This window comes from Sturnus vulgaris, chromosome 7 (genome assembly GCF_052056855.1).
Source record: "Sturnus vulgaris isolate bStuVul1 chromosome 7, bStuVul1.hap1, whole genome shotgun sequence".
Taxonomy (NCBI): Eukaryota; Metazoa; Chordata; class Aves; order Passeriformes; family Sturnidae; genus Sturnus; species Sturnus vulgaris.
The window spans coordinates 31,437,259-31,876,705 of NC_142249.1; the positions used below are offsets into that span (position 1 = coordinate 31,437,259).

Here is a 439,447-nt window from a genome sequence, read left to right on the forward strand (position 1 = left end):
AAAGCTGGTGAATCAATCAGCAAACCCCAACCCAGCATAGAGGACCACCTTCACTTAGACTGGGGTTTTATTTTTTATGACAGTTATTTATGATGTTTTATAATGTACAAATAGATGTAGGTTTTTATCTAGAAGTTGTAATGGAACCTTAATGGCAGAGAGGTTGCAATTCTCTTGTGTTGCTGGATTTGGAAATTGACAGAGCTTTGCTATGCTATGAAATGTTGGCCCAGGCAAATTTTCTTGAGCATTTCATACCAAAATGTTCTGTTTTTAAATAAGTTACTTAGAGTCAGATTTTATGACCAAGAAAAAAGGATATCTTATTTTCTTTTTAAATAGATGGAGTATTAGTTAAGAAAATTGTGCATAATACAACCAAGAAGAATGAGAGAATGAAACTGCAATGGGATGTGGTGGAGCTCAGACTGCCCTCTGAGGTGAAGCCTTTGGAGACCCCTTGGTGTGCAGGCTGCAGGGTTGATGCTTTGCAGTTAATTCTCTTCCCTCCCCACTTAGGGAAGAAGAAGATGTTGAACATGAGCAGCAAACCGCCTTTGCTTAGCACCAAGAATTGCTTGTATTAGCATCCAGTGTACCGTTCTGTAAAGATGAAGAGCAGTCCTTTACCATTTTAAATCAGTGATTAAAAAATAGAGCTGTTATGTTTTAAGTATGAAACCAGGTTTTATTTTACTTATAGTGTCTAGAAGAACTCTTATACCTCTCTTTTCACCTCCACTGATAGGCAGGGAACTACAAGCTACTATGAATGCCTCAGGTTGTTGTGCACATACAGAATTTTTTGTTGCATCATTTCTTCCATTTATATGCTGGCAGAGAATTCTGTTTTCTCTGAGGAACTGTCCCTTCCTGCTATTCCCAGAGATCATTTTTAAGGAATGAAGAGTTCCTTTGTCATAACATCTGGAGCCATTATTCCATTCCAGTTATGCTGGCATTAAATAATTGCTGATTAGCAGGTATAATGAACAAATGCAACTGCCAGTGTAACAGAAAACAGTTGGGGTTTTGTTTGCTTGTTTTTATAGCACTGATAAAAATCCCATTTCACAATGAAAAGTTAATGAGCATGACTGTTCTTCATTATGTGGTATTGCTAGGTGCTAAAAACATGGCTTCTTAGCATGTTTGAGATTGACTGTAATATTAGAACTTGCTGACATTTTGGTGTGAGATTAGAACCAAGATACAGCAGGCCAGGTTGGAGGTGAAAATTTATTGAAAATTCCCAGGATTTCCTTTTTGCTTAGACAAACTCAGCGCTCAGGCAGGGGTTTCCCTGCTGATTTTACCAGGTACTTGAGTTACCAGACTTAGGAAGATGAATTTAGGAAAGCTGATTACTCTCCTGAACAGCAGGCTTTACTTTAGTGTGAAGTGCAGATGGCCATTCATGGTTGCTCGATTGTTCTGTATTTATAAAGGAAGACCTCTTGGAGGTTGGAATGGGTTCATCCAACACCCACAATAGAATGTTTATCTTTCAGTAATGTGCCACTGTATTTGCTTTCAGCAAGCAATGACCAAAGGCTTGCCTGACTTACACAAGGTAGGCATATAATGCCATTTCCAGTAGATGGCAATAGTTACTGCATCTGAAATTCTCTGTTAAGATCTCTGGGGCCAGCTGCTTACAGAGGAGCTCGCTGCAGCTGCTGTCCCCTGGAGTTTTTTATTGGAATGCCAGTGCCGTGCTGCCCCAGCCGCCCCTCCGAGCCAGCGTGTCAGTACCGGGCTCTCCTGCTGCAGTCCCAGCTGGCACTCACGCCCCTTTCCCAGGGGAGCCATGGGACAGTGCTGGCCCCAGCCTTGCAGCCACCTCACCTGCACTGCAGGCAAGTGCCAGGGCAGGCAGGGGCTGAGGTGCTCAGGGACAGAAAATATATGACTGCTTTTTACAGGAAACTATCTGGCTCTCAAATGGCAGGAAAATGTTGCTGCTCCTGCCCCCCATCCTGCCTGAAATTCAATTTTCTCAGTCCTCCCCCCACCTCCCTAGAGCCTAGTTGCTCCTTCAGTTACAAGGACAGAGTGGGTCAAGAACATGGAAACTTGAGGTTTTTCATCTTAAAACAGCTGAGCTGCCTTTTTCCCAGCAACATCCCAAGCTTGCTCTCTCTGACAATTCCCGAACTTTAGTCTGGAAATGATGGTGCCCTGAGGAGCAGTTGGGAAACTTAACAGAATGAAAATATTTGCCTCTGGGCATACTTTTTGGCCAGGTGCTGGTGTCTGTGGATGTTGTCTAACACATAAACAGTAAGGCCAGAGATATTTGCAGTGCAGGACACACATATAAGAAATTCAGTGTCCCCCAAATGTATAATTTTATTAAGTGCAGGCAGATAACTTGATGTAGCCAGATCTGTGTTGGGGAGAAGTGGCTGAATACCCTAAAATTCATCAAAATGCTTTCTAAGTGGGAAAAAGATGCATTTGGGGAAATCTATTCAGCCAGACTGTGTACAGTAATTGAAATGAGAGGGCACAGCACTGGAGACTCCTGCCTTCCCTCCCCTGGGGAATACTGTTCTCCAGATAGTTAAAAAAAGTTGCTTACATCAGGCAATGTCCTAAACTGTTTGTATGATTATTTAGGAGAGCATAGAAAATATTAAATAGTTCTCTGACAATTTTCATAAAGATTTTATGGCTTTTTTGTTCTTGCAGCTGTGCTCTCAGTACACTCATAAAATCCCTCCTAACCTATAACAGATTGTAGGGCATTTGGTTTTTAGCTGCCTGTGTAATGTCTTCTCAACTAAGAGAAGCTGGAAGCTGCAGGGTTTTGTTTCTCAGCTCTACCTGAAGCTCCTGTTAATTGGTACAGTCATGTGTAGTGTTTACTTTTACCTGTAAAGATTGAAAATGTTGCATTGGCAGCAGTGCTGCCTCCTTTCAGTGTCCTTGAGAGGTCAACTACCAAGGTGCCTGGGGAATTCTTTGGCAAAGGTGATATACTTTGGAAAATACAACTTTTTTTTTTTTTTTTTTAATAGGACACACACACAAATTTAAGCTCTTAATTTATGCCAGTATATTTGCCAGCTGCCCTGAGACTGATTGCAAGGGCAGTTGGGAGCACAAACCCAGGGGATGTTTGCTGGGCAGCCAAACCTTTGGGGCTCCATAACAGGGCAGTGCAAAGGACCAGGGCATCCATCAGTGCCAGACAAGACCTGGATGTTTCTATTTGCAGATCCAGCATCTCCTACACAACTTAAGTCTCATCCCTCGAGCCAAATGCAGCTAAAATAAAACAGACACACTTTACCAGTGAAACAGTGTTTAATATAGTTAAATTACTTAAATAGATTTCAATTTCCATGGGAAATCATAACTGTATCCATTTTTGCAAGATCCAGAGTAAAGAGTGTGTGAATACCCCTTGAAATGATCATGACACACTGTCAACAATCACAGCTAGAGATACTGGGGACTTGAAATTTCATTGACAACACAACTTCATAAGATGAATCAAAAGTTAAGAAGACTGCAGACTTTTGGAAAGCAGAAAGCAAACCTAAAACCAAGTGTATGGCATGAAGGTCATGAAAGTCAGTGAGGGACAAAGGGGATGGGAGGTGGAGGAGGGGAGAAAGGCATAACAGCGTGATGCAACTTAAGTATTTTGCAAACCAGGAAAGATGTAAAGGAGCAAAAGTATAGTACAAGGGCAGACTTGGCAGTTTTACAGAAGTCAATATACTATACTTTTCAGAGATGTTTCCTAGTGGAAGGGAGAAGGAAAGGGGCGATGCCATTTAAGCTCATGTTTAAATGGCTTAATGCTCGGGTCATGCTTAGCAATAGAGCAAATTAATTAAGACAGATCCATGGATTTTCACTTATTGTCATTGTCGAGTAGGAAAAAGAAATTGCCACCACCATAGTGCAATCATTACGCTGTGAGTACTACAATAATTCTGCCCTGAGAAGAGTGGAAAACAAGTTTATTAAATGTCAAAAGACTGGAGTAATTTTTAGTGCTAGCCAAATTCAATATCAAAACTTTCCCCTCATAGAATATAAAAAATATAGCTTTTTTAAAATTATTTTCTTTTTTTAATAAAATATCAAGGGATTTTTCTTTCATAGTTAGAAAAGGTACATAAATGATAACAGTGAACTGTTCAGAAACCCCCCCACTAGTGATAAAGATGCCCAACACAGTATCAATGGCACTATTTTAAGGTTGACCACCTCATATACACACTTGCCATCATCATCTTTTCTGAAGATCACCTAATTCCTGAAAATTGAGAATCTGTGAATCAGTTTAAATAAGTGCTTACTACAGGAAAGTCAACTCAATGCTGCAGCACATAGTTCCTTATAATGTCACATGGCAGTTACAATGTCAGACAACTCTCAGATCAGCAGGATTCTATTAAGACCATCTATGAAAAATGATTTCTTAAAAATAAAAGTTCAAATGCGCTTTTTTTTCTTTTTCTCATAAGAGCTCCTGTTAAAGAGTAAGAAGGTTTGGTTAGAGCTCTTTTTGACATGTTTGAAACCGTCTCAGGAGCTAAAACTCAAAGGTCCTGTTTCCATTGGGAAGCCGCCGTGAAAAGCTGCACGGAACCATTCTGTGACTACTGCGGGTTTTTCCTCTTCTTTGGGGTTGTAGATTTTTCTGGGTTTTCATTTTAAAATGCATCTGATTCAGCCTGGAAACTCACCTGTTTGTTGTTGGTTGATTGTATAGTGATAATCTGAAAACTGCCAAGTCTGTGTTCAGAGTATTACACAGAAAAAAATTACACAAAAGTCTACAGGTTATATACACCTCCCCCCACACCTCGGTGTGGATAGCCTGCCTTCTAATTTATATATAATTTACAAAATATAGAATTTGGTATATCTGTTAGATCTCCATGTTCTCAATATTACAAAATAAAAAATACAAAAAAACCCACAACAAATTTCAGGGGAGTTCCCCCCACAAAGCGTCTCTTGTTTACATCTAGTCTTTCCCATGTAAACTGATAGATACCAAAGAAGAGCACAGACGACTTTTTAATAAATATGGTTGTAGAGCCATCTTCCTTTATCCTGATTTTCCCCTTCATCAGGTGTGCCAGCCCCACTCAGAAGAGCAGTCATTTAGCCATGGAGAAGAAGGGAAAAGAGGGGGCCAAGGCTTTAATGTCTTTTCACACTAAAACATTACCAATGCCCTTCTAAAAGGCCTTTTTGTGTGCTGCAACAGTGGGTGTCAGTTTTGAAAGCCCATTCAAAACAGCTAATAAAAGCACAGTGGTACACTTCAAATAGCTGGCAGTATGGGATGGAAACATCATGGGAGTGCAAATCCATTCCAAAATAATGCTTTGTAGTGAATCATACATTCCTTCAACCAAGTAAATGTTGTGTTGCATCAATAAATACTTAAATAGCTTCTTATGCCATCCTGTGGTAGCAGCCATTTTAAAAATGCCAAATTCATGTCTTAGCTGTGAACTCTGTAATGCACATCTTTGGTCAGCTTAGCACTCAGCCAGGAACAACTCCAAGGTGGTTTCTTTCTCTTGCCTTTCTTAATGGGTGGCCAAAGAATTTGCTGATACCAGCTCTAAAGTCATGGGGTTGAAATTTCAACTGCACCGCATGTTCAGCTTCACTGCCAAAAAATGATTCTTCTCCGATTCACAATCCTGGGTAATGCAAAATCCGTCTTTGTGTGGCGCTGCAGTCGGTGCTAACTAATTGGAGGCCCTTCATTTAGAAAGTAGGTGGTCATTTCTCCTTTGCCTTTGACCTTTATGACCCCTCGATACTCCAGCTGGTAGTTGTTGGCTGCTAAAACCTGGTACATGTCCGTGGTTACCTGCAGAATAAACAAGAGTAAACAGATATTTGCCTTGTCTTCCACACAGTTTTTCCATCTGCTTTTGGAGTAATCCATGGACAGCATAAAGTAGGATCAACTGTTTTGTTTCTAAGTCAATCAACATTTGCACATCAATCACTAACTGAAAGGTTGGCACAAGTTGCTGAACAAACACAACCATTAGAATCTGAGAAAGTACAGATGTCACACACAGTTCACAATTGGGGAAAGTGCATTTTTCGAAGGGGTCACTGGATAAAGCATAACAAATTAGTCACATTTTTTAATACACACCAGTCAGTTCAGTCTACTCAGATGCATTCATTGTGTCACTGGAGTGGCAGTAGAGAAAAAGGTCAAACTCGCTAAAATATCCTCAAAAATTACCCAGAAGTTACCCAGTGGATGTACAGCTTAGGAGTCAGGGGTTGTTTTTATGAAGGAGAAGGTAGTGGGCAACAGGGGAGAACTAATCAAATGGAATACTCTAGCCAGCATCCAGATTGTCTCTGCAGATGCTAGTCAAAAATAATCACTTGTGCTGCACAACAACAGAAGTTTAAAGACCAGATTTCCTGAGGTATTTATTTATTACGATGTATTTTCTCACCCATTTTCAGGTGGCTTTACAGACCATCTTGTAGGGGGGCTTAAAGACTGATGCATAAATATCGATCCAGTTAACTGACAGGCAAGGAAACAGCATGGCTGCCCCTCTTCAGCTTTACATCAGCTGCTCTATTTTTATAACCCTTCAGTATTTTCCCAAGGAATGACATTCTGTTACTGCGGACATTGGCTCAGCAAAAGCAGGACAGTGGAATTGAATCACTCACTGGAAAGATCATATTTGAAGGCCAAGGAGATGTGTGATTATCAGACAGGTCCCATTAACCCCTTGAACAATCCTCTTTCTCTGTTGTGTATCCCCATCCTGCTGATGTCTGGACCCTTGCTGGCCTCACGCCACAAATGGCACAGTGAGCAGCAAAGTGAATTACAGAAATACCTTAGCTGAATCAGGCCCTTGGAAAATGGAACAACCACCACACACAGCTGAGCAGCACGTGTGAGCAGGGATCAGACAGGAGTGTGCTCAGTGCCAGTGAGGCACACAGGGAAGGAAGCTCAGCTCAGCACTTCCACTCAGAACTAAAGTGCAAGTTCTTAAACAAAGGTTGCAATGTTGGTAACGATTAAAAGACAAAACTTGCTGGTACCACCAGCATTCCCTAAGTGACCTTTCAGTTCTATGTAGGTAAATGCATGGAATAAAGGAATAAAATGAACTCAAAATTTCAATTCTAATTAAGTTTCAAAATGTCTAAGTGATACAGGGCTGGCAGTGTAATTTTTCCAGGGATTGCCTTACCTGAATCCTGTCAGGCACTCCTGTGCTGTCCATTCTGCTGGCTACATTCACTGTGTTGCCCCAGATGTCATACTGGGGTTTGCGGGCTCCTATCACTCCAGCTACGACAGGACCAATATTGAGGCCTGGAAGAAGAGGAGAAATATGTTCAGATCCATTTGCCTGAGGGAGGTTATTTTTCAGACAGTAAAAACCCATCCTGAGGCTCACTGGTTCTAGCTGTGCTTTACCCTGACATGTAAAGCTATGGCCAAACTGTGGGGAGAGAAATGTTAAAACAGAACTTGGCTTCTTCGATCCATTATGCCCAACTGACTGGCAGGTCGGGCTGGATCTGCTCACTCTAGAGCTACTTTCCAGTGCCAGATAATGGGATAAAGTTTGTTTGCCACCTGGCTAACAAGCAAACTGCTCACTTGAAGTCAGCACATACCTGCAGCAATGCTGAGGGCATGTAAGATAGCAGCCCAGAACCTTCCAGAACAAACACCACACTTGACATCCTCAAATTTCTTCTCCCCTTTCTGTCGCTTTTTATTTCCTGACTTGAAAGACAATTTAATGGCCAAGAATGCCAGAGATGGAAGCACAGGGGCAAAATGAGCCCAAGGTCAACCACCATGTAAGACCATGCTGTGGTAGGAGCTACACTGCTCCTAATTCCCTAGGGAGCTTCAGTGATGGTGCTATACCCTAAAAAGCTACTGCCATGTTTCATAGAGGCTGAAGTGATCACCAGGCACCAGACAATCAACACCACTGTACAGCTAATGTAACATCTGTGGTTTTTACTGTCCATAAAATCCCCAGCTCAGAATGACCACTACCTACAAGGAATCCTGTGAGCACAAGGACATTACCTATCTTCATCTGGAAGTTGTTGAATGAATGCTCGTTAATGTATTTCATTTGGTCCATTAACCTCATGGCAAAATCTGCCAGAGCTTTGATGTGAGTCTTGCCTTCCTTGTCATAAGTGGAGTCGTTGAGGCCTGAGGCAGCCATGTAGGTGCTGCCAATGGTCTTGATCTTCTCCAGCTGCCGGAATTGGTCTTCGCTTATGATCTGTGTCACAAGAGCAAAAGAAGCAAATAAACCTTGACAAACACACAGATGCTGGTAATGTCCATGCCACATGTCCTGCCTTGCTGCAAGCATTACAAACTAGTGGACAGAGCCAGGAAGACAGAAGAAGAAAGGGGATTAGAAATTCAGAGGAGTGACAAGGGAATAGAAGAGATTTCAGTGTGGAAAAAAAAACAAAACTGAAGACTCCTAGAGTAAGAAGAAATGAACCATGGATTCAATAAACCACCCTCCTTCAGGAGCTCAGCAAAGTCCAACTAAACTCATGGTTTCAGTTCACTTTGTCCACCCAGATTTTCTGTGACTTACTTCATCAAAATCAGCAATGATCTCATTAAGCAGCCTCAGACACTCCACCCCTTCATTGTTGGCTTCCAGCTCCACATAGAACTCGGAGAAGTTGCTTATGGAGGCGAACATGACAGCCACACACTCGCAGGACTGGTAGTACAGTTCATCATTGCGCCGCTCCTGAGCCAAGAAATGGGCTGCCACATCCTTGGGCAGGATGTTGTGGAGGAGGCGTCTGTTGTAAGCCTGCAGCTCCTCCATTTCCTCCTTCTCTTCAGTGGCCTAGTTTAGGGGGAGACACAGTGATGTACTTACTCTTTTGGTAGCTGCACTGGGGAGGTGAAAAAGCTGAAAATTTACTTGCAGTGAGGGTGGAAATAGAACGGGGGAAACTGCAAAGGAGAGCAGAACCAGAGATATGCAGAAACTTGTGTTTTGCAGTGGAAAATTTTCCATCTCTTCGTGCACACAGGTATAGAAATGCAAGCAGAGAATAATGCCAGAAAATCCAGCATTGTATTTCTGAGCCCTGAACTGGGTAACCACTCACCTCATCCCTTCTACTGTTTTACCATTTATAAATGAGGATTACAATGCTTCCCAAGGAGCTTTAATTAATTGTTGCTTCCTCAGTGCCTTGTACTCAAACCACAAAGGCCTATAATTAGAAAGATGTCCTGCCACTCAGAAGGTAGAAAATCTAAATAAAACCTGCAGTCCTGTGGCCCCCCAGCCATGAGTGCTGGCCAGAGCCCAGACCTGTCCTGCTTGCTTGGGAATCACATACAGGGCCCCAACATCACTCATGGGCACAAGTAGTGAAAACATTAACAGTGAACCCAGGGACAGGAGCATAGTGTGGCATTATCTGCAGTTTGTTGGTTACCCAGTACTGCTGCCTGGGGGCTAATGAAGGCTGGACATTGAGCCAGTTCCCACTGCTTAACAGGAAACTGAATGAAAATGCAAATGTGAATCTTTCACACCCTTGAACACAGCAAACTAAAGCTCACTGAGCTCTGGGAAACAACTCAGCAGTGAATATGAGCTTCCTATATTTATAAATTGTGTTACATTACATGTTCTTGCAGCAGTAACGGCTCAGTTGCCCAAATTCATTAATCTCAACCTTCAGATTTATAACCCTTTACCATGGGGACCATCCAAGGTGGATTTACAAGGCAAAAAGAGGTTGAAGAAATAAACTCGGATGAAATGCACAGAGTATGCAAAGTACCAAAGAAGAGCAAAGCATTATTAGCATGCCCAGTTATAAGCCAGATTCAGATTAAATTCAAAGGCACTTTATCACACTCCTCAACTTGACAGCGAAGAGCTCAGTCATTTGATATTAATGCCACAGACCACGTGTGATCCTCCCACAGCCAACACCCACTAACCTGAAGTTTCCAGAGGAAATCAAGCCTTGCAGTGGATTCCACTTGCTGGGCATGCAAGTACAGTGCCAGGACAAAGACAGTAATGATGACAGGGGTCACAATCTTCAGTGCCACTCGTGTTGTCACTGGGGGGCTGCAGCCAAGGAAAGAGCAGAACTTCCCTGTCACTGGAAGAACACAGCCTTGCCACACACCACACTTCTCACTTTCAGGCTAAGCAGCCTCTCAGGAAAAGGCTTTTTTCCCTTTCCCCTCAAAGCCTGTGTTGGTAAAGGGACAAACAATACCTGCAAAAAGCTGGAGACTGGCTCACAGGTGCCAGTTTCTAAAGGAGGACTTGGAAGTTGGAAAAGTAATCCAACTTCTCTGAAAGGGCTGTCATTGATATAAAGGCTACTCTTCAGAGAATAGTCACACATGCTAAGGGTGACAACACTGATGTGCTGACAGCCCCTCAGACTGTGTTCATCCTGTCTTCTGCACTGGCTTCCCCAGGCTCCTGAGTCTGGAACTGCTCTAACTCATGGCTCCTCTAATTAGTCACTTCTTAATGGGCTTTGTCTGTAAGTGCTCTGTAAGCTGAAAAGAGCACTAAGGCACATTCACACCTCCTCTGACAAGCAGGCAAATAAAAACTGTTAAATATGAATTACGGAGGTATACAGTATGAAAATATTTTGATAAAGCCTTTAAGTTGTATTACAAATAAGCTCTGAGCTGACATTAAGTCCCACAGGAAAGAGGATGCTCTGAGAGTAGCTATACATACAAAAGGGCAGCACTCAGTGCACTCAGGGCATCTGCACTGTGTTGTACCAGCTCACAGCAATGCACAAACACCAGACACTGCTGGTGAGTCAGTGTGCTGATATTGCACCTTGTGAACAGAAAATACTCACCAACAAAAACCTATAAAATATTTAATGCCGAAGTGACTCACCATGAGGATGTATCATTTCCAGACACGCTGAAAAAAAAGCACAAACACGAGGTCAGTGGAGTGTTTGGCTCCCTGCAGCTCTTGCCCTTCTGCACATCATTGCACAGCACCTCTGCAGTGTGGCACCTCTAACACTGTGTGGGGCTACAGCTCTTTTGAAGCAGAAAACTACTAAAAGACGGGAGGGGGAGGAGAAAACCAGGCTTCTGAGCCACACTCAAAACTCCAGAGCAATCGTGTGACATGGTTAATGTGGGTAAAATAGCTAAGAAGCATTAAGAGTGAGAGAATAATTTGGGATTTTAATGTCAGTGTGGGATGCTTGGCAAATGCATGTGCATCCATCACTACTTCATTAGGTCAGACTACAAAATTTGACCTAAGGAAGAAAGCTTTGGGCTGTTTTATCTTGTGAGGGATAGCTCCTTTCTTCTCCTTTTATTACGGCATGAAGATGTGTTTAATTCCTTTAATCCTGCTCCCTTCTTCTGCACATTCCTCACTGGCAGCGTGTGTCCAGCTCTGGCTACCACACATGAGGGCACTGAAGAAAACCCTTTAGCACATTCCTATTACTATTGACAATTTGCAAAGTAGCCACGTGTATCAGAGCTGGGGGAGATGGAGGGTGTGCTTTTTGACACTGAAAGTACAGAACGAAGCTTTCTGGTAGGTAGCAGCTGTTTGAGCTCCTGATTGATTGACTGATTGCTTAATGCTGCTGGCTTTGTTCTTCAGTGTGGGTGGAGTATTAGGTGGCTGAGAACCATGCACAAGCATCTTTCAAAACACTATTTAAATGGAAGGAAAGAGATCAGTGTTTAAATTACTATCGTGTCATTGATGCAATTAGAACTTTGCAGGCTACAAATGTGAAATTAGCCCGAGAATGTGACAGCTCTCTAGAGAGCTTCAGGCCACAGTTTTATGGGATTGGAGGGAACCTTGCTACACAATCAGACATCTAAATAATCAAAATTAAAGTAAGTAAGGGAACCTAACTGGGCATAACATCAAAAAATAAAAGCATAACAACTCTCTAACCCTGTTTGTTCCAAGACATTTTCTGCAGTTCTGAGCATGGAATTTCTTCTGACATGGATTTTGCAATCTACTGTTGTCTTGCACACAATCTATGGCATGGCTCTTGGCTAGCTCCAGCACTGAACATGTGTGCCTGGACACAAACACGGTTTGGAAAGCCCGGGGACTCCCACACTAAAGGCTGGATCTAGTTGGAGACACTTCCCACATGCAGCATGATTCCCCTGCTTCCCTAAATCACCACCTGGCCAAGGATGAGTGGCTGCCCCACCAATCACTCTCTTATGATGGGAGCATGGTAGATGTGACCCTTAGTACCGAGGCTGCAGCTCACTGTGGGTGTTTCTCTTGCTCTAAAACCTTCATCAGAGACTGTGAAGTGCAGCAAACCCAGTATTTACAGTAACTCTCTGGAAAAGTGAAGATGCCCAGTGCAAGCAGTATGGGTGTTACATTGGTAGGTTGTTCCCCCATGGAACAGACATTCCCAGTAGCAGATGGTTCTTTAATTACTGGAGGGGAACACAGAGAGAAGCTTGCTAACTACACTCCTGCTCAAGTGAAGTGCACATTTTTAGTAGGAAAGGCAGTTCATTTTAGAGACAGCTCCCATAGGACCAAAGCATCTCACTTTTCCCAGCCACAGTGGCAAGGACAGACAGCTGGAACAGAAATGATGGGTTTGATGAACAAATCACAGGGCAAAGCTCTTTGGGCTTCCCTGTGCAGGAACTCAGTTTAGAAGATCACATTGGCCCATCTTTAGGGCAATGCATTAGCTTTATCTTCTGCACAGGAAAAAGGTAACACAATAGCCCTGTGCATCCAGTTACAGTCCATGTGTCACAGGCTGCTGGGGCTGCAGTCAAGTCTAGCAACTCCCCACGTGCTGTAATCAGCCTTTCAGCTGCATGCATGCTGGGCTGGTTTGTACACACAAGTGTGAAGTGACATCTGCATCACTTCTAATTAGTCAGAGTACCATAGTGGCTGCAGAGCAGACACTAATTATGTAGCTACAATGGGCACCCAATTAAAGCAGTATGAGGTCATGGTGGCTTTTCTGGTTTTTTAGTATTAGCTGGACAATAAGGTCCATCTCTGAACTCTGTGCTACATGCTGAGCTCCCATTTCCCACAACACACAAATGGCCTTCCAGGCACTGGGGCAATAAACAGCCATCCATGGAGCTCTTTGGACAAAATAAATTGTCCTGGATTCCACTGGAATAGAGTTAAATTTCTTCCTAGCTGGTGCAGTGCTGTGCTTTGGATTAAGTATGAGAATGATGTTGATAACACACTGATGTATTAGCTGTTGCTAAGTAGTGTTTATAATAAGGACTTTTCAGCTCCTCAACAACCCCAGCGAGCAGGCTGGATGGACACAAGAATTTGGGAGGGGACACATCCAGGACAGCTGACCCCAACTGGCCCCAAAGGAATATTCCATACCATATGGCATCATGCTCAGTATGGGAACTGGGGGGAAATCTGACCTGGGGCTGCTGCTCACGAACTGGCTGGGCATTGGTTGCTACTGCTACTACTATTCTTTTCTTTATTTCTGTCCCATTAAACTGTCTTTATCTCAACCCAGGAGTTTTCTCACCTGTCCCCTTCCAACTCTCTCCCCCATCCCAGCACAGAGCAGGGAGTGAGTGGCTGTGTGGGGCTGAGCTGCAGCTGGGGCTGAACCACCACACAAATCCCATTTAGTGAGAGATAATACAGCATCACAGAAAGCTATTTCTGGGAAAACATTCTAACCTTCTCCACTTTATTACTGACATTCTGATTGTGAAGTGATGTAAATTATACTTCCAAGTGCTGTAATTTCGCTTAGTGCTTGAATTGCAAGAATGAAATTATATTTGAGATATAAAATGCTTTTATTTCACTAATTGTGTTAGAAAACACTAAATAGCTTCTGCTGATAGAACACCTAATATCTGAAAAAAAGGAAGAAAACCTCATTCTCCCTATACCTCCCCACAGAAAGCTCCATGGGGTTTCCTACCTAATTTCACTCACTTGAGTTAACAAAATAATTTAAGTGATTACTGCCAATGGCAGAAAAATCTACACTTCCATTAACTGGCAATGTCAGTAAAAGCTGTATTTCCATTAATTATTACTGGGCACACAGAAATGCTGAAATCATGGAATAGTCATGTGAAGGAGAGAAGTAACCTGATACATCAGGCTTGGAGGGTTGATGGTTAATGATGGCTTGGAGGGCTGATGGTTAATGGCTACCCTGAAATCTGAGCAACTACAGAAGGTATTTCATAACACACTGGGAAGGGCCATGGGAATCTTCTCAAACACCCTGCTGTCCAAGGCAGGAACAACCACAGCTATCAGCCTTGACAGATAGTTCACCTAAACTGACATCATTTGATTCACTCACATTTAGTACAATTGTTGCCTACAAAGGGAAATCATCAAAACAAGGAGTTAACACAACAATGCAATTCCCAGCAAGAAACAAAACTTGTGGAGGAGGACAGGCTTGTGGATGTGCCAAACTTCCCTCCCTGGTGTGGGGACCTCCAGGAGATGGGGAACCACCACAGCAGTGGAAGGAGGCTGGCACCAGGATTAATGTGTGACCTGATGACAAGCCAGCTTTTGTAAGTAAAAGGGCAACTGTCCACTCCCACTGAGCCCAGACCCTTCTGCTGGGAATTGTGCTGAGCCCAGCTGTGACACTGGCTTTTCAAACAAGGACATACATCCAGCAGCAGCTGGCAGGAGATCACTGGCCAAACATCCAACACCACCATTCCACCCCCCAAGCTGGGTTTGATATATCGTGGAGGCTCACATCACATCCCTGAGCCAGCTCAAGTTTGTTAGAGGATTTTTTTTCTTTTCTTATTTGAGAAATGACATTTCTATATTGGGAGTGTAATACCAGAATTAAGAATGACTAACTACAGCTCCCCATTTCTGGAAAAAAGGATACAGAGATCCACTCTGATTCCAGTTATATTCTGTTATTAATAGATAGTTCATTAGTCAAGTCCCACATTAAAAAGATCTTAAAGGGAACTGTATTCTCCTACTCTTCAGAGGCTGACAGCAGCACTGGCAGAGCTTTAGCTTCCAGCCATGCCTTCTCTGCTATCCTGCACTTCCTCTGCTTGCACCACAGCCTTGGCACTCCCATCCACTAATGCCACACTGAAATCACTGTGTGAAAGAAACCAGGAGAAGATTTCAGAAGTGAAAGGCACTTACTAGGTGTTGGCTGTGACCAGGAGATCTGCATTGTCAAAAAGGTTGACCCCTGGCACTTCCACAATGAGAACATATATAAATTCAATGATTAGCATAAGGATCAATTTTCCAATACAGCTGATCTGAAGGAACACTGAGCAGGCCAGGAGACTCAATAAGACACTGTAGGTAAAGTACTGTATAAAAACAAAAATGGGAAAAAAACCAGAAGAGAGATAAATGTCAGCTGGATAAATCAAAACTGAAAGGAAACTAAACACAGGGATAGAAAGGGATTGGTAGTTATGTAATTGAGCTGACCAAACATATAAACCTGGGGCTGCCTGTGGAATTCTCCCACATTACAGAATTTAAAACTGAATGGATGAAGAGGAAACTGTGGCATTTTTCTGCAGGCATTATTTGCTTCACTCTCAAGAGGCACAGACCTCACAGCTGGACACTCAAGGTTGTGACATAGCTTTTCCCTGGACACAGTTACTAAATTAGCAAAAAGAATCACCCAGTTATGCTGGATTAGGTCATGATTTAAGACCAAATTCTAGACTCAAATTTGCACATCTGTGTAACACGTAGGACCAAGGGTACTGGCAATTCACACTCCTGGACAGATGCCCACCTGAGGCCAATGAGAAAACCCTGTCCCCTCTGACATGACACACTGACTCCATCAGCAAGCTACAGGCTGGACAAATGTCCCCATGCCCACCCCATGACAACCCCTTTAATTTGCCCAGCCAGCAGCTGCAGAGGTGCACACGTGTGGCTGTGGAGCACCTCTGGCACACTGGGTGGTGCAGCAGGAGCTGAGTGTTCAGCATGCCAGGGAAAGATAGCAGGGATGCAAAATGAAGAGAGGCATGTTATCCAGCTCACCACCTTCCTGCTATCAAATCTGTGAAGATTAAGCTTCCACTCTGTCTAGACTTGCCTATTTCTGGCAAAAACCCCATATCATGTGCCTGAGGCAATCCATCCTTTCAGCTACAAGCAAGCCCTAGTTGAAGTAGAAATATGCTTATGTTCTGAGCTCATTTATTAATAGTCTGATATATTAAACTAGAGAAAAGAACTTGTACACCTTGTACTTGACTCCTCAGTCTGGACTGATGGTAGGATTCCATTGTCTCCTATTGAACACTGGGAGCAACAGGCAACAGCTGTAGCAGATCCAACATGTGCCTTGCAGAGTGCAGGTGAGGGACTCCTCACTTCTTAGCCCACTGAACAGAAGGACCTGGCTCAAGGCCGCCAGAGCAACCTCACTATGCAAAATGGCTATTCCACATTGCTTAAAATTCCTCTCTGTCCTGAGCCAGCACTTCATACAAATTCACAGTGGGCACAGACTGTTTCTAGATCTCCACTGTGCTAGATTCTGCTCCTGGGTCTTTCTGCAGACGCACTAAAGCCTCTGCAAGGTTGAGAGTCACAGTAATGGTGGTCTCAGAAACCTCACTGAATCACATACGGACCATACTCCCATTAAGTTAAAAGGAAATATGTTCAGTGGGATACCAGGACTTTCAGTAGCACCTTGGACATCTGGATGGTAACAGATCCACCATAAATCTGTCAGGTCCCCATAAACCCAGGTGACCTTGATATAAATTCTGCCTCCATCCTAGACAGAGTTGTTTATCCTTTTCAATTTCCAGTAAACAACACATGTAACAGCCGCGACCTAAAAACTCAGAGAACAGTCTTGAATAGCTATGCAAAAAGATTATTTTTTTCCTTTGTAAAGTATTCTGTCAGTGTGAAAAACATATTTGGGCTGGTTTGGATTGTGGGTTTGGTTGGGTTTTTTTTCCCATTAGAAGCATTTAAATTTTTTCTAAATGAGATGTCCTGAAGACACAGGAATTGCATTGCAAATTGAAGCAGACCACTATCTGGGCTGCTGACCTGTCTGAGGCCAGAGCTACCATACCTTGGGAAGGAATATATAAGCCAAGTTTTTAATCAGGATATAAAACAATGGAGGAAAGTGTCAAATCTATGACTAGACATTGATTTTCAGAGAATTGATTTTTAGGTTAAATTGAGCACCCACAAATTCCTTTGAAACTTGCAGTCCTGCATGCCATTAAGGACCTCATGGAGAGGAGCATTTCCCCTGCTATAGGCAGGATCCAACTATTTTAAAAGCCTACTAATTATTCAGCCCTGAAGGAACTTAAACATTAATGTGGTTTCATGATAATAACTTCAGACACTTAAGTCTGCATGTAGTAGCCTGTGTCAGTCCTGTAACGTCAGTCAAGATGTTAAGCTTTCCTTAGAATCCCTGAGATTTATCACACAGGTTTTATAGCCTTTTTCCAGACTGACCTCTGAAACTCATTTTTTTTCAAGCAATACCTCTGGAAAGTTGCAGTTGGGCAAAGGACTGTCACAGAATCCCTGCAAGGTGCCCAGGCTGTAGTTGGAAGTCAGGTTGCTGATAAGGCAAATGTCCACCCGGTCAGGAGTGATGTTGTATTCAGCAGCCATGCAGCTGGTAAGATCCACAGTGCTGCACATGAACTGGAAAACAAAGATGGTATTAAGCTCTACAGCACAGACAAAGAGAAGAAAACAAAATAGTTTTTATATCAGTTTAAAAGCCCCTTGGAAATGCTCTAGCAATGTGCAAAATATGCAACATGAAATAATCAGCTTATGTTTTACTGCATGTGCAGTAGCTATGTTTTTTCTCCCCCAAAATATAAATTAACAACATCCAGATCCCAGAAAACAGCCCATGTCTCTCTGAGCCTGAACTCAGCCGTGTTGTTTGGAATCACAGCCAGACCACCTCAGTCCCCAAAGTGCAGCTCAAAGCAGAGTCATCACCGTGCCCATGTTCTCTGCACTTGGAGCAGGAGGCAGCACCGTGCAGGGCTGGCACAAAGCCCAAGGAACACTTATGTCCCACTCAGTATGGTGGGAGTTAAATAACACATCAGCCTCGTGCCAGCCCTTCCTGCAGGGATATGCATCAGGTTGGCTCCTGTACTTGGAGCAGAAGCATTTAAAGAATCACAAAAGGACCTGGGCACAAATCAGTGCCAGGCATATAATGGGCTCAAGGGATGGAGCTGTTGGGCTCCCATTTCTTTTCTGTGCCCAAAAGCCAAAGGGTACCAACCTCAAATGCTGTCAGTCCTAGGCAGGATCACATTAAATTCAGTGGTTTTAAGGGTCACAATGCTGCAGAGGACCAATAAGAAAACAATGCAGAACTGAATGGATCAAAAGGAAGTAATGGACATACCATGTTGACAAAGGCAGACAGAAATACCAGGATAATGGCAAAGACCCCAACTAAGGTACTATTGGTCCTGGACTGTACAATCTTCTTAGAAAGAGTCTGGAGAGGAACTGGGAAAAGCTGAATGAGAGAAGAAAAAAAAAAAAAAACAAATAGAAACATAAAATTCTTGTTTATTTTACAGATTACAACCTGCATTTGAGCTGCCTGCATCCTCCAGCGTGGATCTATGTGGATTCTGCACAGGGGCTGGAGGATGGTGATGGAGATGGCAGCTCTGGGACAAGGGCAAGCACAGACGTGACTGCCTCGTGGCAGCAGGCCCAGCTGGCTCTCCAAATCTACTTAGCCCTTCCTAATGGGAGTGATGGCTCCCGAGCCCAGATAGCATGGCTTGCAGGGCTGTGCTCATCCTGTCGTGAGAAGCAAACCACAAGCCATCTGTAACTGAAATAGCCAGGAGCTTGAGCCTGCAAATTACTGGAGCAAAAATTTAAAAACGCAGAAATGAAAATAAACATCATGTCCCTTTGATCAGCAAGGCATATCGTAGGACTGACTCCCCGGTGCCATTTCAGACACAGACTGTTAAACTGCCCAGGCAATTCCTGTGATCTGCCAGACCCTCGGCAAAAGGCGCTGCAGAGATCAGCTGGCCCGTCTGGTCTGTGGCACTTTGCTCATGGTGACAAAAAACCCTCGAGTGAGGGCAACCAGGGAGCTGCTGAGCCTGGCTGCCCCAGTGACTCACTGCTGGCAGGGCCAGGAGCTCCCTGCTGATGGCTACTGACTGCAGCCCTGCAGGTGCTGCTGGCATTGCGGGGGCAGCGGTCTGTGTGTCAGAGCAGAGGCTGCTCCAGTGCCCTTCCCAGCCTGGGTCACCCCTGGTGGGACCTGAGGCCTCCCTGCATTGCTCTGGCTGCAAGAGTGTCCAGGAGAAGCCAAGTCATCCCTGTCCCTTCACGTGCCCCCGCTGTGCCAGTGGAAGCTCAGGGCTGGAGCAGGAATTTGGGAAACCCTGGTGCCCTGACATGCTCCCATGGGAGTTTGTCCTCCCACAGTGCCCTGCCCCTCCACATCAACGTGCCAGCACAGAAGGGCTCTGCCCAGGACTACCTAAGCCTTTCCCAGAGCCCAGCTCTCCCTTCCCTTACTCACTGCACAAATAACCAAGCCACTAGAGTATATTTTTAGAGACACAAAGAAACAGCAGCACAGCTCCATGGCACTGCAATTTAACTATGACTAATGTTTCTATTAAAAGTCTTGCTTTTCCCTTTTATCCTTCACTCTTACATCTTCAGATATGCAACATTTTGTCAGTGCTGTGCTTCCCACACAGCAGCCCTACAGTGTAATTACTGAGAGTTGGAGCGGCTGATTAGCTGGGGACTTTTTACAGAGGCAGGGAGAGGCTGTGGCAAGAGTTTTGAAAGAGCTGATTTCACCTGCTACCAGCACATGCTCCAGATGAAAGGAGAGGACAAGGCTCTGTGGGGGACTGGAGAAAAGGGAAAAGTGGGGTTGTAACTTATTTTCACTGAACGAGGATTGATTGAAATACACTGAAATTGCTTATGCAATCCTTCAGGCTCAGTGGCAGCCACTATAAAACAAAGGAAAACACTTTTCTCTCAGAAATAAACCCTGATGACATAGAAATCCTTAGCTTTGTTGATAAGCCAAGAACCAAAACATCTCTTTCCCTACCATGTCCAGCTACTTCCACATAGATGTCAGCTAGCAGATCCTTACTAGAATAGGGATATGGAAAATCCAGTGGGGCTTTCCTCTGCTCTAGCCCCTATAGGATATGGAAGGAGAAGGAGGATCTGCACTGCATTTAGACAGTTTTCTCACTAGACTAGAGCAGGGCAGGTTTTCCTGCCACTTCTTTGTTTAGGCCTCAAGGCCAAGCTCCACAAAGGTATTCAGGGATCTAACCTCTATCTGTAATCTCTGGGAAATCAGGCACCTAAATAAAACTTTGGAGTTTTTTGTTGTGGATCTTGGCTGAAGGCCCTGCTGCCAGCAATCCCAAAAAAGCCTGACTTTGAACCAAGCCTGAGATATCAAGCAAAGCGATCAGTGGAAGACACTTAAATTCTAATGAAAACATGTTTTCTTTGTATTAATCTTGGTTCTCATTACTTTGCAAACTGGGAAAAATTTTAGGTCAGTAAACAAGTACAGCTGGGAAAAGTCCTGAAGAAGAAAGAAATGCCAAAACCCATAGGAGGTCAGGGCTGCAGTTGAGAGTGCATCTGAGGAACCTCTGCCTCATGAACACTCATGGGGACCCTGTCACATAAATCACACTCTCCCCATTCCACAGAGGCAGGTGGAGACCAGGAACACCTGCAGCTTGAAGGACTTCTATGATAGACATGGGGAGCCTATCTCAGGTCTGACAATTCAGCTCCATTCTTGCAATGTTTCCTCCATAAAAACACCCACAAGTCAGGGGTATAGCACAAAAGTAGAAAAAAGAAAAGAAGATGACTTTCCCTCCCATTTTCGAAAAAAACAAAAATAAGACCTGTCCTTGTAAAAGAAGCAGAATATTACTGTACATTACAGTACAGTGAAAATCCAAGCAGCCCTGTTGGTTGGTCCATTGGATTGTACTGTCCAAAGTGACACTCAAGTCCTGCCTGAGTGAAGAACAGGAGATCTGATGAAATGGCAACTCCCAGCCCACATGTGCAGTACTGAGAAGGGGCTGAGGGAAAGGATGTGATCCATCTGGGCAGCTGAGATCCATGTTTGGGCAGCCACAAAAGTGTGGGGTCACTCACTAGCACTCTTGAAATCCCTATGTAAAAAATCCCTATGTATTCCCATCTCAATGGGAAAAAAAGAAAATTTGATTGTCCAGTTGATTCCAGTTCACTCTGAATTGAAAAGCATAAGTGCAGGTGAAGAAGGGCACTGCTGTGCAGGTGAAAATACAAGTTTAAAAAGTGTTCCACAAAGTGGCATGTTACACTGAAAATAATCCATAACCTCCAGTCATTTGCATGACAAAATGACTCCAAAATAAAGCCCATTATTTGGAACAACAGATGATCTAGGACAGAATATAAATATTTCTTATTTTAGTCTTCTTAACATCTAGTGTGGGTATGGAAAACTGCTTAGATAATTGCTGTTATGTTGTAAGATGAGGTCTTTAAGGTCTGATTTTTCAATTTGTAATAAAAGCCTTTGAGTCATTTTGAAGTACATTAAGATGCTGGAGTAAAAGACAACATCTCCAGGCAACTTGATGTTGCAAGTCCATTTATGTAACTTACTTCACAGTGATTATTAGTCTATTAACAAAGTACAGTTTTCAGAGGGTTTTATTTTTCCTGACTGAGACAAAAAACCCAAATGCTGAGACAAAAAACCCAAATGCTTTAGGAGCATCTAGACCAGCTTTTGGAGGCAAAGAAAGTGATGGGCAAGCTACATCTATGTAGAGCTACAGAAAAGCTTGTTTTCTCATAAAGGATAGCTTGAAATTTCTCTCCTATGTGCTCCCAGAACCATGCAAGAAGTTGAATCCCACACAGCAGTGTAGATATCAGAAGTTAAAGGATTTTAAGAAAAAAACACAAACTTGGTAAGTTAGTAGCAAAACAGATGTCTGTCAGCAGAGTATTTGAGAAGGGACCCTGGTTCCCATGACCTCAGACTCTACTGGGAAGGGACACCACCTCACAGTGGCCAAGTCTTCATGGAGCATCAAAGCAAAAAACTGCAACTCTCTTGTTTATTACAGCTGAAGAAACTTGGAAAGCCAAGCTGGCTGTGCTGGCAGTTCCAGGATCAACTTCTAGTCCGTGGAGAATTTTATAGTAGAAGATAATAATGACAGCAAAAGAAAATAGAACATGATCAAGCTGTTCAGAAAGAGCCTGCTGGCCATTGTCAAAGCCAGAGATGGAGAGGCCAAAACAGGGAGGGAAAATCTCACATGAAAGCTGGAAAGAGGAAGAAAAAAGAGACACTTATCATGTAACAGCACAGCAAACAGGCAAAAGTTATGCTTATGCTGATGTCCTGGGGTGGACACCTGCTTTCCAACTTTGTGAGGAATGAACCACTGGTATTTAAAACACATGCTCTCCTATCCCACATCTGAGTGTGAAACAAAGCAAACAATGCTGACATTGCTGTCTTCAGGGATTTCATCTGAAGGATCTGTAAAATTGCCTTCCTTCTGCAGGTGTGTAGAAGTGTTTCCTGGAGCAATGTGGAGTACAAAAATAAAGTAACACCCCTTATCCAAGGGCTGGGTAAACCCATTTGTTAAAAATCAAAGACTTGAAACACCAAGATCCTGGATGACAGAAGTGGGCTGCAGCTATTGGGAGCTGACAAGCTAGAAGTGCTTGCTCCCTAAACAAGCCATCTCATAATCAGGTGCTGTCAGCAGAGGCTAATTTGGAGCACTAAGAAGGGGTAATCAAAAAGGAACCAGAGCTAGAAGGCCCAATATTTTCAATATTTGCAGTCTCTGCACAGAAGCCACACTGGATGTTATACATGAGCATGTTGTGGCAATGAAAACTCACTGCTGGAAATGTCAGGGGCTTCAGAAAATCCCATTAAATTCTGATGTTATTCTGAATTCCCTCTGATGTCTTGTGCATCCAGAGCCTATGCACTGAGGCAAAGCCAGCCTAGAAACAGTTGCAGGCACCACTGAACAGACCTCTTCTGTAGGAATTTGGAAGATCAAGGCAAAGAAAGCAAGAATGAAATCTGCCTGCCATCCCAGGGACTGAAAATCCCGTGTGCCTTTTAAATTAATCAGTAGTTAAGACCAGTAATAATTTTAACCAAAAAGCCCAAACCAAAACCAGAGGATTGGAATGAAGAATCGAGTGCTGCTGTCAGTATGTGGAAGTGGCCTGTAAATGCCAGAGGGTGACAAACAGCTCTGAGCCTTGGAATCTGGCTGGTTGCAAGTCAGAGCTCCAGGCCAGCCCCAGCTCTCATCCCAGCAGAACCAGTGACTTGGGGTGGCTCTGCTTGGCTGGCAGAGAACTGCAGCAGGAGGAGGCAGCTGAGCTCAGCCCTGAATTCCCAAGTTCTCTGTGGCTGTGACCAAAACCTTGTCACATTGGTGGTTAATTAACTGTTTAGAAATGGATGACTTTTAGTAGCATCCTCAAGTGCAATGGACACACCAAATACAACCAGGCATCCGTGGGTACCATTCTCCAGCTCAAGGCACCAAAGCCTTCCTATCAGCAGGTTATTTCTGACTCTACTTCTCACTGCTGGTAAGCAAGCAAGACCAGTGGGATGCTACACTTAGAAACTAGGCTCCCTTTCATGTTGTCATAAGGCCAAAGGAAACCCTGTGAGTGAGTTGTTAAGTTCAAATAGAAGTTGAAACTTCTTTCAGTGGGAACAGTCTGCAGCTCTTATTATATGAGAAGGCAAAGTTTAATTTCCAAATCTAACTCTAAAAAAATCAAAAAGACATGTAAGGTGCAAGTCTGTCAAGAGCACCCACATTCAACTGTTGAAAATGGCACAGAGAAGATAATTAAAGTGAGACAAATCATCTGCCTGACATTAACCATTATCCCACTGCTTTTTTTCTAGAGGAAACATAATGCTACTGAGCTGTTTTATTCCAGGCACTGAGGAATAAAGCTGAGCTTGGACTAAGGAACTTGAATCTGAGTATGTTCCGTGTTCAGACACTTCTAGACTAGAAGGATCCCTAAAACTGAACACATCAATGTTTTTAACAGGAACACCTTTGAGTGAAATAGATGAGCACAGCATCCTTCCCACAGTGCTCACTGCCAATTTACCCCAGGCTGACAAGAAGAATTAATATGTTTTTGGACTTCACACAATGTATTTCTTTTCTGATCAAAGCCAGCCATAAGAAAGGGCCCAGTGAATGTTGGAAGCTCTGTACACTCATCTGAGAAAGGCTGATAAAATTCTATATGTTTATGGCTTTTACTTCCCTCCAGGACATTTTTCCTCAATGATATTCTGCTTCTGATTATCTGCCTACCCAAACACACATATACAGCAGGGGCCAGTACACAGGCAGCTCTGCAGGAAGTTTACAGGGAGGAAATGAATGGTCAGGGTTTGGTCCCACATTGGAAAATGTGCTCTTCTTACATCAATATGAGAGTGTCTGCAGGGGACTTAATAGACATGCAGATCCACAGAGTGATTACTTCTTGCTGAGCTACAGAGATGCCAACCCTAAGATCTGTTTGCAGTTCATTCTGCCTTATCAAAGGCTTTTTCTGTAACCCTTATCACATAGTGTGGAAAGGATGGCTAACAAAACACACTCTGTTAGCTGAAGAAGCAGATTGCTGATCTGGTTATCTTAGGCAGAGGACTACAAAGAAACCATAGTACTCACCTTTACACAGGAGTAAATGACTGAAACAAACACCACTGTGGTCAGGATCAGGAAACAGGTCAGGTAAAAACCCAGCATAAATGTAGAGCTGAAATCAAGGAGAGGTTTGGTTGGTTTTGTTTTGTTTTTTAAATGCACATCATATAGAATAGCTACAGCTCTGCTCTCCAGAACACATTTGTACAAGCTATAACACACTGCAGAGGCTTTCCAATTAGGATAGCAGTAGGAGACACGAGGTGCCTTGAATACCAACAGATACTCTGGCCTATTTAGAATTATTCAGACAGGCTGCAGAACAGAGAATGCTGCATCTTTTACAGCAATCACCTTCCTGCTGGGGTCACAGAGGTGGGACTGAAAAACATTTCATGCACTAGAGGAGGTGACAGAACAACTTGTTGTGGCAGGTCAGCCCCCAGCTGGCTGTGGGCAGGGCACCCCTGGGAAGGAAGGAGGGCTGAGTGCTGAAGAGCAGCTGGGTGGGAATAATCTCAGTGGGAATGGCTTCCTGTCTTGCACAGGGAATGTCTGTGCAACACCACTCTCCGTGCTCTGTCTTGTACATGGGATGTGAGCAACCTCAGAATAAGGATAGTCAGGGATAGCAGCCTTATCTTGGCCAGCTTGAGAGGTTCCTGCTCCTCCCAACTTTGAAGTACAAAGAGAATTCCAGGGCCAACTTTGTACTGTGAATTTTCATCTGTTTTCCTCACAAAGATATTCAACACCAATTTCCTGGTGATTGGTCTCAGTGTGACAGGATAGGCCCCCTCCCAGGAATCAGCCTTGTTCATAATCTAAAGGAAGTATTCTTGCAATGTGACATCGAGGGCAACAACACCAAAGCCAGCTGGTCTCTGTGTTCTCTCATGACTACTAAGATAATTGTACTTGCAAATTCACTGTTTGAGCCTTTTCTGAAATTCCTTAAAGCTATTCCTCTTTATCATAATAAATTGACACTGACATTCTGTCTCTAGTTTCAAGTTCAGATTCCATGGTGTGTCTTTCACGAAGCTCTGATGGTGACACATATGCACCTGTGGTTTCAGTTGGTGTTTAACTGCTACCTTCAATAAAAGACCAAAGCTATGCAATTGAAATATAAGGAAAAACAAAGCAAAAGGTGAAGGGAAGTGTATCTGACCTGCAGTTAAAATATAGATTTTATTGCTCACAAATCACCTTTCACATAGGCCAGGCGGACTAAGGACACTTCAGAACTTGCAAAAAAAACCAAAACCCAAATAAACAACCACCCTCTTTATTGGGCAGCATGGAAGGAGACTGAACAGCACAACATTTACACCACGCTGCCACAAGGGATTGGCTCTGGCATAATACAAAGGAGGCAGCCATATGGTTGCCACACATCAGAAATTGTCAAGTTGTCATTTAAATGTTAAACTGGGTTTTATGGGGACAGCGTAGTGGCTGCTTAGGGAGTTTGATGAGCAACACAAGGCTGGTAGAGGGCCTCTGCAGGTGTGAAGTTATGATAGCAATATCCAGAAATCCAGAGTGTAAGCCTCTGTTAAATTAGTTACTCTCAGAGAACATTTCTGGATGTAATTAACAATGCATTAATTGCTGGGAATTATCTAGTTCCAATTTTGAGCCTCTTTCAGCTTCACTTGCAGTTTCCCAAAGCAGACCTATCTGTTTACACAGTGCATTTGTCCTGATGTTATTTTGCTGATTCAATCCTTCTGTGAGCACTCCTGCCTGGGAGAGTGAACAACAAACATCAGATTACGTGTTATTTCTGTGACCTTCCAAATATCTGATCTGAGCACTACAAACCAATCTCTACTCCAAAAAAATCTGTGGTGGTAACAGACGTAGAAAACAGTTGTAATGGCATAAAATAGTGCTGGAGCTCTCTTTAGGGACAATTTTTGTCTTCTTGTAAGGAAGATAAATTTGGAGCATTTTCAGAGCTTCTGTGATTTTGTTCGTCAGTTTAAAAATTACTAACTCCAAATTTATTTCCAACACAGCATTGCTCAGTGAATGGTGTATTATTGCTACTAAACCAGAGCATAGGAAATACCCACAAGCTGTAATTTTAAGTGACTTTTAAAGAACTCTTTGAGAAGAAGTTCCATTTCTGCAGATCTCACTGCTGAGAAAGGTTTAGTGGATGTGCTGTGCCTTGCAGACAAAGCTGCAGACCAGTGCACTGGGCCAAGAGCACGGTGCCCCATAGCCCTGAGGAGCTTATGACATTCTTACCTGGGAAAAGAAATGATTGCAACCCTTAAACCTGGAGAGAGCCACAAGCTCAGGCATGTGCAGCTCAACCCCCTCGTTACCTGTCTTCTTGCCCAACTGCTCTGAGTCCAGAAGAATAAATGTATGAGAGATTATGCCTCATTTGCTAAGCAGACCCTGACACCTCATGCTCTGAGCAATGAGGCTATCATACATTTTCAGCTCCCTGTCCCACTGTGTTTAGATAAGAGGACAGCTCAGCCTTGTGCTGTGTGTGCTATGCCTTGGTAGGCAATCCTTCCTACCCAGTGATATTTCCTAACTGAATTTCCTAAGATGGGAGTAAATTATAAGAGAAATCACATAGGGAAAACAGAAATCCTCACATGCCAGTGAGGAGGTTTTAATCTGCACTAGAAATGGGTGAAAACAATAAGCACCATGCATGACTTGAGCATGAATTATTTAAGTATTTTTCTCTTCCCCTTGGTGTTATGAATTTTCAAGTGAAAAACAAAGAAAAGTAGGCTGGAATAGAGGAGGGGAGCAGATGAGAGCAAAGGGATGAAAGGGTACTCACTGTGGCACGATTATGATTTGAACAAAGCAGATGAAGAGGAAGACTAGGGAGGCACAAGCCACATAGGCTCCAAACCTGTCATCCACCTGCTTGGAGTACTGCAAAAAACCACAGTTATGTTAGTGGGAAATGTAGCTGGCTGCCTTCTCTCCACAAAAACTTCTTACTTGGCTTTTTCTAGGTCCTTGGAAAGCAGTGCTGGTAGGAAACAACATTCCCAACTCCCCTTCTCCCCCAGGCAACTGTGAGGGCTTGAACAGTTCCAAAGGCCAGGGAGGAAACTCATAGAGCTGGGTGAAGAGAGGATTCACCAACTGCCCCTTGCACGAGAGGAACAGAAATGGATTAACTGGGACCAAGATTCTAGGTCACTGTCATCAGGCCTAAACTTCTTCCATGAGAAGTTTCCTCCAGGAGGGACAAATGCTGCCAATGAGAAAACCTTGCACGTGGAGCAGGTGACTGGTTCTGATGACAGAGAGAGGCTGCTGTGCTTTCACAGTCACTCCTTCCAATTGTCAATGTACCGGCCACGTGGGGGCTGCAGCCAGAGATGATTTATTCAGCTTGAAGCTTGGTTCTCAGCACAGACCCTCTCAACGTTTGAGCCACAAAACAAAAGGTGCTCTGAGCAGGTGAACCTCTAATTTCCCTCACAGTTTTCAGCTAGAAAATTGAAGATAAGGAATGGGGGGAAATTACATGCTCGAGCTTTTATCCAGTCCCACACGGATTCATTGAACAGCTGCAAATCCTGAAAAGCTCTGCTTTTTTAATAGGTAGTCATTCTTGTCACGGAAAGACTGCTTCTAAACGAAATTATAAAATAATTAGTGCAAACTTATTATGAAGTTTTTTCCACTGAATAGTGAGTTTAACCCAAGGACCACTCAAGCATCCTAAGAATCTGTGCTTGAAGAAAAAAAAAAAAAAAAAGAAAAAAAGGATTACTTTCTTTGTGCAATTAAACCCATAATTTCTTATGGTACCTTTAATAATGTCATCCAGGTACCTCTAAAGTTAGAAACTAGACTTGGAAATTTAACTTTGCAGCCATCTAGAGCTGATGGTAGCTGATAGTCTCTACTATATAGTCAGGGAAATGATCACAGCAATATCTGAAACCTAAGCAGGAAGAAATCAACTGCTTATGAACTTTAGGTCTGTTACTCCCCTTTCTCATGTTTGAGGGATAGAGAACTATTTCGTGCTTAATATGGGCTCCCAAAAATATCCAGAGTACAGACTGAACCCTAATAGTACCTGGGGCTCTTTGAGGGGGACAAAGGGCAGGGAAAAGTCCCTCCAGAGGTGTTTCAGTGCTTAGGTAGGCTGAAGTGGGTTTCTCCAGTGATTTGAAGGAGATAAGAGGTGACTGCAAGCTCTGTTTGGAGTCTCAAAGTCAGTGAAACAACGTGGTTTATTCTGGATTCCCTTTACTGCTTATCACTGCATATTCATGTGTATCTGATAGAAATGGCTTTGCTTTCCTGGTCAGTGCTCCCTCCAGATGACTGTGATTTTTTTAGGACAAGTTATATTAAGGTTTCTGTGAAGAGGCATGGATTTTTTAATATCACAACCCCACCTCTAGCACCCAAACCATAACTAAACCCTAGATACAAAAGACTGAGCTTCTGCAGGAGAATTAAAACTCCTAACAAGCCTGCCTGATGCTCTGCAATGGTTTTTGGACACCATTACCTTTTTCTCCAAGTCAGGCTCCCTGAATGTTAAGAGGAATTTGCGCACGTGCTCGGAGCGCAAGCGGTCGATGCTCCTGGCGTCGATGGCCCGGCCCAGAAACTCATCCACTTCATCCTCTGGGTTCATACTCTCCTGGGTACTCCTGGGGATGTCATGGAAAGGGAGCATAAGAGCACAAGATAATTTCTGCCTCTGCACCGTGTGTTATCGTTGCAGGGTATAATGAGCTGGAGGTTAATGGCATTTTGCTTACGACAGCTTCAATTGGGAAAGGGACTGGGAGCACAGAGGGGATTGATATCAGCTCTAGAGCTCACTGCCAGTCCTCAGTCATTATTACAAGGCTTCTATTTATTTGCCCTTTTTCTATAATACATGTGTTCCCTTGCACTCAGGTCTCATTTCCATCTTTCATTCTCCAGAACACTGGGTAGGCTCCTTCCCCTTCCCCTCTGACTTATTCTTCCCTGCACTGCTGTGCTGTTGTAGCTGTTAGTGCCTGCACTGAAAAAATGATTTATGCACCCAATCATATTTCTTCCTTTCTAATAACAATTTCTGTAAATATTACTATGAAAATTTCCAAACTTGAGCAATTCTCCCTTTTTTGAGAAAAAATTGTTTACAGAACAAACGTGGGGAAAAAATGTGACCTGACTCCCCTTTACACAGTTACTTATGAGTATAAAGCATAAAACAGAACGAAAAATCTGTTTACGAGATATTTACTTAAGGAAAGGTTGCAGAAGAAAAAAATACAAATTAGATTCTGCTTTCTAAATATGTGGAACAAGATTATAATCTTTTGTGTTACTATTTTTCTGAATCTCTGCTATAGCTTCAGAAAAATGAGGCTGATTTTCAAAATCTGTTGAGAAAAAATAACACTGTAAACTTAATTGTCCAGAGGCATTTTGCACTGAGGATCAGGAAACCTGAAGCACCTCCCCAGATTCTAGTTATTTTAAAAATCTAACAGTATTTTAATGACTTGATGCTGTCACTTTAATGGCCTGCCCTCAAACGAGCTATAGGCAGAAATTAAAAGCTAATCCTGAACTGCTGTTTTTCTGCTTTGCTTGCATGATTGCCCAGGTTATCCCCAGGGTTTGCCAATAGTTATCCACTGAAATATGCCCCTCCCTTGCACTGGGGTATATTCCAGCAGATAACTATTTCTGTGTGCAAACCCCATGGTGGTACAGCAACTTAGGGCTTATGTTGTGTGACCCTCAGTTTAGGCACTCTGGAGGAAAAGTCCTGAGGTCTGACAAGCATGATGAAAAGCTACTCTGCTTTATTTCCCTGGTTTCATTTGTACTGCACCAGAGCACACAATGCACTCTGTGTTGCAGCCAGCAGGCTCCCACAGGTAAGGCTGTGCTGGAAAGCAGCTTACAAACCAGAATGTGGCTCTGTTTTAAAAGTTAAAGGTCCCTTTCCAAAAGGAAGGCTCTTTCAAAGCTTTCTGCAAAACTGGATCAGATTTTAAGAAGCTCTCTGTACCTCAATTCTGTGCACGTCTTGGCAAGAGAAAAATAAATCAGGTCTATCTGCTCATTTCCATTCTACCACTCCTTGCCCCAGCCATGAGCTGAATGTGTCCACACCTCAGCTGGGTCATGGCAACACACCAGTGGCATCTATTCAGTGGCCACATAACAATTACAAACCTAGTTTGTCTCAAAGTCTAATCTCTATTTTAGCCAACCTTAGTATTTGAGAGGGGTTGGGGGAAAGAGGTTTATATTTTGGGTTCTAGAAGTTATTTAGTTCCTAGAAATTCATATAATCAGCTTTGAAAATTAAAGTGGTTTTTTTTCCCTGCAAGGTCAGTTTACTTCCTCAGAGGAAGTACATCTGCTTGAGCATTCAAGGGGATGCTGCTTATTTTCATTCAGTCTTTGCAATGTCTTCTGAGCTCATAAAAATGAGCAAGGAAATCATTAGGCTTTGTATTTACAGAATGTCTTCCAAGATGCTGTGAGTTATGTACACACTGGGTCATTCCCATTTCACCATTCCATAGCACGCAGGGAGGTGTGATGCGTTTTCCAAGGCAGAGGAGTCAGCTCAGCACCTCGGCAAAGCACAGCCACGTTCCAAGTTCCAGTCTGAAAACATCACTTGGGAAGATGCAAAGAGAAGAACCTGCCTGCTTGGTCTCTACCTTGGCTGCCTGCAGGTTTGTAATAGGTTGTTTTACTGCTCAGGATGTTTCTAATACTGCAGTAACCTGCAGGGTTGCAGGCTGTGTAGAAATACCTCTGCTGGTTTTAAATTGCTTTGCTGGGACATAGGCAGTGGGCAGCCACCTGACACAGACTGCAGGGAAGCTCAGTCACCTGGCACAGACTGAGCTGTGCAGGTAACTTTCACAGCCCGTTGTACCCAAGCTAAATTACAGTACAGCAAGTCTGGGTACATTTGCATAAATGTAATTTTAAATTGGCATATAAAAGTTCCCTGTGCTAAGGAGTGCCCTGGAGGCAGTGCCTGTAAGTCAGAGCTGAGGTACTGCCACAGACTAATTAAATTCATATGTCAAAATGCCTTTTGATATATTGATAGTGTGGTTGGTGGGGTGGGGTGGGAGGAAATGAGGATTTCAGGCTGCCATGAAACTTTCTAAACCACATCCTAAAAGCAGTGCTGAGATTTCTTCAAATGCAGCCAACAGAAAATTGTGTCAAGGGACAGGAACAGCACAAACAGAGCTTGTAGCAACTTTTTTACTCTGCTTGCAAATGTGAATGCTACCAATTAAACCAGAGATGCTGGCTTCAGAGTGGTCCAAAAATGTGCTGCTGATTTAATTGCTTTCTCCCAATGCAGAGTGTGACCACTGCCAAAACTACATGTATGCCATAATTTTAAATGCTTCATGCTTAGATTCAGTAACTGAACCTGCACTCAGGCACATGAAGTTTGGTCCTGTTTTCAGGGATGTGTGGTTCCCACGTTTTCCTTTGCTGCCAGACCAAAGCATTGACCCTCAGTATTTCTGCAAGTGAAGGAACTGCCTTAGTACTCGACACGGTTTAGGTCCCTAATTTTAACCATTCTCACCATGAAAACACTCTGCTAGAGATTTATTTTTGCCAAATCTTTGTCCCTGAGTTAAACAGATTTCTGGATAAAGAGAATCAGAGGCAAGTAGTAGCTTCTTTTGGTACTGAACAGAAATGCAAAAATCCTGAAATCTGTATAATAAGCTGGCACCATACTGAGTGAGACAGCTCAGCTATTGGCTGTAACAGCCCAGGGGACCTTTCAAACTGTAGGATGGAGAACAGATATTATGGTCCTTGGAGCAACAGAGGAGATGTTGTTCCTCAGCTATTGTTTGACTCTGCTGTGGACCAGCCCTGAGGTAGCTGATTTTTTGTGTTTTCTTGCAGAAACTATGAGGAAAAATACTATTTCATGAGGAATACTGAAAATTTCTGTATTACTATGAATTATTTTGTTGTAATCTGTTAGCTCTTTTCTGCCCAAAGCATATCTAACTCCGAGTTCCCAGCACCCACGGATACAACAGGAAAAAGTAAACAGAAGACAGTGGGACCAGTGAAACATCCCACGGTGCACAGAGCTGAATGTTACAGAAATCCAGTTTGCAGGGAAGGGCAAGGGAAGGAGAGAATGTCTCTTAATATTGCCATGTTCAAAATCATTTTCCTTTTAGGCAGCTGCTCTCAGTGCTCAACCACTATAATGTAAATTTTCCCACAGCTGGATACTGAGAGCCCACAGAAGCATTTACCTGTCCCAGCTCACAGAAATCCACTCAGCCCTGAACCAGAAGCCTGAGAAACATGATAAGGAACAAGAGCAACATATTTTAGGCATCAGTCTCCTCTACTGTTGCCTAACTTGCTCTAAGCAAGCTTATAATTAATGCCATTCAGCAGGAATAATTCAGTGGACTTATTCTAAACACCTTCAATAAGGAAATGCTTTTGTTATGTCCAATTGTAGAAGTTAAAAAGTGAATGTGTCTGGGTTTTTTCCTCCAAAGGCAATTTTTCAAAATATCACTCTCATTAAATTGTTATTTTAACAATTTCTCTAAAGTTCCATAGGAAAAAAATGAAAACGCTGCTAAAATTTGGCTATATTTTAGAGCATGAAACTTTGAATTTACTTTTTCAAACAAGCTATCATTTCTGAGTTTATTTTTATATGTAGAAATAAGTAATATGCAATAATAAGTAATACAAATATATACAAATAAACTCAAAAACTATACAAGTATTTCAGTACATACATAAACCTTTCTTATTAGAGACATTCAACACAACTTTAGAGGAACATTTTGTCTTGGGTTATTTTCAAAGAGTGGAGATTATTTGGGGCAAGGGGAAGTGCAGCAAAAGCATTATAATTATAAAAGCAAGTTAGAACTACCAAACAAATAAATGTTTTGAGGGCAGTGGCTGTTCTGAATGCACATCAGTCAATCCTATGCCCTCAACTGGCTGTCCCTCCAGGACAAACCTCTGGGGAATCCAAACATTATTTTTGGCTTCCGGGCATCAATTTTTGTCCTTTTTTAATATAAGAAAAAATCCCAAACGTGTAAACATAACAGTGTATGACAAAAGTAAATTTGCTTACTTGTCCTTGGGGTCCTCGAAACCCTGCAAGAAAGGAAAAGGGCACAAGGGTGAGCAAACAGGCTGACCTTGAGAACACAAAGCATCCCGGGAACAGCATTTCACAGGGGACTTGTCATTTGCTAGGTGTGGATGGACAGCTTTTCCCACCCACAACAATATTCTCTGCAGCCTTGTCAGCAGGCAGGCAGAGCAGCTTCGGAAAAACACATTTCTTCAGATATAAATTCATGGAAGTGCAGATAAAGGAAATGTTTCAGCTGACTGCTGGCACACTTTATTTCAGGTGTCTTCTTTTTAGCAGTCACCATTACAAAAGATACAATGGAAATTGTACTGATAACTGAGGAAACAAAACTCAGAACAACAGCAGAAATCAACTTCTATATTCAACAAGGCTGCATCTCTTTATGTCAGAGCTCAGCTAAGGGCAATGGATGCATTTTGGTTTTCATCTCTCCCTGCTCTTCCCCTCATCACATGCACACATAGAACTGGCTTTCTTGAATAAGATTTCAGGAATTATTAATAATATTTGAAATAGCCCAAATAGTCACAATTATTTCAGGACCATCTGAATTGATTAAGTGTAAGTATTTATGAGTCATCCATAGTTTTAATGGCTAGAAGGCCTTAGACAAAATTTTACATGGAGGCATAAGTTTATATGTTTAGCATTAACATACCTAACAGACCAAACTGCATCAAAATTGCCATTTTGCATGGGCTGAGACAAAATGTGCCCTCTGACATCCTGGCTTAAATTTAACTGTAGTCAAGAAAAGTTGTATATTTGACAACTAGGGTCAAATACTCAGGCACAGAATTTGTACCCTGTGTTCCCAAAACATAAAACAAATGTAGCAGGGAGATATGAAGAATTGCTTTTGTTTTTCTCCCAGAGACCTCAGGCCAAAACTGCTCCAGGCATGGGAGGATTTTCCAGCTGCTGGACCTGTGGCAGTAACCATTCTGGGGTCAGCACACTGAGATCCATCCTGACTGAAAATCAAACATCTTTGGGCAAAAGCCTTCCCACAGCCGCCTTGTCCAACACCATCAGAACCAAAACACTGAGCAGATCCTAAATGAGAACAGATTTTGCCCTTGCAGTGAGTTAGCAATGTGGCCACATGGCAGCAGGAAAGCCAACACAGTGTCCCTGAACAGCACCAGCTTTGCCAGAGGGAAAAAGTGAGGTCTGTCACTCAGGTCAGCAGCCAGGACTGTGATTCACTGAGAGAGCAATTTCCATTTTTACATACTCTGTTTCAGACTAAAACCACACTTCTAAACAGAAACTGCCACTTCAACTTAACCCATCGGAAATTCAGATCAAGGAAGCCTCTCAGTCCCATGTCACAACCACCACTAGATTCAGTGGGAAGAAGGAAATAGTAATGTTGATTCTAAGTTAGCATGTCCGGTTATCCAAGCCAAAAAAAAAAAAACAAAAAAAAAAACTTTCTGATGTCACATTAAAGAGTGAAGTGATCTTTCAACTTTTTGTTGTGTGGTTTTCTCCTTTGTCTTTTGCCTAATTATTTTACAGCTGTCAGAAATATCTGACTGATTTATTTATTTATCCTCTAAGTAAGCCTACAATGCAGTGCCAAAACTGAAAGCTCACTGATTAATCATGGAGGCAAAATGCTCACTAATTTGTCTGGTGTCAGAGTCAGGCTGAAAAAAAATAGAAAATCAACTGTACATGAATAGCTACCAGCCAAGAAATAAGCAGAGGGAAGCGATGAGAAAACAGCCAGTACTTGCTTATTAGATAGATATCAAGGTCACATTTTCAAGCTTAGCCAGTTGGGAACTGGATGACTGACTGCAGTGGGAGAGTCCCCTAAAATGGTCAGATTTTCATAACCAGCTGCATAACCATCCATCCCACTGAATTCCTCAAACTAAACACAGATCTCACTCTCCTGATTTTGAGATGCACAGGTTTGAGGACACAGGACAACCAGGTCAAGTTACTAAAACACCTCAGCAAGCACATCCTCAAAAAATTCCCCAATATTTCAAGAGTGGAGTAATATTTAACTGGCCCTTTATATGGGTGAACACTTAATCCACATGGAGTTTGATTCAATTTGTGATGCTAATTTGTGCTTGAAATTCTGGAAATTATTCTTGCTGGTAACCCAAAATAAACTGGTGTTTCAAAAGTAAAGCCCAAAAAAATATGTATTTCAGGTAAAGCAGAAAAGGAAAAGACTATCACATTTTCTTTCCTGGATCTTCATTTAACGAGACCATACATTTAAGAGTGACTTGAACTTTAATTAGAGAGAATCAGCTTAAAATTAGATGTTGTAGGAATCTCTTTAAGTTAAGCAAATTAAATGATTCACTTCAAACACTCCCATTTCATACTAAACATTCTTCAAGCAGAATTGCCAAAAATGGAATTGTTATGGAGAAAGGTCTGTGGGATTATTTTAGGAAAAAAATCCTTAAACACTTCTTCTTAAAACATGGTCATTTATTACAGGATATCTTTCTTATTTGCACTGGAAGACTTTGCCAGGATATAGAGGAAATATACCTCAAGGATCTGGCTGTGACCAGGGATTTTCCTCCCTCTCCACTACAGCATCCATGTTTCAATCACTCACCAAGAAGTCTTTCAGGAAGAGGTGATCACACCTCAGGGTCACACTGCCCACCCTGGTTTGGGTTAGGAAGGAAATTTCCCCCTGGATTTTGGTTAATGTTATGGTTAATGTTTGGTTAATGTTTTGGTTAATGTGATTTCACCTTCTCCAGTTTTGTGGGCATGCTCAGTTCATTGAAAAATCTGCACTTCAAATTATTTCCTTCCCCTTGCACAAGGCTTAAGCACTAATAACATATTGGTCTTTTTTTCTTCTCCACAGCTGGCAAATAGTTTAATATCTTCAGGAGTCAGACGTTTTGCTCCAGTTAAAGCCCTTGGCTCAGAATGAGGCAACTCCCATCAATTGCAATGATGTGTGTTATACACAGGATAAACAACCAACCCTGCAGGAATAGGGTCTTCATGGATTTTTCTTCATTCCTACTCATAATCTGGTAGTCAAACTTCCAAAGTCAAGCAGGAGAAATACGAGGGGCTAAAGGCACTGTCCAGCACCCCTAATGTCATCTGCCTGTGTCCCACTGAAGGCTGGACAGCTGGGCTGGGGCTGGGCTCAGCCTGTTTGGGTACTGCTGCACAGAGATATGTCAAAATTGGCATTTCAGCACAAACATACAAAGAAATGTGAACCCCCGAGAAAAAAAAATAAAGGTTCATAAAAATGAGGTGCCTGTCATTTAGAAGAGGGGGTGTAAAGGGATAGGAAGAGAAACAACCAATTCCTGGATTTAAGAATATAAATCCCTTCTTGACTGCTTATAGATTGGTACCCAGCAGGCTGAAACAATGCCAGTGGTTTTCTAGGGTGCCATGAAGAAAAGGCTGGGAATTGTCAGCAGGGATGAAAATGGCAGAAGGGATGATGGCTACAAGAATCAGACAGATAGGAGTTCACAGGAGTTCAAGAATAGCTCTATAATGATGATGATAAAGTAGCCCTTGTTCAGGCCAGAATTCCTTTCCTCTAGAAAGGACCATAAGGCATGAGATAGGTTTTATCATAGAGCAGTACTAATGGACTGCTGCACATAGGACCTCATGCAAATTTTATTCAATCTCATTTTAAATATCCCTGACACTGGTGTTTTTTCTCATTCCCCCAGGAAGCTGTATTACTCTGCCATCAGATTGCAAAAGCAAAGGTAATAGCATTTAATAATTGCTCTGAGACTAACACAGTCCTCTCTTTGGCTTCAGGAACATTAACCCAAACTCAGCTGAATCAACTCCCTTAAAGGCTCTGCTCCTTTGTCTTTTCTACAGGAGATTATTAAAAAAGTCTTATTTTTTTTTGGCAGGTCAGGTGACTCAGAATCTACACTGACATCCTCAGTGGGAGTAGACAGGCAGGAGGAAGAAAAGAGGGAATGCTATATTACAGCATCTATCCCTATGGCCCCTAAGGCTTACTACTTTATGGGGGATATTTTATGAATATCTATTGTGCTAAAAGCTCATATGACTGCCATCTCTCTGCTTGACTTCTAAATTAACTAAGCCCTTTTCTTTGAAGATTAAAACAGATTCCTTAAATAGAATGATAAAGTATTTGTCAAAGACATGACAAGCTGACTGCTATACCATAACACTTCAAATCAAGAGCGATTAGAAATAATAATTCTAACTTCGAGAACATTGGTTGCAGTCATTAACACATTGTAAATATGCAAAGAAAAGTGGAATAGATTTTATATGCTTTTAACTTTTCATTTAACTCCAAAAATAAGACAGTAGAAGGGCTGATAAGCTTCATGACCTTCTTAATGGCAATGTGTGTGGGAAGCATGAATTCCACCCTTAAAAACTTTGTTCTCAACTTCAGCAAAGATCTTAAGAGCAAAAATGACAAAGAAACTAATTTTTCTTGCCCTGTTTCCATCCCCAGAACAAAGTCAAAACAGAACTTATGTGATGTTAAAGCAGAAATCGAAGTAACTTTGGACTTAGGGACAAAATGAGCTCTGTAAGAGTTAAGGCAAACTTGCAGAGGCACTTCCCAGAGACAATGACCATGGAGAACATAAAAGGGAGAGTGACAGGCTGAGAGTGGATGTTGTTAAAAGCAAACCTGTTTTGGCTCTACCACAAAACTAATTATTCACATCTATTTTCAGCACTGTTGTACCTTCTGCTTTGTCCCTGTGGTCAAAAAGACAAGGCTATGAAGATAGATGCTGTCAGGTGTAAATGTAGAAGTAAAACTGAAGGACTTCAAAGCACTCAAGCCAAAAATAACATAATTTCTGTTTCCAGAGACCAGAAAGAATAAAGCCTGATAGGAAGGATATTTAACAAGCATCTAAGTGCAGAACAACAGACTAGCAGAAAAGCAGTTTATGAAACAGATTAAATGATGAGTGTGTCTGCTATAGCTGGAACACAGACTAATGAGGTCTGAAAAGGAAAGCTGAAGTGCTCCTTTTCTGCAGCCCACCCCACTTGATAAATAGACTTTCATTCCGTGGCGCTGGTCACAGATGGTGAAACCCTCTTCTTTCTTCAACTCAAAATGATTCTGTAGACAGTCCTCAGCTGGCAGACCAGACCTGGCCAATGCCATGAATTTATCTGGGCCATCAGATTTAAATCTATAGATCATAAGAGGTTACTTTGGTTGAAATAGGCTTTCTCCACCTTACTTTTAATTAACTTTTGGCTCTGAATTCACACCTCTGAAAGGTGCAGGTTGCTCACACTTTCATTTTCTGTGAACTCTGAATCCAAATTTCTCCAGCCCAAAGGTCACATTTTCAAGTGACATTTCTGATTCTGTGCCTCATTTGTGAACAGTTTTTAGAACTTGCAAAGCAGACATAAAAATAAGCAGTCCTAGAAATGCTCTGAATCAGTTCCTGGCTTCATAATCTCTTCCCTTCCATGTCTACAATCCAAACGATGATAAACACAACAAACTTCTCCAGAACTCCTGTTAGCCTTCTAATGAGCTGCAGACAGACTGGATCCAAGCCTAACCAGCCTTAATTGAAATTGCCCACTGGTGCTGGCCAGAGCTGCTCACCCTCTCTGAAACCCAGACCCAAACCTGCTGACTTGCAGCCTTTTGACATTAAGGCTTGCTGTCTCCTTGAGGAAGCTTTGGAAATCATTCTGCTAAGTGCCACAAATCCACCTGTGCAATGCTTCCATGAACATCGGAGGAAATGTTTCTGTGAATAAAAGGGAATTGTATCTTTATTTCTGCAGGCTAAATTTAGTCCCACTCAAAACCAGTCTGACACATTTTAGTACTGTCTCAATCCAGATGACCTTTCCCATATGAGTAAAATTTATTCTAGAAAAGCATACTGAATGGTGAAAAAATTACCAGTGCAAGGCTTTAAAGCAAATATCATACTCTATCTAGGTTTCTCAATAGCTGCTGCAGATCTGCTGTTGCACTGATTAGTTCTTTAAAAGAGGGATTCTTATCCCTCTTTTAAAGAAGTAATCAAGGATGATTGCAAGTCCTGATGAAATAGAATAAAAGTAAGGCTAGCAGATGAGGATACAAAACAGTGTAAGGCCTCTGGCAATTTGAGCAATGTGTATTGTACTCCCACTCATTTATACCAGATCCCATGGATCATGTGAGTCAGGCAAACCCTTTTTCCAGGTGAGCACCAAAGCAATTACACAGCATAACTGCTGGATGGGATTTCTCCCCTTGCTGTTTGAGAGCTATCAAAACCAAATTGGCTCTATAAAACCCAGACTAGACTAACAATTTCCTCCTAGATCTATAGGAATACATGGAGATTACAGCAGAAAGGATTTTGAGAGTTTCTCCCTGCTTGATTATGAGTTAGATTACTACAATAGCAGTGGAAAAATAGTGGGTCAAATTCTTCTCCATTTGGGGGCCCTGTCCAGCTTTGCTCACGTCAGTGCTGCAATTACCAGCTTTAGCAGATGATTGCTGGAAAAGGGGATAATGATGACCTGCAGTTAAATGAAACCTTTAGAAGGAGGGTGAACCCTCGGTGCCTAATTCATGGACTCAAATCCAATTCTCTTTGATAGAGCTGAGGAAAACTTGTCCTATGGAGTTTTTATTTTTAATTTTAGTTGTTTCTGATATTTAAGACGTAGAATTGGCTCAGAACCAGCTATGGCATCTGTTCCTCTGAGGCACCTGTTCCCCAGTTTTGATTTCCAAGTAACAAGATCTATTGTAAGGGCAACTTGGTGACATAAAGAGAGGAAATGAGTTGTATTTACAATGCAAAATGCAAAGAACCATTTGATTTAGGACAGGGGGAACAGGACAAAGAATTATTCTATTGTTGAATGAACCTGCTTGTAGATGAGTGTTGTTTTATTAGAAAATAAACACCAAGCAATCAAATATCATGTAGAAGGATGTGCAGAGCTCTGAGCAGCACCACAAGGAATCAGGCAACACCCACCTGAAAGAGCTTGCTCTTCATCATGCCAGCCATATCCAGGATCCATTTTTATAACCCTGTCTCACATCTTTAACATCTGCATGCAGTAATATTTCCTACACATATATAATTTCTATTTGATTTTATGTCAGTTTTTCACTTTGTAACTAACATCGACTTACACAATTTCACTGCAAATTAAATGGTTCATTAGCTGTACTCAGACTCATTACAGAAGCATAGTCAGACTGAAACCAGCATTGCAATTTTCAGAGCTTCCTCTTTCTGTTCCTAAACTTCCTAATGTTAAACCTTTCCAGCAGCTGGAAAATGAAAGGAAATCTTCCAGGCATCTACACGGTGCTCAGTAACCCCGTTAGCCACTCAGCTCATATTTGATTGTAACAACCCAGAGGTACCTGTTTCTGAAGCAAACCTTCCCCAAAGCATGTACCAGTGACACAAGCTAAGCTGTCACATACGATGGCTGCATGGCAGCCTTAAGAGCCAACAGCAGGATTCCCACAGATGATTGGAACTCCTGACACAATTAATGCCTTTTTTTTTTTTTTTTTTGGAAGCCAGATGGCATCAGGCTGTGTCAAGTCTGGTTGTAAGACCTCAGAAACGTCCAACATATTCTGGGCAGCACTCCTGATGTGAGAATGCCACCATGGTACTGTCATACAGGAACTGAAGGAGCATTTTGTGATGTAATGTCTGACATGAAAAGTTGTGGATGCCCCTTCCCTGGAATTGCTTAAGGCCAGGTGGGATGGAGCTCTGGGAAAGCTGTCTAAGGAAAGGTGTCCTTGTCTACAACAGGGAGGTTGGAACGGGATGATTTTTAATGTCCCTTTCAACGCAGGCCATTCTATGATTCCCTGATTAATAAAACCTCAGGATGAGTGCTGGGTTCAGCGAGGGCACTCCCTCTTACCAAGAGCTCAGTGGGAGCAAGAACAACCTGAACGGGCTGGAAAGCACCAACCAGGGAACAAACTTGATGAGGGAACCAGAGCTGTGCAGAGACATGGTAATAGTCTTCAACCATAGACAAGACAATTGTAAGGGAGAGAAAATTAAACTGCCTTCTGTCTACTGTGAATAGCTCATGCAGCACCGTGGTTTCAAACTGAAGTGAGGATATGTGAAGTAAAACATCAAGAAAATTCATAAAACTGTTGAAGAGAATGCCCAGCAAGCCTGTGTGATTTCCATCCTTTCAGGTCTTTAAACAAGGGCCAGACAAGTAACTCTCAGCAATGTTGGGGTATAGCTGGCTCCTGTACAAAGCAGGGAGATTGATGGCACAAAGCTCCATGCAGCATAGACTGGGAACTTTCTAAAATCTTTACATGTATCTCATATTCTTCATATATTATTTATTCCTTATATATTCTCCTAATAGAGTCTTTTTGACCTTATTGTTTCAATACTTGCAAAGGATTTTGTGATGCCACTCCAGACTGAAAAGCCCTGAATAAAATAATTAAAATTTGTTCAGGAAAACCAGGGATTTCACAAGCTTCTTATACAGTCTGTTCCTTACATCTAAGTTTTTTCTTAATTTATACCTTCTTTTCAGCAAATTAGGATGATTATTTTTAAACCTGGCCTTTACAGTCATGGAGAATGATTTATTATTATTTTTGTGCTTATAAACATTCCTATATTTGAAGACTTTTGTTTCTAATCAGTCTTCTTCCTTCTAGGTTAAAACAAACAGAATATTTCAACACTATTGAAACTCTGCTAATTTGCAATTTTGTCCACTGGATTATCTCTAACTCATCCACATTCTCCTAAATTATTGTAATCCCAAACTGGATGTGCTTTACTGGATACAAACTTAATAATGTTGAACAGATGCAAGAGAATAATTTGCAATCTAGAACAGCCCTGTAATTTTGGAAAGTATCAACATTTGCCTTTTTATTGCTGTTTACAACAAACCTCTTTCAGTTTACAGTCAAGTACAATCCCCAAATTGGTTTTTCTTTAATAGCAATTTTGTTTTGCTGATGAAAACTGAGACATGAGTATTATTTCCAGAAGTCTAAAATTCATCAATATTTATAAAAGCCCTCTGAAATATATACTGGGAAAAGCAAAGTATTTCTCAGTGGTGTATAAATATTGTTATAGCTATAAATATACCTGTACTCTCAAATGCTTTTAAGTCCACTTATTTTTGACCCTTTTGCCATTACAAACTGGACTAGAGAGACAGTGGGGAAGACAAGGCTGGTTTATGGAGACTTGGGGGAATGAGCAGCACAAAAGTCTCCATTTCCAGAGGGATGCATTTGCTGGTCCTGGACTGATTGCTCTTGTTTAGGAAACAAGCTGTAAAAAGCAAGACAAACAGAAAGCAGCTCTGCTGTTCTGCCAGGCTGTGGCAGGCTCTGTTCCTGCTCTGGACAGGCACTAAGTTGATGCTGTGCAGGTTCCCCTGCCTGCCTGGGGCAGCCCTCGAGCTGCTCTGTGCCCCCAGGACCAGAGAGCAGGGCTCCAGCAGGGCTGCCAGCTCAGAGCAGGGCTCCTGGCCCTCCCAGGGCATTTGTACCTGACCTTCATCTGCACATTTACCAGCCTGTTCAGGGCAGCATCAGCAGAGTGCAACACTGATGGCTCTGGGCTGCTGCCTCCCTGGAGGCTCTGCAGGGCACGAAAGGCCACTGCTGAGCAATGGGAAGGGAAAAAGAAGGATTTGTGGTGGTCTAGGGAGAAGACCAGTGCACAAGGAAAGGGCAGGGGCTGTTGGGCTGGATGGGATGAGCTGACACAGTTGCAGCCCCACCTGACTCAGGGTAGGAGTAGGAAAGTGACTCCCATTTTCCAGAACATTTTAAATTACCACCACATGGACACGTGTAGGATAATTTTTCTTATTCATATGTGCAAGTGTCTGAAAAAAACCTCCTGTGTGCACAAGGGAAAAACTTTTACTAGAAGCATCGTGGAGAATCTGCTGGACCTGGTGCAGGTAAAGGTCCAAGCCACAACATGGAGAGAAGCAGGCAGCAAAGGGCTCCCTGGGCCACCCTGCCATTCCACACCAACCCCACCAGCTGCACTGGTGATGTGCCCAGACATGGCAGCACTTTGAAATGCTGTGACAAAAGAGGAGGAGGAGGAGAAAGAAAAAGAATATAGGGCTACATTTGATGCTAATCCATCTCCTCTCAGATTGCTCCTAACATACCCTAAGAATAGAGGCAGCTACCAGAGCCAGCATTCACTGGAAAGAAAAATGGCCAAAATATTTCTGTTTTCTATTAAATATAACAGTGCTTTCCCAAAAATGCAATTCAGGGAACTTTAATATTCTCTTTCAGGGAATTGTAAGTAGGGCCACAAAAAAACTGTGTCTCTTTTTTTTTTCCTGAAAATAGGGTTGTCTTTAAAATGCAAAATGTTTTATATTTGTCACAAAACCCAGTGCACTTTATAACCATCTGTATTATTTCCTACACACAAATCTATTCATATCTACATATTAATATAATAGAACTGCACATCACTGCAATATTACCTGGCTCCTGCCTGAGGACTATCTTACAATTACCCTTATAAATACCTGTTTTGAAATTACAGAACTAAGGAGGTCCAGATCTTGAAGAGAAAGGCAATGTTGCAATGCCCACCTTTGGCATAATACTTAGACTAATCCAACCTTACGTGTTCACAGCTTCCAAGATATTTAGCAACATGCAAGAGGTCTGGGGAAATGTGGAACAAAGAGCACATTTTCAGGAGGTTTGAGAGCTGGTGCTGCTTACCAAGATCAATGACATGTCATCCCAGAGGAGTACTGATAAAAGCCTCTGTAGTTCTGCTCCCCTTCTGTCTCTCTGTATTTTGTATTTCTAAGCAGGCAGTTTGCAGCCAGCGTGCACTCTGCATGCATTAAGCACACACAGCATACATGTAACACAGTGTTAGAGATTACAGAGTACTGTGCAAAGCTGGGTGGAACAAAGAAATGCATATTTACATTAGAAGTTAACACAAAGAGAGTTAAGACAGGAGATGGAGAAATTGGCCCTGTGTTCTAATCACTAAAATGTCTATCTAGCAAATATTAAAATGAGGAGGCCATGGGGAGCATGTTTGCATTTCACTAATGCATCTCAAACATAACAGATCTGTAAATCTGTAAATAACAGATTTGAAAAAACAGTCCATAAGAATAACAAAAAGTCTAGCTGAAAAGAATACATCTGAATCAGGTTTCAGTTGGTTTTCAAGAAACAGCCTGATGCATGCAACATCAGCTTCTCAAAAGAGAGCTTAATACAAGAGGCAGATTGAGTAGAAGAGACTTTCTGAGCTGCTGAATTTTCAAGAAGGAAAATAGCATTAGAAGGAAGGGCTCAACATAAAGGAAAAAAAAGTAAGTCTCTCCTCCTACAAGTGAGGGGCAGTGAAGTTTTTAGGACTCAGCTTGGTATTTCAATAAATAATTATGTTTTTCCAACTGAACAACTGGCTAGACACGGCAAACTGTAATTAACACCAAGAAGCATAGTACCACTTGGCATGCATACACCTTGTTTCTGAACAGAAGGCTTCAAGAACCCCTTAAAAGCTATTCAAAGAAACTTATAATTATAATTATGTGCTAGTGTGATTAGTCTCTTCTAATAATGTCATGCCTATTGAGCACACCCTATTGAAAAGCCCACATAAAAAATGCACGGTTCCACTGATCTGCATGCTCATGTCAGAAGCTCTCATTTGCAGATCTGAGAAATGAAAGAAACATTACTATTACTATGGAGACTAAGAAATTTGCTTTAGCACTGTAAAATAATATTAAGATTTAATAATATTAGCACCAACTATTAATAAATGTGCCAGCATTTTTATCTTTATTTTTTATATTTTATCTTTAAAGGATACCATATGCAGTTTCTTATAGCTATGCCCAAATTTTTAAACTGTGGGATTGAATCTCATGTTCGTAAATGTTTGTAAATACTTAAAGGCTTTGGTGACCTGGAGCAGAATTTTGACTATAGACAACAAAGTGAGTAACAAATAGACACTTTTGACTGTGCATGAAGGGTCAAAACAGCATAAGGTTATAGAACAATCTGATTATGCATGCAATTATAGAAGTGCTAAATATTTCTATTATTATTAAAAATAGCCACTATAATATAAACTATCTTCTTAATCTTTATTGAAGAAAACAAATATATCATCTACACCTTTATGTAAAACAAGGCGTAAAAGTCCTCTCAGTGCAATTGAATTGGTAATTAGCTCTTGTTCGTTTTAATTTAGAAAGACTGTGAGAGGTACAAGAAAGAAATGAAGATGCCTGCTACCTTAGGCCAATTAATCCATGTACTCCAGAATGTATTCTCCAGGATTAAACAAGGCAGTGACATCCCTGGGGCCCCACGAACACACAGCTTAGAGAGAACAGCACCTGGCTGTGACAATGCAAGCCAGAAATCTCTGCAGGTACTGAGCTAATAGAAATGTATGTCAGATGCCTCTTGAATGCTTGGGTGATGGAGCAGTTTTTGCAGATAATCACTTCTTCTCTCACAGCCTGGATGAGTGTTCAGAATGTGGGACAAGTCAGACAAAAGAGCCTTCTTTGTGCCATTCAATCTCCCTTCCCCTCTCAAACAACCTTGTGCCTCATCTCACAATCACTCACCTCCAGATGTACCGATTATTGTTATTTCTGGAGTCAAAGTAGAATTTTCCACCCCCGTTTGGAAAACGCCCTCGGGGCTGTAAAAACCTTCAGACAAAGCAGGAGGGATATATAACAGTGTATTAAGAAGAAAATAAATTAATGTCCATAAAGCAAGGCATTACCATTCTCTTCATCTCCTTGGAGACCTGGTGGCCTCCCAGGTGGTTGTAAAAGGGCCGGTCAACACCCCAGTGTGGGGGGTTATGGCTGATGGAATTGGCACGCTGGCGGTTCATCTTGGCTATCGTGGCTTTCTCGTCTTTCTGGAACACAAACCAGAGAGAAATGCATAATCAATTTTCATACTTTTACACGCCACTCATTCCCCAAGCATCTCTCACTTCTGATCTCTCGCTCCAAAAGCTGGCTTTGCACCTTGAACTCTATGAAGCAGCCGCTGATCAGAAGCAGTCCCAGTCCACCATCTCCTTCTCTTATTTTAGAACACTTTACTCAAGTGGTGCCCATCATTTTGTTCCTTTACTTGTTCTGAACAACCACCATAACCTGTATAAACACGGGGAGCATTCCAAAATGGAGACATCTGTTCTCTTTATTAGAAAATTGAATCAAACTGAATAATTTCAGATAGAAAATTGCAGCTCCAAGCTGAGATACTACACAGAGGGTCCTCAAAAAGCAAAGGAAGAGTTACATCTAGAAGAGAAACAACACACAGAGTGATTTGCTTGAAGAATAGGAGCCTTGAATCTCCTTGAAGCTATGGAAATACAGAACACCTTTCTACATAGGCACAAGCAAATAATTTTCCACACTTGCAAGAGCATATTCCCAGACATGCTATGGAAAGCATGTAAATCTTGCAAAAAACTGTGTACATGTTAAGGGTAATACAATTGCAGAGTGTGACAAAATGGTCTTCCCAACTCTAGTGCTAGCTTCCAATTTGACATTGACACCAATTCTCCTGAAGTTTGGACAAAGTCTTTGATTTTGTTATCAAGGCTTTGACTCTTGGCTGCAATGGGAGCTTACTGTGAGGTTAGCACAGGATCTATCAGACAGGTTTCATTCAAGCTCAGTGCCAGTTCCAAGTGTACAGAAGTGCACCATGGAACTAGGCTCAACAACAGGCAGATTAGTTCTTTATTTTGAATATAGTCCCTATTCAAAAAGACAGGCAGGTTTCCACATGGAATGTGTTCTGAGGACAGAAGTCCCTCTACCAAGGGCTGCACTGCAGACTGGCTCAGGGAGGTTTGTGTGATTTACCTGTACTGACTCAGAAGGCAGAGGGGTGCCAATTATTATATCCTTGCTTAATACAAACTCTGGAGAGCTTGAAAATTCAGAAGGTAAGGATCATTGCTTATTACTTGAGAGATTAAACTTTTTCCAAGAGAATTGCTGCTTCAATGACATTAGAGAAAAAACCAGACTTAATAGCTAATTTTGGATTTCCAGACAACAGAGTTATTTAAAAAGAAAGCCTCCATTGCTTTCAGCTCTAAAATTTTGGTTCAAGTGTTATTTGACAATACAAGTAGGTCCACTGCTTTTCTTGCCTGGAGTCTGCATTCCATACCTATTTATTTTGATTCCCCACTATTCAGTGTAACTTGTACCTCTCAGGAGTTTGCAAAATACCTGGTGTTATCTCCATGGTAACCACAGAGTTAAATGTCAAGTGCTGTGCTGCCTTAAATTAGGGTTTTTAAAAAGAAATTTAAAAAGACTTGCTGAAATTCAGTGCTGGAGAAAGCTGCCTGATTGACAAGCATGGGAAATCATCTTCTCTCTCCTTGCAAGGCAGCTACAATGACATTTCCCTTGAGACCACAGCTCACCACACGGGCACCAAACACTGCTGAGCACGTGGGGCTGCAGCTTCCTGGCCACGGGGCCACCTGTGACAGGAACCCTGTGCCCCACAGCAGCTGGCCCCGTGACACTGAGCAGCAGTGGTCCTGCAGCTCCAGGGTGCCAGCAAAGACCTTCACCCAGCCAGGATGACAAGTGTAGGCTCACGAGGAATGTCTGTGGGAGCAGACCTAAGGGAGCTGTCAGCTCCCTGGGATGACCATCAGGGGAACCAGAGATGTTCCCATATGGATGCTTCCAGGACAGCAAGTGCCTCCCACATCACCTCTTCCCCACATTGAACCCACCACTGGCTCATCTGCAATGGGTGAAAATTCCAGCACTTGGCACCAGCTGAGTTTCACATGAACAACCATGACAGAGCCACTGGATAACCTCCAGGAGAGACATCTTTTAAATGTTTCTAAAAATACATTAGTGATGAAATCTTGATGTCCAGATTTGAGTTGATTCGAGGTTTTGTTTTTTAAGACTTGTTGCTCTTTATAGTCTTTGCCATCATTTGTAATACTTTCTTGTGGCTTTTCCAGTTATGCAATCTTTTTCATAGTTATGCTTCTTTCTTTTATGACATGATGCCAGAAAACTGGTAGGAAATACAGTTTCATTATCTCCAAGCAAATAGATATTGTTTTTCAATAACAGAAGTGACACTGTCAATCCATTTTATTCCAGCTAAGGGGAGGGTTTTCAACCAAATGGAATAAAAAACCCCAGATGTTGAAACCAGTCTGGGGACCCATAAAAGCAAAGCTATGTGGTTACTTTACAAATGCCATTACATCAACAGATGATAAAAGTGATATACAGCAGTTTTTTTTCCCCATGAGTTAGTAAATTTGGTTAGAATTTGAGAAAAACCTTAATGCCAAAGTCCATGAAGACATACTACCCCTCTCAGCCCATGAGTGATCCTCGTGCCTGCTGCAAATGCTAGTGAGTCTGAAGCATTACTTGATGAATTTGAAGGAAATAAAAGATCTCATACATATTTATTGACACATCTGGACTGAGGTAAGGACAGGACAAATGGGTAAACATGTAATTCTGAGATTGTTTCTAACCATGAGGTCAGGCGCCATAAATTTTCCATGGCTTCATGAACTCTGGCAGTATTTCCCCCCCACCTCTTGTAGGAAGTTTCCACTGGATTGTGGACTATGTTTCAGCAATATTTCCAATCAGATTAAAACACATATATAAAAGCACCCTGCACTTTTGCTTTTCCACATTACATAATGTTCTACTATGTCATCTTGAACAATAGGACTTTGCTGTTAACATCAACGCTTATTAAAGAAAAAATAAAACCTGTTGTTTTAAAAACTTGAGATAGTTTATTTTCTGCAAAATCACTTGTTCAGTGAGTAATGAAAATAACAAGTTCTAAATTCTAAAAATGAAGCATTAGATGGGTCACAGCTCCTCTGTGGAAATTTATGAGGATGCCTCCTCTGTTTCTTCCTGGCTTAGTGACAGCATAAGGATAACTTGCACACAAGGCTGCCTAAGGCATAACAAGACTGGAAAAGAAGAACAAAGAAAGAGAAGTGGTGATACCTTTCAGTCCTACCCATTACAGGTACTACAAACAAGAGAAGAAGGTGCAAAAGTTTCTGACAGCAACGAGTTTTTCAGATTTTAGGTGGCTGAACTCCAGAAGGCTGTTGTGGGAACTTTTCAAATCTGGACTCACAAAGAGACTGTAAATCTGATTCCCAGGGGTTTTATTGTGTTCCCACCACCAGTTCCCACACACTGAGCTATGGCAATGCTACAGCAGAACTGCAGAAAGAGCTAAGGTTTTCTTGTACTTATCAATTGAATCAATACCTGGTACTTCTTCAGTGTGTGTGATAGGATTTCCCAACATATTGATCACTATCAATGCAACAGTGAAATCTGATCATAGAGTAGCCATATCATATTTATCTACATGTTATTCTTTAAATTTTCTTGAAGTCCTTCTGACATGTGCATGATGTTTCGAGTAGTGCTACATGCTCCAAACCACTGCCTTCATAAATCTGCATGAGTGGAACCCTGCTGAGCTCTGATTAAATGTGTTAAATTGAGGAATCATCACATTAGATTGATTGTGTTTTAGGAGAGTCACATGCTCAACATTTAAAGGACCATTTTGTTTCTTCAGCTGGACGGAATTCCAGGGCACTATTTAGAAAAGAATGAGAATTGTTTTTCTAGGAGTTACAGCCAAAGTTTTGTTGAGCTGTTTCAAGGCCACCATCAGCAATCCTTTAACTGGTGTGTACCTGCTATTGTTAAAAGAAACACCCAAGTGTAATCAATTGAAAGACATTAGAAAAAATAAACATTTTTTCCCTTTGCAGACTTTGTGCACTCAGCACAGCGTGTTTGGTCAGCAGTACTGCTCATCTGCTCGCAGGCACATTTTGTTTCTCCTTGTGTTCAAAGCAAAGCATTCCCCTAGATTTCTGACAGTGTTGAGGACAATAAAACTAGCTGTAAAACTAAGTGCTGTTAAACTCTTATTCATCTTAAGGTCTGTTTCCTACTTCTCCAAACACATTTTCCACCCTTCTCAGAGTGAAGCAGAAAGCGAGTGACATGCTCCTGTACAAACACCAGAAACTTGGGCAGCACAAGAACTGGGAATAATTAAACAGAGTACTATAAGAATATCAGGGAAGTGATAAGATAGCAATAACGACTGGGACAAATGTTTTGAATAAGATTCAGAAGGGCAGATATAAAAGTTGTGAAGGTGGAGGACCAGAGTTATGCGATATGAATGCTGCAGTCTGCAGGGTAAGGTAAACAAGCCCCGTGTAACATGGATAAAACAAAACCGCTCTATAGAAGGGTAAAGACATTGCTGAGCAGGCCATTGCGATGCCTAGGGGTTAACTTTGGGAATCACTAAAATGTGGGCAACAGTTTTAGTAACTGTAGCTGATAAATTGCTGTTTGTCTGGAAATACAGGCTTTCAGATAAAGAATGAAGCCAGTAAGGAAGAAAGGCAAAGATTTCCTTGGAGAATTACTGTATTTCTACCATGCCATTGTAGTAAGTCCATTAACAACACATATCCAAATAACTGTGAAAATTAACTAGATAAGGACCGAACTTACCTTGTATAAATCACCCTGTCATCACCTGTAAATCACCCTATACCATGCGAGGATAACAGGAACTTAAAATTCTTCATTACTGTAGAACTGAAGGAGCAGACTGTTTTTTTCCAGGTAATCACTACTGCCACAGTACAGGCAAAAGAGAAGAAGGCTCATAAGCATAGGGTTATAAATGGAAAGCACTGATTCATAGAATCATTTAGGTTGCATTTAGGATCATTAAATACAACTGTAAACACAGCACTGCCAAGTCCCACTAAACCATGTCTAGAAGCAAAACTTGAAGTGTGATGTGCTGAAGTCAGAAAGACAACCTCCATTCCAGATCTGTGGAAAACTGCCAAATTCCATTTCATTTCTGGTAACAGATATTTTTAATAACTATTTAGTCAGTGATCATGACACAGAGCTTGTAGAGCAGCTAATGCTGGGTTTGGATTAACAGCCTTGAATCCAAATTTTTCTAAAGAGAAGAAAATGCAGTAGCTGTCACTGGCTTTGTTTCTTCCATAGAGCATTTGACAGAGTGCTGTGCTGGAGAGTAAGGACTAAGACAGATGGGGAATATGAAGCTGGGAAATAGCAAGAGACAGTGCTGAATGAGGAAGTATTAGTCTGGATGAAAGCTACTAGCAGAGTTACTCAGTTACTGCTCTTCACGGCAGATTTGGTAGAATTTTTTCTTACCTCACCTGGCAGCAAGTGGGCAATGACAGATTTGGCTAACGAGAGCAGCAGAGGTGTATTTGATAGATAGGAAGGAAAGGAGTATTAGCACTCAACATTTGAGGACTAACACAGTAGAAAGAGAAGTTGAGACATTGTACAAAGTCTACAAGTGTACAAAATGCATGATCATTCCCTTAGAGATTACAGACTCTTCATTTCATTATCAGGAATCACATTAGTTCATCACAGAATAAATAGGAGACACTGAGATAATCCAGCTTTGCAAAAGGTAAAGGTTTCATTTGATGAGTAAGAAAATATGAGAGGTTGTGCTTGTCTCTTCTTTGCTGTGTGAAGACATTAGAAGAGTCTGTCTCAGGAGAAAAAAGGAGAGGGAGAGGGGATCCAATTGCTGACAGACAGCAGAAAACGAGGACAGCTAGGTTTTAGAGCAGCCCAGTGCTAGCACTAATGGGAGCAAACAAACCACAGCAAAGATTCAACAGACCTTTATGGCAGAACCTGCTAATTTCATCCTTTTATATGCTTTACAAGCAAGTGCTCACCCATGAGGGCAGCAGAATCACAGGACAGGGAAAACAGAAAGGTGAAAGTAGATCTGGAGGTAAAGATGAGGAGAAAAAAAATCCAAAAAGACTAGATTTTAAAACTTTGCATTTTGTTCTCATTTAATAGAAAGCAACTCTTCTGTGTATCAGACAGAAACCAAGGATTATATTTTGAGGTCTAGCAATATTATTAAAGACTGAAGGAGCAGCATCTAGCCTTTTTCCCTCCTAAAACTGCACTGACTATATTCCAGTTAATAGCATTTTTAAAAAGGAAAAAGAAAAAAAAATTCAAAGAAGAAGCTATTTTCAGTTCCTGGAACAAAAATATTAGATAGATGGTCCTCCCACTTACTCTATGCCCAAGAAATGGCATTAACACGATGAAAAAGTCAAACAAACAAAACAAAAAGACAAAAAAGTTGTGGCTCCCCATGGCAACAGTAAGCAGAAAAGGTACAGAACACATACCCTTACATTTTATCTACTTATCATAAGTCATGGTATTGTTGAGTGTTGCTGGCTGTGGGACTGATGAACCAGGTGTCCAGATACTTCTGCTGTGTGAAGTGAGGAACAGCTCAGGCAGTTACCTGGAGCTGCTCTCAGGTCAATGCTAATGCCAAGTCTTATGTGCCAGGACAGCAGGAACCCAGACACAACTCACAGGAACTCTCCACTAAGTTAGGTGAACATTTTATGGCCATTACTGGAACAGAATGAACTGAAAACCTGTCTAAATACATCACAAGATGTCATTAAAAGCAAGCAGAAATGAAAGGAAAAGTCAAGTACCAGAACTTTGCCCACCATCAGGCAAAAAGTACAAGACTGACTGAACTGACAATGGGCAAAAGCTTTTCTCTCTTCTGATCCTCATGCTAGGTGAAAATGAGTTTTCAAACAGGGAGAGAACTTTAAACACTGGAATAGATTGTCAAGAGAAATAGTGGATGTCCCATCCCTGGAAGTGTCCAAGGTCAGGCTGGATGGGGCTTTGAGCAACCTGGTCTAATGGAAAGTGTCCTTGCCCTGACAGTGGGGTTGAGACAAGATGATCTTTAAGGTCCTTTCCAATCTAAGGCTTCTTATGATTCTATAAAACTGTTCACAGAGAGAGAAAAAATAGCTATGGGAGCACAAAAGTTCCAGCAGTATGGGCAAAACAGAAACTTCTCAAACTCCAAACACCTAATACCCATGACACTGGGTAGCTGCTTTTTTATATTTCAATTTAGCCAAATAATTACATAAGTCATGCAAATGTCCCAATTTTTAGGTACTCTGGGACACAGCACATTACAGCAGTGTAATAGCAGTGCTCAGAGACTTTAGCTAAGGGCTACACTGTGTAACAGAGCTGCAATAAATACATATAAAGCAGTTACAGAATGGCCCATTTTATTTTCCTATGGCAAATCAAGGCATAAAAAAGCAAGTTCCTCAAAAACCTATGTCTGGTGTGGAACCCATATCTCTTATGAGTCTCTGTCCCATCTCCTACTCAAAATACATCCCATGTTCAGCAATGAAGTCAGGTGCCAAGCACTCTGAAGTCTCTGTTTCTGAGGCTTTTTTTGTCAACACTTGCAATCAGCAGAATCCTGATCTTAGGTTTTCATCTCCTCTCGAGAAACTTTTGGTTCTCCACAAGAACATGCAGACAACCTGGTGACTGCGTGATTTAAGAAGTCAGTATAGGTTCTCCACTCTAGAAGATGGGGTCTGACCACAAGGGTATTGTGGCTTATATTCTTAAAACTGCCCAGGAAAGAGGAATACCTGAAACATCAGCTGTCTCACTGACAGGCAGTGATGCTCAGGAACAATAAATTTGCCGTAAGTTCTAATCCTCTTTTGAAGATGACAATTGTTAATGAGATTTATTTTATGAGCAGATAGACACCAAAACATCAGCTTCTCTCTTTAGCAGATGATAAAGGATTTTCTTGGAGATTTTTTTACACAATATCCATTAAGGAGATTTAAGACTTCCATTCTCTCAGGAAATGAGGCAATGGTAGCAAAGTCTTTCTGTACAGGTGTTAGTTATTCAAATCAACCACGCTGTTGCAACATGACACAAACACTAATTCACTTAATCTCATGGCAGTCATATTTACAGATGTGGGAAGGTTTAATTGGTTTTAGATTCAGAAATATATAAAATTATTTTCAATTCAGGCCAGTCTGTATATGTTTGCCCATACTGTGATAAGCAAAGTAGGGGCTTCATTGCAGAAATTACTAAGAGAAATATTATTGGCTATGCTCAACTAGATCTAAAAGATCCTTGTCTAGTTTTTCAGTCTACTGTTTTTAAAAAGAACACAAAATAGTGATAATTTGCTATCAGCAGTGTCACAAAAAAGATTTATCAGCTGAAGTCCACTTGAGTTTGCCTTGATTCAAGTTCAAGTCAGTAGTGCCCTCATAACCTTATTTTGTGCAGCTGACCTATGTTGGTGTGATCTCATCTTACTGTCACAATGATGATTGGTCATTACAGTGGACCAATTCTCATCTTCAGAAAGAGAGTTGTAAAGCAATGATAGGAACTGCCCTAATCTTCATGTTCATTCATCTGGTCAGCAGGCAGACAAAATCACCTCTGGAATCTGACAGAAAAGATCCTTGTGGTTTTAATCCATTCCTTTAAGTACTTCTACAAAATACATATCTATATTAACAAAATTTTTCAACATGATTTTGAAAACAACTGAGGACAATTTACTTGAAAGCATTAGAAAGAGCTTGATGCAGACACCTTTGCAGATGGCTGCTATTCTCTTCTCTGCACATAAAAGTTCACGGAGAGAGAAACAGGAATTTTTGTCACTGAATGTCAACTGTCTCATCTATAAAGGCTTTACTTTGGTGTGGCAGAGAGATTAAGGTATTAAAGGTATTTAAACCTGCATCAGTTTTTTTGTTCTTACCCGCTTCTGGCTGCACCTCACAATCAGGAAGGTCTCAATGCTGTGCTCTTTCAGGTAAGCGTTGCGCTCCCCTCCAAAGCCCAGCTCCACCTCGTAGTCTCCATTGAGATAGTTCAGGGTTGCTTTTGTTATGTGGATGCGCCTTGAGTGAGACAAAAGACAAGCAAGTTTTGTAGACTCTGAAAGATGATCACCTAAAAAGCCAGGTCCTGTCAGGGATGGGTTCCATGTACTGGAACTAGCAAGCAATAAACCCCAATTGATTTAGCCATGCCACGCCTCTAACACATTTAGTGTGGGAGTTTCATGGATAAACACAACAGCTTTGACGAAGCAACTTACCCAGCTTTGCCCCCTGCTTCCATGTGGTTGGCTAATGTGACATCATTGGACCACACATCAAACTGCCACTTCCTGAGGCCCAAGACCCCGCAGTGAACTCTCCCACTGTGGATCCCGACCCTCATGTTGACATTCACACCTGTAACCTCACGGACCAGCCTGAAAAGAGACATGGGGGACAAGGGCCTTTACAATAACTGAATGGTTGCAGTCAGTGGCACAAACTTGCATCCAGAACACAAAAATCCATAATGGTCCATAAATTATTCACAGATACACATGGTGCAGCTCATCCACATCAACAGGACAACAGAACAAAACTGGACGAGCTGTACTGCTCTTGGATGGCCAGGCTGGCCAAGAAGAACCCTAATCAGAACGTGGAGCTCTTGGAGTAAATCCATGTACACTGAACTCAGGATCAAGTTGAGAACTCATAAAAAATTATCTCTGGGGCAGTAAAAGGACTAAAGCACTAGTCTCTGGTTTCCATACCAAAGCTGGACATAACCTGCCAGCACTCAGCCTCATTAAGAGTAATAGCATGTTGCAAAGAGAAAAAGGAAATGATTTCAGAGATCTTAATTTGTCTGTATGGCACCAAGCATCAGCTCTTCCACAGATGAAATATGATATGTGTGTGAAATACCCCACTGAAGCTTGAACAGGCCTTAGAGCAGTAAAACCAGAGAACCACATCTATTGCAGGCACTCCAAAAAGGCAGCTACAAATACTTCAGTTCTGAATGTAATGAGGTTTTGGATGCTCTGCTTACTTGGAAAAAGACTGCTGGAATACTTTGTGGGTTTTCCCCTTTAGGGCAAAAGTTAACTGCAAGAACTGTTCTCATGAGAAATACATTTAGGAGCATGGATAGGGAAAAGTCTTGATGAGGCCTTCAGAACAACTCTGCTTCTCTTTGTTGCTAATCACATCATTCCCAGAACATCCATGCTTCACAGGCAAATTCACCTACATCACATACCACTGTCCCTTTCTTTGAGTAGTAAGTTCCTTGCAGCAAGGAGTACTTAATACCTATCAGATTTCAATCTCTTCAGTTTTCAGGTTCATCCAGTCCTCTCTAGATAACATCATCTGGATAGGTAAATCCTCCCAACTCCCTACCATGACATCAACACATTCCTAATATCTATGCTTTAGTTATTAATGAAATTGCATGAATAAATATAGACCAATTCTGGACTTCAGTTCACTTCTAACAGTGCAATATGTCCCTGAAAACAATCTCCAAGATGACTTCTTGTTGAAACAGCTCCTATCCTCTTTGAGTTCCTTTCTCTTTATGAACCCTATCTTATGTTTCACTACCTACCCACTGAATTGACATTCATTAATTATTTTTATTAACAAGTAGCAGAGATTGTCTAGCAGGTAAAGGAAGCTGATATAGGTAAGGTGTTACAGGCTTATGAATGGAAAGAGCTCCAACCACAACACTCGAAAAAGGAACTGGAACTGGAGTAATAAAAACGTAGCTGCACCCATAAACCTGATAGGAACAACCCAACTGCAGTTCCTCCCTCCACTGGGTGCTAAAACCCCTCCTGCACCCTCTGCCAAGCCATGCTACTGACACAAGAACAGGGAACTTTTCTCAGTAGAGTCATGATGAGCAGATGACTTCCAGGCTTTGCAGCAAACAAATAACTCTGGTTATTCTTTACAGACAAATAAAATATTCTTTGTTACCTTCCTTTTTTCAGTTCATTTATAGCAGCAATACAGTGAATACAATTTTCTTGATGTCGTTCCTATTTGGGGTAACATTCCCTGCTGTTATTAGACACAGATGAAATCAGCTTATGGGCAGGGCCCCGTGCTGGTGAATTCTGCAATCAAATGTTCAGTAGTTATTTGTTACCTGCAATCAAATGCTCAGCAGCTATTGGTTACCTTAATTGTGAAACCTCTTATCTTGATCCTTAGGGGAGGAGGGGGGAAGAGGGAGAGCAGGGGTAGTGAGAATAGTCACCTTCCAGACTTATTCAGAGATAAGATTGTTAAATGCATTCATTATACAGAGAGTGGGAAAGAAGTTTTAAAGGTTGTTGAAGAGCTATTTGTAAACAAACACTGAGTGCACCTCAGCTCTGTGTTTATGCCAGGTAAGGTGGGTTGCAGCTAATCAATGAAGTCTAGACTTCCTGGTGTTATTTAGCCTTGTGGGGAATTACACAGCAACAAGTGAAGACCTCTGCATTCCATCAGGCCAACAGCTGGGCAATGAACACAGTATTCTTGGGGCTGGTGGCTGAGGATTACTGTTCTTGTGTTTGACAAGACCCTTTGTCACCTGCTACTTAATTGCATCTCACATGGAAGAAATAGCATTCTTACAAGGGCTACTGGAAACTGGCCACTTGCAAATCCTCTTATTTTGCACATTGCTACAAACACCAAAAGGAGATTGGTGCAAGGCAATGGAGTTTAAAACCAGGAAAGAAAAGTTAGAAAGTCCTGACATTGTACACTGTATACAAAGCAAGGGAATGCTGTTGCATACTGTGTTTTGAATGGAGTCTCCTGGGTGAAAACACTGCTTTTCACCCTGTGTATTTGTGTTATGAAAATGAGATTGAAAACTCTGGGGGTGTATTGATGTCCTTGCAGAAATTCAGATGGTTAAGGATGTACTGTACCAAGTTCAGCAAGGAGGTACCTCTAGACTTTATCAAGCTGAAGTGGAAACTCCATCAATTTACTGTATGAAATAAGAAGAGAACTGCTGAGAGATCTTCTACTTCTCTGTTGGTACCACTAATGCTTCAGAAGATGCTTTCAGAAAATAAAAAAATAAAAAAAAAGAGAAGGGAAAGAGCAGGAGAGTCTGTGCAGCAGGGATGGTGTGATGGTGTAGATACCAAGGTCAGGTCAGTTACCATCCAAAACTGACTGAACTTTGCACCTAAACTTGCATACACTCAAGATGATCAAATAAATCTTCCTTCTCTGAACTCTGAAAGAATTGGCCCGTGAAAGCACACGTACAATGCAAAGAATACTCAACACTGTCTGTAATCCTCCAACTAATAAAACTAGATACAGGTCTCCTATTTGTTGCTCTCTAAAGACAAGAATGGTCTGGACTAACACAGCTGTTAGTCTGAGGAGCAGGCAAAGCATCACCACACGTTTTAAAATAAAAAAATAAAGATGGGGAAGTAAATAGAAATAAAGGGAAAAGACCATGGATCTGTCCCAGTCTATGCCAGAGCAACTTCATGCTTTATTTCAGTAATTAATTTAACTAAAGTAAGAAAGCCTTGAATCTGACCCTTTTGGTATAGAGACATATAGAGAAGGATTTGTTGAACTAGACAGGACAGATCTTAGTAGAGCAATTTTAAGGTGAGTAAAAAGCTGGTTTGAAGAGACATAAATGAATAGCGACTGAAATTTAATAAAGTTATTATTAATACTCTGAATACACAATTCTGCAATTCACTGGAATCCTCCTTTGGGAATGAGACTTCCAGTAATTACAGTAACCTTTCCCTTTTTCATCACGAGACTGAGCTCTGATATCTACATGACTGTATGAACACAAGTTAAGTTTGCTGCTGTCAAAACTTAACACACCATTTTGTTTTTTTGCTCCAGCTGGTTTCCCTTTTTGCTGGCCAGAATTCTCTGGTTTGGCTACCTTGCTCCTAATATTAAGAAGAACTAACAGGAAAGAGAATCTACTTGCATTTGGTTTGAGCTTCTCTAGGGGGAATGTGGTACTTACGAGATGGCCTCTATCATATCCATTCCCATTTCAACACAGCAGTGTGCATGGTCAGCTCTTGCTTCTGGCAACCCAGACACACAGTAATAGCAATCACCCAGGATCTTGATCCGTAAACAGTGGTTCTCCTAAAAAAAAGATTAGAATAATAAAGGAGAAAGAAGTATTCAGCTTATGTTCATGCTTGCAATAGCTTGCCTTTTAGGGCAGTGAATATCTAAGAAATCCAGTGAACCAGCACAATATGTCATTCTTGCAACAGGAGAATAAAAACAAGAGGAAACAAAATTATAATAGAAAACTTACAGCTGCAAGCTTATCGAATCTGGCAAAGAGCTCGTTCAGTGTCATGACCAGCTCCTGAGCAGTGCACTGGGAGGCCAGACTGGTGAAACCTTCTATGTCTGCAAACAGGATGCTTGGGAAAAGGGAGGAAAAAAAAAAAAAAAAAGAGTTACAAAATTTGTTGCTGTTATTTGTGTAAGTGCAAATTCCACAGTAGAAGTCCAGGTTGGGAAAGCATGTAGGGGCATCCCAGCCCTAGAGCAACAGGAGATGAGCAACTCCAGTGGCACCTTATGATGCTGCCCCTATCCTACCTGCAGCACCCAGGAACTCCTCTCAGCAAGGCTGAGAGCACAAAAGCACAAAAGCACAAAAGCACAAAATTACCAATGTGCTGCCAAATGACAACTGCAGACCTTGCCAACTGAGGCCAACTGTGACAAAGGACATCACATCACACGTCCACCCAGGATGGACTGGGAAAGCCACCCAGGATGAACTGGGAAAGCCACCCAGGATGGACTGGGAAAGCCCTGTGAAAGCAGCCTGGACTGTTTGAAAGCACAATTATTTGAATCACAAGTATTATTAATGACTCTTCCATTTCAGTGAATCAGTATTAGTGCTGTACTGCAAGGACAACAGTGGGTTGTGGTTTGTTTTTTTTTTTTTAACTGCACAAAGATTCTATCTCATTGATAATTACAACATGGAAAATACTGACTTGCAATCAAACCCAGCCATTAGGGCAAATTTAAAACTCTTCAGTAAAACAATCAGCAGACTTCATCTATATAGATCTAAGATTAAATGTAGATATGCACACACATTTATATAAATAGAAAATTCATAACCCCTACTTGTATATTGGAATATTTATACAGTGGTTGATTTGTTCTTTGAAGTTGATTATTGCCATCAAGATGTACTTGGAAAAGAAATCAAAAGTCTAAATAACAACCACTTTGTAATTGTTTCTTCTTTGTAAAATAAAACTCCAACATGTTTTAGGCAAATTGCAGAGGTATGTTTTCAGTTAGAATTCTCTGCAATGCCTTCAGTCAGAAAGCAAAACCAACAAAAATATTTTCACAAGCATTTTTTGCAAAAATCCCGAAACACATTTCAATTTTGGCATGCTTTTCATATTTTCCTTCTACATTTCAACTCCAATAAATCACCAACCAAACATATTGCATTAAATACTTCTTTGTTAGTCATGCTGATGCTAAAATGTACAAGAAAAAAAGCAAGACAGGAATGCAGGGATGTCTGAATCAAAATATATTTTGCCATTTTCAAACATTTGAGAAAACATACAAAAATAAATCAAGATTCCACATATTTACAAATAAAAGTAAACCTCCTGAAGAAACACACTTGAAATCAAATGAAAGCTTAGACAAGTCTGCACTACTCATAAGCGAGTTAAGTTTGTGCTAATATGTAATGTACAAATGGGAAATATCTCCAGTTCTGGTGGCAGTATCAAAATGTGTCTTGTTGCAAGCACGTTCCTCTTCCAAAATGGGGCAAATTGCAAATTACTCATTTTTGAACATCTTAACACTCTGCTTGTGTGCATATTGCAATAGCCTTGTGTTAGAACAGGAGAAATCAAGATCAGCTGCTGCTCTGATGTTCAGATGTCAATTGGTGTATCTGAAAATGCTACACAGGGATGCCCTGAGCCTTCTCCTCATGCCTGATAAATGTGGATAAATGACTGAGGTTGCTCCCTCCATTCCCCATTACTATCATGCTAGATAAATGGATCAGACATTTCTAGAAGTGAAATGGTGGCAATATTTTCAACTCCACAAATGAAGCAATCACAGAGACCTATGAAGCTGTTCTACACAGATTTGTGTCAGCCAGGCAGCTGTGTGACCTGCTCTGCCAGCAAACAGCTACACCACTGAGCTATCAACACACACTCTCTGGGACACATGGGCTGCAGGGAATGGAAAACCTCATCAGGGTATGGAAAGGACTGCATGTGAGATGGCAGAGGACAGAGCAGGTATGTGGGAACTGAAGATGGAGAGGACAGACAAATCTGTGTCAGGCAACTGGAGAAAGAACAGGACATAAGAGTTGGAGAAAACAGCCCTTGAGAACAGGAACTCTGCTGAAGCCTCTGTCCTCTGCTCTCAGCAAGGAACTCTGAAAGCCAACAAACCAAATTTTAATTCCTCTGCCTAATCTCTCCCCTCTACACACTGCTGCTAGCACTGCAGCTCCAGCAGCAGAGATGCCAGCCAGGTGTCTTAGTCCCAGCCCTGCTAATGACACACAGGGGAGGAATGGGACCCAAGAAACTTCTGCTCCTTATGTTATTAGCCCTTGTAACCCTCAAATTCAGCCTGCTCCCTGTAAAGTACCCAACAATCCAGAAGTGATTAGGAAAAGAGATGTCCCTTACAGTAGCCTTGAGGGAACAGCACATGATCCTCAACCTGTGTTTAGTCAGAGCTGTTATTTGAAAATGAAACCTGTTATATCTATGTCTTTATATACACAACACACACAGTGAGATGTCTGAAGCACCTCCAGACCCTCCCAGTGCATCTTACCCAGACTAGCAGCCTTAAACACACAGCTTCCCACTACCCTTAACTCCTCACTCACGCTTCAGTCTTTCATGTCAGACTACCCTTAGCAATGAAAAGATTTTATTAAAGGACCATGGTGTTGGTGATTGTGATGAAGGGCCCAACTCGTGCCAACTATTTGTCAGTCTTCAGAGGTCACATAATTTCCTTGCTGGTGGGAGGACAATGCCAGTAACAGGCCTCCCCTATGCCAAAATGTGTAGTAAATGACAGTGGTCAACAAAAGGTCAAATGAAACAAATATTATAGCTATAAAATATCATAGGATAAGTGAGGCAGTGGTTTAGCAGTACTATCAGCTGAAGCTGATTAGAAGGGATTGACCACACAATCTGCAGCCTGGGCATCAGCAACTATTATCAGCCCTGAGTCCCAGTCCCTTCATCTGAGAGGCTACTGCTTTGTGGAAAAAAACAGTATAGCATGGAATTAAAATGTTGTAATGGTTTCAGAGCTCTTGATATATTTTCCACTCCATCACTGTCTTCAGATTTACCATCTGATTGGGTTTTGTCCAGCAATAACCAGGGTATGACCTCAAAAAATACAGAAAATGGTTTATTTCTGGGAAAGACAGAGAAGAAAAGAGGAGTTATCATTAATTTTATATGTCTTTTAAAATTCTTTCTGTTTTATTTTCGTTGAAAAGTACCACAAATTGTGTTTTAGGGTAGAGGTGAATACTTTCCTAAGCTCCTATTTCAGTTCCTATTTCCAGCAAGGACTGGCTCAAGATTCCATAGCTGTACATGGCAAGCTCAGTTTTGTGCCTGTTGCCCTACGTGGCTCATGATACTGACAGGAAAAAAGGATGAAAAAGAGCCTGATGTCAGATCCTGCTATCCTCCCCTCTGCTTAGGGACCAGCCTGATACCTACCTGGTCTCACTCAAGCCCCAGGTAGGGGAACAGGAAAGTGGATACAGGGACTGGAGGACCCCACAGCTGATGGCTCCTATGGATTCCACCATGTCTGAAGGGCAGCACAGGGCAGGTTGGGCTCACAGCTCCAACTGCTGCTGCCACAGGAATGCCAGCCTCTGCCTGAGCTTGGCTCTTCCCAAAACCATCAGGACACAGTGGACTGCATGGCCTCCATGAGCAGGATGTCTGAGCTCTTTGTGCACAGTGCTTCAGAGAGCTGCAAAGGCAGACTGAGCTGAAATGGAGGGAGGCACAGCTAGGGTGCAGAGAAAATAGGAGAAAATTCCCAACATGCTGAGTTCAGCTTTCCCCCTCTGTGGTCTCTGATGCATTCACACAACAGTTAAGATACACCTGGACAAGCAGCTCTGAAAACAGCAGGAGCCTCAGTGCAATATCCCAGAGACAAGCTCAAGTCCATCCCACTGCACCTGGAGTCCTACACTGCAGGTCCTTTAAAACTATCTCCTGTAAGTCAGGTGATCTTTGCACTACTGATGTACCCTGAGGCAGAAGCATCACAATGGCAAAAGATGGCAAAGGAGAACTTTCTTTGCAAATGTGCAGGAAGGGAAGAGGTTTAGCTGAAAGCAAAGAACATAAGGAGTAAGAAGAGCTAAGGACAAGGTTGGAAGCAGGAAACCACGAGACGTTTAAAAAACACACACATCTACAGAGAATGATTTTGAAGTGCAGACTTAAATGTCTGAAGCTAATACAGTTATCAAAGGAGGGACATGACACAGGTTTCCCTGCAAATGCAGGATTATTCAAAATGCTAAATTAAATCATGAGTGCTTCTATGTAAAAACAAAAAAACCCCACAGTCATGTTCTATTTCAAGCCATGTGCGTGCTATGCACGCCAGCCACAACATAAATCAAGCAAGGCAAGAAACACAAACCCTATCACCATCACAACGGTAATGCCAGTCATGAATATAAACACCATGTGTTGCTGGAAACCAAACACCACAGGCACTGCATGGGAAACAGAACAAAACCCCAGACTTGGTGAGCTTTAATGGCTTATAATAACTGCAAAGTGCTTTTGACTGGATCTGAACTAAAGCCATGGTATTTTACCACAAGGAACACTACCTACAAGAGAAGAAAGAGTTAATGTGTCATGATAAAATAATCATTGCTCACTAGAAACAGGCATTAATGAGCAAAGGTGTAACAAGAATGCCACTGGCTATAGACACAGTCTGCCCTTGCCAGTGAGCTCACTAGGCTAATGGGTGAGGACAGGGTCTCAGGGTGCCACAACACCACCCATGCAATTTGTGTTGTACGCCACTGAGTCATACTGGGAACAAGGAAGAACAAAGAAGGATGAACCAAGATGAAGCTGACAAAGCTCTCACTTGAAAGGCTGGGTCAAACACTTAACACCAAACTAGGCTTTGAGAGAGCCACAGTAATGCCTGCTGAAGTTGGAAGGGGCCTCCAGAGGTCATCTTGTCTAACTTCTGCTCAGGTAGGGCCATATTCAGATGTCTTTTGAGTATCTCCAAGGTGGGAGCATCTCTTCAGCATTTTGGTAGATGAGTCAATTTTTGCGCTTGGACATCTGTTTAAAAGCCAGTTCCCCTCCAGCACTGTAAGCCCAGAATTATTTTCCAGCTCCAGTGGCATAAACATAGTATTAAGTTCATTTAGAGGTTCCTGGAATAGCCAAGACCTCAGGATACATCCAGTCTCTCCTTCCTAACAATAGCTAGGGGATGGGATGGCATGGAGATCCTCTGTGCCTTCTACTCACCCAGTGCACAAAATAGGATTGCAGCTTCCAGAAACACTGAGAACATTTCATCATGCTCTTTCCCTGCTGAATTTGATAGAAGCAACAACAAAAGGACAAACCAAAACAAGCTGAGGACAAGTTCACAGCAGTGCCACAGTGATCATGGTCAGGCGGCAGCGTGTCTGGGAAAAGCAAAAAGGAGCACTAATGTGAGCAAGGGCAGCAAAGCCCACCATGGGAGAGTGAAGTGGCCCACACAGATCATTGTGTCAGTGACAGCCCAGTGACCAGTCCAGTAAGCTGCTTCTAGACTGTCTCAGGTCTCAACAGCATGTCAGCCTTGCTCTCTAGGGATGTCTGTGTGACAGGCTAAAGTCACAGCCTTAGCGATGCAAAAAATGTTCTCCAGAACAGCAGGACACCAGACAGACCAGAGGTTACAATTTTTCCTTTTCCTACAGTCATGGGAAAAAAGCAAACACAACAGCAAAAAGATACACGGTGTATCCTAAACATATATGGTCATTTTGGAGAAGATGCATTTAGTATTGGAAAATCACCTATTGTTTCAAAGGACCCTAACACTGCTGTGACACCTGAGCTGGCACAGCTCCCCCTTGGAAAGGAGGACTCAGTCTTGCACAATGTTCCATCTTGAGACTGGTCATGCTGGCTCTCACCTGCTCAGGAGGGTGAGGAGGCACACATGTACACAAATGTGACAAGCACAGGGAACTGGCAAGAGAGGGAAAAACGCAAAATAGGAGGAAATACACAAAAAACCCTACAAAACCCTGGAAAACTGTGAGCTTTTTCACCTTTTTCTTTCCAACAAAATGCAGAAAGCCTCCCTCCCATCCCTCTTCCAAAATTGCCAAAAATGTAAACCAAACTCACAAGCCATATTTGAGAACTTCACTCTGCAGGAGCATACTAAGTGAATCTGGAGACAGCAAAAACCAAAGAAGCAGGAGACCAGATGGCTCTGGGAGACACTGGTGGCAACGTGCAGACTGCCATCCACAGCCACTGCATGATGACAGCCAGGCTCATTGCAAGGACACAAACTGCAGAGCCCTGCTTTGAGTTGATTTTCCCATGTTTGCTCGCAGGTGAGTGTTCAGGAGGTCAGAACTGTCTGAGGGGCTCATCTGGGAGATGCACATCTGCAGCACAAACACTCCACATTTGTGGCTGCAGCTCTGTCTGCATTAGCAGTGCTGGGAATGGCCCATGGAAAGGGCAGGAGCTGCTGAGAAAAATGGCACCATACTGTCCATCATGGTCAGTGCTCCTCACATCCATGCCTGTGGTCTGTCCCACACCGACAGCCCAGGAAATGAGAAGAAATTTAGATCCTCAAATCACTAACCAGAAGGGGAAAAATACACCAGTCATGCAAAGAAAAAATTTTCCATGCCTTCCCTAGGTTTGCAGTTTACAAGAATGAGTAGCATCCCCAGTTACTGGAACTTAGCTATAGCTAGGCAACATCAGTACTCCTTTTTTTATTTTAAACATGAAAAGCTTGCTATCCTCTCCTTCTAAACATTTTGAGTTACAAGATTTTCTTATTTCAGCAGACTATATTTAACCAGATTGATTTTTTCACTTGAAACAGCAGTAATAAATACTCTTTTGGGAAGAAAAACTACTTGAGGAAGGCAAAATCAAATAAAAATAGATATGCAGTGGCTACCAGCCAAACTATAGGTGTGACACACTATAGATGGCTTTGAGATGAATGAAAGGAATTTTCATCCTCCATCATTGCCAGCTGAATTAGACTGTCTGTCAAACCTAAAAAAGAGATCCAACCATTCTAAATAAGACCTTGTGTTATTAAGAAGGAGGAAATTTAGACCTTTTTTCATTTATCTAAGAAGGGACTGATGGAAATGCTAATTTTTTTCCAATTCTTTTGGAAGACAGGGGAAAAAACATGTAAATGCAAAAGATCCCAAATCCATTCCATCCATTCCATCTCCAAGGAAGCTTAAGCAGGCAAAATTGAAGGATAGAGCCTTTTGCAGGAAGGGGCCATGCACAGTGCTGACCCCAACCATGTGCCTTTGCTGAGGGTCTGAGAAAGCCCAAACTCACTCATCTCTGCCTGACCAGTAAAAAAGATATTGCAGGTCTGTCCAAAGTGGAGCTGAATCCAGCCCACACCAAAAATAAATCGCAGATTCATTTTTGTTCCACAATACAGCCTGGAATATAGAACTGCATGTAAAACAGAAAGGAAAAGCCATATTCTGGTTTTCAAACTTCCTTTTTCCTCTGAGCATTCCTGCAGTCTGTTTTCTGGGATTAGAGTAACCTCTGATATCAAAATCCTGCTGTAAACCAGTAACTAGGACAACAGAGCTAAGAGAATTCTGAAAAAAGGGACCAACACAGTTGTAGTTCTGTTCAGGGCAGGAAGGCACTATTCCTTCTTGCCTTCTCTTTGAGACAATACCTTGCAAAATTGACTGAAGCTATAGAAGCAGCACACTAGGAAAGAGAGACAACTAAACATTTAAGCATTAAAGCAATAAAAAACGTGTTGCACAAAGCATGTGCCAGCAATCGGTTGTCAGATAAGGCAAGACAGTAATATGTTTTGTCACAGTTAACAGTTTCACAAGTATATCCTGGCTCAGGCACATAGCATAGAGATGGAATTGCCTCTAATCAGGTTTGTGATGCTTTCAGGTCTTTGTATTTGATGGAGAAAGAATGAGCTCTTCATGGCTGTGAAAACTGCCTTCAGTCTGTTCTTCTCTGGTATCATGGATATTCAGGCAAACAATGATGCTTTTGTACTCCCTAACCAAAAAGCTGCAGTAATTCTGCATGAAGCCATCATTTCAATCTAACCTTACTTCTTCGCTCTCTCCCCCAGCTTTCCCAGTGTCCTGTCTTTTTGGGATTTATTTACTTTCTCATTTCAGCAAGTCAGGGTTTTCCCTCTGGAAAGTCACTACATAATGAACACATTACATTAGTATATAAATGTCATAATTTAAAACATTAAGGACCCTTTCCCAAAGTGGGTAGGTAGCAAAATACACAGATTTCCAATGGATCAGCTGAGAAGGGACAATTGATGTGATGCTCTGTGTACACGATTTCCATTGGTATCTTATTAGATCAATAACACAAAGTGGCCATTTGGTGGGAAAACAGTGCTGAAGAATGTGAACACGAGTCTTCCTGCCCTTTTTGGAACAGCCAGCATGAGTGGACTCGCTGCCCTCTCACTTCTGTACTTTTAAATGTAGCTGAGCAATTGTGTTTTTAAAATTACACTGATTAAACCATAAAGAGAAATGGGTGCAAAGCATTTAGAGACACTTAACTGTGCACACTTTATAATCCTCACTTTTCTGAGAAACTCCAATGAACATCAGCAGAGAGAAACTGTAAAATGAAGACATAATTCTACTTCAGATATTTTGAAAGTAAAAATGGCTGTCCAAAGAAAATGGTACAGCTCATTAACTGAGGGATTAATGTTATTTGATTAGTAAACAAACCTGATAATAAATTTAATAATAAACCACATTCATGTTTTCAATGACAGGGGAGATTGGCTGCAATGTCAGAATCAAATGAAAAGGAAAAAATCCTGCAGGAAATTGAACTCGCTATCTGGTTGTTGTACACTGCATTAATTTTCCTTACCTGATAAGAACCAGTAATGAATAGATACCCTCAACTCAAAACTAAAGTCTCCCAGCTTTACAAGGGCTATCATTTAACATTAAGGGATTTTTTTTTCCTTTTTAAGATGTCACCTACCATCACATCTGAATTGACCAGTGGCACATGGGTGGCTATCTATCTTTGGTTCCCTTGGGTGATACAGAAAACTCCAGTTTCCATGGAGAAACAAGGTAAATACAATGAAATTCTGTAAATTGGTATCAGCAGGAAAACCACTCCTCCTCAGAAGGCAGTTCAGGTCAGTTACTGCATAAGGATTTCTATGCAAAGATGGCCCTTGAACAGGGAATTCGAAATTCCATGCACCTTTTCAGCCCCTAACATATCTCATATTCCAAAATACTTGGCATATTTCCATGATTTCATAGAGAGTAAGCAGTGACATTAAGCAACTGTTAAAATGTGCTAGAAAAGAAACAACACACTATTTTCTAGAGACAGCAGTATGATATATAGATAAAATACATAAAGATGCTCAAGGTGGCATTGGAAAAACCTGGCAAAGCAGGAATGTGAATCCCTGCCTCCAAGGTCCAGGAAACATCCTCACAAACCCTACTCCTGACATGCTGAAGCAGGAACCATGGTGATGGCAGGTCTGCTCAGTGCATATGGAAGTCTCTCTAAGTTTCCCCTAAATCTCCCCTGATTTTTGCAATCAGTGGTTTCTTCTCATAATGAAGCAGACATATAATTTTAACTTGATTTCAAGAGAATTACTGTAATTGCCACCACCAGAATAATAGATCTGCATATAAAGAAATGGCTTTTCTCTTGCATTTTCTATTGGAAAATTTAATTTCTGTGTTAATGCATTAAGATATTTCTCTAAGCCATTTGCTTGCTACTCTCAATATTCACAAAATATTATCACCAAATGTAGTTCCTGCAAACAGCTATTAATTTACCAGTATACTGATATCAATAAAATCAAGAGGCTGACCTGATCTTTTCTATAGCATAGAAAGCCACCTTGGAGACCACTTAAAATATAAAATATGGTAATATGTCTCATAGCATAAAAATGAGAGGAAAGTTACTGTTTCTTCCTACATCTATGCAAAACCAGTCTAGCTAATTTCTGTTTACTTTTTATACCACCGCAGTAGCAGCAATTTTGGTTTTCACAAAGCTGCATGAAATAGAATTTAAGTACCAGGGAGGACACGTGCCCATGTGAAGTCTAACACAGCTGGCAAAAATTGTGGCTAACAAGTCACAGGACAGACAGGTTGGGACTTTCCCTGTTGGAGATCTGGGGAATCCAGAGCTGAATTCACTTGCAGAGAAGGAAGGAGTTTGAACAAACTGCCTCAAGGGAAATGTCTTTTGGAGTATCCATGTTAACAGCCACACTGGTCCTGTCCCTAGCACTGATATATGGAGGTTTCTAACAGCCTTGCATTAGAATGATTTGCTCTTCCAGACAGGAGTAGCCATGACTGTAGTAAAGCACTTCTCAAACAACACATCCATGTTCTCCCTGGGGGTCAGTGCAGGAACTGATGGGGTACAAGCTCCCAGGTGAGCAGGCCTGGGGCTGGCAGGCAGATCTGGAGCAGTGGAGAGGGCAGCAGAAGGAAACGGAGCATGCAAACAGAACACAAACACAAAGATCTTGGAGCAGGACGGAATTTGCAAGATGCTCACTAAGGCAAATGGCAGCTGTGGTATTTGGTGTTTGTATGGCTGGGTTAAACCCTCCTGTAGTTCACATATCAGGAGATGATTCCCTATTCTTATGTACCAGGCCACTCTCTGGAAGCCTGGAAATGCTTAGCACAGCTACTCTTATTTCGTATACACCACAATAAACAAACTTGCAAAAGTGCTGGATTCTAACAGCCACTGCAAAGAAAGAAAGAAAGAAAGAACGTGGTGGAGGGGAAAAGCGCAGCAGCCCACACAACACCAAATGCTGGTAGGCTCAGTGCTAAATAGCAGATGATTCTTACTGAATAACTGCCCTAGATTTTGCAAACAATACAGGGAACAAAAATAGAAACCCATTTACATATTGCTGTTAATAACTTTATTTATAGTGTCACAGCTAGAGCACAATAACTGCAGCCACGGCTTAACTTGAAAGCCATTCAGTGTGGAAGAGTCAGACAGATACTGTTTTTTCAATCCTTATGCAACTGAAAAAAATCCTGCTAACAACATCCAGTCGCCAGAATCCTTGTAAACAGAATCAGAAAAGAAGTTAACAGCAGTCAAAGCCAAAAGCAAATCATCCCCAGGATCCCCTTGGCTTCTGTGCCCTCTGACTACTTAGGACATGCTGTGGTCAGTCAAAGACCACCAGGGCTGGAAACCCTGGCAAGTAATTTTTCACTTCATTTTGAGCCTCATGATAGCACCTTACAGGAATACTTGACTGTTATTTAATTTATTTCTTTGGTTGTTATTCGTTTGTTTGAATTAAGAAATACAGACAGGGCTCAGACTAAGTCAGCAGCCACAATAAGAAGCAGCATGTGTCCAGCATTTAAGAGAATCCCTCCCCAGTCCGTGCTGCCATCTACATGACTGCAGCCAAATCTTACCTGGAAACCAAGATTCCTACCAGCTAAAATACCACTGGCCTGACACAAAAAATTGGCATATCTTTAAGGCAGAAAAACATACACAGAAATTTATATCCTTGATTCCACAGTACTTTGCAAATACCTGCTATTTATAAGTAAAGAGAGTGACATTGAAAGCAAGAAAACCATCTCCTAGGACCTGTTACACAAGATGTGAGAAAACACGGATTTAATTTTCCCTCTGCCTGAATCCAGCCTGAACTGGACAACTGGCTATTTTAGATTGGGAACAGGGGTGCCCTCAGGACCTCATGCTGCAGCTGCTCATTACATGTAAAATACTCAGAATAATTAGAGGCAGAGACAGCGAGCCCTCCACTCTGCCCTGCTGATTATGGTGCAAGCTGTGACATGGGACAGTGGGATTCAAGCTGCTGCTCTGGGGTTTGATTCTTTTATATAAAAAAATGAAATAGAATTAACAAAAGAGGATGAGGATGCCTTCTTCATTTATGGCCTCAAATGCCCTCTGGCACATGGGAAAACTGAATTCGGACAACCTACCCTAGCATGTGGGTTGAGCCTCTATGCTCCCAATAAGCATGGTGTGCCTCATCAGGCCTTTGCTACCTCTGTGCTGTACTTTCTGCCACATGGAATGTCAAGTGAATCAATTAATTCTCTGGGTTTCCATTTGAGTGAAGAACAGAAGGATGCCCCTTTGGTGACCAGCCCAGGTGACCTGCCCCGCTTGCCCCCCCACAGGTACAGCCAGCACCCAGGAGAAGTGCCCAGCACTGAGTGTGTGCTTCTGCAGGCTCCCTGCCTGTTCCTTAGGCACAATTCCTCAGAGCCTTCAAGACACAATCATCAGGACATTCCTGCACTGGGAACCAAGCATTTCTGAACTCTGATCAGCCCCACTACCAAGTCAAATTAAAGAATTCACTGTCTATCTCAGGTTTTAACTTTTCAGACAAGGTATCATTTTCAGTTACTTCTTCCCCCATTGCATACTTACAAGGAAAAGCAGCTCAGCAGGTAAGCCACACCTGCAATTTCAATGTCCCTGGACTTTGCAAGAAATTTGTAATCACTTCCAATTTCAACAAAATTTTGCTCAGTTTGCAGCTGAAAATTATAAAGAGTACTGGATAGTAAGAACAGACTATCACTTACAATTTACACCCCGTAACACAACTTTGTCTCTACATGACACCTGTCATCCTAAACTGTGACCTGATGTGACTATTCCACAGAAAGGAAGAATCTTTGGGAAGAAAGGCAAGGACGTTTTTTCTCATTTTTAATTGAAACAAAGTAGAACTATTAAATGAAAAGGCCTCTTTTTCTCTTGCCTGGAAAGGAAATTAATCTCACAAAGGGGCTTACAGTAGTTTTGAATGCAATCCAGAACAAAAGGTTCCAAATGAAACAGAATAATTATACTTTTATGGATCAGCTCTTGGCATTTGTTGAAGCCTGATCTGTAACTGCAATTGCTCAAGTTCCCCTGAGCAGAAGCCAAAGTTTTGTTTGTTTTGTTCTACAAATTGATTCTTATTAGCTCATTCTTTGGAAACAGCCAAGGCACAAAGCAGTGGTGCATTGGTGTGCATGTTCCTGGGAATAGAGGCTCTCCACCAGCAATGGCACATAACTGTGTGCCATCCACTATCTACACATGCTTGCATCTGGTTTGCACTGTCCCTTTTGCTCCAGACATGCTAACAATTGGTAAATTTGCTCCTTTCTTTCCAAGGTTTTTTTTCATCTTCCCCGTATTTTTTGCCTACCTCTCCTCTCCACTAATATCCCATCAGATCTGTGACACAGGTTCTCTCAGCTCCTTCGTGGTTCAAGGAGTTACAAAGCACCTCTGAATTGCTGCTTCATTCAGCACTGATGTATGGGTCTGCCAGGCCTTGGAGATAACAGAAATTAAGTAGTTGTGAGAAGAAGGAGGGTTGTCCTAGTAACCCTCTATTAGCAGCATTCCCCACAGTGAGCAGGAATGGAGCCAGTGTATGATCACATTCTGCAGAGAATCATGCTTAAATTAAAAAACCTACCCAAACCACCACCATCAGAAAACCCCAAAACAATGAGCTGACATGGTGGATCAAACTGTCAGTACTGTAACCTGCTGGGAAAATTCCCCACTGCTTCCTACCTGCACCTTCCTCTTCATGTGAGAGGACAAGTCATGCTTCCAGATGTTTTGCACAGCTACTGCTGGGACAAGCAGGCATTTACAGCTGATCTTACAACTCAACAAAGTCCTGGTCACCCAGCCTTCTGCATGCCACTTCCTGGGGAGGTCTCTGCAACAGGAGGCTAGGAGAGAATATTTTGCTGATGGTCACACAGATCCATCACATCAGATTTTTCGTCTTGGGGGTTGCAGATGAGGAAGTTGATTTTGAACGTTGATGATCCTCCTATATATTTAAGGCATCGATTGGGAGGTTGATTCAAAAAACAGCTATGGCTACTGGTCAACAATGTCATTAGATTTCCTCAGTGCCTTTAAAAGCCTCAGATATTTTCCAAAATCACACAGCAACCACAAAGAGCTCTGCTGGTCATGGTATCAAGGAAGATAACACCTCTATTGCTATATTTTGGTTGCTTTTTTTAAATAGTGTGGTCACAGAGAAACTTCCCAATCTCTGAAAGCTACCTTCAAACTTCCAAGCCCCAGAATCTACACAGATTTACAAATCCTTATTCCCACCATTAAAACTGTGTGCATCCTTCTTGGGCTTTGTAACAGAAACAGAAATGGGCACAGAAAATTCTCAGTTTTCTAAAAAGAAAACTTTTATCATTCCACAAGGGCAATACCATGCCAATGGGATGTGTGTGATGAAATTAATTAAACCTTTGGTCTTTTGCCTCCTTTGCTCTTTTGTGCAGTCCTCTGGTGCTCCTCATTTCTGTTAGTTCTGTTTCTGAAGTGACCTGTTCTTAGCTTGGTTTCTTACAAAAGCTCCACTTACAGAATTATGAAGAATGCACAGTCAGTACCAACCTCTCCCCAGCTTTTTCACCACTTAGTATAAAGCAAAGTTAATGAAAAAGAGAACGTTTAGAAACTGCACCATGACTTTCATTTACTGAAGGACACAGACTAAGTTAGCAATGGTACTAACTTGAGTCACAGGATGCCAGACCACTCGAGAGCTCTTCTCCACTAATTGGTTTCAGCTTTTGTCTCTTCTTCATTATTTATCCAGTGTCAAAATTATATATACCCCAGTAGGAACAGATGCACAAATTAGCAGCAATTGTTGAGGGATATAAATATAGTATAAAACAAGAGAAGTTAATCCATCCCCATCCAAAACTGTGCCTCTGTTTTATAGCTTCTTTAAGACAGCTTTAAATACTTTTGCAAAGTTCTCTGCATTACAGAATAAAAAGTTTAACCAATTTTTACTTTTCAGTCATTATCATCTAGGGAGGAAGCAAAAAGGTGGGATGATGATTTTAATAAAAACCTCTTCAAATGTTATATAAACTCAATGTTCTTAAAACCACTTTGCATGTTAACTACATGACAAAGCAGTTCATCAACTGAAATCTCACAAGGTCTTTACAGGAGAAAAGCAACTCTGTAAAAGCAAGTCTTCACAAAAGAAAAGTTTTGTTCAGAGAATACTCAATTTTTTTTGCCAAGGTTACTCCAGAATACAGTGGACTGGGAGCGAATTAATTGAATAAACATAATTAGATGCCTTTTTTTAACTATAAATTTGATACATTTGTTTTTATCAGACTAATCAGAAGTCATACTCGCACTTTAAAAAAATTAATTTATTCTTAGTACTATTGAAGAAAAAAGAGAATCCAAATAACCTTGATGAGTTAAAATTCTGCTCTGTAAACTTCTACAGGCACCTTCATTATTCTCTCCAAATTACTTTTCACAGTATTTCATCATTAAAACATCTGACACTGTTCAATCCACCACCCTGTGAACTTCACAGGCCCTTGTGTAAACTCAGAATAGCAGGGTGTGAATTATACATCACAGGCCCTTCCTAATTGCTGATGGCTTGCTGGTGGCTGCAGATCTGCAGTCACCTGGCATGCTGCACTTTTGGGATGTTATCTTTATTCCAACACACGTGTTTAGGGAGTGCATCCAGCAGGGTGCCCTGCAGCCTCTTATTTATCCTTTTTGTTCTTCAGAGGGTCCAAGGCTCGCTCACACCCCTGAAGACACCGGGGGATCCCAGCAGGGACCAAGATCACAATGGATCGGTTCAAAGAGGAAGATCACAGAGCAAATGAATACTTCAACAAGTTAGCATGTATTTGTTCTTAAAGGTTGCTGTGCACACACACGAAGAGGTAGATTTGCTAAAATGTATAAAACTGCTGTATTTTTTGGCTTAAAAATTTTCGTGACTGAACCATCAAGACATTTATTACTGAGAGGGCGTTATCCTGGGTTTAAACATCCCCTGTAATATTAACACCCAGACTTATTGCACAGCTTTGAGGTCAACTCCAAGTGTATCAAGGCTGCAAAGTAAGTGAATTTCTTTATATGTGAATTTTAGTGTGAATGACAATCTCCAAAAGACAAGTGACCTTTTCCTCTCAAAAACAACAAATTGATTAGGAAGAGACAAGTGATTAGTGGTCGTAATAGCAGAGTATTTCCCCTTCATCCATGGCTGAAACCTACTTCTGCACTTTCTAAAGCTTACTGCTAACTTGAAAGAAAAAAGCAAAATCTGCAACATTAAAAAGCAAAGATTCACACCTGCCAGGCATAGGTGGAACTCCCAGGAGCTGACTCTTGACAGAGTTCCTGCTTAGGTAAAATTCACTGCTGTCATTTGGGGAAAGACGTGGGCAGGCTCATTTCCCTCCTACTCACTTTTCTCATCCTACAGCTTCAACCAGAAGTTACAACAATTAAATGCTCTGAACTCACATGAAACCCACAGTTACCCCCCACCTACGGGCAAAAATAACTTTCTATTGCTCGTGGGCACATGCCTTGAATAAGGAAAAGGAGGGAAAGGTCTTGCCAAGCCTTAATTCTGAGAAACAACCAACCAACCCATGAACACACTTTGGAGGAAATTGAAGCTCACAGACTGGCACAGAGAGCAGCAGCAAAGATGCAAGACATGGATAAAAGTGGCTTTTGGGCTTTCTCCTGCTTGATGCTGCTCTTCCTTGTTTTTAAACAGAAACCATCAATTTTCATTCTGAAAGTAGACAAGGAGGAAGATGGATTATACAGTAAATATTAAAAAAGTTACTGCTCCTGCCCTTTCCTGGCAATGAGGCCTTCCAGGGAAATTAAAGCTACATAAACTTTGGCTGAGATAAGGGATTGTGTAGTATTTGAAAATATCCACGGAGAAACTGTCAGAAATTTATACCTGCCATAATGTAAGTCCTTCACCACCAAGAAACATTAAGAACGGATGTCCTGTGTGTGAGGACAGTGGGAGGAGGGAAGAAAAAGATTGTTTGCTCAGTAGAATTTTTCCTCAAATAGTTCATAGTTCACAATTCCATACAACCTTGCAACCTGGGAATTAAAAAAACTTCATAAGCAACTAATTAGGCATCACAACACCTAAAAGGTGAAGAGGTTAAGTTGACACAGCTGGTCTGAATGCCCTGACACTCAGCCAAAGTGCAACTATTTGGTCATTTTTAAGGGGAGAACCTTTTGGTGGTTAGAATGTCATTATATCAGAAGAGGAGTTACAAATGTTTTTCATTTAAAAAGCTGAAAGCAAATGGTCTTGTATCATTTCTGCAAATGGTTTAGTTCAAATTGTCAAGAAGTTTAAGAAACTCTGAAAACAGGCTAATGTTGTTAAGTACATGATTCATAAGAATTATGTGAAGGGGTGAAGAGAGGAAACTGTCACTTTTACTGCACTTGGATGTCAGCCCTAAAATAAGCTTCTTGAAACAGTTCATCAAAGGAATTTCAATGACAAAGCCAACCTTTATCCCTTCACAGAGGACTTCAAGCCTCCTTTTATAGCACAGAGATTACTATATTTGGCCAAACCTAGATAACATTAAAGCCATTATCACTGCAGTGAGACACTATAAATAGCAATAGTAACGCAGAGCACTTAAAATTCTGTCTGGGAAGCATGATAGATAAACAATATTATCTCTGCATAATTTAGGGCTTGTCTATCAGACATAATCTCATTCATGATAACATGAACAAATTTAGTTACATAATTCACCTTGCTGTTTACTCAAATTACTTGCACAGTCTTGGGAACTCCTTTCCTGATTGCTTTTGACAATAGACTTTATATTTAACACACACACATATGTGGGAAAGGTCAAATCATGCTCTGAGGTTCTGGATTTGTCAAAGTTAATTCTCATTCAATAAATCAGGACAGGAAAAGGTTTCATTCTCTCTTTAAAGGTTCTGTTCATGTGCATTGAAAAAGAGTTTATTAACCTCAAACATTTGCATCTTTGTTTTGTCACCACACTAAAATTTTCAGAAGAACACAATCCTGAAACAAATTTTGCTGCCAAAAATTACAGGAAATTATATTTTCATTGTGGATAAATTAGTCTCTGAACTTTACTTTCCATAACAATAATCAGGAGATTATGAACTCATTTGCAGGAAGTCCAGATAAAAAGATTTGCTCAAAAAAAGATTGTCTGTTACCCATTCAGGTCAAAAAGACCACAGTATTTTGCATTTAAAAAAATCATCTTTCCCTTATGGAGAGATGGCCCACCCTCTAACAGCAGTGTACCACAGTAAGCAATATCATAGCAGAACTGCTCCTTATTAAAGGATCATGGCTATGTTTTACAGACTTACTGCTAGTACTTGAGGAAGATCTCTTCTACACAGGTTTAAATTGACTTATTTTTTCTTAAAAAAAAACCCCAAATGTGTGTAATTTCTTTTTCTAAAAAAAAACCAAACCAAAACAAAAAACCCTGAACCATGTAACCTAGAATCTAAAACTAAGCATATAACAACAGAACTGTAAAGTTAATGACACTTCATTTTTAAACCAGAAAAAAAAGTCTACACGCATTAACTTCACATAATTTTAGATTAACGTTTTCTGCTGGTAGAGTAGTTTGGGTTTTAATTAAAATTAGAGGTGGTCCCAAAAGCCCAGACCCAATCATCCCTGAAAATTAAAATATTTAATCTTATCTGGAAGAGAATTTAGTAAGCCACTTCTCCCACACAAAATGTCAAACCAGGCTAAGTGCACAAGGCTGTGCTCCTGTGCCTCCTGAGTGCAAAGGACCCAAGTTAAACCCATCTGGAAGGAAACCTCCAGAGCCTCATTATTTCCATGTTGATGGTGGGTTTGGAGAGCAACCTCACTCTGAAGATCCAGTAAAAATCAAGATGTCAGGTTCCAGGCATTAAGATGACAATCAAACTTTTAAATCAATAGCTAACAAAAATTCCCATCCATTATACTTTCATTTAAAATCTACTTTTATACACAATCTGGGAGGATGGGGGGGCGGGGGGGAAAGACTTGCTGAATACAGCTGATGGAGAAAGAAAACTCACACCTCTGTTCAAACACACAGACCTTCCCACTCCTCTGAACTGCAGAGGAAATGCTCCTGCTGATAAATCATCAACAGGAAGCCAGATTCAATGGCTGGGCACAGCACCCTTGCACTGACTTCACATACTTCTCAATTGCCTTGACACAATAACCTTTAGCTCATAAAAACTTCGCTTTTATGACATTTTTGAATAGTGACGAACTCAAAACAGAATTGCTTGGAGCGTTCTCATCTCAAAAGCCTCCCCTTGAGCATTTCCCTGTGCAAAGTAAAGAGCATGCTTGCTTTTATTCAGCCAGCTCATTAATCAACATCGCTGAGATGCTACCTCCCCCCTCCATGGTGTTTCTGTGTGCACGTAAATGCTTCAAAATCATCCACAGTCATTCCCACTAGAGGTGGTTTCAGTGCACCCAGGCAAGAGCAAAGGCTCCGTGCTGAACTCCTGGTGTGAAATGAGTCATTTGTTCCAAATCATGTTTCCTTTCTTCAATATTCGCACTTAGTTATTCATTTCCCTAAAGTACATGAAGATGAGATGTTCCTGAGTTATTTTGTATTTGCTCTCAGCACATACACTATTTTATTCCTATTTCTTATCTCACTTTTCCAGCCTTTTCCATGATTTCAGTGGGCTTTGATTCAGGACCTCCCAGGCACAGACAACAAAGCCCATACTTTGAGGAAGATATCATTTAAGTTGTTTCCTCTTAAGATCTTTTGACACTTCGGCTCCCTTTGCACTGGAGATAGTTGGCACCTGCAAGGGCCTGATTCCTAATCACTCATTACCATGAGGAACAAAGTTAAAATTACTTTTAAGCTGCAGAAGTGAAACTATTACATAAATGCTTATATTATTCAATAAATAGGCAAGATGTGAAAATTAAATGTTTGCAAGTGTTCTGTTAGCTACCTGTCAGGAAAAGACTGGTGCACATACCCATTTATGTATTTGTGTTTCACCTTTCATGTTTCTTCACAGCCATAGCTGAAAATCATAGCTCATTTCTCTTTCTATACTCTTAGCCATGTGCCATTTTTTGATCCACCTTTTGAAATCTCCATGTCTCCATACCAGCCATTATCTTCGGTCTATTTTTTTCCAGTCACAATTGTTACATTAGGTTCCCCTTTCCCCTATAAAAATTTTCATTTGCAAACTTAGTTCTTATTGTTTTTTTAGTTGTTGTATCTGTTGTCATATAAATTAAAATTTCAAATCACTATCATCCTAAAGAGATAATCAGCTTTACTAAGATTTGACTACTGAGCAACTTTCAAACCTGCAAAATAATGACATATGGAAATTTATGTGGAAGACTAAAATACCATAGTCTTATGGCATAGCTAATGAATTGCAGTTAGTTTGAATGTCAAGTTGACCTTTGAGTAATGGAAAAGAGTAATTCACAATCAGCATCCATCACAAGAAATTTACACTGCTACTTGAACAAGCTCAGTGTCATTAAGGAAAAAATTAATGTGAAGACACAAAACTTAATTTACTGTAGCACAATGTCTGCTGAGGACACTGTGGACAGCCTCTTCCCCTTCCATTCATCACCATGCACATATCCTTTATTTTTCATCACTGAACCGTTATTGTCTTTGATTTCTGATACTGTTTCTGTCTTCATTGTATTGCTAGTGGATGTTTATCTCTTTACTGAGTCACAACCAAAAAAACTGAAGGGCTGAATTCTATCCAAGACAGCACGCAGACTCTCCTTGATTTCAGTGAGTTTTATGTAAGACTCTACATTCAATACTGAGCAATTTCCCAATTTTCTGCTTGTATATTGCATCTTTCAGCTACCCTCAATCCTAAGGTATTGTCTTCAAATGCATCAGAATTTCATGTGGATATTTCATGTCAACTATTGGAGGGTGTAGCATGCTAGAAACTCACTTTTATTTGTGGAGCATAAAGTATCAGAAAATACCATTCACCAACATACTAAAGTTGGATGACAGAGAAAAGCTTCACAAGAAGTTCACAGGAAAAAACTCTTGCTGTAAGTGGAGATGGAAAAGGGAAGCTCTCTGTCCCCAGTCCCTGTGTCTCAAAATAAGTATTTACAGACTGACAGAGCTGTTGTACAGTGCCAGGACCTGGCTTAGCTGAGACATAAGTGATCTCCAAAGAGATCAGGTACAACAGCAGAGGTGAAATGCATTAAGATTAGGTTAAGCTTTGCAACTGCAGCCTATAAAACTATCATGTCACCTGAAGTACTACTTTATTACCTCTTCCCTGGGAAACTGGACAGTGGGAACCAGGAGAGGTTCAGAAGCTCCTGGGGCTGGGCTACCCCAGCAACACAGGCTGAATTTGATTTTGCATGACTTGCCAGAGACTGGATTTGAAACTCTTCTCCCCATCCAGGTAGAACGAGGAGCAATGCATTGCTGGGTGACTGAGCAGGTGTCAAGGCTGTCACTAATGGACCCCCTGCTTGTAATTCCAAACTGCCAGAAACCACTCCAGAAATTCTAGACCTTGGCCAGGCTCTGCAATTCACCCTGTGGGAAGTGTTCCCAATTTCTAACTTGCATTCCATCATCTCTTATCAGAGGAGTGCATATAATTGTCCAGAAATAAATGACCTCCAATATAACAGCTTCTCAAAACCATCAGCACTTACTCAAGGAAAGAAAAAAGGAAAAAAAAAAAGGAAAATTAAGGGAAGGAGATCAGTTCAAGCCTCTTCTCAAAAGAAGATATTGTTTGAATGAGGCAACCCTCCTACCATCTTATAAACAAACTTTGAAAAGTCAGCTAGTGACACTTTAGAGTCTTTACAATGATTTTGGATTACGTGTCACTGACATCTCCATCCCTGTGTGTTCAGGGTCAAGCATTGGGAGGGTCTCTGCTCCCCCACGGCTGGGAGACAGGCTGCTGTTCTTACCTGACATTGTCATGCTTCTGGATGTAGATCTTATGAAACATCATGTCTTCCTGTTTGGCATTAATGTCAGCTTTCATCTCCATGGCAACATGTCGAGGAAGTACAGAGAGCAGGAGACGCTCCTGTGGAGTCAGACAGATGAACCAATTAAAACACCTGCTGCCCAGTTAACAAACACACTTTGTTCCTTACTGGGGAGAAATGACTCATCAGTTTGGTGAGAGATTAGTACAACCAAGAAAATGGGTTCCATAAAGCCACTAGCTGATCCCCCAACCAGTCATATGCAATTCTGTTCCCAACCCCACAATAAGAGTCAAAGGTTTTAGAAGAAAAAGTATTATTTTCATTCCAGATGCACTGGGCTTACAATTCATGGTTGCCAATTCTTGCAAATGAAGGAGCCATGTAACTCAAAGAGTGTCCGTGCACTGATCTTGGAAGGGCTCTAGTAAATGATATTGTCTGACCTCCCACACAGTCTCTGCACACCACCACGAAGTCTTCCTTCACCTAACACCAGAGGAATGATGCCCCAACACCCTTGGGCACTATTTAAAATTCTTTCCTTGCTTATCTAATTATCGAAGCACATTCCCCCAGCAGGCACAAACCTGCTCTTAGCAGCTAAAATGTCGTAGAAACGCCCCGATAAAACCAGCATGAAAAGTGCTACTGCTACACATTAAACTGCTGTTAGTGCCCAATTGCATTAAGATCTGTAAACCCACCCACTCACCTACAAGAGTATTTTCAATAACCACATATCATCAACAGTTTGTGGCTCTCGTTGCCCCTCACTTGGCACTTTTATTTACTGATCGTGTGATTTTGTAACATTTTGCAAGCTGGTCCTACAGAGTATGCAAAAACTGAAAAAATGATGACTTTCTGGTGATTTTCCTAAAAACTCACATAAAAACAAGTGCTTGTTATTATTCTAAATTTGGTGCGAATTTCACACAGAAATTACAGAATTTAAACCTGCAGGTAATTTGTGCCCCAGGGCACAAATTTATGCATATCAGGAATCACACCTGAGAATTCTGCCCAGAGCTTCACTCTATTCCCAGTCACACCCTGTGAAGTTCAAAAGGTTTTGCTATGGCTCATGAAGGTGGGGAGCATCTCCTTTGTGATCAGCTCTGCAGGTCCAACCTGCAGGCAGTGCTCTGGAATAGATGAAGAATCCCAAAAGCTTCTGCCACTCTCGTCTTTATATTTCTTTCCCTGCAGTGAGCAGGAGGAAGAAAAGGGCCTTCATTCTTGATGCCATTCTTGACAGAAGGTGGTGCAAAGGAAGGTCCCCAACCTTATCTAACAGCTCATTAATTCTCTACAACACAGGGAGCAGCAGGGTTCAAACATAGGCCTGACTCAGAAGGGTCAGCAATCCTGTCCCAAGTACTCACATCACCAAACCACTTGCCCATGCTGCAGTTATAGGCACATTTCTGGCTTCTAATTCCTAGTTTTAACTGAAAGTTCACCATTTATTTCTTCCTCTAAGGAGAAAGAGGAACCCTGGGGGAACCAGAGCAAGATGAATTCACTGAAAATGCGCTCAGCATGCACTGAGACATTTTATACTCTGTAGCACTGACCAGTATTTCTTTTTCTCACTTCAATGTGCACCTTAAAGAGACTGAATCTGCCTTCAGTCTTTGAAGAGATAGTAATAACTCAGAAGATGTGTTGGAAGGATTTCTATCTCTGCTTAAAACTGCAGCAGTCATGAAAAGATACTTGTTTTTTAAAGTACTGTCACTGGTGCTAACAGTTACATATCCATTTTTTTTAAAAAAAAGCAGCTCATGAATCATGCACGTGTCCTTAGGCTTCCGTCAGCTATTGGTGCACTCCTTGAGTGGAAAAGCACAACACATTTGTATGCTTTCCAGAGTAAATGGTGTATACACTGTTGTCATTTGCATATTCTAATAGGCATCCTCAAATGTGTGAAAGCTGCTATTTTATGTGTGATTTTACACATCCTCTAAATAACTTGGAGCTTTACGGGAGGTTCAGGGGCACCCACAGGTTTGGAACATTCCCTGTGGGCGCAGGAGCATGGAGGGTTTCCTTGCTTCCAAAAGGGAGACAGGAGCCTGAGTGTCTGTCAGGAGCACTCCAGGACACTGACACCTACATTTCTGAGTAGCTTTTACTGGAGAGCCCCCACCCCTACTCTTCCTGACACCATAGGCACTTGCCAGATTAAATCACCAATACTTTCAAGACACTTGAGATCTCCAGGAGCTGCACTAATAATCAGGGAATAAGACAGCTCATCAGGTGAAACAAATGCATGTGGCACAACATCCCTTCATGCAGCTACTAATTAGGAAGTTGAGCTGTGTTACAGAGCTGAGCATTATCTTTATTCTGTTTGCTTGGGGTCATCACAATCACTGAAAATAACCTCTGAAGCTAACAGGAGAAGGCTATAACAAGTGCATTTCTAAGGCATAAGCCACATGAGAACGCCTTCAAAACAACAAAATCCTTATGTTTTATTTCAAATGGAGCAGAGAAATTCGGGTCTCCACAAGAGTACAATTTTCATTTTGATACAATAACTAGACAGAGCTGCAGCCCTTGCTGTAAAATCACATATTATGCACCAGTGAGGTGACTAGGACTGCTGTTTTACAAGTATAACAAGGCAGTGTTCTGACCTGGTAAAAAAGCAAGAGCAAATCCATATATAATTCTCACTTCAAAATAACATGCAAGTATAGTTCCACTGAATTATACATTAAACAACTGCATCCCAAGGAGCACTAGTCTCTAAAACAGGCACATAGATGAAGGAGTTCAACACAGATCTACTCTGTTTACACACATACACATGGATTCATGAGTACATGGGCACACACATTCTCACAATGACTCTGCAAAGGAATTTTAACTATTTATGAAGTCCTCTCCCAAGATGACCACAAATCACTACGAATATTTAGTATCTTATCCGTTTCTTCTCTGGTTTACTAACAGTTACTTTTTGCCAAAAGTGATACTACATGAAAAAAGGGAGAGAACAACTTTACAGAGACAAAACACGTGCAATGATAGAATTAAGACAGTGCAGTCCCAACAATCCACCTTTTAAATGCTATTTGCTCCCTACAGAATGTGGAGAATATCTGATTTTTCATCCAAGAATATTTTGTTCTGGGCAAACAACAGTGGTTCCTGTTATGGCTCTGCCCTTATCTCAAGTAATGAAATCACAAGTTGTCTCTTTTCTGCATTGGACATTCTGGATTTTCTATTTACTTTCAAGTTAATTTTGGGTGCTGGTGATGCTTAATAAAGGAAAATACAAGGTCATTTGCCTGAGAAAATCTGCCTGCCTTTAAAAGAGAACAGCACACACGAGCACCATCGATCTCCAGAAAAAGACAAGCAACTATAAATAACAGTGTTGGGCTGTGCAGTTGTGTTTTCCTCCACCCCTGTTTGGAGACTGGCTCTCTCAGATGTGGGCTGAGCTGTCCTTATTTGTGTCTGCTGTCACCTCATGCTTATCTCAATGCATTATGTATAGAGAGGCATCTGAACTGAACCTGGAGATCAATGTCAGTGCAGGCTGTGGCAGCAAATAATCTCATTAGGAGTCTCCAGCTGCCAGGACCTGCAGTTATTGCAGGTGAGACTGAAGAGCACTTGGCAGTGACTGGCTTTGTCACATGTTTTTCTGATGTCCTGGCTTTCTTATGTATGGTATAGTACTTCCTGGAGAGGGGGAGAATTAAAAGGCATCAAGATAGGGCATTTATCAGGACTGTTCTTGGGAGCTGCTTCTGAGACAGAAGTGTCCAAATTCAGCACAGCACAGGCATCTGAGCCATGCTGCTAAGGCAGTCTCTCAACAGGGAAGACAGAGCTGTAATTAATAAATAAAATGGCATATTCTCTTGGCTCAATCCTTTCCTCCACTTCAAGGTGTGGAAGGAGGAGTGGCTGCTCATTTCATCTTTTTGAAACAATATTTGTTGCAAAGGAAAAAGGAGTCTTGAGTGTAAATCTTGTTTTCATACATGAGGTACCAAATAAGCAGGTGTACACGTTATTTCACAGTAAGCAGCTATGTCAGCCAGAGATACCTCATGAAACACTGCCAAAACATAAATCCATAGATGCAGATGGGCTGAGACAGGAAGGAAAATGAAACTGAGCTGCCACAGACATGCAGAGACTTCCCAGCTGATTCATTCCCCTGACCTCTCCCCAAACCCACACAGGCCCCCTGAGATATCTCCCAAGGGACGAGCAGAAGTCCCATTTCATGATTCATTTTAAATTGGATGGATACACTATGAGATCTCTGCAGGGCAGAGATGTGTGTTAGCAAGGGAATAGTTAAGCTGCCCCTAAAGACCTTCTGTGTCTAATTCCGAGGACACAAGAGATTCATTGCAAGAGAACCCACAAATGAATTGGGGGAGCAGACACAGTCAGCACCCTGACAACTAAGCTGTATGTTGGCAGCAAGAGGGCTTTTTACAGAAAAATACAATGAACCTGATGATGAATCTTACTTTTTGAACAAATACAATTCATTTGAAGCCAATAAGATATAGAGAGGTATGTAATCAGGTAGGAACCTTTGGGAAAGGAGGGAAGAAGACTTTCTTTGCAGGCATCAAGGAATGTTATGTTGTGTGGAGCAATTCTTGCCTGCAGTGGCTTGACTGACAATCACACCAGGCTTTGACCTTACAAAGAGGGTCAGTCCAAAGCCTGTGTGTTACATCTGCATCTAACACTTGGCAGCAATGATGGGTGCAAAAAACCTAGGCAGACTCTTTGTGTACTGTGTAATTTTAATCCACAGAGCACATGCCGCTGGGAATGTTGCTTGTCTCTGGAAAAGTTCGTCAGAATATTGGACAAGAACTACACCCTTGAGCTTTCTTTCAAACCTTTAGGAATCCTGTCCTCTAACAACAACCTATTCTTGCTTGGATTACTCACAAAGCAAGAAGCCTGCAAATCCTATCCTACAGGAACAATTTGCATGCTAATTCTGTTCCAGTGTTTTCATTTTTTATTTCCAACTGTTGTTCTTACCTGCTGCTGGTTTTCCCTTTGAGAATGCAGCCTGGCTTGTATGCATTCCCTGGTCTCCTGGAAAGCCTGTCTTTGGGACACCTCTGCTGGGTAGTGGGTACACACGCCTACAATGTTTGTACAGGAGAAGATGAGAACATTGGAGACCAGCTGCAACAAAAACAAAAAAAAAAAGAAGAAAAAAAGAGAGAGAAAAATACTTGGTTACACTTTGGAAAATTGCCACTGGTAACAAAGCACCAGCCAGAATCCTGCCCCTACCATGACTCCTTAATCCAACACATATTTAAACCTCAAGCTCTTAATTCCAGTGTATTTTACTTCTCTAGTCTTTAAAATATGTGGCTTCAAATATATGTTCTTTCCACTGTGTACTACTTCACAAATAAAAGGTACAATTCCACTGGTAATTCTGCAATCTTGCTTTTGGTGGTTTATTTTCTGAGAACTACTGAGACACAAAACAATCTAAAAATGCATCATTGCTCCATCACTGGAAGTCACCTATAACTCACATAGAGAGATCTGGCAGAGAAACACTAATATTTTCATGTTTGTGTACCTACATATCTGGCTCAAAGATATTTCAAAGGTACATTAACCATTATTTTAAAATAGGGCTTAAAATAACGAAGGTAAAGTGTTGGTATTCACAAGGTCTCAGTACAGTTTTTATAACCTAGTTCCAACTCAAAATTTTATGTTTCTAGACAAAAATGTAAGTTTTTTACATTTCTATGCATGAGTACAGAAATGAGTTGCTAGGAAATGTGCTGAAGCATATTTCAGCTGGACAAGCACGAAGGCAGAGCTATGTCACTCTTCTACTCCCGTGTGTGTTATGTTTTGTAAGGAAGCAGTCACATAACTTTTGCTAAAAACTGGTGTTGCAACCTTTTATTTCCCAACTATTTTTTAATAAAAAGGAAAAAATATTCATGCCCATCACTGGTATTTGTTTCAAGCAAAATGCTCAAAGCCTGTTCTGATGGCTTAATGTAAACATTTCCCTTAACAGAGGTCAGTCCCAGTAGGACTTTTTGAGACTTGCACAAGCTGTACTGGATCACCCTTTGAGGACAGACACATTTGAAACACCTCTCATCTCTTCCAGGGGGAAAGACTGTCAGACCCCCAAGATTCTTAATAATACAGATCTTTGCTCTATTCCCTAATGAGCCCAAATATATCCTTTGCCTTTATTAATATTTTACTTGCAGCCTTAAAAAAAGCAGTTTCCAGCCCAGCCCATTCCCTGAAAATATGGAGCCACTCTGAATGGCAGGAGAGCTGCAGGACATCCCTCAAGCCCTGAGCTCACAGCGGGGGCTCAGGACTCCCCAAACCAACTTGGACACTGCAGGAGAGAGGAGCTGCCCCCATCTCAAACACGGACTCACATCCCAAGAGTAACAACTTTTCCATGAAAATCTGACTGGTATTACTCCAACAGTTTGACTACACTCATGTGCTAAGGACAGTAACAATTCTTTTATTGACAATTCTGACTTGAAACAGGACTGAGGCAGAAAAGCCTCATCTTTCAGCTCAAAATAAGCAACACCATCAACTACAGCCAGAGGAGGGACTCCTCTCTGTGGATGGCTGCCAGTAGATGGTAACACTCCAACTTCCCAAGCTCCTGCATCCAAGTGCTGCATTTTGGGCCATGTCCCTGCAGTGAGTTCCCACATTGTGTGCCACACCACAGCACAAGGACCTGCAGGTCATGGACACCCCCAGGTGACTGTCACCAGTCCAGATGTATCTGGAGACAACTGGTTTTCTAGGATGAAATCATTCTCATCCCCTGCAGATGTGTTCCTCCATGCAGAGCCCACAGTTTGCACTGAGGTGGGGCTTTTGAAGATGCAGGCCACACAGGTGCACGTGAAAGAAGTCCCAATCCTAAACTCACACATTCCCTTCACAATTATATTCTCACTCAGCTCTTTCTAAGCCTGGCTGCATCCTGCCAGATCCAAGGCTCTCCACTTCTCTCCTCCAAACTGAGCAGACACCAGTCAACCTCCATCCAGATCCTGCACAGTTAACCTGAGCCACTGCTGCATCCAATGGGCATTTGATGGTATTTTTTGGTGATAATGATGATTTTTAAAGATGAAAAATCCCCCCTAGCATAAAAAAAACCTCCAGCCAGTATTTACTGTATTGAAAAAAACCCCAAATCATAAAAGGGTTGTCAAAACAGGGGTTTCCTAGGATTTACTCTGATTCCCACTTCATGGGCACACTGATTGAGACTCTCAACCAATGAACAGAACTTCTGCAGGGTCAATCTGGTTTACACGGGCTCAAAGGGGTTAAAATTAAACAGCATCTTCTTCATGCCCAGATTACAGCAAGACTCCCAAATCCTTGATATTGGAATTGTGCAGTAATTAGAAAATTTGTCAAGGCATATAAAATGGTATAAGCATGTATTTTGAATGGATAAAACTGAGAACAAAGAAGGTTTTAAGGAAATAAGCAGTTTTCTGCTTTAATCCCAAGACTGTGAGATTTCATTTCACTTACAGTCACTAGCACAAACCTCAAAAAACCTCCCCAAAACAGTGACTCAAGTCTTGCACCAAGAACAGGAGACAACGAGTGGTTTAGATGCCAGGCAACATATCAAGAACTGACACAGTAGAAAGAGAAACACCTCAATCCTGAAAACAAGCTCTTTTTAGGTCTTTCTGAACATATTGGTGGTGCCAACAAAAAGTCATCCCAATGGGGTCCACACACAAAGAAACAAAGTTTCTGTGGTGATGCCTTGAACAGCCAGGCTGTGTGGTTCATATTGGACACTGAGACAGGGAGTACAAAGAACACCATCAGAATTGACATTGTTGATAACATTTTTGCAACACCAAGCAGTTTACCTTTTCAACACTCACTGACATCACTTTACACAAACCCAAAGGATTTCACAGTCTGATTTACAAGACAGACTCAGATGACCATGCTTCATCAAGTAGGAACAAAAACTATATTGCAATGTAATTTTTAAGTAGCAGGGGGACAGGTATCTGTATTTATTATTCCCGTTTAGCAGGAACTCATTTAATTCACAGTATGGCATCTTTGCAACACTCTGAAACATAAGGAGTGAAATTACTGTGTAATATCTGTGTTACTGTGTAACTTTTCTGTGAAAATATTAAAGATCTGCAGAGATTTAAAACTGAAGCGCCTTTTATTTGCAGCCACACTTGTTAGTGAGCAAGGGAATTTTGTTTAATATCTGCTCAGCTTTAATATCTGCTTTCTACACAGCCATTTTGAAACAGAATAAAGGAAAAAAATTCTAGGAGCAATAGTTTTTTTCACAGACCTCTGTCTTAACAAAATAAATTTATATCCTGTTTGCCAAATGGTACTACTTGCTTATCAGCTTCCTTGCCATTTTGCTATGGTAACCAGCTTCAGTCCCAGGAGGAAAGAGATGATGTAGATACTAAACATCTGATTCCCTAAGCTCCATGGCCTGAAAAGTAAAAACATATTATGGCAGCTATTTCAGACAATCTGTGCTTGAAGAGCTCTTCAAGGCAATGGAAAGATAAAATTGTCTGTTTTGCAGTTGACTTCCTTCCCCTGCCTAACTAGAGATTAAAAGTAAGAAGATTCCTACCTTTCTGATTTTGGAAAACAATAGTTTATAAAGACCATTTAGCTTAGATACAACTCCTAGAAAAGCTAATAAACCTGCCTGCAGTATTGGCACATGCATTTCATAAACTAACACGTTTACTCTTCCATGACCTGTGTGAGGCAGAGAAATGCTGTTCTGGTGTTACCAAGGCAGAGCTCTTCAAAGGTGATTCAGTACCTAAGGAAGAGCTATGTACTAGGAGGGGTTTTCAAAAACCACCATGACTCCTTAGTGCCACTGAAATAATAGATCACTCAATCTCAGACAACAAAACAGTTTCCAGTCGCTTTGATTTCGTCGCACAAACAGAGCACTGCAACGCTTTTGTTGAATCTCCCGCAGGAAACTGTTTTCAATAATTTTTTCCCCTGGTGACTGGAGGGGAAAAAAGACAAGAGATGGAAACAGTTTAGTTCCACATGTTCTAGGAGTTATGAAAACCTGGTATTACAAAATCAAAATCAAGAGCTAAATTTGGCCTAACACCAGTGTTACAAAATTGATGTTTTGGGCACCTCAGGCCAGGCTGAGGAAGGAGCAGGATGTCTCAGGGGCCAGGAGAGAGCCTCCAGACCACCACAGCAGAAAAAGTATCAGCTTGCATCAATATTGCCACACTCCCCCCTGCTGTGTTTCTATCCGATAATTCTTCAAACACCAGATGCTATTCAATATGTAATTAAGAGACAACAACATGCTTAAGAGAAATAGCATCGAGACAAATTTAGTTAGTTCCCTACCTCTGCCAGAGCAAACAAGGCTGGCTACTGACATGAGAAGGTGGGCCATATTCCTTGCAATATCATTGCTAATTATAACAGTCACAGCTTCTGGTTTTTGCCAAGTTACTCTGCTTTGGTCCACTTTTGTTGCAAAGGCTCAAGGTTACTTCTGTCCTAAGATCACAGCATTAGGCTATTCCCTTTAGTTTCCAGCACCACTAACCAGTATTCTGTTTTTCTATTTATTTTTCATTTAAATCAAAATATTGTTTTGATATTTTTGTAAGGTCCTGTTTTGAAAACAATTACTTTTGAAGCTTTTACTGTGGGGCAATAAAACTGTCACAAGGAGAAATAAAGCACATATATGGAGATTAAAAAGTCATGCAAAACAACCTGCAACAAACACCAAACTATGTACCCTCTCTTTCCAGAGTGTGACACTGCTTTGCCTCAGCTTTCCAACTCTCATGATACTCAGCCAGTAGCAATTTTTTTGTTAAAGTCATCATCTGTGCAACAGCCAGATTAAAAGCAGATAATACTTGGCTTTCTAGACTACATTTCAAAGTGGTTGTATGTTGAACTGGCAAAGTGGTCCAATTATTAATTGCAGGGGCAGACACTGAGATTATCTTTAGTTTTGAGAGTTACTTTTAAAAAAATATTATGAAATCTTGAATGCTTACTGTAAACAATGAAAGAACAAAAATATGACGATTACAAAGGCTTTAACTATCCAAGAAAATTCTGCTCCATCTATATGTGTAATCATGAATTGGAAGTATGGATAAATTCTAAAGACAAAAAGCACAAACATTACGAGAATGTTGTTGTTATAAGATATGGCTGGTGCTGTTTTTTAAATACATTCCCTGATCAGCAATTAACCCTCTATTGCCTCTTTATACACTGTCTAATAAAAAAATTGGAGCAGCTTCAGAGCCAAAGGCATAATGAAAATTAAAATGAAAGACAACATCAGCTGGCTCCAAGATCAAATTACTCATGTATTTGTCTTGTATATACAACAACATCTTTCATTTCCCAGAGCTACAGCCAGCAGAGTATTAAGACAGTGAAAACTTGTAGATTATGCTAGAAGGATAATTAAACAGTTAAAGTCAGACAGCCTTCTCCCAGTGTTTGGCCAGTAAGGAACAGTGTAAGTACTAATGAAGAAATCAGGACGTTTCAACTGAGTATTGAGAGACAACTGCAACATCCAAAGATTACATCAATTCACGAGCCTGGGAACAAATTCTCTGCAGGTGCTGTGTGGTGCCTTCCCTCTCTGTTCTGCTGCTGCTGTACAGCAGCCACTGCTTGGATCTTGAGCAGAACAGAAAACCTTCCAAAGGCTTCTCTAACACAAGAGCAGTGCTGCTGAAGCCAGTCATGAGTTCAGATGCCTCCCTAAGTCATAGCTGAACTATTGCAAAGTAGCAGAATTCTTTAGGAGAGTATTAGGGAGAAATGTTCTACATATGTAGTAAATCTCTTCAGCTGATGGTGAGAACAAAAAATGTCTCTGCAGAAACACTTCTGAAACTTTTTTATGTTCCTTCTGTTTGGTGAGCCTACAAGGAACAAAAGCTGCCCACTTCACTCTTTCAAGTAGATTCTATATTTGTCATAAAGTTACTTGCTGAGAGTGACACATGGTATTTTGGCTGAAAACACTAAAAGAACCCTTATGCCACTTGTGAATATCTCTGTTCACGAACTGCAGTCAATAAAACCATTAATCTGATGCCATCCATTCTGTGAATTTCAGTAACCATCTCACCTTTCCAGCCCGAATATACACTGATCTCTCAAATGTGATGCTAAACATCAGGAAAGCCAAACAAGTATTTTGCCCCACATTCTCATTCTTGCTTTAGAATGAAAATAATTATAATCTAATTTACCTTTTAAATACACAGTTGCATGTGGAAACATAATACACTATACCCCTAATCCAGAGTAAAAAAATCAAGATCTTTATATTTTTCAATTCTCTTAATTGTTTCAGAGGATATAAAAATCTTTGATGCTGCATTCTTAATTGTAATGCTTTACACCTTATTCTATGTAATTTTAATTCATTTACTGATTGTTGTAACTGCAAATCTTCTGGGCATTCTTGCCCATCAATATTTGCACTGTGATGCAGAATACAGTACTTATGATTTGGGGTTTTTTATCATTAAAATCTTTAAATCCTGCTTTTATTAAAGAACAAAATATTACCAATACAGATTTTTTTTAATGAAGCTTCTCAAGAGGAAAAAATCTTACATAAAATTGATAAATTCTACTTTGCTATCAGTGTTTTATTAATTTTTCTGTTGAGATTTTTCATTTTCTTTCATTACTGACTGATAAGATTAAGAAGCAGAGAATATATTGTCCTAACCAAATCTTCATGTAACATCAGCTAAAAGAAATATTTGTGTGTCTTAGTTTTCCTGGAACTCTATCACAACCCCAGAAAAGCATCCTTTGCACTGTGCTTCTCTAGAATAAAACAGTCAGGAAGGAGATTCCTGGGTCTGTCCTCCATCCCCAACAGATCTCTGTGGCAAACAAGTTTTTCTTTATCTCCACTCTTAACATACTTTAAAAGCTACAAATCAGCACTGGTTTTCATGCAAGGATCCTCAATGGTGATCCAGATGAAGCAAGGCAAAAGCTGCATGGGAAGTTGGCATTCCAGGGAAACACCCTGTGGCCCTTGGATGCAAGAGTGAGACTCTGAAACAACTTAGGGGGAGGCTTTCCCCACTAAAATAGGGGCATTTCCCCTTTCCTTTCCCCTGCTGACAACTCAGCCCCTGCTTTTTAATTAAAATAACCACCGAAGTCTTTGCAACCAGGCTGTCTCCTTGAAATCCAGTGGCTTCTTATCTTAAGGGATGGAACCCCAGCCAGGTGCTTCTACCCAGCACAAGCTGCAAGTTTGGCCTGTTTCAAATCTGCTGTGGCAGCCTCCAGAAGGAACAACATGATAGAAACGGAGAACCTGGATTAAAACACAGCTCATGAGCAATACTGTGCAGTATTTTTAACATTTTAACCCTCCAGCTCACTTAACCTGATCCCAGTAAAAACACATTTGTACCACCAGTGAATTATTCTCCCTGGAAGTGTGTTTATTTCTGATCCACAGAGGAGACAAAGACTTCAGCAACCAAATACAATCTTAGCGAAATAAAAGCCCTTCAAACAGGCCTTGAAACATTAGGTACTTCTCTTTGAGGATGTGAAAGTGGATGAAAGCTTCTAGACTTTCTGTGCATGACTCACAGCTGTCACTGGATAAACATCTTCCCATAAAAAAACATGTCAAGATAATTTTGACAACTGTACAAAATTTGCCCAAATGCATGAGAGCTTAGGCAATTTAGACAATGACTTTAGTTAAGAAAATTAAGCAAAGCTCTGATATTCCAGCAAAATCAATTGTTCTGCAAATAATTGTAATCACGTTTGAGTTATTTTCATGCCAGTCCTACGTGTCCCTGTGCTCCCAAGACAGGAGGGGCTGGTAAGATAGATATAATAGGTGTTAATAGAAAAAATATTGTAATTGAATAAAAGTTGGATTAAGATATCTGGTTATCCAGATTCTGCACAATGTCTCTGAAGCTAAAGGGAGCACTAATCAATGAGGAGAAAAGTCAAGAAATTAGTTTTATTCATCATTTATATCCCATTTCCTTCCCTATCTGATGGAAGGGATGTGAGGGACAGAAGACAAATGCTGAGGTTTTCTATCATGCTCTCTTAAAATTAGTCTGCTACACTGACACACATGAAAGTCCACTAATACACACCAACTAACTCAACAAGCAAATACATAAACTGATCTAAGCCATAGTGGGAGCAAGATTATGTTTACTTTGCTTTTCTGCAATTTTTTCCCCTTTGGAACAGGTTGTGCCTGGAAGCCATACCAAGTACGAGATCTCAGCAGAAGAGACTTCTGAACCCAGGATCCCAGTTCTTCACAGTCACCTCTGTGGCTGCCACTAGGTCCCCTCCCCGTCCTCCTGTCCAGGGGTGCTCTGCCTTGCCCAACACCCTACACAGTGCCAGCAAATGCTGGCACAGAGAAGCCATGCCCAAGACTTGTGGTTGCATTCAATGGCTATGGAGAAAATGTCTGTACTAAATAGGCAAAATTATGAAGACAAACGCCCCTCTGCTTCCCCCTGTCACAGTGAATCCTAGTCCTTAGTGTTCCTGGGAATATTTCAGGGAGCCCTGGGCTCAGATACAGGCAATGCATCACATCCCTTATCTTCCATCGTCATTTAAGCACAGGAGTCACCTCCAGGTCAATGGAAAAACAAAAATATTTATCTAGTTACATGAAAGTCTTATTTATCTGGGAAAAAGGAACATTCTCCACTTGCTCAGCAGGCAGAAATGAGTGCCCTAAATATGGTCTGTAAGATATAAAAATTACTATTTCCCAAGCATTTAGAATGCGTGTTTTTGGGGGGTGGTGAGTTAGACTGGTTTTGTTTGTCTGTGTGGGAAGAAATGTAAAATAAGAGAAGGAATGAAATACAGATGGGTATTTTGGTTTTGATTTTAAAAAGACCACCTTTCTTCTTCTGTTGCTGGATTTCAAATCAAGCCAGAGCAGCTTTCCCACAAGCTCTGTTCCTTCCTATTAACATCCCCATCCCAACATATATTTTCAATAAACAAAACTTACCAAGTACTACCAGCAAAGTTTGAACCCTTGAACTGAAGCAGTGGCTTGCACTAGATGAGGTGAAGGAGCAGCATTCACAGCAGATTGCAAAGACTGTGCACAGCCACCACTAATATCCAAGTCAATGTTTGAGGGACCTGGCTGGATCACATCCTCTCCTTCAAAGGCTGCTGTGTGGTTTTGCCAGCTGTTACAGTAAACTGGGCTTACTTCTGCATCAGAGGGGCTGCACACAAGTCTGAGATTTGTTATCATATCTGGCTGCTCCAGCAGCTGAGCATACTGATCTCTAAACAGATTTGGATTCAACAACACAAAAGCTCAGTAAGCAAATTCCTGACCAAATTTTAACCGAGCCCAATGATCAGCTTGAAGGCACATGCCTTGGCCTTCAGCTTCATCATGCTGAATTTCTGAAGGTCTACAGTAATTTAATAAAGATTTTATAGAGAAGCTCTAAAAGACACTTCAGAACTGTTTATGAAGGCAAGTGTAAGACAACCCAACGACATTGTTTATGTCAGCTCTGTTTATAATACAAATTACAACATAATTTAGCCTGCCTCTATTTCCCTGTACACAACCCCTCTCCTCTGTGCCTTTGGAGCTGCACTACTGTACTCTTCATGAGTCTTTCATTCTGCCTTCTTTACAAGTACATCCTATTATTATCCACCCTGCACTTTCTTCTCAGCTCCCCAGTTCCATCTGTCCCCAAACACACACAATTCCTGGATCAAACCAAATGACTGCTTGTAAATTAGCCAAGATGAACCTCGTTCTGTTCCAATAGCATCAACAGTTTGGTTACTCGCTACCACGTGAGTTTTTCACAGCATACTCTGCAAGTCACAATTTACACTGCTTTGCAGAATCTGAAGGAAAACATTTCAAGGTAAATTTTCAAGACATATGTATTGAAAACATTATCCAAGCCCCATACCACAAGATTCCACCATTAATTTCTGTAAGCATTATGAAATTGCAGGAAGCTGGGTTCTTGAATCAAGATATGCTACAGCCAAAGGATATTTTGGTAGGATCTTAAACCTGCTTTTTCTTACTGCCAAATGTGTACGATACTGAAAATACTGGAATTACAATCCTGTAAAAATTACACTGTTTAACAGAAGTAAACAAATTAACCTCACTTTCCTGGAGATGCACAGTTTGGAAGAGCCTTTGAATTCTGACAGTTGAAATAAGTTGGGCTGTCTGGGAATTGGGAAGGATATAAAGAAACTAAATCCAAATTTCTGCTGCTAGTGGAAAATTTTGAGCCTGTAATTGAGCATGTACTTTTATTCTTCTCAAGATCATTACCAGAGATTATGCAGCTGAATAGGTTTTCTGAGGTGAAACTAAAATAGACTGAATATCATACTAACCTCCCCAAGAGGATACTGTGCACCACAGAATTGAACTTTGAAAAACAATAATTTACAATTATTTAAAGCAACCTAATATGAGGAAGACAGACAGAAAAAAAGTAGAGAGTGCTTATTTTCAGAATTTTTTGTAATATGACAAGAAAACAGGACCTAAGCGACCTCCCGGACTATAGAGCTCATTTCCCAGTTGCCTCTTAAAAATTGTCATAACCAAAAAACTGATACCACAATTCTTTTGAAGTTTGACGTCCTCTGAATAGCAGCACTTGCTTTTCTCATATTATATGCAATATTTCTCTTAATATATTCCAAAGAGACATTTTTCCTGGAGTGGACAATATTTACAATAAACAAATTAGCTTGAAATCTTCTTTCTGTGTCATCATCATCTGCTGCACCATGGCTTAAATATTTAGTCATGGAATTAGATTTTTAATTTCCAAGAATACAGCTCCTGTGCACTTGGCCTTGCCTAGTAAGCCTTTCACAAGTCAGCCCTTGTATCATGTGCAGATTAACTGGTTCATTTCAAAACAAAGCAACACTATGGAAAGTACTTCAAACGTGGAAGATAACTGGACAAACAACTGCCTAAAGAAGAAAAACAGCTGAGAGGTTTTGCTGTCTACTGAAAAACATGTACAGTTGTAGCCTTTATGTCTAGGAAATGAAAGTTATACAAATGCAGAATTTAGCAAGAGATAATAATAAAATAATGACATGAAATGCTTCAGTATGTGATCAGATCCATGACTGTGGCTTGAAATCCTAAACTGGTTCTTTGCCATGCTACTGTAATGTGATAGCATTTGTCAGTTTAAATCCAATAAGGAGCTCCTAAGCCATTTTGATAGGATAAAGATATCGGAAGTAGTTGTCTACTCTTATCAGTTCAACTGCATCAGCTTAGGACAAAACTAGAGAAAATGATTAATTATATCTGTAAGATGTTATTTCATCACACACTTCTTTGTGCTTTCTGGTGAAGCAAATATGAGCTATCCCTTCAAATGTGAAGTAGGTGGTCCTTGACAGCAGGGATAACTGGCATATCCTGCTGCAGAGCTGGTAAAATAACAGTAAACAGAAGAAAAAGAAGAAAAATCACAAATCCAGATATGCAATGCAAAGTAGGAGAACACAGAAACATAACAGACTAAACCAAAAGACTTAACTGGGTCATTTTTGTCAGGGACTTCATTTATCCACTGAGGTCTACAAGTCAGGCTTTAAAAGTAGCCAACTGCTCTTTGAGAACAGCAAGTACAAAGTAAACTGTCTCAGATGTACATTGTCTGCCTATGAACAAAAAGCCTCCAAACTATTCCTTTTTAAGAAACAATTTTGGAAATTTATAGCAGAAATCATCTGATAAACACAAGTTGTCCAGCAATGAGATGCTAAGCTGTTGGCACAATGTCAGGCACCACAAGCAGTAGTGCCCACTGCTAAGTTTGTCTGGGGCTTTTGTTATTACCATAACCTGCTTGACAATTTCTCAGGTGGTTATCATCTACAAGTTTTCTTCTTGCATTCATGTTTAACTGGAAAGTTCACAAAGTCTTTGCAGTTCTGGAAAACACACAGACACACAAAAAAAAAAAAAAAAAAGGAGGGGGGCAGAACCCACACCAAATGGCACAGAAGAAAGAAATGGAGATCAAAACAGAGGACCAAGAGTGATAAGTTATGGACAAAGAAGCACAAACAGCTTTTTGGAATGATTATATATTTCCTTCCTATAGAACCTGAAATCTAAACCTCTAATTTTTTCCCATTTTCTGCCTCAAAAACAGCTTCTGCTGAATAACAAACTACACATACAGTCCCTTCAACCAGCAGGTCTGCAAAGGACCAAATGGACTCTGTTGCCATCCCTTGCACAGAGAATTTAAGTATTAAACATTGTATTTGTCCTGAGACTGCCTTGAACCAGAGAAGTAAACTGAGGCTGCAGCAGCAAATACCTAAATGCTGAATAATGTTCATCACCTCACAGGCAAGTTTTCAGTTGTTTCAAGCAAGGCTCAGTGGGCAATGTGTCATATTTCAGAGCACAAGCATCCAACTTCAGAGATTCCATTTGCCCTTAAAATATCACTTTTACAATGCAAAATTGCTGTATCTGATTATCAGCACTGCACAGAACACAATCTTTAAAATGGCTGTTTAGTTACTTCAGAACAAGCTGTGATGTTTTGAAACTAGCTGGAAAATCAGCATCATATTTTATTGGACTTTCAATATGTATATGAGATAGTTGAATATCCAGGACTTGGACTCCAAAGAGAAGATTTACCTTCCCCAATGTTTCCTGCCACTGTGGATGGGTCAGATGCAATATATCATCCAACTATAATGCTAAAAGTTACCTATCCACAAGAAGAATGAGAATTAGAGATTGAAAACCACAGAAACAGGAAGATAAATTGGCTAACTACCCATGCCTTTCTTTAATTCAAGAAACATGAGCAGCATGATTTCTTGCAGGAGGGGAAAGACAGAGAAAAGAAAGACCTCAAAGTGTTCATTGTCCTAAGTTCACTGCCCTACATACTGTCATAAAAGCCACTGCAGAATTGGAGTCAGTGTGGCTGACACTGACTAAACAGTAAAACAATTTGGTGGATCATGAAGAGCCAGTCTGCAAGCATGGCTTCTCAGCTCTGCTCCTGGCAGCCTGAGTGCCGAACATCAGCTCCTGCACCAAAGGAAGAAAAGATACACCTGGCAGGAACAGCTTCCACTTTAGGGAGAAGAAAGTCAGCCCTTGGTCTGAATGCAGATGGAAAATGTGCTCAAGTACACTGATTCCTAAACTGTCTGGAAGCAGATGAAGATCCCTGACATTGAAAATCATCCTATTAACAGCAGGTGCAATTTCCTCAGGGGAGATGAATGACTCCCTGAAATGGCATCTTAGTCTTTCCTCAGCTCTATAGAATTGCCTCAGCCCAGACACATTTAAATCTCACCCCCCAGGAGTTCCATCAAACCCCCTTTTTACCTCCTCTGTCTGTAACAGCTGCATTAAACAGAGAACACACATTTCTTCATGTTACCATACACCTCATGTAGTCAAGAAGTTTGTGCTAAGACCCACAAAATATTGACACTGTCACTAGTATTTTATTCAGACAGAGAGGATTTATTTAATCCCTGAAGCTATTCCCACTAATTTTTACAACTATCATGGGGAAAGGGGGGGGTATCTTTTAAAGAAATTATCAGATTCCTCAAAATAACTTTTTTTTCATATATTCCCTGTTTCACCAGTCTGCTCTGATCTTTAGGCCTCAATTACACTGTTTTCTGCCCCCTGAATATAATTCTAGTCCTTCTTTATTTGGCAAGATACACAGAAAGTGGACTTACAGTCCAGACCTCTAGGATTAAGATTCAAACAATTTTAGCACTTCCAGGAGACCTTTTACTTACCAGATTGTACCAGATCCCTTCCCATGTCTATTCTGTAAATCAGACCTTCCTGTCTTTTGTTTGGCTATTGCCTCCTTTTCTCATTGTGTGTATTACAGAACCCAGTTTTAATTGCTCTGCAACACCTGATTTAAAACCATTTTGGGCACATTCAAGGTATGCACAATAGAAATATTCCCTAGATCTTATGCTGCAGGATTTACCCATTTAAGCAGCATGAAGTGATAGGAGAGCCACATGCAAATTCAACCGCAAGATTTAAAAAATTGCCTTTTTCTCCTGGTCCCACAGGGAAATAGATTTTTGGCATTTCTGCCCACACACTCAAAGAGCATTCAGGTGTATAGCTGTCATCAGTTCATTAAAATGCTTTGATGAGGTGTTTTTAGGATCTAAAACTCAGGATCTGTATAAAAAGTTAAATTTGTAAAAGTAGTTTAAACAAATGAGCTGCTCCCACAGTAAAGCATTTACTTTGGGCACCCAAAATCAAGTGCAATTAATGTACTTTTTTAAATGCTAAAAAAACCCCTTAGTTCTTGTTCCTCTGCATATTCTGGTTGAGCAATTATATCCTGAGTTTTGATGGAGACAGACACTGAAAGGTATTAACAAACACAGTAAGGGTCACTGTTCAGAAGAGGAGAGGCTGTTGATTTTATTTCCCACTGGAATCTACTGGGAATAAATGAACTAAAAGATTCCAGAAGAACAGCTTGTTCCCCAGGCCTTGCTCAGTTCAAACAGGAAAAACATAAGTTATTAAAATATATACACAGAGCACGAGGACTGAACACAGGCTGCAAGTTCTTTTGCTTTCCAAATCACAAGCCTAGACCATATGCCTTTACTCTTCTTACTGCTTTTTTTATTACCACTAGTGACATGTCAGCACTTCTGCCCATGCTACCTCCCTCACCATACTGTCAGAGGCTGCCCATACCACAGAGATTCCCATTCAAACCAAGTTTTCATAGTGGTTTCACAGCCAGGGAGCTAATGGCTGAATAAAAAAGGGACAGGAGTCCCCTTCAAACAGGCTCAGTTTTCCAAACCAGCCCACAAACCACCATGTACTGCTACCTGTGCTAGGCAGCAAAACTCCAATCCTAGTAACTTTAGAGAAAGATACTTCAAGAAATTCTACACTAGACCAATGTGTCACTCCAATAACTCATACAATATTCCTCCAAGACCCCATTATTTTGGTATTGACTCTTCAGCATCATGGTTAATGATTCTTTTGCTATCCTAAATGCGATATGCAAGGAGACAAGAGAGCATTGATCTCAGCCCATCTTCTTGGCACTTACCTGCTACAATCCCTGTCCTAATACTAGGGCAAACTCTAGATTTACCTTCTGGTTTTAGATACAGAAAGGATAGAGTTAATCTATCCTTTCTATATCTAACACTAACAAGCATTAAACGATTTCCTACTCGATCATTAACCTGTCAAATTCAGCATAATAAAATCATCATCAGTTTAAGGAACTACAAAGGACTTGTCATGGAGAGAATTTTAAGAACACGACAATCATGTATAAATTTAAAAAAGTAGTGATGATCCTTTGTACAGCTGGATCCTGAAGAACAATTTTCCACCTTCACATAGTAAAAGCAAATGCTTCTGCAAGAAGTTTCTTTCTTTAAAAAAACCTTCTTAAAACTTTCTGAGCTTTCTTGCAAAGAGCTCATTTGAATCACACTCGATGTGACACTTTAATGCTTTTCAGGAACTAGGCAGTGGTCTGGTATACTTTAAGTTTATGATTTCTATTTCCTTGTAGTCTATCACAACCTATTAGAACTATCAACAAGAGCTAAGGTGGGAGAACTAACACAGTAATTTTCCATCCACATTATGCCAGCTCTCAAATGCCAGACCTCTACTCCCAGTGTGTCTGCAGAGCCTGCAGAGGCAGTGCCCGTGAGTATATTGCAATCTCAGCTGTGAGCAAGTTACTGCTGGCCAATTTTCTAATACAGCGTTAAAATGCAAGAGATAATTCCAGGATCTCCACAAGCAGTAGGAGGAGGACAGTATTCCAGGCACAGTTTGCACTCCTGAGTTTGGAAACATCTGCACTATCAGATAAAGAGTCTTTTGTGAGCAGTACTAAATTAATGAATTTCCATGAAGTATAAAGAGAGCCACAGAACAGAGATCCTTAAGTGGTAGCACACTGACAGATGAAGCCTATAATTTTGTGGGAGGAATTTCAATGTAACTGCTTTTCCCTCACTCAGTTGTTCCTTCTGGTGACCAGCTCCACTACCTACACCCTTCCTAGAAAGAGGGCTGGGAGGGCAGCCAGGAGTTTCAGGCTCCAGATCTACCTGAGCACCCTGCAGCCACCAGGTTTAGCACAGCATCCACACTGAGTCCCCTTAAAGAAACCAGGAGGTTCAGACCCACAAAAAAAAGATTTGTCCTCAGGACGCCAGAAAAGAGGGCCTTCAAGGTCATTTCAGAAGGCATCCTCTCCTTATTCTGAATAAATGACAAACTAAGCCCTTGGGGTACTCTCAGAAAGAAGGGCTGCTGGTAAGGTCTGGGTGTGTCCACTGAGCACATCCTAACAGAGCCAACAATGTCAGTGGTGAAGTGAGCAGACAATCTCAGGGTGGCCTTGTCTGATAGTGATGGACGAGTCTGTCCTATCTCATTCACTCACTCCTTCGCTCCTAGCCCTGCTTGATTTATTTGTAGCAGCAATACATTCATGTTATCTGACAGCTACTATTAAAGTGTCACAAGCATGTGTATGCAATAACACAGATGCTGCAGGGAATTTGCTGCAGGCCACCACCTCCTAGGCACAGAAAGCAAGGGGAGGCAGGGGAAATACTTTATAAAACAGAGATCTACTCCTTATTCCTCTTATTCAGAAAGAAAATTGACAAGGAAAACTACTACAGATACCAAGCACAGGCAGAAGGCAAGGTAACATTCAAACAAAATGAATGTTCCAAGTTTTCCCACCTGTGTTTTGATAATTACAAAACCCAGTAAAACCAAAACTAAACACAGCCATCCATAGGGAAATATCCCACTCAGGTACCCCACACAAGAAGATGGACAGACTCAAATGGCAGTGCTGCATTAAGTAGAAGGGTGATAACGTGCTGCTGGAATAGTAGGAGACACAAGAAAAATCTTCTCTCTTCACTTTTTTTTCTTTCTTTAGTGGTGTACAAGTATGGTGATAAAATGGCCTGCCTTTGGCTGATGACACTTCCTGCCTCCCTGACCCCTCAAGTACTTACAGATCTATTCTTATACCATGCTCGACAATAAGAGAGATAGTACCCTCGTGTCTCATACATACAGGACAAGCAAATATTTAGTTCAAGGTCACAGCAAAAAACAGCCACAAATCCAGGATTTGCATACAGATTTCTCAAGCAACAGATTATCCAATATGTTAACAAAAGCATTCACTACGTTCTCTGTCTCAGCCTCTGAAACAACAGCTAAACAGGGAGAACTAAAGCAAAATATTCTTGCTGTGTCACCTGAAGTCAGAAATGTTACAGAACTTGCCTTAATCATATACTCTGTGAGTTCTGAGAAGGGAAAGTGACTCCAGGTCCATAACTCATGAAGGGCTGGAAACACTTGACAGCTGCAAAAATCTCAGATACTGAGGAACAAAATCACTCTGATCTAAAGAACAGCAGCTTCATAACAAATACCAAAGAATTATTTCTGTTCTGCGTGAGACAGAACTTTTAATTTGCAAGTATGTGGAGGACATGTAAGAACCTCCCTGGCCCTTTTTCATGGCCTGACTGAAACAATAAAGTAGTTTGCCTTCAATATTCACGGATTTTTGATCAGAATGATCATTACTATATTCGCTGAAATTCAATGCATCAGGTAAAACAGTATAATTCTGTTAATTCTTCAAGGAGCACTGAAACTAGCCTCCAGAAAGTCTGAACTGGACTGTTTGTCCCCTGTCAAGCATATAAAAACGTCCTTATTTTATTATTAGGACAGATGTCTTACGTCACCTTTCCATACTTTAAAAAGTAAACATTACAAAACACTACTTTCTATCACACAATTACATTAAAAAAAAAAAAAATCATATCTTTGTGCTGCTCGAGTAAGTTGACTGAGCCAGCAGATGTGGCCTGATAATCACAAAATGTAGCAACACTCATAACTGAGCAGAGTATAAAGTGAGGTCAAAAAAAGTGCTGCTCAGTATTTATTGGTGCCTGTGCCACCATTTTGATGTGGTTTGCTCACGATTCTACCACACAGAGCCTAGCAAATGCACAGCTGGAAAGGTTCCTACATCTCATGTCAGAGAAACGTCTCCCTTAAACCATGAGTGCAGTGCCCTTTGCTCAGCCACCCCCATCACCATCCTCCAAGCACCTTTCCTTCTATTCAGCAGGATGGCTGATGCCTCAAGGATTGACAGGGAAACAAGCTGTAACCTATTAACTGCATAATCTGCCTTCTCTCCTTTTAGTGCTAATATGGTCCAAAAGAGGGTATGGGTCAGATTTGCAAAAGTATTTAGGCCAGATGTGCAGATAAGCAGCTAGACTATGTAGACATACATTAAATCACATTAAACACCTATCTGCACCGTTTTAAACTGAGCTTCTTCCCCTTTATCAGATTCATAGTAATTTAATTTGAGCTGATTAGAAATTAAGGTCTCCGGGGCCAATACAAAAAGTTTACATCAGATCACTCCAAGCCACACTGCCAGCCACAAACTGCTTGTTGTTGTGTAAGCAGAGATCCAGTGACTGCAAAGAGGTGCCAGGTGAGTAAACTGGGAGGGTGGGACACTCATGTTGTGGGGGACACAAATCCTGAGAGTGAACAGAAGAGGAACAGAAGGGGAGGCTGATGATGGCTGTGTTCGTGTGCTGCAGCCAGCTTCATCTCAAGCTGTGCCTTGGCTTCAAGTGCCCCAAGGGGTAAAAGTGCACTAAAAACAAAGGCCAAATAAAACATGCTTTAATTCGCAGCCATTAAAACCCCAGCTGCAAATATAACTGAAGCATGTTTCTTTTTAAAGAAGCAACACAACACTTTCTCCCTCCAGCCCTGTTGACTTCAAAGGCTTCAAAAGTAACTTGATGCCACGACTAGAGGCAAAGCTGCCATTAAGTGCCAACTCCCGCAGTTGCAGCGATTTTGAGGCCCCGAATTCTGTTTTGATTATTTGCCTTCAAATGAATTCTAAAAAATGAAAAAAAGAAAGAAACAATGAAGGTAAGATGGGAAGCAGTTTCCAGCATGGCTGTCTGCATGCCTGCATGCATGACAAGCGCTGGGGGGGTGAGTAAATGCACAGAACCCATGGCTGCAAGACATAACCTTACAAATACTTCTGATACACTCTAGTAAGGACCATCTCTCCCTAGTACTACATATGACTCACTACAGAGGATTTCTTATGTCCCCTTATTGGAGTTTGTTCTACCAGCCTTGATCAAATTGAGCACTTGCAGAAAACAAGCCTGAAACCCCTTTTAAAGTGACTTCTCTGGCGTGCATATGCCACAGCTCACTGGGTTTAAAAGTCAGCAGAGCTTTAACCCATGGTTTAGCACATCAACTTCAAAAGAAACAGAGTTCCTGCATCCACATCACACACACAGAGACTCCCTGAATTCAGCTTGCATGGCTTGCCCTGCTTCGTGATTTAGCCTCATGAAACCCTCCCCTGAGCTGGAGCCAGGGGCCAGGTGAGCTGTGACTTTGGAAGACTAAAGGCAAAGGGTGACAAGGCACACTGCTGTGTCGACACTGCCAGTCCTTCCTCCTCTGACAACCAACCAGAGCACCAGTCCCTGCCTTACCAGGATTGCTGCACTGCAGCCTAAGCTCTGCTGGCATGTCCATGTCCTCAGTACAGAGAACTAACAGAGAGGAGATGGAGGGAAGAAAAAAATAACAACAAAGCGAGGAAGCCCTGTGGCTACCATGCTCTTTGAAGAAGGATTTGTTCCTTGCTTATGCTGGTGATGTTCTGGTACAGACTGCACATTAACAAGACATTCCCAAGCTTTTAATTTTTTTTTTTTGGTGTTCCCAACAAGCACAAACAAAAAAGTTACACTTCAGAATTTCCTGTCCCTGCACATTTAAAAATGATGCAGCCACACCAAAACTCCTTGGCCACTGCCAGCTCTGTGGAGAGAAGAATCAGTTTAAACAATAGCCCCTCTTTGCTTTCCAATTCTCCATCAAACAGATGAGAAAGCAGGGAGAGGAAAAAAGCTGAGGAACAAATGGCTGAGTTGACATATGTCTTCACAGCTCCCATTTAAAATGACCAAGTAACTATTCCTTAGCCCAAACCAGAAGGAATACAAGTCTTCATATAAAAGTATCTGGCATAAAGGCAGATGCTAATCACAAAAGTCTAAGTTCAAACTAAACATGCTTGAGAATGCATCCCATTTGTGCCAGTACAATATACAGGAATCTTGCAAACTTTCAGTTTAAGTAAGAGGGGTAGTATAGGATTGAGAGCAAATATCCTTGAGGGACAAGGCTGTAATCCAGTCACACTTGTACATGCATCTACATTATCCTCTGGACAAGACCTGATGGAATAAATTAGAGAAGTCAAGTGAGAACAAAAATAATAAAGAATTATATATTTTTTAGCACATAATGACAGCACAGAAGACTTCAGCCCAGCTTCCGCCTCTGCAGCAGACCTACTGTCCAACCCACAGCTACTCAATATCATTATGTGCCAGAGCTTGGTTGTGGATTATTTCTGTTTCATATTCCTTCTCATATTTAACCAGGCCTCTCAGAGAACAGTTTACAGTTTGTTACTATTCAGCTCCACAGTCTCTAGCACAATGCAGCTCCAGTCTTGATCCTATGGAGAACAACTTAATAACCATTTATTGCAAACAGTGTGGCCAGCCAGTGGCAGCATGAAAGGCTACAGCAAGGCACAGAATACACAGCATAATTACTCTTCATGATTTAACTGCACAGTCCCGTCCCTTGGACAAAGCCTTAGTGCCTTCAGCTGGTCAGAGTAATCTCCTAATTTCTACAAAAAATAAATCAATGCACTTGCAACAGCATCAGTAACTGTTGTTTCCTGCTGCCTACCTCGAAAATCTCAACCTGTTGAATCCACTCTGCCACCCAAAGCCCCAACCAACATGCTGAGTCATAGCAGGCAGCCACAAAGGCCATCTTCAAATAGCAGCCTGAAATATCATTGCTTTCTTCCAGGCCATCCTTGTCTCTTTCTGAGATATATTTTCCTATGACAACAAATAAAACCTGTTTTACTTGTGTTCTACTTAAAAGCAATTTGTAAAAAAGAAGCAGTGAAAATAAGAAACAGACAATGCCTTTTTCTTTAAGTCTTTCCAACATAAAATAGGAAAGAATGCCTAAAGGTTTCCAGGCCTGCACAGCTTTCTTGTTTTGTTTGTTTGTTTTAACATAAGTAATTCGGAAAGCATGAGAGCAGGACGTACTGGTACCAACTATGTTATCTCAGCAGTGCTGCAATTTCCCATAGCCTACACTATCTGCAGGACCTCTGTTTCTTTATGGTCATGAATTCAGAAACAATGATAGAGCTGAATAAAATCATGAGCCTTGATGAATAATAAAGCACAGAAATCCTGCATTTGACCAAGGCTTCCTGGCTGGTGCCTTAATGGAAAAAGCTTGGCATGGGTGATGCCTTATAAACTCAAGTACTTACTATTCAGAAGACACACAAAACCTAGACTGCCCTGAACCCAACCTTATCACCAGTCTCAACTTTTCCTCACTACCTTTCATCTGCAAAGGTTATTGAGTGTGTTGAGTACGCCTACAGTGTATTCACAGGCAGAACTAATGAGAACCATGAATGATGCAGGCAGGCAGAAAAACATGAGGGTGCCTTAATTACAGCACTGGCCCTCCTAAATGCAGCTCAGGGCCCCAGTAACACAGCCACACAAGTGCTAGCTGGCCCAGCTGGGCTGACATCTGCCTGCAAAGACCTTGCAGATGTAGTCTATTTCTCTCTGTCGAGGCTGGAGAGCCTTTCCACTGGGCAGGACACCCTGAGCAGCAGGTACAAGGAATGTCAGACCAGCTGAGTCTTGCTTTCTTCAGAAGTCACAGTAATTCTGACAAGCAGATCTGGATTGTGAATGGACAGCACACCTGAGTACCTGGTGGGGAGATGTCCACAAGAATCCACTTGGTTTTAAGGTGTAGTGGAGAAAAGTGCATTTCCCCAGCTTGGGAAAGGATAAATGAGAGGGGATGAACCTACCATATTCTGTCATTGCACAAGTCTAGAAAATAGAAAGTTAGCAGCAGCACAGTGGAGCTTGCAGTGTAATTTCCCTCCAGACTACTCTAAACTTGGAATGGGGGTTTTTCCAAATTTATTGCTTCTCTGATTTCATAACAAATTAGCTCCATGTACCATTACAAAAATTGCTTTACTGTCAGCCCTGCAGGCTTAATTTGGGGTCTGGGAAGCAGAGGGCTCTTCCCTTCTCACACATTGTCAACAGCCACACACGGTTTTGAACACTGAGTTCCACCCACGCTTGTCCTTGTACAACCCCAGTGAGGCCTTCACAAGGTTGGACAGGTGTAAAAGGACAGAACTTGACCTAAAACAGCACTAAAAAGACAAAGCTGGGGGAAAAAAAGCTATTGCTCTGACATTACCTGAATTGACTACGTTTTCTGTTTTGTTTCTTTATTTATTTTTTAAAAGAACATCAACATATCAAATCAGAATGAAGATAACTGAAGGAAAGGGGTAGGAGGAAAGAGAATTGCTGCCAACAGTCAAGGCAATACTACTGTTTTCATAGAGCATGTGTTCCCTTTGAAAGTGGTCTGATAAGCCAGAACAACAGCCACCTTGCTACTCCAGCACTGTGGGAATGCAAAATAGATGGCTGGAAAATGAGCTGGCAGTGTCACAGCAAATCTCTCGTATATTTATGTAGGTGACTCTTGAATCTAATCAATTTTTTCCATCTTTACTACACAGACCTCTCACTGATCATAAATACTATGCATCCACCTAGCACAGAAAGAACTCCTGTTGGGTGCCTGTTCTGTGTGGTGCAATGCTCCTATCAGCAGGCAAACAGGAGCAAAGGCTCTGGATTAAAATAATCCAAGTTAGATTTGGATGTAGTTGCACGCACTAATTGAAAAGATTGCCCCAAAGCTGCAGTAGTCCTAAACACGCTGGGTACACGTGCAAGCAAGCATGCTGTCATGATGCTGACAGATGATGAATTTGTTTGTGTAGTGAATACGTACAAGGAGGAAGCAGCTGGAAATGCATTGTAATGTGTGCTCTATACGAATCTAATCTCTGCTAATATTCTTCGGATTCTAGCTGCTGGCCAGCTGGGTGCAACTGTGACAACTTTGGTATAAATTTCTGTTTGTGACTAAAGGACCGAAGAACTTTAGCTGAAGGGCAGATATTTGAGGAAGGGCCAGCATAGGCTATCCTAAAATAATGTTGTTTGAAGGCATAGAAACAATAATCTTCAGCTCAAATTAACTCGCAGCCACAAATTTTTGGTTTGAACACTATCCTCTGGCTTAACTCAGTCTTCTCCTGCTCTTAGTTGCCTCATTTATACATGAAACAGGGTAAACAATTATATTTTTAAATATTCAACGTTACTTTCTTGCAATTAAGGAGAAGCTATTTCCTTTTAATTTCCCTGTGTGTGAGAGAGACTCTCCATTCCTTTGCTAACCCCTTCTTCTTCCATACATCTAATTTCAGGAAATTAATTCCCAAGCCTGGCTAACCAAACCTGTACACAGTATTCCCAACTCCACAAGGTCTCATTCTGTGTGCAGCAGAACTGCCAATCCCCCTTGGATAGGGAGCACTTCACCAAATGCATCCCAGGGCTGTGCTTGTCTGTCACGGCTGCACTGCTACAGCAGCTTAGTCATTCTCAGACTGACTCATGCACTGTGGTCTTTCTCCTCTTCTGTCATTTCCCACTGATGAGGGCTAAGCACAGAGCTGAAATTAAACCTATGTGATCATTTAACACTTATCAACTCATAAGACCCTACCTCTAGGAAGGAATGTGCAGCTGTAAAGCAGGGTTTAAGGCCAAGGTTTCTCTTTGTCAATAAACATCACAACAGACATCATCCAGAAGACCATCCTAAAAGTTCACTCAGATTAATTTATTTTCTCAGATATCTACCTGCATTTGCTATCCTTCAGACCTATGGCATCCTCTCCAAAATAAAGCATTGCTTAAAACTTGTTATTCAGTGTACCACCATTTGCCTGTTACAATTTCTTTACTAATTTTCCTCCCTATCTCCACTTCAGCATGCTTAAAATTTGCTTGCATTTAAATATATCAATTACACCATCACTTCTCCATATCTGTTCCTTAGCAATGCTCCTTTCACCTCTTCTCTCCCTCTCCCTTGCTGTTCAGCAGTATTGTCCTGAGGCAAAACAGTTATTCACCTTTAATCCATTCCTAGGTGGTCTTTAACTCAAACCCAGCCTTGGCAGCTGCTATTCTTCCCTTGCTCTATTTTTATCTTTGTAAATATGTTCAGGCAGGTAAAAAAAGAGCAGGATTGCTGCAATTAGGTTGGTAGTAAAATGACACAGTGTGATAAAGAAAGCCAGTTTGTAACTCCTCAGAACCTCGTGTTCTGTAACCCAACAAGAACTGAACCAAGAGGCAGAAACACTGACCATGAACAGGTGAGATATTGCTCACAGCTCTGCCACAAACATCAGCTTGTTCCTAGGAAATAATAGGGTATTAATAACAGGCAGAAATACTGGTATCCTTGTATTGTAGGCAGTTACAACTTCACTGGCTGGTGGTTCACCTCATTTTTTCGATTACTGTTCAGATCCATTTTTTCTGCTTCTGCAAGGTCAGCTCTAAGAAATAATAAAAACTGATTCACGCTGACAAACCTCGAAGCAGTGAGAGAGCATGGAATCTTTTGGCAGCATGTCTGGAACTAAATATTTGCTGGACACATTTCTAATCTAGGGACTTGGCCAAAATGAGGGAGAAGGCACGTGAAGCCAGCATTTTCCAGAGCTAGCATAAAACCTCACACACATAATGCCACACATCCCCTGCTGAGAGATCACAGAAACCTGGCTGCCCCAGAGATCATTCATCTGAAAGGAAAAACAAGAGTGGACTGGTAGGCTGGGAGGCACATCAGCCAGCCAGCTGGGCTGTGGTGTGCCAAGGAATAGCTGCTTTGACCCTGCTCCATGCTCCTTTTTCTCCAGCAAATATTGCTTCTTGCTCCACTGAGGCAGAACTCCAGCAAATGTTTACACTATGGCAAGACTAAGGTAAGGTTTAAAAATACCCTACTGAACATGTTACTGTACGTGTGATGAGAACGTGTGATTGCCACCATGGGCTGAAATGAGCTGCTTACTTTTGTTATCGCCTTTCTTTTCCCATAGCAACCCTTTCCAATCAAGTCATCCTAACTGATCTTGGAAATCAATCAAACTTCTATTATGTTTATGTACAATAGACCACCATGACTCACTTTCATCTACAATCCTTAAGCTTCAAACACTGGTTTAAAACAGGCCACAGATTATAATAATCATGTTTACACAAGAAGTGTAATGTGCCAACCTGTCAAAATATTGTCAATATTTATTCCACATAAATCCATCCCCCAAAATTGAAGCAAAAACTAAATGAAAGATTACAAGGGAGGCAGGCTGGAAAAAAGTTAGAAGCAAATATTTGAATCAAATACTAACAATATATGGATGAAGTTTAAAAAAACCCTGAGTATTAAAAAGAGGGAGACTTGTCCCAGATAAATTGGGCAGCTTCGCAACAAGCATAAAGCACATGAAATGAAAACTTTCATGACCTATGGAAGACATCAATACCAAAGAGAAAGGATGGCAGAGTCAGGAGAGAGAAGTGCAGTGCAAACCTGTGTAAGAAGAGGAAAAAAGACTACCTACATAGAAAACAGCAAGAAAAGCAAGCAAGCAAAATGCCTTGCTTTCAAATGATGAAAAGATATAACTAGATGGCCAAGCATCATGACAAGATGAACTATATTTCTATAAAAGTGGAAATTGGACATGCCTTTTTCACTGCCACTCCTCAAGGAAAAATGCATGTGGGAAGGGGCTATGTTATTCTGAAGGGCTGCAAGGAATCTTTAAAAACAGACTAAGCTCATTAAGATACTCCATCTTTCGTGTTTCCTCAAGGAACCATATTTTCTATTACATCTGGGGAAAAACAGAGCTGATTTCACATCATTTAGTACTTTCTCTGAGAGATTCTGCTCTGTCCTATGCAATGCAAACTTGGATGGATTTCAGTGGGAGTTAGCAATTGAAGTTTGCATACAAATGTCAGGAAGGAACTCCATGTTATTTGTACCCAATCTTATTTTTCCATGTGAAGTCATCTGGGGCTGTTTCAAGGCTGGAGCCCTGCAGTCCAGAGGAGTTTCAGGTAATCCATATCTTGAATTAAACACTGCACAAACAAAAGGGCTGACACATGAAAAAGTTCTTTCTGCTTTGCCCAAGTTCAAATCTGTATAATATGGGGTGATACAAAATGAACTTGAAGGGTTCACAAACTAGTTCTTATTTCCATAGATTTTAATGGAAATAATACATACTTTCAGATTTGCTGCACAACTCTCAGCTCTATGGGTTTGCAATAAAATCCTGGAACTGGAAAAATGTGACACTAAGATGAATTCAGTGGTTCAGAACATGAAAACAAATAAGAGTATTAACACTACTTACTAGTCATCCCTTACATTCCTATGGGCTAGAAAACATGTCTGACAAATTCGTGGAGATAAAATTATTTCACAATATCAGTTTTCTTATGGCCATTCTCTGCTGTTACCTTTTCAATTTATCTACAAACTCCCTCTACAAATCAGTCTTTTCATTACAAAGTTATTTTAATTTACTTCTGATTTCTTTCTCAGTTTCTCTCTCTAAAATTCTTAGGATCTTCAATATCTACAATGACATACACATACCTTTATTGCCAAAAGAGTTTGCAGCAGGGAATGCAAAATGTGTGGGTTTTTTACTCTTACTTCAAGAATATATGGTGGAACAGCATCCATTTTTAATTTTTCCCTGTTTAGTTTGCTCCTCAGTATTCAAGTTTGTCCCAGTTGGGCCCTAAAGCTTATACAGAACTGATCACCAATAAAGGCAGTTTGATTTCTTGTCGTATCAGATATAAAACACCTTGAAATATAAGCATATATAATCAATACAAAAATCAATGCAAGTCTGACCAGTGTTTGATCATGGATCAGGAAATTATCCAGTAATTGATCATGCATGGTAAGACACAAAGTAGAAGAGCAGGAAACTCTTCTGAGTAAAATTAGATGATAAACTGAACACAGAAGGAAGGTTCTTCCTAACCTCCATCACTCACCATAATTCATGGTCTGAAGCATAAAAGTTTTTCCTCTATAAAGAAAAAAGGGGGAAGTTACTGGTGGATATGTTCCAAACCTTGGGTAGACATAATTTTGTTCAGATCTCATCAAGGATGCAGCAGTACTAGAATGGGATTAGTGATAGAATATGCCTACTAATTATAACAGTAAATATTATTTGCTGTCCTCTTCTGACATATGTTCTGTTAGATCACCATGAGACAATGAACAGACACGCTCATTCAGCTTCCCACAGTGGAAGCTCCAGAAATAAATAATTTTTTTCCTAAAAATATTTTTCCACCCACAAACAATGGCTGTTAATTTAAAATTCCCCAACATGCACAAATCAGTCTTTTTACTTTTTTGCTTTGTGACAAAAATCTATTCCATATACCATCATGTCCATTCATCTCATTTTGCCCTAGTCTTCCTTCATCTTCATTAACCTCTGCAGTTCCCTGCCATATTGAACCACTCTCTATGCTTCATCACATTTTCCCAATTATATTCATAGTGTCTGTGTCCATGCATCACAACATGAAATACTGGACTTTGTACAAAAGGAAGTATTCCTAAACCTTTATTTGCTGTTTCTTGGCAGGATACTCAAAGTAATGCTACCATTAGAAGCTGCAGCAACTCAGCAAAGAGGATAACAATGTTAGTGAGTAATTTTACCAGCATATTGTGACCTAGGGGACTCCCCACACGTAACATGATTATTGGCTTTAGAAAAATAGAGAACAATGATGTTTGCAATCCAATATTTAAGGAAACTTTGTGCCCTTTGGCATCAGGGCCAGCTGGGTGATGACAACTTCACTCAGCTTCTCAATAGGTGGACGTATCTAAAACATAAAGGAAGTATGGGCCTTTGAATTCCTCTATTTCCTGATAAAGGAATCCTGTGGGTGGAGCTGGGGATGAGTGGGGTGCTAAGATGGATGAGTATTTGGTGAGGAGCTAAAATACAGAGAAATATTTCTTCACTGAAAAATAAGTCCTGCAGAACTTTGCACAATTCTGTTGGACAGTGACCTCAGGTATTAGGCTGACCTGGGAACAAAAAGCCAGGATAAGTTATAGAGCAGTCTTCTCTCCCATGCCAGGGAACACACATTTTCCAATGTGCTATTTCAAGATAATGCGAGAAGCTTAAAAAACTCATCTAATCCTCTTTATTCCCAAGTGTTGGCTTTGGGTGGGCCAGCACTATTTGTGCCCCAACATCTCCTGGTCACTTCTCTGGCTCACACCACTTCACGAGATAGAGCAGGGATGAAAGCAAACACCTCTTTAAAATTCTCATTGCAATCCAAACAACAGCTGCTATTCCTTCTGACGATGGCACACATTTTTCAGCCTGGTTATTTCTCTCATCTCTTTTAATTTCACACATGTTCGTAGATTTGGATTTTTTCTCCAATAAATCTTCAGTTATACTCTGAAGCTTGTCATTTCAGAGCTCGGCACAACAGTAAGGACAGTGGGTCTCTGTCTGTATTTGCTTTGCTGCTTAAGTGGTAACACATTTCATATTGCCCTGGATTGCTGGATTCTAAAAGCCTTTCCTTTTCAAAATGGGAAAGCTTCTGAGGCTGGTTCTTAACCACAGACCACTCTGTGCTCTGCACACCTCTCATAACTGCACAAGAGACCATGACAGCCTTCAGTCCTGCAGCTGTTCCTCGAGAGGTTCAGATCTTAATGAGACTTTTGGTCTCGGATGAAAGATGATCCAAACACCCTTTCCTTTGACTGATTCACCAGCACACAGTACAGATCATCATTTGGCCATAACTCTGAAACAAAGCTGTTCTATGAAGCTTTAACACATGCCCAATTCCGTTTGAGAACACAGAATAAATACTTAATCTATTATATCTATATAATTTGTCCTATTTCGATCCTCTCCATTGGTGGTCTAAAATGCATTGAAGAAGATAAAATCTTTTACAGTTGCTTTCAGTTTAGATCATGAGATCTGCATGATTATCAGTATGAACATCAATTTGCAGAAATTTTCACTAGCAAGCAAATATTAAATTAGAGGTGCCAAAGTAGTTTTATTCTGAGAGATTTCTTATAGGAGAAGGAATAAATTCAGTTGTAAATAAATACCCTAATGGGAAATTTGAAGTCTACCATATTTTTTAAAATTATGCATTTGTTATAACTATATATGCTTTCTTTCTCTTGCATTTTTTAACATTAAGATGAACATTTGCATTATGGTAAACTGTTAGTGAGGTCTAATACAGAAGCACTGTTTACAAATATTATTAAGATAATAAGCAAGAACTTCATTAGTCTGAATTTTCTCATTTATTTCTTTGTTTTATTCCTAATCTAATTTTCTATGCAGTTTTTCTACCTGACACTGAAGTATTGTGGGTTTGACACCTTTCAGAATGGAAATGCTTAGGGAGACACAAAAGAAAATTATTAACTGTGAAAGAACAGAGTGCTTGTAATGCAAGTTCCCTGTGGAGAGATGGAGTTCTAGCACATGGGCCTGGAATGTTAGTTTACCTGAAGACACCTTGTGTCCCCTGGGTTCAAGATTGCCTTAGTTTAACAATGCTGCCAACTCTCCCAAGAGCTTCTCTTTTCACAGCTTTCAAGCAGTCCTTTATCTCCTTTAGATTTGCCATCAAATAAAATTTTATGTGGGTTATATTCAATTTATAGCCATACACAGAAACCTTAAGTTGTTCATCTTTTAGGACATCTGTGAGGCAGTAGAGAAGTTTACATGACAACAGGACAATGCAAAGAGACATGAGTTATTGCTGGCCCAAGGCAATATGTCTGTCATGGCATAGTTCAAAGCTGTGTAAGTCTTACTAACTCTAGTTTAAGGTGAGTTAATTAGGTTGCACTAATGCTAATTTAAGGAGGTCATTAGTCAGTGACATTCAACCTGACTGCAGCCAGCCAGCTCAGGTGTCTTTGCACTGAATTCCTTAGCATTGTAGGCTGCAAGGACAACAGAGACAAAGGTGTAAGTCGTTGAAAAATGGAAATTACATTTCCTCATGTCTTCAGTGGCAGCACGGATAGGCAGTTTTACAGTCTATCTTTAAGTTTCTATCACTCTCTCCAAGTCAATCAACTCAGGCTATGGTGCCTTCTGCATTTTTATATTCCAACTGAACACATCTCAAGAACATGAGGAATACTGAGATGCCATTGTACTAATGATATTGCAATAATGTTCTGATGCTCAACAAAATCAAGATCTAGATTTGTGCTGGAAACAATCCAGAGATCATTGCTAAAATAATCATTTCACCTCATTGAGAATAAAGAAAACCACAAGAGTACAAGACCCTGTGAGATAGTAATTTGTAATTATTAACATGAATCAATTCAAAACTAATAAAACACAACATAAATGGTAAGCAACATAGTTGCTACAATTTCTACTAGCTTTCTTCTATTCCAGCTCGTTATTTGTCCATTGTCCCCACTTTAATTTCAACCTCATCTGATTTGCTTTGAACAACACCTGTTAAGTCTTGTGTTTTTAAAGGATTTTTTCCTGAAAACAAGATAAATCAACCATTTGCAAAGATGTAAGCAGTTTCTTTGACTTATCTCAATGGCAACAAGCAAGTATCATTAGGAATGTCCTTCCCTGGAGATACTCTAAAGCCACCTGGAGACCATCCAGAGTAATGTGCTCCAGAGGACCCTTCTTGAGCAGAGGTTGATTAGTTGACCTCCAGCTGTCTCTTCAAACCTTACCCAGTTTATGATTCTGTGAAATAGAGAAGGTGAATATTTACCAATGTTCCCTATAAGAACTAAAGCAAAACTGCAAGAAACTGCTGTCAGAAAACAGCATTTAACTACAAAAATACTTATTCCCCCTTTATTTACCATACTCTAACATCTTCACCTCTTTTTTGTAAGCAAAACTACATGATGCAGTTGACATATATTTAATCTCATGATATGAAATGAAGTCAAATGTTTAAAAAATAAACATCAGAAGCTCTGGTACTCGTATATAAACTGGAGCCTGGTCTGCAAGACACAGATAGCAATGCTGCCATTCTGCTCCAACAGGAGAACACAGATGATTAAAGCAATACTGTAAGAAGTAGAGCAGTTGCAAGACTGACATTATAATATATGAAAGGCTACTGCAAAAACAAGGAAAATAATCTGTTCTGTTCTTCATGTTCTTCACTGTTAGCCAGGACAAGAACTTAATAGAGAAAAAAAAAAAAGCAGATTATCATCATTAGTTTTCTTCTTTTTTTTTTTTTAAGGAACAAACGCAACTTTCGAAATGTGAAGATAATTAAGCAGTGGAACAGATTGCCTAGGGAAGCTGGGAAATCTCAGACTCCAGAGAAGCTACATAATAATTGAGACAGGTCAAAAATGACACTTAAGCCTTCCATCTTGCTTTTTAAAATTATTATCTTATGAGCATGACTTTTTAAATGGCACAGTTTCTTAATAAATACAGTGTGTCAATTAACATGTCTAAGGATTTTACATCTCAGTTGGCTTATGCTAGGAGAATGAAACATTGAATAAATACTGAAATTATTTTATTTATTAGAAACACTTATTTTCTAATTAAGAGGAAAATGCACTCCTGCTTATGTAACTAAGGGATTCAGCAGTGTTCCCAATGAGGCCAAAACTCTCACCCATTTCAGTGAGATAGTAGTAATTATGAGCATCATAATCATCTACATAAGACTTTTTAACACAAAAATCAAAAGAAAAACCAAACAGAACAATCTTTTGCTTGAGAAGAGAAAAAGCCCCCTCATGCTCTGCCAAAGATATTGGCATGGATGATGAGTTCCTGCTGGATGAGGGAGAGCAACGTACTAGCTTCTTCCTACAATGTGCTTATTTTCTTAATTACATTATATAAAAGGAATTTCATTCCATCTGCTTCATTGGTGACAATTTGCTCGAATTATGGAGTTACTACAAAAGTCAATGACACAAACATAACAAATGTGAAACAATAAAACACACACGAAGTAAGAATGACTCTATTAGTTTAAATGTTCAGGCTGGTTTTCATGTCCAGTTTCACATTATAATGAAAAAACTTGCTCATCTTCCTAATCACATCATTTCTAATACGGGTTTTGCTCACTGCTACTATTTAATCTCTTCAGGCACTGAAGTCATTATAGGACAGAAGTAATTTATCTGCTTAAAGCAATCTCAGTATTGCAATTTGGGTTCTGATGGGACTCCGCTACACTGAGATCTTCATACTTAATCACTGAATATCTAAAATGAGAATTTTATATCAGCAGGTCTTAAGGACAGAGCTATGGAAAAGGAAACCCATCCAACTTCCAAATGATAAATGTTCCTTTTCCATAAAGTTGTAGGAAAGACTTGTTTAAACCAATGGTTCACTCTCATCTAGAAGACTGTGTGCTGAAGTATTCCCTCATTAAAAAAAAAGAGAAAAGAACTTTCCAGTATTTATAACAAATGACAATGATCAAGGGCGTGGGAGGAAAAGGTGTTCTCACAAAATGACATGGGAGACTGGAAATGCATATCTGAAGTAAGAAAGTGACTGACAGAAGTATGTGCTGTCACAAAATACCAGCAGAATGGATATCAGAATCCTTTACTGTCTCTCATAACTCAGGTCCAATGGGTTATTCAAAAGTTTACCAGGTCCTTGGCAAAGCTTGAAAAATACTAATGATGCTAATGAAGCCAAAGTCTGGTCAAGTTTCAAGGAAAAATTGGACCCCTGTCTGGACAGTTAATCATAGACGTGACCAGAAATGAAGTTCAAAAATGGCAAGTGGTGAAGGAGTTACGTGTCTAACTCTTTAGCGTTTATGTTAACCTCAAAGCTATTGGCTTTCAGAAGAGTAACTTCCTTGGGCAAAGTAACTGCTTTCTTCTGAGTTCTGTAAATTGACCTCTGAAACACCCCGGCTGGTTACTGTCAAACACTCTGCAGATGTAATACCATATGCTCCTTCCTACGCTTTGTTTTCAGAAACAGTGCCATGGAGATGCCCTGAAAATGCCCACTAACTGGTATTTTTCCTCAAAGAAGAAAGTCTTTCTCCTAAGTTTCCTAAAAAGAAAACAGAATCATTACCATTTCAGTAAACTTGTGGTTTAAACTCAATGCAACATTACAACAACCAAGTGTTGCTCATATTATTTAACCATTAAACAGAAACTTAAGGAGCTGAAGTTGTAATAACATTTCCATTGTAAGCAGAGTTCACATGTCAAATGACTTAGTCAATTCTACTTTGTGACTGCATACTAAGTGGTGTTATAACATGTTTGGTGGCCAACCTCAAAATTATTAAATTCTCACCACTGATTTCAATGTGGGATACTCAGCTGCCTTCAAAACACACTCTTCCCATGAATTTCCAATTGACTTGTGCTGTGTAATGCAAGCAAACTGCAAAAAGATTCTATGTAAGGAGGAAAATGCTTTCCTCCTCCATTTATATCACACAGCAGATTCCCACACCTTGAGATGAAAATGGTCTTTGAAAGCTAAGCCTGTTGCCTCCATGTAGTAAGCAAACGCTACCCTGCTGGAAATAACAGAGAGCCCTTGATACCTAAGGCTGTGTATGGGTGAATATTATTTTAACTGGCCTCATTAATTTAAAAAGAGGGTTTCCATTTTGTGGAATGCCCAATGACAAACTGCCTTCTGGGTTGAGTTCTTAAAACCTCACTGCAATAGCTTTTCTGATTGTCTTTCAAAAGGAATTTTAATTCTGCCTCAAATTCATCTGTTTATTAAAAAGGGATGCTACTTCCCCACGTTAAAGAGAAAGGGCAAAGCAGTGTTAATTTGTAGTAGTCCTAATGCACAAACTGTTGCCCTCTTGGGTGCAATACTGCCACTGAAAAAGCAATGTGAGATGTTATCGCTGCAGTAATAAAACCAAGAAAACATTTCACAACAGCAGAGTGCTTTAATCCCACAGGCTTTACAGAGATACCAGGACAGGAATTGTGGCTCTCTGAAATGCAGTCACACACACTCAGCTTGGTGCCATTGGATGAACCTGTTGGAAAAGGCTGGAAAAGGCAGCTCAACCACACACAGGACAGCAGAGAGGAGGAACTGAACAGCACCATCTCTGGGGGAAATTCCAGTGGAAATTTAGGTAGATTGAGTACAACCTGGTACTTAAACAGACCTAACATTTCCAATTATACCATTTAATAATAAATATTCAACATGTGCCAGAATTGTTTTCAATCTGTTGTTGGATAAATTGGTCTCATTTTTAAATAACCTCAAAGAGAAAAAAGCCCTATCCACTGTCAAGGTTGGAAAAGAGGTGGTTGGGACAGAAACACCCCACAAAGTCCTGAAGATGTTAACTGGCCTTGGAGAAGTCATTAAATACTAATATGACTGACAAACTTTAAAACAGAAAAATGTCAGGCAGAAAACGATCTAAGCATCAGTATCTCAGAGGACACAAAACACTGTCTTCAGCTGTAAAATTCATTGTTCTAAAGCTTCTGTGTATGAATAACGGCTTTTTTGTTTGGTTTACTTGTATTGCAGTGATGAGCAGGAAGATGGAGGAAGGAGACAGAAAAGCAGAAGGCACTCCTGTCTTACCAGCAGGCCCCTAAAAGAGCTCTCAGTTCATTAGAAAAGCCCTGGAGAGTCCCCTCTCTCAAGCTAATCATCCTGGAGAGCTCATTTCTCTGCAGTCTGTCTGTCCGAGACCAACAGAACGACCCTTTAATCTGTGCAGGCTAAATTGAACCAACGGGGGCTGGCTGAATCATTAAATTAATGAATCATTAAAGTTTGTTTTTTGTGAGAAGCAAGTGTCTGAGTAGAAAAATAACAATAAGAAAGACTAGAGCTCTGAAGTGCAGTGGTTTCACGCTGGCTGCACAATATCCATCATAGCACGACTCAGAAATCCATCTTCACATAATGTTTCAACCCACTCTCAGTAAGGCCCTGGATAAGTCCCATCTCTCAAAGTCACAGAAGTCAAACTGTACTTATTACTAATTCAGGCTGAGCAGTGCAACAGTATTAACTCTAGCATGAAATACCACAAGCAGCAGATGTCCAGCAACAACTGTTCTCCTACAAATAAACAAACTAGAGTGTTGAATTCTTGAGTTGCATCTAAAGAACACCAAACTTCACTCAGAGACCCAGCAGAGAACTAAAACAAAGCAAAGCATACTGATATGAGATGCTGAACTTCCTTATAGGGGCAAAAAATGTCTAAGAAAGTCAAGTGAAATCAAATTTATATCCTAGAAAGGAGGAGGAGGAAGAAAATATCCATAGATTGAAATAGCTTATTTTATTGAACTTTATGTAAATACAGATGAGCTTATGTAAGTCCATTATTGCTCACAAAGAAGTTCTCAGTGTCAATTCAGTAAAAACACTTTAATTACCGCTTTGAGTAGACACTTTCTACGTGTAATTATTTCAAGCACTATTCTCTAAAAGCAGAGCTATCAGCTTCACAAAAGGTGGGGATTAAAAGACTGGAGAATCAAATTATTCCCTTATTTAAGAGCAACTTGCTAAACTCCTATTTTTCCCCAGCTGCCATACATAGCTTTCCCATAAAAGGAAACTACTTTGGCTAACTTGAGTTCAGAAGTAAAAGAGTCTTTTTGACCTTGATCTGAGAAGTACCTGCAGCAAAACTCTTAAAGAATGGAAGAAGAAATTTCATGATGAGACTTAATGTTCTCTGCATTATGGGATATGGTGGGCTAAGGCACAAAGAAGAGTTTTCAACTAAGAGAACTTGGGAGCATGCACTGCTATTACAAAACCATTCTGGGATTAACACCACCCACACAGAGACTTATTGGATCCAAGAGATTTCAAGGTACAGAGTGGCTGATCTTAATGCAGTCAGGACCAATTAACCCTACTGATATTCTGCTCCATGTGCCAGAGATGTCTATTCTGCACCCAGCTTAAACCAGAAACAAGGGAATCAGGAAAACCAATTAATGCTGAGCTATCAGACAAGACAACAAAGCATTCCTTGTTTTACACCTGTAGGTTCAGGGGATGAACAGCAAAGTTCCTTTTGATACAGCACATACTGAGTGCTACAACCACTCCCTGCTCATAGTTTGGTACATTCATTACTCAATACTGAGCCACAGTGCCACAATGAGCTACCATGAGCTATCTAATGCCACTGCTTAACTGTTTTTATGCTACTGCCCCCACAAAAGCAAATATTTCCTTGAATATAATTCCTGTGTGCATTTTCCACAGCTGCTTTGTGAGCAGAAAAAACATTCCTCCACTCAGGGGCACTTTGCTTTGGCAGGGAAATGATGCAGAACACTGTTCCTACTACAAAGCCATCACACTACCATCTTTTCCCTCTTTCCTGCAAAAAACTGCTCACAGCATTGGCTGAACCAGCTCCACACAACACTGCCAGATACCAGCCACAAACACTTCACAGATTTGACTGCAAACGCTTTCTAGAATCTAGGTCCAGAACTAACTCTCTCAGAAACCTCACCACAGTATTTTAAGTGACATTTAGACCTCAGACACGAATCTACACCAGTGTCTCATTTAATATATAGGCCAGCTGTTGAGTTAGATGTCCCTTCACAACACTCACAATACCCGTTAGATTGCCTGGAGCTCCTCTCTTTGAGGACTCTGCTAAAGGCAAACTAGTTTGCAAACAGCATGTATTGTATGTGAAATACGGCCAGGAAGAGAAGGAATGAATCTAAAGGAGAATATCCTCAAACATAAATGCTAAAGAAAAATAATCCTATGCTTTTTATTTGTTTACAACGAAGCTGCTCAATTTAGAAAAGACAGATGTCATCCACATTCACAATCTTAAAAAACATATATAAATAAAGAGCGCACCTGGCAGCTAAAGTTATTGCTTTTCAAATTCCTGTGGTACAATAAATCTGAATAAATTGAATTAGGCACTTTAAAAATACAAACTACTTTATTCCTATAAAATCAGTGCAGGAGATAGAAATGAAAGCTTTTGATTTCCATTTCATCTTGATACAAATAGAAGAGGTACTTTCTATCAAAAAGTGCAACATGAGATGTGAAAGCTTCCTGCAGGAAAGCACTGCTAAAAGAAGAGATAGATCCTCTTAATTAAGGTTGTCTTATATTTGTCTCCCTAAAACAGACATGATCAATAGGTACAGAATAAAATTGATTGCTGCAGCACATTTCATTAGGTGAAGCAAATGTCTCCATAGAGATTAAGCATGTCTTAAATATCTGAAAGTGGTAACACCTGTCTGCTTGAAATTGTGATCTCTCTGGGGCAAGGTTTAAAAAAACCCAAAACAAGCCAGATTACTAGTAGCTGCATATTTCTTACTGCTGTCTCCCCTACTCCAAATCACCAAAACCCGTATTACAGAAATTATCTTTAGGGCCCTTATCTAATTGACCCTTTGTACTAGCACTAAATGTCACATCCGTCCCTAGCAACAGCTGCTCGACTGAGCAGGGTCCTGTCTGTCACGCATATTTCTGCATCAGAGTCACCCTGGAGCTCCAGCAAAAAGCAGCTGGGGGCACACGGAATGGTGCTCCTGCATGGCCAAGACAGGAAGGGAGGAGGGATTCTGCACACTGGAGGGGTGTGGGGGGAGCATCTGCAGAGCAGCATTGAGCAGCCAAGGCACCCTGCCAGAGGAAGACAAATGGTGAAGACAGCTCTCAAGTAAAAGGCTGAGCACAGATTTACTGCAGCTACCACCCCGTGTGTCTTCTCCCAGCTCCCTCTCACCCCAGTTTTTTTCCACATTGTCAAATTGCTGTTTTCAAAGGAATGCAGCCAAATGGTGAATAATGAGCCAGTGCAAGGGCATGAGTCAGGCAGGGATGGATGGATGGATGGATGGATGGATGGATGGATGGATGGATGGATGGATGGATGGATGGATGGAAGGAACACACCCATTCCACTGTATGTGGGGAGTCTTATTTGGTTTGCTTTGCTGCTGGTTCTTATTTCCAAAAGGGGTCCTTGGTTACTCTCCTGTTTTGTCCAACCCCCTCACCTGTGCATGAGGGAATGAGAATGCAGAAGATGGGTCTGGCACCACAGAAGTGTTTTGCAGCAGTATAAATGACTAACAGAGGATGTGAAGTCCTGAAAAACCAATCCCACTATTGTTTTATGTTTTCTTTCACAGAAGGGTAAATAAAAATGCTTCTTGGAAGCCAAACAATAGGAAGGCTCAGAATGAAAAGCAGCTGAACCAGCATTACCCCTTCATCCTGCACCTTTGCTTAAGTGAAAACTATTATAGGACTCAAGCTACTTGGAATGGCATGAAGCACTTTTCTGCCAGCAAAAGCCTTGAGCTGAGGATTACTCTGCACCCAGACTCAGATCTTGCTAGAGCTTCCACACAGCCAAAGATTCATGAAACGTTCCTCCATCCATGTTGAAGGAATTGTTTTCATTGTAACTACAGTCACACCATCTGTCTGAGTTGCCTAAACAGTACCATGTGCACAGTTTGAGCTGCCCTCTCAGTACAGATATTTACATGCTCTTGCACAATACACTTACTGAAAGATGGATGAAAAGGAGGCATAATCCTACTGAGGCAGCTGCAGGGAAATTTAGGGAGAGGCATTTGGATCTGGAATGACTTAGAGTGTTCAGCAAATCATTAAAACATTCCCATCAACAATCCACAAACACATCCACAAAGACTGAAATAGCTTATTATGTACGATGGGAAGATAGAGTCCCGGGAAACAACATTCCCACTTTCCCCACTCCTAATGAAATTTACATTTCTGTTGCCAACTAAAAGTTTATGTCTTGCAAGAGACGACTAAAAGGTGGTGAGCTCTTCACTACATGTGAGAAAATTTCAGTCAACTTCTGACACTGACTTGAAAGAACCATCACTGTAAATAAGTCACTGGTTAATGGAGCCTTTTCTAAAGTAAGTTTTGTGAGCACTTCACTCTTTTCATAGTTTCCCTTCAGATCAGCCTCAAACCAGCAATGAAAAAACGCAATTTGTACTTAAGCAAAACCCAAAAAACTGGCATAGAATGACTAAAGGGGTAACTACAAGCACCATCCACCAGTTTCTGAGGCTGAGGTTTGTGTCTCCATGCACTCAAACCTGAGAAATCCACGACAGTTTTTCTGTGTTGTGACTAATCGTTCCCAGTGAAAGGAGATATTGGCCAGCCCTGTCTAAACAAACCAGATGAGGCATGTTCAGGAAAGGTGTTAGCTAACGTTTTAAACACCACTTAGCTCCTACTTTAGGTAAACAGTTTAGCTAAAGCAGTTGGTAAACACGGGCCATTTTCCTAGTCTGGACAGTGGCAGAAGTTGCTTTGTCCAGATTTTCACTCTGGTGGTTTATATGAACTATTTTGCTTTAAACAATTCTTCAAATGGAATCGGCTATGATGACCACTAGGAATTTTCTTCTCAGGTGTGGCAGGGCTACACCACAGGATCAGTGGGCACATCCACACCTTCCCCCTCCTCACCACCTACCCAGAAACAACAGACTTCTACTGAGGTGAGATGAAATAAGCCCATTCTCTAAGATAAAACAGGGCTTGTAAATTGAGGGAAATACGTTTTGTTGAACTGACATAGCAGAAAAAGCAACTTTGGGACACATAAACTGTTCTCTTAATTTCTTCTATCTCTTCCCTTGGACCATCCCACCTCCAACAAAATTTCTTCCTATAAAGAGGTGAACTGCCCTAATGGTACCTATTACTTATTATTGTCTAGATGACCATCCTGAAGTACTGCCAAGATTGCACCAAGGTTTTAGGGATCTACATTTACATTCAAATAATATGAATCTCAAACACTTGACAAATTTATTTAAGGGAGACTCACTTATAATGGGACTAACTCTTTTTCAAATCTGCAGGAAGTTACAATAGAGGTGTTTTTGATGTAGTTCTGGTTTGCAGGGAAGAACTTTCTCAGGGTTCAGAAGAGAAAGGTGACTGAAACCAATGTTATCCTCTGAATGTACAGACAAAGAATAAAAGGAATGAAATGAGGATGACGGGACTTAAAAAGGCTTCACTAAGTTCAGGAAACTAGCTTCAAAAAGAAAACACTGAAAAGCTCCCAGAGGGAAAGGACAGAAGCAGGACAGAAGCAGGACAGAAGCAGGACAGTAGACAAGAAGGTATTAGCTGCTCAGATTCACAAGTTTTGAAAATCCAACACAGAAACAACTTTTTTGTGGCTAAGTATGAATGTGAGATAACAGCAAACCTCTCTTGCCCCCCAAAAAGAACCTACATCACAAGAGCAATGGATGCACTTAGGGACATGAAAGATGAAAAGGAAATATTCTATAAATATATCAGAAGGAAGGAATCAATGATTGAGAGAGACTAAAATAAACCATGCTTCCATTGCTCCTTGTCTTTACAGAAAGAGCTTAGCTAGGACTAGAAACTTCACACAATTCTAAGAATCAGTCAAAAACACAAACTAGAATAAGGAAGGAAGCAGCTAAAAATGTAAGACTGGGTAAGTGCAGACAATCCTGCAATTCTGGTGAAATCTAATACTGAATTTAATCAGAAAAACACAAACCTGTGGATCATTGCCAATCACCTTCAAGAATCTCCCATTAACATTAAACACTCAACAAAAAAGAAAGTGAAATGTTGCAATTCTCTCTAGAGAATGGAGGCTTTGGGGAATAATTTGAAGCAGAGGGTGGAAGATCTGGATTAGTTTAAGAAGAAGGAATACAAGAGGATTACAGTAACTTAATATATTTTAGCAATATTGAAAGAAGACAGAAATTAATTGTTTATCACATTTAGAGTAAAAGACAAATAGTTGGCTCTATTTGCAGAAGAGAAGGATTATTAAGGTCAGACTCTAGGGAATTTTTCCCTAAATGTGGACAGTTAAGGATGGGAACATGTCCCAGGAACACTTGTTGACTGTGTGTCTAAAAACGCTTATGAACAAAGAAAAAAATAGCTTTCAGGAACATCTTGGGATATTCAGTTGTGCCACAAAAAGAGGTAGTGAGTAATGAAAAATAAAGCTATGTAGTTTCTTGAAGTCCCTTCCAGGGGTAGATTAAATTTCTGATTCCAAAAGGCTTCAGGAACAAACCTGAGCTGATATTGGGAGGGAGGGGAAAAACAAAAGAACAAAACAGCAGAAAGCAAAGCCCACCTGAAAGTAGCTGCTAGTCTCACAACTTGTGATTCTTTTTAGAAAAGCTGAAGTGACTTTACAAAAGGATTCAGAAGAATATGCTTTTTTTGGACAGTGATTCAAACCTGACGCTGTGCTATGGGTGCTCTGATCTGCTCCCAGAAAAGCCTCCTAGTTGGCTCTTTAGGCTGAGAAAACAGACTTCACAGCTAAATCAACCCTCCAAATACTATTCACTGCTCTTGACAACAATGACACATCTTGGAACATTAACTACTTCACTTGAAAAACAAGCAAAAGCCTGCTTGCAATGAGGGATAATGTATGTGACCCATATCAGACATGGACAGACCCTTGCATTTAATCAACTACTGGAGCTGGGAAAACATTTCTTTTGCCTGAGCATTGCTGAAGTGACATCACTGGTGTGAAGAAGAGAATTTGCATGATGACTCCAACCAGAAGTTTCTGTGCCATTGGGGTGATGCTTGGAACAACTAATCAGAAAGGCTCTCTCAACAGAGATGTGCTGCTTATTATTATCTGCTGGACAACAATTTCTTGACAAAGTCTTTGGTGAATGAACTCAAAAATGAATGTTTCTTTCCCTTCCCAAGATAAAAATGTCACTCCAGTGAAAACAAATTTTTCTCTTTCTTTTTTTTAAAATAAAAAATCACAAGTGCTTTTGCAGGGGCAGGTTCCTACAGCAGGACAAGGCACATGTATTCCAGACATCATACCTTATACTATTACTATAGAATTACCTGCCACAAGCAAGGATTCTTCTACCTGAATAAAGAACAATACTGCTTACACCACCAGCTCCTGCCTGCATGCCCTGTAGGAGTCAGTGATCATCTTTCCTCTGCCCAGGACTAGTAAATGTTTCTAATAATAGCTAAAACCCCTTCTAGTATGGGGGGAAGTCGCTGTCTGCCATAACATTTATAGTAGTTATACACATTAAAACGTTGGAGAAACATGATCTAGTGATACAGTGAAACTGGCTCAGTAAGAACTGCTGTGAGATTGGGAGGCCGATACAAAGGTATTTTTAAGCAAGCAGTTAAAAGCAGCCCTCCAATAGTTCACTGCTCATTAAATTAGTAAGGCATACAAACAAAAATATTTTGGGAAATTTAACTTCAGGATTGTTTTTGTGGAAAGAAGAGCACGTTCCAGATGAATGAGGCTTTGCTAAGTTTAATGCTAACCATGTATTGTAAATACTCTATATTGTAAATACAAAGCCACACAGCTGCAACCCAGAATGGTGGATACAGACTGTGTGCAAAGTTTAGCATGTTTAGTTTGTATGCAGATAGAACATCAAGCTATGAGTAAACCTGCTTTATGTTCCTTTTCTTCTGATTATTCTTGTGAAACACAATGAACTGAAAAAACCTGAATTACAGGCTGACTTGAGATCTGTATCTTATTTTGGATCACTTAAGCTACATCCCTAGATTTTTACTGGACTTTTCTACAGTTATTACAAATATAACAGATGCTCAGTGTACTTCCATTACCATCAGCACTTCTGCATATTCCTGTAGATGTCCTGAAACACAAGTGCTTAGCAAAGTTTTGTGGGGAAGCTCAGCTTCTGGGTTGTTTAAAAGGAAAAATGGGAATTATAAGCATGTACCTTATAAAACAGCATAATAAAAATTAAATTTATCCAAGCAGTAAACTGAACACCTGTCAAAGGAGAAGCCTGAACTGAACAAGTTCAGTGACTCCTACCCACCTATACCTTTACATTACCTCTAGTACAATATTATCTTGAAGAAGTGCCCTCACACTACAGTTTGTTGAACTACAAAATTTCCACAATTCCCACACAATAAACAAAACCCAACTGCAGATACTCTGGAGGGAAATTAACATTAAAGAAAGAAGCCCTAACAAAGAAATACAGTTCAGTGAGGAATGGCACCCAACTGATGCTTCTGGTCCCAAGTTTTGCCTGTCTTACCCTCAGCAGGGCATGAACCTGGGTTGCCTCCCTCTCCCCAGGTGCTATTTTAACACAATTTCTGGGAGCCACAGTAACTTTTGAGACCTCTACATTGTCAAACATGGTAGAAAAACAGTGAGCTGGTTTAAATCTATCCTGGTGAGGGAATGAGGTGAATTCATAGACAGTGTGATCACACAGCCTTATTTGCTTGGAAAATCAGGCTGAAAATCCCAATTAGAAACAGAAAAGCCTGTCAAAGGTTGTTTCTAAATCTGCTGGAATGAGAGTGTGGGTTATGAGGAGCTCCAGGAGCTGCCTGCTTCCTTCCCCATCCCACAGGCAGGGGTATGGCTGAAGGTGCCCCTCACCAGGACCATGGGGACTGCATCCCCCTGGCGTGGCCCCAACCAGAGGCATGAGACAGAAAACGAGCAGACACAGTGAGGGAAGTTAAACAGGCTTTTCCTGAGGTACAAAAATCACATTCCTTCAGACCCAAAACCCCCAGTGTCCTCTCCAGTCAGGGCTGGGCTTTTTCTCCCCAATATAAACAACAGACTTTCCCTTTTTAAAAATGAAATTCAGAACAATGTCCATCAGTACCCAGCGATCCAGAAGGCACAGAGAGGTTTCCAGTTTTGCTTTCCCCAGCCCTCCACAGTCCCCTTCTGCAAGGTCACCTCCTCCTCACACGTGTCCATCCTTGGCATTAAAAAGTGACAGGAAAATCCCCAGGACCCAGGTGAGCCCCAGACACTGGCACTGTGCACCTGCACTCCAGACAGGATTAAACACAAGGCACAATGTTGATTTGTTTCTAGTAGTACACAGAGTTACTAGAAAAAACCTCCCAAGTAAAACAGTGTGAAGCTCCAGGGTTCATAAACTGTTCACAGAAATACAGCCACGCTAGCAGGGCTTCATTTGTTGTTTAAGCATATGCAGTCTCAGATCCATGAACTGTCAGCAATTCCACTGGCATACATACAACTGACAAAACCACTCAGCCTCTTTTGCAAAAATTTCCAGTCCTCCCATGATGTTCCAATTAGATCTGCTACTAATAACTGTCAGCTTTGCAAATAATTTCACATAACTCACTTGGGCAGAAATCTTCCTCACAAATCCATGGCTGGGATTGAAATAATCAACCATCACTCGTTCTCACACCATAACACAACCATATTTCACTCCATTAACTTTCCCTTCAATGCCCCACAGTGCTGCCCTAGTGACACTTTTCTGTGTATTTGTTGAATTGCAATATACACAAGAACATGTGAAAGTGGGAGGATCCAGCACAGCAGCTAATCATCTTTGGGTCCAGTATGGCTTTCTTGGCAGCTGAAGGATTGTCCGTAGCCTTTCTTAAGGACCTTCTCCCATACAGAATTCAGGACAGCATGTCCACTCCTTAACTCTGATGCTATCACTCTATCTTCTTCCTAATCTGGGAAAATTATTAAGAGTCGTGAATCTACCACAGACCAGAAAAGCACAGATATTAAAAAGTGCTCAGTGGTTCCATAAGCATGACGAGGTGCAAAGCTGACCTGTTTGTATGGGAACGTTTTTCTCTACTTTTCTAATTTCCTCCAACTCAGAGAAAATACATGGCTGTCAGTGCAGCATGCAAAATTAAATCTTGGCCCAGCAATCAGAGACAAAGTAGTCAATAAAAGCTGAAGAATTTCTTTCATCTCCTGGTTTTTGTTTTAAGAAATGCATATCTAGTTTGAGCTTTAGATTGGGAAGCTTTACACTTCTTACACACTCCTTGCACACTCCTTGCATGAGCAATCGAGTGCAGAGCGATGGAGTGTGTAAGGAGTGTGCAGGGAATGTGTAAGGAGTTTCCAATGAGTGTGCAAGGAGTGTGTAAGAAGTGTGTAAGACGTGTGCAATGAGGGTGCAGGGAATGTGCAAGGAGTGTGCAAGTACTCCTTTCCATTGCCCAATTGCAAAATTAAATCCTGGCCCAGAGACAAAGCAGTCAACAAAAGCTGAAGAATTTCTTTCATCTCCTGGTTTTTGTTTTAAGAAATGCATATCTGCTTTGTGCTTTAGATTGGGAAGGAAACCTCTTCAGAAGTTTGCAGCTCCTGCTCTGATGGCAGAGGGCAAACTTTGCCTATCAGGGCAGCCACAGGACAGGAGGACCCCTCTTTGCCCCCAGATTGTAGCTGTGGCCTGGGATACATTTATATAGTTACCTGCCCTGAACTATCACACAGTGGTGCATTACTCTTCTAATAAGTGGCCACATTCCTTTTCAGATGTGGGTGCAATGACTCATTTTCTATATATAGTATATATAGAAGTACAAAATACTGCTGCTTTTTTTTCTTTTGCAGTTGTTCTCAACATATGCTTTTCCATTTCTCATTACTGTGTTACTGAAACAGTATGTAGAATATTTATGAGACTGAAATACTAGTTAACTGTACCATTCCTCATAAATGTAGATTCTAAAAATTTCTCATTTTTATTGTAAAATGTTCATTATTCAAAAGTAATCTAAAAAGAGCATTCCTAGACAAATCATTTCCTTTACCAGTTTGTCAGGTCTAGTATAGTTGTTCAAGGGTTACAGGATTAAAAAAAAAAATCCAACTATGTTTATATATAGTAATACATTAGAATATAATAGAATCCAGTCAACAAGGTAAATCTCTTTTGTGTACTCTCCACTTTTCTGCAAACCATCTGCAGCTGGGAAGTTTCATTGTTAGAGGTCCATTAATGAGATCAATACAAGCTATATCCACAAAGGATTAGTTGGCTCATATGCTATTGAAAGACTCTTGGGTTCAGCAAACTGTTTTGGTTCTCATGTGCAGTGACGCCTAACCAAGCCCCTCCTTTCCTCCTCCAACAATCCAAAACCTGGAAATGGAAGCATTCCCATTTTTCCTCAGTATTAACTTACACACACAAAAATCAGGCAATAAATAGATTCAGGGATTCTAAATTTATCTTCAGTGGATACTCTGGGAATGATGGGGGGTAAGTAAAAGGGAAGGCTTTCTGTCAGATATTGCACCTACTGTATTTATTAACTGACTTTTTCCCTGCTTTCCTTTGTGACTTAGGTCTAGTTATGCATTCAGCAGTTTTAGTTCTGGCTCCTGAGCAAGCCCAGCTGCAGTTGCTGCCACCTCATATCAATAGCACTTAATGGCTCTCTTGTATCCTCTACTCATACCCTAGAAGTCATAACTTCTATCTCTGGATAATAATAGGTGCAGGTGAAAAAAAAATTTATAGACAATAACAATAATTTTAAAAACACTCCCTCCACTTTCATCCCCTGGGGTAAAGCAGGAGAAGGACAATAAACACAGAGCTGCAGAGAACAAAAGTCTGCTTGTTTCTCTGGGGAAGAAAAAAACATCAAAATGTGCATTTGCTGTAGAAGAAATACTGCCTTTCTGGTTGTGTCTGAACTCACATGACAGATACAAGTTGACATAATGCTGCAGTTATTTATCACACAGATGTTTGAAGATGCCTCTTAATAAAACACAGTAATCACACACAGTACCACAAATCCACCAGACCAGGAAAGCTAATATTTACTCAGTACTAAATACCTAATGACCATGCAAGCCTCTGAGGAACCAAATTTGGTTACTGCTTTGCTACTTGGAAAGCCAGACTTCAGAGAAAATAGATTATTTGGATTTTTTACCAAGCTATTCAGCTTTACATTTTCCATCTAACAGCCAGTCACAGAACACAAGTTTTCCATTTCCAGAAATACTGTGCCTTTCAGCATGTCAAATGCCAGTAAAATGGATTTTCACCTTTGCATTTAGTTTTGCATTGGTTTAGCACTCATACAGAAATACGAGAGAGAAAGGGTTTGAAGAACAAAGCAGACCTTGACCTGAGTCAGGTCTATGCACCAGGAGGTAAGGAAGGAGCTGGAGGAAAGCAGGGTCCCTTGCTGCACCCTTTGTCCTTTGCTTACACCCCTCTTTTCCTGCCCAGGTGGCATTTCCTGCCTTGCCTTTGCAAGGGACAGCACGAAGAAGCCTTCATCCACTTTTCATCTGTTTATTTAACAAATATACACAGTTATACTCTGGCTCTACATATACCACATAACCTTTAATATTATATTTTTAAAAATGTATTGTCAACTGCAATTTTTATCACTCAGAGAGAAAAGTGTTCCTGACACACAGCTTTCCTCTCGGACCAGTTTCTGTGCAGGTAGAAACACTCTAGCACAGTGCAGGGCTGTGTTAGAACTCCAGAGCTAGCTTGGATCCCAGGGAAAGCACAAACAGATCAGTGTGGCTTTTTGCTTGAGCCAATGGCTAATTTTCCCCTCACCACTCGGTATTGCTTTGTACAGCAGTGGAAAAACCTGAATTTTAGGAAATTGCAATTCAACTGAAGCAGGCAACAACTGAGGCAAAAATCTTCACATACATTATGTGCTCAGTTCTACCCATTAGGCAAAGGCAGGCACTATAAACAGCAGGAAGGAAGAAGGCTGCTTTGGGATACTGGGAAATACAGTGTCACTAAATGTAATGGGCAATGCGTGGATAAAACCCATAGAATTTCTGCATACACAGTTATGTGATCTAAGTTACCCTCTCTTACTCAGGAGAGAGATCTTGACACTCTAACATGGAATTCTCTGAAAAGTACAAAACTGAATACTTGGGGATGGTAAAAGGGAAAACTGTGTCAAGGATGATTACAGAGAAACAGAGAACACCATCTCTCTTCATATTAACTGAGTTTTGCCCACATCTTCATTAATGGGTGCTGGTCTGAAATGGATTTGGGATAATTAGAAAAAGACAGGGAGAAGGAAGACATAAATAGCAGAGGTCCAAACCAGCTTTTTTTACAAGAAGAGATTACCCAGATGAGGACTTTGCAGCCTGTGAGAGAGAGATCACTGTGGAGAAGAATATGATTATGGTCTAGTACCAGGAATAGCACAGAGACAGTGAGCAGGAACAACTGTTCTCATGATGCAAGAAATAGGGGGCACCAAATGAAATGGTTGGACAGTTTGCTTAAAACAAGAGGGGCCAATTTTATTTTTTTTTTATTATACACTACATAATTAAGTTGTGGAACTTATTGCCACAGGATGTTTTGAAAGCCAAAAGCATAAATGGATTAAAAGAAAAGCAATTAGAGAAATTCATGGAAGAAAGGTCTACCATGGGCTATTAAATACAATGATGCAGATACAACCTCTGGCTGAAGCAGAACCCAAATGGCTGGCTGCCAGAAGCTGGGAAAGAATACTGCTACTGCTGCTGCTGCTGCTGCTGCTCTACACTGGCAAAGCAGATGCTTTGGGAAAATAAAGTGAAGGGCTGAGCACTGGTCTGAGTCATGGAAGGTCTCTTCTGTGACCCAGTGTAGCTGTTTCAATGCTTTTCTGAAATGGACTAATTTGTCTTTGATAATCTGATGCTTATTAATATCCAAATTTAATTCCTTCCCTATACCACAAATTAACAGAAATATCACAAAGAACAATTATTTAAAGTAATGTGATTACCTATACATCATACTTTTAGATTTTCTTTTATCTGGTCATTCCTGCATGACTTAAAAGCCACTTCACCTAAACCTACTGCTGCATGAAATTTCATGTCCATGACAAAAGCTTTCTATGCCACTACAATAATGCTTTCGTGTTGAAACCAGAAAAACATCTTGCTAAATGCACAACGGTTATTGCTTGGAGGAATAGAAATGTATCAAAGCAATGAAAGGCCCCATCCTCTCTCATATATATCAGTATAAACTAAATCCAGTGCAATGAATTTCCATAGGTCAGCAGTGCCTTAGAAGGACGGGATCACCTCATAAAAGCCATTAAAGACATGCTAGATTGTCTCAACAATACAAATTACAATTGCGTTCTTGCAGGTTTCTCTGGGCAGTGCAAATATGCAGAAAAATCAATTACTGAAATAACAGCTAATCAATAATTCAGGGCTATGCAGAAATGCATATGCACGAGGCAATACAAATCACTGTCAGCTTCTAGAGTTCTTCTGTTTCTGCTTTAATGTTTCCCTAGCATAGTTTTAGAGTGCTGACTTATTCAGGTGCTTAAGGAACAAGATGAAACAATTTTATCAAAGTGAGATTTGTTCCTCCTCTGCATTTCCAAAAAACAGGGAAAATGAGATTCAGGTAGGCGGACAGGTTTGAAGTGAGAGCAATTTGCACAAAACCTTTTACAACTTTGTAAGAGTTTTCAATATTTGAAAAGTGTCCATTCCCCTTTTCTTTTAGACACTCTTCACAAAACAGGCTGGAGAGGGCCTTGTTCTGATGCATTCCACAAAACATTTGTGGGGGAAAAGTATATAAAAAAAAAATGTTAAACAAAGGAAAATGTTGTATCACCCAAAAGGGGTAGCTCTTAAATTCAAGATTCACATTCAAAAGACTTAACATGGTTGGCTTCTAAAGCAAGTCCCTAAAATAAAGCTGTAATAATGAGCTACTGGACATAAAAGGGGTAGATTAACCCCCAACTCCACCTTCTCTGGTTCTTCTGCCTGGACTATAAGGTCTGTGTAGGGATGGTTGGATACTCCCCTCCTTCAAGAGGAGTTCAAGCTGCAGACCTTGGATGCCAAGGGGAGCACTGGGGCAATTAGTTCCCAACCTCCAGAGCTCCCAACCTCACATAACACTGTAGGTTTTCTACAGATAGTAGATAGATGCTCCATACTCACTCTGAAAATAGTGTAGAGCTCATTCTCAAAGGCTGCACTTCCCAGAGTTACATGCAGGAGAGAACTGGAAGCCCCATAGCTGCACTGATATGGTCCTATGGCTAAAATTCCCAATGCCCACAGAGCATCCTGGGCTACCCTGCAGCATCTTTACAGCTAAGAGAAACAAGGTTCTGCCTCGTGCTGAAAAATCTCTCATCCAGATCAATGTGATTCAAACATAATGAGCCTTGAATGCTGGAAGATAAACTTGTAGTAAGGGACCATAGGAAAGGCACAGCTTCAGCTTCCACTCCCTCTCTGGGTAAAACAGCTCAGTTACCATGGGAACACCTCTTCCCACAGTACCATAATCTCCCATCTACCATGATGAGTGCAATCCAGCACCCCAAAACAACCCCTTCTTTGAACAGTTCCCCCTCTCCTCTTGCACAGGCACACAGAATGCAGTCTGCATGCACACCCAGGCACAGAATGACTCCATGCTGCTACTGGCTGGGATGCACAAGTACAACAGAGCCAGAACTATGGACAAAGTGAGGGAAAAGCTCAAGGAAAAGACTTTATATTTTCACTATCTGATGTCAATCTAAGGCCACCTCAACCATAGCTTCTCCAAAGGAAATCAAGGGATTCTAGCTAGGGAAATGCAGCTTGATAGGCTTTTTTATACATGCCAACCTTGTTCTTGAAAAGGAGCCTGAAGCTTTCTCAACTGACCATCACCATAAGAATATGAATAATTTTTTTTAAATCTCTAGACAACTAGGGTAAATTTATGGCATTTGAGAGCAGCAACCTTCCTCTGAGACCATGACATACAGCAAGAATCAGCGAAGTATTTAAATTCATACAGCCTCCTCCTTAAACACACATCAAGCCCTATTTGTAACAAGCATGGTTTACCTGGAAGCTTGGAAATGCCTGTTGGAAGTGGAGAGGAGAGGTAATCCATGGCATGCTGGATCCAGTTCATTTAGGACTGTACAACACACATGTGATTAGGTCAAGTGGTGACATAAGAGATGGCCTATGCTTCCAGTTATTCATCACAGTGAAACTTTTTCTCAACTTTTTCATGCCAAATAGCAATGAAGTGTGTGAACAACTCAAACTTGAAAAGAAGCAAGTTCGGGGAATCCTTACAGTAAATGATGATTCCATATCAGTAATTTTAGTGATACACAGTTGATTAGCTATCTATCTCCAGACCTACAAATACTCAGTTATTAGGCAGGCATCAGTCTGATCCTAGACAATAGGGCAGGAATCCAATGACTGAGGAAAGTTACTTTATCAACAAATAGATGTCAGATTTAACACCAATAGTCTATGACCCCTTTTATCTCTGAGCCTCAGAGCACTTTCACAACATTAATTAGACTTGTGAGATAGCTCTGACACTCATTTTATGAGCACAAAGCAATTATGCCCACTTTGTGGGCACATAGCAGTTAAGTGGCACCCACGAGGTCAAAGGAGAGTTCCGGTATCCAGCCACCAAATCCATTCAGCAACTCACTCCACTAGTAATATATTTAACCCCTATTTATTAGATTTATCAGTTCCCATACTTGGGTGGACAATCTGAGTGAAGTTTTAAGGATCTGACATTTCCCACAAGTAGACACCCAGGAACTGCAAAGTATTCCCCATAGTGTAAATCTACATCAAGGTCCCACTGAATAGCAAGTCTCAGAAGCAGCATTTGGAGCCTTAGAAGTCCTGTTTTTCCCATAACTGAAGCCAGTATTTCATGGAGACCCATAATGCCATACAGATACCACAATGCATTCATTCCCTCCCTAACCTGCAACCATTGACTAGAACTGAGAGAATATCACCAGTCAGCAGCATTGCAAAACTCGGTTTTGCAGAAATGATAAGTCAGTGAATAGTGGCTGAGAGGAGGAGGGGTGTTACCACAGCACGGGGAAGGAGCCTTAGTACCACACTTCCACTGAAGTGTGGCATAGGCACAAAGAGGAGCTCTGCTCAGTCTCTCAGCTACAAGCAGGTGTTTTCCTCTCCTGCAGAGCTGAGAGGGAGCAGTGATCAAGGCACTCAAATGTGTAACATGTTCAGTTCCACCATCAACCTGTGGTGACTTTTTGCACGCTACTTCGCCCTTGTGTTTGTTCCTTCTTTAATAAAAAATTGAGAGAGCAACTATTTTTCCAAATTCAGCCTCTTCTGCTTTTAAGTTTGGGAGATGAGCTCCCTGGACATTCAGCCACTCAATATGTATGGAGCTGCACAGATCAAAGACGTCTCCTTTTCTTGAAAAAGCTATACCAAATAATCAAAGATCATACCCAAAGATGTTCTTTTTACTTGTTTGGGGTTGTTTTTTTTGGTTGTTTGGTTGGATTTTTTTGTTGAGGTTCACAAACTGACTGCTATATTATTATTATTATCTTCAGATATCCAGATGTCTTTTTAAGGTTCATATCAATTTAAAGGTAAAGATATGGCTCCAAAACAAAACAGAAAATGGACTTTACCTTTCCTCTCAGCTGTTTTTCTTCTTAGACAAACCTGAATGAACTTGTGACTGACTTCATCAGCTCCATCTCAAAACCAGCATTTTAATTTCTGCTTTTTGAGCTCAAAAAGCTAAGTAACAATTTGTCTAATTTTACCTGTCTAGTTACAAAGAAAACAAGTCAGTATTTCGGTACAGAATCAGAATCACTAGGTTGGAAGAGACCTTTAAGATCATGGAGTACAACCCACGCCCTAACACCTCAACTAAACTAAACCATGGCACTGAGTGCCACATCCAATCTTCTTTTAGGAACATGTGATGCAAGAGAAATTGTGCAGTTGCACCATGTGCAGATTAAGAGTATCAATGCATCAGAGCTGCCCCAATTTCTCTCAGAAAGCCTTAGATGCTGACATTTTGTAATTGTAAATACATGGCATGCCACAAACCCCCTTCCCCAAATACTGCCTGCAAGCACTGACTAAACAATAGGATCTGGGGCACATTTGCAGGTATGCAGAGTGCAGAAAGTGCTCTTTGATTGACACATTGGAGAGAGGAATGGATACTATTACATATGAACAGAGCACCTGCTTTTTTTCCTTGCAACTGCATCTCAGCTTGCTTAACCAACAGGACTGCTCTTTGCATGGGAATATGATCTGTTTATTTAGCCTGCTTAAATTCTGTAACTGATTGTGAATTATAACTTCTTTTCTCCTCAACAAACATAAAAATTGATGGTGCAAATACCAGCCAGTTTCACCCAAAGAAGAAAGTGTCAGAAAGGGGCAAGAACCTTTTTACAAGCACAGTGACAGCCTCTCTTGGTGAAGAAGCAAACTTAGGACCTCCTGGAAGCCATCAGGCTTATCAACACCCAGGGAAGAACAGCTGGGAGACCGATGATTTGAGGAAAGAAAGGTGAGAGAAAACCTCATTACAGTAAAAAACTTCCAGTTCCCCTGGGGACACTCCACACTGTCCTACCTCTTCTCAGTTTTTTTCTTTTCATCCTGTCACCACCAGTGACTTCTCACTCTATCCTGGTGACACCACTCCACAAGGTTCAAATGCCTCCTCACTAGTCTCAACTGGCACAAGACAGCAAACCTGGGCTGTCATTTCCCCCAAATTAGAGACAGCAGGGAGGCAAAAGGATGTACAGGGTGGTAGGTGCTTCCAGGATCTTCCTGTAGCCTGGTGAGTGGAGAGATTTTAGCAGATGAAAGCCATTCTCTGCTCTGCACCGTCATCTTCTACACAAATCATGAACAAACAAGGGAACAAAAGAGATGTGTTTGTTCCAGTTCTATCAGAAACACAAAGACATTGTTTTAGTGGACAATTTGTTTGCTCAGGAAAGCTCAGCTCAGTTGCAGGAGTAGCAATTGCTGCTGTGAGGTCCTGCAGATGATTAAACAGATAAAGCTAAAAACCCCCCATTCATATATCATAGGCCTTATTTTTATCATCACAGAGAAGTGACCCTGGTTTGCTTGTGCAACTTTCCCATGTAAAATAATAAACATTAAAAGACAAAGCTTCCCTTTAGATTAACTTGGACAGTCATTAACTGTGTTCATAAGATGCTGCACCCACAACAGATATTCATCCTCTTGGAAAAGGGACTTGCACTAATTCTTCCAAAGTTTTGGTCATGTACAAACAGCATCCACTGGCTTGGCTTTGTCTGTCTTGTGGCTTAATCCTTAGATGACATTACACATGGATGTTTTACATTGTTTATATTCCAGACTCTCCCAGCAAAAATGTACAAAATAAAAAAAAAAACAAAAACCCAAGCACATTTTTTCAGAAGTTGTTAGATGTATTCACTTATAAAGAAAAAGCAGTCACATCTGTGCTACATAAGATGTGTTAGAAGGCCAAGATGTAATTATCTCATTGGTGGTTTAAATATAGCTTTCACCAGAGAGTTCATCTTCACCCATGCTGTAAATTGGGTTAATTTTTCAGCATGCCAAATGGCAATTTGTTCTCTTAACATGAATGGCTTTAGTAGCATCAGCTGCAGCTTCACAATATTAAACATGTACCCTTTAGAACTCTGAAAAATGAATTATTCACCCTAACTTCAACAACTGCTTCATTCTCAAATCAAACAGGCAATGTTAACCCTAAATTATTCTGCATTAGAGTAACCGAGAGCTGTCTGAAACCGAGATGAAATCGGTATTTACTCCATGAAAAATCAAGCATCTGTTTAGACATGCAAGTCTGTGACAGTGTTACCTTCAGGAGTGAGAAGTGCTGAGTTGTGAATGTGCAAAATTTTGCAAAGGGACTGCTCAGTTAAAATAGCATTGGCTTAGCCCACATAGGATACAGCAAAGTATGTATTTATTTAAATGAATTGCAAAACTTGTGGTGGAATAGTTGGCAGGTACTTCCACAAACGTAACAGAAAATTACGGAGAGTTTGAAGAGACAAAGTAGTCTGCATTTCTGACAAGGCACCTTTAAAACAAACTTTTATTGATTTCAGTGGATGTTCTATGATACAACAAACAAACAAGCCAACAAAACCCCTCAAAACAAACAAATAAAACCTAGAAGTGTTTATCTTTTTTTTCTCCTGTGGCAAACCAGATTCTAAAACAGTATTTTCTAAAACAGGATGATTTTCTACATGTTTTTCTTGAAGCTTCTCTATTCAGTTTTTCCAATATTTTATCGTGGTCTTTTTTTAGAATATATTTATATTTGAAGACTAGGCTACTTTTATGTACAATAAGCTGAGATCTCTCTACATAAAACAGATAATAATCTTACCTCCAGATGTATGATGTCTTAAAAATACGTTTGGAAATTATTTTCAAGGACAACATTTTCTGATGAAAAAAGCTGATGAAACGACAGGTATTCCAAAGGCACTATTTAGTATCAGGTAAACCTAGAAAGTGTCAGGTTCCCTTCCCCACATTTCCACCTAGAGACTTGTGTACCTCTGTGGGTCTGTATGAGTGTGGAGAGGCACATCAGGTACACCAGCTTCTCAGAAAGCCAAGAAGAGCTGCTAAAGTGGAATTACACCATTGCACAAAGGCATTCCCTTCTGAACCCCACTTGAGACTTTGTCTGTGACACAACCGTAAAAAAATCAACATCCCACAAATTCTGACATTTCATCCTTCCTAAGGAGCGGGGAGGAAATGAAGATTGACTCTGAAGTGTGCACTTTGAATTCATGTATTCCTGACCTCTAAGAGAGAGACAATGGAGTGATGGAACCACCTGTACATTTTATGCCCTGTCCCATCTTTCCTATTTAACATTCTGTGCTGCAGTGTGAGCAGGTTCCACAGGAACTGCAAGGAGCAGAGGTACTATGATCTCTGTTGGAAGGACTGGTGCTGCACCAGCTTCCTCCAAGACAGAAGCAGATACAAACCTGCCAACATACTGCAGCTGCCAGACCTGGTCTGGAAGAATCTGGGTTATCTAAGCTATTCTGTTTTCCTTCATCTAGGAAAAAGGGGAATTAATTCTACAAAAAGACGGTTGATAACATGAGGTCAATTCAGTGAAAAGCAGCAGTGCAAACTTCAAGGATTATTATTGCTGAAGTGAACTATCTCTTTCAGAAGATCACCCTATCACCCCTGCCTCCTTACACACAATGCTCCACTCTTTTCATGTTTCTCCTGCCCATCTTTCCCTCACTACAGGTAAGTATATATTTACACAAAGACTAGCAACAATAGGCCCTCACTGTGATTTAATGAAAGGGAATTTAACTTTAGAGTCTGAGTAATTGCTAGAAATAAAATCTGTTTTAAATATTATGGTTTATTTAACACTCCTCTTATTCAAAATGTAGTGCCCTATTTACAACCCAATTAGAAAGTTTTATAGTGTTTAAAGAAAAGCTATTCCCATTAGAAGCCATCAACAACAAAAATCTTGTGCAGATGTCTATAAGACATCGAACAGAAGCTGGCAGCATCAATCACCTGTCTTCATTGTCAGTATAGTTAATAAATTATTACTATGGCACAACAGTTGAACACAAAAGAACCAGACTTAACCTAGAAAACAACTGAAAGAAAACAACTGCACCAACAGCCATCCTCTCTGGACCCCCGAATATCGACACATTTAACAAAAATCTCAAAGTTCTACTTTTTATATTTTGTTGACATAGTTTGTGATAGAAAAAATTAATGTAAGGTACTGACAGGTCTACAAAATAAATCTGCGTTGTCCATCACAAGCAGGAGCAGTTTTAAAGCCTCCCCTAGGCTATCTCGACTTTGCAACTGACAGTGAACACATTTCCAATACATAATTCCTTCTAGGTCTTTGAAAAATATGTTAACTTAATCTATTGACCTTGGAAGCCCATCAGGAACACAGAACGTGTGTGTGAGTGAAAAGCTCTAATCTCTCTATAATGCATCTTGGGGTTTGATCCTCCCACCCTCAACCACCTGAGCACAGAGCCAGACACAAAACCAGACTGGCTGCCATGCATTTTCCAGCCTATTTCCTAGGGCATAAGAAACATTCTCTGCAGAGTCTGACAGTGGGGTTCTTCCTGTGAAAAATGAGTTACACTGATGAAGGTGTGGCTACTTGGATACCATTCTGCCCTCTTCTCACACTCTACCTATGATGCTAAAAGGACAATCAGATCAAGCATCTGAAACCCAGGCCCATCCTTCTTTAAGTGACAGAGCTCAGCATGCACACAGTCCCTACAGGCAGTAAAGGTGTGCCTAAGAGCTCCCTGATTAAAATCCCCTCAGGCAACACACACATTCCAGTAACTTGAAATGATGGACCACTGCACTGTAGCTACAAATCATCTGCACCACGCTGAACTGTAATTTTACCCTATTTGTTTGCAATGCAATCTGGGTCTCTGTAACAGAACCATTTTGTATCAGCAATTGCGTGTGGGAGGAGGTGTGGACAAGTGGATGACAGGTGCAGTATAATAAAGCCACAAACTGTGCAGGGATGAGGTTGCCCATAAATAAAAAAGGCCGTCAGGTAGCTGTATTTCTCAAGAGCAGTGACAATCAATCAACCTTACACAAATGACCTGGAAACATCACTTGCATTCCATTTTATCTACACTACTCTCAGTATTTTTCTTACTCCCTATTCTGAAAAGAAAGACCTTAAATCCACTGTCCCAAGATCATCAAGCTTTCCAGTGAGGAAACAAATAGTGAGTGCACCATCAAGAGATAGAAGTGGAAATAAGACAAGAGGCAATGGGCAGAAACTGATGCACAGGAAGTTCCACCTGAATACAAAAATTTCTTTACGGTGCAGGTGACTGAGCACTGGAACAGATTGCCCAGAGAGGGTGTGGAGTCTCCCTCACTGGAGATATTCCAGAACTGTCTGGACACAATCTTGTGCCATGTGTTCTGGGATGACCCTGCTTGACCCAGTGTGATCCCTTCCAACCCTACCCATGCTGTGATTCTGTGAAATGTGCCCACAGGGCCTCCAACAAGCAAGATCTGTGAGCACACCTTCACACAAAGATAAAATTGCAGTTTAAGGCGAGTTACCTATCGCAGATTGAGACAGAACTGGATTATTGATTGTTGTGGCTCTCTCATCACTGTGATACAGAACACTTGAGAGACTTCTTAGTGCAAACTAGTATTCACAGAAACACTGGAATATGTCCCACCGAGCATCAGGCTTCCAGTGCCAGGGGCTACTCTCCCAGTCTGTTTCATCTGTGTTCCCAACTTGACTTTTTGGTTATTCCAGTTTTGGTATTTCTAAGGTTATTTTCCCTCAGAAGGTTCATCTACAGAAAGCCTCGATTCTGGAATGAGGCATAGCTTTAACAAGCAACACCCATTTCAGAATATGAAATAAAATGTTGCTCTTGCAAAGTACTTTATTATACAGTAACTGCTTGGGTCAGCTTCCTGCAGAAGAACTTGCTGTGGTTTTACAGGAAAGATCAAGATGAAGGAAAGCATCCCTTACCAGTGCCAGAACAGATTTCTTTACATCCCCGTTCAAATCAGTTCAATTTCAAGTATCACAAAACTCTGACTGTGAAGAGATATCAAATCTTAGAATCTGCTTGTTGCAATGAGAAGCATCAGCAGCCACAGCTAATTGTCACCAGGCCTTTTCTGGGTTCAGAGGAGAAAAACCTGGGAGCAATAGGGCAACAGTGGCAGCAGGCAACTCCATCTTCCCTTGGACAACAGGACATGGAGCCCACATAGATGTTTTCCACACCCTCCATGGCAAAGGTGGCAAACACACAGGTGGGAAAAATCCTGTATATTGCCTTTAAACTGTTTGGATGCCACCAGCAGCACGTGCAGTCCAGCCCCTAACTTACAGCTCTGGAGAGCTGCAGGGGCTGCTGCTGCATCTTCCCTGAGGATGCATCCCCAATCTCAAGGGAGGTGAACTGCATGGGCAGAGCAGTGCTGTCCATGAGCTCCAGCCCTTCCCAGTGCTGTCCATGAGCTCCTGCCCTTCCCAGTGCTGTCCATGAGCTCCAGCCGTTCCCAGTGCTGTCCATGAACTCCAGCCCTTCCCAGTGCTGTCCATGAGCTCCAGCCGTTCCCAGTGCTGTCCATGAGCTCCAGCCGTTCCCAGTGCTGCAGCACTGCGGGCTCAGGTGGTGCCATCGGGTGTTAGCCCAAGGTATTGTCCATCCATGGAGCACACTGCACACATCCTGCCCTGCAAACCAGCATCACAAGGCCTGCCCCAGGAGTCAGTGAATGGAAATAACAAAGATGACCCCTGGCAAAGGTTTTTATGCTTCCCACAGGCCTTTCACCTGTACATTAAGTCATGCTGTCCCCTTCAGAAATCAAACACACAACACCCTGGCTGTTCATCCCACCTGTGTTATGCTCTCATTTATGAAAAGCTATTATTTTATCTTTTTTATTTCCCTCCAAACATTCCCTGGAGCCTGACGAAATCCCAAGTCCTCACCCTTTCAATCATCTCTTCCTCCTCAGCAGAGAGGCTGGGACATCTCTCACGTTTGACCTTGCCCCTACACAAATATGCAGTGCTGCTTTGTTTCCCTTTTATGGTGTCTCTGCTTATTGCTGACGGTGGTAATTTCAGTTTGTATCAAATCACAGCTAGATTGCTATCCCATAATGTTTACAGTCTCCTGTAATGTATATTTTGGAAATGCTAATGAAAACAATTTTTAAAGAGGAGAAAGGAATGGCATTCAAATTGCTCACAGAGCATGATGAAAAAAACCCCCATCTTGTCAAGATCAGCTGTGGGTCTCTTACATTATCCTTTATTATTTAATGGCAGTCACAAGATCCCATGGGGGAAAACACACTTCTGGGCCTTCTGAAAATCACAACTCATTGTTTAGATTTGAAGTTTTATAGGGTGTGGGTTTTGAACCTGTCCCCGATACCAAATCTGATCACTGTTTGCACGTGAAAAGATTGTTTTAATCAAAAGCTGGAATGGTCTTTTGAAAAAGCAACACATGCACTGAATACAGAAGCTTTTCCAAGGGATGCCACTAACACCTGAGAAGAAGCAAAAAATACAGCCATGGCTAAAGAATAGCTGGATCCTGCACTCTGCTGCCTTTGAAAGGAATGCCCTACACAAAGGTACAAAACTGTACCTGTAAATGTAGGTTACATTCTCCTCTGCACTCAAAAGTCCTGTTTTAGTCTAAATTAACATAGATCTACAGTATCATACTCTTAAAGAAAACTAATAGACTGTTCTGTATTCATCTTTCTCATTACAGATCTGTTGCAGCTTATCACATGAATAATATTCCAGCTCTTAAGGGGTGAAAAATCCCCCTGTGCCAGAGAAAAGTATCTTAAATTCTCACATGTACTTAAACACTAAGTTAATGAAAGAGTAATAAGTCATACTACTTACTTTAAAGTTGCTATCACAAGATGAACCCCATAGCTTTGCTGTGCACAGGATTAATTTCTTAATGGTGTTCTCTCTAGCTGTTATCACTGATAAGGCTTTTGCAACAGTTTTGGAAAGAAATTGGTGCAATTTTGCAGCATTATGCATTATTCTGGGCGTGAAATGAGGGCAAGATTTCATCCTACATCCATAAAGAGGAGCAGTTCAAAATTCAGAGGTAAGGGTAGGACAAACTAGAGAGACTTTGTCTCACCTGTTGGCACTCCTGCTTGTGCTCTTTTGGCTGCTCTGACCTTTGGGCCTTTCTGAATTATGGTCATCGTGTGAGGATGTCCCATGGCCCACAGCACTGCTCAGGGGAGCCATTAGGATTGTAGATGTGTCTAATCACATCAGCCCTGCCTATAAAATCACTGCCCTCTGAAGCTTTTATGCTGGAGGGATCCTGCTGCAGCTACACATGGAATTAGAGCATTTACAGTCCCTGCTAGCAGTTTAAGATTGGAGAAGTGTCAAAGGGCAAGGATTTCACCCAAAAGAGCCAGCAAAATGGCACTTAAAAACACCATGCAGAGTGCTCAGGCTCATTCAGTCTGCCACTCAAAGAGCAACATGAAGCTACAGTTAAAAGCTGATAATTATGCATTAGGGAGTACACTCATACCTATCCCTATCTATGCACAGCTGACATGTACACAACCTCAGCCTTTCTGGGCTAGATACTTAATTAAATTTATTGTTAATGTGGTTAAAAATAAGAACAGTCCCAGAAAATCTTGTCTCCTGAGGCAGGCAGATGCTCAGTTCTCATTCTGAGTCAATACAGAATTTGGAGAGCCTGAAATCAGCAGGTTTCAAGTCTAGCGCACCAAAACTAGCTGCCACCAGAACTTACAAGTTGGGCCTTCAGCAGAACACGAAAAAATAAAAAAAGGTTATGGCTAAATACATTAGACAGGCATCTGGAACTGGCACATCTGAATGCATTTCACTGCCATCGAGGTTTTTGTTATACCAGTGGCTGCCACCTGCCTTCTGGAGAGAAAGAGAAGCAAAACCTTCTGTGTCCACAAGAAGCAGCTCTGACAGAGGAGTAGACTGTGAAAAAGGTCTTCAGAGGTGTACCAGCACTGAGCTGGCTCTAGACCTCACAAGCACCTATGGATTAAAGAGTCCCACTACAAATAAGGCACTGGAATGGTCACTGAACATGTACTACTAAATATAATTTCTGCATACAACTCCAAGTAAATCACTCTGCTGATCTCTCTCCTCTATTTCAAGTGTAAAAACGACAGAACACATACACCTTCTCTCTAAATTCAAATTTAGTTTGTTGCTGACAGTGAAGATTCAGAGCCTAGATTTCAGTAAGGGTCTTGAGGCACTCAAGTGACAACAGCATGGTGTTTAGAAATCATCCTTGAAGCACAACAGTGATAGTTTATACGCCAGTGAGCCCTTAACAAGACTTCCATATGCTCAGTAAGTTTACCTGTCCGAAGTTGTTATCATCCCTGAGTTATTTTACATTCATGGACTCTCTATGAATCTTTGCTATCTTGAGCAGCTGGAAAGGCTTGGAATTAACAAGACTGGTATTAAGGGTTTAATTTGGATTAGAAATGGATCTCAGAGTCTACTTCAAATACTGTGGCATCTTTTCCAAATACAATAAATGATTTCTAATCTTAACTTTTTCTTACATGTCCTTTGTTCAAACACTTCTTAAAACTTCAAATACATGTTTTCCCTGACTATCAAACAGTTTCAATTCTCTAGTTAAAAGGATAAACACACACAACATATAATCACTGCTTTTTGCCCACTCTGGCATAGATTTAGCTAATAAGATCACTAGAGCAGCAACTTGTTCAAAATCAAACAAATTTCTCAAAGATATTAAACAGCAATTTCTAAATAATATGAAGACCACAGCTTTCATCTCTAAAGATCATAAACACAGCTAGAGAGAGAAACTGACATTTATGAGGGAGATGGAGGAGGTTTTTCAAATATTCAAAGGTTGATTGATGATGTCTGACCTTAGCAGCATGGATCAGTCAAAAAATGATAGCATTTTTAAGATTCCTTTTAAAACCACAGACCTATGAGAAACCATAAGAAGTCTCAGCTGTGGAACTTTTCCAAGGTGGTTAAGTTTCCATGCTCATTTAAAGTGACAAGCAGCTACAAGATTCCTAATACCTGAATACATTAAGTCAATCTACTTTAAGACATATAAAACTGACCAAGGTGCAAATCTAATGAGGCTCCAATAAATTTTTCTGAACATTTATTTTTTAAAACTTCAGAGTTTTTAGAATTTGTGACTTCTAGGTTGTTTTAGTGTCTAAGAAATTTACTCCCAGAAGATCACTGTAAGTAGTTCTCCCTATACAAATAATGCAACTTGATACAGCAACCAACACATTCCAAAAAAACATTAATTCTTCTAAAGGTTTTATACATTTAAAAGTTCCAACCAACTCTATAGACCACCAAAATAGGATTAGTATTGTTTCTGCAGAGGTAAAAAACTGCTTCAAGATATGAGAGATCAAAATGAAGATTAATGTGTGCTGAAATCCATGGTAGGCTTTCTGAAGACCTGTGAAATCTCAACTGTTCCGTTTATTTTCATGCAGGGTGGATCTTTCAGTAAAATGGGAAATGCAGGATTAAATTCCTGCTTGCTAGTTTGAGGATTTAAAGTAGATATAGCAATTATGCTGTTATTTATTTAGGAAATACTTCTTTGAATGAACACAAAAAGAAGCTTAAAAGGCATTACTCCATTTTGTGAATTTGAATACAGAACATTACATTACAAGATTGATGGTTTTTATACCCTGTATAAAGACATTTCACTGGGTGCTCAGATAACTCTCTCCCCTCCTCATCTTTTTCCTTAGTTTCCCCATTTCTCTGCACTAAGTTTAATTTCTGCTTGTCCCATCTTCAAATGTCCTTTTTTAGTTGTTTGCCCTTTCTTCATAACCTTTTCTTCTTACTTTTTCACTTCCTTATGCCAGCAGTACCAGTACATAAGATCTTTCTGTGAGAAGCACAGCTGACTGAAAAGCTGCTAAAAACCCAGAAGCTCACAGAAGCTGAAAACCACAATATCAATACATTTCTAAACAGATGATGTTTTGGGCAGTGGGTAATGCGAAATTCTGGGAGTAGATTCTAATCCACTATCTTTCCCTTGGAAAGGACAGAATAATAATGATGGAGCTTGAATCCACCCTTAACCTTTGCCCTCCACTTCCATACTTTAAAATCACAATCATCACAGTTACCATTGAGTATTGCTTTAACTGCAGCTGCAAACAGTGCTGTTTCAAGCTCATATCATTCTTTGAGGCAAACCACTCTACTCTGGGCTCTTTAAGTTTGACAAAGTTCATTTTTCCTAAGCATTTTCTGGAACTCATCACTGGGTAAAAATAGTAGAGAGCTGGCCTGAGAAGCATTTTTTCCTGCCTGTTAATGTATTTCCTGCTAGCTCTGTCTTGTGAAGTTAAACATGTCTCAGAAAGGAGTCTGTGCTGAAGAACCTTCCAATAGCTCATCAGTTTGAAGCAGACCTAGTATTCATTTAATCTGACAAAGTATCACCCCTGCCTTGAGCAGTCCAGCAGGCTCTTTATCACATGGTGTATGAAATATCTGTACAGCAAGGCCAAGCTGCTCCTGCTGGGTTTATTATTTTGGTCGCTTCCCAGGCAAAATTAACTGCTTTGTCACCGTGTTCATTTTGACTGCCCCACAGATTAAAGCCATCAGTAATCACTCCCCATCCCTGCAGCGCTTTCCAGGGCAGGGGACTGTTTGTTCCCACACTATCTCGGTGAGGTGGGGCTGTGGCACTGCTGATGCACAGAGCTGGTCAGTTTTAGGCGGGTGTGCTCGTCTGCTGCTGCTGCTGCGCAATCCGAGCTATCCCCCCCTCCTGCCGTCAGCAGGACCTGCCCATCACACAGCCCACACAAACTTGTGATTAGCAACACTTCTGCAAAAATTAGATTATAAAGCATCGTCACACAAGACAGACTGAGTAAGAGACAAGCCTTATAATATGCAAGACTATGTCTAAATAAGACATTTGGCCAGAAGTTATATGTCTAATTTTCGAGGATACTTAATACTACCCACAAGTGAAATGTGAATCAGTGTTTTGCAGAGAAGCCATTAGCCAGGTCAGGATCTTATTGTACACTCCAGGACTGTAAAATAACAACCATGTCTAACTGATGTAAGTTATAGTTTAATATCTATGGCTACATGACTAACAGAAAAGAGGTTAGTGGGCAAGAGGGATCAAAGCAATGCCTGGATGCTTCAATAACACAAGTTTAAACTTACTAAATTTGTTTTCATTTCAAATCACTGTATCATTTGAAGACTCATGGCAGACAGCTTGCTCACCTTGGATGCTGGTCCGGGGAGCTGGCTCTGTTTCCCATGTGCAGTCACCATCCCGTATCACCCTAACACTGCACAGAAATTAAGTTACTGAGATTTGTTTACCAGCTACAGGAAAGTAAAGGCAAAGGGAAGTGAGGAAGCAAGGGATGAATTCTTCAGAGATCAGCCTCACTGTGTGGTGCATTGCTCATCAGGGCAGCCTAAAAACTTTACTTGAAGTCTAGCCTACTGAACCAGCTGGGTACCTTTCGTGTCATGGCAAGATTTGAATCAGCACTTCTGAGTCTACCCCGAAGCTTTCTGTGATCTTAACACTGGGTGACCAGTTCATGTAGCAGTGGCTGAGTCAAGGAGCTGAGGACCCTTATACCACATAACAAACACTGTTTTGTGCATCAAGATCTCATTCAAGTAGTGGATGAAGTAGAACAGCAGGACACTGGCTGTCAGCCCCAGAGCAACTCACAGAAAAGGATGCTTTTAGCACAGATTAATGAAAAAACATAAAAAGGAGGAGTTTGGCTGAACTCCACAGCCATGAGCAGAGTTCTATTAAATGGGAGTCCAGTCAAATACAGCAAACTGTTATTTGCAGTGCATCCTTACAAATTAACAATCCAGGGAGCTATAGAAGCTCCAATAATCCTACTTTTTAATTTTTCCCCCCCATGTTTCCAATCAAGAAGTTTCATAGGCAAAGGTCATCAAGAAAACTTTTTAAAAAGTAGTAAATGTATTTCGCATTTTTGATATTTCCATGGAAACCTTTAATACCTTGTGTAGCACAATATGTTCTTTAAACCCACTAATCTCATGAGAGACTGCATTTTGTCAAGAGAAATGGATAGGCTTGTATTACTGCTGGCAACACACTTAAAATAAACAATGTCTTGCACTTTCCTTCAAGTGTGTTTATCCTACATTTTCCTCTGAAGGAAAATGATCCCACAACATGGAAAAAGGATATTGAATCCCAGCAAGTGGTTTAGGGCTGCCTCGTGCAGCAGAACTGCCCAGTACAATTGCTCTGTGCAGACGGCTGCAGCACGGCCCACACAGCTCTTCTCTGACATTGGTCTGGTGACATATTTCTCCCTGGCAATTTGTCCATAAAAATAACTGGCATTCTTATTAGCATGGCTGGCCAAGACCTGGGTGGGTGTGGAAACTGAAGCTGCAGGGCTCGTTGTTCCACGTCAAGGAGCAGACACCTGGAGATGGGTCTCCTCCTTGCTCCTGCTGCATAAATAGAGTTAAACTTCACTTGCCAGAGGGGTTGGTCCAATGTAAGTCACAAACATTAAGAAGTCATCATTGTTATAAATTACAACCACAGCTGCCAACTGGAAAAAGCTTTGCATAGCTGTAACTGATAATTGTGCAATGCTGTCAAAACCCTACCAGAAACTAGATTATCACACACACCCTAAAAAAGTATCCTGTTCCACCTCATTTTTGTCTTAAATGGTGTGAAGAAATTGCAGTTTCCAAAGAAACACATACTTTTTCCTGTTAATCTCTGCCATGTTTAAACACATACACAAGTTCACAAATACCAAGGATTTTCTGTTTGCTCCTGTAGCACACCCACCACACACAAGGCACATGCTGCTACACACTGCACTTGTACTCCCACCTGCTGTAAATAAGATAATAAGTTTGCAACACAAAAGATCAATAAAGGTTGTAAATAGACATTGCAACTAACTGAATAAATTTAAACAGTCTGTTGTTTGTCACTGGTAGAAAAACATTTAAAACTGACAGGAGAGTTAGCTTTTATAGAAGTTATATTCCTAATGCTAGTACTATTTGGGGAACTGTATAATCAGCATTACTTCTTTTAAATCACACTTTTCATAACCTAGTGAATATTTCTCTCAGTTTGAGTTAGATGGGTGGCATGAAAACAGATAAATTAAGAGGGGATAAAGAGAATGCCAGCACATCAGTATATCACCACAGAGCTATCTTCCAGGCACAAGGTGAACCATCAGGACTCTTTCTATCTTGTTTTAAAATTCACTGCCCTTGAGCTTAATTCTTCTTTATGTAAGAACAAAGCTCTCATTGGCTTCTGGTGGGAGCAGAATGGGGTCAAAAATTAGTGTTTCTGAAAGATTTTTCCATAGACAGAAACTTTTCCTTTCTAATATATCATTACAATGAGATATTCATGGCCTGTGGAATTCACTATCTAAATAGCAGAAAAGGTAAAGATTTTCATGCAAATTGTCCAAAATGGCAGAAGGAGCCAGTGGCAAAATTACCACCACATATTTCTGCAGTGCTGTAGAACCGTGTTCAGTCCTGCTGTGTTCCACCTCCTCAGCATTTCATGCTCTCTGCATTGATAAAAATGTTAACAACAATTTCACACTTTTTCCTGGTAAAAACTAGGAAAGCTCCTTCTAGAAAAAACTAGAAAGGAGTTTTGGCACCAATGCAGAAAAGCAATCTGATAAAAGCTTGGGGAACCCACACTGGTCTACACAGACACACCCCATAAGCTATAAAGCCATCAAGCTTGGGCAGTCAGGACTATTTATATGAATGACAGCTCTGTATTGGATCCTTCGATGCTCTGCCTCACCCACACAGGCTCAGTTAGCTCAGCTTCACTCCCAAAACAGCCACAGATAATACACAAGGAAGTAAACAAGAAAAAAAAAACACTTAACTTCTTTGGTGGTGAAAACAAGAGAGGCTCCTAATAAAAAAAATGGCAGCAAGAAAAGAAGTTTAGAGGGACAGAGTTTTGTTCCATCCAAAGTCTTCAAAGGATAGCTTTGCAAAAAGAGGACAGAGTTTAATCACCAAGTCCAGTACTGCAGTTAAGAACATAAATCTACTGTATTTATACCCAAGAGACTTTGTGTCTTCCCTTGTAACAATGTGCCAGTCCCTTCCTTGGATGCTTGTTCCTGTTCAAGATTCTCGTTTCTTAAGCAATAAATCCAGTGGGCTTGTGTGCTGGCAGACTCTCAGGTTTTGCATGTTTCCAGAAACAGACATGTTTCTGGCTTGTTTTCCTGATGCCAACATTCTTGTGCCTCCAACGGAGCCTTTGTAAACACGATGTCAGGAATAGCTTTTGACACTTCCCCAGGTAGGAAATGACAGATACAAACCCAGTGAAACACTGGCAAACCAAATCCCAAAAACCAAACCGAAAACAAACAAAAAACCAAAAAAAACCTCAAAAAATAGGGACTAAAACCCACTTTCTGCACTGATTAAATTGCCAAGTGAGACAGAGGAGTCCATTATAAGACTTTTTCTGTATTAGTACCTTACTGTCAGATTTCTCTATTTCACGTGAATTTTACATTGAAAGAAATAGCAGGAGAGACAGCTGAATTTCTCCATCTTCTGAATCTTACATATTTAAATGGAATAAGACTTATATATGTATTTCTATCTGTGTCAATCAGATACAAGACACTTATCTCCATCACAGCAACACAAAACCCCCTAAGTACAAACAGTCCCATGGAAATAGTATATTCCTTTGTATTTTCACCTACAAAAGCTTAATCATTGAATGTACTCATCTCTCTGATAACAGGTTCCCTGACTCATTTTGCTAAATTTGTTAAAAATAGTCCAATACAACTTTACACACTGGCATGTGTACACACACAGTGACTAATTGGTCCAAGAAATTTCCCAGGACTTATTCAGTCCTTTCAGATTCATCAACATCTTCAGCTTTCAGCTAAACATAGTAGAGATTAATAGGAAACCAAATACCTCAAGCTTCACTAAAGTACTGTCAAATGGTTTAGGTCTCTGCTTCTCCAGCTAAAAGAGCATCTTCAATGAAAAATTACTCCCTTCTACTATTATCACTTCAGTCCCTTCCATTCTACCAGGTGATTTGGTATCTAAAAGAAGTTAGCAGCTAAGACTGATCGTGCATGGAAGACAGTTAATTTATTGAAAAAATTATGGGAAGTTGTGTGTTTCAGCTTACCTCTCTAGAAAAAGCTTCAACAACTCTAAACCTGATGGAGACAGGAAAACCAATGGAAAATAACATACAAAACACGGAAAGATCACACATACATATAACATACAAAATATACATACATACATAACATACAAAAAGGAAAGATCATTGCAGATTGTTTTTTACAGTTCCCTGCATCACATATTCCTAATTGTAGCACTGTACAGCTGCATGCACGCACAGTCACAAAGGTTCACAACTATAGTTTAGTAACCCCCCAAAATGGATATATTATCCTCAACATTGTCTCAGTATCCAGAATTGTTGTCATTTTAACACTATTGATGGTCTATATGATAGTAACTAAATCTTAAGTCACATTCAAGCAAATCTACTCAACTTCATGACTTCAACATAATTTTTAAGAGGAACACTCAGGTACACTTCTTGTCTGCCACAACAGTTACAGGTTTGATCTTATAACCTTCTTTCCTGAGAAGTAAAACTTCCAGCAGAATATGCTGCTGAACATCACAGGGAAGTCTGCAGTACTTTCCACTCTTCTGTGGAAATAACTCCTCCACTGTTTGCCAGAAATTCCATTTCACAGCCTTTGATCACAACCAATGCAGCCCCATCCAGGCATTCATGCAGGAACTGTATTCCTAAGCTTTTGAAAAGAAACAATAGGAGCTAGCTGTACCTTAGTGGAGTCTTTCTTTATAAGCTATTCTTTTTAAGGCCATGCTGAAGAAAATTTAGAGAAGATTTTAACCAATCTATACATGTTATGACAAAACATATAGAAACAGACATAGTTCCATATTCTTTGATAACAGAGAGTGTTTTTCTTCCTACCCATCATTCTCCCTTTTCTGTATTCAGAATTACAGTGAAACATATGTTTCAGTACCATAACCACCACTGGATTTCTTTAAAGCTTTAACATATGAAAAGGCTGAGATACACCAGCTTCTCTCAAAATAACTACAGTGAATTATTTCTCAAACAGGATCAGTCCTGTCTTATGGTTTACAAGCAAATATCAGGATGCCCTGTCACATGAAACAGATGAAAAAAAAATTGTTCATGGTTTTTCATGCCATAATTTTGACCTTTTAATTTTCCAATTATTTCTTTCAATAACTGAAAAGATTTGTTTTATGATACTCATAATTTAGGAGACCTTGGCAAATGCACACAGTATCTTTCAGCATTGCTGCCAAACAACTTGAGCTAAAGTAATAAATCAAGGCATAACTGTCCTGTGCTGATAAGCAGAATTACCAGCAACACATGTTTTATAGCTTTAGGATATCAGTTATTTGTATAATTGAAGTCCTACCATCATCTAAGAGAAATGCACACAAAATATAATCATGAAGCATCAGTGACACATTGCACAAACATGGCTAATAATTTTAACTTTATTGCTGCCCTTCCAATTGTGATTTGGAAGAACACTGCTGGTTAGCAACTGCAAGCAATGACACACTTCATTCAAAGAAAACTGAGGTGAAAGAGGAGTTTTATTCTTCATCAGGACACAGCCTATTCCTTTCAAATAATTTGTTCTCATTTCAGCTGCCTCAACTTCAGAAAAGCAAATACTTTAATAAATTGGCACAAGAGCATTGTAGTGTCCTTGACACCTCTATAAGCCTCATGCTAAGGTCTAATCCTGCACCAGCTGTATGTACCTCAAGTCATCAGTCCCTTTTTCAGTGTCACTTTTTTCTGTCTGAGGAAACAGTATAATGGATGGGAAAGAAATGCACCAGCAACTTGCACACTATCATGACTCATTTTATTTTGTGTGTAGTCATGGTGAAAGGATTGGCATTGATTTGTACAATATCATGAAATACTGAGGTATGAAACAAGATGCATCATTGTGCATCCTTTGCTGTGCTCTGATGTGAACACAGCCAGCCTGGAAGAAACTGCTTTAGACAAGCTTTACAAAAGGAAAGGTATTGCTTGTCTTCAATGCCTCAGAAGGCTGACTTGGTGCTTTCCTTTGGCTATCCAATTTCTGCCTTGCTAGGTGTCCCTGGTCAAGAGAGTTCTTCACCCAAACGGGGTTGGCTCTGCTCATTAACAAGTGCAACAATTCCTCATCAGCTTTAACCATGTGGATTTTGTAACTTCTCACACCATCTGGAAGACCCAAGTAATGCAGAAGAGAGCGAAGAAGTGCCAGACAGTCTGCCCTGAAAGAGGTGAAGCCATGGACCAGCAGCAGGTAGGAGAGCAGTCTGTCCATCCTGACATCTCCCATCTGCACCTCCCAAGGTGCCAGCTGAGGGCAGGGAATGGCAGACTATGTATGCTGGGGCCTCAGGAGAATCTGAAGGAGCAGATGACAGCAGAGCTGTGCCTACTTCTCCTTTTCCTCTTTACCAGTCCCAAGAGCTCTGAGCAGGCATGCAATGTAGCCCAGGGACAGTGCAGTGACCTGCCAGCAAGGGCCAGCAGCTCGCTCCTGGGAGGGATTTCAGATGAATTCTCCATTCCTGCTGGCTGACGTGTGGGTGCTGTCTGGCCTCCTCACCTCCTTACGTTCCAGCTGTGGCTCCAAGGGAACTGTCACATCTCCCCTGTGGCTTGTGTCACTTGCCTTCTCTCCCTGCAAGGATGGCCAGTGGGGCACTCAGGAGATGGTCAGAGCTAACCAACCCTCACCAAAGCTCTGTTTACATCTGGAAAGGTTTCTGTGTTTTGTTGGAAGATGAATACAGGCATGACCATAAAAGGAGCATTTTACACCTAAAAAATACTACAAGAAGGGGTTCAGATTTGTATTTGCCAGTTATGAAGACATTTATTTCTATCTCTAAATTCAGAGCAGTAAGATTCTTCAGCAAAAGGAATGCTATTTCACTGCCAGAAAGTTAATTTTTCTTCTTCCCTGTGGAACATATTTTTCATTGTGGCAGTTTCTGAATACAGAAATGTGAAACACAGGAAGGCTGGAGATACAGTGAAATTCCGTATGACTGAAAAGGTCTCAGTCTCTCCCTCCTATGTGGTTCCCCATGGTCTGGGGGTACACTCATCTCCACAACTACCCAGGAGATTTCCCCAGTGTTTTGCCACCACAGAAAATGATCTGTTGTAATGAATTTATTTCTAAGCAACTCTTTTAACTAGACACTAAGCTGCTATGGACAGAAGGAAAAAGATGACCCTATTTAGAGAAAGATTTTCTTTGGGGAAAAGTATTGAAACATACAGACAGCAAAACAAAAAGTCTACAAGCACAAGACAGATCTGGAATCTCAAATGTAACCTTGAGTTGCTGCAGGGCTTCATTTGTCCATGTCTCTGTCTCCCCTCACCCGTAAAACCAGTATTAGATCTTCATTTGCAGAACTGTTGAAAATGCACTGCCATTTACCATCTGTTCAACATCCTACTAACCTAGTCCTGACACGAAACACCTTTCTCATAGCTGTCAAAGTAAAAAGCAGCTACAAGAGTTGCCAAAGAATCTGCCTCTTTCTGAACATTAACATCTTTACAAATTATATTAGCACTTTAGGAGACTAATTTCAATTAGCAGGCCTAGCAAGTCACTTGGAATGAAAGGCAGGAGGGAAGAAAGTGATACTTAAAAAATGCATCTCAAATCACATCAGGGCAAAAAAAGCAGTAAAACTACACTTTTGTCTGGCACATTTTGTTGACTCAATGACAATGTCTTTGACTCAGAACTCTGAAATCTGACATTACCTTGTTACAAAAGAAGCATTTTCAGCTGCATGTTATTTTTCTACAGGGATTTGACTCATTTTTCCAAACTTTAATTTAGAATCAATTGTTTGCTGTGTTATTTTCACACATAAAAGGCAGCACTGGCTCTTATTACCCCACAGAGATTTTTAAAAGCCTAGTTGTGGAATAAGTTGCTCCTTTATTTAGGGAGAGGGCAGAGAGGGGGAGGAGAAGCACAAAAACACCTTCAATTGCTTGAATCACTTAGTTAGCCAAGCATCCTAATTCCTTTCTGTTTTAAAGAGCAATTTTTAAGCCACTAGGAGTTGCAGGTTTGTAAAAATTGAAGGCTAATAAAACCATGTGACTTATTTCTGAGTGGGTGGGAGCTCTCTTCTGAATCCGTTTGGAAATGAAGTCACCCACACATTTCCATACTTGATAAAGACCATAGGGCAAATGACCACCTGCCAGCAGAGAGAGGGGAAGAGAGAAAGGGAGAAATAGAAAAAAACCCAAACCCTAACATGAGGTTTTTCAAGCTGTGTATTTGTGACTAGATGCTAGAAACTAACATTAAACGGGTTTTTATTCCTCAGTAAACCTGCAGAGCTATGGAAAAGTATTTTTCCAGAAGTAGGTTTTTTTTCTACTTCTCAAATTTGTCTCACAATTACACACAGACTTAATATAAAACAGTTCCACAAATTCACTAAGATCAGTACCGTGCCTTTTTTAAAGTCTCAAGCAAGGTTTTGATTTCTGAATCAGAACTTTCCATGAAAAGGGTGTGGAGATAATGCTGCTTAGAAATCAAGCATCTTCTCCAAGCTGCAACAGCTCAATCAATCAACTTGTTATCATTATGAGAAACATGCACTGTCTGGAAACCTGCAGCCAGCTGAAGCAACAACATTACACCCATTTGTATGCTGAGTTGATAAGGCATATTCCACAAGTGGGATGTGGAGGAGGCAATGAAACTTATTTTTTGAAGAAAAAAAAGAATGAAAAAACCAAACCAAACTAAACCCAAACAAAACAAAAATACAAACAAAGAAACCAACCACCAAACAAAAAAACCCTCCATCAAAACAAACAGGTAAAAGAACCCAAAACCAAACCAAAAACCACCACAAAAATTCAAACTAACTTTCCTGGAAATTTAGTATTCCCGTCTCTGTGCTGAGGATCTTAACCCTGACAATAGTCCTGTGTTCATCTATGCAATATACTACAATTTTGGGAAGTCTAAGTCCTATATCTGGCCCAGTGGCCCCTGGTTGCCTTGGCATTGTAGAAGGACTGTCCTGGCATGCCTTTTACTAAAAGCCCCCTCCTACTCTAAAGCCCAGTCTGCACCAAAAAAAAAAGACAAAGTCTGAAAGGGTTTCAAGGAAAGATTACTAGAATGATGTGATCTTGAGAACTGATCATAAGGAGCTCATTTGCACAGCTCAATGAAAGCAAGATGGAGACAATTACTCATATACAGAAAAGAGCACTGATGCCACAGAGCTTTGAGTCATGCAGCTAAAGGCAGAACACGATTGGAATGTTTTCCATTCAAGTATCCCAATCATCAGAATTTTAGAAAGAAGATGTTCAAGCTGGAAACAGAAGGCACATTTTTACCAAACAGGTAGTCCCTTATTGTGATGGCTTAGAGAGGACAACTGTAATTAACTATAATTTAGGACCCACTTTAATCTAAACTGAGTATTTCACAGGAAGATTCTCTAATTCATCAGTACACATCCCAGCTTAAAGCCAAAATTAGTTGGGACTCACACAATGTGTCATTTAGGAGTTAAAGCTGTAAGCCATGTGATAGATGATGAATTACTCTTTGCAGGGCTTTCCTAGCTGGGAGTTTGCAGCAATTCAATACCTGTCCTTTTGTACAGATATGCAAACAATTATCAACTGTAGGCACATTCCCTTCACTGTGGAAGGGATGGCTCCTGAGCAAGGCTGGATGTGGCACACACAGGGAATGAGGGGAGCTGGTGGAACTGAAGGCACAGTTCCTCTCACATTAAGTCTTTATGGCTCCTCCACTGCCATCCCCAGGGCAACACAGGGTTCTCTTTCCCTGCACTGGTATCCATACATGCTCAGTTTCATTTTATCAATACAAAACCATATAGGTTTCTAGAATATCCTCACTTTACAGAATAAAAACCATTTCCCCCCCCTGTTTTCTACACATTTACTAAGCACACCCACATCACCTGGTGGAAGGTCAAATGGCCAGCTCTCATGTTTCTGAAGGTGAGGACTACGACCTCTATACTATCAACATCCTGTGGCCAGAACAACGACTAAAATTTACATCAAGATGCAAAGTAGCAAATGCCAATTTTACATGAACAGAAATCTCAGATTTGAAGACTTTAGTTTATAGCCTCTAAAGCACAAACATGTCATAGTGGGGTGCAGATTCCTTTTATTAGCAGTCATTCAGAATACACTACACTGAAGCAATTTTGCTGTTAGTAAATAATGCACTACTCTTAAATTTTCTGCAATAAAAGCTTTATACCACATCATTATTAATTTATCTCATAAATGCTATTATCTTCAGGATGTTCTCCTTAATAATTCCTTCAAAATTGTGAAAGCTGGCTGAAAGCCAGCCATAGTGGCACTGAAGTGAAAAGATTCCTGAAAGCTGAAACACAGGGTGATACTCATCAAAAACTAAAGCAGCATGTCAGTGTGTTTTGGATGTTGGCATTTTAAGAAAACCATGACCTTATGCCTCTGACACTTCAGTGTAATTGTTATATGGAACCAATTCCCCATTAAAACTTCAAGGGATATAGTCATTAAAAAAATGTAGAGAAGAAACATCCAGCTCTTTCGGCCTAAGAACATTGCATTTGATAATTTCTCACGCTTAATACACTACACAACACTTGACTGTGCACCTTGTTCTGAGCTGTATGCTCAGAACAGCTGAGAAGAATGATGCAGAGCCAGAGAAAGAAATGCCTTCATGTGAACTAAGAGCAGGCAGCAGTTAGGAAAAAGAGGATAGGCAGACAATAACGTGTGACAAAGACTGAATTGCATGTAGGTCCTTATGTAAGGCTGTTCTCTCGGCACCACCGAGATGAAACTTCAAGTGAGGACATGTAATTTGACACAATATAGCAGCTCTCACCACTAAGCAAAGAGAGAAATTGCAAGCCAGAAGACAGCTTTTCTTTCTCCTGCTGCTGCTCTGTCAGAAAAACACAGGAATCACAGAACCTCCCCAAGTCACAGCTTCTTGCTGATGGAAGATAGAGAAAAAGTATCTCAAGAATTTTTTTTCTTTTCTGGGACAGAAATGGCTCATTTGTACAGTGATACAAAGCTGAGCAACTTCCACAGCTTGTTGAGCACATGCAAGCACAGTTCCATGTGCCTGGGCAGAAACACCAGTTCTGTCACTCTGATTTCAGGACATGTCTGCTGAGCTACAGTGGAGAGCACACAAGAATATAACTGGGGGACAGAGCGAAAATGAGACTGAGCTTTGTGAGGGAGCTTGCCAGAGAGGCCCAAAGGAAGAAACCCATCTGTTCTCCTGTTATGACTAAGAGAAGAACATGACCACATGACTCTTCCAAAACACTGTGATTCTCCATCAGCAGAGATCAGCACAGCCTTGCAAAGCAGGGGAAGCAGTGGATAAGGCTGTGCAAGGCTGATGGTGTCCAAGCAGGAAGAGGAAAAGCTATTTTGGTTATTCAGAATATGGTCTCACATTCAGTGCTCTGTGGGGATAGCTTTTAAAAATGTGAGATTCAGGGAATTTCATTTACCTTGAGCCCAGTAGCAGAATGGTATCTCACCTCATTTAAAGTAATGCAAGATTGAGAAACTTTGCCTATCTTCAATACAATTTTCCACTGGGGGAAGGAGGGAGGGTAAATCACCATAAGCAAAGTACTTAATCAACTGTTATTGATATTCTGAGTGCTTTCCTTTGACTTCCTTCTCTTGATGGGGAAGGTAAAAATTAATGATGTTTTGTAGCAACAGTGCAACAGGCTGTGAAGAATCTCCATGCTGAGTAATCCTAATACAGACTAGGCTTTTGCAAGACTCAAATTTAAGACAATCCCAATATCCCAATTTCATCTGTCATAATTCAAATTCCTATTTTTGAGGCTTTCATTTTTACAGAAACTGTCTAATTCCATCACAGCCAGGGCATCCTGAGGCAGTTCTATGGATCACATGAAGAGTACATAAGGAAACTGAGGTCAGAATGGAAAAAAGAAACTAAAATGTATTTGATCAATGTGCACTGTGAGCCAAGATGAAGCAGAGATCAAAAAAAAGAACTGGGATTTCATGAGCTGAAAGAAGATGCTGCTTTTTCCTTACTGGTCCAAAAGGGAGGATTCAGGCTGTGATGCACTAGGATGGGCTTAGGTCTGTAAGCTTTTCAGATGTCAGAGTGATGACTGTGAAACAAACACAAGGAAGGAAAGCTAAAGAAATAAACTGGGGTCTTAGTAAATTTGAACAGTGTTTTTAATTAAAGACCCAGCTATACTGTATTTGGTAGACACTAAACACTGGCTTAGAGCTGCTCACACCAGCATCCCAGTGCACTATCAACACTGATAAAATGGAAATCCCTCCAGACATTGCCACTGAAACCAGCTTTTTCATCCTAAAAATCTTAGTTTTACATAGCATTTTAGGCCTGAAGCAGAGTACAGTGAAAACAGATCTCAAAGTAATTGAAATAATTAAAGAAAGACTAAAGGAAAAATTGAGAGAAAATATCTGGTTGAAAACCTCAAGATCACAAGAATTATTTAAAATATCAAGAGGGGGAAGAGCAGAAATGGGACCAAAAAAATCACTTAGAGGCTATGCATCATGGAGATGAGGCTGTAAAGCCCAGGAGCATAAAAACTGTTCAGCAGTATTTCTATATTGCAAAGAATAAAGATGTCACAACAAAAATTAGAGATTTAAACAGTAAGAACAACCAAAAGAAGATTTATTTGTTTGTTTGAATGAGACAGAGACAGCACACACATACCCAGGAGGCCCTTCTGAGATCCCAGCCTTGGGGTTAACAGGCTTCCAGTCCAGTCTCCAACAGGAGGTCCTCACACTACAGAGTACTGCACATAAACACAGTCCTAATGTAAATCAAGCTACAAACACAGGTATTGCTGCCAGTTGATACAGAACATGTAATTCCTTGAGTCCTGGAACCAAGGAGGTGTTTTCCTGAGGATCTGCAACTCCAGCTCAGTGATATCTCACAGCACAAGCTTCCAGCAAAGCTCTTCCCACGGCGGGGACCGTGTTGCAAGGCTGAGCCCTGGGCAGATTTTTCAGTGCTCATAGGAAGAAGCTCATCTGTAGTAACACAGTTATCCTTGAGACTTCCACCAGCCTGAAAAATTTGGCTGTGATTGGCCAATGGATTAAAAAAGGGAGGGGAAAAGAAGAAGGAAGGAAAATATATGCAGAGGGAGCTTCATCTTGTGTGCTCGTTTCCTATGGAAACAAGTCTAAACTCAACAAATTATGAAATGAACACTGTTTAGTTTAGTGCCAGTTCTGTTTTAGAGCATAAGATGACAGAGAAACTTCAAGCAGCCAAAAGTATATGCCCTTCATTGTCTCAAGGCAGAGTGTCAGCAACAATCACACTGATGGATTTTTCATGATGTATCACATTATGGCAGTGCAGTGGGGAAGGAAGAAAAGAGAGTGATATCAGCAGATATGAGTAGAGCAGATATCAGTAGATTTTGAGCACATGGTTAGCACAGAGATACTCCAACACTGAAAGGCTGCTAAAGAGCCAAGTTAATGATATCTAACTGGATGGTCTGGACTCCTTTTATTATCACATCTGCGTACAGTTCATGGAGCTTGCTCCTCACTGACGTGGTTGCCATATATAAACAAGGCATAGTACACATAAAGGGAGGGTAAAAGGAAAATATAAAGTGATCCGTGTATTAAAGCTTGCCAAGTGTTGCCATTTGCCTTTATATACAGATCTCAGAGCTACTAAAGAACAGAAAAAGCTCAAGACGCCTTTGCATTTCCAAGCATCCGTTCTCTTCTCTGTAGAGTGACTCCGCTTTTAATGTCAAGACAAACATTCTAAGTTAGCCAGACACATTCCAATCCAGAAAAAAGGAATTATTTTCCAAGCCCATTCTAAGTCACTTGCTCTTAGTGCCATGTAAAGCTCTGAATCATCAAGTAAATATAACTCACTTTTAGGGAGGCAGCTTTGCAGAATAACTTCTGTTCTTCAGCACCCACAAGGAGCCACCTAAATTACCCACATGCAGAAAGACACTAACTCCACCAGGCAGATAACCAAGCCAAACACCAAAGGCTCAAGCACCTTGTACATTATCTAAAAGAAACACCTGTTTAGTTGAATCAACAGCAGAATACGCAGAGTATTTAAAAGACTCTTGGTGTGATTCTAGTCAAATTCCTTACTGGTTTAGCAACTGCCTTTTCCAGATCAACCACTCACTTGCTCATCTGCTGAGGATAGACACCATTGTCTACTGCTTGTTTCCCTGAGGCCCAACAAGGCAGCTTTGCTGGTGGCTTCTTTACCAGAGAGCAGAATTTGGGATCTGCCACTAGACAGATAAAACAACCTTCAGCTTGCATGGAAGTGCTTTGTCACAAAAGAAATCTCATCCAAGAACAACAGCCTTTCAGTTCTCTAACAGGGTTGTAAAATCCTCTGAAAGAGGAACTTGCAGCATTGGCCCTCGACACACAGTTCCCAGCACATGAAAAGAAAGGCTGCTCTTTGGCACTGCTTGGAGAGAAATCATGACCTTCAGTCAGCCAGCTACTGGGCAATGCCACATCACCCGTCCTTCCTCCAAGCTTCACCCCAGGACCACTGAGTTACAAGCATAACATTTTCCACTGCAAAACACTGATGCCTCCAAATCTGCCATCACATTTCCAGGAGTACTCCAGCCTCTTTATTAAAGACTTCATGGACACAGAACAATCCATCTTCTGGTTGTTGGTCAGAAAAAGCGCCTCTTGTTGTTCCTTTATTTAAACTGCAGATTCCTTATCATCAGACACTATGCTGTACTTACAGAACGATGCATTCGACCTACCCACAATGAAGAGTTACCCAAGACTTTGTCTTAATATCCCCCTTGGAAAGTTAAAGGACACCATTCTGACATACAAATACTATCAATTAATTACACAGGGCCTTATTTTCCAGTAGAAATAGTAACTCACATATTCACACAACTGTCCCTAAGGATCAAGCCTTTTTGGAGACAGCCATATTATCAAATAGGACTAGCCATATTAGGCTAGTCCTAATTTATTCTAGCATTTTATGAAGGAACTCTGTAGCTTTTATAGTCAGTAGGTTTTCATTTAAGTCAGACAAAACAAACATCTGCACAAAAGTAATTTTTTTGCCCAGCAAAACACAGTTTTTAAGAGCAGTCCACTAACTCAACTGGTAACAGAGAGAAGTAAACTAAAGGCAATGTCTTTATTGCAGCCACCAAGACTTGATAACTCAGAATAAAGACAGTCTAGGACAGGAGTAGGACAGTCCACTTAAAATATCTGGAGGTAGAAGACAATCAGTTGTTGATTCTAAAGCACACTTATCATAACAAAAGTAACTTCCTTTTCCCCAGGTGATTTTTGAGACAACAGGTCCCTTGCTGCTGCCCGTTTGGAAATACGAAGCCAGAGTTTCCATGTCATGTAACAGGAAGGTGTCATCTTTCTGTGGTGTCACTTACTCACTAGCTCGCACCACCCACGCCACTGCTAGAGAGGACTCAGCTCTGTGATGGAGCAGGTTTTCCCCCAGGCATGGATGCAAACAAGCCAAGGTGCTAAAACATTCAGAGGGAGAGAACTGACATTCAGGCTGCACACTGCCAGTTTGCTGTGGAATGCTCAGAGTTACCTGCAGACTCATAGCTGGAAGCCCAGACTTCCTGAGATGCCATGTCTACCTTTGCCCCTTCTGATCCTCCCCACCTAATGCTAAGTATTAGGTTATTTCATGATTTCCGAGTCCCTCAGGACTCTGACACCATGAAGAAGTGAAGTCAAGTAAATAATCACTAGCAGGGGTTTCCTTTATCTTTCTTCTCTAATATTAGAGGAGACCAGCACATTTGATAAGCCCTTAGCCCAGCTCAGGCAACTTAAAGTACAGAACCAGATGCTTGAGTTCCTGACACGGTCACTTGGGGAGAACTGTATATTTCAGAAAAGTGGTGCTCCAGTCTCATGCCATAACAGGGGAGTCACCTACATCCCACTGTTAGTTTTGTACATGAACATCTCTAAGTCCCCATTTCTCCCTAGGATACAGGTGTTGGAATGAAAGCTGAGCACTGGATGTCTTCATGTAGCTGGACACAAGACCCTGACTGAGAGACACCTGAGCACCGAAAGTGAGGTTCACTCTGAAGATTTGTCATGTGTGTCAGGCAAGAAGGAGGTCATGCTGTCCCTTCTCAGCTTTAATAAACAGTTTATTCAGCCAGGAAAAATGAAAGATGCCCTACTCAGTTAAAGAACATTTACAATTATGGTACCCACCTTGCTGCACTATCTGGTTGATCTAGATGAAGGCACTCCCTAAATGCAGTCAGAAAGCAAACGCCATGGGAGCAGAAGGAAAACATGACATCACAGCCCCATGGTTAAAACACTTTCATGGACGTGGGAGAGCTCAGTGCGAGATATCATTCCAAGAAACATTAAACATCTGAAGTGCTTGGAACTACATCTAGGTTCACCCAGCTCTCCTCCCTACGGATGTGGTTATTGCAATAGCATAGGCTGTTGAAAAATCAGGACTGAAGCATGCAATTCTGATGAATGATGGCAATAAATTAGCATGTGATGAGTCTTCATCTTTTAAAGGCAGCTCTCTCCACTCATCTCTAGTGCTATGGATCTTTACATTACTTTGAAGAGATGGGAAGATAAAAAACACTGCAAAAGCATTACTGAATACTATTTTCTCCTCTCTCCTCTCCTTCAATTTATATTTATCTCATCATTTTGCCAGTGAAGATCTTCTTATTTGATGATCACTCTAAAATCTTCTGAAACAATTTTAGAAACCTGAGTCAACTGGATGTTAAATTTTGACAAGTTTTTGAGAAAAAGAGTTATGCTTAACATGTGATCCAAAAAGGTAGTCTCAGATATTTCAATTTTTAAAAATATTTGCTCCGTAAAAAACCAACCTAGATTTTCTTCAGACATTTTAAGCCCGTCTGTCTTCCCTCAGAGACAGCTGCTCCCTTGTTAGTAGTAGCAGAAGCAAATAAGTGTAAGCCTCATGACTGACGATAAACACCACATCTTGCCGTAGTTTCCCAGAGAAATGAATCTCTGAGATCAAGCATGTCATTAAAATCACCTTATAACTTTGAGACTGGAAACTGTACATAAGGAGGCAACATCTCAGAGACTAAGGAAGCATAAAATCACCTGGAGCACCTGGTAGAGCTGCATGGCTGTTTAGCATGGAAGCAGCATCTCAGATGTGCCGTCCTGATTGAGATACACAGGGAGGTTTATGAAATGCCTTTTTCACTGAGCGTTAAGTTACCAAATGCCAAACCAGCAAATCCCAGAATACACATGTAAGTAAAACTGATATACTTTACTAATGCATATGCATGAGGGAAGGAGGCTGTGAAGGATATCATGACTTCACCAAATGATAAGCTACACACAGAGTGTGCCTCTCGATGGACTGCTGGGAGTCATCAGGGCACAGGAACTGCAGGCAGACTGATAAGAGCATCAAAGGAGGCTCTTACCATTTGCATTAATGTAATTGGCTGTAGCACAGGGATGTAGACAAAAGATAATGATGCCAGTAGTTTGTTATATTCACTCATTGTTCTTCCTTCTCCTCTTGCAATTAGAGCAAACTATACACATAATGCAGTGCAAAATTATATTGCCCAAATTCAGTGTACCAGCCCCAGCAGACAGTTTCTGTTTAGTTTGTTGTCTTTCAACATGCAGCACAATGCAATATTAGAGGCTTAAGATAGCAATAAACAGCATGGGCTCCTTACCAAGATTCATTACTGATTATGCCATCAGCATTGAGCTGTTTTTTCCAAAATGAAACATTTGTTTTCTAGCAAGAGAAACACAGCTATATCTGTGACAGAGTCCTGTTGAAGCATCCAGTTTGCAAATAGAGACAGAATATGTCAGGTCTGTTTAAATCTGGGACGGGATAAAGTCACTCAGGTTTTGCTGGAAGGATGTATTCTCTTGTTATCTGGGACAGCTCCTGCCTTCTGTCAAGATGCAGGAGTGATGACAAAGTGGCTTGGCAACCATCTTGTCATCAGCAACAACAAGAAAGAAAGACTAGCACAGCTTAGAAACAAGAGAACAAACACACCGTTTCCACCACTGTGACCTTTTCCTCACAAAGGCAAAGAAAGTGCTGTTATCAGGAAGATATTAGAAGGGACCTTGGAAAAAAAGCACTGCTTAGCTGACTGGTGGAGATTGTTCTGTCCTCATTTGAAATGTTCAGGAGAACATTCTGAAAGTACAGCAAAGAATTCCTTAAAAAAAAGCATAATAACTGATGACCCAGAAAGGGCAAGGAAAGGTCTTCAGCTGATGTGTTGCATTGCAAATCCAATTCTATAATTTTAAACAAAGCAAGTGCAAAATACATGGACATTTTGATGTGCAAGAACAGTGTATTGTAGTGGAACACTTTGTAACCTAAGGACCACCACTAGTTCTCCATAGGAGAGCCAGAAATATCCTTCATTTGTTTATACAACAAAAGAGTCATTATAAAGGCAGAGTTTGCTGAAGCAACCATCAAAGCTAAAAACTAATGGAAAAGGTGGGTGCACTTAAGGATAACAACACTAATCATGCTTTCACTGACCTTGAAATGAAACACCACTTGAGCTGGTGTTTCTTCTGGATTTCAAAGGAAAGTGTAAGCCCCTGTGCATACAGGAATGCCTATGTCACTGCACCACAGATGGGCTTCTTTCTGTCCATGTGGGCAGCTCAGAGGTTCCAGTCACTGGATTTCTCACCCTTACAAAATGACAGATCATTAGGACATAAAATACAATCATTAAATTAAGAAAGTGAAAGAAATTATCTGCCCTACTTTAATCTTACGATAAGATCTGTTTAAAAAGGGAAGGTTGGTTTTTTCCCAGCTTGCCTAACATGCATTCTTCAACCATTTCTGTTTTGCACATCAAAATGCCTTGGATAAGATTAAGTCAGAATCAGTACTATTTAGCAATGTGCTATTTACCAATTCTTGTTGCCTTGGTAGGATAAAGAATACAGCTCCTCAATGAGGTTTTCTCAGCTACTCTGTTTCCTGCTTTACATTACTTAATCCTGGATGCAAGATAGGGAGAAATAATGAATTTCCTGGTAATTGAGCTCTCAAACACAAAGCACGTCTGTGCCTTAGAGACAGGAGTCTCACTGACCCCATCCAAAGAAATTCAATGCTGGCAATGAGTTATCACTCCAGAAATACACCTTTCTACCAGGTGAGATTTATATTCCAGCTTGAAAACAAACTCCTGCTAAAGGAAAAAAGTTTCTGCTTCAGAAGGATTTTACATAGAACCGAACCTGTGTGATCACCATTCAAACATGAAGGCTCAACTCTTATTTCTATCGAAGCTGCTTAAGTTCAAAGCTTCTCTATGAGAATTTCCTGATTCCTTATCCAGAGAAAAACAAGACCTAAATGCAAGTGGGAATTAAGCATCTTGAAAGAAGTAGCATTTGTCAACTAATTTATTTTCCAAAGCAAAGAGTTTAAGAGATTAAAACTTTGTCCACATGGGAAAGATCTGAATGCCACAGTGACAATAGTGGGAAATACAGATTCATGTTCTATTAAAAACCTTTTGCTTGACTGGCAGAGTCACATTCCACTCTCTCTGAGTAGTCTGAATCCTCCTGAAATAAAAAAAGGGAGTCTTCATGATACAGGGTGAAGAAAGTGAACATGTAAAAGCTCCAGCTTAACTGGTGTAGCTGGAATTTGGGGATGATTTATCGAGACTCCACTAACACAACATTTAGAAATATTAAGAAGAGGAGCTAGCAGCCACTAATAGCAGCAATATGCAATTGAGTCCAGAAATGATGGACTATTTCCAGCTCTGCCACTGACTGGAAGTATGAAATGGTCTGAGTGCCAAGGCAGCATTATTAAGACAGCATCAGTATGAATTACTCATTTTTGCCACTTTAATATAAAGGGAAGATCTCTTTGTAGATTAATAGAAACACTGCTAGCTCTTCTTCTGCTTGTCCCCAGAAAGTGGGATCTGTTTTTCCCTACTTCATAAAGAGAGCTTACATTTTGCAATATTCATTTTGTCAGTTTGTCTTACCAAACAGGTGCATGAAGACACCACACAGGAGTACAAGAGAATTACGTATTTCAGTCCCCCAAGTATCTGGTTTTGTTCCAATGACACATACCCCAAATTCTTAATTAGAATAGCTAGGGAAGCAATTCAGCAAGATTTTGAGGAAATAGGGATAAAATTTGCTTTCTTCCCTATTTCTATCACTATCTTCTTCATATGTAGAAAGAGGTTTTAAACTCACCTCTGGTTCAGTCACCATCCTATAGTAAGTTCATCCTCACATTTCACCAATGCTCTGCTTTCTCCCTCTATCACCACAAGTCATGGTCCACAGCTTTTTGGACTTTAGTATGAACAATTAGTTTCCTTATTGCCATTGGTTTTCAGTGTAAATTGTTATCTGCTAAAAAGTTGTCTAAGCACACAAGCAGCCATCAGAGCAAAAGAAACCTTCAGCTGCAGCAAAGTAGTCTGAACAACTACAGATAGCAAAGTTGAAAGCTTATTTTGTTCTAGGTAATAGCAATACATTCAACCACCTAAAACTTCATGAAGTAAAGAAAGGCAAGGCATTTTACTGCTGGTTCTTTTTCTCCTTTGCATAGTTAACACAAGTCTTTCCCTGGGTGAGAGGAAGAGAGCTTTTGATTATGGTGTCCAAATAAATTGTAAAATGTCCTTAGGTTGGCCAACAGGGAAGAAAAAGAGACACTGCACACCTATTGTGTCCTGCCCCCATCTAGCAATGCCTATTCGAGATAAAACCTGGCAAACCAAATATTTCAACTCAAACGGGAAAGCTCCATGGGATTTGGGACAAAGACCTTCAGCACAGAATACCTAACAGATGTGTGCTCCAAGATATGACCTCTGCCAGAGTTTGAGCACAGGGAAAGTAGAACTGAAGTTTTCAGCTTTGTTAGCAGCTGCAGGACATCCCTAGACTAAACCACACTAAGCTTTCCCCTTTTATAGAAAGGGGAAATTCTAACAATTTAACAATTCTAACACAACAGTAGAGCATTTTACATTAAGGGCTCAGGGAAATATCTTTAAATTACCTGCAGCAGCTTGCCCTCAAATTTTTATAGTCTGGGCAAAAAAGCCCAAACAAACAGGCAGTACAAACAAGTAATCCACATAAAAATCCCTCCAATATCTTCACAGCGTTTTCTTCAAAGGTAACTTTATCACTAAAACATAGATATTATTAACACAGTGTCTCTAGGGACAGCAAGACTGGGGACCTACTCACAGGTTATGGAGTTGCTGTACCAGGCATCATACGAGACAAACAGTAATGCACTTACATTTAATTTTTAACAAAGGAGCTGAGCTGCCCCTGACCTACTCAATTTTCACCACTAAATTTAAGAGAAATAACCAAAGCATGATTTACATCATTGAGAAACACAACTACTGCTTAAGCATTCAGTGAAGGCAGCACATGGAAGTCCAGTTAAAAAAACCTGAATGAACAGATCAGCATTGTTTTTCCTTCAATATGGCTGAAAAGCAGCAGAGCCTGGTCATAAACACATTTTGGATGCTGGTTTTCTGTAAATCCTCTGGAGCCAGGAAACTGCCTGCTGGGAGCCTGGTCATACTTGCAGAGCTGCTCCAGAGATGTTCCAGGTTCTGGTTCTCAGGTTCCAGCCCTGCAAATCCTGGGAGAGAGCCTCAGCCCATGTCTTCTCCCCATCAAGAGGGGAAATAAATATAGTTTCCCATAGATTTACTGTTTGGTTTGCTGAGATTTACTTTAATTGTTGATTAAAGTTTTTATTTTGCAGTTGGGATATTTAGAACTCTTTTCTTCTCTGAGGATTCAAAATGGCAGAGGTCAATCTTTCAGTGTTACCATCTATCTGAATGGGCACCAATGCATGAGGAGTCTTGTCCTCCACCTGCCTAAATACATGCTATTTTATCTGAAATTGCTACTGTATAGTGGTCCTAATTGGTTCAGAATAATGGGAGTTACTAACACTTTGAAAGTTACAGTGAAGAAGAAGGGAAGAGAAAGGAAAGAGCTTGATTTTCTTTGGAAGCCAAGCCAAAAGTATCATAAAACTATTCAAATTAACATTTTATGCTTTATACCACCTCCTGATCTGTAAGCTGGTCCTCTGAATCCCAAGAGCATCCTTTAAGAATGCTGTAGAAACCCATGTTGTTTTGAATTTTTTTCAGCATCTTGCTTCCAATATGCTAATTAGAGGGGAAGCAATTATAAGAAAATTAATTTACCATCTATATTTGCTGTTCCAAGTTTTCCCCAAATGCTGAAGGAAATTGACAAAGTCAGCATGTTAAAGAGCTATTTCCAGCCTGTCACACAAGGTGTGAAGAAATACATGGCATTTGACTGGTTTCTCCTGTCCCTACTGAATTTATGGCTTTAAGCATCAAAATGTCAGAACGGGTAACTGTCACTGACTGTAAATAGTAATTACTTCCAACAGCCCATGCAATGATGCTTATATCACTTTAACTAAGGCATGCTGTCCAGCCCAGCTGCAGACTAAAAGAAAACTCAACTAAATGAGAAAAAAAAAATAAGGACCAAATCTGTGCTGGAATTTTATTTCTGTGTCTGCTGGGGTGGCTTGTTTAACATGCCCTTTCTCATGATGTGAGATGTCTGCTGGGTCAACAGAAACACTACAGACTAGTGGGGTGATATGGGGAAGGCATGGGTAACTGAAAAGCTCTGTAACCTTCAGGTCACCTTAGTTTTTATCAGAAAGCACGTCTGGCTAACCTGAGCTTCAAATTTCTACTCCACTCCTGGGACAAGATTAACAAGATATTCATCACTGACTACAATCAGTTTGGATTTTATTTGTAGCCTTAGAGATAGAGGCCAGAGGAAGCAGCTCAAGTTCAAGGAGAGGTTTGCTGTCTCACCACCAGTACTGATGGACTTACAGCTCTTCCAGGAATTTGGTCATCTACACATTTGATAGCTATTATCTCTTCTGCTAAGCACTGAGTAGAAGCAGTTCCAGGAAAAAAAAAAGCCCATACCTAAAGAATCTCACTCACTCTTCAATAGTGACTCCTTTACAACTGTGCTGGGATAGACAATAATTTTTGTCTCTTCTGTTTGACCCCGACTGGGAAAATATACTCTAGATACTGTTTGCTTCCAAGATTATTGTATGAGATAGAGTCAGAAGCTGACCCACAAGTTACAAAACTTTACTATTATTATAATTTCTTTTACTGCATTTGCAGAAGGAAATGTGACTGGATGCCATTTGTTCTCATCAAAGCTACTTTGGCTGTTCCTCATCTCTGTGTTATGACCCAGCTGCTTGCATGCTGTGTGCTATTATTTCTCTCAGATTTTTCCAGGAACTGAAGCTTGATGGATCTACAATTCCCCAGTACTTCCCACTCCCCTTTTTTAAAAGGTAGGCATTATGTTTGATACTTTCCATCATTCTGCTACCTCAATGGCCTCTCAAATATAACTAATACAGTAAGAAGGGGGTTTCAGCCACTTCTTTAAGTGTTCCAGCAGGCCTTGTCCTGACAGCAAATGGGGCTTTTAAGAAAATGGCTCCTACCAAGACTGAGAGGAGCACCCCTGCTCCAATGCCCAGAGCACAGGTTGCCAGCCCTAGGGCATGACAAACAATTTTCTGGCAGTTTCATCAATCACTTCTCTCATCACATGAGAGGGTCACCAGAGGTTTGAATGTAACAGAGTTACATAGCTGCTCCTGAAACAAACACTCTGAAAATCTAACAGCCTGAAACAAAAGCCTTGCTAACATCTTGATGTGGTATACACCTAGCTCAAGCACTCTCATGGAAAACTGTGAATCTTCCTTAACATGGATGAAACTACATTACCATGAGAACACTTAAAGCATTTTATTTATGTATAAAATCACAAGTCTTTTAAAATGGTACTGCATGCTGTCACACAACTGAATACAAGCTAAGAGTCATGTTGATATAAACCATCACCACATTTCAAAATAAATACTCAGCTGCTAGAAATCCCAGGTATAAGCCAAGCCTAACATGTCTCACAGCCAAAAGCAACTTTCCCTTTTAATGTGACCATAGACTTCCACAATTTTCTAAATACTTCAATTCAAAATGGAGAGATACATTGTGTCCAATTTCATATCTATAAAAGAAAAAAAAAACCCTCAAACTGATTGCAATGAGGTACTTGCCGAAAATTCACACCTAATCTTGCTGTCAAAAGAATAGCAATTTGCCAACTATAATATTTAGGAACTACTCCTTCACCAGAGAAAGCTTAAAAATATTTGTCTCAAAGAATTCATGAAGTTCTGTACATGCATTGGGGAGTTTGTCCTAGGGGGCAGAATTAGAAGATGAAAAAACTGTTTTGTACATGTGTTTTTGTGGGCTCACAAAACACCTGAGGCAGCCTAGCTGGTTTCCCCAATAACTAGATATAGGCAACAAGCAAAGTTTGAGGAAAAGTGCCTGGTACAAAACCATTTACACAAACAAGAAGCTATTCTGAAAGACTTGCAAAAAGTCATTGAAGAGGAAATGTCAGTATTCCAAAAAAATCTCATGTTGCTTTGGCTCTTCAGCAGCCTTGCCTTAACCTGCAGAAAAGAGCTTGGAAACACAAGCCCACTATTGTAGTTTAATATCCCTTCACAGGGATTCACATTGGGGCAAGGGCCTAAATTACATATTTAAATAAAGAAAATTCTGTACGCTTCTCAGCACGCTATTGCTTGTCTGCACTGTACTGCAACTTCCCTTGCAGAAGGAGCCCATGTTGCCTACATTTGAGCTTCTGATTCCATTCTGGGGTGTAATTATGTAGGTTCCCAAGACTTTCATCCAGTTTCATCTTGAGCCAACAACCAGCTTCCACCTCTGCATCACTCTTTTTCCTCAAAGAATGCAACTGTATTAGAATACCTTGCTTGTAGGACAGATGCTGATATGATATTGAGAGGTTTCCATAAAGAGTACTTCTGTTAAGCCCAAATTTCCTCATTTAATTTCATACTCTGAGTTTAAAATATTCCTATTCCTAACCTTAGTAGTTAAAACAGCACAATCCACGACAATAGTATTTTTCAGTTATAACATAAAGGCAATAAAACACATTAGACACTACCAAAAGCCTGTACATTCAGTTCTATAGACAGTTCTTCACTAGTGATAAATGCTGTTCTGAAAAAACCCTTGTTAAATAGGTAGTTTTAGGTGAAGGCCTCAAAGGTCAGCCTACTTTGGTGGAGATTATTATAGAATGGACAGTTGAGGCAGACTTACATCCATGTGCAACGATTTAGAGCCAAGCCCAGGAGCTCTAAATTGGGAAATGGCACCTGCGGTATTCAGCAGAGTTCCAAATTTCCATCTCCATTTAAGCATACCACTCCTTTGGGAAAACTAATGAACCTCAAAAATAGTGAAGGGTGGAACTCTCAACAGAAGCTATTCTGCTCTGCAGGGTAGCCCAATTTCCTACAAAGGCAATGGAAAGAATCCTAATGGTTTCAAGAGGGAACTTGACCACATTTGCATAATGCATCCGTGTAAGTCTGAAACAGCTCCGTGGATGTTTAGCTCCTCAGCCCATGCAAGATGCACTGGCTCAAGAAAGTGAAAGAGGTTGCACAGCATCTGCACAGGCCTCGTCTGTGTAAAGCTTTCTGCAAGTTTATTAGTTTCTGGTGGGGCCTCACATCTGCCTATAACCTATACAAATATATCCAGATCAGACATAGGAAAGGTTTCTTTGGATGTCTGACACTTTTTATTTACAGAAACTGTACTGATACCAGGGACTCCCATCCATTTATTTTAGGCTGATCAAACAGCCTTTACTTATTTCCTTGTGTATATTTCTATTGCTATATTAAAGGTCACATAACAATGTTGATAAATATAATTCAAAATTTCTTTTTTTTTCAATACAGGAGATATAGAAGGTAAAAGTTAGACAGAACAGTACAATCTCTATCAAGTAGTTTATTATTAACTTTCTCCTGCACGGCTAAGAATGAACAAGCCATCCTGTAAACCAGAAGGAAATGTAGGTACTTCCCTATCTTTCCACTGACAGAGGTGAGGTGCTGTCAGCTAAAATTTAGTTCTCAATTATGGGTTTGGAGGACTGTAGCCTCCTGACCCTTTGATGCAATGTTTGTGTATCACCACCAACCACACCACCTGACAGCAGAAAGATAAATAGCTGTAAGTCACCAACAGTGAAGAAATTAAAGGTAAAAGACTTTCAGACATTCTAGAGAAACCTGCCACTCCACTGCTTATCAGAGGATCTAAGAATACTATTCAATTATTTTACCCTTTAAGGGTAATTTAAATTTAAATTAACAGTGCCTCAGTCAGTCAATATTGTTATTTGATTACAAACACGGAAAATAAATTTGGAAAATAAAGTGGAACAATGGAAAATAAAGGGGAAACCCGAAGGTACTCAGCCAATGTTATGACCATAGGCAGAAGAGCCTTATGCAATTTCCCTCCATGTTCTCTGAGAAGCAAATCGGCTGGAGGGAAGGTACATAAACTTCACCAAACTGACAATGTTTATAAAAAACTGTTTTTAGGAAATGCCTATGCAGCAAGGGCTAGGTTACCAAAATGGATCTCATTTCTCTGGAAAAGCTAACACTACCTCGAATATTCAGTTACATGCACTGGCATGAGATGGAAACATTGTGCAGCATACTCCTTTGGAGCACAGACTTCCCAACTCGTTTCACAATAGGAAGATGAACTGAAGAAGGAAACATTTAACAGACAGCCAAAGATGTAAAAATTTGGGAGCCAAGCTGAATTTAAAACAGCAAATTTGACACAGAGAAATCAGCAACAGGTTCCTGGAACATTTTTTTGTTTACCTCAACATGATTTTTAAAAGCTACTTTATTTTTAAACATTCAAGCATTACCCCATAGCTAAAGGTAAGAGACATGCTCTTTCATGTTTCACACAACTTAAACAAGTAAATGAAAGGTAAACAGCTTTAATTGCAACATTCAAGCACTTCTTCAGAGATTCTCAGCAACTCTCTGAGATTATTTCGCTAGTACAATATCATTAATTTAGGAGTCTAGAGCTAGGATCTAGGCTCAGCTGCTGCAGCAGTCTAGCTGCCTTTTACATGATGCCAATATTTTATGTTTTTCAAAGTCCATGGTTTTCTAAGCTCAACAAGACCATTAGCACTGCTGCCAGCATTCCGTGAGATAGAACACACTCTTCCCAAATACTCTAGGACTCACTACTAGTAGGAAAAGTGGTCTGCAATTTTCCTCATTTTACAGATAGGGACATCCCTCAGCAATGATGCATCCACTGCAAATCCGAGGTTTAGTGACAGCCAGCACAGGAATGAGAGTCCTATCCATGCTCTGTCCTCTGTAAGACACAGCTGTCCTGGGCCTGCAAACCACAATATTGTCTCTATTGTCTGAAATCTCCAGCATCTTCCCTACTCCTCTGGACATTTAGAAGATAGTTTAGAGATAGAGAGATGGAGAGAGAGAGAGAGAGAGAGAAAGAGTTGAGAGAAGTGAATCCAAAAATTTGGTGGCTAGAGATATCAGGATGACATGCTGGGACAGGAAAGACAGAACCAGGGAAAACTGACAATGAAAGCAGAGGTGATGAACACTAACCAAAAAGATCTGATTACAAGGATGTAGTCAGAGCTACTGGAAACAAACCAACAATACATAATGATGGAACATAGCAAACACAATCCCTTCTCCCTGTATGCAGCAATGATTTGACAAAGAGACGGAAGCTGAAAGAACAAAAGGGTGGTAAAAAGAGAAATAAGACAAAAAGTTATCTGAATAACAGAGAAAGTGGTGGCAACTTCATCAAGAGAAAAACACGGGATCTGTCAGTGGAAATGCACAGTTGCTGTTGGTCACAGCTGAAAAGCCTTTGCCAAAGGCTTTGGAGTTTGTTTCTTGGCAGCAATGATGGGGCTTGGTAAAGGTGGCAGCATAAGTAGCTGACCCCCGTTATTTCTGAAACAGCAAAGGACCCCAGAGCAGAGCACTGGTTTTGATGGGGTATCCCAGGGACCAAGTGGCCCTTCAGCACCGCTGTGAGCTGCAGGCTGTGCTTCCCTGAGCACGGGGAGCTTCAGTCAGAACAAGCTGTTCACTTTTTATCTTCTCGTGTCTCCTTGTAAAGAGATAACTCAAGTAGGGGCTGCTCTGTGGAAATCTCCAAGGAGCACCATCCAAAAGGGCTGGGATACATGGCAGGGGGAGGGGTGCTCAGCCATCTAAGCCATGGCCTTTCTTTCCTAATTACACTTTTTTGCCAAGATGTAATTATTTTGCCTGCTTTGTCTTCAACTTGACAGTCTGCTGATCTCAGAGTCACCACCCCACATGCTGACCTGGCAGAGCTCCTCTCCATCCTTTCCTAGAATAGGGGTATGTTTATTTAAAGCCCTTATAGACAAGAAACACTTCACATAATCAGCAAAACTACTCCTATGATTCCCACTTTCATAACTGCCTTATACCTTTGGGTATAAAATTTCACCCAGCCCTTCTTCCCACACCTACACAAAGCATTTAATTCCAACTATGCAGCGAATAGAAGCTGTAAGGAGATATTATCAGCATTATCCCAGACCCTCCAAAGTCAATGAACTATTAAGTTAAGCAGTCACTGCAGCAGGATCTGAGTACTTTACTATTAAATAACTGAAATGAACCAGCCTGGCTTACTTCAGGGCTGTCCTATATCCACATTAATACCAGGTGAGCAGCACACAGTTACAAAAAGTACTTCAGTCTTCTGAGAATTTGTATTTACTTATTTCCTCTATGATGTCTGATAAACCAAAGGAAGTCCATTACCTTCCAGGTTATGCATGGTCACAGGGCCTAACCAGAGTTATTCAACTTAATGTATTTCCATGACAAATCAGTCAAATAATGCTACAGACCAAGAAGGAATTTTTTACTGTGGACAAGGACCCCCTGAGATGGGACCCAGTCAGGGCTCTGAGCTCCCTGGGCTTGCTCCTTGCAATTTTCTCATCCCATCAATGCTATGCTGAAACACTGAGGATCATCTCACTTTTTCACTGAAGTAGCATACACATCTGGTGCCAGGGGAAAAGACAGAGCCCTGTTCTGTCACTTCAGTTTTGTCATAGAAACTGAGAACTCTCCCTCTAGAAGAGCATTTACAAAAGGCCCTTGTTTTTTATCACCCTGCAAAGGGGCACGGAGTTCCCAAGAACTGAAAGACGCCAGGGATGCAGCTGAGGCCATTGATTTTCTCTTTGCATCTTCTCCTTGCAGGAATGGCACTTCCAGAGCAAATTCCCTCCCTAAATCTGGTAGCAGAGTATAGCATCGCAGGGGCCTTTTGCTTACCAGCTTTTCCCCACACATGATTTAAGACTGCTGAATCTTAAAGGTTGCTTCAGGGTGATTCATTTGCCTTAGAAAGATCAAGCCCTAAAATTTCACCCAGAGTTCACTTTAGCCTCCTCTATAAATTGGCAGGCTTTTATAAAAACAGTGGCTAAATCAATGGAAGTGGGCATGATGGGTTTCCTAATTCAGGATCAGGGGAAAAAAATAAACATACAAATAAATAGAACTGTAATCCTAGTCTGTGCTGAACCACAATTTTCCATGGATGTTCTGAGTGTCCCTCTTCTACAGATCCTTTGACCCATCATAACTGTGCAAGCCCTGATCCTGCATTCCTGCAGCCAGAGCCTTGGACAAATGGGTTGGTGTCATGGTAGCTCCTGATTTACCACACTGCCTCTCTCAGAAACAATGTGCACCCCTAGATGGCTCAAAATGGAGCAGAAGTCTCAAATATTCAAAGGGATTTCCTCTCTCTCATCACCCCATATCACCTGAGACTGTCTCTGGTGTTAGAGGCAGAAGTACTTCAAATAATTCTCTTCTTCAGTCTGCTGGCCAACCACCCCCCAGCTGCAAACAGCTTTATTTTACACTCCCAGCTCCAGGTGAGACCACTGACAGACACATCCCCAGGGACTGGCGTGCATGATAGGAAATCTGGAAGGTGCATTTATCTTTGCTACCTTGCCAGCTCTCTAGGCCAAACATTATTAACATAGACAATAAAGCTAAGGGAGAAAAAAAGAGATAGTGTGCCCAGCCTTTCCAGTGAAATAAACGTACCTACCATGCCCCAAACCAGCCTTTGCTGGAGTTTCCATGCCCATACCAGTGCAGCAGGTGTGTGCCTATCTGGGGATGTTTGATTATCCCACACTGAGGATTTTTAAAGCCCGTGGGAGCTAGAGTTAAACCTGGTTGCCACCCGTTCCTACTGTGAACACTCTTTCAGGAACATGCCTACAGAGGAGCAAGTCTGAACGTTTTGGTGGGTTTAAAATAGCTCTCAACCAACATGAGAAAAGCGGGGCTGGTTTGGGGAGTGTTTCTGGCAGGGTTGGCTGAGAAGGCACAAGTTTACATTTGTACTTTTGACTTCTCTGTTGTAGGCATGATAGTGCAAGAACTGTGCTGATTGTTGTGTCCTGGTATGTCCAAACAGCTTTGCTCTTCCAAACCCCTTCACTTCTCCTTAAAAGGGGAAAACTAAACTCTTTTACTCTAAAACCTTCCCACCTGCTGGCAGGCTAATTCTCACCAGAGGGCATGCACTTTCTCGGATACATACTTTCCCAGACATTCTTGATAGGGGTAACTGTCTTCCCAGGATCCAGATGGATTTCTTTCACGTCCTGGTACCATATGCTGTGAATATATGACATGATAGGATATGGGAATATAAAGGCACGAGGTGTGACAGCTCCTACCCTAAGATGTAATTTGTAGATTCATGTGGGACATCACACAATGATTAAGTCACCCTGGGGATTAAAATGGAGCCCATTGCAGCATCGGTTGAAAAAAATCAGAGCAGACTGAGCAGTTGGCACTGCAAGTGCCAGAACGCACAGAGGCTCTTTCCTCCTCCTTCCTTGCATCTTGTGGCCGACCCACTTGCTCCAGCTGAGGCTTTTCTGCAGTTTTGGCACTTACAGAAGTTTTGTCCGAGTTGATGCCCCGGCCTTTGTTCAGGGGAGCACTGACACCACAGCATTTCACCTCCAGCTGCCTGTGTTCCCACCAAAGCCCTGGAGCCCACACCACCGGGGAGCAGGCACAGTTTCCATTTGAGGTGGGGAAGGGAAAGGCACTTTCCAAAGAATCTGAGCAGACCGATGTGAGCGCCACAGTCTGAGTTAACATCAGATTTCAAGTGGAAGAGCTGTTGGCGACTTGCCCAGATTCCCTGGCCTGCTGCCTGCCAAGTCCTCAGAGACTATTTTTATCATTATTTATTTATTAAAATTAACTGTCTTGGGGCTGGACCGCAGACAGACAATCTAAAATGCAGACACTCAGTGGAAAGGTAGCTGGGAGGTAGGTGGAGAGGTTAATAATAATATCTGGTCCTGTCCCATTGAAGGGCAAAAAACCCCAACCTTCTAAGACAGTTTGTGGCTTAACAGGCTTAAATTCTTGCAATTCTTCTAGGCACCAGGTTGCCTAGAAAGACAAGGTGCTGGCTCACCTGACAGGTACATGTGCTGTTTCCATACAGACTGGCAGACTGGGCCACAGCTTATGAATCTGGAGAAAGGTCATGAACTAGCGGGAGCAAGAAAAGTGCAGTGAAGGCTGTTGGTACAACCCACTGTACCAATACTGAACAGATGACCACTTCAAGGAACAACCTGAATCCGTAACTTATTCTTCACTCAAATCATTTTTATCTGCTGGAATCCTCTACAAGGCATTCTCCTTATCTTTTTTTAATTTTTTCAGCTGCCTGAGACCATCAAATTAGACCACATAGGCTGCTTGTAAGTGACCAGCCACGTCAGCTTCTGCTTCTTAGACACCTTGCGTTTTTCTGGTGCCTCACAAACCTAAAGAGAAGTTCTCCCCAACCTGTGCTGAAACCAAGCCAAAGAGGCCATATATCCCATACTAAGCCCAAACCACACTCTGCTATTTGGAGAATGCAAATCCAGCCAAAGCCACAAACAAAATGGATTGTTCTAAAATGCATTTCCAGATGGATCACAATGAATGAAGTACAGAACACCTACAAAGAGATTTTCATCTTCAAAAGGAACCAGTGCATCTGATCTCCCCGAAAACCAGGTCTGGGAATGGGGAAACTATGGAAAGGGAGACTATCTCTTTCTACAGAAATACTTCACACTCAGATGAATGCTTTCCACCCACAGAACATAAAGCATTTTTTCTAAAAGCAAGCACTATTCTGGTTTCACTCAGAATAGCAGAAGCAAGGCATGTAAACCACTTGCTCAGGGTCACACAATACAATAAGGTATTGTCAGCTCTTTGACCTTGCTTTTCCAGTGCTTACCTTGCCCTATTGTGCTGCCTGGACAATGTGTTGATAGACAACAGGCTTTCTAATCCAACAGAGCCCTGTAAATCACAGCCCACACCGTGCCTGGCTTTAACTGATTCAGGAGCTGGCTGTTGCCAGCACAACACTGATGCAGGAAACCTCATCGTATTCACACATTAACAGCATGAGCCTTGCAATCATGACACAGCACACCGCTGCGAGTGCCACGCAGCAATCACACTCGCTTTGGAGGCTGCTGGACAGACACTCTTCTGCAGGACCAGAGGGGAGGTTCACATGGCTCACACAACTATGCATATCCCCGTGGTTTATTTACATTTACCCTGGTTTCAGTGGGCTTTCTTGATGCAAACAGATTCACAGGTGTAATGATGCTTTAGCACACTCTGAAAATGCCAGAACGTGTGCAGATTACCTGACAAATTCAAGGTCTCTCCTTTTTGCACTAATCCAGGCTTGAATTTGGGTGTCTTCTTTAAGCAGATTGAAATCATAGCCCAAATCACTGCAGTGCTATCAGCACAAGATTTTAGTAACACCTTACAGACTACATGCAAGTATCTCCCCAAAGAAAGCTTTGCTTGTATTCCAAGCCTCACAACCTATCAAACATAAAGCACAAAATCTTCTCCCATTTGGAACAACACTTCAGCTAGGAAGGCTGTTTCCATGAGATGTGCACACATATCAAAATGTAAATATAGCAGAGCAGGAAAAGAAAAAGGACTCTTTGACTGCTAATGAATCACCCTTGTTGAAAGCTTCCTTTGGGGCATTCTGCCATCTGAGTCACTTTGCTCTGCATGCTTCTTAGCTTGGCTCTCTCCAGGCTTCATTCACCTGACATACATCTCTCTTTAGGTTGTAGGGATACATACCTCTGCTTTTGTAATTATTTATTAGCTAAGCAATGGGTGAATATATGGGTATAGATATTTTAAGGTGACTGTAAGGACAAGGATGAAGAGGACAAAAGCATTCTTTAAAACAGTATTTTTCTTTCAAGAGTAATCATGGCACAGTCAGAACAGCACTTGTATACCACTCCTCATCTTCAGGAGAACTTTGCTAAACATTAACCAGCTGCTCCTCATATCAGTTGTGGCATGGACTCTATAAACATGCATTAATTTCCTCATCAGTTTAACAAAGATGAAATTGATAAAATTAGTTGCTAGAGAGCAGGGCTTAAATTAAAGACATGTATGAGGACTTGGGCTCTCTCAAGACCTATGATCTGGCCTACCTATTAACAGAGGAAGTGTTAACTGCTTTTCTCCTCTTTTACTCTGATGCAATCCGGGTCAGATCCCATTAGTTAAATGCATTAAGCCATATATAACCACTTCAAAAGCTGTGTTCTGGCCAGTTTCTCTCACACTGAACTCAAACAATTTCACTTACACAAGCACTAACAAGCATGCTATGTGTCCTGTCCTCCTTTGTATCACCTCAAACTACCCTTCTCCCCCTTCCTCAGGTTATTTCAGATCCATCAGTTCCCAGATTTGGGCCTCCACATGCCACAAAAATATTTGTTCTGTCACAGCAAATGCTTCTTTTGGTGGCTGTGCCAGGCTATGCAGGGTCATAGTGTGCATTAAACCAGGCCAAAAGATTTCTGCTGAGGAGAAATCACATCTGGTAAGCACATCCCTGACCAGCACTTCCTCCAACAGACCCCGGCAGAGTTCTCTGTCTTAACGAACTAAGTTGCCACTCCTTCATCCTCAGCAGCTCTCTTTCCCTCCATCCAGCCTGACAGCCTCCACCTATTCCTCTGGAAGAGGCCTCAATAGGTAAAACATGACTTCAATAAAAGCATGGGATGAAAGCTGTGTGAAGCTTACCCTATGCAAAAGCCCAAGACCCCACAGTCAGGATTTGCTTTAACACAAGATCCAATGCCCTCCAAGCAACACTTCTGCACAATAACTGCTGATCTATGCTGCTGGGCAAGGGCAAGCAGAGGGAAAAGTATTCTGCAGAGCACTCTGCTTCGCCTCCTGAAGGTTTTCCAACATGATTAGACACTGTAAAACACCCTGCAAAGAGAAACTGAAGTACACCTGCTCAGCTGTCTGACTCACAGAGCCACTCTAACATGCAGCGTGACTGCGGCTCAAGTGACACTGCAGCTTCCCGTGTTCCTGGCTCTGCCTGCTCCTGGTAATTCTGCATGTGCAAAAGGACACCACCACCACAGTGGGAAGTTTTGATCTGCAAAGTTAACTCTGTCCAATTCCACAGGCTCCGGGCCTGGAAGAAGAGGTGGTGGCAGCAAGACAAAGACAGGGCACGGGGCCTGCCAGCAGTGTGCATTAGATGGATACTGACCCCTGGATGATTGAGCTTGTGAGCAATCTGCTGTGTTTACAGTTATACAGCAGATGGTTCCTTTAAAACAGAAAAGCTCAAAACAGGAGGTAGCCCTACCACCAAGTTGTTTAGTGAAAGTTTCCTACAATTTTTCCATTGTCAGTCCCAGCTGAGAGATGTTTGTTATGGAGAAGTCATACGTGAAAAAAGGACAAGCACGTGCATGCCAGGAAATTTCCATGTTAATCCCAATATAAGATCTGCGACAAGACATTGTGGGTCTCATTTTCAGAGTATTTCTTCCATTCAGCCCCTTGTCCTCTCCTTCCTTTACCCTCTTCTTTGAATCCTCCTTCATACCATATTGAGTAATCATTACACACTCAGCCTGTTGCCATAAACCCACAGCCTCCTTCCAAGACAGCAGCAGGTCTTGGGCACACTCGGCCCATTTTGGTGCCATAGCCAGGATTCTGCACTTCCCTGAATCCTACACAGCCCACTACCAGACTGCTAATTCAGCTCATGAGATTTTGCTCAGCAGGCAACAGGTAACACTTCACAATTCATTTTAATTGCAACTTCTCTGTAGTGGTTTCCTTAATTCAAGCGAGAGAAGAAAATTTAAAAATTGCTCAATCCAGTCCAGATTATAACACTTATCCTTGCTTTCAAAAGAACAGAGACAAGTTTACTCTGAAAATAACAACTCCAAATGACATCTCACAGCTGTTTCTCCTCAGCTCCATGCACCATCCTACAGATCCTCCTGGTTTCTCTCTCAGGCTGTTGCCCTTGCCATCTCCATACAGGCCCACAAGCTTCCTCCATCTCAGCAAGGTGTTTATTGTCTCCTCACACACTCTTTTGCATCCCATTTTCAGTTTGACCCTTCCCAGGATCCCACAGACCTAACTCCACCATCCCATATATCTCACTTCTTCTCAACAGTGGGCTGCCACTGCCTTCTCTTTCCATGGATGGCACGGAAGGGGTGGAGAACAGAAGAAAACAGGCAGGCAGGGCTGCAAGCACAGAACTCAGCAAGGGAGCTGCAGAGAAGCCCTTAGCACCTCTCAGTGCTTGCCCTTTGCCTGCACATCACAGACCAGGCCCTTCCCCTTCAGTACAACACGCAAAGAATTGCCAATAATAACCTCTTCCCTTCTGCTCCCCACATTCAAACTTAGAGCTGCATTCCCAAGAATAACAAAACTAAACAGAAACCAAGCCTCCAAGTCTAGTGTATTTTCTTTAATTCCTAGCAGAAGTCCGCTGTTCAGAGTTTAGTCAAAGGCGCTGTGAGAACTCTTTCTGCTCTGCCACACCAATTTCCACTGCAGATCTCATCAGTAATCAGCATGCTGTGGTATGCAGGAGTGGTCAGGCAGCTCATGCCTGTTCAAGTGCAGCTACATTCAAAAGTTGGACTGAACAGTAGGAAATACAGAAGCCCACAAGCTTATTATTTATTCTGTAGAAATGGCTAGAGGCAAGAGGAGGCAGTCACACTGTTTAGTCAATGAAAAATACTCTTTAGGAAGATTTTAGATGTCTAAATTCACAAGATCCACTTGGGAACTTTAAGATGCCTGAGGCATACCATGCTGAGACACAAGGCAGCACAGGAAAGAATGGCTTTGGAAACTTCATTTCACATTTTAACCAATCCAATAGGATGCAAGGAAGTTCTACTCCTTCCTCAGACCTCTCCTAAGCTCCCTCATTACCAAGGCTGGAATGCCAAGGACCTCAGGAAGCCATAACCATTCCCTCTGTACTGCAAGGTAGATGGGTCAAGCCATCTGTCCCATAAATTCACTGTGGCAAATATGAGGTGCTGCACAACAGAACCCAACTCGCTTTCTTCTGGCACCATGATCTTACCGTGATCAAGGCAGACAGACTCTCTGCATGCTCATCCAGGAGGATCAGAACACCATGTTCATCATACTCCTCAAACACCCCAGCACAGAGAGGGATTCTGCTGGCTTGAGGGGCTGAGCCAGCCCCAAAGTTTGGATGAGACACATGATCACTGCAGAGGGCTATAATGCAGCCTCCCAGACTCAAAACAAGGGAATGCTCACAAACACAGCTGTGGGGGAAAAAAAACAAACCTCACTATACCATACACTGTTCGCTTAGGAAAAGTTATTCTGGTCTGAAAACAAAACAAAACAAAAAAAGAACAAGAAAAGTAACTTTTAGAAAACAAAGCCAAGCTACCCTTTTCTGCACATTCAAGGCAGATGCTAACACATCTGTGCACGCAATAGCCCCAGAACATGAACCAGCTCAGAGCACAGATACAGAAAGGGGTGCTGGCACAGCTTCCCTGGCCATTGCTGACAATGCTGTTTTGTTCTCCCATAAAGCTGTTTTGTTTAGGGCCTTCTTTGAAAATTCCATCATGACACATGTGCAAAGTGCCAGCGTGGATAAATGTGCTCCTCCAGGATTATTTTCACCACGGTTAATATTCTACCCCCCACAGCCTCCTCAACCACAGTCTGTTCCACATGCTCATTACTTCACAGAGAGGAATATGCAGTCCTGTCCCACACAGTTTCTGAAGGTCTGCCCCTGCTCCTCCCAAAAGTCACCAAGCATTTTTCATGGATTTTGAAGCTGCTTTGAAGGCAGCTGGGATGACAGGGCTCATACATCCTTCATGAACTCCATCCACCTCTGTGAATCACAAGAGCCAGTGCTCCTGATGACACAAAATCATGGCTCGGTGCACTTCTGTTCCAGAAAGTGTGTTATTCACCAGCACAACAGCCTAGGACCTTGGCATAAGGAAGTTAGGAAGCACTTGTAAATGCTAGCTAAGTAAAAAACCTCTTGATTTCCTTAGCAAAACAGCACTTGACCCACATTTGCTAGAAAGCAACAGCTTGCATGTTACTCTGTGCAAACTCTACTAGAAAGAAAGAAAAACTGACCCACATTTGAACTGTCTCAGTAATCAGTGGTGCATAAAAAAGTCTCCCACAGTAACACCATTAACCCAGTGTGTTATCTCCAGTAGATGGGTTTGCAGAGACTGATGCTGAACTTTTTCTTGCCTACAGCATCCACTCAAAGCAAAGCTGGTTACTACATATTCCCATCCACAGCAATTATGTCCTGCTTCTGGGAAAACTACCAGATTCAACACCAAAAATATAACTCCTAATCTACTAGCTTTCTATGAAGAGACATTCTAAAAATATAACCTTTCAAGCATTCAAAACCAAACCTAGATGTGTGGTCCACGGTACAAGGTACAATGAGGAAAGCCATACAGGAAGGCCTATACCAAAACTTCATTATTGATTTAACATGCTTCATCTACATTTCTATGCCCTCCTTCTACTGTCAGTGACTTGTAGGTCTCTTCTAGTATTTTAATCCCTCACTTTTCCTATAATCATTGAGTATTCAACTGTAAGTTTTTTTTTGCCAGACTTTTCCTATTCAGTTTTATTTTAAAAATCTTCTGGAACAGTTAAAATTTTGGTTAAGAATCACACCACATCACTTCATGTATATGGGACTTATGCCATCTATACTCCAGCATGCACTCCAGAGCCATCACTGGTCACAAACACACACTGGATATTACAGATATTTGAAGGCCCTCATCACTGTGATATCTAGTTCAAGAGGATGGATAACAGAAGAATTGCTCTGCAGTTTCCCACCAGCAGGCTCCTTTGCCAGGCACTGCCTCTTGCAGCACAGCTCATCAGAAACCAGCCCAATGTTCTGCTGAAAGGAAGTCAGAAACCAGGAGTGACAAAGCACATCAGGGAGAGATGGTGCTGGATGTCTGTGAGGCCCAACTGCAGCACATGGGCAAGTCATGACCCGATTTGCTGGAAATAGGGATCATTTCCTCTGCAGCACTGGGAGCAGAGCAGGCAGGTGGGCCAGGCGAGGCAGCAGAAGAAAGAGGCAGGATGCCAACGTAAGCCTGAAGCAAATTAAATATCAGAAGGCAGCAGGTTTCTTGGAGACTGCTTGGTTGCTCTTTTGGCAGAGGAGAAAAGCAAGCCATTAAAGAGGCAGAATACACCCGTGTCAACTTCATTTGCAGCACTAATTGCCATGCACGTGCGCTAATTGCCCTCACATGAAGTGCAAGGGACTGGGCACTACTTGAATCCCAGGCAGTAGGTGAATCTTCCAAAGTAACACTTGTTGGATCATGCTCTCACCACACATTCCATTTGTACCAAAAGAAAAATGGAAGGAATCAGTGCAGTCTTGTTTTTTCATAAAGTTATCCACTGCAGCTTATTTAGAGACCAAAAAGGAAACTTTAACCAGACCACCAGAGATATTCAAAACATTAACAAAGTTTGGAGCTTCTTATCAAGGTAAGAGCCACTGAAACAAACTGTTCCTTGCTGTCACTCTGGAGGACAGGGCAATGGAGATCTATCCTGCAGCCACCTTCTGTGACTGTCTTTTCTTTTGTCAGTAGTGGCAACACTTTGATTGCTCTCAGTGCTCATCCTAGTTACCTGCACAGGTAAAAGGCATCAGAAAAATAAACACTGGTGGCAGGAACACAGAGCTGCACTGCCTGGGGACTTCTCCTGAGATGGGTCACATCACTGAGGAGGTGAAAGCAAGGAAAAACAGAGGGAGGGAGGATTGCAGCAGGTGGACAGATCATGCTCGGCCACCCTCTATCCTGTTTTGTTAAGAGTTTCCTGGAAAAACAGAATTTTGAGACAGTGGAACAGATTGTCCAGAGAAGCTGTGGATGCCCCATCCGTAGAAGTGTTTGAGGCCAGGATGAATGGGGGTCCAAGTAACCTGGTCTAGTAGATGTCCATGTCCATGCCAGGGGTGTTGGAACTGGGTGATGTTTAAGGTCCCTTCCAACCCAACCATTTCATGATTCTACAAAAAAGAGGTTTATGTCCTTCCAGCAAAATCTGAAAGCAGCATATGTCCCTATCAGGATGTTAACATGTCCTTAATATCCTTCAGCTGCATTTGCTCCTAGCTCATTAACACTCCTTTCTCACTAGATGATACCCACCCCTCTACACTGCTTGCTCAGGTGTGCACATGCATATCCCAGATTATTTTGGTCCAAATATATGGGCTAAACTAACTTTGGGTGAGTTGGGCTGCAAAAAACATTTCAGTTACTAAGTTTGACTGTTTGGCAGTAATGGTATTGCTGCTGAAGCACACACATCTAAAAAAACCTGGAAAACCAGACTCAATGATCCATTACCACATAAGCAAAAAAGAGGAAATGCACCTCTCACTACTAAATTTTTTTTTACAGTATTTCTTCCCAGGTTTTTTTCCTGAAAAAAAAAAAAACCTACAGGGAAGTCAGGCTGGAGAGAGAGACAGGAGACACATCTTCCACCAGCATGTCTCTGATACACTGCAGGGTGCCTAGTACAAGACAGATGCCTCTCAGTAATGTGAGGATTGATCAGTGTAAATCAGTCGCTATTGTTCTACACCAGCTGTCCCTTCATACAGAAAAGCCCTGAGGGGAGTTAAAGGCATTTTGCAAGCAGCCAGAGGGAAAAAGGTATTTTTGGTGATAGGCAGGAGGCATTTAGATTCCAAGTCATTTCTTGTTGTGCTAAATAAAAACCAGACAGGGTAACAATGATTTAGGGTATGGTTCGAAGAGAGGTAAGATTTTAGATCTAATTGGGACAGGGAATAGCAGAGGGAGAAGTAAACATCATGGCCATTAAGATTCAAAAGTTAGTTGACTCAGTCCTGGAAACTGCAGCTCTGCCTAAGACCACTGTTTGTGCAGAAGGCACCCTTCAGGTTTTTTCCCTTCTAGTGAAAGGAAATCAACATTTTCACTCTGCCCAGACCCAAATGCTGTTTCAACGAGCAAGCCAATGTTACAATGCCACCCATTTGAAGGGAGCACAGTGTTTCTCCAATAAGCTTCAGCAGGAGGTTTGGCAGGCAGGGAGCTGTCACAGCATCTCCCCATGAAGTTTGACATGCAGAAGATATGTTCATGTTGCAGCAAGGCACTGCCTCAATAGCGTCTGGAGTATTGCAAATGGCTTAAACAGAAGGAGAGCTGCTGGAAACCAAAGGAGCTGCTCTCAGGAAAGACAGAAGAGCATCACCTGCCCCTTCTGTGGCATTCCAGGTGGCAGCCTGGGATCTTAGACATACAGTATTTTGTCCTGGTCGCAGCTGCTAAGGAATTGGCAATGAAAAGGTTTGGCCTCAGCCCCAAGAGGTCATGGTCTGAGAGCAGACAATTTCTCTGAAAGGATGAGTCCTGAGCAATCACCCCTTGCACAGAAACAGCCATAGAGGGGACATTTGTGACCAGGCTCCTGAAAAGCAGCTATGGAAATGGGACCAAGGGCTGTGTAAACATGACAGATTAGCTCCTCTCTTGACTCTGTCCCTATCACAACCAGCCCCAACCCTTGCCAAGGGGGAAGGCATGTAGCAGAGTTACACTACCTCTTCTAAAAGAAAATGACATACAAGGGCAATGCACTAAGTTGACTGTATTAAGTACTCCTCACTTACATAAGCTACAGTCTCAGCCTGAAGATATTATGGTAAAGATTGGTCTGTTCAGAAAAGTTCATCAAAATAAATTGAAGAAAATTATTTAAACCTGTGAGAACACTTCTTTTAACAAGCATGACTTTATTTAGTTTGCATTCCCTCTGGAAGTGAATTAAATTAACTAGGTCCATTTGCATCTAACATAGACAACTAAGGTGGTTTCAGCAGTGGACTACAGTTTCTGTGTGCTATATTGTGGTTTAACTAATCCACAGTGTTACCTTTCCTAGACATCATTACTTGGACAAACCTTCAGTGTCACGACACAGCCAGATACTCATCACCTGCATTAGGGAAGGAAAACAAAAACAAAATTGCAGTTTCCTAACCTCTCTTGAGATGTAAAAATATTTTCAGGAAATACTTCCTTAAGTATTTGTTCACAGTCATTTCAACCACATTGAAAAAAACATACACTTTTAAGAGGCCTTGGAGCAGGCCTGGAGTTCTAAGGAGTTACCTAAGTGCAGCTACCTAACAGCTGAGAAGGGCCAGGCACCAAAAAGGAGGTCACCTGTGAAAAGATGTCTTCAAGCTTACTGCTTGGACTGCAGCGCTTTCAGGAAGGCTCCACTCAGGAATGAGACCCAGCTGTGCCAGATGTCATTCAAATGCACTGTTTGTAACAACAGAGAACGACAGGCTCTGGGTGGGGTGGGAAATAAAGCCAGGTGAGAAAAGGAAACTAAGCAGCAGTTTCATCTGAGAGCAGCCAGAGAGCTCTAGTCACAGACAGCTCTTCTTTACTGCCTGCTCCTATCCATGGCTGTGCTTGCTGGTTTGCTTAAAAAAAAAACACCAAGAAAACAAACACACTAGAAAGCACACCAGTACTTTTGTGACACCCAAAAGCACATTTTTTCAGACACATCTGTGACTCCTACCTGCCACAAATGATTTAGGCTGACTTGGTCTTATCTTGGTGCAGCAGGATGGCATAGCTGAGCTCTGGAAGTATCCTTCAATCATATAATTTCTGGTTTTGTACCTCTCAAAAGTTATCAGTACATCTGTCGTATCAAGGAGGTGGAACTTGTTCTAGCACACCGACACAATTAAGAAGATAAAAGCCTGAGCTCCAGTCCCTCATTTTCCTGGCTTGTCAAAAGCCTTGCAAATTTCTCAGATATGAGAGTAAACCCATATGCACAGCATCTATTTGGTGGTGTACTGCTAGAAAGTCCAGGAATAGACATGGAGCAAAGAAAAATGCCATATTCAACATCAATTAAGAAGGCAAGAATGTAATTACCCAGTTCAAAATCTAGGCATGATGTCAGAACCCCTTCACATCTAACACATCCATCTGTGTTATATTTAGGTAGATGCCACCAACCTGAGCAGAGAAATATCCCAAATATGTTCTACCACAGGGTTACTGAGAGGTAAAGTATAAAAAATAAGTATTGGTTCAGATCACCTTCAGTTCAGAAACCACTGCAGATTGCATTTTCAACTGACAAATACTATGCAATTCAGCATTTAAACTGTCTGTGGTTTTTTATTCCATACCATCTGAATGGAAGAAATTTTAAAGTGTAGGAGAATTGTTCAGTGGGTACTGTTAAATGAGCTCAGAAGTCATTCTGGCCTTAAGATCCACAGAGTTCACCACTCAACAGCAGTTCCCACTCCAGTAACCTACTTCATGTTCAGTGGTCTGAAAGACTGCATTTAGCTTTCAGCATGAGTGAGACTGACACTGTGATTACACATTCTCCCACTATACTGCAGAGCCTCCTCTTTCCTCAGCAGAGCATTTCTTCCTCTCCCCTATGAGATCACTAGTAACCACCTGCCCGAAAAAAAAAGAAATCCCATTTAAATGGAAACATCTTCATTAATGACATGACATGTCCCTTGGTCCCCCCATTTGTGCAATTCTGTGCATAAATACCCACACGTTAAGCAAGAATACACAGAGAAAGCTGCTTTTGTGTACGTCCCAGCAAGTGGAAAGAGTTCATCACTCAGCAAGCATGTCTGAGGAGCTCTGTCATCTGTGGGCTGACCAGCAAACTACTGTTTTTAGAAATACTGATTTGAGTAGCTCCTTACCACATCACTGGTGTACGAATTCAGTCTGCAGAATGAGAGGGACACAGGGATCAGTGCTCGTAGCATTTAGTCTAGAGCAGGAAATTAAGGAAAGGAGGCAAGGCTTTTTCTGGAAGAGAAGATACAGCCAGGGAACTGTTTGCATCAGCAACATTTTATGACAGATTCTTGCAAGCAATGTCATAGCCTTTTCTTCTGACTATGAAGTGAGACAGAATGTCTTATACAAGCTGCAAACATATTCGAAGAATAAACAGTTTGTGTAAGTTGCCTCTTTGACAGATCAATTTCTAATGTCTGGGGGGAAAAGAAAGAACACAAACCTTTCTTTATTTCTATTCCCTCTGTGTTGCATCAGCACAGTCCTTTGTTTACTGTCTGCAAAGATGCACTCTGATACTAGTGGAATGTGTATATTGAATTTGAAGAGCAGCTTTAATTCCCAAAACTCAACCTCCCAAAAGCAAAGTTTCCCAGGAAAACACAGGATGATAGCCAAGCACGGCAATACCACAAAGACCCAATTCACAGTAAAAAATTTGATGGGTATTACATGGGTGTGTAAAACTTTTCATGAAAAGAAAAGGCAGTTTAATATTTCATCTGGAAACTCATCACTCAAACTGCAGAAGAAGCAGTGTAGGTAAAGGAATTATAAACAAAATCAGGGCAAGATTGAGGATGCTTTGAAATATACTTGTCTTCTGCTATTTCTGCTTCTATGAAGTAGGAAAAGCCACAAATGATGCATGCTACAGACAGTCCTGATAACATCTTAAATACACAAATATGATTTGTGTTCCTGATGTCTGGGGAAGGGAATAAAGATACATGGCAATTACATTAGTGACATATAAATATGGAGAAAAAAGAACATAATGATATTTTATTTGCAGAACAAAGCCTGACAATACAATGAAACATTCTATAGTGAGTGCTGCAACAAAAATCCTACTCAGCATTAGTGAGACCAGCCTGGCACCAGGAGCAATGCTGTTGGTGATACCAACGCTGCCCATTAATTCTTCAGCTGTGTGGGGTCCTACCTTTTGTAAACACATCATCTTTGTGGTGCAAAACCGACAGTGTCTGGCTGAAGCAACTCACAGGCTTGTCTACCCACCAGGCTCCTGGTGGGACTGGGCTTCCCAAACACTCCAGACCTAGACTGGAAGCAGAAGGCAGAGCTTCAAAATGTGTTCAGTCCATTTCTCTGAGTGTCAGAAAAAGACCATCTCATGCTAAATTCTACTGCAGGTCTGCTGAATGATGACATTCCTGTACCTGCCAGTGATGAAACCAGCAAGAGTCAGCACCACCATAAAACACCATGGAGAGTTTCACTAGGAGTGGTCCAGGTGCTAAAAAGCATTTTGAGTCTTGTCTTGGCCTGACAACCATTTTATGTGTGACCTTATTAAGTGCTAGAAACTTCAAACTTTCTTATGATAAGGTGAGAACATTTAGGAGTTCAGGAGACAAATATTAAAATTCTTGTCTGTTTCCCACACCCCCTCATAACTAGATTATCCTTTTTAATATCTTTGGGGTTGTGTTTTTTCATTCACATGAGATTTCCCCTTGGGTTTTTACCTAGCCTAAGGACTCCATAATAATGAATCAAATTAAGTTTCTGGCAGCAATGGACTACATCTCAGGTAAAGACAAAAAAAATATTTTTTAAAAGCATCACCAATGTCAAAACAAAAAGAAGAAAGAGCATCCCATGGATGAAAGATATCACAAGTTCAGATCGCTAGGCTAGACTTCAGAGGGAGGGAAGGAACTAACACCGAGCATATCCCACATCAAAACACGGGACTTGCAGGAGATGAAAAAGTCACACAGCAGTTAGACAGGAACCCCACCCATTTCCCAGAAGCTGTAAATCTTCACATTCCTTGCACACACTTTGCCACTGTCCTAACCCTCTGGGCCATAAAAAACCAACATGTAGCACATCATGAAATCATGTAGCAGCTGGAAGGCTCGAGGGAGATTCTGGTGCACTCCAGCTCCCTCAGCACTGCCTCTTCTGGGTACAGATAACCTGTGCAAGGTGCCATGCAAACCCTACAGTATAAAGCAGATGGGAGGACAAACCTTGCCCAAGGCTGGTATAACTTGGAGCCCGGTCTTCTACCTCCTCAAACAAAAGTGGGTATTTTCTCTGAACTGCACCCAACTGCACAAGGAGAAAGAATGAAAAACAACAAACAAAAACAAAACAAAAAAAAACCCAAAACAAATAAATGAAAAATCAACAAGAAAACCAAAAAAACAAGAAGATGGTAAGAAAAAAAAAAAAGAACAGAAAAAAATTAAAAATAAGTAAAGTGAGACGAGAAAAAAAAAAGATATGAGAAGGAGAAGAAGAAAAGAGAAAGACAGGAGCTTTTCAAAGCATGGGTTCTCAGAAGCCACTGACAGCTACAGGGTGGATCACTTTACCACATGCATAGAATCTGCTGTCAAAATAGTTTTGATTTTTACCTCTCAGTTCTTCAGCTGTTGCTGGGAATTTTTCATTGCATCTTCTACCAGGACAGAAGGAAAATTCTTTTAGTTCAATGAGAAAATGAGAGTAATATCCAGTAGTACCAAAATATGATGACCAAACCATCTATTCCCGAAAGACTGCAACTATTCCAAACTACTGCAAAGGCTAAAAAGTTAGCGATTGTTCCACTTTTCTTAAAAGACAGAGAGGGAGCCATGGTACATGACTGAAAGATTAGCTAATCAGACACAAATTGAATGCATTTGGAGAACAGCCTGGTGCCCAAAGTTCACATTCCAGCTGGGCTGAGTCCCAGTCCTCTTCCACCCCAGACGTTGGCAGCGCTGCCCACACCACAGTGGACTCAGAGTAAAAGGGCATTTAGGAAGCACTGGGCCACTCAGGCTCCAGGAGAGCACAACCAGTTCCACTGAGCCTTTAGCTCCAGGATAATCAGCATTTTATATCCACTGCTGTTCAGGTTTATAAATCATCTGAATGATTAATCACACATAATTAAGATGCCCTGCCTTGGACAAGTCTCTGACAGAGAACAGGAGTCACATTGGAGTCAAACTGAGCCATCGTGCCCAGGACACCAAAGGACAAGTCAATGGCTGCTTTGTAAGATTAGGGCATGGAAATTTATCCTTCTGCCTCCTGTACCATCATGAATCCCAATGTTGCTCTGAAGTATCTTCTCCTCTCCAGAAATAACAAGAAATAGCATACCTTGCCTTTCCAAGAACATCATAAAAATGCCTAGAAGGACAAGTCTTTTTGATATGCACCTCAATCACCCCATTAGGTTTTTGTCTTCAATTCACCAAGATCTAAGCCAGCTCTAAAAGTGCGATTACTACCACAAGGCTGAGAGAAATTACTTAAATAGGTCAGTTTATCAAGATAACAAATCTATTAAGAATCCAGGAACACAGAGAAATTAGACACACAGCACTCTATCACACTAACAGGTTTTGATACTGGTGAACATTACAGTGAAATATTAAAATAATTCAAGGTGGGGGAAAGGAGGATAAAGCAAGGCAGTAGATTAGGAGGTGGCAGGATCACAGCGTAATTTAGGAGGTAAGAAAAACAGATACACCTTTGTAAACCTCAAGCAACACATGCCCAAGAGATAAAGACAATATTCTTACAAAGGACTAAACACAATACCTCAGGGATTTACTTAATTACTTCTATTACAGAATTACCCCAGGGAGGCAACTATCAATGCAACAGTTACCGAATATTTCAGGTTGCCATTTTCCCCCTGAAGAGAAAAACGCAAATCAATCTTCCCTAACTTCTGTGCAACTGCTGCTCAGGCAGATTCTTCAGTAGTAAGCAGTGCCAGTGCTAGAGCTCTTCTTACTGCACAAGAGCCCTACTGATATCAATGTTTATGCAAAACAGGGCATTATGGCTGTTTGAGGCACCAGCACCTGGCCCCATGTGTCTGAGCACCTTAAAAATCCCATCCTATACAAACATTACTCAAATCTATTTTCCGGGTGGACAAAAGTAAAAGAAGCAGCACATAACCATAGGAGAGCTGACACATAGATCCATCTGCATTCCAGGTAGTTAACCTCTCCTTCTTGATGAATAGAGACAGTGCTGCTTGAAGACAAGGAAAGCTCAATGCAAGGACTTGATTAACACAGTGCTGAGAATCTGTCTCTAAATCAGTCATCACTTACATATATTAAGCATGCTGAGGCTGAGATGGAACACACAGTACTACTTCTACTGTGTGACTAACTTCTTGCTGAATGCCATTCAAATTGCCAACAAGAAAGCATCTCTACGAGGTGCTAGGAGATCGCCACAAGATTCAAGCTGATTCCCTGTTACAGAAAGAAACTGTTTTTAGCCCTGCTGAAGTGAGTTTGTTTATGAAAAGGAGAGAGAGTGGTTTTCATACCAACGTCTCCTGAGAAACAGAAAATGAAACGCTACAATTTCAAGAGAGCCACCATGCAGGTGCAGATCAATCATCTGCCATTAACATGCATTGGCAAAGAGAACGGCCGAGACATGCACACTTCTCAGAAGTGAAGGATGACGAGTACTAATGTAATGTTGTTATGATGGAGACACGGAAAAGGGTCGAGCAAGAAGGAGCCCTGAATCAGAGAACCAAACAAAAGACATGTGCTGAGGTAGCTCAGAACTCTGCTATCAGAAATCTTGTGCAGAAGGTTTGCAGTAGTATTTGGGGAGAAAAGTGATCAGTGCATTTCAGTTTCTCTTCCAATGAGGTTTCTGACACGAGACCAAAAAAAAAGGTATTTATTTTTCGTGGTACCTTAACACTCACCCACTCAAACTGAGTTAATAAACTACAAAGACTTAACTGTATCCTTGAACAAGGAACCTCAGAAAGTTACAATAAAACAGGTTTGGATGGGAAAACAGGAGTAAATCTAACATCAATCCACGGGCTTGTTTGATGTTTGTATATGGCATTCTTATCCCCTACTCCTGGTCCCCCACCCACTCCCACACACAATCCCCATCCCTTTTTAAGTCTGAATCAGAGTCCAATAAACTCTCTTGTGAAATTCCCTGTCCCTTAGCCCATAACCTTACAAAAATGCCAGTGCTTACTCAAGACTATCTGCGCTGAGGGCAGCTGGTCTCCTCACATGACTTTAGTTAAGCATCTGCAACCCACAGGCTGCAGCTCTTCCCATGCGCCCGTACAAGTCTGTGGGTCAGCTGGGCACTCGCTCCCATCGGCCAGGGAATAAATCCCACTCTTATCTCTGCTCTGAATGCAAGGCAGATTACTGATAAACAGTACACTTCTTTCTCAGTTAAGTATTAGAAAGCCTCATTCACGTGTAAAGCAATGCTTACATGAATTCTAGAGTTGAGTGTGTTTTCAGAGCCTGAGAGTGCATCAAAGCCAACACATGGAAAAGGCTGGCCTGAAGAGAGATACATGCAGAGAGGAGAGGACACACTTCCATGCAGTGAAACACATTTGTAACCTATCCCAGAATAATACCAGGACATAAACCTGAAGACAAATACAGTCATCCCCTCTCCAATAAATCCGAAAGCAGTCCCTCTACAGCTAACTGATCACAAGAACACATGGAGAACCCCCTTTTAGGCAGTCAGGATTTGTAGTTGGTAGAGCATCACCTATTCATTGTGTTCTGCTTCCAGCAGGTATGCTGCCTTTGGAAACAAATTCTCAAACACAGGATTTCTTTTTTTCCCCTCTCTCAGCATTGGATAACTTTTTAATACAATGCAAGAATTTGCACATTTTTATTCCAATCAAACCTCAATTCAAGAAGCCAAGATCATTGCCTCTAGCTGATCCAGCTCACAGAGGTACCAACTATACTCATCTTTGTTACATGGTCGCTTTCTCTTTTGAAAGACAGACTCCTTCAGGTAGCAAAGAGAAGTCAGAGCCTACTTTCCAAATCCAGTGACCCCAGAAGAATTATCTTAAAAAGCAGCTCAGTTAAGACTGAACAATGACAACTACTTTTACTCCTGTCACCTTATGGATTCAGAAACGGCAGACTGCATTAACCCTTCCATGAAGCCTGACTAGCACAGCCTCGGACCAGAGAGGCTGGGGACATAAAAATCCAGCAATGATAGGAGAAGGTAATTCAAACAATAAACTCATGCATCTTCAGCTAGGAAATCCAACAAGCTGCCTTTCCCCCAAAAGAAACCTACTACCAAGGATTTCACTCTCTTGAGAAAAATTAGTTTTTAACAGGCTCCAGAGCCTTATAAAAGTGCTCATGAGTCAACACAAGAGTCACCCAGCTTTCAATGTCGGTGGGTCATAACAAGAGTGTATGATTTCTCCTGGTTTGGAAACAATTTGGAGAGGATTAAAAGCAAAAAATCTCCCACAAAGTAAAACTTGCTTAAGTACTATAGTTTAAAATGCCCTGAAAAAGAGAGGAAAGGTGATATACATCCTAACCAGCCCTTCTTCCGTGACTGCTGGTACCATCCAGTCACACAGTCACAAATGCATTCACATCTAGTCCTGCTCCACAAAACGCAGGCTGATGTGACTGCCAGTGTGAAGTCACAGAAAACATCTTAACTCCCTCTTCTTGACTTATCTTCACTTGTCTTTGCCAAGGGTAGTTTGAAGGAGGAGATAGAGCTTGTGTGCATTAGGGGGGCAGAGCTGAACCCAGCGGATTTCCACGGCAACGAGATACAGCCCCAGTGAGGAAGGCCTGTTAATAGCTGTGAGGCAATGTGCTCAGCAGAACAGATTTTTCTATCAGACAGCCGGAGATAGCAGCTCGTGGAAGGAATCTGATGCTTGGCCTTGTACAACCCCACTGAATTCAGCCCGTGCTACCCTAGCGTAGACCACAGCAAGACAGAGACTGTGTTAGTAGGAGAAATAAACAGGCAATGTGGAGAGACACTCTGCCTTTGAAGACAAAGTAAGAGTGCTCCTAGGACATTCCTCATTAACTGAACATCTATTGCCAAACCATAGGAAAACCCCAGCATTACTATGAAAGTGAAAGCAACTGTGCAATGCACAGATTTGTGCATACTGTACCATCACCTACTGCCCATGCTCCTACCTTTGACAAGTGCACATTCATACACAAGCCAACCTCTTACAAACAACCTGCTATTTGGAAAGGGAGGGAGCTGTAATTGTTCCAAATTTTCTACTGAGGGAGCCAATCATTTGGTCTTTGTAATTTAGGCTCCTTCCTACTAAAATACAGTTACCAACATTTCCCAACATGGTATTTTATTTATTTGTTAGTATCCTCCAAACTCTGCTCATAACAGACTGCTAAATCCTCTAGCTGTAATCATGATGGGATTTGTCTTGCCATGTAAGGATAGTCTCCAAACACACTGATTTCAGCAGGACAAATCTCAGTTTATAAAGCAAAAAGCATACACATGAGGCTTTGCAAGACCAGAGCCCCAGTGGGGAAGAGCTGAGGCCATTAGCAAACTTTTTCAAGTCAAGCAGAAAAACACCAACTGTCCCACTCACAGTGTATGCTCTGCTGGAAATGCACAAAAACCCATTTATATAAAACGTAAGAAAAATATGTCATGTACAGTTTATAAAAATATATCTAACAAACTAAGAACAAAACCAGAAACTCTACAAGTAGGCTTCCCAGTCTGGGAAGAGAGAAACTTCATGGGCTATTTTTTATAGCAGAACAGTGACAGCATCATCCTGATGAGGTTTTATTTAAGTCCTACAACTTTTCTTGGCACTGCAACAGGCAGAACTCGAAACAACCCAGAACTATGACTCAAAGCAGGCACTGAGCATGAGGCTTTATTTTTTATTACGTGTTAGGGCTGTAAAACTACCAAACACCTGATTTTAATAAACAATCCCCGTTTACACACAAGCATCAGGGCTGAGTCTGTGATAGGTTCATCCTTGTTCAGAGTCCTGCACATCAGAAGGATGGCAACTGCCTCACAGCTTCAACATTTTACGTGTGGTAAGCTTGAAGCACGAGTCCCAAGGCTGCTTGCATTGCTTGAAGAGTGGCGCCTTGTACTGCTGTTGTTTATACAGATATGGTAATTAAAAATTGCACTGTAATGCATTTGATAATAGTCTTATTGTTCCCGTGAACTGAACTGCCTCAGTTAAACATGGTATCACAGCTAAATAACAACCTGCATTTATACTTTTTTTTAGTACTTTTTATCCTGCCTGTACAGGAACTCCGGGCTTTTTCACCATAGAGATTTCCAGCACATCTCAGAGCAAAACACCTTCCTGCTAAACCAAAAGCCTACTCCACATTCCCGTGGAGCATGCTCTCCTGAGATGCCTAAGTTCTGTGCCAACACTGAACCCAGAGTGACACACAAGGATAACCTCTGCCTGATAAAACCAGCCAGATTTTCTACACATTTCTCAGTAAAACAGCAGCATGCTTGGATACCGTTCCATAGGTGTGCTTAGCACAGGGCTATTCCATTAAATACAAATGAAGGGCGCTAGCAGAGCTGGCTGACAGTGCTGGAGCAGCCGTCACGGGAACCCAGTAAGACACACTTCTTGTATCTTTAGAGCCTTAACTTGGATGGAGCAGAAACGAGGGAACACCACAGCTACTAAAAAAAAGCAAGATTACAGGCTAGCCACCACATTGCACACCATCCCACCCAGCAGCAGGTAGCCTAGGAGTTCAGCTGAAAGTCCTGCCAGCCTTCCAGCATCAGGCAGGCCTATGAAATGAGACTACCCTACTTCTCTTGCCCTTCAATGCTGAGCACACATCCAAATCACTCAGGGCTCGCCTACCTGCTTCAGGAGGAACTTATCCTCCGCGTTGATCTTGAGGGAGACAGCCAGGTGGATGGCGGAGAGCACCACCCCGCTGATGACCGCAGCTCTCATCCGCACCGGCAGCAGCGTGTAGATGCTGTAGATAAAGAAGACGGTCCACCAGATGCCCTCTGAGGCGCTCCTGGGCCATACCAGCAGAACCCCTACCACTTGCACTGCCAGGATCACCAGGATGACAGAGTAGCATGCCAACCACATGTGGTCCTGGTGGAAGTTGTTGCGGTTGCACACCATGCACAGCACCACCATCAGCACGATGGCCAGGGAGAGCACCACGACATAGGATACCTCATAGCGGCCGTGTGCGGCATGGAAGATGAGCATGACCACACAGACCAGCACCAGCACGGCCATAAGCATGGTGAGGCTGCTCTGGTTTAGCCGAAAGAAGTAGCGCTGATAGAGACGTTCCAGTTTCTCAGACTGGAACTTCTTGGACCTGAAGATTTGCAGCAGGCTACTGCAACAACTGCCCATGGAGAAGGCCGCCTCGGAGTCCCCCTCGTCCCCGTCCTCTTCCTCCAGCTCCTCAATCTTGGCCTTGATGCGTTTCTCATCCAGCCCCAACTCCACAGAGCGGGGCCGTACCTCCCCCTGCTCCCCCAGCTGCCGGGGGCTGGCATTGTTGGGGGCAGCGGGGGAATCAGTGCCGGGCGGGTGGCGGGACCGGTGACGTCGGCTGTCGTCACCGTGCTCCTGCCAGGCGGATTTGGACCTAAAGCTCATCATCCTGCAGCCGCTCTCCCCGCGGTTCCGGGGCTCGTAGTCTTCCTCGCTCCTCCACCTGCTCGACATGCGGGAGGCCTTCTTGCCCGAGGACCTGTTGGGAGGCGGCGGGTAGGAGTAGCCATTGGCCCGGGCCTCCGCCTCGCCCCAGGCCGAGCGGTGCTGCTCGGTGCCTGCCCAGGGCGCGGGACCGCCGAAGCCCGGGGGGCTGACGCTGTTGGACCGGGACATGCCCTGAAGGACGGGGCCGCGGGCGAGGGGATGACGGCCAGGCAAGCACAGAGGACGAGCCGCCAGGAGAAAACCCCAAAAGCCAGCGGGGAAGGAGGAAAAAAAAAAAAAAATAGGGGGAAGAAAAAAAAAATAAGAAAGAAAAAAGGCAAAACCCGCAAACGCCCCCAAAGTCTCTGGAACGGCCGGGCGTCCCCAGAGCCAGGGTGTCCCCGGCGGGACGCTCAGGGCAGTGCCATCGCCAGCCCCGGCACTTGGACACCGCCGAGCGCGCTCGGCACCGCGCGGACCGGGACGCCCCCGGCTCACGGCCGCTCGTCCTCAGCCGCGCCGCGGCGGCCGGAGGGGCTCGGGGCGCCTCGGGGGAGCCGCATCGCAGCGCGCCCGCACCGCTCCGGCCCGGCCCCCGCCGCTCGGGGCCGGGCGCAGGGCGGGCGCTTCGCCGCGGGCCGGTCGGCGGGGAGCTGGCGGAGGGAGGCTCAGGCTCGCAGGGATACGGCAGCCGCCGGCGGCGAGAGCATCCCCTGCCCGAGGGGCGCGGTGGGGGGGCTGCCCGGGGCGGACCGGGCTGCGGTGGCGCTCCCGGCTCGCCTCGCCTCCCAGCGGCGGAGCCCCGGCTGTAAGGCACGGCCGGCGGCAGCCGCGCCGCTCATGCACCCGGCCGCCGCTCCCGCTACGCCGCGGTGCCTTCGGGCGGCCGCGGCGCCTCTCCCGCAGGCACCGGGGGAGAAAGGAGCAACCGGCAAATCGGAAAAATCAGAAGGGCAAGGGGAAAGAAAAAAATCCCAAAAAGCCCGAGGCGGAGCAGAGGCGGGGGCTCGGCGCTGCCTCCCCCGCGCTGCCGGCGGGGCTGTGCCGGTGCCGGTGCGCGGCTCAGGCGGCAGCGGCGGCCCCGCGCGCGGCTCTCCCAGGGACGGCGGCGCCGCGTCCCGGCCGCGCTTTGTGCTCCCCATTCAGCCGCGCGCCGGCCGCGCCGCCCCCGCCCGCCCCCATTGGCCCGGCCCCGCCGCCGCGCGCCCCCATTGGCCGCCGCCGCCGCCGCCCCGCCAATGCGCGCGCCCGGGGCGGGGCGCCTTAACCCCTTCGGCGCCGCACGGGGACCGGCACCGGGCGCAGCGCCGGGCGAGCGGGGCCAGCGCCGGGCGAGCGGGGCCGGCCCCGTGCGCTGCCCCACGGCTCCCGTGGGGCCAGCCGCCTCCTGCTCGGCACGGCACATCAAGCACCGCCGGCCGAACTGGTGAACAGAGGAAAAACGAGCCCCAGAAAACCCGCCCGCAACATCAGCACCTGTTAACACAGAAATTAAGGGTAAAACACACACAGAGGTAGGTTTGCCTTGTTTTTTCAACCACTTGGGCTACAGCCCTCACCTTCACCCGACAGCGCTGTGACACCGTTTTATGGCATATTCCCTAACCTGGGAGTCAGGCATGACGACACGACAGCAGTTCCCAGCAAGTTTCAATCTCCAGACTCTTCGACAATGTTCTTTCAGGTGAACCACTCTTTCTGCAGATGAGAGTGAGCTAATTAATGATTTACAGTGTTTTGAAGGTAAGCATCATATGTACTAAGAATGGTATTATTGCTTGATGTTCTGCATCATGCTTTATTAAAAACAAACTGTCAAATCAGATAACTGCTTTGCTTAAGTTCCTGAAACTGGTAATTGTCTAGACGTTTGTTCAAACATTGAAAATCCCTGCTCACAAGTAGTCCTTAGCAGTAGTAATGCTGAAGCTGTGGTTATCAAGGGACAGAGATAAGCAACGTTTGTAGAGAGGTAATATTGCTGGACACAGTTGGGGAAAAAAAAGCCAAGCCAGATAACCTTGCAAACAGAAGCCCTTCACATGTCCTTTACACGTGAAAAGTAACTCCACAAACTACGGCAATTTAGGCCTTTGTGCATTTCAGTGGTTTATAAAACCATACGCTGAATTTTCAGCAGCTTCTTCCACAGAGCGACTTTTACTCACCAGGAATTCACAGTTAAAGATTTTCACTAAAACAACACACACAACTATTGCAGTGGGGCTCACTTACGTGGCTCTTTCCTGACAGATGCTACACACTGCAGGTGATCACGACTGGACTCACAGTTTGCTTCCCACGAGGAGAAATTTTTACATATAAATACCACTGCCCTTCAGGTGGAATTTATCATTTCTTGTGGTATTATACAACAGTGTCACTATCCATACACTACTTTTGTTCTACTCGAGTAGAACAACACTAAAGAATTGTGTGGTTGGTTACTCTGGCTGCATAGGGCCTGAACCCAAGGGATAAAGACAGTGAAACAATTCTTCAGTGAGCTGTAAACTGGGACAGGTCTTTTTGTTTTGTACACAAAGTCCCATTCTGAAGTTCTTCTCTCAAAGCCAGCAGTAAAAGATCTCACTTTTTCACAGTAAAACCAAGTAAAAGGAGAAAGCTGATTCACAAAATAAATTGGTGAGCCTAAAATTAATTCTGCTTCACAGAAAATTACTATGAACCAAGAACGTTCAAAATCCGCCTCTTGTTAAATTTAGTTCTGGATATCAACAAAGCATTGCTCAGGTAACAGACTAAGTAATTTTAAGGTTTTTATGTTTCACCACTGAGACTAAATGAGGTCTTACTTAGCTTTTGCATCATGATAGCCTCTGGAAGCCTGAATCCTAGGCAGGACTCCAGTCACAGTAAGCTATAGCCCTTTCTCCAGAAAGTTTATATACAGAGGTACCAAGAAAATGGTAGTTTCAATTCTAGAGTATCATTCATGTTTCTTTTCACTATGTCATTTTGTTTGACATACAGTTTTGCTTTTCTGTAATGTCATAAGAATTGATGCTTAATCAACTTTAGGGTGTTTTAGAAAAAATTCAGACAGAGGGGGAAAAAGTTTTGTCCTTGCTACAAGGGAAAACAAGTCTTCAACCAAAAGTCTGTAACTTTAGAAACACGTAGGTAATATGAGGTGTTGAGTTTAAAGAGAGGTAAAGGAGCATTTGGAAGAGATTCTGCAGAAAATCTGCAACAACAAGGATCTTAAGAAGCTAAAAAGTGTCTTAGAAGCTAAGAGTAGCACCAACTAAATGAGTACTTCACATAATGAGGACATATAGGGCTATGACAAAGAAGACGTAAGATTCCACATGGATAGTAAAAAATCTATAATGCCCACTTGTAGCTGATAATGTCACTGGATCACATAGAACAGTAGAAGAACAAAGGCAAAAAGCAGGATATTTTAATATTAAGGATACAGACCATAATACAGACAGCTTATCTACAGCTTTCCTTCTAGCTTCTTCAAGCCCTGGCTCTCGTGTCAAATTCAGGAACCTCATTACAAATGGCAGTAAGATACAATGTTTGTCTCACCCAAAAAAGTTATGCACGAAAGCAAAACACTGCATGTCCTGGGGCTGTAAAGTAATTTTAAAAACACTAGCACTTATTACATGAACATTCAGGCAATCATTCTTTCTTAATGAGTTACACATAGAGAGAATTTGCCTTTTTCTTTCACAACCTAGCCCAGCCATTTTCTGAAGGATGAGTGTAAAACTGAGGATCTTCTATATCTCAGACCCAACATGGCTATGTACAAATTATGACCTTAATCAATATAAGTGTGCTTTGCATAGACGTCCACATAAAATGAGAATATTTACTTGTTTTGTTCAGAGATCAACAAATACAAATATCACAATACTGTGTAGAAAAACAGAGAAATTTCCTATTCCTTATCCAGAAAGGCTAATGTTGCACCTTCCAGTTTAGTCTAGCCTTCACAAATTCTACCTGCCCCATCATAAAAGCGCCTTTTAAAATTTTTTTTCTTTATTCTTTATTATTATTATTCTTTGTGGGTGGGTGGGATAGTTGGGCAAAATTCCTTTCAGTAATAAAATTCTGGATTAAAATTGAACCATGCTTCTTTTTCAAAAAGTATTTATTTGGTTAAAATAATACCTAAATGAAAGTAAACACACGGAAGATTTAGAGAATGCTTGCACAAAATCACTCAAATGATGTAATTTCCTCAAGAACCTTCAGGAAGCCATGAGGGAGTCAACAGAGAGCTACTGTGGCAGATCTAAACTTAAACATATAAGTTCACATAAATTCTGGTTCACATGTAGTCTCATAATTTGTATAAATAATTTTTAAATTTATTATTATTACAATAGGTGCAGTAGACAAACATTAGCATTCTTTCTTTCCATTATTTACTTTGAATAGGGAATACAAACTAGATAGTGACCACAGAACATCTGTGTCACATTTGACTCTTCATAGTCTTCATGCACTACAAGATTCATGGAAGCATTAAATCCAGAACGTTATAATATCCAAAGCAGCCCTCTGAAACCAAGAGATAATCACACAGTCCAGCTTGGAGCCATGAAATACTCAAATGCTGCTACAAATTCTGTTGCTCCACACCACTCTTCTCCCAATAATCTGATGATTCAAAATGAATAGAACCAAAAGTGAGAAAACAGTGAAAACATAAAACCACAGTGACTTAAAAAATAAACAAAAGGTCCAACCCAAAACAATCTGACTCATCACTGACTTCTGGGGTTTTTTACGGATACACAAGGAGCCTAGCAAGACAAGATGCTTTTTGAATCATATTTATCAGTTTTCTCACAGCAGCACCCGTATTTTACCCCAAATGTAGAAATAAAATATCCTGCACGCCCATGCTGTTTGGTCCAAGCAAAGCTTGAACACAGATCTATCTGCATGTGCACATTTGCAATACAGGAGGATTGCATCATGAAATTCACTATAATGCACATACTTCATGTGATCATTCCAGGGATTTCACATAATCCTGACATTAAGAAAAAAGCAGCCAAGGATTCCAGTTCTTGACACAGAATGTGAAGACAGCAGCTCATTTGTTAACTGTAGCACAGGTTTACCTGCTCACCTTTGGGTAACAGCAAAGCAATGAACAGGACTGAAATGTCTGTACTGAGTGGACTCCTGGAGGCTGCATGAAGCTCAGAGCACAACAGTAGTAGTCTTACATCTTTCTTTCAGCAGTTTATTTCTTCAAAATCTGGTATGTTAGGTCTCATCTGAAGCTATGCATCATCAGGAGCCTGAAGCACAGCAGCCTATGAATGCTTGCATCTCTCTGTTCTCTGAACATACCTGTAAGCCTAGAAAAAGTTTCCACACATTGTCTGACTTGACAATACCTTTTGAAGAATAATTCAGCATTTTCAGACTGACGTTTGCTTCTGCTAAAGGGCTCTAACAGTATCAACTATCTTACTAGGTAACTACTTATTAAGTAACAGTATCCAGTTCTGCTAAGTAAACTAACCAGCAAAGTCTGACTTTTCCATTTCACTTCCATTTTCTTGCTGATGCAAGACAGCTTTTCCCACTGTTCCAGTTTGCTAACAAAGTGCTTTGTTTACTGAATTTAAATTGCACCAAAAAGCTGGCTAAGGAAACTCATTTGATACTCTCAAACCAGCAACTTTCCCTGCAGTAGTTTATACACAGGAACAGAGGAATAAAACAAAGCACCTAAGTCAGTGCATCCTGTCAGTTCCTAATAGTCTTGTAATAAACACCTGGAGGAAAATAAAACAAACTTCATGTCATCAGCACACTAGACTAAACATTGCAGCCTCTCCATTAAGTGCTGCTGTTCTGTCCTAATAAACAAACAAGAAATTCCTCCCAAAACCAACCACCACCACCCTCGCCCCAAAGAACAACAACTACTAGTATATTCCAAAGGGAACAGGAGGCAAGTTTCATGTTTCATCAATGCCCAAATATTCTTTGGGAAACACAGTGCTAGAGCTCTGTAACCTCCAGTACCTCTCCTCTTCCATCTCATCATTTTATTGACGGTCGTTATGTAGAGAAGACCAGCACTTGCTATCTTTTCTTATCCAGTAAATGAAGAGGATGTATTTTACCCAAAGAAACCTCTAAATGGCAAACTGATTTCATAAAAGCCGTCTAGTATCAGGCTGATTGGAGGGTCCTCCACTTCCTATGTACTCTCCAAAACTGATGGTTTTTGTGGGCATGCTACATGCAGAAAAGAACAAAGCACTGATCTTTACATTGCCATCAACTTAAAACTAATGTTAAAGAAGATACCTGAAATGCCTGTATCCCTTTTATGTATTCTTCAGATTATGTCTGTAGAGTGAGACTCATTCACTGTCTTGCCCAGAAGGCTGAATGTAATTACACAGGAGCTACGATTCTGCAAGTTCAAGTGTTCAAATTATAAAATGTCAATACTGAAGTTTTTAATGTACACTTGTTGCAAGTGTTAATTCACAGAAGACTGTGCAGACTGTAACAGGAGTAAAAAACACAGGACAAAATCCAATTCACTGTTCACAATTCAGATGAATAAGCCTCTGCAAAAACTTCCATCAAAGAATTTCCCAATAATAACATCCTCATGTAGTACCAGGTAATGTAAAATTTCTATGTACAAACTGCACAGAATGAATTGAATCTACAGAGAGGCAGCTGTGACTGTTTATGCAAGTATAACTAGACATGGAAATGTTTCTAAATATTGTGAAACAAGATTTCATAGTGGAAGACTAAAATAATATGCATCTACTTAAACCATATTAAAAATTAAGTCATAATACAGATAGTAACTTCTTTTTCCTTAATATTGGCACATTACCAATGTCAGCACATCAAAGAGAAAAACAAACCTCTGACAACATTAATGCCAAGCTAACATGTGAGGCCATAGACAGGGCTTTAGGATCTTTCACATCTGTAAAGGAAAATATTATTCTGGGAATTAGTGATCAACAGTATTAAAAGAGTTACAAATTTTTCATCCACATTTGAAATTGCAACTACTTCAAAGGCAGCCTTCAGAAACCACCTAAGAAGCTTTATTAATGATCTTACTACTTGTAAGTCTTCTGATAAGTGTAGAAGAGCATTTGTTTAGGAGACAGGAAGCAGAATTTAAAAGCCACTTGATATCCAATGGAAGTTCCAGGCAGTTGGGTGGCTTGAATCAATCACTCCCAAGTCTAGAAATGCTCAGTTCACATCACATGAAACTGAATCACACAGATATTCAAACCTTTTTATTTTATATTCAGCAGCCCAGCACAGATCCCTCCTCTAGTCTTATGTTAAGAACTGTCAATGCTTTAAGATGAGCCTTACACATTATTGTGACATTAACTTGCTGATAACCACAGAATCCTTATGCTTTTCAGACTTTTTACTGTTACCCTAAGGAACTAAAATTGATTCCACACACAGTTTTCAAAATGCAGAGAGGAAACACAAATAGCCAGTGATAGTTACTGCAAGGCACAGAGCTCAGCACCTCTCCATGGCACAGCATTTCCGAGATTTTAATTACACAGCAGTGCTAAGTCACGGCCATCATGCAGAGAACATGTGCTGATACTGGGCATGACAACACCATTTCATCCTGTCTTCAGTCAACAAAAAAATCACTGTAGTTGTGCAATCTTATGACAAGCATATGCCTAGAATAATAGCACTCACTCTGCAGCTACCACTCAGTTCCTATTAGATGATTATAACTTGTTATTTATGAGCATTAATGCCATCTAGACACGGTTTTAAAATCTCTCTCAGGAAGTGTTAAAAATGCTAAAAATGTTGCCGTGGTAGCAGACATATTATATTTAGTAAATGAACTCTGAAGTATTCTGTTGCATTAGTTAAGCATTCCACTATATTTATAATACTCAGTTTTGTTTTTGAAGGAAACCATCAGCATCCAGAGTACAGATAACAGCAGGAGAACAAAAAGCTCACACTCAATTGAAGATCCTTCAGGAAGTTGTGAGTGTTGACATAGTCACTTAAGGTATTGTTATAAACACTTCTTTTGAATGTGGAAAGCAGAACATTAATAACAGTATGAAGTTTCTTATTTCTTTTGTCTGAGCTCCAGAGTTACATATGCTAAAAGAACCTGTAAATTAAAAGGTACACATTGTATACAAATGAATAAAAATACAGCCCTAACTCACATTTGTAAAGTATCTGCTTTTGTTCCTTGAACAGTAACAATACAACACATTTTGTTGAGAATTATTTTATTTGGATTATAGCAATTAGTATCACTGATCAGTAGGCCAAATCCAGGCAGAGAGCACAGAATCAATTTCACAAGGCAACAACACGGACTAGTATTTTAGCATACAAACCATTTCACTGCATTATCAAGTTGAAGTGTCTTTCAACCATGCATAAAAAAATCTATGCTTAGTCTTTCAGAGGCCCAGGTAATACCAGATTCCTAAATATACAAAAAATACATTTAACTTATAATAATCTTAGTGAATCAGACTTATAAAATTACAATTTTATTCTTCACAACATAGAAAAAAAATACAAAAATGACTGTATATAGTTTTCACCCAAGTTTCACTGACATATACATCAAAATATATGATTTGATGTATACTCATGAAAATTTTAAGCTGAAAGATAGGTTTTAAAATGACACTGCAGATTGGTCCACACAAATGCCAACCTTCATAATGTAAGAAAAAAACCCTCTGATAAAAACATCACATTGTGAAAAATTACAATTTACCTGCACTGTAACCTTTATTCTTACCGTAATGTACAAATATGAACATTTCTACAATTCCAGTTGTAAACTACGCATTGGTGCAAACCTGGGTCTTTTGGAGGGCAGTGACTGACTGAGAGCTGGCAGGGTAGAACATAAAGTGCACACAACAGAGAGTACCAAAGCAGGGGAGGCCTGCTGGTTTGGATATGCTGATAGAGAACATGCAAGCCAAGTAAACAGTCTGTGGGGAAAATAAACCCCTCTGCATCTGTGACACAGTACCAATCAAAGCTTCTGTTAGAGGGTTCACAGAAACCACTTTACAATTTCAGTGATAAAGGAAACTTCTCTTTTATGAGGAGGAAAAACCCTACATGTGTCAGCAAGATCAGTATTAGGGAATAACCCAAACAGTTTTAGGGCATCACACTACAGTTCTCTCTCAAGATCACCTTCCAGTGATTTCCACAGAAGATAAGCTTGAAAAAGCACTGTAAAATGAAGCACTGAATTTTTTTACATAGTAACTGCATTTTCAGACTTCAGAATATAATTTATAAATCAACTTTGCTGGTAGAAACTCTTACAGTGAAAGTAACATCTTTTTCTTTTGAAAGGAAAAGTAACTCAATTTTCTTTTAAAAGGCCATAGTTTATTTGCATTTGTATCATAAATTGGTATTTTCAATTAAAGTAAATATTCCATAATAAAGCCTATTCAGCAAAGGTGTTGGTTGTAGAAGCTTCCTCCCTACTGGCAGCTTGCTCTGCTTTTCCAGGGTGCCAGTGATATCTGCTGTAGATCTGTACTGCATCTTTCTCATCAACAGAGCCAGGAGTTTGTTTCATGCAGGAGAATTACACAGCCATTTTTTATCTCCAAATTGGACCAACAAATTTGAAACCAAATCTTTTATTTGGGCAAAGAAATCAAATTAAGAGAAGTTCAGGAGCTGAGCATTGACAATATCCAGTAACCTAAGTACATCAGGAAATCACATCTTTTAGAGGACATCCTTCAGAAATATTGACATTAACTTCTTTAATATCAAGTATAAGCAAAAGGAGATGTTTTCTTCAGAGGTGGAAGTTCACACTTTCAAACTCTAAGTTCAGAATAATATAACATTTCTCAGATCACTAAAACAAAGCACATAACCTAATACAGAAATGAATCAAAGCGTTGCATCTTTGAATTCAAAACCATTTTGAGATTGTATATGGCCACAGTAATAGAATCACAGAATTGTTTGGGTTGGAAAAGACCTCTAATGTTGAGTCCAACCATTATCCTAACACTGCAAAATCCCAGTAAACCATGTCCCTAAGCACCACATCTTCAGTTCTTTTAAATACCTTCAGGGATGGTGACTCTATCACTTCCCTGGGCAGCTTGTTCCAATGCTTGACAATCCTTTCCATGAAGAATTTTTTCCTAATATCCCATCTAGACCTTCCTTGGCACAATACAAGGAAGAATCTATGGCTTGTAACTTGTGAGAAATGACCAACATCCAACCTCCTGTGTTTTTTAATCCAGTCAATAATTGGCTCCAAAATGTTGAAAATAGAAACAAAAATTATTATTATCTCTTGTCCTCTCTCTACTTATACTTAAATCCTGTTTATGTTGAACAGGAAAGGCTCTATACAATGGGAGTTTGAAAAATTCAGTCCTTTTGATGGAGCCAAAGAAAACTGCTAAAAATGTCAAGTTTTTTTTTTTTTTTTAATATAGCAAGCATAAACCTAAATAACTGTAAATCCAGCTCTTCCCAACTGCTAGAACAGAGCCTGTGTCCTCAGTACTTCCTGGCTGTGTTTAGGGAGAGCTGGGATGTGTCAAACACAACTGGGCCATGTCCAGGGGAGGTGCTGGCAAGCACAGCACAGGCAGCATTGCAGGTGGCATGGGAGTGGTCACACCTCTTTTATGCACTAAATCATGTAATGAGGGAAGCCAGAAAAGCCCTCATGGTCTGACTGGAAGCAGACAGGACTATCTGGCCATCAATTCCTAACAAGCAAAGCCATAACCTACATTTCCTTTTGTCTCTGCTTGGATATCCACTCATTTCCCTTCTCCTTTTGTTCCTATCACTCCCCATCCTTTTTTACTCCCAATCACAAGTTTCTTCTAGACTTGAGGCAGAGCTCACACAGCACCAGTGCCTTCCGCCTCACCACAAGGCTTTCTCAGCTCTTTCATCTTCCTATTACCTTCCCAAGGGAAGGTTAAGCCTGAGAACCCAGAGAAAACACCTAGGAGAAGATAACTTTTTGTAGTCTTCCACTCTTTCCAAACAACAGATAAGGGTGTCTTGTCCAGTCTGAAAAGGTAGGATGTAACATGTGAGATAATCTGCTCTGCAAGGAGCAAATTGTGACTTTGCAACACTTCACAATTTGAGTGCCTGGAACTGCCTGCTTGGATGTGCCACACTGATGACCTCAGTCACTTGAGAAAAGTCAGGCTACGGAACAAGGTCCCCAAACACAGGAGACCAAGAAGTCCTCAGTACTGAAAGGTGAGTATCACAGACAATTATTATAATTTATAATAAAAAAGGAGAACTCCACCTCTTTCTGGGTGACCTACCTCCTTATATTGTTTAGATTCATTACTGATACCACTAGAAGTATTACAGTTAGTATTAATTTTGTGGGTTTTTTTAAATATGTAAAAAAGTATTCAGGGATGTAGTACTTGGGGTGGTTTTAATGTTTCAGGTAAGAGTTACAGCCTCTGAATTAATGTTAGCATTTGAGTGATCAACTTAAACAAGATCTTTGGAGAACACATTCTGGGGTCAGACACCAAACTGTTTAAATTCCTAAGACCCACATTCCCCTAATTTTCTGTAATTGGTTTCTTGTTCCCATCACCTTTTAGATACACAACCTACCTTTCTAAATTTAAATATTTGCCCAGATTACATTCTCCACTGAAGTCTCTGACATTATCCAGAAGTATTCCAGAGTATACTGTTTGCTTTCACAGCAATACATACAGTTTCTGGCATGCAGTCAAGCACTTAAAAAAAGAGGTATCAGTAATATAATCCCAATTCAGGCATTTAGTGGGTACAACTTCATCACTCATACTGCAACCTTCAGGCATTTAATAATAAATGAAAACCATTTAGCACATCATTTAAGGAAAAGGTTAACTGCCAAGCCATATAAAGTTTAAGTTTTCTGAAGCACTGCAAGCTGAAAATTATTTCAATGTTTGACATCCTGGAATTTCACTGAAATCAGATTTATTGGTTATTCTTGCTAAATTATTGGTCTTTTACCTCTGACTTATCTCGGTATACTCTTTACAAATGTGCTGGGTATTGAAAAACTGCAGCATTTTGATGTTTGAAAAGTTCTGAAAAAGAGTTGGAATTACTCCGACTTCTTATGTTCTTCAGTGTGGGAGAGAACCTTTCGTCTCTGATGCAGCATGTGGAAATACAGCTGAGGGAAGACTGAGGAGAAAACAGACTCAGGTCAATGAAGTGTGAAGAGAGGCCTGCAAGATGCACAGGTCACCAATTCTCTATTAGAGGATGTGCTTATCCACTTTTTGCTTAAGTTATCTATTGCCTTTTACACTCTAAAGATATGAACTCATATTCTTCTTAGGCTTCAGGTACTATTAATTTTTTTGCTAGAGCAATCACATTTTAAATTAAATGCAAAATGCCTTATTTAACTCTAAATGTAGAAGCAGATGACAAAAGTTGCCTTAACTGCATGCACACAATACAAAGAAAACAATGCAGGGCTGAAAAAGTCCTTCAAAAGAAATTTCCAGGTTTGTTTGATTTTTTTCTAATTCTGGTGTCACTTTTTCAGACTTTAAGGCATTTTATACATATCAATGCCTCTTTCATCTCTCTCTATCCAGAGCTTTTGCTCTTTTTATTTCTAAGACTATGGTACACGGTATGTTTGCAGAACAACAAAATAGGGGATGGAAAACATACATATGGAAACAGCAAAAGCTGAAATTTTCATGAGACACTAAACCTTTGTGAACTATGCAAAAATTAAGCAAGGTCATCAGCAGGCTAAATTGGTTACTTCTATGTATGCTAATCCTACAATTGTTTACTTTCCCCAGTACAGCTGTTAATACTATGAAAAGTGACAAACTCATACTTACTTGGAATGTAAGAGATCATGACCAGGATCAGGAATGTATAGTAGTCAAATGAGAAATTGTACTTGTTAGGTAAACTAATGGAATACAAGCCAGACTGCCTGACGAAGGGTAATGCAGCATATATTGTGAGTAATTCACCTGAGACTCCCATTGGATACAACACTATAAACAAAGTGTACCTAGAATGAAACATACACAGAGAGAATTAAAAGTTATGACGAACTCAGACAAAATATTTGTTAAATGATATTACAGATATTCAAATTTTGAATTCTTCACTCATTATTTATTTTTCTTATATATTATTTGATTAGAGCACAGCAAGGTATGAACATTATTGCAAGGTAAGTATTCAAATCAGAAATTGTTTGGTAATATTTAAAGATTTTATCTGAGAATCTATAACTGATCTTTAAAACTATTCTCCACACATACACAGTTTATTATTTTGATTTCTGAACTCTTTGATAGAGGTCACTTTACTACTTTAAACAGGGCCAAATACAGTTGATGTTAAATCAATGAGCTTAAATATTATTCCAAGAACAGGCACTGGTTTCAAGAATTACTGCTAAATGTCAGTTTACTTACTGTCATCCCTGCCTGTTAATATCAGTTTCTGACAAACAATTATTTTGCAAATGGAACTGAGTTCAGACAAACTACTCTTTCAGCTTGCAATGCAATAGATTTTTGTAACCTGAAAATCTGCTGGAAAGAAGCTAGGCAGTCACGTTCACAAACAGGGCAATTACCTGAAGGCAGAATCTAATTTTTTGCACTGCAACTACTTTACAAGATAAATATCCCTGTCAGATCAGTGCTTTGAGGCTGTAACTTTTATTATGCTACCGACCTGGCCCATTTGATGAGGTAAGGGAGATGGTTTAACAAGCTAAACGTGTAAAAAGAGTAACGGATTATCTCGGTGATTGTCCAGGCCACTACAAACAAGAGGACACTGTCTTCAGTTTGTACCTGTGAGAACGGAAAAAAGGCTTTGTATCAACTTGAGCATTACCAGTTACTCACCAGACCCAAGAAAACCTCACAGAAATCAATTCCTGTGGGTTGCTTTACTGCATCAATTTAGAGAACAGACTCCAAGAATGAGCTAAAAAGCAACATTAGTAACAAGAGCAAAAAACCCTTCTTACTGTGGTCTGTATTTTTCTAGTTGCTTAAGAATAGTTCTGCTTTGTGATCAGGTAACTTAAGCTCTCATATGCTGTGCAAGGTAAACTGGTACAAGAAACCCCTGAAATACTAAGCATAATTCTTAACTCTTCCCGTTCCTATAGAGCACCAGCTTCTATTTCAGTCCTATGATGTCTTCTAGTGCAGAAAGAATGGTCTAACACTTGATATCTGATTTACACTTAATATTCTGATAGTAGTTAATGTTACTTCTGAGCAGAAGCACTGTTTTCCTTTCTCTGGTCAGAAACTGGGATCTACTTTTGAGCAGCACCAAAATACCTAGCACCAGATCTCAGACTGGGAGGAGTGTCTCACCTCAGGTAAGCTTGAGGGGTACCTGATTCACTGTTCCTTGCTCCATTTTCTGCTTATTGTAACTAGCATAATTCCTCTAATGTTACACTCAAGGCAATATCATGTTTCACTACTTTACACCTCTTGGAGGTTTTATGTCAGACACACATCAGTGAAGCAGCTGAAATTCCCTCCACATTTTAACCCTGAGATCAGCTCAGCTGATCTGAGCATGGTGCTGACAATGCCAAAGTTGTGGGTTTGATCCCTGGATAGGCCATTTATTTAGGAGCTGGACTCAGTGATCCTTGTGGGTCCCTTTAAGCTCAAAGTATTCCGTAATAAACTGCCTCTATCTGTGATATTTATAAGGTCAATCCTCAAAAACATGTACTTTAAAATGAAGACTTATATTTATTAGATTATGGAACATCATTATGATGTTCAAGTTCCAGAAGGCTCAAGTACATGTGGGGTCACATACCCACCATAAAAATTCTTGAGGGAGCAGATATGATTTTTATGCAGCCTTATGCCTCCCTCTTCAACAGAATTCCCAGCTCTATGAGCACCTTGAGCCCAAATTCAGTGTTGGACCATGGGAATGAAAACAGCACAACCACAGGGGCCTGTATTTTCTCTTTTCCTCCAACTCTTGAGAAAAGGGAAAAGGAAGTCAGGAGATGTGGGTGGTGCACTCTATTCATCTTGGACAAAGTACAAACCAACAGGAAAAAAAGAGAACAAGAACATATATATCTATATGGACAATCAGAAACTTTTTAACAGGAGGAGACTGATCATATACTTTTGGGTAAAAAAAGCGATTTTTTTTCAAGGGAATTACCCAGAAAAAGCTTTGTTACAGACTGCAAAACCCAGAAAAAATTATACAGAAATCTTGAGCTATCCTGGAATGCAGAGCTGCTGGTAATCTGTATTGTGCTGTAAATCCATGTTCTGCTGCGTGTAACATTTCAGGTCACTTTCACTGCATTTTGCAGCAAAAGCACGTTATTCTTTTTCCACATTCTGATAATTTGTTTATATATTAATCTCCCTTACATCATCATAAAAGAGCAAAATCCAAAAATTACTTGAAGATTTTCAGAGAAGAGACCAAGTCTATTTTTACACATTGCTGCAGGATCCTAATCCTATTTGAGGTCTGCTTTATAAGCAAGACTTAGTTCTCAACACGGAAAAGTGAACAGCACTTTCCAGATGCTGCTGTTCCAGAGGAACGTGCTTAACAAGCACTCCAGAGCTGCATCTTCTGGCCAAATCGGGAATAGCAGCTTACTGATGAGCTCACCTAAACCTGTGAGTCACAGGCTTCAACCTGGGCTTTAAATTCCATTTCTCTCCCTAGCTATGGAAATCAGTAAAGTCAAACCCCAAAAGTTCGTAGCTTGAAGTAGCATCCAAGGATACGAGCAAGAACAACAAACTGGGGTGCTACCAGTGAATCATACACATGGAAGTAGAAAATTACAGTAGTTACAGTCCAGTTCTATCACATGACATCTCTGCCTTCAAGGCCTGTCTGCCCCCTCTCCTTTGTATTATTGGTTATTAACAGTTCACACCATTAGGAAACACAGACCCTGTTAGGTCACTTAAAGAATCACTGACAGTGCTTCGTAACTTGTGTCCCTACTTAAGGAAGAAAGAAGACTGGAAACCGGTGGTTATCATTATAAAGTCTGTTTCTTGCACACTCACATAGCTGTCACAGTGTGTCACTATCAGAATATCTCTTTGAGCACTGACCGTTTTTCAGTACTTCAGTTAAAGATGACTGAGATGTACATTGGAAAACCCCTGGGAACTGATTCACAAAACAATTTCTCAGGGGTCTTATTCTTTCAGCCACTGCTAACGCTGCATTTGCATCATTCCTCCTCCAGGCTGAAGATAAGGCAAAGACACAGTAGACCTTTAAAAAACCAGTAAGGCCAATGCTCCCTGAGAATTAAATTCTTCTTCCACTACTTCTTTTCATGCCAGTCTTTCGAGGAAGTTTTAGACGCAAGTCAAAACACATTTTACACTTTATTTACACATTATTTGTTCAACTCTCTTAACAGGGTCAAACAACACACATAATTTTTGGCATGTGTTTCAAGCCAACATATCATCAAGGAAGGTACTGAATATATTTTAGCTTTTCTGTGAACAGCAGAAAATGTTTGCTAAAATATGAAAGAAACCACTGTCTTTTAAGATGCAAAGATGAGAACTGGGAGTTGACAAAATAAAGCCTGAGAGGTTTTTAATGTTCTCCTTAAGATTGGAAAGGGAAATTTCTCTATGTTAAGAGTAACAGTTTGACAAATTTGCAGAAAATTTCAGCCAAACACATAATTAAGCAATCCAATGCAGAAGAGCAAAACCAGCAGCACTATGCAAGTGTAATGATGGAAAATATTGAAACAGCACGTCTCTCTCCAAAGAGCTGGTTCTCTGGTACAGTAATTAAAAAATAAAACATAAAATTAAGGGGGAAAAAAAAAAAAAAAGGAAGCTTCACAGTAGGCACATAGGGCCTGACAGACTATTGTGTTGTATGATATTGCTTTAATTTTACATAGATAAAAAGCAGTCATGAATCAGGTTTTTCAACTGAACTAAGCTATTCAGAATTCTGACCTTTCCAGCACGGACTTTTTACTACAACTTTGTCCTAAATATCTTAAGTTAAGATGTTCTTCCCTCTTTTAAGTAAGTATGCTTTACAACTGACTGAAGATACCAATTCCCTACTGCAGATACTAAAGTCCCAATTACCAGCTCTATTTGCTGTATATGTTGTTTTCAGAGCATCTCTTGCCTGTGTTCTACAAAAATTCCTCTAAATATATATTATACTTATTTGCAACTTATCTGTAACTGAGCCCAATGGGATAAGCAATAAACGCCTGCTGACACCATTTTTAAATTACTTATCAGAACTGCCTGCAAAATTATCTATCTGAATGGAACTCCATGAAGGCCTGCTATGATGTCACCAGATGATCTCATCGCTCACACAAATTCAAAAAGACATCTTTTGAACTGAAAGACACTTTCTGTTCTCCTATGCCTACATCCTCCCAGCCCTTCACGGCAGGCTGCTCTGTCTCCACCCTCCTTTGCAGGGGAAACAGTAAAATTCACTGAACTGGGTCCTTTCTGACATAATGGCCAGCACTGATGACATGCCAGGCCCTCCTCCACAACACCAATAACTGCTCCTACAGTGCAGGTAAGGAGAATCTCAGTGTGCAGTGCTTTAACATTTGCCATGCTTCAACATTTACTGTGAACAACTTCATATTGAGTTTAACAACACATCAGCACTGAAGTCAACAAAAAGCACAAACATGTTAGTGGCAAGAAGCATGCTTCAAATCACACTGCATTTCTAGAAGTGTATCCTGACAGAAGGAGGGATGCAATACACATTTCTTCTTTTAGCTGTATTATATACAAAAACAGTCTGGAAAAGCAAGATACTGAACAAGTCTCACTCAAAAAGTTAAAGAGGAAAACTGTGTTTTATTTTACAAGAACCTCATCATGCAACTGCATCGCTTACAAGTTCCATAAAGCTGTGTGAGAATTTAATCCTGGCCTTCACCATGGAGCTCACTTGTGCAGACAGCCCTTTAGAGAAAGTAGAACACTTGTGACACTTGCAATACGTCTCCTCAGGTGAGCCTGCAGGCTCCCTGGTTGGGGGAAGGGGAGGGGTCAGAATACAGCCTCCTATTTGATTTATTTGCTCTAAGTCACAGATCAGAAACTCATCAAAGGGTGGACATCCTCACCATTCTTATACTCACTTTGGAAGACATTATAAAGGTAACATAATACAGTCTCTTTCAAGATTTTAACCAAAAGACCACACAAGTGTGAGGAAAAAAATCTGCATGGAATGTTGTTGAAAGAATCCTTGTTAAAAGTCAAATGTTTGGCTAAACTCCCTGCTCCCATTTTGCTGGTTTTCTCTGGTGAGAATGTGGGCATAAGCTTCAAAAAAACCTAACCCACAATCGTATTACAGGTTTTTCTTTGATGTCTAACAGACAACACATGAAATAAGTTTGATCCATCCAATCTAACCTTTAATATTTGGGTTACTTCAAAACCAGGAGACAGTTAATAAAAACAGATTATCACTGTTCTTTACGAAGCACCAGATATCCTGGCATCATATAGATAACAAGCAAAACTCCAAGAGTTTTTATTTTAAAGTATTTTATACATACATATAAAATCTAATATCTTGAGATTATGGCTTTTTTTTTTTTTCGTTCAAAATCTAGTAGTTATTTCTGGTTAATTAACAGAGACCAGAGTACATTAACTTGTACCAACAGGGAAGTCCATTAAAAAATAGGTTTTCTATTTATTGAGAAAAATAACATTCCTCCACTTCAAGTAGCATGAAACTAAAACTTCACATGAACAAGCATCACAATACTAGAAAGGATTGTTAATTGCTAGGAACTACAGTGACTCATGTTACTCTACATGTGCATGGATAGTCTGGTAACAGTTTTGGAGGAAGGAAGAGAAAGCAGTTTTCCTCAAGACTCTGTAGTAAGTTCCTTAAGACATTGTCCATGTCAAGCCACAAATAATCTTATGCATAAAGTGACTGTCACTTATTTCAGGCACCCATGCTGACACTGGTATCAAGACTAATTTCTTTCTTTAATGAGAAGAAAACCAGTAAGATTAGTTGGCTAAAGTTACAGCAGAGATGCAGTATTTGGGCTACTACAAGGATTCAGATGGCATGAGTCGGTTACCATAACCTGTAGCAATTAAAACACGCCTAGATTTTAAAACGGCTGTCAGGAATAATCTTCAAAAACCATGGCTTCCAAAAGATTCTAAAGAAATCTGCATAAAGTACAACACTATTTGGTGTGGTGAGAAGTGAGAAAAAAAACACAGCCCCCAAAAATCATCTATGTTTCAACATAAGAAAATTTAATGAAGGACAGAGGAAAGATTATCCTGGAGAGTGACACTGGAGAGCACTGAGGCACTGTTGTGCACAAACAATTGAGGGGGAGTTTCAGATGCCACAGGAAGTGAATTGCATATGCAGGAGGGCAACGAGATTTTGCTTTAAATTGTGGCACTAATGAGATGAACACTAGAAGGCTGTATCAAATTCTGTGTTTTGTATTTCACACTGGAACCTGTCAGTAAGGACTGCAGAATCTTTCCAGGAGCTACATGTCTTACAGGCAGAGAATCAGACCTCGCTCCATTTGACTGTCAACAAAAGATGACATCAGATCTATTTTTATTTCCTTTGATCCACAGAAATTCATATCAACAATTTCCTATGTTGGGATACAAACAAAAGACATTTTAAGGACAATAAGACAGCAATCAACACTTGCTTTTCAGCATGGATCAACAGTTTTTCTATCAATTTGCAGCTTGACTTACCTCTTTTACACTATGTGTTACTGCCCACGTCAGGAAAACCCTTGACATCACTTGGAAAGCAGTCAGAACAACAGAAGAGGGAACAATGCCTGGAAGATATTTTGCAATTAGTAAATATTCCTGACTAACAGGGTGGGAAATAAAACACAGCTAAAACAAAGTCCACTTATTTGAAATTTTTGGACAGAAAGCATTTCATTTTTTTATATTTGAAAATATGAAGTCAGTGTGTTCAGTGTGTTCAGTGTGTTTATACAGTGTAATGCAGGGCAATCCCCTGACAAGGCTTTCTGCATCAAAATGCAAACAAATGTAATTGATCTTGTTGCAATCACAGCACATTCCTCAATACACAGAACAGCCAATAAGATAATTTCATTCAAATAGCTTCTGAGATACAGTCTTTCAAATAAATCCTGTTTGATTAAAATATCCAAGATACTCTTCATTACTGTGATTTAAAAAGTAAAAATAATAAGTATGTTTTGCACTCTATATCCCAAAAACCAGCCATCAAAAATTGCAAGTGCTTTTCAGAAACACTAACCTAGCCCATATTTTGATAGATGCAAAGTTTCTAATTCCTTCCTGGAAATACAACTCAAAAAAACCCCCAAACTAGCCAGCGAACCAAAATAACCAACCCCACAACAAACAAACCCCAGGGAACAGCTGGTGCACTGGCAGGTACAGAAGCAACTCGAAGATTTTCTCAAGGAAGCAGATATCACTGGTTCTTCCAGCAAGTTCTGAGGTACCAACTGGCCTGTCAGTAAAAGGACCCTACACACCCAGGTCTGACAGAGCAGGAATAGTTTTAGACTGCAAGATTACACAAAATTTATAAACTTTGCATCACAAAGTTTTATTTTCTTCCAATAGCTAAATGATAGAGAGCAGGTGTAGCTCCTAACATACAGTAAAAAAAGTGTTTGTAAAGCTAATGCAAACCACAAGCAACCTAAGCCTCAGAAAGATGTAGAGACCAAAGAGAAAAATTAAATAGGAAGAAAGAACAAGAAAGTCAAAAGCAAGTTTCAGTTGAATTATTTTCATTCGTGTGTTTGGTTTCTTTGAGAGGAAAAAGGACAATCCTACAGACATAGCTCTTCAGGTTTATCATGTTGTCTTGGTCTCTGGGCTACATGGTACCTCCTTTCCAGGTAGAGCTCTGCATTTTTTAAATCTCTGCCGTATGTCGAAGTCCTGTTCTCAACCATGCTTCACAGAGACACTCCCCTAACAATCTTTGTATTATGAAGGACTTGCCTCACAGATGCTAACCTAACATTTCAGATTCTACTGAAAAGATGTGGAGAGAAAAGTTATGCTGATCCACACAGCCATCTGTCACACATAAACTCTTCCACTGACAGAGAATTACAGCTCTAGTTAGAGCAATTAGTTCAGCAGGGGCAAAGGAATCTGCAAATTTCCTGTTTCTCCTTGCATAGGAACTTTTGCTAGAGTCAGTAGGACTGCAGCAGACAGCAGCAGTGCATCCAGCTGTGCAAAACTCCCTCACTTATTTAGCTGACAAACACTTCCATTAACAGAAAAAAATATAATCCACAGCCATTTATAAGAAAACCAGCCTTTTGCAAAAGAGCTTTGTTAGGGAAAGCAAAAAGATAGAATAATAATGGCATAAAATGCTGCCACTTTCCCCTAATGGCTCTCTCTAATATTAAATTGTGCTACTAAGGAAAACATGGGCTAAATGGATCTGCACCTCAAATCAACTGAGCCAGAATGATTAGCTTTGCACACTGTCAGGCTGTATAACCATCTTATTTGTTGTTCTGCATCAGCCTGGAAGGTGAAACATACGACTCTCCCCTGCTACTCATTGATTTGATGGACATACACACCCAAGTGTGAGGAAATGAGAATCCAATTATGTTTTTTACATTTTTAAGATTTAGTACTAGTAAACTCTGGTGTCTGCACAACAGTTTAGGTTTAGAAAATAGCAGAGCATTATGGATTTAGGATGGTAAAAACAGCATTTTATCTGCAAGGTTTTGTCTCCAGAGTTCTAAGATTTCACTTTTCCTTCTTGCCACTTATTTAATAAGACCTTAAAACCGGCACATTTTAATATTAATTTTTGACAATTTTTAAAATAAGTATGGTTTATTCTGGTAAAAAACAGCAATTGAGATTTAGTAAAATTAAACAGTGTTGGAACCTTGGCAGCACAGGCAAATAGATGATAAAGAGAAGCCTTTACATGCATTTGAGGTGTATATGATCATCAATTTCTTGGGTCATCTGTGCAGTTTATGAACTGCCTTTATAAGACATTTTCAGATTAACTGGATGATTCATGAGAGTCAGAACTATTTCATCAACGACAGAACCAGACTGCCCTCTGCTGACACATCCCTAGCACCAGTTCTCCCAACAGCTCACTTGGTTATTAAAACACCTCACAAAACTCACTATGAACCCACATTCCAACACCCCCTCCATTATGTGGCTGTCTGGACAATGATGAAAAACATCAAGTTTGTAGTTGCAGCTTTAGGAACCTCAATGCCATCTTACTCTTTAAATAGTGGCTAAGTGAACATTCAGATAGGAGCTGAAGCACTGTTTTATGACCTCTCAAATTAGGGAGTAAAAAACTGGAATGTATTTCAGACAAAAATTAGTATGTGATGCAAGAATTAAATTTGGCAATTCACAGACCGTAACATTTTTATCACTGATTTATTGCTAAAAGTGCAGTATTCTATAGAAAAAATAAACTGAAAATTTGCAAGCTTACCAAGTGCACAGTGCAGAATCTAGAACAAAAAAAAAGAATTCAAATCACTAACACATCGAATTAAGCAATTCAGACACACATTTAGTTCTGTTACAAGAGCTTAAGATTCAGTATCTGCATTTCAATGATTAAGATTAATATTTAGCTCTGCTGCCCAAGCTAAATAACAGACAGTAAAACTCCCTCACCACTTGCTAAAAGGAAAATTCAGCTTTCGTGTGAGCTCTTCAGTAGAATTAAACTAAATGTAAGAAATGCAACACATTCATGCAAATATTAGTAATGCCAGAGAATAGGAATACACCCACCTCAAGCAAAGCTCCAGTTTGGAAGAATTTCAAGGGCTTTTCTATTGAATAGTAAAGGCTGTGGTAGCTGCCTTTAGCCAGATATGCCCGAACTAGACCAACTGCAATAACGAGCCACCTGAAAGAGAGAAAAAAGGGAACATCAAGCAAAGAATAAATAAAAGAAATCTTTAATCCCTCTTTCAATACTTGAGAAAGCAACAAGCAGAGCTGTCATGACATACAGGACGGCAACACTGGAAATTGTTAGATACTTGCATCTTCTACAAATTTATCCAAGTGAAAGATGATGCATTTTTTAAGCCCTCTTCAGTAACAACGTGGTACCAATATCTCTAACGTGCCTGTTTATTTTTCAGTGAGCTCTATTTAATTTAGTTATAGAATGTATTCACGGCAGATTGGCATGACATTTTGTTCAGTTTAAGCAGAAAACCCCTGACAGCTAGTCAGAGACCTCTTACCAACTTACAGCAGCATGACATAAACAAGATTCAGAAAGCATTGATTTTAACATTTCAGTTCAAAGTAAACCCAAAGACTTTATGAGAGGTCATCCAGCTTAGTTGGTAGCATATATTATGTGAGAACTGCAAGAAACTGAGCTTGCTAAAGCCTTGACAGAAGCATGGCCATTCCCCTCCCAGTTTTCCTTTTTAAGCAACAAATATATGAGCCTATGTAAGTAGCGTCCATATAACTGCAACTGTATGTGAACAATGTGACCTGTTAACCCTGCTGATTTTCCCTTCAGGTAATTTAAACAAACCTAAACATTTTTCATCCTGGCTGATGAAGCTTTCACTAACTACCACAGCCGTCCAGAGCTGGTGCTTGCCCACAGCATGAGAAATTCTTCAGTCGAGCCTATGCCAAGCCACAAACCCAAGATGAGTTTTCAACCCTGGTCAAACACTTTCCATTTGAAAGTAGCATAACACTTAACTTTAGTTTCCAACTGCTTTTGGCAAACACGGGGAGAAGGAGTTGGTTGGTCAAGAAGAATCCTTAACAGGTGCTCCCAAACTTTTCACTGGCAGGCTCATCCTGGCTGTCTTCCCTCCACCTCCCTCCAAACCCCTCACGTAAATCACCAAATGTCTCTGCTAACAATTCACCTCAATGTGTAGACAGGTAGCAAGCCCTCTGACTCTGCAATAGTTTTTACCCTTTGGAAAAAAGTGTGTAGCTGTGGTTTTGTAACATGGATGATGAAGAAATTCCCTTTATTAATAGCATAGAGTCTTACAAGTACCACATTAGCTTGGATGTTGCCAAGTATGTGCACGTATTATCTCAAATGTAATAATTGTTTGAAACACACAGTGAAGTTCAGATTTTTCAACAGTAAGTAATTCTGGCATCCAACTTTGTGTTGAATGTTGCAACAAAATCTGTTAGCAGAACTGAAAGAAAGCTAATTAATTTCTGCCTTAACTTCTGGAAGACAAGCACCAAAGAAAAGCAGAGGGAGTAGGGAACATAAATGGGAAAGAGAAACAAGCCCTCCCTTTTTTCAGAGTGACAAGTTATTTCAGTTAAAGCCATCTTGTGAAACCAAAGGACAAACATTTGCCAAGTAATTGCTGTTTACAAAGAATAAATCAGATTCATTTTGTATTGGACATCAGTGTAGAATAAACCAGTAAGCACTGCAGTATTAGTGATTCTCCCATGAAACACCAACTGCTTCTTTAGAACAGGAAATCAGAGCAGGTTGACACTGTGCTCTTCTTATCTGTCAAGTTTCTTTGTTTTTCCTGATCTTCCATGTTTGTTGAGAAACTGCAGAATTGAGCAATTTCTCCAGTTGCACAAGATGCCAGCTCTTGGCTGTGCCTCCAAACCTTTCTCACCTGAACCAGAGGTAAAGCCCGTGGTAAATCCCACGGGTCCCAGAGGAGCTCCAGCCTTTTGCTCATCTCCACCCTCGTGCCAGATCACTGCCTCCAGCAAGACCGTACTTTCCATTCCATTTACTATCCCTCAAAAAGCATTTGATACAGATCAGAGCATTAATCCATACGAAATTAAAAGATGAACCTAGTTTGTGCTGAAGCTTTTAGTATCTCTGTCCTGCTTCTGTGGTTCTTAAATAGCTCCTCACTCTCTAAGACTAGACAAAATGGAACAGGAGAAGGTGAAACCAAGGAAATCAGCTGAAATGGAACTCGGCAAGAAGTTTAGAACGGCAGCAAAAGGCACCACTGTCTCAAGAAAGCTCATTTCTCTGACCTACACACTGAACTCTATCTGATAGCCCAGCTGGAGTTACGTTTCATTAAATTACTGTTACCTTGTTTGTAAACTCCAAAGTGGATGATTACTTTCTTTGATTAATCCAGAATAATAAAAATTAATACTGCACACAGAGTTTTTTTTACTCTCGTTTTGTCAGACTTAGTAGACAAGCTTTGTGCTCAGATCCTCAGGTTAACTCCCTTGACTCTCTCACGGGTCACAAAAAGGCATTTTCTTATGCAAAGTTTACTGAGGTTCTGTAACATTTATGCAAGAGAATACAGCAGAACTGAGCAGTGAGTGCACCTGAAAGGGAGAAGTGTACTTTGACTCTCAACAACCACTCACTGAAGACACGGACAATGAAACTCATAATCCGGAACACTCTTTGCTCTACACTGATTAACACAAACTCTTGCAAATTCAAAAGCTATTACATTACCATCGACCTTATTGAGTGAAATCCTTTTTAAATTCATTGTTTATACCACCATCAGCTACTTATACCCAGAAGTACTAGTCAGTTACAGCACTTGAGTAAAAATAAGAAACATAATCACCTTTTAAAAGCAGCTTATCTAACATTTACATGCAGCTCTAACAGCATGCCCTCTCTCCCCACATAGCACTATTCAGTGATTTTGGTCAAACACAGTTTTCAGGAAAAATAATTTCTATGCTGCATCTATGCCTCCAGAATGGGCTTCCAATGCTCAGGGCATGACTACACAGCTTCACACTGGGAAGGGAAAAGAGTCTGCCTGAACATAAGAGAAGCAAGATGCAGAGCTTTCTTCAGCTTAATGCTTTGAACCATGGGCAATAAAACCTGAGCAAGTAAAGCTGAGAACCAACTGCAGTACTGGTTATTCCCTGTTGCACCATGATGGTCCAATTTCTGAAAAAAATAAAACATCCAAAACATGAACCAAATGGTTCATGCAGCTCCAGTCAAGGATTCACAGGTACACATGCATTTTCTACTGTTTCGCTCTTGTAAAAAAAACATACAATGTTTTTTTTTTACGTAGGAATCCACACACTACGTGCACTACAGCATAAAACTAGAAATAAGATCTATTATTTTTGGAGTAAGTTGTGTTTTCTTTAGCTAAGTCAAGATAAATGCAAAGTAAATACAGTAGCTATGCTGAGATTACTTGATCCATTTTAAATAAAGTAAATAGTTAAGGCTACTGTGGTTTTAAAACATTTACTTTGGTACCTATTTACTACACAACAATGTTGTTGTGTGCTTCAGTTTACAAGCCTTTTGTAAACCAAACCAAACAAACCACTTCAAAAAAATCCCATGTGCTGTTAGAGCATCACTTCATCATCTGGGCACCTTGAACTTTTTGGTTTTTTCTTTTCACAGTTCTCTTTCCAAGGCACTGCAGTCAGAGAAACTAAGTCTGAGCACTCTGACTGACATGGGGTCAGTAAATAATCACTGCCACCAGCTGTGTATCAATACATTAATCTTTTCATCTGAACAACTGAGCTTCTGTCAACCAACTCCAGAAAAACTACCTTTTTTAAAAGGTTCATCATAATAAGAAACAAATTGAGCTTTTTTCCTAAGCTCAACCTTGTATATTGTGGAATCTCAGCAGTGTCCAGGGGAAGCTCAAACTCCTCATCCATTTGAAGAGAAATTACCAGTGAAAGCCCTCGGTGATCTACCCCAAAAGAAAAATGATAGAAAACAGAGATATGACCACGGCCACAGAACTCATACAGTAACTCCCCAAATTGCAAAAATCATCTAATCACAGCCATGTCCAGAGAAAAGCAGCTCATGTTAAAGCACCATAAATCACATCTCGCCGAAGAGTGGAATTTTCTAAAAGGTTTGGTGTAAATCAAGAAAACGGGTAACATTGTGATCAAGATTTATATGACAACAGAAAGCTAAATAGAGGTTTCTGTTATTTATTTCTGAGTTTCCAGCGCTCTTATTTTTTATAATTTCTTCTTCTGAAGAAACAGAAATTTCCCATGCTCAGGAGCTTGAATGCCATGACAAAAAGTTCATGACCACAAACAAAACTTTCCATTTATACCACAGCTTCTCTCTCAGGTTTTTTTATATCTTTTATAAACACACAAGTGAATTGCATATGAGCAGCAAAATAAGCAGAGAAATGCTTTTATTTCTTAGAAGAGTTCAGAGGTGAACTTATTAACATTGTGCAGGGACACCACAACAAAACTGAAAAGCCCTCCTGACTGCCTGCAATATGTTGTATTACTCATGTAATTATTTCTGAAACAACAGATTACTTAAATCAAACTGGTGGCTAATTATCCTTGCCCTCTGAGTGAAATACCCTGCAAATATCCTATGGAGCCATAAACCTGCTCAGTGACATTTCAGAGTAACACAGCTGTTGGGTAACGGGTGTAGCAAGCAGCTCACAAGAACTGAGCCCTCCCCACTCTCCCACCTTTGATCCACACAAGTGTAAATATCTTGTAAGCTGAAATAGCACCAGCTGCCACCAGCAAAGACAAGAATCTTCATGTCCAACTGCCTTACTGAAGTGAACAGTATCTATATCAATTCTACACTAACCTCCCCCCAAAGCATGACACTACTCTGTTTGCTCAACTCCTCACCTACCAAAGTTTATCTACCAGAAATCATTTCAGATCCATTTTAAAGGCTCTTTTCTCCTCCCACCTAAATAGCCTCAATCTTTCAAAAGATATTTTTATTTTTATCTGGATTCCAATGAGGTGCCACAGCCACAATTAATTCTAAAAAAAAAAAAGTAAGTCTCCGTTCTCTTGAGAACCCTCAGTTGTTGCTATTTTTATTTTTTGTACCTAAGAACACACCTGAGCAAGCCCCAGTCTGCACTGTGCCACGCAGGGCAAGGGCAGAGCACCAAGCTGGTCCAGGAGCTCGCGTGTCCCAAAAGAAGCTTCCTCAAATTAAAACCTCAAATTACAGAGCAGCTGAATGGAGAAATCTTGCAGGGCTCAAGATCTTTGCCTTTAACTACTGCTGTGGATAAATTCTCTGTATTTAGGGTCTCTCCAGTGAAAACTGCTGGAATCTACATCAAGACACGGTGATGCAAGGAACCTACAGGCACCTGGATGTGAAAATTGCTGCAGAGCAGATTAAGGTGTCAGCTATAAAACACGGCAGCTCGCAGGGAACACGCACTTGTGCTGCTGCTGTGCAGAACTCCTTCTGGAAGGGGCACGTCAGGGAGGCCAGGCTGCGGCCGGGCAGCGCTGAGGGGTCACAGCGGGCCGGGAGCTGCCGAGGCCCGGCACAGGGCCAGGCTCGGGGCACCCAGCCGGGATTCCGGCCACAGTGCACGGTGGTGAGGCGGGACAGCGGCATGGACGTGCAGCAGCCCCTCCCTCTCCAGCACGAGGAGCAGTGAGCGAGGGGCCGGCTGCGCGTTTCAGCGTTACCCAAAGTGCGAGGCAGCGCCTCGGAGAGCACGGGGGGCACGGGGCACAGCCCCGCGTCCGGACCCGGACCCGGCACCGGCGGCGCGGCCGCGTGGGTTCGGGACGGACGGGATCGCGGGCACGGCGGCGGGAGAGGCCGCTGCTCTCAGCCCGGCCCCGCTCCCTGCACTGCGGGGCAGCCGCCCGACCCTGCCCTGCCCTGCCCTCCCTGCCCCGCCGGACCCACCCGCGGCCGCAGCCCGGCCGAGCGCAGCCCCGCGGCCCCGGCCGGGGAGCCCCGCGAACGGCCCCGCCCGCTCCTTACCCCGCCGTCATCACCACATTGTAGATAACGAGGTAGCCCGTGGCCAGCGCGCCCGGGCCCTTCCTGCGCCGCCCCTGCTGCCCGCCGTAGCCGTTGTCCGCCCGGCTGCCGCCGCCGCCGCCGGCCGCCGCCATCTCGCGGCTCCCGCGCCCCGCCCGCTGCCGGCGCTCGGCGGGCGCGGGGCGGGACTTCCCGCGGGCCGGGCCGGGCCGGGCCCGCTCCGCGCAGCCGCACCGGGACCGGCAGGGCTCGGCCCGGGGGCTACGGCGTGCCCGGGGGTCAGGGAGCGCTACCCGAGGGTCAGGGAGGGATTCCCGGCAGGGGTTCAGCGGCCTGCCCTCGCTTTTTAGGGCTGGGTCAAAACGCCCCTCTGCAGGGAGAAATAGGTGTGCCATGCCCTTAGAGACGTTAATAGCGTTACTTGGTAAGGTTATTTTTGGAATATCTCGTAGGTTTTCATCACTTTTATAATATAGTTCAGAGGAGAGAAGACTGAGAGGCGATCTCCATTAATGCACATAAATATTTCAAAGGCGGGTGTCGAGAGCATGGTGCCAGACTGTTCGGTGGTGCCCAGCCACAGGACAAGGAGGAATGACCATGAAGTAAAGCGAAGTTTCACCCCAACATGAGGAAGAAGTTCTTTACACTGAGCGTGGCAGAGCACTTGAGCAGGCTGCCCAGCGAAGCTGTGGAGTGTCCCTCTCTGGAGACATCCCAAACACACCTGGACAGTGTCTGTGTCACCTGCTCAGTGACCCTGCCTGGGCAGGGGGTTGGACTGGATGATCTCCGGAGCCTCTTCCCACCCTAACAATAATTCTGTGATGCTGTGTGAGTTAGAAGTTGTAACTCATTTCCTGCTGGAGCTCTTTTACAAGAACAAAAGCCTGGAAAGCATTACTTACCCAGCAACAAACATTGAAGCATCCTTGTCAGGGCAGCCAGAGCTGCCTTTCTGAACAGCTACAACAGAATAATTTTTATTTTTTCTCCCCTACAGAAATTGTAAACACAATTGTGTTGTGGAGTTACTTCTCCACTCCCATAAACATCTCTTTGTTTATTTCCCATGCATATTGTGGTGCAGTCCCTTTATGAGCAGTGCAGTATAAGCCTCACTCTCCATCTCAGACAATTTTGCTGCCATGTGAGTATTTTTGTGGCCTAATAAATTCATGTGCATGTCTCCTGCAGACAACAGGTCTTAAAATGCAAAGATGATTTATGAGTATTCCCCCTTCAAACAGCTATGTTTTAGTGCAATATTTCAGTAAACTTACTAAGACATTTTAGAGAAATCATTCCTTATTCATATATGCAAGTAAAAAAAAAAAAATCTGTTTGCAAAGTCTGACAGTCACTGCAGAGGGAGGAGAGGGCTGTGCAGTCCAGTGCTCTCTTCCTTGTCAGCAAAGGGATGCAGGGACCCAGCCGACTGCATGCCATGCATGCAATTAGCAGAGGTCTCCTCATCAACCAGAAATGTACACAGGATGCTTGGGAGGTTGGACAGGACGGTCATTAAGTAAATTAAATTTATGCAAACCCAGAAACACAAGTAGTGAAAAACAGCAGCCAGTCCCAAATTCTCGATTGTCTCTTGAGAAGTCTGAATATCATACAAAAGAAATACAAGGGAATTAAGTGGTCTTCCTTGGGCAGTACCAGTGTCTTGCATAACCTCTGCTATTGGGGTTTCATCCCAATAACACCCCAAGAGTGGATTTCTGCAAACATTATACGACCAAGGCAAGGTTTATAGAAAGAGGTAATGCCTTTTATTAAACCATGGCTGGCAAAATGAGACAGGGATCAAGCATATAAATTACCTTTCATCAGTGGAAATAGAATTCTACTCTTCAAACAAAACAAAAAATTCAAGGTCAAGTGCAGCTTGGAGTCAATTGCTCAGAGCTGCATCAAATGCATGTCACATAATTTTAGAAGTCATTGTTTCCTGCAGACTAGAATGGATGTTAATAGGAAGCTAGAGGGAGATGGTAAACTCCTTAGAGTATCCTTGGGACAAAAGAAAAATAGGCAGTTTATAGCCTGTGGGACACAAAAGGACTTGTGAAGGAGGAGAGAGAAGGGAAGGTCTGTGCATGAACAGCAATTCTGAGTCTGTGGGCTTTGATACCCAGTACATGCACCCCCAGACCTTGCTGTGAGCAGCCCAGCAGAGCCAGACCTTTTCCTGCTTCAGGCGTTTGCCTACCTGGGTGGAACCAGCAGTCACTGAAGAAAGTCAGGTACATTCACAAGACAGTGGGGCACACCTTGCAGAGAGGGCTGTTTGAAGGGCTGAAGATTTGCTCAAGAAGCAAGTTGCAACAAGCAGGGTGTTTTCACAATCTTTGTTTTAAGGGAGCCTATGTGGTCCTGCTTGGTCTGTGGTGATGTGGGCTGCATGTTAACAGAAGTCTGAATAAAGGCAGCATGAGCAGATTTATATCTGTCTTTACAGTTTTTAGAAGCATTGGTGTAAGTCCATATCTACATTGAGACTTTCCTGATTTTTTGTCTCTTTTCCTCCCACAGTCTTTCAGTACTCTACGTTTCCCCACCATACAGGAATTCCCAGTTGTGAAACAAACCCTGAACTGCCCTGGTGCCCCATCCACGTTCCCACTGAGTTCTGTGCTGACGCTGGAGACGTGGCAGAGCACGGGGCCATGAGTGCCAGCCCCAGGCTGTAGCTGGTGGTGCTGGGGCAGAGCAGCCTCTGCACAGCACGAGCAGGGGCAGGAGAAGAGCAGCAGCACCACAGACATCAGGGAGGCTCGGCTGTTGCCACCTGATGGGTTTGTGTGGCCAGCAGCTCTGAGGGCCAGGAGGAGAGGCTTGGCCAAGGTGAACGCGGTGACGCTGCAATAGAGCATACGAGGAGTGTGCTTTGTGGTAGTATTTATTTAGGAACCGTGAGTAACTACAGCCGTAGAGGTCTCATCTTTGCAATTCTGATGGTTTAACAAACAGGGAGAATATTAGCATATTTTTATTAAGGTACAAAATACACCCCGTTGTTGCCTAAAACATAAAAAAAAAAAAAAAGTGAGGAAAGCTCTGTATGCTCTAAATCAGATTCAAAACCTTTCTGTATAAGGAATTGTGGCAATACTGTGTTTAGTATAACAAGAGGTTTTTATCAATCAAAAAGAAAAGACATGCTGGCAATCTGAACTTAGCAACAAAGAGTAAAGCAGTTACAAACCGTCGTGTCATCCACTTTAGTTGAGCTTTGAATGTAAAGAGTAAATCATATGAAACACATACACAACTAGGTAATATCAAACAACCTAAGGTTGATAATGTACACACCTGTATTAAAGTACACTGACTACTTAATGGTGAGGATTTAAGGTAATGTCTTTTTTTAAAAGAGGTAACCTTTGAAATGCAAATGGTTGCACTTTACACACAAAAAGTGGAAAAGAAAATCACTTTTGGAATGATACATAGATATAAGACACACTGGTTTTAGATTATGCATAATCACCTTGCAGCCTCTGATATTACCTCTGAACAACCACAAAAAAAAAAATTAAAAAGTGCCAATACTGTGAAAGGAAAGCAAAGTTACTAAGTCTGAGTGCGTTAACCATTTCTGAAAAAAAAAAGGGGTTTGAATTTTATTTTATTTTGTTTTTCTGCGTTTTTAAAGAATGCAACAGCCTTACTGGTGCAGGTTTAAGACAAAAACAAGACAGTCAAGCTCATAAGGTAGAAATAGGTCCTATATAGATTAAGAGTCTTTGGAAATTGCTAAGAATAGAGGAGTTTGTAATCCAGGCTACTATCTTTTTGGCTACTCGAAAAATCTGTGGGAGTTTCCAGCTTATCATCAGTTGAAATCTGTTTTGCAATTGCCAAACAAATGCAAGTAAAACTTTAACTAACCTGGGATTCCATTCACAGACATGCACAGAGAAATCACTGATTGTGCAATAGCCTGTTTTTTCACAGCAGCATATATATAATACATAAGTCTTTATTAGACTGACCAGCAACACTGAAAATATTCTCAGTCTTTGTGTTTTCAGTCTGTTTCTTAAGTAGGCAGCTGCAACTGCACTGTAGTGACAGGCTCCATAAGGGAAAGATGACCAAGTGGGATCAGCTGGCTAAAAGCAAGATCAGGAAACCACCTGGATGTTTAATGCTAGCCAGTAATGCAAGGGCAGTAACAGCTCTCTAACAGAGGCAGTGAATATGTCTGAAGTTTGAACTGTGAGACTCTGCTTAAAGCAAACGAGAAATGAACCATGCCAACATGCAAATTGCAATGCTGGCTGTGTCAAACCTTCCCTTACAGAAGGTACAGCTCAGGGGATAGCCTGTTCCTCAGGACTGGAGAGATTCACTGCATGTCTGGCCAATGATTCCTTTAAAGTAGATCTCGGGGAGCCAACTTAGCTGCAGTTTTGGCTGCGAAAACTGATGGTAAAGAGCAATGAGCTCAGTAAATAGACTATTTTTCTTTAAGATGTTCAGAATATAACTTGCTTTCCATGCATTTGATTTTAAAATTTATCTGGGCAACTTAGTTGATGGCTTGCTTAAAGTCAATCCAATCCTTCTAGCAACTTAAAAATAGCCTGCTGGTTTGAAGTAATGCCCATACATAAAGCTAACAGGTATCAACTGATCATGCTGAAATAATAACCCCCCAAAGACCTACGTTTCACACAAGGTGCTTTTGATAATTTGGTTTTCTGAGCCTTATAAGGAGAGTCTTTAAATATTTATCTTTTTTTTAGCCTTGTTTCATTCTTCCTCCTCTTCATCTTCTTCTCCTTCTCCCTCTCCCTCTTTTGCCATTGTTTCTACAAGGAGCTCTGCGGTGCACGTGGCTTCCCCAAGGCTGTTAACAGCTTTGCAGGTGTATTTGGCATCATCGTCCCCACATACTTCAGAAATAGTCAAAGAACAGTTCCCTTCCTCATCGTAATCTATCTGGAAGTGACGGGACTCCTTGACAGGCTGATCGTCCTTGAACCACATCACCTCGGGGTCGGGATAGCCTGGAGGAGCGGAGAGAGAACAGTGGCTGCAATTAACGAGCGTTAACTCAGCGCTAATTACCTGATGCTCTAATTCCCGTATGGACGTGCCAATGTGTTGATAGACAAATATTTCATTGACTTCTATGGGAAAATAAATGTAGATGATGTGAGGCTTTTTTAGTTCACATTTACCTGAAACTATTTTTTATGAAGAGCAAAAACTGCACGTGAGCACTGCAGTACTTGCTGGATTCCTCCTTCCAGTCCTTTAGCAGTGCCTGCAGACAGCTTTTGTCAGCCAGGGAACTCCTGACAGTGCATCTGAGGCTCACGTTACACTGCAGCTTCTCCGGAGACAACAGTTCCCAACACCGAGATTTAGAATTTCAAGGGTAAGCTGTTTTGGGCTTACAATTTAATATCTTTCTCAGGTTGCTTTGCCGTGGTTATTCTGAATTTTCCTCCTCTTAATCTGCTCCTTACATTGCACTCTTCTGTGTTTGTTAGGGTAAGTGAGGAAGTCTAAGAAAAGCATTTTGATTGTGCATCTCAAAAGGACTTTCAGAGCCTTTTATGAAGCAAATGGCTCTGCTAAGCCTCGGAGCAGCACTGTACAATGCCTGCTGCAGAACAATCCCTTATACAGTACTCTTGGCTGCTGTAACAAATTGAAGGTTTGTGGTCTCAGCCAAGTTCTGGACTGCAACGGGAGGATAGCTTCCCACTGAGCAGAAATAAAGTGCAGGAATCCCTAATACACGGTGAACATTACAGCAATACACTGCAAAGTTTGGAACATCAGCCGTGGTACATCCATCTCTTTTATTCCATGCAGTACTTGTGCACATACCCCTCACACTGAGCGTCCATCACCAGTAATAATCCATCCTCACATCTCCACTGTAAGGTAGGAAACCCAGGCAGGGAAAGATTGGGAGCACAGAAACAAACAAGCAGAAGGTCGATGAGGCAGGTTCTGATTTCCTAATTTTAAGATTATGAATTAACTTGTACACATGCAGGATGGTACTGACCCTACCCGTTTTGTTTTCACAGCTCTTCTTTCCAAATTTCTAGTTTTCATTCACAACTGAGACACACAAGGTTCAGTCTCATTGCAGGAGAAGTGGCAGTGGTCTTGGCCTTTACACTCTTGGGCTGACCATGCCCACGCTCCTTACATGTCTTCTCATAAACTTATACTTTGCATATTCCAGGTTTCTTTAAAGTGAGTTAAAAAACCCCAAACAACAGAACAGTATTTTCTAGATGTGACTTATGTGACCAGCACAAGAATATTATCTTTACTTCTCATGCACATACAGTTAGGGAGTTGTTTGCCTTTAATAAAATATATGTATGGCTTAAAGTTATCTTACCTTATTTCAGGTGACCTGAAACTAGTCTGTCATTTCAGACAAATGACCTCCTACTAATTCTTGGTCTCTTGCTGGCACTGTCTAAGAGTATACCATTGGAATTTGCTTCTACTTTGCATCTTGCTTTTACTATTCCCTCAAAAATCAAACAACCATTCCCACTTGCTATTCTAAATTAGTGGTTCACATGTGGACTCCTGGAGACTTCTGTTCTATGGCAAGCACAGAACAAGCTCCAAATAATTTCTGTTATTGCAACACATTCATGCTGTGACATGCAGATACTGGTAAAGCAAAATGGCACCAACTCAACAATAATACAGAAGTAAAAATTGAAAAAGTGAAACAATTGCCCAGTGCAGAAAGCTGACGAGGAAGGAAAGAAAGAAACAGACACGCTTATTCAAAGTACCTTCAATTTTGCAGTCAAATCTAGCAGCACTTCCTTCCACAACTTCCATGTCAAGGATTTTTTTAGTAAAATATGGTTTTACGTGGGGCTTTTCTTCAGCCACTTCTTCGAGGAAAGCATCTGGAGGAGAACAAAGAGGTAGTGAACAATTTTACAGGGCATGTTCTCAAAAGATGTATTTTAGTTTTTAATTGCCAGATGGTAATGAAAGCATTTTTTATTTCACTTCATTGTCAGACTAACGGGACAGCGAGGATGTTGCCTGCTTTGCTTTGTGCCGATCTTTTGCAGCTGAACGAGGATTCAGGCCATAAATAGAAAGAAATGTACGTGCAGGGCCACCATGCTATGAATCCTCAGTATTTTTCCCTTGAATTTGTTTCTAGCCAAACCTGGACTTTTGCTAGTCAGAGGGATAAATACTCCACTTGTATCAGGCCCGCAGTCTATGTGGGTTTGTCAAAATTGCTTGATTTTCAGCAGTGTCAAACATTTGCACCTCTGACTGTTACACACCACTAATTCACATTTAATCTGGGGACATACAGGAGTAACAGACATTTCCTTAAATGCCCTTTCTGAGGAGCACGGTTAATGCAGGGTGTGTGCCATGGTTACAGCAAGTGTTAATACTTTATTGCTTCCTTGCTTGCTTACTTGCATGAGAAGGCAATACATCACTGTCATCTTTGTATAAACATGCATTCCCAAACTCAGAGAAAATGCAGCTGACAAATCTGCCTTAATTCTTTGGCTTTAAAAAGAAAAGAGTTTACTGCCTATGCTTATACTGACATTTGGAGTAGCAGAACAATATAAAAAGAGTGGTTTTTTGACAGATTTCTTTAAAAAATAGTAAGATAAAAACAGAGAGAGAGCGCACAGGAATATCCAACTCAATGACTGGTTTCTAGCAATTTGCTTAAAATTTCAGTAGGATTGATTCAGATACAGGTGAAAATATGGGGCAGAAAAAATGCTTACCTTCATTCTCTGCTTTGTCTGCATTTATAGGGCTGGTAGGCGAACTCCCAGAGGCCTTCCTCCCACTCATACCAGAAATCATTGCCATGGACGACAGTCTTCCTATTGCTCGGACAGCATGGCCTGTTTTCTAAGACATAACAGAAAAGGCTTCCGATCAATCCAATCCAATAGGCATGTGATTTTCTGCAACAATCGTGCTTCGGACAAATTATCTGGGATCTCTGCAAACCTCACTGGAATTGGTGGACAAACTGCTTATATATAGCTCAGTTGTTCTAGGAGAGACAGAGCAGGCTGGACTGAATTACCAAATTTAGTTGCAGATATAAACTTCCCCTGATGAACTCATACCTAAATGAATGTCTCTGTTAGCTGCGGATAAAAAGCACAGTGCGAGAGCAAAAGCCCTGTCCTGTGTAACTGGAACTGAACTCTGGTGGGGGACGCCTCCCTCCACAGCCTTCTGGGCTGGGCTGAATTTCATCCAACATGGATAATGAGCTGATATGAAATGAATGAGAAAGCACCATCTGCATGATGGGAACAGACCTCTGACAGGACCCAGGATCAACCACCAGGCTACTAAAATATGCTCAAACTATGGGAGCTGTAGTACAGATACTTGTATTGCATGAGCTTCAAGAAACGAGTGGAACATAAGAGGGAATATAAGGTAGATTTACACAAATTAGTATTTTGTAGGCTATTCAAAAGGATCCAGGATTTCACACAACTCCTGTAGCTATCAGCATGGCACAGATGGATCTGCTGCTCCAGTTACAGCATTAGGAAAAAAGAAGATATGGAGATTGAATATGTTAGAGAAAACCAGTCTGATTGAATGCATGGGAAGCTGGGGAAGTTCCAACAAGATAGAACTCTTTGCTTAGTAGAATGAAACTGCCACAGAGAATTTAGGGAGGCCAGGCAGGTAACTTTTACCTGAACTGTTCAGGTTTGTTAAGACTTACACAATCCCCCAGCTCTCAGTGGCAGGGAGAGGGCAGGGAAGAGACAGGCATACCCCCAGAAGAGTAGAAAAAACTATACTTGAGCTCACACACCTTTTAGTAGCCTGAAATTAGATCATCCTGTGTAAGCCATGTGCAGCTGTGCACCCTCCTACTGCCCAGCTGCAGGAACCAGACCTGCTGTCCTGCATTCCCACCCTGGCCACGCCAGAGCTTTCACCAGCAGCAGGAACCCCCTGGTATGATGTGTTTCCCAGAATCATAAATATTAAAGAGACTTATTAGGACATCCAGCCCAATTCCATGTCCTCTTCATTACCTGCCATTTTCTTCTGGCCATATATTTCTTCATCCTATCTTTGGAAAGTTTTTTGGCTTCCATGTTTTTGGTGTCTTTTTGCAGCCAGGGATGCTGAAGACATTGAGTACAATTTAAGCGACTCCTGTTTTTGTATAAAAAGACCAGTCAGTGTTGCCAGTAACGAGAGAGGAACCTACCTGCTGTAACATTATTTTGTGCTCTCTTTGCTGGGAGCTGATTTTTGTGTTTCCTAAATTTAGCAACAAAGATCACATGGTTTTGCTTTCCCAGCCATTCTAACGTCTTAAACTCACTTTCAATTTTTATAGATCTTTTTGAGAGAAAATTGTGCATTTTAAAGTGTTAATAAAAACATTATAAAATAAAGCAGGAAAAGCTGTATGGAACTTTAGGCATGGAACACATACAGCAGAGCCACAATGGCAATGATTCAGCTGCTTCATGCTGGCAGAACCCTGTCCCAGATCTCCTTTCCTTCACTTACAGAGATTTCACCATCCCACCACTTAACACCCTCCTGAACATCTAACAGAACAGAAATGTCCAAATCTCTCACCACACTTCACTTTGCTCAGGATGCACAGGTAAATAACCCTCTGTTCTCCACCCATACATTGCAAACTCATTGGAAGAAATATGTTTCTTTTCCTTGGTTTGTTCAGACACTTCTGCAAACAGAGCTTCCAACTCTGATTTTTTTTTTCTTGCCTAATTACTACATTTATAGGGAAGCTGCCTACTCAGAGGTACCGCACTTAAAAGCGACACACGTCAAAACTGCAACCCATTCAGAGCTAGACAGAACGTGTCATGCAGGAATGTGTGCCAGGCAAGAGTGGGGGTCGGAGTGGCCACACACAAGCCCCGGTGCCCCTCGCCCGAGGGGAGGGAAGAGCACAAAGAGCCGGCGAGTGAAGCCAAAGCTCCATTCAGCCCCGGCAGCCCGTGAGTGGAACAGAGAGCGCTGCACACGCGGAGCCGGGCGGGCACGCACAGCTCCTTATAAAGTATGGCCAGAGATGCTGCGGCCATGCGGAGATCCGGGGGGAAACACGAATGGCAACTGCGGCTAAATGCAAACACAGAAAGTGCAGCAAGTAAGTCCGGCAGCTTTACTTCATGTCTTTCTTTAGTAGATTGCTGATAAAGTCCTTGGCATCGTCAGAGATTTCATCGAAAGCCTCATCGTCGAAGTCCCACGTCGCTGAGGTGACATTGGCAAGGGTTTCGTTGTCGTTGTCTCCCATGAAAGGAGAAAGTCCGCTGACCCTGGGGATGGGACAGACACAGACACAGAACAAACCACGTCAATTCGCAAATTACCGGAGGAGCAAGTTAAAATCGCGTGTGACATCTCCCATGCTCTGCAGCTCTTCATCAATAAAAGCTTGCTTTAAAAAATAAATTAAATTAAAAGGGACTCAAAATTAACTACAGATAGTCTTATGGGAAGGAAACTAGAATTTTGCCAGCAAAACTGAAAGGCACATTTTTCTGGTTTCCTTCTCTTCTCCCAAGACATTTTTGAGGAGAATTAGAATTAGGTGAAATTGGAGCAAAATAGTTTGTTAAATGACTTGTCTAGTTCTGCATAACTAATACTGGATTTTTCACACCAAATTCAGTGGAATATCCTTTTTTTTTTCCCCTGGCATTTCCTCAGAATCATAGAATTGTTAGGGTTGGAAGGGACTTTTGGAGATTATCTAATTTCAGGGATATTTTGCTGCCTTTACTGTCAAACCAAGGGAGTTTTTGTACATTTTATTCCATTTATTCTGCAGAGAGACCCCAAGAAGAAAGACACATAATGAAATAATGAAATCCACAGGGCTGTGTTGTAAACAAATGTACTCTGAATTATGCAGACAGATAAAACAGTGCTGCATCACTGCAGGCTGTGGAGTTATGCAGATGCATCCAGAAATGATTTGGTCTTTATGTTCTCCATCAGTCATGATGATGCATGAAATGGAAATAATACTCTCCTATAACCTAAGTTGAGCTTCCAAGGCTTTTTATACAATATAACTGATAAATTGCCAGTGAAAGGCAATTACAGAACATCATGGTGTCATTTTTGCAGTCTCTTTCTGCAGTTGAGCATTATCCTTTATTACACTGTGCATCTGGATACTTTTGATGCCTGTATATATCATGCTTTCAGAAAAAAACTTAGAGGTGAAAGGTTGCTTATTCCTTAGAACTACAAGTTATTCACTTTTCCAGGTCCTACTGGCATGCAATTTACAGAATAAACTATTCTTCATGAATTTTTACAGACTTTATTTGGTTTCTCTGTACAATTGTGTTAACCAGTATTACTCCCTTTTTTTAAAATATGGAAAAATAACTAATTTATTATGGTTCTGAAAACACTACATGGAAATTATATTGTATGAATATCATGGTGCCACTGAATATCACAGAACAGACTAGTTAAAAAAAGATTGGGGTCAAATAAAGTGAGCTATAAGATTAATAATATTAGAATGGTCTCCTTCGAAGTTATTTTGCTTCTTTTTTGGCTCTTATTACATTCAAAATCTGATTTGTTCCTAAGCATTTTATTTTATAAGCAAAGCAGAAACACACACTCTTTGAAGTCTCACACAGAGCAGACACTAAATCTTTTACCATTTCTGGAAGTTGTGTGCAGTACAGCAGACTCTAGAATCTTACGTGTATACTTCAGAAACTTCTTAGTAATAATACATGAGCTGAAGATAAAAGGTTTGTTTATTCTTAGGCAGAACAAGGTAAATCAGAACAGAATGTATTTGCTGTCTTACTTTCCATTATATGTGGTGCACTCGAATGCAACAGTGAATCCTGACTTTGTAAATGTGCAAGGTGGCATAAATCCATTTATGAAGATGTAACAGGCACAAATTACCAAAGCCTGAAAGATGAACATGCCAAAAATGCCTCCCTTAAGCAACTTTACCACGATTGTTCCCTGTGTTTGACACTTGCTTGACTGGAGGAGAGGTTTGTGCCCGACAGGACAGCACTGCAGAGCTGGCACAGCTGCGGGCAGGGCTCGGCTCTGCTCTGCCCGCACCCTCTCCAGCCCCCACGGCCAGGTATGTCCAGGAAGCACAGGAATGTCTGTCCTGGAATCACAAAGCATTGCTGCAGGGCCTTAAACCCACCTCCTCTCCAGCATCTGAACATCTGCTCAGTTGTGACAATGTTCTCCATAATGTTTGAGCAAGTGAGAAAATCTCGTGCAGACAGCAGTTCTGATTTTGGCTTCCACATACTGACTGCTGGTTTGTCTCGTTTTTACCTTGTGGTAGGAAAACAGTCTCAGCCAAGCCAGCAGCTTATACAAGGACAGGTCTGGGAAGTATTCCTTTAGCTCACTGTCAAAAGAGGGGATGCACATTTTCTCTTCATCCAGTTAAGCTTCCAGAGGATGCACTTCGGCAGCCAGAGCAACAACAATCCCTTTTCCCTTCAATACTTGATCGAAGTATGTCAGAGGTGACCTCTGCACAGTATTACCACAAATAGTGCTGTGCAGCTCTTGCACTACATTGGACAAGATTCTGGCCTATTTCCAGAGGTTAAAGCTGCAGTAGTGAGAGATCATATGCATACTAAAAAACCTGCTATAGGTACAGGGACATTGCCTCATGTGGAAGCACCACTTCTCCGTGGTGCTGTAAGAGGCGGTGCTTGTTCTGCATGTCCCACACAGCTTTTGAAGAGTGAGGATAAATTAAAGGATGAGAAGATTAGAGAAGGAAAAAAAATTTGGTTGTTGTTTTTGGTTTTGTGTGTGTGTATTTGTGGTTTTTTGTTTTAGAATTGTATGACAGAATTATCTGATAAAATTTTAAATGCTGTAGTAAGATTACTCAATCCCATGCATTTGGTAAATTACCAGGTGAGCCCCCACTCACTTTGTAATTTGTGAACACCAGTGTAACAATGCCCATTCAAACATTTAAATGAATCTATTTTCGTACTCCTGAATGTGCTGTTGCAGATTTATAAAGCTAAAATAATTTTTTCTTTCTACTACAGTTTTACACTGTGAATCAGTTGCCTTGTTGTGGAAATACTTCTAAGGGAGAACCAGATCCTTGTCTATAGTCGGAAAACAAAATCCCGCAACTAGTGTGGATTATAGCCAGAAATTTTTATCTCTAGCACAGATTTCACTGACCGAAGTCTTGCTTGTTCATTTCTTAATAGCCATTTAAAGTAATAATGTTCCAGCAACTCTTTTGACAGATAATGGAAACAATTTCTTTTTGGAATGCTGGAGTGATAAAGATGAGCTACTGCTCCAGAAAATTAACACTGAGCTTACACTGCTAAGTTACTCTTAGACAAGCAGCAGGCTGTTTACTGAAAACATTTTTCAAGCTACTTTACCAGGCATCCTCCTGGCATGTTAAGAACCATTTGTTTAGAAAGTCTTTCACAGTTTCCACTTCTAAATAAAGAAGAAATATATTTTATCCTCTAGGAGTTCCTTAACATTTATCGGTCTGTTCTAACAAAGCTCTGAGTACAGACTTAGAAATCTTAAGACGAAAAGGGTCCAATGTGGATGCAAATTTCATTCCTATGTAACAAACACCATGGCATTTCGACTAGAAATCTTTGCATTAAGACTCCCACTAATCCAGGGAAGATGGCTTTGCTGCTTTTCTCAAAGGGTCAGACTATGAGCATTCCTCTGCAATGCTTGCAGCACTAACTGCCCGGGACTGCTGGCACTCAGCTCCTCCTTACAGGCTTTGCCTTGCGCTGGCAGCACAAAAAGTAACAATCTCAGTATGAACAAGTCTTGGTATCTGCTTCTGATAAACCTGTGCAGGGCATGTCAAATAAGCCTGTGATGATGACACCCTGGAGATCATGTAGAGAATTAATTCTTTTTCAAGTGAACTAAAGCAAATAAATAGTCCAAGGATACTTTGTCAGGGACGCACAGCCATGAGACAGCCCATACTGGTCCTCTCTGCAAGAAGCAGCCCACTGAACCCATGTAAAGGAAGACAGCTCTGCTGAAGCAAGGGTGTTATTGCTGTCCTCCTCCTTGTTTCACATGCCCAGTGGATTAATGAGGAACCACAGTTTGCCAGTGCCACTGAACAAATAAAACATTTTCTTTTGAGTGGTGCAGTCTGACATTAAAGCCTTCCTAACTTAGTTTAAGGAAAGAACAAGGAGTGCTCTCACATCTTTAATATAAAGAGGTATAAACTTTTACCATGACATGGAGCCGAGTGTAAGCCAGCAGTGCCTGGCTTTATCCCTGTTCCAAGCCAGCACACCTCAAGATGAACGATGCTGGAAGATCTTTCAACCAACCCAAACTGCCAAACAAGGGAGGGGGAACAGCAGTGATGAACAACACAATGGATAAAAGCAAAAGGGATTGTTTGAAGAATCAGGGTGTGTGCTGTTAGGAAGGTGCTGAAGGAGAAGAGTATACAGCAAGATCAAATGTGATATTAAAACACAGTGCAAGATAAAGTATATTAAAAAAATATTAATTGACGGAGATCAACTATGCTGAAAAGATAAACAGCCTGGCACTGATAAAGCAAGGAGAACTATTGGAACACAAGCAGGGGTTTGAATCAGCCACAGATAATTCCTCCCTGAAACCACTTGGATCTTATGGTGCCTGAAGAAAAAGAGCAATCCACATTCAATGCATGCCCATGCAGTGCTGGAACCTTAGACTGAAAATTGTTTTGAAATAAAAATTAGAAATTGTTTCAGATTACTAAATATTCAAAGCAATGATTATCCAAATTGATCATCAGAAAAGAACTAGAAATAGAAAAAACATGTAAATTCAGCAATGCCCAGAAGAATAAATGGAACAGAAAGAGCTGGAAAGAATTCAGGACGTTTAACCTTCATTAGATAAAGATTATTGGAAATGCAGAAAGAAACACCGAAACAGACATAAATGGAGATGATATACACAAGCTATAATATTTGTGGCCTGTTATTTCAAAGGCAATAGATCAACTTAAGTATGTGGAACAGTACTGTGATGCAGAACAGGACAGAATACAAGATAAAAGTGGAAGATAAAAAACATGAGGTGGAGAATACAAACGGAAATTTAAGGAAGAACAAAGACAGATGAAGAGACAGGACTGAATAAGTTATCTAGGAAGATTAAAAGGATTTAATATGTAGTTTAGAAATGTAGAGAGGGAACCCATGAACTGTAGGATGGAATTAAATCAGTCGTGCCAGAAGGAACGCAGATGCAGTATCCCAGCAGGGAGTGCAATATCTGTACTTACATCTGCATAGCAGAGGGCTGGGGAGAGGTTTTGCTGCAGGGTTTTGGAGGAGTGCTGTCACCCTGCTTCCTACTTAAGATTACATCCAACCATTTATTCTTCTGCAGGGAAGAGCCTTCACTCACAGAGCTCACTTCAGCAGCTCTCTGCTAAAGCCAGTTTGTTTCCATTGTTGTGCAGCACATCATGGAAACACAGTCACCTCTCAGGCGGGTGTTATGGCAAGTGATGCTGTTGTGTTCCCTGCTGCTTCCCTTGGGACAGATGAGGGGCACAGCAGCTCTGGGCCATCAGTAGCAAAGCTGCCCTTAAGTCCAGTGCTCTCCTCTGCCTGCAGGGCCCCACTGCCAGGGCAGGGGAGAGGGGATGCACATGCCCAGGTATGACCACAGTGATGCTGTGTGGGACAGACAGCAAGGGAGTGTGTCTTGCACTTCAGGTGTGAGATTTGGCAGTTCTGAGCTTACAATCAAAACAGGAAAGCAGAACTGCAACTAAAGAGAGATGCAGTTCTCAATGACTTTTATTTGCATTCTGTAATGATGATGTGATAGTTCATTTTGGATAATGGCTCATAGTTGTGAGTCTGTAAGAATAGCTGGGCTGTAAGAAAGTTAAGACTGATTGGGAACCTCTGTCAGTCTAGGGTGGAGAGGTGAAGTCCAAGAGATGACTCACGCGTCCTCCCTAACTCCTATTACTTTATTCTTACGGCAAGAAAGACAAAAGCTGATTATCACTCCTAGTTATTATTGTGGCAACAGCAATGCATCAAAATAAATATTTTTCGTTGTGTTTGGGTAATGCATGTTTCCATTTATGACAGGTTAAATGAGCTTAACTATACCTTAGCAAACAAATAATATATTTCACAAGGTATATCCGATCAGCTGAATGAGTGTAACACCACCCAACCCCATCAGCTGAATGGTACAGCATCCAGATATCCTGCTTGGCACAGAGGAACTGGGAAGAAGCTGACCGGTCTTCGGCAAGACATGTCGCCTTTTCCGCACCTGTTCCCTTCGCTTTGTGTCGGCGCTGTTCCCCAGCAGAGCCGCCCTGGAGCGGCAGCCCTGGCTGCGCTCCCCGGGAGCACTGGGGGCCAGCACCGACTTGTGCCTCGCTGCTCGGGCTGGGAGCGCACGGAACTCTGCCAACAGCGCACGGCCCCAAGGCCCGGGAGCGGCGCGGGCCGTGCCGCGGGGCGGGCGGGCTGCAGGCGGCGCTGCTGCACCGAGGGATGCTCCCGCTCCGCCGTCCCGCTCCCATCCCGGGAGCCGCGGGCATCTGGGCATTTGTCATCTGCCTGGGTGGGCTGCGTGAATGCAGATCCAAAGGAGCTTTCAAGATCTAGAAAGAAGTGCTTGGGAGTGAATGGAAAATAGAAGCCCTGTAAATAAACTGGCGGAGCGAAGTGACCTTGAAGCGTGGAGCACACTTCACATCTGAAACTGAAGATAACAGAAATATTCCGAGTCTTTGCTGGGAGTAAGAGGGAGTCGATGTGGTAGCTTTTGCATAGGCCAAGTAAGGAAATTGTGTTGCTCAGTTTGGAAATGAGAAGAGCATGAACAAGTGCAGGCTCATGAGAAAAGCAGGAGCACAGAACGACTGAGTAAAACTGAGGCCAAGAACTGTGCATTGCCAGGTGTCAATGAACAGGATAGCCAGGGCAGAGGGGACTCTTTAATAAAAGAAAGGTATTGAGAAGAATCTTTTTAAAGAACCAGTACAAAGCAGATCTGCAGTGGCCTTATTAATGAAGCTGGAACAAGGGAGAAGGAGCCATGCTCCAAAGCTTCTCACGTGTTTATATGGCATCAAATGTGTAAAATCACTGCTGGAAGAAAACCACTTGTTGGTCAAAGCATGGAGATGTTATTTCCATATACATCTCTCTAGATCCACTCTTGTTTATAAGCATGCTGTATCCAATAATATATAAAAATCAAATCTAATACTGAAATACTTAACCAAGAGCTGCAGCCAACCATCTTCTAAAGTGTTTCCATGAGCTTAATCCATGCTGCTTATAAAATGTATGCAGTGGCTTGTGTTTGGTAATAGATTAAAATGCACTGTGAACAGATATGGTAATGCTGCGATACTTCAGTGTGTCCCACGAGACCCCAAAGTTTCACAAAATTTTTCTCTTATGGAATAAAAGAATGGAAATTATTGGTTATTAGTGCATGCTCAAATATTTCTCTTTAAGATCTGAAAAGGAAAAATAGTTTGAATTAAATAATAAAACAGTCACATTGTCTTTTTAAATGAGATGAGGCATTGCTGGTTTATGATGTAAGAAGAATAACACCAAATAGTTGAATTTCCAGAACTGCCAGTTCTGCAGTTTACCAATTGCACCCTTCAGAGAACAGTGAAGTTTTATTAAACATGCTGGAGGTGCTAATTACAACACAAAAGGCTTGAAAACTTCAAAAGTTGATGAAGATTTTGTATGTCCAGTGCTGTCAGGATTTGTGAATTGAAGAATAGAAAAGTACTCACAAAATGTAGCAGATAACTCCTATACTCCACATATCTGTTTCATATCCAATAGGTTCATAGTTTATAACTTCTGGAGCCACAAACTCAGGTGTCCCAAAGAGGACTTTCAGAGAGCCTGCATTTTCTGTGAAGAATGAAAGAGAAAACCATTAACTGCTGCATGGAGATTTTAAAAAAACAGTTATTTTCCAGTAACAGGAAAACCGGATTTGCCCTAATATTTGTGATTTTGTTAAAGATCCATATCAGAAGAAATAAATGATGCCTGAATTGCTGTTTTCGTAGCTGATACATAAGGCACATAAGAAGGTTCCTATTGCAAGGAGCTTCCACAAGACCAAATCTATGAAAAAGGAGAGCCATCAGTACTTAATTCAGATTTGTATGTCCTGAAGTAAAAAAGTGTTTGAGCCTCCATTCCTTTAGCAGTTGCACAAGAGAACTGCAGGACTGCAGTGTCAGAAAGAAGCTACAGTTTTCACAAATTATTGGATATTTATCAAAGCTTGGTGCTCTGCATGTTGTGGTAAAAAGAGTCAGTAGTGCTAAAATTATAACAATAGAAAATAACTATTTCAGTGCAACACATTTTCTTTTAGTGTAAACAGGAAAGAAAATCACTAGTGGGTTGCAAGCCTCTTAAATTTGAAGTGGCACAGGCCAGCAGTGAAACAAGAGAAAGAGTAGATGATGTGCACTAGTCAGATCACTACCTCACAGGTAAAGCTGGACTTGCTCTCAAAACCAGGCTGCCTACAAGCACACCTTTGGTGAAGGGAAAGCACAAATCACCAGCTGGCAGTCACCAGCTGCTCCAAACTTCTGTTCAGCTGGCCTGTAGCACAGCTATTCTAGATTTGCTCTGCTCCAACACTCTGTAGATGCATTTAAAATGATCTACAGTGAAACTACTACTCCAGTATGAACTGAAAGAATGAACTCTTGAGACACATGAACTGGCTTGATATTCTTCTTGTGCTGACCCACCAGTATTGTCCTGCTGGAAAGTGCAGGTAAGAGAAAAACCTGTTCATAGCCAATTACTGCCAGATTGTGCTGCCAGTGTGCAAGTGAGTGATATGTCTACATTCTAGTATAGTGTGAAACACAGAGTCATTAAGTTAGAAATTCTTAGGCAAATCTCAGTGGGCTCATTTTTGTCCATGCTTGTTCTAAATCTGACGGGAAGAAGAAAAGAATAAGCAAGGTCAGGAAGAAACAAAACTAAGGAATAGCTTAGGGAATGGGGTGGGGGGAAAACTCACATCCCAGTAACAGAATTGTATTGTAAAAATATAAAAAAATGTCAGAATATAAATTGGGTCTAACTTGAAACAGGCTTGGATTTACGTTGAGAAACTCATGTCCAGTCTGCACATCTGCCTGAACCATCAGTGTATGCCTTAACCGAGATTCACTGCATTAGATTTGTTTTTGTGCAAGAGCAGCAGCCAGATTAGGCACAGCAGAATATGCTAGAGAGGAACCATTGCTCTCCCAAAGAGATTACCGTCTAAACAAAACAGGTATGGATGGGAAGGCAAACAGATGTAACATATTCCAGTCCTGCTCCTGTTACAGTTACCACGAGTATGGGATTTGCAGCTCTATAATCAAGAGAAAAACTAAAAAATCTTCCAACAACTGCAAATCAAAGTTTAGAGGAGTCTACAAAAAGAAGCAACCTGTCCACAACACTGAATCTGAATAGATTATTTTTATTTATCAGAATTTAATTTACCAAGTTTTGCAACATAACTACTGATCCCAGTGCACACACCACTCCCAAATTTAGCTCCACTGAAAGCTCTAAAGGCATTTCAGGAAATAGAATCAAACACCTGAGCTAGTGCTCTTTTGAGGAACACAAATCCCCAATTTACCAATGAAATCTGAAACATATATGGGGTTAATAACTTGCTTAATGATTAAACACCATGCTTGTGGCAGCTTTTGAGCACAACCACAACAATTCACTTGCAGTTTCCCATTTTAAATGCTGTAACACCTTTTTTTGCTCTCTTCAGGTATGGTTATAGTAAATTAATTGCAGAAACCTCATTTTCACATGTTTTTCCTGCTCCCACCAGTTTTAGAGATAGAAACAGAGAGAACAATGCCTGGGTGCAGTTGCAGGAAATTACCCAGATCCTCCCATGCAAGTTCACCAACATCAAGACCCACCTGCTCTCTGACTATCTCTTAAAAAGCACATTCAAAAAGTATTCTACAGTATCCCTACAGTCACATAATCAGAGTTTTCTTACTCCAAAATGTATGATGCTTTTTCTAACATGGCATCAAAAATAACCTAAAAGAAGGGCAATGTGTTCTCCACAGTGGCAATAAGCAGTGAGAGATCACCTTCCTTTTTGAAGTGCCAACGGGAAGCCTAAGATCCCATTTTCCCATCCGCCTTCATTTTAAGGTCAATGCTTACAATTTTTTTTTCCAGCTGTCTTTACAAGAAATTACTGAAATTTATCACAATGAATCTATTTTCTAAAGGCTTCATCATGATCATCCAAGTCTCAGGCTCAGGTTTCCACATCCAAGTTTGGAGGCTTTTCTGTGCTCTGTGTAAACTACCATGAGCAAGTGTGTATGCAAAAGGCTGGTGTATAAAATGTGCTGCCCACAGGTCAGAGAAATGTGGGATTTTTTTTAAAATATGGCATTTGAGTGCAAGCATACAGTGTGAAAGAACTGACACAGCATTTTCTGTGTATAAAAGAAAAAAGAAAGGAAAAGAGTAAGACCCTTTCTATGCAGTTATATGTCAAGTCTTTACCCAGTTGTTTGCAAGCTTAGTATACAAGTAAGATCTGTGTTTGGATATCCCTTAGTTCAGATAGAAAGCTGACAAGCTAGCTGGAAACTGTTGCTGACACTGTGTATAATCAACTGATTAAAAAATATATCTTTACAGTACTCAAAAACCATTCTCTTTTCTCCTCCAGAAGTTTATCTTAAACAATTTTCTACATGTGTTCCTCAGCACACCAAAAAAGGTCAGGAAAATATCCCGCTGCAGCTTTGGTATTTCCTGACAGTGCAAGAGAACTAATTAGCTGCAGAAGATGACTGCAGAAGGAGCTGATCCTAATATCGTTAAAACTGATCAAAACACTGAATATTTAAAGGCACTAGTTTGCACTAGTTACAAAAAGTTAAATCTCAGAAGCTGAAGTGCAGAATCAGCCACTGCTCCCTTCAGCAGTCTCTTGGCTGAGCAGTTTCTGCTCAGTCAGGGTCAGGTCTGTAGGATGAGAGCTCCAATCCCACATCTATCAATGCCAAAGTGAATTTGACAGCCAATTTCAAAGTCACAAAGCTTGAAGGAACACAAGGAGGAGGAATGTGCCCTCAGTGCACCACATAAGACAACTGGCAAGAAGCAGGCATTAATGAAGTGTTTTCAGCTATTTTTGTAAGTAAATGAAATAGTAAAAGTTGTTTTCTACTCTTGGAAACCATCTCAACTGAAATGTTACGGTTATTTTTTGCAATTAAAACAGTGCTTATGCTTGCTGTGAGTGGAATGGAAAGGACCTTTCTCTTCCTAAGGAATGCCACCCACGAAGGAGTTATCCAGAATGGCAGGCTGATGTACAGCAAATACCTACACTGGAACCTGGCAGGAATTAGAAGCATATTAAGCCAAATGAATGCGCAGTGTTGTAAAATCAGAATCAGCCTTTGTGCCCACAGCTCTTATCCTTCTACATTGAGTAGAGTTATCTGGAGTTTAGAGATTTCCTATCTATGGCCTGACTGGAGCAGCTCACAAGCTGGTGTCAGCCATGCCATGCACTGTGATGCCACAAGATTTAACAGAAAAGTGGGAAATCTGATGGATATGAACAGGCTACTGAAAATAGAATCTTCTGTTTGCTAAACGTGGGCTTAACTGTGGTCTGAAGTTAAAAAGGTAGCTGCAGAAGTTTCTATAAAAAGGCCATTCTGTGTTTACTTTATATCTTGTGTTGATGGAATCCACTCAGTGCAGCAGTTAATGTACAGTTTTCAAGCTGACAGCTGGAACATCATGGGCTGAAATCTTTCCCACACCTCTCACACAGAAACACCAGCACTGGAACTTGGTTAACAGTTCATCTGTTTCCTGAACAAGAACTAAATCAGTTCATGTTCCCAGAACACTCCTGGCTCTGTATTGGTGATGGAACAGAAATGGCAGTTTTCTCCTTTTTTAATAAATAAAATAAACATCCTATATCTGAGTTAACAGTGTCCATGTGACCAAGATTCATTTAATACACTTTTGGAGCAGAAAATCATCTAAAATTCTTCAAAGCAGACTTATTTTCCTTTATTCATTCAACAAACCATTCCTGGTTTGTTTTAGTAAAATTATAATCTTGGGAATGCAGTAGTCTGTCATTTAAGTGTCAAAAGAAGTAGGATGAGCTGCATTTAGGCAGATAACAAAAGGTAGGTGGTCGTAATTCACCTGTACTCTCAAAATTCAGGATTTATTTTTTAACAAGTATTAAAAATTTTTAAATTTTTGCTTTTTTGAAGGTGGAGGGCAAAATATTTCAAGTAAGAATCCACTTGTGGACCCTGTTATATAAAGAGTAGGAATTAATATAAGTTGTTCCTATCAATTAATGTCAGAAGAGCCACAAATCACAGCTCTCCCAGTGTAACAGGTTCATAAACTATTTTTGTTCCTTTTAATTCCTGGAATGATTTTTATTTCATGAAATGAAATAAATATTTCGTGAAAATGCAAGATGAAAAAAGATCAGTGTGGGATATTGGTATTGTTTAATACTGAAAACAAAACTGAAGGGCTGCTCTTTAGAGCTGAGCAGTATGAAGACAAGAACCTTTGAAGGTCTTTGGCTTTCAAGTTGCAGAGCATGTTGGAAGTTTAGACCAAAATGAATGATAGAAAGCAGCTAAAAATCAGCTTAGGAACAGGAAGGGCTTGTCAAATTGAATTTCCCCCTGTTGCATTATTTTTAAGTAGTTCTATTACACAGTTTTTTATAGAATTCCTCTGATGTTTAACATGTATGACAATATCCTGCTGTTTAAGATAAGAAATGATAAAAATGATGGGAAAAGGTAAAATTACTGTAATTATCTGAAAGGCTTTCTAGAGCATCACCTTAATTTCTGCTGTTAAAAAGTTTAAAGAAATGGTAGTGTTCATGAAGTACTTAGAAAGTTAGTGCTTTATGGTACCAAATGTAAGTATTTTTGATATTAGTATTACTGTGTATTTTAGGTGGAATCTACAGGGATACCCTGCTGTAGAAATGGACAGGCAGATTCTGTACACCTCACTGCAAACTCCTCTTGAAGATGAGGTGCCCTACTCTCACTCTTGAATTTCTTTTTTCCCTTTTCTATTTTTTCCTAAAACCAGAAATATTTATAGGAAACATCTATTTACTGTCTTTATAGTAGGTAGCATGAATTACTGTTTGTGCTGCCCTTTCCCCCTGTGATACTGAATTAGTCAGAGAATTCATTACCTAATCTTCTTGCGAGTCCAAAGTCAATGAGTTTGATACTTGTACCAGTCTTGTTGACACACATAATATTTTCTGGCTTCAAATCCAAGTGGACAATACCCTGCTTATGAATGTATTGAACTCCTTCTGAAATCTGCTTCATGTATTTAATGCACTCTCTTTCAGTCAGTTCAAAGTCTTCATCAATGATTCGTTCAAAGAGTTCTCCTCCAGAAACCCTATGAAAGACAGAATAAAGAAAGACTTCTGTAACTTATTCCTTTGGGGAATAATCAGGCTTTCTTTTTACAGCAATACAGAGAGTTCAAGCTTGCAGCAGTCACGATGCTATCTGTGCTTTATAATGGCATTTTCCATAGACACAAGGGTGGGAAGAATCCCCTCTTTTGTGTGGTATAAATCAATAGATGTTTTCTGTTCTGAATCTCTGTCGCAGGTGGGGACTCTGAAACACTGATGCTGTTACTCCAGGCAGGAGGGATTTACATCCTGCCTGTAGGACTGTGTCACCTGCAGCTGACAGGGAAGTGTGTCTGTGTGACTGCCACCCTGCACACACGTGCTTGTAACACTGCTCCCGACTCCGAGCACACAATTCCCACTTCTTCCTTCTCTCCTGTGATCCATCAGTGCAGATAATTTAGAAATAAAACTAAAATACATAGAATGAGTCCCAGGGAAAGAGGACAAAACTGCAAGCAGATGAGCAAAAATTCAGGAAGAAAAGAGATTGAGAGCGACAAAGGCTGAGGGAGGAAAAATTCCCATTATATGGTTAACTGGAATGCAAACTCAAAGGGTAAATTACTGACCCAAGTGAGCTCAGAGGGAGTTTCCTCCTCAGCTATGACAGGAGAAAGATATAACCCACAACGCTTTCTGTGTTGGTATTTTTAGCTGAGCCCTCATCACACTCCTTGTAGGTCAGTTCCATTTTAATGCTAATTTAGGATGTGAAATAATTGGGTCTTTCCAGGGTAGCATCTCCTGGATTGAATTGTTCGTGCAACTGAAGTGGGACATTTTTAATCTAGATTTAATAAAGCATAATTTAAGTTGTGGCTTATTGGGTTTGGTGGGGTTTTTTGTTCTGTTTTTGTTTGCGTTTTGTTTCTTTGGGATTTTTTTATTTATTTTACTTTTAAAAAAAAATTTGAGTAATCTCTCAATTGCTTTATTTGCTTGCATCTGAAGATAGGAAATACTTTTTTCTTATGCTCTAGGTGAATGACCCATAAAGAACGGAGCACATAGTGAAGAGCAGCTTTGCTTTTAGAAATTAAACACACCATGGTCCTTATATGGTTTAATATTTTGCAGCATTCACGGTTATTGCCAAAGGCAATTGCACATTTCAGTTACAGAAGGAAAACATGCAACTGAAAAGCAGCCTTGCCATGTTTGCAGGTTGCCAGATACATGATTATATCCCTCACGTACCAAACTGAATTTGAAACATCTGAAGTTCTGGTTGCATTTCTTGCTTTGGCTATAAAATTTCAGAAAATATGTAATTAGAAATGCTATTGCGGTTTCCTATGAATATGAAAATAGTAAGAAGAGCATATGCTTGACAAACTGAGAGGTTATTTTGGATTAGAGCACATTTGTAACATAAAGTTATAGTATTGCCAGACCTGTTGAATAAACATTCATGGGATCTAGTGTGTTGTTGCTTTGCTAAGACACTAACTATTATGGGTGTTTATGAAAACATCTGCAGGCAAAATGTTTATATCTGGAGTATTCTTCAACTTCATGCTCATACTGAAATGCACCAGTTGTTTCTGACTGTTTAAAGCAGGTAGTGACTATAAAAGTGCCACCCTTTTCAGATCCCTAAAGGGAAAACTTTTCAGAAATTGTACCATTGTCTTTTACCATTTTTTAGCATATTTTAGCATATTTTTGTAAAAGAACCACTGTTAATACATCTGCCTGCTGTTTTTACCATGGGAGCTCTCAACACTGGTAACAATGGTAGATTAAACTGCAATGCATTTATGGGATGAATACTGTTGCATTTATTTCAGGGGCCAAATCCAATTTGATTTTTTCCAGGTTAGGAAACTGAATAAAATCAGTGTGGATGAGGTTCTATATGTACACAGAAGGAGAAGTTGGCTTTGTTCAAACAACTAGTTCAGAATCCAAATCTATTTTATCTGGGTTCTTCTCTTTTCAGTCTTCTCTACATGAGTCATATAGGAAAATATTCTTATCTACAGAATCACAGAATACTCATCTAAGGTTTTCGTCCAGTAGGAACAGTGAGAAGAATTTACCGTGGAGTTGCCCAGGCAAATACTCAACTGCATTTTTAAAAATCTACCTTAGAAAAAAAGAAAAAACCCAAGTAACTTGTACTAATCTAAATCACATCAAATGATGATAGAAGGTAGTACTGAGATTTTGTTCCAATAATCTTAATTTGCAATACAATAATCCCCTTCAGATCTATGTAAAAATAAACCAACTATGAGAAATATATCAAACTTTGAGGCACTTAGCCTCCAGTGCTGAATTAAAGTGACAACATGCTACTATTTTCAGATTTACTTTTTCCACCAAGATTCTTACGGTGGAACCAATATGTTCCTATATTTGAAAAGGAAATGCCTGAGATTTGCTTCTGACTTCCAGTAAATGTTAGATGGAAAGGTTTCCAGGCAAGAGCACATCATTATAGTGTTTAATTTAAAAGTAATAATAAAAAAATCTGATTTTATTTTGAATATGAAATCAAACCATATAAAATAGTGTAATGAGAAATGTTAAAAGCAGAGAGTATGAAGTTTAAAATGTTCCAGGAAAGATATGGGAATAAAATTAAAATGAACAATTTAGAATAAATATCAGGAAGAAAAATCAAAGGGTGCTTCTCATCAATTTGAGTAGAAGGGGAGCTCCTAACTGCCAGTCACTGCTAAAATTTGATTTAAAGAAACTGATAGCAAATGAGCTTGATTTATTTGAAATCCAAGCATTTAAACTCTGATGGAAATTAAACAAACAGCTTGGATTGTAATAACTTTTAAAGGTATTTCCCACAGCTTCTCCGATATGCAAAGAAATATTATATTAATAGCTACATCAGAAACGATCCCTTGGAGGCCCTTTACAGGTGCAGTTTCTGGGCTGGGATTGTGTCAGCTGAGTAATGTGACAGCAGAGAGGCTACCAGGTCACTGACACGAGGTGCCACACGAGCACCTCACTGCCCAGACCTGCTCTGCTGCTGCTGGACACAATGGAAATGTCAGGGAGGGGCTCAAAAACCAGAAAAGGTGGCCACCCAAAACTAAAACCACATCCTAGTGAGGCTGGGTAACAAAACTACTTTAAATTTGATTGCAGTTTTCTACATTTTTAAAGAGTAAAAACCCCTTTGCTGTCGGGGGGAGCGAATGGAGTGTAAAGCCATATGCTATTCCAGACTCTTTATACATCTCCCTGTTTTCCATTAGGTCTGCCAGCTCTCAGTTCCAAGCTAAGTAGGGTTGCCTTCCCTTACCATCGTCAGTTTGCTCAACTGCTCAATTTAAAAATAAAAACACCTTCCTGCACATAAGTTCCAGGGTTGTAAAATCCAATCTCTGAAATATGCCAGTGCAGTAGTAGTTTGCACATAATCTAAGCAAGTGCCAAGCAAGAAAATAGACATATAGTCTCTTTTGCCTCCAACAATTTATATCTTACTTAGAATTTCCAGCCAGCAAGAAAACTGCTTCTCCTTGCATCAGAGAGCACATGAAGTCGATGTGGCAGCAGAACTGTCACTAAAGTAAGTTTTTGGGAAAAACATCAGCACAGATCAGGATTTAATTTTCTTTCCAGGTGGTACTGCCACAAGTATGGGATTCACACTAAGCAGGTGCATTATGGATGATGTAAACATTGGTCATGTTGGCCATTATTGTTTATGAAGACTGTTCAACACATGTTTAGAACTGCCTAAAGTAAAAAAAAAATCTCCTCCTTAAACACATTTTAGGTTCTAAATGAAAGCCCAGATTGCTGCTAACTTTGCTCTCACCTCTCCCAAGCGGGCAAGATGAGCAAAGCTGCAAAAGCCCACCACACGTACTTTAAAAAACAAGCAAACTAGACAATAACAACTGTAGCACATTTTGACTGATTTTTTGGAGATTAACACAGATTCACTTACACAGTTTAAACAAGTTGAATAAATAATTGGAAAAACTTGCAAGATCTGAAAATCATCCAGGCCCTGCAAATCCTGAAGCATTTGACAGCCCTGTGTCTGTAAGCTGCTACTTTTGTACACACAATTATTTTCAACATTATTAATTTTGTCAGTGTGCTCTGCTTTATACTTACATTTCCAAAACCATAACGATGTTGGCTTTTTCTTCAAAGGCATCTACACATTGGACAAGTTTTGGGTGATGTAGGCAGTTCATGATGCTGATTTCATCCCTTATGTTTTCTTTTTCCTTAGCAGAATATGCTTTGAAAAATTTTCCTGCCCAAACTTTTCCATTCTTCTTTTCAACAAGCCTGAAGACTTGTCCAAATTTTCCCCTGAAAATATATAACTATTTCCATAAAATGTTTTTGCAATATACGGGCCACCACAAATAGCAACAATCTACTAAATATTCCAGCACAACCATTCTATTTTGAAATAAAAATGTCTTAGTATTAATATTATGCTATACTGATCTTCAAAAACTTTTGAATGAATACCACGTTTAGAGATACTCTGCCATTCCAGTTAACAAATCTTATATAGGAGGGTTCAAAAACTGTGACTCCTACCCGGATTTACTTCAGGTCTTTCTGCATACAGTTTTCTATCGGTCATACACCTCTGAAGGGGCAGCAGATGGGACATCTCAGGTACAGGATTTAGGTAAAATCAGAATCTGAATGCCCAAGGCTTCAGTACTGTTTCCCTTTGCTGTAATGTACAATTCTACCTCTGTGTGACACTTCTCAGGATTTGTTCAAGGCAGCACAGGGGATCCCCTGGCCTTCAGCCCCGATCACTGAAAGATTATTATGGCCTGCAGTTCACACCACCATGAGCTGGGGCCCTGAGAAACACAGCCAGGCTAATCACTGACCTTCTCTCAGCAATAGTATTAATGCTCTTGGGATTATGGCTGCTGTCAACAGAGATTCCAGCCTGTGGGCAGGATAATCTTATTACCACTAATGGATAGAATGGAAATGCAAGTTCACAGTGTGTACATTTTTTTTTTCAGATAGCTTTTAGGACACTGAAAAATGAATTAATCCTCTAGCTTTGTTCATTTGTGGGTTCTATTTTCCTTGCCAGAAATACATGTAGTGCCTATTTAAAATTATCAGCTAATAGGAGCAAAGGATCTTTATGGAGTGGAGGCCAACATATGTTAAAATCTACTTTTACTACAACAAAGGAGCCCAACTAGCATGCATGCTGAAAGTACAAGGCATTCAAAGAATAAATGCACATTGTCTTTATAACTGGCTGCTAGCCTTGAAAACTGTGTTTTCAAAAGCACAGCCCAGTACTTACGATCCCAGTCTTTCTTCAATGTTATAGACATCTGACACCTTCTGCTCCGTGTTGATCGTAACCGTCCGATATTCGATCTCTGTTTCTTTCCCCTCTACAAATCAGCATTAAGGACCATGATTAAAAACCTCCAGAAAACATGAAGGAAGATCACAGATTTGTCCTGTTTAAAACATGCACTTCTTACCATCGTCAGATAGCTCTGCTTCATCCTCTTTAGGTTCTGTGATGAAAATAAAAAGACATTAATAACTTTTTATATAATATATTCAAATTATCCATATTGGCATGGCCAAGTGATATGGCAAAGCAGCAAAAAGCAGTCAGGGAGTTTGTGCATTAACTTCTTCACCACTTCTTCGTCACTATTGACTATCCAGTCACAATCTAGTCCCCATTTCTGAATAAATCAAGTTCCTGTGGTTTGCAGTACATGTCAATTATACCTGTCTACTAGAAACGTCAGCATACTGCATCAATTCAAAGTCATCTAAGAAATACCTTTAGAATACCTCAGGGAAATAGAAAATAAATTAAAAATATTAAAACCAATAACACTTCTTGTTAAATGACAATTTTTTCTTGGTTTTGATGTGCCTTTTTTGAATTATGAAACCACAAATTAGGCAAGTTTGTACATGAAAAGATTCCCTGCAAAGTGTCCAGACAAACTTTTCAGACTCAAGATATTGAGAAAATCTGAACAGCATGATTCCCCTGAGCATGGCTGAATTTTGTAATCATTGAGGTCCAAAAGGAGCCTCAGTTCTGCAGGCAGACTCAAAGACAGGTGAACCCAGTGACCTAGGTCAGAGTAAAAGCTGGCCTCAGTGTCCTGATTTTAATTTCTAATTTTCATGTACGTGGACTGCCTGTAGCATTACTTCTTGCCTATGGGTATGAGGGGAAAGGGGCTATGGCTGGAATGTTGTTATACATCACTTACACTGCTTGGGATTGCTCCTAAGACCTGTGGCTGTGACCAGTGATTTGAGAAACTGCAAAGGCTGTTTATTACATAGTGACCTGTTAACTCTCCTATAACTGCTGAAGCAGCACTTAGCCATCCTATAGTGCAAGCCTAGCCAAGGGATTTATCCCCCCTGTGTCAACAGATCTGCGTTATGAAACATTAATGCAGTACTCTGGGTGCTGTTAGGTGCTTCAGAGCACAGAGTTAGATGCAGAGGATGAGAAGAAAACAACAGAAATAAAGGGTGCAGGGGGAGCAGGTAGCTGGTCTGAGGCATCACCCTTTCACATCCTGCACAAAATGCTGCATCTGTGTGCTGGTAGCAAAGCCAATCAAGTGGATAAAGTCTGTTGCTAAAGCTTTCCTCTCTTTTCTTTTCTGGAGTTGCAACCCTTGCATATTCTTGCACAGATGAGCTGATTTGCAGAGATCTTTCAGAAAAGCAGGGAGGGAAGGGAGCCTGCCCCACCCGGGGTAGTTGTCCTCAGACCTTCCTCAGCTACAAACCACTCCTGCACAGAGCACATCACATTTTCCTCCCCTTTTAAGGGCTGTGTAAGGGAGCTGCTCCCAGCCAGGCTGCCAGTAGGTAATGTCTGCCAAATACTGCCTAGGCAAGAAGTCAGTGCCCGGTTCTGCAGCGACACTGCATTGAAGTCACTGAATAGAAACATTTTGGTCCACCAGTGGAAGCCTAAATTATAGAAGTGGTACAAATCTGAGCTTGGTGAGTGCAGAGTAGCTGTGCTAAAACCTTTCTCAGTAGTGAGTCAACAGTACCAAATTTTCCTCAAACACGGCAATGCATGCTTTAATCTGTTGAGACTTACAACCTTATTTTCGTTTTATTTAAATGCACAGTGAAAATTTAGCCATGTCTTTCTTCACTAAGATCATACTGACACTGCTAATATGTGCACCTCAGTATGAACATCAGTAATCAGACTTCCTGGCAGCCTAGAAAATCCTGAGTTACTCAGCTAAGTGTTTACATAGATGGCAGCTTAAAGTCCTGACTTTGACAGGTGCTGAACACATGCATTTCCCACTGCTTTTAAGTAAAGCACCAGTTATATTCACACACTTGAAAAATCACACTTTAGATGATTTGCTCTTTTTCCATGCTATCTGCAATACCAAGATTTGAAATCAATAAGCCCTGGAATTGAGAGCACAAAGACAACCGCCCCCTTCTGCAAACAGAATACATTTTCTTTTTGCTCAAAACAACTTTTTTGTTGCCTTTTTAAATGTGTATCACAATGAGTCATACACTTTCTAGCCTTTTGTACTGAATCTGTGTAAGAAAATGCTCAGACTTAAATGGAAAAATAGCTTGTTTGCTTTGGTCCACTATAGGCAGTGGTTGCTCTAGGAAAAAAAAAAGAAAATAGTCAGGTCTGCAACCCTAGAAGGTGTTTGTCCTGCAACTAAAGAAAGAGGGCATTCAAATACAGGGAATTTTATTATGAAGAGCCAATACCATCTAGCTTCCTTTCAATTTTATTGCTACTCCTAATGATATTTTTCCTTCTTTGAAGAGAAGGTACATCTTGATTTAGATTGGTTTTAAACCTTGCAAATAGAGGGAAATAATTCCTCAGCATGCATCCAATTTAGCACTTGAAGAGAAATATGATTTACTTTTGTTCGAGAGGCTTACACAGTTGTGTGATGCTGCATCACTTTGCTATCATTTTGTCTTCCTTTGGCAATAAAAGACAACTTCACAAGGGCTATGTGGAACACTTCAAGCTCCAAAGCCCTGCACACGTAAATGAAGAGGGAAAGCTATAACCCGCAGTTCAGTCCTCAAAGACAGGAAAAATGGTAAAATTTGTTATTTGGTCTGGGCTCTTTGGTAAGGTGACTATCAAAGTCATCCTTGCACAGTAGGTAGATGGAGGTGTGCACAAAAATATGTGGTCACTTTCTGAATTTATTTTCAATTATTATTGAAAAATAATGCTGACGTGTGTGTTTCAAGTTTTAGTACCCGTTCTTGAATAATTTCTACAATGATCCAACTCCCCCTATTAGCTCTTTGAGAAGACTTTAAACAAAAATCAAGATGTAAAATATACTGAAAAATATTTTTAAAAGTACATGCAACTGTAACTAAAATCCCTAAAAAATATTTTTGGCATCCATAATGCTGCAAAGCCAACATGCTAAAATAGGATAGCCTTGAATTCACAGGCTGGGTGTGCTAGGGGACACAGGACTGAGGTACACTATCATGCTGGGGTTGAAAGCATGGGAAATACAGCTAGCTGCAATAATGAATCCATTGGTGTATTTCAGGTAAGCCACCAACCATCATTTTCCAACTGGGCATGGACTGAATGTATAACATCTGTGAAAGGTTTCATTTCCCATTATGTGTGCACTGAACTGCAGAATTCTGTCAGCCAGCATTCACCCAGCAAGCCAGAACGAGAATTAGTGCTTGCTTTCACAAGGCAGGGATTTGGGATCTCTGAAGCCAAGTTCCCACATTGCATGTATGGAAAACTGATGTGCTCAGACCCCCAAATGAAGTCTGTGAAGAACTTAAGCACAGTTACAGCCCAGCACACAAGCATTTACAGAAGGGACACGTGGGAAGGAGGATGTGCAGCTCTCTGGCCCAGCTAAGGAACACTTAAGGAAGAAATCAATCGAACTGAGATGTTTTTTTCCTCGTCAGAACTAACCTTCTTGTTTCTCTCCAACTTTTACCAGCTCGGACTCTTGGCTGGGCTCGCTGATGCCGTACACGTTGGCAGCTCGCACGCGGAATTTGTACTCGCGGTCAGCCTGCAGGTCCTGCACGTTGAAGGAGGTGCTGCGGCAGGTGGTGAGGTCTGTCCATTTGTTATCCACCGAGTTCCAGATCTCCACGGTGTAGGACTGCACGGCGCTGCCCCCGTCGTAAGAGGAGCCGTACCACGAGAGGGTGAGCGAGGAGCTCCGGATGTCTGATGCGCAGGGAGTGCCGGCAGGTGGGTCTGGTTTGTCTGCAAAAACGCACACGGCGCACACCGTGAGATCACACAGAGCTTCCATCAGGGTGTTCCTGCCCATGGCTAACAGCCCTGCCCTTTCCATTCCACTGCTCTGCTTCACAAATGTTTTATAGCACCTGTGGAGACTAAACCAGTCCCAGCCATGCCTGCAATCTCCCACAGTAGTACAGAGCCCTCCTTGGTGATCTTGCTCAGAGGAACAGCCCTGTGACAGTCCCATCGCTGTGATGTGCTTTCTTCTGCCCCCTTCATCTGCTTCTACACCTCAGGGCCACTGCTCACTTTCACTGCCTCAGAAAGTGCCACTCTTCCAAATACACCTGGGTAGCAGAAATGACAGAACCAGTTCGTTGGCATGGGAACAACGCCAACAGGGTCATGCGTTTATCTGCCAGCCATTTAGTGAAAAAATCAATCTATTCAGTTTTTGGAAGTCTAGTGCACTTTGCAGTAAGAAGGAGTTCAACTTAGAATATATAATTTAAATAGTGAGATTTTTAAAATCTCATATGCATTTTGGAGATTTTTGAGGAAGTGGAAGATAGAAACTTCTGTATTTCCTCAGCTGAGGGTTGCTACTGAAGTCCTTATTAGATAAATAAATTCAGTATCACCAGAACCTGGTTTGCAGATGTGCAGCCAACTATGCAAACACCTGAGAAAATACAAAAGCCTTGCAGTTATACAACTTTTTCAAGATTTAGTCTAATGATTAATTACTGAAATTAATGTTCCTCTAAGACAGAAATATTATGACTTTTAAAATAAATTGCTAGAAAATAACTGTGGTAGTTAATTTTAAGGGAACAAATAGCTTCTCTGGAAATAATCCTCTAAGAAATAATCTAGCAAAACCTACAAAAGAATGATGATGTTGATGAACTAGTGGCCAAAGGTTGAAAGAGAAATCAAACGATAGGATAAATGAGAGAAGATGAAAAGAAAAAAAGATAGAAAGTATGAGATGCTACAAACAGTGGTTCTACTGAAGATGGACTGATAAAATCCTGTCCCATTTTGCTTATTCAAGCTGTTAATGGACATTTTCTCTTTCTCTGTAGGGAAGGCAGAGCTGACAAAGCAGCCAAAAAATGCTGCCACTTTCTCAGCAATAAAAACATCCAAATGCTGGGGGAAGCTGTTGTAGACTTTGATAAAAGCCTCACTGTGACAGACTACATCCTTCTATACTCAAATTATCATTCCTAGGAAAGTTACTGAGCTGACAGAAATAGCCACAATTTGTCAGAAACATGCTTTTGGTTCTTGGACAAAGGAACCTCTCCTCTGACTGCTGTGGTTTAACTCGTAGAGAGGGAAATTAGGACAGTCTAATCTGATCAAGATAGTTAAGTATCAGTTCACTATTTGGAATAGTGCAAGTTTAATTGCCCAATGACTTCTCTGAAAAAAAATTTAGTTCCGTTGTCATGAAAAATACACCTCCCTTCACAACTTAAACATATCAGAAGATATATAAACAGAAATTGCCAAGTATGAGGGAAAAGACTGAGAGGAAGGAAGGGAGGTGGACACTGAGTATGCCACTGTATTCAGTGTGAGAACCCCCAGGTGGAAGAAAAAGTGACTGCCAGAATCAAGATTATCTTTATTCATTTTGGCAACACTTAAAACACCGTTCCACTAGGAGTCATCATTATACAGCACATCTCTTGTTAAACACATGTCAGGGACCAGATGTCCTTAACCTCTGGAACAGCTTATTGTCCTGCTTACTGGTCACATTTTACTTACCTCATTTTCTGGCAGAATGGAAGGGGCTATTAGCAAGCCTGAATTTATAGAGTAGATATATAATGAACTGAATCACAGATGAGTTACATGATTTGTCTAAGATTAGAAAGAGAGATTGTAGCAAAGATGAGAACTGAATATGGATCTCCTGGTGCCCAAGCAGCAGCACCCTCTTCCCTGTACTGGTCCTGTCTCAGCCTCCCTGGAGCTGCAAGAAGTGAGGATTCAGTGCCTACACCATTTGCAGTATCAGCATGTTTGTACCATACCCATAGCAGCCATCAGAGAGCTGCTGGCATGGCACATGATTTTAGTCAGACAGTGGCAACAGCATCTTCTTTTCACTACAACTTGCTATCCATGCGGACCTTGCTGGGAATTATTTCCTGTCCTTCTCAAAATCTTTACAGAAGTGGTATATTCAGCCCGTGTCTTGTTTTCTTCCTAAGTAACCATCACTGCATCGTCTCAAAATGTAGATAGAACTTGAAGACGTAACAGACGATTTATCCTAAATCCAAACAGAACAGAGCAGCTGCAGATAGCAGCAGGAAAATACTTTGAAGAAAAGGCCAAGCCAGTAGTCCATCACCTTATAGTGTCATCTGTTGAGGTTTGTCAAAGCAGTGCACATTCTCTGACATCTGCTATGCACATAGCCAAACCTGGATGTATGTGTTGCTTTAAAAAGAAAGTGTTCAGTGCTGTGCACTGAATTTATATGAAGAAAGTGTGCCTATGTTTCTGAATTGGCAGAGCACGGCAGCCTGCTTCCTGTGCAGGACATGAAAATACACCCTCTCATTGCTGACTTTCAACACACTTCTGTTTCCAAATGAAACTCTGGGCATGATTTATCAGTTTCCTAGGCCTCAGTTTCCTCAGTGAGCTCTCTTTCCATGACTCACCTAGACAACTGGAGTCCCTCTGGCCAGCATAGTTTACAGAAGCAAGGCTTAGGTATGTGAGCACTGCAGAGAAGTGGCAAAGGAAATGCTACATGGCTTTAGACTAGTATCTGTTAGCCTTGGGAACATTTCTATATTCCTAAGGCATTTTTCTTGGTAGGCAGAGATGAAAACCTGTAACCTTGGCTGGACTCTACTGAGCTGGAAAGATGCACATTTCTGTTTGAAGTCTATCATGTGCTGCTGCTTGCAGTTCTGTTCAGTGTATAAATACTGTAGTAGCTGCTATGGAAGATCAGAAACAGGAATGAAAGCCTAATCTTTGCTCTTTTTTAATATGACAGATGTATATGTACCATTTTACCATGCTTAAAAATGACTTGATATCAGACTGGAGTGTATTCTACAGCTCCGTGCATTCAGAGAATCTGCAGATGGTCTCTCCATGTGTCTGTTTTGTTTCTCAGTAGTTTACTCTATGGGGATTTTAAAGGTTACCCTGTATTCATCTGTCCGTATTGAAAGCTAGAATATTTTGCCAGACTACATTCCCTTCTGGAATATGAACTCTCTATCAGTGCAATTAACTGCTTCCAATAAAAACATCCCATGAGTTGAGGAGGGGTGTGGAAGACAAGCACAGTTCTCTATTTTGTCCTTCTGTTTTAGTGTTTACCATTGATGTCCCTGAGCTGCCTGTCTCCAATATTCTGCTGCATGTCATGTGAAGCTTTTACATGCACAATCATATTTCATACTTAGGCTTTTATTATGAGGGCTTTACATTGGCTTTAACGAACCATAATTTTGTTCTTCCTCTTCTGGAACCCATAGCTACAATCCAGTATGTGAACTCGAAGGAAGGGAGTGCATCCAAAAGTGGACTTGTGCACATTTCTGTAGGAGAAGGAACTAATTTAAAATATTGAGATCTAACTTCAATTTCACTGTTACATGCAACAAAAGAAAGCCACCATAAGGTAGCTTAACTATATGAAACTAGGGGTACTCCAGCCTTGGCTAGCTTACATGTTATGTAAGTTACATGTATATAGTTATGTATATAACCCCTAAATCAAGACACATGACATTCCAGATGATCATGGTCAGACGGGCTGTATCCACATACTCCTGTTGAACCTGGTCAGAATCCTACAAACTCCAATGCCTTTGCAGGTAAATGTCTCTGGCAATATGAGTAGGGCTGCCCCAAGCTGGCTTCCAAGGCCTTGTGGCAGGCAGAGGAGCTGGATAAGCAGCTGCCTTGGCCTCAAACCTGACTCAGGCACTGTTTGCACAGCAGCACAGGGGCTGCATTAAGTTGCTGACACCAGCAGCACAGAGGAAGCAGCAGGAGCAGCTCCTGTGTGCTGTGAGCCATAAGCCAAGCAGAGAGGAGTAAGAGGAGACTGGAGGTGATGTGAAGGAGGGCTCTACTGCTTTGGAAACCAGGCACAGATTAAAACCCCCTGCTTCTCAACAAAGGGACACATAAATTACCGCTACCCCAAAAGCAAGGAGGTCAGATTCCAGTTCATTCTTTGTGGCATGTATTCCTTAGGGTAAATGATAATGGGATGAGCTGGCCCCACATGAAGTGTTTAAGCCACTTTTAAGACCATACCAGCACTGAAACACACACTTGTTATTTAGTCTCAAACTGAACTCAGCTGCACTCCTTCCTCAGATAAATTCTCAGAAATATTTTGGTAAACAGGTTTTGATGATACAGCCTGAAGTAAACTTTTATTAATTTGTATTTGTGCACTCTGAGAAGCATAAAACATAAGCATGCCTGGTCTTTAAATCATGGCTATTTATCAGACAAATTTGACTTGATGCCATTGCCTTTTTTTCAGTGGTGTATTGGTTAGAACATGTTGCTAATGACACCACAGTTGTGGGTTCAATCCCTGTACAGGCCATTCACTTAAGGGCTGGACTTGATGATCCTTGTAGGTCACTTCCAACTCAGAATATTCTGTGATTCTGTGAAAACTCCTTTGCATAAGCAAAGGGACTTTCTCTCTTTCTGCAGAGGTGGTGAACCCACAGCTCATCCAGGATACCCATGTGACATGAGACTGTGCTATCTAGACCTCACTGCCTTCTCCACATGGCTTGGTTTACAGAGCCCTCAGAACACAAGAACCATTCCAAGAGACCAAAAAAGGCAGCAATCTCCTTATCTAACTGAGTGCAGGGAAATGGAAATTGTTCTGCTACTTACTGTGAGGGTCAGGCTGAGCCAAGGCAAGGCAATAGACTTTGCTGTGCATTAAGAGCTTGCACGGCCCTGGCTCTTAAGCAGAGATATTTTTCCAGCAGAAAGCCTCTGAAAACTGAGAACAGTATAACCACAGCCTCTGAAAAGTTTTTTTCCCTTTCTTTTATGAACAGAGGCAGCACTGAATGTCTCTGAAGAAGTTTTCTTTATCTGTGTTCAAAATTGGTTTGTTTTCTTTCTAAATCCAGTTATCATATTACTGTATAATACTATTATTAGCTATTGTGATATTTGTCTGCCAGATAAAGAACAGACAGAAAGAAACAATTTAATTCCATTCCACAAGCTGTTTAGCCAGGGAAGGTATTTAATATGCTGCAAAAGCCAGTTGAACACTGTCCATGCCGACAGCACTGGCAAAGCTTTCATTTGAAATCCATCAGCAGGAGAAAAGCGAAACCATAAAAGGTCATAACTGAACTCGGCACTATCGCTGACAGGGCTCGGGGTCATGGCAGACCTCGCTGCTTTGCTTGGAAAACTACGCCCTGCAGCTCTTTTCCCAAGGGAGAGGAGTGCCACAAGTAGAGATATTACCCCTTAACACCTGTAAAACTAATGTACACCCTGTATGTTACCGTGCCACAGGTTTAAGATAAAGTTAAACTAGAAAATGCCTGCGTTTTCCTGCAAAACAACTCAAGAGAAATTGAAATGCATGTGAGTTTTCTCCTAATGAAACAGCGTCCCCAGCACAGGCAAGGACCTCATGGTAAACATTTATTAGTCCAGACTTTGAAATTTACACCTCCCCTGTAAAATACACTGCAGAATACTCTCGCCACATTGCTCCTCCTGATAACTCTGACATAAAACTAAGTTATTTAAAAACTGCCCTTTTGAGACCTGTGGATAAAGTAGCTCACAAATACTGGTGGCCCAGAGCATCACTTTGTGCTGCTGGGGTAACTGAGGCATGGAAGTGTAAAATGACCTTGCCCAAGGACACACAGGAGAATGGAGCTGGGAATGAAAGCAGAGCTCACCACTCCCACGCAAATGCCCTCAGCACAAGAACATCTCCTTCTGCCACAGCCCTAATGGAACAAACAAATATATAATGCATTCTCAGGAGCCTTTTTCTAAACCATCTGCTCCTGAGCCTGAATCAACAAGCTGTTCGGATTACTCATGTGCTGCATGTTAGGTATCTGCTTTGATAACTGATTGAATTAGAGCTCCCAAACCTGCCCACTGAAAGGCAGAATAAATTTTAGGAGTTTCCCTAGTAGGACTATCAGTGGATTAATATCTACTGGAGAGAATTTGGGTCCTAGCAATCCCATGTTTGCATGCAGGAGTTGTGATTAATCATTTTTGAGTAACTAGGTAAAATACAGGAATTTTGTTGCAATTGTCAAGATATTTATTTTCTTCCTCAAAAAAAGTCTGAAGGTAAGCATCAGGAAAAAGTAACTGTGCATGGAGTTCTACTGAAATTTATCCTAACAGAAATGACATTGAAACTACATGGCCATTCAAGGGATAAACCTGGATTAGTGTGCCAGCACTGATGCATAGAGCAGCACAAGCTGGTTTTCCTCTACACATTTTTGTCTTTTTGTGAAAATTTAGTTTTGGAATGGCTGCAGAATTTTGCCACTATGCACTAGTGGGAAGCTGACAGTGGAGGTTACTATACTCTTGAACTACAACAGCAGCAACATAAGACATCTCTTCCTTAACCACCAGTGTTGTTGCCCTTTAACCATAAAACCAGTGACAAAAATACTCCAGCAATCCAGAGGAATTTGAAAGGTTGAAGGTTACAGAGCGAGTCCACCCACATAGTCTTAGGAAATTCACTGCATTCTTGACCTGACTGTAAACAGGGAATCACATGGATACTGCAAGATATAATCTGATGCTTTTCAAAAGAAGAACTTCAGAATCATTAATATTTGCACTTCTGAGCTGCAATATTCAGTGTCAAAATGTCTGTGGGTGTCTCGCTTCACTGTCTGCTTCCCAGATGTCTGCACTTAACTTTTCCAGAGAGGGAGCACAGAGCCTTGACCATTGGGTCCTCTCTGTCTGAGTGGTGAGCACTGCACCAGATTTCTCAGCATCTCACACAATGCATTCACAGTGCTGAAAGGGTCACTGTGCATCGCTGGTTTTGCTACCACATTTCCTTGTAACAGAGCTTCAGGGCAGAAAACAAATGCTAATAAAGCTTATAAAGCATATATGTGACTCGTGGAACCAGAACCAAGCCCTTCATAGCAGCAATTAATAATCCTACCATTACATTCAATGACTATTGGAGGTAGTGATGATCAGACCTTGTTCTCAAGTAAATTTGTATTTTCTCATTAGTTTTTGGAAAGACTGTGCTCACACAGATTCTGCAAAAGGCATAGAAGTAACACCTTCCTTACAGAAAGTAACTTCCCCATCCTAAATCAAGTATGGAATGGAGTAGAGGAGCAGGTATTAGTGAATTCATGTTATAGTACTTGCATGCCTGTGGGCAACATGCTTATATAGATATATATATGTGTGTGTGTGTGTGTCCTTGAGTACTTGGTTTATCACTTTCCAACAGCAGAGAAGGCTGCAAAACACAGTACATGCACCAATGATGAGAGTAATAAATCCACCTTAACTTTTAACTTTAGACCTCTCAGGGTCTAATGACATTGCTCTCATTCTTTTGCAGATATCTACCATAGAGCTTACTAATCACCACGATACTTATATATGTGTGTTTGTGTACAATCATTTACATATATAGACATACATATATATACACAAAATACCACATCAGGAACAGTAAAAATCCCAAAGGATTTATAAAAGACAAACAAATTTAGTCAAAACCATCCTCCAGTTAGGTAGTATGTGTATTTCTGCTTCTGTTTTTTAAAAAATAAAGGACAGCACTAATATCCAAAGTATTCACTAAACACTGATCATCAAAAAGCCCCTGAATAGTAGGCATGGAAACATGAAGCAGTATGCCCAAAAGCATGTGGCAAGCTTGTGGCATAGCTGCAGAACAGATTATTTCTGTAGTGCCAGATATCCTTGTTGAATACTGTGTTATTTTTCTGACTCTTTGTCGTAGTACCCAGCTTTAGCCAGTAGGCAAATCAAGTTTCTTTTTCAAGGGTGGTTATAGACCTGGGGCTATCAAACAGCTAAAATGTTCAGAGTCATAAACTTGATAAATATATCAAATACATCCAATAAATGGCATGAAAGGAATGAATATTCCTTGCTGTCATTGTAAAGTGAGGGTTCTACCTTGCCTAAATCAGTCATATTTTACACTAAGCTCCTCGTTGGCTCGTTTAACAGCTTTGGCAACACAAGTCCACTTCAATCTGACACACTGTCTGCTATAAATCTTCAGCTCAATCTCACATCAGGCTGTTTTGATTTTGGAGCAGAAACATGTTACAATACCTCCCTAGAGGGGTCAGTCAGCTAAGGAAATTGCTTATTTAAGAGAACTGATCATAACAAGAGAGAAGAGCTCAACATGGACATTTTGGGACCAGTCAACCCTTTAAAAGAAGATACTGCTTAACTTGAATGTCTCACAGACTTGCAGGTCTCCCAGTATTATTAGTGCTTGTACAGCGTTACACAGTGAATCACGAGGCTCAGTCCTTGTGGCTGAGTGCTGTGTGCTCAGCACCACACCATTATTTAAAAAGTCTCCTCTAACTTGTTTATGTATCAGTGCATCTGCTCTGTGGATTGCACACAGCTCACACTGCAGGCTGAGTGTAATGGACATTTTGTTCATTGACATTCATTAAAGGAAATAAAATTCCTTAGAATAAAGTTGGGCTTCTTTCAAGAGCATCCTTTCCCATGGCCCAAACTGCATCAAATCATAAACTATTGAAATGCTTTATGTGTCAGAACCCTTGCATGGTTCAATTAAGATTGTAGTTGAGGCCTGTGTCTGACAGTTAAATTTAAGACTTTGGGAGCTAAATTCAGAGGAATGCAGGGTATCTTTGTTTCCCAAAATGTCATTATTAAAAATAATTTCTACAAATTGTACTCAGAGTTTACTCTGAGTCTAAGACTCAGGGTTTAAATCATAGCAGGATCATTTCTGATTTGAATCCTGTCTGATAAGCTCAATCCTTTGTCCTCTGATTGGAGGTTAAGTCAATGATGTTTTTTTTTTTTTCTTTGGGAAGAAAGGCCTTTGACAACTGCAAGTATACAACTAAGATCCAGGATGGTTTTAAATAACCTCAGGAAGGTCTTTAGACCTTCTGTTCAAAGCAGGATCAGCTATAAGGTCAGACCAGATTGTTCAGATGCTTATCCAGTCTGAACTTGAATACCTCCAGGGATGGAGACTGCACAACTTTGCTGGGCAGCCAGCTCTTGACATGTGTTACAGTCCGAATTTAATTTGAGAAATGTTTGTTGGAGTCTTTCACACAGGAAACTTGCTCATCAGCATGAAGACATTGAAACCTACATGGTTGTAAGAGTTAATAATAAAATAAATACATCTTTATTTCCATATGTGTTTCATTTTATATTTTAACAAATGTCTTTGATTTGCTAAAATTCAGAAGAGCCAAGCTTGTTAGCTAGCCCTTTGAGAAATGCAGCTCTGGGTTTGCTCAGACACAGTCCTCCAGAAAGCAAATGTTCTGTAATTGTAATTTCAACACATTCAAGGCTCAGTTGTTCAGTGTGGTCAGGCTGCAGTGTTTTGAGCACACAGCACACGCACGGATGTGCCTTTTTTCAGTAAACTCACAGAGAGGCAGCTCAAACAGAATTTAGGGCCTTATTGTAAAGGGCTAAGGCAAACAGAGCTGATCTCTAACATCAGGACTTCCTCCACCAATGCTTGTTATGAAAGTGGTGTCAGAGCAGGCAGGGCAAGTTTCTTACCAGTACTTGGGATGAAGCAGAGAGAATGAACAGGCAGGAATTTAGGACTAAGGATGAGCTTTGGTAGACTCAGAAGTCTCAGGTTTTGCATATTCAGAGAAACACAGCTTCCCTTTTTTGACTGACAGGCTTCAGAGAAAAGTACCTTCCAACTTCAGTGAACATTTGACACCTTCAAAGGTGCAAACAGCGTGAAGGATTTTATCTCACTAGTGAGATTCTAACCCCTTCCTAGAAGGATGGCATTTTTGCTCCCTTTTCCCATATTTTTGAGTGCCCAGATGGAAGAATCTGGCCTTAAAATGCATGTGCAGCAAGCTGGGAGCTGTGAGGACTTGTCATGCCTTCAGCAGTGCTGACATCAGCGAGATGTCTCACTGAAGAGCTTGGCAATTTTACAAGATGGAATTTATTCTTTTTAGCTGCAAACAGAGAGCTTGTCATCAGCAAAACATATGGCAAACTCCTGCACATTGTAAGGATTCTTCACCCAACTTTCCAAAAAGCATCTCTGGGAATCCCACGGCTCTCTGGCACATTTCTTAGGGAAGAGCAAAGCAGGAGGCTTGAGATGTAGCTTTATAAGGTTATAGAATTCAAAGACTTTCAAACCAATTAACTCCAAAGGATATAAACCAGCGACTTATATAATAATGAGTCAAGGCTCACACAGGAACAAGATAATAGGAATTGTCGGCCTTGTGCAGCTAAAAAAATCCATCTTACCCAATAACCTGCTACAATTAGCTGCCTGCAGCAGTTGACTAGGAAAGAGTGAAAAGGAGGGAAATGCAAAGAACAATTAATCTCCTGCCATTCTTTCAGCTGCTAATCACCTGTGTTGGGGTTTAGCAGCCAAAACCTATATGCAGATCAATGGATATGTTTATTCAAAGACCAATGGTGCTCATTTTTAACCTAGCTGTACTTCTGACCTGTACAACCCACTGTTGGAAGGGGTAGTACACTTTATCTATGCACCATGGGAAAAATACTGATTCTATTTTCTTCTGTTCTTGAATTCTCTGGCATGTTGCTGGAATCTACTTGATATTTATACTCATCCATTGAAAGTTACCTTGTAACTGCAATTAAAGCCACAGACTGAAAGGAATTAATTTAAATAATCAGGAAACCTCTATTGACAATAAGTAGAGCAACATGCAGTTGAGTAACATTCAGTCTGCTTCAGTGGATATTGTACCTGAAAGTGTGATTGTACTCGTTAAACCTCATATGGTATTCACTGGATTGCTGGAATGAATGTCCAGTCCAGCTTGGATTAAAGGTATTTTGCCATTGGATTCATTGGAGTCAGACATTCACCTTTGGCCTTACACCCACATTTCTTGCCTTGCTCACAACCACGTGGCTGTCAGGGCCCCACCTTACGTGATAACCCCTCTGAAGTGCCCAGGTAACAGGCCCAGAAACAGACACATCCCACACACTCGTGTTTTAGCCAAATGGCATCTCTGCTTATGGAACTTCTCTGGGTTTCCCTGGAAGCTCTTTGCTGTGCATCCACACCAAGGTAGACCATGGTAGGAATCTATAATGGAGACATGAGCTGTTTTTATCATGTGGGGGATTTTTTTTTAGGCATAAGTATTTTATGTATTTTATACATTCATCACCATGGAATTTTTCCAAATAAACACAGTATAGCCCTACTGATCTTGCTCATAGTCCTTATTACAATGTCACTGTTCATTTTCTGAAATACTAGCTTTTATTTCAGTCTTCTTAACTGATTATTTTATTTAACCTGATGCATATCGTTATATAAAATGAAAATGTAGACTGATGTCTGAAGAATAATACATAAATAAAATATTATTATGGACTTACCAACAACTGTAAGGTTGACTTGTGCTTGTCTGCTGCCAAGTTTGTTCTCTACAACTAGGGTGTAGCATCCACAGTGTTCCTGCTTTGTTGATGATATTGTTAGCTTGCTGCTGTTTTCAGCATTCTCAATTTTAATATATTCATTTTCTTGAATCTGCCAAATTAAAAGAAAAATTATGTGATAGATTTCTTTGTACCTGAAGAGCTCAAAGCACAATGCAATGTTATCTTATTGAGTGTTATCTGCAGATAACTCTATTACAGAAGTGAGTACATGCAGCTGGTAAACTGTGATCAACACAAATCACCTAGAAATGCAGTGGAATATCATAATGGCTCCAGTCCTGAGAAAGCCACAGGGAGCACTGGTATTGCTTGAACCCCACTAAGGAACAGGAATGTCACTTTTTAACTTCTCTTTGACAGGCTGAAGGTGCAAAGTGTGCAATTGTCAAAAGAACAAAGTTTGGTCTCATGTATCATAGAGAACCACGGTGGAACAAGGGCTTAGCCTTAGCTCATTTGCCATTCCCCCTCTGCCCAAGGTGCAGACCATCCACAGCTGTGACTTTGCTCTTGTTTTAACCAGGCTTATTCTTTACTTCCACACAAAGCAGTTTCTTGGGTTTGAACAACGGAAGACAATGTTGTATAAAATGGAGATACAACATTACACATGTACAGAGAGACATTCAAAGAGCAGATCAAGCTTTCCCATAGCTTTTTAATTTTCTGGAGGAGCAAAAACCCAAATCTCTGCTGAATACCATAGGCATATTATGAACTAGTTTTTAATTGAAATAGAGATATCATAGCATAAATGGCCAAGGTGACTTAAATTTTAATCAGCATTAACTTGAGACACAACAGTTCTTTATAAACTTCATAATGCTACACAGCAATTATAGAAGCTGTACACTGTGTTCTTATGAAACAGACAACATAATGTCAATGCCCTTCTTCCTCCCACCACTTCCTTTTTAGATAAGTGACTCTTCCAAGCCATTCTCAGAATTTAATTAAAAATGAAGGCTATTTAGTTTGCCTTATCTTGTCCCATATATTCAGAGAAGAAATCAAAATTTTAAGAACAGGACTTTCCCTGCTCTTTCCTCAACTGAGACAAAACACACGCACTTCTATCTGCCCAAAAGTAACTTTAGAAAGATTTTCCTACAATAACTCAAATAGAAAGTTAGCAAATGGGGTTATGTAGGGTTAAATTATACTAAAAGTTGTTCCACCCTGCCAAGATACTTCTGACATTCTAAACTGTCTTTTAAGCTTTGCTTCATTAAAATTAGTCAAGGGGTGACAATAGAACTAGATCTGCATCATTCAGAGAAAGCCCAGAAAGGATACAGAGAAAGCCCTGAAGGGATACAGATACATCCTTGAAAGGATGAAGAAACAGCCCTGAAGGGATGCAGTGGTTTGCAGTGGTTGTGGGGAACATGGGTTGGATCCTTGGGATCCTGAAAGTCACTCACTGGTCGTAGTTAGGAAGCTTTAACAGCTGGCAGTGTTCAGTGATGGACTCAGCTAAGGAAATGGCTTTCCAAGACTTTCCAAGGCTTTCCAAGGCTTTCCCCTCTTTAGCTCAGCACCGTTCCAGCATCCCTCCACTACACTGCCATGGCATACAACAGTATGGGTCACACATTCATGACATTCCCTTTCTTCAAACAAAAGATACTCTTTTGGAATATACCTGAGAGAGGCCACTGTGGCTCTCCTGTACCTGAGGGAATGTGAGGAAGAAACATGGAGAGGATGCTGCAGCAAACAGCAGCAGGGCTGAAATCACAGCTCACCACTTGCTGGATCAGCTCAAATAACAACTGCAAATAACTCCCAGTAAATTGTCAAAACACTTGGCTGGTTTTCACTTTCAGGACTGGGAATGGAACAGAGTTGAAATCAACCATAGTTAGATAGAAAAGAAAGAAATCCAAGCATCAAACAATATGTGGTCAAGCATAAATGAAAAATAAAGCAAAATTATGGTGCAGCACAGGACAGAGTAAGTGGCTCCCCTTTGAAATTAGTAAATGAGAGACTGCTGCCCTCACTTGTCCTCCTACAGTGTTTGGTAACCTTCCTGAAGTTTTTTTTTTTTTTCTTTTGTATCTCATTCACCAGAATGAATAATTTTAAAACTTTTGTAATTTTAATTTATGATTTTGCAATATTTCCCTTTGTCTTGTAGTGGATAACCAAAGAAGAAAGTATACAGATGGTAAAAATAGCATTTTACAAGGGAGAAAATATCCTGAATCAAAGGCTATGGATCTGATATAGGCATTAGGAGCTGCTAGCTCCTGTTATCACATAAATCTTGCATATAAAAAAGGCCCTAAAATCTAGTTAAATAGGATCGTTGTATTCAACAATGAACTCAGAATTCTGCATAAACCTGAAACTCACTTTTGAGGGGTACATTTTATCTAAATGTCAAGACAGAGCTTAGCAAAATGAAACACTGAATGTCACTGAAGCTTCTGAGACCTATGTTTTATGGAAAGCAGTGGTTAACTTCAGTCTTGAAGCTAAAGAAATTTAAGGAAATATAAGAGTTCAGGAAAAAAAAACACCCTTTCCCCTAAAGTAAGAGGTTATCTGGAGTTAGCAAGGATGGACTCTGGAATACCCTTTGCACTAACAAATTGTTTTGAATTTTTTCAGTTAAATGCTGACATGTCTGGATTTAGAGTCTAAACTTCCTTCTACGAGGAGATGTTTTTATTTATGTTCTATAGAGTGCATAACAAGTTCAGAATGAAATAAACAGAACAGCAGCTACAGCAGATATTTATATTTGCTCTGTCCTAACGTGACTCTTCATCTTCCAGTCTGAACTTGCATATTGGGTTATTTGATTTAAAGTGATTCTAAATAGTTTCATTAAAGCAACTCTCTTAAAACACTGCCCTTATGGACATGTGATATAATTTAAAGATATTAATTCAAGTAGAAAGAACTTTAAATCTAGGCAGTGAGGGCACTGATGGCATGGATTGCTGTTGTGCCCTGTATGGTGACGTTTGTGTTGCAAGACAATTCACTCAAGTTTTTATATGTTATTTTACCCCTATGACATAACTTTAGACCCAGCATCCAAAAAAAGGGATCATTTTCAAAGAAGAGAAATGTCCCCTGTGACAGATACTTTTCAGATACCTGTATCTTTCTCACTTATCCTTTAATTCATGGTCTAAGGCTCTTCACAAATAAACTATTATTTGTTACAGGAGGGGACGGGCAGCAAAGGGTCTAAACTGTAGCAAGAAAGATTTGGGTTTGGCATTAGGAAAAAAATCCTAACATTCTGGCTATATAAACAGTGCAATAGTTTGCTAATGTAGGTTGTGAAATCTTCATCAGTGAAATGTCTTCAGTAGAGGTGAGGAAAACATCTGTAGGAAAAACATGGACTTTGCAGTTCCTCAGGAAGGGAGATGGAAAAAGGGGAGATAGTCCTTGATGTTCCTTTCCAGTTCTGCTTTTTCAACGATTGTTAAAGAGACCAGAAAATTTACCTGCTTACGGAATTTCATCCAGGTGCAGGTTATGGGTGCTGTTCCTACAACCTTGGCAAACAATTCCACTGATTCACCTGCACGGACTTTTCTGTCTTCTGGGAACTGAGTAATCTGAGGAGGAGCAGCTGAAGGGAAAAAAAGTAAAAAAACCCTTTGAATGATTATAAGTTTTCTTAAAATTCAAAACACATACATTTCTCAGCTCAACTGTTTCAGAACAGCATTTGAAATCCAGATTAGCAGTTACCTGTTGCTTGCAATGAAAAAAATTCTGTGGATTTGTTAATTCTAGGGGAGTGAAGCAATAACAATTTACCCATCCAAAGTTTGCTCATGCAAGACCAAGGTACAGACATGCAAAAGACAAAAACATTGGCACCTACCACCAATTCCAAATATACAGTTTATGAAATTTTGTTGTGTGTTTTTCAGAAAATCTTTTTCTTTTGAACTTTGCATTTTTGAAGAATGGCTCCAGCTACCTTCTTATCAATTGGCATGTGCTGAGTGGGTCTGCAAAGCTGCTCCCTGATGTCAGCAGAATTCAACAGAATTCAGAAAATTTAAGACTCAAGATCTGCCTATGAGGATTCTGGCTTCAGTAGCCATATAAATATTATGTGGCACAGAAACACCATGAGAGACAAGGAAGATGATTGATGTCTTTCTCCACAACACTAAATTTTGCCATGAGTGATGATGGATCTTTTTATTTGTATATCACAGTGCTTCTTTTAAACCTTGCAGTCCCATTCCTTCCCCTCTATTCCTGAATCAGACATTCCTCCTCCTCTTCCCTCTCACTGCCTGAGTATCAATAGATGGCAGAACATCTCCTGCTAACAGTGCTCCTTCCTGGCTCTCAGCTGTGCAGCTGAGTGTGTCAGACCCCTGGTAGCTGCTAAGCACAGATGCCAGAAATATCATAGGCTGGACAACTCCAGGGTGAAACCTATACTGTTGCTTATAAAAGTAGCATGATAAAAAAATTATTCTTGTGTTTGTGTATTGGAGGGGAAGGAGGCAGACTGGAGGACACATTGACAGAAATTATAAGGGGCATTCCCTAATATTACAATGACCTCACTGCCAAATGTAATATTCTTTACAAAGCACAGGGCTACTGGGCATGAAAAAAACTGCTTTCCTTTCCTTTTCAAAGTAATTAAAATAAAATGGGTTTCCCCCCACTCTAGACTTTACCTTTTAAAAGTGTTTTTGTTTTGAAAATATCTGAAGGAAACTAGGCATATCCGGCATAGAATCTGGCATAGAAAGCAGCTTGAGCAGGTTAAAAGTCTGACAAAGTATTAAGACATTGAAAACAGGTTCCTGTAGAGAAAATTTCATTGTAACTTTAAATATAGATAGCTTTGCCTTGGAGACTGTAAACACACAAACAGGCTACCACAATGCCAGTGATGAGGAAAAGCAGAATCTATCACCTGCTCTGTAGTAGCTACTCATGCAGAGGATTCTGTGATACACAGAAAAATTTCTTTCAGAGAAAGCCAAGGTTTGTTGTGGATATGCAAAAGGGCATAAATTACTGACACTTCATAGGATCTTGCTATAATCCATCTGAGAGTAACTCTTTGGATGCTCATAATTTAATTTTTAGTACAGTGTAAACAAGTTTCACTTACCTACCATTTAATCACATATGCAAACAAACTTTGTAGGCAAGCAGCTGCACTAGTAAATGTGGGTGACACATGCAACAAATTACCTGCTTTTGGAGGAGTCTTTGGAGCTGGTTTCTTCTTCACTGTTGCTTCACCTAGTTAAAGAAAACAAACAACAAACCATGTGAATTCAGCTTTGCAAGGTACCAGACTAACCACAAACATCTATAGCAATGCTTGGGCACTTGAAAATATAATATGTTTTTCCAGCATATTAAAATAAAGAATTAAAAATACCTTTAAGAACCACTTTTATTATTCTGGAAGATTCTCAGAATGTTCACAGTTGAAACTGAAACTTTTAAAATAATCAAAGAAATCTTCCACACTTCTCCCACGATCTGTCATCATCCATTCCTTATAGCAGTATAACAGGTGAAAACACTGGGCCAAGACCCATCTCATACTGAATTTCTGCTCAGATTTCCAACATAATCAATGTTGAATGATCTCAATTAAAAGTAGTCTAATTAACATCATGTGCTGTTTCTCATACCACTTGTGAGCTCGCAAAGAAAAACAGTGATATACCAGAAGTAACTATTAGCACCACCCCTCTGCCTCATCCTCTTCCTTAAGCAGGCACAACATTTTGCTGTATTCTCTAAAGAAAAGGTCATAGCTACAAAAATATGGCTTGGGATTTGAAATCTGGATTCGTAAATTTTTGGAAGACAATATTCTACAAATTGTACAGGGTAAGTAGAAGAACACTAGAGAAGACATCGGTAGAAAATGGCTATTAACTGTTATTCACAAAACAAGAAGTAGAGGCCACCCAATTAAATTATCAGACAGCAGGCATAAGAAAAACACCAAGTTAAATATAACATCCCTAATCTACCTGCACAAACAAGTAATATTTTACAATACAGAAACATAAACAGGTTGAAAAGGACAAATTCATAGGAGGTATGTATAGTGGTGGCCATTAAATGCAACAGTCTGGATGCCTTCAAACCACTGAATTCCAGAAGTGAAGGAGTTCATTCTTTCTACAGCACTCTCTTTTTTTGCCTGCTATTCTAAGCATCCTCGTCAGAGAATGGCCTCTGCTGTGAAAGAACATTTCTTATTTTCTTATGCTCAACCACGCAGCAGGATGGAAGTAGTCTGACTTTTAAGATGTTATTGCCTCCAACGGAAGCAGAATGTGCTAAGTGCTTTTGAGTATCTGGCAGACTATACAGAGGTGCCTAGTGATAGCCATAACAGATGCAAAAGTTTTGAAATTTTTTGTCTCCTTTTCTTTTCTTTTCTTTTCTTTTCTTTTCTTTTCTTTTCTTTTCTTTTCTTTTCTTTTCTTTTCTTTTCTTTTCTTTTCTTTTCTTTTCTTTTCTTTTCTTTTCTTTCCTTTTCTTTTCTTTTCTTTTCTTTTCTTTTCTTTTTTTCTTTTCTTTTTTCAAATTAGAAAGACATTGGGCAGCAAAATATCTCTCTGATTTCACCAAACCAATAAAAGCAGTTTCTTGATTTTAAGCCTTTTGGTTGCAGCAAACTACAAGCTGTGCATGGTACCCTGAACATCATGTGATGCTCCATGAAACTCAAGAGCCACGAGTTGCAAAACCACTGTGGGAGTCTAATGCTATAACTCAAACAACAGAGAGACTGATTTTTAGAGTAACTGGAGATAGTAGATGATGTGGTATAGGATGTGAAAAGACCAAATTACTTTAAAAATATCTAATGATTTAACTGTCAACAACAGTGTTTATTCAGTTCGTTCTGAAGGACTTTATGCAGTGAATACAGGAAAGTTTTTTCCATCTTCTTTCCAGTTTTTAGTAATTTTCCCTAAAAGTATGCTTGGCTTTTATATGCTCTGAATTTACTGATTTTGTAGCAACCAGAAATGCAAAAACTGAGAGGTAGGTTATTCTCACAGTACTTATGGCTGAGATAAAAAAGAATAGTTGGATATTTCCCAAAGAAGCCTTTCTTTGATAACTCCTAAACCAACGGAACTAGTGAAAGGTTTAGATGAGTACTTGTGATGCATTTATCCCAGTATTACTGGATTACCAGGGTGTAAGCAAGGTATCTATCCTACCACATCTTCCCTAGGGACTTAACCCTCTTTAAACTGAATCCTTCAAAGAGCACAACTGCTCATTAAAGGGACACATCACTTTTTGGGCCACCAACAGAATGACGTGTACCCTGGCTGCTCTGGTGAGTGACAGCAAATGTATTTCTACATGCTCTTTCCTGCCTGACTTGTACAAGCAAAGGCAGCAAGTGGTGTTCTCAGAGCAGCTTTCCCCTTTGTCATGGTGTGGTCACACCCTGAGCTGAAACTCTTATTTCAGGTTGGAGCCATATTATGAAGATGAAACTATGTATATGATCAGGTGCCAGCTGGAAGGCCTGCAGAGTCTGGCCTCTCGTCTGCTCTTAAGCATCCCTGTTAATGGAAAAAACCCATTAGTTACTCATTAGATGCATAACCCCGTTTAAACTCACTCAGTTATATGATTTAGAAACATGTAAACATGTTTGTTTGTGCATGTGCATCAGATTCTCTGCTTTTCTCTAAACTGAGATGAAGTAGCTGTTGGGTCTCTTCTCAGAGCTGCAATGGCTTTAAATACAAGCTACAATGACAGGAATTTGATTGCTGCCACACTCTATTAAGCCTGACATGAACAAAGAGCAACAAGGATGAAGAAAAAGCACCATTTGTCAAGTGCCATCTTGGGTTGCAGATACTGTTGCTATTTTTCTATTTTTCAGAAAAAAAGAGCAAATCCCTGCCAGTACAATTTTCACTCAAAGATCACCCCTTAGCCTACACTGTGTATTAGTTTCAGTACCTTGGTTAATAGGCAAGGTGCGTGCATACTGGAACAACTGTGCTTAAACTAGTTTAAAAGATTCTCACCTCAGTGATTCTGAGACCTCATATCAGAAGATTTCCATAGCAGCAAAGCAAAGAACATGAACTCATAACTTCATTCAGCTAGGATGCTGATTTTATATGCAAGTACAATTTTTTTGGTTTAAATTTTAGTTTTTACCCACCAGGACATTATATTCACTTAACTGAGGATATACAGACTGTCACTGGACTTCATCAAACCATGGAGATTGCCAAGGGTTGCTGGAAGGTCTGGCTGAATATCCTGTTTTGCAGACACAAATAGCCCTGAGCAGAAATGAAAGGCTGGGGCAGGGTGGAAGGGGATGAGTACAAGGACAGGTCTCTGGCTCTGTGTAGCTGGTTTCTTTGGCTAATAGTGTGCACTCCACTGTTCTTAGATCTTCCTTAAGAATACCAGCTCATCTTATGCATCTCTTTGAAATGCAACTTTTTTTCAAAGGCTGCTGGAGACAGTTAGTGAAAAAAAATCTAATAAGATTACTCAATGTTTACAAGGTCAAATTATTGTTTTCATTAAAGTATCTGAGCCTCTTGGAAATTTTCGTTCAAGTCTGCTTCTGCTGCATTTTTTCTTAAAGATGGTTTGTCTTTCTTTTGGTATTTACATTGAAATGGGCTGATGCTGAAAATCAGTCTGGATGTAAAAGTTGTAATATTTCCCCCTTAAATGAATCTGCCTTCTAGAAACAACATAAACATTACAAGGCAGGTTTGCCTCTTACAGAGCTTGTTTTTGAGCAGGGGGACATAAAGCAAAAAGGGGAAAAACCCCCATACAGGCTGGTAGCTGCCAGGCATTTGGTTGTGCTCTTCCTTTCCCTGATGGTGCAATCGTGAGAGCAGATATGCTCAGAAGCCTCTGAGCCTTTCTTTTTCGCTTCCCTTTTTTGGAATTTTACTAAAAATAGGAATAGCCGTCCCCTGAAATGGCTCTCTGCACAACTTGCTTTCATAAAGCATGAAGTAAAACTCTAAGGATCTGAAAAAAAATCAGTACTCAAGATAGTATTTCCAACCAATCCATAATTCCTACTGTCTTCCCTGAGGGGCATGCCTAAAATTATGTGCTTGTCTTCTGTAGTGATGGATATCAGCACCTGGTAAACAAGTACAGTTAATACCTAACTCCAGCAACATAAGGAACAAGACCTATCCCTGCTTCTGTCTGCTTGTGGAACAGCCTCATTTTAGCTCAGGAGAGCAGAAGGGTTAATGACATACTCTCATACCACAGGACATGGAAAACCATTTTCCCATCATGCAAAACATGTCAAGATTTCATCTTCCTAAAGGAACTAAATTTTTTTTCCCAGCATTTTCAGAGTTCAAGAGAAACTGATAAAAGAAGTAATGTCTGTAATGTGTCAGACACCATGGTAAGAAGAATATTTATGGAAAATTTATGGAAAGCCCAGATTCAAGTATCTGCTCCTTCCTCTCCATCTCACTTGGATCCTTCAGGCTTGTGGGATGTGAGATCATGAGGTCTCTCTCTCCCCCATGTAAATGAATCCCGGTGTAACCTCCTTCCGAGCCTTCTGGGGATAGATATCCGGGTCTGAACTAAAAGTGGCTGTTTTCTGTCAACCTTCACTGCTGCCTGCTTTGCCAGGAAGCATGGAATGACTGAGAGGTAGAAATACAGAAAAAAATTAAACATTTGGCCTTGTGGTCAAAGGAATAAATTATTTTGTTCTATCCTTGCTTCTGTCACAGACTTAGCTGATGATACAAAAAACTCACTACAGATTTTAGCACAGATAAGATGAAACAGGAGAAAAATGATAGCTACAATTGTAGCAGAAAAGGACAACACATCATTACCTACCAGTTTATTCATACATTTATGAACCTGTGCTAATTGCTGGAGAGGAAAATGACAGATGTAATGCTCTGAACGCCAGTAGCTTGAAAACTTGATCAAGGTTTGGAAGTTTTCAGTTTCACTTCATTTCATCTCAAAGAGCAAATTTCTTATAATGTTTCCAAATAACTGTTTAGCATCTAAATACAATAAAACAGAAAGGAACTCTGGTTTAAATGCGATGACAAGCAGAAATTAGTAAACTTAATTCCATGCAAGTCAGTTATTTGTGTTTGTGTGCTTCATAAGTTTTTTATAGGTTTTATTTTAGTTTTCATTAAAAACAACTGTCATTTTGTTGCAACATCCCATATTTATTTTCTAAATCATGAAGAGATTGTCCTCTAATTGAGAAATATACAGCCTCTGCCTTCTGAAAACAAAAAGTAATACCCAGGAAATACTCACTTTTGCATTCCAGTCATGAGAGAGCTAGTATATACCAGCACTCAGAGCTTCAATAAAGTGATCTGGTACACTGAAAAAACTCAGTATTTGAAAACAGCTCAGCTGAAGGAATAAACAAGTCCATAGCAGTTTAGTAGCACAGTTCTTGAGCAACTTCTACAATTAAAGCAAATCTGAGCAGCACAGCAGAGATCCAGAATGAAACAGAGCTCACAAACAGCCCAGGCTATGTAAAATGCTCTAAGAGCTCTGGTGGGAGCAAGACAGCAAGGTTTAGTTTCTTAAGTAAAAGTTTAATTTTCACCTTTTTTACGTCCTGGGAGAACATCTACAATTAGACACTAAAAAGCTGTGCCCCAGTGTGTAGGGATAGGAATCTAAGGTAGGTTACTATCCTGCTACCCAGTCTGTTCCATAGGAAAACACTGCCAGTGTTTTCAGTGCTCCATAGGAAAACAATGCCAATGGACATTCAGGAGCTCCAAATGGTTTCAGTGGGAAAAGCTAGGTGCTATATGCTTTTGGACATTAATTAAGTAAATGGATTTAGGTCCCTGTTTTACAGAGAAGAAACTTAATGCTTCTATTATATGCCTCAGATATGCAACTTCTAGCCAACAACTTAACTGGAAATTAATGAAGCATGGTACCTCTTCAGTTCAAGGCCACATTGCAAAAACTATTCATTTTTCTCTGCATAAACAGTCAATAAACATTCCTGTCTTCTTCTGTCAACATACAGATATATAAGATGGACTCCATTAAATACACATGGAAAATACTGGTCTGTGCCAGTATTAACTCAGAAAATGTCAGTATGATGAGAGCTGTAAAGTAACTTGGCAGAGATTCAAAATGCATGCCCAGCATCAGAGAAACAGTGCTGAAATGGGCACTCAGTAGAAAAGATTTAGACAAAAAAATAGTGTTTCTCCATTGCTCATTTTATATGTACAGTAACAGATTTATTTTTCCTCTATGGAAGCAACCAACATTCAGAGTCACCAGGTTAAATCTTGTATTGCCTTTTTACCTCAGCCCAGCTTGGCTGCTGGGACTTGTGGCACAGCTATTCACCCTTGGATCCTGAGCCTTAGGAATGACGGCAGCACTTTTTATAATTTAGAGTTTCAGAGAAATCCTGTTTAGGTCTTAAAAACAGCTAATGGCAATTTGACTTAAATGTACTAAGAGTGGAATTTTCAGCTTAGAAAAGAAGATTAATTTTTCCTTGAAAAGTTTGGTTAGAGGCTTCTCTGACAATGGAATTCATATTGTTCCAACACATTAAGTACTTGCACTCACTGTGCAGAAAATGTCTTGGATCTTGCAACAGCTAGGAGTGGAGCAGCATGAGCCTTCTGGGAAATGAATGGGACTGAGGAATTGGCTTGGGTAAGAGCATCTCAGACCATCCCAGCGACCAAAGAGGTCAGCAGCAGTCACACATCACAGCTGCTACCCAGCACCCACATTTCTGCAATTAACAGAACATCTCTGACCAGAGCAGTAACTTCCTTAGTAATTAAGATCTTCACTTAGAAAGTGGTAAGTTTTACACTTGACACAAAACAATCTGTCATGAAATGAAGATTTTGAAGCATTTCCTATTAATCTATGCTGTGTATCATATTATTTTCATGGAATGGAAATTAATAGAAAACTTGAAATGTTAACTGATTTAGTTATGCATTAACTAAATTGGACACATCAAGCTTAATGTTTTAATAAAATTTTCTTAAAATGGTGCTTGCAGACTTGGATTCTCTGACAAGATTGTTTATTGAAGAGTAAATAACAGAACTGTATGCTAATCACTTGGCCACTGACTCATAATTTTTCCATGGTGATTAACACTTAGAATTCTCCCTACTGTGGACGAGAATATATTAACATAATAAGGGGTCCTGTCTAGCATATTTACTTTTATGGTGCATTTTTCCAGAGATGTCACTGCTCAGCCTTGCATCCAAGTACCAATAAGGTTAAAAAATCAGATCTGGGAAGGTAACAGTGAAACCTGCCAGAGGATTTCATCTGGACAGTGTCAGTGGTGACATTTTATTAATAACCATCAGCAAGAGAATATAGCTACCTAACCAAAAATGTGTTTGACATGAAATAAAATGTTTTATATAGCAGCATATATAAAAGATTTCTATCAGCAAGCTACCAAATACTGCTAACTACCTGGCAGGTGTGTAAACAAAGTTGTTTTCTTTGATGTAACTTTATTTTTAACTGAGTAGAAGAATTTACATTTGTGCAATCAAACTCTATGCTGGGTCAGCCCTTCAAGGTATGTGGTCTGGATATGAGAGCAGTGGGTTTAAGATGTATTACTCGGATGAGGGAATCCAGGATATCCTGTTAGATTTTCATAACAATGATTGTGACAGGTGATAATTGCCATTTCTTAATATTTACTGGAAGTAGTGCTGTGAATTAGCCCTACAAAGAGCTGTGGTCATTTCTTTCCAAATACTTCAATCCATTGCTTAGATTTATGAGGATTATTTTCTAAAGCATTAATTTTTTTTTTCTCAGTAGCCATAAGTGGGATACAGTTTCTTCCTACTATAGTAAAGTTATGTTGCATGGCTCAGCAGTGGTAAAGTTTAAAAAATAGACTCTAATTGCTGTAATATTCCTTTTTCATCAGCAAATCTTGAAAAAAGCCTTTGAAAAAAGTCCTTTTGGAAAGCTTATGTTTTATGTAAACTGTTGTGATGCCACTTTAAAAAATCTATACTATCTTCAATACTGCATGCAAACTAATCCTGAGACTGAGGATCAAGAAAGCTGGGTTCTAGACCTGCAAACAAATCTGCCTCATCTTGAGCTAATTCCTTCTGTTTTGGTCCTCTTCTTAAGACACATTAAGGACAACAAAATATTTGCAAGTGGGGAGTAGTAATATGTTTTTTTGAAAAAGGAATATTTATTTGTAAACATTCAAATCTTTATTTACTCTTAAAAATCTCAAACAGCACTTTGATTTTTCCAGTCTGTTGCGACAAAAGCATTTATTTAATAGGCACTGAAGATTTTGCAAGTGGCTTTGGTAATTGAAGTAAGCAATTCCCTTTAAGCTTAATTTGAAGTAAGTTCTAATTTCAAAGGGAACTGGGTGCCTAAATCCCTTCACAGCAATTTCAAAGCTTTCTAGAGAAATGTTCAAGTGGTGAGAATTTTCAGATTAGTGTTTGCTACAGGGCTGTGTCAAGCCAGGAGACCCTTACATTACCCACTGATTGTTCTGGAATGGCACAGAGTATGCTGAATGATAAATAATGAAAGGGACCAATTTTCCACTGCCTCTTTTAGAAGAAACATAACATTTTCTTATTCTAACTCAGTAACATTTGACATCCACTGAGCAAAGACCCAAAGGACAAAGCCCAAGTCAGTGCAATCAGTAAAGAATGAACCAATTCTACAGTTCTTCTCCCTTTTATTTCACCTAGACTCAAAGGTGAATCTGTTTCTTATTCTCAGAAAGAGTATTATTTATTCTATTTATCCTTAGAGGGTGTAGTGGTTTTGGTTGCATAATTATTACTAAATTCTAGTGACACAATATTAATTCTGAGCAAAAGGAAATACATTGTAAGTTTTGTAATTTGCCAGCATGGGAGCAATTTTCCTGCAGTAAACACTGCAAGCATCCATTCAGAGATGTTGTTAATCACTGAATGACACACAGCTTCCTTCATAATGTTCTTCTTATGCTACACCAGAATCCAGTATGTATTGCATATCAAAGGAAGCAATGCTCCAAATTCTGCTTACTGTTGGATTTCTGTAGCTTACAAACCCCAAGCTTCCAGTAATTAAATTACATTGTCAGAATGAGCAGCCAAATGATCTGAGTCAGCGACTATTCTGAGTGAGACAAATTCTACAAGTTAACATACTGACAATATTCACTCTTTTCCACAAAAAGAAATGTATTGATCTTTGCTTTCAGGAACCTTAAGTTAATTACTTTCCTTAAGTTTCTACTAGGGCAAAAAACCCCAAGGATCACTTGTAATTTATTTGAAGGGAGAAAAGGATGACATGAAATTCATCTTGAACATGAAATTCAACTTGCACTTTTTACAGAACGTGGAAAATAAGGATCATTTCCCTGAAAAGTATTTCTAAAAGGTACAGAGTATATAGTGTCTCTATACCATAGAGTATATACTGCTGTGACTGAATTCACTACTCAAAATTCAGAATCTATTCATTATTAATTCCAATCACATTATGAGGAATTTTTTCTCTCTCTTTCTTCAATATCAATCAGTATACTCTACTTGCCATTAGGACTGTTAGTAACTTGATGTAGCAACAAAGACTAGAAAAGATCAGAGTAAAAATGTGTCTCCTTACAAGACTGGACATCTCAATTCACAGTTATTCTCTATTACCCTTCTTTTCAAGAGATATACAGTAAAGATAGACAAACATCAGACTTGCAAAGCCCATTCTCTTCCAGGTAAGGAACTTGACAGTCTCTATATCTGATGAGAATCTGATGAGTGTAGATCAGAACTGTGTAGTCTATTGGATCTGTTTTGTGTATTTTGCCCCTGACAAATATACAAATACTCACATTCCTCAGAGACTCAGATGTTAAAAAACCACCAGTGAAATCTCTGCAGCCAAATCCTTTTAAAATTAAACATGTATTTTTCAAAGCTTTTCCAAAAACTCTTTCAAAGCCCAGTTTCCTAACATTCTGTCTGGTTACCTTGATGTTTACTGTATAGCAGGAAAGATGTTTTAAAGATATTTTGAAAAAAAAGAGGTTATGAGAACTTCAAGAACTCGAAACACTGAAATAATTTGCCATGTAGAAAAACGATTCCCCATTATTTCAACCTTCTTTTCCCAGATATTTCTGCAGCCAGAGTTGGTAGCTTCTGTTTTGCTATCTATTTTAATTTCCACTAAAACTAGAAGCAAAAGAAGCAGGATGTGGATCAGGTCATAGATCTCCATATTTAGACTTGGTTCCCAACTCACACTTTCTCCTGGGAAAGCTGCAATTGATAACACTGCTGGGAGGATCAGAGGAAATGTGTGCGTTGTGTGCATAGAAAACACAATTCAAAACACTGTTCCATGGAGATTTAAAGGGCTTTCAATTTTTTTTCTACCAATCTTCAATAACAAAATATGTTCTTAATTGTTATTATTTATGGCACTTGAAGCTCAGGTGCAGAGGTGGAGCATGTCAGTGTGACTCTTCCCACACCCCCAAAGAGAGGCTGGAGAGAGAGTTATAATGCTCAGCCAGCAACTCAGAAATAGCTGTAGCCCAGGGCATAATTTTATGTAAGTCACATTTCCAGAAGCACAATTATTACCTGTGATCATCAATCAGTATAAAACTGCTCTGAGTCCTGCTAAGAGCAGCTGAAAATGTTCTTGCTGGAAGACCAGATTAAAGTTTATTTGTTTTTCAGTTTTTGAGAGAACTGGATAAAATATTTCATTTTTCCATTAAACCACATCTTTACATCTTTTTAGGAACTCACATGGTGGACATCTTAGACAAACAGTTTTCAAAGCCCAGTTTTGAATTAAGAGATATTTGTATCCCTTAATTTCATGAGTAGTACTGGTGTTAGGAATTCCTAAACTGACATTATTGTGTTGCCTTTACCATTTAAAGTTTCCTCTTAACCAAATGTACATATGCTGAGTAGCAAACATAGGAATTTATAGCTGATTTATTATTTCAGAAATCATTAAAAGCAAATGAAGCATTTAGGCTTAAAATAAAGAATGCAAAATTTGCAAAACCACTCTCCATGGTCATGCCAAAAAAGGACAGATTATTCTACAGGGCATTTCAGTCAAGATGCTTTGCCTACCAATAGTAAAACTTCACATTGTCTGCACAGAACACAACACAAATTGAAGCAAACTACTCGAGTATTTCTGTGCTCTTTGAGAGGCAGCCAAAAATAAATTGGTGTCACAAGTTTATTGCACCATTATGAAAAGCACAGAGTGGAGTGGGTGAGGTCTGAAGTCACAGTTTAGGCTCTTACTTCTAATCCCCACATGGCAAAAACTCATTTCACATGACTTAAATGCAAGAGCTAAAGAAACAGCACAAGCTTCTGATACTATGTCTGCAAACAGAAGGGAATGACCACAGAATCCCAAAGCACTCTTTTGTTTCCACTGAAAAGAAAGCAAATCAAATCACAGTCACTTACTCTCTGTTGGCAGCACTGGGGGAAGCGTGGTTTTAGGCTTCTTGGGCTTCTTCTCAGTAGGTTTTGAGGTCTTTGAGGCATCTGCAATCAAAACAAATAATAAAATACAAATCCTATTTGAAAATCAATAATAAAAAAGCTGTCTAATAAAAGGTTTATTTTGGATCTTTCTGCAAAGTTAGAGGAAATTGCTGTTCTTTAAGTTTTTTAAGAAGAATTTTCTGCACAGATTTGTTGGAGCCGGTCACATTCAAAAAAGAAGAGGGAGCAGAGAGGGAAAAACCCTCTACAAAAGCAGCTGCACGAAGAACCCAAGCAAGCATCTAGACAAGAGGTCTCATCTAAGCTGATAGGTATTTTAGCTAAATAGACCAAATACAGTGTGCACAAAGCTGTGTTGGACAGTGCAGAGAAAAGGGAAACAAAGCTGTATTGAAACATCATTTCATTCAAAATAATATTTTGCCATGTAATTCTTCTATTCCATTGTCTATGTGATCAATCCACATTAACCCATTTTGAAGAGTAACATTTCCTCCATCTGTTTAAATATTTCCAAGAAGATAATATTTGTTAATTTCTAAATAGAAACAGCAAAAAGGACACCACAGGACTGAAGTTTGATGGATTCCAGTATTTTCACAACTCCACAGCTCTTATCCAGAAACGGCTCATCACTGCAGGCTACACCAACAGCTAGGAGTCAATAAAGTTCCCTTCCATGTATATCCCACATGAGATATAAACAAAAGGTGCAACTTCTTTTGAGATTATTCCAAGCTGAGCATGACCACAGGGCTGGAGTACCTCTCCTATGAAGACATGCTGAGAGAGCTGGAGCAGTTCAGCCTGAAGAGGGCTTTGGGGAGACTTTAGAGCCCCTTCCAGTACCTAAATCAGCTCCAAGAGAGCTGGAGAGAGACTTTTCACAAGGATCTGTAGTGCCACATCAAGCAGGAATGGCTATAAGCTGAAGGAGGCAAAGTTTAGACTAGATATTAGAAAGAAATTTTTCACTGTGAGGGTCATGAGGCACTGGCATAGGTTGCCCAAAGAGGAACTTCCCATCCCTGGGAGTGTTCAAGACCAGACTGGATGGGGTGTTGAGGAACCTGATCTGTGGGAAGGAGGCCCTGGCCATGGTAGGGGTTGGAAAAAAATGGTCTTTAGGGTCTCTTCCAACACAAATCATTCTATGACTAAAATGCAAATCCTAACAAGCTTTGCTTGTTAGATTGTTTGATCCCGACATTTATCTTTGGAATAAAGATTATGATTATAGATTATGATCTCAGTCTTGTGAGTGAGAGAGCTGTTAGCTACCAGAGAAAAAGATGACATAAATGTTATGGAAACAGCTATTTTAGTCGCCTTTTTCTAGGTGCCAGTGTGTGAAAAGTTATCTAAGTTTCCTAAAAAGTTAACAGAGAAAGAGAGAATCTCGTAGCAAATAATTCAGAGCAGGAGGCTGTGTGAGAGTTCAGACACTCAGATTCTACAGATCTGCCAACTGAAGTCAAACATTCCTCCAATCTTGAGACACTGATGTCAAAAGAAATATAATGACTGTGGTTACTTAGTCTAAAAATCAGCATCTGGGATCCTGACAGTGGACTGAAGAAGGGATAAATCTGAACTCTTGTTTTAGATCACAATTCTAATTTAAAAATAACAGTCATCCCCTCTGCCAGTCTCAGACATGGGATATCAAATGGCGTCTTTCCTAAATAGCTGGAGTTTGCTGTGGTGCCATTTGTCAAAAACCTTTTCTCAGCAGCATGCCAGTGGAGAATGAAAAAGGCAGATGAGACAGCCACTATTGAGGTAAGGAATGTGGTCATACTGGTGCCCAACATGATGTGAGCAGTGAGCTCCTAATGCTGTGGGTGCCACCACCACAAAGAGCCAGACAGCTGAGGTAATGTCATTCACATCATCAGGCAAGGAGCTCACAGGCCCCCTCGACCAAGACTTTGCAAGCCAAACTCTACCTGCAGCCTCCTAGAGCATGCATTGTCCAGCAGGAAACTTGAAGTGGGAAATAGGCTAAGGGAAGCTTCAGGAAGAAAAGCAACTACTTGAAGGAGATCAGAAGAGAGAAGAAAAAGACACAGTGACTGAGACATTTAAAAGTTGCTAGGGCAGCTCTAGAGAACTACTGTATGGTAAGCTTTTGATGATCTGATCCTTCAGCACTCTGGATCTGTGGTGGTTAAGGTGTTTCAGGGACTAGATTTTGTTTAGAACGTCTTCTTTGAACTTCAGCACTAACAAAATTTATTGCTTTGAATTACAGAACCATAAACAATAGCTCATCAAATATCTAAGACAAATTACTCTGTGATTGTGATAGCATTACAGAGATACTGTTATATTTAATTGTAAGTTTATGTGTAATTACTTCCAATTACCTGAAGACTGACCGTTAGTGAGGAGTTACAGAATCACATTCTTATCTTGTGTCATGTAACATTAGGAAAAAAATAATAGTTTTCTTTTCTAGACCTCCTGCCACAAATACAACATCTGCAACACAGCTGTGAAGGTTCAGTACCCAAATTCTGTTATTAGCCTTGTTTAGTTTTGTGTTCATTTTAGTCACAATGGAAAGTCTCAGAGTATTCAAAAATAAGCTCATCAAAAGGTGAGTTCATAAGAAGGACATTTGGTTGCTTAAAGCCCCTTAAATAATTTAAACTCCATGACAGCTTTATAAGTATGTGTCTCACTCTACCTCACCTAGGCCTTGCCCAAGGTCAAGACTATTTAACAAGAGTCCAGTGTCATCAGCATGACCATGTCTGAAAACAAGTACCTCAGTCAGTAAATTATCCATTTTCTAAGACTATGGAAGACAAGGGTGGTTGAGCTGCTAATTTGTTCATTTTTGCTCTCTTATGCTAGAAAACCAAATGACCAAACATCTGTGAATGCAAAGAACTGGGGAATTGTAGAGTGAGAAATGTGCCACACACAGTCCTGAGGCAGACTGACACCCAGACTCACACAAGGAATTCCCACTGGCTCTCAAAGGATGCACACAGCTCAAAAACAAATCTTACAAGTTCAGCTTACTGCTCTAATAGCCTTCTGGAAATATAGTGGGCAGCAGGAGAATACAGATTGTTCCACAAAGCATCCAGAGCCCTTGGTTCTGTACCTTTGCTCTGTTCATGCTCCTTTATGGTAGACATTGAATTACCTATTGACAAAAAAGTGCAGCAGGGAAAGGGATAGAGCTTTTTTTCATGTGTGTGTGTAAGTAGCTCCTAAAGGTAGGAACTTATTTCCTCGGGAAATAAGTTAGAAAGGAGCAAGTTCTAAGGAAGGGGTTTTTTGTACCCAGCACAGTACTTACCTTCTACCACCACTTTGCAAGCACATTCAGCTTTCCCTGCTGGGTTCTCAGCTATGCACTTGTACTCGCCCCCATCTTCAGGCATGGCCTTCTCAATGGTCAGTGAGCAGAGTGTCCCTGTACAAAGGAGGGAGAGATCAAATGCATGTTAGGCTGCAGCTCACAAAAACCTCAGTGCTGATAAGGGGCAGAAGGCATCAAATGAGCCAGTCCTTCACTAAAGGCGATCTTCTGTGCTAGAAAAAGCAGTCCTTAAAAATTCAACCTTATTGGAGCCTTATTAATGCTAAATAAATAAAAAATTGACTCTTAGACTCTTAGTATCCTATCCTAGGATACTCCAAGTTGTCCCCACAGCCCTGAACTGGTTGCTAAAGGCAGAGAAGATCCAGAGCAGCACCTCTGCTGCTCTGCTTTGTCTTACAGCAGAGATCAGAACTCCTCACTTGGGTGACTTTTTTCCAGAAGTGCTCATAGTGTAGGACTGTAATAAGAAGGTTATTGTCCAATGCCCATTACTGAAGTTTTGATCAGCCTTGTCTCTAGCACTCCCCTGAGCATTCATGTGTGTGAGAGCAGAACTTCAGCTGAGTGCCTAACTTTCAAAATGGCACTGAAAGACATTTTCTTTTTGCTTGAATTGCCTAATGAATAACTGTCTGTAAAACATCCATTAGAAAGTCCAATATAGTACTGGCAATCAAATTTATCACTGCAAAAATCCATTTATTTTCAAACAAAACCACAAAATTTGACTTAATTGGGTTTGCAGAAACAGGATGTGACATAAGCTCGTTATTTACCAAGGGAAGCTTGGTATGACCCAAGGGAAATACATTTCCTCTTAAAAATCAAAACTCTGTGAACCAAAAGAGAAGTTGTTCCCAGTAGATGGGGGATGAGGAAGAAGAGCCTTGTCCCTTACTTTCACTTGCATTGCTTGGAACAATAAAGTACTTTCCCCCCCAGGGTGAACCTCCATTAAAATGCTCCACACTTCCCCTTCCAAATATCCCTCATTAAGTGAAGGTGAAGTGTGAGCTTGCTTTTTCCTTCTTCATTGGAAAGCTGGATCTGTCTCCTAAACACAGTCTGAGGCATTGTGCACTTCCACCCTCCACTTACCTCAGCTGCAGTACAACCTTCCCCCTTCCTCCATTTTCCTTTCTCACATTCATTCCTAATTAATGACTTGAAGAGATGGATTTTTTCAGATATTTACCCTGTTTCCTGAGATGAAAGGAAATTTCCCAGCACCTTTCTCTCTATGGTAACTGGAAGCCTCCCAGAGTGCTCAACCCCAGGCTCCCATCAAATGTATCCCCTGTGATGTGGGAGATGGCACAGGCACAGGTGATACTGGTCCATGAAAAGGACCTTGAAAAGAACTCCTCTCCATCTGAAGAACTTTGGGAGTTTACTAGTTGTCTTTGGAGATTAATTCTGTTTGGACATGGCAATTATGCTCTTGGCATTCAGATTTTTCTCTCATTTTAAACCTGGATGTCATTATTCAAGAAAAAATCTTATAAAAAACATTCAAAAGGTTTCCAACAAATTTGGCTTGCCAGAAACACACATCCATTAGAAGAAAATTATTTTTCCCCCTCTTTATCATCCTCTACAAAGTCAAGCAGCTCTAAATAATGACTCTTTTCCCCTGAGAAATTATGTGAAAACTGTCTCAGAAGAAGAGCACTGACCCCTCACTCACATGGGCTGTGCTCAGCCAACCACAGGGTGAAAAGAAAATCCACGTGCTCTCCCTGAGGCAACGCTTTTCCATGAGTCAGGCTGAAGCCAAAAATGTCACGAGCTGCAGTTCCATTCCAAATGGAGGAGAGACAGTAGAAAAGTATTCTTGCAGGCATCTAGCAAATATAAATTCACATGTCTCTGCTGTTTAAAGAGACATTTGGAGAACAAGCCAAAGATAACTTCCAGTCTAAGAATTCATATGAATCTATGTAACATGATTTTAAAAGATTGCACAGTGAAACCTAAAGATGCCATTGAAAAAACCATAAACTATGGAACAAAGATATATATGAAGGAGCCCTCTGGCCACCTTACTGCAGGAAAGGAGCCTGGCCTTTAAGAATAACTGAATCATTAAGGGTCTGGAACAATGCAGAAGTTACTTTAGTTTCTGCAGTTTTCTACCTGCTCAAAAACCCTTCCTCAGCTCATTGAAGACTAATGTGACACAGGGTCACTCCTCAACACTCATTTAATGAAGTTACTTTGTGAGAAAGAAGGTGAAGGAAATCTGTTTTATTTCATGGGCCATGTCCTTTTTTCTCCTAACTCCCACCTCCTAGAAGAAATAATCTGTGTCCTATTTTCATCCACTTCTTCTTTCTCCCCAGGAACTCCACAGGAAGAGCACATGCAAAATACATGGGGATTTCTGGGTTTCTTGCTACCACTAGATAAAATGGTAGTAGCCCTCACTGGAGGAGTGAAGGGAAAATGAGACAATTTGGGTCACTCTCCTTTATGTAGTCATTGGTGTCCATGAAACTGTGCACTACTAGGACTAGGTATGGAATTGGCCAATGGATCAGAAAGATTTGGCCAGGCTGGATCAGGATTATAAGGGGAGGCTGAGAGAGCATGTCTGTCAAAACTTCATTTTCACAGAAAACCAGGAAAAAACCCCAAACCACTGAAACCCAGTCAAAAGTTGATGAGATTTAATAAGGACAGGAAACTTCCCAATCAAGCCTATGTTCTGTGAGTTAGAGCTACAGTCAATTCCCGGGGCTAGAAGGCCAAATGTCTTTCAATGAAGTATTTGGTATTTCCTCTGCAAACCCCATCAGACCTGAAACAAGCTTATTTTCTCAGAACTGCTAGAAAGCCCAGACTGGTCACTCCAGTTGGGTATTCTGAAATCCTGGCAGTTAACAAATCCCAGCCAGCTAAAAATGTGTGCTGCCTATTTTGTCCCCCCAGGTCTCCATTTTTCTTTAGGAACCAGGCTATGGATGATCCTTAAACATTGTCACAAAGTGCAGGATTGGAATAAACATGAATACTGGAATCTACCACATAGACATTGGGACTGGTGCAACTCTAGAAAAGACCTTAGCAGCCACAGAAACTGGTGGTTTACTGGAGACTCTGGTTTAGGTACACAAAGCCTTTCCCTTGAATTTTGAGCTATTAAAGGCTTCTCTGACTTGCTCAAAAATAGTGCAAGACAGTTTAAAATATCTCTAGGCTTCTGCATTCTTTCCATGAAACTCCACAGAAAGTCAACCTCAGATATAGAACAAATACACAAACCAACAAAAAACAGCTCCTTAGTCTCATTCCCCACACTGGCATCTAGCTGGCCAACCTCCTGATTCCTACCCATGATGCAGACTCAAGTTTATGGGTTTCTCATTTGTATCCCATGGTACCTGAGAGAAACTGGAGTATTTAGGAAATATTAATAAACACTGGTCCGTGAGAAATTGTGCCTAGGAGACGCAATAGTTTTTAAAGGAACTCATTGACTTATAGTGATAGTTTTCTAATAAATCTCCATTTGTCTGGGCAAGTTCAAATATGTGTCAGAGTCACATTTAAAAATGAAAAGTGGATTGACCAGGAAAATATTGACTACGGTTACAATGATAACAGGAAAAACAGTGAAAAAACCACATGAATTTCAGAGAAGAAAAAATGTCAAATGTAATTATTGATAATTGATAGAGTTTTAAGGAAAACAATGTAAGAAACCTACTTTCATGATTCACATTAGACATTTAACCAGCAAATGTATCTGTGCAAAGGTAATTTTCTTAATTTTTACTGAAATATCTGTGATATATCACATTATTCTGCTTGTATTTAATGCTACATTATCATATTAATGACATTGATTTAGGAGGAGTTAGAGCTGCCAAAATAAAGACCTCCTGAAGAAGCTGACAATAGGAAACCATCACTCAGTCGGTTTCTAGTGCATTTCCTCTGTGATGAGACTAGGACCCAAGTTATTAAATATTTTAATCTATGATGTGGAAGTACTCATAAATTTAACTTTTATAAATTTACAGATGCTAGAAAGAATCTTGGAAAGGGAAAAGATAGCAGGGTAGTCCTCCTAAACTATCTCATTTACTTGTTAAGCTGAGTCCCATTCAGTCAAAGAAAATGGGGCTTGAGACAGTGAAAAGACAAGCACTGATGGCAGCAAGGGATGCTGTATGTTCAGAAGGTTTAAAGGTTTAATAAAGAAATTAAAAACATGAGTTCCAACATTGTGAGGTAGAAAGAGGATCAATAACCTCCAGTAAGGACAGCCACAGGAAGGTGATCTCACTGATGCTGATACCCACACATGATTCTGCTTCCTCTTTTCTAAATAGGATAATAAACTAACAAACAGCAACAGGAGAGGAGGTATTGGAAAGAAAGCCAAACCAAAACAACCCCAAACCTCCAAGGGCTGGATGAAGTGCATCATGGAGAGAAAGTTTAGTAAGAGCTTGACTTACTAGGTCAAGCTTGAGGTCAAGTTCCAATAAAAAGGAGAAAGCTATCTTGGTTAGAGAGTCAAAGCCTTTCCATCAAGTTAGAAATAAGGCATTGTTTTGTTTCTTGATTTAATAACATAACTCTTAAATAGCTAGACTTTGCAATCAATTGCCAATGGTTATAGGAAATGTCTCTCATTTGCTGTATTTAAATCCACACTACATGCATTTTCTGGAAGAGGATAGATTCAGACATAAATGACTGCAGAGAGAAATGTGGCCTGTGAGGAACATGGTGTTGTGTCAAAACTGATGCTCAGATGATCTCCCTAACCTTAAACTTTCTGAAAAAGCTTTTGTAAGGTGCAAAATGCATCAACGTTCAGCAGTACATAGAGTCGTGTTAATTATACACCAAATTCTTGCTCAAATTTAATTAAAAAGAAAACAAAAAAGTCACGGCAGATCCTAGCTAGACTGGCAGACATAGACTTGCATGACTGATAGGAAGATTTAGGAGTTAAGTCACAAGAAAGTTGTTAAGGCATTATTGCTAATAAGATTACCAAATCTTTATGCTGCCAAGAAACTTGGGGAGAAAAAAATGCTGGTTTAGACAAAGCAATATAAACTCAGGGCATTTTCTAAGCTACACCATCATTGCTATCTGAGTCTCTATTAGCTCCTCTTCCATCTATATAGTCACAGAGTACTAAATCTATCCAAAACAAAGCTGAGCAAGCTGACTTAAAAAATGGCAAATGGGCGAGTTTAGATTTGTGTTCATTCTTACACCTCAGCTGGTGAGTTTACTAAGGATGCTGTGCAAAACCCTTTCACTGCCATCTTATAGAACAACTTTTGGAACCGTGCAAGAGCTTTGTGGATTTTCTGTCCAAGAGCGAGTTCACACAGCAGGACAGTATCACAGGGCACTGCTGGGCCAGTGCTATACAAATGTAAAACAAAATGGGTCCTGCTCTAAAGAGTTCACCCTGTGTGGAAAGTTGTTCTACTCAGTCCTTACATGTCTAACTTCACTGCAATGTCTGCTAGAGCCTTCTTAAAACCTTTTTTTCCAAACAAAAGCCCCCCCATAACTTCAACCCAAGAAGCATCTTATTAAAGTGCCTCTTAGCCATGCATCATCTACCCCATACCGTATGAATGTATAATGCTCTAATTTATGAGTGCCCTCTTTTTATTGCTAGTAACCATTTATTTTGATCTTTAATGGGCAACAAGCACATTAATATCTATCTCAGGAATGTAGATAATTGCACTCTGACAAGTTTAAAAGAAGAAAAATAGAAAATCAAACCATTAATAAAATTGTACCATGTCAGAAAAATAATGCAAGAGCTCACTTTGTCATAAATCATGCCAATCAACCAACAGAACTGTTTTTTGGGGAACTGTAAAAAGGAATGGAAGAACAAGTGTACTGCTGTTCATGATCTCAAAGGGAAAATAGCTGAAATGTACATGGAAGGAACATGACATGATATCAGCTATTGTGATTGTGACATTCAGGATAATGCTGCCCAGATTCTGAGTTCTAACTAAACTTAACCCTGGAATAATGGAATATACTGCAAGCCCTAGATTAACTACCAGAAATCAGCACAAATACTGCATAAAATATGCCTGAAGATAAAGGTCTTTTTTGGAGCAGGGTTTAGCTTTTCTTTTGGCAAAGACCTTACCAGTCAGACACTATGCTGATGCTTGTGTTTGTACACAGGCTTCTCCAATGGCACAGAAGCAGGGACAACACTCTCCCTTCTCCTGCACTCCAATGGCTAAACTGCCTTGGGTGGGCAATTTAGTGTCAGTCAGGACACTAGAGAGGAGGACAAGCACAGAGGAGACCTGTGAACAGCATTGTTTCTTACTGGTAAAGGGACTCACTATCAACTAGGATAAATATGCCAAGGAAAGTTATTTCCAGTGAGTGACTGAAAACGCATAGTTTTTTCCTGTGCTGTGAACCTGTTACACACAAGTATACTTCTAAGTTTTACCTTCCTGGCCAAATATGTCAGTGTTTAATCACATGTTCCTGAAACTGAATTTTATGTATTTACATATATACATATATGCAGCTTCACAATATATTTGGCACCAGGAGACGAGTAAACGTCTGTCTCTTTTTGCTTTTTTTTTTTCTCTCTATTGGGAATGACAGAGAAGAATAATTCAATTTCCAAAACACAAATACGTAGTATTCTGGGGGTTTATGCATTATTTACACTGACCAGCTTGTGGGAGAGTATTCCATACTAAGATGGGCTAGTAGTATGGCTAAGAAGCAGATGGATGCATTACTCCAGAGAGGGAATTTTGCAGTGTCCAATTCATTAAGAACATGTAAGTTATTGTGAAATACCTCTGGTGAATCTGAAAAAAACCCCCATGGTCACCTCCAAACATCACAACAGCACAAAAGCAATTGGTGAAATGGCTAAGAACAGACCTAGTCTATCCTCTTCCATAGTAGATTTTGCTGCTGAACACAAGGAAGAGCAAGGTCATACCAAAGAAATAAAAAATGGTTTTGCAAGATCTACACCCATTAAGGTGAGCTCGGTCTGTTTGCTCTGAATTCCTCTTCTTCCCCACAGACTCAACCTTCTTTCAGGTGACCATGACTCTAGGGCAATACCTCGTGGGCCCATTAAATGCTGTTCCAAGCTTTGACAAAGGCACTGCTGCTGAAGTAAACCTGCGGGTGTGACAGTGTTGCATTTTCAGTGTTTGGGGCAAAGGATGGAAACTGGGACTTTGCCTTTGGCCTGCTGTGTACTGCAGTGTTATTGTTGTTCCCTGTGTTTAAAGCTGTTCCAAACACTATCTATGAGACTAATCCATACAGTTTCCCTGTTGAACAGTATTTCCTGATACTCAATGAATTTGCTATTTCTCAGTTCTAGTATGTTATTCCAGTTATTCCATCTCCTCTCTTGGTTCCCTCAAGCATGTATGTGTTCCTAATTAGGGAAAAAGAGAAAACTGAATCTCTATGAAATCTGGAACTTACTTAAAGTATTATGCATACCTAGTAAATTACTTAACAGTTGGCATGAAAGAATCTTACAGTGAGAGAGCAGCAACACATTCTTCTCCAAGAGCCAAAGCTAGCAGGTAGTGTCAGGAAAAAAACAAAATTGACCATCATGCAATGCACCCTCTCAGTGTACCAGAGGGTATGTACTAAGGTTTAAAAAAAAAAAAAGTTCTAATCTCCATTCCTTGTCTTTCCATTAAAGGACAAAACTTACAGCCCTGTGTAATATTTCTTTCCAAGATCCTCTGCAAATACATGCAGAAGAAAGCCTGACTTTGAGGTGCTGATAACACTGACTACTAAGCATGATTCAAGTGTAACAGTGCAGGTACAAGTGGAACATAAGGACAGTGTCTTCACACCCTGCAAGAAGCTGTCCTGAAACAGTGGATTCTTTATGCAGGACTGACCTTTGATCCTGACCTCAGTGGAAAGCACTATTAATGCATGACACCCTGGAGTGCTGTGACCAGGAGTGTCACCCAGCCCAGACAAACTGGATGGGAGAAGCCTTGTGCCCTGCTCAGACAGGTGGCAGAGCATTTCTGGACATCAGGTCACTTCACTGTAAACAGCTACCCTCGATTTGCAGCTCCACAGTACCATTTTATAGAGTGAATAAGATTTGGGGGATTATAATAGTCAATTGCTCAGATTATTTCAGTGGAGAAAACAGCTTTCTGCAGCACCATAAGACAAAAGCTCAGGACTTTAAGAGGCTCCACCATAGCTCAGAAGCTTCGACAGGAGTCATGGAGCTTTGAGATGCATAATTTCTTTTTCACTCTGAAATCTTGCTTCCAGCATAAGGCTAGCTAAACTGACTGATTCTGTCAGTCCTTTTTATAAGAAAGGCAATTCCACCAGCCATTGTTTTCTCATGTATATGACACTTATTCTATACAGTCCCCTTGAGTGAAAATCAACATGTACCCACAAAAAAAATAAAAACATTATGCTACTTCAGACAAAGGCCAGACACAATGCACCTGCTAACATTTGCCTTTCTCCATCTACTTACTTTGGTATCTCCTCAATGCACTAGTCAAGTACCACAAGCCTCTCTGAATACAATGCTATTTCTGACTACATCAACCTCAGGAAAATGCTTGTGTTACTCTGCTTGGAACACTGCACAAGGATTCATTGGTTATGCTGAAGTGTTCTGCATATTAATTTGGTTCTCATTTGCTAACACTAACAATAGTCTGGATTAAATGAAGGAAGATTCAAAAGTGAGAGTGCACACCCCTGTGTCAAGCTACAATTCTCACTGTGAACATGAACTTTTTTGATACAATGTGCCAGAGGGTATCATTCTCCAGCTAATTCCCTCAGAGTTTTATGGAAGACATATGAAGTAAAGAAGGTTTTTTTGAGCTATCAATTGTCTTTCCTCCCTATTTTTACCCCAAGGAAAATATATTTTGTCTAGATACAACATTAACTTTCATGCAAAAAACATGAGTCTAGAGGGTTTGATCATCCAAAATACAAAATATAAAGTAATCATGCAGTTTGAAAACAATATGTATTCCCTCTAGGGACGTCTATAGAATTCTATACAGTTTTGAAGTTAGTTAAAAGTCACTAAGCCATTAGAGTTCAAATATTTCAGTGCTTGTAATGGAAACAGAAGCACCTGTGGTGGGGCATTAAACACACTGGAAATCTGTTCTCAACTCTGATATTAACCTGTAGTTGTTGTAATTTCTTTTTATGACACAACCCCTCTTTGTTTCTGTGTTTCTTATTGCAATAAAAAGCCTGAAATATTAAACATACAGAAGATTTCAATTAGAATTTGTAAACCAACAGTAATATTATGTTTTCAATGTTCTAAATCCTTAAAGTTCAGTTTAAATAAGCATCATGTACCAGCTCCTTAAACAGCATTAGCAATGTAAACAGCATTTAAAAATGCAAGAAGTTCAACTTTATAAAATTTACATCTGCAGGCTGTTAAAGGGGAATCTGCAAGAAATGTCAAACAATACTGTTCCTTGTGTACTCCACTGAAATAACAAGAAAGCTGCATCTGGAAACAGTTACTGGCACAGGACTTAAATAAAGATTACATTACCTTTAATGAACTAAATATTATTAATCAAGAGCCAGATATAACAGCGTGCCATCCAGCTGGCTTGTAATGCAATTAATTTACCTTCTTGGGAGATGACAATAGACTTCGATGATTTGATGGCTTTGCTGTCTAGAGTCCAGGTGACAGCTGCAGGGGGATCAGAGGAAATCCGACATTGTAAGACCAATTTTTCACCATCAGCTACTTGAGCATTCTGAAGCTTCTCCGTAAAGGAGGGTGCTGTTCCTTTGCTTGCTGGTGGTTTGCTTGCTGGTGGTTTGCTTGCTGGTGCTTTGTTTTCAGGTTTTTTCCCAATGATTCCACCATCCACCACTGCACACCCATGTTCACAGTTTCTGTCATTCTTCTCCTCTTTTTTCACTGCTGGTTTGGCAACAGGGGCTTGAGAATTGGGGGTTGCATTCTGGGCATTTGGTGCGGGGGTGCCAGCGCTGCCATTCTCCGCAGGTGGCTTTTTCTTGGAGCCCAGCACAGACCTGAAATCTGTAACTGCAGGTTTAGGAGGTGGCACCTTCTCTGGCAATGGGGTTTTTGGGGTGCCCTTCTTGGCCAGCACAGAGCGGAAGTCCACCTGCTGGGGAGCATGGACTTTCCTCTCCTCCTCTGACAAGGTCTTGGGTTTGACCTGCCGCTGCAGGTTTGCTCGGAAGTCCATTTGCTCGGCTGGGATTTCTTTCAGTTCCTCCTCAGAAAAACTTTTGGTGCTGACTTTCTTGCCTAAAATATCACGGAAATCAAGTTGTTCAGCTTCCTGCTGCCTCAGGCTCTCCTCTGTGTGCTCCCGAGTTTCCACTCGCCTCTTCAGCACGCCTCGGACGTCTTCCTGCTCTTCCTCAGCTGCTCTGGTTACACTGCTGTTCCTTTTGAAGCCACTTGTTCTACCAAATGTTAGTTTACCATGATCTCCACCATCTCTTTGCTCTCCAGAGCTGGCTGATTCCCTCCCACTATGATCCGAAAAAGAAAAGAAAGAGAGAGCCAGGAAAGGGGCTGGTTTAAAAATGTCAGGGAACAATCTCAGAGCAGGAACAAAATGTGTTTATAGAAGGGGAGGTTGATTAGAGGAGCATACTCCATTAGTTTATTGCATCAATGATGACTTCAGGAGCCATATAAGGGCACAAACAAAAAAGATCTTCTCTACTCTGGCTTGGTACAATGTGCTTAGCTTGTATGATGAAAACAATTTGTTAGGTCACATTTGGGGATTAGGTTGAACAGCAGCCAGCCTGGGTCTGTAAGGGCAGGGAATTAACAGAGCAAAAAATAGAACCCACCCATGCAAGTCCCTGGGAAAAATACTCACTCTCTGAGCATTTCTGCTGTGGAAGCTGAACTCTCCCGCAGCATCAGAGACACCTGGCAGCTGCATTCTCCAACTTGGTTCCTGCAATATGTAAGTGAAATCAGAAAAACAGGGGTTTCTTCCTCTGTAACTTGCCTGAGCTAAGTGATTGTGTATTTCACTAAAGCAGCTCAAACCCAGTGTGGCATTCCCCTTTTCTATGCCCAGCACTGTGGGGATTGACTGAGTGGATTTGGTCCCCTTATATTTGGAGCCAAGCTATCTTAGCTTTTACTGATCTGTTGCTATCTGCACTGGGAACAACACAGTCCCTGAACAAAAATCAAAGCAATTTACAGAATGAAGCAGCTGCAAACAAACAAGCTAAAGGAAAATAAATAAAAAAGCTGGAAAAGCAAGTCAGAGGAAAGGGCTATTTTGCAAAGCTGAAAATCTTTCCAACTCTCCCTACTGTTTATTTATTCAAACCCAAGCTCTTAAGTTTTCTAATGTTAAGATATTAAAAACAGGGTCTCATTTCCTTCCCTCCCCTCTGGCCCAACCAATCAGTAAAACCCATCTACATGGATTGCTCCAGCCTGTACATGTTTATATTAAAAAACATAAAAGTGTCACCATATATGGTGCTGAGTACTTATTCTTCCTTTTGCAGAGGAATACCACAGATGCCTTCTGGAAAGGGCTCCCATTAAAGAATTCATTTAAAGTGCTCCCCGCTCCCCTGCAGCTCCCTCCCTCCCACAGATATATATCATTCTTCCAGCCCCAAACAGCTCTTCTCTGCTTAACACAGGAGATGCCAAAAGCAAACTTTAACTCCCCCAGGGCAGCAGTTGTGTAACTATTGCCACCACTCCCCTGACTGCTATTAAAAAACCGGACTTGAATTGATTAAGGACTAGAAATATCTTTGATTAGTGAAAACACTTCTGTCCTTCCCAGTTTAGGTATAAGCTTGTAAATGGACTAGAAAGTCCTGGATTATTTATCTTTTTTGAAGAAAAATAATTTTTGCTACTGAAAACATTCCTTGGACATGAGCAAAACACATGTGTTGGAGGGGAGGAAGGCAAGAGAGGCAGGTTTTCCCAGCTGTGTTCTGCTTTGAACTTGCTAGATAAGAGCACCTTCAAGTCCACTTAGCTCTGAAGTTTAAAACATGGACTCAGGACTGTTAGCTTGCCATAAATATATTGTCTGGTCTGGTTTTTAAATAGAGCATGGAAATACTTTCTTAGCTATGGTACTGTTTGGGTGAAAAAACCCTGTAATGTCACTCATTAATAACCTGCAGTGAATGCAAGATGATTAACACAGATCACAGAATCACAGATTCAGCACAAAGCTTTGTCTTTATAAGAGCAATTAGTGCCATCAACTTCTCAGACAGATTTCCCTTGATTTCTATTGCTTCAGAAAAAGAAACAGTGGATCAGCCTAATATGAAAACTACAAAGAAATTGGTAGGTTTGATCAAAGTATCTGGATGGCAAAGTAAAGGCCCTGCTGATAGGAACATATCTTATTTAAGACTACTAATAACAAGAAACCAGAGAAATGTTTTTAACACTTTTATATCCAGTAAGTCAGAATATGTACATGACAAATTGAAGGCCATCCATGAGGACAGCACTGAAAGCCACAACATTTGTTTCTTTCAATACAAAAAAACAGATAACATCTGAGTACCAAACAGAAGACCTCCAAAGGGCAGGAGAGGATCCTAGTCAATGCAGAGAGTACTTAACTCAGCCCTGCACTGGAGACCTGCTATTCTTACTTATGTGTGGCCTCCATTTGGAAGCAAGAAAAATAGAAAGAAGGCAAGACAGATGGAAAGATAAATAAAAATATAGCGAATCAGCTCCTCCCAACATACTGATTGGCATAAAATTATGGTAGGGTAGCAACATTGCTGAAAATCTGTTGTTTTCATATAATGCATTTCAAACTGGCCCCTTTTGCCACTATTGGAACTCATGAGGTTTTTTTCTCCGTTTCTCCAAAGTTTTTAAGGAAAGCAGACACACTCTGGAACTGCTCAATCACTGGTGCTGCAGGGCTTTAACAGGCTGTTGGTTTACCTGAAGAGCCCTCCTGTTCAGGACTTTAAACCAATCCAAAGCTCACAAAGGACAAGCCATGCAGGCTGAAGTATAGACAATTTGCAGAGTACATTGAGGCACCCCTGCTTAGATTCTGTCACGACTGATTGGCAAAAATATTTGTCCACAAGAATTGTGCCACCAGTAGGAGAGGTTGAAGTAACAGAGACAGCACTGTCCCAGGACAGGAATTCAGGGATACTGAATGTGGTCCTGACCACTGAGAAGAATGGTAGCATTTCTGCAGGACCCATTTCTGCAAGGCATCTTTCCCTCTGCAAATTCTTTGCATATGTGAAGAAGCAAATAAGGCAGGCAAAGTAAATCCTTCTAAAGTAAGCTATTTTTCACAGGGTTTGGAAAATAAAGGAGGGGGTAAGAAAGTAGGAGAGCATTTTGTTCTTTCTATTTTTAAAACCTTGGGAAGCACTTACAAATTATGGCAACTGTGGGACATACAAGTACCTAGATGGAAAAATTATTCACAAGGTAGTTTTTTGATCTTAATTATGATTTCCGATTCAAGTGAATGGCTGAAAACGAGACTACTGGATACAAACCTTGAGTCTGTGTCTGTTCAAAAGTGTAGCCTTCCCAGGGTAAGGCCTGCTCCCAGTGAAATCAAAATGATGATTTTAGAAGCAGGGAGAACATACTTTTGTCTTCTGAATCCAGTGGCAGAGTCTAAAAAGGTGAGGTTAAGAACACTGACCCACCTTGGAGATCACAGGATGGAAAAAGAGAAACAAGCCAAGAAAAATTAAGAAGGATTCGATGATTTATATAGCAATTTCAATCAAGAATAATTCCAGAATCTTAGTAAAGATTTGTTACATTTATGCCATTTCAGAATCTAGGCAAGGCAAAGATGCATAGGGGCAGTTAGAAAAAAGAGAGTCATGCAGTACATGGGCACATCTTCAAGTCTTCCACGTCTCTGCTGTTTGGAATCTTGGCAATAACAATATTACTTGTGCAGCTTGAGGTTCTATCTGTTGGCATTTTATCAACAAAACCCCAGACACAGACAGATTTTATGGCTCTGTTATTGTGGAATAATGATAGACATGGACAAAACCTATGCTTAGTAGCTTTCCTGTGAAGAAGTGCCTGGAAGTGTTGACTTTTGCAGGACTATTCTGTAGAATGCTCATGCACAGGACTTAGCTTTAAAATGTCAAGGAATATTAATGAAAAAGCCCACCAAAAACAAATAAAACCCCAGCTGCAAAGCCTGAGGCAATTTTAAAAATAGCTCTGTGTCCTATTGTGGGATCAGTTTTCCCTGGAATGGCTTTTATGTTCAAAATATCTTGAAATACTAGTTTCTTGGCAGAACCTACTCAAATATTTTCACTGAACCTTAGATGAGACTTATTGTCTGCATGTCCCTAGGAAGCACTCCCTGGAGAAACAGGAAAAAAAGCAGTTGTCATTGTACTGGGGGGACATACTGAAATTTCCTACCAGCCTACCAAGTGTGAAATAAATATTTCAGAGTAAATGACATATTTTCAAGAATGAACTGAAAGGGGCAAAAAAGTGGATCCCTACTTATAGCTGGTGCTTCAGTATAAAGCAGAACAGCTCTACTGGCTTCAAAGAGGATGCGCTGATTTATCTCATTTGAAGGTTTTGCTAAAAGCTTTTTATACATGAAAGAACAATAATTTCATTTGCATTTTACAGCACTAAGTGGGAGAATGGAACAAGAAAGAGTAATGGTTTTCTTCTAGAAATAGACAATGTATTGATAGGAGAAAACAAGGTTTGCAAACTGAATTTTATAGAAAGACAGAGCTATATTTACTGTTTAGCCTAATGAAATGTAATCCTAGGAGTGCTTTTTGTAATCTCTGTAACCTGAATTGCAGAGAATTTGAGGTACCACTGATATATAAAATAAATGTTTTCCCCTGATTTTAAACAGATTATTAAACTATCCAAACCAATATTAATCAACACTAACCAAATTTGTATGGAAGATGGAGTAGGGGAGAAGAAGAAAAACGCCTAATGTCTGAAAAGACAAAGGTTAACAAAGCAGATGATTTGTTTAAGGAACTAAGAATGATTTCCCACGTTGACTGTATTGCTATAAAGGTTTTGCTCAACAAACACTGTCTCTGTCCAGTTCTCACAGGTTTGGTTTTTTTTTTTACCTCTTCATTTATGATGTACACACTGAGTGAAAGAACATGGAAAAGTCATATTGGCATAATAGGATACCAGTGACTGCATCACTGAAGTCCTGGAAGGATGCAAAGGACGGAAGGGGAAATAGTTATCTTTATTTTTATGAGTAAGGAAAGGGATTTTTATTTTCCATTTTAAGCATTTTGCAGGCTGTAAAATGAACTGCATAAGTGGGTAAATTTCTTCTTTTAATATTTATGCAAGACTGTTCCTCTAAGCATGAGACATAACAGGCTCAATGGAACATTATTAGTACAGTTAAAATGAAAAATGCATGTTTAGAGGAATCATAGTCCTGTGTAGGTTTTAAAAATGGACCAGGAGGGCTACATTGACTAGTCTGCTGAAAGCCAGACTTAGCAATCTGCTAAATAGTAAAAGGCAAAGCAAAGATGTATTCTAAATAATGCTAGGGGAGGGTAAGACAGAAAGCCAGTGAGCAGTCATGGATGGATCACATCAGGATCACACTGGCCTCCATTGCCTTGTCAGCTCACTCTGACTAAAGGAGAAAGAACCAGCAAGAGTCAAACAGATCTTTTGTTAAACCCACATTTTTAAGACCAGAGTTTTAATTTGTGAGCAGCCAACACAAAAGGAGAATTGTGGAAGTATTAGGACAGAATTTAGAGCTTAAGAATAATGGAGAAGGAAATTGGAAAATAATTAACACATTAGTAGGAAACCATGCCCAGACTAAATTAAGAGAGTTGGAGGAGTGACTCCCTAAGAGCAGCTATGCAACCTGCTTCTAAAATTAATATGTGAAAAAGAGCTGCACATTTTATTTGAAATGAAAATGATTATGTTTAAAAATAGCCTACTGTCAACTCTGTGAACTCTTTAGTGAATTGACTTATGTTTTCTCAGTTGTTCCGTGCTTTTTAATGGACTTTACAGGAGTTTTTGAGAGAAAGACACAAAACGCAGCTCTCTTCCTCATTTACTGTGAAAACTGTTTCTGAATATATAAACAATTCTCAATCAAGTATACACGACAAATGTGGCCAGTTCAACAGCTATTTAGTCAAGACTATTTAATGCTGAAGATTACTGCAGGTCTATTGCAAACTTGAAGTTACACAGCTGGCTTTTGGCTCCTTGGATATGCCTGGGGTTGTTACCTCTCTGTTACTCATAGTACACAACCTGTGCCTAAAGACATATGACTTTCTGTTCCCTGAACATTAACTGGAATTTTACAAATGACAGCAGGGTAAAATGAGGTATCAGCAGTCCCTTTGCTCTAATTGTAGCACAGCATTATTCATTATGGATTAGAAAAAGCCAACATGAATGCACTGATCTTTGTGAGATCTCCAGTTATTTCTCCAGTGAAAGGATTAGGGAATAACTGCAAATAGCATGTAATCTGCTGGGTTGTTTTCTAACTACAACTTTACTTTTTTTCTCTTTTCCCCCAAAAGTTTCTCTCATCTACTACTTGTCTGAAATAATTTATTTTCTAGCTGTACATTCTAGAGTTATGATAACGTCAGACTTCCACTTTGCAAAAAGGGCTCCAGTGATGAGTTTGGCCTGAGCAATCACCAACTACACCTGATCAATACAGTCAAATCCCTACATCAGTCCCAACAAAACCCTCCACAGGGCTCTCTTGGCTCTCCCTTGTCCTCTTTCATTCTGCCACCCCTGAAGTTTTGCTGAAATATCTCATTCTCTTTTCAGTTGAAGTGAAACCACCACCATATCATAAGAGAGGATGCCCATGCCCCGGGCACACACACTGAAGTGTGGAAATGTACCAGCAGAAGACAGCAATTCTCAGAGTTTCTGCTCTCTCCTGTTGAGTTTGGTGACCTGAATGAAATTGAGCTGGCATTTCTAATCCTGCCAGAGGTACTGAGTGTTAGAAACACCCCTGATCCCCAAAGGAAAATAAATGCAAGGATTTCTGTAGACATGACCTGCCCAAATGAGCATTATGAATGCCCCAGATGACCTGGGCCAATTGCAAAAAAGCCAGTTCTGAAACGAGCCAGTTCACAACTTATTGCAGACTACAAAGGGCCTAAATCTACTCAAGAGCTGATTTGCAAGAAGGTCATAGCACATGTGGCTCTACCTACATACATGTTATTAGTAAGACTTGAAATTAAGTGTAGAAAAACTTCATTATAGGAAATCGTTATATTAAACTATATAAGCTATAATTTTCTAAAATACCCTTTTCTGGTGAAAAGTGAGTACCTCGTTGGACTTTAAATACTAAAATATACTGAAGCTAATTTGTGTCTGCCTGTGATAGTTTATGAAAACATACCTTTGAGCTAGTAGGCATCTACATAGTGACATTTGGGCCACTCTGGTTGGAAAATATACTATAACTATAAAACATCAAATTCATTGTTTACAAGCTAAATACGCTGAATTTATTAAGAAATTCCCTCCCTTCTTGTATTAAGAAGATATGAGTAATTTATTTGCAAGCAGGCAAAGGACAATTCAGACTAGTGCACCTGGACTAAAAAGTTAGTGTGCAGAGCAAACTAGACAATTTTCTTCCAGTGTAATGGACTCAAATGTCCATGATGATGAAGTAATTTTAATAAAGAAAGGCACAAACACTAGCCAAGTAAAGCAACTACATCTATGCACAGTAAATAGCATGGAATGATAACATCACTTTAAGGTCTTACACTATGTTTTCTACAAACACATAGGGGATATGTAATCTTCACCACTGGAAGTGGAAAGTGCTGTGGCACTTTCTACAAGGTAAAAAGCCAGCAAATCTAACTCTTCATTTAAAGGACAGTTATTCTACCAGAATAAAAATAAAATTAAATTCAAAACAACTCTTCCAGATTTTGCATCAGTGACAAAATGTTCAAACCATCAAGGTGCCTCATTTCAAAGATACATCAGCAAAAGGAGACTTACAGACTTGCATGTAAGATTCAGACATTTCAAACATGGCCAGAAAACACTTTTTCCCTTAAAGGTATGGATCTTGTGTAACAGCCCTCCCTTGACAGGTTGTTCCCATTGAAAGAGGCATCCTTACAAATACCTAGAGAGATGCCAAACATGATAAACAATAGCTCCAAAACTCAGGACATTGATTGTGGTTTTCCTTGCTAGAAATTGCTTCTCATATTGCTGCCACAAAGCTTTGTTTTACAGGATCACAAAAAGAAAACATACTGCTTTGTCCTTTTTTCTTAATCTTCTTGTGTTTCTTCTCTTGGAGTTTTATTTGTTCTTTTTTTAACCCTCAGAAATATTCCTTTGGTACCCTAATGTTTCACTTGAATAGGATGGAACTCCTGTCTTCTTCAAGTGGGAATTTTAACTTGAGGGTAAATATAAGTAATTGGTCAAAGGGAACAACCTTCTTTTTCACAGCAAACATACCTGAGCTGAATTTCATATTGCCCTGCATGACGAGACTGCACATTCCTCAAGACCAGTGTGAAGATGTCTTCATTTTGCAGGGTTTCATATGCTGTTCCCGGCATTATTTCTTTCCCATCTTTAAACCAGTGAACAGTGGGGAAAGGATCTCCAGCAATGGCACAGGATATCAGGACATTTTGCCCAGGAGCTGCTGTCACTGATCTTGGTTTGCTAATGAACCATGGCTGAATACCATCCTGAGGTTCTGTAGTTTACAAACACAGTTTACATGTCAGAAGAAAATGCCAAGCTTGAATGTCACCACTAAGCTAACTAATTTCAGGGAAAGCAATCACAGGCAAGGAAAGTTATTTTGAACATGCAGGGTATAAGTTTTTAATCTGAGAATAAGTCAGACTTTAATTTTGGAAGTAACTTGTGTTCGTACTAAAATTAATCATTTACTTGGCACTTTACTGGCTCGATCCAAGCTTATATTAAGAGCAAAACAAAGGGACTTTAAAGCTGCCCTAAAAGGAATCTTGGAGATTTGTCCTTAGAGAATACGGGTAGGAATAGCTTTAAGGGCAAGTAACAGCACTGTGACTGCTGTGCAGTTGAGAGCTCATGCAATAAATAATCATTAACAACTGCATAAAATTGCATTTAATATAGATGACTAACCCCAAGGCTGGATCTCAGGGGGAACTGGAGGAGAGAGGAAGGTCTGAATTCAGAGCAGACAGTGACAACAGACTAAACAGCTCTCTCAAACACTGCAGATAAGATATTCTACATTAAAAACAATAAAAGCCTCACAGTGATTTCCACTAGCCCTCAATAGTAGCTAAGAGAAAATGTCAATATTCAATAATACTAAAAGAAGTCACTGTCACAAAAGTAGTGTGTGCCTGGTCACAGGAAGTTTGTTGGTACTTGAATGTTTGCTGTGGGATTAACATCATGTGAGGAGATTCAAAGCCAAATTTTTTGCAGCTAGTTCTCAGATTGCAGAAATCATGTCTTCCTTACCTGCTACCACTACAAAGCTAACATTAAAGCCAGGACACCTAGCTTCTAGAAAGCTTTTTCAAATACTAGGGATTTCAGTTAGAAACAAAAACATATTAAAAAGTTTACTTTAATCCATAGTTAAGTAAGCCTGATAATTATAATCTGAAGCTGCATGTAGCAGAAGTTTTGCACTGTCCCTAGAAATAGGACTCAGAAATGCATTTTTGAAATAGTAACATAATGTTCCAGAGTGAAAAGATTTTTTTTAAAGCTGCTTCTGCTCAGTATCCTTTTTAATTCAGATGCAGAGACTGAGAACTCGAGCGTCCTTCACAACAAGCCTTATAAACACTCATGTATTTTAAACAGACATTCCTCCAGCACATTAGAATAAAATTTTCTTTCACCATTTTATAAGGTGAAGAGGAACATTATACCTTGAACTGTCAATGTAGCCTGTGTTTGACTTTCTCCTACTTCATTCCAGGCTTCACAGGTGTATTTGCCTGTGTCTTCAGGAAATACCTCCTGGATGTACAGACTGTACTCATTGCCTTTCTTCTCAAAGTGGAAATCTTCTGTCTCCTGGATTTCTTTCCCATTATGCAGCCAGATAATTTCAGGAGCTGGGTTAGCTAAAAACAAAGCAAGCAACAAAAATCTGAGACACAAAAAAACCTCCACCATATGTTGAGTCAGAAAAGGAACAAGTTTGGTGGGTTTTTTTTTTGTTTGTTTGTTTGTTTTGTTTTGGTGGGGTTTTTTGTTTTTTGTTTTTTGTTTTTTTTTTTTTTTTAATCTGATTCTGCAATTTCATCTTCAAAACATTCAGGAATTTCTATTATTAACTCTGTCAGTGCTGTGTAATGTGAAATAGTCTGAATGAATAAGGGAAGCATGTTTACAACAGAGTGGGAGAATGAGTTCTAGACACCACAAAGATGGTTATTAAGAGTTTCTGATACCAAAGTTCATACACACAACAAAACAACACAACAAAAGCTATTACAAGTCCAATTCAACAAGAGGACTCATATTAAACTTACATCATTATATCCTTCCAATTAAGAAACATTTCTACAGTCTGAAGATGTTAACAATGGACAGTGTTCAGTCATGCTGAAGATCACATTAGACCAACCTAGCTTTTAAAAAACTGGTTCCTAGAAATATTATTTCCAAATACAAAGACACCTGCTAAAAATATGGAAAAAACCCACACACTTTGCAGCAGGATTCTAATTTTTTAAATAATACTGTACTATAGCTACACACCTGATACCTCCACAGTCATTATCACTTGACTTCCATCCATTACTTTGAGGTCAGTAAGGCCTTTAAGGAAGATGGGTGCAAAAGTCTTGTTTAACTTTGCAGCCTGTGCACTCTCTGCCTTCTTGCTGCTCTTCTTTTCTGTGAAGTCAAAATAAGAACAAAAGGGGTCTCTTACTGGAATTTTAATGACAAACTTTAACTAACCTTAGGATCAACATGATTTTGAGACAGTGGTTTTCCTTCAGCTCTCAGAAGGCAAAAAAACCACCTAATGTAGCAGTTTTGCCTTGTCAGTATTCCAAGCACAAAGACAAAAAATAGGAAAGGAACTGTTCTCCTTCTGAGAATCCTCTCAAATCATTGTTAACAGATATCAGAGAGTATCACTGAGAAATTTTACTCATTTTTCCCCAAGTACACATGCTCAGGTGAAAAAAAAAAAAAGGCAAGCAAAGCAACCTAAAAACTTGTAACCAAAAATTCAATGCCTGTAATCAGTGCTAAATTAATCTGAAAACCGACTGAAGCACAGGATTTGTAACTCTGTAAGAAATTATAAACCATTTAGATTGTTAGGTGGTCAATATCCAACAGGTTTGAATTCACCACACTCCTCTCCTGTACTTCACTTCAGCAATTGATTGATGATGAGAAAGACTTAGACCTGAGGTTATCAATATATATCACAAAACACACTGTTGGATTAGAGCTTTTAAATTTTTTCTTTTGAGGCTGTACAATCAAGTGCTGAGGGAATTTGGAATTAAATAATTCACTCTTAAGTCTATCTGTGATATGTTGTTTCCAGTAGCCACAGTCATTCAGAGTCTATGAAACAAGACCATTTTACTGTGATCTATATGGTAAACCAGACCAGGAAGTCTAGTCCTGCTCTAAAAACCTGAGCACAGACACTTCTGAAGCCCAAGCAGTGATCATGACCAAATGTAAAAAGTCATAAATATTTATTGGTCCCTTGGATACACTTTTTGTTTGGTTTAGCTTGTGTTCAGTCCTCTTACGTCTTGCCTTTAAAATTCCAACCCGACATTCTATCCACATGTGAAAATATTTTTATTTTGCTTATCCCTACCTTCAGAATTTTCAAGGGAATATCATGCTCATCCAAAATAGTGTCACAGCAACAGAAAGTGCCAGGCTGGAGCAAAAACTACAATTCATAAAATTAGTGATTAGAAAAAAAGACAGCAACTCACTGAGAAATCCCACTGAACCTCCTGGAGGTAAAAAGTTAAGTTTGTGCTGGGGTAATTTGAGCTCAACATAAATTTGGAAGCAGCCTGGAGGGGAAGTTTTTCCTCTTCTCTAGCAAAGCTTTTCTAGCCAAAGTACTGTCTCACTGGCTCATGCCACAGGTCTTTTCTTGGCACTGAGCAGGGAGACATTGATGCAGGGGAGAATGGAAATACAAGTGAGATCCATTTGGATTGGTGTTATGGAAGCACGACTCTGAAGGGCCTGATTCACCATCAGATCACACTGATCAGTCCTAGGGCTTCCCACAGCACCTGCTTGGAAGTGACTAATGCTTTACAGAAAATAGCCAACAAGTTGGGTGAAACTCATCTACAGAAACAAACTCCTGTGGTTCACCATAGCCCTCTGTTCTGTAATGTTCACTCAGAGAAAAAACTTCAAACAACTGCTGTACTAAGCAATATCAGCACGTGCTCCTTCACTGCTCAAATGCCATGCAGGTAATTCCTTTGTCCCTCAAAGTATAACTTTGTCTCACAAAATGTGGGGGAAAAAGAAATCCACATAATAAAAAAAAAAAAAAAGGAGAAAAAGAAAAGAAAGGAAGAAAAGGAAAAAAACCAATAAAATAGTAAGACAGGAAAGAGGCATAGGAAAAAAAAGAATAAAAAGCATGCTTAAAAAAAGTCCTTGTTATCCTTGTTATCCTTTTTTATTGAAATAACTAGTAACACTGCAAATCTGGAAGATGGATTCACAAGAAGAGGAAAGCAGAAGAAAAACAAAAGCAGAAGTGTGGCTCTAGACCAACAAAGCAACAGATCTCAGAAAAGTTCAAGTCTTCAGGGAAGGACAGGTAAACAAAAAAAGACTGGAACCAACTCTCACGAAATTTACTAGTGACCAGGGATCAAATTTGCTCATAGTGGTTCTAGCAGCAATTCTCCCAGAGCCTTGGTACAAACAGCATTAAGTCTGAGCAGCACTTACATCCCTCACAACTGGCTCTTTGCTCTCTTGTACTCACATACATTCTACATGTTGTCTAAATAAATGGATTTTTATTATCAAGGAAGACAATACAGGGTAACAGCCTCAGCTTATTACAAAGAAATGTGTGAGCAACTACAGAAGAAACAGAGCAGAATCATTTCCCATAAGAAATTTCTCAGCAATGCTAACTCCTCCAAAACATGTGCTGCAGACATAAAAAATTCATGTATTGGAATAAAACCACCCTCTTGCACAGAACTGCATAAACATTACATGGAAGCAAGCAAATAATTCACAGTAATTGCATATATGAATCAAAAAATCTGGGCCTCAGTTTTTAAAGTTATCTCAGGCAGATGTATCCTGTGGTAGTGAGGAGACCCACTAATATGAGGGACATCAAGATTACTGGGGGTGCAGGCATCGACTCCAAAAAGAGCAAACTGTAGGACTGAAAGGATGAAAACCAACTTGCCATTGCTACTGATCAGCACTCACTCTTTGTAAGGGAAAGTGTCAAACTGAAATGAAGGGGGCCAGAACCTGCCTCACCACTGCACAAATCTTAAAAAATAATAGTGCTTACACTAAATTAAAGCACCACATAGGTTTATGCTGACCTCCTGGATGAAGACCAGTTCTGTGCTTAAACAGAAACTTAGGATGGCAAGTAAAAAAAAAATAGAAGTCTGTGGTAGTGAGTAGTAAAAAGCTTTAAAAAATAGAGCTTGAGTACAAGAAAAGTTACTGGAGAGACTATATTTCATTGGAGAGAATGAATGTAATCATGCAGAAGAGCATTAAGATGGGTCATTAAATCTGAAATACTGAAAACTCAAGGCTTAGTACTGGAACAGAATAGAAAAGCAGCTTTCTGAAAACATTCCTATCCTTGTGAAGGTACCATATAAAAATGCAGATACATTTTGATTTAGTCCTTGAAGTTTAGTTCTTTAGTCCCTGAAGAACCTGATTTCTCAATTCCTGTTGTAAGGCAGGAGTAAAAACATCTCCCTGTGTATTGCTGATGTTCTTTGGAGCACAGGGAAGTGAAGACATTTCTTTACCATCAGATACAAAAATCTATTGCAAATAAGAGCTCAAAAATTAGAAGCTGTCATGGCTAAAGCAACCAGTATTCTTGCACAAAAGTGTGTCATCAAGGATACAGCAAATATATGGCCAATAAGTCTGACTTCATGGCAACTTGAACAGGCTTTCTTCAAAACACAAGCTTTCCTCCCATTCTAAAAATACATATTTTTAAAGAGAATCTCTAATCTTTTGCTACTGTTGTTTAGAAGTGTATGTTAATCAGTATCATTTTGTACTAACAATTTAATCAGAGTATCACAAAAATAATCATATATTTCTGGATGTAGCAGCAACAATTAAAAAGACTTTAGTTCTATCCCATAAATGCTATTTCATCAAGAAACCACAGGGGCTCCTTTCATGTAATTTTTCTTCCTCTACTTAAAATTTGATGTTATGGACTTCTAGACTTAGAAAAAATTAAAATTATCTACTGACAACTTTCGTTTCTCACCGGTGTTTTACACAGGACTACACAGTCTGTTTTAATTCTGTTATTTAGTCTAAAATCATTGCATTTTCTCAGAAGGGGCTGGTACAATCGTGCAGAGACCAAATTAAAAAGCCTGAATGTTAACTATATTCAAATTCTTCCAAAGCTTGTAAATGCTTTTAGTTGTTTATTTATGATAGCATTATGCAGTGACTCAGCGTTTGTCTGATGAATGCTTTAACATTTCATAATTTTAAGATGAAATAGCAGTACCCTACATATAATATACCTAAAGGCTCCTTCAATTTTAGCCTTACAGGTCTTGTTTGGAAAAACAGGAATAAAATTGATTTTGGAGTGAAAAGATGGGCTGCTGATCATTCAAGATTAAGCAAATAACTCCTGTTCTTATTTATGTTGAAAAGATACTGTGTGATTTTACTTCCCTTTGAAAACACCTGGCTTTATTTTGACAGTAAACTATTTAAAGGAAAACCATACACAAAAACCCAAAAGGGTGGCTTCAAAAAGTGTAACAACCATAGAAATTCACATTTCCTGGCCACTTTAGGTGCATGCTAGTTTCGTACATCAGGAGCAAAATCCATGACTTGCACCAGGAAAAAAGTAAGGAAGCAGATATGAAAACAGGACACAAATAAGCAAACTGCACAGGAAATCCTGGCCAGGATTAGGGCTTGCTTTTTCTTATTCTTCCAAAGTCCCTTTGACCACATAAACTCTGCTGGGGTTCAAAAACCATATGGTCTCAGGGAACACTGGCTTCAGAGCCCAAAGCAGGAGGACAAAAAGAAAAGAAGAAGGCAGAGGTAAAGCTCCAGCTGAGATACTGCAAGTCACTGGGCTTCTGGCTGAAGCACTCTCGTAACTGCAGGGTATTTCTGCTGCCAAAACTATGGACAATAAAAATACAGCACATCTGGCACCAGAAAGGAAATCTGGAACCTAAGGAAAATTTAGTTTGACATTAGCATAAGGCGTGACTTCATTATGTGTCTATGCATCCCCAAGCTTGTTCAACTGGATGTGAAAAAGAGGAGATCTGATCTCTGTCTGTTATGTTAATGCTCTCTAATCGCCTATAGCCATTTAATAGCTCCCTTATCACTCTTAATTCTTACTGCTCTCACGTTGGGGTAGGTTCATCTTTAAGAATGAAAACAAAGAATATAAGAATCAACACATAGTTACTAAAAATTTCTCTGTCAGTTAATTTTCTCTGTCCCTTTCCCTTCCTCAGTCAGCTTCTGCTGGTGCATTCAATTCCCTTCCCTCCCCAGTCATGCCAAGGCAGTCGATGGGGAATATCACAGAGCCCTGCCTCCTGCTCCCATAGATGGGCTTGATTAAACACAGATACATTTCAATGACTTCTTTTCAGACCTTGCATCTAGTTCACTTTATTGTAGCTTACAAAAGCTGCCATGCTTTTATAACCACAGCTGTTGGTTTCATGCAGGACAAATCGTGTAAGAACATGGAAGAGAGCTATGATTTTCTCAAAGGCATCTTACAGAGAGCAATTTTGTCACAGAGCCAAAGTCTGGCACAATGTGTATAAACCTAGCTGGAGCCTTTCTGGTGGGCAGTGATCTCTCTGTCATTTCAACAGGTTTTTGATAAGGTGTTACACAGGGTGATGGATTTAAAAGTCCACCGCAATGATCCTTATAACACTTACAAGTTTCCTGTTTTTTTGCCTTTCCTCAAGTTTTAATATGTATGAATGTTGGGAAACAGTAAGTAATAAGATGCACGACTCAGTGGGAAACACAGCCTGGGAGACCAGAAATAGTAAGCAAAGCGTGTAAATGGTACTTTGTATACCCACATATATTTTCTACAAAACAAAAGGAATATAGGCTTTTCCCACCACATTCCCTTACCCATGAGGGTTCATTTTTTATTAGAAAGGCACTCTAATAAGCACTCAAATCTATGTTTAAAAAAGTCTCTTACTGCATTAAATCCACAGTGATTAAGGAGAATTTAAACTCTCAATTTCTTAGGAAAAATTAAAATTCTCAGCATATTCAGATGGCAATGGGAAAAGATATATTACCTTTGATGTAAAACTATTTGCATTAATCTCTTATTCTGTCTTCCAGTATTTGTGCAATTAATAGTAAGATAATCTATCTACAGTGACTATATCAAAACTCAGATTATTTATCAACCTGTGTTATTAGAAATTTAAGGTGATAAAAAATGCTTTCCTTTTATTTGAATTTTCCCAATCCAGGTTTTAAAAAGTCCTTATATAAATTTAGTATCTGCAGACTGAAAGTTATTGCAAGAGGAGTCTTAATGTTAGCTGTGGGTCTAAGCCAAAATAAATTTGCATTTTTTAAAACGTTGACCTGGATCAGGACTAGAGCTTGAGCATATTTGTAAACATATTTATATTGATAAGCAACAGTGTGTTATTGAGTTGAAGGTGCATATCTAACAGAAAAGAGGAAAATTCATGGTGCACTGAACAGTTAACCTAGTACAAGTCAATTGCACCTGTACCTGTTTAACTGCAATTATACAACCAACTATTTATATTCGAAGGTAAAAGACATAGATAAAGCTATATCCTTGGAGAGAAGGAAAAGAGAATCAATAATTTCTCTGTGCCATTCCATTTCCCAGATTTGCTGCTGAAACTGAAGAAGAATATCCATATGAGGATATAAAGTTTAAGAAGGTTTCCAAAGACTAGACCTGGGTTTTACCTGGCCTGTAATCAAACCAGTTAACATTTTATGGATATCATCTAGTCTAGGAAATGTTCTTGTTCATTTGCCTACCCTGATGTGCTGAAGGCATTTTCATGTGAGCTGCAGAATGCTGACATCTCCTGTTGAAGTATCAGGACTTCAGCATGCTGAGCACTGTACAGAATCACACAATAATTGAGTTTGGAAGGAACTCCTGGAGATTGGCCTTTCCAGCCCCTGGCTCAGGCTGGAGTGCAGCTACAGCACTGCATTTACACACAGCTCCAGTGCAGCAACTCAGCAGCCAGGGTAACAACTGGTCACAAGTCAAGGAGACACAAAGAATAGAGAGTTTGCTGCCTTATGTTCAGAACAGTGCAAAACTCGCAGTGTTTAGTCTTACAAGGGGTTTAATTATCCTGGAGGAATCTGTTTGCCAGCATTATGAGGTTGACTGCCAGCTAATGCCTGCTCCGAGCTGTGCGGAAGGGGCTGCCTCACAACATTTACCATTTATGGTGCTTAAATCTCATTCTGCCTCACAGGATAATAACTCAGCTGAGCTGAGGAGAATGCTTAACTCCAAAAGCTCTGAGTGAGCAGGCTCAGACAGAGAAGCACCAGATTTCACTAAAACCTCTCAAAGCAAGACTCCAGTTCACAGACAGATCTCAAGCTTGAAAAAAGTTTCACATCCTCAAATATTTTTGGTGTAAATGAAATCTTAAGCTAACAATGCAATCAACTGTAAAGTTTTTATAAGGCAGAAAATTGCTATGAAGATGCACATTTGTCTTTCCGTAAAGTGCCTTTGCCTCAGGCCTGGGCATAACATTTTCTGTTAGTTTTTCGAAAACTTGATTTATAATAGCATAAAAAAGTATCAGACTTTTATGTTCCTGAGACATCTAGGAACATTTCTGCTTTATTAAAGATCTCAGGTTAGTATGCCATTTTGCAAACTTAGGTCATGAGAACTAGGTGTTCAATGACCTAGTAGTTTTATTTACACATTTACCTCCCGTCATTTATTTTTGCAGCTATAATCTGTTTTTTATAAATGCAAGGTAAGATTTAAGAGCTGGGACAAGTTATAGTCTGTATGCTGCCCTTGCATTACACAGAAAAACTGTTAACCTAAGACTGACAATGCCCTAAAACTGTACCAGTCAGGGTGGTTGGGAATATACAAAGGAGACCAAGTTCCACTTTATCTTGTCTGTGAATCTTTATTTTCCTCTGAGCTAGGTTTCTAGCCCTATCCTGCAGCTCCATGTGTGCTCCTTCTTCCCAGGGTCTTTCCTCTGTATGGGATACCACCAGGTCAGCATTTTAATCTCTTTTGCCAACTCAGTTTGTTCTGCAAACAGAGTTGTTCCAGTGGAGCACTGGAACAGGCTCCCCAGGGAGGGGGTCACAGCACCAAGCCTGTCTGAATTAAAGAGCCATTTGGACAAGGCTCTCAGGCACATGGTGAGATTCTTGGGGTGTCCTGTGCAGGGTCAGGTGCTGGGCTTGATCATCCTGATGGGTCCCTTCCAACTCAGCATATTCTGTAATTCTGTGGGACAGAGATGGCACCCCAGAAATCCCACAATCAAAAGGCTGCACCAGTAAGAATCATGATGTGGGCGAGCAATCAGAACAGAATAGACTATTTCAGCTGAATGGAGTCTACAAGGATTATCTAGTCCAGCTGCCTGACCAGTTCAGAGAAGACCAGAAGTTAAAGCCTGTTGTTTGGGCCATTGTCCAAATACCCCTTGAACACTGACAGGCTTGGGGCATGGATGGTCTCTCTAGGAAGCCTATTCCAGGGTTTGACCACCCTCTCAATAGATGATTCCTAATGTCCAGCCAGAACTTCTCCTGGCACAGCTTTCACCCATCCCACGAGTCCTGTTGTTGGATTCCAGAGAGAAGAGAACTGCATCTCCCTCTCTGCTTCCCCTCCTCAGGAGAAAGCTTCATAAAGAGTGCAGGGGTCAGATACAAAATAGATGTCTGGGTTCACAGCAGATCACTTTGCAGTCAGCAGACCAAATTCCTCCCTGACAGTCTCACTGGAAGCTTCTGCTTCTGCAGCCAAAGTGATGTTTGCTTTTGCCTTCAGAACTGTCTGCCTTATTAATGACTTACCCTGTTTGCATGTTATTTACATCAAGTAATTGCTTTTTTGTCACTGCCACAGACAGCAACTCCATGGAAGGCCTGAGAGCCTGTACACCTACCAAATACATTTATTAGGCAGCTCAGCTGGCCCACTGCTAATGAATTCCCCAGCATTAGATACCAGTCTGACATGGAGAACTTCAGGAAAGGTGCTTCATATATGCTAGATCAAGCCAGGTCAGCTCCACAGAGAAAATATGCATTCTACTGAGGCAGGATTTCGCTCCAACAGGTATAGTCTCACTTTTTGTGTGACTGCCCAGGTAGATTTTAATTTAACTGCAAGGAGTCTTGATGTATAGATATACCAGTTCCATTAGAGAAAAAACTGGGCTGTGCATGAGCGAAAATACAATGGAAGCATGGTAAGAACAGGCAATCACATAAAGCACGTGTCCCTGAAGATACCACTGATCTAAAGAGTTACAGCCCCTTCAGCCTTTCCTTCTCTGACAAATCCACACTGGCAAAAAAAATTAGTTATCCTGTGGTAATATTAAAACAGTTCAGCTCCTCTCTTGGGTGAGCAATTAAAAGGATACTGTACTAAGAATGCTGTTAGGGAATCCCTTGAAGACAAATAAGACTCAGATTGAGAGCTAAGAAACCAAATTTGAAGTTAGACTAATATAAAATGGAAAAAAGAGAAAAATACAACAATATTGTATTTCTAGGTCTAAGCTGGTATTTTAAAGCAAGACCTGTTTGGCATTTAAATCCATAACAGATAAGGTAGCCCTAGTATGGCATTGCCTGTGGTCAGTTTTTCCTTTTTGGGTAATTTATATTAGAAATATCTTGAACCAAGACACTACCTTGTAAAAAAAAAGAGTCAGTGTATGTGGGTCAACAGTCAAATCTTCATTAAAATGAAACTACAGAGAAGCACTTCCAGTAGCACACAGCTATACAAGGTTCCTACTCTCTGTTCTGTTCCTCTGCTGCAAAGGAATGGTAGATGCTTCCCTTAGGCAACTTCTGTAGAGCTTTAAAAATTGAGCTAATCCTGTGATGTAGTTTGATGGCTGACTGTTTAAATTCCCATTAACTAATCCACATCAGCTGCTCTTGAAAACATTCTTTGGGGTAATATCACTCTCCTGCTTTCAAAATAACACAGACATATATTCAGTGAACAGGTTTTATATGTATTTTGATGACTTCCAGTTTTCAACTGAAACTTAGAGCACTATAAGTTTTGGCAATCCAAGTTGGGACAGTTTGCCCTTTGACCAATGCAGGACGGTTCCCTACTGTTATAACAATCATCTGTTTTCTGTCATTCTGGTACACAATAATTTAATGCTCACAGTATTTTATCATGTGTCACAGATGATTTAAGGGTTTTTTCCTTTTCTTTCTTGTCTTTTAATTTTTTTTGTCAGAATCTCATCTTTTAATTTCATTTATAAGAAATGTTAATGCAATTTCTGACATTTAAATTTTCCTTATTCTGCAAGCACTCATCCTTAATTTTCATCCAAATTTGGTTCCCCTTTTTCTGGAAACTATTTATAATAAGAAACTGTCTTTAGAATGTATTTTTTTATATTGATGGCACATCTTCTATAATTAAGAGCTTTCACACATTTTGCTTTTGCCCTTCAGTTTTGGTTTCTAGCTGGCATTCTGTTCCACATTTGGTCCTGAGGTCCTGCAAGAACGCAATTTAAAAAAAACAACCCCAAGCTTAGAAGCACTGTATCTATTGATGTACCATACAGAGTGTTGGACTGAGATCTTTGGGACACTCTTGAAATATTTGGAACAGAGATTTTTGATGCTCATGACAGTTTACCTCTGACTTTTCAATACAGTTACAAAACCCCTCTGTCTTTCACTTAGTGCTCTGAAACCAATTCTTACATAGACCCAGCTACTGGTCTGGAATACCTTTAGGACATTTATTAGGAATAGACTGTCATATTTTGTAAAGTCATCTATAGTCGTTTATGTTATGCTTGAAATAAAGGAAAATGCTTTCAAATAAGCATTGACTTTGAAAAGCTGTCACAAGCATTTCATCAGTGCTGGCAAGTTAGACACTGTTCTTCGCTTACCTTCAGCAGAAATATGGATCTCAGAGAAACAGAGCTGTGGCCTCTCCATTAAGTCTTCAAAGAGAGGCTGCTTATTGCAGTGATAACCTTCTTTAAACGATTAATGTCTAGGAAGGGTCATTCTGAGACAGAAAGAAAAACAGCCCACATCCTGAAGACAGCATCTCTTATGACTGAAGGAAAAGATTCCTACCTGAAAGGTTTTCTTCCACCTGGTTATATTTTATGGTCCCACTCACACCAGATGGAAGAGTGACAGGAACAAAACAAACTGGTTTTTCAGAAAGCATCTCCCTTTGCTGCTCTGATAAACTGGTTACAGCAGGGACTGTGACAGGCTTTCAGGTGGCTCTAATCTGCTCGTCCAGTGATCAATGAATGACTACAGTAATCGGCTTGGAAGGGCTACAGGCTTCCCAACATAGACACTTATGCTGGGGAGGCTGCACTGGGAAAAAAAGCATGAACAGAAACTGGTGGGGGAGCAAGGGGAACAGATGTGAGTCCAGGCAAATGCACTGCTGGCAGGGAAAGAGAAATGAGGTCAAGAGCCAATAAGCAGGAGCAGCACTATCTGCTGAATAGTGTTTGCTTACAAAGAGTATTAAAAAAGAAAGAATCAAACAAAAAACAGTAGTGTGCAGAAAACAAACATCAGTAAAATGTGTGGCTGCACAGCATTAGAATCCACAGAAACACTGTGGCTGCCAGCCTGCCCTGCTGCTCTCACTGCCCACACCTCATGTGCTCCATCTTAGAAACAACCAGCGATGCTGCTGTCTGGTGCAGGGATTTCGTTTGTCATTTACTGCAGAACTGCAAGACAGAGGACATTCTCCTAGGAGCCACAGCAAGTGCTCTAGCTTGATACCATACCTAGAGCAGGCTGAACCAGGCAACCACCTACCCCTCTCACATGCAGAGTCTGTTTGCAAAATAAAAGAAGATTCCCACATGCAGTGTTGATGTGGTTTGGCACAACAGAGCCCACACTCTTCCCACTCCCCCTGCAGTCCATAATCACGTGTAGCACTCTCAGGTATTGGTGTGAATGTCAGGTAATTAAATACCCTTTGACACATTTTTTCTACAGGTGGACCTGACCTATAATTCCTTGTCAGTGATTAGTTATCAACCACATACCAGAATGCTTATCTCAGGAATGAGGCAGACCTGAAGAACTGTCACCATTCCTGCGAGCTGGCCTTACCTTCCAACTATACCAGTTCTTAGCTCCATCTGTCTTGCTTTTATAGTCTGATTGTCAGAGCCTCAGCAAAACAGAAACACCAACTCACTACACATGTACATCCAGAGTCAAACAACTTTTCCTCACCTCAGTTTCCTATTCATAAAAATCTGATTAACATATTCAACCACCCTGATAAAAAAATGATTAATAACTTCATAATTTATGCATCACCTGATTCATAAATTCATAAATAAACCTGAGTATCTGCAATCCCCATCAGTATATAATCACCATATATTTCAGATGACCTGAATGTACCCTGGATATCCCTGTTAAGAGCTAGGTGGTTTGTTTATAAGTAGGATGCCAGCTGTATTTAAAAATGGCTTATAACTTATTTACATATCATAGAACAGTAAGAAAATTTTAATATGAAATGTGAAAATGTGAACACCAAATACAATAGCTTGCATATATAATAACAGGAAAAAATCAGTCATGCACATGTTGTTTAAAAGCTTTAAAAATAAATTGTACATCAGGCCCAAAGCCTCCCAGATTCTGATTTTCCTGTGTGTAGAAAACAATGCATAAGAAAAAATTATCCTGCATTTAGTAGCAAATGGTACCATTCCAGGAATATCTATGATTGTGTGTTTGAGTAACACTGAACCATGTTTCTCACCCCTCACTCCTAGGCTTACATGCACTATGCCGATTGATCTAGCATTTACCCAGTGCACCCCAGCCACTGGGAGGTTCAGGTAGAAATAATTCTCGTGGTGAACACATTTGTTAAGCTGTTTATTCCAGGGAACACTGCTCAGTCTTTGTAGTTCATCTCTACCTGTGTGTCAGATTTGAGAAACTGCTGACAGAGGGAAGACTGCTCTCAGGGTTCAGCCTCATCTGCTTAGTCCTTTACAAGGCCAAAATTAGCTTCATCTTGATCAATTTAGTTTCTCCACAGACTACATAATGGATCTACCCCAATTTGTTCAGTCTTCAGATCACTTACTTGAGTACAGAGATTGGAAGTGATCTGAGTAGGTAATTTCTCACTTTAAATCAGCAGAAGACTGATGAATTTGAATTTTTTAAGACCATTGTATTTCTATATTAACCTATATTAATCCCATCCATATGAAATGTTTGTTTTTTGACACAGTGTCAAAAGCCTCCTACAAACAACTAAGTACCTTCACTATTTTCCATACAAAACAAAGGAGTAATACTGAGCTTGCCCAGTGCTGGACAGAATTAATCCTGCTTAATAATAAGGAAGAAAGAGACAACCATAAATTAATCTGAAACTGATGAATTAGAAGGAAAGTTATGCCACAATTATCTTAGCTAATTATGCACGGCCCAGTGCAAATCATGCTGAAAATACTGGAAAAAATCCCACTCTTTTATTTAACTGGACTTGGAACAGTAACCCTTTATTGGGCAAAGGACCTTTAAAGTGTTTCCTACAATAATTTCCTTTCACAAAAACAAAATCAAATAGACAGTCAAAAAGGCAAAGAATGCACAGAAGTTCATTAGAAAACATGGTATGTGGCTAAATAACCTACTAGCAGGTTAAGGATCATCTTGTACTGCAATTCAGATGTGAATTGAACAGTTTGACACTCACTATCCTTGCTGCTAACTTTTCTGAGTTATCTGTGAGCTGAATTTCATTTAGAAAAATAAAATTGAGTTTTACTGTTAAGAGAGGCTATTGACTCCAGGTAAAATGTCCCCAGTGATTAGAGTAGATATGTCCCTTCATGAGATCCTTGCTGCAGTAAAATAGCAAAGCCAAAAATGGCAGTATGAAGTGAAATGTAGACCTAGACAGAGATGTGTCCAAGGACCACAGAAGCAAGTTAAGGAAAAGCTGGATTCTGACACTGGACTGATACTGATGATATGCCAAGAACATCCATTCCTTCTTACATTAAATATCGATTACTTCTCACATACAAAAGGAAAATATTTCTCTAACAATGAATGAACAAACTGAGCACTGCAGGAAACTTGACATCCTTTAATCAGCTTGGAGACAAAAAGGATCTGGATAAAGATGGGTTACAGTTCAGAAATGGTTTTACAGACTTTATTCCAAAAATCAGTGCTTGGTCAGGAGAGGATTTTTGGAGTTTGCTCCCTTTCTGAACATACAACTATTTTCTGTTGTAATCTGTTTGCACCGGCTGAGCATTTAGAGAAACCTTAGCAGCATTCAGAGACTCAGAGAACTCTAATTACAATAAGCTTTTGATAGAGGTTCTGATGGAAAAATATACACAAACAGATAGAAAGTTGGAAATTAGATTTTAAATTTGGTACTATTTTTGGCAGAAATATCCACATTGATCTGAGTTTTGGGGAAAGTTACTGTAATCCTCATGGCAACAGGGACATAATGAGTTTCAGGGAAGAAGAAGATAGGAAAGCTAAAACTGTAAAAATATTGAGCATGTAGTTTTACAGCCTGTCATGTATGTTCTTAATTCTGCTCTTATTCTTTCCCCTCCCTACTCCATGACTCCTAGAAAATAGAATGGGATGCAGATGAGAGAAACTAACTCCCCATGATGGTGGCAATGCAGCATTCGAGCCCCAGACTGTGTAAAGTGCAAGAGGAATCCAACACAGGGCAGCAGTGACTACATGGCCTGAAATAGCTCAGCAGAGCACACAAGCCCAGGGAAAGGATCACTCACTACTGCTCCCATGTTAGCATTGCCTGTCAGCCCTAAAATAACTCAGAAATGCTCACTAAGAGGGGACTGTCCCTTTGGTTTCTGAGACCCAGTAAAGGATGAGAAAGCCCCAAGTCAAAAAAGCTCCCTTGAGGTGGACCACTCTTCAGTGGCCCCTAGCTAATGCAGATGAAATGCTTCAGAGAATTCACAAATGATAATTTTGAGAACAGATTATTTCAGGCTTATTTAAAATTGATGTTTTCTTACTTCATGCCATTTTTCAAGAGGGGAGGGTGGAGAGGAGGTGACTGTATTTTCAACTTGGTGATCAAGAAATTAACTCATAGATTTACTAGAATTACTTTGTTTTTATTTTATCCTTGTCATACAGACAGAATGGGGTAGGCATAGCACTAATGAGCTGTAGACAAACACTCCAGAACACTGATAAACAAAGACAAATCTTGAGATCCCAGGGGTCAAGGTAAATTTCCCACCAAACTCAATGCAAAAATTTTGGGCAGGTATTATTTAGTCATAAACAAAAGGAATAGTTCCCTTGGAAGGTGTGACTCAGCAGTCTGTTGGACAGGCTGTGACAAACTATTATAACTTTGGGGAAAAATAATTTGCAGGTGAAAAACAGCAAACATAGGCTTGATTGTAGAGGGAGGGAAAGTCTGAGGGGTGGGATATTGAAGAGAGAGGCAGGAGGGGATAATCTCCAGGCCATGAAAAAAACATCTGTATAGACTGATGCCAGGGGAGCTTGAAAGAATAAAGACCATGATATTGATGGATACTACCTCGCTGTTGTATTTATCCATGGAATTCTGTCATCTCTTGTCTTCATTTTGAACTCTGATATTTTAGAATGTGTTTGTTGAGATTCTAGTACAGAATTATGGCTTTCATGAACAAATCAATTCTGTCAAATCAGCACTCTGTCAGATTTCTGAGACAACAAATCACCTCGATTGCTTACTACAATGTTCTTCTGGTACTTTTCACTAACAAAATTCCACTTATTTAGAGTTATACAGTCCTGTTAGCTGATAAATGCCTGTTCAGAATTATAGCTGATAAATCCTGGTAACAGAACAAGAATATTGGCATTGGTTGCCAATAACTGCAGTCCCTGGCATCGGTCTCTGCTCTGCCTTTCAGGAGAAAGGATTAGCATCTTCCTCCTCCCTGTAATATTCTCTGATGGGTGATATTGGTGATGCAGTAGTTTGGTTTTTTTCAGCAGTCCCAGTTCTTTCTTACACTTTCTTACACAACCTTTTCCAGAAGAGCCCCACTGCTCTGTACAATGAACCCATGGGAAGGTCAAAGCACTAATACCTTTTTCTGAAACGTGCTTATTACTTTACACTACATAGTCCTTAAGCACTTAAGTTGCACACACTTCCACAGGGGAGAAGAGGTACTCAGCTGACAAAAGCTTGGAGAAAACATGGAATCCACTTTCAATCACCACTGTTAAGGATCCAAAGTTATTTTTGTTAAAAAAGATTATTTGATTGTAGTAATTACAGTAGTCTGAGATATTCACCTTTGACTGTGACCTGAGCACTGCAAGATGCCTGTCCTGTGTTGTTTTCAGCCAGACAAGTGTAAATTCCATCATCTTCTGGTAGGGCATCTTGGACAGTCAGTTTTGCAACTCCATCTTCAAAAGTGGAATGGGCATATTGAATTGGCTGATCTGCAGATAGAAAGGAAGAGAATTGACTTCATGCTTCAGCCACAAATTTCAAAAGCACTTTAGTTTTCAGTGAAACCTGGATGCCTAGCACCAGCCAGCCTATGAAAGTGCAGAGCCAAATCCCACTCTGTGCACAGCCACTGCTCTCTAGTGACTAGAACCAGCAGCACCCCAAGCACAAAGCACAACATGGTTGTCAGACAAAGCTCACCACCAGATTCACTGCAGGCTACCTTGAATAGCAGCAAAAGGACAGAAGTCTATTTTTGATTCTCTTTGAGGTAGATAAGACCAGAAATGTGTGCTTGCTTCAGACATGGTCTCCATTTTGTAATTTGCCTGAAACTACATAAAATGCATATAAAGCTAGTTGTGCAAAATCTGTTGGGCATGGAGAAGCTCTTGAAGTCCTCCAAAGGGTACTTTGTGGAAAACATTCCAAGAGAGACAGTAAAATCTGCAACAAAGCCAAGAAGCTGATTTACAGAAGCAGTCAGTCTACACTACAGTATGGCCAGTAACAGAAGGGTGCAGTCTCATCTGTGGTGATGTGACTATAAAGGAAGCTCATTTTAAGAAACAGGTTCTTTGAATTAGTTTGACATGCTTAAATATTAGTATAGATGGCTTAAAGTTGTCTTGCTCTTGTTTCAGTTCAGCTTTCCTTTCTGAAATGCTTCTACAATCTGTTTCCCCAATATTAAATAGTTTCCATTACTGACTCATCTTTGGTTGCTTTCCCAGTGTATGCAATACTTAAGACAGCCTTATACCTGTGCATAAACATCATGCTGGAAATAGAAATCATGGTCATCTAAGAGAAGAGGATGAAACAGCAGAGAAATTGTGCAGGACTGATCTGAAGATGTCTGTCGTTTGTGGTCAAAAAAGATTGAAATTTATTTCATTGCCAAAATAATTTTACAGGACGCAGCTCTGGGGTTTTTAAGAACCAGTTCTGCACTATGAGCAGGATAAATTAAATGATGGGACAGATTTTTCTCTCATCTCTGATTTTCAAAGGAAGCCAACTCAGAAGGCAGTTTTTATTTGTGCACTATCTATATGCATACAAAGTTTCATTTTGAAATATAAACATGTGCCAAAATCAGCATCATCCAATACTTGCATATATTATAAAATGTGGTAGATGATATTCATCCTTTGCTTATAAGCCATCTGTTAAGTTAGCAAATTTCCTATGGCATGAAAAATGGGGTAAATATTTAATCAACTACCCAGAAGAATTTTAGAATAAAATCTATCCAACCTTTGTCATAGGTCACATATTATTGGCTCCTCTGAGCTCATTTTCACTCAGTCACACACAGACTGTTGGAGCTATTACATTAAACCACAGCATTTCTGCATGTGGGAATAGTACTACATGCAAATATGTACAGGTAGAGCTAAAGCCCAAGCAGACAAAGATTTCTGTTGGAGGACAAGGGGCACTGGCCTGCTTTCCTGTCCAACTACAGAATGCCTTGACTGGCATTCTGATATTGAAACTGTTAAGTGTGACAAATGATGCTATGATGCTGTATCAGAAACACTACATAAGAGGGATAAAAGCTACATCATGAAATGCAGAAAAATGCCTTTATATTTCTGTTGTAAGTAAGCAGATGAATAAGGTAAGTGTTCTGCACAGAAAAGCAAAATGTGGACACCTTTACCATGTCCTCAGATTTTGCCAGGGCTCTTTTGCACTTCAGCTCCCAACAAAACTGGCCATTGTTTAGCATTATTCAAAAAATAGTCAATTCACTTACAGAACAGCCTTTTCATTAGACCCCAGAAAAAGAATACAAGCATATCAGCCCTTAGGAACAACCTGCAGCAAGATTCTAAGTTGAGTCCACGGTACTTATATTTTGATGTAATAAAAACAGCTCTCCCAGTAGTGAAATGTTCCCTTCTCCAGAGGCAGAACAGTCAAATCTCCAGGACAGCTTGGCAGCAGGAACAATAACAAAAAATACCTTTCTGCTGGCATGTTATGCCTGAAGAAAGGAAACTTTCCCCTGGCCCATTTATTATAAGCTTTCTGGACAAATCACAAAGCTATCCTAAAACCAAACACTACTCAGAGAATTGTTATGCTAAAGTCATGTCATATTGTTCTTAAATTCAGAAGAAAGAGGTTCAGTTAAACTTTGGGAGAAAGAAAACCCACACAGAAAGTAATATGAATAAAAAGTTACTTAAATCACTAATATACTCCTTATTCCTGCAATTGAAAAAGAAGTTGACTAGAAAGTATTTTTAAAAGATAAAGTAAATTGGAGTTACATACTGAAGCATTGTCACCAAGAGCACACACAAAAAGTTTTTTATAAAGCTTTGGTGAGGCCAGAACTAAAACACAAGAATTTTACTTTCAGAGAGGTTGCCAGTAAATCAATGAAAATTCAGAAAGAAATAAAATGTAGAGGCAGAACAAAAGGAGAAAAGAACCATCTTGAAAAAGTTGGGGAAAAAAGCTTTAATGTTAGATTTGTAGAGAAGAGTAAGAGCTTGGATGAAATTCATAGTTCAGTCAGGTAGCTCTTCTTTGTGCAGTCTCTATGAATATGGAAAAACTACTCATCCTTACAGATGGTAAGAGGTAATTACAGACAATGCAGAGCATACATCATCTATTTTTTTGTCTCACTTGACCTGAAGGAGAGGTCAACCTGTATAATGCTTGGAAAATGTTTTGAATTGGTATGTAGTCACAGCTGGTAAATAAAATATTCTTGGTATCTAAAATGGTACTGGGATGTAACATTGTACAAGAAGTTGTTGCAAGGCTTTCAGTTCTTAGGTGGTGTGGATTCTGTGGAGACTGGGGAAGGCAGACTGGACACCATGCAGCCTGTGCAGTGTCAAGGGATGGCCAGCCTGGAAGGGAGCAGGTTCTGCTGCCTTTTTTTTTAATTATTTTTTTTTTTTTAATTTCTCAAAGCAGCCTTCTGTCCATGTATCTTATGATTGATAACTCGGTCTTCACATTTCATTATTTCAGCAAGATATACATTATTTCCTTACTATTGTGCTCACATTAATTCTGGTTTGTTATAGCTGTCACGCTTGGAAGACAATCTGCATTTGATATTTTATAGTGAACTTCATACATCCTGTTCCATGTGATTTTTATTTCTATGGAGTTCTGCAAAAGTTCTGTATTTTGAACAGTAGTGGGATTGCTCACAGCATATTGCTTTTTCCTCTGTCCTAGCAGAGTTCAGTTGTGAATATAAAAAGCTTTATATTCTAGACATGGAGAGCAGATGCTAATAAACCTTTTTTTAAAACAGAATTGGTCTGCCTGCCTCCAATTATATACTGTGAATATACTATTTTCTTCATGTGGCCAGTTGATTAAAAATTCCACCATGTCATTTTGCCAAAAGCACTGTTATGTCTGCTTGGAGTAATATTTCACAACTTTCTCCTTTATTTGATCGGGGATATAAATATGAGCAGTTTGTAGTATCTAGCTAGGTGGTAGAACGGAAATGTTTGCATTCAAGTGGATATCACAACAGCCAATTTGATTCTTAAGTAAAATAATAACCCTGGGAGTGTACATGGAATTATCAACATTAAACAACTGTTTATAATCTTTTCACATTTGTATCAAAATGGTATATAAACAGTTATGTCTCACAATCCTATGCAAGACAGAAAAGCATTAAACTACAGTGATGTGTTTCAGCAGCCTGGAATGAAAATTGTGTGCTTCTGTCTTCAGAGTAATATATGATGTGTCTCATTTTTATTATTATGAGAGTTTCTTGTGCTTCTGTTATGCAGACTCAACACTGCCGTTTGATTTAAGAGCAGAGCTAATGCACTGACTCTCACTTACAGAACCTCAATGGTTTGAAATCCAGCTAACTAAAAAAACCCCCACCTATCTAGTGATATCGAGCCAATTGCAGTTAGAAGCTTGGATGCAATGTAAACAGGATTATACCTGAATAGGGGCAGACATATGAATTCAGTGAGAAGAAAGGTCAATATAAAATAAACTACCTGAAAAAAGGCAGAAACATGTGGCTTATTTATCTCTAGGCTTTGTTTTTCAGGAGACAACTCTGTTCTGATTAGAACATGGCTACATAAATGGAGACCATATATCTGTGCCTGATGAACTGTAAGTCATTTGAAAATCAACCCAAAGTCAGTCCTATGAGACAGGAAGATGCTCTGTATGTGAAGATAACAGTGTAGCTACATCACTCAATGTCTGAGGGAACACTAGGAGCAAGGGTACCTTGGAATATGAACATGAAATAACTGGCTCAGAGTTGCTTCTGAGCTGCAAGACAATTCTTGCCCAGCCAAACAGATTCTACTCACATCTGCAAAGGAGGAACTTCAGCACAGCCTTCAGACAGAGAAAAAAATCTATGTCCAATGGGAGAGTGTCAGAATCTTTACTCACATGCTTAGTGTTGTAAATAAAGCACTGGCCTTTCTATTCTAGACATGGAATTATTGGGAAGGGGAACAGTCCAGGCTGTGGGAACATACCAAACTCAAGGTCACTGTTCATTTGCCCTGCCACCTTTTTCAGTTAGCCCATTTACTCTGAATAGCTAAAGGAAAAACAGAGATCATGTGCAAATAATTAATTTTAAAATAATCCTGGAGCAAACATCTTTATGGCAAAGTATGCTACTCTTTGTTTATAACCACACACATATATACACACACACAAAAAGATACATGGCACAGTGATGTCACCAGCAGCACCGCTGTGTGGCACAGTCCTGGTAACTCACCTGGCACAACTGTGTCACCAGCAGCAGCACAGCAGTGTGACACAGCCCAGGTAACTCACCTGGCACAGCAGTGTGACACAGCCCAGGTAACTTACCTGGCACCGCTGTGTGACACAGCCCAGGTAACTCACCTGGCACAGCCGTGCCACCAGCGCACCCTGCTGGACCCTTTGCAGAACTGCGGCAACACAGACCCCGCTCACAGCGCCTTTCGTGCGCTCGATGCTCGCGTAAAGGGTTTTTCCTCAGGTGTCCCAGCAGGTTCTGTTAGGGTGATTTAGCGCGCTTTGGGGTGTCTGTGCGTTCATGCAGGTGTTGCAGAGCAGGGGATTCCTTACCATTGAGAAGCCATGTGATGTGGGGCACAGGGACCCCTCCGACAGAGCACTGCAGCACAAAATCTTGTCCTTCGCTCACAGTGCATCCTTTCAAAATGCTGGAAAAGCACGGAGCAACCTCTTCAACTTTAGGCCCTCGAAAACGAAAATAAAAACAGTTTCTTTAACTGGAATTGATGAAATTAGCTTTATCACTTAGAGCCTTTTTCTAAGTATGCTTAGATGACATGGCTGGGCTAACCATGATGAAAGGTTTTTTGGGGAATAGAAATACTTTTGAGCAGTGGACTGGTATAAAGAAGAGATTCTTCTCTCATCCCCAAGGCAGGCATAGCCGGGCCTCAAGCTCTGTTTTTGATGATGATTTTCTATGCTAGAATCCACCATTTGCAGCCGATCACTGGAAGTGTATGCAGCATATTAACAGAGAGCTGAGCACAAAGAAGAGGATGGATAATTCTCTCCTCTTGTCTGGCTTTTCCCAGTCCCTCTTCCAGTGAGAAACAGTGTGACTTTAGGATGCAGTTTATAGGTCTCTCAGAAGACAGAAAGAAATTATCTTGGGTATCCTAGTTTAACCTCAGGCACAGCAAACGGAGAAAAATTGCATGAACATGAACATAGATCCAGAACAAAACTTTTAAAACGAGGTCAAAACATTAGAACTGAGGACAGGATTTGCTAGACCCAACAAAAATTTGAACCAGACCAGTAAGACACTGCCTACAAGCTTAAAATATTTTGTCACTGGGACATGTTCTTGAATTTAGCAAATCACTATTCTCATTCCTTCCCTTTTCTTCTTATTCACTTTACTGCAAAGAATTGGTTTGTTCTCAAAAAACATTTCAAATTTGGGGTGTAGAAATGCTAAGCAACTTCAAAAAAACTAAATGCAGAACAAAACCACTCAAACCACTGACAGTCTGTATTAAATACAAGCATTAATATGAAACCTGAGTAGATAATAGGCCTCCCTGCGTGCAAAACATGCATTGAGATGGTTTTAGCTATACAAACAACAAAAACCACAATATGTCAGACGAGAAACTGATGCAGAAGGTGGCTTGCCAGCTATTGCACACCACTTTATTCACAGAGGTAGGAATCAGAATTAACCTGCACTGAGAAGTCAAATCAAAACTATGTAGTAACCACCCTCTGACAGCTTAAAAAAGCGCAGCCCTGGTTTCCAAAGTGCAGATGGGCTCACAAGAACGAACTTACTTCTGACAGTTAACAACCAGCTGGAGGAGGTCTGGCCTTTGGGGTTGACAGCTGTACAGCTGTAAGATCCACTGTCCCTCAAGCAGGCTTTCTTTATCCATAAACAGTGAATTCCATCTTCCTCATATATTTGGACATCTTCTCCAGCTTTAATAGGTCGGCCTTCTTTGAACCACTCCACATCTGGTTTTGGCTTCCCTGAAACTAGACAATCAGACATTTGGATTTTTATGAATAGGTGTTCATAATTAGTATTATTTAGTATATATTTATTTAGTACTATTTAATTTAGTATAAATTAGGTACACTTTACCATACATAATTATATAAACCTTAATAGGCAATACACAAAACTGTTGTCAGAAAGTTTGATATTTCTGATTTTCTAAAACTTCTTGGCCAGCCCATCTCTCAAAATAACAAATACTTGGTAACATGCAAAACCATATCTGAAAAAAAGCTTCGGCCTGAAACTGTTCTTCTAAAAGTCACAGACTAAATGGATATGAAACTGAAACACAGAAGGTTCTGTCCTTCTGGAACACAAACTCTTTTTTGCTCAGCACTGGCACAGGTTGCCCAGAGAGGCTGTGGATTTTCCCCACCCTGGAGATATTCAAAGATGACCTTGGTATAGTCCTGGACCTGCCTGAGGTGAGGCAGCATGAGCAGGGAGCAGGGCCAGTGAAAGCAATCCTGGTCACCATGGGCAGAGTGGATTCTCAGGAGAGTTGCTGGAATTTCTTATTTAAGTGCATTAGGCACGTCCCACTGAGATTTCCCTGCAGACACCTCGCCTTGTGTGTAAGAGTTTGTGCTTTGGGTCCAAAGCCAAATGAAAAGGCATTCTCTGTCTTCAATAAAAACTGGATGAGCTCCTTGTTCCTCTGTGATAGGGACAATATTTCCCTACCAAATGGGGTCATGAATCAGTTAAAGCTTGCAAAGTGTGTGAGATACTCTGACAGAAAACAATTCATGTTTTAGTAATATACAAAATAAACTGCAAAATAAACTGTTCAAAATGTGCCAGGATCTTTGGAATCTTTTCTCCACTCCAAATGCTCTGGACTTGTGATAGAAATTATATTCTGTACTCATGGGGCAAGACTCATCCAGAAATGAAATAAATTACCATGGTGTTGAGCGAGGGTTTTTTGCATCTAGAGAAAGAAAAATCCAATTTCTCTCTCATTTATGTGAACACTTTAAAGTACAAATGTTATTTAAAAAAAAAAAAGGCGGAAAAATGCTTACAGATTATTTTCCAAAATTGCAAATTAAAAAAAAAAAGAGAGAAGTGTTCCAAATCTACTACCCAGATTCAGCAAAATGCAACTCTCATTACTCTTCTAAGAGGTTAAAACACATTCAAATTCTGTGAAGCAAACTCTAAACCTCCCTTTTAATTCTCACTTTATCATTTCAGCTGTTAGGAAACACTCAGATCAGGCTGACCAAATATGAGACATAAAAATAGATGCCACTAGGGACATGCAGTGACTGATTGTATTTTCTCCTCTGATTTTTTTTGGCTCAAGGGCAGTGTCACTAACTGCAGTTCTGGAAAGTGTACTATCCATTTTCTCTCTTGCTTCCTCATATAAGAGGGCCTAAAACTACCTCCTAGAAGAAGCAGCATTGGTTATATCTGGGGAAATCCCAGATGAGAGAGGAGATGGACACTGGCATAGGATGGTTTGAAAATTTCACAAGTGCTGTGGAAACAGCATTGGATTCTGCATATGTTTCCAAAAGGCTGTAGGAGGAGAACAATTTTCAAAGAAGCAGGAATTACTTTCCACTTCTACACACAGAAAGGGAACCCCTTTCTGACTAAACCCAGGGGTTCCAACAATTTTCACCCCCTTACCTTTGCTCTTGAATTTAATCTCCTGGCCTTCTGATGCTTCCAGGCTCTGTGGATGGATCTCAAACTGAGGGGGAATTCCCAGGGGCTCCCTCTTCTCCTCCATTACAGCCCCTTGGGCTCCAGACCTGTTTTCTGCTTCTCTAGTCCTGGGGCTGACGTGCCCTGGCAGAGGTGGAGTTTGTTGAGCCGACATCAGGAGCTGCACACCTGTTTTCCTGTTTTCACCCTGTCTGATGGAAGAGGCCTGGGATTCTGCCTTTGGTTCTGGCTGTAGTTTGACAGATTGTAGTGTGATGGTGCTTGAAGTTTTCTGCAAGACCTGAGGTCCCTTTTTTCCTTCTTTATGCTCTGTGTTGGTTTCTAGGTGCTGTCCTTGCTTACTTTCTTTGGCTTCTGTGGTGATGTAAAAGGACTCTTTCTTTGCTTGCACCTTGTCTTTGGTTTCAACCATGAGTTCTGTGCTGCTGGATTTCAGCTCTTTAGCAATCCCATTGCTGGTTGCCTGTTTGAATTCTGAATTTTCAACAGCTTTAACGGCAAGTGTGGTTGGTTTTGATGGCACACTGAAGGAAAATGAGAAGTTTGGAGATACATGACCCTGTATAAAGACTCTTTATTATTATCAGTAATGATATAAATATACAAGCCCTTAGCAAGAAGCTGAAATGATTAGCCCTTAGATTCTTTCACACAGATCAAGAAGATGAGTCAAAGAGGTGAAGTGAAAAGCTTCCTAAAATGAAATCAGGTCTCTAAGACACTATCTCAACTCAGAAATTTCTGGATCTAAGTCCACCGCTCAAGCTCTAACATGCTTTGTGAGTCAGACATTAACCTTGCATGCACTGCTTTAGATGGGAAGCAATTACATGAGATCTGAATGACCATGATGTAACACTACTTGATGCTTTAATAAATTGAGGTCATGTACAATATAGCTCAAAACGTCACATAAAATACTACCATAAGGTGAAAAGAAAATGTAAATTGTGAAATGATTTTACTATTTCTAATTATGGTGCCTTGTAATTCAGGTAATTTCAAAACAGGACTGATAGGAAACTTGGCCAAAGTCTAGGGGAAGAAGAAGGGATGTTGGTACATTAAAAAGCTTGACTGGCTGTAACAATATGAACTATAGATTTATTAGGAAGAGTTTCTCAGAATTATAACGGATCTGCTGCTCAGTACTTTGGAGGCACGAGAGTAGCTGACTAACTGGGGACTTGAATCTAAGTCTCCTTCATTGAAGGTGACTGCCTTGATCCCTAAGCTATTACCTGTAGAGCACTGTGTCTGTGTCTCCCAGTTCCACAGAATTACTCCAAGGCAGAATTGGAACACATCTGAAAAAAAGGGCAATAATTTCCAGCCCAGCTGTTTTGCTACACTTGGTGCCATTAACTTATTCTATCAGGGAGACTTAGGATATTTACTGGGGCACTTTCTTCAGCCAGAATTTGATGTACTGTTTGAGCTTTGCAGTTACAGCTGTAAGACTTCTTCATTTTACAAAAACATTTTTTTTTTTTGGTGACTAAATGATGGAGGATGCAGAATTACTCTGGAGAACCACATGCATGGGAAGTTTTGCCTCCAATGCTGCACAGTTTCATTTGCACTAAACTTACTTTCAAGTATGTTCCTAAAAACCACACAGATCTGAAAAACAGAATAGCACAGCATTTTCAATTCCACTTTGCAGTTAGGAAAGTGTGTGCATGCCATTTAGAAATCTCATCCAGGGCATGTGAGAATAGGTTAAACATCTCAATGACTATAAAGCAACTGGCCTTCACCAAAGTCTTACACAGACAGCCTTGAACTTTTCATTCCTGCATTTTCTATTCATGAAGTAATTATATAAAATAATTTTAAATACTATAGTAATTAAATTTTAAAAATCTTGATAAAGGCCTAAATATTATTTTTCTGTTTCCTGTTACTTTACCCCTACTTTTGTATGTGTTTTCAGACAACAACAGTGACCATGGCCATACCATGTTTAGTTTATGAAAGGAAAGAACAACCAGCTCAGTACTGACAAGGTGCACTCACGTTGTTAACTTCAAAAGTGAAGTTAGACCCTCTGATACAGCATACAATTTCTACTCACATAAGTTAGCTTTTTAAAAATTTTGCTTTCCTGAACCAGACCAGAACTCTGTACTTCATTGTGTTGCCACCAATTCCACCAACTATTTCCTATGAGTCTACCAGTACAGCTGAATTGGGCAGCAAGAGAGAATCTTTTTCCAAGCAAACACTTTCTGACTTCCAAATACAGACTGACCCTCCAAAAATTTATCATTTTGTGAAGAAAGCACATGCACTAAATGTCAAAATCAGTGCACTGCAATTAAATAATCAGAGAAAGCACTCCAATAAAAACATACCAAGGTGGCTGAGTGTATGTGTCTGTCTTATCTGGACCTGAAATATAAAAGAAGAAACAGGTAAATTATACACACAATACTGTGTGCAATTCCAAAAATTTGAAAGATTTTAAGCAAAAAATATACCTAAGAACCTTCACTCTTCAAATTTTCAATGCATTGAAGTCAAGATTGACTATCACCACACCTGAAATTGATATTGATAACAGGAAGCTGCTCAGCTAAAACACAAAGAGGTCTTGGTCCATTTTGAGACATTGCTGCATCATGTTCTCACAACCTTGCAGAACTAAAAGTTCAGGGACCCTCAAAAGCTCTGTGTTGGGGGGGAGAAGTATGGAAGAGATTCCAGCTGGGAAGCAGCTTGTCAAATATTATGATAATTCCACAGAGTTAGAGGTAGAGGTAGAGGTAGAGGTAGAGGTAGAGGTAGAGGTAGAGGTAGAGGTAGAGGTAGAGGTAGAGGTAGAGAAAGACAAACCATCAACGAGTCCTACACTTGAGCATGCTCACAGTGAAACAGCAGCTGTCCTCTGGCTAAAACACAGAGCCAAGTCAACAGGAGCAAAACCTCCCAAAACCTGAACCCATCTGTAAACATTTATCAACCCATTTGCTGTGTAGCAACAATTATCATGATTAACATGAGTAACACAAAAGCTAATTATCCCATTTCTTCACTTTGCAACACCAGCAAGAAATCTGGAACATGGCTGAGCTACATTGATTTGCCAAGGTGCCTTATCAGTTGCATTGATAAAACTGAGCACTTACTGACCCACAGTCAGTCTCCTCATCTGTAATCCTCCATGAATTCTCAAAAACCTTGACAGTGTTTGTTTCTCTTGGGGGCAGCATGAGATAATAAATAGTTGTGAGGAGAGAAATGCCATTCTAGGTCCAATACCAACCACATCTCTCCATTGCCCCCTAATTAGGATTCAGGATGCAATTTGTTTTCTCCTGGTCAGAGCAAAGCTGCATCTATGCTATTGTCAGCTGTGAGACTAGAAACTACAGTAGAAAGACATGTAATAATTAATTTGCAAGACATGAAATTTTTCAAGTCACTAACAAGCACATCATAAAAATGCTTTCAGAGTCTGCCTCGGGGAAAAGACAAAATCATGTGATGGATGATATCCTGATTTCCACAGTGTTTTGCAAGCAAAAATCCACATCGAAATTCTTGGACTTCCCATGCCATTCAGAGTGACCAAAAGAATCTATTTACACACAGAAGTTGAGGTGAGAGAGAGAAAAAAACCCATTTCAATAAACCTGTCAAAATGTAACAGAAACATACAAATAAAAACTGAAAAGATTGGATAAATGCAGAAAAGGAAGCTTTGTAACTACTGGTTCCAGAGAAGCCAATACCATGCAACCCTGTCTATTAAAAGAATATTTCCTCTTTCCTCTTCACCTTCCACTCCGGGGAAAAATATAGCTATTGGAGGAAAATATATATATGAGATTGCATGTCTTTGAAATAACATGTAGTACTTCTGAGCCACTTGATTGTCTGCTAACATCTTGCAGCAGCTCAGACAACCTGATTTAACTGATAATGAAAGAATTAGGTATTACATACTGTGGTTAGGTAAGTGGAATCATCCAATTAATCAGGAGCATTGCAAAAGAGTGCCCTTTTTACCGACCTGCACTAATCCCAGAAAGAATGGATTATTCAGAGATATGGTCAGCATCTGAAGCAAACATATACCACAACTGACTTTGTGACCCTGGTTCCACATCATCTCTCAAGGCAGATATAGCCATTACAGAACAGAAAGCTCACCACTTCAGGGAGAGCAATTAGGGATCGAGTTTTATGTCTAGATAAAAGGCTCATTGAAAGCAACAGGCCTTTCTGTACAACCTCTGTTGAACAGGCAAACTGTAGAAACTTCTTCTACAATGGCTTCATCAAATTGGAACTTATAGATAAAAAGTACAGCTTTAATTTGTAGAAAGGTTAGCTGTGGTTCTGAGCTTCCCAAATGTACATCCACTTGCTATTTATATTGTTGATACCTTACAGAGTGACAGCACTGACGTGAAACTAAAAATCTGGCAACAACAAACTCACTGCTGGGTGCATATGCAATCCATTGACCTCATGACTGCAGCTGAAGCCAGCAGCTGTGGATTTAATTATTGAATTGGGTCCAGTGACTGCTTGCCCACTGACTGATGAACTTCCTCTTTAGTGTGTTTGCTGAAGGCTGTATGATTTTGAAATTGATACAAAGAGCATCCTAAGAAGCATCAAACTACAAAACGAGCTGTATATGATAACACATGTGTGAAATAGAACATTCAACTTATGCAAAGATATTTGTTTCCTTAACAAGCAGTGAAATAAGCAGGGTTGAGAGTTGAGAAGACTGAATTTTAATCTTATTAAGACAGTTTTTTTTCCTCTCTCATAAGTTAGAATTATGTTATTTTATTTACTTTCCTAGTTCTACAAATACAGATAGAACTTTGCCTCCCATAAGAGACTTGGTTTAAATGTGCATCTGGTGCTAGTACACAACAAAGACAAAATTAATTACTGGTAAGTGCAAGGTTCCATCTGCTGAAAAGCAAATCAATGTTCAAAACACAGAAGTCAAAGTCACAGTGAAAGTGAAAAGGTGTTTTTAAAGGAACCTGTTACCAAGCATTTGGATAGCCTTTTTTTCCCATTGAACCACACAATGGTTCCAGCTGAAGCATGCTCCAAGCTATCACAGCATCATTTAACAGAGAGAGAGATAGAGAGAGAAGATAGCGGGAAGAAGTGAATGTTTCTTGTAAATATCGAGAACACAACTAGAGACATTTTAACAAAATGCCTGTGGCTCACTTTTCTGTCTCCTGCAAACTCTTTGCTGTACCTTGTATGGTGAGCTCTGCAGACACAGATGCCTTCCCAGCACTGTTCATCACTGTGCACGTGTAAATTCCTGAATCAGCAAGCTGAACGTTTTGGATCTCCAAGAACTGGATGCCTGTTCTCTCATACATGTTGAAACGCTCATTTTGCTGTAACTGAATATCACCCTGCAAATAACACAGAACAGCATGAAAGAGCAGCTATTGTTAAGAGAAGGGGAGCATGAATTTTTTAGTAAAACATTAGGTCAAAATGCCTTTCTCCTATCCTTTAGCCAAATTCCTTCTATGAATAATACTCATATGGCATAAACATAACAATAAATTGTGTCCAAAATTCTGTAATTCATATCTTCAGGAGACTTCCTTTTTCCTCTATTTTGCCACCTACTCATCTCATTTTGGTTTCAGCCTTTCCCTGTTTATTATACTCAGATTCCTAGAAAAAATTCTTTTCATTGTATGTGTGTTCAAACCAGTTTTATGTTCCTGTTTGTTCCAGGAATCCAAATGCTTTTAAGCAAAAGCTTCCAGTCTGGAGAATAGTTCTCTATCCCTCAATAACTACACTGGAGTTAAATCCATATCCATAATCCATATCTAGAGATACGGCTTTGAGGCATGAAGAAATTTGTAGAGTTCTGTGCTCTCTGTTACACAGAGTAGATAATCACAATGACAATTTTTGCCATTAAATTCTACAAAGCAACTGACCAATACCTCATCTGTGAGCAAATCAGTGCTTTTGCTTCAGTGTCAGCCATTAAGAATGAGTGCCTTCCTATAAGACACCACCGCTTCTCCCATCCTAAGTTTAGGAAGGGAAAGCCTACAAATCTACTATTTTACTTGGGCAGTAAACATTTGAGACACTGTCATTCTTGAAGTCTATCAACTTACTGCTATCTGGGTGCTTTAGGTCCTAATGGAATTTTTAAAAGCTAGTTCACACCCAGGAGTTGGTGACGATACAGAAGCTTATGTTCCTTGCGGCAAGTAAGAAAATTACAAAGAAAATAATAAGCAGAGTTAGATATTTACAAGCAGGCTTAATAATTAGTTCTGAGAAGTGCTATTTTACTTGTTGATAAAGCTTCCATGCTGTAAGGAAGGTGGTCATCTATTGGTTCTACAGTATCCAGATGTGGTCCAGCAGATATGTAAGCTCATTTCCATGATATAGAAGGTGATAATCAATAGCAAAATATTTCATATAACCTCCAAAAAATGTATGGAGAAGTACCAAAGTGTAGATCCAAACTGCTAGATTGGTAGTCCCTACTTCCCTTTTACCACACAGCCCTGAACAAAGAGAACTGAGTGCCAAATCCTGTTTTGCACAGAGCTGCATGGCTGGAAAACCTGAGCGAGCCTGATGGGACTGGAACCAGGCTGTGGTGGAGCAGCTGCACTGCAGAGCCCCAGAGAGCCAGCAGATCCCACAGAATGGATGGCAGCTGGAAGGAGAGGCAGACTCCAGATGGAGCCACCAGTTGCAGGAGATGTCAGAGAGCACTTCCACTGCAAAAGGCTGCCTGTGTTTGGGCATGTACCCTGACATTCTTGTATTTCAGACAAGGATAAGCCTGGAATAAAGCAGACAATGACTTGGAAGCATTTCCCTGTTCTCTGAGGGTTTGGGTTTTTTTGGTTTTTTTTTCTTTCTCCCCCAGACCTGGAGATACCAAGAGAAAATGTAAGCACTGATAAGAGTTGCATTTTTTTCTGTTCATGATAAAATAAGGTATTTGTCTGTTGAAGGGTGGAAGGAAGCAGGATACCACCAGAGCAGCCATATATTTGGTCTTCCAAATTAAAGAAAGTAACTGTAATTCTCTAAAATACCGACAGTTTCAGTAAAAATTACCTCATCAGTGTAATACCTAATTATCACCTGAAAGCTCTCTCTTTACAAACAAAAAATGTGTTTGGAGATCTTGTGTATGCCCAGAGGGGACACTGGGACTTAAGACTTCAACGTACATTTCACCTTTTCAAGTCATAAAATTTCAAAAGAGAAGGAAAACATAAACTTTTGGGGAAATCATACCTTAAACCAAGTTACTTGAGGCTGAGGTCGTCCTGTTATTTTACATGAGAATTTGCCCGTTTGGCCCTCGCGCACAACAACTCTGTTGGGTTTTGTAGCAAACTTGGGAGGACTTTCTCCCCAGATGCTCGGCCTCTGCTCCACAGATGGAACAGCAAGTCTTCCCCTGCAAAGGCAATTGACATTCTGGTTTTACAGAGGAGCTGGAAGCTCTTGTGGTTAGAGCACATGTCAGGAAGCGTTTTAGACTTGTGGTCTGCCAGCAAGGGTGTATCATTGGTGGCAACCTAGACTGTAGTTGCACGATATTTTTCTTGGCCATGGAAGAAATGGAAATGCTGGTGATGACTGCTCTTGACTCCTCATGCAATCAAACAGTGTTATGCTATGCACCCTCATCTGGCATACACAGATCTTGGGGATCATTTCAGTTGTTCATAAGCAGAGCTGGGCAAACCAAAAGATAGGAAACACTGTATGCATTTAGTTTTCCCCATTTTCTGTTTTTTAGTTGCCTCCTAAGAGCTTATTTGTGCCTACTTGTTTACTGTTCACAGGTTTTTTATAATTTAATTTGTTTTATTCTTGAGTGTAATTGTCACAGTAATTTCTGATTTATGAATCAGCACCTTGGTTTTGCAACATTCTGACATGTCCTGGTAAATAATTTTGGTCTGGGGAAGACTTTTATTTGTGACCTCATTTGCTACCATATTTTCAAAGCAAATGTGAAGAGGACACAAAACCAAAGTACACCTGTCCCAGGTGAACTACTGTTAAGGGTAAATGCCCAGCTCTACTTACTTGGCTGGCACAGCTGGGAAATGACATGTGGGATGAAACTAAAGTGACTGCAGTCCAAAACTGTAAACAGTTCCACAACCATAAAACATAAAACATGAAGAGCATTATAGCATGAAAAAATAAAAAAAGGTGCAACTTCAGGTCAGTTAATGTCAAAGGGAACACACTCACTCATTGCTCTCAAGCCTTGGTACAACAAAGACACATTAGCAGATGGCAGATGGTGATTTTTTTTTAAACATTTAATTTCAAGCAAACTGAACCATTTTCAAGGCTTTCTTTTCCAGATGGCCTTTTACCACATGCAAGTAAGATGTGTCAATACCTCACCATTTCTACCAGGTGTCAGATACTAACAGAGACTGCATTTTCTTATTCCAAGGTGCTGCCAAGACATGGTGGCTGCCATATGGGCAGCTCGAGGTTTCTAAGCAAGAGATGATACCATAATGAAAGGATTTACAAGGAAAAGAGGACCAGAAAAAGTATTGAGAGAAGGGTGACTGTAACATGCTAAAATGAAAATCACTTTATCATATAATTAAATATCTGATAGTTTTTAATGTAATCTCCCTCATACTACCACTGAAGAACTTAAATGTGTACTAAAGCAGTCTTTCAGTAACCATCTTTAGGTGGTGAGTCTATATTTATTTATCTATAAATATTATAATATATTAAATTATATTATTATAATATATTAAAAGCAAATCTACCACTAGGTGGCCTGCATCTTTATGGCTGGTTCCTAGATATGAACCAATGGAAATGTATAATTGTTTTTTCTTTTCTCTTCTCCTACCATAGAATTATTAATACTGAATAAAACACAGGAACATGAAAAGTGAGGACAATCACTCTAACTCTTCACAATGCAATGGATTAAGATAGTGTTCTGTAAAGTCTGAATATACAACAAAATCTGACAGTGACCTGAACTGTCCTTTCTTGTTTTGATCATTAATCCTGTGTGTATGTCTGTAGGTCACTTGCAATACAGAATTTATCATGTAAAAGCCTTCCTGATTACTCAGTTTTACTTAGCATTTTCACTGTTGTAATCTGTCAATTTTAAAATTCAAAAAAACCCCTCAATGTTCAAATCAATGAGGAAATTAAAACCTCCAGTTTTAATTATCTGTATCTAATCACTAACTAATCAGAACATGCATTTTTGCCTACATCCAAAGCGATTCAGTGCCAGAGATATAAGTCAGAGAAAAATCTGCTTAAATTCAAACTGTTTATAAAGAAATTAATTCAGCTGTTGGAAGAATTAGGCATGAGGCTTTCAAAACGGTGACATTCACATAATTGTAAATGCCTACTGAAGTGCAGAAAGTACAAGTAGGCTCTTGTGTGCCAGCTTACATCACCCCATCAACCTATTCTGAGTAAAGTTACTCCAAACCAGAACAATAATTTCTTCTGGACTACAGTTTACCCACTGTGTTGCTTGGAAATATTTAAATTCTGCGTGCAAGAATGCTGATTTCAGTTGCTTTTATTTCTTACTGATGACTCTTAAAGCAGTATTTGCTCTGGCTTTAAAAAAAGGCTGTCAGCTCATGACAGTTGTGAGGAAGAGTTCTTGAATATCAGCGAGCAGAGAAGAGGGTGCAGTATTTAGGTATCAGCAGGATGTCCTGTTTCCAGCCACATTAATTGCTCAGTCAGTATGCTGCAGCAGTAGCTGTGCATCTTCCTGACTGCCTCAACCATTCTGCTTAGACAGCAGCTCTCACTGTAGCTACTCTGCTTGGGGTAAATGAAGACTTTTAGAAAGAGTAATTTCACTTGTTTTCCTACCAAAATATATTTAAGTGTCTGTTAAACAATATCCAAGCCAGTAGTCTGCTTACCCAGAGGTTTTGGCACTGGATGGCAGGCTGTATTTCATCAAGGAGTTTCCTGTAAGCATAGGACAGAAACACAGGAAGTCGAAAATTTTGTCAAGCCCATTGGGAATTACAGATAATAAAGACTATGTAAAATATGCATTCCTCCAGGTTAGAAACATAAAGGAGGAATGCAACACCTGCAGTATAAAGTTACGTCATCTGTAGTTCAAAGTTAGGCTCTCCAATTTCAAAACCAAGCTTTAGCAGAGTTGCTGTCTAACCCCTGGCATCAGTTGTAAAGACGCTGAAGATTATTCATGAAAAAATACTTTTTTGAACGAAACTGTCTAATTTATACAGTGCACTGTATATTAATATAATATAATATAATATAATATAATATAATATAATATAATATAATATAATATAATATAATATAATATAATATAATATAATATAATATAATATAATATAATATAATATAATATAATATAATATAATATAATATAATATAATATAATATAATTAATCCATATATAATTAATAAATAATAATAATAAATATATACATATAATTTATACAGCACTTCAAGTTAAGATAGCAGGAGGTTTTCAGGCTATGAAAACTTTACTTGGCAGTGTTTTCAGCCCGAAGCACCCCCGCTGTACATGGCACAGGAGCTGGTGCCCCGCAGGAGGGAGAAGCCGCGGGAGCCCAGCGCCATCTGCTGCACACAGAGCTCGGCCCGGAGCATCAAACACACAGCTCTGGGGTGGGCAAAAACACCTGCTCGAGAGCCTTCCGAGAGCCCACATCGCTGTCACACGGGACAGCCGTGCAATGGAAAGAATAGATCATGTTTATGTCACCCACTTTTTCAAGCAGCAGGCAACCCCACGTGGTTATCTTTGCGGAGAACAGAAAAACGTAATTTGCTTTGCTATCTTGATGGATAAAGGGATTTTAGAACAAAAGCCATATGATTCTTAAACTCTGAGAAATTCAGTCATTGGTACTGCCCCAAAGTTGTTTTGAACTGCAGCAAAAAACAGGTCAGAAAAACTGATATAAAAACGGCTTTTAAAAAATCCTCCACCTCCATGTAAATTGTCATTCATAAAGTTGTCCCAACTTAAAACAAGGGGAAAAATAAATACGTCACATAATTTTTACAACAGAAGGCAGTAGCAATCATGTCAGATCTATGCATATTTCAGTGTGTGCTCTGAGTATATTAGAGTTTTTGACTCTGAATAAACCCAAATACTGATAGCTTCAGGACTGCTGCAGATTTTTTCTTTTCTTCAAGAATTCAAGACAAAGACCTGAAATGTTTTGATATTCAACAGATCTCTGATATGACCAAATTGCAAGAGGAGAAGCAGTACAATTGATTTCAATCCTTCCCTGGCTTTGTACCACTCTTTAAATTTTAAATTTGGCAGTTTGCAACTATCTAATATGCAGATGTGCTCTTAAAAATTCCTGGGTTTGATCCTGGCTGTTTCCTGTGTGATATTAAGCATGCAATTACAACCAGGCATGCAGCTTAGCAATTTCTGTCCTGAGTGGTGACTTCCATAAAAATTACAAAGTTTAGAACAAAGTCTTTAAAGCTAGGACTTTTGTTACCTGCACATCATCACCCACACCTGAAACAGAAATCACACTTTATCTAATTGTAGACGTGTAGCTCCCTGCACAATGTCTTACCATGTGAAATGCAGTAAATGAACCTTTCTCTTGCATCAATAAGAAGGCATGTATGTACAGTTGTGATTTTAACCAGACTTTTTAGCACACCTCGTTCCTTTGCTTAAACTATAATCACCAAAAGAACAGCATAAGAATCTTCTGACCTTCCACTGTCAGTTCCACGGTCACCTGACGAACCCCACCATCATTTGCAGCCTCACAGGTGTATTTGCCACCATCACCTTCCTGCACACCTTTGATGACCAAGCTGAAGACGCCCCGGATGCTGCGGTCCACGACATAATGGTCTCCCTCTGGGACAGGATGCCCATTCCTGTACCATGTGATCTGTGGCTCAGGGTAGCCTCTGACCTGGAAAGATGTGAGAGAGAGAGTGCAGAAAGAAGGTAAACTTACCAGATGATGATATCAGGAAGAAATGTTGGACATTTAGCAATGCAGTGGAAAGTTCTTGACACATATTCTTTAATATGTCTGCTAAAGACATATTCTTTGCAAGCCAAATGGCAGAAGATAATGAAATGAAAAACACTCTTGGATAAGCCAGACTTAAAATCATAAGACTAGTCAGGCAGAAAAATTTCCCACTTAGAATGGTTTCTCTGCAAAAACACAGTGAGAGTGCCAATGAAAAATCCTGATACCTGAATCCCTACTGCTCAGAAAATAAAAAAAAAAAGGCCAGTAATGCTACTACACCTCTGAGTATGCAAGACTGCAAGGCTTTTGGACCAAATACCTCTAGCATGCTTGCCAAGGATTTGGCTTATATTGTAGATCTGTAAACAGCCATCTAGTTTTCCAATGTGCTGAGACATAGTAAGTATCTCCTGACAATATACAGGCAAAAAATGCAGACACATACTAAAATCTTTGCTGATCTTTCAAAGTAGAAGATAAGGAGCTGCAATTTGAGAAAGCATCATTAAGGATCATTCTCATGTTATGGCAGGAGAGGACTATAAGCACCTACACTTAATCACACAAATATACAGCTCAGAGAGACTTCTGGCCTACCCAAAAGAAGAATTTTCAGGAAAATTGACCAGCCCTGTTCTCATTAAATAACAAACATACTGGTGCATCCCTGCCTCCTATGGCATTAATGATGCCTTCAGATTTATAGGCAGAGCCTTGGCTGGGGTAACGGAGAACTGAGTTATTGATTTACAACTGAGTTCTTGAAACTTGATGAGGATTTGTGACTTTCTTTTGCAAAAAAATGGGAAAAGCAGACATACATCAGTTTCCACCAAAGAAAAAAACTACTCAGGCAAAGGTTCTTCCTCTGCTTTGTGAGAAATGCCATCCTCTTTGAGGGTCACTTTAGAATGTGTTAATTGTTAGCACGCTTGCCAAGTCATCATAACAACTCCTGATTGCAGTACTCCTTTCCTATCCCCACTCTGTCAGCTCTCCATCTCCTGACTCTTTGATCCTTTGTCTACAAATCATGAAGTAACTGAGTGAATCAAGATGAGCTGGAATGAGTAATAGTCATGGCTGTGTTTGCTCACTGGGAAAGAAGCAATGTTGCCTTCTGAACTACATATCAAAATTTGGCAACTGAGCAGGAAGTCCCTTCAACCTCCAGGTGGGCAAAATATTGATGATCTGTCTTGAAGTGAAGAAGGCTTGATTGTGGCTTGGGCAAATTCCTCCCAGCATTCTCCTCTCAGTTTCCAATTCTCATTTCAGCTCTGCTTTCTCTGACTGCACAGCACTTTGAAAGTTACAATATTTAGCCAACCAACCTTACCCATTCTTAGGCTCTCTTCTTTAAAAAACTTTCATTTTTAATCCAGCCCCACCTCATCCAGCTGGGTTTCTCATCTGCTGCAGCTTAACCTACAGCTGTCAGATTTTTTTTCTCTTTCCTTTAAATCTTGGGATATCTGTTCAGACAAATTAATTTTTCCAGTGATGGGGTGACCTCTTCTCCCTGGCACTACTTACTCAATATTAAGGACATTAACATTTGCCATGAGCTGAATATGCTGAATAAACTGGAGAAACTTTCCACTTTGGTATAATTTCTTAAATTCTTTTTGAATCTACCTTTAACTAAGCAAAAGTCATGTTCCATGAAGTACAAATTGTGGGATCCTGCACAATGGGGAGCTGATTTCTATTTAAAAATGCCACAGCATTTTTCTAAAGCTCTTTGTGGCCATGTCTTCTTCCCGTGCTTTCTGATAAACAACAGCTCCTTCTTATCCCAGACCCCTCACCCTACTCCAGCACATTGATTTAGTGCTTACTTCAGTAAAGCACAGAGTGCAGGCTCCAAGGAATATCTCTCTCAGCACATACCATTTTCATAAATAGGGAGTTGTGAAGCAGCAATATGAGACTGTTACAATACTGTAACTCCAAGTAGCTGATAATGTGCCCACTGTCACAGAAAGTGACTTGCACCAAATAACTGTTTCTTACTATTAACTTGTCAATGTCCTCATACCTGTCTTTTCATTCTAGATTAAGAAACCAACAGAAAGATTAAGCGATTTACCTAAAGCCAGAAAGTTTATTAGAATAAAGTTACTAGTTCTCATTTTTGCTTCACTGGATATTAAGATTTATTTAAAATATTTGAGGTAAAATTGTTTTCACACTGATGTATCAAGTATCTACAGTACAGTAAAATGGAAGAGTAGCACTTCAATTGATGTGAAGACATAAGCACCTTTTCAGTGGTTCTGTCTTCACATCACAGCCTCTTTACCAGCATTAGTCTAGCCACATCTGTTTACAGCTGCTGAGACTCTGGCCTGCAAATGAAAGTCATCAATTATATGTCACCTAATATATTTACTGTTTTTTCCAGTTCATAATAATTTCTTCTGGTGATTTCATTGAATTGTTCAACCCAGCTCCAAAGGCCCCAAGCATTAACTTTCAATCACTTCTAGCGGGGAACAATTGGGGTCAAAACAATGGGAAATACCCGTCTTCCTTTTCGATTTTGTTTTACAATATTCTTAAGTCCCTCTTGGACCACACAAGGCCAATTTTAGCTGACCCTTCAAGCTCTGGTAGGCCATTATGTATATACTTCCAGTATCACATGGCTGAGGCTACATTAAGTGTTTTTCCATTTCTTCTTTGTGTCTTTATTTTACACTTGCTTTGTCTATATTATTGTGTTCGTCCACATCTCTACACTGAGGAAATGCCACACCAAAAACTACAGAGACAACCAGCATTCCATTTCCTTTCAAAAGGTTGAGTCATTCCCTTCGCAAACAAATTTTTTTCTTTAATTTTTTGTCAAAAATGAAATAATGGGAAAGCAGAAGTTTACAGAATTGCTCTGTTGCAAGGATTTATTTCAGGTTTTGGTTTGGAATGTGTTTCAAACTGAGCCAGCCCTCTCTGAAATACATGGTCTTGCCATAAAAGTGTCAGGGACCCTTAAACAAATCACTGGTTACCAGATTTTGATCCTCATGGATCAATTCCAGAACTGCAGCAGGTTTTATATTCCTCCAAATCTTTCCAGAGCTCACTAAAAACATCTGCCTTGAATAAATCCACAGCAAAGAGAAATTCATCTGCTTATTTAATGCCCAGCAGCAGCATGCTATAACCCTTATTTACAACTTGGCCTGTGTGAGTATTGCCAGTCCCAGTGAGGCTGCAGCTTCTCTTTACCTGCTCTACAACAATAACGAGTGGAAAATTGACAGCAACCAGCAAATAACCATTGTTTTAGCACAAACACGAGTTTTGAGCTTTTGTCTGGACCCTTCAAGTGCTTAAGCCTTCCTGGAAAAGTCTGGTAAGGCAAAACAGTGCATCAACAGCAAGGGGAAAGAGCTGACAGAGAACCTGTGGTGTGTGAAACTCCCAGAGTTCAGGTTGTTCTGCATCTGGGTGTGAGAGAACATTATTGAAAAGGGATGGTGTTAGGTTCCCAAAGAAAAGAAAAAAATACAACAAATCCATGGAAGCTGTACTCTAAATGACAGTATTATTAGAAAATGTGCCCCTACAAACTATTCTCCACTGTCACAAACTAAAAGGCAGTCAGTGACCACCAACACCAAATACATTCAGCAATCCCTTTTCTTGTTCAAAAGCATAGGAAATGTTTTCTAAAACTTGGTCTCTATCTGTGCTCCATAAAAGAGCTGTTTATATACCAATTTCAAAAAAACATGGGTTTGCCTACTTAAACACAGTGGCATTAGCAGTTTAAGGCAATGGGATGCACCCTTTAGGCTTATGATTTTAAGTTCACTGGAGCTGCTGGCTCCAGTGAGGCCAACAATGAACACAAACCCACAGCACCCAAAAAAAAAAGCAGCCATAAGTTACAATAAACCAAAGCCTAAGTGTGAAACATTGATGGGGTGCTGTTATTGAATGTTGTTCAGTTTGGCAATAACACCTAAAGACTGTTAGAAATGATGGCAAACATTACATGACATATTCCAGCACTACGTCCATTGTACTGGCTGAGGCGTTCAGTGATTGATGTTAAGGAGTAGATAAATGTCCCATTTTGCTGTTTAAGGTCACAGAAGCAATGAGATCAGGAAGAAGACAGCTATCAAAAGGATTTATTGGCTTGCAAAATCTCCCTGGATTACATCATATATAGACAGGCACATCAAAAGCTGTACTAAGACTGGCAATGTTACAACAGTAAAGAAGTTGCTATTCAAAATAACTCCCCTCATAGAGATGATTTCATATACTGAAATATTAATTCACTAATGGCTAAAATTCCTCTCAAGAGATAATCCTTCCCCCATGAAATCAGAATTTTAAAACATCCAGATTCTCTCAGCACACAGTGTTCGGTTATGCTGCTATTTCTGTTGATTACCTTTGCCTTAATTCCCCAAAGTCCAGAATTAAGAACTATATGTATATAGTTTTCAATTATTGAATGAAAGAATCAGTTTTATGTGGGTAGTTCAATAAATCTAAAGAAAATTGATTTTGAATATAAATTTGAAAGACAGAAATATTATCTATTCACAGGGACGTAGTGTAGTTAAGCACATTCACAGTTAGACTGTGGTGTCTGGAAGCAGAGTTTGGATGGCCTGGGTAACAAGTCATAAATGAAGAATGGCAGTAATGAGAAATGTTAAATGTTTTCTAATGCATATAAGTACCTGCCATGCAGAAGAGAATAAACTATTTCCCACATCCACAGTGGATTGGGCAAGCAATAAACTTTCAAGAGAAATTGGCCAGTGTGTTGGTAGACCATGTCTGTCAGCAGTCACCTCCTTTAAAGGAACAACAGGTGCTTTGCTTATTTGGCTGCCTGCCGATCTTAACATTAAGGAATGCCAGAAGTTGAGGAAAGCTTGAGAAGGCTTTGTAGCCTATTCTCTGTTCCATGCCCATCTTCAGGAGGAAAACAGTAATTTCGAGGATCTACATCTCATAAGGCTCTAAAGATCAGAAGCTGCAAAGGAATAAAATGAGGATAGCCTCAGCCAGAGCTGTCAGATGTTACCACTGAACTCCCAAACATGTGCTTTTGGCAGATCCTTAGAAGTCACCATAAGGAGACGTCAAGGGAGATGTGGAAAACTAATCAGAATGTCTGACAAAGTCTGACCTTTATTCTGCTGCCTGCAAACCTGGCAGAGCAAATACTCATTTCTAGTGGGGAGTAAACTGCTTGAACTTTTTGCAAAACTTAGAGTAATAACCCATCAGATTGTATCAAGAAAGCAGCAGAAGAAACACCATTAAATAGCGTGACACATTTTTCAAGTGTAATTATAATCAAAGAAGTAAAGATACAGGAAAAAATGCTGTATAACACACTTGATATGTAGTAGAGACTGGATAGTGTGCCTCTTCTTCCATTTTCTAGGTATCAGCAAAAATAGAATACGATTGCCTTTATTCCAAGTTACATATTAAATGGGCTCATCTGAAGATTATACAGTTGAAGACTCTCATGCAGCCCCAAGAGATTAAATCCAAACATTAGCAACAGTTCTGTGGATGTGGCTCATCCTAGGTCCTACAAATAAAGAGGTGTTTCCCACAGTCACCAGAGGGACAGAGCCCTTTATTTTACTTGAATCAAGAGCCAATGGGTTTTGGCCCTGGACCTTGATCAAAAGACTTGTGAAGGGAAGTTAGCAGAGGATGCTACACCGTAACATATACTCTGTTCATGTAGACAGAGCTGTGTTTCTCTCAAACTAGAGAAAAAAGCTGCTTCATGTTTTAATATTTCATACTGCTGTGAACTCGTAATTTCAGTCTTAGGAAAGAAGTACTATAAAACTATTGAGACTACAACATGAATGTTGTAACTACAGCCCACCTAATAGGTGCTATATTTTGATTTAGACTTAATTTTTACTGTTAGTGCAGGTGGGAAACATGGTTCTGGCCAGCACAGCTCTTTTCAAGTCTTGTAACAAAGCTTCTGTTAGAGTCAAGCTACAGTTTGCTTTAACAAATGAATAGCAGATGTTCTTGATAAAGGAAAGTGGACATGATACATTGTTAAGCTCCTTCTGAGACTTTAAACACACACAAACCATATCTCAAGAATAGTTTATCCCTTTTAAAAGCTTACTTCTAAAACAGAGAACTTGCCTGGCAAGGTTAAACATGAAAATGTTAAATATTTGGAGACTTAGCTATGACTTTGCAAACAAAGCGAAAAACCTACCTCTTCTGCAAGAAGAATCTAGAATCCACAGTTGTGTCATTAAAGCAAAAATGGAATACAGGAGCAAACATGTTCATTTCAAAGCATTACCTACTGTAGGTACAAGAAAAACCAATGGTCTTTCTGTAAGCCTAGGATGTGTTTTATTTTTCTACTTTGCACTCACCAGTGCCCAATGGCATTTGATACTTTATAGTTCAAGCACTAAAAACAAGATCATTCTGCAGATAGCACCCCAAAAATTTTAGTTTTGACTCCTAAAAAACTCCTAGTTCTGCATAGTGTGTTCATTCAGTATCACACTTTCAACCTCTTTTTGCAGATTGCAAAGGTGCTGAACATTACACATACTACCACAGATCTTTAGGGGAATCAGTTTTTATGGTGCTCAGCAGGGAAAAATTTATGACTATCCATGGAAGACATGGTCTGTTAACTGAAAAGCAGACAGCAGCTGCACATAATTTCTTCTCCAATCTTCTACATTTAATCTTTTTTTTTTTTTTATAAAATTCAGTGTCAAGAATTCCCAGAGGTGCACAGACTATTGCCTTACTGCCAGTAGTACCAGAGTATAACTGAAAAAAGCATTGCTATCCCAGGTACCATAATCTCAACAAGTCCATTTGTCTTATATTTTTTTCTGAAGGACTCAAGTGGAATTTCAGAGTAGCACTGGGTGTCAAGCTGCCTTGATTCTATCCAAGTTCAAACATCAGTCCCAATTTACTCAGCTCTTAAGAGAATGTTGAAGCCCTATTTATGTCCTTTGGAATTAATCACATGCACAGGTGCTTTCCTAAATTAGATTTTATTTAATATAAAGAATAAGTTCAGCCGTATTGCTTTAGAGTAACATTGTTACAGGAGTCTTCATACAACCACAAAATAAGCCAGCTGAAATACAGAGCTGAGCTCTGCCATGATGGATTTTACCCTTTCCTGTCCAGAGGACATGAAGGGAACACACTGTACAGAGGAACATGTCTGTGGAGCTGGGATGTCAATCAGCAACTGAACTGGGGGCTGTAAACCTCTGCTACACTAATGGGGGCATTTTCACACAGCTGGTGCTGCCTCAGACTGGCAGAGCTTTACTGATGCAGCTTTCATAAATCATTTTACCAGCAGTAACATCTGCCTTTTTACTCTCCCCACATTGTAGCCACCCGACCTCTAGCAATTAGGTGTGTGATGAGAGTTTTATGCAAACCACCCATAGAGTTCATCTGAACCATTTTTATGTAAGTGCAAGTTTTCTGAACTTAATATGGAATTATAGGTAGACTAAATCTCTATCCATCTTTAGATCTTTTTTATATTTGTATTTAGTCATTGTTTGATTTTTCCTATTTTTAAAAAGCCTTCCTCTAGGCTGCCAATTCAAAAGCAGATGCCACAAACCTTGGGTAAAGTCTAGGAGAAAGCTTAGGCTGTTTCCTCCCGTGCCACTCAGATGTTGTCCTGATAAACAAAGATTATAAGATCTCCATAAAGTGGTAAAATTCTGGCATTTTGTCGAAGTAGGAGTGTGAAGGAAACTGAGTTATGTAGAAACTGAAGGTAATTTCAGTCCAAAATAGGTAGTGGTAGCTGTCACTTGGGAAAGTGTAACTTTGACTTCATAGCTGAGGATCTGAGACACAGGGACACACAGACTTTGCCAAACTCACACTTAAAGGAACTTAGATTTCAGTTTTTAATACTATTAGATGAAATAATCTGACCATATTTACTCCTTGCCAACAAATTTGCTACTGAAAGAATCAATGCAGTGTCTGAAGATGCAGACAGGGGGGCCACTGCTGTTGTTACAAAGAACAATGACTGAATGTGTTTGTATAAAGATACCAAAGTGCACAGTATTGCATGAAAAGTGAAGAGGATCCAGACAGAATAGGTCCAGAGCCTTGGCAATGAAATAAAAACCACGCAAAACAGTGTCACAAATAAGACACGTAAAGCCATGTGAGCCACACGGTAAGAAACGACTCTGTCAGCTCTCAATAACTCCAGTATTGCAACACAGTATGGGCCAAAAAGATTCCAAAGGCAAGGGCAAGTACAAGAACTCTCAACACAACAGTGAAGATTAGCTTTGGAGCCCTCTCTTGAGTGATACTCTCATCAATTTTAAGCTTTCCCTGGTTCTAAGTCTCTCCTTAGAGAAGAGAAGGTAAACTGCAAAGACAAAGCTTTCTTCACATGGTCCAACTTTTTAAAAGTGTTAGATTTTGTGAGGTGCTGAATAGCTTAAAAATGCTAAAAAATTTCAAAGAAATAGCTGACCTATGTGTACGGCAATGGGTCATTTAGGATTATGCAGTACAAATATAAGGGAGGTCAAAGGGAAAGAACAGTGACTGTGGAAAGCAAATAAGGCTCTTGCTAATTGTTCCACATAGCCCAGTAAGTCCCTAAAATTTGCTCTCTTTCCCTATCCTTCTCCTAGTTCCCATCTTTGGTGATTTTGAGTCAAGTTGTCTATCAAATATTACTAGATGAAGCAGCTGCTTTATGTCAGTAACAGTGAGTTTAGGAGCATGTCAGAAGTTTTCTGATAGGACTGGAGTTCATTTCAGAGCAGCAGCAATCTTTGCTACAGTAAACAAGATTTTGAGAAATCAGATCAGAGTTTTGAAAAGCTGTCAGAACCAAAGTGGTTCATGCATTTCCATTTCAGCAGGACAGCCCGATTTATGATGTTTGCCACTACTTTTGTTCATAAATTTTATGTGGCAGCACTAGAAGAAAGACTGAAACATGAAACAGTTTAACACAATAAAAATAAATCGTTGAGAAATTTTCTCCCCTCTTCTCTTCAAAAAAGCCGATATTTTAAGACTTGAAGATTTTTACTTTCAGTTGCGAATCCTTTATTCATCCATCATCTAGTAATAATTCAGAAAGGTGGATAATGCTTGTTTAGACAAAGTAGAAGCAGGAGGAAGCTCCCTGAGCAAGTACAGGATGAAATGAACACCAACATTTTGCTCTGTCTTTAGCAAAATGTGTGTGTGTCCCCACTTAGAAGGAGAACTGTAAACATTTAGCTGTTTTGTCTCACAGAACTGATCACAGAATCCAGATGCTTTAAGCCACAGCCTGAGACTGGGATATAATCAGGTCAAAAGATTCTGCTGACACCACAGGAAAGCAGCACAATGAAACACCATCAGTAATTTTCATAACAACAATCCCTTCATAACTGCAATACCTGGGGCCGGAATTGGCAGTCACTTTTTAAAGATGAAAATTCACCCCATTTCTTTCCTTTCACAAGAGAATGTTCATCATTTATTACAATAAAACTTGCAAAAAATAGATTTCTCCATTGCATATGATTTCTGGAAAATGGAAATATTTTTTTTTTAATTTTGTTTTTACTTACTGATATAAAGTTTCTGTCTTAATAGGGAAAGAATTAATTTCATATGTCACTGAGTACTAAAGGCCTATGTTCCTGTAGGAGCAATGCCACTGACCAAATGAGCCTCATGCTTTCCTTGCTTGGGGATGCTGTTCTGAGCATGCTGTCAACAGATAAGGAATCTCTACAAATTTACATGTATGCATGACCTAGTATGGAAAATTATTGAGAAAATATTGCTTTCTTTCTGTGCCCAAAACAAACAGCCACTGGAAAATACGTTTGGAGCTATGAAATTTGTACTTATGGGCAGCAATCCACTTCTGAAATGTAAGGTGGCAACAAACACTGTGTGCTTTGAATGAACATGCTCATACTTTATCAGTTTCCAAGCAGACAAGATTTATTTCCTGCAATTTAGGAGTCTGGCCATGGCCACAGAAAATGCTGAAACTGGATTGGGTTGCTGGGTTGCCTGCACAGTTAACGACTGTCTGCTGATAGTGATGAAGACTGCTGGAAAAAGCTGTGCTCTGGAGAGGCTATAAAAATTCCTCAGTTATGTGTACTCCTTGTTAGTGCTTCTTGGTAAGGCCGAGAAAGCACTGGGCATGAAGTGCCATTTGTTACAAACTTCACTAAGAAGTGATGTGATTATGAAGAGATATAAAATCCAATGTTGGATCGTGAAGATATGAACACATTAGAGAGCCTAATCAACTGGCATTTCCCATTGCACCACTTATTCCACCACGTGCAACTTACTACCATGCCTTAAATAACTAGGACTTCTGTACAAAATCCTATTGAGAAACATCAACTGCTCATTAGCAACTGTCAGTGATTCTTTTGCCCTGTACTAATCCATGAAATAGATAAGCCTTCCTAACTTCACACATAGACCTTTTAATAACATCTTAGCAGAGGTAACTCTAGTTAGTACAATGCACAAATGGCTGTATTTAAAATAAAATTAAAATCCAAGGGCTGAGCAACAACAGTTTAAAAGAAAAAACCCTCAAAGTGATTATTGAAATACTAAGTATAAATTGCTGTGACCATAAATTTCTAGTTCAGCCATTCAGGGTAAATATTTATATGCTGAGTTCAAGAGAAAGTTTGTGGGCTCACCTCTTCTTTCTAATGCTTTCTCTCAAAACTATAATTGCTGTGATCTTGGTAAGAGAAACACACGTGCATTCTAAAGTAGCTGTTTAGGTTGTGGGAAAAGTGCTTACTCTGCATATGCTTTCCATAGAGCTCCACTTAACCACAGTTGCTCCATTACTTCTGAGAGGTCTGAACAAACCTATGGGTGTTCAATAGTGTCCCAAGCAGACAAACCTTCTGTTCATTTGCATATCCCAACAAAGCAGCAGTCAAGGCTCGAATTCTGGCATTGTGAAAGTGATGCTCTGAATCCAACAGGAGGCACTTAGCTGTGATATTTGCACCCCTTGCACATCTTAATTTTCTCTTCCAAAATGAGAAGATATTTATCTCTCAAATGGATAGGTTCACGTCTAGGATACTGGATGGCAATGGAACCTCTGCAAGACAGACTTTCATGTCTGAATCCACACATGTATCTCTGTGTTTCTGTGTCATCTTGCACAAGACAGTAAATCTCACCATGCCCTGGTACCCCACATAAATGTAAAGGGGCTAACAATTATTTCCTCTGTTGCTTCAGCTAGAAAGGCCACCAGAGAAGGATCTAACTCTACTCTAGCCTTTGTATGTGTTAAATACTGTAGACAAACACTAGGACTCCAGTTGAACGAAGTTGTTTAAGTGGTACCATGAAATGAGCAGAAATCAATACCATTTGCAATAGTTCTTTAATCTGTACTTCCAAGATTTTATCATAATTTTTCTTCCAGTGCTTTGTCTTTTAGCATAACTTTATTTTGAAATATTTATATTTGCCTCCCTGCAGAGACAAACTGCTGAGTTATTCCTTTATAAAGGAACACCAGATTTTATATAGACAAAAATAATCAAGCTGAAGTATATTGAACTCTTGTTCCAGACAGTTCACAGAACAGAAAAATTCTTTATTCATCTTTGCCAGTATGGGAGTGTGATACAAATGAGATTTGATACATAAGTTAGATTTCATATTGCCATGTGTGCAGGTGCATTTACAAACCTTTTACAAAACAGTGTGCATTGCATTAATATTCTGAGCTTTGCAAAAACAATTTAAATTATACATGCACCATAAATAGAGGCTTGCTTGTGTATTATGGGACATACTGAAGGAATGGCAGACTCTCAAGCCACACAGTTATGATTTGACTCTACCATGCAGCTGGAGGAAAATTACCATTCTCATTCAATGTGAGTTGAGAGAGTACAGAGCTGGATGAAGTAAGCACAATATGCCATTGCCAACGGGCAAATAACCATGAGCAGAATTATTTAATTTGTCAGTCTTTGCCTCTCCCTTTTCTTTGGGCTCCATGAGCAGATTGTTGTCATCTTTAAATGAAAAGTTGAACTTGGAATGCAGCAAGACTTTTAATTAGTGTTTTAGTAAGCTCAGTTGTTGTGTTTATAATAAATAATATATCCCACAGAGTAACATTTACCATAGTATATTTAAAAAGATGCAGAAAAGCAGTGAAAACTAAAAAAAAGATAAAATAACTTATTTTTCCATTTTGTTTCGTTCTTCAAATGAATTACAAAGGTCTCCATCTAAGCAATAAAAAAAAATGCAAAACTGACTTTGAATTTGTACCAGCTTTAGCCATGGCATTTTCAGAAGACAAAGATTGCTTTGTTCTGTCTGGCCACAGGTTTACAACAATGCACTGACTTACAAAGAATAAAGGCATCTTCACCATCGGAAGGCCTACAATTTTAACTTTTTATAAGAAAAATTTCCAGCTTTTCACTCTGTCTATTCCTAAAACTCCTCTGAAAAAGAAAGGTATAAGAACTTAGATGATCTCTAGAATCTCACTGCCACATATTCTTAATGTGGGATGGCTAGCCTAGAGGCCAGGTTACTAACTTGTGAGTCAAACATGATTTAACTCCTAACCTATAGCCTACTTGTTACGTTCCCTAAAAGAATAAAATCAACATATTTAGGCAGGTAATTCAAAGCCCTTATACTGGACTAGTAGTCACTCTAGGGACAACCAGTCAGTGGATTGCCTTGATTTCCTGTCTCCAAGCAAGGCAGAGCTTTAACGTGTCACCTCTGGCAGCAACAGGAACAGCAAGGTCTCCCTCAGCAAGCCCAACACTCTACATCTCTCCTATTCCAAAGCTTATTTCATCAACATGAGGGGAACACAGAAATGTGTATTCACATGGGATGCTGAATTATGAACTGGGATGACTTTTGGCTTAAGAATCATGATGAAGGCAGGTTTGACTCCAGATTCTAAACAATGAACTCTGAAAGCATAGTAGGAAAATGGACGCTGTTTCAGGCCCCTGCTGGAGATCCAGTAACCTCTAATGACAAGATAATGTCTTACAGACTGAACATTGAAAACTGAACTGGAAACCTGCAGAGGAACAATCTGGCCTGGCCTACTTCAGCTCCTGAGTGTATCCTCTTTTGGGATCCTGACTCTGGTTCATAGTTTGCCGTGTCTGGGTGCTGCAGAGGTGTGTTAGAGCACACGGCAGTGCCTGCTGGGAGCAGAGCCTGAGGGACTGTGGCCAGTGCAGGGCTGTGGCCAGGGCAGGCTGTGGCCAGTGCAGGGCTGTGGCCAGGGCAGGCTGTGGCTAGTGCAGGGCTGTGGCTAGTGCAGGGCTGTGGCCAGGGCAGGGCTGTGGCCAGGGCAGGGCTGTGGCCAGTGCAGGGCTGTGGCCAGTGCAGGGCTGTGGCCAGGGCAGGCTGTGGCCAGCTGGTGATGGCACAGCCCGTGCATGGCTCCCCTCGGCTCCTGGCTCACACTCCTTTGGGGAGCAGCCAGCCTTTGCTGCTCCCTGTCAGACAGATGGGTTTCTCCCCCTCATGAATGGGTTGAATTCACAGCAATGTAATTTTCTGTTCAGCATGCACTTAGATATTGGGGAGTCCAAATTTTACATGGAAAAATATGTTGTCTGGTTTTGCCCAGTAGGTTTCCAAACTTCATACTATATCCATGAGTGAACAGAGCCAAGTAACATGTCAAAAGCAGAAATTTTTAGCTTTGGAGTTTAGGTGCTAGACTGAGCAAAGCCACAATGAGTAATGATGTGTTTTGATTATAAACCTTCTCCACATGTGGCCTTCTGCAGATTCTGAATGCATCATGCTTGCTGTCTATTAATGACTACTCTCTTTTCCCACAGGGGCAAAGCAGAATTATATCCAGAAGTGTGACCTGGAGTAATTTGGTGCAAATTCTCAAGGACATATTTACAGACAGTCAAAACCACACTTTGCTATTTTATGTGGGGTTCTCATTGCTACATATGGCACTGAACTCTTCCCTGACTTTTCTGGTTTGCAGGTATGGGGCTTGAAGTTCAAACCTTGTTTATGATGGCAGAAAGCAAATATATTACTAGTTAGCCAAATGCACATCTGATGATAAGCACCCTATCCTACCTTTAGGGTGAGCTAGAAAAACAAAATTTAAAGCTTTCCAGTTAGAGACATATTGCTGGGAGAAAAAAAAATCAACCAAAATATTTTTCCCCCCCTTTTATTCCTCTCACATCACTACAGGCTATTGCACCACAAAGAAAAGAAAGTAAGCTACTCTTAGTTCTGTTACAGTTACTAGATCTTTTTTAACTTTCAAACCTAATATGAGTGTGATGAGAGTCAAAGGCACAATTCCTTAAAAAATTAAGTTTAAAACATTATAATGCTAAGCTGCAGTCATGTTTCATGTACTACTAGGAACGTTTATTTAAATAAGAAAGCACAATCCTACATGATGAGTTTTATTGCCAGTGGAATCAACCACAACAAAGACTTATGCACTGACCCAGAGGAGCAAGGGAGACTAGTCTGGAAAAGATGATGATATTTTTCAAATTAAAAGCAGAACTAAAGAACTTAATAAGACATTGTTGAAACTTGAGAGATTCATGATTAACCATCATGGGACAGAAAACCCAAGAAGAATTATAATGACTGGTTCTACTCTGACCTACATGGATTCAGTCTCTGGGCATATCTTTGTTCAGCTATTTAGGATATGCTGCTCAGCTGTTTTTCTCTTTAGAAATAGCTGGATTTTAGCTACTTCTTTTTCAGATACATGTATATTATCAACCCTAAACAGTTCTGCGACACCACATTATGAATATTTTATGTTTTCTTTTCCTCAGCAAGTATGTCCAATACATACTTTAGGAATTTTTTTTTTTAATTTCTGCTTAAAGAGTACAGAAAAATAGCCAGTCCAGAAATCCCTGGCAATTAAGTACATTTTCTTAAAATCAACCCTAAGGATATCGCTATGGATAAATTCTTATATGGACACTCTTTTCCTCTTTATTTGACACAAAGCCATACTTTAAAACAATACACTGCAGTAGTGGGTGATCACAAAAAAAGATACCTAAAATAAACATGTCAGAGTCAACAGTTTGTTGGTTCCCCCAAAGCAAACTGGAGGCAGGTAGATGCAATTAAATCACACAGACTTTTACTGTCTGCTTTGTCATGTGATTTTAATTGCTTCCACCTAAAAATCCAAAATATTTAGAAACACATTAAAGAAAAAATAAATAAATAAAGAAAGTAGTGACCAAGAGCAACACAAATATGGAGTCTGGCTTCAGATAAAACAACACAGGTTTGGGTAGATACTATACAAAATAAATACAGGATTCTCTTTAATTCCATATGTACATTAGTTGTAGTGCTTTAAAAAACTTCTATTATTATTACCATGACAGTTATTAGATTATTTTTGATATTCCTTTAATTACAGCAGTTCCTACCACAACAACCAAAAATGGGGAGCCAATCTTTCTGGCATTGCATGGAGCAGAACTCCTGTCACCAGCTGCTGGTAGATAAGTAATTAAGGTGGGAAGGGAGACAGAAAGCAAATAGAACAATAAAAGTGATAGGATCAAACAGTCCATTTCTTCCACAGTTTGGAGGTGAGCAGGTTACTGAACATAGGCTCAATTATACAAAAGAATAAAACCAACCCTAAGGAAAGACAACTCAGAACAGGGATATATGTTCAGTGTTCCCCAGTCATGGCCTCTTTCCTGTGTAGAAATTTTGTCTGGGTGGAATTTGAGGATATTCAGCATTGTCTAGGATTTCTGAACATCTGGCAGATTGAAAAAAAACTCTGCAAAAGGTCTGACCAAACTTTGCTGCCAAATATCCAGAAATATTGGCTGTGTCCTCAGTGCCTGCACAGATCAGTTGCAGGGGACAGTGTTTTAAGTCCAGCACTAATGAGCATCATCACATGCTCTGCACACAGACTACACAAGGAATGCTGAAATACTTCTACCAGGAAAATCCTGAATATATCTATGATGGCCACAGGTGACAGGGAGACAGATGTGGAGAGACAGAAGTGGAGCTCACGGGCCACCATTCCTGCCTAAAACCTAGAAATTTATTGAGCAGCAACTTGAATACCTACGATTTTTCTAAAGGATGTATCATTTGCAAGGCCAGGAAAATGGGTGTCAACACATGGGTGCTTGTGTCAGTAGATGAAAGGAAATGTGTTTGAATAATTCTGGATGTAGATGACACTGTGTGGGGAAGTGCTTTTGACAGGATCCCACCTTAGCCACTTCCCAGCAGAGCAGCCAATTCCACTTTGGCTTTGTGTAAAGCTGGCACTGTTTCCATATGCCAGTATAGGGTTATACAGTAAAATAAACCCAAATAAAACCATGCATGCACTACTCATGAGAACATGTATGTGGTAAATGAATATGATGGGAGGTCGATTACACCAAGGAAGAAGACACAGCAGTAGAAGATCCAAACAGAAACCAGTGTGCAATAAGCTGTTCACAGCCACCCTTTGTGTTTATTTTTGTGTTTGTGGTTTTCTCTTTTATTTCAGCTGTCTATACCTCAATGTCTGTCTAACACAAAATATCTAAGTAACTTCTCAAGGCACCACATTTTTCCCAAGAATGCTTCAGTGGTACGTGGAAAAGAAGATCAAATAAAATCCACAGTCAAACTGAGAACTTTTTCAATTCTTTCCCCCTCAAAACATGCCTCAGTGTTTCATATCAGGTTTCTGGGAGTATCACAGTATCACAGATCAGCACAAGTCCTCTCACAGCACTCACTTGCATCAGACAACTGTCTCCCATGAAAACATGGGTCTCTCTTGAATTTCTTCCTTATATGGCCCAGAACAGGCATCCCTCCAGAAAGTGCAGATCCAAAGCCACTGGCAGCTTCATGCATTTAGCTGCCCAGTACATTTTGTAACAGCAAACATCTCAGGCCAACAGCAAAGGATCTTGTGCCATGTCATCATCCTGTCATTACATGGGCTCCTCTCAGATCCTGCCATCTGAAATCCAGGCACGTGGTGTAATTAGGGCATTCTTCTGGAGTGCCTGCTGACTGAGAGTTGGAAATGGCACACACACTGCTGCCTTGAGTCCAAATCTAAGGGAAGATACCAAAGGTTTTGCCATGCATAGCTTGTGCTATGCATGTAAAACATGCCACAGTAAAACAAACAGTTTAACAATTGGTTTTTATGTCAGCAGGTAGTTGAAAGAATTTATAAATGCTGTGAGAGTGTTTGTCTTTAACACAGTCTTCATTCTTGTAATGCTTCCCTATTCTTTACTTCTTAACACACTGCAGAAATGGATCCTCTCTCTATGTTTCTTACTGTCTAATCATAATTCATTTTCTCAGGCATGTTTATCTGAACAGTACCTGTGCAACCTCCAGCAGCAAAAGCAGCTGTAAGTCATTGGACTTAACTGATTCAAACAGATGCAACAGCAGGGTGGTAGAAGAACAACCAGAAAGCACATTAAAAGGGGCGGGATTTGACATTGACCCGACTTGCCTTAAAATTTACCATCCAGCTCCCTTACCTGGAGGGTGATGGAAGGGGAAGGGCGGAACAGTAACTACTTAATGGGCACTAAACTGATTTACTACCCCAACACCTACTCAAACCATGAGCTACATGAAATCTCACTCCCTGGGATTAGAATCCCAGATTAGATTTCGTGGTTTGATATCTTGGTTCTGGCAATGGACCACATACAATGCCCCACATGAAGCAGAGAAACCACCCATACTGCCCTGTTGCCAACTGTACAATGCTTTGTCCAAGGAGAAAAATTCTTTCTTGACCTCTAGGCAATGGGTTTGTGGTCAGTAGAACATTTGGTTGTTCCTCTCAAGCAGAGTTATAGCACAAGTATTTCTTTAGGCTCATAAAATTAATGATCATCAATACTACCCTCAAAACTTATACATGTGCAAATAAGGCAGGTTAAATGCTTGCTGCAATCACATTAACATCCAGTGTTCAATACAATCAAGAAAGAAGTAGCTTAAAACAAAGCCTGGTAACAGTTTGTCTTGCTCTCCTTTTCCAGGACTGTCTTAAAGATTCTGACAGATGAGCTAAAATGCCTTAACGCAAGGCATGAGATTACTGTTCACCTCACACATGATGTGCCATTGAAGAACAGCATATCAATCCATTCCTATGAAGCTGAGAATATGCAACACAATTTCATAATTATATGGGGTGATTTTCCTAAAAATCACCTCAGCAATTTATTGATGAACAACTGAGATGTCCATCCAGCAGATCTTTCAGGAGTATCTAGTGAAGGTAATCTTGCCTTTGCCTTATTGTTTCCACTCCGTGCTCCAAGCCAAAATCATGCTCATACTCTTGAAAGATGATTATTTAACTTTATATGCTGAAGTGCCACTGGAAAACTGAGGTCTGCAGTCAGATATAAATAAACTTCCTGAGATTTTACTAAGAAAATTAGGGTGCTAGTTGTAGGAACAGGAAAATATTCCTGAAAAAAATTTTCATTAAAGGAAGCACCAGTTTCTTTCTACCACAAATTTCCTACATTTATGGGCTATTTCTCAATTTCTGCACTCTCTTTGATCTTGAATTGCCTTTTCACACAACTTATCTAATAATGTCGCTGGAATGAAAACCAACTAGTTTAATTCTGGGGCCCTCTCTTCCTTGCTCACTTAATGAGAATACAGGATCATCACAATATCAGATTTATATCCTGTCTTGGATTCTAAAAATGTTTGTTCTTTCTGATAAGATCAATTCCACTGCAAAGAAACTCTTTGAAGAAAAGCTCCTGTCTAGCCATTTTAAAAACTTTTATTTTTCTTTAGCCTGAGTCTGGTTTAATATTTATACTGCAACAACATATCAAAACATCTGTAGCCTAGATAGGTTTTCCAGGATAGCAAAACCTAAGTATGTGGAGTAGCTTCTATTACTAAATCTTAAGAATTTTTTGTTAAGATTGTCCTTCTGAACCTGTTTTTCTGAGCAGGTCAACTGTCCTTCTGAACCTCTGAAACACTAAAGTGGCAGAAGAAGAACATTGTATTGCCCAGCTGAAGATGGAGCCAGATGACAACAGCTCTGCAGGCTCCTGCAGCTGCTCAGAGACAGCTCCTTTCACACAGGGCTGTTGTGTTCCCCCTCCCTTTGCCCATGGTATTACAGTAAGAGCACAAACAAAATACTAATGCTGTCACCTCCATTTAAAGGATAGAAAATTAAAGGTTTTGGCCATGCTCACGTACCAAACTGCCGGAAGAGATATTTAGATTTTTCATCAAGTAAGTCCAAGCCAAGACTTCAATCAAAGTTTTGTTCCTTCAAGGAAATTAAACTTGACAGATTAATTAGTATTGAATTTGTGTATTTTTTTTTTCCAAGCTACTAAAAAAACCCCCTCAGACTTCACCCTTCCAGTCTTCAAAGCCGTCTTTAAAAAGGGGGTAAGTATCCCTGGAAAATTAACACTTTAAAACCAGATATAAAAAAAAATGCAAAGCAGTGATGGCACTCTAGCTTGTAGGTCATAATATTTTACAATTGTTTCCATTTGACTTAAATAATAAAAACTCTGCAGAGTGCAATAAAAATTGGAAATATCCCACTTGAGCTTTTAATTAGGAAACATGGGAACTATAAAATCAAATCTTAGCACATGCTTCAACTTTGATTTCACTGAACTGTTATTGCAGCGTAGCCTGGAAGAACCAGTTGGAATTAGAACAGCATTGTACACAGGTGTTAAAGGAGAAAGTAGAAACACGCTGCCATTTTCCTACTGCATTTGCAACAAGGTGAAACAATGAGGAGAAGAGAAAATAAGACACAAAGTGCAATAACAGAAGTACTCATGGGGACTGGCTAATGTCATACACACAGAGCATTTCTGACTAGTGCCTTAAAATCACCTAAAAGTAAGCAAAATGAAAAAAAATCTATAAAAATTCTTGAAGGTTTGGTAAAAACTGTTCTTTGGTTTAAGCACTTAATTGAAATTTGCTTTCTATGTAAAATGCCAACTTTTCTTCAAAAAGGCACATCTAAGAACTACTTCTGAGTTTTGCTTCAGCACTTCAAAATTAATATACTCCAAAACCTGTTTTCCCACACAGTTCCTGTTGAAAAATCCCAGTTCCTGGCCTGGTCTTACATAAACAAATAAGATAAATATCAGATGCCCTCTACTGGCCCTGTGTTTAAGTTAGAGTTTCAGAAGTTAAGAATTTTCCAAATTCCTTCTAGCCCTTGCTTTTGTTACAGTGGAGTTGCAGTTTCCTGCCTCTGTCAGAGCACTTCAAAGATTAAAAATGTGGTCAGTTTGATGGTGCAGCTGTCAGCGTGCAATAGGAGCGTGACAGGAACCAAAGGAAGCTGAAAGGACTGGGAGGGAAAGCTAACAGCTCCAGGAAAAAGAGCTAAGGGAGGAGAAAGAAAGATAGCTAGAACAAGGATGAATACGTACCAGGATTGACACACGAAAGAAATATGGATGCCAGGATGCACAATTCAATATCCCAAACATGAAGGGAACGAGGAATACACACCCCACAGCCTTTTAAACCCTTTGGGTTAACAAGTTTTCTTGAACAAATCAGTCTTTCCTCTAAAAATAGTCTTTTTTTCTTTCAAGTTAAGAACATGTACGACAGACAGTGCAGATACAGAACTATCACAATGCTCATTGCAGATTCCTGCCTTGACTGCTAGGAAGAACATGCTGCAGCAGGGTTAGATTTGTTCACACATGAAGCTTCACAAATGGGCAGGTATTTGGGATGCAGGGATGTGAATGTGCAGTAGGAGAATATGTAGAATTGCAGTAGGGGAACATGCTGACTAGAGACAGCCCTTGAAGCAGTTTCTCACTGATAAAACCCTCAGTTTCTGGCATGCTCAATGAGGTTGTACTTCACAACGCTCAGGTTTTGCAACACTATCCTCTACACAGAAACAGACCTGGAAGGCTCCTGCCTCCCTCCCCAGCAGGGTAAACACTGGAGTATTCTTCTTGAGAAAAGGTCCCATATTGCACAGGTGACTTCACTACCTTTGCTGTCCCCTCGTCAGGTTCAGAAAAGGGCAAAACCCAAAGCAGAAGCCCTCCATTGTTTCTTACCTTCCCCTCAAACCTGGCGGTGGCTCCCAGCTGTGCCCGGATATTCCGAGGAGGAAGAGTAAATGCTGGTGCTTCAGTGGGGACAGGGGGGCTGAGTGTCAGGGAGGTTTTGGAGACTCGAGTAGATGTCACCAGCTTCACATCCCCCATCATGTGGACTGCAAAAGAGAAAAAAGTGGTAATATAGAAATGATGATTAATTACCTTTATGACAGAACCAGCTAGGAATCAAACCAGGGGCAGAGGTGCTGTACTTGTGCTCTGTGTGCACTGTACTTGTGTACATAGCAGGATCTTCAGCCTAAGGTGACAGGTGTTATTTTCTGGGAGGGGAACTGAGACCCAGGAATGGTGTCTGTGCCAACAGTTTTGGTCAGGGTCACAGTCTTGGGGTGAACTCAGTTTGAACTTTCAAGTCCCAGGCCAAAGCCTTAACCAAGAAGTCATCCTTTACAACTGCACTAAAAGGTAATAACTCACTTCAAGAGGATATTTTCATACCATGACTTTGATTTTCCTGGCCTAGAATACAACAAAATCAGTAAGTCTCAAAAGTGAGCCAGTGTTAAACAAGTACTTATGAAATAAAGAGACCTCTGTTTGCACTGGATTTAAGTTGCAAGCAAGAATGTGGAAAATCTGATTTTTCATACCAAGCTTTCAAGATCTTAAGAAATATCTGGATATCTCCCTGCAAAGTACTGCTAGTACAGAACAAATACTTTTGCAGAAATTCAAACTCTTTACTTTACTGCAAATCCTTCTTATAGCACATAGACTAATAAAATAGCATGGAAACCAAATTTCATAATGCTACAAGAATGGCATTTTAGAGACCTATTTACTGTTATTTGCTTCAGAAGAAATTCTTCTGCTGAACAGTTCATATTTCTCAAGAAAAAGCAAAAATTATTGTATTTTTTAAAAGTAAAATTTCACAGTTTTTAGGAAAAAAAGTAGTAGCTGGCCCCAATACTAATTCCTTGAATTGTCTATGTAAATTAGAAGCCCCACTGTAAAATGCCTATTTAATAGAAAACTTAAACAAAGAAAAATTGCTTAACCCACTAAAAACTCATGTTAAACCAATGAAAAATACTGGACTCCAGTCTTAATTCTCTGCCATAAACACCAATCTGTGACAGACTATGTATTTATTCATCTGATTCTGATAATAGTTGCAATAAACAATACATGACTAAACAGCAAAACTTGTATGCACTTGTCAGGAGCTACAGTTTAGAAAGCAAATCCTTTCAAGATATCAGATAAATTATGCACACAGACTTTTAAATAATGCTTGGAATCTCCTTCCTCATTCATAAGAATGCAGATGATGTGGACTTCAGATTTCTTCTGGCATCTGTCAGCATCTCTGTATGTATATCGACATTAAAACCCCCAGAAAATCCTCTAGAGTCTCTAACATTTAAATTGCTGAGGTTAACACAGAAATGGGATAAAGATGATTTCCTCAGCCATGATGTAAAGCTTCAAACTGAGAAATTCTGCCTTCATTTCCACATGTAAAACTTGTAGTGAATGTCTGTATTGACACCCAGTCACTTGAGAGCACAGCATGTCTCCCTTTCTAGTATAAGCACCTCTTTAAAACACACACAGGTGAAAAAAAATAATCTTTGTACTTTAAAGAATGATATGAAATCACAATGTCATTTAAATAAGAAAGAAACTGATTGCCTTTCCAAAGACACAAGATGTCATCAAAGCCTTGCTTCTCTGCTAACAAAGGTATTTAGCACCTGAAGGGACAATGAAAGTCTCTCACAGCTACAGTCACTGCAATAAACAACAATTTCCTTGCAAGAGAGGAAGAATTATTTGTTCAACTAATTAATTGTTCTTTCATTAAGGACAAGACTCCAAATTCAGTTCCCCACTCAGCTAAAACCACAATTTACCCCAGTGGATTTTCAATCAACTACACAACTGTAAACTGCTGCATACTGAGCCCGTATCTGCCAGCACATTTCTAAACTTTATTTTTCTTTACAGATGAAAACCAAACTTTTCAAATAATCACTCTTCAGTACTTCTTCCCACGTGTCCTTCTTCCCTGCTAAGATACACCTTTCCACAGCCTATAAATGCCAATATTTGCAATGTCTCCCTAGCTTTGAACTCTTAACTAACAAATCAGTCCACTACTAAAAACCTGCAATAAAATTTTCAGATCACCAGTCGTGACAGTAATGTGCCAGGTATGACGTAGATGGTATGAAAATCTTTTCTTCTCACTCAGACAGGAGTGACAAGACAGGAAAATCAGGAGGCACTTTAAAGCAACACAATCTAAATTGCAGTGAAGCTGCAATGCAAACCGTAAGAGGCCAGTAACAAAACACCTCCTTCCCCACACATCTGTATCGACTTTGCAGAGTGTTTACGAGACCAAAACAACATCAGAGAAAGCATATGCCACCTAAATGTTGTTTTAAAAATAATATTGTAAGGGTAGTAAAATTGAAAACAAAGCTAAACCCAACAGCCAACAACCCGAATCCAGTTCAAATGATGTTCACCCAGGCAAAGAACATTCCACTTTGGTCAGTGCCATTGCAATGGCTGAAAATGACAAGAGGGAAAAATTATAGGTACCATAATACAGATGCTCACAGGATTTCTGGAGGGACAAAATGCTCAAGTATCTGTACTTGGTTACAATGCACTGCTGTCACTGTCACAGGGCGACTGTGATACACAAAATCCACAGAAATCTGGAAATGGTACCAAGCACCTGACAGCTGCTGGCACATGGCTGGAAAATACACATTCAACATCCATTCATCCTCTAAGCATCACTGGGCTCAGGTATGCATTGGACAAACAGTCCTGTGGATAAAGTCCAACTCCAAGCTCTACACAAAATGAAATGAAAGAAAAAAAGAAAGAAGAACGAAAGAAACAGTGTAGGAGGAAGTAGAAAGAAAGAAAAAATCAGAAACCCTGAACAATTAAGCCACTGTTACTGGTCAGGTTACACTTCTATTGCATGTTGGTAAAATACCAAAAACTATGGACAAATTGATGTGTAATATAGTGAGACTGTAAAGCATAAAGATATAGCTAGTCTTTTACATATGAACATCTTGCAAAGATTTAAGCTTTTTCTAAATAAAGTGTCTAAAAAGGCTTAAATTTACAAATTAAATACTAGCTCAAATCAGGACAAGCAGTTTTCTAGCAACATAAGCCTCTAATCATCCACATTTAGCAGTCTGACTTTAATTAACTATGGATGCTTCTAGTAAATAATTAGGAAGTATCCTTTTACAGCTTAGAGGATGTTTAACAATTCTGTTCCTAAACAAATAACTAATTCCATGTTGTGCAGTCTGGTGTTACTAGGGAACTACCACGTCCAAAAATTTTAAAGAAATAATGTTCCAGAGAAGAAATCTTGTTCAAGCTTACAATTTGATAGACAGGAAGAAAGCGCACACTTAAAAGCTATGAAATGTGCCTGATTTTTTTTCTTCTATTTAAGCAACTCTATAGAATAAGAATATCCCTAAAATATTTTTATTAGGTATTTCAAGCTTGCTCCTGAATAAGATTGCAAGGATGCTACATGAACTCTTAACATTTCATCTCACATGCTGTGCACACCTAGACTATGGTCTTTAAACAAAACCAACTTTAATTGAAATTGCAATGCAAACATTGTGGAAACATAAAAGAAAACCACCATGCAAATGTTGGCCTGTAGAGTAGTGATGTGGTTAGACAGCATTTCTAATCTGGATTTTTGATTTTTTTTATTCTTAATCCTCTCTAAAAAGCACATAAATCCTTACAAATTCTCACAGTGTGCCCTCTAATCTTTCTAATACCAAAGCAGACTAATGTGTTTCAAGCATTTTCTACTGGGAACAAATCTCTGTCACTCAATACTCTGCTCCCAAAAATAAACTCAAAAAAGCAAACACTAAGAAATCCACCGCATAGGTTTTTTCCCTCCACTTATTTTATAGAAGTAAATACTTACCATCAGCTTCCTACATAACCATTTAATTATACCAATTTCCTTTCACCAAGTCCTTCCTCCGAGGCAGGAGAAAAATGAGTTGCAGAGAGTGCCTGTGTGTGTGTGTATGAGAGAGCAAGCTCAGGCAAGTGAGAGGAAACCAGAGCTGCCAGCGGAAAAACCTTTATTTGACTTACTGATATTGCAACTCTACACTAAGCAGCACATTTTCACTTGGTTCAGCTATTCTGTTATTTTAGTCAGACTGGATTCAATAATTCCTGAACCATCTCTGAAATCTGGATACAACCTTTTGAGTGCTTTAAAAATACAAGCTAAAGGACAGACAGCCCTGGGGTTGGAGCATTTGTCTGCTGTTTGGGAGTCCTGGTTGAATTCCCTGCTCCATAATGGGCTGCCTGCATGACCTCAGGCGAGTCACTAAGCCTCCCTTTTGCCATGGCTCCCCATTTGTAAAGTGGGGATTATTGTACTTCCTTACCACAAAGAAGTGCTGTGAGGATAACTATATTAGAGGGTGGAAGCCAGGCTACAGTAAAGGACCACATAAATAGAACAACTAGCAAAAGGCACAAAATTACCATAAACTTACAGGAAGCTGGATCTCATTATACCCTTCTTTTTTTATAAATCAGTTAGGGGGTGTTTTTTTAAAAGCACATATTTTAAAACACTGCATACAGTTTATTCCCTTACACAGATCACTGAACTCAGACTTTTGCCAGGGACTAAATGCTATCCATTATGCTTCAAAATCTTCAGAATTTAAAGTAAAGTCTTTTTCTATTCTAAACCTGCTTGAGTTTCCCCTTCTCACACAGTTTATTTGCTTTCTTACAGCTTCTTTTTTTACCACAGGACTGATATACACAAGGACTAACATGTGGTTACCATACTTCTGCACAAATCTATAATTTAACACGTTCTCCCCTGAAATGCAGACATGAATTTTTGCAGCCATATGACTTGTGCCTATCTTTTCAGTCTTGCCCTACTAGACCACACAAGGAAGTATCCTGCCCTCTGTCAGCTACTGATAATCAAGAACCAGCATGTAGGAAGAATAAACCATAAAGAATCAGCAAAGGTGATAAACTGGTGTGTCGTTTTAGCAGAGGGGAAGAGGCTGGAAGCTGGAATGAGAAGCAGGGGACTTGGAATGCCACCAGTCATGGCCATGCTGTTCTGGGCACCTTCTCCTTCTGACACAGGAACTGTAGCAGGTATTGGGCTCTACAGGAACAAGATTATGATGCTACCAGTAAGACTCATTTGAACTGGCAACGATAATAGTATGAGTGAAGTAATTATTTTTTTTTGTTGGGGATAGAATAGGATACTGCCCACAAATCATGCTTTTTGTCATGTTCAGATCTTGTGCCTATGCTCTGCTATTTGTAGGTCTTTCTAAGTCCTGTGGTCAAGCAGAACTTGAATGTGTCCTGACACTATAGGAGTAAGAGAAATTGTCTATCAGTACTGACCTGACTAGGGTTTCATCCTCTGTTGTCTCATCAATATTTTCTTGCTCTCTACAAACTGGCTTCTAGAAAAGTCAAATTGTAAAAAAAAAAATATTAGGAGTTTTCAACCCAGTCTCCTATATGTCCTATCCTTTTCCCAGTAAAATTTGATAGCTACTATTAGACATCACAGTAGGAACAGGATCAGATGCCAAATCTTCATGCACAACTCCATGATCCAAAAGTTTTGCAAGCTAAAGTTTTGGCAGATGTGTGCAAAATCCTTGAGTATGTTCCCACAATATGCTTTTGCATAACTGACCCACACAAAATGGGAATTACAGACCAACTGGCAATTTATGCTAAAGCTTAGACTCAGTAAAGTGACAGCAAAAAAAAAATCCAAACTAAGTCACAGTTTGATTTGTGACAATCACTTGACAGATTTTCCCAGAAGCAAGTTCTTCAAATCCCATAATTTCAGAGCCTTGAATTTCACATTCAGTACATCAGCCATGAGGCTTTATATTAGCATAAATCTTGCCCATACACAAAAAAAGAAAGAACAGGTTCAAACTGTTCCAGGTCTCATTTCAACAAAATACTGCACAACATATTGCAGCCCCTATGTTCCATTCTGAAACAATAGGGTTTTCCAGGGTGCTTCAAATACTGAAATACTGTCAAGCTCTCATGCAGCTGTGTGATAGGATTTGAGCTAGGAAATATAGAAGGAGCTTTCTGAAATGAAGTGAGGCCATTTTTTAAATGTAGCAATGAATGATATCTTCTAGGAGTTTGTTAGAGATAGGAGGTGTTCTGTGGCAGATTTCCTTTATTGTACATCTTGTGTATCCTTCCAAGAAGTACAACTATTCCTACGTCCTTTTCCAAGTTCAATTGATTAGTTATTGTTGAAAATGCAAAGTGCAACAGGGGCTACTGTAGAAGAATCTGTAGGTAGAAATGGTTAATCTGTTGTGACTCAGAACAAACTTCATAACTAATATTCAGATGATAAGTCTCTGAAAGAGACTAAAATATATTATTTAGCTTGCATGACACAGAACTTGATTTTTCGTGGAGAGAGATGCAAGAAGCTAATCTGTCTAATCAATAAACCTTTTGCTTTTATTGTATTTGCATAACTTATGCAGCACGGACTTTAAACTGAAATGGTTTCCATGGTACAATGACACAGATGGGTGAGGAATTTCATCCTGGTCTTATGTAAAAGAATATCTCAAGATGATGCTAAGTGACCTACATTTATTTAAAGCCAGATTTGTTAAAAGACAAGGATGGGGGTAAAAACCTTTTAAAGGAAAATCATGCCCTCCATACAAGTCTGTGGTGCCCAGGAAATATTCGCTAGAAATGATGACTTTTTTCCAATTACAAACAGTTGTAAATGTCCTCTAACTTTCCTAGATTTATTAGTGCTATTTAGAGTACTAAATAAAGATACCAGGTCCACTGGATATGCACAAATATCTAACTTCACTTACTCTCAGTAGTTCATGTGGCTGCAATGGAATGTCTAACATAAGCCCTGATGTTTGCCCTTGAACAATTGCACCTTAAAAGTTTATTGTTAAATTAAAGCAGCTGCAAGAGGTATTCCAGGTTTCAAGGAAGGGTGCAGAAATATAAAGAGAAGTGAGAAATGAATGTGTACCTTTGATAACACAGAATTACCTTGATTATAAACAGACATGCTACATTATTCAATTATTCTACAACCACTAAGCATTAAACTGTAGGAAAAAACACACCCATTACAAAGCAGCTGAACGTGTCTTAAAAGAATGCAATGACATTTGAAGACTCAGGTTTAATTTGAAACATCAGATTAAGAAGCAGTAAATCAAGAGAGACCACAAGAAACAGCTTCTTTGCAGTTGTTATCTTGGAAGAAATATGAGTAACTAAATGTGACATGCATTGGGCAGGCTCAGTAAAGCATCTATACCTAAGAACTGTTTTATAGCAGCAAATTGAAGCCAGAGGGAGACCCAGATGGCAAACGGGATGCAAGTTTGGCTTGTTCCTGCCGATTCCAAAGGGGCTTCCTATAGCAGCACACTGGGAAGAGTAATTCAATCTGACTTCAAAACCTTCTACAATTCTAGTTCATAAGCAACATTTAAAAAGGGGGGGGGGGGGAAGAAAAAGGCATGATCTACAGAAATGTTTTCAGTGTACTAAGCAGCAGGCCATTGCCAATAAAATTGTATTGGTTTTCCTTTAAAGGATCATTTCTAATACTCAATATATATCAAAATCCAAACACTTAGTCTAGAGAAGGCTTGGACTAAAAATCTCAGTCTGAATTTCATCATTGACAGTTGGTCTCATAAAAGGATCAAAGTTCTAGGAACATCTTTCATAGCCCTTAAAGAAAGATTTTCAGGATATGCAGAACACGCACTTACACAGTATCTGAAGAGAGATTGCATCATCTTACCAATAAACCTTTGTGTTTAATTTGTGTGTATCTTATCGTGTATCTTGTGCTTGACAAGTACAGAATAACTGGTACAAGTTGGTGTTTATGATAGAAACATGCATGTGACAAAGACCATCCACAATTCAGGGACACTTCAGGGTGTGGGTATGACCTTGACAAATGAACAGCAGGACCTAGACTAGTAACCTGTTTTTGCAGGAAGGAAAACAATTTTCCCAGTACAGTGCTGCCTTTCAGGACATACAGTGATGCAAGCAGCAGGGAAACCAGTAGGAAGGTCATCTTCTGTTTCAGGTCATCTTCTCACAGCAGGTGGAATTTGCACTGTTTCTCCACAACCTCTATGTGTCACCAGTGACTGACCACCACAGAACACCTGAACATCATCTGGGAAACCCAAATGAGAATGTATTTAAAAGGACTTGCTCAAAACCTTTGGAAGAGGGGCTCTTGAAACCATCTTGAAATGCAACTTACAATTACAGAAGAATTTCAGTGCCAGTGGATGAGAAGCTTGTCAGTATAAGCTGGCAGTAGCATGAAGTTTCAAGTACACAAGGTAAATTTGCAACTACAGTTGGCTTCAGACCTTAATACTCACTCTACATAAGTGCCACAATACTGCTTTGCTAGCATTTAAAAAAACAACACCTTCCATTCAAGCCCCTTAGAAGTAATTTATATATATTGACTCACTTAGCATTGAGGAAGAAGAATGATTAAGTTCTTCAATTATTTTGTCTAGGGTTATAGAGCTGGGAGACTATAAAAGAAAATGTAAAAACAAAATCTCAAAGAACTAAGGGCTGAATAAAAATAATTTTACTTCTATAAAGAAAGAAGAGTCTTGTTTCCTGTTTATTTTGTATGGTACTTCCTTCTAGCTGAGTGCAGGTTTCAGCAAGGCTTCTAGCAGAACTAACAAGTTTTATTCTGGTCCACATTAGCATGGGACTAGTTTTGAGAGGTCTGCCTACCTTTTGATTTAAATAAGAAGTTTTTCTGTAAAAGTCTTATTGTTGTGAGGTCTTAGTAGTGGTGAAAGATTATGCTAAATCAGCATATTACAGTGAAATTTCTGTTGGTTTGGGGTTTTATTCAGGTTCCACAGTTCAAAGAGTTACCACATTAACTTTCCTTGATGCTGATGCTGCAGGTGGTCAACTGCTGTTGCCTATTTCCAAGCCAGTAGGGCCATAAAACTGCATGAAATGTGAGTCATGGAAGATCAGTGGTTCATAAACCACAGAATTTTTAGCCTCTAAATTTTGCTTTATGCTTTAGTTTCAAATATGTCCAGAACTCAAAAAAAAAAAAAAAAACAAAGACAGACCCAAGTCCGCCAAGTTCTAAACCATTTGGGAAAATGAGCACATGTACTCTACTGGCTGAGGTGTGTGAACCCTGGGGTAACACTGGAAAGAAATCTGTTGACTCCAGCCAGAGATAAACTGGGCCATGGATAAACACCACTAAATTTCAAATTATATTGCAAATACTTTATCCTAAAGGAATTAGTTCTTCATTTGAAAGAGCCACTGGTCCTCCATGCTGAGATACTCTGCACAAAATTCTGAGCTGCCTTCTATTCTATGAAGTCCCATTAACTGTCAGCAGAAATCCCAGAGCCTAAGCTTTCCTGCAAGTTTATTTTTTCTGGAAATAGACATTTTTTTCATGAGTGCAAAACAGCATACCCCAATCATCACTGGGTATACATCAATCCTTAACATTATATTATACATTAATCCTTAATGTATTTGGCACTGTAAAACAAAGAGAACTACCACCTTGCACAAAAAGTTATAACCTTGGTCTGAGATGGGGCTATACAATGGTAGTTCCTGATTTTTTCTACAGGGAAAACTTCTGGATAATGCAATGTCTACAAGAGAGAATGACTGGTCCACAACACCCACATTTCCCATCTGACACAGGACATCTTCCTGTGACCTTCTTCCCATTTGTATTCATAGACAGATGAATAGATAGATGGAAGTGAAATCTTTAAGTGTCATTCCAGGAGAGCTGTAACAGAGATCAAGAAGATTAAGCACTCTTTCAATGATGGAATGTGAACCCCTACATGCATCCTTCAATCTGGAGATTTTTTTCTACTTTACCTCTACTGTCCAGATTTTAGCAATAATGAAGACCAACTCCTAACACTGAAGACATTTTTCTGCTCTTCTCACAGGTAGTAAGGTTTCACATCCAGAGCCACCTGCTGTATTTCAAGCCTAAACTACCCTCAGATTTCAGAAAAAAAAAAAAAAAATCAAAAATGCTAGCATATTTACGAATTCTTCAACTGAATAATTCCCCATAAGGGCCCCCCACTAGGTAAAGTTAAGGTGATAATTATTTTCAAACAATTAAAAGCTTGCTGCAAAGAAAATGAAGACAAATTTATTCTCAATGTACATGGAAAATAAGATGTGAAGTCATAAGCTTTTAATTCTACCATGGACAATTCAGATATGGGAAAAAGTTTAATAATTAAGGATTTAAGAACTCTTGGAAGAGATTGCTCCAGGAGTCCGTGGAGACTCCAGTGCTGGAAGTCATACAAATGTCAGTCAGGACTGACACACAGTTGATTAAGCTTGGATATGGGAGAAACTGGATGGACTTCTCAAGTCCCTTCCAAGCCCATCACTCTGTGATTCATCTAACAGTTGATGCTAAGTTTGAACTACAATATAGGACTTTCACATGCTGGATACGGGCCAGCAAGACCACTCTTACTCTGCAGAGAGCACTATAAATCTGAAAAGAAACAACTGCTATAAGGTGAAAAAATCAGTCTATGAAAATGTCAACAATAACAATATATAAATCATTAACATTGCAGAGCATAGTGAGAAGCAGTGAGACAGAAGGAATATGGTTTAATCTTACCTAAGCATCAGTTTTAAAATCTCAACCAAATGTTCATTTTCCATAACAAGTGGAAACAGCTTTCATTTGAGACTGCAGAGAGTGGGGCATGCAGGCAGGGATATTAATGCCTTTAAAGACGTTTTGATTTTCTGACATAAACTGTCCTGTTACATTCAAACACTACACTGCATATAAAAGTTCTTTTACATACTTTTTACTGGATTTGTAAAGTAGAGAATTTCAGTAAGTTACTTAGATCACATCACATTTATTCAGTTATGTTCTACAAAAGCACACAATGGGTGTTTGTGAAGGCAATAGCTTAAAAGTGCATAATAAAAGAAGATTCAAATGTGAATCGGTGGTTTGGAGCCTCTTCACATTTCCATGGGGCTTGTATGGACAGAAGAATGGAGTGTCTGAAATCCAGGTCTGTCCTGACTGCCCTGCTTCCAGCTGGGAGACAAGGGCCTGTTTTCCTTATCTGCTTGGAGCTTCTTTAGGATGGCTCTTCTCATGAAATTTGGACCCCACTCAGTCCTTAGCCTCTCTTTATACACTGTATCTATTCAATGAGCATATAAAAATTTACTCTATCAGTGGGGAAAAATTGGCAGGAATAATGAAATCTTTCCTTCAAATCCTCCATGTTTTCCTAACCCTTTCTAAAAGGCCCCAATTCAGCCAGACATAGCACTTTTATGAAGATCTACAGAGACTTGATCCCATAAGTCACATCAACCTGTCTAACAAGTAACTGGCCCAGCTCTCCTCACAGGCAGGGAAAGGTAGGACGTGATTACCCTGCCAGGCAGAGATGACCCCTAGAGGGGATGGAACAGACAAGAAAAGGAATAATTGAGATTAAAAACAAAGAAAAAAAGAGACTAAGAAGGAAAAAGAAATCACAGGAGATGAAAGAGAACTTGGAGGACACAAAACGTTGCCTGGGAGGGGGAGGATTATTTTTTCTGCCTGTGTGACCATAAGAAAATAAATATGATGAAGGTGTCTACAGACCAACCAATAGTCAGATACACTGGCAGTACGGCTCACTGTCATGATGGCTCAATTTTTTTAATTCCAGTTTTAACTAAAGAAACTTCAGGACTTCCCTCCCCCCACATAAGAACAAATGATCCAAGAATAAGTGAGATTTGTACAAACCTCTTTCGACAGAATTTCATCCACAGATTTGATTGTTGAAGCCTTATTTCTCAAGCTTTGTTGTTTGCAAAGTGTTTTATATTTCTCCCCACCTAAGGGCCTCACTCAATCTGTTTACTTGCCAGTTTAGGGCAACTCTCCTATATTTGAGATCCCAACAACTGCTCTGCATGCCAATACTGAAAGTGAGCAGGTCAGAAAGACAGCAATTATCCAAGTGTTTATACAGATGTGAATAAAAATGTGCAACATTGGTATTAGGAACAGAGAAATGCATTCTTCCCCCGATTTTTTTTTTTTTTTTTGGTTAAGATAAAGCATTAAAGAAGACTTAAAAAAAACTAAACATATGGAAAAAGCTAGTTTTTCAAATGCTGCTGACACTTTGCATCCCATTACCTCTGTGATATACTTCCTGCATATGCAAAAATTGTGTTTCCCCCATCCTTTTTTTCCAGTTCATTTTGCATGTAGTTCCCTTCAGAGATTTTTCCTTAAATGACAGAGTAGGAAAATCATGCCTCTACTCCCCTTAATTCAGGTCCCACTTCAATACTGAGATAGTTACACTTCTTAGTAGCAGAGGAGCATATTAAAGCCTTGAGATTAAAAATTGACCTCTCTCTGTTAAATTTATTCTGACAGCCGATTTCAGCTATGAGGACCAAGGGCAGAACCTGGCCGGATTCTGTGTTTTGCTCTTGGCCATACATTTCATTCCACGAGCAGTACAGCAGGGGTGAGCAACAGGCATAGTAATGTTGTCTCACTTCAATTTTGCTGAAGTCAGCAGAAAAACTGCCAATGCCTCCAGTGAGAGCCGAAAAGGGAGCCAGGTCCAAGGCAAGCTCTTCATTTATAAGCACTTGCCAGGAGACTTCTATGAGCTCTGTACAGAGCTCTACAGGCTCTGAAAACCCGTTTAGAACTGGGTACACTTAAACTCTGCAAAGAAGCTCCAAACCAGATGTGCGTCAGGAATTCATTTATCAATTTGAAATGTAGCAGTAGGTCTCAGTTCTAAGTGTCCACGAACAAGAGGTCTTTAATTAATTTGGAAATAAAGGAAATGGGGAAAATGATCTTTGATTAGTACTGATGAGATGAAAAATATTAAAGGATTTTATAAATATTGGACAGGAGGATTGAGAAAATATGAGTAAAACCTGTATCATTTTATACTTGGTACAATCAGAAGGTTACCCTATGAAACTGTCACAAAAAGTGTCAAAATAAAATGAAAGCTCTGAACCCACGTAAGATGCTCCTTTAGACAAAAAATATCTCAATGTACTAAGAAGGTAAGAGAGAAAGATAGAAAATTGCTTTTCCCAGTGTACCCTTGGGTACAGCATGGATACAATTCTAGCAAAAGGTGGTTTGGCCTGTTACAGAAGGAAATTTTGGCCTTTCATGGAGATAATTAAAACAGTGTTTTTCCAATAAAAGACAATTATATAGAAAATTTATATCCAGAGCCTGTAAATAGGGAGCAGAAATAATCTCACTGAAAACTGCAAAGGTACACAAACAGAAAGTTCATTGGTCTTTCTGAGGAAATTCCTGGAATATTTGCACCTCGTGATACCATATCCAAGTCTGCTGATCACGGAATGTATAGGCTTCAGATTTAAAAGATGCCCCCAAAACAGCATGCAAAAAAACTTATTGTTGAAAACCTTTTGAGTACAAACACTAATTAAGAGAAATAAAATACTTAAGCACCCAGTTGTTTAAAAGAAAAAAAGAAAACTAAACTCCATTTAAAGGCATCTTAATAAGGTGGGGGTTTTTTAAATATCAGGTACAGTTTCTGAGGAATCTAGCTGTGAAGTCAAAGGAATAAATATGAGATAATTAATAAAAATAAGACTATATGAATATATAGACTAGTTACATGCATCACAAAACAACTCCAAATCACTATAGCACTATTTTGACAAGTATCAGCAAATTCTAAACCTGCAGGAAGTACCTCTAAGATCCATAGCACAGGAAGCTAGGGTGGCAGGAAAAGCACAGAGACCTGTTTGCATAGCAAGTTAGAGGTCTGGAGGGGAATTCCTGCTGTGTAACTTTACAAGTCACAACACAGGAAGATTTTCCTATTCCTCAAATACTGTTCCTACTTTTTCTGTAAGCACAACCACTTGGCAACTTTTTCCAGTGGCCATGGATCCCTTCTCCAGCAACACAGAATTATTAAGGCTTGAAAAGACCTCCAAGATCATGGAGTCCAACCTTTGAGCAAAAAGAATGCTTTTAAGATTACTTTTATGCTTTCATAAGGGAATGTTTTAATGTATGGGCCCAGGATTTAAGTTGGTTTAAATCAGCCTATTTTCACAGGGCCACAGAAGTGAGCCAGCTTACAGCAGCCAGGGATCTGGTAGCACATCTTTCTGTAAAAGTTTTGGCAGCTCAGTGTAAACCCATTAATCTTAAACTACAGGACAACAGTTCTGTGAGATCTGCAATCACCATGACCCTGTAGTATTTATTCTGTTTCTTATCTGACAGGAAAAACCAGCCTCCAGGAATCAGCCTGGTGAGGTACAGGCCAATGGACAATTTCTGCCTCTGAGGCAGCAGCCTCATTTCTGGAATGATTCAGTTATCTGAAACCAGAGGCAGGTAGTGAGCGTTTTCTACTTTAGATCAAATAGATGGTCCTGCTTTCAAATAGTGGAGATATTTCAAAGCATTTTTGTATTGCTTTAATAGAAAAGTTTTAAACAAAGTATCCTAGTCAAATCCTACACAAAATCTAGTAATTTGAAGCGAGGATTGGGAACCCAAACTTCCAGATTTCTGAACTTGATTCCCAGCATTGTTGCTCATGTGTGGTTCTACAGCAAATATCTGAAATATTCACCCCACAGGTGACACAGAGAACAGCTTTCATAGGATTCTACAGATGATGTTACAAAGTATATCCGGAAAAGCATCAGTATTTTTAACACACACAAATTTCTGAACACATAAGGAAAAGAATTCTCTTTAGAGAAATCAGAGGAAAAAAAAAAATACCGGACAATTCCTCTCAGGACAGCTACCAAAAAGACTTGCTACTGTCCTATTTTCTATTTTTAAGTTTCTGATGGGGAATAACAGCAAGAACAGCTAACAGGATGCAGCAGAATTCCAAATAAGAATTGGTTTGTTGGTTTAACAGACAAGAACAACTTTTCCCAGCACAATTATCTAAGTCTATGAGATATCCAAAGCAATTATTAACCACTTATTACAAGGAGGCTGCTGTTCCTGTGCTAGAAAAGACAGGCAATATCTGGATTTATCGGTGCTATGCATGAAGAGACATCTGGAAGAAAATAAGAAGTTAACAGATTTTTTATATCACAATTGGAAATCCTTAGAACAAAACTCAAAGAACACAATTGCCTAATTTGAAGTAGTTTCTTGTAAGTCTAAAACTTAGGCCAGTTTCCTGAAGCTGGCAAAGATTTCAGTTTCCGTTGCCATCCCTAATTACAAATTTTTCCTTCCACTATTGGCTTTTCTTTGAATTTGAAACCCAAGTTTAATGCAAAACCACATCAAGCAGAAACAGGATAAAAAAGATCCATGCTGAGTCTGTATGGGTAAAGCTGCAGCAATTTTTGCTGTTCTAGTCACAATAATAGTTTCAACTTAAAAACTACTGGTCCATTTGCACAAGTGGCTGCTTTTCTGCTGTGCCACATAAAGCCACATATATGTGAAGCTAGCATTCTAGTTTATTTTTTAGTGTACATTATCTGGGACACAGCAGCAGAGAACCTTAGAAGCTTGTAAAATGAATTAAGCACACAAATGCACTGTGTTTGTTTTCAGTTCGATAGGAGGCTTTAATATTGAATACATATGAAGGACGAGACATGCTAAATTGAACGAGCCTGGAGGCTTAAAGTGGTATTAATTCCACTTGCAATCAACCATGTGGATCCAATGATCAAAGAGACTTGGAAGCAAGAAGGGAATAATGGAAGTATCAACACTCAGCAATATTCTGTTGCCTTGGGGCAGCACAGGACCCAAGCAGATTCCAAGAGAGCAGCAGGGCTATCTCTTCTTACATTGAAGGGAAACAGGAACTAAAGCCACGCTGGATTGTCATGCACCAACAATCTTCAAGATGCTGCTGTGAAAAGGTGCAAATTGTACTTCTACTCTTTGCTTTATAAGCTTAGGTACTGCCCTGGTTTTGACTGGGATAGAGTTAATTTTCTCTTAAACCATATCACATCAAAACATGACAGAAACTTTCTATATTAAGCACTACTAGTGTGACAAAGCATGAATTTGAAGACATGAGAGATGAGCACCAAGACACAATCGCAATTACTGAAAATTATCAGATAAGTCTTTAAGGAGACCAGAGACAGGCCTATGGAATAAGCAAGTGTTTATTTTAGCAGCAGCACTTGCCACAGGAGATAAAATCTTGGTTTAAGCAATTTTAAAAAGCCTTCCCAGATCTAGCCCATGTATTTTGTATTATCCAGAAAAAATAATGAACTAAACTAGAAATATTAGCTGTTTAAAAAGGAAAAAAACCCAAGATTAACATGGTTGCACTTTTGAATCAAACTAATCATGAAAGCAAGTCCTCATATTATGAGGGCCTGAATTGTTGCCTATAGTCTTGTAGCAAGACAGCTGAGGGACAATATATGAATTTTTCTTATTATATGCTAGGCCTTAGCTCTGGAAAGAACAGTCCCAATACTGACAAGGGCTTCAAGTTTAAAACAAGTGGTCAAAACTTGACATGTAATGAACAAGTTCATACTTAACTTCAATATTTAACCTGCCTCAAGTTAAAATAAGGTTAAAACTTCCCATTCAAGTCTGTTGAATGAATGGGAACATTCTTCTGATTTAACAGAATATTGATCATGCTTTTTGGCAAACTTCATTAGTTACAGTCTTTCATTCTCCTGTGCAACACACCCACCCAGGAAAGTATTCTCCCAGTAACTGGACCTTGTTGGAAGAGTGTTTGATGAAATCCTCCTCCCCAAGTGTGCTTGTTTTATTTTTAAAATAGCAGCTGTTTTGAAGAACCAGAGGATTTGGATTTTGTTGTTCTTAAATATTTAAGTTCTTTATCTTCCTGCCATACGTTTAAAAAACTGTTGACGACAACTTTCCTGATGTCTTGCTACATTTTAAAAATAGTTTAAATTTACTTTGGGAAGATCCTGTGGTACCTTATAAATCTCCCAGAGAGTAGAAAAGGATTTTTGTGGGCTTTCTTTTTGCCAGATTTCCCCATGCTATGTGTATTTTAACTACTACTTTCTCTAGACTGAAGTGTTTTAACCCCTCTTATGCAGAGCAGCTGTGACTTCTGCATGGGAGATTCAAATCATCAGAGTCTTAAATGATCTGTTACAGGCAAAAAAAACCTTACACATCACTTAAATAACTAATAGATGTGTGTTACTGTTACAAAAAGGTAGGACTTTCAGTGTTCAGAATAAACTCAAAACAAGCTCCTCACAAAGACATGTAGCTTAAGGTAAAAAAAAGGTGAATGATGAAAAAGAGATAAATGTCTACTTACAGTTTTCTAGCTTTTTCAAGTTATCTGTGCTGTTACAAAGTTATTTATTTCCCTATTATTTGGAGTTGACTATTAGCTATAAACTGCTGAAGCGTTTTTAAAAATAATTTTACTTCTTGGAAGAAAAAAAGAGTCAGTGGGAGATTTGTATTGTTAATGTTCAATACATGAAAAAGATAAATGCAAACCATATAAAACATAGCATTTTGAAAATACAAGCCATTAGTCCCTAATTCCTAGTCCTAGCTCATACCAGCTCCTTTCCTTAAGGATTTTGTTGAAAGATTTGTAGCCTTGCATATATATAAAGCTCTTTATTAATTTAGGGGGAATGCTTACATAAGTAATAGAAAGTTTGCAGACCTATGTCAAAATGGTAATGAAGCAATAATCATGGAACAAGGACAAAAAACCAATCTTAGTACAACTTTCAGTCAGAAGAAGCATGGTCCTGTGAATTCTTTAAATGTAATGTTATTGGCATCTGACTAGAAGTGCTATACTTTTCCATTTGAGTTTAGCAAATATTGAGGAAAGTAAATGTTTTAATGGCAGCAATTGGTTCTAAACTTACAGGGCATGAGAAAACCCACTGTAACACAGAGTGGAGCACTGCTGACAGGTTTAAGGCTCAGAATCAGACATTCAATGAAATCTAGGCACATAAACACGGCTAAGTGAGACATCTGCTTCGTGTTACTCAGTTCATCCACAGGGTGACACTGGTTTGCATTGTTTACAAATAAATATAATAAATAATCAGGAAAATCTGTTGTTAGTTAAAGCATTAGGAAAAATACACCCTTTAAAATGCCTCTTGCAGAAAGACATCTGTTAACTTGAACTCTCCAAACCAAATTGTTTACAGAACTCTTTATTTGCGTTTACCTTTTGTCTCTTTCCATTTCATTTTCTACTCTCACTGGTCACTTTATGAGTTATGTTTAAGAAGGAAACATGTTTTCTAGCAACAAAGGACATCATAATTTTGGCCATATGCTTACCATTACACCAGAGACTCAACAATCAAAAATTATTTAACCAGAAGAAGATTCTAGTGTTTTCAAAATAGTTTGGAGACAAACTTACTCATCTATAAAGAAAACAGACAACTTGTTTGTACTACTACACTTGTAGTATCAGAGACTAATTTGCTTGAAAGACCAAATCTTGTTTTAAGGGAATCTGAGTAAGAAATTTAAAATGAGGGGTAGATTTACAGCTGTAAACTCTTCTCATGAAAAACAGCTTTCCCATTAGTGCATCTTCTACTATTATCTGCTTTCTGTAGTGTGTTTTTTCATTCTGATCCCATTGAGAAGATAATTAACCACGGCATAGTGGCTTCTCTTGAGCTGAGCCAAGTGCAGAGCATTCAAGTCAAGAGTATTAGAGCCAGTATTATATATATTATATATATATGTATTATAATTTATTTCACAGGTGTTACTAGCACAAGTCGATAAGGAAAGACAGCACATGTCTTCCACTGTTTTAAAGGAAAACAATCAAAATCAGCTTCAGAGTATTAATTTTCCATCCTAACAAACACTTTAACTTCCAGGCTCAAGCCAACTTTCTAAACTGGATTGATTCCTTTAGAGACCCTAATTAGGGCTGCATATTAACTGCTACAAAGTACAGGATAAATCTCATTCTTTGGGGAAGGATACCAAAAGAAAAAAATAACAATAAAATAACTAAACAAAACAAAACAAACAAACAAAAAAAAAAAAACAAAACAAACAAACAAAAAAAAAACAACAAAAAAAACCCCAAAACAAACAAACAAACAAACAAAAAAAACAAAACAAAAACCCCCCAAACAAACAAAAAACAAACAAAAACCCCAACCAGGTGAACTTTATTCTAATAAGGGTACTGAATTAACATTCTGGAGACTGATGTATTTTCTTTATCGAAGATTTGGAGCCGTCTGGCAAGGGGCAGTGATGGCATCTAGCTGTGGTTAAGCTGGAGATGTCACTGTCAACACCAGAACACACCTTTAACCTTCCTCTCTTAAGGAAGGACTGCTCATGAGACAACAGGAAAGTGATAAACACTTTTGTATCCTTCTAAACCCTCACATGTGAGGAATAAAGATGAAAATAAGGGAGAAAAAAGCATACATGAAAAGACACAATTAAGCCACTGTTGAGAGCCCAGCACCAAAGCACCTCCTTTGCAGGTCAGATATTGCCTGTTCTTGGCACATTCTGTGTTTTTACTCAGTAGGGACACAAAAGGAGATATGTAACTGGAACTACAGAGTTTCTTCTGAATACCAGGAGTTATCTTGACTTGCCTTTACTCAGTACAATTGCTATTTTGTTTCTTGTTGAAAATTCATATTTATCACTGTGATGCAGACCAGACACATGAAACTAAAAAAAAATCTGGATTTTACAGCCAATGGAGGATCAGAGTATCTGCATTTTATTGTATGTGGATCAAGAGACTGTCTCTGCAATGAAATTATTACAGCACGAGCAAGAAGAGAAAATGGATTAAGCAATACCTGCTTATGGCCAGTTTTTGTCAGCTCCTGATCTCTCACTAGTGTCAAAACTTGGAAAAAAGCCCTAAATAAAAACCTAGTATCTAGTAGCTGGGAAAATTTACTTACTTCTCTGGAATGAGCCTCTAATCAAAGAAAAAAACAACAACTTTTTCTGTTTTGGGGAATTTTGGCTACTCCATCTCTATTCATATTCTTTCTTTATGCCTGCAATAACATTACCCAATAACAGCAAAAATGGAAACTCATCCCAAGCTTAATTCACAGCCCTTTAAAGGATTCAAGACCCAAATTGTATGGAATTAATGAATTTACAGGAATGGGACTACTGTCTTCAAGAGTTTTATGTAGATGTTATTTGGAGTTCCAGATACCCATGAACAGTGGAAAATACAGTAACTGAAAATGCAATCACTGACATATGTTTAACCAGAAGAAGGCCACACCAGATTCCATTTTTAATCATAAAAGAAAAAGAACATCCAACATTCCAGTAGTTTAAAAGCTGATGATTCTAATTTGCAAAAATCTTTTAGTCTAGAATTTTCATGTTTTTCATGTTTAATGCTTATAATAGTTCATTGCTCCTCCTTTCACTGAGTATGTGCTCATATACATCATATGATCCTGTTTATCTGAAATTCTTCGGGGATGGAAGGATTACAATGACTTGCATCAGTTTTCTGAAGACATACAGTTCCCTTAATGTAGTCTCTTAAGGGATTCTGTGTTGTTTTTCTATTGTACTGAAAGGATATTTGGAGGGGGAGTGGGCTGGGAAGGAAAGTCCAATCACATAAAATATAGTGAACTTCCCTTTAATTGAGATTTCAATTAATCAAAGATGTTAATTAATCTGGCAAAAATACGTGCCACTGCTAGTAAAGAAACAAACATGAACCCCTCCTGATCCCCTTGAGATTCTGAATAACTACAAATGCTTTTACTCTGAGAAGTACCTAGCAAAAAAAACCCATCAGTGTGAAAACATGCTGTACTATTCCTTGTCTCTGGATATTTCCAAGAGACATACAAAAAGTCCACAAGAAGAGTGAGGAGAAGAAACTGACAGCATCCATAGAAGAAAATTTGCCACCTCACTTGAGATAATCTCTTCCCTAGACTACCCAAGAACTCCAATGCATCCTTCTTCTTTATTTGTCACTACAATCTTTAAGCCTAAAGGCTTCTCCACTGTGCCAATCACCACACTATTCAATTTCTATGGGTCTGAGTGAGACCAAGGCTTTTTCCAACCAAAACAAATAAGACAACGTTTACAGCTTTCACCTAGGGTGATTTGTTGACTTTGACATAAAGGTCTCGTTAATCTTTTGAGATTACTTGAAAAAAAGAATGTGTTCACATGAAAAGCACCAGCACAGGACGATTTTTCACACAGTGGTGGAAATACCAGGTTGCTGCTCTTGGTAATTTTGCTTACTAAATCTGATTGCTTTTCAGCTTTTTATCTCCAACTCAGATCTACACATCCATAATTAGATGTTATTTAGGCTTACCTGTAACTGATATAGTGGCAACTCTCTTTAAAAGATTTCAAATTACTCCTAAAAACCAAGTCATTCTCCTTGGGCAACACCATACATGTTTTCATTACTACTAGCTGAGAAGTGAGGTATTTTAAAAGATTGCCAGTTTTTCCCTAGCCCTGACAAAAGGAGACAGTGTCCTTCCTGTGGCTTGACACACCTACAGTAATACTATCCAGCTGCTCTTTGTGGCTCTCTACAGTCAAATTACTATGATTGTTTCTAAAGGTCACCATTACAGTGGACAAAATAATCCAAATCATCCTTTGAAACTTGAGTTTTCCTTAAGTTTTTTTTTTGTTTTGCACAACCAACTAACACCTCCCTAAGCTTTCCTTGCTGCTTCTAGACAAATCTCACACTTGACCATGTCCTGGGCAGGCACACACACACACTGGTCCTCACTTACAACATTTTTGACAAAAAAAAAAATTGCAGAAGGGGGATTAAAGCTTGAAAGGTTTGTCCTTGTCCTGGGTTCTAAGGCTGGCTGGATACTCCAGTTTTTCCATGACATACCTAGTCATACATTCCAGTCATCTTAAGATGTCTCTAAAGACCTATTACTTTTCAAAGCTGTTGAACATTTTGGCATCTCAGTTCTACTGAAAATTAAAATCTCCTTTGGACTCCAACCACTGGGTCTAATTCTACCATCAGTAACTGTCTGTCCAGGTAGGTAAAATTATAATCAGTCATGTTCTTAACTTTTTTAAACATTAAAAGAACTGAGGTTTTGTCTCTATCTTTGCAGCATTTTTCCAGACAATGCGTCATTCTTTTCTCTCTTTCCTGACTCATTTCCAATTCCAGCCTCGGTGATTTGTAGCTACCAGAAGTGGATATCTAAGTGTGTCATTATCTCTATTGTGTTACAAAAATGTATCATCCTCACCTCTGTTCTCCCCGACTTTTCCTTCACTTCTCTACCCCATTAGGGTTTAATCAGATCTCTTACCTACAGCATCACAAAACCAAACAATATTTTCTTGTTTATCAAACCATTTCCCCAAAACATTTCCCCAAAACATTTCCCCAAAACATTTCCCCAAAACATTTCCCCAAAACATTTCCCCAAAACATTTCCCCAAAACATTTCCAAAGCTGCTTTCTCAGATGTAACATCCCATTTTATGTCACCCACATTCCAATCCTGTATACATGATCTAATAAGTGACTGCTACCAAGCATGAGACTGCCTTGCAATAAGATCCAGAATAGCACATATGCACTCCTTCCATTATTGGTTAAAAATCAAATGCAAAAATAAAGAAAGAAGGAAAAGAAAAACAACCCAATTCTCTGCCCTACTGAGGCTCATATTCTGTCAACAAGTCCTTGGAATTGAGCCCTCACCTAGAATCAGACGCTGGCATGCTGCAGTCAGGGTTCTGATAGGAGGGAATTTCCCATTAGATTTCAGTAAACTCAAAGGTCAGGAGACAATAATGCATTTGTATGCAATGTATCGAAATGCTGATTTGAAACACAGTGTGGATAAAAATAAGTATTGAATTTGATCTATTTCCAGTGACTCTTGAAAACAAACGCTGGGTTTTTACTGTTGTATTAATAGAAGAACATCACCTCTCATGCAACTGATGCCAGTGATGGATTTATTTGGAGCATTTAGCCTGCTAATCCCATTAGTAAAAGCACAGTTGATAGAAAAACCATCCCTAGAGATGCTGGTTTTTTTCTCTTCCAAAAATACTAAGATACTGCAAGTGAATGAGTTAGGGATTTTCCACACATCATTCATACAAATCTTCCATTGCTTCATGCTGCTGACAGTCAGACAGGTAGCAAATATCACAAAAAGGGAAAGACAATTTCATTGGCTAAAAGGAGAGGGGATTTTGCTAAAGATGTTTTCTACTGCAAAAATCCTAAATGGAAACTCATTTGGCATCTCTGTTGGAGCTGAATTGGCAGAGTAAGATGGAAAGCAGCCCTGTATCTCATTACTGCCTCTACTATCACTAGTTGGAAACATTGGAAAAACAGGCGTCTTTCTGTTTAGATACAACTGTGCTGCTACTGTACAGAGTGTCTGGCTTTCTCTTTCCTCCTCAGTATGGATGACACCTGCACAGAAAGGTCCTTTGTCTTTTCAAAGCTTTACCAACTACTGCTTATTTTGTACCTGACATCTATTTGTGATATCACCAGTATTTCCTAAGGAACAATTACAATGCCAGCAAGGTGGATAAAAAGCCACCACACATATAATTGTTCTCAACTTAATTTCAGTTTAAGTATTAGGTGTAAGTATAAGTTAAGTATAAAGTGTAGTATTTTCATTAATTACTTAAATGGAGACAGATACAGCTTTCTAAGAGGACTAAAAATTGGTACATAGGAAGAGCAATATCAAGAGCTGCTCAGTCTTCAGTGGAGCCCAAACAAGACCTGGATTTAAGATAACTAGTAAGTGGCAGGAAGAAGCAAGATGTGTAGGAAAAGCTCTGCTTTTGTGTCAGGATTCCCAAGAAATGAAGGATAGTGGAAAAGAAGATCAAAAGCTATGACACATGCTTGACTGGGTGAATTATTTCCAAATAGCTGCATTGATAAAAGACACATACTAGTTACTTTACCAGAACAGGAAAGGTGTTCTTACACCTCGCATAAGCCTCATCAGGGCACTACATTATTCTACAGACATATCCAGGCCAGTTCAAAGCTAAAATAGCAACAAGAGCATGTTAATCCACTGAACTAATTATCACTCTTGAGACCTAAGCTAATTTTTCCAGGTGTTTCTTTGCATAAGATGTATCAGCACAGAAGGAAAAACTGTGGCCTCCCAATATTCTACCTCGCTTTTCTAGTTTAGGGAATGCAGGTTCCATGCAAGAATAAAAATCTGAATTCCATCTGAATGCAAGCAGATATCTGAATTCCATCATTACACTGTTTAAAGTCTGACACTGAAAAAACAACTTGGTTTAACAGGCAGAACAATCAACTAGTAGGAAATGGAATAGCTGACAGTATTTCTAGATAAATCTATATAATTTTTCACTTTTTCTTCTTTTTAGCTGCAGTTAATTCAGTGCAAAGGATCTGTGTGCTTTTACAGAGCTGAGCACAATGGCATCACAAGCAGTCTTTTTTCAGTGCAACAAAAATGCTACATTTTTTGTTTCTCTGAGAGTAGGCTAGGGCTATGTCTCACACTTAAAGATGTCTGGAAAATGAAATACTATATCCAGATTAACACAGAAGAAAACAAAAGCTTAAGTCAGTCATATAACATAAAGAACCATAGTCCCTTTGCACATCCAATATTTAAGTACTTATTTTACAGCTAACACTGGAAATGAGACCCCCACCATCCTCTTCTCTCACTAATAAACTGACTGAATTCTCTTAAAGCCACAGACACTCAAAGGACACATTTATTAATATTGTGCTGCATGTGCTCAGACAAAACTATCTCCAGTCAGATTGGCCTCTTTAGACACAGTGAGATCAAACAGCTCACAAAATCCTTTGATGGAAATTTAATTCTTTAAAAATATGCACGAGGTAATTGAAAACACATTTTATGATATTTCAGATTATAAACAGTAGATCTCTGGCTGGGTTGAACAAATAGCATTAAGCCTTTTTCTTCCTTCTGAAAAACCACAGTCCTTGGCAGCATAAGGCACTGATGTGTTTTCTGTACCAGCACAGGGAAGCCAGTGATTGTAATGAAGAGCTTGTGTTAGAAGGCAAATTGTACTCCAACAGAAGAAACTATCTGTAAACATCAGTTATTGTTCATTCAAAGCCATTTTGTGATATTAGCATGTTTTTCCAAGATCTAAGCACAAGGTCTGGGTTTATTACATAACCCCATCCCCCTTGCTCCCTTGCACAATTCTTCAGGAAAAAGCAAAAATAAGTATCCTTTGCTTAAGATCTCCAGTCCTATCATCAGTTCTACACACCTTGGAACAGAGCAAAAATTCCAAGTCCAGCTTTACTTACTTGGTATTTAAACCCCCTTGACTTTGCTAGTACTGTGACATTTTGATTTGTATACAAGCTTTATAAAAACAACAGTTGCAAAGGGAGACATTGTTTTATCCATAAGCTATCATTTCCACACACATGGAGGTCTGTTTGGCTCCATCACTACCGTTGTGTGCATTTGCTATATGAACAAGGAAGCCGTGAGCAGCAAATGCCATGGGGCTGTTCAAAACTTCAGCACTTCATGCTACCAGACCACTCTAACTTTGCTTCTATTGCTTCTATCTTCCTGGCAGCAAGGCAGAGCTGTTAGATGTCTGTGTTAGGGGCCACAGAAACCACGCGTAAGAACACGACAACAAAGGTCTCTTTTTCTTCCTCTGAAGAAGACAGGATGTTAATGGGGTGGAGTGAGTGAGAATTTGTCTGGTCAAACTGTTTTAGAAAACAGTACTTTTTTCAGAGTTAAGTATTTAATTCAGGATGGTGCGAAGGAGGTAATTTCTAATCCAAGAAAAAGAGTGCAAAATCAGCCTTACTTTACCCCAAAGGGACTGGGATCCAGGAGTGCACAGGTGTTCAGAGCCTGTGCAAGACTCTGCTTCAGACTCTACTGGAATCATGCATTGGCCACCTGTGTATCTCACTCTTCCATATGACTTCATGCATGGGAAGCATCTCAATGCATTTAAAAGGTCTTGTAGGAGTAAGAGCATAATGAGTCTGTGCCTCCCCTTTCTCCTGTCCTCAAGGGAAAAGAGGTGGGAAGAATCTAGAACTGTCTGGGGTTCCTTCTGTGGTAGAGATATAGGAAAATCCTCATGCTCAACACACCTCAGGCTCAATTTCAGTGCATGCTGCTCTTCATTACCTGTCACACTTTTGACACACTCCATAACCCAGTCCCTACACTTCTCAAAATACAAATTATACTCAGTCCTAAAAAGGAACTAACTATGATTTTTATTCCCACACACTTCATGTTCCATCTTAACTTCTTACAAGTCAGTGGACCTTGAGAAATACAGAAGTTTTTCACCTGAGCTGGAACAAAACAGATCAAGGAAGGTTCAGAAAGCAGACCAAAACTGATGTAGCCTTTCACTAGGGTAAAATGCACCTTGCTGCTTGCTTCAGCTTTCTCACTGCTTAAGTCACAAGTGAGAAAGCAAAGATAAACATTTGGTGAAACAATGGTACTCACCCTCTCCCTCTCTGCTTCCCCTTCTGTCTATTTATATTGACAGAAGCCTCTTCATTGTATAAGGGTGAAAGAGAAACCATTGTTTTAAGGAAAACATTTCCTCCACCTCAGAAGTAGCTGATGTTTAAATATAGCTTCCAGGTTTGTTAGATTCAAAAGAACACACACAATGTCTGAAAAATCTATGAATTTGAAATGTTAGGGTATCATCCACACTTTAAACCATTGCTCTTGTTTTCCTTGGGTCACTGAAAGAATGTGCTGCCCTTTACACAAAAGAAATAAGAAGTTAATGTGTGAAGTCTACAGGGCTCTCCTCTTCCATAAATTTCTTTTAAGGAATTCTTCACCATAACTGAATTTTTGAAAAGTGAAACAATCCAAAAGGACGGTGCAATCCAATAATCAATCAATCAATCTTTAAAGCGAGAGCACACTCAAACTGCGCAGGAGGAACTGCAGTGCCATGTGAAGGGAGGCATCTGTGCCTAGGTAAAGCCTAGCATGCAGTGGTGAGGCAAAGCTGAATGGGTTGCTTATTGTACTGCACCACACTCCCTGGGTGAAGTGAAAGTAGAGGAAAATGAAGTCTTTCCCTCTCACAACTAAAGCTAGAACAATGAAAATCACAGGGCAGCATTGACTTGTTAAACAGTTTCTGCTGGCTCTATTTTAAAACTCTAAAGGCTTTGAAGTGGAGTTGTAAACTCAATTGATTTCAAACAAAAGGCTAATGTAATCCACTTTCAGCACCAGTACCATGCTGGCAGTGAATACACCCTTCTCAGTAATATAAATTACTTATTAGTGTTTAAAGCAATTCATTTCAATGTTTTCAAGCCACTTAAAAAGTTGGATAGGAATGCTCTTGGCTGAATTCAGTCACAGAGAAACAAAGCCAATATCTGGACCTATTTTACTGGGGGACAGTGAAGCCTCCAGGAACACTGGCATTAATAACTGACACATTCATGTGCCCTTTCTGTCCCAAACTGCTTTCCAGGTATTGTAATTTTACATATGACTTGTTACACCCAGCCCTGGAGCGCAGCCATCTCTGAGGTGGGATGCACAGATTTAGCTCTGCAAGATCAGCAGGACCAGTTAGGGCAGTAGCAGACACTGCATCAGCTTATGGGGTTGGGCACTGCTCGGATTCAGACACTGGAATATGGAAAGTTTGGGAAATACTGGCCACCCTTAAAAAAATTTATCACACAAGTCATGAAAATGTGGCAACAAGATCAGAAGTCTGCAAGAACAGCCAAATGGAAAAAGATCTAGGCAGGAATTGATTAGAAGAACATGGGACAGACTGAATGGAATTATCAATTGTAGAAAGTCTAAGAAAAACAAGAGCAAGTGGAACATAGAACAGGTCAAAAATTTTAAACGCTTCCAATAAGTTTCACAGCATTTGGCCCCTTTATTTGGAAAGTATATGTGGTACCCCAGGGGAAAAGAATGACTCAAGGCAGAGTGTGAAACTAGGCAGATTTTAAAGTGCTCTTGACATAGTATTACATGTGCACAAGAAAGCTGCACTGCTTGGTTTCACAGTTTCTAACTAAAAGGTAGAATTTGTGTTAACAGACCCCCTTGGCATGGAAAAACCTCTAGAATAGTCCAGAAGGCCAGTGCTTGGCAGTGGGCACTCAGGATAACAAACCCAGGAGTGAGTCAAACTTCCTGGGGTAAGTGGAGCCTGTGAAAGGCCCAGTGACTAGAATTCAGGTCAGCAGAGTATTCTGGGCTAGATCTGCTCTTTGAGCTTTCAGGCCTCTTGGCAAAAATTTACCATGTCACTAATGTCCAGATAGATTTGGACAAGGAGAATCTGCTTTGAAGAATTGTAAAAGGAGGGGGAGAGGACACAGCCTAAGAGGATTTTGCTACAATGAACTATAAATATTTGAATTAACATTCCCATATTGTTGACAGTTTCCAATGTCTTTCTATCCTTGCCTCTGCAGAACTGATCTGCATGTTAATCCAAGAGCTCTTCTTCATGGATAAAGTAACTATGCTGAATGTCTTGCAAAGCTTTACTACTTTCCTTTTCTACTTTCATATCACTCGATCTCATTCCAGACTTAAGAACTTTGAGACTATCAGTCTCTTCCTCAAATTAGGACACTCAAATCCTTTAACATAACAGCAATTCAAAAAAATATCAATATCAATCTGTCATTAGAGGAATTAGGCCATGTTTGATATAGAAAGAGAAAGGAGATTTTTAGATGCATATCAGCCTCTCAGAATAGTTTATTTTAATAAACTTTATTTTACTAACTGATTAATAATTTTAAAAAAAATTTATTTTTTCATTAACTTTGTTAATGGTTTATTTTTATAAACTTAATGTAAATGTCCTCCATGCTTCCTAACTCAGATGAGTACAAAGCCATTTTTAATGTGAACGCAAATTACTCCTGAGTCAGGTTACACAGCAACAGCAAGCATTGTCCCTCTCAAATTATAGTTTTACTCCAAATGAAGTATAGAAATTATTCTTTACTTTTGTCAGTAACAAAATACCACAGGCACATCCTTATCTCAAACTTCTCTTTACCAGGTAGGAAGTATATGCAGTGCCTCCACAGACCAGGCAGGTAACAACCCCAAATCCAGCATGTGGACAAAACCTCTTTGCTTGACAAGGATGAAAAAGAATTTGGTGAGCATGAGACCTCCCACAGGCAAACATGAAACGTTATGATAAAGGTTTCTCCTATTTTTTTACTCACTTCATACTTCCACTGTTTGCTGCTGCTCATCAATAGCTAATGTTTAATTGAGCAGACTGGAGCTGCATAGATACTCAGAAGCCAAAGTTTAGCTCACCCTGAGCTGTTACAAGAGTGCCCAACACAACACTTCTTTCATTACACACTCTCCTATTTTCCCAGCTGCTGTGATGCACAGTGAAACAGTTAATATTCACTGTTAAAGCTGTATCAATGCCACTGGAATTAGCCATCCATTGAATGAACGAGAGGAATTCAGCACCTCAAGGCTTCTTGTTTCAGGCTGCCTGCCAACTCAGGTGGCTGCAGCAGTTGCTGCTCTCTTTCAAACATCTCTCCACAACTCGCAAAGCTAGAAATTTACTCACAGAAAATAGAGTATAACTGTGGTATCTGTCCAGTCCTCAGATTTTACCTAGTTCTTTTGAAGAGGAAGTCTGTCTCACTAGTTTAAAAGTCCTGTGTTTACCTACAGTTCTTCCATTTTCATCAGGACAGCATTTTACTACAAGACAGCTTTCTTAGGAGGGCAAAAACATTTTCTCTGCTCCCTGATGGCTTGCTAAGGGTTGCATACATTTACACTGTATGCGAGCTGTATTTTAATGTGCACGGCCAGAGAGGAAAGCTGTCACCTCTGCACCCCCAGAGGAGTGTGAAAGCTGGACTATGACACAAACCACAAAAACAGGCAGTGGGCCAGATCCCAGCAAGCAAAGCAATTCTCATTCCTAAGTACTTGCTGGTTTCCTATTGACTGCAGTGGGAAACTTCCAAGTTCCCACTCCCAGTCTCTGGGACAGTAGCAAAAACCCACACACTTTCTGAGCACAGCACTACAGAGGTTAACAAATCTGCACGGCCCTGCAGCTTCACCACACTGGCTCACACACCACTAATGGGACACTGGCATTGATCTGGAATTCACTCATGGCAGTTACAGATTTAAACAAGCAAACTCCAGAGCTGCCACATCTCAAAGGCATTTTGCCCATGTGAAATACAATTCTCTGTCACTTGTCAAGGGAGTTTTGCAGAACTAACAGCTTACAGTATCACTTCCTTCAAATTCACAAACATGAACCAGAACACCACACTTCCATCCCTTCCATGACAAAAGCAGGAAATTCCCGCCACCCATTATTCCATTGCAGGAATATTTAGAACCCAAAGTGAAGAGAAGCATGGGTTCCAATTAGCAAGCAACAGCTAAAGTACCTGGATAACAACAGTAAATGACTTCAATCAATCAGAAATGGAAAAGGCTTCAAAGGTGATTAAGCCAACAGCAAGTGAAACTGAAGTGAATGTATAGATGCTACAGAAGAGAAAACAGAATCACGATCAGCATCTCACAAAGAAATCGTTCTGATGAAATTGATGGAGCCACACTGAATGGATACCTGAGAATTCCTGCACGAAGTTCTGGCAGACAGGGTGTCTTGGGGTGACGGACACAGGGCTACTGAGAGACTTGATGTATGAAGAAAGGAGCAGAGAATAAATTATAGGATGTAGTTTGATCATTAAGTACAGTGTTACCAAACTATCATGTCTGTAAATGAAGTCAGACAGCCAGAGATGTTGGAAAGCAAGCCACAAAAATGTCCCAATGTCTCATTCTTATGCATATCATATCTCTAGTGACCATCAGTAGCACTTGCCTTGGGAAACAACACAAAGCCAGTGTAAGCTTACAGCAATTCTTTCCCAAATACACCCTCCTGGCTTTTGGCAGTCAGCAGTTTATGGACTTAAGAAGTCAGACCATCATGTTTCATAGTCCCTGAGTTTAACCTCTATTAATTTAACCTCTTCCTGAACCCAGTTTGGCCTTCTTGACATTTTATTGCAGTGAGTTCCACAATCGATTGCACATGACTTGTATTAAAAGAAAAAGAAATTAAAAAAAAAAAAAGACAATTTGTTTTAAGTTTGTTGTCTGAGTTTTACTGGCTTCTCCCTTTATTCGAATGAAGTTATGCCTGATTATTCCTTGTTTACCCTCTCCACATAATTTCTAGTTTTATGATACCCTTGGCCTTCAACCAAGATTTTTTTCTCAACCTTTCCTAATTTACCCTCTAATCCTATGGATGTCTTTCCATACCTAGGGTGTCTCTGCACATCTCTGAATCCTCAGTTCTACCAAGCCTTTCTGAGTTATAGTCAGAGCTGCAGATACAAGTTATGAAAATACCAGAATAATTGTTCCTGGTTTATTCTGAACTTTGTTATTTGGCCATCTCTGGAACGGACAGTTTGAAAGAGCTATCCACAGTAATGCCACACCCCCTTGCTCCACATAAGAATTTGAATTACATCCTTCATTAACATATTGCATGCAGGTTCTCAAATCCTTAGTTATATTTATTGCTACAATACTTTCTGATAATCTGTCCAGAATTAACCCAGACACAGTTCTCAACACCACATCTCAGCAATGCTGTACATGTAGGTGAACATTCATTCCAATTCCATAAAGTTTTTCAAGTAGAAAATTGGTTTGGGCCATGAACTGGTTTCATATAATCCCTAGCACTCAGAGGTATTTGACACATAGAGGGACAAAAAGCTGCCAAAAAAATTCCCTCAATTTCTTATAAGTTGATCTATAATGAAGAGAAGCCTCAATTCTCACTCTTAGCAATCTTGTTTTTCCCCCTTCTCCGAGAGCATGATATATGGATATAAACCAGTAGCCTCAATGCTTCACACACACACACCTCCCAAGTTAACAGAAAAGATGAAAACCAGCTGTATTCTAATTTGCCTCTGTTCTTAGCAATTCCCACATTTATCAATATTTCATCTAGCTTTTTTTTTGGCACCAACATTTTCCATATTACTTGAAGGGGAGACTACAGACTGGATGGGAGAACATAAATATGACTCCCACACAAAAGAAAAAAAAACCCACTGCTGCCAGGTTTTACAGTGGGACACTTTCTTTGCAAGATCATTCATTGCCTTTTATGATTTTTCTCTCTTGCCATAGGGCTTCCAATAATTTTCTCATTTTGAATAACCAGAAAAAGCAAAATTAATATAGATTCCTTTGGAAGTAGAAGAAAGCTTCTAATTCCCTAGTTCTTCAGTGTTAACTCGAGAGATTGACCAGTTTTAATCCACTCCTAAAAACCAAATATACTTCAAAGGGTGCTTGGAAAAGATTGCTTTTTGCTCACCTACTGAGAGCTTCCGGGTTCTGCACATGCAACAGCAGGTTCCAAACGAGCAACCGGCTCAGGAAACTTCAAAGGTACCAAATCCACAGGTGGAATGCTGCTTGCCTGGGCAGCAAGAGAGAGAAAAATACTTGTGGAGGCTCTTGGAGGGCAGTGCTGTGGTTTTACCCTATGCAGCAAATCCACAAGGCACTCGCTCCATGGCACAGGCGAGGGCTCTGCCGGCTCCCTGGTAACCAGCTCTCTGTTTTGTTGAGCAGACTGTTGGAAATCATTAGGGAAAGAAAAGCATGACTTGGCAGTAATGCCCTGGATTCAGAACACATGAGTTGTGCCACTATCCGTTTCTGTGAGAAGGGGTGACTACAGTGACCTTTGTCAAGGTACTTCATCTTTTCAGGACAGAGTTCCTCATTTTTTACTTCTAAAAGGATGGAACCTTTGTGTTTTTCCTTAGCCCAGGAGCTGTGTCTGTTGTTAGTGTTTATAAAGCAACATGAACACATTTCTGATCTTCGGTCCTGAGGGACCCTGGATCCACACTTAAAGTATCAGCAGTTACCAATGACAACATTCACCTCCTCCTTCCTGTCCCCCTATCCCCTGTTCTCATATTCTTACCCTTCCCTTTTTAATAACTCTAGCATTCACCCAAGCACAGAGGGATCTGGATCAGGACTGAAAATAAAATCACATTACATTCAAGAGGACCCGAATATCAAGTTTGAATACCTTCCTCTATTCCAAGATGTAACTTTTCAAAGGCCCCTCTCTACATGATTGTCTTAATAACATATTCTAGATTAAATTCCTGAAATTCTTTGTTGAGGAGAATAAGAGAAGTAGGACAATATCATTTCCATGAACAGAAAGATGGTCACATCAGAAAAAAAAACTCCATATATGAAAATATGATCAAAATATACCATAACTTGCTGAGATCCAGACTAGTGCAGAATTGAGATGGTGGAGACAGCTTCAGAAACTTTCCAATAAACGAGCTGTCCACATTTATGAACCAATAACTGGAGTTTTGAGCAACCTGGTCCTGTAGAAGGTGTCCCTGGCCACGGCAGGGGGATTTGAATGAGATGATTTTTAAGGGCCCTTCCAACCCAAACCATTCTATGATTCAATGAAATGGTGAACAGCGTTCATCAGTTTTGTGACATGCTGTAAAAGGTCTTTCCCTTACTCACGGATGAGGATGGAAGAAGGAAAATCAATAAACAGGTAACAGGCTGAGACCCAGGAAATGTTAGCTAGAAAGGATCTCAATGCTTCCCTCACCCAAAATCTTGCTGGAAGCAGAACTACCATCGACAGAGGTGCCACAACATTTCTGGACATCCAATTACAACCAATTTCACAGCTGTGCTATGAAATTGAGCACTATGCTCACAAGCTTCAATAGGAACCTTTCAAGCTGCAACCTGTGGACACTGCCTCTCATTTTTGCATCTGCCACTACTGAGAAAAGCTTGGCTGTTCTGTAGTTGTAGCTCTCCTTTAAATAATTGTAGGCTGTGATTTGACTGACAGCTCAGTAGCAAGACTAAATACGAAATTTTTGTAAATCCACCACTAGAGTAGGATAAACTCATCAACGAAATGTCTATGAAAAGGAAATTGTGAAACTATTAGTGAGTTTAGAGTTAAATTTTAAATTTTCAGTTTCCTGCCAATTTAAAGATTTAAAATTAAATACAATATCACAGAGTAAAACAATTTCTTCCATTAAAAGTAGAGCTTAGTTAAAAGTGACATTTTTCTTCCATGCTATTTGAAGAGAAATAACTTTTACCCTGGTGGCTGTGATTCCCAGCTCTCAATTCCTCCCAGGAAATAAAATAAGAAATTTCAAGGTAAACTTTTTTCTCCCCTTTAATGTAGGAGTGGAAAAGGGGAAGAATTTAATGAGTATTATCTGCTCTGTTGGCACTCAGAAGGGCTATGATGGAGAGAAAAAACACCCTATGGAATATGTAAAAATGGATTTCATTACAAAACATAATTAGTTCCTGCAAAAATATACATTTTAATGAATTCCTTTCCAAGTTCAACGTCATCATCACAGTCTAAGTTATATACTCAAATCTATGCCATTACAGGACATTTGTACTAGCCTGTTTCCTTAACCAAAACAAACATACATTATAACTAGAATAGTATGTGTAAAGTTAGTGTGTTCATGCCAAGACACTGCACTTTCTCTGTTATTTGCTTTTTTTCCCCTCTGCTTCTGAGTACCTTTGGGATGTGTCTTCATAAAGCAGCTATTGAATCAACATACAGAAAGTTAGTACTTTGCAATATGCATTCAAGTTACTTTAAAGGTAAAATTTTGGGTCAGCTAAAGGTAAGATTCTGGGTCACCTAACTGATTTTGGGGAAAAATTTAATACATTTACCTCACTAAAGCCAAAACTCCTCCCTGGGTAATTCTCCCTAACTCTTAAGGTCAAGAGTGCACAACATTCCCAATTCAATTTATTTGTGTTCTTGGATGAAAACAGGTTAATGACCAGATCCAGACTAGATGCAACTGCAATGTCTCCATATTCTCTCAATCACTTTGAGAAGAATAGTCATGGTAATGATAAGCATGAGCTGACCCATCCAAAGTATGAAGCTGCTCATGTCTCAGTGAGAGTTGTCTTAACCTGGCCATTCTCATAAAAATCAGCACTTCCATACTGCCTCAGTCTTCTATGCAATGTAGTCAAGCTGCTGAAGACCTACAAAGAGTTTTTCTACCATTTTTCTACATAAATGTCTCTTACTAGGTTTTTTATTCAGCCCATATTAAAAACGTTGAAGTCCAAGAACTACTGCAGTTTTAGTCAAAGATGGTGGGGTTTTTCAAGAAAATGTATCATAGTTTAGATGGAGACATAACTGGCATGCTTTTAATCTTAAAATATATACAGCTATAGCTTAAGCCATTTGTGCTTTTTTTGCAAGTATGCTTAACTAAGAAAAATCCACAGAATAGCAATTTTGAGAAGAAAAAGGGAAAGAAGAACTCGAGCAGCACAATATTTGTTACATGAAACAGGTCTTTTCTAACCAGAGCTTGACCTTCCTTTTCAAAGGGAAAAACATCAGTTAGGAAAACAAGGTGATGCTGATGCTTGGTGAATTTCTCAGTGGCTACAGGATGATCAGGACAGGGGGCAACACAAAACATGAAATGTACCATGTTACCCTCACAAGGAGCTCATTTAGATTAGTGCATCTATTTATCAAAGGAGAACAAACAAAGACATAAAGGAACATGCATACTTTAATCCCACACTGGTGTAAGGTGGTGTTTGCTTCAGTAGGCAAGTAGGGGGTGGAGGTATCTTCGTTTTCTCTAAACACTTGAATGTAATTTTTAACAAAAATGACAGTAAATTTACAATAGCAAAAATATGTGGAGAGGGCATGTTAAATGCAGCAATCAGGAGACAGAAGGAAGCAGTAGTCTGTCAAGTCAATAGTTGGTCTAAGCCTTGTTTTCCCCTCACCACCTTTTCACCAATCCAATAGGGATATCCAACTGATAGGGAAAAACCTCAGACAGCCAACAGGAGTATCCCCATTGGCAGATGGATGTCTTCTATAGATTTCATCTGCAATGGTATTCATGTCCCTCTCGGCCTCTGTTTGAACATTGTCACTATGGAAACAGATCTCTGATACTCTGCACCTTATCAGGCCTTCTCTATTTAAATTCTCTTCTTGTGCTTTCAACAAAGCCATTCACTGAACCTCAACTAATCCAAGATTCTGTTAGGGGTGAGGTTTTTGCTTGGTGGGGTTTTTTTGCCTTCACTATCGCGTCTCTTCCAGAAGGTTCTCTCTCCCTCTAATACCATCTGACAGGCATTATTTGACTCACACCTCTTCAGTTCCTGACTCAAAAATATTATGGCTGCATTTATTGCCAAACGGATCCTATAGGTTTTATTCCCCCTCTCCTGCCCTCCAGGGTATATATTTTTCAATGAAAATTCCACTCATTCAACAGCAACTTTTTCATTTTGGTTTTAGAATCTGCCTGCATCTACCTCAGATGTGCCTGTAAGTTCTCTCTAGAGCATTCCTAGGTTAGAGGTACAAAGAGTTACATCTCTGTAATACCAACAGTTTATCAATTCCAGATGCATATGGAATCCAAAATCCTGTGTTTACAAATTCCAAATATTAGAATACTTTTGGGGAACAGAGAACAGGAGGAGAGCTGGGAAGCATCAATGTTACATTATGCAAATGAAAGAAGGCAAATCTGAGTCTGACCTCACTGCATCCAAATCTGGTGCACAGGCAAGAACCAGAGAAATTCTTCTGCAAACTAAGCAAATCTTAATCCTGCAAGTGCCCCTGCAGTAGTAACTGAAATTCATGCTATAGTCCTCCACCTAAGTAGACAGAAGACAAGCATTATTTACCTTTTGAGATTTTAATAAGGCAAATAACTGTAATTTGAAGTGAGGCTCTTAGAGACATTTTTAGGGGATTTTCTGATAATTTCTAGTGTGAGGAGAGAAGGAGTCTTATCAGTTTAAATGAAAATTTGGTGCAGAGATGAATGGGAGTTATAAAACAATTTTATTTTATTCTTTTATTACCTTAGGTATTCTGGGCTGGCTGAGGAAGCAGAAGATAGAGCAACACAGCAGCCTAAGACATGCTGTGGCTCTCACAGTTCCCAAGGGCACTGCTGTAAACACAGACAATTGCTACCAACTGTGGAAATGAGCTTCAAAGCCTCCTTAGGACTTCCACTGCTACAAAGCACCTGTGTGTGTGATAATGCTTTAGTAAAAGGTAAAACCGGAAAAAAAGACACATTTGCCTCAAACATTCCCCTTTATAAATTTAACTACATTATTTCTAGGCTTTAATTGGGCAAGCTCTCTGGTGGAAGCAGGACAGCACAATTCACAGACAATATTCACTGGAGCTCAGTTAATATTTCGATTTGAAATAACTTTTAGCAACCTCATAGAAAACCATAGTTCTTTCATATGTTGATACTGCAGACATATTTATTTTCTTTACTCTCTTTGTAATATACCACCTAATAGCTTTTGAGAGGTGTAAAACATGACACATCACAGTAATGAACTTTAAGTAATTTATATAGCTAATTTTGGTTTACTGAGGAAAAAGTTTGAGGTACAGCCAAGGAGAGAACTAAACACACTGCTGATTTTCAGGAGCTTAAAAGTTGAGATATAAAATGAGTAACTAGGAAGAATTATGCTAATTTAACTTTTTGGCACAGCTCACTTTGGGTAAAATTAGGGCATTTCCAGAGACCATCAGTGCTCCCACCTCTTCTTGCACAGACAGCAAAGAAGCACAGTGAGAGGTCAGTGGTGCTTCTGGAGAGCAACAGTTCCACACCAAAACCTACATCTTTGCAACCTAATTGGGTTAACTTCCATGTGTACACAACCTCCAAGTAAATTTTGTTTCTCATGATAAACATCCCTCTTTTGAGTTTGAGCCCCACTCTTGCTAGCTGCTGTTAAATGATATCAAATCACCAAAACCAAACAGGAAAATACTAAAAATAATGAGAGGATGGGATAACCAAAGGCTTAACAGTCATAGGTGCAAAATGAATAGTGAACATAATCAGGTGGGAAACTGGAACACTTCCAATATGGCAGAGAGCAGCATCCCACTAAGTAAAGAACCCTAATTTCACCTAATTATCAGACTATGAAAGAAGTTGTAAGGCACAGCCATTGTAAATAAGGCTGGGCAGGCCCACCTGGGTCTCATTCACTGCAAGGACAGCACTGGAGCTGGATACTCCTATGTAGCACTTTATCCTCTCATTATTCCGTGCAGCTCTCTCTGAAGCTACTGAAAGCTGTGCTTACATTTCTGAGGGCAGATTTGGGCAATTTGCCTTTAACCTCATACCACTGAATACACTTCCTTTTCTCCCTCCCTGCCCGCAACTTTAAGAACTATACTGGGAACTAAATCTCTATTTCAGATTTCCTTGGTTTAGATGGATCAAGCCAAGATATTTCCTGCTCCTCTCAAACATATATAGCAATGAACCCAATTTCTTCTCCTATGGAAGAAACTATCCAATTACACTGCTGTATTTTCTGTCCACATAAATTCCATTTTTTAATCCAAACTAGAGCAAGACTTGGGTTGTTTCTGTATTTTTCAGGCTGCTGTGGGTCTTCAAAAGACAATTTAGGTGGTGAAATGAATTTGGAACACTGGTTTTCCTCAAAAGCTTTCCCACAGAAAGCTTTAGTGATTCTTCCACTAGAAACTGATCACCAGGCAGTTGGCATTACTTATAGCATGGACACATATAGCCAGATATACACAAGACACAAATCACGCATTAAGGATTTAGCTGGTTTAGAGCTAGGGACTTGGCTTTCTCACATTGTGTCTTGCATCCATTATTTCAAACTCCTGTGGCATTTTTGCTGATCTGGCTGTAAAAAGAAGCAAAGTAGAACTCAGGAGTGAAACTGATGAAGGACAGGTCACAAACTGAATTTAAATGAAGTGGAGAAATGGAACTTAGCCAAAACCATGAGCCTCTCCTTGCTACACTGCACCCTACCAGCCTATAGGTATGGTGGAGAAGCCCATGTCTAAAAAGAAGCCACTACTTCATGGTCTAGGAGAAAAAAATATTTGCTGATTAAGAGAAAAAGAAAGGGTTTGCAGCATTGTTGATGTCAGCTGTAGTAGAATCAGCTGCCAGTCCTCTTAGAATGAGGAGGCGTATTGCAATAGGAACCACATTGTCTCTAAACAAATCTCAGAGAACATTATGAGCAAGTTGTCTCCAACATCTCAGATTTATAGCATGGCCTGGCTCAGAATCATTGCAATTTCAGAGCTTCCTCCCAACAAAAGCTGTTATTAAGGCCTGAAACTCTGGCCAAGACTTTTATTCCTATAGCAGTTTATTATCTTCCTCTCTTCTAACCCTGGCAGTTCAACAGGACAATGTTCTCCCTAAGCTGAATCTCAGTGTGTGCAATAACAGATAAGAGCTACAGCATCCACCTCCAATAAAGCACTTTCTGCACAAACCACTGGGGGCATGTGGGGTCTCGAAGTCATCAAAACACATTTCCTCACTCCACCTTATCTCTTCTGACATTAAAAGAGATCAACAAGTAGGGAAGGAGAAAATTGTGCCCCGGCACATCCATAGGCAGTATCAGGTAGTTATGTGGAAACAGTGTGAAACCCTAATGAAATGAAGGTGGAAAAAAAAAGTTCAGGGAAATTTCAGTGAAAGCTGTGATGCGCAAAACAAATGAACAATATTGTTTGCACAGACAACAGCTCTTCCAGACAGTTGAACTGGCTTTAAAATGAGTTAGAGATGCTGAAACTGCACAGCTTGCAAATCCCACCAAAGGTAAGCAAAAGTTTATCAAATCTGTCTCTTTTCCCTTCAGGGAACTGAAACATTTTCCTAGGACTGGAAGGACTCAGATCCAAAAGCAGATCTGCTGTGACACTCCAAGTCTCCCAGCTGATTCTTCTACCCAACAAGTCTGCACTTTATATATTGATATATGGAAGAAATCCCCGTGTAAGAAAAAGGAGATTAGAGGTTAATCTTTGCTTTAACAATAAAAATAAGAAGCTACTTCACAAACCATTTCAGTCTCATGGGTTAAATGGAACCAGCTGTACATGTGGCCAGCATGCAAACAAAACACTGTCACTAAAAAGAAGCAATTTCTTTGTGGGTCAGAAAAGTGGGTAGGACACTACACTGCTGTCACAAAGGAGCAGCTCAATCAGTCTGACCCAGTGGATATTGTCAGTAATTCAATTTAACCCTTCCTCATCAATATTGAGCCTGATCAGTGTTGCCTGATTGAAGCACAAAATACAGAAAGAAAATTCTAAGCAGTGGTGTTTCAGGAATTTTTAACAGCTGCTGCCTGTTTCATTGCTTGAACTCAATTCTCTGAATTAAATCCTGTGAAATCCAGTATTTGCCCCAAGAAACACGTCTGGGATTATCCCAGAGATTTCACATGCACAGGATACATGCAGCTTCAAAAGACAGCTCCCTGGTAACTGAAGGAGGAGCAGGTATTACAGGGCTCTTAAGTCTCTGCAAGCAATATAGATATCATATCCTTTTCCTGTATTACTCTGTAGACTCCAATAAATCTACAGAATTCAGTTTACCACAAGGCTACTGTTTTTCAGACCAACTGACCCAATGACTGGTATTTATTTGCTGAGACAAGCTCCATTAAAATAAAAAGTAAAAATCCACACTCTTCCTCCTCATCACCACAAAGATGACATCTTGTTGCCAGTCTGCCTGCCAGGAAACCATCTGGAAATAATATCAATACCACAATCTATAGGCATCCCTCCAATGCATTAATCAGGTCATTAGAGTTCAATACTGACAGCATCTTTAGGAACTGGAAAGGATAAAGCTGTGGTAATAAGGCACAGTGAAGATGGATCCCCAGGGCCTAGTCAGATCATCCCCTCATTTTTTCTTTAAAAAGCAATACAGCATTAGCATTTTGTTCCCCAGTGTTTGGTTTAAATTTACCATTCCAGAGAACTTCGAAGCTGGAGCGTGGCCTCTCAGTTTGACGCACAAACACATAATGGAAAATGTCTTCCACCTCACTCCTGTCCTTAAAAGGACACTGAAAAAGTCTGGAGAGAATTAAATGGGGCATGACAATGATTTGGAGACTGGGAAATATAGATTAAAAAAAATGCATATATACATATATGCATATTATAGCCAAAACCCATACAAAGCTCAGTTTAAGTGGGTTATAAGCTTTCTTATCACACAGAGGAAACCCAGCAGTACCAGATGCTAAACTTATCTCAGAGACATACCAAAACCCAGGGGCTGGAAACTGAAGCTGCAGAAATCTAAATTTGAGAATGCCTTTCTCCTAAAGCATGAGGAAAAGCAACAAATCAGGAGGAAAAAATAGTAATAAAAAAAAAAAAAACAGCATTACAAAAGATTCTGGTCTCCTATCTTTCTTTCTCAAGTGGGAAAAAAACTCCACATGACTTTCTGAGAGATCTGTTTTTACACCACCAGTTACTGAATATGGTACAAGATGAATGAAATTACACACATTTTTGAAAAGCAGCAGAGTGAAAGCAGAAGCACAGTAAATCCCCTGAGATTAAAGAAACAAACATATCACAAATATTCAGTTTTATCAGTTCAGTACAGCTCCCCATTAAAAAAAATTATATACATATCTATCTATCTATATGTGTATGTGTAGATATATCACTGCACTAGAAGTAAGCAGCTGTTCATCATCTTGGACAAAACTCTTTAGGGGCAGTGACAAGGCTTTCCCCAATGTCTGCACAGCATGCTGGCATAACATAACTCCCAGTTAATTGCTGTACTATGTAACTCCAGCATACAAAAGGGAGCAGTCAGTTCTTGTTCTGAGTTTAAGTTAACCAAAGTTCTTCAAAGTAACAGCATCAAATTCTGATACTGGATCTAAACTCAGGTTTTGTTTTCACAAGTTGAGATTCAATTTGTAAGACAGTTCAAAATTTCATTATCTAGTAAGTTTTTGTTCTTGTTGGTTGGTTTGATTTTGTTTTTTGTTTTGATTTTTTGTTCTGTTTCCAGAAGTATTTCTCTTTCTCCTACAAGAAAACTTTGCAGGGCAGTTTTCCTATAAACCACATTCAAATGGTCTCATTTGAAGAAGAAAGAGAGTGAATAACTGTCATCTGGAAGGGGCAAGGTACAGGGAATCCATGTAATAAGTTTAAAGGATTATTTTTATCCTCATTTCTTTATTTTTTTCAGGCTAAAAACTCCCAGAAGTAGCTTATACTAGCATCATGTCTACTTTATAAGCACCTGAAAGTCTTCTTGATTAGCAGAGAGAGTAGATCAGCTATGGATAATAAGACATCAGGGAAAATGTAATAACCGTTTCAGAAGTTGAATCTCTCATTTTGGAAGAAACTATTGTTTTGGCTTGCCACTTAACTAAGTACATATTTTCGAGCTAATTAATCCAGTTGAACCGATTGAACTAATATTAAATTTCAAGTATGGGAGGAAAAACTGCACACTGGAGACTCACAGTGAATTAGGTTAAAAAATTCACCCCCTAAAATTTCTCCAATGAGCTCCAGAAATTCTGCATGTGAAGCATGCATTTTAAATCTAAGAGTTTCAAAATTTGATAATACCTAAATCCTCTCATGGGTACATTTGCTTTTCTAAGTGACTTTCTTGGTTGAGTTTTTTTTTTCAGGTATATTAAGCTAAACCTAGGCTAAGCCTGCATTAATGTAATACAAGTGTGTTCACTCACAAGTTTCAAACAGGGACCTCCTAAACTGATTTTAGTTAGAATAAGAAAATTTTGCATTCAAACTTTTAAAACAGAAGATTCACTTTTCTTACCTTTTTTCAGGCCTTAGAGAAGTCCCTTCAAACTCCTTTCTCTCTGATACGTCTTTGTAAAGTGTTTTGAAACCTAGTGATGAAAGTATTAATAACTATGTATTTGACCATACCACTCATGAAACATTCTAGTAGAGATCCTGCAAATAATTCAAATTAAGGAATGTATTGTACAGTTAAAAAATTAATTGGAAGCAATGAATTATTATTCAGCTGAAATTATTGATACCTAAATATCAGACAATTTAAGTGTGGGTGCAATAGCTACATAAACCTATCAATCCAACTGCAAAGTAGAAGATGGTCTCTAGATAACAATGAAAATCCTTCTGAAGCCTGGCAGTGAGAACAATACCACAGCTAAACCCCTCCACAGAAGTCAAGGACCACAAAAGATCCTGACATCCACATAAATTTCACTTGATAAGAAATCACTCAGGAGAATGGATTAGTCAGATGCAGGACTGTAAGAAGTCTTCTGTATCACGAAGATCAGTTCCTGTCTATGACAAGCAACTGTTTCACTTGACATCATTTCCCTTGCATGTGTCACAATGAAGTGATGAGGCACAGGTTTTCACCACAGATGTTATTTCAGTCAGCTTTGATGAATATATTGCTCTGGACAATTTCACTTTCATTTTTTTGGTAGTAACTATAGAAGTATAGAACTCTGCTTCATTATTTAGCTCATCATAGGATAGGGAACTCCTGCAACTCATCAGTAAAGTCATCGCCCAGAGACAGCATATACATCTCCAACAGCTTTCTGGTCCGGGAAGAAATGTAGTAGGCTTGAATCCAAGAGTTTCAACAATAAAGCACAGACACACAGCTAGATTTGAAGCAAGATTGGTCCAGCACCCACAAGTTAAGTAAAGGCTCAAACAGATGAACTCTGCAAATTTAGGTGTTTCCATTTACAGAATGTGAGGTATTCTGCTATTAGCAGGGGACCAGATGTCCCACAGTGATTAAAAAAAAAAAAAATCAAACAAAACTACAAACACTTTAATCTTGTGGTCAGGGCAAAGAGAAGACAGTACCTACATTTATTCACCTACCGAGCTACAGTTGAGTAATATTAGCTTCAACTAGCCAAGCACTATTAATCAACAATAGCTTGTTTGCATATTTTGTTTCAATGCTGGATTGCATCTGTACAAGCAGCCCTTCAAAGTGCATCTGTAGAGAGTAAACACCTGTACTGCTCCTTCAAATGCATACACATGCTTTACAGAATAAGGACAATCCTCCAGTAATTGCACAGGAATGAATATAAACACACTTGAGCTCTTGTAAACATGTCCACAGAGACTTCTCATATAACCACATAGTGTTCTCCTTCAGGTTTTTTTTCACGTCTGCAAAACTGGAAAAGCAAGGCTATCTTCCTGTTGGATGTTTCAAGTGCGTAGGTTTTGAATTTATATATAATTTAGTCCAGGATTACAGGAGTGCAAAGTTTTCATCACCACTGCACATACTGAGTGCATACAAAAGGTAATAACATATCCAGCTCCATTAGCACCAGAACAGCTTCATACAAAGTTTGTGCCATTCAGTTTTGACAGATGGCTTCCAAAGAGTATTACAATACTAATAGCTGCTGTACACCAAGAACACATGAGGATATTTATAAATACTCAGTACTAGTCCCTGTGAAAAAGAAAGGGATGATATAATATCATTTTTCTAGATCCTTATACAGTTCTCCAGTGGAAAAGAAATTTCTAAGCACAGGGACCATACAAAGCAGAGAAAGCTATAAAGGCTACTTGTTAATACAAAGAACAGATCTGATGTAAGGGTCACCAAACAAAACCTGTGTACAGTTATTTAGTTTTAAGAAAGGGAATAATGTAAGAGTGTGCAAAAAAAAAAAAAAAAAAAAAAAGAAAGAAGACACTCAAAAGGAGCAGTTCAAAAAGCAGGAAGCCTCAGGGAGAGTTGGGAGAGTATTGCAAGGCATAGGTCAGCTCTTAGAAAATGGATTGCTTAAGTAAAGACAGGGGAGCCCATAAAACATGGCAAGTAAAATATAAGCAGGAAATTAAAAGGGCTAAAAGACAATCCAAAAATTGCCTGCAAACAAAGATCACCGTGCTAGTAAACAGGTCTTGAAATACATCAAGGACAGGAAACCAGCTGGGAAAAGCAGTCCAGCTGCTGGATGACAGAGGTGTATAAAGCGCAGACGGGGATGATACAGTTGTAGCAGAAAAGCTCAGTGAATTTTACATCAGCCTTTACTGATGAAATCCTTGGGGAGATTTCCACACTCAATGATCTCTCTGTTGCAAATCTGGTAGGGGAACCAGACCGATCTGAAGTAAAATCAGGAAATACCAGACCGAACAAGGAAGCTAGATGTTAATAAAGTGCTGAGACAAAACAATTTTCACACAAGTTCTGAAGAAACTCAAATATGAATTTAAGGACCACTAGCTAAGTTATGTAAGCCAGAGCTACAGAGAGTCTCTGTGTTTGAGAATCATAGATTCTGCCTGCATAATTTCCAGCTGCAGGAAGGGCTGTGTAGGGAACCTGAAAACCACAATCTGGCAAGTCTGAATTCATTTCAGTAGGAGAGTGAACATTTGAGAGAGTAGTGCTTCACAGGCTTTTTAAGATGGAGAGGAATCAGCAATGCAACTCCTGGGATCAGTGCTGGGACTGGTGTTATTCAGCATGTATCAATAACAAAATTAAATGATTGAGGAAAATGTTGGCAGGTAGGCTTTAGTGTACTAATTCCTGGAGGCAAGATCAATTCTAAATATTCCTTCTAGGAAGCCAGAGCCATCCTTGACAGCTCTCTGAAGCCCCTGGTTCAGTGCTCAATAGCAGTCAAAAAAAGCCAGCACAATCACTGGAATCCTCAGAAAAAGAGGAAGGCAGGATGTTTCTGCCGCTCATCACAGCCTCAATGCTCCCACAACTTTAGTACTGTGATCTGCTCTGCACATACGAAGGAGAACATTACCAAGATGTCAAAAAGGGCAACCAGATGGAAACAGAGATACTAAAAAGGCTGGAAGTCCTCAGTACAGAAAAAAAGGGCTATATAGTGGATATGACCAGGTATAACAAAAAACCCATGAGCTACTAAATGCACAACAGTTGTTTGCCTAACCCTACAAAACTAGAACAAGGCTGTATTCACTGCAACCAACTCGTTTAAATAGAAAGGACATGTTTATCCATCGGGTTACAAGCTTCTGGAACTTGCTGTCACGCAAGACTCTGAAGGCAAAGGATGTTCATGGGTTCAAAAAGGGATTAAACAAACTCTAGTCAACAGGTCCATAAATAGACACTTAAACGACTATACAGGTACATACCATCTAATATCCTTAACAGAAGAGCTGTGGAAACTGAAGATATGTGGAAAGAAATGGAACTCAAGAAACAGCTGTTGGAGGTTCTCCTGTTAACTTGTCAGACACAATACTGGGCTAACTGGAACACTGAGGCAGTTTTAAAGTTATTCATTTTTAGGTCGACTCAGTGTTCTCACACATCACACCACTTCCTGAGGATGAGCAATGATCCCAACAAAGGAGTAAGGTGACAGAAAGCAAACATATTCATTACCCCTCATGACAAGGGTGAGAATGGGACAGGGAGGGATACAACAAGCAAAGAGAAGGAAATGAAACAATTTAGACCAGTTACAGGTGCCAGAACTTCTCTTATAACACCCTTCCCCTGAAAACACCTTTAACATCTGTACACACAGCACAGTAAGTAACTTACCCACCCAATTTAATTTTTAATTCATCAAAGTTTCATTTTAGAAGCATTTTTTAAATTAACGCCATCTTTGAAGACAGCAAGTTATTTATAGCTCTAAAAATGCAATCAGCAAGGCTGTATTTCCTGTCTTGTGAGTGAAATATAAGCTTGGACAAAAGAAAAAAATAACCTCACAAGAAATGCAATTACAGCAAGTTTGTTTTCAAGACAATTAATCTGTTGTTTTGATGTTCAATTTATTTCATTATCTTGTTACTCATAGTCTTGAAAAAAAAAATTTGTTTGACCCTTGGGGAAAAAATTTCTATGTGACACAGATAAAAAACTAAGAAAGTTTGACAAAGTTTTCTTATCCCTGCCTTTGACACAATCAGTCTCAAAACCTTACACTTGTAAGAAAACCAGCTAGAAAGGAACTAGCTGGAAACTGGAAAGATCACCACAGAAATCATGGCAGGCATGAACAGACATGAAACATCATGCATTTTTCTCCTTCTCCTCAAGGAGAAGTAGGCTTGTTACTACAGTCTTCTACTCCAATATCAATAGCCATACATTACTAATACAATATACCTGTATTATAGGTTTATATACATATAATAAATCCACAGGATCCTGCAGTGCTCATGAACTGATGAGCAAGTTCAAAGAAGGTTACCTCAGTTGTCCAGCAAAGTGCAGTATAATATAAAATCAATGTAACACCAAGTACTAAAACTTATTTACACATTTATGTTTATTTTCACCCTCTGAGACAAAGCAAAAAGTGGCAAAGTATTTGCAGTTAGAAGATCCTACATTAAGTTTAAGGTTAATAACACATATGGATAATGGAACAAGGGCCACACTATGTTACCTGGACAACATCTGCCCACGTCTGACTGTCCTTGCTGGTGAGATGTCTGCAAGGCCTTCACTTTTGTAACTTTATTTTCTGGCTGTCACTGTGGCCATGCCCCACTTCTGCTCAGGCTAACCAGAACCACACTAACATCCACAGCTATGGCTTGGAAATACCTTGGAAAAGGAATATAACTGAGCTCTGTATCAAGGAAGAACTGAATAGATTGAATGGGAGCTCAATACTTTATTAGTTGTCAGAGGTGAAATTGATAAAGGGGCAATTTCAGGTAAATTGAAGGAGCAGTGCCTCTGCTGACTGAGTTTAGAAGCATTTTAAGGAAATATACATGAAACTGACTTTTACTCTGCGCAAGATGGGATTATTTGATCACTAAGTACCCCAGTGCCCATGTTCAGGCTGACTTTTGCACATAACTTGAGCAGAATTCCCTTGGTCCCACAGGCCGCAGCTGAGGTGAAATGGCGGAAGTGCTTCAAAGGCGGCATGGCAGGAGGCCAGGCCTGCACAGCCCCGCTCCTGCCTCCTCACCCACCCTCACCATGAGGGCATTCCCTCCTGGACACCACTGCCATCCCACAGACACACCTCTGGGCACATCCCTGAGCAGTGCTGAGGGAGCAGGGAATGCAAATCCTGCCCCTCCCTTGGGAATGCTGGAGCTCAAGTCTTCCCAAACCCACCACCTCTTCCATTCAAATTTGCTCACTCACAAGCACAGACACTTTCACAGTGACATGAAAAACTGCTGTGCTGCAAAGGAACAGGAAAATGAGTAGGAAGAAGAAAGGGAAATGTAGGAGAAAATAAAACAAACCTTCTTTCACCACTCCCCTGTCTGTGAGAAAGAGGCAGCCAGAATGCACAGACTCACAAGTCAAGATCTCTTCTTAAAAAACCTGCAGGATACACGCTCGGCTATTTGCCTGCCTCTTTATATAGAGTTCAGTTAACACTAAATGCCTCCAGCTGGTTTCAAGTTACAGCCAGGGGAAGTAGTACCATAAAATTCCTCATAGCCACCCAAACCATTACTCTTGTATTTTCTTCCATGTGGGGTCATCACACCCCCTCTGGAAAGCTCAGAGGTATGATACCACTGCAGGCCTCTTCAGAGAGAGCCTGACAATGGTGTATTATGAGGCTCGTTGTAACATCCTTTCAAAATTCTTAAGGTCCAGTGGTTTAGAGAAGAGGGTCTTTTGTGTCTGCTGTCAGTTCCAGGAAGCTCCTGTCACTGGCATGGAGACTGCATATGGAAAAGAGCTGCTAAATAGACCAGTTAAAAGAATATAGGCCCAGTTTTGCTCCCACGTCACTGAAAACCATGAATGCCGCAACTCTGTTGAGGTCAGAGGAACTGCAGGGCTGCGATGCTGGGGGTGAGACACCAGCTGTTGTTCCCAAGCCAGGGCTCCCTGTGCGATGTTCTCTCAGGCTCAGAGCAAGATCCAGCCCCGAGGCCACCACGACCACAGTGTCAGCTCTAAAACAGCAGCAGCAGCCCTTGCAGGCAGGGCTCCCCAGCCTAACCCACAACAGCTCTGCTCTAAACTCACCCTGCACACCACAGAAGAGGCTTCTCACCTCCAAAACCAGGCTGAACTTGAACCAGTGATGAATCAGTAACGTTTTCAGACATGAAGCACTGACTTAGTATCTTCCACCAAAGGAAAAGAAAGCTTATGATACTAAAAGATCTGAGGTAAACAACCTAAGTAAAGCAGGTCATTCTTGATAAATTTCGCTTTCCTGTGTATTTTAAACACAGCTTGCTTATTGCTTTTGGTTTGTAACTTTCCTCTTGATACAATCAACAGTGTATGAACATAGAGTGTATGTCTAACTTGGATTTTGTGAGTGCTTCTTACATACTTTACATGCCCTCATACTTTATTCTTTTCACCCAGTCAGACTTAATCCTCGTCCAGGAGAGATGGTCAGTATTTTGGTTCTGAGGGGTTTTTTTATTGTTTTTTTAATGACAGTGATTCCAATTACATGACATAAAGCACGTGAATGAAAAAATTTTTAACTTCAATATTTAACAAACTGCTTAGACCATTATAAAGAATTAATACAATTATATATTCCTTCAATTAGGAGACAAGCAACTTCTTAATAGTCAACACTGTCAAAAGTATTAGGCAACTACATGCATTTTATAATGGGGCATTAAAGCAGACATCCTGGTTACTATTTGCACTGCACATTCACATAGTAAATTAAATTGTGACTGTCATTTAGAAGATATGGAAAATCTCACACCCCTATCTCACCTTGTTTGCCTATTGTTTTGCACCGGAAGTGTTCATCCATTTATAGAATTTAGAGAAAGCAACATCACCTTGAAATCAATGCAACAATGCCCTGCTCGGAACACAGAGCTGGGAGCTTTAGTTCCTCTGGCCCATGCTGCCTGCAAAACACAGCTCTTACAGGCCTCTGCAGCAAACAGGAAACTTGCAGTACTTCCAGGCTGATAAGAAAAGCTAAAACTGGGATCTTCATTATTTGGAATATCTCAGAGGTCCTGTACCACACTGGGTACCACTGTGTCTCCCAAATCCTCTTTGTAAGAGTATTTGCAACTCAGTCCTTGGTCTCTCCATTACTCACTCATCCTTTAACATTTTGCTGAGGTTAACAATCAGGATAGTGATTTTTGCTGCTTAGCAGTCGTTCCCACTGAAAGCTGGATTACACAGGTTTAAACAGTATATAATAGGTCTCTGAGTGAAACTACAGGCTTGGTGATCAGATTATCCTTCACTACACAGTTCCAGTATCCTTTTTGGGTACAATTTTTTTGTTCATCATCCTGCCACTCTGCAAATATCTCAGATCACAGGACTGCTGAAGAATAACAGAAAAAATTCCAGTAAAACAGCAACTCAGAAAAATTATTTTAATCTGCTGTGCAATAATTTGAAATAAACTGCAGTGAGTGTGTAAAACAGCACACACTATCACTCACTTTCCTCAGTCAGGGTGTCTGTGGACTCTCAGCAATTCACAAGAAGCAGCAGCAAGTGATGCACAGGATGGCAAATAAAGCAAGTAATTTCTTCTTCCACGGGTTAGATCTTCTACTCTCACACAGAACGTATGGTCTGTTTGAACCCTTTTGCGGTGAAGGAAATAACTGAAAACATACCTCTGTGCCAATTCTGTATCCTGTGACACACTGGCTGCCCTAAAAATGCCTTTGGTACCATGGAACCTATGCATACAAAACAGCACTTCAGTCTAAAGAATTAATATGCTGTCAGCTGGTCGTGTTTTTGGCAAGTGAGTGAATTTAATCCAATTACAGCAAAGGTGATGAGGTCAAGCTGACTCTCAGTAAAGAATCACCAGAAAGACTATCCTCAAAACAGAAGACACTGCAGCTTGCTAGACATGCTGTAGTGAAGTTTAGCAATGCTCAGACTTGTTATAACAAAGGTAAGTGCCAAGAAACTGCTTAGTGCCAGCAAACAGAAGAGGAAAGGGATTCAGCAAGAACACACTTTGTAAAGCACACTGTAATCCTAAGAACTTAATTGCCTTTGGCAAGAGCTGCATCCCATTGCTCTCTCAGAAGTCGTTTCATCTGCAACTTGATGCTCACAGCTACAGGGATGAATGGAGTGGGGGAGGAGAAGAAACTGGGGGAACTAGTGAGAGAACTACAGTTACCAATCTGTCTTTGATGAACTACCAAAGCAAAATACAAAAATTACTGGTATGTGCAAAGCCTGATCTGCATATCCAATGACTCTCAGAGAAGCAAATTAGATCATCTCTCCTCCAGGCCCTTTAAATCACCTACAGAGGCAGAGAAATTTGTTTTAGAGTTACACACCTGTAATTTATACTTTAGTATTTATGTATGACTGGCCTCACTTTCAGTCATTCTCACTGAACCCATATAGGTCAGTGTGAATATGAAGGCTTAGCTAAAGTTTGTTTCTTTTCCTTGCTTATAATCAGCATTCACAAATATTTTACAATATGTTAACCCCAACTCATTGTTCCCACATAAATGGAAGACTTAAAAGTAAATAATGCACCAAGCCTCTTTAATTAAATAAGGAGTTTGTGGGAGGAGTTTCTGCAGACCCTTTTAAATCTTAAAGCCTGCCAACTGGATGAACAAAAGGTAGATTAGGCTCACATGATAAATCCCAGCAAACCTGAAAAGCCTTTGTTAATAAGTCACTAAGGGAATTTTTCTTTTTCCTCTAGAATTTCTGCTCACCAGAAGTGAGAGTTAAGATTATTCAAGCAAGTTTGGTTTCCAGCAGCATTAAATGGGTATATGCCTCATGGAGCTCTAATCTCCTCATTTCTATAGAGCTCAATTCTCCTTTCATTCCTACTAAAGCAGAACAAGTTATTCCTAGCTGTTATAGACGGAGCAGCTGCTGAAAGTTCAGAAGCAAAAAAAGTTTATGAAATTAGTTAAGATTCCCACGAAAACTAAACCGGAATTCTCTATCAGCTTTAATAGCAACAACAACAGGAATGTAAATGTATTTTCATTTCACTTTGGCATTTCTTTCATGTAGCAGGTTGCTAATGAGCCTTTTAAGTTTCCATTCATAAGTTAGTGTTCAGTAGCTTGTTCACAGAGCCAAATGACATGTTAGTCTGGCAATTAGTTTAGTCTTCTGTCTGTAGAGAGGCTTAATGAAAACATTATTAGAGACAGACCTTGCTGTAGCACACCCAATAGACCCTGTACAATTGCTCAGAAAAGACACAGATTTCAGCAAAACCCATACTGTAGAAGACAGGTTTTAGTAAAACCCAGTCGACATAGAGGACATTTAAAGCTGTGCTAAATTTACAAAAACTCCAGAGTCCTTCCTACCTGTAACCATCTGGCTTCACTAATGAATCCTTTTCAGCACTATAGATTAATCATATCTTCACTGTATCCAGTGCTGAAATCCAAACAACATATGTAGCTGTAATGTACATCATGGAAGCATTCCCATCAGTGGGAGGAAGGCAGCTGTACAAAGCCTGCTGAGATTCTGTTTGGTGTAGTGGATGCCACAGAAAAAGTTTAAAAGTCTACTGCAACAGGTGCAGCAAAGTGTTCCTAGAGCTAAGAGAATATGGATCACCTAACCTTCCATGGGAGGTTAAAAAAAAAAAAAAAAAGAGTAATTTAGCATCAAAGAGAGACGAGTGTGTTAATCAGCCAAGGGAAGAAAAAATTACCTTCATTACTCCTAACTCATACCTGTAGAATAAAGTTTGGAAAAGCTATTGAGTAAAGCTCTAAACACAGCAAAAGCAAACAACCACAGCATGTTTTATTATGTACTTGACAAGTTTATGAACGAAAGGAGATGAGTCTGTCTGGAAAACCAGGATCACTTCCAGCCCATGCTCAGACCTGAATTCAAACTACCTAAAAGAGTCCAACAACCACAGGCTGTGGCTTCCCGATCTCCAGAGTCTAAGCAGAAACTTCAGCCATCTCCTCACATGGCTCTCAAATAGAGCTTCTGAGCACATTTTAGACATCCACAGCTTTAAGGCACAGCATTTGGAGCAGTTCTGAACTTTATTTACATCTGCATTTTGTTTTAGGAAGGCTCTGAAAGTAATTTGTAGCTTTTTGGTTTATAGTGTTTCTAAGTACAGTGTATTTGGCCTGAGTAAGGATATTGGTATGGATTTTGATTGACTGTAAAAATCGGATCATCGCCCAGAGGAAGTCCTAATGAACATAAAGGAGGAGCCAGGGAGAATAGAGAACACAAAACAGACCAAAAATTGGTGAAAAATTATGCGTCTCTTACATTTAACCCAAGCCAATGGCAATACGTAATCCCAGCTTATTTCAGACTTTATAAATTCCCTTGCAGCATTATACAAGCAAACCAACAGAACTTCACTGAATTATTTCCTTCATTCTGCTTTGCACTATGCAGCAGGGCAACTAAAGCTATGGACACATGCTTGCAACAAGAGTATCTGATTTATAACTTTCTTTGCAGAAGACCTTTTAAGACTTCCTTACAAGACCAATAAAAATAGGGTCAGTGATATTAACTGGTGTGAGCCTCCCACATTTGCATAAAATTCTAGCTAAAATGTTTATTAAACCAGGCATTTTCTTTATGCTCATGTCCATCTAAAAAGGTTAAATGCCATTAATAGGTCACACACCAGCCCAGGACATCCTGCCTATCATTGTAGTAGCTGGTCCTCTGGTAACAAACATTCTCCTACTACAACCAACAGTGTCACTCCAGTTTTTTGGAGTTAAAACACTTGCCCTGTAGCATTTGTTTGCAAAAGGCTAAGGATGGGTGTAACATTAGTGTCTTATGAAAACATCTTATCATGAGCACACAGTGACTAGCTACAGAAGAATAGTATCACTTGAGGAAACAGAAAATACTGGATATGTGCCAGAAGAAAATTAACTACTCAGTTATTAGTAAATATAATTTTGGTTTAAAAACAGAAGGCTGCTAAAATGCACTCCTAGGACCTGGTTCCAAGAACATCTCAGCAAATACATAGTTGCACAGGAAGACACATATCATATTCTGCAAATAATAATGCAAGTCATTAGCAGAATAAAATATAATAAAGATGTGTTCAGGAAGTAGGGGGAGAAAGATAGTAGTTCTCTTAGGGATTTAAAATGAGAGAGAAATTACTATTTCTCTTACAGCTCCACTGACAGAAATAGCATTCCCAGCACTCCACAAAGAGGTACCATAAATTTTGTACAGTTTTAGTGGAGAACACACCTTTTGCATGTCATGTAACTCCACCCCCCCAAATGCTTAGAAACTCCTTAGATGAAGGGTGTGGAATCAGGTATTTGCACTTATCCTCTGAGCCATTCCCTTTGTAGGGAGAATAATTCAGCCTTCAAAACGCTTTTGATTATACTTCCTGACTCTGGGAGAAGTACTTCTGTGGATTTACTCTGCAGAAGACAAGACTAGGGCAAAAAAGTATCTTTAAAGTGCAAGAGAAGGGAAGGATCCTCTGTCTTTTCATCTCTGGTCTCCAGCCCCTGCTAGTCTGCCATGCCACTCCCTTCCAGCCTGAGTGCAGGGAGCAGTGCCAGGCCAGAGTCCAGATGTGCATATACAGGAAAGAGGATTAAAAGGCAAAGAATCCCCAAAAGCATATTGCTCCATAGCGTGAAGGCAGCCTGCAGAGAAGTGATTTCCCCGCCTCTGCCAAGTTAATGATTTTAAACACTCATCTCCTCCCCCCATCCTCATGCAGGATGTTTAAGTGGTGTCACCCGGATTTATCCTTCTCTGAGACTAGAAGCATGTTGTGCAACATGATACAAATTACTTTGAGAAAAGCAGAAGTTAAAAAGAAAAAAAATCCCAGCACATACATTTTGTCTGAAACCTTAAAGATGTAGATGTGTAGTGAAGGAATGCTGCTACATGTGCCTCCACATATGCACCTCTATATTTGAAAGACTCAGGAGGCCAAGAGAGAGTCAGAGAGATTATCCTTACAGCTGAGCCTATAAATGCTTCATCTTAGAAATGCTTTGCTACCTGCCAGCAGAGAACAATAAAACTGTAAAAAATCAGACATAAAAATGACAAGTACTTACTACCAGGTTTGCTTGCTCTGGGATTAATGCACTCCGGGAGGGGAGCCGTAGGTGAGTCCTCCTCCCTGCCGGAGCCCAGCTGACGCTCTCGCCGGGGAAGGAACGGGAGCTGGGCTGAGACACCCGCAGGAATCCCGCGGCTCCGGTGCTCCAAGCCCGGCATGTGCCCGCAGCCCGCTCCGCTGGGCTGGCTCGCTACAGCGCCGCTGCCTCGTCCCTCCGGAGAAGCAGGTTTCCCTCTTCTCCTTCTTCTCCTCCTCCTTCTCCGCCTACTTCACCTCCCCCTGCGGAGGATGCCGCGGTGCCCCCACCCGTGCCCGCCCACGGGCTTCCCTGCGGTCCCGGGGCGCAGCCGGCAGGGAGAGCCCCGAGGCTCCGGGCAGCGCTGCCGGAGCCGCCTCGCCCCGCTCTGCCCAGCCCCGGATCTGCGGCTCCGGCCGCAGCCCACCTGCCGCTCGGCTCTGCTGGCCCGGGCTGGGCTGGGACGGCAGCGGGGGAAGCGCGGAGCCCGCGGGGGAAGCGGTGCCCAGCGGCGATAGCGCCTGCGGTCGGCGCGGCTGCCCTTCACTCCTTCCCGGGGGAGCCTGGCCCGGCAGCGGCCGGGGGTCCAGGGACAGCCCCAGGCGTGCCAGGGCCAGCCAAGGGAGGGACACGGTCAGCCCAGCCCAGCACCTGTGGGCGGCTGCGGATGGCGGGTGTCCAGATCTGGGTGCGGGGTGTGTGAGGAGTGTGTAGGGATGCACATGGGTGCCATATGTGCCGAGCGCTGTGGGGATGTGGGGGTTACAGACCTTGTATCTATGGGGTGCATGTATGGGAAATGTAGAGGAGTGTGCTTATGGGCTCACATGGGATGTGAATGAAATACATATGGGAGATCTGTGTGTGTGTTCCAGAGGAACTTACATATAGGAGAGAGCACAGAGGATGCATGTGAAGGTTTGCATGGGACTGGGATAGGATGCCCCGGGGGTGTGCATCTGGGAGTGTAGGGGTGTGTATGGAGCTGCAGCCCTGCCATGCAGTGCCCCGATGCCAGCTACAGGGCATTCTCTCAGGCGCTCGGGGGCTCAGGACTGCCCCTGCCTTCCCCACCCTGCCTAGGGGCCATGCTCTGACACATCTGCCTAGGGACATCCAAATCTGGGGCAGGGGATTTATTTTAATAAACGGTTTACAGTTAATTGCGTTAAGTGCTAAAGTAGTGTGGAAGGAAGAGCAAATGCGAGATGGGGACAAATTGAATCCTCTTCAACAATAAGACCTTAGAACTGCTGTTTTATAATGTGTGGCTGGAGACCCTGAAGAGGAAAGGTAGTATAATTGCATACATTGTGAACTTAAAGCCTTTTTACTCTGACATTTTTTTTTTTCATTTACGCATTTAAAAAACTCATCCAGCTGCCTATTTGAAATGGACTTATAGCCAGATCATAAACATACATGGGGATAGACATACAAAAAGCCCAGGTTCCATGGATAAGGTCTTTCTTTCCTGTCCTCTTATGTTCTTCTGTGCTGCAGATTGCTGCTAGGTATGTTAATACATGGTTCTGAACTGCTACAGATAAAGGAAAGCACAAGCTGTAGAAAACCTGCATCCTCACCAGGCACTAAGATACCTTTAAGGGTGATGGAGTAAACCACAGCCCAGGCTACAATTCTTTCTCTCCCCTCACTGTTTCATCTTAACAGCCGTCAACTCAGAAAAACTGAGCCAAGGTAAGCAAGTCACAGCAAAGCTGTTATTGGCTGCAGTGATGTCAAGAGTTTTATATTTGCAGAGACCTCAATGTTTGCCTTTTTAATTCTGAGGTGAATTTTTCTGCCATTGTCCATGTGTCCTGCAGACTAGTAGGCTGTGCATGGAGGCAAGTGCAGGATGCTGCCTTTTCCTGGTGCATCATTCCTGGTACCTGAGCTTCTGTGAAGGATGAGAGCAATTGCCAGCATGAGTCCATGAAAAGTTATAAGCATCACTTTTGACTTTTTCAGGTTCAGTACAAAGGAATTGCTGCTAACTCTTCAGAAGGAGGCAGTGTTAGTTTTCTTTTTCCTAATTCCTTTAGGTTGACTTTTAGGAGAATAAGATGCTTTTGCTGTTTTAAAGGCTCTGGGACTTTAAAAATAGGTTAATAGAGACTTATTTATTTATTTGCTTACATTATATTTCAACCAGAATGACTGAAAAGGGAATCCTAAAGAAAAGTAATTGTATTGTCAGAGATTCTGAGTACCTCAGTCCTCACTTGCTCCATTAAACCTCTCTCCCTGTTGGTTACATCCAGCCAGACTGATACTCCTGGGCTTTTTCATTCTCAGTGCATGGTTGTGGCAAATTCTGGATTGCCAAATCCATTGTCCAGAATCTATTGTCTGTATTGTTCTTCTCTTTAGTACATAACAAATGGACATCCATCCCTGATCTTTGCTGATGTGCATGACTGTCTATAGTGGATTTCAGATGCACACAGAGTTCCACAGCTACACACCCATCAGCACATGAGCTGTTAAAAGCAAAGTGCTTGTTGTGTGAACACTTGTTTTCTACAGATAATGGATTATTTTGCATTAGAATACAGAAAGTACATGAAAAGCAAAGTGCCATACAGGACCTGGGACAAGCTTGCTTCGACTCTCTCCATGGTCTGACTGAAGACTGTACTGCCAACACCTTCTTGGAAAGAGTTTTCTTCTCAACATATTTTAGCTGTTAAGAACATGCTGCTCTGCATCATGCTTATGCTTTTCTGTGCTGATTTCTAGCCTAGACTTCATGAAACCTTTTTCTTATAAATGTTCTCATGTCTTACCAGTTGGGAATCGCTGCTCTAGACAATCTTGTAATAGCATTGCTGTCTCTGCTTTCAATTTAAAATGATTGCTTAGGCCTTAAACACTCACAAAGAACAAGGCCAGTGTTGCCAGTGAACCCACATCTGCCTTCAGCTGAGAGGGAGGAGTAGGAGACACTTGAATCGTGATGAAAGCCACTGAGCTCCATAAGGAGAGCAGACGGTGCCCCTGCTGGGTTTTAAGGGATTGACTCATTTTCAGCAGAGCTCATCTTTTTTCCTGTTTTGTTTTGCTATTTTCTTTTTTGTTGTTGAGTTTGTTTTGTTGGATTTTTTAATTGCACAAGTCAGATCAAGAAGGAAAAAGAAAAAAAAAAAAAAGGAGGGATCTCTCATCCTAGTAGAAAGCAGAATGACATAACACTTGATGTCCAGTCACAGTTCATCCCCAGAGTCCTTTTGGGACCATTTATCTTCCAGCTGGGCCTTTGTCCCAAGAGCCCTATAGGATGCTGGAAGTCAAGAGTTCCACTTCTTTAGATGCTGATCTTAAGTCTGATCAAGCTCAAGATAATGAAAGTTCAGATATGACATTTAATGAATGCTGCTGGCTTCAGTAATCCTGTGCATTCTGACCTGGCTGCTTGAGGGTTGTTTTTTAATTGTAAACATCCTCCATGCAGCTGCTCCAGGGACGTGTTTAGGAAACAGCGGCTGGCTGTGTTTAAAAGATTTCAACTCATCTTGACCTACATTTAGATTTTTGTAGCTTACAAGCCACGGACTGTAACCAGAAAAACCCTCAGAGAACCTATATAGCTTCTGTAGGGCAGGGCACAGGAAATGAGTGGAGGATGAAGTTACCCAGCTGAAGTGTAGGAAAAGTGAGTTACTGAAGCTGAACTACGGGATTCAGATGATTATCAGGTGATTAGGAGAACAAGGAGCAGCACTGCACTGAGGGAGTAAAGATAACCTCTCCTTTTGCCTTGTGCTTTCTTCCCCATTCATTCTTTCAATGGCAATCTTTCTGTAAAATCCTTTAGGCTCCTTTCAGGATAAAGTTCAGGAGGTACCTAAACACAATTGTATTTTGATATGTGCTGCCTTCTCATTTACACTTCTGCTCCAGAAATTGCTTAATTTAGGGCTTGTTCTTGATATGACCCCTAATTAAGCAGGGAAACTGCTAGAACCAGATATTTAGGAATTAACTTTATTGGAAAGGAACACATTTGCCTATTTCCCCGAGCCCATTCTTTCTTTTCTTTCACACAAGAGCTTGTTTTGTTTTTTTTTTTCCAGAATGTAAGCACTCATTTTAAAAGCAGTGCAGCTTCTAGCCTCTTGAGATTAGAAGATAATCTTCTAAAAAGGGAACCACTATATCTTCCCAAATCTGCAGGCAGACTAAATTATCATCCTCATCCTGCTTATGTCTTTGCTGATTGTGAGCATAGAAAGCATTAAAAGCCTGTGAGTTTCTGCATGCTGCAAATAGAGATTGAGTATGTAAGGAGGGAGGAAGCCAAGAGGTCGGACACAATGTAGTACTAACATTGACATACAGCATTTAGGCCAGCATCAGTTTACTCAGCTCAGGAAAAAGAAAACTGGATTAGATGTGCCAGCAAAAGATCACACAGTAGTTTATGCCTATCTGGTGACTTGTACAGGTATCTGAGCCTTTATACTTCTATGTTTGATGGGAAAAGGCAACGGGGCTGTAAGCATTTGGCTGCTGGGGAAATTTCAGATTTGGAAACTCAGCAGCTGTTTTATCATCTTGTATTTAGAGGCTAGAACAACGTAAGCTAGTGAATAAACAAGGAAAATCTAGCAATTTCATTGATTTGAATAGCAGCTAAAGTGCACAACTTGTGTTTCAAACTAACAGACTGTTCAGACCAGCAGACTAAATATTTGGTTTAACTACAAATATTCTGCATATTCATTTTTCTAAAGCCACAGGTGGTGGCAGAGAACTTCCACTTTCATAAACTACAGCATCAAAACCAGTAACTACTTCTGACTTTCTGAATGCAATCTATCAGCAGGGTGCTATTGGTTTTCATGTAAGTCAAGCAGTTGATAAAGGGAGTGGTTACTCTGTGTTGGACACAAACAGATACAACTGAAGCTTGATTGACCCTGTAAATCAATCAGAGAATCACAGAACATCCTGAGCTGAAAGAGACATACAGGCCTTAAAAGTCCAGCTCCTGGCCCTGCCCAGGACACCTCAAGAGTCACACCATGAGCCTGAGAGCATTGTCCAAACATTTCCTTGGCTGGTGCTGTGACCACTGCCCTGGGGAGCCTCCAAGGAGTTCCAGTGCCCAACCACCCTCTGAGTGAAGAACCTTTTCCTAATATCCAACTCAAACCTTATGTTTTACTGTAAAGACAATCAACCGAAGGAAAATCTTTCCACTCTGCACTGTGCAGTTAGCTTTGTCCTTTTTCATGAAATGGGAACAGTGCCTGTGCATGGGGAAGACACAGCTTTTTGCCCTAAAAACTCTCACTTCAGCAGAATTAAGTTCAAATTGACAGGGGGAGTTTGAGATTAATCAGAGGCTGGGAAATTTCAGCAAATATTCCTATTACTGTTTCTACCAAAGCACAGCTATATTCTTCTCAATAATCTACAGTGGAGAGCTTCCATTACGTCTGGAGTTAGTGCCCATTGCTGTGCATACATAGCCAAGCCAGCTACAGAGTATAATTTACTTTTATTACAACCTTCAGTCTCTAATCTCAATTTCTAGCCTAAAGAAAGAAGCACTGGTCATGGCTACATGGCTACAGCATAATTACAGAGATGCACGGTTTTGTTATTTTATTGTTCTCTGTCTCTTTTTTTTTTTTTTTTAATTCAAAGCTAAAGAATGCAAATACCCCACCCCTTGGGAATGAAAGTGAAGAACAGTGTGATAGAAACAATGTCTGGCAAGTGTTATATAACATGGATTGGTTGCCCTCAAGAAGTAAACATGATAAGTTGAGAGATATATTTGAAGTTTTCCTAATTCATGGCAGTAAAATGGTTGTTATTTGACAAAGCTCAGATTAGATAACTCCAACAGTTGTGGGAGAGTAATGTAGCATTTGTAATTAAAAGCTTTTGCCAGGAAATTCTATTATCAACAAATACACAAACAGTAAAAATGCAAGAAGATATTATAGTTACCTGTGAATGCAGCACATACCTGACCATGCTCCAGTGCACATTTGGAATTTCCAACCTCCCACAGCAGGAGTTTCACACAAGTAGTTCACTATCTATATTTTGGAGGCCAACCCCAGTTACACTGCAGATATACCCAGGCTTCTGGATTTATGGCCAGACGTCTATTGCAGAGCAGGTGAAAAAATGCAACTTATTGAGGGGAATGGTCCCCTCCAGGAGGGGAATGCAGGATTT

General features: G+C 40.3%; 3 protein-coding genes across 5 annotated transcripts; all 3 read right to left on the bottom strand.

Annotated features, from left to right (window-relative positions):
- Positions 1–3,293: 3,293 nt before the first annotated feature.
- On the bottom strand, positions 3,294–205,946 carry ADCY5 (adenylate cyclase 5). Its single transcript, XM_014871774.2, has 21 exons — positions 204,788–205,946; positions 87,362–87,511; positions 82,286–82,407; positions 60,291–60,402; positions 59,985–60,112; positions 56,230–56,388; positions 55,888–56,029; positions 46,874–47,014; positions 34,017–34,039; positions 29,394–29,538; positions 27,690–27,787; positions 24,893–24,980; positions 18,499–18,615; positions 17,604–17,768; positions 15,240–15,415; positions 10,950–10,976; positions 10,010–10,142; positions 8,628–8,891; positions 8,093–8,297; positions 7,233–7,357; positions 3,294–5,857 (listed from the first exon to the last, which is right to left on the bottom strand). Exons 1-21 carry the CDS (start codon positions 205,787–205,789, stop codon positions 5,729–5,731), a joined length of 3,651 nt encoding a protein of 1,216 aa, XP_014727260.1. The 5' UTR covers positions 205,790–205,946; the 3' UTR covers positions 3,294–5,728.
- Positions 205,947–213,871: 7,925 nt separating this feature from the next.
- Positions 213,872–234,689, bottom strand: HACD2 (3-hydroxyacyl-CoA dehydratase 2). Its single transcript, XM_014871776.2, has 7 exons — positions 234,539–234,689; positions 228,559–228,676; positions 228,251–228,269; positions 225,478–225,566; positions 219,386–219,507; positions 218,530–218,708; positions 213,872–217,849 (listed from the first exon to the last, which is right to left on the bottom strand). Exons 1-7 carry the CDS (start codon positions 234,670–234,672, stop codon positions 217,767–217,769), a joined length of 744 nt encoding a protein of 247 aa, XP_014727262.1. The 5' UTR covers positions 234,673–234,689; the 3' UTR covers positions 213,872–217,766.
- Positions 234,690–237,431: 2,742 nt separating this feature from the next.
- Positions 237,432–433,433, bottom strand: MYLK (myosin light chain kinase). Of its 3 annotated transcripts, XM_088168285.1 has the most exons (33): positions 433,226–433,433; positions 421,002–421,074; positions 377,818–377,975; positions 356,323–356,530; positions 354,485–354,533; positions 351,819–351,984; positions 349,771–349,936; positions 346,886–346,922; positions 344,490–345,052; positions 342,617–342,820; positions 341,390–341,524; positions 336,121–336,273; positions 319,978–320,115; positions 319,140–319,337; positions 317,707–317,953; positions 310,028–310,108; positions 308,782–309,668; positions 299,079–299,195; positions 295,721–295,801; positions 284,388–284,438; positions 282,656–282,783; positions 279,117–279,270; positions 267,126–267,428; positions 263,644–263,679; positions 263,457–263,550; positions 262,271–262,474; positions 257,930–258,147; positions 252,423–252,546; positions 244,735–244,887; positions 243,616–243,739; positions 242,323–242,452; positions 241,339–241,458; positions 237,432–239,565 (listed from the first exon to the last, which is right to left on the bottom strand). In XM_088168285.1, exons 3-33 carry the CDS (start codon positions 377,968–377,970, stop codon positions 239,309–239,311), a joined length of 5,679 nt encoding a protein of 1,892 aa, XP_088024411.1. In that variant the 5' UTR covers positions 377,971–377,975; positions 421,002–421,074; positions 433,226–433,433; the 3' UTR covers positions 237,432–239,308. The 3 variants fall into 3 exon arrangements, with proteins under 3 accessions (XP_088024411.1, XP_088024412.1, XP_014727264.2); XM_088168286.1 differs by lacking the exon at positions 421,002–421,074 and having other exon boundaries at positions 433,226–433,429; XM_014871778.2 differs by lacking the exons at positions 421,002–421,074; positions 433,226–433,433 and adding an exon at positions 410,555–410,687.
- Positions 433,434–439,447: the final 6,014 nt, after the last annotated feature.

Bases quoted from the DNA above. Each gene is read 5' to 3' on its own strand.
- ADCY5 (XM_014871774.2), bottom strand. From the start codon at position 205,789: ATGTCCCGGTCCAACAGCGTCAGCCCCCCGGGCTTCGGCGGTCCCGCG. The intron at 47,015-55,887 runs GTAAGAACAAAA...TTTGTGTTCCAG, and splicing joins TGAGGTGCAGCCAGAAGCGG to AAAGACGAGAAAGCCACGAT. The intron at 18,616-24,892 runs GTGAGTACTATG...TCTCTCATTCAG, and splicing joins TCATTTACTCCTGTGTAAAG to CTTTTCCCAGTTCCTCTCCA.
- HACD2 (XM_014871776.2), bottom strand. From the start codon at position 234,672: ATGGCGGCGGCCGGCGGCGGCGGCGGCAGCCGGGCGGACAACGGCTAC. The intron at 228,677-234,538 runs GTAAGGAGCGGG...TCTCTCTTTCAG, and splicing joins AATGTGGTGATGACGGCGGG to GTGGCTCGTTATTGCAGTTG. The intron at 218,709-219,385 runs GTCGGTAGCATA...GTTTCATTCTAG, and splicing joins TACCTCATCAAATGGGCCAG to GTACACTTTGTTTATAGTGT.
- MYLK (XM_088168286.1), bottom strand. From the start codon at position 433,388: ATGCCGGGCTTGGAGCACCGGAGCCGCGGGATTCCTGCGGGTGTCTCA. The intron at 282,784-284,387 runs GTAATTTGTTGC...TTTTCCCTTCAG, and splicing joins AAAGACTCCTCCAAAAGCAG to CTGCTCCTCCTCAGATTACT. The intron at 267,429-279,116 runs GTAAGTCCATAA...GCGTTTTTGCAG, and splicing joins AGTCAACCTTACAGTTGTTG to ACAAACCAGACCCACCTGCC.